A 478,144-nucleotide genomic window follows, 5' to 3' on the forward strand; every position below is an offset into this window, starting at 1 on the left:
TGGAAGGCGACAACAGAGATTCTTCTCGTACGATACTGTAGCAGTAGTCGTCTTATTCCTAGTACCCGGTTCTTGCTGGAAGGCGACAGTAGGTAGGAATAAGGAATTAGCACAAGATGTCTTGCACCTATCTACCCGGTTCTTGCTGGAAGGCGACAGTAGGTAGGATTAAGACTTATTAACGTACGACGTCCAGTACGTTAATTCTTGTCTCTTCACTCTTGCTAATCTGTGATCGCACGAAGCAATCCCATGTGATTGCCCAAGCAATCACTGATCAGTGTTGAATGGACTTTGTACGTGCACGCAGGTACTGAAAATGTAGGGTGAACCAAAGATTGGATATCTGTGACTGTCCTTTCTAACTACAGGATTGGGGTCGTACGAGACAGATATACTGTCTCGTCCGGCCTTGAGTCATTCGGGCCGAGCCAAGTGATGATTCCCCTGTGTATGAGTGAGTGCTGCACGATCCAGTCTGTGCACTTTGTTCCTGAGTCGTAGGTGTCGTACGGTCATGTGATCATGTTATTCCAACACCTACCTTATATAATAAAACATTAAAACTAAGCAACTTAGTAATAAGTTAGACTATAAAAAACTTAAACCCTTTAAAATTCTAAAGAAGGTCTTACTAGTTAACTACAAGCTAAAACTACTTAATACAATAAAAATCTACTTAGTTTTTTATATTATACTTCTTAAACTAGCACTACATAGATTATATACTAAAGACTGCATTATTATTAAACCTAACAAACTAGAATATAAAGTTAAATAAATTATTAACTATAGAAATAAAAATAGTTATAATAAATATCTTATTAAATAGAAAACATATAGATATAAAGACAACTTATAAGAACTAGTTAAGAACCTCTAGCACTCCTAGCAGCTGCTTTAGGACTTCTATAACACTTAGGCGCAGTAGAGACTAGCTTAAGAAAGTTAGAGAATAGGTTGCTAGCGCCCTTAGACATCTAGAATAAGTTACTAGCGTCTTTAGGAGGAAGAAACAATAGATCTACAACACTTTAACTACTATTTAATTAAACTATATAAGTAGCCTTAATAATAGGATCTATAATAGGGTCTGCAGGCTATTTCTTTACTACCTTATGCCTCTTTTTAAACACTATACACTTCTCTTTACGCAAATAATCTAGCCTTACTAGAGATTTATCTATCTTAGCCTAAGCCTAATAAAAAACCTCTACTTATTTTTATAAGACTTTAGCCTTTTAATAAAGCAATGCTTCCTCTTGCTTCTTAGCTTTATCTAAACAATCTGCTTTATTTAATAGATAATTTACTACTACTATTAGAAAATAATATGCTTAGAAAACACTAATAGAAACTTATATTTGCAAATTGTATTATTATCTCTATTATAAGAACAACCTTAATAAGTATACTTATAACATTTTAAGTAACCTATAAGCATTTTGCAGTAGATTCCCTTAGAATAATAATTACTATACAGCATGTTAATCTTAATGCTTTAACTGCAAATCTTTAGAGAATTAGTAAGATAACGCTTTATTAACTTTACCTTCTTAAGAAGACTTTTTAGGCTTACTACATTAATTACTAATATAATAAAAAAAGGATAACGTGGTTAATAAGCGAGCAGATTAGACAAGCGAGCGGATCACCTAACTGCAACTATGCTATCTTCCTACTTTTAACACACATTTATCTCTAAAACACTATGCAGTCGTTTAATAAAGAAGCTTAACTAGTCCTAGCAGTCTAGGCTATTAAAAGCACCTAAAATGTAAGCATTTAGGCTGCAGCTAAGATCTACGTAGTACCTTTTATAATGCTATGCGCCTACATAAATAAAAAAGCCTTATAACGCAATACTACACTAAACTCTTAGAATTTAATATTACTTAAAGAAAGGACGTTAGTTAAGTATATTTTTAACTTAGACTCCTAATTGTTTCCTCCTTAGATTAGTAGTATTAAAGAAATAGCTAATTAACTGCTTGCTAACTACAATGCATCTTCAGTTAGGAAGCGCTAGGCTTTAAACTTTATAAAGCAATAACTACAGCTTTAGATGCATTTTTTTTATAAGTATAACTATAAGAGAGCCTAATACAAAGATTTAGAGGTTATTTACAGTTAGTTTAACCTTATAAAGATCATAATTGCAAAATACAGCATTAATGCATCTAATATTTATAACTTTAATAAGACTAGCTTTATAATAGGCTAGATTGCATCTAGAATAGTTGTAATAAGTGCTAAAAGGCATTTAAACATAAAAATAGTGCAGCCTAGCAATTAGGAATAGGTTATAGTTATTTAAGCTATTAATTTGTAAAGCTATAGCATCCTACTATATATTATTATTATAAGCTAATATTACCTTTCTACCTAGTATATAGAATTAGGTCTTCTGTACAACTAGGTTATTACAACCTCTAAAAACAAATAAATAACAAACAAAAGAGGCCTAAATTAGGTATAGCACTTTAATTATTATATAAAACTGCGTTTAAGAGGCTAATATTGCCTCCTTACTGTAGATAGGCATAAAAGCTACTATTTAATAGATTTTAAGCTATACTATAAAGAAAATAAGATTATTACCTTTTATATGCTACTACATTTATTGCATCTACTTTAGCCCTTAGATGTTAGGTATTTTAAGCCTCTTAAGAAGGCATATAGTTAAGAAATTAAAGATAAGATGCAATAAGGTAATACTTATATTATAAAGGAAGACTTTTTTTTAGCGTTTTATAAAGCCTTTATGCAATCTCTTATAGAAAAAAACATTTAGAGAGGATTTAGAGGGTCTAAGCTTATCCCTTTAAGTGCAGAAAGTGTACTATCTAAGCTAGACGTTAAGTTACACACTCTAATACCCCTAGAATTACAGCCTACATTACTACTACCTTAGGTTTTTAGAACACTAAACAACCTAATTAAGGCAACTTTTTAGTTAACTCTTATTAAAACTAAAGTCTCTAATTATTAAAATAGCTCCTTAATACATATTAATAATGCTGTTAACTAGTTTTATAAGGGAACACAAGGGATTATACATTAGATTGCCCTATTAAGGTCTAAAAACAAGATCCTTTATAAGAAGAACAACCTACTTAGCTAACGTTAGAGAGCTAAGAAAACACGTCTTAGGTAAGGAGGAAGCCTTACTGTAGCTAAGGTAGAGGATATTAAATTGCAAAGGGAGGTAATAGCATAGGTTTAAGAGGAAATGCATTAAAGTAGTAGTTACAAACTAAGGACTAAAATAGGTTAATAGTAATGTAGCGTTTGCAGCAACGCAGGATATAATGCGCAAACTTATTAGTTTAATAACAAAATGTCTAAAGAAGAGGATTTTAAGTAGTTTTTATTAAATTGTTATGCTTAGCATTAATATGTGCCTAGATTTATAATGTAGTTGCAGTTAGGTAATCTACTTACTTATCTAATTTGCTTGCTTATTAACTACATTAAAGAAAGGGAGAATAACTAAATACACCTTATAATAGGAACTTACTTACCTATATAGGTTTAAAAGACTAGACCTTTAGAGGAGAAACCTAATATTACAACCTAAAAAGCGTTAGTTAATATAACTACTTAAAACAACCTCTTATAAGGAAATAGGGGATAGTATGCTTTATATACATGCTAATAGCGCTTATAGATTAAAACAAAAGAATAATAAAAGGTTATATAATAATAAGAAAGTAATTAAGAGATAAGGTAATTACTTAAAGTAATTACTAAGTAAGCAGCTTACCTTAGACCTACTACACTTAATTACTTTACTAAGATACTAATAAGACCTTAGGAACACTAATAAGAAGGATAAGGATATAAGGATATTTATTCTATAAAAATAGACTACTTTTTATAGCTTTTTAGCAATTAACTTTATAATTATCCCTTTAGATACTCTTAGCACCCTTTACTAGTAACTAACGTTATAAACCCCTTATTAAGTATATAACTAATTACTGTATCCTCTAAAGACCTAATCCTCTTAGTACAACTTATAGCACTGTTTAATAGCATTGTTACTTTAGCTTCTGCTAATAGATACTACTATAGAAAGCCGACTGTAACATCTTAATTCTTAGTATATGTAGTATTATAAAAGATAGTAGGATTTTATATATAAAACTTAAGAATTTTCTTTTTATAATTATTATAAGCTTATAATAATAAAAGTCTTTACTATTTATTTTTTAACTTATAATAGAGGTAAATAGCTTTTTAATTTATATTTTACTTTCTTTATAGCTCCTATAACTAAATTTTAAAGGGTAAAATAAAAAGTAGTACTTTTAGTGTAAATAGGTAGTAAGTAGGGTGCCTAGATAGGGGGGGTGCCTATAAGTAGGTGTGCAATGTTACATTTGCAGTTATTCTAAAGGAGTATCTTTACACTTCTTTAGAATCATTCCTTAGATTTAAGCTAGCAGAGAAGAAGGCGGTCTTAATGCTTCTTCTTCCTAAGTCTAAACTGCTCTTTGTTTACAAAGAAGATTAGCAACCTTTAGGTGTCCTCTGCTAGAAGCAATAAACAGCAGAGTCCTCTCCCTCTTATCCCTTGTCTTAACTTAAGCTCCTTTTTCAAGAAACAGCTTAACAACCTTCAGGTATCCTCTTTCTAAGGCAAGAGATAGCAGCGTTATCCCCATTATATCTCTTATCTTAACTTAAGCTCCTTTTTTAAGAAACAGCTTAACAACTTTCTAGTATCTGTTCTTCAACGCAAGAGATAGCAGTATCCTCCTTATTTTATCTCTTGTCTTAACTCTAGCCTATTGTTAAAGGAGCAGCTTAACAACTTTCTAGTATCTGTTCTCTAACGCAAGCAATAGCAGTGTCTTCTTGCTCTTGTTCTTCATCTTAACTTCAGCTCTATATTAAAAAAAACAGATTAAAAACTCTCTAGTATCCCTCTTTAGAGACAAGGGATAGCAGCGTTTCCTCCTCCTCTTAATTCTATGTCTTAACTTCAGCTCTAAATTAAAGAAGCAGCTTAACAACTCCCTAATATCCCATTTTAGAGGCAAGAGATAGCAGCGTTTCCCCTTCACCATCTTTTATCTTAATGTCAAGTGTAGCACTACATTGGAGCAACTCCATAGCAGCATCAAGGTGCCCCCCTTGCGCGGCAGCATATAGCAGTGTTATTTCAAAGGCGTTGCTAGCATAAATGTTTGCCTTCTGTTTGTAAAGCGCCTTAATAATAGCGGCCTGTCCTAACTTAGCCGCTAGCCACAGAGGAGTCCTTTAAAGGTAGGTTTTCAGCTTAACACTAGCAGCCTAGCTTAGCAGCTCCTAAACTTTTTCCTCTAGACTAAATTTAGCAGCCTAATAAAGTAGTGTATGCTCTACTTTAAAGTTAAGTTCAACATTGTTGTCAAGTAAAAGATAAATAACGTCATTGTAGCCTAGCTTAAAGCTTTTTAGGGACTTTAAAGCTAATTCCAGCAGCGTTTAACCAAATTTGTCCTAAGCCTCTATGTCAGCATTGCTACAAAGTAGCTCCTTAATTACTTCGCTGTAGCCACATATCGCCACAAGATAAAATGCAGTTCTCCCTTAACAATCCTATAGTTTATAGTTTGCGCTATGCTGCAGCAAATAACCTACAGCCAAACTATATCCATTCAAGGCCGCTGCATGCAGCAGTAAGTTCCCTAAGAAGTCTATTTTGTTAAGGGATGCTCCTGCCTTAATCAACTATATAACTACGCGTTTATACCCTTGTTTTGCAGCATAATGCAACAGCGTTACTCTATCTTAAGCCTAGGAGTTAACCTTTGCACCTTTAACAAGGAGAGAGTCTATTAGAAGGTCTAAACCTAACTAGCAAGCATAATGTAGAGAGGTCTAAAGAAATAGATCTAAAGTGTTAAATTCTGCTAGGATGCTGTAAGAGAGCAGTAAGTAGACAAAATTTCTATACATCTCTTTCGTTGCGTAATGCAGAGGCATCTAGCTAAGAATATCTTACAAGTTTAAGTTGTTTCCCTCTAGCGCATTCTTAAAAATACTTCCCCCTATGTCTTTAAACCTATTAAATTAAACAGCATAGTGCAGGGCAGTAACCTTAAACTCTAGGGGATATGCATTTTTGTTGTCTTAATTATCTTTATTATCTTAGTGCTCTTTATTATCTTAATTATCTTTATTGTCTTAATTATCTTTATTATCTTAATTATCTTTATTATCTTAGTCCTCTTTAGTCCTCTACTTATTATAGTTAGCTTTCTATAGTAGTATCTATTAGCAGAAGCTAAGGTAATAATGCTATTAAACAGTGCTATAAGTTGTACTAAAAGGATTAGGTCTTTAGAGGATACAGTAATTAGTTGTATACTTAATAAGAGGCTTATAACGTTAGTTACTAGTAAAGGGTGCTAAAAGTATTTAAGGGGATAATTATAAAGTTAATTGCTAAAAAGCTATAAAAGGTAGTCTATCTCTATAGAATAAATATTCTTATATCCTTATTCTTCTTGTTAGTATTCCTAAAGTCCTATTAGTATCTTAGTAGAGTAATTAAGTGTAGTAGGTCTAAGGTAAGCTGCTTACTTAGTAATTACTTTAAGTAATTACCTTATCTCTTAATTACTTCCTTATTATTATATAACCTTTTATTATTCTTTTGTTTTAATCTATAAGCGCTGTTAGTATGTATATAAAGCATGCTGTCCCCTATTTTCTTACAAGAGGTTGTTTTAAGTAGTTATATTAACTAACGCTTTTTAGGTTGTAATACTACTGCTATTAACAACCTAATGCTTTTTAAAGCCTTGTAAGGTCTAAAATTATTAAAGAATTAGTAGAGTCTAGTGCACTCTTAAGCCTTAATTATATTTCCTTAAGCTAGTAGAATTCCTAATCCTTAAATATAACATAGTTTAGGGGATCAAACATTTTAGACTTTATATGTATTACCTAGGCTATTATTACATAATAATCTAGTAATATTGCAGTTGCTTTAATAGCAACGCCCTTTTAAAATAGAAATGTCCTTGCTTGTTAAAAAAGCTACAAAACGGCATTAGTCGCTTGCGCCTAATATTGCAACTGCAGGTTTCTTTCAGCATGCCCCAGGGCTAAATCAACAACTGCATCCAATTAAGGAAGTTTTCCCTCTGCACTTAAAGCCAGGATTACGCTCAGATAGATTTAGTTTAAGGTTCTAAGCCCAGTGTTTTAGATGTTGTACGTCAACTTAGATAGGTAACTGTTTTAAAGCGTAAAGTCTTACCAGCTAGTTTTGCTAGTAGTACTAGCATACTATATCTTATTAGCACCACCTTAGATAGGTTCCTTTAACACGCCTGCTGCAGCCTGCATAAAGGTTAAAAACATATCCTAGGCATACAGAAGCATCAGCCAATCATTAGTGTTACGGTCGGCTTTCCGTGGTAGTGTCTATTAGCAGAAGCTGAGGCAACGAAGCTGGGGAACAGTGCTGTAAGTCGTGCTGAAAGGATCAGGTCTTCAGAGGATACGGTGATCAGTCGTATACTTAACAAGGGGTTGTAACGTTGGTTACTAGTGAAGGGTGCCAAGAGTATCCAAGGGGATAATCACAAAGTTGATTGCTGGAGAGCTATAGGAGTCTGTCCTTGAGTCCGTCCAAGTCCATCCTATATACAAGTCCCGTGTGCTTGTTGCTAAGGTTCTGGCTTACACCTGATTACCAGTAATCCAGGTGTTGTATGGAGTAATCACTTGAAGTAGGGCGCGTAAGCGCTCACATCGTGATCAATCGTGCTCACGCATAATTAGTTGCTTACTTCCTTATCTCTATGTAACCTTGCATTATAGTTCTTCTGCGCTAGGGGAGTGCACCCTAGTTTCCTGTGTCTGCAGGTATAACTTGTTTGTAACCGCTAGGTGCCCTGTAGGGGCGTCCCCTGGTCCTGTTATGTTTGACGGGTCGTAACATCAGGTCTCTCCTCCAAAGGTTTGGTCCCCAAACCACATAAGTAGGTCGGGTCCTCTGCTGTCCAGGCTGGGATGGCGTCAAGTGTTCTTCTTTCGTACTGACAAAATGTCGCACAGCGATTCCCACGCTAAGGGCTCTTCCACACAACGTCGTCTGAAGCTTGCGCTTGAAATCAAGGAGTTTGGTTTTAAAGTTATGCCTTGTTTATATTGTTGGTCGGCTGGTCGTTGCTGTAAGATGCTGGCTAGTAAATCAAAATGTTCTAAGTGCGTTTGCTGTAGTCGTTCTTGCAATGCATTAGCAAATGCAATTTGTGAATGTAAGTGTTCTTTTTATTCTTGTTTCCTTGTTATGCTAATCTGTTTTGCAATAGTAGATCGTCTTTTAAATAAGTCTAATTGTCTTAAGCGTAAAGAGGAGTTAGAGGAATTGATTTTTTAACAAAGAGCAGATGCGCTGCGTTAGGCTCAGGCTGAAATGGATGAGTTGCTTGCAAAACTGGAGCGTATTTGCAAGGCAAAGCAAATAGTGTTTAAGAAGGGTTAGGAGATCCTGGATGGTGAATCTGTGGATTCTGCTGCGTTCTCTTCTAAGTTGGTTGTAGCTAAGGAGGCACAGGCTAGTGGCGCCTTTAGGGTCGTCAACTAGGAGGCAGTGTTTGAGGATCTGGAGTTGGCTGACTTTGATTTTGGTACTCCCTTAGCAGTACCTAGGAGTGTTGGAGGTTCTTGACTGGTTCCTATGAGTTGTCTTTGTGTCTGTAGCCTTTCCATTTAATGAGATATTCATCATGACCATCTTTGTTTCTGTGGTTGATGATTCGTTCGACTTCGTACTCTGGTTCGTTGGGTTCTACGATGATGCAGTCTTTGGTGTGTGATCCGCGTGGTGCTGGTTCGAGAAGTGCGATGTGAAAGACTGGGTGGATTTTCATTGTGTCGGGTAGCTTAAGTTTGTAGTTGACTGTTGAAACCTTTTGGATGATTTTGAAAGGTCTGAGTTTTTTGTAGTCCAACTTGTCGCTAGGTCGTTTGGTTTTAATATTTCGTCGTATAAGGTAGGCGCTATCTCCCTCTTCTAAGGATGGTCCTTTAATCCTTGAAGTGTTGGCGTACTTTCTCATTTGTTCTCTAACAAATTCCAAATCTTGGGAGACGTTTGTCTGGATTTTGCGAATTTTGTTGATCTCAGCCACAGCCTTCAGGGCCTGTGGTCCTTCGCGTGGTTCTCCATGTGCAGTAGGTTTGAATCTGTAGTTTAGGTAGAATAGGGAGTGTAGTGTGCTTTCTCTGACTGCGCTGTTGTAGGCAAACTAGGCTGTAGGTAACAGTAGTACCCAGTTGTCTTAGTTGTAGTTGACATAGCATTGTAGGTACTGTTTAAGTATCTGGTTGATTTGTTTGGTCTGGCCGTCAGTCTGCAGGTGGAAAGAGGTAGACAGTTTGTGGTCTGCACCAAGTTGCAAAATCAGAGATTTCTAAAACTTCAAAGTAAACAGCTTGTCTCTATCTGACACAATTTCGTTAGGTAGTCCGTGGTTGCTGATGATGTATTTCAAAAACGTGTACGCAAGGTCTTCTGCTGTACTTGCTTCTAGGTATAGAATAAAGTAAGCGTATTTAGTGAGTTAGTCTATAATGACCAAAAAGCTGTTGTAATAGACTTTTGTAAGTGGTTCTCTTGACTTAGGTAGTTTGATGATGAAGTCTAAAGAGATTGAATGCTATGCTGCTGGTAGTACTGGCAGTAGCTGAATCTGTCTATAGGGTTTGTGTGGGCTGTTCTTGCTTTTCTTGCAGAGGTTGCAATCCTGGATTGCGTCTGCAACGTCTTGTTGTGTTACTTGCTGGTTGTGGTGTTGTTGAATTCGTTTCTAGGTCTTGGTAACTCCTTGGTGTCTGTGTGCTTGAGCACTGTGAATCTCTCTGATCGTCTTATGCGTCATTTTGTTGGTTGTGCTAACCATGACTCGTCTGGCGATCATGAGGAGCTTCTGTGCTGAAACAAGGTCTCTATTCTTGTCTGTCTTAAGGATGACTTGTGTCTCCTCTAGGACAGGAACTTTGTGATCCGTCCTTCTGCTGAGAGCGTTGGCTCTGCTGTTGTTAGTTCCTTTTCTGTAGATGATCCTGAAGTTGTATTCCGAAAGGAATTCTGACTATCTGACTTATCGTTTGTTCAAGTTCTTGGAGGTTGTGAAATGTGCGAGGTTCTTGTGATCTGTGTACACAAGAACTTCGTGTTTTGTACCAGATAGTTGTGGTCTCCACTTATGGAATGCTTTAATGATTGCTATAAGTTCTTTGTTGTGGATCTAGTAGTTCAATTCCAGTCTGTGGAATGCTTTAGAGAAGAAGGCACAAGGATGCAGTCTTCCTTCTTCGTTGCGTTGTCTAAGTTGTCCGCCCATAGCAAAGTCTGAGGCGTCGGTCTTAACCTTGAAAGGTTTATCTGGGTCTGGGATTTGAGTGATAGGTTCTAAGGACACTTGTTGTTTGACTTTCTTAAATGCGTCGTTGCGTTCTTTAGTCCATTTGAATGGGGTGTCTTTTTGTGTAAGGTTTTGGATGCACTGCACGCTTCCTGCGTAATTTTTAAGGAATTGTTAATAGAAATTAATGAATCCTAGGAACGATTGGATGTCCTTGACGTTCTGGGGTGTAGGCTAGTCCCTGACTGCCTGTACTTTCCTTGCTTCCATCTCGATTTGTCCTGGTGTGATGGTGTATCCCAGGAAGTCGACTTTCTTACTGTAGAATTCGCACTTCTCTGCTTCTACCAGTAGCTTAGCGTCTTGGAGCTTCTGAAGGACTTTGTGTACGTGTTCCTTGTGTAGCTTAAGGGTAGGTGAGAAGATGAGGATATCGTCAAGGTAGACAACAACAAATATGTCGATAAATTCACTAAGGACGTGGTTAATCATGGTTTGGAAGGTAGCAGGTGCATTAGTAAGTCTGAAAGGCATAACAAGGTACTTAAAGAGTCCTTTGCGTGTTTAGAACGCTGTTTTCCATTCTTCGCCTTCCTTCATTTAGATCAGGTTGTAGGCTCCTTTAAGGTTGAGGGCTGTGAACTAGTTTGCTCTATATAGCAAATCTTGGAGTTCTAAGATAAGTAGTAGCAGGTAACAATTCTTCTTTGTAATGCTGTTAAGCTGTTGGTAGTCAACGCATAGTTGTAACTTGCTATTCTTTTTTAGCACAAATAGGATAGGGTATCCTGCTGATAACTTAGAGGGCCTGATGTATCCTTTCTTGAGGTTCTCGTCAAGGTACTTGTTAAGTGCCTTGCGTTCTGTTTCGTTAAGTCCATATATCAGATGGAACTTTAGGTAGGAGCCTTCGATAAGAGGGATCTCGTGATCGTAAGGTCCATGCTCTGGTAAGCCTGTTTCCAATTCTGGGGCAAACAGCTTTTCGTACTTCCGGTACTCCTCTGGAATAGTTAGGAGTGGATCTGATCCCTGATCTGATGCTGCCGGGGCTACCGTCTTGGAAGGCCATATCTCCTGGAGATAGGCAAGGTATTGTGTTTGTGGTTTCTGTAGTAGTGTATTGTCAAGAGGTGCTCTAAAAGATTTGTTTGAGGCCTGACTCTTGCAGCGCTGCTTAGTGACTAAATCTGACTATTAGAGTTGGCTGGTTCTCCAATCTATTTGTGGGTTGTGCTTCTGTAACCATGTGATTCCTAGGATAACGTCAATGTCTCCTATCTCTATAATGTCAAATTGGAGTTCTTCTTTCTGGCCATAAACTTGCAAAGGGAGGTGCACTGTCTCCAAAACAATGAGTCTGCCACCGTACTCAACTTGTTCTCCTTTGACTGTCTGTAACGCGTATGGGCGTTCCTTCTTTTGCCATAGTATCTGTCGTTCATTCACCAGTCTGGGTGAGATGAAGTTTCCTTAGGCGCCGCTGTCGATGATTGCGTGTGCCCGCTGTCCTTGGACCTTGATGTCCAGGTCGAAATGTGCTGCGTCGTAAGTTGCACATAGGGTCTTGTGGGTTGTTGCCGTACGTTGCCCTTCTATTGTAGGCGTCTTCAGTTTTTTGACTGTTGAGTTCCTTTCTTCTGTGCCTTCCGCCAGGCCTTTGCCTTAGCTTTGGAGTGGATGAGGCATTCGTCGTGTTTGCATTCTTGCCATCCCTTGTCGTCGTTGTAGCACGTCATGGGGTATTCAGGGTCTGGAGTGAAGGTTGCAATGTTTCCTTCTTTGTAGTATCGCATTGTCTAGAATAGGAGTTGTCTGCATAGGTAGACATCCTAAATAGGTTCTTTAGTGTATCATTAAGGGTAGAAGTAGAACTTCTTCTTACCCTTCCTGTGTGTTTTGCAGTCATCATCTAGACATTCTGCCTAAAAGAGGTCTTTGTGGTCCTCATGGTTGGGGTTTAGTAGGGGGTAGTCTCCTAGTATAAGTAGTGTAGGCAGGTAGTTCTTCTTGTATGCTGTCCTATAAAACTGGACTAACTGGTTGTTATTCTTGGGGTGGATGATCTGGTATTCTGGTCGCTTTGGGGGTTCTAGGTTCTCTTCTTTGGAGCTGGATGCAATGTAGGTCTTGTAGTACTGACTGGGGATGATTCTGTAGTTGGTTGTTTCTTCTGAATCGTAGTTCAAGCTGTCTGACCCTTGCGGGTGGTCGCTTGCAGCGCGTTCGTACGCTTCCCTTTCTTGGGGGGTCCATGTTCGTGGATCTCTTGGGTCGGCTGCTGCAACTTGGTTGAGCGCAGTGATGTCGATCTTGCCGTTCGATGTTATCAGGCCTTGAAGGGCTGGTCTCTTGACTCCTTCAAGCTGTTCTGTCTGGAGCATCTTGTTGAGTTGTTTATTGATTTTGCGTGTGAGTTTTTAGTTAGGGCCCCTTTGCATTATAGCGAGGGTTCTTGGTTGTTCTTGGGCTTCCTTCTTCTTAGGGGTGTTGTCCTTCTTGAGTCCTTTCCTTGCGTTGGGGATCTTTTGGTAGGTTGCAATCCTGCAGGCTTGTTGTAGGACGTTAACGCACTGTCGTTAGTGTTCCTTAGGGGTTTTGTATATCCCTGTCTTCTTGTAGCCTGACCTGGTTATAGCTAGAGTCTAGGGGGTCTTGGGATACCATCCCGATTGTTCTTTGCCGTCTTGGTGGGTGAGGCAGTTGTTGTCGTAGCACGCGGTCCATGAGAGTAAGGCGTAGGGGGTGTCTTTGTTGGCAATGTTGATTTGTCGGCCTTTCTCAGGTACTAGTTGGAATTGCTGCTTCTTGGGTTGTTGGCATTCTCTAGCTATATGTCCTGGCTTGTTGCAGTTGTAGCACTTGAAGTCTTGTGTCTTGTTGTCTTTCTAGGCCACACTAAGGTCCATAGGGCCACTGTGGTGTCTATAGGCGGTGCTGTTGCAATTCTGGTTGTTCTGCTAGTAGTTTCCTCTAGGGCGCTCAGCTTGCCTGTTGCGCTGAGGGTGGTTCTGCTGGAATCGTTGTTAAGGTTGCTATTGGTATTTCTTGGCTGAGTTGGCTGGGGCTTGCTTCTTGCCTTTCTCCTTGCGTCGTTCATAGAGGCGGTTGTCAATCTTGATAGCAAGTTCGGCGTACTGAAGGAAGTCTTCCGGGCGATCGAGCTTGACGATCTCGTCCTTGACTTCATCCTTCAAGTTGCTGTAGAACATGAAGATCTTAGTGTCTTTAGTAAGCTTAAGCTAGGCGCAGAGTCTTCTGAATTCTGCTGCGTAGGCAGTGGCAGACTTGGTCTAGCGTAAGTGGGCCAAGTCTCTTTCTGCTTGTTGTAATTCATTAGGATCCTAGAATAGGGATTTCAAGGCGTCTTTAAATCCTTGGAAATTGGCGAATATGTCCCTAACTTCGCTGGAGCAATGGTTGAGGGTCTTGTTGTTGAGATATTGTTCAAGGAAGGGTTTGAACCACTAAAGGGCTTGTCCTCGCAAGAAGGTCGCAGCATGGATAACTCTTTTAGTTCTGCTGCAAAAGTTTCCCTAGTGGAAATTCTAATAGTTCTTAACTTAGATAAGGAATCCCTTAAGTGTCCCTAGGGTTCCGTCATAGGTGATAGGTAAGTTGAGCTTGAGTTTCTCACATCCATCCACTAGAGTCTGGATGATGTTGGCCATAGCTTGGAGGGTCTGGACCTCCTGCTGAAGGGATGTAGCTTGGTCTGCTTTGTTCTTCAGAATCTTAGTTCGTTCCATAAGTTTGTTAATGAGTTTCTGAGTAGTGGCTAGGTCGTCGTCGTTTCGTCCCAGTTTAGCGCGAATCTGGTCGTAGACTTCGCTGGTGAGAGAGACTTCTCCGTTGGTGTTAGGTTGAAGTTCAGGCAGACGGAAGTCCTCTATGGTCTGGTTCTCAGCTAACTCCTGGGCAAGGTTCCTGGCTTGTTGCTGGCCCTGGGAGCCGGAGCTGGAAGTGGGAGTGTGATGAGTGGCCATTTTGTTGATACTGTTTGTTAGCTTTGTAGGGTCAACTTACTGAACAGGAGCAATTAAAGTGTTACAGTCGGCTTTCTGTGGTAGTGTCTATTAGCAGAAGCTGAGGCAACGAAGCTAGGGAACAGTGCTGTAAGTCGTGCTGAAAGGATCAGGTCTTCAGAGGATACAGTAATTAGTCGTATACTTAACAAGGGGTTGTAACGTTGGTCACTAGTGAAGGGTGCTAAGAGTATCCGAGGGGATAATCACAAAGTTGATTGCTAGAGAGCTATAGGAGTCTGTCCTTAAGTCCGTCCAAGTCCATCCTATATACAAGTCCCATGTGCTTGTTGCTGAGGTTCTAGCTTACACCTGATTACCAGTAATCCAGGTGTTGTATAGAGTAATCACTTGAAGTGGGGCGCGTGAGCGCTCACGTCGTTGTTGATGATGATGATGTATTTAACGTCCAGAGTAAAAGGGACGTGCCGGGCGGTACCGACATGGTCTATCCTAATCTAAACTATTTTACAGGCTGCCGTCTTCACCTAACGTTCCTGGTCAATGACTCGGGCAGATTTCGGAAAAGAAATTGGTCGCCTCCATCCATTCGCACAGAAGAGAAGCTCCCTGCGTAGTACCTAGCAGAAAATCTATGCTTGCCTTCGCCATACGTCGGCGGAGATGCCGCGGGGTGGCCTTACGGCCACGCTTGCAGAAGTAGAAGTGTACTGGGGTTTTGCGTCTTCCGCAACTGCAGTGAAGTAGTGCGTCTTGGTGGGCAAATCTCTCGTGGTACGCTGCAAAGTCTCCATGATGCGATCTTGCCGCATATAGCCTTCCTAGCAGATGCCGAGGAAGGCGAAGTTCGGGGGGCTTGGGATGAGGACTTATCCCAAGGTCGGCATACTGCCGAGGGCAGATTGACGGCCATCTCCTAGCGAAAGCCTGCAGATCGGCTGCTCTGGACTCCCGCTTCAGGTGCGCCAATGTAGGCTGTGGCTGTGATTCTGGGGTTTGTCTGCAGGCCTCCTTGGCAAGAGCGTCTGCTTCCTCGTTTCCAGCTATTCCCGTGTGTCCAGGGCACCACCAAATGTATACCCTGCCAGGCATCGTCCAGCTTGTCCGTCCTCTCTGTGCCCAAGAGGCGGAGAGCTCACTAAAGGCCCTAAACCTAGCCTGGCTGCTTCCTGGGCTCCGGGTGACGAGTCTGGCTGCGACTGCGAGGTTATCGAGGCAGATGTGAACATTGTCTGCCATCCGCGCCGTGGGAGACCTCATGGCTTCCAGTAGGCCCCGGAAAGCGGCTTGCGCTTCTGCGTCAAAGACCTCCGTCTGGTGGCCGAGCGGCTCTGATCCTCGGAAGATCTGCCGTGTGGCCTGGTACCCAACCCAGCCTGCTCCGGCGGCGGTTCTGCTACCGTCCACCATTAGGGAACCGTCAGTATAGACAACAATGTCCCGCTTTGAGAATGTTCCCAGTCTACCTGTAAAGGCGGTGGCCAGTTCATCCTTGGTCTTCCTTGGTTCATAGCCGACCATGCTCAGGGCTGTGTGCCAGTCGGCTGAGCGCTCCCAAGGCGGTAGCTCTAGCGGGTCGATGTATTCGGCATTTCTCTCGATAAGGCTTGCCATTCGCCGCAGTCTTGAGTCCGGTCCGGGCCTGTCTCCGAGCCTCGTTCGGAGGGGGTGTCGATCGTCAAGGCGATGGATCCTTACAGAGGCTTTATGGAGCTTCGCATCTAGCATCACCTCTGCTGGGGGCAGGGCAGCTTCACGCTGTAGGATCAGTACAGGCGTCGTTCTATACACAGGAAGTGCAGCTCGAATAGCCTTGGCCTGCGTAATATCAAGTTGGTTGAGTAGGCCGTTGACCCCGTTCGAGGCGATGTGCCCATTCTTGATCCGATTCCTGCCCGGCCACCATGCCTCTGATGCATAGTACTGAATGGGCAATACGCAGGAGGCAATAGCACGGCGCAGCAGGTGTGCCGGCGCGCCCCAGGCGGTGTTCCCTAGTCCCCGTAGTCCGTTGACCACTTGGCATGCTTTGGCGCAGTGGCCTTTCACATGGTTCTTGAAAGTGAGTCTCCGGTCGAAGTGGACCCCAAGCCACCGTAGTGAGGCCCCTTGATTGACGGCCTGAACTGTGTGCTGTCTCCCGTCCAACAGTCTGACGGTTATTGGCGGGTTTGTATTTTTTGGTCTCTTGGTGAAGTGGATGAGCTCGGATTTATCGGTGTCGAAAGTGATGCCCTCTAACGCCCCCCATTCTTGGGCTTCTTCCCATTCTTTCGCTAGCAGAGCACAATTGTCCTCTAGTGAGGTTGAGCTTGCCATGATGGCAATGTCGTCGGCGTAGCCAAATCGAGACCGCTTCCTGCCTGGATGAACAGTGCCCAGCTTGAATAAGGGTTCGATGTAAAGCATGAAGAGGATGGGGGACACGGGCGAGCCCTGTGGTAGCCCACACTCAAGGTCGAAGACGTCCCCCATCTCTCCGTCTAGTCTTATTCTTGCTCTTCTCCCGAGGACGAAACTCGAGACCCACCGCACGAGGTTCTCCGGCCATCCTTGGCATCGGAGGCGTCGGATCAGCCTCCCTGGCAGCACAGCGTCGAAGGCCCCTCTGATGTCGAGCGTAAGCATAGAGGTGACAAGACCTCTTTGCCAGGCACACTCGATATCGTGGATGGCCGCGGCGATGAGGTCGCTACACGAGCGGAGGGGGAGGGCCCCGAACTGTTGGTCGTGCAGTACCCGGAACTTGACTGTGATCCAGGCAAGCCTTCTTGCGACAAGTCTCTCCAAGCCTTTTCCGAGCACAGACAACAGCGCGATTGGTCTATACGAGCGCGGGAGCGCCCTGTCTCTCTTGCCCGGCTTAGGCAGGATGACTAGGATAGCTTCTTTGAAACAGGTGGGATGCCAGCCCTCGCATACGCATCCGCTGTAGAGCCGGAAGACGATATCCTCGATAACGGGCCACGCTGTCTTGAGGACGGCCGTTGTGATTCCGTCGGACCCGGGGGTGGTGCTTCTCGCAGAGAAGATTGACGTTTGTACCTCGTCTTTTGTAACATGCGGGAAAGGAAGATTGGCTTCCAGGCGAGGTCCTGGGCTCTCTGCTGGTATGTCCGTGGAGATAGCAGCATTTCTGAGGAGGACGCGGGCGAACAGATCCCGCTTCTCCTTCGGCTGTGAGATGAGCGCGGTTGGATTGCTCCCATCCCGGAGTGGAGGGGTCTGGAAGGATCCCTTAGCCTTCTGCCACCCGACCATTTCAAACACGTCTTTGCCAGTGGAGGCTGCGGCGATCTTTCCTCTCCAGTACGTGTCCTTAGAGCGCCGCAGCTGATGGAGAAAGTCCTGTTTCAGAGCGTCCTCCTCGTTTCGCTCCCATTGACAATCTATTCCCAAGGCGCAGAGTCTTGCCACAGTTGCTCTCTTGGTCGTGTAGGCTCGGTGTTTTCGCCTGCAGTTCTCGTCCCAGTATGGTCTCCCAGGTCCTCTGCCAAGCGCACGCCTTGTAGAAGCCGTAAGCGCTTCTACAAGGCAATCTGTGAGCTGCTGTGCTAGCATGTCCAGAGCCTGTGGGTCTCTTGCGTTGCTTGCAGTATGGCGCATGGGATGTATATTTCGCTGAAGGATGTCGAGGAAGAGCTTCTCGTCCATCGTGTCAAGCCGGAACCTCCCCGGGGTTGGGTCGACCGGATCGGTTAGGGCCAAGGGGACCCGGGTCAGCAGGCTTTCGTGGTCTGACGTTGTGTGTAGGGACGTTTCTATGCTGGTGGATGCCCCGTGGAGGCTGCCGGACGCCCAGCATAGGTCTAACGTGTTGCCGTCCTTATGTGTGGCTTCACCTATCGGCGACAGGAGGACAAGGCCAACGGTTTCTGTCCATTCCACCAGGTCATCAGCGTCCGAGGAGCTGGTCGCCTCGGGTTGCCAGGTCCAATGATGGAGGTTGAAATCCCCCGCGACCAACACACGTTCCTGGTGTCCGGGTTGCCAGGCTGTTATGATATCCCTAATCGCTTGGCCTGGTCGCAGCGAGCCACAAGGGGCGTTGTACACGTTGATGACTGTGAGAACTTTCCGCTTTCCCGCCAGGAGTTGTAGGAAGAGCAGGTCTGTGGATGGGCTGGGCAGCGGGCGTGTTTGTACGCCCCGTAGTCCCGTTCCTCTGCGGAGGTAGGTGAGCACCCTGGGTCTGTCTTCAACCCAGTTGTCCACTGGGGTGAAAATCTCGAAACCCGGGTGGCATCTTGTGAGCCTTCTCTCTTCCGAGCGGATAGCGGGCTCTTGTAGTAGCAGTATGTCGACATGGGCCGCGTAGGCTAGATTCAGTGCCGTTTCGTGTGCGAGTGGTCGTCTGGCCACGTTCGCCTGCATGATCTGCAGGACTTTAGAGGGCCGCATTCTCCTGATGTCCCTCATTAGCTTGGTTGCAGTCCATCTCTTCTCCTCTTTCTCGGGATTGTTGATGCGACTGCTGGGTCGCAAATCTCCATGATCTCTCTCCCTCGGCTCGGATGGCCCGTAGCTGTGCCTTGTTCCTCCTCTGGACTACGCCCCTCACCACTTTTGGTCTGATAGGGCAAGTCACGTCAAAGGCGGCATGGGGCCCGTTACACGACGGACACTTAAAGGGGCAGTCACAGCCATCGTAACCCTCAGTGCCGCCGCAAGGTGCCCGGTGTTGTTCGGTCGTGTGGGAAGGAGAGCTGCACTTGAGGCATCTCTTCCTTCTGGTACACGTTCGTTCGTTGTGAAAGCCGCCGCAGCGGTGGCATTGGGGAGACCTCTTCTCCTTCGGAAACTGCAGGTTGACGAAAACGCTGGCCCCCATCAAACGGAGGCGCCTTGGTAGTTGCCTTACGGCTTCCGCCTTGAACCAGGCTGTCACCGTGCCTAGCCTTTCGGCTTCGTCTTTTCTGGAAAAGTATGCTTTTTCGGGCTTGAGTTTCGTCGTGGCCTGGATCTCTTCAAGGAGCTCCTCGGTCGTGATTTCCAGCTCAGTGTTGGTGAGCAGGCAGTGTCTGGTGTAAGGGACGTTTGCGATATAGGCCCGGATCCAGGTGTCGCGCTGCTCGACCGCCTGTGCCTGGAGAAGGGCAGCAATCTGTTCTCTGTTCTCTAGCAGGACTTTTGCCCCATCTGCTGACGATGGTAGGAGTGCTAATCCTGTCTTGACATGGTCGATCCCCTTGAGGGCTTCTCGGGCTTGGGGACTTAGCTTTTCACGAACGAACGCGTAGATGTCGTAGGCTCTCTCGTTGCGGAGCGGGCTTTCAGGTGGCAGACGTGCGAAGATGCGAAGGTCTTTTGAAGCCGCCCGGTTTGCGGCTTGTTTTGCTGGCGTTGGTTCATGCAGTTTTCTGGTAAGCGGCTGGCTCGCCACCATCGCGTAGGACCGAACTTGGGGCGGCTGGTTCTGGGCTGTGTGTAAGGGATGCCCTTGGAAACTCAGGGCGGATTCGCTGGGTCCTGTGCTAGCAGCATGCATGGACCTTGCTAGACCGCGTTGGTGCCGGTCTGAACGCTGCTTCTCTTCCTGAAGCTCTTTCTCCAAGGATTCGATCTTCATCAAACAGTCTTTCAGGAACTGTGCCCTTTCGGCGTCCCGTCGTAGGAGATCCTGGACGAGGTTTGAGAGCTTGTTGATCTCGTCTTTAAGCTCCGCATTGTCTTGGTAGCTGACTTGCTCAACCACTCTGACCTTTGCGGTCGGTTTCCGGACACGTCCAGACCGTCGAGATGTACTGGCGTCCCCGTGAACGGTAATCGATGGCCCTGCGTCTAGAGAGACGGCCATGATGGTGAAATTCAGCTCGCGTGGGCTGATGGTGAGAAATGATAGTGCGGTGGGCCGGAGCCCTCTATGATCTTAACAGCTACTAACAGTGGATACCTTGTGAGGAGAAAGTTCTCTGACAATAAGCTCGCGCTCACGTCGTGATCAATCGTGCTCACGCATAATCAGTTGCTCACTTCCTTATCTCCACGTGACCTTGCATCATAGTTCTTCCGCGCCGGGGGAGTGCACCCTGGTTTCCTGTGTCTGCGGGTATAACTTGTTCGTAACCGCCAGGTGCCCTGTGGGGGCGTCCCCTGGTCCTGTTATGTTTGACGGGTCGTAACAATTAGACTCCACTGCTAATAGTTCTTTGTTTCCTCTCTTAAAGCTAATAAGAGTCTTTGCAGGGATATCAGATGTAAAGCTTATCTTAAAATCTATAAGAACGTCTCTAGTAAAATAAACTTTAGCAATAGATTATTAAGAAGAATTATTATTAGGCAGTGCGTTACCTTATTCTATAAAACCAACAACTTAGTAACGCTTTATAACTAGTTCACCGTTGTTATCTAGCACAACGTTAAAGATTTAAGCCCTCTCTTAGGGCATCCACTATTTAAGATCTAGAAGTAGCAGTAATTTGTAGCAGCCTAAAAGTCGTAGTTTTCTATAACCTAAGGGACCCTCTGCACGCAACCAGTCGTCATTATCCTCTTTTAGTTAGGGTGGCATCAGGTTAGCATTCCTTCCAGCCTTAATATAACCAGCGTTTTAAGGTTTTGTATCTTCCTTTTTCTCTTCTATAATAGTGCATAGCTACAAAGAAAGAGCTGCATCAACCTTAGCTGCGTCTGCTTTCTATTTCCTGTTCTTAAGCCGCAAGCAGAAATAGATTTTTTACCTACCCTATCCTAAGCCATCTGCTTCTAGGCACCAGAACATTAGTTTAGAGGGAAGAGTAGTTAAAGGAGATGTATTTAAGGCCTAGGTGTTTGCAGGAAACTTATTTATAGAAGACTTACTTAAGGTACAACCCTTAATAACGTACTTATATAGTAAGTGGGCTAATATAGCAAGTAGGCTACCTTTCTCTACCCTACTACCTTTTATATAAGTTAATTAAACTACAACATACAAAATTAATTAATACTACTCCTTATCCTCTTCCTTATTACTATCCTAACCTACTTTATAGGTTTGTGCATTATATCTAGGCTTTCTGCAATTACTACATTATTGCGCGCGTAGTTTAGCACCTTCTATACAACCCTCCTTCTAAGGGTTATTCTATCCTCTAGCATTAATACTACCTTTTTCTACTTGTAGTACCTTTGCTTTAGCAGTATTAAGTAACCCTCTAAGATGTAGTCTAGTCTTTTTTGCCCTCTAGCGCTTACTTAATATCTCTATTCTTATATAAAGCTTATAGTTCTTAGCCTTAATAATAGCAAGCCTATAGGCTAACTTACTAATACCTCTAGCCTAGAAGTTAATTACTTTATACATTAGTATTAGTAAGCTACCTTAATATGCTTAGATCTTCTTTTTAAGAGAGGAAGCACTTTATATGCTCTTTAGTGCTGTAATTAGTGTTTTTACATTCTAAAAGCCTTAGCTGCTTAGCTGTAAGTTTAATAGTATTAGCGTCTTTAGCTTAAAATCTAAGTAAAAAAGAACTACTTTAGGGTTAAAAGGTATAAAGCCTACCTATTTAAAACTAGCTTATATATTGTTTTTACCTATTAAGATAAAGAATGCTGCTTTAAAGGTAGGAAAGAAGTTATCCTTAGTAATATGCAAAATCTGCATCTATATTATCTTCTTAATTTCCTTACTATATAAGTACTTTAATAAGCTAAAGCATCTAATATTAAGAGGCTAAAGCTTATGTAATAAATAGGGAAGTATATAGAGAGTAATAATGCTTTATTCCTTATAGTATTAATTAAAGTTAGTTAATTTATAGCTATTATAACTATTAAGAATTAAGAGGTAATAAAAGCCTTTTATATAAGTCTTTATATACTAATTAAAGTGCTATAGCTAATCTAGGCTAATATTATTTATTATCTATCTATTTTTGCTTAGATAAATACGCTATATAGCTAGGAATTAGCTATTAGTATACTAAGAGAGGAGGTAATATTTGCCTTTTATAATAACGTATAGAGGTATTACCTAGCTATCTATATATACACCTTAAATAATAGAAACCTATTCCTAATTACTAGGCTGCTTTATATAAGGCCTTCTCTTATAGTTAGACGTTATAACAACCTTTGCATGCAACAGCATTCCTATTAAGAACTTAGTCTTATTAAAATTATAGATATTGTTATTAAGTATTTTATACTTTATAATTATATTTTATATAAGTGCAAACTAGCCTTATATAATTATAGGATCCTTAGCTAAGGCCTTCTAATAGTTAATTTAACGTTAAAATTGCATTTTTAATTAGGGGATGCATTATATAAAGTTCTCTACCTATTAAGGTCCTATATGCATTCTATTGCATGCATTTAGGAGTTAGTTAGCTATTTCTTATACGTCTTTTTGTTGCAGAGGGAACCCTTAATTAATTAGGTTAATAACTTATTTAAGAATTACCTTCTCTTCTATTATAGTTATCTTTATTAAATTTAGTTATCTTTTAGGTTGTGTAATGCATCTAGCGCATTAGTTTTAGATTATTATTTAAGGGACCTTAAAGGTTTAGGCTGCTTTTTGTATAGACATCTTTAGGTCTTTTTTAATAGCCTAGATAGTAAGGATAATACAACTTTTAATTAAGGAGGATAGCATATTTATATGTAGAGGAAAGTTAGTGTAAAGGTTAAAGAGGTAGAAAGTTGGAAAAGTGGCCTACTTGCTATGTTAGCCTACTCGCTATGCAAGTACGTTATAGGAAAACTTATTAGGCAGATATAGAGCCAGAGAATTAATAGTAATATTAATAGCTAATGTAAGAGACATTGCTTCTAGGGAGGCAGGCCTATACTAGGCAGCTAGAAAACTAACCTCTTTCTAGGCTTAAAGGATTTCCTGCGCATTAAGGGCGACATCCTAGGTCTTGCTACATCTTTCTGTCTCTATTAGCTTTGCTTTATCTTGTAGTTTAGAAGATAATAACGGCAAGATGTGCCAGCAAGTAGACGTAGCCTTGTTAGTCCCAGGTTAAGAGACTATCTCTAAAGGGATTAAACCTAGAGGAGTTAGTACATTAGATGCTTTTAATATCTACGTATCTAAATCGTCATTCTTAGTTAGTTAATAAGCAGCTGCTTCCTTATCTTTTTGCTCTGCAGCCTTCTTCTCTAGACTTAAGTACAGACCAGTCTCAAAATTTCTGCAGGTCTTAATCCTCTAACTATCGTTAGCTCTAGCTTTAGCTAGCGCATTTCCTCTGCTCTAAGGCTGTTAGTTAATGTTTCCTATAGCTTTTGCAAACCAATCCAGCTTAAACCCCAGTGTCAAGTCTTTAAAACAAGGTGCATTAGTAAGTCCACAACGCACCTAAGCCTTAACCCAGACCATTACCAGGACTACCCTAAGCTAAGCTATTAAGATAGACCAATGCATTCCCTGCAGGCCAATAAATTGCAGCACAAACCCGCTCAAGCTCACAGCTGTCCTAAGAATAGTTTTAATCTAAAGAATTGCGTAATGCCTCTTCTAAAGTTCAGTCTCCTTTTTAGCAGACGTAATCTAGCATTTCATATTAAGTTAGCGCTGTAGTCCCCTTAGGTTGCCCCGTAATTAGTCAACAGTTTCCTTAACTGCTAAGGCGGCCCTTTAAAGAAGTTCCATAGACAAGTAGTCACCTTCACTCCTTAGGCGTTGCCTTAATGTTGTAATAACACGCTAGTTATGCTTAGCATATATTACACAGGATTTAAAAACCTAATCGCTTACAACCTTCTCCTTCTGCAGCCAGACCATACATATCCTTCTCCTATCAGTGACTTAGAATCTCCTTTTAATTGTGCTGCTTTCAACAACGTAGGCGCAAACAGCTATTCTAAACACCAGCATAAGCGTTCCACCTGCGGCACAAGGGTATGCGTAGCTAGGGATAGGCTTGTCATCCTTTATAAACATTAAGGCTAGATAATAGGTAGCAAAGCCAGCGTATATAAGGACTCCTAGCTGTAAGAGGGTTCCAAATACCGCCTAGCAGAACAATTCTGCCTTGTTAAATTGCCTATAGGCGTTAGGAGAAATGTTTGGCAAGCTAGCGTCTAAGTTGCATATTATAGTCACTTTCTGCAATAAATCCATTCCCTTCTAATCAGAGTTCTTAGTTAGCCCTAACTCAATTCCTGCTTCTTTGTCAAGCTTGCAATTGTCTGCTATAGGCTGGCTATTGCTATTATCTTTTACAGCAACGCCTAATTAGATAGTTAGTCTTGGCGTTAATTGCGAGGCAGCCTGCACGTAGAGGCTCTTACCAAGTTCCTTAAGATAACTATTAGATCCTAACACATGTTTCAATTCTTTCACCTCTATCTTAATAGCTGCCTTCTCTATAGGAGGCAAGGTGTTAGAAGGTAGTTTCTCAAAAGTTAGGTTTTCAGATTATAGGTTTCCAAACAATCGTCCCAGTTTCAACAATAATTTTGACTAAGTAGTAGGCGATTTAATAGTTAGGTTGTCATTAGGTAGAAGGCAGATGAATTCTGTGACTAGGGCCAATCCCATACACCTCACCACCTCCCGACCGTTCCAGAGCTCGCAGACTTCATCCAACGTCAAAGACATTAGCTTTACCTCAGCAGCTGCTAGGTTCTCCCTAGCCCAGCCCACAACCGCCTTCAACCACATAGGGCCGCCGACGCAAATAGCGCTAACAATAACGGTTAGAATACCAAGGGGCGCCATGGCCAGAATAATGTTGTTAGCCCAGCCCATAGACTTACTCATAAACTGCAAAGTGACCCGCTCGCTAAAGAGCGCCAGCAGACTGTTTGTAGAAGGCACGTCAGCTAAAGCTTCTAGGAATTAGGTATTTCTATACTTACAGCAATAAGTTAGAGAACAGATTATTAGAGAAATCGTCCCCCTTATCGGCAGCAACACTGGTCGCGGACCACAAGGCGAACACGCTAAGGAGGAAACCCCTATTGCTAGTCCTAGTAACAGACATATTGCCAGGTAGGAGTAAAAGCAAATAGAAAAGCGAACTCATCACGTCTAGCTTGTATAGTGGTCTAATCTTTAATAATCTTAGGATGTTTTTTTACTTCAACTTTAGTGTAGTAAATAATTAGGTATTGTGAATGTCTGTAGTAAGTAAGGTAAGAGGGCCTAAGGGGAGAGGACTAGTACCCCTTATAACTTGTAGGTAAGGAAACAGCCTGCCACTGCCTCTATTTAAGATGTCTTATGCTGGTGCAAGGCCTAGGGTCTCTGCTTAGCAACCCTATCTTGCTAATTACTTTTCTCAATAGAACTGCAGGACTCCACTTTCCCGCTTGTTGGCTGAGGGAAAGGACAAGAAAGAGGGGTACAATGCCTAACGAATTTAGGCGCCCAGCTGCCTTACCCTAGAAGGTCTTTAAGCGGGTTTCTAACGCATGTAATATGTATGCAAGTTGGAAGGTGAACATGCAGTTTAGCTAATAATTAATGGTCAGTTATGCCTAAGGCCTATCTGCGGCTGCTGCTAGACTAGCTGAATTTAGCAGGTTTATGCAACTATCCTTAATAGAAACATCCTAAGGTAGTACAACATCTACTGTTAAATTAGAGGGTTACGCACACAAAGGGCGCTAGAGAGGGCGTTAGAGATAGGACGTATTAGCTAGTATAACTATCTGCTTAGCAGCAACAATAGGTCTACTATAGGCTTTATCTTAGGTAGTAAGCTTTATAGTAGCTTTAGGCGCCTAGGAAAGAGGCTGCTAACAGCCTAGTAAGGTAGTAGGGTATAGCTGCAGCCTATAAGAATAGTTATATGTATTATAGTTAATAAATGTATAATTAATCTATTATACTTATCTTTACTAATATAATAGGAATCTTGTTACTTACTTCCTCTTAACTAGTTTAAGGTTGTCTAGAACTTACCTAGCTAGCTTTCTAAGCTGCTAATATATAAGGCTAAACCTTAGGGCAGCCTAATTGCTAGCCTACTAGCTAAGGAGACTTTATAGTTTAAATAAGCCTCTGCCACCTAGTAAAGATAAAACTTATTAACTAAGTTCTATTAGTGTAGTAGCAGAGGATTAGATAGGGGACTTCCTAGGTGCATGCTGCCTTATAAATGCTAATGCTACCTGTAACATGCCTAGCAGCTTCTATACTTAGTACACTGCTTTAATATAGAGATAAAGGTATACTAAGACAAGAGTATTGTTTAAAGTAGAATACTGATTAATGTAGTGGTTTAGATTAGATGGGACTTATAGTTGCGGTGGATGTATATGTCTAGTGATCTCCTTGATCTCTTGAGCGCCCTGGGCAGTCCCATTGTGCAAGAGACGTAGATATTGACTCCTAGTAGTCTATAAATTCCTATGCCCCCTTATTTAGGAATGTAATCTTTTTAACTCGCTATCTGTAAACAATAGAGATTTCCCTAAGTTAGCTTAACTAACAGCTAGAAAGCAGAGCAGCCCTACAAAAGGCCTAATAATTTTTTGCAACTTGCAGCTAAGCTAGATTTAATTGCAAAGTTTGTTCCAATTATAGTCGTTATTCTTACGTTTTCTATGCTCTAGAATCTTATTTAGCTTAGTAGAGTCTACTCTTTGCCTACCCTAACTCCTCCTTGGTCCAGTCAAGAAGCTAAGCTATTTGCACAAGCGCATAGTACTAACACATTTTTGTAAGACTAACCCTAAGCTTGCTACTTCTCTACATATCAGCTAATCAGGAACAACAATCAGTATGTACCCTTGCTTGCATGTTGTATTTCTTAAAGTTGCAGCTGGTCAAATGAATAATTACTGGACGTTACTACCTTAACGAAGCCCTCACTATGTCCTTGCTTGTAACATTCTTCATTAAACCATCCAGTCCGTTTGTTTAGGTAACAGAATTCCTAGGCTTTTTGCAGCAGGGGACTCTTGACCTGAGGGAATGCGCCGGAGTCCTCTTGCATCCACTCTATTATCAACCCAACCGCCTCAGGGTACTATCATCATCTAGGCCTCTATTTAAGTAACGTTTCTTAGCAGTAAGGAATAGGGAACCCTCTCCAGGCTTATTAGATAATAAAGGCTGTTCTATCCAGACAGATAAGAGAGGTAAGCCTTGGGTTTAGGGTAGCTGTGCACGCTCCTAGGAAAGAACTCCTTGATGGTTCGGAGCGGTAACCTGCCTCTCAACACAGAGCGCTTCTTAAATATACTCTGCAGCCTGTTGCAATTGCAATTTTAAACAAGTTCTAAGAGCTGTCAGTTGTTGAAGCTTGTCGTTGATAACGGAGAGTTGGTGGTGAATTAGGGCTGCTTCTTTCTGATGTCTTTGAATATGCGACGAAATGTCCTTCCAAAATGACGGACCGAAAGAGCAACTCGTGTAGCCATGCTCTTCGATCTGATGAGACCGCATTCGGCCTTCAGAAATCACTTGATCACAGTGCCAGCAAGGGCGCACGTTGTGTACATTCTCCTCGTGGCTGGTCCTTAGCCCTATGTCAGGGCAAAACTCATTGCAGATACGGCATTGAAGCCACCCGTGCGATTCGATGACATGGTGGTTGAGGTCGTCCTTAGTCCCTATACATTGGCAGTCTAAGCACAATTCTGTCTGGTTGTGAACCGTTTGGAAATGCCGAGGTAGGCCCGCAGGCGAGGACGCTTTGTCGCACAGAGGGCAGCATATTAGTCCGTGCCTGTCCTTCAGGTGTCTCTGAAATATTTCCTGGGCGACCCGTTCGTCGCAGATGTCGCAGATAGGGTGTTGTTCTTGGTGTTCTCCGAGAACCCGTAGGTTGGGGCTTGTCAGGCCACAAACATCACACAGAAGCCATTTGTGCTGAGCGATGAGATGCGTCCGAACACGGTCCGACTGGATGCTGGTATTGCATTCCGTACATGGTTCTGCGCCGTGTTGGTCGAGGACGTGTTCCATGTCAAAAGATCGTCCCGGGGGACAGGAAACGCAGGGTCGGGTGTCGTGGATTTGAACCAGATGAGCGTCCAGACCGCCTTCCACGAACGAAGCCATGCAAAGTAGACAGCGTTCGAGCCCATGGTTAGTAAAAATATGGCTCCAGAGCTCGATGACCGTTTCCCAGAGGTGGCAGATACGACACAGTGTCAGCCCATGGTCTTCCCGCAGGTGATCCAGTATAGAATCATCAAATATCATTTGATCACACCCTTTGCACTCCATTGCAGGATGTACGGTGATGATATGAGTTATCGGATTGTCGCCCCTGCAATCATCGCATTTGTGAAGTTGATGGGCCTCAACTAGATGGTCGATAATGAAAGGCTCATCCACATCACACAGTGGGCATTAGTGGTAGTTTACAACATGATCCTGGTGCTTGGAGGGCTCCCTGTGTGTTCCACAATGGTGGCATGTCCGGTATCCGTGAAGCCTCGTAACGTGGTCGCCAATGTCGTTCAGCTGTACTCTTTTATCGCACACCGAACAGATCGTCTGCTGGTGTTCTCTTAGTTGCTTGCTGAACTTGTCCAAAAGAACAACAACTTCGCAGATTTCACAATGTCCTAAGTGATCTGGCAGTGGCTGCGGGACCTGGAACTATGGAAGCTTGTCCTTGTGTGAAAAGAATGTTTGTGGAAATCCCTTGAGCTTCTCAAGCGCTTCCTCTCTGGCGTGTAAGAGGTAGTCCCTGGCTTCATCCAAATGCCACATCTGGGGCCAACGATGTGGTCTAACGCTATTCTGGTCTCGTTTGTCCGGATGACATACGAGAGCTGCTCGTTTGTACGCCAATTTAATCTGTTTGGAATCGTACGCTCCCCACGATAGACCGAGTGCATCAAAGGGACTGAACAGCATGATTGGGCTCCTGTCATGTGTCAATCTCGACGCCTTACAGAAGTGTGAAAACAGAAGATTGCGTATACTGATAAGATCATTCGTGGATGCAAGGACCGACAAGCTGGAATTAGAGCACTTGGGGGCTTACTGACTTGATGTCAGACCCGGACAATGCAAGTCTGAGTCATATATTCAATTCATGCTTGATTCTCTAGTGTCATAAAGGGTACCGGCATTGTGGCCATGTACCTTGGTCTGTTTCGGGTTTTTTTTGGTGTTTTGCGTTAGGCAGAAGTGTTGACAGCACACCACTCGTTGTAGGCAACAGACCAATATGCCTAGTATTGCTGGCTGCCACGCTGTTGGTCTGACACTTTATTACTTAGGCCAACATCCTCTCTCTGCACGGGCCACAAGGATTCCCGGAGTCCTTGCGGCTTGTGCCTTGTTGATAGATGGGAGCATATGGCCCACACGAGATTGCGTTGGCAAACATGCATCACTGAGGGGCAAAAGAGCCTAGGGTCCTGAACCTTGTCTGCACAGGCCCGGGATTCAGTTCAACCCCGTTATCCATAGGCGACGAAAAGGTCGCCAGGGATGGCAGGGCTGAAAGTTTCCTAATGGCGCAGGTGCTGAGAATGTTAGGTTTGAGAAAAGGTTGCTGAGACCGCGTTATCTATGTTGTAACGACATGCAGGAAGGCATGGTAACGGAAACATACAAGACAAAGCCCCGAAGCGACTGGAAAGAAAGGGAAACATCCCTGAATCGAGCAGAACAAGCACACTTTGATCAATTAACCTGTCGCGTTTTGTGACATGCTTACAGGGTAATAGGGGTAAGTAAAAGATCCCTATTATGTCCACCCTCCATTACACATCCATGACACAGTCAATCATAGTAAATCTTTAATCCTATTCTTTTTGTGTCCAGCCCAGCTAAAAGTCAGAATCTAGTACCAAAAGTATGGGGGTGTGGAAAGAGGTGGGTGGAATATACCTGGCAGGGATCTTTTATTTCGGCCGGATACCCTGTATGTTGTGCTTGTAGGTGTATCTGTTCAGTGTACCCACAGGCACAATGTCAGGAGGAATACCCTTTTACGGCAAATTGTCAGGAATCGTCCAGCCAAGTCAGATCCCACTATGTACGTAGTAATACAACGTAGAAACTCAGTTCCTGGGCACGGACATCCTCATGTTCGTACCCCTGCATTCTGACAGAACCCCAGTCGCATTGCATTAAATTAAAGTTAATTGTCTAACCAAACTAGTACAGTTCGTAGTGAGGCAGTTTCCTATCTAGGACAAACTGGGCAACCAGTCCGGCTTATAGCAGTTGTTCCCTGCCAGAGTTCCATTGCAGCAAACCTCAACAAACTCTGCTGTAGCAAGGCATGCTTTCCTTTCAAAGGGTTCGCTTAGGGTTGGTTACCTTTCACACGCGACCAATCCTTTTGCGGCAACAACGAGTCATATCATTGGTGTAGCAAATGGTGGCTTGCGCTTTGGCCCGCGGCAATAGAAACCTTTCTGCTGCTTCAGCTTGATTATCACAAACAAACAACTTGGAAGTCAAACAATTTTACCACTTAACAGGTTCTGGGTGCACATGCTCCATTACGATTGCGAAAAGAACGCGCTTCAATTCCCTTGCAGGATGCAAATGGGTATGTTCCAACCGGCGCAAAATTCCTTCCGCGAAACGAATGAGTAAAAACCTGCAAAGTTGAGAATGAACGTGTGTTAATTTCCTATTGCTTGCAATAAAGGTAAAACGTAACGTATTTAAGCTCTAGCGCAAATTCGTTTGTTCCTGCAATGCAAATTAGTAAGCTTAAGGGCGCAGTAAGGTAGCAAAGTTTAACCTGACAACATCACTTCACCTTCCCCTCTTGCCGCTCGGCAATTGATATTTCTTTGCAACGTCGCACATGCATTTCTGTCTTGAAGCAAATACATTTGAAAATGTTGGGGCTTTGAGTAAGTCTAGTTAATGTATGTTGCTTAATCGAGTTAATGTGTGTTCCTTCCGTAGATATATGACAACCTTCTTCACTTAAATGTCTAAAGCGGTGCAGTTGCCCACTGAGAATGCGAGACAGGCCTCTGCCTAGGCAGAAATATGTCAGTCAAGCCTGGGCATTAACCCAGTGTGTAGCGCCCCTTATGAGAAATGATAACAACTTCACTTTCACGCTCTGCATTCTTATACTTTGGCTTTTTGATGTTACGTGCTGTGAGTCTCCCTGAAACTGCAGACCTGTTGTATAAGCCGACCTTGCTTGGTGGAAAGTAGGAAGACTATTTGACGGTGATGCGGCGTTGTTTTAGTAACGAGGACAGCTCTAAAAACAGGATGTCTTCTTTAAGTTAAACTGGAGAAACAAAGAAACTGGATAAGAGTATATTGCAGGTTAGGAGAAAAAGTGTTCGTTGATAACGACAGGAATTAAAGCAAAACCCTAATAAAGTCTCTTCCAGCGGGACATCCTAATCCTCCAAGCTCTCACATGACCTTCGCTTTTTTGGATAGCTTTTCTGTGCAATCACAAGTGACTGACGAGCCTTGGGGCCTCCCAGCGAGCGTTGCAGTCAACTTATCACATTAATCTCCGTCAGTCTTTTCAGAAACCCGAGGTCGCTGAATGCCTCTAGCATATTTTCCGTTAGTACGTCTTGCCATTAGGACAGATTGAGTTAACACTTGCGGGAAAATTTCTTCCTCGTTGTCACGCCTGCCATTCTTTCGTGAGGGTTTTCTTCGTGCTTCCATAATCGGCTCTCCTCCTCCACGTCCTCCACCTCCACCTCCACCTCGCCCACCACCGCCGCCGCCCATTATCGGGAACACCATGACCCCGCCAGGTGGAAGCATCAGGTTCGGCGGGGTCATAACAGGTACTCCAAAGTTCGCGCCTCCCATCACGCCGCCAACGACCATGAATGGTTCCGGGTGCGGACCCACCATGATGGGTGAAGGCGGTCCACAATCACTACACATCCCGTTCGCGAGAATGGCTGTGGGCAGCAACAAAAAGACGAGGGTGCGCATTTCAACTGTATTTCGTGAATCAAGATCACTGGTGTTGTTCTAGAGAACTGACCATGCGATAAATGAGAAGTTGCAATGTTCTTCATTTATAAACCATAGTCATCTAATAGCTACGTGTAGCTATAGTGTTTTCTCGGCTATTCATTTAGAGCAACCAACCAGCTTCGTCCTTATTTTGATTGGCTGACAGAAAAACAGTTAAAAGTTTAATTAATTAAGTTGTTTAAGTTAGCTGATTGCTTTAAGTGAAACGCTTGTTAGTTTTAAGTTGTTTTCTTAAAGTTAAGTTAAGAAAGTATAGCTAGAAGTCTGCTAGGAAAGTTAAGCAGTAGAGTTCAGCTAGGATAAGTTATACTTTAAATTTGTTGCCTAAAAGCATTTGTCACCAGGGCATTATTATCCCTTTACATACGAAAGAACGCTATTTTGCTAAGAGCGGGGTATTAACAAGTTAGAGCCTAGATCTATTAAATTAAAATTAAGACTTATATTAGAAAGTTATTGTTAAGCATTCTTGATGATGATAGAAGCAGCAGGTACTTAGAGACATGGCAGAGTCTAATTATGAAGATGGAGTCCTGAAGTGCGAAGTGGAGTAGAGTTTTCCTGCATAAACAAGCATGGTCATAGAGGTGCAAAGCAATATTTAAGCCTCCTTTTAAATCGACGCAGTTAGATTAAATTGATGAAGGCTTCCAGCAAGTGTTGACACAACAGCATCACCTCCTACCATACTAAACAACCCGCTTTATATTTCCCCAACATGCATCTCAGCAGAGTTTTTGGCGTGGTAATCTACTTCGGAGAAGCATTTTCTAGATATCCATCCACTCTTCATGTTACCAGGGAAATCGCCGGCAAACTTGCCGTTATCAGAGACGATAACGCTCTATGCCCTCTTTCTCATCGGCAGCCCAACTTCAATTTTCCCACTTCGCAGCATAACACCTCGTCTGATCAACAGTCTACCACCTGTATTTGGACAGATAATAACGAAAAGCAATATTGCGTATTTGCAGATTCACACTTCAATCATGGAAAGGGCATAGCCGTAATAACGACCCCAGACCGCGCCCGACACATCTTCAACTCCATTACGTCTCTATCAGGTCATCCTAGCATTCCTCTGGAGCCGTTGTTTACAACTAGAGCTAGCGGAAGCAAAGGTCGAGGCATATTTGCAATTAAACACATACCTGCAGGCAGTCTCATCACCCAAGAGTCACCAATCGTTTTTCTGGACCGTAATTGGATGGAGGATATCTCTTCCGAAGAAGCTCGAACAGCGCTTCAAGCGTTGGCTGTAGAGAAGTTGCCAAGTACCACACGCCAAACGGTTCACGAGCTATACGCAGGACCATACGCATACGAACAGAGCTTAAAACAAAGATTATGGACAAATGGCTACGGTGTTTCCAGCGGGCCCACACTGAGCTGGCCAGGCTTAGAAAGCGAATCAGATCTTGGCATGATTGCGATACATGCAAATATATCTGTATGTTTTCAACAACAAATAAGTGGTCTCACGATGGCTTGATGACTGATATTACAGCAGAAGATCAACCATAGCTGTCGATCAAACGCAGCATCTCAATAGGATTGGAATTTGCTTGCACACAGGCTGTACGCAGTCCGCGACATTACTACTGATAAGGAGATCACTATTTCCTACATCAATCCTGTGCAGACCTTCCAGGAGCAGCAAAAATACGCAAGAGACGTTCTTGGTTTTAAATGTGCTTATAGCCAATGCAAGGCCCCAAGAAAATTCGCTGACTTATCTGATGACCGCATCAACGAGATTCTATTGTTGGAAAGTTACTTAGAAAGTCGAGTTGCCCCAGCTGAGCCAACAGCAATGGCTGAATTACTAGTAAGTCTGTACAAGCAAGAGGGTCTAGACTCCTATATTTGCAAGGCGTATGCAATTGAAGCACGCGAGTGGAATAGCGCAGGATACAAGTACCAGGCACGCTTATAGGCATATCAAAGTGTGAAGGCTGGTCTGATGGCTGGGTCAGGAACAGGTTTGGAAGAATATGTGAATGACATAGAAGCACTACTGGATGGGGCTAGAAAGCATTGGTCTTGGAGATACCGTGTACATTAAAGCAGAAGGTATTCTTTCTACAAGACTCCTGTGTTGCCCCAATATTGCGAAGCAACCTCGACGCCGCCGGAAATGTCTGTGAATTAGGCTCCTTCATCGTTTGCTGCGGCCCCAGCGCAGACCATCAGGGGCATCAGGTGTTTGGCCTCGCCTGCGGGATGAATTTCAAGCGAGTACGGAAATTCACGCCATTCCTATAGCTTGCGAAGGCGCTCCTTGGGATCTCTATTCAGGACAGCGTCCGCCAGAGCTTTGATCCACTCGCGGACCCGACCAGACCATAGTTGTATCTCGCTACTATCGGGGCCCGGAAAATAGAGTGAGCGTTGAACGGCAACGTTGTGGAATGACTCGAAACCTGACCTCACAATGGCGACATTTTCGTCTCGTTAAAGGCGCCAGCACCTCACCGATCCTGTGGTGCTGAACTGGATCCTCTGTAGACAGAATGGAATGCTGAACCAACGGTATATCGCCTTTGGGGTTGATAAGCAGAAATGGCACGAAAAAGCCATGGTACCGGCCTGTAGGTATAGAACGACATCTTCTCAGCTGCTGTCTGCTGTAGAGACGCATCATTCTTGATGGAAGGTGACACAGATGTGCAGGTCTTTAGATCTTGGGATTGGCTACGTACCTCTTTCTACGTCTTTCACTGGCGGTAAGCCCGCATTCCGCAGCAACTCACAGATTTTATCAGCGATTTCCGGTGACCCCGGCGCCTTGTAGCATATGTTCCAGCTTTGCGGCGGATGATCAGGCTCAAAATCGTGGTAGAGCGGAGGTTCAGCAGCCCCTGTCACAGTCGGCTGATCAGGGCGCCAGTGCGGTGTGACGACAACGATTGCTTTCGGGGCGTCTGGAGTGCCCAACCTTAATAATGCTGGGACCCGGTTACTGAGTGTTGCGTTTATGTTGCCATGTCCCTTGTCGCCTAACACGGGGCCGACGATTGGCATCGGACCTGTTCGACGAGAGATTTAGTCCAGACCGAATCCATACATTGTTCGGTAACCATACCTCCGCCATGGGTTATGCAAATTACAGGTGCGCGGGCCATTTTAGCGTTCGAGGTCGACTGGAAATTAGAAGCTGGGCTTTGAGGGAAAGAGAACGGATGTAGGTTAGTAAGGTCCAAACGCGTTTGGATGGAGTTTGCCACATTTATAGGCAGCGTCTTGTCCTGTTAACCCTAAGCTTTTGTTACGTATGTCTTCTCAACTGCAGCAAGACTACAGGTGTAGGGTAGCAGCTAGAGAAAAGTTCGCACAAAGCTAATTCAATGTACAGTCGCGTGATTAAAGTCTGGGCTCACAAGAAATTGTATTAAGTCAAAGCACCCACATTTCGGCCACCCCCACATTTCGGCCACCTTAGATGAGGGCATTCCCACCAACACCAGTATGTTTAATTAATTATTGACTTCGCCTAGATGCTACTACAATACAGCTTTCAGCCTTACTAGGTAAATCAGCCTCGCTGGATTCATCTGCGATATCCTCTTTTTTGCTAGCCTTGATCTGAGCCTTCTGGATGTCCTTGATATTGGCGAACTTGGTGTTTGGGTCGATCTGGACTGCCCTTCTTTTCCTTGCTGCAGTATTGGTGACTTAGGCCTGCAGGAGCTCCAGCTTATGCTGGGCAGTAGCTAGGTTATATGCCTGCTTGCTGAAGCCTTTTTTTACCTTTATAAAGAGGAGGCGTTAAGTAGAGGCATTATTGTCTAGCTCTGTGAATAGCTTCAGTTGGCTAGCTAGATCCTTTATCTTCCTTGGCGTCGACTATGCTACTGCAGATGACGCAGATGCCTATCCCTTAGCTTCCTTGCCTCTAGACTGCCCTTTGCTGACCTGATCTAATGATGCTAATGGCTTTAGTGTTGTTAGGAGTAGAAGGGAGCTTATTAGAGGCTTTGCTATAGAGACAGGCTATAACCCTGTCTATTTCCAACTACTTCTGATGTTCTGCATTATTATACCTGCAGTACAAGCCTTCTAATAACAGCCTATAAAGTTCCTTTTGCCTACAACAGTTAAATTATTCTACTAACTAAGGTATTTAAGCTTCTTCCTATAGGCTGCCTTAATAGGGCTAAAGACTGACTAATTAAGTGGCTAGAGGATATAGAAGGTATGTAGTAGTAAGAACAATAGATGGATGTTGTTTATATAGCATAACTACATAAAGTCAGTTGTTGTATGACTTCTATGTCTATCTATAATTAGCAGCCTGACCTCCTTGCCCTAAGGAAGGGTCTAAGGGATAAAGACCTTCTGCAGCTATTTAACTGCAGTAGCATCTAAAGTCTATTTATTCTCTGTTGCAGTGAACTTCCATCCTTTATAAGGGCTAAGGTCTAGGGGAAACTACTGTTGCTGGACTGCCTTGCCCTTATATATAACAAGGGGATTTAGAACATAGCCTAGGGCAGAGATGCATTTAATGATGGATACCTATGCCCTTAATCTAGGCTGTTTCTTGCGAACAGACTTCATCTTAGACATACCTAGCACTAGCCTATTAGATCCCTAGCCCTTAAGGATACTAGTCTTATCTATGTTGTATCTATTAGATAGTTTAATGCTAATAATCTCTAGTATAGCAAGATGCTTAAACTAGTCCCTAATAACCTTAGTAGATGCCTTATTAACACGTCTAGAATTAATAGAGCGACTTCTCTAGACCTTAACTAATAGATTCCTCCTTATAAAGGCCTATACCCAGCCTCTTCCTACAGGCTAAGTATCCCCTATTGCATAAAGGATACGTCCAGCAAACTCCTTGACCTGTTGATGTAAAGGAGGGAGCCTAAGGGCATGCTGAATCCGCACCCATTCAGCCAGCTTAGCCTCCTGGGCAGGAGAAAGCCTCTAAAGGTCAGCAAAAGCAGCTGCCCTACCCTAGGTTCCATGGAGTCAATACTAAAGGGTTGTCCTAGGGATCTCATACTCATGTGCTGCCTTCCTTAGGCTTATGCTATTGCTAATAGCTTCAAGAGCCTAATTGATCTCATCTTCAGTATATTCAACCATTAGGTATAGACAAAGGTATGTGCAAAAAATAAAGCCATTCGGATAAGATCTGTAAATGTTGTATTTGTTTGAAGTTAGAGGGTAGTCATGGTGTTGAGGGGAAATAAGGCATTTTTAGGTGGCCGAAATGTGGGGGTGGCCGAAATGTAGGTGCTTTGACTTAGTTTAAATCTACTAGACTTACTGTCTTTTACTACATCTCTTACAAACTTAGGAATAAAAGTAAAGTTTTTCAATCCAATATAGCATTATAACTAAATACTACTTAGAATTCCGAAATTTGTTTTCATTTTCAGCTTTATAGAACTAATCTCGAATTAGTAAATTTAAAGAAAAAAAGAAAGTTAAATAAAATTAAGAAACATCATAATAATTAGATTGTATTATTACTTTTAGTAAGTTAAAGTATTCTTTAAGATACTTATTTGACTTTTAATACTTATTTATAGCTATAAGTATGTACTGTGAGGTGATTTTATACTTTTAACATGTGACTATAGTACATATAGTTAACAGCGACAAAATCCCACAGACAGTCCAAAACGCGACTCAGACCCTGCTTGAGAATCCTTTCCCTTACCAACAATTCGAGTTCAAGCCTTGAAACCTAGTTTACATGGCAACCTAGTCCGTTACATTGTTGAACCCCGTCTCTTGTCTGACCGGAAAGGGCTACGCTCCCCCTTCTCGTTCACGGGGTGAGGTACACCAATAAAGACAGCGCATTTGTCGACACTGCTAGTTCAGCTCGTAAAAGAAACGGCGACTTTTTGCCGATGACTCAGTCTCAGTGACAGATCTTCAGTATGGTCAGCAGTGACATAATGATTAGGGATAAGTGTGGCTGTACAGGTATTGCTTAGGGTGATCTGCTGGGCCTGTAGGAAAACTAAAAACGAGTGGCATCTATCTCTTGAAGAGCAATCCTGACCCGACTATGCCGTTTGGCGAGTAATGAATGTATCGGGTCGGTTTTACTAAAGCGAGGGTATCCCAGGTTCTGTCACTCAGCTTGTTAGTTGGGGCCCATATAAGTCAAGGGTTATCAACTTTATGTCGATCTTGTTCGAGTCCCTTGCGGATGCCGTGGTGCACTAGTGGCTGGCCGGGGGAGCAGCTCGGCCTCCCCAAAGTGAGTTCTGACCTTGAAGTATCCTGTCGCATTGCCCCATGCCATGCTACGGCGCTAAGGCAGCGCAATGCGAGGTTTATCAACATAAGCTTCCGGATCTCCTCGAAGAAGAGCCAGGATCTAGGGCTGGAGTTGTTATTGGGGAGACAAACGTGCTTACGTATTATCACGTACCCGCCATCAGTAAGCCCGGAAAGATCAATGCCGAATATACCGGTCTCGTATCGCATTCAGACGAAGGCAGGGCGCAAACGGGCCGAAAGCTCGATTACCTGGCGCGATCGAGTGACATATACGTCAACTGCGGTGCGATGGACTGGGAGAGGTTGCCTACACTCCACCACATTGCTGCTCGACTGGCTTAGTTACCTGTGTATGAGGTTACGATTACCCAAGCTAGTCAAGTGTGTAGTCGCCTCGGACATGCCGATTGCCAAACGTGTCGAGGAAGGAAAACCTTGTGCTTCAACAGTATCAACCAGGGTAGCTTATTATCAGTGAGCTAGAGAAGTTTATCAAGTGAAACAGGCAGATGAATGGATGTTTGTAGCTATGACATAGATGTGATAAGATTCACATTGAGAGAGTTGAAACCTTTTGCTGACCATGTTAATAGAGAACTAGGGCAATAAATCGACTCTCAACTACTGCATGGACCACTCTAGCGTCAATGGTCTAAGACAGGGGTTGCTTGCTGGTCAGGAACATAGATGAGTTAATGTACTCGTTGTATCTCATGATGTATGCAGCTATTTGTTGAATTTCTTCACATAAAATTTGTCAGCTCGACGACCCATGCAATGAACTGCAATGGTGGCAATGTTTTTTACTGACGGGTGCAGCTTGCCCCGCTCTGCAAAATCCTCTGAACGCCCATGGCTGAAGTTCTGTATCTTTGTTGCTCAGGCCTTTCGGCATTCTTCGTACCATTGTAACCTGGCGGGTACCTCGTAGGCTTGGGTGCCCTTCTTCAGCATGACGGACGAAGAGATGGCGTCTTCAATGGCCTGCGCGGATCCCTGTGCTAGGTCTTTTCAATATGGCAATCATCCGTCAGTAGAGAATCCATATCAGAACGTGGCTAGGGGAAACCATGTACATGGTGCGTATAAATGGGCTGCATCCCCCACCAAAGAGGCGAAATTGTTGGTCCATCGGGGCAAAGGATCCAAGTAGAAAAGATCCCACGTGGTGATGCTCTCCTCGTCTGTATGCTGGAGCATGTAACGGAGAGGCGCAGCAAAGTCAGCGTACGCTTGTAGAAATCGTGATTTTTTGTTGTTTTCTACCAGAGCACAAGCTGTCAGCTGAGAGCCCCTACCCACCCAGTCACCAGCTTGACTGCACCTGACAACACTTACTGATGCTATTCAATCCGTCATTGTCTCGCGGCAAGATGGCAAGGACGTTGGTTTGTGTTCCGCCCGAGCATGGATAGAAGGTAATTTTTCTATCGTCACCTGTGGCTTCTGTAATTTTCCCCGGACGGCTGACAAGTCCCGCTTTCAAAGAATCCTCCAAAAGCTGCTTGGTTGGAATCATAGTCCGGAAGCAACTGAGCGGAGACGGTGTCTCTTGGAACCCAGGGCCGAGCAGCGTCTCCCGGCAGGCTGAGTGAACCCCGGAGAGTTGATGCAACGGGGATGATGAGCGCGGCGCGCTGTCCGACGAGAAAAAGAATGTCGGAAAGGGACAGCACGCCTGCGACGTAGAGCGCGTAGTATTCGCCCAGACTATGCCCCATGACCATCGCCGGCTTGATGCCACACGCGGCCCAGAATGCAGCCAGCGCGACCTGGACAGTCACTGTGGCCAGCTGTGCCTGGGTCGTTGTCTTGGTCGATGGCTTCAAGCTGTGGTCGAGTATCAAGTCCAGGAAGGGTGGGAAGCCCATTGATCTGGCGAGGCGGACATAAAGATCAACGCTGTCCCGGAAGACGGGGGATGTTTCGCAGAGGTCGCTACCCTTGCCCCCGTACAGCGATCCCTGGCCGGTAAAGACAAAAGATATCCTGCCAGCGCTGCTGCCATGTCAGCAACAAGGCATTTTTGGGCGTATGTAGATCCAAGGTTTGCCTGGACTTGAAAGAAAAGGACCAAGTGTGTTTTTCTTTTTTTGGGGGGAGAGGCTGTGGACTTTATGGCAAACAAAAGAAAGCAAACGTACCGCTTCCGCGTGTCCAATATTAGCCTTGATTGTACCCACAGAGAATGGGATAGTCCGGCCGGCATCTCCAAAGACGTTGGCAACTGCAGTCATCTCTGCGACATCGCCAACCTGTGTACCGGTGCCTTGCATCTCAACGTACGATATGTCACGAGGTTCCAGGCAAGCCTACCGCAGCGTCTCTGCTATACTTTGACTAGTTGACTTGGAACGGTTGGCGAAATAATTGGTTAAGCGGGAGCACTGGGCTGACCTAGTTGGCGATGTCGCCCTGAGCACCGGTCCAGCTGCTAATCCTAGATCGGGGGTTCTTTAAGGCCTCGCCCACCAAGTCATAGTTATGAGCGCCCGAAGTCTCCTCGGGCTTGAGCTAAGCTTGTCGTCTACTGGGTTGCTGATACCCCATCTGGACGTTCCAAAAGCCGTTTCCAACTACGTGGGATAGATATCGCTTAGCATCTAATCCTACATTCAATATACCTCTGTTAAGTATGTTGAATATGTATCAAAATACTGACGAAGCTTTCCAATGCCCTCTGTATTATATTTTGCCTGCGCCTGTCTACAAAGAAGTGATAGTGTACGCAATCGAGTCTGTAACGCCGCTCTCCGCCTCTTCAACACGTTCATAATCAGCTACAGTCGTAGCACCGCCTCTGAACACGAAACCAAACCAGAAACGACCGCCAGTGCTGCCGCTGTTGATGGCTAAAATTAAAACACATCAGACACATGTCAGCCTCTCTCAACGCCAAAGTGAACGCCCGGTTCTCGGGGCACAAAGGGAAAGGAAAAGGAAACGAAGCAGAGGACACGTACCCGAGTAAGACAGGCTAGAGGTACAAGCGGTGTAGCCTTTGCATTTCTCCAAGACGTATGCCGACCAGGTATCGGCGGTGTAATCCTTCGCATCGGCGTGATACGCGGCGATAATTTGGCCCGGGAAGAGTGAACCTCCAGCTGCCCAGTTTTGGGGTGCCGGTAAGGGAACCTGGACGAAGGAGCTACGAGGCTCAAGGGGCGCAGCAGAAACGCCTGCGGAGGCGGCAAGCGCCGTGCTGAAAATGGCTGCGAGTCTCATGGCTGCTCAAGATGTTCCGGACGGCTTCTGGTTGTAATATTTTGAGTTCTGGAACGTAAAAGAGTGTGACTAGGAGGGGCCGAGCGGTTGGGATAGAGAAAAAGCTTGGTATCGTGTTGCAATGCGTGAGGGATTGTCTTGGTCTTGTTCTATTTATTGACACCAATGGCCTCCAGCGAACAACGACTCCATTAAAGGTGCTGGCAGCTCTTATCGTGTTGATGCTCCCGCAGGTGGGGGCTTTACGCATTGGGAAGCAGAAGGCAGGGAACCCCTTCAATATATTTTACGCCTGCCTGTTCAGGCACGGAAAAAGCCGATAAGAAGAGGATCCCACCTCGTGCTAAACCAATGAGCAACATGTTCCCATAGATGGCCTTGTCTAGACTAAAAATATAGCCCCTCACGTGCCTTAGCTGGTTGACTCAAACAAGCTTTCTCATAATGAATCGAAATTGCGCGAGCAGGTCCCCCTAGAAGCCGGTGTCCGATTAGTTGACGATCGACCTCATTTTTGCTACGACTGCATCATAGCTGCAGCAGTCTGTTGCATGTGTAGGACTGGTTCTTCACGGTAGCAAGTGGAATGAACTGCCCGGGCCTGCTTCACAGGTCGTACTTAAGCAGAAAAACTAGAAGCATCAGCGTGTTCGCACCGCCATTTTTGATAGGCCCTGAGGTAGTGTGACGCCCAAGGACACAGCATCGACCGAGCCCAACAATAATATACATTGACACACGCGTCTCACCAAAGCCTCTCACGGTTGAAGGCCTTAGTGGCGAAGATGGAGTGGCAGACGAGGGTCTGAGGTGGAAGAAGTGCGTCGTTGGAGGCGAAGGCGAGGTTGGTGCGGCAAGTCCGAAGGCGGCGGTGGCAGAGCTCGTCGGAGGCGTGGTCGCGGTGCCATCTATACTCTCGCTGGTACGCAACAAACCAAAACGGTCGGAGATGTTTAGGCGAGCGCTGGGAGCCGACGAAATGTCGCCAGTCTTGCACGTCGTTGGGTTAGCCGACGTGGGGGGCTGCGGCCCTGGAGGTGCTGGCGGCGCACGTACGTCCACCAAGACTCTCGAAGCCGGGCCCAAGCGGCAGAGCTGGCTTCGGCTTCGACTGAGAGAGAGCCGTTGGTTTAAACCGAAAAGAGCTGGCGCAACTCTCCGAGGCGGCCGACGATCTCGTGCTGGGTCTCAGGGCGGGGGTTAGGCAATGTGGTGCCAATAACTCTGGATGAAAAAGGGCGGTAAAGGGCTGGTTCCTTGTTGTCGTTGATTGGAAACAGACCTATCGACACAATCAGGGTTTACAAACAAGCAAAGTGCAAGACAAACAGAAAGGAGAAAAAGGAGTAGACGAGGGGGGTTGGTTGGATTGCAGAGATGCTCTACACAACAAGGACAACACATCGGCAAAGAAGAAAAGCTTGTTGTTGAACGACACAACATAGGTGTAAGTCAAGGTCTACACATGACTGGGCCGGACCCCGGTCTGGAATCCGGCTCCCTCCTTCCCAGGTACGGGTTTCCAGACTGCTGTCTCGCTTCAGCTTTAACACATCTATGAATACTAAGTCGCTAGGTGAATAAGAACAGCTTGTGTTCATTAGGACCCCCTAAGCCTAGGTAACCAACCCCCTTGATCCTCCCCCCTTTACTTTATCTCTAGTGAATCCAGGATTGATTGCACGACTTAGTCAATTAGGTCTTAGAAGAAGCCGAGGCCAGGTCTTGCAAACAAAGACGTCCGCTTCGGCTGCCTTGACAACTTCATCAAGAAAATCTGCCTGGAGCAATGAGTGCGAGGAAAAAATGTCGTGACTGGTCCCGGGGGAAATTTTGTGACGGTGGTATAGACGGTGGTGCGGACCTCAAGGGGGCCGACCATTCTTACGGATAGAAAGAACAGCCTGGGATTCGTTGGGGTTGTGTGTGTGTGTGGCCGAGATTTGATTTTCAGAGCTGTAGTTGGAAGTGGTTTGACTCTGGTGTGTTTGTGTGTGTGTAATAGAAGATACCTGTGGCATCGGTCTTGACTGTAACTCTTGTGGTTGATGCAAAATATGGTTGGTGGTGCTGTGTTGCTAGACGATTTTGGGTCCATGTGCCTGTCGTCAAAATAGAGACGCGCTGCAGGGATTTCATTTCCTCCTGCCACTGGGGATTTCTTGCCCAAGAATTCTCCCTTCCGAGGATTCTCTGGACCTTGAGATACCCATCAATCTTGGTTCAACCACCCTTACCAACATCGTACAACAAGATGTGTGTGGTCATGTAGACGCTGGCAGGGGAGGAGTACTGCATTAACAACTACACAATCATGCAAGAGAACTCGAACTCGGAGCCGTTGGCGCGCACTTGTAGTCTATCGTGGACAGGATGAGGCGTGCGTTCGAGTCCATCAACTTGTCCTGAGTTGGGGGGTGCAGCAATCGTAGCCTATGTAGAGTTCCCATACCTATCACGACACTTCTGAACATAAGGGTCAATCATTGACGATGATGCAAAGCATGTCACATCATAGTCTAGCATAGTGTACACACTTTCACAGTTACCTCTCAAGGTATATTAATAAACTCGCCGCGCGCATTAATCTTCATTTCTATCAATGACGGCTTACGCCAACTCTCCTTTCGTGACATCTAGGCCCTGCACCTTGATCCCCTCTGTGACGACCCCTTTCTGCTCTTGGCGACAGTAGAATGCGGACAGCGGCGAGTTCTTCCTCACCTTGATCGCTGCCGCATCCCATCCTCGCGATGCCTTTACCCCTTTCCGAATCCTCCGTCCGCCTGACTAGTGTCCTTGATCCTACTACTACTCTTGCGCCGTTTCTTGAGGCTGACGAACGCTACAATGACAACGAGGCAGACGACGACAACAAGGCTAAGGCTGAGCAGCCAGCCCCTCAGACTTACACCTGAATTCAGCCATTGGAGATGTGCTTCTACTAGAAGTTTCTCGGCCTTGCCGTCCGTTGTTACCGCCCTCTATCGCTGCACCAATACCCTCCGTCGGCTACACGGAATCTTCTCCTCGGCACCCGTCGAGCCTCCGACGCCCTCGTTCGGGCTACATCTATAAGATGCCCCAGGTCATCGACCTTACAACAGAGCCTGCAGAGCAGCGCCTAAAGGCTGAAAGCTAACGTCCCTCTGGTCCTGTGCCCTGCTCATGCTTGTCGTCAGTTTCTTGGCCGGCTTCTCCATCAATCCGTTGTCCCTGTCGTTATAGCCGCCGTGTTGTAATGTGGGAGTAGAGGGCGCGGTCTTGCGACGCTACGATTGAGGGCTTTTCCGCACCGGTTTCCTTCTCAGCACGCCGCCCAACAAGCAGGTTATCAATCGGTGCCAGACCCTGAACGGTTGTATATACTCGCTCGTACCACTCCCACTGGATAGTATGCGTCTCCCTATACCCAGCCACGAGACTTCAATAACAACTGCTACTTAGTTCTTGTACGGCCAATCATAAGCATCATCTCAGCTACCGCTCATGCCGATGTCGACGCTGGCGAGGCGCGCGTTCGCCGGTTTGTACATTAATATGTTTACAGTAATGATTGCTTTAGCTAACACCTTACAGTACTAACCTGCTACACATAGCCTTCTGGCACGCAAACCATCCGATCTAGAACGACGTTCAATTTCATCCCCCGTCAGACTGCCTCGATGTTAATCCGCGCATTGTCAACTATCGAAAGGGCCAGACTGGCGTCTACCGTAAGTCTTAACTACTGCCTTCAAAACTTACCAGGAGGGCCTTCGTCCAAGCTGACAGTTATTCCATGTATATAATAAAGTCGAGCACATTATTGAATTGAACACCATCTCGCGATTCTTCACACACGAGCTGGCTGGCACCCTCTCCCTTCTAGGCGTCTGATGAGAAGAAGCTGCATCAGCGACAGTCTCGTTCGCCGTACTAACCAAGGGCGTTACAGTACCATGCCATCCCAGATGCCGGGTGGCAGGAATTTTAACAATTTCTTTCAAAGGATTTTCAGCGTCACCAGTAGCCAGACAAACAATCAGCACAAGGTTATCATCTACGGAGGTCTCAATAACCATGGTTAAATCTGCTGTAAGTCATTTTATTAGGTCCGCTGCTGTTTTCGCCTGCAATAGGAGCTAATCTTAGTAGCAATAGTTCTAGACACAGAACAACTAAAGGTTAGGGATAGGGCGTAGCTTGAATGAAGGAAGAGAACATGAATACAGCCATACGGAACATTCGCTTCTACTAGACCTTTGTCAAACGTCATCGCAACGTAAATTCCACTACTCAAAGATGGTACATACAGCTCGGATATGCAAAGACGTGAATGAAACTAAAATGTAGCTCATTATTGCCATAAATTGCCCTACTGACTCAACTATCTGTTGCTATCTCGTGACAATGGTTAACGATGTGACCAATGAATTGCAACTTCTCCAGGACTTCCACCGGGAACAAACTAGTAACAGTAATGACATTGCTGGTGCAAACTACTGTTAATAGCGCGCGGGACTGGGTGCGGGGCTGGATTATCACAGCCAGGAATAAGTACAGAGACGAAAAAGACGAGGACGTGACTAACCTATTGGCAATCTTAAGCACAGCTGTTGAGATACGCGTTCGAGCTAGAGCTGCCTCTGGACCAGCTACCTTAAGACAGATTGGAGCGTCACGCTGGATGGTGTTGGGTTGGAAACGGGGTTCTTCGTTGTATTCTGACCTGTTACCTGGTGGTGTAAGGATTAGACAGTCCATGTTAAACTTCTAGCGACTTTCAAGGCAACTTTGATTCCACTAAAAAGTCTAATGATACATTAATTCAACAATTGATCCTGCACTAGTTGCAAGACTAGTTCTATCTCTCTTTTGCTCTATACAAGCCAAGATCTGATCTAAACTCGTAATATCAGCACAAAACTCTCTCTCTCAGCTGGCGCATTGCGTGCTAGCAGTGGAACTGCCAACAAATCGACGGAAGAAACGCACAATGCCCGTCGTCCATCTCGCTGGCGGCTTCTGTTTTTGTTCGCAAACTATTTGAGGCGCACAGTAAACGGGCAACGTCTCTTCCGGCTCTTCGTCTTCATCATCGTCATCAATATGAAAGTCCAAGTCCGGCCAGGAAGGCGATGAAGCCGGAACCACCATGGAGTATGAAGCGCCGCTCAAGATGAGATACCGCGCAATCTCACCATTTCCTCCACAAAGAGCATGGTGCAACGGCGTCCAGGCAATCCGCTGGCTGAAGATTTTCTTAGTCATGGTCCATTGCGAGCTCTGCTGATTCGAGACGCAGTGGCAAAGATATCGCGCCGGAGCATTGATGTTGACCCCTTGCTCGATCAACCACTTGACCACATGCATGTGGCCGTTTCTAGCTGCAACATGCAGAGGTGTGCCCCAACACGGCGTCGAGTAAAACGACTCAATGCCGAATTGTTCGAAGCTGGCCAGTAATTCGATAGACGGCGCAATGGGGCGCACACGCCCGAGGTCGGCGCCAAATGCAGCGGCAGCCTTCAGCACCGCAAGCTGTCCATTGGCTGCAGCTGTAGTCGTGATCTCGGGAAGATCTCGTTCGATGGCGTCGCGGAAGAGTTCCCTCTGCAGGACGCTGCAGAGCCGACTGTTGACTCGGCAGAGAGCGGCGATGCTTGGGGTCGAGTCCAGGTGCTCGGCGATCTGGAGCCAGATTTCGTCAGGGAGAGTTTGGATTGACATTGTATGCGCCCTTAATGGAGTGCCGAGGTACGATGGGGGCTGAAAAGGGCACAGGCTGGCCAACTTGGACGTCGAGAGAGATGCGCGATCTGTCTAAATGAAGAGAACTTGGAGTGCTTGTGACCTGCAGGCATAACGTCAAACTCCTGAGGACGGTTGAATTATGGTTTGCGATGGAAGAAAAGAAGAATCGCGAGGCAGCTGCGATGTTGGGGTTTTGTAGGCCATGTCTTGAAAAACGCGCTGTGCGTCTGGACTGGAATGTCGAACTAGCCGTCTTTACCTGAGCAACTGCCTGGTTGGAATTTAAGGGGTGTTCGTTGAGAATGTGTCTGGAATGGAGGATCCAATCGACCCTCTTCCGGCCGACTAATCCCTCATGAAGAGAATTTCTGCCCGAGACATCTCGGCGGTGGCCGCCCCGATTTCTGGAGCATAGACCGACAAGGCGGATCCAGGCCCGGCCGGAGTCGGCGCCGGGGCGCTTCCGTTCATCAGGATGTTCCATACTACACTGCAGATAGCTTCTTCACGAACTATAAGTTTAAACTTTATAAAGTCTGAATATTCAAGTTGATTACTTTAGTTAATGGTCTGCCATGTTGTACGCAAGTTGGCAGGATTAGGCCGTCCGTCCGTAGTGCATCTCAAGCTCTAACAGTCTTGACCCCAACACCCAATAATCCAAGATACTACGTGCAGAAATTATATATCTAGAATGGAACTGAAACCCCCTGAGATGAAAATATCCCTGAAAGGTAACGTCGTACAATACTACACTCAGGACCAGCAAACACAGGATTTAGAGTTATTTACCCAAGATACAACTCTAGCTAAATAGTTACCTGTCGATTCTTCTACAGACACTTAAGTCGGCTGTGTAGCACAGTAGTCATTTTAACGTTGCCATTAAGGGTCACCCCGTCCAAGCGGGAAGAATAGTCTGGGTCTGCTGACGTTGGACACACCCACGGTTTCTGGGTGTGTCTTACGTTAGCAGACCCAGTCAGTCAATCAGGCACCAATCCAATCATACCACCCGATTTCTCACCCTAGATCGACTCGGTTGCTTCGCCAGCCTCCGCAACAATACATTATCTACCAAAATAATCGTTGTCGCATCATCATCATCATCATCATCATCATCATCATCATCATCATCAACATCTAACCTGTTCGCAAGATCAACAACCTACACCTACCTACCCAACCTTCTTCGACACTTGTGCCCCACTCAAACCAAGGAACGAATCCCGTCCCATCCCATCGCAATTACTAGCATATGGCAATCGACGCAACGACTTCGCGCAACGACTGGCATGCCCTCGACCGCGGCCCTGGTTCCCCGTCTTTCAGGGTTTAGGTTCGTGTGCAGGAGGAGGCCTAATCCTTCTAGACCAGTTTTTAGAGTTGTGTTCAAGTTGCAGTGCGGCAATTGTGACTTCAAGTAGGGCGAGTGCACCCATATTACGACAGGTTTCAACGCAGCATCAACGATGTTGGCAACAGACGTAGCTTGAAAGGTTTTTGGCAGAGCTTTCCAGCATAGTATATGACTGTGTCTGTCTAATGGCGTTCTCTAGGTTCCTACGCAGGCATTCCTCCTCCACACTACAGCACCGGCGTCCGTGTTGGCGGGCAGGGGAACTTTCCTCATGGACACTTGACTTGCTAGCGGAGAGTCCCCTCACGAGCTAATGGTCCCCCGGTCTCATGCTTGATGAGCTTATTCTGACGTGGAGGAAAAAACCCTGCTTAGTAAGACGCATCCAGAGATTCTTGGTGCGTCTTATGTAAGTCCCATCCTATGTGCCAGGTATCCTCGACAGTGCATCGACGCAGGACCTAGAACAACACGAGTCCTTTCGTTGAGGCGCTAGTGGGCCCCCCCTATGACCTGTGTCTCCCACCCTGCATCCATCCAATTGCCTTGTAACCCGGTCGTCCGGCCCAGACAGCTCGCCGCAATGGACGGAGCCTCATTAGGGGTAGTCTTTGACTACTTGTATAACTCCATGCACTCTGCCAGTTAATTTCAAGTGGTTCACATCATTCTCAAACCGTCGCCCTCATGTGGTGGTGGGTGTGCCCTGGCAGAAACCAATCGCTCTTGTTGACTTGGACGCTCAGGTGTGCCCGCAACAGCAAGCGCGCAGCATGTTGCGTCAGTTGCGCAATCTTGATGGCGTCATTCATCCGAACCTTGCAACATGTGTAAAATGCTACAACAACTTGCCTGTGAACCAATAGAAAGCAAGTGGGAACGCTGCAACGCCGCAACGCCGCAAGTTCTTAATCAACCTTTGCCAGTTGAAACTCACCCGCAAAGCCCACACACACACACACACACACAATTCAGAACCTCTTTCTTTAATCATCTTATAAGCCCTCAAACAAAAGCAATTGCATGCTATTCGTATAAAAGGTGTGCATCTCGAATGTCTTAACTATAGTTCCTGAGGCGGGGTGTGTTGTTGTCGGCAGCCCCCCTCCCCCCCCCTAACGCCTCGATCGTTCCCTCCAAATCAGCCACCATCCGGTCCATGGCCGGAAGTCTCCAGATTTCGTGCAGCTGGTGGTCAATCTCCACCGCGGCTAAGAGATGCTCCCGTTGAGCAGCCAGCAACTCCTTGACCCTCGCGTTGATGGGAGATGCAGCGCCATTTTCTTGATTGCCACCGCCTTGACGGGCCAAGAATGTCGCCGATGTTTGCTGCTGTCCTTGAGGCTGACCTTGAGGGTTGGAGTGCGGGAAAAGCGAGGGATATCCAACCAGAAGGGCTTTTGCAGTATTCTGTTCCTGTCTATGGTGATCAAACTGATGGAAGTTGAAAGCCTGACGGGACTCCTGCTCCTCTTGCTGTTGCTGAGCATGGAACCCTTGCCACTTGGGCTTGGAATCATGCATCGCCTTCGTCAATCTCTCATTTACTGCGGGGCCCAAAATCGACAAAAAGACTTAGCAAGACACAAGACGAGCTGCAGGGTTGTTTCCCGCGAAAGAGACGGGACTGTCTGTCTGCTGGCTGGTGGCTGATTCCAGCGAGACACGATGAGCTGATACTCAAGATTCAACACCAGCAAGACAGAGGACAGATGTCAGTCAGGGCTTTTCAACGGGCCATGTCTGTCAGACAGCGGCCAGACGCTCATATCGATCATGGATGGTTGTTGCCCACTGAACAGATGAAGACTCTTTTCTCCAACGGCTCATCTCAAAGCTTGTCTCGCTTTCACGGATGACGCCGCTCTTTTCGCTCACCTGCTCATGCACCTAGCGCAAACCGCTGCAGGGACGGAATGCCCAGCTGCTAAGTCGACTACTGAAGATCGGATCTGGTGAGACAAGGGAGATGGCCGACTGGGCTCTGGATCCAGTGAGATGGGTCAGATCCCCCCGGCCCACCATGGGTTCGGCTCTCCAACAGTCAGGCAGCCGTTGGCTGTCAAGGCTGACGACGCCTCTCGTATCCACTGGTTCTCGCGCGCCCATCACATCAAACCGATCAAGTCCCAGAAGGTCACCCAAAGGCGACTGTCTGCTATGCAGTGAGACAGGCGACATGAGCCGCTGGAGATTTGGGCACCCTGAGAGACTGAAAGACAGAGGTCAACTGGCGACCATAGCTCTCCGACAGCCAGATCCTCATGTCGATCGATGGCAGCCGTTCCGTCCGTTGGCTGTCTAGGCCTCCCGTACCCATCAGCTGTCGCAACCATCACAGATCAATCCAAATCCAGTGAGAGACACAGGTCGGCCTCATAATCATTCACCGGCCATGGTTCTCAAACAGCCGGCCTTCATCCTCGCCGTCCCTCGAAACCCAGCGATGAAAGATGACCTCTCTCTTTCCTACACAAGCCAATCCAAGCACAAAGACAGACCGACACATGCCCACCACAAGACGAACGGGTGTGCCAGGGGGGGGGGGGGGGTCTTACCGTGTCCGGGGGCGAGAATGTAACAGGCGCTGTCAAGGATTATATTTACTCCGACAGACTTTAGGGGTCTCCAACCGGCGGCACATGGCTCTTGATGATCGTCAAGGACGGCCATCGCATTGACCGCGAACTGAACTCCCCAGGATGCTAGGCGGGGCAGGTCGGTGGGTGATTGCAGTGGTTCGTCCTCCTGCTCACTCATTGCTGTAGTGTCTCGACTGCCGGCGTTCATGCAGATGGTGTTCATGCAACACGGTTCTCACAATGCAGCTTGGCGCACACCGCTAGAGTGAATTCATGTGCTATGCCGTCCATCTTGCATCCTTAACCTCAGTCTCCAGGCAGGTGGGTGGAAGCGCTGCAAATCCAACACACTTGGTGAGGCCTGACATAACAGATGAGCTTGTCGGCCGTGGTCAAAAGGAGGACATCACCTTCTGACATGTCCAGACTCTTTTTCCTCCACTTTAGAACTCAAATATCACAAGCAAGCCATCTCCTGCTATCTATTATCAGAAGCTCTCACATCTCCAATGAGTCCCTGTTAACAGAGTTTTCATTTGTCATGCCATATCTCGCCCGAACCCGCCGCTCTCTGCCACCAGGGGATGGAAGGCAGGCCTTCTCATTTCAGTTGCCGGTCCGTGCTATCCGTGGCCAGGAACGAATTGCGCTTCCCGTAATGAAGAGAGCGTCAATGCCCTTCTCAGCTTGTACCGTTGGCGGAATCTGGGACGCTGCACAACACTGGTTATCCAGTAAGAGTGTCAAAACACTTTGGGGATGCCACTGCCGAACCAGCTTGTTACCAGGCCGGGACGACAGGGAAATCCCCGCCCTTCAACGGATCAATCTGCGATGATTGTCTCAGCTGGGTTACCAAATAGGCAGAAGGACGCTCATCCCTGGGCCGGTAAATTCAGCCAACGGTGTCAAACACCGTGGGATGTCTCTGCTGGATTACATGCAACCAGGACAGCTCGGCGACGGGGCTGGAGTAATTGTTGTTAACCTAACAGCCTCCCCCGTCCAGACAAGTACGATAATCAATTATAATAGCATACAATAGCTACTATTAGGTCGGCGGGGGCGCAGAGAAAACTCAGACCGCAAAGTAAGTAGAAGGTTTTTCCAGACGTTGGTGGTGTTGGCATGGCCGGGGTCTTCGCGCGGGAGGAAGGGTGCGGCCTGCGGCCCGGCTAAGAGGTGGGGCAGCATATCTGGAGGATGGGGCCGGACTCGGTGCGGGTGCGGGGGGGTGGCGCGGAGCCGGGGCCGTCACAGGCCCGGCGTCCGATATCCAGCCGGAATGCGACGTGATCAACAAAGACGGTAAGAGTTTCGCGTTTGAATTGAAGAGGCGTTTGCTGCAGCCGTTGTCACCTAGCTCTTCTCCTATATAATTGGCACACACACCTTGCAGAGTACCAGGGCGACTAATCGCCTATTTTCTCAACTACACTCGTTCTTTAACCCATAAGAATGGAGAGTTCCTAACGCGGTCCAACTGCATCAATACAAGCAAACTTTGCAAGCTAATAAACCCCATATAAGATTTGATACGCATTTTACATGTCTTAGTAGTATGTTTTTCTAGTTGATGGTTAGGTACTTGTGTTTTCTAGCCTAAGGTTGACAGCAGAAAGCAAGAGCCTTAAGTAAAATGCACACTACACTCTTGTCTCCTATAAGGAAGAGGGCAGCTAAGACATAAACGTGTTACAACAACGCAGCGCATGTGTTTAATCTACAAACGTGTTTAATCTAGTCCTCCCCTTCCTATTCTAGCACATACTCTACCACTTTTGCATACTTTTAATTTAGGTATTTAACATTATTTAGTATCCTGTAGCATACATTAATGACCAGACAGCTGTACAGGATTAGGCTAAAGTTACTATTCTTAAATGTTAATAGATTCTAGGTTTCCTAAAACTTATATAAGATTACAGCACATAGTAGATAGGCAAATTTAATTACTGTTGCTTAGCAGGTTCTAACAGCAGGAAGTTTAGCAAGTAGTGTCTAGAAAAATCCTAATTCAGTGTTCTATATTTCAGGCGCTACATACCTAACTTAGACTTGTTGTAAGGAAATAGCGCTGCTAGGTTAAGGATTATTAGACTGCGCGCCTTTGTGTTAACTGTAATGTTGTCCTATAAGATAGAGTTTTGTGCATAAGATACGGCTTTAAGCATCAACTATGTAATTAAAGTAGAATGAAAATCTTTTGCACCGTCTGATCGACAGTCCGACAAAGGGTCTCTGTCTGCATCATCAGCAAACGTCCAAACGACTTCTTCTCCAGTACCAGATTCGTCCGCATCATCAGCAGCAGCCATACAGGTGACTTCTTTCGCGGCACCACAATCATCTGAACTGCTAGCATCCGTCCAGGACATTTCTTCCTCTGCAGCGGCCTCACCCTTCCCCGAGACTCACACGACGGATACTCTGTCGTACGACGTGTCCTCTCAATCATCAACCTCGCCGAATGTTGTAGAGAGCGGTCTTTCAGCAGCCCCCTCATCCCTAGTAGAGGAACAAAGCATTCACCACTTAGGGGCACACCTCGACGCTGATATTTCCAGCCGCGAATCCTATCTGACAGATAAGGTTGCAGATATACCCAACCACGACACCAGTTTTGAACTCGACCTTGGTGAACATTTCGGCCAAGACCACGGGGATCAAGAGTCTGATGAAGAGAGTTTCGGGCGTTGGGACAACTACGACATCAGCAGTGACCCCAACAGCAGAAAGACCCCCGTTGGCACCCATGACTGTGACGCCGAGAGCAGCCATTGAGACTTTGACTACGCTGGCGAGTACTTTCTTGACTTTGGCGCCGAGGAGTCGTCTCATGTAGCAGAGTTGGTCCAAGATCAGACGATTGTGCTAGAAGAAGAACAAGACATGCGTGTGCCTCAGCCGGCCTGATCACAAGATCCACTTCGCGCCAAATACTTCGAAAGGGGTGCTTTGGAGACGGTTTGCCCCCGGGAAAAAGGCAACGGGATACAATGGACGTCGACGCGGCCGAGAAGATCATCACAGGCAAGACGGTGCAGGCTCCCAACGCAACGCGCTTGACGAGACGACGAGTGCGATGTTTGATCGCAACGAAGAGATGGCCTCGAAGGTCAAAGATATCCATCGGGGTGACTCTTTCAACTCACCGAGGGAGATGACTAGGTCAGAAGTTGAGCAAGCCCGAGAAGACATTTACAAGCCGCGGTCGCTCGTGCCCCGGTATTTGCAAGCAAACGATCAAGACTCGTCTGGGATCTCTGATGTCGTGGCCGCAATGGGCTTCAGAACTGCATTGCCGTACCTCTGTGCCCTCTGTCTTGTTCAGATGCTGCCGCAAGACCTTTTCGCCGTGGACAAGAAATCTTCACCCAATTTGCAGAAGGCTGTAGCCTCATAGGGCGTCCATCTCGCCTTCATTCTCTCTTTCGAATCGGCTACGATTACGCCTTGCACAGCAGCAAGCTCTTCGCGACCCTTTTGACGCTCGCCAGTCATCAACATAACTGGGACCACCGCGTCCGTCTTCTTGAAGCTTGCTTGAGCACAAGACAAAGAGGAGCAAGCAAGTCCAAGAAGGATCTTGCTCTAGCCAGGTTCAAAGGCATTAGCATGAATAAGTTCATGCCGAGTTTGCTTAAAGACATAAAACAAGACAAACCCGAGGCGCCCAGGCCTGCGCACGGAACTCCTCTTGCAGTGTCCAGTCGCAGAGCACCAGCAGAGGATGCGAAATGAGCTTGGGGAGCGGCGTCGGGCTCACGGTCAGCCAGTTGTTGCCGATGCGGCACCTTTCGTCTATCTTTAGCCAGGCGAGGCGCGGTCCCACCACCACCAGCTGTGTCGCCCTAGCTGCCACCGTTACGCAAACGATAACGAAGTATCTCGACGGCTTGTTTATCAGTGTCGTCCTGGACGATGCACAGCGTGTTGACCTAGAGGTACGGCAGACTCAGTCTATTGCTGTTCAGGCTCTACGTAATGACGACCTTATTGCGCACCATGACCGGGAAGGTCTCGTATTCAAACAGCTGATATCGGCTCTCGAGGGTGGCGCGCAGCGTCTTTGCCGCTTGTACCGTCCTCGCCTCAATCGCGCCCAGCTCGTCGTTCGCGCCCGTCTGCTCTGCGGACTCAAAGCCCCAGCAATTACTCCGTGCCAAATAGCGAGAGTGCAGTTTTGGGGCTTGGTCGGCCTAACCCTCGAGCCGGTTGCTATCGACCAGCTGGACGTGTGGACCGGAGAGGATGCGGAGGAGCCGTGTGGGCTTGCGGTCCGAGTACGTGAGGCCGCATTTGCCGAGGCCGGCGTAGGTGCTGTGGAAGTCTACGGGCCGCGGTGGCAGGGTGGTGTAGGGCTTTTTCCACTCCAAAAGACTCTGTCTAGAAGGTTCTAAATATTTTTGCAGCCGCTGCATCACTTGTGTGCGTCCAAGTCGCTATATCGTGTAATGGCGGAGAAGCTGTCGCTGGTGCTGCCATTCAGCAGGGTAGTGGTTTGCTGCGGCTTGTCGCCTCCTGGGTTTTGCAACCTCCAGAACGCCATGTTTCCGAAGGGAAATGAATTTGGAAATTTTAGTTTTGACTCGAGCTGTTTTTTTCCTTCTTTTTTGTCAGACTAACTTGAATTATTCGGGCTTCGTCCCTGGCAGTGGGCTTCGTGGTGGCCTTAGGCGCCTAGAAAGGGGGCTGCCAAAGGCCAATGTGCTTGTACCTGTGTGGATAACTAATATAATTAGGTTAATACACTTTAGTAGAGTGTAAATGTTATATGAAAGTTTAAGAAGTATCCGGCGGCTATATCCACACAGCTGCAAATCTCTGTAGCCGTCTTAATACTAAACGCATAAAGCAGTGTAGGGTATCCGGCTAAAATAAAATACCCCTACTAGGTATTTTCAACCTACCCTAACTCTTACACCCCTACGACAGTACTTCTAGCAGCCTGCTGGCCTAATAGTAATTTCCCCTTACAGAGTGTACTTAATTCCATAAGTCATAAGGTTATATGTAGGGATAGACACAACAGAGGGCATTTACTTACCGCCTATCACCCTATGAGTAGGTTACTGTCCCCGGTTACTTCCTGACTCATGGATTCTTGATCATTAGTAGTTCGACAGTAACGTAAGTTAGGTCTTAATATCTGCATTGTATAACAAGCTTTTCTTCTTTATCAAAGTTCGACGGCAAATGCTGCTAAGAAATCTATAAAGAAGCCTACATTTCTCTTGGCGTTGAGAGAAGCCTTTTATTTTTATCTACATATCACCACAGGGCTAGGTTTCGCCTCTACACACACCTGCCTGCCTGTTGTAACCAGTAAATTCAACCAAACTAGAGCAAGCATGGCCTTGGGACTCCATGCGGCGGGCCACTGGCTCATGACTCTTGTCCTCTGGCCTCTCGTAGTAGGACTGTCACTGGTAAGCCTTGCTTCCAACCAAGAGCTCCGCGAAGACACTTTCACGTCCCACTTCGTAACGATCAATTCAATGTTTTGATTCAATTCTCACGATTAACAGATTTCCGTCCCCATCTTTCTTATTATCGTTTACAACCTTACATTTCACCCATTGAGCAAATATCCGGGCCCTAAACTATGGGCAGCGACCCGCATCCCCTACTCAATGATGCTCATTCGCGGCAACCCCCATACAACCATCCTCGACTTACATCAGAAGTACAACGCAGAGATTATTCGTGTTTCCCCAAACGAAATTTCTATTCAACACCCGGAAGCCTGGAAGGAGGTTATGGGGCACCGTAAAACCGGCGCTGAAGAGAACGGGAAGGATCCTGACTTTGTTGATCCTAAAGGTATCGATATTCTATCAGCTACCAGGGAAAACCACGGTCGCTACCGTCGCGTTCTGTCTCATGGCTTCTCTACAAAGAGTATGCTAGATCAGCAACCTATCATTCGTTCCTACGTCGATCTCCTTATCGACCGCCTCTACGAAATCTCCAGCCAAGGCCCAGTTGATATTGTCAAGTGGTATAACTACACTACTTTTGATATTATTAGCGACCTGAGCTTTGGTGAACCCTTTGGGTGTCTTGAGAACTCTGACTATCACCCCTGGATTAAGGTGGTCTTCCAGAATGTTCAGATGCTAGCCTTTATCAACGTTATACGGGGCTTTAAGGGTGTTGCAAAGCTGCTTAAGCTGTTGATGCCTAAGTCTGTAGTTGAAAAGGGACAGTCCTACAACAAACTTGTTCGGGAAAAGGTCGATAAGAGAATGGCTCTTGGCACGCCAAGGCCGGATTTTGTTGAATCTATGCTTAGGAAGGGTGCAGAGGTAAGCATATTTAACCCCTTTCTCTTCTTTTCTACATCAGCGACAATTCCTTTTTTTATCTATTATCTGCATACAATATCCCTACCTCTTAATGCGGGTTGTAATTCTGAAGCTAACTTACATCTTCCTCTAAAAGCCTATGACAAAAGACGAGATATATTCAAACTGTATGAATCTAATCTTGGCCGGCTCTGATACAACGGCAACGGCGCTCTCGGGAGCCACCTACTTCTTACTTATGCACCCGGAGATGCTTAGAAAAATTACTGACGAAGTCAGAAATGGGTTCAAAAGTAGTAAGGAAATTAACCTGACAAGTACAGCAAAGCTTGAGTTCTTCCAAGCTGTTCTTGAGGAAACTATAAGGGCGTACCCGCCTGTCCCCTCTGCTTCACCTCGAAAGACGCCACCTGCAGGGCAGGAAGTGCTTGGGCGTTGGATACCTGGCAATGTAAGTGGCGCCCCCTTGTGAAAATTGAAAAAGGGGGCTCTATCTAACAAAGTTTGTCTCTATAGACAACAATAAGCCTGTGGCATTGGCCGATGTATCATAATGAGAAGCATTTTGCTAAACCCTATGGGTTTCACCCTGAGAGGTGGATGGGCGACCCTGAGTTTAAGGACGACCAAACAGAAGCCTTTAAGCCTTTCCACATTGGTCCAAGGAACTGTATAGGCACCAAGTAAGTTGACCAGTCGCCTTTGAAACCCCCCCCAAAATAAAAACTGAACTTGAATGCCTAACCTTGTGCCTAACGCTTGGCAGTCTGGCTTATGCTGAGATGAGAATGATTCTTGCTCAGGTCTTGTGGCATTTTGATATCAGCATGGGCCCTGGGAACGATGACTGGATTGAACGTCAAAGCATCTATATGCTTTGGAAAAAGCCTCCGTTAATGATTAATCTAACGCCTAGGAAACTTGGCTAGAGAAAGAGGGATTGTTACGGCGCGGCTAGAGAGGTAGCTGATGGAGGGGCACGGAAACAGCGCGCCTAAAAGCTGTGGATAGTTTTCTCCTTCTTTACCTTCAAGTCTCTTAGAATAGTCCAATACAACTGCATAAAGCAGCAAAGTGTCAGATTTCCTACACTGGCCTTTGGGCGGGAAAGTTGGTCGACGAGGCCTTCTTGGGTAGGTTATTTTCAGTCAACGCGCCCTTTTCATGCAATCGCGCGCAAAGTGTGACGGGCGTCCTTTTTCCCCCTTCTTGTAAGTTTTCATTTTTGCTTTCGCTCAGAAGTTTACCGCTTGAAAGCATACTTCCTTTGAATGCCGTATGACTCTGACGAAGGGAGACATTTACAAGGGCCAGGATAGATTACAGAGAGACCTTATTAGCCAGCTATAGGGTATATGAAGAAGGCGTGGGGATCAACTCTGCTTGTTTGACAAGCGTGAAAGCACTCCAAGTTAAATTCAAGAGACATCCCGCACGGGTTGTGTCGTAGGTCTAGTATTCTTCAGCTGCCCAAACATTGTTATAGGACGTATCCTCAATAGCGGTCCAGCCAAAATGTTTCTTCCCCGAGTTTGACCTAGGGACAAGGACATGGAAGGATCCTCTACCAAAGACACCAAGATGCATGAATAGGGGCGTCTAGAGAACATTGAATGAGAATCTGGGCCCTAAAAGTTGACGTAAAGAGAAATCAGACGCGGAAGTGACTGCATACATTGGAAGCACGCATCTTCCAGGCTTAGGGACAATAAACGGTGACCTCCCAGCCCACCTGTTAATATTAGTAACTCACCTTATATCAACGCTAAGATGCCATCTATTGTAGCCCTCATTTCACCCCTCAGGAGACCCAAACCTACGACAAGGCAAGTGTCAAATGGGACCGAGATGATCCAAAGGTGGACAGGTTCAAACGTTCAAATATTCAAATTTCTGCTCTTCAACCTTCCAGTCAGACAACCCATCTCAAACCCCCAATAACAGGCTCAATTGCACACAGTTGTCGCATTTCACATCAGCTTTCAGCAGCAGCCGTGTTTGCAACCGACCATCTTGGTGCTGTACTTGGGATCTTCGGGTGCAACAGGCATATTCCTATATAGGTCTGCAACGAGACTGCGAGCACGAGCCAGTGGAATAACACAGTGACGATGCCGCCAATCATCGGAAAGTTCAACCTGGTATTGAATTATCCTCTACCCAAGCTGCTCGATCTCTTCGTTGCAGATTGACCTTAGGGTAGCATCAGTCACTAGCATTGAAGTAGTCGCTTTACGACCAAGGGGGCCAATATGCACAATCGCCCACGACTGAGGCAGTACCTACTTCAGCGGGGGCCTACTTCTCGGCAAACCATCAGACTTTTGCTTTTCACATCAAGCCTTGCGACACAGACGTCACAGCTGTTAACCCAGAGGCCCCTCCACGTACTGCACAGAAAGTGAAGGGTAACATGCGGCAGCAGAGCTCATCTAGCGTCTGTCCTAACTAGTAACTCGATTTCTAAGGCGCGCAATGTCTCGTAGCTACTGTTCAGCCTGCTCTATCTGCTCTGCGATGAGCTGCACTAACCCTTCGAGACTCTGCAGCGTCGCGCTGAGCCCACGCTGGGTGGTTTCCGCGATACGTGCGTCATGAGACCGCGGATGCAATACATCATCCCCGTTCTCCTTGTCCTTGAGCATCTCTGCATGAACAGCCCCCACGTCTAAAACCCCGGATACCATGCGGAAAGCGGCGTTCGTTTCTGCCCGCGCAAGCTCCAGCCTGCGTACTTCACTCCTCGTAAAAGCCGCCAGCGAGTCCCTCGTCTTCTTTTTCCAGTCTTCAAAGGCTGCAGTCGCCTCAACAATGGAATCCACAGTCACTGATGTTTCTGAAACGGAAAATAGGACTAATTTCGGTCGGTTCTGGTGCTTGGGACTGATTGTGTTCCAGTCGGTGACGGAGACGCCCAAGAGGGTGGCCATCACGCGTCGCCAAAGCGCTGCGTCGGGGTGTGGAGTGGCACCGGAATTGGCTTTCTCCACCTGCATGCGAGCCTTTTTGGTCGCTAGGGGGCTGCTTTCTTTATCTTCTTCGTCGGCTTTATGCTGCAGCGGCTGCGACATACTTCGCTTGGCGATAGGAGGGGTTTTTTAGTTCAGCACCTTCATCTTGTGGCCAAATACCCGTCTGCCGACCGACATATTCGCGGATAGACCTTGGACGCTGGCGTCACTCTCGTCTGTGGGTTGTATCTTTCACCTCTGGGATATCCTTTTCATGTTCTGCACCTGGTTTGCTGTCCACGCCTGAGCCTGCGGTCTTAAAGGAGTCAGCCAAGACCTCGGCGGACGAGTCCGGGCCTTTGGTTAAGCATGCATTCAATGAAGACAACTCTGGGAAATCCAAGCCTCGATGAAGGCTTTAGCGGATGAATCGGAAGGGGTGACATCGACGCAAGCCATACTTGGATGACGAACTGGCAGACCGGGTATGGCGAACGATGGGTTTGGGGCTAGGGCGTTACTCTTTTTATTTTTTTATTTTTTGGAGGGGGGTTCGTTTTGGTTTCGCCAAGATGCATCATCGTTGGCACAGCAGCGTCCGTGCTCTAACGGGGGATCCTTCGCCATGATCCGTCACCCGCTCCGTTTGATTGGTGGGGCTGCGGCACGGGACGGGCCGGGCCGATCGCCGATCCTATCTCGTTGGGCACAATTCATTCTCGTTTTCCGGCTTTGTGCTGAAGCCTGTGCAGGCCTGCAATGCATCCCACCTGTAACACCTAAGAAGGTGAAGTATCTGGTCCTAACTTGGTGCGCGAAGAGAAACCAAATGTGATGGTTTTCACTGGAGGAAAATCGTTACATTTGTTTTCGTCCCGCCCTGGAATCTTGCTCCCGCCACTTGGACGGATCACATTTGCAACAGAACTTATTAGCCTTCGTTGACGCCTTCAGTCAATAGCAAATCCACATCTTCAAGGAACCACCCCTCCAACACAATCTATTCATTCATAGGTGCAGGGTTGCATACCCTCAGTAAGTTTCCCAGTATATATTAGCACTATCCACGGCACTTAAGGCTTAATAGGAATTTGGACGAATGGAGGACAGGCAATAGCATTGGGAATATATCTAGCGTGACGAACCCAGTTGTCGATTGGTTCAGCGTCGATAAGCACCAGCACATGAGCCTGCAGTCATGAAACCTTCGGCAAACGGCCTACCACGAGCATATCATTAAGACGAGGAACTAAGAACAAGACGCAGATTCCCCCGTGTAAGACCGCGACGGACGTGGGGTCGTTCTCATGGATCTTGAGCAGAGCCTGGATACCATTGAGCTTTGCAGGGCCGGAGGGATGCGTGGCAGTACTCCGGAAATCCGACATCCAAGACGTTAGGCAAGGATTGATCGAAATCCTTCCACTCAGCATTGCTGCTGAACCTGAAATATTTTACAGCTTACTACCTGCGATTCCACGGGACAAGCGATCTAAATCCCAGTCGCTGCCATCTTCCGTTTTGTCTGGCACGAATAGTTTTGAAAGCCAACATGGTAGATATAGCACATATCATACTTATGTCCACACTGCAGTTTCGTCCTCGTTCCCTGGGTTTCTTGTCACATCCTTGGCTACATATCTTTTCACGTTCCAAGTCACAATACTGATGGAAAACTTTGACACACTGATGGGAGATGATGCAGTACCTGTGCGTGATTTGCACATCCTAAGCCTGTTCCACAAGACACAAGAATGCCATCGTCGGCTCTTGTGGCACTCCGCTTCCAGCCTACTCATTGAAATGCACAGTCCTAAATGCGACCTGGTACAGCATGCAGATTGAGACTGCGAGACACCTATTGTATTTCAGGCAGGTTAATTAGGCATGCTGAATATGGCGTTCGGTCGAGGCGATCTCTTAGGCGACGGTTTCAACTACGCGGCCAAAAGCACACCGGGCCTCAATAGCTTCCAGTGTGATGGATTCGGTGTTATGTTGTCTACGTAGCCCCCCCTCTAACGCTGCACGCTTTGCAGTTCTCGTCTAGTATTGCAATCTGATCTAATGTTCTAATCTCGTCTGATTGCTGCATTATGATTGAGCAAAGCCTTTTAGCCAATCATGTAACATGGCCAGACGCGGCCAGGGTTGCCCCTGGCTCGAGGTGGTTACTACCAAGTGGCACAGAAACAAGTTTTAAGTATACTTAAGTCTATTTTATAGATAAGTTTTATATATCTATTACTAAGGTTTAGCTTACACTAGTAATTCAAGTATTTTATAAACTAATTACATCGCAGGTTTCGCAGGTTGCAAGTATAGTCAATAGGAGAATCCTAGATTCCATCCTTGCCGACCATATATATCTGAAAAGCCTGCATCTCAAGGTCTAATACCTCTATGGTTGAGAGTTCTTGACCTTGATGGTATAGACCTTGACGGCGAAGCCATCTCTAATAGACCATACCAATCCTATGGTACTGTGTGTTCTAAAACAAGCTACCTTACTGGGTTGACAGCATGAGAATGGGGCATAGTGTTTGTATTGGGCTTTTTACTGCTGGTTTTTTTTTTTTTTCTTTTTTTGCATCGTGTGACTGGTCTTACCTGCTGGATCCAATTAGTTCTACGCTAGTTAAATCAGCGTTCTTAAATAACCTAATTACTTAAGTAGGGTGTATAAGCACTTATACTATAATTAATTATACTTATGTATAATTAGTTGCTTTCTTCCTTATCTCTTTATAATCTTACACTATAGTTCTTTTGCGCTAGAAGAGTTGCCTTAGTTTCCTGCGTCTGCGTGCTTATAACTTATCTGTAACCGCTAGGCTCCCTGTAGGGGCGTCCCCTGGTCCTGTTATGTTTTGATAGGTTGTAACACGGAACATGATGTGACCGACCAATCTTCTTGACATTTCAGTGCTTATCTAGACCCCATACTCTGTCATTTCAAGGGGGTAGGGCTGATACCTACCTACCTACTCAGGCTGCTTTCTTCGCACTTTGTACAAACTTGCTTCCCTTGGCAATCTCACCACTCAGAACCTCAATGCTTTTGTTGCCCATGATCTCCAGGACGGCAATCGCAGACCCGCACTCACTGGCGAGGTAGTTCCGGATCTCCATCGCCACCAGCGAGTCCACGCCGTAGACATGAATCGGCTTGCCGACGTCAATGTCCGGCTCTGAAATCCGCATCGTGCGGCTGATCCTCTTCACCAGCGCGTCGCAAATGATGTCTGCCGCCGCCTCCAGGCTTTCGGCAAACTTGAGAGCATGCGTCACCGAGACGGCGCCGTTCTGATCCGCCCCCGCGGCAGCGTCCGCCGCGGCGCCCGACTCGCCGCTCGCCGACCGCAGCTGCCGGAACAGCGGCGACTTGATGAACGTCGGCTCGGGCAGCCCGCGCTCCTTGAACACGGACAGCGGCGCCAGGCCGACGCCGATCTGGGGCCGGCCCCGGCAGCCCGCCCGCTCGGCGTCGAGGTGGAACTCGACCAGACTGAGGAACTCGTCCTCGCGGATGCCGTCGTGCGCGTAGAAGAACAGCGGGTTCTTATTCAGCGTCTCCTGGTTCTCGGCGACAAAGCCGACGCTCATGACATTGCACAGATCAATGCACGTCGCCGCCAGCCCCCGCGCGCGCCGGTGTATAGCGAGCGCATCCTGGAACGTGTTGCCCGCCGCGTAGTTGGACTGGCCCCGGTTGCCGACGAGCCCGGCGACGCTGCCCAGCATCACGAAGAAGTCCATGTCGGCGGGCAGGTGCTTGTGCAGGTTCCACGTGCCCTGCACCTTGGGACCCAGACACTCTTCCCATTGCGCGTGCGACATGAACTCAAAGGCCGAGTCGCGGAGCTGCATCGCCCCCTGGATGACGCCCGCGACGCGGGGGAAGCCCAGGCGAGCCAGCTCGGCCAGCGCCGCGACCAGCTGTGCCTCGTCGGCGACGTTGCACTTGAGCGCCGTCGCCCGCACGCCCGCGGCAGCCAGCTCGGCGAGCAGCTCGCGCGTCGTCGCGGCGTCGGCACCGCTGCGCGAGAGGAACACCAGGTTCTTGGCGCCCTGCGCCGGCCCGGCCATCCACTTGGCGATGGACCGCCCGAGCCCGCCAGCGCCGCCGGGCAGCAGGTAGGTCGCGTCGGGTCTCAGACGCGTCGGCGCAGGCGGCTTGGGGACGACCTTGACGAGGTCCTCTGGGTGCGCCGTGAGGACGACCTTGCCCGTGTGCTTGCCCTGCTGCAGGATGCGGAAGGCGTCTTCCATCTCGCCAAAGGTGTGCACGTTGAGCGGCCTGCAGGCGTGGAGCGTGCCAGCGGCGTGCAGGTCGACGACGGAGCGCATGATGCGCGAGGCCAGCGGGCGCGCCAGGGTCGTTATCTGGGCGAGGTCGACGGCCGTGAAGGTGGCGCATCGGCTGAAGGGGAGCAGGCCGATTTTGCTGTTGGCCATGATGTCGCGTTTCCCTATTTCGACAAACCGCCCGAACATGGCGATGCAGCCGAAGGAGGCACGCAGTGCCTCGCCCGAGAGAGAGTTGACAATCACATCGACGCCCTTGCCATCGGTCATTCGCATAACGCCGTCTGCAAAGGACAAGTCGCGACTGCTGAAGATGTGATCCTCGGCAAGGCCGTACTCGTCCATCAGCAGCGTCCTCTTCTCGCGCGAGGAAACCGTTGCGTAGACCTCGGCGCCCAGATGCTTGGCCAGCTGGATCACGGCCTGGCCTGTGCCGCCCGCCGCGGCGTGGACGAGGATGGTCTCGCCGGCCTTGAGACGCGCCACCTCGTACAGACAAAAGTAGGCCGTCACGAAGACGACGGGGATGCTGGCGGCCTCCTCGAACGACATGCTGTCGGGGATCCTGGCCAGGAGGTCCCGGGGCACCCTCATACGGGTCTGGAGGCAGTTGTTGGCGCCATTCCAGACGGCGATGACGCGGTCGCCGACCTTGACATCCGTCACCTCGGCGCCGACGTGCGTGACGACGCCGGCGCCCTCGTAGCCGAGAATGTTGTTGGCCAGCTCGCCCATGGCCACCATGACGTCGCGGAAGTTCAGGCCCGCCGACTTGATGTCTACCTGGACCTCGTTGGCCCCGAGGGGCTGCTCTGCGCCCGGCCAGTCGACGAAGTGCAGCTTGTCCAGATTCCCCGGCCCGGAGGTGTGGAGCTTCAGGCTGCGGCCCGGGTCGGCACCGAACGCCTGCAGCTGAGGCTGGAGCACGGTCGTCCTCCGTGCGATGAAGTCGTTGACGGGGGGAGCGGCGACGATTCGGGCCGTCTGGATGAAGCCTGGCCCGCCATGGTCCGGGCTGACGAGGTAGTCGGCATGGCGATCCGGCGACAGGAAGGGTCCGGCGAAATGATGCTTGAAGACCTTAACGACGCTGGAGGCAACGAGCGAGGCCTCGGCAGACGAGGGCAGGTGCAGAAGCAACAGGTCCGAGCCGTCGAGGTCTCTCTCCCAGCGGACGGTACGAAGCAGGCCTGGTATCAACGCCATGTGCGGATTCTCGTGCGGATCGAGCGTGAGCCAAAGAAGCCCTCCGGCCGTGGTCAGCACGTGGCGCAACAGCGAGAACTCGGCCTCGCTGAAGGACGACGAGAGGAAGGGCGCGGTGGTCTCCATCGTCACGATGCAGCATGTGTTTGTCAGTTTGTGCTGGGCCAGGTCGGCGAACCGAACGACGCTCACGCCGAGCTTGGTCACCTCGGACACGGCAGAAGCCACAGACGTAGCCAGGGCGACGTCCTCGGGCGTTGTATGCGCAATGACAAACACCCGGTGGATAACATCGTCCTCGTCGAGCTGCTTCTGCTGCTGCTGCTGCTGCTGCTGCTTGTTGCTGGTGGCTTCTTCTTCTCGTTGTTCTTCTTCTTCCCCCTCCGCTGGCCGCGTCGCTACAACCATGCTCTGCACGTGTTGCTCCTCTCTCGGCGAGTCCTTGAGCTCCAGCACAGTGTCGGAAAAGCCGGCATCGCGCAGCACTCGCTGCCACCCTTTGCCATCCAGCAGCGGACCCCAGGGGCGGAAGTCCTCCTTGGCAGCCCACCAGCCTGCAAGCATGCCGAACACCAGAGGAGACTCGAGGCACCGTTGCTCGGTAGTTTCCTGGAGGAAGAGTTTGCCGCTGGGTTTCAACAGACTGTTGACGCGGGCCATGGTCTTGGTGATGTCCGAGGTCGCGTGGAGACAGTTGGCGGCGATGACCAGGTCGTACGAGGCCAGGTCGAAGCCCTGCTCCTCGACATCTCTGTCGATATCCAACGTCTTGAATTCGATGACGCCGCCGGCCTTCCACTTGCCCAACTTGGTTGCCGCCGTGTCGAAAAAGCTCGGGCTGATGTCCGTGTACGTGTACTTGAGCAGCCGCGAGTCTCCGATGACGCGGGTGCCCGTCGGGCAAACGGCCTCGAGGATGCTGGTCGTCGTGCCGCCGGTCCCGGCACCGATTTCCAGCACCCTGAGGTCAGCGCCGCGCTTGTGGCTCAACGTCCTGGCATACTCGCCCATCAGGGCGTGGATCTTCTGGGTCCCAATGGCGACGCGGTACACGCGCTCGAGCATGTCGTCCATGCCGAATAGCAGGTGCAGTCCGTCGACGTCGCCGCGGAGGATGGGCGCGATATTGCGCCCCATCCGACAAATCATGACGGCCTCGGGGTGGCCCGACGCCTCGTACTCGGCGAGGAACCTGTCGCGTGCCGCGGCGTCTTCCACGATGGCCGGCCACGAGGCGTCCTGGCGGAGCACGTTGTTGTTTTCGTACTCGTCGGCGATCAGGCGCAGCCAGCCGAGGTATTTCTTGAGGTGGTCGGGCAACGCCTCTTCGTCTGCGAGCGGCCGCGCCTCGAGCTCCTTGACGGCCTCGGTGATGCAGATGACGCACGCCAACTGGACGTCTCGGAGCTGTTCGGCGGCGCTCTCCTCGAGCGCTGGCGTCTCCAGCGGCTGCAGGGCGCGGCGTATGCAGGCCTCGGCCTCGCCGTTTGCCTCGAGGATGTCCACGTCCGGCTTCCAGTCCAGAGTGAAACAGATTTCGCGCCCGCTGCCGGCCGCCGCCGCCGCCGCCGCCGCGCTATGCTGCAAAGGCACGGCCTCGATGCCGCGCATGACGACTCTCACGGGTCTCTCGGCCCCCCGGTCGGTGCTCCAGGCCGTGATGTCTGCCTCGGCCCTCTTGTGGCCGACGCGGCCGGCGGCGGCGTGCACCGTGAGCTCGGCACCGGGCTGGGCCTCGATGGCGGCGCTGACCCACACGCTGCGCATGGCGACAGGCACCATGGGCTCCGTCAGTCGCTCGGCCGAGGCCTGCAAGGCGAAGATGAAGCACTGCAAGATGCTGTCGAAGACGGGCGGGTGGATCACCGAGGGGGCGAGCGCGTGCGCCGGCATGGCCGTGGCCATGTCTGGGATGCGGATCGTGGCAAGCGACTGGCCGCCGCCCGTCTTGTGGACGCTGCTGGTGCCGCTGCCGCTGCCGCTGTCGCTGTCGCTCTTGGAGCTGGAGTACCCGTACATGCTGACGATGTTGCGGAACAGGGGCCCGAACCCGAGGCCGATGCGCTCGAGCTCGGCGTACTTGCTCGGGAGAAGCTCCGTCTGCGGCGCGGCGCAGGCCCGCGTCACGGTGGACAGCAGCTCGCTGTAGTGGCGGCGCTGCGCCCTCTCCTCGCGGCCGTCGTCCACGACGCCCGTGGCGGTCGAGGCCTCGGTCTCGGCGGCGATCTGCCCGCGGCTGTGCTCCAGCCAGGTGTCGTCGTGGGCGCTGAAGGACGTGACCTTCCACTCCCACCACAGGCTGCTGTCCGACTGGCGCGACTCGGCGACGCGCTTCATGGAGAACATGGTCTCGGTGTGCTCGTCCTCGCTGACCTGTAGCGCGCGCGAGATGCTCACGTCGCGCAGGTTGAAGCCGAGCGGCGCCTCGCCCCTGTCGCCGTACAGCTGGCGCACGGCCTCGATGGCCATGACGAGGTACGTCACGCCGGCGACGACGATGCTGTCCGTGACCTTGTGGTCGCGGAGCCACGGCACCTCGGACACGCGGAGGTGGTTGCGCCACCTCGGGGCGTCCGGGTCCCAGTCGCGGACGGGGGCGCCGAGGACGTCGTGCCGGGCGTGTTTGCGGAACCGCCACGCGCGGCTGGTGCGGGATTCCAGCCAGGAATACGTCTCCTTTGCGTGATGGAAGGGGTACGGCGGCAGATCGACCAGCATGGCCTTGTTGCTGTTGCTGTTGCTGTTGTTGTTGTTGTTGTTGTTGTTGTACCTGTTGACCTTGGCCAGGTCGACCGGCAGGCCCGCCGCAGCCAGCGCGCCGACTGCGTTCAGCGCAGTGGCACACGCGTGTTTCCCTCGAGTCAGGACGGAGATGTAGCGCAGGGCCTTGTGGTTCGGGTCACTGAGCACGGCGTCGCGCGCCGCCGCCTGCAGCGCGCCGTGCGGGCCGATCTCGACGAGGTGCGACACGGGCAGCTCGGCGCCGCCGCCGACCTTGAGCTGCCTCTTGGCGACGTTGGAGGTGCACAGGGCCACGAGCGCCTGCGAGAACCGCACCGGCGACACGAGGTTCCGCACCCAGTATTCGGCGTTGGTCATGTCGCTCGCGGCGATCAGACCGCCCGTGACCGAAGACACGACCTGCACATCGTCGGACGACGGCGGCTGCTTGACCTTGACCGCGGCAGCAGTAGTAGCAGTAGCAGCACTAGCAGCAGTGGCGGCACCAGCTCGGAGCGTGCCCATCAGCGACCGGTATTCGTCGGATACGGGAATCATGTGGCGCGAGTGGTACGCCTTGGCTACGCGCAGCTTCCTCGCGAAGAGCCCCTTGCCGCTCGCCACCTTCATCAGCGCGTCCACCTTGGTCTCGTCTCCCGAGATGGTGAGGCTGCGGGGCGAGTTGTAGCAGGCGATGACGAGCTCCCCGTCGGCGCCGAGCTCCTCGTGAACCCGGGCGATGAGCGGGCCTGCCTCGTCGGCGGTGCATCCGATGGCCATCATGGCGCCGCGCGCGTTGTCGGCCGCGGGCTTCGCGCTGACGACGCCGCGGTAGTACGCGACCTTCCAGGCCGACTCGCGATCCAGCGCGCCCGCCGCGTACGCCGCCCCGATCTCGCCGCTCGAGTGCCCGACCACGCGCCTGGGCGCCAGGTTCCAGCTGGCCAGCAGGTCCACGAGGGCGACTTGCAGCACGGTGCACAGCGTCTGCGAGTACAGCGGCTGGTCGATCCTGCTGGTCTCGGCGCTGCGCTGCGCGAGCTCCTCCAGCACGCTGAACCCGCTGCCGAGCGTGCCGGCGATGAACCTGTCGGCCTCGGCGACGCTCGCGCGGAAGACGTCGAAGACGAGCAGCTCGCGGCCCATGGCGAACCACTGCGCGCCTTGGCCAGTGAAGATGAAGGCCGCGGCGGGCGTCGAGGCCTTGCCGGGCCGGACGGCGCCGGCCGTGATGGTGGTGGGATCGGCGAGCGCGGCAACGAGAGACGTGGCCGAGTCGGCGGTGATGGCGAGGCGCCAGGCTAGGCGTGAGCGCCGTTCCGAAAGCGTCATGGCGAGGCTGGAGAGGTATGCGTCGTCCATGTCTGTTTGGGAGGTTGATCCGTTCTCGCCAGTCTGCTGCTGCTGTTGCTTCTTCTGCAGGTGCTCTGCGAGGCTGGCGAGGACCCGCGAGATGCCGTCTTGATCGTTGGCCGAGAAGAAGAAGATCTTGTGGCCTGCCACGGCCTGCTGCTGCTGCTGCTGCGAGCTCTTGTCCTCTCCGGGGGAGCTTGCGAGTGGTGCCCCTGTGCCCGGCTTTGTTGCGTGTAAGAGGCTGCCCCTCTCACCACCCAGACCCAACCTGTCCAGATAGCTTTTCGCGTCATCCAGCACGACGTGGGCGTTGGTGCCGCCAAACCCGAAGCTGTTGATGCTCGCGCGCCGGACACCCGAGGGCCCTGCCTCAAACGGTGTCGGGACCAGAGGCAGCTTGAGGCCCCATCTGTCAATGGGTATCCTGGGGTTGATCTTTTCAAAGTTGGTGTTGGGCGGTATGATGCCGTTTTCCAGCACCAAGACCGTCTTGATCACCTGGGCCATGCCGGACGCCGCCTCGACGTGGCCAATATTGGCCTTGACCGCGCCCACGTACAGCGGCGGCCTGTCGGCGGCCGCCGCCGCCGCTGCCGCCCCTCTCGGCGGTTCGCCACGCTGGAACACAGCCGCGATGGCGCTCGCCTCGATCGGGTCGCCGGCCGGCGTGCCCGTGAAGTGGCCCTCGAGGAAGCCGGTGTGGTCCGGGTCGAGGTTGTTGCGCGCGTACACGTCCCGTATGAGGCGTACCTGGGCCTCCTTGTTAGGCAGCGTGATGCCGCCCGTGCCGCGGCCGTCCGAGTTGACGCCTGTGCCGCGCACCACGGCGCGGATCACGTTGCCGTCGCGGATGGCCGCCCGCACGGGTTTGAGAATCAGCGTGCCCACCCCCTCGCCGCGGCCGTAGCCGTTGGCGCGCGCGTCGAGCGAGAAGCACTTGCCGTCGGGCGACACCATGCCGAGGCCGCTGGCGCGGAACATGAACTCGGGGGACTCGATTATATTGACCCCGGTGATGATGGACTATTTTTGCGGGGAGGGGGGGGTTGGTGTGTTAATATCAGTTTGATGAATCATTGTGCTCTGGGGAAACGAGTGGTGGTGGATGGATGCATTCTGGGGACATGGTCATTACATACCATATCGCTGAGCCCGGCGCGCAGGTCCTGGGCTCCCGTGTGCAACGCCACGATGCTGCTCGAGCACGCCGTGTCCAAGGTGAAGCTGCTGCCTCTCAGGTCGTAGAACCAGCTTACCCGGGCCGCGAGGATGGCGGCGCTGGTGCCGATGGGCTTATACCTGACGGATAGGTCCGGGTCCTCTTGCAAGATGGAACGGACGTCGTCGGTGAAGACGCCCGCGAACACGCTGGTTTTGCTGCCCTTGACGTCCTCGAGCCGGAGGCCGGCGCTCTCCATTGCTTCGTAGACATTTTCCACTGGAGTTTTGTTTTGTGTGATGAGCTTTTTTGGACTGGGTGTTTTTTTATACGAATCTTTTACACAAAAGAAAGGAAAAGAAGAAGAAGAAGAAGGAAAAAGAAAAGGAGAAGAAAAAACCTACGGACTATCCGCTGCTGAAGATCCATCGTTTCCGTCTCTTTGCGGGTGATGTTGAAGAAGGCCGCGTCGAACTGCTTGCCGTTCTGCTCGCCGTCGCGCAAAAAGTGCCCGCCCCTGACGGTGTTGCTCCCCGCGCGCTCCTGCGACGGGTGGTAGTGCGCCTCCCAGTTCCATCTCGACGCCGGGATCTCGGACCAGGCCGACCTGCCGTCCATCAGCAGCTCCCACAGCCTCGAAGGGCTCGTGGCGTCGCCGGGGAAGCGGCAGGCCATGCCGATGATGGCGATGTCTTCGTCGAGGCCGGGAATGGTAGACCCCATGGTGGGCGTCTTGTGGAAGTGAAGAATAATATCTTTTATGCAAGGGGTTGAGGAGCTGAGGAGATGAGGAGCTGAAGAGCTGAAGGTAGGCAGGTAGGTAGGTAGGTAGGTAGTTAGGTAGGTAGTCAAGTCGGCTGAGCACCGAAGGGTATGGATTATCAATAGTAAGCGTCGGTCCAAGGCATGAATAAATGGTACATAGGTTGTTGCCGTGAAACTGGTCGGCAACCCGTTGATAAATGCAACAACTAACCACAGTCAACCATCCGCCATGTCGTGGTCCCTGGGCCTGGAATCGAGTCCCTGGGCCTGGAATCGAGCGCGGTGTCTTACATGGATCAGCTTTACGGACGGATTACATACTGGCGGCGCACATGGTCAATAGGGATATAAGTGGTTCCTCACTTAAAGTTTCACCGTGCAGGCTGAACCCCCAGCTAGCATATAGTACGTTGACAATTATATAGTACCTTGGCAATTTCGATCCCGAAACTTGGCAACTGTACCGATTAATTACTGAAGCCCTCCCCTTCCAGAGTAGTACTCGTGCCAAACCCCCCGCTTAGCTGGGGTCGTATTTGTCCTCAACCCCGCTTGTCATCCTCTGCTCGCGCGGCGCAGAAAGTCGGTACATCGTACAGCTTCAAATGTCCGTCCCCATAATAAGGATAGAATCCACCTGCAGGACCCCTCAGCGCCTCACGCGGCTTGGCAAAAATCCCGCACACCACACAATTAGTTGTCAACAGGTTGGCAGACAGGCTATCTCGGCTGCTTAGAAGACGGAATCGTGCCAAAAGGACTTCGGCAACTATCCCAACTATAAGCAAGTTAGTAGACGGAATACCACAGCGTTTTGAACCCAAACCCATACTGGAAGCACTTCGGGAATTATCATCAGAATCAAATGTCATAACCTCCATGCTGCAGTCCTAGGACAAACAAGATGCCATCGTGGTAATGGTGATTTCAAGTGTGGGGGCCTCCTAGCAAGCCGCATATGCGCCTCCCTGACAGTGCAGTGTTTCCCAGAAGTACTACCCATCCCACACGATCTGCTTTTATTCTCAAGTCTTCCGAAGAGGCCGGCACTCACTACGGCTCGGGCAGCAATGCTCTCCGCCCCATGCATCATCACGGTACGAAGTACTCCGTACAGGGGAGGGATTATTAAAGTTAGGGGAATGACTTGAGCATGGCATGTGGGTTGCTACACTTCAGCAGAGGGGGGGGGGGGGGGGGGGGGGGGTTGGTTATAAATCATCAATATAATGCATTCATTCATATTCTGTTCTTACTCTCATCGGCTATCCGAGTTCCACGCCAGGCTTTCAACAACTTCAGTCGGACTCACGCCACAATGCAGAGCGCAGAATGGCTCGTACCGCCGCAGGTGCTCATGCCGACGGCTCTCTTGATCGTATACCTAGTGTACAATTATTGGATCTTCCCAACCCCTCGTTCAATCGCCAAATTAAGGTTCCTTAACGGCGAGCCCGGCGAATGGGCGCCCCATCTTCGGGCACTCTACCGGAACACCTTGGATCTGAAGAAGACGCTTCACCTGCACCACACGCAGCACAAAAATGAGACGGTCCGCGTCCCCATCCTTGGCCCAGGCCAGAACAACTTGATCCTGCTGCCCTCGGCCGAAAGAAAATGGCTCGTGAGTCAGCCCGACTCCGTAGCGAGCATGCACGAGCAGACCATCAACCATTTCCAATGGAATCTTGGCACCATTTATCCCACGCGAGATCACAACGAAGTCACCATCCACATCGTGGCTACCAAGCTCACTCGGGAAATCGGCAACCTGATCCCGGCCCTCTCGGAGGAGCTGGAACTTGCGCTGGCGAAGCACTGGGGCGACGAAGACGACGCCGCCTCCGGCGGCAACGAGTGGAAGGAGGTGGGCGTTTACGACACACTGCGGCCCATCGTGAGCCAGGCAATCAATCGCATCTTCATCGGAGAGACGCACTGCCGGAATGAAGAGGTGCTTGACACCGGCTTCTCCTATTCAAAAGTCATCCCCCTCGAGGCCAATCTGCTCTGGCTGCTGCCGACCCCGCTGCGGCGTCTTCTGGCGCCTCTGGTGACCCTCCCGTCCCGCTGGTGCGAGAGAAAATGGTTCAGGCTCACCATCGACGAGGTCCGCAGAAGGCTCGAGGCTAGAGGCCACCCGCAACACGGCAAGGGATCCGAGACAGGCGATTGGCAACATGAGGGAGAGGCAGACAAGCATGACTTGCTGAGCTGGTTCATTGCGTACGGGGAGTCGCAGGGCGACCCGTACCTCTTGGACCCAGAAGTCCTTTCGGCGCGCATCTTGCTTCTCAACGCCTTCGCGCTGCACACCAACGTCTTTGCCATCATGCACATGGTCCTCGACATCGTCGGCTCCGGCGCCGAGCAGGGCCCGAAGATCGTGGCCCAACTTCGTCAAGAGATCAACGAGGTCCGCGCCGCCCACGGCGAAGACCAAGGCTGGAACAAGCGGTCGCTGGCCCAGCTCGAGAGGCTAGACAGCAGCTTCCGGGAAAGCCAGCGCATCAACACGATCCTGAGCCTGGGCCCCTTGCGCATCGTCGGGAAGGACGGCCTCACGACGCCTTCCGGCGTCCGGATACCGCGGGGCTACCAGGTCGGTATCCCGGCGTACTCGATCCACTTCGACACTGACATCTACGGACCCGACGCGGAGGAGTTCAAGCCGTTCCGTTTCTACGACAGGAGGAAGGACGCGCGGGGGACCGGGGACAACTTGAAGGGGGCGAGGCAGGCGTGGGCCACCACGTCCGCCGACTACCTGTCCTTCGGGGCCGGCCTGAACAGCTGCCCCGGGCGGTTTTTTGCTTCTGGGATGTTGAAGGTGCTGATGGCGAACATCCTGCAGCGGTACGACTTTGAGTTCCAAGAGAAGAGGCCGGAGAATCTGTGGTTTGGGACGAACCACATCCCGCCGATGAGTGCAAAGATGAGAATCAGGAGGAGACGGCGAGAGTTCCAAGAGTAGACAGACTACTAGAGGGTTTTTTCCCCCAAAGGCTTCTTTTCTTCGTTTGCGTCCAACAATACCAAGTTATGAAAATACGGCCTGGGCATCCGCATTTGACCTCACGCGTGCGCACTCGATTTTGCTTCTTGTAATTCTTTTCCAACTGCAAACGCCTGTTGTCCGTCACCTAATACTTTGACCCTTTGGCGACACCTTACACGCAGTTCCATAAATTCATCAAATTCAGTTTTCACCGTCCTCAAGTCAAGATATGCATCCATTGCGGTTGTGTTCATGGGCATCTAGGCAACAGGACCATCAGTCGAAAGTGCCTTGATTCTAGGAAATGGAGGGCGGGTAGAGGTCTCTCTCTATGTGTCCCGTCGGTATCCCGTCGGGTGCGGCTGGACCCCGCTTCCCCCATGTCCCCAAGATACTCCAGTTGCATTCCACAATGGGCGGTTCGCGAGTTTCTAATTGGGCCAAAATATATTACTGGCAAAGCTTGTTATTGGGAAACCCCGCGCGCGCCCTTGGCAAAAATGGGGTCCAGCCACACCCGGTGGGTTATATGCCTGCGGAGCGGCCGGGCTCCACTTTCGTGAGGCCATCGCGACACCCGACCGTGTGAGCTAAGAGTTTCTCTTCTTAACTCACTGATTCCCCCATAGCCAGAATGGATTCCCTTGGAGATAGACTGACTGAGAGATTTTATTTACCTACTCCGCACTTATTTACAGTGGAGTTGAAGTTTCGTACATGTTTACTGGACTCCCCTAGAGCTAGACTGAGCGATTTTACCCATCTACCCTGCTCTCATGCAAAGCAGAGTCAAGACTTCCCCTACGCCCTGAATCGTCGGACTGCAACCCTGATCCATATGGATTCTTCGCTCCGCGTTTGCGTTGTCATAAGTGGTCTCTCGATGTGGACTTTTTTGTCTGCACTCCACTCCATGATGTGCTTTTTTTGGCCGTTTTTTGCAACTGAACAAAGAGGGGAGTCGCTGGAATGATAATCTGTGCTCGTGACCTTGTTATCCTTGTTAGTCCTATTGAATTGACTCGCGGGCGCTAGCTGCGCCATGGACGCGAGTCGTGGCATACACGGGCTAATCAGGCAATTTCTGTAAACGGCGGTGTGTTTGTTCCCCCCCCCCTCTTTGAGTCAACTGGATGGACAGGGAGCTTTTATGGGCGAAATACAAAGCGAGAGAGTGTACCTGTACATGTAGCCTGGGTAGCTATTGCGTCTGCAGGATCCTAATACCCTGCAGCAAGGTGTTGTTTGCCATGGCGGTACAAGTAAAGAAGGTTATTTAAGTGCGGTGTTCTAACTTGCTGTTCTGGGGCTGTTCGTCATCGCGACATCATTGAATCAATCTTACTGGCCACAAACCACAATCTTAGAACCTCAATACCTTTGGAAACCTTTGCAAATACACTCCTAAACAGCAACAAAGTCTTTATACTCATATTGTGCTTGGCATTATATATAAATATGCCTATACGAATTCTATGTCTGCACGGCAGGGGTTCTAACACCGAGGTAGGTAATTTTCATTTGTTTCAACGGCGTATAAATAACCCAGCACTATTATGAAACCAGCCAACTAATGCTTCGTCGCCCTTTAAGATTTTCCGGATGCAAACGGCAGGTATACGCAGCTTACTGGAGCCAGAGTACGAATTTGAATTTGTGGAGGGCCGGTGGCCCCATTTGGAGGGTAACTGGTCTCTACACACAGTCGACTTTTCAAAGTCAAATGTAAGTATTCAGGGGCTCTATTCTGGGCGCTGGGTCAGGAGGCCGCCGAGACCCCTTCCTGGAGTCTTTGCCTGCCAAAGTGCCTGCTTTAGTCTGGCCTCGAAAAGAAGGGGTTACTAACAGCTACCGTGATGATATGCGCTGCAGCTGTATGGGTTTTACAACATGTTGGATATCGATGATATTCTGGCCACCGAGAACGAGCTGCGTCAAGTCATAGAGGACCATGGTCCATTCGATGGTTTGTTAGGATACTCGTAAGTCGACGAAGGCTCTCTGCTCATCAACGGGGATAATGATACCCCTGCACACTTGATGTTTTCGTCGCCGGAACAAAACCTAACTTAAACCAGCCAGGGTGGATCGATGGCCGCTCAAATCGCCATCCGGCTCCTCATAGAGAACCCATACGCCACACCCCAGGAGTTACCAATCAAGTTCCTGGTGCTCATCAACAGCGCCGTACCGCCTTTCATCATGCCGCTGGATGAGCAAGAAGTCACGGACCTACCGATTGAGGAGGCGCCAAAGCTGCAGATGCTATTCGACGTCTTCAAAGCGAACCCCGCCGATCACCTGGACAAAGTGCGGCCGGCGAAGCTTGCCAACGGTAGACAGGTACGCACAGAGAGACTGGACTTGGCTTGAAATACACGGTTGCCGACTGACGATGCCGAAACCGACCTCTGTAGGCTCTCGTGAGCAAAACGCACTACATGACGTTTTTCGACAAGGCTTGGGACGGCCACCCACTATCCATGCCTTCGCTGCACATTACCGGCCTGGGTGACGCCCCAGAGTACGGCCAGCAACTGTTTGATATTGCCGAACCCGGCCAAGCGGAGCTGATTGGGCATGTGTTTGGGCACGACTTCCCGCGAGGGCTGGATATGAACAAGACAATTGCCAGGTCGATAAGGGCGCTGGCGGATAGAGCCTTGTAGAAAGTCCAAAACGGACACGGCAGCTTTCACAGCTTCTTTCTATGAACGTAGCTATAGCGTACCCAGTTTCCACTCAATGCCACTCTGTGATTGTTTCAAAGCAGTCTATCTATACCCACGCCTGACCTCAAAACTGTACCTGATCACTCTCTGGAGACATCTGCGGCCAGGAGCCCAAACTCGGCAACCGTTGCCCCAGCACCATCATCTGTCCAGCAGCCTGTAACCTCGAGTTTCGCAAATGCACCACTCCATACCGCGTCGCTGAGCCGGATGGTGGTCATGTTTCCCGCATATTTCAGCACAGGCGAGTCCGCGACCCACGGCTTCGTGATGCGGATATCCTGGTCCGCGAGCACCGTGCCGGGCTCGAAATCCGAGCTGTTCGAGATCGAAACCCTGACATGCTTTGGCGGTCGCATGGCAAAGTCCAGCCGGATCGCCTCCAGAAGCCGCGGCGCCTGCGAAGCTCCCAGCTCCACTACAAGAGCGGCCGTGACATCACTCGCGCCGGGCTGCCAAACGGTGCCTCCGTATCCATCCGTGGCTGCAAACGCTAGCTCGCCATGCGTCGAGCTCGCGTGGCGGCATTGCACAATGTTGCCCGGCACAGAAACCTCGGCATCGTACAGCCGATTCTGCACTACCACGGTGTCGTTGACGCGCAGGAGCACCGTCCGCGCGTCGGGGTCGTCCACGTCTCGGCCGACGGTGACGGGCATGTCCTCCTTGCCGTACTGGTCTGGCACCAGACCGTCGAAACGAGATGCATCGCGCCGCGTGATCGAAGTGTGCGTGCGGTTCATGCGGAAGCTGACGACGGCGCCGTTGTAATACTGGATGGGCGGCTTGAAGTGGCGGAGCTGCGGGGGGAGGGATGGGTTTATCAGCAGGTTTCGGTGCGTGACGCGTAGGCCGAGGAACCCCGCCGTGAAAGTCTGCAGGAGGCCACCGTGGCCGGTGAGGAACGGAAACGCTGGGTTGATGGCGTTCCCCGTCAGCGGGTCCGGGATGCCGGGCTCGTCGTCTTGCTGTTCGGAGTACTGGTACCAAGGGCCGCGGATATAAGGCTGGAACGACTTGACTAGGTACGTCCAGAACGCGCACCCCGAAGTGGCCAGGGAGTTGGCCGTGATGGCATACATGCTCCATGTCATGGCTGGGCCGTGCGGATCCGTGCGGACGGCGTAAAAGTCCATGGCAGCTCGGTATTTGGCGAGTGAGAAATTCCGCTTGTAGTCGTAGGGATAGTGGGACAGGATGACGTCTGCCTGCTTGGGGAACACATCGTTCGTCATGCCCTGGAACTCGAGCACAACGTCGTCGTCCGAGGTGGGTATTGACATGTGCTCAAGCTGGTCAAGCCAGTCTGGCTCGAGCGGGATGCCTCGTTCGTGACGAGCCTCCGAGGCGAGCTGTAGAAGAGTGCTGACTGCAGTACTGGTAAATGAGCCGTCTGCAATCCACATGTAGTATTCGTCAGCATCGGCCATCACGTCGATGCCCCAGTGACCAGTGCTCTCTCGTCGTGTCAGAATATCGCCCAGGCCTATGGCCACGCCGTCGATGACGTCCACGGCCCCGTGCCTTTCAAACCAATTCCTGTCGCCGCTCGTGTTCCGGCCCATGGTCATGCTCAAGGCGATATCGGCATTGAGGTGATACTGGTACATGATGCAGGGCGCGGAGATGTTGTAGCATTGTCCGTGTCGACCGCTCGTCCATGCATAGAGCATGCTCCCCGCTTTGAGACCGTGCCTTTTGGTGTTCTTGCGAGACTGCTCCGCCCTGTTGATACGATACAGCGAGAACTGCCTCGCCAACTTGGGATGCACACCTTGGATGGCGGGCGCCACGAAGAGATCAGCGTCCCAGAAGATCTTGCCTCCGTATGTTTGGGAAACCAGGCCGCCAACGGCAAGAGAGTTGCACGCAATGCAAGTGCTTGGGCTCTCGTCACGTGTCGGGCTCCATGGGATGAGGCTCGTGTAGAGATAGTAAGCGGAGGAGATGGCTGTGATCTGAAAGGCTTTTACTATGTCGCCGCCGCTGCCGTCTGTTGGGAGCGACCCTGTCGCTGGATCTCCAAAATCAGCCACGAAGTCTGCACCCATGAGCTTGCCCACTTCGGCGCTGTGCTCCTCCCGTAGAGCATGATACCCGCGCTTGAGGGCAGATGACACAACGTCCGAGACCACCGTCTCTGTGTCCGACCCATAATGCTCTGATGAGGCAATGGCTGCGTATTTGTAAACCGTTGTGGATTGTAAGCCGGATTGCACCCGATACCGCTGCATCGAGGAGACGGGCTCGGACTTGGTGTTGGACGAGTTGGCCGAACCCGACATTGCTAGGTCATCAAGGCCGGAAAAGAAGTCGCTGGTGTATTTTTCTTCGCCTTCAAGGCACAACAAGTCGTCCCCAACCGTCGATGACAGCACATACGCCATGACATGGTCAACTTTATTTGGTGAGACAGCAGAAAAGATCTGACTGTTGGCCTGATTCACGCCTGTCTTGACGGTTGTCGTGCGCAAAGCTGACTGGTTGTCTAGTAGATCGAGGATGTGCACGTCGTCGAGGCCCTGGTCGCTTGAGACGACCAGTTTCACAGCTGCCAGACGTCGTTCGGCCAGCGAGGCCAAGGATTCGTAGGATACCAGAAACTTCCGGCCATCTACGCACGTTCGAGGGCTCCAGACATACGACCATGTGAGTATCCCCGTCTTACTGGTAGCAGGACGTCCCGCATTAGTGCCCATACTCTTCTGCCTTGTGGGACAGCCGGTGCGCACACGCTTACTTACAAAGACAGCGTCGACTCGAACTCGGTGATCTCGGATACGTCTACATCTCCATCGAGGACACTGCCACATGCTTCAACGAGCAAATCGGTAAAGTGCGGCACGCCGGAGATGAAGCTCTCGCCCAGCTCCCCGGGCTCAAGCGTGCTGGGCTCACTGCCCCAGAACCCCGTGACAGTGGCGAATGTTGTTCGAGGGTTGCTATAAGACGGCCATCCTTCCGAGTCGTTTCGACGGCTGCGCTCATAAAAGGGCCCCAAGGAACCTTGGGCGAGGCCGAAATAGCTATTTACAACATGGCATGTGCATATTAGCTCCCGTACACGGCCGTACACGGCACGACAGGAGTGCGAGGCCCTGCCGGCAACCATGACATTGACAGAACATAGTGTACATACCCGTTCGACTGCGGCAACCAGGCAGTAAACACCCCTGGCAGCGGCTTGGTAGATTTCAAAGTCCACGTGGCATCGTCCCAAGACACCCAATCTGCGTTGATATCAAAGCTTGCGCTCGACGTTGGCGCTCCTCTTGCTACGCTCAAGGAGTACACACATGCCAAGAGTAAAGCTGGGAGGTTCATGGCGGGCATTCGAGGTCTGACGAGCCTAGAATCGGATTCCGAGAGTTCGAGGTTCTGTCTATTTCGGAACAAGTCGACAATGTGAATGGCGGCGCCAGTGTGATCCGTAAGAATCAGACGTTGATGGAGCTGGCGGTCGAGAGAACATACATAAGCGCGCTAGTGCCCACATCCACATCCATGTAATCCACCTGATGACTTGGCAGTCGGAGTTACATAGCGCAATGGCATATCCACTCCGCCTGTCACACCGGCCCATAGGGCATGCGCTCCCCCTGCGCTACGTGCGGGGGCTTCTCGTCTGAAAATGGTACTCTACATTGTCAGCTTGTCTGGTTACTCAACCGCTGGATGGAGTGCTCTCAGTAAAAGATCCCACCTTAGCAAGGGGGATCCTCGATTACGACCTACAACATCCTCATCCTAAGCGTACCCTGTAGGGTTAGCAATCTGCCCGTCGTCAGGCTGAAAGACAAAAAGCAGCTACGATTCATGTCAATGAAATATGGCGCATTTCACTCCGCCCACCTCCTCCTGGTGTTTGACGCAGGTAGGAAGTTAATACATCGTATCAAAACGCTCATTACCTGATGCTCCACCCCGGTCCCCGCGGAAAGCAACGCCTGTACTACTTAAGGGGTTCTGGAAAGGTGGATTATGAGTAGTAATCACACTGTATGTAGAGGCGCAGAGTTACTAGCAAGCCAGAACAGACGCTTTTGACTCTTACTCAGGAACTCTACGGCGTGAAATAATATAACAGAAAAAGGAGGCTAATTGCAGCATATATATAGAAGATAAGCTTGGTAGGCAACAGGTACACAGTATGGTTAGCAGTGGTATGACTAACGAATGGGCATAAGTGTGGCTGCATTGGTTACGGACTGAGAATAGTCGGTAGAACCTTGAGTCGATTGGGCATGAGACTACTACGTTAAAAGCAGAGGGGATTGTCTAATCTCATAGACTTTAAGCGGGGTATTAATGTTCTATATTCTCTCTCCTATGTGATGAACGAATGGCTGACAAAACAAGAACCTAAGTTAAACACATCATGAAGCAACATTTTCTCTCTTGCTGTAGAGGCTGTAGAGTTAAAGACTTTAAGTTCTTAGGTCCACGCCAAGACACAGTTAATTCAGGCAGCAACAAAGTATAGTTTGATGTTGGTTGTACGCAAGGATGCTGTCGGCTCATGCGGTGAACTTCCGCTGTCATCATTTTGATTGGCCTAGGACAAGGCAACTTTGCTTCACGTACTTGCACAGGAGAGATCCGAAATCCGGAATCCGGAATTTCAGGCCGGCTTAACAGAAAACACCACTTCAGCGTAGCAACCTTCCTCTTCAGGGTCAACAGGACCAACAGTGGCATCTACCCATAACGCAAGGGACTTTATTTTTGCGGCGCAGACCGTAAGTTGTGGAACAAGTGCTGTTCACCTGCATGCCTATCACTGCCAACTTTCCAACTTGGAGTTGCTAACACAGTTGTGCATCTACGACGTAAAAACCGCGGCAACTTCGCTTGCAAAGGTCCCACACAACTCCCTTCGCTTGCAGTCACAACAGCATAGCACGTTGTCCCAATGCTTTCTGCTGACATGAAAGTTGTTAGAAACAGGCTATTGCTTCCATTCAGCTTGTATAGACTTGTCAAAAGACTCAGTCATCATTGCCGAAGAAGCATACAGGACGCGAAGGGGGTAATTGAGGCAAGAGTGTGATGTATTCTGCAACACTCCTGCGGGACCGTCCGCCGGCCCGAAATGCGGCTAACATGTAAATTGGCTTATCTGACAATCTGGACGGGGGTAAAGTCGGCAATGCGGGCTTCGTTACGGCAATGTTTTGCCCACATCGCATTCTCAGTCAGTCGGCACTGCAGTGCCGACCTTGCATCGCCCGCACTCAAGCCCACCCTTGCGCTTCAAAACCAACCCCATGCCCAAGACCATTTGCATGTGTCTCTGCATTTTCCCAGGATGAAAGGTAGAATATGCAACCACGCTCCACAATATGGCGTTATCGATGCTGAATGTTCGCGACAGCGTGCGTTATGTACCAAGTGCTCTCGTGATTACATGGTGTCAGACCCCCACACGAAGAGTGTGGTAGAGACCCCCCGGTACAAAAGTCACCCGATCATCCCAACGCCAAACAGACCGATAACTGTTTGGCCCGTGTGATATCAGCCACGCACCGAAATGAATCGAGAGCCTCGATCGTTGGATCGGCCAAAAAATTACTCGCCGTCGCGGAGCTTGCAAGCTATGTCGCCAGAAAAAGGTCCGTTGTATGTTGGAGTTTCTGCAAACCTCGGCGAAATGGCTACTCATAATCAACAAACACAGGCAACGGCGATCGACCTTGCGGTCTTTGCCAGGCAAGTGCACCGCACAAATTCCAACGAATACTGGTCATGCTTTGGAGACTAATTTTATCTACGTACCTGCAGCGCTACAAGGCTGACTGCACTTATGAGTCGTCCGAAGTTTTGCAATCCTTCGTGCATGCTCAGATGCCGCTGACACCAACCAGGGGCGACTCGGGAGACGCCAACTGGCTCTTTGGTGTGGCAGGCACCCCTGTTTTCTTATCTCCCACGAGTCTTTCTTTGAACGAACCAGCCGAGGCGCGTCAACAAGTCACACATAACCTCCTCCAAGCTATCGAGGAGCAGTTCGGGCTCGCACAAGTTGTGCTGCTAGGTTGAAACAGTGTCTTCATATTGTTTATTATTATTCTTCCTCTTTGGCTTCAACTAACGGAATCCAAGAGACAGCAGATTCAGAGGCCAGGATTACGGAGCTCAGCTGCGAGAAAGCTATCGAAGCATACTTCTCCCTTCCTAGAACATTCAACAATGGCATTCCCACGGCCTCATGCGCCACGACTTCGAGCGGCACTGTTCTTAACGAGAAGACAGCCCTACTTCCTGTTTCAAGTCCCGTTACGGAGTATTACGAAGCTACTGGCAGCGTGTTCGACTTGCTTGGTGCTCCTCATGACAGATATCCACAGTTTCTATTTCCGGCTCTGCTCACAAACGGCAATGCAATTCCTTAACGTGGTAAAATAAAGGGGGTGCTAAAAAGTAGGTGGTTTAATATACTTATTAGCTTTAAGGAAATAGAGACATAAGCTTAGTAATATATATATATATATAGTTAGCTTTAGTAGCCCTTTTAGCTTTGCTGCTAGGCGTTATAAAGTGTATGTGTATTTATATATTAACGTTAATGAATGCGTAATTTAGAGGTGTTTATTAGAATTTAAATCCGGTATTTCAAGTTTTCCAGCGAGGTTTCGGTTGGACTCTTCGCCGATTCGGGTCAATCGGGAGAACTTGTAAGCCGACTGATCAGTAAACACTGCTAGAAGTTCAGACAAAGTCTCTTACACGGCCAGGTTTGTACGCACTACAGTACCTGGTTTGCACGCACCATTCGGTTTGTTTTGTTGGACGTCATAAAGACTTCCGTGGATTAGAGGGACATAAATACAGTATATCCTCAAAAAGACCTTCACTTGGCTGTAAAAGATACTCCCAACGGAGGAGGTTCCCACCGACCCCGGATATAACCCGATGTCGGAAGAGAAACGATCAATAATCATATAAAGGGTGTAAGCATTTCGGGAAGCTCGAAAAGCTCCAGCCGGAAAGCTCGGAGGTCTTCTTATTTCGGAATTTTTCGGAAAGCTTTAGAAATAATATTTATATATATCAAGAGAGCTCTACTCGCAATTGTCGTTCTAAAGTGAACAATGCACTACTCTTTAATCAAGCACCTGTCTCTTCCTCTTTACTGAAGACACCCTATTTTCGCAAAAACTCACCCCTTCTCTCTAACGTATCACCTATTTACGCTTTCAGTCCAACTACTACGCCAATTCTGCCACAATCATGAGGACCGCATTCCTATCCCTATCGGTTATTCTCATTAGTCAGATTGGCCGCGCTAGCGCGGATCACCACAAATACTGTATCTGTGCTGTAAGTTCAACTAAAAAAAAGAAGCTGTTTTTGTATTTGTTACCTACTAATGACACTAAAAACAACCTTCCGCTCTTAGATAAATAGAAGTAGCTAATAATCCTACAGGATACAACTAGTGGTATCGGTAACCGCGACCGTACCTCATCAGCTTGTTCTAATACCCAATCCTTGGGAAATAACAGTATGTATTTCGGAATATTCTTATAACTTAATAACTATTAAAGATTATTTTTAATGGGCCTTTAAATAAATAATACGATTGTTAACTAGCCAACCCTTGTAATATTTAGGAGAGTTCCAGGATGTAGCGTTTGATAGTCAAACGCCTTTTCAGTGCTATTCGTCAAACAATAGCCTTGATGGCGATACTTGGGATAGATTTTGTAAGAGTTTTTCAAACACTCACGGCAAATGTAAATGATGCAGACGAGTAAATCTTCAGGTTCGCTTAGGCTTTGTAACTATACAAGCGCTCTCGCTAGTTGTAAGAGAGAGAGCAAACTCGCTGCAAAAAACATGCCCTTAGATAGAATCTGTTTGTAAGACTAAAGTTATATTACATAATAGATAGAGACAAGCTATCTACCTGCAAAAACCTAAGTTTACAGGTTCTAGAGTTCTACTTTTATAGAGATTAAGGCAATAATTTAGTAAAGGAGGTTATTAGATAGCCTATAAAGTTTTGCAGCAATCTATAAATTTTAGGAACGTTAGTATATAATTATACTAAGAATAAAGAAGCTTATCTATAAAAATACCTAAATGCTTAATTGCATATATCTGTATAACTGCAAGAGATATAAGTAAACGGTTTTGATATTTAGAATCCTTATAATTTTAGCTACAGAATAGTATGTAATTTGTCTATATACCTTATATATAAGGTTTTATAGACATACTAGTCTATATAAAGACTAGTATTAACATTCTAGGCAAGCCCTACATACTAAGGACTTTAACCCTACATACTAGATAAATACACTATACTATAAGCGTATTTATACATATAATAATATGTATTAATAATCTAGGATTTTATCCCTTAGGCAAGAGTATAAATAAAGGGTTTTCCCTCTTCTATTTTACCTTAGAACTTAGACCTTATGCATATATGCATACATGCAATATACAGACTTTCTGCGTATACTTTTAACTTACTCTTATCTGCCTTATCTTATTCCTATCTAAGATATCCTATCTTATCTACCTACCCTATTCTTACTTAAAGTACTAACCTTAACTATCTATTAGTAGAAATACTACTATTAGATATCTAACTGTAATATAATACTATAGGTAAAAATATGCATTAAGAGGGGGCTTATATAGAGGGTAGTAAAATGCGCGGCTAATAATATAGTAATTATACAAAGACTAAATATAATATATAAATATATTAGGTAGTTTAAAAGACCTCTAAAGAAGAGGATTATAAGCTGTTTTATTTAATTTTATATAATACTGCTTAATTAACTTATAAAAATCGTTAAAGGGTAGAAAATGTAGCCTGCTTACTATATTAGCCTGCTTACAATATATATACATTATACCCTTTAAAAACCTAATCCTTTTAGTATAACTTATAGTGCTACTTATAGCTTTATTACCTTAGCTTCTGCTAATAGATACTACTATAGAAAGTTAACTATAATATGCTACTAGTATTTAAATGTTATTCTACACTCTATTTATACGCATAAGTTACTAGCTAGAAAGCCTATTTAAGATATACATTCTAGCTACTTAAACTTAAATAAATTAAGCCTTTTGTAATATATATACGTATATATAAATCTTTATTATTATAGTCAGCTTTCTATAGTAGTATCTATTAGCAGAAGCTAAGGTAATAATGCTATTAAACAGTACTATAAGTTATACTAAAAGGATTAGGTCTTTAGAGGATATAGTAATTAGTTATATACTTAATAAGGGGCTTATAACGTTAGTTACTAGTAAAAGGTGCTAAAAGTATTTAAGGGGATAATTACAAAGTTAATTGCTAAAAAGCTATAGAAGTCTATCCTTAAGTGCATCTAAGTCTATCTTATATATAAGTCTTACTATAGTCTTCCTTAGTAGCTATAATTAGTTTTAGTTAGTAGTAAGCGCTTATTATTAATTATAAGCGCTTATTGCTAAGGATAAGCGCTTATTGCTAAGAGGTAGTGCTTATATATAATCTTATCTTTATATAACTTATACTATAGTTCTTTTGTTCCTAAAGAAGTATTATAGTTAGCTTTCTATAGTAGTATCTATTAGCAGAAGCTAAGGCAATAAAGCTAGAAAATAGTGCTATAAGTTGTACTAAAGGGATTAGGTTATTAGAGGATATAGTAATTAGTTATATACTTAATAAGGGGCTTATAACGTTAGTTACTAGTAAAGGTTGCTAAGAGTATTTAAGGGGATAATTATAAATTTAATTGCTAAAGAGCTATAGAAGTCTATCCTTAAGTTTATCTAAGTCTATCCTATATATAAGTCTTATATATCTATTGCTAAGGTTTAGCTTACACCTAATTACTAGTAATCTAGGTGTTATATAAAGTAATTACTTAAAGTAGGGTGCATAAGCGCTTACGTTATAATTAATTATACTTACGCATAATTAGTTACTTACCTCCTTATCTCTATATAACCTTATACTATAGTTCTTTTATACTAAAGAAGTTACCTTTATTTCTTATATCTTACTTACTTATAACTTATCTATAACTGCTAGGCGCCCTATAGGGGTATCCCTTAGTCCTATTATGTTTAATAGGTTGTAATATTAAGTCTTCTCTCTAAAGGTTTAGTCCCTAAACTACATAAGTAGGTTAGGTCCCCTACTATCTAGGTTAGGATAGTATTAAATGTTTCTTCCTTTATACTAACAAAATGTTACTTAGTAAATCTTATGCTAAAGCTTCTTCTATATAACGTTACCTAAAGCTTGCGCTTAAAATTAGGGAATTTAGTTTTAACATTATACTTTATTTATACTATTAGTTAGCTAGTTGTTGCTATAAGATGCTAGCTAGCAAATTAAAATATTTTAAATGCGTTTATTATAGTTATTTTTATAATACGTTAGCAAATGCAATTTATAAATGTAAGTATTAGTTTTATTCTTTATTCTTATAGTACTAATCTATTTGCAATAGTAGATTATCTTTTAAATAAGTTTAATTATCTTAAACTTAAGGAAGAGTTAAAGAAGTTAATTCTTTATTAAAAAGCAGATATACTAAGGCAGGCTTAAGCTAAAATAGATAAGTTGCTTGCAAAGCTAGATTGTATTTATAAGGTAAAGTAGATAGTATTTAAGAAGGGTTAGGAGATCCTAAATAGTAGTCCTAAGGATTCTATTGTATCTTCTTTTAAGTTAGCAGTAGCTAAAGAGGTATAGGCTAGTAGCGCCTTTAGAGTTGTTAACTAAAAGGTAGTATTTAAGGATTTAAAGTTAGTTAACTTTAACTTTAGTACTTTTTTAGTAGTACCTAAAAGTATTAAAAGTTCTTAACTAGTTCTTATAAGTTATCTTTATATCTATAGCCTTTTTATTTAATAAGATATTTATTATAACTATCTTTATTCCTATAGTTAATAATTTATTTAACTTTATACTTTAGTTTATTAGGTTTAATAATAATGCAGTCTTTAGTGTATAATCTATATAGTACTAGTTTAAGCAGTATAATATAGAAGACTAAGTAGATTTTTATTATATTAGGTAGTTTTAGCTTATAGTTAACTAGTAAGACTTTCTTAAGGATTTTAAAAGGTTTAAGTTTTTTGTAGTCTAACTTATTGCTTAGTTGCTTAGTTTTAATGTTTTATTATATAAGGTAGGCGCTATCTCCCTCTTCTAAGGATAGTCCTCTAATCCTTAAAGTATTAGCATATTTCTTTATTTATTTTCTAATAAATTCTAAATCTTAAGAGACGCTTATCTAGATTTTGCATATTTTGTTAATTTTAGCTACAGCCTTTAGGGCCTATAGTCCTTTGCGTAGTTCTCTATATGCTATAGGTTTAAATCTATAGTTTAGGTAGAATAAGAAGTAGAAAGTGCTTTCTTTAACTGCGCTGTTGTAAGCAAACTAAGCTATAAGTAATAGTAGTACCTAGTTATCTTAATTATAGTTAATATAGCATTATAAATACTATTTAAATAACGTATATAATAAGCAAGTAGGTTAGACAAGCAAGTAGGCTACCTAACTACAACTACATAACATAAAGGTGCAAATATTAACAACTACCTTATGTATTTAATCTAAACTATTTAGAGTCCTCTTCTTTAGACATTTCCTTATTAAATTAATATATTTGCGTATTGTAACTAGTGTTCCTATAGACGCTACATCATTATTAGCCTGTCTTAGTCCTTAGTTAGCAACTACTACTTTAGTGCGTTTCCTCCTCTACCTAAGCTGTAGCCTCTCTCTATAACTAAAGGTCTTCTCCTTTAGCTATAGTAAGACTTCCTCTTTATTAGAGACAGTTTTTCTTAGCTCTCTAGCGTTAACTAAGTAGGTTGTTCTCCTCTTAAAGGATCTAATTCTTAGATCTTAATAAGGCAATCTAGTGCATAAATCTATAAGCCCCCTTAAATAGATGCTTTACAGCTTTAATAATTAAAGTTAGGGAGCTATTTTAATAATAGGTAATTCTATTCTTAATAAGTTATAACTGTAAAGACGCCTTAGTTAGGTTGTTTAGTGTCTAAAAAGTTTATGCTAGGGGTGTTATTAGAAGGGATCCTAGAGGCGTTAGAGTATATAACTTTATATTAAGCTTTAAGAGCACACTCTCTACACTTAAAGGCATAAGCCCTACCCCTCTAAATCCTCCTTAGATGTTTTTCTCTATAATTGCTTGCGCAAAAGCCCTATAAAACGCTAGAAAGAAGTCCTCCTTAGTAATATGCGTATTGCTTTAATGCATTTTATCCTTAATTTCTTAACTATATGCTGTTTTTAGAGGCCTAAAACATCTAACATCTAATCTAAGGGCTAGAGTAGATAAGATAAATAAGCTAGCATACATAGGGTAATAATGTTATTCTCCTTATAAAAAAGCTTAAAATCTATAAAGTAATAACTTTTATATCCATTAATAATAAGGAGGTAATATTAACCCTTTCTACGCAGTCTTATATGCTGTTTAAAGTGCTAAGCCTAATCTAGGCCTCTTTTATTTGTTATCTATCTATTTTTAAATGTTGCAATAACCTAATTGTATAGAAGACTAAATTCTATATACTAGGTAAAGAGGTAATACTAGCTTACAATAATAATGTATAGTAGAATACTATAACCTAATAAGCTAATAGCCTAAATAACTGTAACCTATTTACAATTGCTAGGCTGCATTATTTTTGTATTTAAATGCCTTTTAGCACTAGTTACAACTATACTAGTTAAGATCTAGCCTATTATAAAGCTAGTCTTATTAAAGTTGTAAATATCTAAGTCTATAATACTATACTTTATAATTATGTTTGCTACAAGTAAGAACTATACGTTTATTACATCTAAATCTTTGCATTAAGCCCTCTTATAGTTATACTTACAAAAATAATGCGTTTGTAACTATAGTTATTGCTTTATAAAGTTTAAAGCCTATTGCTTCTTAACATAGGGTGCATTATAATTAGCAAGCAATTAATTTGCTATTTCTTTAATACTATAAAGATAGAGAGAAAAAGATCTAGCGTCTAAGTTAAGAATATACTTAATTAGCTTTATCTCTTCTAGCAGCGTTAAATTCTATAAGTTAGGTATACTATTATATTGTAATAACGTTCCCTATAATCTGCAGCCTAAGGTAATACAGCTAATGTTATAGATCTTTGCTGCAGCCTAAATACTAAGGTTTTAGTCTTTTTAAATAGCCTAAACTGCTAAGTTTAATTAAGTATCTTTATTATATACTAACATTGTTTTTAATAGAGAAATGCGTATTATAATAATATAGGTAGCACTATAGCAGCTAGGTAGCTTACTTGCTTATCTAGCCTACTTGCTTATTATGTATATTATCTAGTTAATTTATTTAGTTTAACTATTAGTCTATAAGTAGAAAGAGGTAGATAGTTTGTAGTCTGCACTAAGTTGCAAAATTAGGGATTTTTAAAACTTTAAAGTAAATAGCTTATCTCTATTTAATACAATTTTTTTAGGTAGTCTATAGTTACTAATAATATATTTTAAAAACATATATATAAAGTCTTCTGCTATGCTTACTTTTAGGTATAAAATAAAGTAAGCGTATTTAGTAAGTTAATCTACTATAACTAAAACGCTATTGTAATAGACCTTTGTAAGTAGTTCTCTTAACTTTAGTAGTTTAATAATAAAGTCTAAAGAGATTAAATGCTAGGCTGCTAATAGTATTAGCAGTAGTTAAATAAGTCTATAAGGCTTATATAGACTATTCTTGCTTTTCTTATAGGGTTTGTAATCCTAGATTGCATCTACTATATTTTATCTTATTACTTACTAGTTGTAGTATTATTAAATTTGTTTCTAGGTTTTAGTAACTCCTTAGTAACTATATACTTAAGTACTATAAATCTTTTTAATTATCTTATGCATTATTCTATTAGTTATACTAACTATAACTTATTTAGTAATTATAAGTAGCTTCTATGCTAGAATAAAGTCTCTATTCTTATCTATTTTAAGGATAACTTGTGTTTCCTTTAGGATAAGGACTTTATAATCTATCCTTCTGCTAAAAGCGTTAGCTCTGCTATTATTAGTTCCTTTCCTATAGATAATCTAGAAGTTATATTCTAAAAGGAATTCTAACTATCTAATTTATTATTTATTTAAGTTCTTAAAGGTTATAAAATGTATAAGGTTCTTATAATCTATATACATAAGGACTTTATATTTTATACTAAATAGTTATAGTCTCTATTTATAGAATGCTTTAATAATTACTATAAGTTCTTTATTATATATCTAGTAATTTAATTTTAGTTTATAAAATGCTTTAGAGAAGAAGGCATAAGCGTATAACCTTTCTTCTTTATTGCGTTATCTAAGTTATCTACCTATAGCAAAGTTAGAGGCATTAACTTTAATCTTATAAGGTTTTTTTAGATTAGAGATTTAAGTAATAGGTTTTAAGCTAACTTATTGCTTAACTTTCTTAAATGCATTATTATATTCCTTAGTCTACTTAAATAGGGTGTCTTTTTGTATAAGGTTTTAGGTGCACTATATGCTTCCTGCATAAATTTTAAGGAATTATTAGTAGAAATTAATAAATCCTAAGAATAACTAAACGTCCTTAACATTTTAAGGTATAAGCTAGTCCCTAACTGCCTATACTTTCTTTACTTCTATCTTAATTTATCTTAGTATAATAGTGTATTTTAGGAAGTTAACTTTTTAGGTATAGAATTTACATTTTTCTACTTCTACTAATAACTTAGCTTCTTAAAGCTTCTAAAAGACTTTATATATATATTTCTTATGTAGCTTAAGGGTAAGTAAGAAGATAAAGATGTTATTAAAGTAGATAATAATAAATATATTAATAAAGTTACTAAAGATATAGTTAATTATTATCTAAAAGGTAGTAGGTGTATTAGTAAGTCTAAAAGGTATAATAAAGCACTTAAAAAGTCCTTTATGTATTTAGAACGCTATTTTCTATTCTTTACCTACCTTTATTCTAATTAAGTTGTAGGCTTCTTTAAGGTTTAAGGCTGTAAACTATATTGCTTTATATAGTAGATCTTAGAGTTCTAAGATAAGTAGTAGTAAATAATAATTCTTTTTTATAATACTATTAAGCTATTAGTAGTTAACATATAGTTGTAGTTTGCTATTCTTCTTTAGTATAAATAGGATAAGGTATTCTATAGATAACTTAAAGGGTCTAATATATCCCTTCTTAAGGTTCTTATTAAGGTACTTATTTAGTACCTTACATTCTATTTTATTTAGTCTATATATTAGATAGAACTTTAGATAAAAGCCTTTAATAAGAGGGATTTTATAATTATAAGGTCTATATTCTAGTAAGCTTATTTCTAATTTTAGTATAAACAGCTTTTTATACTTTTAGTACTCCTTTAAAATAGCTAGAAGTAGATTTAATCTTTAATCTAATGCTGCTAGGGCTACTATCTTAAAAGGCTATATCTCCTAGAGATAGGTAATATATTATATTTATTGTTTCTATAGTAGTATATTATTAAGAGGTGCTTTAAAAGATTTATTTAAGGCCTAGCTCTTGTAGTGCTGCTTAGTAACTAAATCTAACTATTAAAGTTAGCTAATTCTCTAATCTATTTATAGGTTATGCTTTTATAACTATATAATTCTTAAGATAATATTAATATCTTTTATCTCTATAATGTTAAATTAGAGTTCTTTTTTCTAGCTATAAACTTACAAAAAGAGGTGCACTATCTTTAAAATAATAAGTCTGCTACTATACTTAACTTATTCTCTTTTAACTATCTATAATGCATATAGGTATTCCTTCTTTTGCTATAGTATCTATTATTTATTTACCTATTTAGGTAAAATAAAGTTTTCTTAGGCGCTGCTATTAATAATTATATATACCTACTATCTTTAAATCTTAATATTTAAGTTAAAATGTGCTGCATTATAGGTTATATATAGGGTCTTATATGTTATTACTATATATTACCCTTCTGCTATAAGCATCTTTAGTTTTTTAACTATTAAGTTTTTTTCTTTTATACCTTCTACTAGGCCTTTACCTTAGCTTTAAAGTAGATAAAGCATTTATTATATTTGCATTCTTACTATCCTTTATTATTATTATAGTATAATATAAAGTATTTAAGGTCTAAAGCAAAGGTTGTAATATTTCCTTTCTTATAGTATTGCATTATTTAGAATAGAAGTTATCTACATAAGTAGACATCCTAAATAGGTTTTTTAGTATATTATTAAGGGTAGAAGTAGAACTTCTTTTTACTTTTCTTATATATCTTATAGTTATTATCTAAATACTCTACCTAAAAGAAATCTATATAATCCTTATAGTTAGGGTTTAATAAGAAGTAGTCTTTTAGTCTAAGTAGTATAAGTAAGTAACTCTTTTTATATACTATTTTATAAAACTAAACTAACTAGTTATTATTCTTAAGGTAGATAATCTAGTATTTTAGTTACTTCAAGGGTTTTAAGTTCTCTTTTTTAAAGCTAAATGTAATATAGGTTTTATAGTACTAACTAAGGATAATTCTATAGTTAGGTATTTCTTCTAAATTGTAGTTTAAGTTATTTAGCTTTTATAAGTAGTTACTTATAGTATATTTATATGCTTCCCTTTCTTAAGAGGTTTACATCTATAGATCTTTTAAGTTAGCTGCTGCAACTTAGTTAAGTATAGTAATATTAATCTTACTATCTAGTATTACTAAGCTTTAAAGTGCTAGTCTTTTAATTTCTTTAAGTTATTTTATTTAAAGTATCTTATTAAGTTATTCTTTAATTTTATATATAAGTTTTTAACTAAAGCTTCTTTATATTATTATAAGGGTTTTTAGTTATTCTTAAGGTTCTTTCTTTCTTTCAAGGCTGTTATCCTTTTTAGCCTCTTTTTTTATCTTAAGGATCCTTTAGTATATTATAATCCTATAGGCTTATTAAAAGATGTTAATATATTATTATTAATGCTTCTTAGGGGTTTTATATATCTTTATCTATTTGTAGCCTAACTAAGTTATAGCTAAAGTTTTAAAGGCTTTAAGATATTATTCTAATTGTTTTTTACTATCTTAGTAGGTAAGATAGTTATTATTATAGTAGGCAGTCTATAAAAGTAAAGCATAAAGGATATCCTTACTAGTAATATTAATTTATTAGCTTTTTTTAAGTATAGGTTAAAATTGCTGCTTCTTAGGTTATTAGCATTCTCTAGCTATATATCCTATTTTATTGCAGTTATAGCACTTAAAGTCTTATATTTTATTATCTTTCTAGGCTACGCTAAGGTCTATAGAGCTACTATAGTATCTATAAGTAGTACTATTATAATTTTAATTATTCTACTAATAGTTTCCTTTAGGGTGTTTAGCTTATTTATTACACTAAAGGTAATTTTACTAAAGTTATTATTAAGGTTGCTATTAATACTTCTTTTTTAAGTTAGCTAGTACTTACTTTTTGCTTTTCTTTTTATATTATTTATAAAGTCTGTTATTAATCTTAATAGTAAGTTTAGCATACTATAGGAAATTATCTAGTTAATCTTACTTAAAGAGTTTATTTTTAATATCTTCTTTAAGTCTTTTATAAAATAAGAAGATCTTAGTAGCATTAGTGTAGTTAAGTCTAGTATAAATGCATCTAAATTCTAAAGTATAATAAGTAGCTATATCTTTCTATTTAAAGTTAGTATGGTTATACTTACACTATTATTATTTACTAGGTTTTTAAAAGAGAAATAGAAATGCCTTTTTAAATCTATAGTATCTTTAGAAGATAAGTTAGGTCTTAGTTTTAAATTTATTTTATTTATTAGTTATAAAGTCTATAAGATAGAGTTTAAACTAAGTAAAAGCTTATTCTTTTAGAAAGAAGGCTGTATAGATAACCTTCTTAGCTTTATCTATAAAGCTTATTCTATAGAATTATTAATAAGCTTAGACTTAAGTTAAAAATCCCTTAAGTTATCTTAAAGTTTTATTAAAAGTTTAAAGTAAGTTAAATTAAAGTTTTTTTCTTCTATTATAGTATAAGGTAGTAATAATATTAGCTGCTGCATAAAGAGTATTAACTTCTTACTAAAGTGCTATAAACTAGGTATGCTTAAAGTTCTATTAGATTATTTACTAAAGTTAAGCAACTTTAGTAGCATTACTACTAAGCATTTTCTATATATAAGCTATATCTTAATAGGTCTTCTTAAGTTTCTTAGCTAGCTTTATAGCATTACTTTTGCTTTTAGAGGACTTAACACCCTTTATTTCTTTATCTAAGGTTTTAGGGGGTATAAAGGTCTTTCCCTTAGAGGTAGAAGTAGGAGTTGTAAAAGTTGCTTTAGAAGCTATTATATTATACTATTTATTAGCTTTATAAGGTTAACTTACTAAATAGAAGTAATTAAAGTATTATAGTTAGCTTTCTATAGTAGTATCTATTAGCAGAAGCTAAAGTAATAATGCTATTAAATAGTACTATAAGTTATACTAAAAGGATTAAGTCTTTAGAGAATATAGTAATTAGTTATATACTTAATAAGAGGCTTATAACATTAGTTACTAGTAAAAGGTGCTAAAAGTATCTAAAAGGATAATTATAAAGTTAATTACTAAAGAGCTATAAAAGTCTATTCTTAAGTGCATTTAAGTCTATCCTATATATAAGTCCTACTATAGTCTTCTTTAGTAGCTATAATTAGTTTTAGTTAGTAGTAAGCGCTTATTATTAATTATAAGCGCTTATTGCTAAGAGGCAGTACTTATGCATAATCTTATCTCTATATAACTTATACTATAGTTCTTCTGTTCCTAAAGAAGTTACTCTATTTCCTGTATCTAACTGCATATAACTTATCTGTAACTGCTAGGTGCCCTATAGGGCGTCCCCTAGTCCTATTATATCTAATAGGTTGTAACATTTATATACAGCCTTCTAACAACTAAGCTATTAGTAGGGCTAGAAATAAAAGCAAGCTCTACTTCTTTATACTTAAATTATTAAAATTTATCTTATTTTAAGAGATTAGGGTTAGACTTTAGAAAAATGCCTGCCTTTTTATTTCTATAAATCTTAAATCTAAATATTTATTTAACAAACTAATTCTTTTACTGCTTTTATAAATTTTTAATTTAAACTTTTTAAAGCATAATATTTATAAATCTTCTTAGTTTTATACATCCTCTTTACTAGTAATTAATATTATAAGCCTTTTATTAAGTATATAACTAATTGCTATATTTTCTAAAGACTTAATTCTCTTAGTACAACTTATATTGCTATTACTAGCTTTATAGCCTTAGCTTCTACTAATAGATACTACTATAGAAAACTAACTATAATGCTTCTATTCTATTAAACCTTTTTCTCCTACATTATACTAAAGAATTATATGTATTATACTAACTTATTAATAAATTATTTAATAGAATAGTATAGACAATTCTTTAGCTGTAGATAATTTTAACTCTAAGAGTTACTACTATCTATAGAACTATTCTACTGTACTACCTTAGAGCAGCGAAGACCAGTCCTCATTCTTAATATACTCTTCAACTGTATAGACTGGGACGTGCACATCGAGCTATAGCGCAGTTTAGAGAAGAACAAAGCAAGGGTCTCAAGGGAGGTGCAGTGCTTACATCTTTTGGCAGCACGATAGTTGGATCACCGCCGTCGTAGCCGAACTCTGCGATATATTCGAACATGTCGGCTAACTCCTCACCGACTCCTCCTGGGATAGCATCCTCGAGGACTTTGCGGTCAAGACGTTCGAAGCGACAGGTAACGCCGTGGTGTTTGCCCCATAGAGCAGCAAACTCATTCCAGCTCAGAGAACTAGCAACTCCGAGGAGGTTTTGTCCAGCAGGAACATGCAACAGAGCCTTTACGAATTCGCCTGAAAAATCTCGATGTTTAGTAGCCAAGAAATGTACGAGAAAACATAAGCTGCTTACCAGTATCTCGGCGTGCATCGACTTGTGCAATCGGTCCATCAGGATCTCCAGGAATCCTCAGCACGAAGGTGCCATCTGATTGCTATAGCTGTATTAGCCGAAACTGCGCAGGCGCCAGATCTGTTGAGAGTTGCCTGCCAACCTTGTCAGGCCTACCTATCGGAAGGCCCGTGGAGCCCTTCCAATTGGTCAGGTACAGCGCCATCTGCAGATACGAGGTCTTCTTGGCCAGTTCCGGGTACATTGCCTTCAGGTATTCGACAGCCTGCCACTTAGCATCAAAGTGGTAGTTGTGCGAATACTTGCCCTTGCTCCACTTCTTCGTGGCCGAGAGTGTCGAGAGCACGAACCGATCAAGAGTATCAAGGGTTGCGTTCGCCGCATCAACAATGTTGCGACCTTGCTGGACCTCGACATCATAGGCGAGGACGTTAACAGGAATGCCGGCCGCGGCGGCGCGCAGCGCAGCCGCCAAAGCAACGCCAACAACGCAAAGTCCAACTAAGTCAAGCAAATGAAGCTATTCAGACCACCCAAATAAGTAAGCCAACCCCCCCGATTTGGATTGATTGATTTGACTTCTGACTAAGGTGCTTTGACCAATGAGCGTGCTGGATTTCAGTCTCCCTCTGTCATATACCTCACCCTCCATACTTCACCCACCAGCCCCTTCATCCCTTTACTGATCGGTAATTTCTTTCCTTAACCTTCGCTGACGATATAAGGCGTTCGTTTTTCCCATTTGAATGGCTGTATTTCTATTATTAGCTTTATCCAACCTTACCTTCCCAGCTCCTACTTGATCCCCTTGTGGTCACTACCTGTTGCTGTTACCACCTCTGCCATACATACAAGGTAATGTTTTTTTCTGTCTATCGTACAGTCTACTGATAAGGCTATTCGTAGATGTCAGAACCTCTCAATGCGACTGCCCTTACCAGATTAGGACAGCCACCAACTAGGGTCTCAGCCCAAGTTGCTACCAGTCGCGCCGCCACCCTCCCTTCGAATCCCTCCATCTCCGACCTTCAACCTATCCTATGGGGGAATCGGCGATTCGTCATTGAGGAGCAGCTGGCCCGTAAGGGTGGAAGAGGCCGTACAACTTGGGTACGGGCTTATGGAGTCTTCCTTGTCGAACTCAGTCGCAACAACGAAGCTGGGCCAGCCTACTGGTGTTGCCAACGATGTGACGAAAAGGGGCGGCCCGAATTCTTCTCCGCAGTCGCCACCAGCTCTGCTCAAGAGCATCTACGTCGGTAAGTCTTTATTGTCGTGAAGCTATTCGCAACTTACTAATCTCATAAAGGGTTCATCATATTAGCCCTTGTGACCCCATTGATGGGCACAGGGATGACCCCTCTTCCGACGAGACAGCCACACCACCCCCCTCGCAACGTCCCCGCCTCACCACTTCGAGTATCCCTCGATCGAAGGTCGCTATTATTAGGGATCTCGCCCTTGCTACGATTGTTGGTCAAGACCTTCCTTTCAACCACTTCGACGATACCTTCCTCCAGCGCCTCCTTCGCTTCCACAACGTCGATCTATTCGCTCAGGTGCCATGGGGTAAAACCTCAATGGCTGACCACCTTGAGACTATATGGAGTCGAGGCAGAGCAACAGTCAAGGCTGAACTCCGCGAAGCCTCTACAAGGATTCATCTCTCTTTCGACCTATGGACATCGCCGAATATTTATGCTTTTATGGCTGTCACTTCTCACTTCCTTGACTCGAAGGGGAAGCACCAATCGCGCCTCCTCGCCTTCACTCAGCAACAAGGAAACCAATCTGGTGTCAACCTTGCGACCACCCTCGAAGATACTGTGAGGGATTGGGGCTTAGTCAGCCGTATGGGAGTAGTGATCTGCGACAACGCTACGAATAACGACACTTGCTTGGCCTCCTTCTACCCACGGATAAACCCCAGGATGACTTCACGTGACTGCAAAGCACATCGAATGCGTTGTTACGGTCACATCCTCAATCTTGTGGCCAAGTCCCTCCTCTTCGGCAGCGACTTCGAGACCTTTGAGGCTGAGTCGGAATTCTACCAGACAGTCCATCGCGATGAGGAAGATCTCAAACTTTGGAGGAAGACCGGGCCTGTGGGCAAGCTTCGGAACATCGTGAGATTCATCCGCGCCTCTCCACAACGGTCAGAACGCTTCAAGAAGGTCGCAAAGGAGGTTGATGGTGGTTCTGATTACTGTCTCTTCAACAGAAGCTCGTCAGAGCTACAGTTAATCCTCAACAATGATACCAGGTGGAATTCGACCTACTTAATGATCGAGAGGGCAGTCGAGAAGAGGCATGAGATCCGGGCTTACCTTTCAGGTCTCAACGACGACGAGGAATCCCTCCAAATTCCTATCTCTGATCACTTGACGGATGAGGATTGGCTTGTTCTCGTTGAGGTCAAGAGCCTCCTGGAGCCCCTCTTTTTCCAGACAAAACGAACGGAGGGATGGGGCAAGGGAGACGGTCATGGACGCCTTTGGGAGGTGATTACTGGCATGGAGTATATCCTTGAACACCTCGAGGAGTGGAAGAATTACTACAATCACGAGATTGCTCCTATTGTTGTACAGGAGGATGAGGAAGATGAGGAGGAGGAGGATCGGCAACTCCCTACTCGCAACAGTCGTAGTCTGAGGTCTTCAGCTCGGCGATCCTTCAACGAGAGCTCTCTTCCGGATCACGTGGAGGTTGACTGGGCCCGGCGAAGGGCTGAAGCCACTTCGCAGTTCCGTCGTCTTCGGAAGGGGTGCCAGGTGAATCTTCGGACCTCTATTGAGCTGGCTTGGCAGAAGCTGAACAAGTATTACTCAGCTCTTGCTGAGTCACCCCTCTTTGCTGCTTCAATTATTCTCCATCCCTACTTTGGCTTCAATTACCTCAAGGAAGTATGGGGTAGAGATGGCCAAGAGGCATGGGTACGGAGTGCGGAAAAGGGGCTGGAGCGCTTCTTCAATAAGTGGTATAAGGATGACGATGTGTCAGTCGTATCACTAGCGTCTTCGTCAGCCTCCTCATTGGCCCCATCTTCCCAAGAAGACAGCCACTTCAGACAGTGGCTGAGAAGTCGTCGTAGTCAGGAAGCAAGGGCGACGTCTGACGAGCTTCACTCGTACCTCAGGCAAGCCCCAGAGGAGACAGATGACCCTGCGCGATGGTGGCTAGACCGTCAGGCTCAGTACCCTCGGTTGAGTAAATTAGCCCTTGACGTCTTTGCGATCCCAGCCATGGCGTCAGACTGTGAGCGAGCCTTCAGTGCAGCGAAACTAACGCTGACGTCGCAGAGACTCTCGATGAAGGCAGAGAGTATAGAGCGACTGCAGCTGACGAAGAACTGGCTGAAGAGAGGGGTTCTACCAATGTCAGGGATCGATGGATTTGTAGTTCATCCGTGACATCTCTAGAGACCTGTGCTTAGCTTCAGTTGTTTCCTAATCAGGCAATACAAGCAGTCACGTGCCTTTAATTTGATGGATTTATCAACAGGGCCAAATAAGCAAGGATCTAGCGGCGATGAGGCAAATTAACAAATATGAGGGCCGATTTGCTTTATTTGCTTTGGCGGCTGCGCTGGCGGCGCGTTCCTGGACTTTTGGATTGCCTGTGTTGCCCCAAAAGTCCGTCACGCCGAAGATGACGTTCGATCCAGCAAAAGCCTTCTTAAGAAGAGCGACATCGTCCATGTCACCTTTGATGAGTTCAACGCCTTTGTCGGCCCACACCTTGCTCGAAGGCTTGCTCGGGTCACGAGTTACGCCACGGATGTGCCAGCCTCCCTCTCGGATGAACACGTCGGCAACGGACGCACCCTGTGTCCAGTCAGTGACTGCCTGCTCATAAACTTGTGAAAAATATTCTCCAGATATATCCGCTGGGTAAATATTGAAAAAGGGGACTGTGATTGTACCTGCTTGCCTGTGATGCCTAGGATGGTGATGATCTTCTTTGCCATGTTGTTGGTTTACGTAGCAGTAAAGTTGATTCGATTGTGTGATGAGAATAACTTAGCAGTGCGAAACTAAGAAGAAAGTATGAATAGGTAGACGATGAGTGTTGATTTTGAAAATGATACTGAGATGTAATAAGGCCTGGTTTCTTATATTTCCCATCTTTAAACTTCCTGTTAGTTACAAGCTCATTATTAATAGAATAATCACACCGACATCTAGAAGACAAATCAGTATTACTTATCTACCTGCTGGAGTTATTCTGGGCCACTTGCCCCTGAAGGTTCCATACGTGTTTTTCTAATATATTTGACATCTAAGTTTAGAGCGGAAGTCAAATTCACGCCAAACTGTGGTGTTGGAACTAAGGCGGAATGGATGGGAAGGCTATTTTTTCAAGCCGGGCAATCCCAATTCCGCCTCCGTGCGCTAACATTGGACGAAGTAGCGCTGGAGTAAAACGGACCGGACCGTCGGCATATCATTAGTAGACAGGTAAAGTACATCGTCGCTGATTATATATCATTCCGGTTTGTTTCCCGATAAAAAACTATTAGTAATCTTGGATCATCTGCATTTCTAAGCTTGTGCTTTCTGTCTTCTAGAAATGTGGATATTTCGCTTTGGTATTTATCTCGAGATTTAGCCATGATTCTTCTGCTGCATTACCCTATAAACACTTTATATCGAAACAAATTGAGCTGAATCAACATGTCAAACACCAAACTCATCGTTGTCGTTGGTATCACGGGAAATCAAGGTTCTTCCGTGGCCAATAGCTTCTTGCACATCCCAGGATGGCGCATCCGCGGCATCACCCGCAATCCGACATCTACATCTGCCGAAACATGGGTCTCCAAGGGCGTGGAGCTTGTTCAGGCCGATCTTGACGACCTCAATTCTCTCGAACGGGTCTTCTCTGGTGCTTCCGCCATCTTCGCCGTCACAAACTTCTGGTCTCACTTCTTTGACCCAGCAAATGGCCCCAAGGCCCAAAAAGCTGGCGTGTCCATCAACGAATTCGCCTACCAACGAGAAATTACCCAGGGGATGAACATGGCCCTCGCTGCAAGCTCCTCCACGGTGCTCTCTACCCTGACGCATTACTGGGCCTTCTTTTCGCTTGGCATAGTCGAGCTTCATCTCATCGATGGAGTCATGCAGGCTAACAACCCGCTGTGATACTGATTTAAAGCGTTTTTTCGACCCCGAACTTCGCCAGTTGCAAGGCTTCTGTACTGGACTCCTCGGCACCATTGGTTCCGTCCGCCAGACCAACCGCCTCTTTATTAGCGGTACTGGTATGCCGTCCAACCAGGCCCTGTCCAATATTGGCCTCATTGGCTCGCCTAGCACGCACTTCAGGCATGATATGTGCTATTACTCGACAGATCTTATGACCCCTGTGCTAGGTTCGCCCAAAGAAGAACCCATTCACTCTATCGTCAGCGACAAGTGATCCGCCTGCGATAAGAGAAAGAACCAATCAGGAACCTATCAATTATGGACGCATTAGCACGAGGCATTTTTAATGCGGCAAGATTAGGCGGGCTGCAGCCTGATTCCAATGATGTTAGGAATAACCAACTATATTAACCTCAAACTATTGCAGAGTCGTTACTGCAACAGTCTGCGGCTGGGAGAAACTAGCAGGCTCATCCGACTGTAGGTCAGGCAAACTCACTAACCATGAGCGACCCTCTGAGTATCGCCACCGGCGTCATAGCCTTGATTCAAGTAACGACCCAGGCGACCGAGTATCTCAAGGATGTTAAAGATGGCGGCAAAGAGCGAGCGAAGCTGCGAGATGAGCTACGCAGCGTAACATGTCTCTTGGAGATGATCCATGACCGCGTCGAAGAGCAGAACGAATCTGAGAACGAATATGGTCTCAAACCTGCAGCGATGGCACTCTTAGCAGGCCCTGACGGACCTTTGGAGAGGATGAAGGCTACGATGGAAGAGATCGTGTCAAAGCTAGCACCCCAAGCTCGGTTCCGCAGGCTTGCGCAACCATTCAGGTGGCCGTTTGAGAAGAAGGATATCTTAGAGCTCTTTGGGACGATAGAGAGACTCAAGTCGCACTTCACGCTTGTCCTCCAAAATGATCTATTGTAAGACACAGCTCTTAAGGACCTGATCAAGCGGCTGACAAGACCAGGACGATTTCCAAGCTCACAAGCGAAAAGGTTCAACAGGTCAGCAGGCAGCTTGACGACATGGACTTGGAGGGCAGAATTCAAGAGGCGGACAAAATTCTTTGTTGGATCAGCTCAACTTCCTTCCGAGCCAAGCAAGCCGACGTGTTACAGAGTGTCCAGCCGGGCACCGGCAAATGGTTCCTTAAAGCCAAGGAGTACCGTGACTGGCTTTCGGGAAACGTCAATCTGTTATGGTGTCCCGGCATACGTATGACACAGACCACTCCAATACACCTCCCAATCTGATACCTTTCTGACATAGATCATAGCTGGTGCTGGAAAAACTCGAATAGCGTATGTTGACGAACGATGCGACGCCTTGTCGAACAATCGATTGCTAATGAGACCAGGTCCTTGGCCATAGATGCTATCGAGACGCAACTTGATCGTTCCAACAGTCTTTTGGCATATGTCTTCTGCGATTACAATCAACGCGAGTCTCAGACTCAGTCGGCAATAGTTTCCAGTCTCTTGGAACACATTCTTCAGGGAACAAGCCATCCAAATCTGCCTCAAGAGATCAGGTCGCTTTACACAAAACACGCCCAGAAAGGAACTCGTCCCATGACCAAGCAACTTTCCCAAGTCTTTACCAAGCTCTTCTCGTCATGCGACAATATTTTCATCGTCATAGATGCTCTTGATGAATTCGCGTCTTCGGACATGGTGGCTTTGGAACTGGTCGGTACTCTCCAGGGGCTCGGCGATAATGTTCGTATCTTACTCACGTCACGCACCTCAACGAACTTTGAGGGCTTCTTCAAAGATGCCGTGCGTCTAGACATCAAGGCTAAGGATGAGGACGTACGACTGTATTTGGAGAGGAAGATTCCAAAGCATTCCAGGCTGGCAAAGCACGTCTGTGCTGATCCAAAACTGCAGGACGACATCATCACAAGCATCGCCGAGAGTGCTCAAGGCATGTGAGTAATCAACACAATTTGATATCATAAGCGGATTGGCTACTGATAACCCGCGTTCAAGGTTTCTTCTGGCGACACTCAACTTGGACTATCTCTCCCGCAAGCTTACGCGTCGAGATGTTCGCTCTTCGCTTTCAATCTTGCCCAAGACGCTCGACGCAACATACAAGCAAGCACTTGAGAGAATTCGCACACAGGCAGAAGAAGATGTTGAACTAGCCGAGATGGTCATTTTGTGGATCCTCTGTGCCCGAAGACCGCTGGGTATTCATGAGCTCCAGCATATGTATGCTGTCCACCTCCGTACCCGTGATGGAAATGAAGACGAGGAGATGATTTTGCTCGAAGATGACGACCTGCCACCCAAGGATATCGTCACCGGTGTTTGCGGTAGTTTTATCGTAGTCGACAACACTTCCAAGACAGTCAGTCTGGTCCATTATACGGCTCAAGACTATCTTAGCCGCACACTCGGAAAACATCTGGATAAGACGCGACTGGAGCTCGCCAGAATCAGCCTAGAATACCTGCAGCTTCTCAACTTTCAGGAAGGGCCTGCCTTGTCAGACAGTGTGATGGCGGAGCGGTTGGCCAACTTCCCATTTCTGGACTACGCGGCAAGATACTGGGGAGCTGACCTCCAAGGGTTGCAAGTCGAGGATTTCTGGGGATCCGTCAATCGCTTTTTGTCAAACGCAGGTGCCGTCAGTGTAGCAAGTCAGATCTGGAGTCTCCCTCGTTACAGATACGCACATTGGAGTGACGAGTACCCGAAAGGTGTCCCCGGAATAGTCCTCGCGGCCTCGTTCCAGATACCGAACGTTCTGGAAAGACTCGTGGGACAAGGAAAAGACATTGAAGGCCGTGGCAGCGACAAGGAAACCCCGCTCATCAGATCAGCTCGGCTCGGGCACGAGGAGAACATCAAGGCACTGATACAGCTTGGAGCTGACGTTGCTGCTACTGATATCGCCGGAGAAACTGCAATCGATGCTGCGACTCTCGCTGGCAAGGCATCTGCAGTAGAAGCCCTGATTGATGGAGGTGCCAACGTTAACACCGTCACGGGCACGGAAGGCTGGTCTCTCCTCATGTCAGCCGTTTCCAGTGGCAGTATCAACACTGTACGGCTGCTGATAGAATCAGGAGCTGATGTTGCGGCACAAACCAGCTGGGGAGAGACGGCTTTGAGTCTGGCAGCCCTGAGCGGGCAAGAGGCCATCGCGAATCTGCTCATAGACTCAGGGGCCATCCTGCCACTGAACCGTGCTGGAAGAAGGGCGACACTGCAAGCTTCGAGGAAGGGACTTTCAACCCTTGCTAGCAGGTTATCATCTTTTGGAGGCGATTATGGGGCTGTGGTGGATGCTGGAATTCCACGTGAGCCCTTTGCAGCCCCGCAGCAGCTTGCCCAGATTGCAGAACTGGAAGAGGCACCAACTACTGGGATGACGGAATCCGAGATTGGTTTCAGTCTCGAACTTGCTCTAGACGGGATTTCATACCAAAGGGGGTTCCATCGAAGGTACGACATTGCGAACAGGTTGGGTAGAGGGCACTTCGCAGAAGTGTTTTTCGGCACCAGGAAGACGACAGGCGTTTGCTACGCAGTTAAAATCTTCGCCGTCGATGCAAATACCGGATGGACAACGTATAATAACGGCACAAGTACCGACGGCCCGCCTCAAGAAATTCGAGCCCTCACTTGCTTGAGGCATCACCATTTGGTAAATCTTGTGGAAGTTCTGGTGTCAGATACTATGGATCAGCTTTGCCTGGTTTTGGAGCTTGCGCCGGAGGGAGAGCTCTTCAACTTTTTAGTTATGAAGCAGAAGCTAACCGAAGAAGAAACACGGTGCATCTTTCGTCAGCTGCTTTCTGCTCTAGAATACATCGTAAGTACACTTGGAATTTCTTCACCTACTACACGCAGAATACTTGCTGAATCAGGACATTTTCTAGCACAAGGAAGGATGGATTCATCGCGATGTTAAACCTGAGAACATTGTCATGCAAAGTGAGAATAGCATTAAGCTTACGGACTTTGGCCTGGCGGCGAATCTTTCAAGTCGGCCAGATCAGATGGATGACACCCTTTGCGGAACCCCGAGCTGTAAGCTCCTTCACCTCTCCCCTCTGCTTGTAATCTCCAGAGATGGCTAAAAAATTCGTTCAGATGTTGCCCCTGAGATCCTTGCGGATAGCCGTGAGAGAAAATACAGCTACCCAGTCGACATTTGGTCTGCTGGGGTAGTGCTTTATATTTGCCTGTGCGGGTTTCCCCCCTTCTCAGACGAGCTCTACAGCAAAGACTTCCCATATACCTTATCGCAGCAGATCAAATCGGGACGATTCGACTACCCTTCACCATATTGGGACCCGATAGGAGATCCAGCTCTTGACCTTATAGACGCGATGCTGGTCGTTGATACAGAGCGGAGATTTGTGGTGGAACAGTGCTTGCGTCATCCCTGGATGCTGGTGCCAGACGTCCAAGAAAGCGAATCAGGCACCATCCTCCCGGCTAATCCTTCTGTCGTCTAAGATGTTACTCGGTTTAACCTTTGAGTTACCTATGTCTAAGGCAAAACGAATGCTGCTAAGGTGTGCAACAAACATAAAAATATGCACAGTCTTTAACTTTAACTTTTACAACAAAAATCGCTAAATCTTAATCTTGCCCCACCTCCCTTAACTCTCACATTCTCACCTGCTCTTAGTCTTCACTTTAAATATCTTTAAGTCAACTTTAACTTGTTTTTAACTCTTACACAAATCAACTTTACTTCTTTAGGATATCACTTTATCTGCCTCACCCCTTAAGGATACGCTCATCCGTCTCAAGACCCAATACGTTCGGTTCACGTTGCCCTCTATATCACGCAAAATCTTCTTCTCTAACCATGACTCTTGCCCTCACACCTCGATACATACACACACATCCTTATTCCTCCTTCCACGCCAGGATCCTCTCCATAAACTTCTCAATCAGGCGAATGGTCTGCTTGACAGCGTTGGGAACGTCAAGGTGTCCGTCGTGGACGTCTTGCCGGACCTCCTTGAGGGTGTTTATCAGGATGAGTAAGGCCTGGATCTCGCTCGTCATGATATCCTTGACCCCCTCCACGCCAGCGGCCACGCCCCTTGAAGCGTGAAAGGCCAAAGTAAGCCCCTGGTTTTGGTCACAGACAATGACCCGTGCCAAGGCGAGCGGCTCTGCTGAATTGCGGCCGCCAACACCGTCTAGCGCATCATGCTGCTGCAGCTGGCGCCGCTGCAGCAAACTTGTCAACCGCCCTTATGTTCTCTTGGGAGTCGGTGTTGACAGAGCATGTCCTTAACATTCTGAGCAGTAGCTAGTACGTTATGATTGTTAAGGAACCTCTCCTGCTGCGTCTTGAGCTCCTGCACTGCGTCGACGGCGCTTCCTAGGCACGCCACGACGTGCGCGCGCGCTTCCTACATCCCTAACCCTAGCGGCGCAGCAGGGGAACCTTGCAGAGCCACCGTGGCAACAACGAGTACAACCTCTGCCACCAGACCTCGTTGCTAGCAGTGGCAGTAGCCACGTCCTCGAGATATCGCAGACGCTCTGGTAGAACGTTCAGGTCGTCTAGTTCGTCCCAGAACGTTGCCTCCCACGCGACGTTGGTTGACTGGTGTGCCTGTTGGAGCACCTCGATGGTGTGTGCTGCAGTGGCGGCACGGACGGGAGCAGCCCCAAGGTGCTCGAGAGCACGCGCTCACCGGCGGACGCCCAGCTCACGACACTAGCGAGTTCCGAGATGTGCGCAGTGACTGGTGCCGCCTTGAAGATTGAGTCCCCTCGGGGCTGATCCCGAGCCCGGGCCGCCGTTGCGAACTGGTTGTCGAAGATGTCGCCCGCAGCGGATGATTCTCCCGAAAAAGTCGGCCGCCAGTTGCCTCTGCGGCAGCCGCTGAGAAACCACGGTAGGTGGTTGTTGGTCAAGCAAAGAGGCCCGCCTCCAAAGATCCAGTGCCAGAAACGCATGGCAGATGCCCGAGTCGCTACATAACCCGAGGCAAATGCATCCCATAAATCAAGGCTAGCAGAACAACCAACACTAGCACAGCAGTAGCACGTAATAGTCTCTGACACCATGTCCTAGCCATAAAAGTCCAGAGAGGACGTGCAAGATAGCTACGTATAAAGCAGTTACAGGTAGTTACAGACGCAGTTTTCGCTTTTGCTCTTGCTCCTGTTAAATGAGCTGCTGTGGCCGTGGTAGTTAGTAGTTCTCTGTCCTGGTCCAGTTCGCAGAGTGAACGGAGGCGCCTGCGCCGGTGAACATAGCCTCCTCCAAGCTTAACGTCTGCAAGCATTGCTGGTCTGCTGCTGGGCTGCCGGGGTTTCTGTCATCCCCTCCACCAGAGGGGCGTAGGGCCGGTGTTTCAGGGGAGGGAGAAGGCGCGCTGTCGCCGCCGTCGTCGTCGTCATCGTGCACTAATGGGGAGCCCGGAAGATGGATGATGTCTGCGTTGTCCTAGAAGCTGACGCGTCTCCAAGGGACGTTAGAAGCCCCAGAGGGCCTGGCTGCAGCGGCGGCGGCGTCGTCGTCTTGCGTCTTTCTCCAATCTTGCTCTTAGAGGGTCTTCTCAAGCTTACGTTACAAGGCCTTATCTTTGCGCCTCTTCTGCCGTATATCAGCGTTGTGTATGTTGTCGTTGTAGTTGCTTATAATGTACTCTCTCACATAGTGTAGATCGCGTGGGAGGACGGCAATAGAACCACTTGTGAAGCTGGAAATTCTGACGATGGCCAAGTCGGAGAGCAATGTTGGATATTTGAGGCTTTTGTATCATTCACAATGAAATTAGGTCGAACTCCCTTTCGTAATACCCATCCTTTTAACAACATGCCTCGTCAGGCTGCAGTGTTTCAGGCAAGGAACTAGAACCCAAAAGATAAAGACAGACCGACAGGCCTTTTCTGCGTGTTTTGCCTTGTCATTAAGTGTTTTGCCATCAGTGTTCGACATGTCATCTGCTACGCAGTCACTTCGTAACAGCAAGGCCAGTCGGGTCTACCCGTCTCCATGTTGCGCTGCTGTGTTCTCACAGCATCTTGGAAATTCCGGGATTAGACCCTTTTGGACGCGGCTCTTGCGTAGGCTGCCCCCTTTATTTATTCACCAAGATTCCCTGACCGTGTTCCAAGCCTCTTGTTCATACACAAACCTTGGACAACAACCCTGTACTCTTACAGCAAGCAGAGATGGCTCAGAGATTCCGTCATTCGACAACGCCGCAGTCTTTTGCACATAATTGGCACATAAAGGCTGAGGGCATCTCGGGACGGAATGACACAAAGACCGTCCCTATCTTGGGCGTCCCCCTCTCAAGCGTCCAAGGCGCAGCGCAGTAGGCGGAGCAATAGCCATGGCAGCTGTTGTCTTGATACTCACCACCGTCCCATCTGTTGCGTCTCAGGCAGACAGCGCATCATCCTCAACATAACCGGGCGGAAAGTATATGCCGTACCTCGCCGTCGAGAAGATACACCGTGTGACTGACAGCAGCAGGAACAGCAGAGTCTACTACTCGCCACCATGCATCGAGGTGTGCAAGGTCGTCTACTATGTCCAGGACCTCAAATAGGCACAAACAGCATCTCCAATCCAATGCCGAGCTCTTTGCATTCCTTGGTCTCCCAAGCAAGCCTAAGTGTCTGACTGCAGGGAACAGCGTATCCTATAGGGAGCGGCCGCCGCAATGTCATCCAGGCCGCGTGGCTTGCATAGCTGAAAGAGGCGCGCTTCAAGGGCAGAGGCAGCAACACGCAGCAAGAGGAGATAGGATCGACCCAGACTGGCCTGCTCCACGCTGTTGCGGGCACGCTCTGTGGGATGACGAAACGCGCGCCGAATACGTGCAACATGTGCTTCCTGCCATCTTGACGCAGCCGCAGTCCAACGTCCTCTGGACGACGCGGCACCACGGGGACTATGGGACGTGTGACATCCGCATGATCACAGCAGCGACAAGGCGCAACACGATTCATCGGAATGGAAGATTCAATGGGGCTTTTATGAGTTGTAGCGTTGGAGGAAGGTTTGTCGGGATGTTGAACTTGAATGTAGGAGGAGCCTTGACTTTTGAGCATTTGCCAGTTGAGGTCCTACTCACTCGGGAGGTGTGCCTTGTTCGTCACGTCCAAGTATCCACGGGACTATGTTGCGATGCCATCGGCGGAAGGTTTTATCTGACGATCTGAGAGGTCCGGGAGTCGCGTGGACGAAGAGCGTATCCTACAGACGTATTCATATCATTCATTGCCCGCGTGATTTCCCTCTACCTCCGTCACTTGAACGGTTTCGCAGCGAGCAGCCATACGTGATGGGTCCATCTCTTCTTCGCACTTAATTTGCGAGCTTCACGCGATGTGCCCTTACGTTGTAATAAGCGACTGTAGGGTGGGTCGTCTCCTGGCAAATCTGGAAGACGAGAACGATTTGGACAAAAGACAAGAGTAGGCATAAACAACCAATACGCCGACAACCCAGGGGTATATGTAACTGAACCGAGTCCCAAAGAAACGCCAGAAAAGGAAAGAAAAAAAAACCCCCCCGCAAGAAGACTGAATCCAGAACAGAAAGGCAGGGAAAATCACTGTCATGATGATGTATGCAATGCTGGGAGCCCTGACCCGGTAAGGATTCCAGCCAAGAACGTACACCCACGCACCGGGGTGAGAGCCTGCGAGGTTATGCCAGCCTGCGGACTTGCGCATTGGGCCCCTCCTGCGCCATGGTATCATCGGGCGTATCCTGATCGTATCGACCGCCTCTTGGGCGCTTCTGACCGCGTGATGGGACCAAGACTTGACCAAGTCTCGACTGGAAGGAGGCGTATGGCATGTACGCCACCGGAGTATGGACGATCTGGAAGGTGGCGCTCGGCAGAGGGGACAACTGGGGGTATGCGAGCTTGTCGAGGAAGGCATCGGGTATTTCGGCAGAAAACGTTCTCAGGCATGTCGGGTTATTGATATCGCTGAGGAGCAGTCGGACCTGAACAAAAAGGAGGTTGTCAGACAACATGTAGCTGGAGCGGCAGCAAGCAAGTAAGCCCGAGCTCGACTCGCATAAGAGAAGGACTCACCGAGTAGGTATCCTGATGGGGCGGAGGCGATCGCGCTTGAGACTGGATGGCCTTGCGCCGGGCCTGGGCCATTGCGATGAGAGCGGCAGCGATGTAAGGGTCGCGAAAGGCATCTATGTCGGCTGCGATGCGACCGAGATGGTCGTCGAAGAGGCGCTTCCGATCTCGGCTGTGACGTTGAAGGTATAGATGGCGAAGGGACGCGGCGCGGCATCGCCCAATCTCGCTCGCTTGGAGGAAAAGTATCGATGGGGAGGGCTCGGACGGCATGGCAAACGCGGTGCCAGCGACGCGCTCTCGGAATAGTTTGTAGTGGAATGTCGGAGTGGACCTGATGAAAACTGCCTGTTAGCCACATCTCTCTGGAAGGCGCGCATACGCTGTTTTCCTGTCATGTAGACGAGGCAAAGTGGGAGGAACGAGTGGATTTTGTTGACGAACCTTGCCGGCTTAGCTTGGAGGGGACTCTTCTCTAGCAAGCTCGTTATGGCACCCTCCTTGGCAGCGACAACACGGCTCAAGGCAAGGCAACGAGCCCACCTCACATGCGGGAGGAACGGGGCCCTATGTGATAGAAAGCAATTCAATGCCTGGGCGCTCGCATCGGCGTCGATGTCGGTGTCAGAGTCAGAGTTGGAGTCCGGGGGGGTAACGGTCTTGTCATGGGCGTCGGAGGATTCGATGATTTGTGGGGGAAATGGAGGCGGCGGCGATGATGAGCTGACTGAAGCAGCGCATGTTGGTGGAGGAGGAGTCTGTGGAAAGAGCGTGATGGTGTTTTCGGCAACGTCTGGAATCGTTTGGCTGTCGGCGGAATGGTTGTAGACGGAATGAGGATGGGTGATGTCCTGGTCGTCAACAAAGGCACATCTAAGCAGGCGGAGATGGTGCTTTGTCCAGTGCAAAGGGGGCACTTGCAGCTGGTGGAGCGGGGTGAGGGCGAGTATCTGGCTGATTGAGAGTTCCGATAGCCTTGAATCCAGTTCTGCTGCTGCGTCTGTCAAGGGGCGGCGTAGCATGATGCGGGTTGATGTGTGTGCGGCGTGCCTTGGTGATGCTGTTGTTCATCTAAAGCCCCGCGGGGCTTTTTAGTGGTCGTTTTGGCTGCCGATTGACAGACACAAAGAATGTGCTGAGCAGCACACGGAGGAGTACTGTTCCGATCCGTCGCACAGGCTAGCCCCATTCACACCACTCCACACTTCCCGCCCCACGTGACGTGACGTGCTTTCCCCAGCCACAGCCGACCAGCCAAGACCTTGAAATGGGTGATGCTTTGGTGTCTTATGTAATCACCACCCACAACGGAGGTTGCTGGCTAGTTTATCCACCATCTCGTGCCATCCATCCATCCCTTGCCATCCCATCCCGTACCTGACAGACAGACCACCCACCGGCCCCCCGCCCCCTGTTCGCCCCTTGTACCTAGTCATACTCCATACGGATACTCCCGTCCGGAGATCCCTGTTCGACCAGGGCAGGCCAACTTACCTACCTACTTTTACACTTACATGCATGCTCTGCTTTGCAACTGCATCATGTCGTCGCCGTACTTTGACTCCATCTCCAGTGAGGCAGCTTGGCGCCGAGAATTCTCATCAAAAAAGTACAGCGACACAACCTTCAGCAAGGCTCTGGGGAATACTAGTGCGAGCGAATGGGGCCGTGGGCAGCTTGTCCGGCTGCATGTCGTGATACGTACCGCCACAGACGAGAAGCTACTGCCTCTCATCGTCAAGGACAAGCCAGCAAAGACCATTACCAAAGCCATTTCTGAAGCCGCGATTGAAACCAGCGATGACACTTTCTGGAGTCGATACCCCGAGTCCAGGAAGGCACTGCGCACGCTGCTCAAGGGTCGTGGCCAGGGCGGCGTTTCGGAACGAGAACTGTGGTCAGAGCAGGAATACATGCGCCACTACGGGAGTTGTGAGTACGGCCGTCTATGGGCTGCGCTCGACCGGCTCGAGGATGCGTGCCACATCAGCCAACAATGCACAGAGGTACCGGGTCCGCACTACCAGGACGACGATGAGCAAAGGGAGAAGAACCCAGCCCCAACAACGCCACCGTCGCCTCATCCGCGATCTTCCAAACGAGCCCGCAGGTCGGTGCGGCCGTTTGCGGGAGTGGTCCCATTCGACCAAAACACCCCCATCACCGACAGCAGCAGTAGTCCACAGTCAGCACCACCTAACGACGTCCTCTCGTCGTCCCCGCATTCCGCCGCCTACGTGCCCGCCACCGAGGCTGTTTGCTCGTCGGAACGGACCGAGGACCTGACGGTTGACTTTATTGTTACCGCTCTCCGCATCATTCTCCTCCATGTACCTCCCCAACAGCAGCTCGACTCTGCCCCCCGTGACAGAAATGACGGCTTCCCTCCGACAGTCGACTTGGACGTCCAGAAACTCCAACTTCGCGTCACTATTTCCAACCTGATCCAATTCGGTTCCATCGACGACGGCGGCCTGTGGATACGGTCCTTGAGTAAAAAGACGCGGGCTCGCGTCGCCGTGCTCGAGGCGAAGCGCTTCATCGGCCATGTTGACGACGGCTGCCCTGTTCTCTCCGACCCCTGGCTGGCCCAGATTGTCGGAGAGGCGCTAGCTGTTCGCCTCGCGCCAGACACGTGGATGGGACCACGCGAAACGTAAGTTCGGTGCAAAGAGGGAGGTTGATATCTGACTGGCTGGCTGACGTTTAAGCCTCTCTCACGGGGGCCTTCGCAGCATCATTGTTATAGCTGCTGCTCGCTACTTTGTTCGATTTTTCCAGCTACGCGTGACGGATTCGTACCTCGAGGACCTTTCCAAGTGCGTTGCTACTGAAGCCGCAAAGCCCAAGACGGAGCCGCCGCCTGCAGCCCTTGAAGCCGACGAAACACCCCGCGAGTCGATACAAGTTAGCTGCACGCGCTGGTTCGACTTCCGGGAATCGACGGAACGCGTCCACGTCGTGCGCAACCTATCCGGTATTGTCAAGCTGGCACAGGATGAGGCGCAAGGTTGAGCCAAGGGGGTACACCTGTGCGTAGAGGAGGCCGCACAGCGAAATGTTCTTTTCTCCTATGACCCTTGGGGAAAGGACCGGGTGGGGGAAATACCAGAATTCTGTCCTTGGACTTGATCTGGGACAAGGTGAGCAGGGGCTGGCTGGCATATTGAGGGTGGTGGTGGGAGCATTGCCCCGGAATGAGAAGCGTGGCGGCGCTTGACCTCCTTGGCAGGATGGTTCTTTATGGTGTGATATTGTGGTTGCGGCGGACCGCTAGTATAACAATATCCAGACCAGAGGGCTGGAGCTCTAACCAGAAACGATACCTGATCTAGCGGATCCTCTCGGGGCGGCTGCTGGCAGTCTCTCTTCTACCGTCTTCCCTCTCCTATCTCTCAACCACGCACGACACATCACAGCCTCTCGCTCACCCATATGCCAACAATATCCTCCTTCAGCAGCCTAATTAACTGCTCTGCTGACAATGCTAAGCTTAGTAACACTGACGAGAAAATCTCTGCTCTGAACCCGGCATCCAATCAAGTCTCTGTTAAACACTGGGGTTCAGACTCAGACAATCTGAGGTTCGCGGCGTGTACAACCTACCCGAAACTCTGGCCAGCGGCAACCGCGACCAGGAACAGAACGGTAACGTTAGAGATCTGTATGCTGGAGGCTGTTGTGTGAGCGACGGTGGATAGAGGCGTTGATAAGTGTAGGGTTGTAATTGGAAAACGAGGGTGAGTGATGATGGTTTAGAAAGACCTATGTTGGCACTCGGAGCCTGTGGATTATTATATGGACGGAGTTTTCTAATTGTCGAAGAACAGAATAAGTCTTAGTCATTCTTTTCAAAGGCTCTCTTTGTGAAGAGATTCTGATCTAGCCAAGCATGAATAGACTACAGCAACTGCAATAAAGCAAGGTTTTCCAATCGTGACTATTTCGAAGTTGCAAAAGCTTCTTGAAAAGGTTCGTTTCTCTGACTAGTATGATAAGAGACTCCGAGCATATGTTAAGGCTCCTGTTAGACATGAGTCAGACGAACTACGGTCGGACAGGTAATGCCGATGGCTACGATGGAGGCGGGTCTCCAGTAAAGCAGAAGTCGACTTGGTTCTTGGCATGGACAGGAGGAGGAAAGGTTCAACGGTTATTATTGACTGCTATGAATGGAACGTAACACGTACAGGGCAGCGTTGAACGGCTGGCATCTATTGTAGACTTATATCTTGCTCCTTCGTTTCTCAAAATAGACTCAAGGAAGAGATATTTGCCCATCAGCGGTGCTGTCAACGCAACACTACCAAGTCAACCTCCAACTAACCCAGCCAAATGAGGATATTCACACTACCCAATTAAGTAAGTCTGACTCCATAAGTTGAGTTAGTTTAACTGATCTACTGTTTATTCAGTAGGTCTGACCAATGGGAATGCGGGATTTCGCCACCTTATACGATGAAGGCGCCGGCCGGCGACCGCCATCACCACCGGCGGCAACACCACTTTGCCCAGACCTCATCGGCCCTCCTTTTTCACCTCCACGCGAGGGCTCCTTTTCGATCCTTTTCGAAACTTCCTATTCTGGTAAAGCCTCTGTGATGGATTTACTGATTGAGGCCTTTTTCCTCATTTATAGTTATAAAGCCCGCGACTTTTACCTTAGTGGTTGGACTCCTCTTTATGCAGTCATCAGTATATTGATAACAGTGAGATTATTCCCATCGATCAGACGATTAACCTCACCGACGAGAACGCCTCGCAGCCATCTTGAGGAAGGGAGGGTCGCTCCCGTCGTCGCTCAGCAGCCGCGCAGTCTCTTCAGCAACGCTTTGACGAGACAACCCTTCCTCTTCATGTGAGGATGGATTGGGGCGACCGTCCCCCTCAATTAATCTCACGATTCGGCACGCTTGACGACAAGTACCAGCAGCATCTCCGAAGCTCTATTGAGCAGGTATGGCAGAAGCTCTTCCAGTACTATAGTCGCCTCGGTGAGTCTCCTCTCTTCGCCGCCTCGATTATCCTCCACCCTTCACTTGGCTATTCCTACCTCGAGGATATATGGGATGCCGAGCACCAGGTCTCGTGGTGTCTCAACGCAAAGGAGGGGCTGTTTGAGTACTTCAACAAGTGGTATCGTCATCGGCCTCCTCCAGGCTCTCCTACACCAGCTGGGATCCTTCCTATTGGCCTTCCTATTATAACCCTCGAGGACAGTCGCCTCAGGCAGTGGGTCAACAAACGACGACATAAGCCGTCTGCTCAGCCAGATGAAGTAGATCTTTTCCTTCGTCAACCCTCAGAGCCTACCTCTTACCCTGTCAAGTGGTGGATGGAGCATCGAGAGACGTATCCTCAGCTTGGTCAATTCGCCCTTGACGTCTTCGCGATCCCTGCCATGGCTGCCGACTGTGAGAGGGCCTTTTCCTCTGCGAAGATGATACCTCGGACAACGCACAGCCTGGTGAGCTCGCGGCTCAAGTGGTGCGGGAGTGGTTCGCCGTTGAAATCCGCCACAGCGTCCCCGTGGACGTATCTGCGAGACCGGAGGCGCTTCTACATGTCGCCTGTATCGACTTACTCTGCCGTCTGTATTGCCAGATCGAGTGCAAGGTGGATGGGTCGTGTTGTAGGAAGCTCAGCGGAGGAACAGGAAAAGAAGAAGCTGTAAAGTAAAAGACGCGGTGTTGGGGGTAAGACGTCTCGATGGGTAGAAGTACTAGGCATAGCTTGGAGGGTGGAAGACGGGGGCTCTGGTCTGCTCTTCATCACGCCGCCCAACATTGTCCAAAGACCAGCCATTGGATTTTATCCCAGACCTGATTGTGTTCCATTTGCCCTATTCGGAACCGCCTGGGCTCATTACAGTCGCATCCGACCTTAGAAGACATTGAGCCGGCTAATTTCCCCGCGGTTCTGGCCCGAATTGCCACCGCAGTTCACGTTGATCCTGCAGCACTCTGACATCAAAGGCTTCGTTGGTTACATGGACAACATACATCCTGAACATAAGGAACTATGTTGCATCCTGATCGTCGAAGCCCTACGAAAGCTCCAGCGCGACTTATGGCGTACCAAAGCAGGACAGCCAATCCTGCCACCCAGGACGGTGAATGGTGTAGGCGGAGAGCAGTTTGTGGCCTGCATGGGCATGCTCAAGGACAAAGAATGGATCGACTTCGGAGCATCCGGAACAGTCTTTCGGACGGACTTGTCTATACCGCCCAAGTCAAGCAACGGAATTGCCAATGACTTGATCCAGAAGTACCCCGGCTTCGAGCCCCTCACACACCTCATCCAACGCACGGGCAACAGACTCGCAGAGTTTTGGACCGGAAAGGCCAATGGCGCCCGTGTGCTTTTCGAGAAAGCCGAGGGCAAGAAGCTCACCGAGCAGGTGTATAACATCGACAACACCAGTAAGGCGTTCTACGGCCTAATGAAACACTTCCTGGAACCGATAGTGCGCTATTATTCAGAGCGCATGCTGCGTCTGGGCTCGTCCAGACGTCCATTGCATGACGAAATGCACATACTCGAGCTTGGGGCCGGGACCGGCGGGACAGCAACATGGCTGATGCCGTTGCTCGAGAAATACGTTCCACAAGGCTGGGCGAGATACCATTGCGCCGATATTTCAGACTCCCTCGTCGTGCACGCGATGCAGAGATTTTACCACCGGACCAACTTCATGCACTTTTTCAGACTCCACATGGAGGGACCCCTAGTCGACGTCTTAGGCAAGCAGGACATCGTCATCGTCTCCAATGCACTCCACGCCACGGCGAATACAGTGCAGACCTTGCGGAACATACGTCAGTATCTTCGCCCTGAAGGTGGCATAGCGCTCATTCTGGAGATAGTAGAGAAGGAGTGCTGCTGGACGGACTTCATCTACGGCTTCTCTGACGGCTGGTGGCAATTTGATGATTCAAGGGTTGAAGCTTTGCAGAATGAGGAGGAATGGAAGCAGGACTTCTTTTTTACCGCTGGATTTACTGATGTCAAATACACCAGAGGAAGCTCTCGGGATTCTAGATTTCAGAAGCTGTTCCTGGCTTCTATGTTGCCAAAGTAGATTGTCAAAAACACCTTGGTAATCAGTCTGGCAGCTGGTTAGCAGCGAAACTTTTCTTTGACTCATAGTCCTAGTCTCCCTTAGCCCCTCAGCCATAAATGGTGGCTTAAGGAGCTTCAGATGGAGGATGGGTTTCTGCGAGTTAGTGATCAGTAAATATTACAAGGGGGTGTTCTAGATTGCAGGTTTCAGTCGTCGTTAATACAAACACCTGACCTTTACTCCAAACCGATCGTTACCCCTCTACTATAAATATACTTTAAGAAAGGGCTCACGTACTTGCATTGTGTAAGCAGTGGTAGTATGTCAAAGTTAATATCATTCTACACCTCTCCGTCTACAGTCATCTACTGTTACCTAATGTTTAGACGTACTGAGCAGGCCGCCCAAAACATTCCGGTGAGGCTGTGAGATGACCCGTAGCTTTAGACCTACGCCGACATACCAGACACTACAAGATGAACTGCAGCGGTGATTATGAAATGCTGTTTGTGCGTGTCAGAGGGCGGATGAGGTGAAGCACTGTGATGTCATACTTTCCAGTCGGCGGGGGCGTAATCGAAGGCATGGTATGATGGTGATGTAAGGCACGACAGCGTACACGATCGGGAAGAATAGCAATAAGATCCATCTTATGTTTAGAGGGCCGAGACGCTGAGTGATGGGTGGGTACGCGAGGAGCTGAACCGACAAACCCAATACGCCCAGCCGCGCGGGCGACCAGGCAATGTCGGCGGGGGCTAGAGGTGCCGGAGGCGTAAGAGAAGTTGGTGCCGCTGCTTTGGGGTCTGCGCATGCGCGTCATCGACGACTACCTGATAGATCGCGGTATAATACCTAAAGGCTTTCAAGTATTTATTTACTCTATCTCTTGCGATCCCATTAAAATATGCTTCTCTAGTATTCGTTTCAGCAAGTCTTGATCGTACATGACTTGACTTTTGCCGAGTTCCTCTGCTGACGCTTGAAAGTCCACCCTTGTCGAAGTTCCGTCAAAGCTGCCTGACCTGGTTGAAGCCCTTCCATCGTCTTCCTCAGGAGCCTTTGTGGTGGTAATATGAGGAACAGCTTTAGAACTGTGCACTGTAGACTCAAATCCCGTGGTAGAGACATGCTTGCTTGCTAGACGTCCTCTGCCCTTCACTGGTATCGTTCTGAGCTTGTATAATCTGTAAGCTTTGCGCGGTTGCTTCACTGACGCAGAGTCGCCATGTCTCCGACTCGGTTCTTGAGGCGTTTGGTGTTCGCTTGGATAGTAATGAGGGTTCCCTTCATGTTCGGAGTAGGTTCCAGCAGGGTGGAAATTCTCGAATCCAGAAACCGTAGTGACCTTCGATTCGGACCGGCTCGTTGAGCTTGACCCTCGAGAAACTGGGCTGCTGGTCTTGTAATCATGAGCCTCCTCGTATTCATCCTCGGAGCCTTCATCATGGACGTGAGGTGGACCAGGCACGCTGGGAGGTACGCTTGTGCTGGGAGGTCGGTCTTGCAACTTCTGCCCTTCTTCGTGTGGCGCCCTGACTGTCAACCAATCATGGTGTATGTAAGGACGGCTTGGCGTTACAGACACGATTGCAACGGAGGATCCAGGTCGATGGTCGTTAGATATGAAATGTGGCGTATGCTGGATTTTGACACCCGCTCCCATCACCTCCTCACCTTTTACTCCCGAAGGTTGTACAGTCTTCACCTCTGCCCGGATTTCGGCCCTCAGCTCTGTTTGAAACACGCTCCGTATTTCGGTTAATAGATCGGCCCGCAGTCGTTCCCGTTCTTCACCTCTGTTCTTTATCATCTCGGTTTCCGCGTCCATCTCCTTCCATATCTTGGTTTTCGTTAAGGAAGTGATCTCCTCGATGGCCTTCAGGAGTTTGTCTCTTGACTGTTTCCCAAACTCCGCTTCCTCTCTTGCTCTCGCTTCAAGTGCCGCCACCTCTGCCCGTTTCTCGCTTTCCACCTTCAGCCTCACCTCTTCCTCGATTTTCAACCTCATAAGTCTCAGACGGTCGGACTCCTCCAGTGCCTCTCGCTCAGCTGTGAGTTTGAGCCTCCCACGCTCCACTATGCCGGTTTCATTCTGTTTCAACTCCTCCATTTTCTTTTTACTCTCTTTTTGAACCTCGTCTTTGATCTTTATGAGCTGTGATTGCATAATCTCCTTCTTGTACCTGTGAAACTCTTCACGCAATTCAGAAATCTCGTCTTTCAGGCGCTGTCTTTCCCGCATATCTGGGCTTGGTGACCCCCGTGACTTGTACCCGAAGTCTTGCCTATCGCGGAAATATGGGCTTGGGGACCGCGGCCGTGACCTGTATCTGGAGCTGTGTCTATCGCGAACATCTATATGGTAGTGCGTTGGTGACGAATCGCGAAGGATAGGGCTGGCTCGCCGCTCCCGTGACATGTACTCCGAACGGTATCCAGGCTGAATAGCAGGAGACGGGGCATAGCGCGGGGTGGAATACGGATATGATGGATTGCTGAGCCTTGTCGGTATCTCACTGGGTAAGGCGTTCATTGAGGCGGTTCGTGGTGACATCGGTTGCCTAGTAACACGGGCAAGAGGTTGACCGTAGGTAGAGTTTCTTCGTTCTGGCTGGCTATTGATCTTTGGCCTGCTCGCATTCGTCTTTTGGGTCGACTCTTGTTGACGTTGTTCTCCTGAACGGGGTCGATTGGCGTTTGACTCGAAACTCACTGCCTTGTCGGTGTCCTGACGACTGCAGTCCTGTCAGCGAATATTGGATCTGAGTGAACCCCATTGAGCGTTGTCACTCTAGGCGCGAGTACGTACGGCTTGGAGGGGCTAATATCTTGGCCATCTTCTCTCAGACGCGAAGGGCTCCTAGAGTGCCGATAGCCTTTGGCTCCTTGGTCCATAAGAGACAGAATTGAGATAAAATTCGCATTTAGATTCCTTTCTATTCATGAGCCAGTCAAATGTCCAATGGTTATAAGTCTTGCGAGGTGATCAGAGGGCAATGACACTAGGCGTCATTAGAGGTGGCGGTGATGGTCGGTGATTGTCGAATTGGGACGAATGGACCTTTTTATTGCTCCAGGCTACCTCGTGTTTCTTTTCCCCCTTGCGCTAAGGGCCTGCTCCCAAGGAAGGCTGGAGGGATCTTGGAAAGACACCCAACCCCCCTCAGCCTGATCCAACATGCCCTGGCAATATTGTCCAACTCGTACCGCTACATACCAAAGTCTCATGCATGGCCCCCACCCACACAGGCCGACGCAAGCACCTGATAATGCTGACCACCATGAGTGGGAATCCATACCCCCTGCGTCCTTTTCAGGTGTTTCATTGATGCATTTCGGTCGGTTAGCTTAACCCGGCGAGCCTTGAAGCTCGACCTTCCGTGTCCAACTCGTGGCGTTTGCGCGTTATCTTGGACACCAAACCCCCTGTGATAGATCGCCGAGCCACATCCTTACATAGTGTGCATTTTCGCTATATAAATTGCGATGGCTGCAGCCATTAGTGAATGGAGCGTTCTTGGGCTCATCCCAAGCAAATCGCCCAAAAATGCGGCCTAACTCCGAAGCTTTGCGCATTGCCGCAGATAACAAGGGGTCCGGCAAGCAGTACTTTACTGATGGAGACGGAGATCAATGTGTGAACGACCACAATAGCACGCTATTTAACAAATGTTTCTTCAGCGGTAATGTCCCATGAAATCCTCGGGAACTTTTTGTTCTTCTGGTCTAACACCCAGTTTTCAGTCCTCTCCATGCCTCCTCAGTCAGCGCCGAGCGGATTCAAATTACAAAGACAAGACAGTTGGACGAAAGAGCCGACACGCAAGTCCTTGGGTATGATGGGAAATACTAAGGGATATCTCACTAACCTTTTCAAGGTGAGGCCATCATTGAGTGGCTAAAGCTTCGCCCAGATCCGCCTCTGGATGCTCACAAGCGACATTCCTCCTTGTGTCAGCAAAGAGGCCCAGAAACGGGATCATGGATTCTGGCCGACGAGAAACTACAGAACTGGCGGAACACTGCGGGCCCTCCCCAGTGCTTGTGGATGAGAGGAATTAGTGTGTCCAGCCGATCCTCGACATCAGCTCTTTACTAACAAGGGCACTTGACAGTGGGGTGTGGCAAGACGATACTTGTGTAAGTACTCATGGTGAATATGACTGGAAGTATGGTCTGAACGTCTCTCTGTGTTTAGTTCTCGTATTGTAGACGAGTTGGCCCAGGACCCCAGCGACATTGGCTACGCATATCTCTATTTCCAGGAAGAAGACGAGTGTCAAGCATCGTTTTCGTGTATCTGGACTACCCTATTCATGCAGCTCCTGGATAATTCCGATTCTACCATCATCGCCGCTGGAGTCAAGAAGATGTTCAATAGGCCGCCCCGAGGATCGACACCTTTCAATCCACCTGACTACTTTGAACTGTTCAGAGATCAAGCAGCCACATTCAAGAGTGTTTACCTCATCTTTGACGGGATAGACAGCTTCTGCAAGGTCCACGATACCGAAACATGGACGGAGATGTTCAATACCCTAAAGAGGCTACCGGACAACGTCAAAGTCCTGTTCACTTCTAGGAGTGAATGGTTTGAGCCGAAACTTAGCGAGGCAGAGAAGATCGATATTGAACCCCGGCGTGATGATGTCAGGGCGTACGTGGAACACCGAATCGAGAGCGACAAAACGCTTCAGGACCTTCTCAGCATTGACCAGTCCCAGCCGACAGTTGTGGATCAGGTCATCCGCATGACTCTAGACAGCGGCATGTTAGTAATTTGTTCCGCTACCAAATCCACGGTTTGCTGATTATAGCAGGTTCCTCCTGGCCAAGTTGCACATGAACGAGTTGACGTCGAGCAAGCAAATCAATCTGGACGGCATTCACTCTGCCCTGAAAAGACTTCCCAAAACTGCTGAGAGCGTTTTCGAGGCTGCTGTTCAACACATAATCCGCAAAGATGGTATCGAAGATCGTCAAACCCGCCTGGCAGGACATGTTCTCAGCTGGATTCTTCACGCAAAAGCCGAGATGACCGTGGACCAAATCAGAGAGGGATTTGCAGTACGAGAGAGCAAAGACCACCGCTACCAATCCCACATGCCAACAAAAAACGCATTATTATCTGTCTGTGCAGGCCTAGTAATCATCGATACAGACAAGAAGACTCTTCGACTAGTCCACAATTCCATCAAGACACATCTACAGGAACACCGTCTCATACAGCCGAATACCGACTTGATCATGGCCAAGACTTGCATACGGTGTATGTTGCTCATAGAATCTAACGAAAAGAAGGATTCTTCCCTCCTACACTACGCAGTTCGGCACTGGAGTGCACACCTCGCTTCCGCTCGTCAAAGTATGGACCGGGATGACGACAAGTTGGTCATGAAATTGCTTCGAAATAGCTACCAGCTAACAAGAGCATTCAAAACGCTACCTGAGCCATTGGATTGCTCTTCCGATAACATGACCGGCTTTCATGCTTCTGTATACTACAATCTCCGAGATTGGCTGCAACCCCTCGTTGATGCTGGCGAGAACGTCAACGCTCAGAGTGCAGATGGTCAGACTGCTCTACATTGGGCTGTTAGACACGGTAGATGTGAGATGATACCGCTGCTCATAGACAACTCTGCAGACCCAAACATCACAGACAATACTGGCAATTCACCACTCCACCAGGCACTGCTGAACCCAATAGCCGAAAGCTCCGCGATCGTTCAGGCTCTGGTGAATGGGGGTGGGAAACCTAATATGAAGGGAGCCAGAGGCCTGACACCCTTATCTGCGGCCATCAGAAGCGGACCAACGTCCATTGCCGAGATCCTAATCAAGAGCCAGCCGGACATTGACGCCGAGACCGTTGAAGATTGGAACTTGCTGAGAGAAGTGGTTCACCACGGCAGGGATATCATAAACATGCTGGAGCAGGATGCGGTGATGGCCAATCCGTCTGACACAGACAGGTTAGCTGAACTAAGAGAAACAGCTGAGAGCCACGGCCGACAACTCATGGACCTTCTTTTGGACAAAGGGGTTGATTTGAACCGCCCCACATCCGTACAGAGATGGACGCCCCTTATATACGCAGTGACGAATGCAGATATATCCAAGATGCGGCGCTTTCTAGGCAGGCAGCATAACCCAGCGGACGCAAATCTGCGCGGCTTTAAGGAAGGGTACTCTCCACTTCGCTGGGCTTTATACTATCCAAATACCGAGGCAGTGGAACTCCTCATCGAACATGGGGCAGACATCAACGAGATCTATGATGACGGATGGAGCCCGCTGGTCGAAGCCGTCCGGAAGAAGAAGAACGACATGGTTCGATTGCTCATCGATAAAGGAGCAAACTTGAACACGTCCAACAGCGGATCAACTCCGTTGATCGAAGCTGTGAAAGTCGGAAACTCGGATGCCGTCTGGCTTCTATTGCAAAGTCAGATGAAAGTTTTCCTGGATGAGCGAGATGATAGTGGTATGTCAGCTCTACTTTACGCGCTCCAAAGTGGAAACAAAGGAATCGTCTGGCTTCTCGTTTCCAAGGGGGCGTCATTGAACGATCAGACCAAGAACACTTCAAGCGCCATAAATTTCGCTCTCAGACACGGCAAAATCAACGACAACCGCAAGGCCGACTTCTCCTTGGTTTGGCTTCTGCTCCAAAACGGAGCTGATATCAATGCCGCCGACTCAAGAGGAATGACTCCACTTCATCACGTCTCTTCAAGTGGAAGTCTAGAGGCTCTTCAGTTTCTTATCGAGCATAACGTACACGTTGACGTCCCAGACGATAAGGGACATACACCCCTTGCTCTTGCAGTCTTGAAAGAAAGAGATCAAGCTGTCCAGTTTCTTGTTCAATACAGAGCTTCGCTGTTCGTTCGGAATCAGGATGGCTTGACACCACTACACCATGCCGCCGTTCAAGGCTTCAATTCCGGGCTCAAGATATTGCTGCTTCGGTCGGAAGCGCTTGACGTCGTGGACAATAGATCCTATACCGCTTTGCACCATGCTGTCAACAGCAAGTCAAGCAACGAAGAGACTATTCACCTCCTTGTAACGGCTGGTGCTGGCCTAGAGATCGAGGAAAGTCACAAACAGACGCCTTTGATGCTTGCTGCACAACTAGGCAGAGAGCCTATTGTGCGACAGTTGCTAATTGAGGGAGCAGATGTTTTCAAGAAGAACGAATATGGACACAGTGCTATTAGCTACACCCGCGGATATGGGAAATCTCATGATGGAGTTCGGAGCATCTTGAAAAGAGCAAATCGTGGCATGCAGATCTGATTTAAGAATTGGTAGTCTTGGCCATACGGCTTCTCGTAATGATATCAGCGACCAGATGCTGAGCCTCGCACACACTGTCCCCCTCCTATGCGGATCTTTCTAGTCTATTCCGAAGTAAAATGGCCCTGTGGACGAACCATTGATTTGTACACCCGACTCAGTTGAGACGTTCTGATTGCCATTTCCCATATGAACATACTGTGATCCCGACCCGATATTATTCGCAGTTAAAGAAGGCAGCTTGTTTCCGTCGTCCTCTTTCGCTGTCGCGATCAAACTTCTCATTTGTTCCCTAGTCGCTGCCTTGATGACGAAATTGCCAGCCAGGACTTGCAGATCGGCAAGGATGCCAGCGGCCAGATTTTCAACTTTGTCTGCTTTCGGTATTGTATTCAGAGCTTTGAGATATCTCTCCAGCCTCGAGTCCGAATCTGAAGTAATGACGCTCCGGAAAACCTGGTCGAGGGCTGAGACTTTGTCCTTACAACCCTCAAGTACAGCCTGGAGGCTGGTCTCGTCCTCATGAGATTGGGTATCTTGGGCCAGGCTGCCCCATGCAGCCTTTAAGGTGTCCCTAATGAGAGGGAGTCGTAGACTGACGTCCTGGAATGACGGGGGTAGGCCGGACGCGCTCTTGACAGCCGCGTAGGTCGCAAGCGAGGCGTCTAGGATGGCGATAATGCTGGAGATGAGACTAAGTACCTCAACGCCGGACATGGTGTCAGGCCACTCTGGCGTGTTGCGTCGGACTTCGTTGCCTACAGCCTGCTTAGAAGCCAAGCCGCTGTTCTCAGGCTGTCGCAGAGACGATTCAATTTAAGAATGGTGTGGAGGGGGACGCGCGCCCGATTATGTATGGCTTTTGAGGAAATTACGGCCGTTGGTTTCTATGTATGTCAGATCAGGCTGTCGCAGAAACGGCAACATGTTTTGCTTGGCAGTTGGTGCAGTTTTGGAACTTGTTGAGGGCTGAGCCTTGGCACAGACGCATGTAAGACGAATCTATCTTAATTCGTATATACTGTGGAACATGTTCGCTATCCTCAAAAGTATCGAGACTTAGAGTAGGGAAGACTTGTTAGGGGGGGGGCTGAGTCTTGGTGCCGAGGTAAGACCAATACCAATGAAGTTGTAATGGAGGTTCAGCTTAAAGGTATAGAGACTTAGTGAGGGGCTGAGCCTTGGCACAAATGCATGTACGGCAAAATTCGTATATGCTGTGCGACAGGTTTGCTGTCCTCGAAGGTATAGATACTTGGGGGGGTTCCATTCGCTTCATGACCGCTAGCGAGAGGGAAGAGATGGTTCAAATACAACACAGTTGCCCAGCTGAACTGAAGCGATATTTCTCTACGCCTGCACAGAAACACTAGCATTTTTCTCCGAGAACTGATTATCTCTATTTCGTGTCTGGAATTCTTTAATAAATTGAGTTGTTTGCCGCTCCATCAACAGCGACAGCTCCTCAGTTTAGCAACAGACGTCTTCATCGCAACCATCATGTCGAGCAAACTCCAAGTCCTCGCATCACTTGAGGACGCCCTCCGTCCACTCCAGAGAGCCGCTGCATCATGCGCCACACTCAAGGAAGCCACGGACCTGCCCGAGGCCTTCCCTGTGGTTGCTAAACGCCTGCCTGTCGTTGTCAAGGTGTTTACCGCCGTTCAAGCCTACCTGCAGACAACGGCAGCAGAGGCTCCCGGAGATGAGGGGCAGTACGCGAACTTGAAGAAAGCGGCTGATGAGTCCTTCACGCAAGCTCGATGCCTCGAGAATCTCCTCTACCCTGTCGCGTCTAAAGGAGATGCTGCTTTGAGGCTTTTGGAATACCGCAAGGTCGTGGAAAATGGAGAGGTAAAGATGGTGGAAGAGGTTGCAAAAGTCTTGCTTGAGTCTGCCCAGCGGGCTGCAAAGCCGCCCATGGTCGACGACCAACTACTGAAGGAGTTGGAGGAGGCATTGGACGAGGTGGCGAAACTGAAGCCATCATTGAACGGGACACGGGCTGGACCCGCCAGTGTGAACAATTATGGATCTGGAAATATGTTCTATCATGGGGGGAGAGGGCACCAGAATCATAATGCCGGTGGCTTTATGATCACAGGGGAGAATCGCGACGCAACATATCACTATTCTCTACCGACCGCTAACGAAAAGCCAAAGTCAAAGGAAGAGTAAAGCGCCCTACAAGCTGTACATTGGAATTAGACTAGGTTTATGTTGCGTTTTTGTCAACTTCACATTGCATTCTCCCTTACGGGCGCCAACATACTCAAATCACTCGCTACAGGAACGATGGCCAGGATCCGGTTGAAGCCCCCTGGCCTCCAGACACGGCTCTCAACAGGCCGCAGTTACAGTTAACACCAAGTCAAGGTTTGTTGGTTCAATACCAGGATGTAAGTGTGTAAAATAGAACTAATTGATAAGACAAACCAAAAGAACTAGTACAAAAAAGCGGGAAATCATTGCTAAAGATGACGCCCATCCTGTCGCCCCTGGGACTCTACGCCCTAATGTAAGTATCGTGTTAGTCAATCCGCAGTTCCTCGCGCATCTGCTTCTTAGAGGTCCCTAAGAGCGATCACGTCGGTCTTATCTTATATTCCTTCCTCATCTTCCTCAAGCTCAGCGTTACGTTGTGGTAGTGTGGGTTCGCGCTTAAGGAGGCCTTGTGCGGCATTGTTAGCTGTCTGTTGCTGCCGCTAGCTTCCCTTTGAGCTATCTTGTAAGTTAGGTCTGCTGCTGTAAACTGGCGACACACAGTGCATCTGCTGCCAAGGGGTTCCGCTTTAGGCGTGATAATATCTCTTCTAAAAATAACCTTCTCATAATAGAGCTCAGCGATTTCAATAATTGTGTTCTCATTAACAGAACCACCATCCTCAGGATAAAGCAACATGTCACAAGTTAGAGCACACAGTAAGGCATAGAAGAACATAAGGGAAAGACGCTTATTCTATAGAAAGTCAAGAGGGTGAAATGTAGTCTAGTTATACACATCTGACCACGTAGCAAAGCACGTAACAGGACTAATTCAGTAAACTCCAATATACAAGGGTTTCCTTGTAATAGAATACCTACTAGACTACCTTAGAGTAGGGTTTGCCTTCCTTACAAACCTTGTCCTCCGTCATGTCCCTCCAGATAAGGAAGATGCGCGGGTAGTATTTATAGGCTGCGCCGACGTGAATGCGGAGCAGCCCAAAGGCGCAGATGGTGCTCAGGGACCCTTGTATGCAGTCGTCAAACCGGCCCTCGGCCTCGATCGCCAAAGGGCAGGCCTCGATCGCCAATACATAGGCCTTCGTGTTCCTCTTCTCAGCCCACGGGTCAAACGTCTTCTGGATATGGAGGATGTGCCAGGACACCTTCTCGGTCTGGCCCAGTCGTCAAAGCCGTCTCAGTCAGTGCCTGATTCTAGGTCGCCAAGTTTGGGATGTTCTCGAGAATGACGCTGTTGTTGCATGCTGAGTAGTAGTTGACTCCAAATACGGCGAGAAGCTGTGACGTCACGAGCGCGCCGACGCCGCTGTTTGGATCGATGAAGTCCAAGATCGCGCTGCCCCTCTCCGTCCGGTTGTGCGACGAGCGGATGGTCAGGGTTTAGATACCAGACATAGTAAGAACCGCGTTCAAGATCCTACAGTAGTCGTTAGCTTCCAAGTCTTTCCATTTGTCATCCCAGAGCGTCCACTCCAGGCTCTCAATACTTGAATGGACGTCAGTGGGTTCACAACTTGTAAGAAGAATCGCGTCCGAACTCCGTCAGGGTCAGCGCGTGGTGGAGATACCAGGTAATCTTTGGCGAGTAGCCAATGACGTAGCGGATCATCGACACCGGGTCGGATGGGCAGGCCAGGGTGCGGCAGCCGCGGGTGCTGAAGTAATAGTGCCACTGGAGTCCAGGGCTGATGGCTTCGAGGAGCATTATGTCCACCCTAACCCTGACCCTAACCCTATCTAGCCCTCAGGTCCCTCCCGGCTAAGGCTCCAGGTCATGAACTCTTCACAGCAGGCGATTCACTGCATCTGAACACTGTTGATAAGAATTAGGTTGTTAAGAACCTTGTTGAGCGGCTTGTTAACCTTGACGTTGGCGACCGCCTTCGCGTGAGTCTTGATGTATTACATGATCTGGTCGGTCGTCAGGGCGCCGAACCGGACCCTTGTCTTCATAGTCTTTGGAGACGCGGCCCCCTGTCTAGAACAGCTAAAAGACCTTTTGCTGATCTTCTAACATAATGGCAGATCGGAGTGCCTTTGAGACCTCGGGCGGCGTCGTGTAGGGGCTCCACACGGCGTCGTACTGCTTCAGCGGTTTGGGGTTTGACTTGCGGAGTCGCTCTCGGAACCGGGTGTCCAGCTGCTCTTCGGTCATGGTGGTGTCGTCTTCCTCTTCGTCGCTGGCAATATCGTCTTCTATCAAGGCCGAGGTTTGCGCCATTCGCCGCTCAGCCGTCATAGCCTCCACTCGCAATGTGTCGGCTTCGTGCTCCTCGTGGTAGCCACCAAAGGTAGGTGTCAGGGGGGTGCTGACCTTGGTCTCCCACGTCAGGTGGGTGCTCGAGGACGATGGAATCCACCGGTAGATGAACATGAAAAAGGAGGAACCACGCTCTTGTCCAGTCCTCGTAGGAGTAGTCCCATGCATAATGCTTGAGGTTTGTCGGGAGTCTTTCACCCTATAACCGATCTCGGCACCAATTACAGAGAGCAAGTTGCAACGAACGAACCATGGATCGAGGGCTAGCGGTGCAGGATGGTCTGAGGCTAATTGTGACGCAAACTCGGCCAGTTGCGAGCTGCAGACTAGAATTTCGGTACGCCAACAATCCTATCATACTGCTACTAACGCCACGATGATGATAATGACGATTGCTGCTTTGGTATCTTACCTTACTCGCAGTAACTGTGACAGCACAGTCGAATTTTTCTCGTTTCTCTGGCCCTGATGCTCCTGAATTTCATCAAGTTCATGAACAATGTCTTTTCCTACATTAGGAGCGAGCTGTAACATAGAATGGATCTCGTTGACTCGAAAAGATGGACACGCCACAGAGTTTCAAGATGGCGTCTTGCCAGAACAGAGAAACAAATGATACGCAGCTTTGCTTTTCTGTAGGGTTTTGGAGTTGATGATACACAACACTTATGTCAAGCCGTTGATCAGCTGCCTTCGAGATGTCTATTTCCATTCTGTATCCAGTCTGCATTCCTTTTTGATTGTTCGCTGTCATCAACGGCGGTCCACTTCTTGGAGGAAACGACAATGACTCCAGCATGCATAATGGATCGACTGAAACAATGACGAAAGCCCTATGCTGTCTTGTGTGGAACCATGCCACAGGGTGATTGTACTCTTGCTTATATCTATCTTCCAGTTTTTCTGCCCTTCTTCTTATTTTCAGCTTGGCTGGAAGCCTTGTTTTCTGATTTAATCTGTAAGATGCCCTCAGCTAGTCCGCGTGAGGGGCTTAGGAACTTCTACAGAGGGCCAAAGCTAAATGTCCATCCAAGGCAATCAAACGGGGAGGTAAACATCTTCCATGCCCTAGTTGTAGCTGGCGTGTGAAGGCGTTAGCCTTTTGCGAGCCCGCCGACGCCGCATGCTCTCAGCCTGTAAGGGTTAGAGAGAAGAGCCTACGTAGCCAGCTGAAGCAGCACCGCCTAGAGAACTACCACTAGAGAATTTGTGTGTCTTCGATATCGTCATTTTTTGAGGTTTCTTTCGTCGTTTGACCTGGCTCTCCTTTTAGCATATTTTTCGCTTCCCATTATGATACCATGCACCGTTTTTGTTCTCCAGAAACCCGAGTATTTGTGATGTTGGTTTTAAGTTACACACCTTAGGAAGAGCAAGATTGACAGACGGGGGCCTCGGGCTTTCAGTCACCTTGCATGACAGGTTGCTAGTCTGTACATTGTCTGTTCCTCTTCAGGTGTTTTGTGGCTTGCGTGCCCCGGGGTTCACCACTAACCTGGGTACCTAGTACAACGTAGATTGAACTGAGCTGTTGCTCCCTGTTTCGCGGAACTTGCACAATCTTTTTAGCCGTCACTGTGACTTCCAGGACGTTAGGTTAATGGCTAGAGAGGGGAGAATAATTAGATGTAGTAAGAGTAATGAAACACCTGTTTTACGTCTCTTTAAATAACAACATATGTTATGTAGGGGTGAAAGGTAGGAATGTGTCCCTCGTTCTAGTTTTTACTCCTGTCTGTACCCGTCAGCGATCGTCGTCATAAAACATCGAACTTTAGGCCTTGCAGACATGGCAGTACCAGTGACCATTACTACTGTCTTGCGTCTATGGTGGCCGAAGGACGGAGCGGGACTAGTCGTCGGCATGATGGGTTTCCGGAACCCAGATTGTAGATAGGTACTCGGTATCCTTCAAAAAGGTACTTACAGGATGAAAAAACGCTGCGTCTACACTTTACTATTGTCGTAGTCAAAAGTGGATCCATAATTGCGAAGCTGCAATTGTGGCTTACATATATAGGCCTAGTAACACACCTTGCGACAACTATACAATCTAGCTTAGGCTATCGGGTTCGACAGAAGAATAAAGGCAAATAACCAAGCTGGCTGGCGCAGCGGGTGAAGGCTGAGCGACGACGTGACAGTGTGACAGAGTGACTTGGCCAAATGACTATTGAGAGATTCACTATGTCATATCATTAAATCACTACATGCATTAGGATCTCTGTAGGTCTTACGGCCAACCAATTTGTATGAAACATCAGCACCCTTTAGTAGAACCTACTATAAGGGTACACAAGTCGGCAACATGATTTTATGCCGGCATGGGAGAAGGTGCTTGCTCAAACAGAGAAAAGCCGGTTAAAGCCGGCTTACACCAGACAGGATGAACGGTCGGCAACGGAACAGCTCGGCTGCAAAGGCCCCACACGGGTGGGAAACCAAACGTGGGTCCGGGCACGGCATCCGGAAAACACTCAGTCCGCAACGCCGGCGTATACAGCTGAGCCGCGAAACAATAAGCAATAGATTTTCTAAGCTACTTTGTAGATATCTATCAATTCTATAATTTATATTAGCTTAAGAAGTTGTTAACTCGAACCGAACACTGATTTATGGTTTCGCACTGTGAAGGGTCCAATCGTTTTGCGTGCTGAATGGGGTCGGTGTGGAAGCTATAGCCTTTGCCTAAGTCACTCTCCTCACCAAGTAGAGTGTATTCACCTGCAACTGCAGGCTAGATTAGGACGAAGTGTGGCTGATTTAAATAGAGAGGCGCGAGGTCTGTTACCAAGTTCCTCTTGTTCCATCTGCTGTGTCAAGATAAATGTAACAGTCAACGTTTAGATTACGGCAGCCCTCGATTCGGCACGTCAACCTAGCTAAGCCGAGCCGGGCGATACAAGTTCGGCCTGCAGCGTTACGTCCTTACTTGACGGATAAACCTTAGATCTCGAAAGCTCTTGAATTTAAAAGACGCCAGTTATCTGTCCAATCGAGATACACACAAAACACTGCCCAAGGTCGAATAATGCAGTACGTCAAGACACCAAATTACTCCTAATCCACCTACTCCCAACGTTGTAATCCCGCCTCCCGCCGTTTCTGAAAAGTACCTAAGACTGAAGGCATGCAACATATTCACCTCCTCATCTCCCTCGGGTTTCCAAACAAACACCAAATTCGTCAAGGCTTCGTGAGCTTTATGAATCACGTTAGGCGGAGGTCTCTCTTAGTCTGGAGGGTTTCGTCCTTCAGCTCAGACCACCGATGAACCTGTTCAAGGGAATATCGTAGACATTTGTTGGTTCCGGCTTTGCTCTGGTCCGTCGAGTACCAAAGCGTGAAGCGTCCCATCTTCTGCACAGCCGTCCAGAGATTCTTCTGCAGGCCCCAGATCACAGCCGAGATGCGGGAGCTCGTTGTCACGCCCGCCTTGACATCGTTGTCGTACAGCAGCAGTTGTTTGCCGCAGCGCTCGTCCGAGATTATCAGCACCGCGAAGCAGTGCCAGTCGGCACTCTTGTATGCGTTTCCAGTCCCAACCCAGTTGCTCTGCGGGCAGCTGAAGAAGCCAACCCAGCACTTCTTGCCGGACTTGGGCGCTTTCAGGAACGCGCCGAGATGGTCGCGGTGTTCTGGTTCAAGCAGCATCGTGTCCCAGAAATCCTTCCTTCTCCCTGTCTTGAAGGAGATCTGTCTTTCGTGGACGTACGGTCCATCCGGCCGATGGAGATTCTTAAGTGTAGCGGTTATTAGGCTGGCTCGGGTATAGGCGGATCATGGAAGTCTGGTTCGCGGACTTCTACGCTTGTTTCTGACAGCCATTATCTTTCGCTTTTGGTTGAACATTGATGCTGTGGTGTGTTCACTTCCTAATCTGACGGCCACCATACTATGGTGAAAAAGTTTTCATCCTTTTTGTTTGCCAAACCTCCGTTTGCTGCACTTCAGTCGGCTGCATTCTCGCTTGTCGTCACGTCCAGCCACGTCCAATCTCGCCGTTTGCATTGCTAGAACATGTGGCTATTGCTTACATTTTGCCCAGAAAAGTGAGGGAAAAAAAGGAATCTTGGAGCCAAACATGATTGGAAACCGTTCCAGGAGCTCATCCCATTGCATTCAAAGGCTTGACGCAATACACAACGGACAAGCGCGGGCGACGGCGCGTGGGCCATGCCACGCCACGCCACGCCTGGACATTCGTAGATTTAGCGTCTGATAGAGACACCTGGACTCTTGATGCGAGGGCATTTGGGACTAATAAGAAGTGGCCCGTTTGCGGAGAGAAAAAGGGGGTTTAGCTCTCCATTGTCATATTGCTTCCAATCTACACCCCTCTACTCGCCACGCGGTACTCGTCAAGCTTCTGGTCAATTCTAAACAACCCAACCCCCAACAGTCATATCCTCTCGACGTTCCCTTACAATCACGGACGCCAAACCACCACAACGCACTCAACAAGACGACCAAGAAGAACAGACAGGATGATGGCGGCGTCTGCGTCACGCAACCCGCCCCTCGCGCACCGTTTGCTTCTGCCTGCCTCCGCTTGCTGCTCGAGACCATTCAGACAACAACGCCCGCTACCACGAGGAACGGCGGCTGGAAGCTTCTCTAGTCAACTTCTGCAGCATTGCTGGTGATCAACTCGCCAGCCTAGACGAACTTCTCAGGGCTTTCGAAGATGTCTGCATCAAGCACAAAGGCAGCTTCACGAAGAAAGAAGTATATGTCAGGTTGCCGATCCATATCAGCAAAGCCATCAAGGCCATCACTAGTGCCAACCTAAACCGCGTTGACAAGGTGGTCGTCCTACTGCCTTCAAATGGAGAGTCGACACACACAACTCTTGGCCGACACCTTTTCCGGCGTTAACAGTGCATATGGTATTAGCATCATCGAGTCTCGGAGCTGCACGGGCGGCAAGTGTCTTGACGAGACGTGAGGAAGAGGTAGCGATGGAACAATTGTAAGCAGCTCGGTCTAGGAGTGTTCATAGCTCCGACTTCATTGCCGATCTTGTAGTTGTATCTTCTAAGATAGGTGTTTATACGTAACGTTTAGATGAAGGGGCCTATTTGCATAGTGTACCTCTATTATACGCAATTTTCGAAGCAATCCTTATATGAGTCTAGTAGACTTGTAAACAGTATATTGGGAGTATTCTTTTCATACTTAGAGTTATTACAATTTCTTCTCGCTGCTGCTACAACATCGTTGAGATAGAACGTTATTATACTACTTAAACTTGACGCCTTCGTCCTTGACGATGAGACGTGCAAAGCCGGCGATGGCAAGGCTAAGATTGCGCCCATCTACGTGACTCGTATATCCAGTCAGATATTCTACAAGATGTATACCTGCACAGTTCCGCGCCGGCCAGCAACAACTCGCGCATCACCGATCTGGGCTCCCGCAGCCGGCGCGTCGCCCTTTGTCAGCCCACCGGACAACATTGACAGCGGCGAAGTCTTGGACAAGCAAGCGGAGATATTCATCCGTAACAAGACCGATGCTCTAACTTGGGAGGAGATGGCACCTGAGAACACGGAAAGTATGACGTACAAAAGAAGCGCATCAATCTGCAGCTCATATAGGGGCTTGTCCAACACTTTGTTTCCCGAAATCCAGCCCCACTGACCCAAAGTCTCTCCCATTGTCAACAACTTCAAGTACAAGATGGAGAAGAAGAAGTCGCTGTACACAACCAATTTCAAGGCCAGCTATTCTGTCATCGGCTGGAACTCAAAGCCACAAAAGGACATTGTCAAGCCGAGAAAGTTGGGCCATAAGGAGGGGGGCGGCGGCTCTAAGCCTAAGAAGACGCAGCAGACTTGCAAGCAGCGCTTTAGGGACCTCAAGATAGTTATTAAGGGCTTTTAGGACAAGCTTAAGCCTATGCTGAAATAAGTTAAAGCACCTACATTTCAGCTACCCCTACATTTCAGCCACCTAAAAATGCCTTATTTCCCCTTAATACTATAACTTCCCTCTAACTTTAAATAAATACAACATTTATAGATCTTATTTAAATAGCTTTATTTTTTATATATACCTTTATCTAATGTAGTTTATAAGTAAGTAAGCTACATAAGCAAGTAAGCTACTTTTCTAGAATTTTGTAGGACCTACCTTTTCCTTTAGTTTTCTCTACCTACAACTATAGTACAACAATTAAACAAAAGCAATTTAGTTCTAGCGCTTAATGCACTTAAATTAAATCTAAAATTAAGCATGTAAAAGGCTGCATTATAGTATACTGTATCTTATGCTACTCTTTAATAATAATAAGCTAGCTAACCTACTAGATGTAATATATAACTATATAACTAGAATTTAACCTTATATAAAGAGGAGACTATTATGCAATATATTATTAACTTAGATTTATAAGCATTTTTACTACACTTTAGTACTATTTAAGAAATAGCTAATTAACTACTTTATAACTATAGTGCATAATGCATTAGAACAAACTAAGCCTTAAACTTTATATAATAACAACCTAAGCTTTAGATGCATTTTAATTAAAGAATTAACTACTAGAGAGTCCTTTATAAAGATCTAGATGCATATTACATATAGTTTTCCCTTATATAAAATATAATTATAAAATATAAAATATATAATATTAATATTTATAACTTTAATAAGACTAAGTTTGCAATAAGTAAGATATTCTTTAAAATAGTTATTATAGCCTCTAAATAATACAGTAAGTTAAAAGAAGTATAATAAGGGAATTAAGAATAAGTTATAGTAATTTAAGGCATTAAGTTATACAGCTATTCTATCTTACTATATATTATCTTTATAGGTAAGGTTTATTTTAACTTCTAGATATATAATAGCCCCCTCCTACCTAATTAGGTAATTATACTTATAGAAAATAGTTAGATAATAAATAAAAAAGGCTTAAAATAGGTATAATACTTTAATTTCTATATAAGGAGTTATATAAAGGGTGCTTACTACCTCTTTATCCTTAGTAGCTACAAAAGCTACTATTTTATTAATTTTAAGCTATACTATAAGGAGTAGAACATTATTACGCTCTATATACCTCCTTATTTATTGCATAAGCTTTATCCTCTTAATATTAGGTGCTTTAGTCCTTTAAAACAGGCGTATAGCTAAGAAATTAAGGTCTTTATATAAGTATATATTATATATATTGCAAAGGAAGACTTTCTTTTAGCCTTTTATAAGGTATATAATAAGGTAACAATAATATTAAACATTTAAGCAAGCTTTAAAGCAACTAGCCTTATCTTATATAATCTAAAATATATAATTTTATAGCTAGATGTAAAGCTTTATATACTATTACCTTTAGGTTCTTCTGCTAGCTTACTAGCAGCTTAAGTCCTAAAGACGCTAAACAACCTAATTAAATTTAATTTATATTCTAATTTTATTATAAATTGCATTATATAATATTAGAATAGCTTTCTAATATTAATTATTAGGTATATATAGTAGCTAAAGAAAGGAATTATAGTAGTAGCCTATAACTAAGTTTTAATGCAGGCATAAATAACTAAGTATTAAGAAGCAAATAAGCATATAAGCTGCTATTACTATATAAAAAAAAACAGCTTTAGAAAGGTAGAATACTTATAATTAATTAGGTAAAGGATATAAAGTCTTAAATTAATATAATAAAGTAGTTATAAGTAGAAATAGGTTAGAGTAGTAGTTATATAAAGAGAATAGAAATATGCATATAATAATATAGCATCTATAGAAAGACTAAATATAATGCTTACATATATTAGAAAGTTAAATCTACTTCTAAAGAAGAGGATTATTACAACCTAAAAAGCGTTAGTTAATATAACTACTTAGAATAACCTCTTGTAAGGAAACAGGGGATAGTACGCTTTATATGTATACTAATAGCGCTTATAGATTAAAATAGAAGAATAATAAAAGGTTATATAATAATAAGGAAGTAATTAAAAGATAAGGTAATTACTTAAAGTAATTACTAAGTAAGCAGCTTACTTTAGACTTACTACTAGAATAGGGTAGTATGGCTTATAAGGGCTATAAGGAGGAAAGGATTATAGGATCTACTTAGCTTTTAGATTTTTAGATCTAATTATATATAATAGATAGGATTAGCCTAGCCAGACGGTAGGACTTATTAGAATTATCAGCAGACATTAGAATCATTTTTTACACCTTTGCCTACACTTTCTAGAGGACTTTACTTAATTAATTGTAATCCGTTTTACTTGCTTTAAGTAAATTAGATCTAAGAATTAAAGCCTCTATCTATTGCTATACGACTTTTAACGATCTAAGTGCGTAGGAGTAGGACTCACTTTTGCTCCTAGCCCTACTAACGGCCTGGCAGCGCTGCGCGCTGCTAGACTGTTTTAGTAGGGTAGGTTGTTTTAGTAGGTGCTGCTTTTGCACACGTAGCCTATTTTACTACACTTAATTACTTTACTAAGATACTAATAGGACTTTAGGGATACTAATAAGAAGAATATAGATATAAAGATATTTATTTTATATAGATAGATTACCTTCTATAGCTCTTTAGTAATTAACTTTATAATTATCCCCTTAGATACTTTTAGTACTCTTTACTAGTAACTAATATTATAAGCCCTTTATTAAGTATATAACTAATTACTATATTCTCTAAAGACTTAATCCTCTTAGTATAACTTATAGCACTATTCTTTAGCTTTATTACTTTAGCTTCTACTAATAGATACTACTATAAAAAGCTAATTATAATACTTTAATTACTTTTATTTAGTAAGTTAACTTTATAAAGCTAATAAATAGTATAATATAATAGCTTCTAAAGCAACTTCTGCAACTTCTACTCCTACTTCTAAAAGAAAGGCCTTTATACCCCCTAAGACCTTAGATAAGGAAATAAAGGATGTTAAGTCCTCTAAAAGTAAAGATAATACTATAAAGCTAGCTAAGAAATTTAAAAAGACCTATTAAGATATAGCTTATATATAAGAAATGTTTAATAGCAATGCTACTAAAGTTGCTTAACTTTAGTAAATAATCTAGTAAAACCTTAAGTATACCTAGCTTATAGCACTTTAGTAAGAAGTTAATACTCTTTATATAGTAGCTAATATTATTACTACCTTATACTATAATAGAAAAGAAAAACTTTAACTTAACTTACCTTAAACTTTTAATAAAACTTTAGAATAACTTAAAGGATTTTTTATTTAAGTTTAAGCTTATTAATAATTCTATAGAATAAGCTTTATAAATAAAGCTAAAAAGGTTATCTATATAGCTTTCTTTTTAAAAGGATAAGCCTTTACCTAATTTAAACTTTATTTTATAGACTTTATAACTAATAAATAAGATAGACTTAAAACTAAAACCTAACTTATTTTCTAAGGATACTATAAATTTAAAAAAGTACTTCTATTTCTCTTTTAGAAACCTAATAAATAATAATAATATAAGTATAACCTTACTAACCTTAAATAGAAAAGTATAGCTACCTATTATGCTTTAGAATTTAAATGCATTTATACTAGACTTAACTATACTAATGCTACTAAGATCTTCTTATTCTATAAAGAACTTAAAGAAGATATTAAAAATAAACTCTTTAAGTAAGATTAACTAAATAATTTCCTATAGTATATTAAACTTACTATTAAGATTAATAATAGACTTTATAAATAATATAAAAAGAAAAGCAAAAAGTAAGTACTAGCTAACTTAAAAAAGAAGTACTAATAGCAACCTTAATAATAATTCTAGTAAAATTACCTTTAGTGCAATAAATAAGCTAAATACCTTAAAGGAAACTATTAGTAGAATAACTAGAATTGTAATAGCACTACCTATAGATACTATAGTAGCTTTATAGACTTTAGTATAACTTAGAAAGATAATAAGATATAAGACTTTAAGTGCTATAACTGCAATAAGCTAGAATATATAGCTAGAGAATACTAATAACTTAAGAAGCAGTAATTCTAACTTATACTTAAGAAAGGCTAATAAATTAATATTACTAGTAAAGACATCTCTTATACCTTACTTTTATAAACTACCTACTATAATAATACTAAGAATAAAGAAGCTTATCTATAAAAATACCTATATGCTTAATTGCATATATCTTTATAACTAAAAGAGATAAAAGTAAACAATCTTAATATTTAGAATCCTTATAATTTTAGCTACAGAATAGTGTATAATTTGTCTATATATCCTATACATAAGGATTTACAGACATACTAGTCTGTATAAAGACTAGTACTAACATTCTAGGCAAGCCCTACATACTAAGGACTTTAACCCTACATACTAGATAAAATACATTATACTATAAGCGTATTTTTACATATAATAATATGTATTAATAATCTAGGATTTTATCCCTTAGGTAAGAGTATAAATAAAAGGTTTTCCTTCTTTTATTTTACCTTAGAACTTAGATACTATGCATACATGCAATATACAGACTTTCTACCTACACTTTTAACTTACTTTTATCTACCTTATCTTATCCTTATCTAAGATATCCTATCTTATCTACCTACCCTATTCTTACTAATAATAGATACCTATACCCTTAATCTAGGCTGTTTCTTATATATAGACTTTATCTTAAATATGCTTAGCACTAGCCTATTAGATCCTTAGCCCTTAAGAATACTAGTCTTATCTATATTATATTTATTAGCTAGTTTAATGCTAATAATCCCTAGTATAGCAAGAAGTTTAAACTAATCCCTAATAACCTTAGCAGATGCTCTATTAATACACCTAAAGTCTATAAGGTAACTTCTCTAAACCTTAACTAAAGGATTCCTATTTATAAAGGCTGTTATCTAACCTTTCCCTATAGGCTTTATATCCCCTATAGCATAAAGGATCCTCTCTATAAATAGCTTTACTTGCAGATAGGTTAGAGCAATACTAAAGGTATGCTAAATGCAAATCTATTTAGCTAACTTAGCCTCCTAACCTATAGAAAGTCTCTAATAGTTAGCAAAAGTAAGTTACCTTAGTTAGCAGCCCTTAATGCAATTATAAAGTATTAAATGTAGTATACCTTATTTAATTAATGCTTTTTAAAAGGACTACCCTTTAGCAACTGCTTCTAAGGCCTAATTAACTTTATACTTAGTATATGCGCTTATAAGGCTATAAAAAAGGTATATAAAAAAAAGCTATTTAGATAAAAACTGTAAATATTATAATAGTTAGAAAAAGGAGGAGGTTGGTAGTTATGTGTAGTGATGAGGCATTTTTAGGTGGGCGAAATGGGGGGGTAGGCGAAAAGTGGGTGCTTTGACTTATAGAAAAGGTATTACCTCCTGTAACGCAAACGTTAAAACAACGGGCAAGTATTTGGCGTCCCCCCGGCTCTCCTGAGTTTCCGACGTTATTAACGGAGGTTTTCTTCCTGCTGCCACCTTATTCGCGAGTCTCTAAGCCTACACCCTTTACCCCCTTGCTTTGCACAACCGAGCCAGACACAAGCAATCACGTTACGATTGTGATACGACTCCAAGTGGTATTGGCCTATCGTTGATGGTCCTGAAAACCCTGCAACATTAGGGTATGCAGATGCGTTGTACAGTCACCAGACAACAACAAAACCTACACTCAGCCAGCTACAAAACAGGTGATAGATCTAATAGAGGAGACCCCTCTGCTTGTTCAGGTCGGTGCGCGGAACTGTCTTTGGGTTCCGGAGGACGATCTAGAACTCGCATGGCACGCCCTACGATCTATTGCCCATTACGGAAATATCAGGTGCTTTACCATGGGGTTGGGGGTGTTAGTCTGCACAATATCCCAAACCGGGCGAGCTTGCGACTGGTGGCGCCTAGAGTCTAGAGGACTACTACCGGTGCAGCTGAGCTTGCTGAATCAGATATTGTCGTTTTACGGACTTGTAACTTGGAAGTACTCTGCTTAACTCTCAATCCAATGCCCTCTTCACCCGTGCCATTTTGAGCAACCTCAAGCACGCGAACCAGCTTCCCAATGGTCATCGCCATGTCTTGGAACACACAAGTGAAAGCGTGGAAGCCTTTTCCTCAAATTTCTTTACATATTCTGTATCGACTGTACTTGTTCACTCTGGTTCTGCGTGTAAGTCCTCGGATCAGCAGCTCACACTTCTTTCGTCGTGTCGAAGAACTGGTTATCAAGCTATTCTTAGTAAACTTTTTTAACACAATACCTCTGCCGCCTAGACATGCATTACCAAGTCAACTCTTACCATGTCAACATTGGAGCTGGCGACGGTGCTATCCACGTCTTGTCATTAGTAGACCATAGCGGACAGGACAAGAGACCCATCATACTGCGCGCGTTCCTGTTCGACGGACCTGAGAGGAGGGCGTACCAGAGATTAAAACCACAATCTGGTGGATTAAGCAGCATCACGAGTGCTACAGGCAGAACAACCACCTCCTCTTTAACGCCTTCATCGTCACCCACTAGGACAAAGACCACTATAAAGGAGTCGCGGCCTACTTCAGGAAGCAAATCAACGCCAGCTATCAGGAAGTAAATGGTGACCTGAACAAGGTAGTCATACCGAGGGCAAAATACGCAGACCCTACAGACCTCATCAACCATAGATAGCCGCTGTCCTATCTATATGCACTATACTGGCCTACAGGCAACAAGATGAATGATTGGACCCGGGACACAGGCTATAAGGAATCGAAGTAGACACTTAAGGGCCTCTTTAGAGTAGGACCCTTGAGACTGCCCCGTTGGTTATACAAGTGCTTAATGTTCAGCTCAAGCAGCATTAGCTCCTCAGCTAGAACCTCTTTAGATACAACTTAGACAACCGACCAACAGACGATAAATAGCAGCATATAGGGTCGTTCATAAAGTTGCTCAAGAGAAGTACTAAGTACGGAAACCCGATACAGAACCTATTCCCAGGCCAGGCCAATAACCTACCATAGCCTGCTATATACTACATCGCTATTAATAACAAGAGTTTCACATTTAAACTGCATTACTTAGAGAAGAATAAGTCAGGTGTTGCCCTTATTGTTGTATTGAACAATGCAGAGGATGGCTGCGCATCGCATATTTCGCACTACTTTGCCAGCAACGCGCATAATACAATGGAGGAACTTCTAGCCAAGTGGTTGGGCAACTTCTACGTCCACTCAATAAAGCTCAGTCACTACAGTTCCTCATCCTCAAACACCATCCAGAACTTTTGCGATTTCTCGCCTTAGAACATCATCGCTTCAGCCAGCCAGAAGTATAGACATCCACGAAGGTCGCTCATTCATAGCCAACCCGCCCATAAGAGATTCACTGCTAACGTTGAGACTAACAATAATAATACAGGATAGGAGATACTCTTCATCTTGGACGCCTAGTTCGCCTGGGCACAGCACAGGGTCGAGGGTTAGAAAAGCCTGCCCTTTTATCCGTGACAGTAGCCAGCCTATCTGGTAATGAACGATTCTGAAAAGTTTATCCAGAGGCGTTTCAGCATCAGGATGCTCGACGATAAGCACCTAGACTATTTAGCTGGCTGGATGGATGCCCTTAGGGATAAGGTTCATAAGATGAGAAAACATGAATACCAGCCGTGGAGCCCCCAAGTTCCATCTGAACAAGATACAAATTTAGAGATGCTACTTTAAGCAGCGGATGGGAAGAGACCCTTGAGATGAAGAGATACGCCAAGAATTCTGTCGTATAACCGTGGACATTATGCAAAGGATCAGCAACTTGCGGTCCAACGGTCACAACAGCCAGGTAATAGAACGTACTAGTATTAGCAACATTAGTACCAAGAGTGTTCTCATCCAGCAAATCTAGGGCATGAACCCGGGAACCGCGTTCCAAGATCTCTACGCCGTCAACATCACCTCGGCCCCGTACAATGCCCAGAAGGGCGGCTGGGACTATGACGGCCGCGTCCAAATCATCGGTCGTAACTTTTTGAACTTTGACCCGCACGGCTCGCACATAATCTCAGAGGACATTGCAACAATGACGCTCGCTGCCTTCAACGCCGCCAATTACACGCCCCATGGCAAATCATGAGCATAGCAATGCGAGGAACCGGAGCCGCCGTCCTTCGGAGTCGTTATCTTCGGAAACGACCAGCCGCGATTCTTTGACCTGTTTATGGGAAACCCAAAGTGGCTCACTAACGACTGGGGCCACTCCCAGGCCGAGAGAATCCCTCTCAAAAGAACTAGTCATCTTAAGGCGTCTCATCTCGCCAAACAATGCGCAGCCCGCAGTCTGCGTTGCGTCAGAGAGAATCATTGGATCCTCACGGTTCCCTCTGGAAGCAAAAGTCGTGCCCCTTGACAGAGAGAACTGGCTATTTGGCTCGATTGACACGCTGCACCTTCGAGTCTTCAGTCTCGCCGAGGAGCCTACCGTCGACAAGCCAGTCCCCTTTGCTCCCGACGATGAGTGGTTTAACTGGTTCAGCCGGTTTTTCACTTGGAATGGCGGGAAGAGCTCCGACCCCCTGCTGGGATTCGCCATGTCCCTGACAGCCAACGAATGGGAGATGCAAAGATGACGAGACTGAAAATTTTCATCACCATTTATCAATAAGCGAACTTTCGTCTTCAACACGGACAAGGGTGCCGAGCACACATTCTCCCGGACCAGTGACACGGGCAGTCCGGTGTCGTTGGCCCCCTGACCAACATGCTCATCTGTCGGCGCACTATTGTCTTTGGACTCAACAAGCTTGCCGATGCCTTTAGCGACACGTTACAAGACATGACCAAGTTCGTTGGCGTCGACTTGAACAAGTTCCCTGTGCTCAAGCTCATTACAAACAACGGCAACCTGCCTCTTGTGCTGGACACGGATAAAGACTTTCGCAACGCGCTATAGTACAGGCCCGGCATGGAGTACGTCACCTATCTCCCCCTGCAGTTTCACCTCGAGACCTCGGGATTGCAGAGTTGACTTTCCGTCATCTCGGACAAGATTAGGGTCGATAAGATGCTTCTGATCTCGCAGAAAAAGGCCACGTATGGATATAGTGCTAAAGCGGACGTCATCCAGTTGACTAGAAGCGACACTTATCTCTGCGGTATATCGAATCCTACTAGCAACTTCTGGTTTGAAACATGCATCAGCCTTACAGAGCAAAACCCTACCGTAGCCCTCGTAGAGGAGATAGTCAGGGATGATACGCGAGCTTGTCAAGGAAAGCGCCTGGTACTTTGGCTGTGTAGACTCCGAGACAAGATTTGTCCTCAAAGTTGCTCCCAGGGACCGTGGAGTATCCAGAGGGCGTTTCGAAGGAAATGCCGAGGACTGGTTCCTTGAATGATTTGTAGCGGAGGGGGACAGCCGTTCTGTCACTCTCTCGCGCTCTCATCCACCATCCACCCACTTCGGCTTCTTCTTATCTGCTCAGCCGTTCCTCCCTTCTCTCAAAACAGGGCCACGTCTTTGACTTCATTGCTGCCGTTCTCCGCCACTTGCTGCTACACGTGCTGCCCCAGGTGACACAGCGGCACTCGACTGTGGTGCCCTCAAGCTTCTCCTCTGCTCCATCATCTCTCGGGTCGTCTCCACGTCTGTGGACGACGGGGGCCTGTGGATCAAGCCCCAGTCCAACTTGCCCATCGGTCTGTTGTCCCAGGCCCATTCTAATGCCGGGCTCTGAACAGCAAAAGTCTTGAAAGTGAGATGGTCCGGAATACTCAACCAACTGCTTGTGGCACGCACCTCAGACGTACCCACGTACGCCCCCTTGTGCTGTCCTCGCCACCTTATACTACGGCGGAGTCATCACACCTGTATGACCTGGTGGTAAACTGAGCCGAGACTCCGCTTGGGCAATGGCAGCAGCTAGCCGAAAGCAATCCAGTCAGCTCTAACAGAGTACAGCATGCTATCGTCCCAGAACTCTCCGTGCCATGTGAATCCATCCGAGCTAATCTTGTCCGCGAAGACCTTGACTCTCAAGTTCTTGGCGCTGTCCATGTCCAGCGCACTCATGCCAATGAAGACCTTGGGCGACTTGTCAAAAACGCCCCCTCGTCCGCGAACATGACCTTGTCTTTGGTCTTTGTTATCGGGGGATACCACTCCCGCACGTCAAGGGAACTGACCTTGCCGCTCTGTACCCCTTCCAGGTCCGCAGGGTGGGCCACCCACGAGGCACTAGCGCTGTGGCAGATGGTGTTTCCCCACGTCTCGATGATCAGGTTGAAGCCCCTTGTGGGTGGTTGCTTTGGCATAGCACATGATCCGCCAGTTTGCGTCTTTCCCCAGATCGAGGTCCGTTAGCCAGGTCAGGACCCTGAGAGGCTGGCCCGCTGCGTATGTTTTTTGCGGGAAATCAATCTGCGTCGTGTCCCGGCGCACAATCTTGCCGCTGGTCTCGTCGTGCACCGGCTGGCCGGGTCTTGAATACCGCGGTCTTCGAGCGTGCTACAAGAGCCCACTCTTCAGACGAAATTTAGCGTCTTGAGCGGAACATTGCATAAATCCTCGGCTCGATAGTATGGCTCATATCTTGGAAGTGTTTCTCGCTTGTCGGGATGTCAAGCCATGTTGCCCCGGCATTGCACATCACCGAATCATCCCAGGTGTCCATGCTGAGGATGAACCCCTGTTTGGAGATGGCCTCGGCTCCAAGTCGCACGCGGATGTTTGCGTTGTGTGCCTCGTCGAGCTGCGTGAGGCCGAGAGCCACGCGTGGCGGGGTGAGATATGGCGGATCGAAGTCAATGCCTTTCGAATTCAGAGGGACGACATTATGCATCGCCTTTCGGATGCCCGGGACGATTTCAAGCTTGCCATCGTTGTGTGTGCGAAAGGGGTAAATCTTGTTCGTAAAGCTCTTGTTGTTGTCTGAAAAAATGAGTTTTTCCGGGGCAGATTGCCTGTCCAGGGTCCACTCGGGAGGAAACCAGTAGCACATGATCGAGTTGTGATCGAAGTCTGACTTGGTCAGTACCTTCACGTCCTACAGATTCAGGATCTGCTGGCGTGTAGTCGCCTCGTTCCACTTGTATCGCGTTTTACAATCGGCAATGACTTGTGCGTTGTCCCACTTGATCGGGTTGGCTTGGTGCTCGTGTACGCAACCAATTGCGTGGCCGAACTCGTGAAGGACTCTGTGGCTGACCTCGCTTTCAGGAGAGTTGCCGTTGAGTTCGCCGAAATTCATGGTGGGATGTTTCTGCTCAATGACACCCACCTCTGCGTCCTTGCCGATGTACAACCAGGTGCCTAGATCTCGCCCGAACTGGAAACCAACCCGGATATCCGCATGGCCTTGCTCGTCGTCGGCCATGAACTTGAAGTCGATATTGGCAAACTCTTCCCAGGACTGCGCCCAATGCTTCACTCTCTGCTGGATCTCCGGACTGCCGTTAAGGAAAGGCACATGAATCTTCTTGCCAGAAGGCCAAAACTTGCTCCTGTTAACAGCCAGGTGGGACGGAGCGCCCTCCTTTTCAATAAGGATGCCGCTGGGAGCATCGTAGCTGCCTGCCTGAAGGCCATCAGTGCCACAAAAGAAAAAAGATCGTTTGGTTGTGCTAGACATTGTGGACGAGTTGATTCTTGCAGATGTAGATTGCGTTTTTGAATAATAGGACCAAAAGTAGTTTGAACAAATGAATAGGGACTGTTCCTCAAACATTGTGCTATTGCGAATCTTAAGAACTTACCTACAAGTCACACCTTGTGATTGTGCGTGTGAAACATGTTGGCAGCCATCCCGAACCTCGAGAACGACCGCTCTAGGTGTTTCGCTTCAGAAAGGGCCCTCCGTCTCGTAGAAGAGATGTGGTCCACAGGCGGAGTGACAGAATCCATGCATGCTTCTATGCGAGTCATGGACATAACCCATCCAGGATGGTCTGACTGTACTTAAACAGGCCAGCCTGTCATTTCCACCTGGCCCTAGCTCTGGAACAGTTATTAGGATAGCATTAGGCCCACAAGCCCGTGGTGATACCATCCACTCTTTAGTACGAATAAGACACTCTTTTCTGCTCACTCATATATGCATATTCCGCTGGCCACCCTGACTAACCGTCACGGAGCAAAAGCACATCACCCCAGAACGTCTGGAGCCGGAAACTTCCATCAGTCACTGACCGCTTCCTTGCCGCTCCCACGAGAGCATCGATGATTCTGAGGCGCATCGAAAGCTCTTGCCAGCTTCACACGTCAACTTTTGTTTTGTTTTGTTGAGTTTTCCCGATCCAGAGACGATGGCCACACGCATGGATGGTATCCTTTGGCAGGGGGGGGGGGGCGGTATAGATCAACGACGCGGCACCCACTTTCAGCCGCTCCGGCTCCTCAGCTTCCAGCCAGCAACTGCCCATCTCTGTGCATAAACCTTTTCCCGAAGCTGCCAGCTCTAAACAGAAAATCGCAAGGTGAGGACATAGGTATATGCATGTGTGTCGATCTAGAGATCCGTGATTGCCCTACCAACAAGTACAACTTGCATTATGACACCTAGTCTTAGAAACGTGCGAAAAGGTTTTCGCGGGTTTGCCCAGCACAGAAATCTACACATTAACACTGTGTTGCCATTATGCCTAAGACAATACTCGCATCTGCGACGGCATACTCAACAGATGTGTCATGAAAGCAGGGCCGCGGTGGCGCTATAGTCCCGAACAGGTAATCACCAGTGTGACGACCTGTCACAGAAAAGCACCAACAGCTAACCACAGCGCCCACATACTAGGCACATCTGCAACTTTGAGCTTTTTACTGTAACGGCGAGGGTTTCTTTGTGGACCTTCAGCTCCCTCGACGTGCAGAAGTGAGACTGTGAGCATGATAGAAGCTGGAAGTGGTGAATGCTTAACGTTGCGCAAGGAATGGCTTCAACGGTTTCCTGCGTGGCTGCTTCATATTTGGGACAGGACTTGTGTGTAGCTGGCTGGAAGCGGCCGGCTGGCTCGTCTTGTAACATATCACAGGGCAAAGGGAGGTTCGGGACTTCCGTGATGTAACTAAGAGATACGAGGAACCATCCAGAAAGGGGTTGAGCGCAGCTCGAAACAGAGACTAAACATGATTTGCATTCGTTGATGAAGAGGAAGAGAAGGGGCCGGTGCTAATGCATCCCATAACCAGCCGATGCTTGCTGCTGGACTTGACAGGACCACGGTTACAGAAGACGACGGATATGAGTATATAAAGCAGACAATTCCCGAATCTCCAAGACAAAGCACATCACACATCTTCAGGTTATTTCACTATTCTACAACTAGAGAACCACTTTCCCCTCGTCGAGTCTCTCGATACAACCTTTCACCATGACTGAGCAAAACGTTGGTGAGTCTATTTTGCCTCTAGCCGGAAACCCTTGAAAGGTACGGGTTGGTAGGCATGTTGCTGATGAAAGATTGCCTGTACAGGTGCCGTCGTTGCCCTGTCGCCCCCTGCTGAGGGCGACAACATCTGGGAGGCCAAGCAGGTTGAACTTGTCCGCAACCTGCCCCCCAGCAATGGCGAGGGACGCAAAGCGATCGACTGGAGCTTCGGTCCGGTCAAGGTACGTCGTTCCAAGTCTTCCACTGCAGGTAGTTTGCAGCACCACAGCAACAGAAATATCAATCATATCCAACAATAATCCATCCTCAAACACATCTTAACTAACATATTCTTCTTGCTCCGTAGATTACCGGCTACATTGATACTAACACGTTTGAAGTCGGTCTTACTATCTCCATCGTCGGCATCAACGTCGGCAACATCTTTGGCAACCTCAAGGACGGCGTCGGTCTCAAGATCAACCTCCTGGCGGCCACGGGCGAGATTCGATTCTACCTCAAGAACGGCAATGAGGTTTGGGTCCATCTCGACGTTAAGATTGTGTTTGATGGCCACTACGAGGGCGATTACAAGATCATTACCATTTGAGTGATGATGTTTGTGTCCACAGGGTCACAAAGCTTACGGAATGTGAAGCGGACTATACCACCCCCCTGAGATGGACCGACAAATTGGATCGCTCTTATGTGTTATGAAGGATATTCTCCACAGTCATTCCCTTGCACGTTAACAATTTGATTTCAAAAGCCCTTCCTTAACTGCAACGCGGATTAGCTAGCTGTACTTGAATCACATATCTATAATGGAGAAATAGTTACAAGAATTCCTTTTTTTGTGACAAAAAAAAGGGCAGTTTCGAACTGGTCTAGAAAGATATTTCTGGGTTTCTCTTGATACCCACTTAGTAATGATCTTTACATTGCTTTCTTGTCTGACGATGTGTGAAGATGTGCTAAACAGTCATTTCCTAGTCAGGTCAGGCCAGGCAAGGCCGATTTCCGGTGGGTCTTTGCCGGGCCGCACACCTAAACGGAGCGGGTGGGGCTAATCACTAAATGTCATTATTTCCCTACACACACGGTTTACGCACCCGCGTGCAACATCCCTGCTTGTTTAGGTTCCTATTAACTACTCCTACTTGCCTTATAAGCAGGGGGAGGGGCTTCCAGGCCGGCCGGTGCTCCGAAATGACGGCGCTGAGCGTTTAACAACAGAATCCCCGGGCCGAAATGCTTACTAAGGCCGTGGACGGAAAATCAAACCACCGTGCACCGACGCGGTTGGTCGCTAACGGACCATATGTGGGGCGTTGCTCCGTAGCAACCAAGCCAACGGATTGATTTTCCCCGCGCATCTCGAGCATCTCGTCTCGTCGCGTCTCGTCACGCAGACAGACCATCCAGCCAAACTTGGTCAGACGCGCCGCGACATGCGCATCTCTCCCTTTCGACTCGCATCTCCAAAACGCCATCAGAGAGTTACATGGCCAGCAAACACATGGCCGACGTCTCCCATCTGCAACTGAAGGTACGGCACTGGCTGGCCAACTTACCCCCACCGTCTTCATCCTCCGCCTCGCCCACATTGGACAACCCCCCTCGAGACGACACCAGCTGCAAATCCGAACGAGACGGTTCCTCTCACGTATCCACACACCCCGGAACCCAGACCCGCCGCCCCGTCAAACGACGCCGCCTCCTCACCCCGCCCCGGACCGCCGGCATGAGCACCCCGTCGGCCAAGCACTCGCTGAGCCGGGCTGCTTCTTCGTTGAGCAACGCGACCTCGTCGGCGCAGGACAACGACCAGACGCCCAAGCGCATCAAGACCGCACCCGTCCTAGGCCCCTTCGGCGCGCCGCCGCCCCCGTCGTCCCGCCGCAGCGGTTCCGTGTCCCCTAAGAAGCAGGCGCGGAACACTACGACGACGAGCATCCAATGTCGGCAGTACGACGTGACACAGAACATCCCCGGTGCTCTGAAGAAGATATGGAGGGACATGAGTGGCTACAGCAAGGGCATCGGCGTCGTTGGCTTCGAGGCCAAGGTGAGTTTTGGCCCTGTTGGAGAAAGCTAGGCAGCTCACTGACATCCGCGCGTCTCAAGGCGGCCGTTGAGAACGCAATGGAGAGCCAGCCGAGATTCCAACAGGAAGTCATCCACGACTTCGTCTTCGAGCCGGCCCCGCCGACCCCGCCGATTTCCACGACGACTGGCAGAGACGCCGGGCCACGAACCAAGCTCGGCCCTACCCCGACCGTCGACGACGTGCTGCGCATTTTCGAGGACGCGAGCATGTGCTACAACAAGGCGTTGGACGAGCCGTCGTGGAACCAGGCTGTACACAGCCCTGTGCTCTCCATGGCCACCAAACCCATCTGGCGCTTACGGCCTGGCGATGTCGTCGCCCACGTTCCGTGGTATGTCGCCTCACAAGCCCTATCGCATGCCTTCTCACCTCTCTTCTGTTGTGTCCATCCCCTCGAGGGTTCCCCTTTTCGGCTCCGCACGCGTTTGACGCAACCTGCCTCTCCTTCTTGTTCTTCTCCTTCTCCATCATGCCATCTAACGCACCTGCGCCTCCTAGCACAACAGCAACCATCATGCCCGTCTACGCCGAGCCCCGCGGCCGCAAGGTCGACTACTGCATGTGCATCCAGCCGGACCCGCTCTCGGCCGCAGCCATCCGCGCGATCCGCGACCAGGATGTGTGGACGAATCTCTCCATCAACCACACCGAGTTCAACGCCCTCCAGGACATGCCCATCGCTGTCAGCATCGAGACGAAACCCCAGAGCGGCGACGAGGCCGACGCCCAGGGCCAGCTGGCCGTGTGGCAGGCCGCCCAGTGGCGGCTCCTGGAACGTCTCGTCGGGCGCAACGAGCCCAAGATGCCGCTGCCGGATTTCCTCCCGGGAATTGTCGTCATTGGCCACGCTTGGCACTTTGTCGCCAGCACAAAGCAGGACGCTGACGTGGTGAGTCGCTCATCCCCCCTCCCCTTCCATCCTTGTGTCCCCGCACCCTGTTCGTCTACTGCCACACCAGCATCGCGGGCTTCAGTTTGCATTCGGGCACCCGCACTCGCACTAGTTCTGATTCTGTATGGCAGACACTCTGGACGGGCCAAACCATCGGTTCCACCGACCATGTCATAGGCATTTACCAGATTGCATGCGCTCTGCAGTACCTCGCGCGGTGGGTTGAGGAGACGTACTGGCCCTGGTATAAAGGAGCAGTCCTCCAGCTTCCGGCGCAGGCAACGCAAGAGGACGGCCACGGCAGCTGAGAGGCAGGCGACCGAGCACCACAAACGACAGACTGGGTTCCCAACGCGTGCTGCCCTCAGCCAGCAGCCCGTCGTACCTCGATAAGATAACCCAACAGTCTCATGGAGACACATGTGTCGACCAAGCCACCAAATGTCATCCCTTTAACATGAGATAGACGGGGACCACGACTGAGGCCCTGTAGGTGGTGGGCTAAGCCTCCCCAAATGCCCGCGCCACAGCTGGATTCAGCCCCGGCTCCGCGGCTATCGCAACGCCACCAATCCCGGACATGGCTCTTCTCGTCAATACCGTTTAATCACAACCCTCGGCGCAGCCTCCCGGCGGTTCTGCGTGTCGAGGACGTATCGATGCTGGCGAGGCTTGCGACGAGACGTGATGCGTGTTCGTAGCTGCGAGCAGGCGCAATGCAGGCGTAGTAGAGACTTGAAACGCCTTCTCGGCTGGGAAGTCGTGAAAGAGGCTGTTCCGAGCCAGTTTACGGCCCCGAGAGTGCGATTTTCGGATATAGCTTCCCCTTAGGATACCCCCACAACACCAGTAAAGTGCTACGGTAAACGTGTGTTCTAGTCGTTTCAAGTCGACGATGATAGGATAGAAAGTTGTGAACCACCCGATAGTACTTGAGATGTCTGATTTTATTTTGCTGGAATTATCGCGGCCATGTCCTCAGCCTAGGCACCGCAAGGGACGCTAAGGGTTGCTTTGATAGTAAAGCTTGAGTCTCGACCAGTCCAGGCTGGTTCTTGCTTCTCGACGGCACCAAACGTGTCAAGCACGTCTTCTATTTGCTACTGCCGAGCCAAGACTGACCGCTTTTCAGCCTATGCCCTGGTGTTGGTGTCTGCTCTAGTTACAACTCCCGTTTCCAGGCAAATAATATCCTGTTGTTCTTCTCTGTCCCGTGGGCAACCGCGGCCTAGCATATGAGTAAAGCGGCTTTGTTTTTCCATCTCCAACCACCTTAGTGACTCCATCAGCACTCATCTTCGTTGAAACATAGTCCATCGTGAAGGTACATTACTGATGTTATCGGTAATTCGTCGGTGTTTGATCCTGACATGTCAGAGCTTTAGTAACCGCCTCTCAGATTTGCAGTCGTCGAGGGCGTTTATAGAGTCGGTTTATACTTGGAGTGGTTGCTGAACGGGAACCCCCAACTCTGCCAGTAGGTCTGCCTTATAAGCAGGGCCTTGCCACTGGGCGTGAGATTTATCTATTCAGCCCTTAAATCGATATAACCACAAGGTATTACTGGCTTGATTCCCTGTTGGTATCAGGCTGGTTGACTGGCGTCAAGTGGTCGTTTGACGGTTTGTGTTCCCCATTCTCGCAGAAACCCTCTCATTGCCGTTGTGTAACCAAGGATTCCGCAACGCAAACAAAGTCATGCTGACTGTTGTTTACAACAGGTATCCTGCCTTCATACGGAAGTCGTTCAACCCCGATTGGAATGGGTATCGTTTAGCTAAGGTAACAAACTTTGGCGAACTTGTCTTGGTGCCGGACGATGACAGCGCACGATCGAAGTGACAAGGGCGTTCCAGAGACCAGTGACGCGCCGAGTCTTTAGACCACGATATCCATGCCACGGTCCTGAAAAGACCTTACGTCTGAGTTTGCAGAGGGTCTGACAAATGCGAGCAGCAGCGACAACAACGACGACGACCTTCACCGCCAGGAGACAGGCCAAGACGTTCCTAGCCCATTCAAACAGATTTTTGGAGCCCTCAGTCTTATCGCGCCATCTCGGTACTCGACTTAGACCCAGCCAGCTTCAGCACCCCGTCATCGCCTATATACCCCCCTGCTGATACTACAGCATGCTCAAGGTATTTTGCGCTGCGGCCCTGTGCCGTAGCAACATCGGCCCCGCCGTTCCTCGGTCGCGGTACTGTAACCGAACCCCCTCCCCGTGTTGTTGTCGGCAGCAGACTGGCTGAGTTTGACTCCTTCGTCGTGCATGCCGGCAGGGTTGTTGCGCTCCGAGCGGCATTCCCATCCGTCCGGATGCGCGTGCTCCATTCGCACAGCCTGGGATACCCTACCCACTGGCGCCGGGCTCAGAAGACCCAATCGCACAGTTATCCAAGGCCATCAACTACTGTGGGACTGGCAGCCCATGCGACTTGATCAGTTCACCTATAGAGGTACAATACACCATCAAGCTTAGGAAGAACGGAACAAAGAAGTATGACAAACGGTACTACAGATGGAAAGCTGTCAGAGCATAAAGGGGCTTAAAGGAAACCGGTTAAGATGGGCAAACAAAACAGAAGCGGAATTGCAAAAAAAAGTAAACCTGCACTACTATAGATCCTCAGCTGGAAGACATTTTGAAACTTGATAATCCTTACACCAACGAGCCTTTTCAGATCTCGAAAGGAATCTAAACTCTATGTTTTTGTCCCTCACGAGAGCCGGCCCTCCAATACCTCATGTCCCGTTACAGGATCAAGAACTAGGGATTGCCTGCAGCCACCCAAATACTAAGTGATGGTGCTGGCTGAGCCGATTTCTTTATAAACAATAGATCATTTCAGATCTTAGGAAACCCTTCTCAAAGGGCTTGACAAGGCGCAAACTTGCGTCACTTGCGCCTTAGCATTCCATGCATAATGTACGTAACATAAGTGGTGTTAGAACTCAGAGTCAGTCATAGACCAGGAGAGTCCCAGGAAATTCAATAAATGAGAAAGGTTTTTGTGGCCATCATCCCATCCATCCCAAGTCATAATCTTTCTATTGTCTCCCTTATACTGTCATTCACTCTAGATTTGTTTGTCAGGCCCCGTCATAAAAGGGTGATAACTTTGTGTCTACGGTTAAGCTAGAAGAAACGAACATAAGACCTTCTATGATTATCGCACTGGCAGCCCTTGGAGCTGGATAATCAGTACCAGATGTAGGTGGCGTTGTTTGCTGGTACAAAACAAAGACACACTTGCTCGGGACCGGCAAGAAAGTATGTTACCAAGATTGAGCAGTTCTTCGAACTGAACTCCAGTATCAACCCGGATTGCAGCAATATCAAACCAAGCTCAGAGTATTGTGTCAAAGGGTGTATGTAGTATGATTTATTTATTTCCTTTATACCTTCTTCCTATGTATCTGAAATACCTTAAACTACTCCTGCTTACATTAATAAGACATATAGTATACTATATCTAATACCGGCTTCTGCAGTCCTTATTATGGCAACACGTCCTGCTTAGGAACCGAATTTTAATGCTGCAACTTAGAGACTTGGAAATGTGGATGGACCTAGTAAGTACTTTGCGTTATCATCTTAACTCTTTTATATTAGACATTTTAGTTTAGGATTTAGAAATCATTGCACTTTTTCTGCCCCTTTTTTTCCAGACTCCACTTGAACGACCGTCCTATTAGCTATTGGAACAATCCTCCCGCTTCTACTGGCCCTACAGGTGTACTAAAGCCCACGGACTGGAAGTGGCCTCGACGTCAAGTAGTGCAACTACATCCTGGATCATCTCCTGTATCCCCCCCCCTGCTTTGTATTCGCGCTCCACAGAGTAATTAAGTGGTACCTTAGCGAAGGCTCCATGTCATTATTGCTTGGCTCCTTAGTCCAGGCCTTAGGGAAGGCTGATGCCTTTAAGGAGAAGGAAGAGTGCGTGCTACAACTCACATCCCTGATACCTACCCCAGACGCATTGTCTTTGACTTGAGTGGAATGAGCAAGGGCCAGCGAGAGTACAAGGTACCAGAGCGGGAAGTCCCCGTTACCCTCGTTATCACAGGCAGCAACTCGTTCGGATTCATTACATCGCTGTCGCATGGTCCAGGTAACTGGATGAGATCGATTAAAGAACAGATTAAGCACCGCAAGCTAGTCCAAGTAATCATGCCGGGCACGCACGATGCAGGTATGAGCAAACTTACAAACGCCTTTATGTCAGGCGGCGCCGAGTCCAACACGCAAAACCAGATGCTTAATATATACAATCAACTGAGAGCTGGATCACGCTGGTTCGATTTGCGTGTTTCCAGTGTGCATCAGGTCGTCGAAGGCTGTGGTAACTACAAGTTCTGGACTACCCACCTAGGCGACGAGATGGCTGAGGTACCTATTGGCAGATCAGGCGAGAGATTTGACGAAGTCATCAAAGAGATCAACAAATTCACTGACGAAAACTCTGGTGAGATCATCATCTTGCAGTTCCGCTACCGGTCGGAATTTGCAATGTTCCTAGCCTTAGGCCCATCTACTGGGATAAGAACATTAAAAATAAGTTCTTCGATAAGCTCAAGGAAATCAAGAATCGCTGCCCAAACATAAATGAAGGCTCGTTTGAGGATCTTGAAATAGGGCCTTTGATGGACATGAACGATGGCAAGGGCTGTGTGCTCATCTTACTGAACACAAAGCACCTGGGCAACAAGATCTCTGATGCGAGAAAGCATATTTCACCTGCCGATGGCATCTACAAGAAAGACGCAATGAGCTGGACGGACGCTTGGCCTAAAAAGGAAGATACGAAAGAGATGGCCGAGTGGGCGATTGACGCTTGGCAAAAGAAAACCAACTTCCATCTAGGCCAGTGGATCGTCACGCCACACTTCCTTACTTCTACGTTCACCTACAGCCTTCAAGGAATTGCCGTTCTCCCCACGAATCCGGCATTGTACTGGCGAGGTGTTCATGAAATCCCCCCTGAAAAGTTTCCTAACGTCCTTATGGTCGACTACATTGGGATGGTGCTCATGAACGAGCTTGAGTGGGACGCGCTGAGCGCTGAGCTCTACACTCTGGCCACTGGTCTCAACTTGTACCCCATCAGCGAGAACTGCAACATCAATCCAGAAAGACGATCGCCCTTACTTCCAAGCTCGAAGAATTCGAGGGTGCCTTCCAACCCTCTGGTATCGCAATTCAACGGAGTCATCTTCGCTAACGGGACGACTATTGAGCGTCCACCTCCTGGTTTCCATCCGGGGCGTGTGGAGATTTTGAGAAATGGGACAGTGTTTAGGAACGGTACGATTTTAGAGAAGAGTGTGCTTAACCCGAATTTCAACTCTACATCATTTTAAGTTGTTGATAATTAGTATTGCCATTATTTTACATTGTAAACAGAACATCCAACTTGTAAATAGTGGCAAGTTCGTCTGGCAGGATATTCAAATGTCGCTGTTATTGGCACGTTCTCGTGTGCTTTTAGGTAAGACATTTTCCAGGAGACTGTGCCTATGGTGTACCTGCGGCTGGAATTTAACTAGCGACTACACAGGCTAGGTGTACGCGTGTACGCCACTATACAGTGTGCAGGCAGTTGTACTAGAGGAAAAAGAGGACAACGAGATCTACACTAATATTTGCTTTTTGTTAATCGCATAATAATTATTCTGGAGCCTAAGTAAATGTAAACTTTGTAAATCTTGATTAAAGAGACTACCTAACATCATGTTTGACTATGTGCTAGGTGTTTAGTTATAACTAGTAGGTGTAGACCACAAGGTAGGCACAGAAAACCACTCTTATTAGTATAGCCTATTTCGCCAGCCAACAGCCACCCCTGCAATTCAATAGATTATTCACAGTGAATTTATAAGCAGGCTAATTCCCTCGTACCATTTAGGTGCATAAAGCTGAATGCGGTTAAACTAACCTCCTATTTCTTAAAACACTATGCCCCTCTCCGCTTGGCGTTCCTTTTGTATGTGCTTTGCCTCCTTGGCGCATGACCCTGAAAAAACTACCATATATAAGAGAGAACCACAGGCAAATCCTCCCCCTAAAATTCATCGTTTGGTTCTATACACGCCCAACCCAATCATCGTCGCGGACGAGTATGTCTTCCAGCATCGCAACGTCTGTCGCTATGACAGCTACAGCGTTGCTCGCCCTCACCACACCATTTGTGCCACCGTCAGACTGCGAAACCCAATGGAAAACCACAAGCGGACCCTTGACTACGGTCAGCGGTACCACTGTAATGATTCCTGTTATGATTAACGACCCTGCTGCATCATGCTACCCATCCGGGTGGGACAACGTTACGCCGGAGAGTCGGCTCAGCTTCAAACCAGGCGTGTGTCCCGATGGGTGGACGTACAACCGAATGGCTGAGGCTGGCTCTCCAGAAGCTTCAACAGCCTACTGTTGCAACAGGTTCGTTTATACTTATAACTCATCCTCCCTCTTTATAAGATAGCACAATAGGAAACTTACCAGCTAACTAATCTAGTGGCTACCACTACAATTCGTTCTCAGGATACCCTTTTATCACATCAGTAATTCCGAATCAATGTGGACGGATGGTTGTGAACACTGGAGCCGACTTTAAGGCTTCAGACACGAAAATTAGCCAAACTCTTCTAGTGCATGAGGCATGGGCTATAACTTGGGCGGCATCCGATACGGCGACACTTACGCCGAAGCTACCGACGTTAACTAACTCCATGGAAATACCGACGTGGATACCTGGTCAAATAATTCGCGACGGTGAATACGATCCTTCCCCTACGCCTACGAGGCGCCCAGATCATGGGCCATACATGGGCGAGGGTGCTCTTTATTTTTTGATGATTGGAATGCCTATTATAGGAGCTATCATGATCGGTTCATGTGTATGGTGTTGCGTGCGGAAATGCAAGAAGAACAGACAGCAGAAGAGAGCTACTAAAGCTGTATTAGGGGGCCTATCTACAGTACCGTCGAGATAAATGTTTAGCTTTAGTGTAGATAAAGTGTAACAACTTGTGCACCTTGCCATACCCTAGGTACTAACATGCTGTTTAAAGTGGAGTCGCAATCACGGTTTGTACCATTATTAGGTTTAACGTGGTTGATAAGCTCGGCGATCAGACAAGCTCGGCGATCACCCAACCGCAACCACAGCACATTTCCAACTAATAAGCAACACCCAGGAAATCAATTGAATTCAAACTAATAAAGGTCCTCTTCCTCAGATATTTCTTCGACAAATTGACATGTTCGCGCATTATGACCGGTGTTCCCACAGACGCCACACCGCCGTTGGCCCGTCTCAGTCCTCGGTCGGCGACCACTACTCCGGCGCGTTTCCTCCTCAATCTGAGCTGTCGCCTCTCTCTGTGATTGAAGGTCCTCTGCCTCAGCTATAGTAAGACTTCCTCCTTGTTTGAGACGGGTTCTCTTAGCCCTCCTGCGTCGGCTAAGCAGGTTATTCTCCTCTCGAAGGATCTGGACCTCCGACCTTAATAAGGCAATCTGGTGCATAAATCCTTGCGCTCCCTTTGATAAATGCTCTACAGCTTCAATAATTGAAGTTGGGGAGCTATTCTGATGGCGGGAGATCCTCCTTTTAATGAGTTCAGACTGAGAAGATGCTTCTGTTGGGTTGTTTGGCGTCTGAGAAGTCCACGCAGGGGGTGTTGTTGGGAGGGACCCTGGAGGTGTTGGAGTGTGTAATTTGACATCAAGCTTTGAAAGCACACTTTCTGCGCTTAGAGGGACAAGCCCTGCTCCTCTGAATCCTCCCTGAATGTTATTTTCCGTGATAGCTTGCGTGAAAGCCTTACGAAACGCAGGGAAGAAGTCTTCTTTCGCAATGTGCGTATTACCCCGGCGTATCTTATCCTCAATTTGTCGACCGTATGCCGTCTTTAGTGGCCCAAAACACCCAAAGTCCAAGGGCTGAAGCAAGTGAGAGGAATGAGCCGGCATGCAGAGTGTGACGATATTGTTTTCCTTGCAATATATCTCAAAGTCGGCGGCGTGGTGACTTTCGTGCCCATCGACGATGAGGAGGCGATAACTACCACTTGCACGCAGTTTTGAATGCCGATCAAAGTGCCGTAGCCAATCTAGGCCTCTTTCGTTTGTTGTCCACCCATTTTCAGACGTTTCAATGACCCAGTCGCGTGGAAGACCGGTTTCAGTATACCAGGTGGAGAGGTGATATTGGCCTGCAACGATGATGTACGGCGGAACGCTGTAGCCTGACGAACTAATGGCCTGAATGACTGTAACCCATTCACGATTGCCAGGCTGCATCATTCTCGTATTTGACCGCCTTTCAGCACTAGTGACGACCATTCCGGATGCAATCTGGCCCATCATAAAACCAGTCTCGTCAAAGTTGTAGATGTCGGAGTCCACGATGCCGTATTTCGCGATCGTGTTCGCCACAAGGCGAAACCACGCGTTTATCGCGCCCGCATCTTCGCATTGGGCCCTCTTATAGTCGTACTTACGAAAAAAGCGCGTCCGAAGCTGTGGTTGTCGCTTGACGAAGTTTGAAGCCCAGCGCTTCCCAACTGGGGGTGCGTCGCGGTCGGCAAGCAGTCGATTAGCCATATCTTCCACACCACTGAGGCGAGGAGGAAACGATCGGGAATCCAGGTCTAGAATGTACTCAACTAGCTTCTCCTCTTCAAGCGCAGTCAAATTTCGTAAGCTAGGCAATACGTCGCGTCGTGACAGCTTTCCCTTAATTCGGTCGCGCAACGTTGAGTAGGGTACTGAGTAGATCCGGCATGCGGCTCTTATACTAAGATTTTCAGTTTGTTTGATTGCCTGGATAGCTAAGTTCAATTGAGCTTCTTTATTCATAAGGGACATTGCTGAGTATAGTGTGATGTGTATGTAAAGGTGAAAGATTAGTTTGTCCGGTTGGGTGATCGCCGAGCTTGTCTGATCGCCGAGCTTATCAACCACGTTATGTGCATTGTAATTATTAGAAATTCCTAACCAACTGCTGCGCTTGTTTCCGCATTGCCGTATTTGAAACTCGATAGACTCGGCGTCGTCGCCAGATAGCAATTGCCCCATGGTGACGTGGTTATCCCAGTTCATAAAACTCGAAGATGCCGCAATCTATGTTCGCCGCAGAGCGGCACCTCCGCCCCCGGGCTTCCAACAGCTGCAGAATGCATAATTAATCTGCGAGGCTATGTTTTAATTAACGCGTAGAAACTCTTAGGCGAATGCTTCTGAATTGTAATAAGAACGTAGAGCAGGCGGTATGGCGCATGGCTTAGGCCGCAAACGGTCGCATATCCGTACAAAGACGTACAAGAGGGGAGAGGTTTTCTCATATATCAACCCAAGTACATATAAACGCCGCTTAAGGCTTGCGTCTACTTAAGCTTCGGGTGGACAACTTGAAAGAGCTAAACCACTGGTGTGTTAAGGAGAAAAGCTCCCTAGAATGATTATATTGGTGGTAAATGGATTATTGCTCACGGCGCGGGCCCGGCGGGCCCTCACCGGGCTTCCGCCGAGGTTACCCAACTCCATTAGTAAGCGACAGCTCAAAAAGGGCTCGGACAGGCGAAAGTGCCTAGTTTACAGCAATTAGCCCCTACGTTAGTGGCTTAGCCTTAGGCACCCTCCTCTTACAGAGGTTTTAAGGGGTTGTAAGGGAAAAAGGTGGTTCCTTCGTAGGGCGGAAAGTACTGTAGTCGTTGTCCAGCAGCACTACCGCTACTAGTCTATCTAATTTTCTAAGTACCTAAGCTTAAACAGAAATCACCACTCCAACACCATCCCACAAACTTCCTCTCCCCGATAACTTAAACACAATGAATACATCAACGCCTCAAATGCCGCACTATGGCAACGTGGTGCAACCTTACCTTAAAAACGGAGAAAGGGATTACTTGGCGCAGGTTTTACAACACTGGAGTCCCGCAATCGACCCAAGCCACCACATCGGTGAGGCCCTACACGAAGCCATATTGCGAAATGACGAGACTGCAGTTCGGATGATACTTGATGCTGGCGGGGACCCAAAGGTGCAACAGAACGGTGATCCCGGTTTTACACCACTCTTGGCTGCTTCGCAATATGGCAGACTCGAGATCGCCAGTCTCTTTTGGCGACTAGTCGGTCCCGACGGACGCTTCTACCCTAGCAACAGACCCAATCTCTCCTGTCTTCAGGTGGCTGCTCGAAATGGCCACGTGGAATTGGTAGCCTACTTCCTGGACGTATGGAACGGCTGGACTGACGATGAGAAGCGCCGGGCGGTATATGACGCTGCGTCGTCATGGTGTGATGATGTTGTGGCCTTGTTGTTAGCCAAGGTTGACTGCCCTCCCGATATCGTCCAAGGTGCTCTTGAAGAGGTGGTCAGACGGAAGTTGATCCTACCTGAGGATCCTATGAAGCCACCTCCTAGAGCCGAGGAATACGTGTACCAACAGCGCGTAGTTCATCGACTCATCGATGCTGGTGCAAACCCAGACACAACGAACGGACGACCGCCCAAGCAGCCTCTACTCCACACGGCCTGCCTATCAGTCGGTTGCATTGGCGCCATAAGAGGGCTTTTGGAGAAGGGAGGAAATGCCAATGCAAAAGACGCACGCGGCCGGAGCGCCCTCCAGTGTCTGGTGAGCAGACCGCCCATATCGACTGACGCGGTACGGATCCTTTTGCAGCACGGCGCATTGATCGAGATGATTGGTGAAGCTGGAGAGACACTTTTGCACCGCGTCGCACAAACCGGAACCGTTGAGCAATTAAATCTGTTTGTCTCGTACTCTGATGATCCAGACACCGCCATTCGGTCAGTTACACTACACGGCGAATCACTTCTACATTACGCCGCAGCCGGAGGGCGAGAAGACGTGGTCGACTTCCTGCTCACTCGTGGTCTGGACGTCAGTTCAGCTACTAGCAACGGCTGGACGCCATTGCTGTGCGCTCTATCCCCGACGAATGCAAAGAGGCAGCAGATTTTGTACCGCCTAGCAAACACCCTACTTCAGCGGGGTGCCAATGCCTACGTCGTGATGGCCGAAGGATGGACCCCGCTTCACGCTTTGGCAACGTGGCCTACCCCTTTCTCAGCCCGGGATCAAGAGGCGAGGAAAGCGGCTGCGCCACTTGTCCAAGGGCTTATCTCGCGCGGCGCGCCCGTTGATACCGAATCGATCGTTATCCAGAGCCCATCTCTTACCCCAAACAAGCTACGGGATATATGGGGGTTCCGCATGCAGAAGTTCGTCGAGGATCTTACCATACCGATACAGGATCTGGAGGGCATGAGCGCCGATACTACACCGCTGATGTGGGCAATGCGAAGCAATGCGATAGATATCTTTGAAATAATCAGGGCGCATCTGGACTCAAACAGAGGCGATAGAGGCAACTAGCTAGTAAATTCGATAAATGTAACACCGAAGTTCCGGTGAAAGAAACATGTACTCATAGTATTCCAAAACCGAATCTACTTTCAAGCCCAAAATCACGCACATGGGCTGAGACCATCGAGGCACGTAAGAGACTTCACCAAATGAGAGCAATAGCTGCTCCGAACAAGCCTGGAAGTAGCAATCTGTGCATTGTTCATGCTGCAGTTACCCAACATCTACTACCAAACCACAAACTATTATTCTCATCTAATTGCTAATCGTCTAACTACTAAAACGACAACTTGAGTTTGAAACCGATAGCTGAAGGTGCGCAGTCATCACCAACATTCGTAGCATTGCAACCCACTTAAAACTTGCAACACGAGGGTCTGGGCTCCGGTATGCCAAAGAAGAAACCGGCTGCTTGGATCAGGAAGTTGACGTCGTACATTTCCTGGCCCCATGCTGGATGCGGTACGCCTCCCTACTGGACTCTCCCTGGGATAGCGGGGTCGATGTCTCTGTTGGGAAGTGTTTGGAAGCCCTGTGGAAGCTCAGCGTCAGCGAAAGCCAAGAAAACAGAAAATGGTTGAGGCTGCAGGCATAGTAAACAAACAAGATCAGATAGGCACTTACACTTAATACGAGCTCCAGCGCGCGCAAGCACATGTAGCCGTCATTAATACTTCCCTTGCTGTCGCGTATACAAACATTAGTATTGTACCTAAGGTCCTTAATGTCGTCCTAGACCTGCTGCTAAGTTTTAAGGTACCTATCTAGTCGAACCAGCCTACAGTCAACTTGCAGATAGAATCCAGCTTAATGCTAGGTATAGAACGAACACTACGTTCGTCGAACAATATTGCTAGGATAAGGCTCCTTAGTAATGTAGGCCGCTAAATTCTAGAACCTTTAACCTTCCGATAGTGCCTCCTAGGAACCTGCATCTTAAACTGTGTTAGGGAAAAAATAGGGTTGTTTTGTTCCTCTTAGAGTACACAAAGTTAATAAGAAGCTGCATCTAAGATAAGAGAAATTCCCCTGTTACTCAGCAATCTCCAGGCCCCTATACCGAACTGTTAGACCCCCTAGCAAAGTGTAACTGCTAAATGCCTCTAAGACAACTCAGGATTCGGTAATACCGGCTCATTTTATTACTTACGAGTGATGTGTCTACGATTACTAAACAACAAGATGTTGCAAAACTGAAAACTTAGGATTCGGTAATACCGGCTTATTTGATTGCTTGCGAGTGATGTGTCTATGATTACTAAACAAAAAGATGCTTCAAAACTGAAAACCAAGCATGCAGATAAATAGAGCGACATAGTGTTTAAGCATCTCGAAGTCAGCAGAATCATTGGAAAGGTCTAACAGTTGTATAGCATATTTGCCTGTCGCTACCAACCCTCCTAGTGTACTCCATAACGATGAAGCCTACTCAATTTCTCGTCTTCATTTTCGCCGCTCTCACGGAAGTGTCCGCTCAGATTCCAGACTTAGGGAAAGTTGCTGGTCCACTATGGGATCAGTCATATGTACAGATATACAAGCCTTAAATCCGCTACTCTACACACCGCTAACAAGCTCAACCCTAGTGTTCTCGTTCGGTCCGCAATCCCAGCGGTGGTCAACCGAAATGTTGTTGGGGTGGTGCTAAATACGGCTCTGGTTGTAGCAATCAGCTGGGCGGCACATGCATAGACGAGAAGTATTTCTGCCATAATGTCAAACGCAAGGATTCGGATGCCTATGTTCGCGAGACCTGCGTAAGTACGCCATAGTATGTTACCTTAATCCTAAAGCTAACCCTTAAAGGATGCCGATTGCTGCAGCACTGAGACAGGAGAGGGAATAGGCTGCTGGAAGGTATAAGCAGTTAGTATAAGTGTCTTGGTTCGGGACTTGACGTATGGGACATCAATGGTTTCCTTCAGGGGAACTACAGGTATATCTACAAGACCCAAGTTGTTCGTTGAGAAGGACATGCCAATAAGAGATCATGTAGTTTCCCTTGCTGAACAACACCGCACTTTTCGCACGACGCCCTGAAGACACATGACAGTGCTCGGGCAACCCCAATCGAAGACTAAGCACCAAGCAGTCAACACTTTGACCTCCATCCAGAACGCTCAAGACATTAGAAACAGTCCCGCGAATGTGCTGGTGACGATCCTTCGGGGATATCGACCCTGCCCACCTGGCGATGCAGACCACTCGAGCAAAGTAGTCAGCGGGCGGGAGCCGCGCAAAGAAAAAGCCCCCGACCGTCCACCGTCAACCGCGTCAGCCTTTTCCAGATATTATCTCAGCCACCATGATCCGAAGCTCCCCCTTCACTAGGCCTACCATTTCTGAACACCAAGGTCAAGAATGTGTCCCGGCCAGCCCAAAGGACGCCAACATCTGACTAGTGCCACCTGTAAGCACGGCTATCACTGAATGAATCAACGGCGCTCGTAGATGTGCTTTGGAACCAGACAAGTGGGGGTCGAGTAAAACAAACGAGTTACAGGAGAAACAGAAGCACGAGCCAGGGTCATGCAAAGGCTTCAACGGTTCCGTTTCCATCGAGAGTCGCCGCTTGTTACATACCTGATTTAGCGGCTGACTTGGGTACCGTCGCCACCCTCGCCAGACCTTGTCACAGGCAAGGCTAACGGCGACACGGGGAATGGAAAGAAAAGACTGCAGTCATCCATGTAGTAATTTCACTGCCTAGGGGAATATCTCTGCCTGCATCCCCAAAACTGCGTCCCCCATGTTCTAAAACGTTCTGTTTCGTAAGCCATGAATTCCCGGCCCAGCACCAGCCGACCAGGTGGCGAGACAAAAGAAAGGGCAAAACAAGATGAAGCTACCTCCCCTTACCAGAAACCCTCAGTCTGCCCACTCTCGCACTTTTCTATACCCGGAAGCACCGAGTTCGACAGAGCAGTTCAATCTGTAGGGCGACTTCTGCAGATCGGAGTCCTATTCGGGACTCTCCGACGTCTCTGAACCGATGTGTGCATTCCGATAACTTGCTTGTTGCGTATTCCAAATGTGTAATATCCTCCGGAGAGGGACCCGGAAGGTCTTGAAAGGCTTGGACGATCTTCTCGCGGGCGAAGCAGACTTGCTCCAGTCGTGTGAGCTTTCGGTCGAAATCCTCTACATTGCGATGCTTGAGTGATTTCGAAACGTCTTGAGCGTCTCTGATATGATCCGCGAACGCATCCAACTGTTCAATGTTGTCGGCGCAGAGGCTCTTCAGACTCTCCTTTGCCCGAGTGGACCATCTTGTGAGTTGGTCCTTTGCCCTGCCGATGTCGTCGGGGGTAATCCTCGCACGCTTCGCGATTGGTTCTTCATCGTCCAGGTCGACAGCCAGGTCATCCAGATGTGCAAACAACCTCCAGGGCGGTCTATCATCCCCATCGTCATAGTCGGAAAATGACTGGAACAGCCTCCTCTAGAGGCTCACATCAATGAGGGAGCTCGGTGTCTTGCCTGCGATGAGGTGAGCAGCGTGCATTAAGACAACAACGTCACAATTGTTTTTATGTTGTTGCACGATGATTTTCTTGTATATCGATCTCCTTCCGCCTGCAACCCCTTCTAAATGCGTTTCGCATAAGGTTTCCATGTGTTTGATGTCGGGACGCCAGGTTGACGAGCCGTGCAAAGGATCGAACACGTCGAAGCTGGGCTCGTCTTTTTCAGCCACCAGGAGGACCCAATGTCCTACATCAGGCAGGTGCAGCGGAATTGTTACCTTTTGATCAGCAAGGGTCGGGTGGGAAGCTGTTTGCTCATCCGTGAGGCGTGTTGACGTGAGTCTCGTAAAACCTTGCCCGTCTATCGTTCCCACCAGGAGCCGTAGGCATGTGCCCACAGCACGGTAGTCCAGATGAGTGTCCAACGCTAGGCTCTCAAAGAGGTCGGTCGCGAGCCCGGGAACGCTTAGGCCATTTTTGGGGAATTCGGTAGGCATCTTGGTATTCCTCTGTTGAAAAGCAGACTTGTGCGAGGCAGCAGCTCCACTTTCGTCTGGAGATGGCTCCCCTCCTGTGTGTCTGCTGTGCTGCGCCAGAGTCCAAGCCGCCCGTATGCGTCTCATCTCGTCTCATTTCGTGGGTGAGACCAAGGGCCTGGAATTCACGCATACTGTGACGACATCATCCGCAACACAGAAAGCAAGCCAGCAAGGTCGGGCGTCCAAGGGATCACCACACAGGAGGGGAGGGTAGTAGGAAACAAATTTCAGAGGAGTGGCTGGATAGGGAGCGAGCGGAGGCTCGTCGCCCGCCCGTTTGTATGGATCCTTCGGGTGACAAAGTTGAGCTAGACGTGGGATAGGCATTGAGTCTTCCTGAGAACCTGGGGCGCTCTTTTCGACGGGTCTTCCCAAGATATAGCGGTCCTTGAGTGCTTTCCGTGACTCTACTAACAGAAGATGACCGCCAGACGCGGACTGAGCTTGTCTACTTTCCGCCGTTCTGCCCATGTAAGCCGTTCGGCCTTCATCCAAAAGACACGGTTCTTCTCGGTTATTGGCGAACTAATAACCCTGCGCAGGTCCTACCTAACACGGCGCCGACAATCCCGAGGCAGCGTATACCTTGGAGCTTTTGCGCAGAAGGAGCTTGAAGCTGCGAGACGCCGAATTGTGATTGTGCTAGGTGCCGATAACAAACCGTCAGCCAGACAGCAACTACAACAGGCTTTTGCACCAGATCCCTTGGAAGTGCCCCTACCCGCTCCGTCTTTATACCTCGCAGCTTTGCCAGGCACCGTTGCTCACATCGCAGAAGCTGTAACTGAAACTCGACAAGTCCGTGGTGCTTTAAGGTCACTCTAGCATTGACTCAAGACCCATGATGGCGATGTTGAATCTGACGATGTGGTGACCTTGTGACTCTGGCACGAGCCCCAGGGATTTTCAGGGCCAAGCGGCCAATACGCTCGCGAGACGGAAAGAAGATATGGAGGAGGTGGGCAGCCACGGCAGCAAACGGAATAACAGGACCCATACCAATGATCAATTCAAGCCACCCGACCGTTGTCATGCCTCGAGTTGAAGTGCACATTCCTGCGTCCTCGTCCTAGCCCTCACTCTGTTCTCCTCCCCCTCTTGTTCTTTTGCATCTTCCTCATGTTCAATATCGGGAGGAAGCGTGGCCACCGTCGAGGAACGCACCAGTTACGACAGACGGAAGCTCGAGCATGGAGCATCTCATGGCTGCCATCCCGGCCTCTGTTCCTTGGCGGAACGGAACCTAGATCCGGCACTGCAGTGGATGAGCTTGAGACAATGGGGACTTGGATGGAAACTATAGGGCTCTAACCAGAGAAGCCTATAAGATCTCTCCACTCGAGATGGCGTGGGTAATTGCTACGCGAGCAGTCGTCCTTTGGTTTGAGACTTGGAAGCAATGGATGCAGTCGCGTGACGGCTTTAGACTAGCTGTTATTGCAGGCGCAGCTTGGACGCAAAAAGGGCAGAGACCCCGAGACTGTGTACCAGAAAGGAGTGATTGCGCACGTCCCTTAGGGGGCACAACAGGCGGCATTATCTACTGTGAAGTACGGTGGCTCTGTATTCCTGTGTTACGATTGAACGCGTGGTTGTGGTGAACTGGGCTGGCATGGTGCGAGTACGCGCGGCGACGGGACATGATCCAGGTGTGGGTGACGGCCGGCTCAAGGGCCGCGTGTTCGGAGACGAGGAATTCAGAGGCGTCTTTTCTGTGAAAAACAAGGCAGCCACGAGACGGACGGAAGGGTTGCAAAGAACGATTGCTTTGGCAGTGTTGTTATAACATGTTAAAGACAATAACCTTCCCTACCTTACTAGGTTGATCTCGTTGATTTTACCCAAACTCCAACCAATGTTTCTCATCATCATCATCATTTCCCTTATAATCACTGTAGAGCATCGATGTCCCTATTCCAATTGTCGAGATCGCCTCTGCGGAAAAGGGGTCCAACCTGCCAGCACGACCTCTGGTGCGCCTTGTTCGTCCTCAACTTACTCCTCTCTTGGGCTGTCGACTTGTGCGCGGCCACTTCCGCTGCACTACTCTCGGCCTCTATTACCAGTTGCGACTATCGCCATATTTGTCCGTTTTCTTCCAATAAACTCTTTCGGGGTGTGTTGACTTCCGATGCCAACCCGTCGGGCTAATCCAGGAGTAGATGGTCGATGTGTGACTACCCAGATCGAAAGGGTCTGGGGTTGTCGGCATCACCGCTCTTTACGCCTCGGCAAGGAACAGAGGCATCTGAGCGGCGATATTGCCGAAACTTAGATAGGGGCGAGGTTGCCGAAACTGGCCAGTAACCACCGTGTTTGAGGTTTGAGTTGGGCATCACGCATGGGTTCGCCATGAAATACTGTGGAGCAAGCGCTGACAACTTTCCCCCCAAAAGTAAAAGGCCACAAAGGCTAGTTGATTTCTCTTTACTACAGCCCAATCAAAGGCCATCATAATCCTCGTGTGAGTTAGAATTCATCTGCTTCCCAATCGTTTCTCGCTTGACAGAGATCCGGAAAGCAATATACTGAGAATCACCACTAACACTACAAGGGCGAGTTCAAGCTTAAATGTTTGAGGCCTTAAAGGGACTCTGTCTTGTTTCATAAGTTGTTCGAGTTACAAAAGATGTCGATGATGCCGTTACCTTCTTCCGAAGACAGGTCTCATCTTAGCGACATCTATCACTTTTGTGTAACGAGCCTCTAAGCAAATAGACCCTGGGAGAAGCTTGAGTAAAAGAGGCTCCAATTTCGTGTGGGATCATACGCCATACCAAGACCGATACTCTTCTTATCTACATATGCATTCACAAGTCTCAAACATGCTTGAGATACCCCTGTTGCCTAATATTTCTATGTCCATCCGCAAATCGGCTTTACTAAGAAGACCACGGCATAGCAATCTGGCGAAGTTTCAGACCACTCCGTGCCTAATACAAAACCAGCGTTGAACCATTCTTTATATAACGGGCAGTAATTGAAGATGTCGAGTCCCCAGAAACCATCCGCCTTACAATACAGCTCTTTGAAACCTCCTTGGTATTTGCCGCTTGGCGGTTTCAGAGAACAGCGGAAATAGTTGTATGAGCGACGCTGTATTTCATCGCGAGGCACCATGTGAAAAAGCTGAAAGTCGCCATAGTTGTCAGCGTTGGCGAAGTGAGTGCCATTCAAGTGCCGGGTGATCAATCTCCCTTCATCGTCGATAGAGAAAACTGACGCAGCCTCAATGCTTTCAATAACCTGGGGTTCTATTGAAAAGCTGAGAATTCTCGGGCTTATCGGGGCTATCCAGAGGTATTTGCCATTAATATCTGGCGCGTTCGTGGCCTGAAGATGGAAGAATGAGGTAGAGGTGGTAGCACTCGGAGTGCACTTTATGGTTGTAGTGTGGGTGGATAAGATGCCGGCAGTTTCCGTCCATGTATATGGAATGGTCTCCGTGGAGAGTATAGGGACGTATTCGGTATTCGTGTAGGTAATACTTTTCTCTATAAGCTGTTTTCCGTCGCCCGAGTGGTTAGAAAAGAATTGTGGTTGTCTAATGAGTTACTACTTACACTCCAGTAGGTTTCTGTAGTTTTTTCCGTAATAGTCTTCCTAACGTCTTTTGTAACTGGCGTGGCACACGCCCCAATTAAGCAGGAGCATGCTTTGGTCTCATCGGCTGGAGGACATATTGACGTTGGCGCTCGTCGAAGGTTTCGAGGATGGTTGGCTTCGCAACGCCCATTCAATTTACGAGTAGTAATCGCGAATTTCCTACATAAATCAACAACTAATTAGAGCTTGACGCGTGAGCATAGGTGCAGTGTACGAACTCGACAGTGTAGGTTGGGCGCACTGTTGAGGTGGCTACATCGGTATATGTCGTTTCCTATGTCCACGTTAGATTGGATAACCTAGTAATTATAAAGTCAATCAAATGTTAATCTTACAGTGTATGAAAAAGTCTCTGTAGTAGTCGTCTCAGTACCCTATATGTCAAAAAAAGGCCCATTATATTAGTGCTACTGCGCTTTAACGTCAGGTCACGTAGACTACAGCCTATGCGTCATATAGGAGGGGACCACTACTTACGATGACCTCTTGCGTATATGTCTCCACAATGATTTTAGTGCTCGTTACAGTAACGGGAGACCCAGAAATAGTAGTTGTAGTCTTGACGCAGCCTAGCACAGATGAACAAAAGCTTGTCAACGACGCAGTCCTCGTTTTAGTACTGATAATCGCCTTGGAGCATGACGAAATGTCAGACTGGGTACAGAATGCCTCTGCGGCGTGTGTCGTGCCGAGAAGGGCAGCGACTCCCAATATGGCCCAGTTGAATACTTTCGTCTTCAACACCATGGTGGGCTGAGGTAGACTGGATACCAGATAGCTCTTGAAGATCGAAGTTATGTTGGATTTCGCAGAATTCACGGCGTCATTGAAAGGTTTTTAAAGTGGACAAGCCGTGCCAAAAAGTGGCTGCAACTGGACTAAAAATCGATCAAATCTTGCGCCGTCGCGTGGCATGCATGCCATAAGAGATCTAAACCTCCGTACGGTGTCATCAACCTTCAGCCGTACAGAAGCGAAACCCAATTGAACTAATTCCGATGAACACGGGTTATCACCAGTTTCAGCCCAGCTCAAGCTAGTAAGGTCTAGACCTCTATCAGTTAAGTCTAACTGCTGTGGCGTCGGCTATTGAATGCAATATAAACGTCTAGCGCACCCCAACACCCTGCTGAAGAGATGCCAAGCAATCCGAGCAAACTAAACTACACTAACTATATGACTGCCTCCCTAACACGTATGTTGGAAATTATGCGCATGACCCCCTATTGCACTAGCTTACGTTAAGACAATTGGATATGCTGGCGAGACCAGCGGCTCCTAAAAGCAATTTGCGTCTGTGCATCTAAGATCTCAATTTAAACCACCACACAAACTAGACCGTAGCATATTTAATATAAATGCAATAGGCGTATGTGCTACACAATCCGAAAAATCGTAGTACTCGTTAGTCTAAGTATTATGTTATAAAACAGACGGGGGTTCAGCCCCAAGTCCTAATATCTATTTGCATCTGATTAGTTGCGTTTGCTTTAGACCCTTTGTTTTGTTGTTTCATTCGGGTTTTCCTGCGCGAGGTTAATTACATCTTTGTTCTTTAGGTCTTTGTTCTTTAGGGCGCGTATTTCAACATACCTTAGTAAGGAATTTAGTAAAGCCCTACAACAAAACTTAACAAGCCTAACACTAGACTTATCCAATGTGCTAAGGTCATCGTCCTGCAGGGTGATTTACCTGTTGTTCTTAATAGATTGTCCTATCTATTCTATGTAAAGTCGTTAGAGCCTTTGGGACCGGAGCGCTCCCAGGGAAGTTCTGCCTCGTTGAAAACGACGTGCGGAAGGGTGTTAGAGTGGGAGCCGTGACCAGGGGCCGGAAAGACCGAATGGACGTCAACATTGGGGTCCAGTCGCAGCTGCGGCACACGGACGGCGAACTGCTGTTTCGATGACAGCGTGTCCGCCTTTCCATCAGCGGCCGTGATGGACTGGACAAACCTCGCCGTGTAAGTCCCTGCGGCCAACGCCGGGACACGGTAAGAAGACAGCACAACGGCATCAGGTTCGAGCTCTTCAGCTGCTGCATCGCCGGCGTGGTTGTGTTCTCTAACTGGAAACGATCGGAATCGTGCACCAGTCCGCGCTCTGGTAGCCGCCATGATGGTCAAGTCCTTGCGTGCGTGTGGACGAATGTGTTGATGATGATACTAATTTCATACCGTTTGTAGCCTGTAGAAAAACATTTATGAACCTAGCAGACCCTACCTTTAATTACCCTGCTCTCGGTGTCACATGAACGAAAGAAAACAGGCAGAAGAATAGGGAACGAAGCAGCATTAGAACGAAGGAACCGGCATGCCATTGTATTCCAAACTCCCGTCTAAGACACCGCAGGCTGGTCAGGAGAACCTCTCTATAACACCCCCCCCCCCCCCCCCCCCCCCCCAAAAAAAAAAAGAAAAAAAGAAAAGACAAGGGGGAAACAGAAAAGAAAATCACACATTTCTAATGGCGCCGTTAGGATGCAGAAGCATTTCAATAAGCGCCTATGCTAGTAATATGCATATGTCTTAGGCCAGCTCTCGGGGTGAGTATGTGAAATGACAAAACAGGCCATTTATTTTTCTCCCTAGATTCAGTTTCCGACATGGTAAGAATGTTCCTTGAAGTTTCTTAGACAAGTAGCCTACGTGGGACTGATGGATTTAGGCCTTATGGTACGGAAAGCTGCTCGACGCAAGAGAATTAAATTCTTACTCGTCTGGCATAGCCCTGATAGCTGATATGCTACTCCATGTTCAGGGTTGAATGATCGTTGCCGCGGACTGCCTCAGTGCTACTGGTCATATCTCTATCTTCAACATCTACATACGTAGTAAGCTCTCTTTCAGTGGTTTTTCTATTGTTGGTCAACGTTGCCGGGACTTAGGAGCCAACCATGACCACAAACGCTGTTTTTGTGCCCATGGGTGTGCAGGCTTTCGTCGTCACAACAAATTTCTCTCAAAGCAAATACAGAGTCGCTCCTCTTATTCAGCCAGACTACTCGATCCTCCGTGCCGGCGGCCTACTCAACCACGATGTCATGGAACAGCTTCAACTGTCCAATCACCGCCTTATGGCGAAGGATAATACCCGCTTCGTTGATGTAACCAACGGACAGGTCCGCGGGGAGCGCGTCGGCGTCTACCTCAGCTGAACCATTCCTAGGGCCTACCGTCAGGGGATCACGGCTACTGAGAAGGCGTCGGTAGATCACCCTGTTGCTAAGCTCAAGGCCGGATACACCCACGAGGTGGTGGAAAACGGTGATAACCAACCTGAATATTCCGACGTCAAGGTTAGTCAGTTAGCAATGACGCGGTGAAATTACCATGTCAAGCTTTGATGCTGACTCATTCAAGTTCCGATCAATTCCCACACCCTACCTCGTCTTCAGGATCGCCTACTCTAGGAACTCGTCGACGCCATCGTCCCAGATCTTCGTGCTGGAGAGTGACCGGATCCGCAATATCAACGAGGCGGACCTCGCCGATGTTGACGTCGAGAACTTGACTTCTGCATTTCTTAATCCCAAACTATCCATCGAGTAGCAGGCAGAGACATTCGTTGGGCTGAGAACGACATTGCGCGACTACAAGCCAAATGCCGATGCTCCCCGGACAGTTCCTTTCACGATTGTCGAGTCCGGCAATGAGTTCTTTGCCGACTACCAGCCTCACAACACCTCAGTCCTATCAATCCATGACAACCTGGACTTCGGAACCGACAAGAGATCAAAGATGCAACCCTAAACTATTTCGTTGTCGGCTTCCACGATCACTTGGAGGATGACCCTCTCTCCGTGGCGAATACCGTTCAAGAAGATGCCCGGCCGGCCTACGGCGAGCTCCTCGATGCATGCGCCATGAATATTCATACCGCCCAGACCGTGACGGGTCCAAGTAGATCAGACTGGCTTCTTAAAAAGGCTGACCACGACTCAGCTCGAGTCATATGCCACGGCATGCTGAGAAACGTGCCCTTTCAGCGGTCGAATCTGCACATCGAGGACAAATATCTGTCAGTCAGGCTTCAGAAACTCGCCAAGGAGCATCAACCAGTTGCAATCGGCACAAACACGCTCGAAGCCCTGCTTGCCTTTCTCCGAATGCAGTATGAAGGTGACGAGAGGGGCAGCGCCCAGACCAAGCGGATGCTGACCAAGATGGTTCAGTTAATTCTCTCCGACGATGACATCGACCGCACAACAAAAGGCCAACGACCAAGTTTCCACAAATAACTGGATAACTGAAGATTCGGGTAAGGTCTGGTCAACCGCACAGGCCGAGAAGAACCCACAAGAATCGACCGCGAGGACAGCGGCCCCCTCTGCCGACGACTTGAAGCCCATCGGAGAACTCAACGCCTTCGAGGCCGCCATAGCTTCCATAGCGCGAGAGAAGAGGCACGTCTATCAGAAGATTTTCTTCAGGTGGTGGAACGCAATGGAGGTTAGGGGCACCGCCTTCGAAGCGAACCAGCAGAAACATAAAAATGCGATCGCTTCCATACTTGGCGAGCTGAAAAGGCTCGACGACGCAACCGAGACGGCCTCGAAGGGAAGGCAAGAGGCAAAGAGCAGACTGCCTAATACGCTTGTGCTCGAAGAGGTGTCGGCCCCTCCGTTTGGAGTCCGCCAGGATTTCACCGTGCTGTTCACCGGCGTATCATCAGGCTGGCCATCCGGCTATATTGACAACGTTCAGGTCAGGCTGTCGTCTCAACTTGCCCAGAAACCAGACCTCGGCCCATTCTCTCGTCAGCTTGGGATCTCTGACTGGGAAGACTTGCTATCCAGGTGATTCCCCAACGAGGCACCGTTCATCCGACAGATTTTGCCCGAGTCCTTGGGCTCCACGGACAGCTCTACTTCCTCAAAACCGGCATACTCGTCGGAGGAAGGCTTCGGCGACGGCCAAGGGTGATTTCCACTCTTCATAGAGTGGGAGGTCGAGTATCATCATATCAGATTTGAGCATTGGCGGTTCGAACAAGACAAGAAACAAAACTGGCACTACAGGCTGAGAAACGACAAGACGCTCACGGAGCTCCAAGGATTTACTGACTACCGGTCGTTTTGTGGACGATCTCCTATAACGCCGCAGGCGTCCTCGGCCCTCAAATCCAGAATACGACAGCTCTTTGCACGAGCGCAGCCCGCCGAGCAGAAGAAGGCTGACGTTGACGCCCTGTTGGAGCAGGTATCGGAGGTTGAGTACTTCTTTGCCCCTCTTGCGGGCATCAAGGACCATCTCACGACGCTCATTCAAGGATATCATGCGAGACCGCATGCAGAAGATGCTCTTCTGGCTGGCGAACTCGGCCTGTCCGAGACCGATATCAGGCACGTCGTCGCCTCTTCCAACCAGGCGCCGTACGGAAAGCTCGCCCAGATCCGCGGCCACGGTGTGATCCATGAACCCTTGAAGCCGGTGACGCACGGCCAGTTTGTCTTCACAAAGTTGCACATCGTCGACAAGTTTGGCCAAATTGTGTCTTACGTTGAGCCGGCAACCCTTGATTCTCCACGAACAGCACTGTACCCCTGCCTCTCGAGGCACTTTTTCTGAGATGAGATCCCAATAAGCAAGGTTATAGATCTGGCATCATTTCCTAATACGGCCTACAAAGCGGACTCGAAGCTGGGAGTCTGTCAGTTTGTTCAAAACCCCCCGCGGATCAACCAAACCGCCCGGCTGAATGCCACCTTTGTTGTCGAGGGCGAGAACAGCAGCAAATTTCATCCCATCGGCCGCTTGAGAACCCTATCTGGGGCTGGATCATGGTCAATAATCTGGACAAGTCACTGCTAATCTTCAATGCCGAGGGACTTTTCGTCCGTGAGTTTTGCCTGCTTCCTGACTCTCACTCAGTCGCAGCACCCTCACCGCCGCCCGAAGTCCACGGTGGGAAACCAACGACCAGAAGTCTTATCGCCCTGGTCGAGAACCTCCTCTCGTTTCCATATGCTCTGGGAATGCTCACTATGCTTGAGGCGGCCTACCAGGACACCAGCTCGAACACGGCCGAATACGCAGACTTTCTCCCTGCAGGATTCGGTCGCGCTCTTTGTCTCGCCGACTTTGGCTGCTCCATCGAGCTGGCACATCCGCCCCTCGAGAATCAAAGTAAACAATACCCCCAACCTCCCGAGATGGCCCTCGAGTCGTACAAGTTTCCCGTCGGTCTCGGAAACGCCGACGCGGGCTTCAATGGGCTCGCGGGCTATTTCAACACGATTCGTGATCTGCAGATGAAGGATATATACAGTGCCTTCGGTGACGAGCGGAGCCCTGACTCGGACGCGCCCGGTCCTCACGCCAACCCGGTACTCAGATCTCCACCGTCACCTCTCGAGCTTACTCCGTATCACATCTCTGCTCTGGACACTGTGGTTGGCTTCTTTGCCGCCGCACACCAGGCCAAGTTGCAGCTTCGTGGTGTGATACTTGACCCCATGCGATCCCTGCACCTGTACACAGGCGGCCTCTTTCCAATGAAAGAGGTTGCCCTGCCTCGCTGGGCTGTCGGTTCTGCCATGAAAGAAATGCACGCTTTCTTCTTCGCCGGACCCATATTGGTTCCGCACCTTCCACCGCCGAATGATATGCGGGCCACCACAACCACAGCAAACACAACAGCCCCTTCTTCGGAAGCGGACCAGCTGCCATTGAACAGGAGCTCCATGGTCGAGATGCCCGTGTCCGGTCTTGAAGATTGGAGTTGGTGGCAAGCTCGCGCTACTGCTGTCCCCAGCAGCGGCGGTGGTCCGCCGGTCGATGAAGTCAGTTGGAGCAAGTATCCTGTCCCGGCCGAGGAAGGGATCCTGAATCTCTCAAAGGGGGGGCATGACAGCGAGTTTGTTGAGGGCTACTTCATCATGACCAGAAGCCTGAAGGAGGCAGCTACTGGTGAGAAATAGCTTAATCGGCATTTCAGAGCCCGTTGAAGGCTGGGAGCGTACTTGTTCAATTCGACCGTGAAGATGTAATTTTGGTTTTATTCTAGTTGGCCTATCGATCCGGTTCTGAGAACTTGTTGCCAGCTCTTCTCCGCAGACGATATTCTGAAATCTTGACTTTTGCGATGAAGCGTTCAACACCCGGTTGGTGTTGTTGTTGTTGTTCCATACCGCAGTGTATCATGGAATGAGTGATGCCTTCCGCCGACACCGCCATCAACTCCGCCTCATCCGCAAAGACGGTCGAGACGTCCGCAATCTTACAAAGCCACTGACCGGCAGTCAAAGGATCTACTCTCTTCATTTCCGAACATGAGGGGAGAATTACGGCATTGGGTTTGCAGCCGCCGGCGGAATCATTTTTGAAATGCCTACACTCAGCATCTCCGATGATTGCTAAGCCAAGCAGCCCATGGCCTCGCTTTCGCATCATGGCCCTCGCCAAGCTTTAACGGGCGTTCTGATGTGGAGAGAAACAATAAACTTTGTCAAGTCCGCACGAGCGTGCAGTGCATCCCCGCAACGTCCGCACGCACAAGCATGTCAAAGCCCTAAGTCCGCCATAGCATGGGGGGCCGCATTTCGAATGCAAACGTGTACACTGTTGCGACCGTGTATTCTGTACTGCCCCGTCAACTCTGTTTACTAATGCATAGAGACGTGTTTCGGGCCGCAGTCCAGTGTCCTTACTCATTCCATCTTAGTCACACTTGAACACCTTGTTACAGGATCTTGTCCCCCTGTGAGATGTTGATGTTGTCTGCACCAAAACTCGTACTTGTGTAACCCCATCAAGGTTCGGACGAATATACGAATAACATTACAAATCTAACAGGAGGGGGAGGGGGTTATCATCGTCTGATGATATGCACACTCTAATCGAAAGTGAGGATTCTGTGAGTATATAAAGATAGCAAAAGGCGGACTCTCCAAGTATATTCGCTTCATTATCCAGTCAAGCAGCCAACTCTCCTTCCAACTTAATCAAAGAAAACCACATCGCTAACACCACAATTGCCTAATCACCACAATCGCAAAAATGTCCAACGTCCCCTCACCATCGGAGCCTTGGTCGCTAAAGGGCAAGACCGCCGTTATTACTGGCGGGTCTCGCGGAATCGGCAGCGGCATTGCCGTTCATTTTGCCCGCAAGGGTCTAAGCAACCTTGCCATTACGTACGTTGCCAACGAAGCCGCTGCCAACAAGACGCTAGAGAAGTGCCGCAAGCTAGGAGTCAAAAACGCCATCACTATCCAGGCGGACGTTACAGATACTGCAGTTGGGCCTAAGATCATTAAGGAGGCTGTAAGCAGACTTAGCGTGACTACGATTGACATCCTCGTCAACAACGCCATCCTTGGAGACGTCAGCAGGACTGTAGACCTCAAGACCCTCGAGGCCAAGAACTTTAACGAAATCATGGTCGGCAACGTCTACTCGCCTGTCAGCCTTACAGTCGCCTTTATGGAATTCGCACCAAAGTACGGAGGACGCGTTATCAACATCTCAAGCACAGCCAGCAAGACTGGCAATCCTGAGTTCATTATGACCTACGGTGCCACTAAGGCTGCGCTTGATAGCTACACGCGGTCTTTTGCGGACACATTTGCCTCTAGCACAGGTATTACCTTTAACAGCGTGTCTGTTGGACCGACGGAGACAGACGCGCTGGCTGCAGCAAAGGACATGCTCCCAGGGTTCGTCGAGGAGCAGATTAAAAGCATATCTGCAGCTCCCCGCTTTGGAACCACCGACGATGTTGCGTACATCGTTGGGTTCCTGGCGAGTGAGGAGGGACGATGGGTAAACGGTGCCGCGGTCAGCGCCAACGGAGGACACAGATTGACTCTTGCTCTGTTTGGCTGAATAGAACCTAATTCCGGGGCTAGTCAACCGGCGAATTAGAGTCTCATTGAGTAGATAGATAACAAGAGTCGTTGTTTTCTTCCTGTTTTAACACTATAGTTGTATGCAGATCTTAGTTAACATTCTGTCTCTTTAAACGTATAGAAAAATATAAACTTTAATTAATTATGTTTGCAAGTGACTAGGCAATAGTGCTTAACTGTAAGGTTTTAGTAAAGCGCGTAAATAGAGCTAAATTAAGCATTAAAACTACTGTCTATTCTTTTATAGAAACTATCTCTTTAATGTTCCTTAAATAACTCTATAAGTTTAGTATAGTTAGGCTTAAACTACTGCTTAGATATAAGGTTAAAGTTAACTTTTTTAAACTCTATATATAATTACCTATAATATATAAAATAAGTAAGTAAAATAGATAAGTAAGTAAGATATAAAACTATAACTATAATATATTAATGCAACTAACGTAGTTTACAAGCAAGTAAGCTATACAAGTAAGTAAGCTACTTTTTATCGCTAGAAAAAGCTTAGTTTCTAACTATTTATTAAAATTTTAATTTATATTTAAAAAAGGCATAGCTAGAGACTTTATATAACAAGAAGAGTTATAGTTTAAAAAACAATACTATAAAAATTATTATATAACTTTATCCTTTATAACTAATAATAGGATTTTATCTTAAGGGCTAGATAAGAGCTTTTCTATATTTATAAGGGTTAAGGTTACTAAGTAATTTCTATAGTACTATCTTTTAAATTTTAACTCTTATTGTTATATAAAGTCTCTAGCTATGCCTTTTTTAGATAAGAATTAAACTTTTAATAAATAGTTAGAAACTAAGCTTTTTCTAGCAATAAGAAGTAGCTTACTTGCTTGTATAGCTTACTTGCTTGTAAACTACATTACGTCTTATGTCTTTTACTATAATTGTTTAGCGCAGACGCTCTTTTAGACGTATGTTTTAGGTTTAATATTAGACTAATAGATAGATAAGTCTAGATATAAATCCCGGCCCTCCTTAATTAGTTGGGGGCAGGATTTCACCTAGCCGGCGAATAATGCTGTTATTTGTATCACCCTGTAGATCCATCTACCTGCTAACTTCTAAGTGCACTTATCTCCGCTTAATGCTTCTTAGCCCTTCTAGGAATACCGCCTTGCAAACGTCATCATGGATCACTGTCGCAGTGGTGCCACTGATGCCGACATTGTGCTGCCAATGACTTGCAGTCCGGCGCCACTATTGCCGAATGCTATTGGGAAAAAACCAGACGTCTTCGTCGTCTCCTTCGAAAATTTGTCGACCAAGGTATTTCGTAATGAGAAGTGATCCTAAATATCGATCCCTGACTCGGGAATCCGATCTACTTCATAAAAGCTTTAACGCACAGCAGTCGGGCCTAAATATTTTACGCAAACAGCCAGTCTTTTTCCACAGATCTAAGGTGCTCGCTACCTATTAATTTAACTTACCCCTTACAATGCATGCACCTTATTTCGCAGTTTTTAGTTAACTTAACTATTCTAGGATAAAGTTGCCTACCTCCCTGTTCTTACTCCGTTAGAAACCGATTACAGATTACCTGCATTTGTTATAATTTATTGTTTTAGCACTGGATTTGCAGTAGCATGGCGAGTAGGTAATAAAGGCTAAAATTGAGATTTGGATCGTTCTGGCCCTCTCTAGTGATTTTGCTTACACCTGCGCCATGGCAGCCCTATTCTGGATGCAGCCATTCCTTGAAGTTGTCTACGCCGAAAGCAAGTAAAGCTTGCGGCTGACTGTTAGCTTAGCTTACCGTTTTACTCTTTCTCTTGCCTTTTCGGCTTTTTCCGTTTCATCCTATTTTGTAATAGAACTAATTCCTAGCAGAACCGGAACAACTGCAAGAAAGACTGCTACTATAAACGCACAGTTCATCCCAGGAGCTGCAATAGGCCTTAGTGTGTGGCTATGGCTACTAGTTTGGTTTTCTCAAGACCTTTATCCTATTCCGGCTTTGAATTATTCTTTAATTCCTATTGCGCCTGATCCAACTAGCTAAAATGGCCTGGTGTAAAACTTAAAGAGCATTAGCTTGCACTCTTGCAGCACCTTATTCTATCAAACCTAAACGTGCACAGACTGAATTTTAGGAACAAAGCTTTTGGCTGCGCTCAAGTCTGCAAACAGCACCGCTAATAGGTGCCCTATACATAGGGAAGCTATACTTTTCTTGATAGGGATCCACAGCAGAGATTGGTGTAAGGCTTACTAAATGTTGTCTGTTAGTAAGTGCACTACCGCTTATAGCAGCAATCCTTCCCATCCATCATCCTTACTTATCTTTATATCTTAAACATCTTAATCAAGCGAACTTGCCGAAGTTCAACAACTATATGGCACTCTCAGCGTGTGAATACTGAGATAATCTTTAGACCTGCATATTTCCTAGTTATTTTTCGTTGCTTAGTTTACTATGGTCGCTGTTCGCTTCACTATACTTGTTGTTTGGCTCTACAGGTTTAGTGTAGTCACCAGAGCAGATCAACCCTACTTAGGAATCCCAAGCTGTGCAGTAAGTATGCTAAGGATCTATCAGCTTTAAAAGGCTACTAACTTTACATTAGATAAGTTGTGTTAACCAGGAGATTATTGGTTATTCTAATTGCTCTATCACAAATCAAGACTGTATTTGTCGCGATGCTGTTTTCACAGCTAGTGTGCAGGCATGTGTCTTACAAAATTGCACAGTAAAGGAAGCACTAGGTAACCATTGCACCCTATTTCTGCAAAAAGCTTGAGAAGCTCACTTATACTGTAGTTGCCCAAAACCATACATCAGCAGCCTGTTCTATGCCGATGTCTAAGCCAAATCCTCTACATAAATGGTTTCCAACGGTGCTCTTCGTCTTCTCAACTTTCTTCATAATAGGAAGATTGACAAACAAGTGGTTAAGGGTTTCGCCCTGGGGTTGGGATGATACCTGCATTATTATCGCATATGTATGTGCTGACCTAGTCCACTACTCCCTTAACAGAGCTTCTTCTAACTATATTGCAGCCCTTAAATGCAGCTTTCCTTCCAGGAGCTCTTCTTGGTATTTCTATGCGGCGTCTGGACCTAGGTTACGACTGACACTAATTCCTTCATAGCACAGAGAGCCGGCGCAGGGAGGGACATTTGGACTCTCACCTCAGATCAAATCACAGAGCTTCTATTGGTACATTGGACATCCCTTGAGACCTTCAGTAAGCTGACCTATGGTAGATTGTATTCATTTTTGGAGTACTATACTTCATGAGCCTTGCTTTCATCAAAACCTCGATCGTCTTTTTATATCTTCGGATTTTCCCTGATGAGAAATTTCGAAAGCTGCTGTGGCTCACACAAGTATTTAATCTGATGCTTCTGATATCGTTTCTTGCTGGTCAACTTACTCTCTGCCAACCCTTGAAGTTTGTTTGGCTAGGCTGGGCTAAGGAGATTGAAGGTTACTGCTTTAACCGTAATGCATTTATTATTTGGCATGGTGCTATTAACCTTGCTTTGGATTTATGGATGCTGGTGTTACCTTTAACGCAACTCTACGGCTTACGTATGCAACTTAAAAAGAAGTTGGGTATTATACTCATGTTTAGTATTGGAATATTGTAAGTAAGACTTACGGTTTTTGCTTTAGTGTCTCTAAGTGTGTTACTAATTACAGGCAGTCTTACAGCAGTAAGTGCTTATCGGATCAAAGCGCTATTAGTATTTGCAACATCTCTAAATTTTTCTGGTTTGTTTCTAACCAGCTCTCCGCTATACTTATAAACAACTCTAACATAAGCGTTAGCCGACTCCCTCCAGACTTCCTTATGGTCTCACATCGAACTCAGCGTAGGGGTTGTTGTAGCTTGCTTACCAAGCACACAACAGGTTTATTTTAGGTTTTCTCCCGTTATCGTCAAATTTACCCAGAAAATAGGATTTAGTAAATCAAAAGAGATTTCTTAATAAAGTAAGCTAAGCATTAAAGCCAATCTTGGAATCACAATCAGTGAAAACAAACCCTCCACGTAATTCGCTGGAGGCCGGGTATCGTGGTACAGGATGTAGACTGCGACGGCACCATCGAGATACGACGCGTAGTTCCAGTCCTGGAGCTCCTGGATTCTAAGGAGAGCCTTTTTGTAGGCATGCGGGGTCGAACATGGGAACTTCAATTCAGGCTCTTCAACCAAGTTAAGTTGGTTTGCCGCACTGTTACGAAAAACGGCCAAGCCTTTGGAGGGCTGGCCTTGTTCGCTGGGGCTAGCACTACAGGGAAAGACAAGGCTGGTTACTGTTTCTAGGCAGGGGAAATTAGGAAGTAGAACAGGGCATGGAACAAAGGATGTCCTTCCTCTGTTGACTGCTGACGATACCCTCCCGCTGATGGATCCGGGAAGGCGCAGGCTTGTGCGGCTTCGTAGGCTGAAGTGGCTTACTGGCAACCGCGGCGTTGGAGGCGGCCGCCCGGGGCGTGCCTCCCCGCCGTCGCTTCGATCCCCGCGCGGCCGTCCCGGCCCCTAGCCCCACTGTAGTTAGGGACGGAACAACAGGCGGCCGGCCGGGCGGGCTGTCGTTGGGAAAAGCGGGTCCGGTCCCGAAAAGCAGGGCTGCTCCAGCTGTTCCACGTCTCTACTGGGGACTTCTGCATCGTTTCTAAGAAAAGTCTCAAGTCTAAACTGAAATGCACTATGCAAGACTTTTCTGCATCCATATAGAACTAGACAGTTCCCTTTATAATCCTCTTTACGTTTTTATAAAACTAGAAACTTTTGCCTGGTCTACCTGTACTTTTTAATTGCTTACCCATTGTTTTCAGCGAAATTTCTCAGTCTAACCCCAAATAGACTATGTAATGAGATAGGAGCTGCCGTCCGGACACAATGCACTGCTCCTGCCGCTTGCACAGCTGTTCCTTCTATTAGTGTCTTAGTCTGCAGTTTTCAAGTATGTAACACCAGCCTGTTTAGTGTGCGCTCTCTCTAATCCTAACGGGTACTTGTGGTATGGAGGGAGAGGTAATCCTAGTGTACAAGACCAGGCTCATCTAAACAGGTGGCTGCTTTTATTACCCTTGCATTCTATGTCGCATAGTAGGTCTAGCGTTGCTCGAGAGACTGGCGGCCCCTTTAGTGTAGTAGGCACGGTGAACATGGTACACCCTAACCTAAGCATGGCAAACCGGGGCATGGTTGTAGCTGAACTGTAGGTAGGTAGAGTGTTGCATGCTTCTAGGCTCCTTAACACCTACACTCCACATCAAGAACTAGGGCTGAGCTGAACAGCTGTTCTTAGGAGAGAGCTTGAATCGAACATCCTTCAGGCAGCCACAACGCTTCCCTGTGTTTCAGCTTGCTACGCAAGCCTCGTTCGCGAGCCCTATTCCTTAAACGGTTCCTACCGGGTTTTAACCAATGATACACGCAGTAGGGATTTATTCTGCTCTTAGTAGGCGTAGGGGGGTAGTATCTTTGGTTCTTGCCTCAGCTGACTGAAAACGTTTAAGGCGTTGCTTGGAATACATATGTAAAAATACCCTCTGCCTTTATGCTTCCTTACGTACCTCTATTTTGATTGAATTGATAGATCCTCTCTACTGTTATTTGGTAACTAAGTGAACTGTTACTGTTCCTACTGCAACACAGCACGGATCCAGTTTGTTAGGGCAACGTCTACCAGCCCTCTTCTTTATTTCTTACTGCAGATAAGCACTTGTTATGGCTGCTTTAGTGGCTGGCCCTCTGCTTACCAAGGTCTTTGGCAAGACTGGGGATGTTGGTGATCTTGTCTAAAGCTTTGATTTTAGCAAAGTAAGTTGCATTATGTGCAGCCCATTCGTTAAATTATCCCTGTGTTTATCTTTATATAAACACAGTATCTTACTTGCATTGTAGATTACTGTTAACAATACTAAGTCTAATGACTTTTTGCACACCAACCTAGCTCCCTCCTTTAGGAAACTTAGCAAGGAGTCCCTTTAGGAGATAGACAACTAGCTTAAGATTATAATTGCTAGCACTATAAAGACCCTAGCTAAGCAGACTGACAAGAGCTGGAATTTGGTTTTGTCTACTATAATGCAGAACAAGCTTATGAAGCCTAACTCTTCTAAGATTGCCTGTATGTTACAGTCGGCTTTCTGTAGTAGTGTCTATTAGCAGAAGCTAAGGCAACGATGCTATCAAACAGTGCTGTAAGTTGTGCTAAAAGGATTAGGTCTTTAGAGGATACAGTAATTAGTTGTATACTTAATAAGGGGCTTGTAACGTTAGTTACTAGTGAAGGGGGCTAAGAGTATCTAAGGGGATAATTACAAAGTTGATTGCTAAAGAGCTATAGAAGGTAATTTATCTATGTAGAATAAATGTCTTTATATCTTTAAGTGTTGTTCTTAAGACTAACATCTTAAAGTTGGTCCTTGTCCTAGGACTAACAATCTAAATGTTAGTCCCTAGCGTAGACTGCTTATTGTCTATTAGTCCTTCTTATCTGCATGTAACCTTCCCTAGTTCTTCTGTTCTAAGGAGTCGCCTGTGTAATCCTGTTTCTTATCTATACAAATGCTGTGCTGCCTGCGCCCTACCTAGCCTAGTAGGGCTGCATTACCTGTAGCTTGTTAAGTTGTAACATCTAGCAGCTAGAGGCTTAAAAGACTAGCATAAAAGCAATAGTATGTATAAAGTAAGCAGCAATAGTAGTAATTCTAATATAGAGGGGGCTAGATACTAATAATACTAATCTTTTAGCTAAAGTAGCAGCAGACTAAGTAAGATAGACTACTCTACTAAGTTTTAAAATATAATTAGCAATAGGCTAAAGTATAGTAAAGCTCTTAACCTCTAGGTTTATAGGTTTTATATTATATCCCTAAAGCAGAAGGTAGCAGTTAATATATTTGCTAACCTACTGCTCTACTTTACTGCTATACTAGGCATCCTAAACCTTAAGAGGAAGGGTGTTCCTAATAATACAACTAGTAGAGATAGTAGTAGCAGTAGTAGTAGCAGTAGAAACAGCACTAGGCTAGAACTAGGAAAAGCTGTTGCTAGGGGCGTTAGCAGCCTTAGTTAGTACCTAGTATTTAAGTTTATGCAACAGCTTGCTAGCATTATATAAGGTAGCTAGATCCTAATGCTTAAACACTTCTTTAAGGTAGAGCTAATTAATAGCAACTTAAATAAGATTAGTATTATAGTAATTAAGAGCTTTATTAAGCAGTTTAAGTACTAGCTTGCTAATAGATTGCATACACCCTTTAGTGCTATTATCTGCATAATAGCATATAGTAAGGGCTACTAGCGTAAGGAGAGTAGAAGGCTGTAGGTAATGTAGGAGGCTAGCAGTAGGGTGCTGCAGTACCTTAAGCAGCAGGTAATAATTAAGGCGTTCTAGAAAGCAGCGTAGATAACCCTAATAGCGGTAGAGGTAATAATAGAGAAGCTAATATAGGGTAGCTAGGCTAAGGCGCATAAAGCGCTAACGCTTAACTAGGTTGTTAATATAGCGCTTTTTAAGGGCGCTAGGCAGTTGTTTTTTATAAATAAGGCAAACAGCTAGCTGCAGCTAAAGCCTTAGAGGCTAGCTAAGCTTTGCTAGGGCTCCCTTTAGGATGTAAAACTAAAGAAGTAGTAGTAGGATAGTATGCTTAGGTAGCTAGTAAAGGTAGAGTCCTTTAAGTAGTTGCTGCTTGCTAGCATGCATATCTAAGGGGGGTAGCTTAAGTGTAGACTTAAAATAATAATAGCGTATTACTGCAATACGCAAGATATAGTATAAAACGTCTTTATCTTTAATAAGTAGGTAATAATTATTATAGACTAGAATAAGAACTAAGTAATATAAAGCCTTAGTTGTAAAGTAGCTTAGTTTCTTTCTAACTAACTTAGTAAGATAATAGTAGCATATATTGCGTAGGTGTTACCCTATCCTAAGGAACACAACAAGCTATAGTATAGCTAGTTAAAAGACCCTATCCTAAGGAATACAATAAGCTATAGTATAGCTAGTTAAAAGACCCTATCCTAAGGAATACAATAAGCTATAGTATAGCTAGTTAAAAGACCTTATCCTAAGGAACACAATAAGCTATAGTATAGCTAGTTAAAAGACCCTATCCTAAGGAACACAACAAGCTATAGTATAGCTAGTTAAAAAACCCTATCCTAAGGAATACAATAAGCTATAGTATAGCTAGTTAAAAGACCTTATCCTAAGGAATACAACAAGCTATAGTATAGCTAGTTAAAAGACCCTGCAAAAAATAAGTAGAGATGCTAAAGATAGGGGGTATAGCTAATTGTTTTTATCTAGAGTATAGCTTGTTAACTTTTCTAGTAGAGAATTAAATAAAAATAACATGTATAGAAAGCGCTAGAAGCATTTTCTATGCTATCTTAATATTAATGTAAATATTAACTTAGATTGTTAAGTTTTCTAAGTCCTTGTGTGTAAGAAATCTTTAGATGTAGTAAAAGAGGGAGACGCATAGGCTAGGGATAACACATTAGATAATACTACTAATACTATAAGAAAGCAGCTTACATAAAGCATTATTTTACATAGCACTATAGCAACGCTAATTTATTTACTTTTGTCTTTTAGGAGCAGCAAGGGAAAACAGAAAGTAACTACAGTATAGTAATTTATAGAGTATAGATCTATTTGCTTATAATATAACGTTTTCTATTGCTATATATAAGATATGTTAATTTGCTATTGTTACTAATAAGGTAGTAACCTATCTCTACACAAGATATTAATCTCTTTTAGCTGCTAGGCGTAAGGAGGTTGCACAGGCTGTCTAGGCTTACCTAGGCGTTATCTAGAACTAAGAGGGTATAGTAGCACTACAGCTACTAGAACTAACAAGTAAGCTAATTTAGTATCTTGCTGCGCTAGAGCATAATAGGCTTAAGTGCACAATATGCAGCTACGTCTGTGTCACGACCCGACAAGCTACAGGCAGTGAGAGCCCCACCCAACCAGCAGGACACAGGCGGCACAGCCTTTGTATGGACAAGAAACAGGGACAGGCGGATAACTCCCCTAGAATAGAAGAACTATAGTATAAGTTACGTAAAGATATAATAAGATTAGATCTATACATTTAAGATACAGATCCTGTATGCTAAGGATACAGCACCTGTGCAACATACATATAGACGCCCTTAGGAATAGGGAAACTAGACTTATATATAGAATAGACTTAGGTGCGCTTAAGGACAAACTTCTATAGCTCTTTAGCAATCAACTTTGTAATTATCTCCTTAGATACTCTTAGCACCCTTTACTAGTAACCTACGTTACAAGACCCTTATTAAGTATATAACTAATTACTATATCCTCTAAAGACCTAATCCTTTTAGTACAACTTATAGCACTATTCCCTAGCTTTATTACCTTAGCTTCTGCTAATAGATACTACTACAGAAAGCCAACTGTAACACTTTAATTACTCCTATTCAGTAAGTTGACCCTACAAAGCTAACAAACAGTATTAACAAAATAGCTACTTATTATACTCCTACTCCCAGCTCCAGCTCCTAGGGCTAGCAACAAGCCTAGAACCTTGCCTAGGAGTTAGCTGAGAACTAGACTATAGAGGACTTCTGTCTACCTAAACTCCAACCTAATACCAACAGAGAAGTCTCTCTCACTAGCAAAGTCTACAACTAAATTTGCGCTAAACTAGGATAAAACAACAACAACTTAGCTACTACTTAGAAACTTATTAACAAACTTATAGAACAAACTAAGATTCTAAAGAATAAAGCAGACTAAGCTACATCCCTTTAGCAGGAGGTTTAAACCCTCTAAGCTATAGGCAACATTATTTAAACCCCTGTAGATAGACGTAAGAAACTTAAACTTAACTTACCTATTACCTATAATAGAACCCTAGAGATACTTAAGGGATTCCTTATTTAAGTTAAGAACTATTAGAATTTCTATTAGGGAAACTTTTGCAGTAGAACTAAGAAAGTTATTTATGCTGCAACTTTCTTGCAAAAACAAGCCCTTTAATAGTTTAAACCTTTCCTAGAAGAATACCTTAACAATAAGACTTTTAACTATTGTTCTAGCAAAGTTAGGGATATATTTGCTAATTTCTAAGGATTTAAAGACGCCTTAAAATCCCTATTCTAGGATCCTAATAAATTACAACAAGCAGAAAGAGACTTAGCTTACCTACGCTAGACTAAGTCTGCTACTACCTACGCTGCAGAATTTAGAAGACTCTACACTTAGCTTAAGCTTACTAAAGACACTAAGATCTTTATGTTCTACAGCAACTTAAAGGATAAAGTTAAGGATAAGATTGTTAAGCTTAATTGCCTAAAAGACTTCCTTTAGTACGCTAAACTTGCTATTAAGATTAACAACTACCTCTACAAACAACATAAGGAGAAAGGTAAGAAGTAAGCCCTAGCTAACTTAGCTAAGAAATACTAATAGCAACCTTAACAACAATTCTAGCAGAACTACCCTTAGTGCAACAGGTAAGCTGAGCGCCCTAGAGGAAACTACTAGCAGAACAACTAGAACTGCAACAGCACCGCCTATAGACACTACAGTAGCCCTATAGACCTTAGCGTAGCCTAGAAAGACAACAAGACACAAGATTTCAAATACTACAACTGCAACAAGCTAGGATATATAGCTAGAGAATGCTAACAACCTAAGAAACAGCAATTCCAACTAGTACCTAAGAGAAGCCAACAAATTAATATTACTAGCAAAGACATCCCTTACGCCTTACTCTTATGGACTGCATGCTACAATAACAACTGTCTTACCTACTAAGACGACAAAGAACAGTTAGGATAGTACCCTAAGACCCCTAGAACTCTAGCTATAACCTAGTTAGGTTACAAGACAATAGGGACATGCAAGACCTCTAATAAGCACTAACAACAGTATGTTAATATCCTTTAATAAGTTTGCAGAATTGCTATTTACTAAAAAATTCCTAATGCAAGAAAAGGACTTATAAAAGATAACACACCTAAGAAGAAGGAAATCCCCTAAGAACAACTAAGAACTCTTGCAATAATGAGACAAGGCCCTAGTCAGAAGCTCACACGCAAAATCAAGGAGCAACTCAACAAAATGCTTTAAGCAGGACAACTTAAAGGAGTTAAGAGACCAGCCCTCCAAGGCCTAATCACACAAGACAGCAAAATAGACATTACTACACTCAATCAAGTTGCAGCCGCTAACCTAAGAGATCTACAAACATAGACCCCCTAAGAAAGAAAAACATACAAATGCGCTGCAAGCAACTACCTACAAGGGCTAGACAGCTTAGACTACAACTTAGAAGAAACACCTAACTACAGAATCCTCCCTAGCCAGTACTACAAAACCTACATTACATCTAGCTCTAAAGAAGAAAACCTAGAACCCCTAAAACAACAAGAATACTAGATTATCCACCCTAAGGATAACAACTAGTTAGTCTAGTTTTATAGGACAGCATACAAAAAGAACTATCTACCTACACTACTTATACCTAGAGACCACCTCCTACTAAACCCTAACTACAAGGACCACGCAGACCTCTTTTAGGCAGAATATCTAAACAACAATTGCAAGACACACAGAAAGGGTAAAAAGAAGTTCTACTTCTACCTTTAATAATATACAGAAGAACCTATTTAGGATGTCTACCTATACAGACAACTCCTATTCTAGACAATGCAATACTACAAGGAAGGAAACATTGCAACCTTTACCTTAGACCCTAAATACCCTATATTGTGCTATAACAACAACAAGGGATAGCAAGAATGCAAATACAACAAATGCCTTATTTACTCTAAAGCTAAGGTAAAGGCCTAGCAGAAGGCACAGAAGAAAAGGACTTAACAGTTAAAAAACTAAAGACGCCTACAATAAAAGGGTAACATACAACAACAAACTACAAGACCCTATATGCAACCTACAATGCAGCACATTTTGACCTAGACATTAAGATCTAAGGACAACAGACGCGCGCAATCATCAACAGCAGCACCCAAGGAGACTTCATCTTACCTAGATTAGTAAATAAACAATAGATACTATAGCAGAAGAAAGAACACCTATATGCATTACAGATAGTTAAAGGAGAATAAGTTAAGTATAGTAGCAGACTTATTGTTTTAGAGATAGTGTACCTCCTTTTGCAAGTTTATAACTAGAAAGAAGAACTCTAATTTAACATTACAGAAATAGGAGACATTAACGTTATCCTAAGAATTACATAGTTACAGAAGTACAACCTACAAATAGATTAGAGAACTAGCTAACTCTAATAGTTAGATTTAGTTACTAAGCAGCGCTGCAAGAGTTAGGCCTTAAACAAATCCTTTAGAGCACCTCTTAACGACATAAGAAACACAAAGAACATACAATACATTACCTATCTTAGGGAGATACAGTGTAACGGTCCAAGGCGTGTGTATTTGCAACAGGCTATGGCGACTACTACGAGTATCCTCAGATGAGGATTAGAAGGGAAGAACAACAAATCTCCGCCTCGCAGCGGCCTGATCAGGGCCATGCGGCCCATGCCGCACTGGCCATCGGATTGTCGGCATCGTGGATTCCGTGGTGGGCCTGACCCGGGGTCGCCCGTGGCCGCGATATCCAGCAAGGCCTCATACGGGCCCAGCCCGTTACAATACCCCCCTCCTCCCCTTCCGAAGGGGGCCGTGTTTCTCTTCGTACTCAGCTAGTGCTATTGTGTCCTGAAACTGGCTGAGTGGTTCCCACGTCGGCTTCGCCCAACCCGTCCATTTCACGAGGACCTTCCAACCCCTACCGTGCTTCTTCTTATCCAGTATCTCCTGGACCTCGTACTCCTGATCAGGTCCAGACACAAGGGCGGCGGGTTGTATATCGTCCTGTTCCTGCGATGGAAAAGGGTCGTTTCCGGCATGCCGCAGGAGGGACACGTGGAAGACGTTATGTATCCCAGGCGGCGTGTCTAACCTGCACGCGTGTGTTCCGACTGTCTCCTGAACCGTATACTTGGCGTTCACCCAGTCCAGTTTCTTTGAGGGCCTGTCTGATTTCACATTCGTTAACCTGAGCCAGACTTTGTCGCCCGGTTTGAACTGATCGGACGGCTGTCGCCTCGCGTTGGCGTACAGTTCTTGTCGCTCTTGAGCCGTGGCCATGGCGGCTTGGGCCCATTCCGTAGCGTCCTTCAATCTCTGCACAAATCCTTCAGCTTTCGCGATAGGGGTGCTGTCGTCCGTTCTCAATGGCTCGTCCACCCTGATCAGGTCGATGTCGTATCCGTGGGTGGCAAAGAACGGACTCATCCCTGTAGATGTCGCCGGTCGGTTGTTAATAGCCATCATTGCCACTAGGGACAATTCGTCCCAATCATCCTGAGCATACGAGCAGAAGGCCCGCAAGTAGGTCTCTACTACTTGGTTAGCTCTCTCCGTGGCTCCGTCAGTCTCCGGATGGTAGGCTGTAGAGAGTCTCTGTTTGATTCTGAGGAGCTGACACAGGCGCCTCCACGTCTGACTGACAAATTGTGTCCCTCGATCAGTCACTATTGCTCTGGGGGTTCCGTGGTGTCTGATCAAGGCAGTAGCAAGAGTGTTCGCTGTTGCTTCGGACGAAATTTCCCACATAGGCTCCAGTATAACGTTCTTAGACAGCCTGTCCGTAATAACCAAGAGGTTCTTGTTCTTCTTCCTCGTTGTAGGTAAGTCGGTAATAAAGTCGAGCGATATCTCTGCCCAAAATCGCTCGGGTATCGGTAACGGTTTAAGAAGCCCTCTGCGCTTCTCTCTCCAGACGTTGCCTCGTCCACAAACGTCGCAGTTGCGGGTGAATTGCCGGACGTCCTGAGACAGCCCTGGCCAGTGGAACGTCCGACTGATCAGGGACTTAAGCACATCTCTGCCCGGGTGCCCTGATAACACGGAGTCGTGAATGCTCTGAATCAGCCGCGTTCGCAAAGGCTCGTAATGCGGGACCCATATCCTGTCCCTCCAGCAAAGCCGGCGTTTTCCGTCGACTGTGCACTCCGACAGCATGATAGGGATTCCCCACGTAGAGGGCAGCTGTTTGGCTCCTTGCTGTACAGCGTCCCTGATCAAGTAGTACCGGTTGTTGTTCTCTAACCCAACGTCCCACAGGCTCTTCAAAGGGTCGTCTTCGAAGGGGTTCACTGGTGGCTCAGTCCATTTAGGAGACTCGTCGCTTCCTCCATCAGCGTCCCCGCTTGATACAAAACCGGCCCTGATGGTCGTCTTGGTCTGATCAGGGCACCTCGGCCCCAGGCTCAGTACTGCGGCGCGGTTTACGCGAAGGCTCTTCCGTCCTTCTTTCAACAGCTGTAACTCTCGTCCTTTCAACCTGTCGTCCTCTTCCCCTAGGGGCATATCCTGCTCCCTTCTCGACAGTGCGTCAGGGGTAACGGCTAGCTTCCCGGGCCTATACTGGATAGTGAAGTTGTACTTAGACAGTGTCTCTGCCCATCTAACTTGACGTTCGGTCAGTTGTCGCTTTGTAGTAAAGTACTTAAGGTTGAGGTGGTCTGTGACGATGGTGAATTCTCGGACGCTTCTGAGCTCTGCGTCCCAGTGCTCTAAGCACCGTATTATGGCAAGCAACTCCTTGTCGTGAATAGGGTAGTTGCATTCCGCGGGGAGATTCTTCTTCGAGAAGAACGCTACTGGACGTAGTAGACCCTCTTCATCGTACTGAGAGAGTGTACCTCCGATCACATATCCGGAGGAATCCGTCTCTAGTACGGTTTTTCGTTCTGGATCCCAGTGCGCTAGTACCGGCGCACTGATCAGACGGGCCTTTAGGTCCTCAAAGGCGTCCTGGCACTCTTCAGACCATACGAACGGGGTGTCCTTCTTCGTCAGGGCAGTGAGGGGTCGGGCGACGGCTGAGAATTGGGGTATGAACTGTCGGTAATAGTTGGCAAACCCCACAAAGGATCGGACTCCCCTTACTGATCGGGGCGTTTCCCATAGCTGTATAGCCTTGACTTTCTCAGGGTCGACTCTTAGACCCCTTCCTACCTCGACAATGAATCCGAGGTATTTCACGCTTTTTGCCTCGAAGTCGCATTTGTCGATATCGATCTGTAACCCTGCCTCCTGCAATCTGATCAGGACCTTCTTAACCTTGCTTCGGTGATCTGCGAGCGATCCGCTCGAGTAGATCAGAATGTCGTCGATATAGGCAGAACAGAACTCATCAAGGTAGTCCCTCAACGTGTGATTGATGTATCGCTGAAAGGTCGCCGGGGCCCCAGTTAACCCGAAGGGTGTGACCATCCATTCGTACAGGCCGTACCGGGTGCGGAATGCAGTCTTCCATTCCTCCCCTGCCTTTATCCTGATCTTATGGAAGGCTGCAATAACGTCTAGCTTTGTTAACCACTTGGCTTGTGATACCGCCCTCAGCGTCTCGCTGATCAGGGGGAGAGGGTATCGATCCTTCTTCGTGATTGCGTTCAGACCTCGGTAGTCAACACAGAATCTCAGGCCTCCGCCAGGCTTCTTCACGAAAAGTACGGGGGCGGAGGCCGAGGAGCTGCTAGCTCTAATGAACCCTTTGTCCAGCAGGTCGGTAAGGGTCTTCCGCAGCACTATCAGTTCCTCCCTGGACATACCGTATAGTGGTCCCCAGGGGGCTTGATGCTCTCGGCCGTTGTTGTCTTTTTCCAGGGGGATCTCGTGGTCTATCCCCTTCCTGTGCGGCGGAAGCTTCTCGGCCTGATTACGGTCAAAGACCGGAAGGAACTGGTGATAGTGTTTAGGGAGCTTGTCTCTTGGGTCCGTCTTCTTCTTAGGGGCCAAGGCTTTCTCGATATCCGCGATACTTGCGGCAAAAATTCTCATACCGGTACCTTCCGCCGGGTTTTCCCGTCTCTCGCGCCTGATCAGGGCCATGAACACTGATGCCGCCTGCTTCTGTAGAGGAAACCGGTGATCCTCCTGCCCGGGTTTCCTTCCTTGTACCGTGTGGTTTGCTACTCCAATATGCAGGGAGTTGGTTGCTGGGCGGACGACCACATCATCGTCTTTCATCCAGGATTGTCCAAGGATCACGTCGTCCTCCTGATCAGGGATGACGTAAAAGAACAATCGTCGTCTCTTGTACCCGTCGATGTCGATGCTGGCGTACGTGACGGTGTCTATAGCCCCAGGCACTGTGACGTTGACCTGTTCGAGGGCTCTCGGTGGTATGCTGATACGCGGCAAGCGGAGTTTCGTAGCGTAGGTGTCGCTGATTGTGGCGTAAGTGAGGCACCCGTTATCCACCAAGGCGTAGGTGTAATGGGTGTTATTGATTCCGATGTTAACATAAAAGGGCTCACTATCCATGTTCTTCCTAACACTCCGCCACTCCTTTCTTGCTTCTACCTCCTGGCGGCGCTTTTCGCCAGGAGTTACTCTTTTCCCGAGTCTTCTGAGGTCTGGTCAGACTCCGTCTCGCTCGATTCCTCCGAGCTACTCTCGGCAACAAGCTTAGTCTTGGACTTCTTGACTTTCGACTTCTTAGTCTTTGCCTTCGGAGGTTTCTCTTCTACGTCCTCACAGTGCCGAGCGAGGTGCCCTGGCCTCCTGCACCTATAGCACAGGAAGTCTTTGGTCCTTACGTCCCTCTTCTTCCCTCCCTGGTCAGGGGCCTTGGTCTTACTGACCTTGGTAGGCTCCCAGTCCATCTTGTCGTGAGGTGGTCTTGTAGGGGACTTAGGCTTTGCCTGACCAGGGGTAGACAGCCTTCGTCGCTGCCTCTCTTGGCGTTCCTGAGAGGACTGGTTGTCTAGGCGAGATCCGATCTTCATTAAGAGCCTGGTGTACTCGGGGTAAGATTCCGGGATATCAGCCACGCTGATCAGGTGGCTGCGTAGGGTCGCATTCAAGGCTCCTTCAAGGTAGTTGATTCTTACAACGTCAACCCATTCGCCTCCTCCGCTCTCGGCCAGTTCCTTCTCGAACTTAGGGAGGAAAACAGCAAAGCTCTCGTACTCTTTCTGGCGGAGCGTTCGTAGTCGGCTGAGTGCCCTGGCCTTGGCGTTTGGGTCTCCATAGCAACTTTCCAGGTAGCTCATGAACTGGTCGGGCGACTCTTCTCCGTTTGCTCCACCCTGAGCGTAGTACGCTGACGCCATTGCTTGAGCTGTACCATCCAGCCTGGCGTATATATATCCAAATATATCAGCGTCACAGTCAAAGGCTCTCCTATCTAGGCGGATCTTTCCTTTCATCTCCAAGAACCAACGTCGGAAGTTTTTACGGGTACCATCGAACTTCGGAGGGTCGGGTATCTGGTGTTTTCTTCGGAGCGCGGTTATCGGTTGAGCCTGATCAGGGGGGGTGGAGGTTGCAGTCGTTGTAGGGGTCTCGTTTGGGGTCGTTGTCGGGTGCCTAGGTGCGGCTAGGGCTTGCTGCAGCAGTCGAATCTGCTCTCCGTGGGCCTCTCGTTCGGCCGCTTGGGTGGTTCGCATCTCCTGTAGCTGGGCAGCCAGCTGACTGATCAGCTGCACCAGCTGCTGTGGATTCTCAGATGGTTCGGCATTCATATTGCCCTCCATGTCGATAGCTCCCGCAACACACTGTGTTCTCTGGGGCTCTTCCGGTCTATCCTTTGTCCCGCAACCACAACGTGGTTCTGTTGAGACTGGACGGGGTACTCCTGATCAGTCCTACTCTGATCGGGTCCACGGGTTCTGTAGCTATTTTGGTTGACGGTCCCTTTTTCAACTAAGCTACGAGGCTCTGTCCTCCAGCCTCCGCCAGACCGCTACTTCTAGAGAAAGGCTCCGACGTCCTTAATCGCGCAGACTCTGGCCGTCCTCACTAGACGAACCGACCGTCTAGTATAGAGGATCCTGGTGTTTGGGATCTGAGGATAATGTAACGGTCCAAGGCGTGTGTATTTGCAACAGGCTATGGCGACTACTACGAGTATCCTCAGATGAGGATTAGAAGGGAAGAACAACAAATCTCCGCCTCGCAGCGGCCTGATCAGGGCCATGCGGCCCATGCCGCACTGGCCATCGGATTGTCGGCATCGTGGATTCCGTGGTGGGCCTGACCCGGGGTCGCCCGTGGCCGCGATATCCAGCAAGGCCTCATACGGGCCCAGCCCGTTACATACAGCCTCCTAAGACAGTAGCCCTAGCAGCATTAGATTAGGGATTAGATCTACTCCTAGCTATTCTAGAGGAGTACTAAAAGTATAAAAAGCTGTTTGCCCTAAAGTTAGAAACAGGCTTACTAGAACATAAACCTTACAATTATAAGATTCCTCTTATTAAAGGATCCTACCTAAAGTTCTATCTAATATATAGACTAAATAAAATAGAACGCAAAGCACTTAATAAGTACCTTAATAAGAACCTTAAGAAGGGATACATTAGACCCTCTAAATTATTAGTAGGATATCTAATCCTGTTTGTACTAAAAAAGAATAGCAAGCTACAACTATGCGTTAACTACTAATAGCTTAATAGCATTACAAAGAAAAATTGCTACCTACTACCACTTATCTTAAAACTCTAAGATTTGCTACACAGAGCAATATAGTTTACAGCCCTAGACCTTAAAGGAGCCTACAACTTAATTAGAATAAAGGCAAGCAAAGAATAGAAGACAGCATTCTAAACACGCAAAGGACTCTTTAAGTACCTTATTATGCCTTTTAGACTTACTAATACACTTACTACCTTCTAAACAATAATTAACTACGTTCTTAGCAAATTTATTAACATATTTGTTATTATCTACCTTAATAACATCCTTATCTTCTTACCTACCCTTAAGCTACATAAGGAACATGTATACAAAGTCCTTTAGAAGCTCTAAGACGCTAAGTTACTAGTAGAAGCAGAGAAATGCAAATTCTATAGCAAGAAAGTTAATTTTCTAGGATACACTATTACACTAGGATAAATTAAGATAGAAGCAAAGAAAGTACAGGCAGTTAGGGACTAGCTTACACCCTAAAACGTTAAAGACGTTTAATTATTCCTAGGTGTTGAATGGACTTTGTACGTGCACGCAGGTACTGAAAATGTAGGGTGAACCAAAGATTGGATATCTGTGACTGTCCTTTCTAACTACAGGATTGGGGTCGTACGAGACAGATATACTGTCTCGTCCGGCCTTGAGTCATTCGGGCCGAGCCAAGTGATGATTCCCCTGTGTATGAGTGAGTGCTGCACGATCCAGTCTGTGCACTTTGTTCCTGAGTCGTAGGTGTCGTACGGTCATGTGATCATGTTATTCCAACACTAGGTTTTATTAATTTCTATAGATAATTCCTTAAAGGTTACATAGGAAATGTTAAATGCATTTAAGATCTTACACAAAAAGATACCTTATTTAAATAGACTAAAGAATGCAACAAAGCATTTAAGGAAGTTAAGCAACAAGTTAGTTTAGAACCTATTACTTAAATCCCTAACCTAGACAAACCTTTTAAAGTTAAGACCAATGCATTAGATTTTGCTATAGGCAGACAACTTAGATAACGCAACAAAGAAGGAAGACTACACCCTTATGCCTTCTTCTCTAAAGCATTTTATAAACTAAAATTAAATTACTAGATATACAACAAAGAACTTATAGCAATTATTAAAGCATTCTATAAATAGAGACCTCAGCTATCTAGCACAAAACACAAAGTTCTTATATACACAGATCACAAGAACCTTACACATTTCACAACCTCTAAGAACCTAAACAAACAACAAGTCAGATAGTTAGAATTCCTTTTAGAATACAACTTCTAGATTATCTACAGGAAAGGAACTAACAATAGCAGAGCTAACGCTCTCAGCAGAAGGACAGATTACAAAGTCCCTATCCCTAAGGAAACATAAGTCATCCTTAAGACAGACAAAAATAGAGACCTTATTCTAGCACAGAAACTCCTTATAATTGCTAGATAAGTTATAGTTAGTACAACTAACAAAATAACGCATAAGATAATTAGAGAGATTTACAATGCTTAAGCATATAGTTACTAAGGAGTTACTAAGACCTAGAAACAAATTTAACAACACTACAACCAGCAAGTAACGCAATAAGACGTAGCAGACGCAATCTAGGATTGCAACCTCTGCAAGAAAAGCAAGAACAGCCTGCATAAGCCCTACAAACTAATTCAGCTACTACTAGCACCTTTAGCAGCATAGCACTTAATCTCTTTAAACTTTATTATCAAACTACTAAAGTTAAAAGAACTACTTACAAAGGTCTATTACAATAGTGTATTAGTTATAATTAACTAACTTACTAAATACACTTACTTTATCCTATACCTAGAAGTAAGTACAGCAGAAGACCTTATATATACATTTTTAAAATACATTATTAGTAACTACAGACTACCTAACAAAATTATATTAAATAGAGATAAGCTGTTTACTTTAAAGTTTTAGAAATTACTAATTTTGTAACTTAGTACAGACTACAAACTATCTACCTCTTTCTACCTACAGACTAATAGTTAGACTAAATAAATAAACTAGATACTAGAACAGTATCTATAATGCTATATTAACTACAACTAAAACAACTAGGTACTACTATTACCTACAGCCTAGTTTGCCTACAATAGCGCAGTTAGAAAAAGCACTCTCTACTCCCTATTCTACCTAAACTACAGATTTAAACCTACTGCACATAAAGAACCACGCAAAGGACTACAGGCCCTAAAGGCTGTAGCTAAAATCAACAAAATACGCAAAATTTAGACAAACGTCTCCTAAGACTTAGAATTTATTAGGGAACAAATAAAGAAATATACTAACACTTTAAGGATTAGAGGACCATCCTTTGAAGAGGGAGATAGCGCCTACCTTATACAACAAAACATTAAGACTAAGCAGCCTAGCAATAAGTTAGACTATAAGAAACTTAGACCCTTTAAAATTCTTAAGAAGGTCTTACTAGTTAACTACAAACTAAAGCTACCTAATACAATAAAGATCTACTTAGTCTTCTACATTGCACTTCTTAAACTAGCACCACGCAGATTACACACCAAAGACTGCATCATTATAGAACCTAACAAACCAGAATATAAAGTCAAACAAATCATTAACTACAGAAACAAAAATAGTTATAATAAGTATCTTATAAAATAGAAAGGCTATAGACACAAAGACAACTCATAAGAACCAGTTAAGAACCTCCAGAACTCCTAGAAGCTTCTACAGGAGTACTCCAACTCTCAGGCTGCCCCAGGACCAGAGAACCCAAGTCCGCAAACTCCTCGCCAATCCCAAAGGACAGCCAATCAACCTCATTAGGAACCCCAATAAACTAAAGGTCACCTACAACACCTTGCTTATAAGCATCTAAAGCAGAAAGCAAGTTATTATCTTCTAGCTCCTACAAACCCTAAGAAAAAGTCTTAACATAACGCTCTTTAACTTTCTTGCAAATAGTACAAATTCTCGCCAAGTAACCAGCTGCTTCAGCTACTTCAGCCTAAATACACGCCAGCTTCTCATAAAGCTCCAAAAGAGCACTACTTACTTACTCCTCCTTCTCCTCCCATTCTTAACGCTAATTACTCAGGCGTTGCACTACCTGCATTAGCACATCACCAAAGAAAAATCACAACAAGAAAACTTACAACTTAACGCCACCACTATACTATCACAAGTGCGCTTTAGGCTTTTACAACCTTAACAAACCTTTAAGCCCTCTACAATCTAATAAGGACGCTTTGCGCAGAAGCATTAAGTATAAGGCATAGTATTAGAAGAACTAAAGCAATTAAAGACGTTGTTGCACGCTAAACAAAGTGCTAATTTGGAGTCCTTTGACTTTTTAATGCAACCTGTCATGTTGTCAGCATCATAATAAGCAAGGATGCAGGATTAACAACTCCCTAACCTAGGAGACACTACCTACTTATGTAGTCTTAAGGACAAGACCTTAAGAGGGGAGACCTGATGTCACAACCCAACAAGCTACAGGCAGTAAAAGCCCCACCCAACCAGCAGGACACAGGCAGCACAGCCTTTATATAGACAAGAAACAGGGACAAGCAGATAACTCCCCTAGAATAGAAGAACTATAGTATAAGTTACATAAAGATATAATAAGATTAGATCTATACATTTGAGATACAGATCCTGTATGCTAAAGATACAGCACCTATGCAACATACATACAGACGCCCTTAGGAACAAGGAAACCAGACTTATATATAGAATAGACTTAAGTGCGCTTAAGGACAAACTTCTATAGCTCTTTAGCAATCAACTTTGTAATTATCTCCTTAGATACTCTTAGCACCCTTTACTAGTAACCTATGTTACAAGACCCTTGTTAAGTATACAACTAATTACTGTATCCTCTGAAGACCTAATCCTTTCAGCACAACTTATAGCACTGTTCCCCAGCTTCGTTGCCTCAGCTTCTGCTAATAGACACTACCACAGAAAGCCGACCGTAACATTAGTAAGGAAGTTATCTCTTACATCCCTTACAACGTAATTACCCTCTAATAAGAAATGCAGATAGATAGTACAAAAAAAGGGTACCTAGAGAAAGAACAAATAATAGCCTAATTAGGACAAGTCCTAATAGAGACTAGTGCTTATCACAATAGATATTTATTAGCCAGTTTATACAAGTAGGGCATTAAGACATAAGACTTTTATTACAATTATTAGTAGGGTTACCTAAGCAGCAATTATAATTAGTTAGGAAAAGGACTTTGCAATATTAGCTAATTAGGAGATAAAATCCTACAATGCAGCTGTAGCCTGATCCTAATGGTCCTTAACGACTGGTTTGCATTAGAGTATCTATCTATTTATTAGTTCATTCGTACAAGCGGGGCCGTTAGAATAGAATGTGCGTAATAAATAAGCAATAGAAACTAGCAAACTTAAGGGACAAATAAGTGAGTGTCTTGGAAATCCAACTGACTTTTCACACTACACTCCATCGATCGCTATCGCCAGCAGCCAGCAGCCAGTCACGGAAATCCTCGTCGCGCCACAAGGTCTGGTAAAGAAAGTGTGGCGCTCGGCCTACCTATGGCGCACCGCCGCGGGGGCCAGTTGCTCGCTCAGGGTCGATGATTGGCCTAAGAATAACCCCACCATTTCCAGGCAACCACTCAGACACACACAGCCACAGCTCGAAGCCGAAAGGCACATGATAAGATAAGCGGGACAAGATAAGATGAGAATCCCCACTATTACTGTCGTTGTGCCAACCAAGGCGCGGTCGGCCCAACACTAACAACCAACCACACACCAGCAGATAACCACGACATCTGCATTCACTTACCCCTCGCTCCCCCGTTCTACTCTGCTCTGCGTGAGTGCATAACGACACATTAAACCAACCTAGGGTTTGCATGATTGTTGACTGGACTAGACTGGTGCACTGCTCTGCACCGCCCGCGCTGCGCTGTAATGCACGATACTTCGTTTGCAAGCCCAGCAGCCCCCTCGCCCTTCCACGGCCACGACAAAGACGCCATCGTCTCCGCCTGGCTCCAAGACCTCGTTGACGCCATCACATCGCCGCCTGGTCTCCTGTCTCCGCCACCATCGCCAACCTCGACCTTCCCCCACAAGCGAAAGGCCGGATCGCGCTCCTCCTCGTCGACCGCCAAGCCCCAAAACCCCAAGCGCCAGGCCGTGACCGGCGCACCGATGATGGAGTCGCAACAAGATCCCAAGACACCACGAAAGAGCAGACGGCTCGCCGTTGCCAAAGACATTGCTGGCGGCGGACATCTTCGCGATGACACGTCGTCCAGCGCCTCCGACAACGACAACGAAGACGGCAACGACGCTGAAAATTATCTCGGCTCGCCCACCCCGACAAGGCTCCAGAGACCGCCGGCGGCTGTCTCAACCGTCACGATCCCTTCTCACCCGCACACGGCTTCGTCCGCATATGCCGCCGCCATCGAGAGCCGCGCCGCCGCGTCGATGGCTAACCCCCCATCGCTTCCCGCCCCCTCCGAGGCGGCCAGCAAGACAAGACTGCGCAGCCCTGTTAGGGGCATGGCCAACCTCGAGTTCGCTGATAAGCCCGTCAAGGTGGTAGACCTCGTCGACCCCAGCCAGATTCCAAACGACGTTTCTTCTCTCTTCCGAGAGATCAAACGGATAAAGGCAGGAAGAGGCGTCGTGCCAGAATCCCTGCGACACGACGTGGAGCAAGAGATTGCCGTAACCACACCGTTCGAACCGGAGCTCGAGGACCGGAACCTAGACACGACGCCGACAGTGCGAACGCACAACAACCTGCTGTACGAGCTGGCTACCCTGGGCTGGGTGGTACGCGATACAAGGGAGGCCCTCAACCACCAGCGCTCAGAGGCGCACTGGAACGAGCGCGTCCACTCGCCCATCTTGGTTGCCGCCGTCGAGAGGGACCGGAACACGCCAGGCCTCGCGGGGGACCTGGGCACCAGGGTCTTCAACTCGACGCAGGCTACCATTGCGCCGGTGTGCATACCGCGCCACGCCGAGGGACTGAACCTCGAGGCCAAGATGGTCGACTACTGCATCTGCGTCTCGGACCCCTCCGTCCAACGCGCAGCGCGAGAGGCCGTCACCTCCGCGGCCCGCGACGCCAGGCGCCACAGTTCCAGGCGGCCGCCGCCATCGAGCCGCTCCGCCAGCGTCTCCTCCAGCATGTCCGCCGCGTCCAGCGCCGCCGGCTCGGCCAGGCAGGTCAAGGACCACCCGCTCCCGCAATCTGTAAACCACACCGAATACGCGCCCCTCTGCCTCAGCCCTATTGCCGTGAGCATCGAGACTAAGAAGCCCGGTGGCTCCGAAGACGAGGCCAGGGCTCAGCTGTCGGTGTGGGTCTCGGCGCAAATGGTCCGCCTGCACCAGCTGCTCGGACCTCAACCCGTCGGCATCACCCTCCCCTTGTTGTGCGTTACCGGCGCGTCGTGGGAGATGCTGTTCGCTGTCGAGAAAGCCGATCACCTCGTACGTACATACACCTGCCCTCCCCCAATTGTGCTAGTTGAAAGTTCCTAACCGTTTGTACGCAGGAGATTCTCCCCTCGTTTCGCTTCGATGGGGCGACCAGCACACTTCTCGGTTGTTACCAGATCATCGGCCTGCTGCGCGCCCTCAGGGAGTGGAGCGAGACGGTGTTCCAGGAGTGGTTCCTCGGAGCAGTCCAGGCCGCATAAGCGATGACGGCGTATAACTAACACCAATAACAACCATGGCAACCAGGACGAAATCCTGCAGAATGGACTTTCTCGGGCGCGCAGCCCAGAATTTCCAAGGCCTGCCTCCCGCCGTTTCGGCTACGACACCTTTGTAGCCGTCGTTGCCCCGATGCATGAGGAACAGGCGACGTCCCGCACGAGCTCTGTCGTAAAATGCCAGCAGCCTGTCACGGAGACTGCTTGTCATGGCTGGCCGGCGGTGGAAAAACCGGCCAACGATGACAAGCCGGCGAGGATTTCTGCGTGCCGCCTCCATCAACTAACTGGCCACATGCATCTTCTGACCATTTCTTCCGACCGCGTACTTTTTCCAATCACACTTGGTCAAACGATCATCACTTCCATGTTGGAGGAGGTTGCTTTGTCATTCTGGACACCAGTGGGAAATGCATCATGCATCATTAGAGGGACGCTTGGATTCCTGGTCGATATAGTTCCTGCCCCAAGGATGGCCGCGGCCTGAAGTCGTGACGGGTTTGAAGGGTAGGAATTGCGACATGGTGTCTTTGAACCCCATGGCAGCAAAATAGCTATAGGTATCTATCCATATGAATGCGCTGGCAGGGGCAAGCGTGACACGGCGTGGTCTGAAGCGGCGGGAAATTTATCCCATCAAGTACCACTTGACGCCATTTTTGCCAAGGGCGGGGTAGAGCCAATAAGAAACTGTGAATCTATTGAGTTAACCAATAGGGTTACAGTACCTCTATTTGTTGGTAACAGGTATCCGTATATACGGTGGGGTGAAGCAACGAAGACTCGTTATATTGGTCTACTGATGATATTGCTTAGTGAGTGGAATAAATGGGAGGTTATTGCCACGGCCGTCAGAGGTCGATATGTAGCCTTCCGGGCACACGAGTCATCCGGCCCGCGGCCGGACAGCTAATGTTCCGATACTAGGTGAAAGAAGGTATTATAACTTAAATAAAGGTAACGTGGTTGATAAGCGAGTCGATCACCTTAACAGAATCTACGTGTGCTGCACGCAAAATTCTGTTATACAATTGTTAAGAGTCCTTAACAATTTCGTAACAGAATTTCGCGTGCAGCTTAGTCAGATTCTGTTAAGGTGATCCTGTAACGGGCTGGGCCCGTATGAGGCCTTGCTGGATATCGCGGCCACGGGCGACCCCTGGTCAGGCCCACCACGGAATCCACGATGCCGACGATCCGATGGCCAGTGCGGCATGGCCCTGATCAGACCAGCGGTGAGGCAGAGATTCGCTGTTTTTCCCTTCTACTCCTCATCTGAGGATACTCGTACTAGTCGCCATAGCCTGTTGCAAATACACACGCCTTGGACCGTCACAGATCCGCTTGCTTGTCTGATCGACTCGCTTATCAAGCACGTTATTGCAAGTAAGGCTAGAACACTAATAGGACTAGAATACCTAAATAAAGACTAAGATAACCTAGATAGGCCAGTAAGGCTGTTTACAGCTTCAAAGAACACAGATCCCAGCTTCAAGTAAGCGCAGTCTTGTGATCACTTTTATAGCTATTAAAGATAAAGAGGTAGTAAGTACCTAGCCGTCATTGCGGGCGGTTTTCAGGCCGATTCCTAGGGTTAGGGTCCAGAGTTACCCGCTGAGAAAAAGTGGTTGGCCTGTTCGTTGTCGCCGACATCTTTTCAGCCGGTTACCGTTGGTTGGGTGGGTGAGTTGATGGGGGAGGAGCACGGACGGAGCAGCATCCACAGGCGGCGGGACCCTAACCCTCCTTTCTTACCCCAGGCAGGCAGGCAGGCTGTTTGTCAGGGTGGCCAGCGGATTATGCATCTATGAGTGAGCAGAAAAGAGAGTGTGTCTATTCGTACGAAAGAGTGGATAGGATCACCACAGGCTTGTGGGCCTAATGCTATCCTAACAAGTCTCACAGAGCTAGGACCAGGTGGAAATGACAGGCTGGCCTGTTTTAGTACAGTCAGACCATTCCGAACTGTTTATGACCATGACTTGCATCGAAGCATGCTTGGATTCCATCACTATGCAGTTAGTCGTACGAGCACTGACCCTTTTCAGCACCGTGTGTACGCACGTGTTCTGAGTGGCAGGGATCCGTCGTCGCGTTGCGTTTTATCATACGCGCGTCGCGTTCCCATGAACCCCAAACATTACTGTTTACACCACAAGTGCCATCGCGTCGATACTTTGAGCAATATATCTGTCACGGATACCTGTTCGAACAAGATAATAACATGGTTTCAGTAAAGTACGTGCGCCGACGGAGGACCGCTGAGACCTTCCGTCGAGTCAGCAGCAGAGTAGCCTCAAGGCGACCAACAGCGACAAAGACCTCAAGGCGGCCGGAAGTATCAAAGCATTCCAAGCCCAACATCCAGAAAAAGACGACATCCAAAGCCGACACCAGCATCAGTAACCCGGAGACGGCAAGGGTACCAAAGTCACAAGGTTCGGAAACCCGCATTTCTTATCTCTATCTTTACCTTCTCCAGCTTCCTCTTGATGCAACAGCTCACCATGGGGTAGACTATCTCAATTCCGACGAACTGATCGGATGGAGATAACTCAGCCACCCCCCATTTGAACCACCCCCGCATTTGAACCACCTCATCCACCCCATCAACACCAGCCTTGCCACTATTCCCATCAATTATTCCTCATCCCTACCACCTACCCAGACGCAGCTTTCTAGCTCACTAGGTAATTCTGACCCGCTGGATTCATCTGTGTTATCCTCCCTTTCACCTGCTTTAATCTGGGCCCTTTGTATGTCTCCTATGTTAGCAAACTTGGTATTAGGATCCAACTGGACCTTTTTCCTCCTACCCTGTTGTTAGCTGTTGATTTGGGCCTGTAATGCTTCATTCTGATGCTCTAGAAAGGCCAGTCTATAGGCCTAGTTATCCCATCCCTTCTGGATCTTCTGAAATAGATGCCTTTAGGTATAGATGCTTTGGGATCCCTGCCTTAGCTGACTAAACAGTTGGAGCTAATACTGAAGGTCAGCAGATTTTCGTGGGGTTGACTATGGGACTTCAGAAACAGCAGATTCCTATTGCTGACTGCTGCCCTGACTGCCTGCTGGTTGACTAGAGGATCCCTGGGCGTCTGGTATATCCCTGGATACGAAGAAGTTGGATAGAGGTTGTGATACCCTAATAGGTCATAGTCCAGTGTATTTCCAGCCACTCTTAATGATCTGGGCAGTAAGGGCATCCTACCTTGCCCTTCTGTAGCAGTCTAGGAAGTTCCTCTTGCCAGCAATAGTTAAGTTATTCCATAGGTTTAGGTATCCAAGGTATTTCCGATAGGCAGCCTTTAGAGGTCGAAAGACTGACTGGTCTAGAGGTTGAAGGACGTGAGATGTATGTGCTGGCAGGAAGATAAGATAGATGTTGTGCTGTATACACTGCCACATAAAGTCTGTGGTAGTATGGCTGTGATGTCCATCCAGTATAAGCAGTCTGGCTTCATCAGGCTGGCTGGGGGCAGTCTGAGGGATAAAGACCTTCTCTAGCCATTCCAGGGCAGTGGCATCTGTAGTCCAGCCATTATCTGTAGCTGTAAACTGCCAGCCTTCATAAGGGCCAAGATCTAGAGGAAACCACTGCTGCTGGACTGCCCTGCCCTTATAGATAACAAGGGGTAGTAGAGACTGTCCCTCAGCAGAGATACACTCTATAAGGGATACCCATACTTGAGATCCAGGCTGTTTTTTCTGGATGTACTTAGTCTCTAAGGATCCTAGGACTAGCCCATTAGTCCCTTTGCCCTCCATAATACCAGTCTCATCCATATTCCACCTATTAGATGGTTTGATGCCCTTGACTGCTGGCAGATCCAGACGATGGAACCATTCCTAGATAATATCAGCCCTAGCCCTATTAATACGTCTGGAATCTACTGCTCCGCTCCTCTAAGTGCTGACAGAGGGATTCCTGCGAAGGAATCTAGTCACCCACTTCCTCCCAAGTGGTTAAGGGACATCTAGAACACGCCTGGCCAGCTCCCTAAGCTGCTGATGACTAGGGCCAAAGCCTAGGGCAGCTTGAGTGGTGATCCAATGACTGAGGAGACTTTCCTGGGTCTGAGAGAGCCTCTTCTGGCCAGCAAAAGCAACATCCCTTGATTGGGTTCCTTGGATCCGATGGCGAAGGGTTGGATAGGGGATTCCCCAGGTGCGTGCAGCCTTGCGAATACTGATGCCATCTGCAACGTCATCAAGTGCCCGTTCAACTTCATACTCAGTATACTGCTTCATAATGTAGATATAAAGGTATGCTGAAAAAATGGTATTGTTTGGAGTAAAATAACAATTGTTGTGGTGGTTTGGATCAGAGGTATGGTGGGGGTGAAGGTGTAGATGACGTGGTTCAAATGCGGGGGTGGTTCAAATGGGGGGTGGCTGAGTTACTGTTCATCGACCAAAGATGTTGAAATACTTACTCGCCGCCCTGACGATGGTTCCAAACGACTCGTCCCGGAGAGGCTCATCCAGCAAAAATGCCCCTCCCAATTGTACGCTTATTGGAAGTCCTTCCCACAGCCACGTGAAGAAATAATCCAGACCAACCAATACCACGTTTTCGATATCATTGACGAGAACTCTTCACGCGGGCTTAAAGTCCAATGGGTTGGGTACTCGCCGTCCGACAGCGATACGACGTGGGAACCCGCCTCAAAGATTCGCAAGATTGCTCCCGAGTTGTTCGACAACTATGTCATCCGAAAGAAAGTCAGCAAAGGGCACTCGCACATTCGTAGGTCTGTGGAGACTTTAAAGTCGGATATTACACAATGACCTTCGAGATATACTCCAGAAGAGAAGACAACACAGGCCCTATACGTCCCAATGCAGCCGATAAGTATACTGCCAATGGGTGTACGTACCCTTTTCAAGGCGAGCAATGTCAATCCTCGCGATGTGGATCGAAGTTTGCATGGTGAACCCTTTACTCAAGGGAAACGAACCAGGCTACAGGCCAAGTTCCAAAAAGGCAGAGCAAGCTCAAGGCACCCATGTTCGAGCATCTTGAATCCAGCTGAGGTGGGATGGCATGGTAGAAGGTTGGCAGACGCGTCGTTTGATCCTTATAAACCATACATCAATGTATTTCCAATTTCTCTCCCCAATAGCGTCGAGACTCCTTCCACTGTGATACGTCCATCACTGACCTCATGATAAGATGATAAGATCTTTGTTCCTCTTCTAGTTCATCACTGTCTTTCCACCGTCCTGGGTCAGCCGGGACCGGATCTTGACCAAGAGGGGTCTATGGGCCAGACGCTGAACGGTGGCCACCGCTTCTGGCTTCTTTCTTCTCAGTCCAATGACCGCACCGGGCGCGAAAACAAGAGCTTGCCCCGTTTGCAGAGATACAATTTTAGCAAAAAGCTCGCCGGCCGAATCTTGTCCCCCAACCACAACGGGGCTAACATCCTCCGTGAGTTCTTGCTGTGCTGGTGCAGTGACTGAAACAGATGAGATCCCAGCGATGTGACCGCGCAGGGTCTGTAACCAATTCGGCGAAGTGAACCGATGAACTACTGTCATCGAACACAGGTCAAGGAGCTTGGTCGACACGGTAGGCTCCTGAGTGGAGATGAGCACGCGAACGCCGAGATGTCGTTGCAGGCGGATCGTATTCAACAACGAATTGGTCAGGGCGTTGCTCTCGTCCGATTCTTGCATATACTTATGCACTTCGTCGAGAGCAACAACCCTGCCAATACACGACTTTTGCTCTAAAAACAGCGAGAGGCAGATGTTGAAGAGCAAGCATGCTGTCTCTGCTGTGACGCAAGGACATGAGAGGTCGACGATAGTGAGTTGTCCAGGCTTAGGAATCCTGTCAGTGATTCGTTTCTCATGAAAACTGGCAGGTTCATCGTACCTTCGGCTCCCAGTCAATCTTTCCGTGTTTTGTTTTGCTATTGACCATAAAGCTTTCCAGCGTATCGAGGCGCTGGCTCAAGGGGCCCCGTTGCGCCAGAGTAAGATCCGCCTGTTCCAGCTTCTCTTTGAAAGAGGAGTAGTTGAACCTCTGTCCTTTTTCCTGCTGTTCTAAGCGCATTTCCCGAAGAATACGGTTCACCACGTGGAGGTAAAGTGGCACGCCACCTTCCTTGACTGCCATGAGGTCAAGCATTCTTCGGGTGTTGAGGTCCTGGTCGCTCAGCCTCAGAGGCTCAATTTTGACTTGGGGAATGCTGTTATATATGCTCTGTGAAAACGACAACAAGTTAAAAAACAGGGTTCTGAAGGTCGACCTAAGGGGAAAGAAGAATAAAACTTACCTGAATGGTGCGAACGTTGGTCGGAGAGCACAAGATTCGGACTGAAGCTTGATTATGAGAAGCCAGGAACGCTGTCTCGCATGGAAGACCGCCAGCATCCGACACAAAGCTGTCAAAGTGAAAGATTATGCCAGCGAGAGGCTGTGGTAACTTTCCGAGCTTGCTTGGTATGATACAGTTCTCCAAAAGACACGCGAGCGTATTGCTTTTGCCTGAACCCTGACTGCCACATATAAGCACGCTAGAGGGGCATGTGACATTATAAAATAGACGTGACGCTTGCGAGAGTGTACAACTCTCCGACAGGCTGCCACCGAAGAGACCAAATTGAGAAGGGGGCGAAGCATCAAGCAGAGAAACGGTGAGAAGAGGGCTGGATAGGATCTCGTCTTGTTGCTGGGCGGCAGCATCAAAGCTAAGATGTGACATATGGATGGCAGTCTCATCCATATCATTTTCCTTCGCTTTGCCAACCTCAATCCCGGCCTCAGATGTCATTGACTCCAGGATGCCTGAGGGTGCAACAGAGAATGGAACTTGCATGGTTTGTTCAGTGAAGTGTAAATCAACAGGGCTGTCACCACTGTCGTACATGGACCCGCGAGGTGGGGTCGACGACAAGTCCGCCCAAGAGTTCAGAACACTCTTATGTTCGTCTACGGCTTGCTGGGTTTTCAGACAGCGGCCATAGCCACCCTGTTCGATGTCGGGGACATGCTCCTTGGCAGTGAGATGTTGCTCGCGGGATCCATGAAGATCCCATGCCGCTGGGCGAAGCCACACAACCGACGACAGCTGTTTGGTCCGATAATCAAGGGCCTGGCGCCAGTATAGAGCTTCCTGGATTTCTTCGTCGTTCTCTTCATTCCACTGCTTAACATCAGCAGGCGACGTCACCCTGGCGACATTGATGATATCCATGTGATTTGAGGCAATGAGCTCGTTCCGACCATGGTATGACTGGCGGCCCGCAGGATATCTTTCTCCATCCATGGTACCTTCTGGGAGCTCCTCTGGCCAATACATCCAGTAAACGCGTGCGAAGACATGGTACTCGTCGCTGGCGCGAATTTCCAGTATGAAGGCCACCCAGTTTTCTCCAGACTTCGACGTTCTGCGTCCTTTTGTTGAGCCGTTATGTGCCTCCTCCTTTACCTCGGTTCCCTGTCGTTGTGCCTTCTGGCCGTTTGCAACATAGATAAAACTCTCCCGTAAAAATTTGGAACCCTTCAGGACAAAGCTGTTGTATTGCGTCATGCCTAGCCAGGCATTCTCTGGTAGGATGCTGTATTGGAGACCAAGAGCTTCGCGGGCGCTCTTCCCATTCAATCGACCGATGGGAGCGAAGGGGTAGGGCTGGTCAAAGCGGGGTGTCGCAGCAGAGCTTCGGTTATGGTTGGGTCTCTTCCTCTGTAATGTCGAATCGCGCTCGGTACACGTGATCCGGAAAGCACATTCGATCTGGCTCGATTCTCTGGGGCGACGGTTGCGGGAGGTGGTGGACATGGCGGTGTATAGTTGCCGCGATCGCAGTAGGAGCGAGCGAGAGAGCAGGTGAGGTGGTTTGGTCTTGGCCTGAAGAGTTCGAGATGGGACGGGAAGTTAAGGCGAGGAAGTTGTTGCAAGGGGAAAGGAGGTGAATACCGACACGTTGGGAAGTGGTGCGACCTAAACTGACGGCAGCATAGAAGCGGAGTTCATTGAGCAACAATATGGATTCTAATCAATAGAAAGGGTGGGCGCCTTAAGCTGACAGTCATTTGCCCAGCCCTGACAGGGAAAGTGGGCACAAACGCCTGTAGACGATGTCCATACTTACGACAAGACGAGCGCATGACTAAGGGCTGCATGGAAGTCCACTATTACGGGGCTAGCAACACTTAACGTGGTTGATAAGCTCGGCGATCAGACAAGCTCGGCGATCACCCGACCGGACAAACTAATCTTTCACCTTTACATACACATCACACCATACTCATCACACCATACTCAGCAATGTCCCTTATGAATAAAGAAGCTCAACTGAACTTAGCTATCCAGGCAATCAAACAAACTAAAAATCTTAGTATAAGAGCCGCATGCCGGATCTACTCAGTACCCTACTCAACGTTACGCGACCGAATTAAGGGAAAGCTGTCACGACGCGACGTATTGCCTAGCTTACGAAATTTGACTGCGCTTGAAGAGGAGAAGCTAGTTGAGTACATTCTAGACCTGGATTCCCGATTGTTTCCTCCTCGCCTCAGTGGTGTGGAAGATATGGCTAATCGACTGCTTGCCGACCGCGACGCACCCCCAGTTGGGAAGCGCTGGGCTTCAAACTTCGTCAAGCGACAACCACAGCTTCGGACGCGCTTTTTTCGTAAGTACGACTATAAGAGGGCCCGATGCGAAGATGCAGGCGCGATAAACGCGTGGTTTCGCCTTGTGGCGAACACAATCGCGAAATACGGCATCGTGGACTCCGACATCTACAACTTTGACGAGACTGGTTTTATGATGGGCCAGATTGCATCCGGAATGGTCGTCACTAGTGCCGAAAGGCGGTCAAATACGAGAATGATGCAGCCTGGCAATCGTGAATGGGTTACAGTCATTCAGGCCATTAGTTCGTCAGGCTACAGCGTTCCGCCGTACATCATCGTTGCGGGCCAATATCACCTCTCCACCTGGTATACTGAAACCGGTCTCCCACGCGACTGGGTCATTGCAACGTCTGAAAATGGGTGGACAACAAACGAAAGAGGCCTAGATTGGCTACGGCACTTTGATCGGCATTCAAAACTGCGTGCAAGTGGTAGTCATCGCCTCCTTATCGTCGATGGGCACGAAAGTCACCACGCCGCCGACTTTGAGATATATTGCAAGAAAAACAGTATCGTCACACTCTGCATGCCGGCTCATTCGTCTCACTTGCTTCAGCCCTTGGACGTTGGGTGTTTTGGGCCACTAAAGACGGCATACGGTCGACAAATTGAGGATAAGATACGCCGGGGTAATACGCATATTGCGAAAGAAGACTTCTTCCCTGCGTTTCGTAAGGCTTTCACGCAAGCTATCACGGAAAATAACATTCAGGGAGGATTCAGAGGAGCAGGGCTTGTCCCTCTAAGCGCAGAAAGTGTGCTTTCAAAGCTTGATGTCAAGTTACACACTCCAACACCTCCAGGGTCCCTCCCAACAACACCCCCTGCGTGGACTTCTCAGACGCCAAACAACCCAACAGAAGCATCTTCTCAGTCTGAACTCATTAAAAGGAGGATATCCCGCCATCAGAATAGCTCCCCAACTTCAATTATTGAAGCTGTAGAGCATTTATCAAAGGGAGCGCGAGGATTTATGCACCAGATTGCCTTATTAAGGTCGGAGGTCCAGATCCTTCGAGAGGAGAATAACCTGCTTAGCCGACGCAGGAGGGCTAAGAAAACCCGTCTCAAACAAGGAGGAAGTCTTACTATAGCTGAGGCAGAGGACCTTCAATCACAGAGAGAGGCGACAGCTCAGATTGAGGAGGAAACGCGCCGGAGTAGTGGTCGCCGACCGAGGACTGAGACGGGCCACCGGCGGTGTGGCGTCTGTGGGAACACCGGTCATAATGCGCGAACATGTCAATTTGTCGAAGAAATATCTGAGGAAGAGGACCTCCATTAGTTTGAATTCAATTGATTTCCTGGGTGTTGCTTATTAGTTGGAAATGTGCTGTGGTTGCGGTTGGGTGATCGCCGAGCTTGTCTGATCGCCGAGCTTATCAACCACGTTAGACATACTTTCTTTTTAAGCTTTGAAAATGAAACCTTTCACGCGCCACCAGTCCTTTAGCAGTAACTGTGCATTAAGTCACGCATCTATCCCTCACAGGGTTAGTAGAATTAAGACTTAACTGAAGTCAGTTACAACAGCAGCCGGCAAGTCCAAAATACCTCTCTGGGGACAGGTGCGCAGGAAGCAGGATCACTGGCCTAGCTATGTACGCACTCCACAATTACAAGGAGCGTAGTGCGGTTAAGCCGAGAGGTATCAGACCTGTGACTTGTACCATGGAGCCATACAAAAAAGAGAGGTTCCGCTCATGCATGTAGGTATAGTAGGTACACACATACGTCTGACAAGAGGTTTCTTTGCATCAGTGGGTCCAGGATTCCATGTCAAGGAAATGTACGCCCTGTTGGCTGGCTCATACCGGAAGTTCATTTAAAGTCAAGACACCTAGCGATCTTGAAGACCACCGACACCGCGAACCCTTTTCAGACCCAATTTTAGCGCGCAAAATTATTCGCAAGAGATTCCTGCGACTCTTGAAAGCGATTGATAATGCATTGCCCCGACCCGTTCCAAGCCCGCTTACCACCAGTCACGACGTTTTACTCGTCACGACGATTTACTCGCACTTCCTCCTGGTCATCAATGCGAGATGACTGACCAAGAGGCAGCAGCGCCGCCACCCAACAACGTATTGCCCGATCTGCAGCACCCAACAGACATTTTGCACACCATCAACTTCGTTTCACAGCTTCTGGCAATTGTGTTGGTCAGTTTCTTTATGGTCTTGCGTTTGTACGTAAAGATCTTCATTGCACCACCGTACTACACTGATGACTGTGAGTCCTATATGTCTCTAAGTGTCTGTATATTTCCTAAAAGATGAACTGCTTAGGGATGGCATTGATAGCATGGGTAAGGAGGCATCGGTTGACTGAATGTAAGGTCACCTATTTGTATAAACGCTGATAAACAAGCAGATCCTATCTCTTGGTTACAACGCTGCTGCACTTGTTGGTGAGTAGTAACAGCTAACGAAAGCCGTGCCTTATGCTAATCATGTTCATGTGAGATGGCTACTTTGGCGGCGGTTTTCACATCTTTGAAATTTCGAAGGAAAACTTTAAAGGATACAAAAAGGTATTTCCCCTTGTCTTCTAGAAGTTTAAGTATATGTTTGACTAACGTCCTCGTTGGGGGTTTATGCTGCCACTATCATTTACAGTCCTTCGTCTTTTTTCACAAAGCTCGCTCTTCTCTGGATCATAATCAGAGTCTTCAGACCGCACAAGAGGACGATGATCGGGGCAATTGTTGTCATCACGTTCCTTACTGGATATACCATTCCAATCGTATTTATCAAGGCGCTCATATGCCGGCCTGTCGCTGGCTTTTGGGATCCTGCAATCAAAGCAACCTGCTACAATCAGCGCGCCATCTATGCAGCCGACACCGCTGTCAGCGCCATTACTGATATGGCTGTCCTACTCTTACCAATACCTGTTGTTATGAATCTTCAGATGTCGTGGAACAAGAGGTTTAAGGTTATAGCCATGCTAGGCTCTGGAGGTCTCGCTGCGGCAGCAAGCCTTGTACGAGCTATTCTTGTGATCAAACTACAGACTTCGCAAGATGAGTCGGTAGATATCGTCCGGTTCAACCTTCTCGGGTATTTGTCCAATCCCCAAGCTTTGTTTGATTAGCCTTATTGTAAAGACTGACAATGTCGTTAGAACAGCAGAAGTGAGCATAGGATTAATATGTGCATGCCTTCCAGCCACTCATGCTCTCATTCTGCGAAGCTTTGGCTCTTCGTCACCTAAAATTCAGCATAACATCTGGAGTAGCAGAATAATTGAGATGAGATTTCTCAGAGGCAACAGGCATAGCATTCAGGGCATGACTACCGCGGAAGTCGCGCCCGTGGCTGCGTTTGGGGATATTCCTTCGGTTCCAGCCCAGCAGGAAAGAAGAGGCTGCATTTTTCCTTTCGAAAGAGTCAGTCGCCCTTCTCCAACTTCGCAAAAAGCTGCGTGTAGGGAAGTGCTACCAGATGAGTGGGATGAGTGGTACTCACAAGTAGTCGCTTCACCATTTTCAGAACCTGGGGCTCCAGACTGGATTCAAAAAGCAGTTGACTTATAGGTTCATATCGCAATGGTTTGTAAATGTCGGAACATTAGCTGTCCGGCCGCCGGCCGGATGACTCGTGTGCCCGAAAGGCTACATATCGGCCTCCAACGGCCATGGCAACAACCTCCCTTTGTATTACACACACTAAGCAATATCATAAGTAGATCAATATAACGAGTCTTCGTTGCTTCACCTCGCCGTATATACGGATACCTGGTATAGTTACCAACAGGCTTCAATGACCCCAAAGAACCCAACGGAGGTAAGCTCTCAGACTAATTTCATCAAGAGTCGGATCTCTCGTCATCAAAGTAGCTCCCCAACGTCTATTTACGAGGCTGTTGAACGACTTTCCAAGGGGACAAGAGGAATTATGCACCAAGTAGCCCTACTTAGGTCTGAGGTCCAAGTCCTTAGAGATGAGAACAACCAACTCAGCCGACGGCGGAGGACTAAGAAAACACGCCTACAACACGGAGGGAGTCTTACTGTAGCTGACGCAGGAGATATACAGTCGCAGAAGGACGTAACGGCGCAGGTTCAGGAGGAAACACGTCGCACTAGTGGTCGCAAGCCAAGGGCCGAAACAGGTCAGCGACGGTGCGGCGTCTGTGGTAACCCAGGACATAACGCACGAACGTGCCAGTTTGTTGAAAGGTAATCTGACGGTGAGGATTCCGAGGAGTTTAAATTGAATTGATCTTGTTGATGTTGATATCGAAGGCAATTTATCTCATCGGCGCGTTCTCGTGTCTCACTCGCTTGTGATTCACGTTACACTCTTAGAATGTGTCCTTAATTTCCGCCACAGATTCCAGACAAAGACAGTTGAACGGAGACGCGGGTCGTCGCAGTAGTGCAAAACCATGTCCAACTTCTGCGTTTGCTTGTGGGACCCGGGCGGGGGTGGAAGACTCGGCATGTGTCTACTGCCGAAACCTTATCGAACGCCTTCTTAATCGAGGCAAAAACCGCAGTTTGCGGCGACAGGCAAATTAACAAGACCGACTCTAAGATGTTAATACAGTAAAAAGGTACGCTTAGGGACATGTGGGCATGGAGTTTGTACAGGGAATAGGGAGGAGGATAACTAGCGGGATGACCTCCCAAGCAATCATTGACTGTGCAATTAGAGTGTTACGCGTCCGCGAATACGGAAAGTCGCAGGCGACAGTTGCCGCATTCGACGTCGAAATTAGGTTTATTGGTAGGTTTCCTAGGAAATGCCTGTTCTTGGTTGGGGCCTGGACAGACTTTGCACGGCCCACCATCCTGCCAGCGCTAATGCATGTCACCTAAAAACCCACACCGACACACCTCTGAATCTGAAGTATTAATGGGCCATGTGCATTCCCTTGTCATACCCCCGCTTATTTGCATTCACAATTCATTACTGTTACGTACCATCAATGAGATTGCAGCTGACCGGGCGTTATCAGCTTCGGCAGCCGCAAAGATGCCAGTTGCCGAACGATCGCTTGCACCGCTGACTAACTCATCATCGCCACTACGACCATGTCAGTCATCTAAGAAAACTCACACTAAAAATAAAACGAACTCGATCTGCTGCAGTTTTGCTGTTTTAGAGGCCTGAAAAGCACCCACTAAGCCTCTGTTATACCGTATACGGTAATTTTGGTGGCAAACGGGATAATAATGTTGTTATTGCTATCTTTACTCTGCGTGACGAAGGGAAGAGGGAGCTACCTAGGGGCTGGGGCTGAGATGAGGTTGATAAGGTGCAGGCCCTCCTTTGCGGCCGTGGTCAAATACCACAAGCTTCCCAACATAACACGGAGATTCAGCAGCGCTTGTTGCTCTTCGCGACGTTCTTCTTTTCCATCCATTGATAAAGTGTGTTCCAGTCGCGGCAAACATGAGTTGTACCGAGCCCAAATGTGCCACATCGTTGCCCTGCCGCGATGGAAGCGGCGTTGCCACCTTCCAAGGCCATATCCATGCCACACATGAGTCCGAAGCGGATGTAGTCGAAACAATGAAGAATGTGCGAAGGAAAAAGGTCTTTCTGCTCCTGGCCGTAGAAATACGCCACCCAAGACCGTAGTATGGCATGCAGACAGTGTAGTTGATGATAGACTGAGACACTGTAGTCGTCCATGGGCTTGTCATCTCCGTCCAACATCTGAGGAGGGAGATTATATCTTTCAGGATGTGGAATCGGCACAAAGCCGTTATTCGCTGCCGCCAAAATAATGTGTTAGAACCTTTGAAATTCGTTTGGCCTAGATTGTTGTTTGGGAAGCATTTGGAGACTCACTGGGCATTAGAGAATTCCAAGTCTCATCTATCCGCCTTAACACGTCTTCGAGGGGCTCGTGTCTCATTATGCTATGCTCTTGTGTATAAGTCGAGTCGTTCCAGAATATCATTTCGCGATATGGCACTGTCAAGCCTCAGTTCAGCTAACCGTACAAGCTCGATACTAGCCAAGGAAGGCTTACGAATAGGAAGGAGACCGTTCACCTCACTCAAAACTGATGTGGTTGTTGAACTTGTGTTCCACATCGGTAATAAGCCGTGGAGCATAGGGATCATGGCAATTGTAGTTAGAGAACAAAGCGTTAATGCAAAAAGCAGGCGGTTTCTGTTGCGTACGGCCCGTCGCAAGTCAAGAATTTCTTTCGATACATCGTAATCGGCGTTGTGGACAGGCTGTTCAGTTCTTTCTCTTCCTATTGATGCGTCTCCTTCATGCATTGTTGGTATTTCAGCGTACTTTGAGTCCATTTTGCCCTGTTTGGTCGACGATATGATTCAGATTCTGCTGAGAGCGAACTACTGGATGCATCATTTCTTTAGGTGATGAAGAACTGTGGCTTTCGTAAGGACTCAATATAACGTCCAATACCTAATGGGTGTCCCTTGTCTGAACTAAGATACAAGTGCTCGCTTACCTTACTCCACCGACTGCTGGAAAGCTCCTACGTTATCGGACCGAGCAAATGCACCCAAAGTCTGAACTCGTTTCAAATCCACAAACTTTCAATTAGCCCTTCTGAGGAGCTTACAAGTCATAACATGGGAACTTATCGGCTAGAACCTGGGAAAACTTTCCCTGAGACGATTCAAGCTACATGCATGTTGGTTTGATTGCCATTTCAAACCCATGCGCTGGCACCGTCGAGGTAGCTGACGGTCTACTACAGGCCGTCGGATCTATTTACCGATTTATATGACTGAGTATGCATTTTCTTTTTCTCAAACCTATCGACAAATCGCCAAATCGCCCCTCATTGCCTCGCTTAAGAACATAAACCTGTTAGAGTACAACTTTCTTGATGTAGCTTATCAGCTCATTTTCTACCTCTCCTTCAAGCTGGTCATGGAGCGCATCGACTCTGAAAATATGCTCGATCATTTCATCATCAGGAGCCTGATGCCGTTGGTAACTGACGGGCCCGTTCTCGATGGAATGTGGAATAAAGACCGAGGCGTTTGTAGTTACTGGCGTCTCGTCCTCACGGATGCCCATTCCCACCGGATCGCCGTCCACCATCCATAGCCCTAGGACGGGGTAATGTGACTTGTTCTGCAGGTCTTTGAAGTCTGGCAATAATGCAAGCTCTTGAACGACGTATCCTTCTGCTCCGTACCATCCAGTAGATGCATCCTGGATCAAGTTGCCATCCTTCTTCAGCACCACATCAGCGCCCTCACGCGCAAAGATCGGCTTTCGCGCAAAGCTGGTCAGAGACTCAGGCACTTCGTTGTCAAAGTAAGTCGGGATTAACCACTTGGACCGCGGGTCGTCCTTGAATAGTTCCCAGAGGATGGCAAAAAGCGTCTTGTTGCTCCACAGCAGCTTGTACGGAGGCTCAATCCATATCGTTCCACCAATATAGTTGTCATCCTTGTCGCGCTTGCCGATGTTATTCATGTCCCTGAAGCAAGCTTCGGCGAAAGGTTGGTTGATCATAAACTCCCACGGATAGAGCTTGAAAATGACGTCGATATGATTGCCCTGCGCGTCGTAGAAGCGATCCTCTTTTGTAGATAGAGAGATCTCCTCCACGGTCAGGACTTTGGTGGCCCAGCCTGCCTGTTGGCACGTATCCATCAGGAGCATAGCATTCATTGCGTCTTCGCCTGTGGACTCCCCCTCGCCGACAGCGAAGTGAACGGTAGGCTTATGGCCTAGCTCCTTTTCAACAATGGTGAGATTGCGCTTCCACCCTTCAATCAAATTCTCGGTAATGCTGTTGAACTGATCGTTGCCGTGGCCAGTCTGTTCCAGCCACAGCCATTGGATGGAGGCAGCCTCGACAAGTGACGTTGGCGTATCTGCGTTGAATTCGTAGAACTTCGGTACGCGCAGCCTCGGGTCTGAATGATTGAAACCGCCGAAACATATGTCGTAGCGTCCGTAGATGCTGCCCCAGGTCGGCTCGCGGTCCCATGACTCCTTGATCTGCTTGAGCGCGAAGGCGGGGACAGCCATTTTCTTGATGACGATATCAGGGTGCTCGACGAGGTAGTCAGTCGCCTCGCAGCACATTGCGAAGACATCCTTGGCGGCAGTCTCGAGAAGTGTGATTTCTTCAAGAGTAAACGAGTAGTATCGGTCATCCGGCCAGTAGGGCTCCGAGGCACCAGGCGCAACGAGGTCGGCAAAGACTAGGCCTTGGCTCTGAACGAGACGCGTGGCATTGGCCCTCTTCTTCACAGGGACACGGCGCATTTCCCCTTTGTTTCTTTTCTTTGTTTCGGTTTCCTGATCGACTGTTGTATCCGGACGTCCGGTTGAAGGTCTGAGATATTTGGAAGAACAAAACGGACTGCGTGTGTGAAGGTCAGGATTGGTACGGCAAGGTAACCCAAGTTATTTACCGAGGCGGATATGCGTTTACTTGGTGCATCTACTTGTCGCTTGTCCTCAGCAGCCCCACGAGGCCGACTATTTACCAGTTCAAGCTTCATGCCCACGTGACCCAAGAATCGTCCCAGAGACTGAAGGATCAATGCGGGATATTTCTCGGTTCCCGGCCTGCATTGAATCATTCTGACACTAACTGTAGAATAGGATCTACGCCGGAAGAAGGCTAAATGCTTGTGATTTTCAAAACTGTAGACCTCCTTGTTGCCGACTTTCGCTGTTCTCTCTGTGCGCGGAAGAGTGCCATGCGGGGAAGAGGTAGGCGTTATTGCCATTTTGAGTCAATTTAGGCAACCGACAACTCATTCCTCATCTGAATAACATTTCATGTCTAGTTTGGGGCGATTAACGAGTAAGCTGGTCCTGCGTTTCTTTCCAGTGATATCCGATCGACCATCCACAATCTGCGACTCCTAGTTCAGTGATGCTGCGGAGTTGAATATTAATTGATTGTTCGCTGTCTTGTGTAAATACACAAATCGTTCTTGAATTGTCAAACATTTTTTTCGCCCTGTCATTGTATCAGACTCTGGGAAGGTGACCGTGAGCCGAGGCGTGTATTCTAGCGACACAACCTCTGGGAAATTCGTGTAATGACACGAGTTAAGTCTTATGCGTCAACCACTACATTAAGCAAACGTCAAATCTTAAATAATTGTCTCCGTGCAAGACAAAATTTACTCAGAAACTAACATCTCCACCCCACTGAGGTGTGTACATGAGATAGCTACCATTGGTCTTCGTCTTTTCCCGAGAGCGAAGTTGCAAAATTCCATGCGACTGGCCGGGCTTTTCTCTTTGCAAAAGAAAAAGTTATCAGCACTTGCAAACTCTTTTTGGGGTTGTGAAACTCGGCGAACACGAACTCACTTTCAGTCCATCTACCGAACCTGCTCTGAGTCTTCAAACTTTCCCCCTTACTTTCTAGCTAGCCTTCTCACCTTATTTTGCAAGACATCTGCGCATGGATGATGATAATGGCCTAGGTGTAGAAGTGGTCTCTGCTGCCGTTGACATTGCAGCTCTCACCAAACCGGGATGCATTAAATAGCTGCACAGAGCCACACCTCCCGACCCCCCTTGCCAATACGCAGTCAGGAATTAGGCATCACAAAACGGCAGAACCACGCCGGAGAATCGCTTTTCGGCACAGAAACCCGTAATTAATGGCCGACAACGTGAAATCAAGTTCATCGTGGTTCCACTTCCGTGGCAACAATGGTAGATGGCTCCCTCCCATGAAACAAACCGATGACGGTATACTGTACCAGAAAAGGCGAAGGAAAAGGCGATGCTTATTATCTAAAGTTCCCAAGCTTGTTTCGAGGCGATTCAGGTTAACTGTAATTATGGACGTCGGGAGGTTCTGCAAATCTAGATGACATTTGTCTCTTTCGGGGAGTTTCATGTGAATTGCAGAGATTCCAGGCCACGATTGGGAAGTTTAAAGAGCCTGTTCGAGCTACCGCTATAATAACCAGCAGCAGTTCTTTGTCCACTTCTGTCACAATTGCTTTTATTCCCAATCCAATTTGTTCTACTTTCACTACAACTTCACAAGGGTTCAAGCTATCTTCATAACAATGAAGTCACAACATATCGCCCTGCCCGGTCTTCAGATAGCAACGGCCGCCTTTTTCGCCGTCGCCGCTGAGGCCAAGGTCTACTGCACTGATAACGCTGGTGTGGTGGTCACTCAAGCCAACTGCGATGGTACTCGACCGCCAGGCGCCTTCTTCCTCGCTGAGCACGACGGCGAGGACTTACAGCTAGGGAACATAGTTGCCGAGGACAAGTTCGACGCCGCCGACCCTGTTGCCCGCAAAGCCGAGGGGTACCCTGAGTCTGGCCTGGTCAAAGGCGGCTTTGGGCGCAGGTCACCTCAGAGACAGTGTGATCCGTCTATAGGGCACTGTGTTGTAAGTGGTGTCGGGAGGGGCGGCTCCGGTGGTGGTGGTGGTGGTGGTGGAGGCTTCTATTATCGCGGTGGTGGTAGTTAAATCACCTCATAGTTTTGCAGGAAATTTTCGTTGTCTTGAGATCTGTCTCACACAATACAATGGCTCTGTTTTCTAACACGAGGCCGATGGCTCTTGCAAACGTGATACAGGGTGACGAGCAGGGACCTTGTGGCCCTAAGTAAACTTTAATACGGTTGGGGTTAGGTGTTGTTTTGTTGCGGTGTTGTTATTGTTGTTGTTGTTGTTGTTGTTGTTGTTGTTGTTGTTGTTGTTGTATTTAACGCCATGGCGGCAAGGGTGGAACCCTTGTTGCAGACCTCCTGGAGGGTATGTGGCGTGGAGAGCTGTGGGCTAGGACTACGTACTTTATACATCGCCCTTCCTTTTGTCCTCTAAATCCTGCCTGATGGCTACTATGCCTTCTATCTGTCCCTGGTTCCTGCTGGTTCCCCAGATTCATTGCTTCCCGTCTATTCCCTATGAGGGTTCAGTTGGCTGTCTAGATCCTGTGCCGAAGCCTGTTCCCTAGTAGCGTGGACAGATCTTCCGGAAGAAGTCTGTCACGCCGAGGAAGGCCTCAAAGCCTTTGGGTCAGTCATTAGTCCCTTGAAGTATCGTTCAAGGGATCCCATAGGTCCTATGGGGTTGAGCGGACCAGATGGGTGGAGGATGGGCTACTGCTGCCTCCTCGCCAAGGTAGCCGGGCAGTAGACCAGATGATCTACGTCTTTTGCCTCCCCGCAGGAGCAGTTTAGCAAGGCTTCTGAAAGACACAAGTACATGTCAATATCACAAAGAGATCTCCATTGTCGAGAGGCGAGAGAAGAAGATTGAGGGATGTTATCAGTTCAAACTCCGCTAGCCTGTGCCCTTAAGCTTCCCCTAATCCGCATTGCAGAAGAATTTAACACGCGTTAGCGCTGAGTTCTGTTTCTTTTTACTTATTTTCATCGCGATAGGAAGTTCGCACATATTCATTCTCAAATCTGTGGGTTTTTACTCATTTGGTTTGCGAGAGGAAATTCCCGCCGGCTTGCTCTGGCGGCCTTTTGCTTTGAAATTCGGCCTCTAACAGTGTCCAGGAATCTTCAGCTGTACGGTATTCCATTTCTTCATCTGTTCGCCCCTTTGAAGATCCTCAGTTTCATAGTCTTACACTGACTCACCATTGTTGACTTTTCGAGAAAACCAACTGACCCACTGACTTCCCACATCATGATGGCCCACGTCCAGCTAACTTTCTAGGAGAGCATGGGCTTGACTCGAGCCGAAGCCTTCAACTGGGATGCCGATATAGAACGCTCTACTTGTACTCTTAGCACTCTTCGATTTCAGCAAACGTCGAGATCTCAACGGCCAGAATGAGCCTCGTGTCTTCTTGTTCTGGCTCCCTCACCCCCCATCCCCTTGACTTACATCTTGAGATAGTATATCACCCGTACTCGACAATAGGCACTGAGTACATGCAGTGGCCAAGTGACACTTTCTCTTTGGACCCCCTTCAGCTATCGAAGAGGTATCATAGCTAAACCATCCCTTGTGCAACGGACATCGAATTAGTATACAGTCCAACCTACCCATATCAGACCTCCGTACTCAACCTGTCCTGACAGACAATGTCGACACAAACTCCAACAGAAGACACGGGCTATAACCGCAAAAGACGCAAAATCCGCAAGTCCTGCAACGCTTGCAGCTCCCAAAAGATTCGCCGCGGCAAACAAAATCCCAAATGCCAGCGATGCGAAGCAAAGGGCCTCGAATGCGCATAATACCTGCGCCTTGAGATTACAGGGGTTCATGGCTCTGATGCTGGCAATGGTAATAGGGTCTCTTACGTTTACGATGACCTCACGCAGGGTTTGAACTTGAGACGGTCTTTGGTTCTGTGGGTTATGCATGCTTGCTATTACTCCTCCTCTGGCGGCTACACTAGCATAGTACTGTGCAGCGTTCCCCTGATTCATCGGTCCCAGTGCTTTAATATCCCTCACCATCTTGACCGTCAGATCGCTGGCTTTCAGCGCCTCCTTGGCGGCTGTGTTAGTGTCCTTGTTAGTGCTTGTGTTCTCCTTGATTTCGGCTGTGTTTTGTTGGATTGTGATTCTGATGCTGCTTGTGGTTCGGGTGGTGTTCTCATTGGCTGCCTTTGTCTCCATCCGCAAATCTTCAATCGCCTGGTGGACGTGACCGATGTCGGGGATGTTCTGTATCTTGACTATGAGTGCTAGGGTCCCGCTAAACGCGGCCCTGACTCCTTGAGGCTGGATAGGTTGACCGTTTGCTATGTCGATCGACTTCAGTGCTGTCTGGAGATATGTGCTTAGTTCTGCGGCGTGCTCTCGGTATGGCGTTGGCCAGGGCTGATCCTTGGGCCATGGGGTTGCCATGATGCCTGCGTCGCTATGGGCTTCACGACGGGCAAAAGGCTATCCAATTGACCGGTTAAATCGTGTTGTGGCGCTTGTATTTGCTCCGATTTCAAAAATCTCGTTCTCGCTGTTGTAGATGTTTGCGACGCGGTTGATGTTCGATTGTAGAGCCGTGCTGTCGTATGATGTTTGCTCTCTAAGCAATGGCACGGGAAACCCCCGCACTAATCTAAGAGAAATTACAATTCCCAACAATTTTGGATTCCAGATACGGGCAGTATTCAGTTGGGCCGGAAATTGTTGGGACTGTAGCATGCCCAGAATACTCGGGTGCCTCGGCATTGGTTGAATGGGTTTCAGCATTGGGCAAGGGCGATAAACTTTGGGCTTCAAACTCTCTTTCCAAAGCTTAGCCAACACTGACTAATTTTGGTCTTGGCTGTCGTTGTTCGTCCCCCAAAGATAAAGCTTTGGGAGCTCGAAATTTAGTTGCAATGTTATGTTTGGCCTTCCCCGCATCCTGGTCAGAGTCGCGAAACTAAAAGGCAGAAGGATCCGCTTCACGTCATGTGATGCGGACGACATCAATCTGGTTTCAATTATCTCGCTTGAATAATTAGAATCTCAAGTTTCTCACTATTTACACGTGAAACGACACTACACCGTGGGGAAGCCCCATTTCCCGCAGAGAGTCAAACAGAGTATCCAAGAACACCGGCCGAGAGAAAGATGTCTAGAGAGTCCACAGATCCAACGATCGCTCTCGTGACTGGGGCAAATCAGGGCATTGGCTACGAAATAGTCAAACAATTGGCTTCGCAACATCCAGACTATCACATACTTATGACAGGGCGGCGGCAAGACGCCATTACAAAAGCAGCTTCAGAACTCCAAGCAGCCGGGATGAATGTCGAGCCCCTTGTACTCGATATCACCTCTGACAACAGCATCAAATCAGCCGTTGATATAGTTCAAGCCAAGTTTGGTCACCTCGATGTCCTCATCAACAACGCCGCTATCCTCTTAGGCAGACCGGAGGACTCAATCAGACAGAGACTCACCACTGTCTTCGACACCAACGTTTTTGGGACGATCGCCGTCACTGAAGCCTTCATACCGCTTCTTCGCAATTCTACCAAGGTCAAACGCATTGTCTTCGTCAGTTCCGGGCTTGGAAGTCTCGCCATCAGGGCAGACCTGAGCCTGCAAGCAAAGGATTACATCGAGTACGGCTCGAGCAAAGCGGCGCTCAACCACGCCGCGCTGACCTTAGCCACAAGACATAGAGAAAATGATTCTTGGAAATTCAATATCTGCTGCCCTGGCCACTGTGCCACCAGCATGACTGGGTATAACGCACCAAATGAGGCTGCACTAGGGGCAGTCCGAGCAGTTCAATTGGCGACTTTGGGGCCTGATGGAGTCAATGCGACGTTTTCTAGTCGAAATGGGCCGCTCCCATGGTAAACGTACGAGCAGTGGAGTAAATAGGGCGAGATACCGTATAATATCTGCCCACGTCGGCAGCATCACGTTCATTTTGTCTCCTTAGGTCAATTTACACAATTTTGCCTCGCTGGCTTAAGAGGCCTTATTGATTGATTGATTCCTACTCGGTTTTGGCCGCTTCTTATCTGCAGCTATGGCCAGAAAGCGGGGTGACAGATCTTCTGTTAGATAATGGATGTCAATTCGATGCAATACACCTGGGTTCATTGATCAAAGAGTGGTTGTTGTGCTTGATTGAGGGATTCTCTGTCAGGCAGATATAAGGTTTATCCTTGTATCGGTGCATTCATTACTAAGCCAAAGCTGGATAAAGATGATATTCGGCCACGTTAGCAGTATCACATTCGTTTTATCTCCTTAGGTCAATTTACACAATATTGCCTCGCTGGCCTGACAACATCTTATAAATACTCTCCCACCTTCGTCGTTTTTGTCTATGGGCGCAATTTCACACATGCACCGGCGTTGCAAAACACTCTTTCGAATCTGTACCAAGACAACACCTTGTCGTTCCAATTACACCATGCAGTTGAATTCCAGCATCATTGCTCTAGTTAGCATGCTGGTTGCCTTTGGCATGGCAGCGCCTTCAGTTGATTCTGGAATCAGCCCTAATCCCGTATATCGAGATTTGAACAAAAGATGTACCGGCTGTAAGCAGTAGCCTAATGACTATCCAACGAACGTATTTATTCTAATGAACCTTATGTGGTAGACTGTAACCAAGGGTGCGAAGAGCAGCTTGGCTGCAGTTGCAAGGGGGAGCTTTGTGGCTAGTTATGTAGATAAATACTTAGCCCTACATTCCAAGGACGAAGGGATATGCCGCACTAGGCCACGTAGGTTGTACAACAGTACTGATCTGCGGTCGTTGGGATCGAGTATACAGCGAGTAGAATGCTGCAATGGGATGGAATAGTGTCTGATAAAAGAAAGGAAGAACAAAAACTACGCAACAAAAAGAATGCAAACCTGATGGCTGCTTCTACAAAGTGACCAAGTAAGCATTCCACATTGCGTCTCATGCTGCTTGTCCACACTCTCGTTCTGAATTTCGCTCCCCCGGCAGTTTCTGGACCTCATCGTCATTAGCTGCCAGTCTGTTTGTTAATAGGCTGCTGACCGTGACACAACTTGCTTTGGGTCACTCTGCCTTTCAAGTGTCTCCCTTTGTCAGCTACAAACCTGAGCATCTGCTCCTATCCCATTGACTGCTGCTCAACGTCAGTGGACCCAGGCTCACCTAACTACCCATTTGCACTCCGCAGGTTAGCCAGTGCACACGTTTTGGCTGAATTATAACCTGCTTCTATGTGTCGATGGAGAAAACAGGTACCTCTGGCATTACTAAAAGATTATTGACAGTAGGAGCATAAGAGAGGCTGAACACCAATTGGCCAACTTAAATGGATTCCTAGGGGGTTTTTCCCCCCCGCTCTACTCCGCACGAAGGCTTTGCTGACGTTCAGCAGCAGTCAATGAGATAATGACAGCGTCAGCGGCTTCGCCTTAGCGGCGGAAAGAGCAAACAGGGAAAGAAAAAATTCGAGATACGGTTGAACTCAGGATTTTCTCGGCTGCTGCGTTGCAGAAAACTGTCAAAGTACGTCAATTGATAGGACATCCTTGTCGTGACTATGGGTCTATCCCATTGCGTGCCAACTAGCCCCATTCTCACTGAGGTCGCATGACAGAATCCATGCATGCTTCTATGCGAGTCATGGACATAACCCATCCAGGATGGTCTGACTGTACTTAAACAGGCCAGCCTGTCATTTCCACCTGGCCCTAGCTCTGGAACAGTTATTAGGATAGCATTAGGCCCACAAGCCTGTGGTGATCCCATCCACTCTTTAGTACGAATAAGACACTCTTTTCTGCTCACTCATATATGCATATTCCGCTGGCCACCCTGACTAACCGTCAGTTATGAGCCCAGTCGACTCTAGCAACTGTCGTCTTGATTGATTCCTTCAGCCAAGAGGCAAGGACCTGTCACTCAGACAGCATCAATCGATCAAGTGCATTGCAACTCTTGAGACTATTCAGTCTCCTTTGGCCAGCGCCAATCCTGCAGCCACACAGGCCAGGATCTTCAGCTTCAACGGAAGCAACAACTCTGCCTCTCTATAGGCAATCGATCCATCCTAACGATATCGATACAACCCCACAAGGCTACAATTGCCTCTTCCTCAACCATGGAGTCATCTAAGGTCACTCAGAAGCTGACTTCTGACGCTGACTGGACCAAATGGTACGGAAACCTCAAGCTGGTGGCTAGGATCCATGAGGTCTGGAACTATATAGATCCAGACCAACAAGTGGTGAACATCAGGCCCCGTCTTACTGAACCAAGCCCTGAAGCCGAGAACTTCGTCAACGAGCTTGCCTTGGCTAAGGCCAGACATGCCGATCGAATGGAAGACTACAAAAGGGCTAACAAAGGCATCATTGCCGTTCTTTCCTGGGTCACCTCCACAGTTGAGGCCCAGTACATCAACCACGTCAGTGGTAAAGAGAGTCTCAGAGAAATGATCATCGCTCTCAGAGACGAGCTTGCCCCGGATAACTACGCGAGGCAACAACTCATTCTTCGTCGCTATCAAGCTCACATGGGCTCAATCAAGCGATCCAAGCTGTCTGATTGGCTCAGCAACTACATTGACATCATGGATGAGGTCGTTGACGTTGGACTTCCAGCGCTTCTTGACCCAACCACTCAAGTTGCTGACTTCCTTAAGGCAGTCGAGCCACTCGCTCCCAGCTACTATACAACTGCTACCTTCTCCTTCAACCAAAACGGCATAAAGAAACCCCCTAAGGCAGGAGAGAAATGTGCTGGAATTCAACAAGCCAACTTCTTCCGTCAATGGGTCAGGTCCTTCCATCCTGACTGGCTATTCAAAGATGCCAAAGCATCTAGCTTCGCCACTTGGCAAGGAGAAGATGAGAAGGGCAATCCAACAGAGTCACAAGGGAAAAGAAACGAGATACTGGTTCCCAAGTGTCCTGCTTGCCTTGGTTATATAAAACACTGGGTCATTGACTGTCCTCACTTCAACCCGGAGAAGAGGAAGGCTAGTTACGACCCAAACCATCCTCAGAACAAGAAGGCTATTGAACGGGGTCAGGCCTGGCTTAAGAAGAACCCAAGGGCGCAGGGGCGACTCAACAACGCTAAAGTCTCCTCGTCAGCCTCGTCAGACAAGCCGGCTACTCAATCTTCCTCTCCACCGTACAAGGAGAACGCAGGTCAAAGTTCTTCCTACTTCAACCAAGAGCAGTCAGACTCCGATAGGGACACCGAACACAGTTCTGATTCCTCGTCCTTCTATGCTGCCCCAAACAGCGCTCCAGCAATAAGTCTATATGCTGGTTTTCCACTCCGGAACAGTGTTATCGTCGACTCTGGGACTGGATTCCACATCTGCAACGATCGCTCTAGAATGAAGGATCTAGACTTCAGCCATTCAACAGAGTTCACTACTGGAGGAGGAAGAATGACAGCTATCGCTCGCGGGACTATGAAGATCCGCCCTAACCAAGGTGGTCTCAGGAAGAAAGGGTTTATCGTACGGGATGCCTGGTATTGCCCAGACTACCCTGTAACCCTCATTGGAGCTGAGCCCCTGAAGGAAAAAGGCCTGATCTTCACGGTTCGCCATCCAGGACTTGAGACCAGAACAGGAGAGGTCCTGTATCACACACCTTGGAAACATGGTCAATATCTCCTGGAGTACCACAATCATGACTCAACTATTGCTCAAGCTTCATCCTTTAATAACAATGACACCACGACGTCAGTCCCAGCAAATACAACCTCCGATAAACACGTTAGCTTCGTTCTTTCAGACGCCCAGCCTGCAGCCAAGCGAGGTCAACCTAATTCCAGGGATCCTCTTACGCCCTCCATTGCAGAGGCCATGATCTGGCACGAACGTCTCGGCCATCCAAGTGCAAAAGCTCTTGAGCATCTGCTCAAGACCAGCCGAGGAATCAAGATTCAGGGGGTGACAACCATCGAATGCGAGGCTTGCAGCACAGGCAAGGCGATTCGTAAAGTCTCAAGAAGGAGGCCTGACCACAATCCGACCGCCCCAGGAGATTACGTCTCCATAGACTTCTTCACACTGAGAAGGACCTATAATGGTGAGAAGATCGTCCTGCTCGTAAGGGACGAATGGAGTGGGTTTACATGGGTCCGGTTCCTCAATTCTCGTAAGGAGGGACTCCAGGCGATCATTCAGATCGCCACATTTCTTGAGCAACAATACCACTTCAAACTCTCGATCCTTCGCCTTGATTGGGAAACAGCTCTTCGAAATGCCTTCGACTTGTGGGCAGCAGATAACGGCAAGCTTATTGAGCGATCTGCAGCCTATACTGGGGCTCAAAATCCAGCAGAGAAGGCTGGTGAGATTCTCTTCAAGATCACCAGGGCCCTACGATATCAATCACGATTCCCAGAGGAATTAGCCCCTGAACTTGTGAGAGCTGCAAATTATCTCAGCAACAGAATGCCCCGCAAGAGGCACGCTTGGCAAACCCCAGAGGGATTGATCAATTCTTGGCTCAACTCTAGGCCCTGGACTACTCATCAGAGAGCTGAGCTCCCCCAACTTGCTCATCTACGACGATACGGCTGCAAGGCCTACCCGCTCACTGCAACATACCTTAGAGGGGAAGAGAAGGCGAAAAAGACCGAGCCTAGAGCCCACGTTGGGTATCTCTGTGGTTATGACAGTACCAACATCTATCGCATCTGGGTCCCAGCCATCAACAAGGTCATGAGGACTAGGGACGTCACATTCGACGAAACGAAGCTATACGACCCCAGCCAGGAGGATACCAGTCTCCTTCATCGAACGGAGCTAGAGAGAGTTTTCTCTATTTTGGAGATTCCGATTCCTGATCCTCAGAGTGAAGATCTCCCCTTGGATTCACGACTGTGGAATGACGAAGACCTCTGGCATCATTCAGCTGCTGCAGTTGGACCAAGGGATGCCAGGGAACAGTGCTTCGACCAACAGCGAGAGCCTCAACTGCCTACTCCTACTGGTTCTCCAGGAACACAACTTCAGGAGTCACACACTCCTTCAGTTGAGGGGGTGGAAGAGCATGTTTTAACCTATACAGACCCAGAAGAAGAGACAGTTACTCAGCAACTGTCACTACAAACAACTTCAGACTCAGATCAACCTTTCATTCAGGACCCTCCTACTCCTGAGTCAACAACCCATGAAGAGTCACCCACTCCGGATACTGCAATTCAGGATCGCTCGCCCTCCACCTCATCATCATCCTTAGCAACGACCGCTGAGTCAACAATCCACGTCGCTGATTCTTCGGATGCTCCACCTCCTACTATAGGTACAGGGAGACCAAAAGGACGACCAAGAGGAAGTCGCAATAACTCTATTTACAATCGGGAAACGCCAATTGGTCAAACCAATCATCAACCAGAGGCAGCTACAAGATCCTCTCGCCGACTTAAGGATAGATCTTCATCAATCAGATCTTCCTTCTTCCAATTGACCGATTCAGCCAAGGAAAAGGATAGATGGGACGACTTCGCTCATGATCTAGGTCAAATTCATCGCAGAGACCTCCCCTCACCTCCCCAGAAATACTCCGAAGCAAAAGAGCACAAGTTCTGGCCCAAGTGGCTGGCGGCAATGAACGTGGAATATCGAACAGTCTGGAAGAAGGGCACCTTCGAGCTTACCAGACTGGAAGACGTCAATCAGAAGATCCATCGAATTCTTCCTCTCAAATGGGTATATACCTACAAATTCGACAAGCATGGATTTCTCAAGCGATTCAAAGCAAGGATCTGTGTTAGAGGAGATCTTCAACCACTCAATGGGCTGGAAACCTACGCATCGACACTCGCTGGAAGATCATTTCGCAGCGTGATGGCCCTTGTGGCACGTTTCAACCTAGAGACGATGCAGCTTGATGCTGTAAATGCCTTCACTAACGCTACTCTTGATGAACTGGTTTATGTCTGGTTCCCTCCGGGCTACAGCAGGCCGGGATCCTGCCTCATCCTTCGCAAGGCACTCTATGGTCTGAGGAGAAGCCCTCTTTTGTGGCAGAAGAGCCTCTCCGACACTCTCAAGAGACTTGGACTTGCTCCCCTTGATGAGGACGACTGTATCCTCATTGGCAAGGGAGTCCTAGTCTTCTTCTTTGTTGACGATATTGCGGTGATCTATCGTAAGAAAAACGAAAAGATGGCCGAGCAAGTCGTCAAGGGACTTCAAGAGATCTACGAGATGAAGATCATGGGAGAAATGAACATCTTTCTAGGCATACGAGTCATCAGAGACCGCAAGGCTGGCAGGCTTTGGCTCAGCCTTGATAACTACATTGCCAAGGTCTGTGACGAATTCGGAGCCAACAAGAGGAAGAAGCCAACCGGGACGCCAATGGCTGCCGATAATCTTGTTCCTAATGATCAGCAAGCAACTACAGCAGAAATCCATCACTACCAGCGACTCATTGGATCCCTAAACTATGCAGGAGTCGTTGGAAGACCAGACATCTCTAGAACTTCATCTAGACTCTCTGAATTCCTCACCAACCCATCAGCCAACCACAAGAAGGCAGCCGACGCTTGCCTTGACTACCTCGATCATACTCGTTATCTCGCGATCGAATACAACTCTCAAGGACCAGGAACTCTCTTCTGTGCCTCAGATGCCTCCTTTGCTGACGACCTCGCAACTCGCAAGAGCACCCAAGGGTATATGATGATGATGTTTGGTGGCCCTATTGGCTGGAGGTCATCTAAGCAACGTCGCGTTGTTACCTCGAGTACTGAGGCTGAGCTGGTCGCCCTCACGCAAGCTGCAAAGGAATACAAGGCCACTATCCGACTAGTCGAACAACTTCAGCTTGATCTTGATGGTGACTACTCTCTCCAGTGCGACAACCAAGCAACCTTGAGACTCCTCACCACCGAGAGACCTCAAGTGACTAGCAAGCTTCGTCATATCAATATCAGCAATCTTTGGCTTCGTCAGGAAGTCAGGGATGGTCTCATCAACTTCAACTGGATCAAAACCAATGAGATGGTCGCAGACGGACTCACCAAAGCACTGCCAGCTCAGAAGCACTGCCGATTTCTAGCCCAGCTAGGTATGGCAAACGTTGAGCAACAAGTCAAGGCTCTCAGAGAAGCCGAGATAGCTCAGGCAGCTTAGATGCTTGGGTAGGATGATCTGCAGACCAGATCAGCAGTGGTCACAACACCACACGACTTGATCAAGGGAAATCCCAATCTTGGGTCTTCAACACTACATTACCCTACCTTCTGTCGCTCTCGCTAATCGTCAGTTATCAAAAGCTCTGCTTTATCCAGAGACACAACTTCAACAGTTGCTTCTCTGAGGGGGTGTGACAGAATCCATGCATGCTTCTATGCGAGTCATGGACATAACCCATCCAGGATGGTCTGACTGTACTTAAACAGGCCAGCCTGTCATTTCCACCTGGCCCTAGCTCTGGAACAGTTATTAGGATAGCATTAGGCCCACAAGCCTGTGGTGATCCCATCCACTCTTTAGTACGAATAAGACACTCTTTTCTGCTCACTCATATATGCATATTCCGCTGGCCACCCTGACTAACCGTCACTTCCCCTCAGCACATAGACTATTGCACGGCTATTGATCTATCCATGTTAACAATCTACCCTCTTAGCAGACCCTCGCTACGATGCCATTAAGGAAATTGCCTCGCACCCCCTCGATCCCGACACCGCGCTTGTGACCCTCACCGTTCTCGTGAAAGGCTCTCGCGAGGATATATCCGAGTGGGACATCCAGGAACATAGACCGACCCTTCTCTTCGACTACTGGGCCAGCTTCAAAGGCAGAACACAGCAGGATGTTCTCGGCATTGGAGATCTGTACCATCCTTACAGGCTCTTGCAACACCGTTGTGTCCGCGGCCAATGGCAGGTGCTCGTCCAGTGGTTAGGGACTCGGAGAAAGGGGAATATGTCTCCTGGGAGCCCGCTGTGAAGTTGCGCGTCGATGCCCCTGATGTGATGACCGAGTACTGCGGCTACGTGGATGACGAGAGTGCAAAGACCGCCCTCATGGGGGATATGGTCACGTTGGACTCGGCAAGGCTAATGTCAAGTCTGCTGTTGAGAGTACCGCCTCTACCACTAAGCAAACCACAAAGCGCAAAAGAGACAGTTTGACTGGGCATCCCAAATCAGTCAGCGATAGGCGCAGACGATGTATCTCCCGCTCCTATGCTCTTCCGTTCCTACTTGATTACTGACATCACCCATAGCCTCCCGGCATGACTCAATACCTGCCATCAAGTCGCCTATCCCCAAGCCGTCCCCTTTCAAAAAAGTACAATCGCAAGCCCTTGCCGACGGTCTGATACCACCCCAAAGAACGCCTAAATCCACCTTTGCTACCAGACGGCAATCAAATCTTACCGTGGGCTCTATAACATCCGGGGTCACCTCGTCTGCTCATGCACAGCCCCAGTCAAGACAAAAAAGCCTGCGGGAATCCTCCGTGGCAAACTCAAGTACCACGGCCTCTCGGCGTCTCAGTCCTGCAGACGTTTCCCGGACGATGCTGCGGTTCATGGACAGTTTCACCGTCGGCGACATGCAGAAGGTCTGCAGCTTTATTGATGAGAATTGTACGGGAAAGCTTCGCTTTCCTCTCTACAGCGGTGGTGATTGGGATGGCAATGCTGCCAGCGGAAGGTGGGTTGACGTATTTATGCTGAGCCCGTTAGGCCGCCTAGGCCAATGCGATAATGAAGTCGAGACGGAGGAGTGATATTAATGTGGAATGAGGGATTTTGATACTGTTGGTTTCACTGCAGGGTATTGATCGATTGAACCAGAGCAATAGCGCGACTAATCACACTGGGCAGGTTGCTCGTTTGGTTCGGGTTGTTGGTATTATTATGTATCCTTTTTGGTATGTTTGGGCCTGCCCTGCGGCAGCCTCTGGTGGGGTGATAGAATCCATGCATACTTCTATGCGAGTCATGGACATAATCCTTTCGGAATGGTCTGACTGTACAAAAACAGGCCAGGGTGTTATTTCCATCTGCTTCTAACTCTGTAAGACTTATTAGGATAGTTGAAAACCCCGAACATATTGTTACTTATACTAACTAATAACACCTGCGTGACGCAATGGCAAGCGTCTGGCAGCGTCTGCGTGCACTGCGCGCAGACGGTTGGTTCGATTCCGACCGCAGGAAAAGCCGTTTTTGCAGTGACCTGATTGGTCGCCAGGTATCTAACACTGCAAAAAAACGGAGCCCTGGGCCCCACATGCACAATGGGGCTCTGACAACAGTGCACGCATTGAGTTAAACTGCATAGTGTTATTAGTAAAAGAGTTAGACAAAAACAAGCTGCAATACTGTATAGGAATATAAGGGGGTTTTCCTTTAACCCTTTAAAGGGGGGTTACCCCTTATATGTATAGAGAATCTAGTATAGTGTCTATAGTACTGTGTGAGGAGCCCCTTTATTATATAGTTAGCTATATAAATAAAACTCCCTTAATAATAATAATACTAACTAATAACAGATCTATGGGAGATTGTACGGCATCTTAAGTTCTCTAACAGGCCTAAATGTCGCTTTCCTAGCCTCTATACCGGGAGGCTGACCGTGACATAATTCTATGCCAACTAGCCTCTGTTAGGCTGAGGCAGGCGGCGTTGTCTTATTTACTTAGGTAAGGCAAGGGGCTTGTGCTAAGTAATTATACTAACTAGAACTGTCGGGTTGCTTGCAGCAAAAGCGTTTCCGAATCGGCGAGCGCTCTCGATGCGAACGTGAAACTTTCGCCATTCATGTTAATCACGTCGCGTTCCGGGAGGATCTCAGACTCCAGACCTGTAACGACCTATCGCATCTCAGCTTGTGCAGTGCCTTGTACTCAATCGCCACGGCAGGAACGTTTCGACCGTCAGAAGTGCGATACATGCAGGACTGGTCCGCCCGATTGCCTTTCCCCCTCATCCTGCGCCGAGGCTCGCGGCTTATTGACCTCAGGCTGACGTCGGCACGCCAGTTGAATCTGTCTCGATGGATATGTGCTCCGTAGCTTCGGATAATACCTCATCGGTCTGACCGAGATTTGTATGGCTCTCAAACGTACGGTTCCCTGCAAGCCAATATCTGTTTGCAGTTGCGGGTTGCTGTCTACCTCACCAACCAGCTTTTGAACCACATTGTCGACAGTATCGCGCTGAAAGTTCCGGAGAGCAGTTTCGCGATCAGGGATATCACAAATTCCAATTGATGTGGAGATGGAAAGACGGCTTCGGAGTAGAAATACTGCCTCAGCGAAAGCTGGTTCCTGATCTCCTCTTGCCGTGTTGCGAAGTCGTCCCACGGGATGATTCGTCGGGGGAAAATTCGGCCGGTCTGATTTGTTGTATCGCCTTGCGTAGTCAAGGTGCGGTCAGTCACGATCTCAATAGCGGCACTGAGAGAGTGGCAGGCTTCGAGATATTTATGGATTGTCTGTGGTCGTGATGCTTCAGCGAGTCCTTCAACTTGGTCCTTGCGTCGTCGTTGCTCGTTCTCGCGTCGAATTTGCTCTTCCCGAAGTTGCCAACGTAATATGGTGATTTCGTCGTCCATTAATGACAATCGAATCGTGGAGTCCGACTCGCTATGCATGTACGTTAGCCCCAAAGTCCCTCTGAGCTTTTCAAACTGACAGCAAGACACTAGAAACTTGGCCGTTTCTAACTTCGACGTCTCAGCCCGGACTGGTTTACTGGCACTCAGAGTGGATCAGAGTGGATCAGATTTGAGCGCTCACTTTCGATGATGATGATGATGTATTTAACGTCCAGAGTAAAAGGGACGTGCCGGGCGGTACCGACATGGTCTATCCTAATCTAAACTATTTTACAGGCTGCCGTCTTCACCTAACGTTCCTGGTCAATGACTCGGGCAGATTTCGGAAAAGAAATTGGTCGCCTCCATCCATTCGCACAGAAGAGAAGCTCCCTGCGTAGTACCTAGCAGAAAATCTATGCTTGCCTTCGCCATACGTCGGCGGAGATGCCGCGGGGTGGCCTTACGGCCACGCTTGCAGAAGTAGAAGTGTACTGGGGTTTTGCGTCTTCCGCAACTGCAGTGAAGTAGTGCGTCTTGGTGGGCAAATCTCTCGTGGTACGCTGCAAAGTCTCCATGATGCGATCTTGCCGCATATAGCCTTCCTAGCAGATGCCGAGGAAGGCGAAGTTCGGGGGGCTTGGGATGAGGACTTATCCCAAGGTCGGCATACTGCCGAGGGCAGATTGACGGCCATCTCCTAGCGAAAGCCTGCAGATCGGCTGCTCTGGACTCCCGCTTCAGGTGCGCCAATGTAGGCTGTGGCTGTGATTCTGGGGTTTGTCTGCAGGCCTCCTTGGCAAGAGCGTCTGCTTCCTCGTTTCCAGCTATTCCCGTGTGTCCAGGGCACCACCAAATGTATACCCTGCCAGGCATCGTCCAGCTTGTCCGTCCTCTCTGTGCCCAAGAGGCGGAGAGCTCACTAAAGGCCCTAAACCTAGCCTGGCTGCTTCCTGGGCTCCGGGTGACGAGTCTGGCTGCGACTGCGAGGTTATCGAGGCAGATGTGAACATTGTCTGCCATCCGCGCCGTGGGAGACCTCATGGCTTCCAGTAGGCCCCGGAAAGCGGCTTGCGCTTCTGCGTCAAAGACCTCCGTCTGGTGGCCGAGCGGCTCTGATCCTCGGAAGATCTGCCGTGTGGCCTGGTACCCAACCCAGCCTGCTCCGGCGGCGGTTCTGCTACCGTCCACCATTAGGGAACCGTCAGTATAGACAACAATGTCCCGCTTTGAGAATGTTCCCAGTCTACCTGTAAAGGCGGTGGCCAGTTCATCCTTGGTCTTCCTTGGTTCATAGCCGACCATGCTCAGGGCTGTGTGCCAGTCGGCTGAGCGCTCCCAAGGCGGTAGCTCTAGCGGGTCGATGTATTCGGCATTTCTCTCGATAAGGCTTGCCATTCGCCGCAGTCTTGAGTCCGGTCCGGGCCTGTCTCCGAGCCTCGTTCGGAGGGGGTGTCGATCGTCAAGGCGATGGATCCTTACAGAGGCTTTATGGAGCTTCGCATCTAGCATCACCTCTGCTGGGGGCAGGGCAGCTTCACGCTGTAGGATCAGTACAGGCGTCGTTCTATACACAGGAAGTGCAGCTCGAATAGCCACGCTCTCACTTTCGGGATCACTGGCGATCAAGCTTTTCGAGCGCTGATTTCCTTATCTCCATGTGACCTTGTATCTTAGTTCTTCCGAGCCGGAGGAGTCGCCCTTATTTCGGTGTTAAGACTTTTGGAGACTAATTGTTCTTTTCAGGAGAAAAACATGAACAATAGCGAGAACGAAATTTTCGAAAACAGCACTAAATCGAGCGAAACACGCCTGCTTGCAGCCACAAAGGCTCCTCTGGGCACAATGCCATCCTCGGCATTGATGCTGCTTTCAAAGGGGCCCACGTGTGGCTGTAGAGCAGACCCTGACCACCGAATTTTCGAGAGCAAGACGCAAGAAACGACGGGTCAATGGACAATACTATCGCCACCACCGCGGGCGAGCCACGAGCCACTACACGAAGCACAACGACCGCGCCCAAACAACCAATAACCCTAAGCTTTTTACTGTGCTAAGATATTATTACAGATGCGTCGCTAGGCAAATTTCTAAAAGTTTGCTTTGTTACATGCTCAATAGGTTTACCCTAATTCTATATGGCCCTCAAGACCGGTTGATGCACCCCAGTTTCCTCACATTCCATACTGCCATCTTAGTTGAAATTGGCCCATATTTCTCCTTTAGAAGTCTCTCTACACTGAAATGGATATGTGCAACCCTCCCAGCAGCCACTAAAACGTCGAGGTCGGCCTCGAACTATGCCATCCCCTCCATATGTCACAACATCCGTGCAACGCTCGCCTTTGGCGCTCTTTCCATTGACGCAACAGTAGTGGCCATCATAAAGACACCGGTTTGTAACAGTGAACAGATATTTCTGGGAGCATAAATGACAGACCCAGTTCAAAATATGAGGCATACTCAATATATCGACTGGCCTAGGCAGTTTCTTAAATAGTTTGGGTCCGTTAAACTGTAATGTGATTACTGTCGTAATATACAGCGCCCCTCTAGAGCTCATAGTTCCTACTTAGAACCCATGTGAGACTGTTTCTGGCGATGATGATAGGATTTAGTCAAGCCGAAATGCAGCTGCTTGGTGATGCTGACCAAATCGTAAGGAAAAGCATTGAACAAAGGAACACGTTATCGGTTACTGAGCCTTGCAATACATAAATTACGTGATCTTAGATGATTGTATTTAAAACACTAGGGATTAACTGATGTTGGAAGCTGTATACCTCCTCTATGGTTCGGGAAACACATCACTATTAGTTACCTTTGACCGAAGACTGGCGTATACTTAGGCACCGTCAATTTTCCAATGAGTTAACCGCTTACAGTGGACATAGTTGCGTTACCAAATGCTTTGTTACGTCCGTTATGGCCAAGAAGCTGCCATGAGACGTTACATCTGGAGATTTGCAACGTTGACCCTCTATGCTCTCGGGATAGACGATTTGACCGCACGAAATACAAACGGTGGCAACGCACGACAGCAGTCAAACGCCACCCAACAAGACAAGGGCTGGCCGTTTTGACAAACCCAAAGCCGCCAGGCTTGATGGACACCAACTACGGTTTCCAACGTTAGGAGCTAGCTGGAACATCCTGTCTTATCAGTTATTGTTGTGTTATCTTTTTTCTGATGGTTAGATTACCTTCTACCTGTCTGGGTTCGACGTACCTAATGCCTCGTTCTAATGAGCTCATCGGGTGACTGTGTTGACGGAAACTCCGGTGTCAGTACTTTTCTGTCAGACATTTGAATCACAGTCATGACTGAAGCCTCAGTACTGGAACTCAATGCGGAAACTCGTCTCAGCTGCTTCAACCCTTGGATTAGGGACGCTTTGGGCCTCTCAAAACAGCATACGGTCGACAAATCGAGGATAAGATGCGGCGAAATGTAATCCACATTACAAAGACTTCTTCCCAACGATTCACAAGGCCTTTACTCAAGAACTTACAGAAAATAACATTCAGAGAGGGCTAAAAGACTCTGGGATTGTCCCTCTAAGTGTAGAAAGTGTGCTATTAAGCTAGACGTCAAGATACACACTCCAACACCTCCTGGATTACTTCCGACAACACTACTCCCTTGGGTTTCCAAGACACCAAGCAACCCAACAGAAGCAACTCTCCAGTCAACACTAAATAAAACTCGAATCACTCATCATTGGAATAGCTCCCCAGCACCTAATAATCACGCCATTGACCATATTCTTAGAGAAACACTTGGAATAACGCATGATAATGCGTTACTGAAGGCTGAGATTAAGACCTTTCGGGATCAGAACAACCTGCTTAGCCGACGTCGAAGAGCTAAGAAAGAATGTCTCTAGTATGGAGGAATTCTCACTGCAGCTGAAGATATGCAGTCACAGAGGGCCGCAACTGCACAGGTTCAGGAGGAAACACGTCAGAGTAGTGGTCGCAAACCAAAGACTGAATCAGGCCAGCGACGGTGTGGCATCTGTGGAAACACTGGACACAACGCACGAACGTGCCAACTTGAGGAAGAAATATTTGAGGAAGAGAATTCTGAGCAGTTTCAATTGATTTAGATTTATAAATGTTTGAAACTAGTTGGTTCTGTGTTGTGATCGCGATTTTGTGTCTCACTCGCTTGTCGTGCACGTTGTGTCAATTAATAAAACTCTGTGTGGAGCGTTATCACCTAGGCTTGTGCGAAACATAGTCTTTGTTAAATAAATAAAGAAAAAGGTCTGTTATGCCAGGATCCACAACTTAAAACGTGTTCAGCTTGCGTTGTAGTTGTTTGAGGAGAGTATCACGTTTGTCGACTGGGAAAAACAAACACATATAACTCGGGAGAAGAAGCTCTCAAGTCCCAGTTTAAGCACGTGTCTCAGGGTTGTTGATTACTGTGTTTTACTGCAGAAACGGTTTCAATAGCTAGATACGTCACATAGAAACAGCGGTCCTAGCTAAAAGATACTCGCCTAGCTGACCATGACGGTCACCAAGCGACGGAGAGTTTCGATCCACCGACGTTAATACATACTAGGAAGGGAAAATGAAAGCTCAATCGGAATGTTCTTTTATGTCACGAGAACTTACTTGCAGGACGTCGACATGCAGCAAGTGGAGAGCATCGTGTCCCTCAGTCTAGATCCAAGTTCAACATAAAGCCAAATGTACCAGCCACCAACACGACGGTGATACAAATCACTAGACCGAGAGACATCATCAAGTGTGTGAGAAAGCACAGCAGACCCGCTCCGTCACTCGAATGTCCTGAATGGAACGGCTTCTTGACTCTCAAGGACAACCATGTGATGAAAGATGAGATTTGGCTTGCATCAACGCCGATAACACCGTTAAAGAACTCTAATACAGCTTACGAAGTACCTGCAAATGCACCTTGAAAGTCGGCTGAACATAAAGTGGATCAATTGCTAGAAAGTAATAGCTGGACTGGTGTTGAAAATGGTCTCCAACCAGAAAAGTCCCATCTCGCCATTGGACGCGTTTTTCACCATGGTTACTATGTGCTACAGCGGCCTGAATCAGTAGTTTAATACCAGGGGATTATTGTAGTTGGGGCTTATGCGTCGTGTTATAAATTGAAACTATTTGGAGAGATTGACCGTATCATTTTGGATGAAGGTCTCTTGACGATGCTGGAATGCACTGCTGGTAAGCTTTTGCTGATCTCTTAAATCCAATAATGTAGGAGTCATTATAATCAAGAGATTGTCTGGTTGTCGTATGATATCATTTAAACCTTTCTCCAGGTTACATGATGAAAGTTTATGGTGTAATGTAATTAATGTAGGTGCGACAAAGCTATCGCACCCTGGAAAGACTTACTTCCCTGGGATTTATTTTCAAAGTCTGAGTTACATATTGATACCTTTAGTGGTTGACTATAAAGAATGTGTCTCCTATAACCGAATTTACTTGCCTAGGCAGAGTCACCAAACCCTAGTCTCGATATCAGTGTGGGCTAGAAACAGCTACGAATGAGCCAGTAACTACCCCTAGCTACTGCCCGGAGGGATACGGAATGTTCACTACAGCGTGACCCTTCAGAACGGCGGGAAACCCAAGAACATGCGGGCACACTGGGTTATGGCTGAGAGCCAGGTCTAAAATGCAGGTTTCATCATATCCGTGCAGACAATCGTTCCCCTGAGGGATATTGTAGAGTTGGTGGTTTTGTGCCACCCAACTATCTGGTTGAGATAGGCATTTGTCCAGATAGATCATGCTGTTTGATGCAGACAATGGTAGCTTACCATGTGAGAGAAGTTGAGCGCACTCATCCGCTTCCACAAACTCGTAATCCATCTGGACTTTACCTCCAGTAGCCGGTGCCACTAGAGCAGACTTTCCTGTCACCAAATAGTTCCACGCATCATAACTTATATCATAGGATCGCTGAGACCTGTCAACCTTCAAGAGATGAAGGCTCCGACCACCATACGACACTTTAACACAAATCGCATCGCAGTCAACCTCACTTGGCCAGTACGCTACACGATTGTGGTTGATTTTGCAGCCCAAGACCCCAATAGAAGACCCGTATAAGACGTGAGGCTCAATTAATAGCGATCCAGCCTTGGCTAAAGCGACTAAACCAGCTGCGAAGATTGCTGTAAGTCGAGAAGACATCATGGTAAGAGAATTTAAGATACGATGAGAGCTTCAGGGTCTTATATCCCGAACGTCGATTTTGCTGAATAAAAGCTTTGAACAACCGATCAGGTAACACTATGATATGCATCAATTCGTTCAAGACACCTTAAAAGTCATAGTTGCAACTTGAGCATACTCTCGTCGCCAATTTCGCCAGGACTTGAGGATGCATAGGCATTATTACGTACTTAGTTGTGATAAGAAACCTTACTACTTATTAAGTATAATTACGTTGCTGTTAAATGATTATGATAATACTCTATAAATTGACATGAGCGTCAGTAGGAACTCTACAGCGGCTTCACCCACTTGGTGAGACTAAAATAAGTATTCTTCGTGAATCTAAACCTTGTTCAAGTTCGGATTTCTCGTAGTCTCAAACAAAGGCTGTCTGTCCGGAAGCCCCGGTATGTGTGCCTTTCATCAAGGGAAAATTTTTAACAAGGGGGAAATGTCAAGTCAAGATTGGAGCAGCAGACAGACAGACATAAACATGGGAGGCCATGCAAAGTGAAAGGCACAGCTCGATTCACTATGCTACAAGCGGATGACAGGACGCAGTGAACGTTACAGACAAGGCGGGTGTAGCTTAGTAGCACTCGGATTGTTGCAAGCCCTACTGAAACCGGTGAACGGGTTTCGATCCGAAACTTACAGAATCAACACCGGTATCCCCCAAGGATCGCTCCTGTCGCCAATAATCTACCTCTTCTATAATGCGGACCTTTTGGACATCTGCAACGAAGCCGGAGGCACGACAGCCACCGGCTTCATTGACGACGTAGCGATCCTCGCTGCAGGGGAAAGCACTGAGGAAACCTGCCAGAAGCTGCAAGAAGCGCTTCAGAAAGCTGACACTTGAGCTCTCACTTATGCGTCTGTCTTCGTACACGAGAAATTCCAGCTCACCTACTTCACACAGACGAAAACCAGAATTAACACAGACACGACACTCTTAAGTCAATGGGGAGAAATTGAGCCCAAAACAACCTGTAAATACCTGGGTCTCGTCATGGATTCATCCCTCAAGCGGAACCAACACATCGACAAGACAAAACGCAAGGTCACCAACACCATCACAGCACTCAGCAGCCTAGGCAGCTCCACATGGGGCGTGATGATCAGAGAGATAAGAACCATCTACAAAGGAGTCGCCATATAGCAGATGTTGTACGCGTGCTCGCTGTGGTCCAATAGCGGATGGGGAGAGAAAGTTTACACCAAGAGGACGCTTCATAGACTGGAAAGGCATCAGGCCAGAGCAGCCAGGGCTACGAGCAGGGCGTATAGAGCAACCTCGTTCCCAGTGCTAGATGCGGAGATGCATCTCCTGCCAGTTGAACAACAGATATGGAAACACAACATCGACGCGATTGGAAGAGTAGGCTTGGCTGAAACCTTTCCACGACAGGGAAAAGAGATGAGTCCGAGACAAACGATAACAAAACGACTACACAATGGACAAGACGCCCATAACGAATAAGACGAGCACATAAAGCCATTCATAACTCCTCCATGGTGGCATAGGCTGCGTATCCATATCGCGGAATCCGCAAAGCAGGTGGAAAAGGAACATCAACAATGACTCAAACGAAACGCCAAGGCCATCCACATCTATCCCCTCAACCGCGGCAAGGCTACACGTGCGGAATAGCAGCCAAGTAGAGGCTAGCTTAAAAATGATTCTGTACAGTACTTTAGATTCTAGTATATGGGCCTGCGCTGAAGGTACTGGTAATGTTTCTATACATACAAAAGTAGAGAGAGTTGCTGCAACACTGTATTCCCCTACTGAGTAAAGTAGAGCGGAGAAAAAAAGGTGGATATGTAGCTTTGCCGCAGTCGATGAGATACAGATGGCAGCGGTATCAACCGTCACATTGAGGCCGCCGCAGTCTGCAAAACTACACAGAAGTCCAGCAAGTCATACATGGGCGACGATACTGTATCAACGGTCTACAGTGAAGGCCTGGTCACACAAGCAGTCGCACCGAAAATGGCAAACCAACTGGGAAGTCGAGACGCGAGGCGAACTCGACAGTCGTCACAAGTCCGAAACCGCACTGAAATCCAAAGTCTTCTACAGGTGGAGCAAGCTAATGGGCCTTCATTGCTCACAGAGGTAGTGACAGAACTGGAACGGCGAGCGATAGACTGAGTTCTGCGAATAGAGAGACTTGGCCTTCTGAATTGGGTAGAGTGGGAGTGTCTTTTCTGAGCCTTGCGAGTAGCTTCCTTTGCTCTGTAATCGACGCAAGTCCGGTAAGACCCCGAGATAGTAGAACTCCAAGGTCGCTGGCGCCGAGTACATACAAAGGAAGGGGTATCTGGCATGAGGGGACATGCAAGGATAAGAATACCTGATAAACGAGAATAAATCAGTAACCTTAGATAGTTGCGTAGTGGTGAAGTAGTGATAGACGATAACGACGGTAATCCGATAAACCGATGAAGAAGGACCAGCTTAAAGTACGAAGTGGAGAGGGATGGAAGAAATTGAGGTAGGCAACACGTGAGGGGGCTGTTGCTGAGGGATACGGCGGGGAGGGGAGGAGAAATATGGGGAAATGGAAAGTTCCGTCGGACATGCTGCGGCCAAAAGCGACATCTGCCTAATATGTTTAAGATCAATCAACCAGTCTCCTCGCCCTGTTGTTCGCGTCAGGGGTCGCTCCAGGCTGCGTCAGTCACCAACTGAGTCTCGGTCGTAACAATAAGCTTCGGCAGCCCAAGAAAGGCGCAAGAGCAGCACTTTCCGCACAGATCGCCCAACAGACTTGTTTCTTCGTACAACTATTGCTTTAATAAGTTATTAGTGATTAAGACATTATAAAGTAGTAGGTTTTGGTGAAGCCTGATGGGGCAGACATGGCCGGAAAGGGGGTATGTTGACTTATCCATGTGCTAAGACGCAAGCTAATCGAGCGCATCAGGTTTCAGAGTTTACCATGACGAGCCAATCGGACAAGAAAGATGGAGGACAGTAGAGGGCCGGACACAAGGCCTCCTGGCTGGTGTAATTGGTTGCGCGGCAGCGTGACCATATAAAACAAACAGAAAACTATTGAAACGGGGTTCTTACCATAAATTTGCTTCGCGGCACTGTGAGATGTCCAGACCCGCTTGTGAAAGCAACATGTAACGTGATCGCTTAACGTTAACTATTTTGGCAATGGGGAGAGGTGATCAAGTCCACCAGCTCTTTACTTTGTTTCCTTTTTTGCTGTCACTGCGCGATCAGACAAGCAGCCCTTGTCGGGCTGTCGAAAAGTCCGAGCGTCGCGCACTCATTTTGATCACTTGACAACCATTTTTCCATTCAACGCACTACCCACACAGAGCCTTTGAGGCAATTTTCGGCTGGTGGTGTGATACAGTAGACAATCTGGGAGTCATCTGCCTCAATCAATTGCTTGAAACCAGCCTGACCAGAGTCTTTTTTGGCTTTTAACCCTCTTAGTCACCTGTTTTGTGCTTCTGACACCCGACAACGTTAGACTCACAAGTCCTGATCCCGGGTTGCAAGCGAGCTGGAGGCGGACCTATATAGTACTTGGATCACTACTCAAATTATGTGAAATTAAAGTTCTAATTGATTTATGTTCTATATCTCTCCGGAGGTCTTACAGTACGTCCACATCGGGTTGTCACTCTCTGCTTGCCGGTGTCGGCGGAGGTCATCCTTGATTTCATTGGGGGGTAGTTTTGTTCGTGATCTGGTCGCGTCGACAAGGTATCGGCCGTTCCGAGACCTTCGAGCGAGTGGCGCAGTCGGTCATCCGTTGTAAGTTTAATCAAATTTCTACTGACTTGAGGTGTGAGTGAGTATCTTGCAGTGTTTCGTCGTTTGCGGAAAGTACTGTTAAGAACTACGGAGATGACCACTAAAACAGCCACGAACATGATCCGTGGTACTAGTGCACAAGATTTCCAGTTAGAAAAATCCATTATCGATTCTATAGGTATGATCTCCGGGCTTAAATAATCCCCGTTGGCGGTAGAAAGTCTTATGCTCTACATGATATAGACCGTTTTTAAATACTCTATCAGCCACAGGTTCCTACGTGATTGGTAAGTAGTCTTCAAAGAGCAGCTCCCAGTAACAAAACCTTGCATAATCATTTGAACGTTGTTTGCAACTAAACTACTTTGAGAGTACAGATTCACGCCCTTGGGTTTCTCGACGTGAAAGTAACATGGAAGGCTAATGATGAGTCGAGAGGCATTAGTGGATGACAGACCCCCAGCCTATTCCTATCAAATTTTTTTCAGAACACGTTATCACTTTAATATACCTTATGCCTCCAATAACCGACACCCTCAAACCTAAAATTTGACCATGCGACCAACGACCATCGCTCCACTCACCGCCGTTGCTGATGCTAGTAGGCTACGGGAGGAATGACAATGTTAGAAAGCCTTCCGAATTTGACATTGGCTGAAGTCGATAGAGAAACAGGACACCCTCCGGCCCATTCGGCTCTGCGAGTGGGAGAGGGACGATTCGAGCATCATGAAATAACGGCGCATCACCTGACTGCAGCGCTTGTCGTCTTGATCACGCGTTGTACTGTACGCCTTGCTGCACGTAACCAATCGCCCGTCCCCCATCCCCACCAGTGCTTTTACCGCCTGTATTGTAAGGGGTTGCGCTGTCCCGCAGCCTGCCAGTTATTCTTAGGTGAGTTCTTATTCAAAGCTTCCCCTCACTTTATTATCTCATGCGTCATCTCACCAACATGAGCCTCAACACTAGAATCCTACCATGTTACAACTTTTGTCCTCACTAAGCTAGCCCTTTCCATCCACTCGACCTTGTTTAACATCCACACATTTTAGATTATCCAACGAGAATAATAACAGCCCATCCAGTTTCCTCCACTGCCCATGTTCGACATCAGTATGCCTACCCGGGCACTGCTCCTGCCGAAACAAAGAGTAGTATTCTTATTGCTGGAGCTATTGCTTTGAGGGTGCTCTAATATGCTTGTAACAAGAACAGGCGATCCGCTCTCTTGTTCAAAATCTCGAAAGTTGCTGTCGCATCAACTGACCTTAATTTCATAATTTCATACGGATGTACTGCACGCATTAATATCTAAAATCTAGGTTAAAGTGTCTAATGGATGATTGCGGCGAAAAGAGGATACTTGTACATCGTTGCTACTGACTTAGTGTCGAATCCGAATCGATTAACGTCGTGCACCCATTTTTGAGTCACCCCACATATGGGCCACCCAAAAATGCCTCATCACCATACTCCTCTTCCATCCTCTTCCTCCAACTTCTAACCACAACATTTTTCAACCTCATCCGAATGGCCTCATTTTTTCCACCCTATTCTAGGCATTATGAGCCAGTATACCAAAATTGAAGTCAACCAAGCACTCGAGGCCATTGTAAACGAACGCCTCCTTTTTATGACGGTGAAAAAAGGCTTCAGCATGCAGTTCTATTAGATGGCAACTGCCCAGCAGCAGCTAGAGCTTCTGCAGGGCCAAGTTATCAATAATGCGGTAAGGCAAAGGAAGACAGTCCAGCTGAATCCTAACACCAAGTTTGCCACCATCTCAGACGTACAGAAGGCGCAGGTTGAGACTGGTGAAAAGGAGGATGATGCAGATGAAACCAGCGGGTCTGAATACATCAGAGAAGATGAAAGCTGTAATTTTGGAGGCATCTAGGCCTAGTCAATAACGTACTCGCATAGCGAGTCGGCCAACATAGCGAGTCGGCCACTTTTCCCACTTTCTACCTCTTTGACCTTTACACCAACTTTCCTCCACGTACGAAAATGCAATCCACCTCAATTGAAAGTCGCATTATCCTTGCCCTCCAGGCTATCGAAAAAGACCCAAAAACGTCTGTACGAAAAGCAGCCCGAACCTTTGAGGTCCCTCGAACGACACCCCAAGACCGACGCGCTGGAGGCGTCGCACGACCCGAAAGACGACCAAATTCAATGAAGATGACTATAACAGAAGAGGAGGTGATTCTTGAACGAGTTATTGACCTAATCGATCGAGGGTTTCCTCCGCGACAAGAAGACGTACGAGAAATGGCCGACCAACTCCTGAACGCGCGCGACGGGACGCGTAAGGGACCCCGATGGGCAGAGAACTTCGTACGACGCGTCCCCCAATTGAAAATGCGATTTCGACGTCGAATCGACTATCAGAGGGCCTTAGCTGAGGATCCTACGATTATACAAGGCTGGTTTGCACTCGTGCGAAACATAATTGCAAAGTATGGAATACTTGATGACGATATCTACAATTTTGATGAGACTGGGTTCCTGATGGAAATGCTGTCGCACGCAAAGGTTGTTACAACGTCTGACCGTAAGGGAAGGCCTCGTACGAAGCAGCCTGGCAATCGGTAATGGGTTTCTGTCATTCAGGGTGTGTGTGCAGATGGCTGGGCGATGCCTCCGTACGTCATCGTGAAGGGCAAATATCACCTCCTCTCCTGGTACACCAACAGCCAATTCCCAGCCACATGGCGTATCCATCCAAGCGAAAATGGATGGACGACAAATGATATTGACCTAGATTGGCTAAATCACTTTAATCAGTGCACAAAGTCCCGTACGAAGGGTTCTTATCGCCTCTTAATCCTTGATGGTCACAACAGCCATAAATCGACCGACTTCGACGAATACTGCAAGGAACAGAACATTATTGCTTTATGCATGCCTCCCCATTCATCGCACGAGCTCCAGCCTCTTGATGTTGGGTGCTTTAGCCCGTTAAAGTACTCGTACGGCAAGGAAATCGAGAAGATGATGCGGATGCAGATTTCGCATATTACTAAGGATGACTTCTTTCCTGCCTTTAAAGCAGCATTCTTTGCCTCAATGGGCGAAAACAACGTACGAGCTGGTTTTAGACAGGCAGGCCTTGTACCTTTTAACCCTGAAGTGGTTCTTTCTCGCTTGGATTTCAAGCCAAAGACGCCAACACCATCAAACTCACGGCCAAGCAGCCAAGGCTCCTGGGACGCAAAGACACCAACCACAGCACTAGAGGGCGTACGAAGTGCTTCCTCCCTTAAAAAGAAGATCCAGGCACATCAAGGTAGCTCACCAACACCTTTGTACGAGGTAGTTGACCTACAGGCAAAAGGTATTAGCAAGTTAGCCCACCGACTGGCTCTTGTTGAAGCTGAGAACCGTGGGCTTCGTATGGCAAATGAGGTAATAAGTAAGCGCCGGAAGGCAAAAAAGACCCGACTACGTCTTGGAGGGTCACTTAATACTGCTGAAGTAGAGGCACTACAGGGAGAAAAGGATGTGGTTAATGCTGGAGGAGAGAATAACCCTCAGAAGGAGGGTCGTATGGAAGGTGCTGAACCACGCGCGCGACGCTGTGGCAATTGCGGAAAGTCTGGACATAACGCACGAACCTGTGAAGTAGTTTGGGATAGTGATGAGGAAGAGGATAATAAGTAGTTTTAATTGATTTCGTACGTTGTAGTTGAATTAACTTATACAAAAGGTTGAAAGGTAGAGGAAGGTGGCCGACTCGCTATGTTGGCCGACTCGCTATGCGAGTACGTTAGTTAATTAAAATTAAACATGGTGGTGTTGATGGAAATACCCGCATTTTTGGAAGGCCCATATGTGGGGTAGCCCAAAAGTGGGTACAAGACGTTATGTGCCAAGGCGTATTCCAAGGCGCGACAGGACTTGCCGTGCGTTAAGTTGATGATCCTTGCAACCGAGGGCGATATTGTCAGCGGATACGCTGTCAAAAACTAAGAATCCATTGCATCTATCCTGGCGATGATCCCGATGAGTCCTTGTTTAACGATCTTTGGCCAACCACCTCAGCAGTCATGCTTCCATCGCCAACAACCTGAGGAGTACTGGCCACGTAGACCACCAGTCACCTTCAGCGAAGATGACAGGCCCTCGGACACCATCCCTACTCTACAAATCTTATACGATGATATGACCACAGTGCCGCAGAGAACAGTAACTGTTGGAATCGGGCATGATGCCAGATCTCGGGATATAATCCGGATCCGGTCGGCCAACGGATCCGAGGTCGAAGCTGCCCCACCGGAAGTTGCGCCACCGGAAGTTGCCTGCCGCAAGACAGGCCTGTACATCCCAAAAAGAAACATAACAACACCAATAACCTGAACTAAACGAGCAACCTGCCCACTGTGATTAGTAGCGCTATTGCCCTGGTTCGATCGATCAATACCGTGCAGTGAAACCACCACTAACAAAACCCCTTATTCCACATTACTACCGCTTCTCCTTCCCGTCCTCATTATCGTATCGGCCTATGAGACCTAACGGGCTCACCATAAAGACGTCTTCATGTCAGCCTCACAAATATCATATTTCACGGTTGTTTTCTTCAACAAGGGCAGACCAGCCGCGAATGACCTCGGAATCTTTGCTTTAGGCTCTTATATAATCTTGCGTGCGGGATCCGTTTCCAGAAGTTGGTTGATGCTCTTGAGACTCTTGCTGCGGACGGTCGCCTGATCACTAGCCATGGCGGGAAACAGGCGTCCGCAGCTTAACAGTGATTCGCCTCAAGCGATGTCGCTCTTTGGTCTCTTTTGGAACCTTCAATCGGCATTATTGCAGGATGCATTGCTACACTTCGGCCTCTCCTGAACACTTGTAGTTTAGGTAAGAGATCGAAACAGAAATCGTTTTCATCTTGGAGAAACTCCTTGCCAAGGGCCATCCTGATTAGACGCGAGTTTCATGTTACAAGTATCAAGATTGAAGACCCTGAGTATGCTGTACCAAGCAATGCAGCGGTGGTTTCTGAATCGTAGCATGCGAGGAGCAAATTTCCTACATGTAGGTGCTGTTGGTGGCGATGACGTTCCTCTGATGGCACTGAACACTAAGGGATCTTCGGTCTGCCACGGTATTTGATTACATAGCATATTGAGATCATTGAACTTATTTGAAGGATCACGGCAGTCGCGCCATGCAATCTACCCTAACAGTCTGCCAAGGGTAAAGATAGATGATTCAATATCAACACTATCACTATATTTTCTCAGGAGTTGACTCCTTCGATGACTACCTTTGTTGTATTATCTATCGCCTTGCGTCTTATCTACCATTGATGTGATGTGCTGGAAGACAGCTTACGAAAGACGCGTGCGCTGATTTTGGCATGTCTGGCGGGCTAAAGTTGACATTGGGGTGTAAAGTTTTGACTGTATAGATTTCGGGAACAGGAGACTGTCCTATATGGTTAGCTACCCTATTCATTGTGTTTGGAGACGAAAGTCGAGGCCTGTCGCTTGAGAGGTGGAAGCCCGATTGCTGCTGTCGTTTCTGCCAAACAAGACAGATGAGAGCCCCGATAGCGACTAGTGCAGTTGCGGCAGTCAGCGTCAATGCAAGGGTTTGTCCAGCGATGACACTCCCTGTTGACAGGGAAGAAGTCTGCGCCTCAGCGTGGGCCTCAGTCGACGAGGATGTGGCTGTCATAGTTGGCAAAAGCGTTGATCCAGTGCTGGAATAACCAATGCCAATATGTATAAGACCAATCATTATCAATTGCCAGCCTAACTTCATCGCTTTGTCTGAATTTACAGACCAAAGATGGATGTGGGATTGAGATGTAACACCTTTTTATGGAATAGCGACCCTGATCCTTCTCCAGTCGTTGCGTGGCGTGGGTTCCGGACCTGCACGAGACCAGCCGGGAAGCGCTGAAAATGATCAAATAAAAAGCTCATGGTGCAGCTTTAGTTATTACCATACTCTCCAATAATGAGCGTCGCTAACACCCTGGCGTATTCATCTCTTGAAATCGTGAAGCGAGTTTCAAAATCGCCTATAAGGAAACGATACTAACTTGGGAGTACAGTTCGGGTCACAGCTCGTTGTCTTTGTCTCTAAGTGTGACCTTTCTTTCCTCTCGATCGCAGGTAGAAGAATGCTAATGCTCCGCGAGACTGCCCAAGCTTGTCTACTGGTTACAGCCTTAGGCAACTCAAAATGCAGAAATTGTGAACGCGTTCGCTTCTGTGGCAAGCACCCGAGACTAGTTTGTGGCGCTAACAATCTAACCTAACGCCGGAATCCGCACTATTGTGAAGCACACACTCGTCTTACGAGTCAGAAGAAATTTGCGGGCATTAAGAGCTGCTACTACTACCATTGTCAAGTCACTCGTGAACCTGTTTACGAATCTTGTAGGTAACAACGATTGTTCGTGATTGAGAAGAAAACTACTGCGGTCTTCAATGCGTTGAACTCTGAAGACGCTGCTTCAGGTAACTGATGATCGATGGCCAAAGCTCCTTGGCTACCGTGGGCTCATCTAAAGCTGTCTGTTCGCAGACTTGACACAGTGAATTCTTAGAGTATGTGCCTGTTTCGCATCAGGCTTCCTGTCAATACACATAGGAGCTCTCGTCACCCACAATAGCCGCAAATGAGACTTTGGCAGCAGGGTAACTTGTTGGCAAACATTGCTAGTTCGGAACAGATTGAGCACCGTAGGTGCACAGGAATGGGGTTTGTGTCGGATGGGTTCATGGCCGTTTGATGAAATATTGCTTCTATGGCAGTCTGCTACTCTATTGACCCAATATTCGTAGAAATAGGCGCAGTATTTGTCTCGATCTCATCGAGTCAAACAAATACGTTTGCTGGTTTCATCGTGCTGTTCCATATTGCGTGGTCGTTATGAAATGCTAGACAAAGCTCTATAACAAGGCATAACACTTTGGTATGCATTGTTTGCTTCATTTCCAAAGGCATTGCCTTGCGACATCCGTTGTTCACACGGCGATGTCAACAGTTATGTAGTGTTTGACACAGCCGCACTCTACAGTCTTGCTGTGGCAACAGATCGCATTATCAAAATCATGCTGCTGCTGCTGACATGTTATCTCTGTGGTACCGCTGAGATGTAGATTATCGGCCTGCAGCTACACAATGACAGTTATGTAAAGAGTAGGCTGGGCAAAGCCGCTCTCGGGGCTTTGCATCGTGTGGGAGACTTGGCAAATCTTGTTACCTAGGTATAAAGAGACAAGAGGTGCGTAATTTGGGGTACGTTGGGGAAACAGAAAGAAGGTTGACGGTGAAAGCAAGCCATCAGGCTAATCAATACTCAAGACGCGTTAGACAGGACGAGAGAGCACAATAGGATGCGTACACCGAGAATTCATGGAGGTTCACAATGTTACAAATGCTGGCATCAGAGTGGAGAAATCAACCATAGACACACTTGATACCTGTACGTGTATAACTTTATTCTATCCCGGCCGGCCTAGATGTGACGCAAAATAGACATTTCTATCACATTTCTACCACAAACCCCCCGATTAATCAACAAACATAGGTTCACTGGTATGGCTACTCCCTGACAGCCCCTTTATCTACACCATCTGATTCAAACACATGCGAGGTGTCCCGGAAAAGACACCTATCAGAATCTATATGATCTTTGGGTAGTTGTAAACGGTTATGTGAGAAATCAACAATGTTTCTATCAGACATGGTGGCACATTGCATCGCATGAATTGCTTTCTTATTGGGTTCCAGATCAACCCAAATTTACTCAAATAAGTCGTGTTTATGGACGCAGAGACAGTCCCCTAAACGACACCAAGATCCCATAAAAACCGTCTTACCTATTCTCTAGAGAGACCAAACTTTCAGTGAACGCAATGGTTCGTTTGTTTCGGTTGTTTTGGAGCGAAAAACGACTACACTTTCATTTTATCATCGATCATTGACAGACACCGCTAATAGGATTCGCACGTGCATCTGGGTGCATGACTGATGCCCGCAACAGTAGATGTGATAAGTGTAGTTGCTCCAGGCATTTCATAAGTGGCATCGGACGGAACACCAGAAGGGATGATAGAGGAGACCTCAGGAGTAAGAGCAGAAGGCATGCCAGAGGGGATGGCAGGAGAGACTTCAGGAGTGATAACAGAAGGGGCGTCAGTAGGGGCGATAGATGGTACACCCGCCGTGGCGCCGCCGGTGGTCTCTATTAACGTTGTAGGCATGACATTCGTCTCTGAAGGATCAATTGAAAAGTCCGTAGTGGTGGATGTTGGCTCAGCAGAACCAAGGTTAGAGCCAGACGATGTTGGCTGGATGGCGGAGCCACCTGTTTCGACGTCAGTAGAGGAGTATGCGGACGGTGGTTGGATCTCCGTCAAGTGAGTGGGGTATGCCGAAGCATCCCCGTTCACCGCAGTCGAAGAACTAGTCACGGCTGTCGATGGGGTATTGTCCCATGGGACACTGGTTGTGCCGATAGCGTCTGGCGTCGGAGAAGCCGCCGTCGCAGTGCTGGAATCAAGGCATGTTCGAGCCATCGCCAGGGATAACGGCACGGCTGGCTCTGATCCTTCCGCCGGCAGAAGCCTGATCATCTGACAGCTAGGTCCGTCATCGTTGCCACACAGGAAAGTGATCTTGGCATAGGTAGCAGTAACGTCTGCCGGAAAAGAAATGGCCTGTAACAGGTTGGAATCACAGGTAGTCGACGAGTTAGTGATGTTTACGTGACGGGATAAGAGGACTTTATCCTGAGGGCCCAAGAAGTAAATATGAGCCTCAGGGCACGCTGCTGCATTATCGGGGGTTTCGAAGTATTCCAAGCCACCGAGTTTCATGGCGGGGCCCTTCCAGCAGTCCTCCTCAGCTGCCTCCGCTACAACGCGAGTCAATATAAAAGAAGTAAAAGTACTGATTGTAACGCAAGCGAGCCACTTCATTATCGGAACAACAAAGAATCATAACACGCCATCTGGGGCTTTATATATTTGTGTTCGAATTCCCACTGTTGGTTCGCCAGCTGTCTAACAGGCATTGATCCCGTCCTACTGATTGTCTCACTTGATATCAGATGGCAAAGGACCTGGAACTCTTATATCATATTTCATGAGGGGCTTACGATATCTAACCAGCATTACCCTAAGAAATGATTGTTGTGCTCTCGGAGAGGAAACTGACCAGCAAATTGAATGAAGCGCATGGAGTGATGTGAGAATACAGATATTTTTGGCAGTGATTTGGTCTGAGAGTCTCTCACTACCTCACGCACATAAACCAGAGAGCCGTCTACGTTGATGAATCGGATAACGCTTCTCAGCCTCGACGAATTTAAGAGTACCACTCCTTCAATGGACGCTCAAGCAAGACCCCTGACGTCGACGAGCTCCTACTCTGGCGAAACATTTATCGGCAATGCATCACCCCCAGGTTCATGTTACTTCAGTTACAGTGTCGTGTCGACACTTATAAATGCAGTTGAGGATGACTCAGATGCGCGTTGCGATGAGACGAGATTAGCGGGATCAGCAAGATCAGCAGCAAACGCGGCGACCGTCCACGCGTGGTTACGCTCGATAGTCGGCAGCGATCCGCCGTCCGAGTATCTTGACACCGACAGCTTCGACACCCGCCCAGACGCTGTAGAATTCAATCAAGGTAGATCGATGACGGCAGGTCAGCGTCAAGAGTAACTATCGACACCCAGAAGCTCAACCTCGGACAATACGATAGTTGGCTCTCCGGCCAATTCTTGGTCCTCCGATGTTAGCGGATTGACGATCCACCCAGCAGACGAGAGAGAACTAATTGACACAATTCTGAAAAACTAGTATTGAATCAGGTCGAGGCTCTCTGTCGCCTCAGAATCTCCATATCTGCCGCCAATTCCGAAGTCCTCCACGATACTTGTCTCTATGGCACGCAAATGATATATGTACTCCCTCCTAATCCCAACCACAACTTTGCAGGCAGTGTTGCCAATGTTAACGGCGACTATATTTCATGGAGTGCTCAAAACACCGGCTCGTGTCTTTCATCGGGACGACACATTCGACCTGCAGCCCGAATACACACAGCGCTGGCCGTAGTCTGCAACCTACTCGACGGGAACGTCGACCTCAGTTTACGACCTTGGTCCACCCGACCTATACAATGGAACGGAAGGATACCCGTTCCTCAAGCTCTTTCTTGGGCGCGGTGACGGCGAGCACAGAGATGAGGTCACAGCCGCATGCATGTCGCTGATCAACGCGCAGAACAGTGGCTGGATCAACGATGATGGCGAGCAACAAACATTCTGGTACACGCCTTTAGGTGTCTCGATCTTGTACAATAACCTTGCGTGCGCAAAGTTACTCTTGTAGGTTGGCGCTGATTCGGACATACCTGCAGAGTGGGGCGAGCCGCCTATATACTTTGCTGTTCGTAACGACAGTCTCGAGGCCGTCACCATGCTCTTGAGCTACGGAGCTAAAATCACTGCTCTTACGTACTTGCAGGTCCGCTCCAACCAGATGGAGGCTTCTTTTCGATCTAGAGACAGGCCTGGATAGGCAAATTGGCCATTGTCACAGTGGAAAAAATTTGGAAGTTGGCATAGACATGGAAACAGAAAGGTGGAACGTATTGTCCTCGATTCGGTCTATAGCAAAATGAAAAGTATAAACCTTTAACAACCCAATATTTTCCAGGGCCCGTTATTGAGACAACTTCTCGATTCTGTTGCTCAGTGCAGTCTTCATAGCCGCAGCTATGTCTTGTCGACTACTCTGGTCGATTCTGGACCCAGTAGCGTCTTGGAAGTCAACCGCATACCCGCGCCGCGTCAAGTCAACCCAAACATGAGCTGAAATGGGAACGAAGAATACGACAGGAATGATTGGTATATCCTTATCGAGTAAGTACAGGGTTAGCTGCCAATGGGAATTTAACGGTCCAAACCCGATGTAATTTGGAGTCGATCCCGCATACGCCCAGGTTGGCCTGCCATCGGATGATGTCAGGCCAGAAAATGAGATGCTGGGGTATTCCATACAAACCAAAGTGGCTGAAATCCCCTCGATGGGATTACCTGAGGAATCCGAAATCTGACAAGAAATGTTCATGATAAGTCTGTGCACTATGTCACCTGAGTCGGATGGCGCAGGGTAGAGGATGCGATCAGGGAATAAACGGAGAGAAAATTGCTTGCATTTTAAGTTACTGAACTCCAGCCTAAAGGGTTAGTGTAGCATTTGTTATTTATGGGTACAATAATGTGTTACAGCGCTTGCATTTCCGTGATGCCACCCTGTCAGCGCAGCCGCCAAAGCAAATAAAGCAAATCGGCCCTCATATTTGTTAATTTGCCTCATCGCCGCTAGATCCTTGCTTATTTGGCCCTGTTGATAAATCCATCAAATTAAAGGCACGTGACTGCTTGTATTGCCTGATTAGGAAACAACTGAAGCTAAGCACAGGTCTCTAGAGATGTCACGGATGAACTACAAATCCATCGATCCCTGACATTGGTAGAACCCCTCTCTTCAGCCAGTTCTTCGTCAGCTGCAGTCGCTCTATACTCTCTGCCTTCATCGAGAGTCTCTGCGACGTCAGCGTTAGTTTCGCTGCACTGAAGGCTCGCTCACAGTCTGACGCCATGGCTGGGATCGCAAAGACGTCAAGGGCTAATTTACTCAACCGAGGGTACTGAGCCTGACGGTCTAGCCACCATCGCGCAGGGTCATCTGTCTCCTCTGGGGCTTGCCTGAGGTACGAGTGAAGCTCGTCAGACGTCGCCCTTGCTTCCTGACTACGACGACTTCTCAGCCACTGTCTGAAGTGGCTGTCTTCTTGGGAAGATGGGGCCAATGAGGAGGCTGACGAAGACGCTAGTGATACGACTGACACATCGTCATCCTTATACCACTTATTGAAGAAGCGCTCCAGCCCCTTTTCCGCACTCCGTACCCATGCCTCTTGGCCATCTCTACCCCATACTTCCTTGAGGTAATTGAAGCCAAAGTAGGGATGGAGAATAATTGAAGCAGCAAAGAGGGGTGACTCAGCAAGAGCTGAGTAATACTTGTTCAGCTTCTGCCAAGCCAGCTCAATAGAGGTCCGAAGATTCACCTGGCACCCCTTCCGAAGACGACGGAACTGCGAAGTGGCTTCAGCCCTTCGCCGGGCCCAGTCAACCTCCACGTGATCCGGAAGAGAGCTCTCGTTGAAGGATCGCCGAGCTGAAGACCTCAGACTACGACTGTTGCGAGTAGGGAGTTGCCGATCCTCCTCCTCCTCATCTTCCTCATCCTCCTGTACAACAATAGGAGCAATCTCGTGATTGTAGTAATTCTTCCACTCCTCGAGGTGTTCAAGGATATACTCCATGCCAGTAATCACCTCCCAAAGGCGTCCATGACCGTCTCCCTTGCCCCATCCCTCCGTTCGTTTTGTCTGGAAAAAGAGGGGCTCCAGGAGGCTCTTGACCTCAACGAGAACAAGCCAATCCTCATCCGTCAAGTGATCAGAGATAGGAATTTGGAGGGATTCCTCGTCGTCGTTGAGACCTGAAAGGTAAGCCCGGATCTCATGCCTCTTCTCGACTGCCCTCTCGATCATTAAGTAGGTCGAATTCCACCTGGTATCATTGTTGAGGATTAACTGTAGCTCTGACGAGCTTCTGTTGAAGAGACAGTAATCAGAACCACCATCAACCTCCTTTGCGACCTTCTTGAAGCGTTCTGACCGTTGTGGAGAGGCGCGGATGAATCTCACGATGTTCCGAAGCTTGCCCACAGGCCCGGTCTTCCTCCAAAGTTTGAGATCTTCCTCATCGCGATGGACTGTCTGGTAGAATTCCGACTCAGCCTCAAAGGTCTCGAAGTCGCTGCCGAAGAGGAGGGACTTGGCCACAAGATTGAGGATGTGACCGTAACAACGCATTCGATGTGCTTTGCAGTCACGTGAAGTCATCCTGGGGTTTATCCGTGGGTAGAAGGAGGCCAAGCAAGTGTCGTTATTCGTAGCGTTGTCGCAGATCACTACTCCCATACGGCTGACCAAGCCCCAATCCCTCACAGTATCTTCGAGGGTGGTCGCAAGGTTGACACCAGAGTGGTTTCCTTGTTGCTGAGTGAAGGCGAGGAGGCGCGATTGGTGCTTCCCCTTCGAGTCAAGGAAGTGAGAAGTGACAGCCATAAAAGCATAAATATTCGGCGATGTCCATAGGTCGAAAGAGAGATGAATCCTTGTAGAGGCTTCGCGGAGTTCAGCCTTGACTGTTGCTCTGCCTCGACTCCATATAGTCTCAAGGTGGTCAGCCATTGAGGTTTTACCCCATGGCACCTGAGCGAATAGATCGACGTTGTGGAAGCGAAGGAGGCGCTGGACGAAGGTATCGTCGAAGTGGTTGAAAGGAAGGTCTTGACCAACAATCGTAGCAAGGGCGAGATCCCTAATAATAGCGACCTTCGATCGAGGGATACTCGAAGTGGTGAGGCGGGGACGTTGCGAGGGGGGTGGTGTGGCTGTCTCGTCGGAAGAGGGGTCATCCCTGTGCCCATCAATGGGGTCACAAGGGCTAATATGATGGACCCTTTATGAGATTAGTAAGTTGCGAATAGCTTCACGACAATAAAGACTTACCGACGTAGATGCTCTTGAGCAGAGCTGGTGGCGACTGCGGAGAAGAATTCGGGCCGCCCCTTTTCGTCACATCGTTGGCAACACCAGTAGGCTGGCCCAGCTTCGTTGTTGCGACTGAGTTCGACAAGGAAGACTCCATAAGCCCGTACCCAAGTTGTACGGCCTCTTCCACCCTTACGGGCCAGCTGCTCCTCAATGACGAATCGCCGATTCCCCCATAGGATAGGTTGAAGGTCGGAGATGGAGGGATTCGAAGGGAGGGTGGCGGCGCGACTGGTAGCAACTTGGGCTGAGACCCTAGTTGGTGGCTGTCCTAATCTGGTAAGGGCAGTCGCATTGAGAGGTTCTGACATCTACGAATAGCCTTATCAGTAGACTGTACGATAGACAGAAAAAAACATTACCTTGTATGTATGGCAGAGGTGGTAACAGCAACAGGTAGTGACCACAAGGGGATCAAGTAGGAGCTGGGAAGGTAAGGTTGGATAAAGCTAATAATAGAAATACAGCCATTCAAATGGGAAAAACGAACGCCTTATATCGTCAGCGAAGGTTAAGGAAAGAAATTACCGATCAGTAAAGGGATGAAGGGGCTGGTGGGTGAAGTATGGAGGGTGAGGTATATGATAGAGGGAGACTGAAATCCAGCACGCTCATTGGTCAAAGCACCTTAGTCAGAAGTCAAATCAATCAATCCAAATCGGGGGGGTTGGCTTACTTATTTGGGTGGTCTGAATAGCTTCATTTGCTTGACTTAGTTGGACTTTGCGTTGTTGGCGTTGCTTTGGCGGCTGCGCTGGTACTCATAGTTTATGTAGACTTCGAACCAAATCAGTTTTCAATGGACTGTCGGAAAACTCCTCGGAAACAAGATGTTCTATGTCAAACTTCCATTCCTAGACTCCCTCTGAGAAGAAGCTATACTGGGCGTTGTCAACACTTGGGTGAAGAGGACTGACAAGAGTATTACTATGAGGCTTCCGAGGATTGGAGGCTTTCAGTTTGAAGGTCTGCCAGGAACGAGCAACAGGCTGCCGAAGAAAAAGAGCCTTGGTGCGTCAGGCAACCCGTCCTTTTCAAAGTTCTGCCCGAGGCGACCATGCGACAGTGTGCTGCCGGCGAGTGAGGCGGTCCAACAGTTGAGATCTTGTAGGCGGACCCAGCACGACGTCTTAGCGATGTGGCATACCGACAGCAGAAATTTGAGCCATGTTCCGACCGATGACACACCTGTCGCCTAGCCTGTTTAATCACCTCGGGTCAGATCCACGATCGCGTCCGACTCCGACAGTTGTCAAGATCCTGCAATTCATGTCTTTCCTCTAAGTTGGCAATGTTTTGGTGCGCAGTTGGATAGGTTGGCGAAAGGCTTGTTGAGGGACGAGTGTCGTTGTCAATGTCTGACGTGATTGGCTGCACCGCGCCTTTCACACCAGCTGGCAGCGGGCCTTGGCAGAAGCTTTCGATTACCCCCGATTCAAGGCGGCCAACCGTCGTGGTGTGGGATGCAAGCCAGATCTGGCGCTTGGTCACATATGTCCATGACTGCGGGGGGGCCAGCTTTGCTCCGCCCCCTCCCTTCCGGGCTAGTGCCCTGGCTAGAGAGTACATCGATTAACGTTGCAGCCAACGAATAAACCACGGCGTGCAGGCTGCATTCAACCCCCTCACCCCGCTTCGCCAGGGATCGTAGTTTCCCTAAGCCAACCCCACCTCATCAAAACTCACACTGCTGGGTTGGATTATCACTCTGCGGCACCACCGCTTCGCAAGCGGGAAAGCGGTGCGCTAGACACCAACGGAACGCCAACTCGGCTGGCCAGGCCATCCAATCTTGCGCCCGCAGCCCTTGTCAGCAACGCCAGCGGTCAGGGCCCGAGACTACAGACCAATCATGTCCTCTTTTTCGGTTTGCGCTTTGTGGACAGCAGTTTGGTCCACCACGGACAATGAAGGCTGCATTACCGGGGTGAGGAAAACTCGAAGCACCGGAGCGGAGGGGGAGACTGGGTAAAAATGACTGACTACCTAATGGAGATCGCCTTGTATTGGCTGATTGAGCTTGAGCGCGTCTTGCACCCAGCTAAGGGATGGGCCTTGCAGCAACACCTCAAAATCGCGCACTTCCGTTCAGACCCTGGGTCTCTCTGGGTCGCATGAGTCGGAGTTGGGACGGCGATCGAAAATACCGGTTTCCCTGTTGAAGTGAAGCGCTGAGCGAGGTTCTGTCAAACCATGTTCGAGGATTCCCGAGCGGACTGGCAGACAAAAACTGCGTGGCCACCAACAAAAGTTCGAATTGGCCTCTACTACAGACCAAAAGCCAACAATGAGGCTTGAGCACAGCGCTGTTGTTTCACGACGCAGACTTGAGTGGGATTGACCACCGGCTGTGGCCAGCCCTGCGTTCTCACTGCACAGTCAACCCAACCACCTACGGGGAGCCTGGCAGCTCCCCTGAACATGGATCGTGCAAGATACACTGGTCAGGCGATTTACGTCAGAGAGAGAAGAGATCAAACCCGTTGCCTGCGGCATCCAAATTGGCGCCCGTAGCCGACCCGGGCAATCACCGGTCAGTTGTGGCCTTGCTTCGTACCAACCTTGCTGAAGAATCCCATTCAGGGAAAGTTGCCCCGGAGCGGAAACCCGGTACCTTTGGCGCTTCAATTCATGGCGCTTGGTTCACAATTCGTTATAGGCAACTTGATCTTCACCTCCGTAACTTCAATGAAACCGGCTTCTTCGAGGTGAGCTTTAGTTTCTTCAATGTCCGAGCGATGCCGAGCTCTCTTTTTGAACGTATTCACCCACTGTCTGATGTACGAACGTTCGGGGAGGGTACTGTCGTCGCTGCAGATCTTCCAATCTATTTCCTCTAGCTCCAAAATACCGCCCGGCTGGAGTGCAGCGAAGGAGTTCTTGTACTGTTCGAGCAAGTTTACTCGATTATCGAACAGCAACCGGCTGTGAACAAGGTCGAATGATTCTGGTAACTTCAGTTCCTCTCACGGGCCTTCGATCTTATCGACACGGAGAAAAGACGCGTTAGGAACGTACGCTGTGGGATACATGAGGACTGTGTCGATTCCTGTGACCCTACTGCTGTGATCGGCTCTGTGAATATCGTTAGTTGAGCACATCCCTGCCCCAAGATGACGGGCGTCGCTATCTCACTCTGCAAGGGATATTGCCCAGATACCAGTGCCTGTTCTGATGTCTAGAACTCGAGATGCTTTTTGGTTTGGCCGTTCTCGTGTCTCATTCCTGGCCAGACAAATGACCTTGTTAAAGAGGTCTACCACGTTAAGAATTTCCTGATGTCGCATTGGGACAACCTCAGGGGAATAAGGAGGGCGGGTTTTACATCGTCTAGAGGGACCGTGGATTCCATATGACAGCCGCTGCATTGAAATAGAGTGTGCTTTCTAAGAAACAAATCAAGAATCCAGCAATATCCATGTGAAAAGCGGGCTCTGAGGCTTACCTGTGTTGACTCATTTTCAAATCCGTTGGTTGGTAAATTCGTCAACGACTCAATTCCGAAGTTCCACGTATAGCGACGGCGAACACGTTGCTTGAAAGATGTATCCATCTGTGTAGGGGATCTTCAAGACTTATTTATCAAGTAAAATCCCAAGATTTTTCACGACGTGGAGACTTCAAAGGGTTGGCTCGACTGGAGCGGATCGCAGAAGCCTATCTGAGCCCGTGGCACACCACTCGGCCTCCTTCGTCCCAGTAGGTCTTAGTACCATCAGCCATGGCCCTCGTCTCTTCGCAAGGCTCAGGCTTGAAGACACTGTCCATTCCCATGAGAATGCTAACAGTGCAGCGGGTCTGATGAATCCATTGCTCGATACAACTCTAGGCCCCTCCTGTTGGTGTACAAAACCTGATGTTTCCGTCGTGGTCACGTCGTAGAGCCAGGCCAGCCTCTGCCGAGTTAGATTGAAGAGCGATGCGACAGCCCCGCAGGACCAATCTACCCCGCTCGTATAATCAAGCGAGGGTACGGCGACCGGATGAATTCTGCGATCAGCCCTTGGAAGCGTTTGCTCTCCCGCACTTCGAAGCTCCGCCGCTGGAACGATTGGACCAAACCCCTGCGTTACAAGGACCAGCAAAGGGCTGGGAAAATATCACATTCGCATTCATTTCTAATAATCAATCACCCTAGGTCTTGTGACAAACGTCTCTGTTGGCTCATTGCCAAGCAAGGATCTAGAGAGCGAACCAAATGCCAATGGTGCCTATAGGAGGTGCTCTTGTCCAGGAGAATCACGCCATAGCTCAACCCATCTCTTTTTATTGGAGTCGACTCGGTGGATTGCCAAATCGCGATGCGTTAAGCATCGCCAACACCAACTGAGTTGGAGGTTGGTACAGTCTGGTGGCGTGTGGAGTTGAAAAGCTTCTTGTAGCAATTTCGTGCAGGTCGGACATACTGCCCCTCTCGATCAATATGATGACAGGCCTACAGCGGAATGTGACGGCCGGTGAGAGATTATCGCGGACATTTGCCCCCTGGGTCAGACGCAGGCTAGGAGTTACCTGTTCCATCACCGACGGGTAACGACCCAGCAGCTAAGTTGCATCATGTGACTTCAGCATGGGGATGTTGTATTCCTTTGATTGTAAGATTTAGAGGCTTCGATGTTGACTGTTGTCAACCAGAACATAATGTCGAATCATAATTGCAGCCACAAACGCACGATGGATGAATCCGGATGCTTTCACAGGATTTTATGAACCTGTAGATGAACAGGTTCTTCTTTTGTTCAGTCGAACCAGAGGAGATGGCTTTCGAGGAGTCCCCGAACCGATAAGCCTATGGCACAACTGCGGAGGGGCGGGCCATCGTAATTTCCACCCATTTACCACCACGGACAGCGGCGTGGGATGATTTGGGCAGATTAAATGACTAGGGTGGACGTGAGCATAATCTAGGCCATACATTTTCGAACACTGTGTGGCTCTGTTAGGTCATTCAACCCCTTCCTGACGACTTCACCTGGCTTTTTCGGGGCTTGGTGGCAAGTATCAACAGATAACCGCCAATCCTAAGCATATTCTACGAAGCCACTACTATCTAATAACACTTCAAATAACAGAAAATAACGTCAAGTTTGCCGCGGCTTGAAGAGTCGGGACTAGAGATTGTTGATTAATGTCTTCTTTTCCAGGGCCGAGCTCAGACCGGTACGCAGCGGCCGCTGACCGAGATCTGTCAGCAGCCTCTGGCAGATTCCGACCCTGGTGGATGCTTCGTTCCTGCCTATGCAGATTCACTCAAATTACCTTACCGTTAAAGTCCAGTAGACCTGTATCATGAGTCAGTGCTCACTGTGTCTTCATCACCACCATCCCATTCTCTGGTCTGATGAGCCTCCTAGCGTCTTGGATCATTCACATTCGCTGCAAATTTTGATTCCTCGTGTCGGCCATAGAGTAGCTTGTACGAGTGTCTGTGTCACATACGTACAGCCAGGGTTTTGTGTGGGCCAGTGCCTGCGGGAGTGACTGAAGCGCATGATACTCTCATGCAGAGCTAATCGAGCCCGCTCTTTAGACCCAACGAGTGAACCGAGATGAAGAATAAATCTTCAGAAGGCCGAACGGCTTAGCGATGATGTCGATAATAGTGATGTATATCCTCTGCGGGACGCGAGGACGAGTGGCTGCCATGGGTAGCACTCTAGCATCCAGGGGCTCGAGCAACTCATATTCCAAGCGTGCTTCACGGCCAGTCCCTACAATTGGTTCTTCATTATACCGACTTGGGCCAGATTAGAGGGATCGAAGTCACGCCACTCTTGGGCAGAAGACCATTTTCAGCGAGCTGGTTGCCTAGGGAGGCAGGTGCGAATCCATGACCTTCAAACTATCATATGGCCACTCAAGGCTTCAGGGGATACATCGAAGCTGGAAGGATGTCTCGAGCCTGACAACCCCTGACCGAGAGACGCGTCTTCACCGTGGGAACACCCATTTGACCTCACGGCTTCGCCCCGCCCACACATAGCGCCTGCTATTTGGGGCGAATGCCACGTAACGCTGAAGGTGAGCTAGAGGTTGCACGTTCCAATGAAATTCCAATATTCACGCGAACCGAACATGCCTGTGATTCACAGGCCTTATCAACAGCCGGTAATCAGCCTAGGATTATACGTAAAGAGCTGATCAAACACTGTCCCATATCACTATTCGTGCTGTTCCATTCCGGAACCGGAGGTCGCGGGTCATTCGAGCAGCAGCTAGCCACTCTGTTGATCGAGATGACGGAGCTGGCGTTTTCTTTGGACCCCATTCACAAGCAAGATGAAGCAAGGAGTCGAGGTAAATCCCCTTCGACTGCTCTACCTTCCAAGAATTCCCTGCACACCATTCACTTTGTGTGGTGGGACCTCAGCAAAGCTCCTCTGAAGAGACCATTAGGGTCGGGACCAAACCCCTGAAACCGAGGAACCCCACGGCCAGGACCAGCATCCGCAAGCCGCTGAGCATGAACTCCAGTGGCCATATCGCAGGCGGTTGCGCTTCGGGAAAGCACGGGAGTGGGCTCTCAACCGTGCTCAAGTTTCTCTGGCCTTAGTGCCGTGAGTCAGTTATGTTCGACACCTCTGTGCCTCCTTAAGGGGCAGCGTACGTCGAGCACGAGTGGTGCATTGGCTGCACAAAGATCAATCGGCTTGACTACGAGGACTATTCCGTGGATCGGGTCTGAACCCTCGCCATACGCAGATTCATCGAAGCAGTGTGCCGAGAGCCACGCGGAAGCCAATGTAGCTTGACTCGGGGCTCGGGATTGTTGCCGTCCTTCAAGTGCGACATCCGCGATGAGAGGAAAGAGGATCGGAAAAGACACCCCAGCCCCTGGTTGAAAAGCGACGAGATGCATGCACTCTGTCGGTCTCATCGGAAATAGCCACCACGAGAGTCCACATGTTCCAAGGCCACCTACGTTACTGCATTCAAGGTCACAATAGATGCAGTTCTCGATGTATAGTCCCCCACACCAACTGTCCGTCAACCAGCGGCGCTCTGTCGATCGACTGAAACCTCGCAAAGCCACCATGTAGGCTTTAACCGGGTTCGGTCCAAGGTTACATTGAATGGCTGGGGCCTTCGAGGGGAGTAAGCATCAGGAGATTTCCATCGACCGAGACTACTTTCCGAGGCTGTGAGGCACGCCCAGAGTTACAGGGGAGTGCCGCCCAGTACGCCCGCAAAAAACTCCAGGGAGAACACTGATCGTCCAGAATAGGACATTTGCATTGTCGCGCGGAAATAGCGGCCTCGGGCTTGGCTCTGGACTGCATCGCACGGCAGGAGCCAAGATAGAGCCACATAAGGGTGATGTTTATCCAACGCTACTTCTCGGCACACTGTCATGCGGAGAGCGCACTGAGACGGAGAATTGTGGAAACTATCCGTATTGAATGCACGATGTCAACCATTAGCGACCTGGCAATGGTACGCCCGTCTCTTGTGGCGTGTGGGAAATCCCTCACCTGAGTATATCCGCGAGCTAACCTTGCCGCAAATTTTCGGCCGTGTTCCTATTTCAGCCCGCCGCATACAACAGAGGGCTTCCTCTATTTGGCTCCTCCTGTATCCCCCGTAGATATCCTCGCTGCGATACTCGGATTGACAACCATCGTGGGACTATCCCCAGATTTCGCTGCATTGTACATCCCAGATGCATTCTGGACTCGGCTGTAGCATGCTAGGCATGGATGGAATACATAGATGTCAGCTATTTACAGTTAACTGAGCGAAATACGTGCATGATGTGGTGCGGTGCTGAAGCTGCACGCTGCGTTCGACCCTCCGTAGACCTCTTCGTCCGACAGCAGCAACTGGGCATCAAACGATACGAGACATCCTCTAATCCTTGATCGCGCATTTTACCAAGCAAGTAGCAGCATCGGGCAGGGCTTCTGCCTGAACTCGGCGTCGAAGCCGAGGAAGACAAAGAGCTTTCGTCGGCAGGTACCTCTGGGTACGGCGTCTCGCGGCAAACGAAAGGAAAAGTTGACCCACAGCCGTCGGAGCTTCCTGGGGCCGTCAGGTTTGACCATCACAAGACACTGTGCATTTCGCAGGCTTGGCAGAAAGACAACTGGAATGGGTTTGCGTCCCCGTGTTGAGTCCACTGAAAATAGCTCGGGCATCTCTGGTGATTACGCCACTCGACAGTCCCATTCCGACGCCCCTTTACCCTTGTTTGCATGTTCCCACTCTTACCTTCTAACTATCACCGCCCTCCACTGTAGGGTCAAAGGTACCGGCGATGAAAACAGCGGGGTGAAGATACCATTTGCAAGCAAGGGCGCAAGGCTTTCTCACAAGGCTTCGATTTCTGTCAGGCTATCCGTGCCTCCTGAGAAGGATACGCCCGGTGTTCCATATCATTCATCTCTATTTGGATCGAATTTGGACCGATCAATCATATGCTCCCAGGGAACTTCCGTCTTGACTCCCTTCTTCTTACAAGATTTGCACACGGATGAATCGTAGTCAACCTGCGTCACCACCACCTTGCACCGCTTTTGGGTCTGGCTGTACCGGTAACACCATTCAGAAGCACCTGTGAAATGGTGCTCGCAGGCGTAGTTCCGTCGATACCATTCGCACATACTACTTGAAGCGACTGGCGATGCAGTAGAGAGGTGATCGAGCTTGGAATACTGGCGTCAATATGGGTGAACACGAAGTGCCAAACAAGCACCCAGTCTTACCTCTGGCGTAGCTCGGTTGTTGTAAATATCGGTGAAGCTGGTGTGGAAGTGTCGTATTAGTATTGACGGTTTCACAGACAAAATATTGAACGTGCTGGGCGCCGTGGCACAACTTTTGTTATGGATGTGAATTCAAACGGATGAAGGCCAACTTCTGCCGGATTGCTGTGAAGCGCTTGCGAGATATGCTTGAAATATATCTTGATCGTGCCCATCAGTGCGTCTATATGGTGCATACTACATCAAATCAATCACTGTTTCAATAGTAGGTTGGTCGATCGTAGGGTCATTCAATCCTAACCAGCTGCACTGTTGTGGGGTCAGGTTTGCGCATTGCAGCAGCCTGTGGGCTGGTGAAGGGCGGATTGCGGGTAAGTCTTTTGTGACTTAAACGTTGCGCGATTCCCTTAACAAACATTCGCACTGAGCGGATACGGCAGGGCGCATGATGCCACCAAGTTGAGGTCCCTGTTCATCATCGCGCTGGACCAGCTAAGATTCCTGCCAACGCTTGGCCTGGAACGAGGGGCCTGTCTGGTATCTTTTCCTTGCTGGGTGAGACACAGGTTGCTAGTGCAGGTAACAGGGATATCATCGGCGTATCATAACAGAACTCGAAGGCCAAAATTGCCGTAAACCCCATACCACTCGAGCTTAAAAGATGCTTTGCGAATATCTTCACATCCTGACTTTGATTGGGTGTTTCACCGGCCCCGCATCAAGAAGGGGGAAGTGGCGTGTGCTTAGCAAAGTTTGATTTAGAGGGTGTGAAGGGTTTCTCTTTTACGTCAGGTGCCTTGCCAAAAGTGCGAACTCCAATTGGACCGGGCTACAAAAGCAGTACGAGGTTTGATCTAACTATTTTCGGCAGCGCTGGTGATCGGTCACCAGCTCGTCTTCGAAAGGCTTAGCTCGGGACAGCTGCTGCGAGCGGAGTCGATTTACTCGCTCACCCCTCGTGCAGTCCTCACCAGGGGCCTGGATTGGATTTAATCCGTTCTACAACGTACATCGTATGACAGGCAGTAGCCTTCGAACAACGCCTAACTTTTTTGAGCGGCGCTGGTGATTCCATCACCAGCCTCTCTCTAAATGGTATAGCGTCTTCACATTGCGTTCTACTCCTTCCCCTCACGTTCGTCTCCCATCAAGGTACGTTGTATTACAACCCATACGATGGCACTAGTACCACTTGCGTCCATCTTAAACCCCCGCATCGAAGCAGATCTGTTCTCATGGCCCACCCTACCCCTCATCAAAGGCACCCCCCGCTGGGACGGCTTATCACTCCGCGGCGACCCTTCGCGAGCCGCTGAAGCGGGATTCTCGGAGAGTGGTGGCTAGACTCCATCAGAACACCCACTGGCCCAGGCCATCTAATCTTGCGCCCGTCTGCATCAGTCGTCACCAACGCTAGCGAGAGCTGAATAATCATATTAAGGGAACAAAGTTGGTCGCACAGGATCACTCGAGTGATCGTACGAGTAGGCAAAATGATGTTAATCGCAAACTGTGTGGGTGTTGTAGATGGGAGCTTCCAACGCACCAGAAAGCTGGTGATAACGGCCGTAATGTGGCCAATTGGGCAGAGACAGATCCGCGTGATCTAGTCTAGTTGGCCCATTTGGTCGCCGTCTCCATTTTCTCAGCGGACTCCGGTCGGGCATCCAACAAACGGGTGATCTTCGATTGTTAGGAAAGGAGGATGGATTCAGTGCTGAGAGACCAACCTAGGAAATCGTCGACGAGCAGTTCACTTCCGAGAACATCCCAGACTGGCGCGGGAGCTATCCAAGCCACAGGTAGTTGACTACATCTTCCGGAACCTTGTAGGTCATCGCTGAATTCGTCCAACGATCGCGCATCCTCTTGGGGAGCAGCCCGGTTCAATGTACCCACCATGAGCCCCTCGGCATCTATCTTGTAGACATGCCGAGAGGTGAACGAACTTGAACTGGCAAAATGCCTATAGGAAACAACTGCAGTTTCGCCCGGGACCGGCATTGGGCTTGGCTCCCGACCTGCATCACGCCATAGGGACTGAGACAGAGCGACATCAGGAGGCTGTCATCATATGCCGCTTCTTAGCGCGTTGTGATTTGGGAAGAGTACTGAAACAGACATGATGAGAACCATTGACAGCACAAACTTGCTACGTCCCCTATAACCCTCACTGTTGCAATACTCGGATCGCCACAGGGGAGACATTGCCCATGGACTTTTACTTGGGTTGCACCGCTTCAGGATGAGCTCCCAGAAGTCACTCCAGTGTAACTCGCGCAGGGCATGACTGCACTTCGATCTGGGCTGCAGATGGCTGTCGGCTAGTTTGAGGTGAAGTTCGCGATAGACGCGTGTGTGTGCTGCGACGCTGCGAGGCAAGTCACCTACACACTGCCTCTCCATCGACCCCTAGTCCTCGAACATATTCGACCTTCCCTTTCGTGTTATTCTGTACCCTGGCGTATATGGCTAGATGACTGTGCCAAGTTGGCCCAAAGGGGGGCTGTCTCGGACCTGTCCATGTAGGGATGGAAATGGTCGCACGAGTCACAGCTAGGCACACCCCCAGTTCGAGCCGGTCTGGCTCCGCAATGCGGATCCAATCTGGGCGTGACGGCGCGAAGGGCTCTCTATTGGTCGAATTTCACCCTCGAAGCTGCAAGTAGGTAGAAAGCAAGATCATGCTTCAGTCACCCTGCATTGGATTCCAGGAAGTGTCCCAAGCGAGACAACACAGGGATCGTTGCAAGCCCATAATCGTACGAGCCTCGCATTCGTCATCATGGTTGTCCTTGACGCCAAGTGTCAGAAATGTCTCAAGCTAGCCAACTCCAGCGACGCTGGTGACAATCACCAGCTCGCCTTAAAAACCTCGGCGGGCAATTGCTAGACAGGGGTGGACTCGAAATTCCACTAATCATGCGAGTCTTAGAAACAGTCAGAGTAGACCTATCCTTTTTTGGCAATGCTGGCGACAGTCACCAGCACCAGCCCATCCACAATAGCTGCGGATCGCAGCGTGGCGGGGTGGTAACGTCAACAACCCCTTATTCGTCCACCCCCCTTATTCGTCACCCCGCACGACGCGTAATCCTATGATCATGATTTCTACCCCCTCATTTCAAACTATTATAACAATTGCAATTATTACTCAAACAACATCAATCTTTCACTACAGACTACTCTTATCATTATGAGTCAATATACCGAAAATCAGATCCAACAGGCCCTTATTGCTGTTACTGATGGCAAGTCTGTCAGGAGGGCTGCAATTGAATGGGGGATTCCTCGATCAACACTGGAGTATCGCATGCGAGGCTGCCAAACCAGATCTATAGGCAATAACTATCGCCAGCGATTATCGACTGATCAAGAGCATCATCTAAGTGAATGGGTGCGAATCCAGCATGCCCTACGCCTTCCACCAACCCATCGCCAGCTGAAGGACTTTGCAGAAAGGATCCTTCAGATCAGTGGCGATAGCCAGCCTATTGGAAAGAACTGGATCCAGGCCTTTATCAAAAGGAACCCATCTATCAAGGTTAAAAGAAGCCGATCTATCGATTCCAACCGTGTTAATGGAGCAACTGCTGATATCATCAGACCATGGTTTCAGCATCTCGCCATACCAGAAGTCAGGGCTATAAAGCCACGTAATCGATATAATATCGACGAGACTGGAATCCTTGAGGGCAAGGGATCTAACGGCCTAGTCCTTGGATGTGCTGAAGTGAAGGCAGTCCAGCGGAAACAGCCTGGATCGCGAGCCTGGACCTCTATGATCGAGTGTATCTCTGCTGATGGGCATGCTCTGCCGCCCCTTGTTATATTCAAGGGTAAATCAGTCCAACAGCAGTGGTTTCCTCTTGATCTTGGCCCTTATACCACCTGGACCTTCACAGCAACTGAGAATGGCTGGACAACAGACGAGACAGCAGTCACGTGGCTGAAGGAGGTGTTTATTCCATTGACAGGGGCAGGGGGCAAGGCGGAGGCAAGGCTGATGATCCTGGATGGCCACAGCAGCCACGTTTCAACAGACTTCATGTGGCTATGCTATCAAAACAACATCTACCTACTTTTTCTGCCACCTCACACCTCACACGTCCTCCAGCCTCTTGATCAGTCAGTCTTTGGGCCTCTGAAGGCTGCCTATAGGAAGCAACTAGGGTACTTGGACCTCTGGAACGATTCAACTGTTGTGGGCAAGAGAAACTTCCTTGGCTGCTATGGAAAGGCACGTCTGGCAGCTCTGACAGGGCAGAATATCACTAGTGGGTGGAAGCGGACAGGGTTATGGCCTGTCTCTGCCAGTTATCCCCTTAGGAATCCTTTGGTGCCTGACAACAGCCCTTCAGCACTAAATCAGCAGCCTCAGAGTAGGTCTGCTGATGACTGGGACTCTCATACGACTATAGTCACGTGGAATACACCAAGGAAGCCAGCTGAGCTCAAGGATCACCTGGACTTATACAGCAAGTTGGATAACAGCAGCAATAGCAACAACAGCACCCAACGGCTGTTATTCAGAAAGGTCCAAAAGGCCTTTTATGATAAGGATTATCAGCTGGGAGCTGCCCAGCTGAAGATCAGCATGATGGAGTCCCAGATGGACAGCATAAGGAAGAGGAAACGTAAGGCAGTTAAGATAGACCCCAACACTAAGTTTGCAAGGATCAAAGACATCCACAGGGCTCAAATTGAGGCTGGCGAAGTCAGCGATGGTCTAGATGAAACCGGCGGTAGTAGAAGCCCTAGTGGAAGTGTTGGCAGCTGTATTGTAGTAGCTGATAATTAGTTGTGTTAATTTCAGCGATTAATAGTTATGTTGTGATGCTTATGATGCGGGGTGACGAATAAGGGGGGTGGACGAATAAGGGGTTGTTGACGTTAATACAAATCCATCAGCACCCCCCTGTTCGACGCAAAAGCAATTTGACCAACGCCTAACTTCTTTCAGCGGTGCGAAGACAATACACCAGCCCCTTCCCAAATGGCGTAGCGTTGGAAATTGCGCTTATTTCCTTCCCTCGCGTTTGTCATTCCCTTTCTTCCCCAGCCTTCCTGGTCCACACAACACCATGGGTGCACAGCAGAGCACCACCGTTCTCTCCTGCCTGCTGCGATTGTGTTCAGAGATTCAAATTCTCAGAAATGTGAAGTGCAACTCGGTACTAGAGGTACAGGCCCTGGGACAGATTATTGGGTCAAGCTTACGAGAGGCCATAGTTCGTGGATGTTGCCATTCAGGCTTTTTCTGGTTTGCCTCCAGAGACGCAGAGCAAAATTGCCGAAAAGCTCCGTCAAAAGACGGAAGTCTGGAATGTTTCTGGCCAAGGTCACACTTCGGCGCAGCCGGAGCTCCGGCGGGAGCTCTCATCAGACAGCGTCTCCCACGCCGTTCATCCCACAGCCTTCCCATATCCAATGTGCTTGAGCTGTGGCGCTCTCGGCCTATCCCACAAGTCTCCTGGGTCAGCGTGCCCGGGCAGCGACGTCCCCAACCGCATGTCTATCGAAAGTGACCCCTCCAAGACCAGTGCCAGGATAGAGAATGAGATCCTCAAGAATACCATTATGGAGTGGGGGGGTTCGCTAGAGCGTTTCCTCGCTGATATCAAGTCGGAGCCCGAACGTCGCGACTTTGGCCTGTCACAATTTGCGCTGCGTCCAAAGCATCCAAACATTTTCGACATTGTTTTACATCGATTCGCTACCAGAGAGCTATACAAGTGTCGGTCGACATGGCCCCAAAACAAACTCAACGAATTCTTCGACCAGCTGAAATCGTACTATCCCGGCTTTGCGGACGGATACTTAGACGAGAAGGAGCAACGCAAAAAACACAAAATCTTACTTCAAGAGGGGAGAGCCTTTGAATCACTGGCTAATGAGAGAGGGCTTGCTTGCCTCTTTGTGCTTCCTCGAGCAGACACTCTGTAGGTGTCCCACTGCGATGTACAGTGCATTTCTGACATTCAACCTAGGTATCAGAAGCTTCCCATTGACGTGGCACACGACAAGCGGAAGGAGTTCATCCAAGAACTTGACGATTCTGGAATTCGCGAGGAAGCAAAACCGTTTGAAAACCTCGCTAAACGCCTCGACAAATACTTCTCCAAGAATCGTGTTTTCCTTGAACATGTCCCCGATCAATGTCTCACCATAGAGGTAAACAATCCGAGGAAACGACCCGCTCCAGACGGGGATCTGCACGTCGCCCGAGGAGCTTGTGTCCATACTTTCAACAAGGCGAGTACTACTGCGCAAATTTTCAATTCCGCTAGCGGCGGCATTCAATCTCCAGCGCAAAACGAAGCCCTCGTCGAAGCACACATGCCAACGACGCAACCCGCGACCATGGTCTGGGCTCAGCAAGCACCGCCTGGGAGATGCAATCCACATGTCCTGTCGGGAGACGGAGGCCTCCATGATAATCCAGCGGTAGTAGGAGGCACGAATGAACTCTCATACTTCGACATGGAAGGGCCAACGTCATCTTGGCTACCTGGAACCACCAGTATTACTTCGATAACCGGCGTGCAACTCCAAATTAGCGGTAGTTTGGCTCTTCGACGATCGCACACATTGACGACATGCCGATGTCCCGCCGAATCATGTGGCCTGGAGAGTATGATCTCCCGGTTTGACAAGTTTCCTTTTAACACTCAATTAGCGGAACAAGCCGGGAGCAGGCTTGAGAACAAACGGCTTTTGCCTGTGGAGGGGAATGGGGAAGTCTACGCCAAAGTATTTCAGTACGACTGGTGCAAGGAGCACAGAGATCTCTGCGACTCCGTTGTCGACGACAAGCGGGTACGTTCAAGACAATCGGATGCCAAACGTTAAACTGACTTGGCTGTCTAGAAAGAAGCAATCAATCGTGTCATCAAGACCTACAATAAAACCATGAGCATGGTAGTCATTACGCTTGAAGCTCATAATTCGCTTTTAAACACTGAAGGGAATACAGCTCTCATCCTGCCCATTGATCAGCTCGTGGCTGACATCACCATCACCTACGGGGACGTACCTCAGAGAGTGGAAAGTGGATGGCGTCCCGGGTTGGGCTATCAACTTTATGAGGACTCGAAACTAACTTGTTCGACATCCATAACCTTTGTGATGATTTCATTCTGGGCAAAACCAGATTCTTAAGTTGTCTTGACGCAGGAATGCCTCGATCCGGTCTGAAACTCGGTCAGAGACGTAAAATAGCTTCGGGATGAATATGACGACCTGTCCTCAGCCCTGTACATCGACACCAGACGGATAAATACTTTTGATCCTTTGGTTCCTGCGTACGTCATCTGCAACTAGAGCAAAATTGAACGTCAGCGCTTAGAACGCAACAACTTAGATGCATGTCGTCCACTATTAGATCTTGAGTTCAGTTGAGTTGTATTCCTACTCGGATGTAGCCGCTATTTTACTCCGCAGCCATGCCCGGTTAGCGGGGCCTGGCAGACAGCCGACGCGCTCTAATGTTAATCCGAGACGCCCCACTTCGCCAATGCAAAACACTGACCAGCTGTTCCCAAATTCCCACTTTGTTCCTCGATCTCTATCTACATTTGGCGCCCACCTCATTGTGATCGCGGTTCCCTACTAATGCGACATCTCTGCTAGGTTCTGTCGAGGCCTACTACCTCATACATCGGTTCTGTGTACCTACAGTCTCCCCCCAATGCTTAGCTTTGTCTAGGCGGTGACTCAATCCTGAATTGCCCAAGGATCTCGGTCTGTTCCATGAATCTGATGGCTTTTACGGCTGTTTTGCGCTCGTTCAATACGACCCGGAGGTTGTGCCGTCCTGGTATGGCTCCGAGTTCCTGGCGTCGGAGTTGTCGGAACCGTCGGCATCGCAGCAGGATGTGTGATAACGTTTGTCGTCCCTCCCGGCATTGGCAGTCGGCGTCCGTGACGTCCGGCACTCTTCGGTTGAAGAGGAAGTCCTTGAGTCCAATCTTTTCCGTGCGCATCTGCACGAGAATTGAGCTTTGTCGCTTGCTCAGTCCCTCGTGGAGCTGGAGCGTCTTCTTGGTAGGTCTCGGTGTGTAGCGGTAGGAGGTTCTGCCTCGAGTTTCTGCTGTCCAGCTGGCTTGCCACGCCTTGTTCGCTTCTCTGTCCGTCCACGTCTTGTGCGTTGACCTGAGTGCGTATAGAGCTGCTGGCGTGTCTGCCTTGGTGCCCATGGTACCGTTCTCCCTCCAGCCTGTGGCTTCTTTAGCAGCCGTGCCACTATCTGCAAGGGTTTCTGTGCACTGGCGTCGGTGAGGGGTAGCCAAGACGGAAGCGGGTGGACAATGTTCCGGTGAAGTTTGTGGACATTGGTGGGACACCAGGTCGACGGCCTTGAGCGAGCTCATTGCGATACTGCAACATTGCCTTGAAAGCGCAAGATGGTTCAGCAGACTCGTGGCGTCTGAGCCTCAACGAAAGCACCGGGTCTGGCTCGGTGCGTCGCGCAAACTGGAACGGCGGTGGTATGGTGCCGCAAAGCTTTTTTTACCGGCGCTCTCGAAGCTACGAGCGGACCCACACGATCAAGGACGACCACAACGCCTTCGCCGCTTTCGAAAACACAGGCTACGCAATGAATGCCAGCGCAAGCAAACTACCTTACTTAGTGTCGACTGACGTCGTTCTTGATTAGTTTCAAGCGACAAGAACAAGATAAGCGGCCGGACCGATTCCCAGGACACATCGCACCACGATCGAATATCATATGGTAGCAATGAGTTGGATCAGTGGGCAGAGTTCGGGCTTCTGCCGGCGCGGCGGCTGCTTTGCATCTCTGCTCTGCCACATATTATCGGCTGCGGGTCGAAGACGAGTCGAAGTGATGGAGGAAAAGATACGGGGCTACGCCCGATGGGCATCAGCCCTATGATCGTAATTAAAAGGCTGCAGGGGATGTGCCACGGCGCGGGTCATTAAGACCGGTTCTATCGGATATACTCTTGTAGTTCGACAGCTCAACCGAGCGTAGCATCGCATAGGGAAGGTTATTGCCACCGTCGTTACCATCATCGTCGTTCCTGTCCACGGCGCACAAGCACAAGGCTCCATAGAAACCCCGTGGCATGACCAGAGCAGAATGTGACCGCTACACGCCGGCACTTACGCGCGTAGCGGTCTCTATAACCTCAACATCAACATCGAGGCAACAGCAAAGTGTCCTGAGGGCACAGGACAGAGCACTCATAGATGGGGTCAAGCGTTAGGGAGGCTGAGAGTAAACGGTCTCGACACAGGGCGATACTGCACCGAAAGAGCCGGGACAGCAGGGACACAATCAAAGCACATCCTCCTCAGCGGGCTTCAATGCCGTATCATAGAAAACGATCGTCAAATTATGTTGTGTGATGACTAACAAGAAGTGACCAATCCGAACCCGAGGTTGAATAGAACACCTTTCGATGAGCGCCTGTCCACTGTTGTCATGTTTATGATGCTGACGCTATCCTCTGCTTCCGGCTGCACGAGGGAACAGCATCATAGTAGACCGCTGAATACTGAACAAGGAAGAGTCAACAGAGCGTTTCAGGTCTCGAGTTCATCGAATCACTTACCTAGCGCAATCTCAGAACGACACAGTTTCTTCCTCTCCTTTTATAACGTTAATGGGCGTCGTTCCCGGTTGCGAGGTAGAGTCAGGCATGCTTGCGTCTTGCGTGACGAAGAGCTACTTGAGAGTAACCGGTATCTCAAAGTTCTTGAATCTGTGGTCAACTAGAAATACAACTAAGCCGGATCGGACACTCTCACTGTAGGTTTGGTGTTTTGTTACGGCTTCGAATGGATAATATTGCCAGCAGCGTCAAAGGTAAATGAGATAGAATGGAATGCTGTGCGCCAAATTTCTTGAGCCGAATGATGCGGACAGCTCTGGAATTTATAGATTTTTTCTGACCATACTGCTCATGTAGCCGGTCAAGAGAGTATGGCCACTTTCTCTCACAAGAAACTACGCTTGTTGTCTGGCGTTCGATCATGATTTGCCATTGACGTTGGCCGACAAGGCCTGCAAGGCTTCATGGTGAGCCCGAACTTAGCCCGCCTAGGCCGTGTTGTTGACCTGTCCGAGGTTCACGCAGAGGAGGTTGACGCAGCTCATACGCAGGCGGTACCTATGGCAGTGATGAACAATGCCACACAACGAAGGAGGTATAGATGATCCCCGTCGTATCCTTGCATTGCGGCCGGATATGCAGCCTACAATGCAGTCAACCTGGTAATTCAGAGTTAAGACTGTCATGGTGTCAAAGACTGAAAGTTGCATGTGGTACGGCCGCGTTGGTTGCTTGACTGGGCCATGGCGACGCAGAAGCCATGTTGCACGCATCGTCATCCAACGGCGAACCAACGGGATATCAAGGATCAGAAAGGTTGTTCATTCGCATGCAAGGAACATGAGCCCTTGTCTTCTCTATATTCAGACAACCATCACAACCAGTTTCCCTGAGGGTATGCTGATCCATCCAGCTTGCCCCTATCGGCCACTTCAAGGGCTAAATTTTGCTGCGCTTATAAATGTTTCTATCTTTCAATAGCACGCCATGAACAAGATTGGTACATATGCAGCTGCGTGCTTCTTCTTAGCCGGGGTAAAGGCCAGTCACTTATGTCCTTCATGCGTTCGCAAACTAGCCTATTATGCGACCGCTCAAGATCACGATTTTGGGTCTGACATCTGCAAAGGGCTTTTGGTGTGACATTGTCCACGACTTACAAGTGAGGACTGCCTGATTGAGAGACCGCAGAATGCAGGAACTGCCAACGCAGCCAGGAAGGACGGCATTTGGTGGCTTCAGTCGAGAATGTTCTTCTGGGCAGTTGAGGTGATAGGCAGCATCATGAATTTGACAATGTTTAGGTCTGAGAAAACACTGTAATTGATAGTAAAAAGCTTTATGATGCATCCAAGAATTCTGGAACTACAGATTCACGGCAAAGGTTAGGCACGTTCCTAACAGAGAAGCTACCGGCCTGATTCTAGATCTCAAAAGTCAATTCAACCCATTCATTTGTTACGCCTTTTTGGAGACCTATAGAGCGGCCATTGCATTTATTCTCGACTAAAATTAAATCCCAAATTTAAAATAGGCAACTGAAAAGATGGGAGTGGTTAAACCCTGACATCTCATCAACTAGAGGCTTCGATCCCCGGGAACGACATTTCACGTGGCCTGTCTCAATAATACCACATTGCCCCACATAAGAACAAGCAAAAGACGAATCGAAACTAAGCCCTAATGAGAAGCAGCCACTTTTGATGATCCCGCTTTGCGGAGTTCTCATTCGATAGCCCATTTTCAATAACCCATTTCGAAAACCCATTAGCCCCTGCGCGATTTCCATTGCTCCCCACCCTTCATCAGCCCTCTAACAATACAGACAGATCCCATTCTGATAGTCATTCTACGATAGCCCCTTTTCCGACACCCTCCATCGATAGGCCCTCCTGATATCCCATTTCGAACTCTTTCCGGATAGAAACCCGTCCCCATTAGCCATTCTTCATAGCCCTTCCCCGATACCCCCTTTTGATGAACTCTGTGTGGAGTAGGTCAGATCCCCTTCGTCAATAACCCTTCGCCAATAACCCTTCGCCAATGCCCCTTCGCCAATAACCCCTCTCCAATAACCCTTCGCCAATAACCCTTCTCCAATAACCCTTCGCCAATGCCCCTTCGCCAATGCCCCTTCGCCAATAACCCCTCTCCAATAACCCTTCGCCAATACCCCCTTTTGATGAACTCTGTGTGGAGTACATCAGATCCCCTTCTCCAATAGCCCTCCTCTCCTGCGTTTCAGCCTCACCTAGTGGGGGTTGGTGCCCGACCCCGCACATCGTGCTGTCAAATTGGTTTGGTTTTGGGTACAGCGTCTTTCTTTCTCTTGAACCTACCGATTTTTTCTCATGCCTCGCTTGTCCACGATCCGATTATACCATACTGATCGGTTTGGATCTCCTACTACGCTTTTGAGATAGTGTAACTTGGAAATCTGATTCGTTTAAAAGACTTCATGGTTGGTGCACCGCAACGGCTAGGAATTCTGCCTAACATTTCTTCAGGTTCTACAAATTCAAACTATCGACGACCCCGAATATGATTTCAGCGAGGCAGAAGGTACGGCACAAACAATTATTGGGAAAGGACAGGTGGTTACCTTCAAAGACGCCTTCATCTGGGAATACAAGACCGGACAAAAAGACCCCAAACCGATCAACGTATACGGGATTCAAACAGGAAAGACAACGGTACCATCGGGGACAACGATATATGTGGGCGGCAGTGGAGGTAAAGTCAACGTTGCCTAGGTCTTCGTTTGAATAATACATCCCTGATAAAAGTCCCCTCTCGCGTATCCATGGATACGCATAGCTGCGCCCCATCGTTAGCATCATGGGATATGTTCATCCATACACATTTAGTCTTGTCATGGTGTTTCTGAAGGTCAGTCTGGTACACACGTCCTGCTTGCACGGCCTTGAACGTCTGCTCACCCCAAAAGTCTCCCAAGACTTCTGGTATACAATCCCGCAAGACCACTTCAGGCTTGGGTACTATTTCAATACCGTTAGCGACGAAGTACCGCAGTCCTGCATGGATCTCCAGACAGATGCCAAACAGCTTCTGGGCAACCTCCTGCACTTTGTTGGACATTATTTCCACAGTCAGGTAGCATCCATATCGCGTCGAGTATGGGTCGTTTGGAAAGGACATGGAAATAGCCGCGACATAAGCGCCGGTATTGCACGGATCAGGTGTTCTCTTCGTGACACGACAAAGGTAGGTTGGAAATAAGCGTCGCATGTTGTCGAGCGGTGCGTTCACAAACGTGTGTTCGGTGTCATTCGGGGTGTCATAAGCGGTATCGTCCCCAGACCGCTGGTCAACAGGCTCAAGAGATGGTTGAGCGGCGGATCCGGGTCTTGTAGTTGTTTCTGAAGTGTCCGAATCTTCCGAGTTTTCCGAGTTTTCGGGGTTGATCTGAAGAGATGTGCCTAGAGATGAGTTAGACAAAATTAACTGATGTAGCTTGGAACTTACGAGGTCGCTTTCTCTGTAATGTCGGAGTCTTTAGCCTGTTAACCTTTTTTTGGAAACGCTCGAATAGTCCAACTTCATTCCTGGCCAACATGGTTCTGTTTAAGTCCTGGGCCAATTCTGATATCTGTTCGTCGGGCATGCCGTTGAGGTCCTCGACCAACTTTTTGCAATCTTTTTTGCCTTCGAAGGTATCCCCGTTACCAGCATCTCGTTCTGTGACGAAAATGGCGAGCCAAGTTGAACAACCAGCGGTTCGAAAGATCGCCCTTGCACGTGTGTCTGTCTCAGGAGCAGCCCAAGAGCTGAGCATCGGTGTTGTAATACGGTTGGCCTGCTGATATCGTTGGAGAAGTAGTTCGACACGATCTTGGGACAGATTGCTTGACATTATCGGATGAGGGGGTCACGAAACGGATTCGAAGGTCTTGCGCAAAGGGGTTTTCGAAAAAGGGAAAAGGCAAGGAGGAGATTGAAAAGGGGGCTTGGGAAGCGGCAAACGGGCAATGGAAAAGGATTTCGCATGCGTAAAAACCTGAGGCGTAATATTGCCAAGGCTAAAGGGGCTTTTGTGTCTAAACAAAATACTTAGTACTATGTACATAGTACTCACAGAGGCTAGATCGTTGGCAAGGGTGAGTTTGCCGCCGTCGGTCGTGGTGTGGGGTTCTGTTGCATTGCATTGCCAACAGGGCTGCCAGCGTTGGCCGAGCTTCACCAGGCTTACTTTGTTGCGAGGCTCTTTTACGAGGTTTCACTTGGTTCCAAGCGCTGTTAGCCTACATCATCCAAAATGCATCGTTCCATGAGCTTGATCTCGTCCGAACAGCCCTGACTGGACAGACAACTACAAGGGTGCGCGCGTTGGCATGAATTGTAAGGGAAATCGGATCTACTTTTGCAGCTTGCTGATAAAACAGCATCAGTCGGATGTTGGTTTGGTCGCCATCCGCTACGTCTGAATGACGAACAAAAATAAAGCACTTGGGGGAACTGGTGGTATACAAACCCAAACCTGGTACCAGGAGAGACAAAGTATAAGGAATTAATTGGGAGACTTTAGCCCAGCCTCTCGCGGTTCCTCACAACACTGCGAAGCGCAGGGAGAACCCGTTCTGCTGAACACCGTCGCCATCCCGCCGGTCCCCTATTGCAGACCATGCAGGCGAACGTACTCACTGGAACGAGCAACCACCCATCACCACAACCAATGCAACATGCTGAGGCTAGTCACTAACTATTTCGACATATACGTTGTCTTGACATATGCAAAGACTCCTGAGTTGGCCAGATGCAGTGTCCTTAGGACTTATCTTCTATGCATGCGTTGATTGTCCGACTTGTGAGACTGCCGGCCACTAGAGTTAGACCTGGGTATAAAGACAGGATATTGTCTTCTCTCAGCGCGCCACATAGGAATCCCCACGGATAGCGGTCACGATGAATCAACCAAGAAATGCCACGAAGCGCTTGCGCTGACTGAGCTCCGTTTCGTGTCTCCTAGCCATTATGTCTTGTCTCATGCTCAATTTTGCGCCCCTCGTGCCATTTGGGTGGCTGTATCATTATCTTCCGACGGTCGACCCAGATTACATCAAACTGGTGCTTCTCTAGCACTCAGTACTTCGATGACCTCCTGGAATCGTTGATCTTCTTCGTGCAACCGATGCTCGACACATCTGTCTCCGTTATTCTGTCCGACCACCCGGATCCCGACACGCGAGAGTTCTCCCTTGCAGTGGGTACAACATAAATTCATCTCTGGTCACGAAGATGTTGGGAGCCAGCCACTGTCAGCGAGTGGGCCCGACCATGGAGTAGGGGGTTTGTAGACTAAGTAAATCGCGAGTACAGTACCTTCCTCGCGTGGGCAAATTGGTTCCAAGTCCAGACGCTGTGACGTGACTCGGTGGGTGTGTAACTGCGTCGGCTGGCGACGCGGGCGACGTGACGCAAGTGCTTGTCCCTTAAACGCTGCCACAGAGAGCCAGAGCACATGCGCGAAGCGGGTGGTTGGACCAGCAAACATCTCCTTACCTGGAACCGCACATGTGGCCAGAGTGGTCCGAGCTGGGGGTGGCCCTCGTAGTGCGCGCATTGCTCCATCTGCGCCGTCCAGCATTGTGCATCGTCGCTGCGTCTGTCATTTCTCCGTTTCTCAGCGACTGGAGGTCCCACGATGGCGTCCCGATGCAACCCGGCGATTCGACGAGCCAATGGCGGCTTCCAATTGAGTCAATCCGACGCAGGTCGAGGGGAAGAAGCAACGACGTTTCGAAGCCACGCGGTCAAGATCGCGAACGTGGAGAGGTGCACATACCCCCGGAATGGCGGCAAGTTTACCTTGGACTACTCTTCGCGCCCTCACACAGAGCCTGAGAGAATCACCCTTCCATCGATCCGCCAGGTACGTCGAGTCGGACCGCGCTTGGTTTTGTGGTCGACATTTGCTGACAAGACAACATTAGGCCATCCCGGAACTTCAACTTCGCCTGCAGCCCCAGAAGGCCTCAACCACTAAGACCACTTCCTCCAACACGTCACCAACAGTCGGCTATGCCAGTGTCATGACGCCGCCCGAGTATGTTCACCTGCCGAACTCGAACAAGAAGAGGAGGCTTTCGATCGACGAGGAGCAGGAGAGCGAGAGACTCAGCTGCGTGCCGAGACTGTACGAGAGCCTGGCACGGGTTCCCCAACGGCACATTTCTCCACCAGCCCCGTCCCGCTCTGCCACCAAGAGCTGGACCGGATCTGCGAGAACGAGCCCGTACATTTCTTCATCAGGCATGCCATCCATGAGGTCCCCGGCCATGGAGGTCCACGAGCGATCCGAGACCCACCCAACACTCCCCAGTCTCCCGCCCGTGAACTTTGAAAGAGATCCATTCCCATGCAACGCGCCCGTGGTCACTCCCAAGACGAGTTCCAGCCTATCCGTTCTTCTATTGGCATGTCGGCAGGGCCCATGATGGAGCCAGCACTTTACCGCACCAGTGGCTCTGCATACGGATACCACCACCCCAGCCGGGTCCAGTCTCTATCCCTGGACGCCATTCACACCTTTGACCGCACTCCTTTCTCGGCTGCTGGCAACGGCCACGACCCGGAATTCACGCGCATCGGAGAGCTCGGCGCCATGGGGATGCACGGCGACAGCAAGCAGCACAAGCGTCGCGGCAACTTTCCCAAGGAGACAACCTGCAAGCTGTGTGCGTGTTTCGACGCTCACCTCCGCCATCCGTATCCCACCAAACTCGAGAAGCAGGAGCTTATGCGTCGGACCGGTCTGCAGATGAGTAAGTCCAACACCCTCCCCCAGCTCCCCTAGGCTGTAATGCTCCGGAGCCGTTAGACTCTGGGGAGTGGCTGTTTAATGAGTGGGCGTGTTTGCTTGGTGTCAAACGCTAATTTTCGTCTGCCTCTAGAACAGATCTCTGGATGGTTCGCCGAAGCGCGAAACCAGCTGCGGCTCATCACGATCAGCAACACTCGCGCCCAGTTGACTATGTCCAACCGCAGCGGCGAGAGCAGGATCCTCCCGTCGACAGAGCGCGGTGAGTTCGATGACGGAAAGCGCTTCAGCGTGCCCCTTAGCGAAACCGATGTCTTTGACGAGGACCTAGATAGTCTAAAGCACCAGAGCTCGGCGCAAATTAAGAGGGGAAGCGTCTGAGAGCGAGAGGGGGAAGGACAAGAGTGCGGAGTCAAAGAAGTGACCCCGCCGCCTCATCCATTTATCATCAAAGACAGAGGAAAACAACCCACAAGCAAACCCAGACAAAGTCCAAAACAAGATACCTTTGTCATTATACCGGGAACATTTCACGCATATTTCATTATTCAGCGACGCAATACAATCGCAAGACCCATCACACGTCACAAAAATCGGCTGGTACCAGGGGCAAAAAGCTTCTAATCTCTTCTGCTTTCACGAGCTCTTTCCTGTACAAAAAGTAATATCGCATGGGGAATGGATTAGACAGGGGCGTCCTCTAATACCGTCATTTTCCATTTCGATCTTTGTGTCTATGAGGGATAATGTTTGTATGTATCTTCGAACACGAGGAAAATGGTCTCCTCGGTGGGGTTCCTTGCGGATGGCCAAGGGCGAGAGGAGGCTTCCACTCGCTCACGACAGGACTTGGGAAAAAGATGGGAACGGGAGGCTATAGGACAGACAAATAAGTATTAAACTTCTGTTAAAAATTGGTTTCCTATTGTTGTTGTTTGTCAAGGGGGAGGGAGGGAGGTGTTTATGGGCGACGACGGGTATCATTCTGATGTCGGCCGAATCGGAGGCTCCCATTCTCTCTCTCTCTCTCACACCACAAGATACGTATTGGTGCAGTCGTTCGGGTAAAGGCTATCGAGTTTCGAAAGGTCAAACGATTGGCTCGAGAAAGCCGAACGGTCGGTCAAGCTGTTGTCGGTCAGGAAAATTGAGAGAGGTCAGTCGGAGAGACGGATTGATCAGCCCCTATGTACTGTACGTCTTCAGGCGGTCACGGTTCGAGTCTCAATGTGAAGTTAGCGATGCTGGGGTATCACAAGACTGTTGCGTCGAGAAGTGAGAAGCGAGGTTCTTGACGCGAGCTTTCGCCTCGTGGAGGAGGGAAGTGACATGCGGACGAAAGTGAAGAGTGGAAAGTGGGTGAAGTTGACTTCGTTGGGGGGGCTGTCACGACAGGGCGTTCGGCGAAAAATCGAATCGTTGGAGGGTGGGTCAGATTTAGTGATGCGATAAGCAGCCAGATCTTGCGTGTGTCGACTTGACCTGAGGGGCAACAGGGGCGTCTGCGTATACCCCTTGTCGGATAATGCCGTTCCATTGTACAGGGTATCCAACCCTTACACCCCCACTGACAGTACTTCTAACAGCCTGCTGGCTTGATAGTCAAATTCTATTCCATAAGTCATAAGCTTATATGTGGGGGTAGACACAACAGGGGGCCTTTAGTCACCCCTTGTACTCTCAAGTACGATGTATAAACAGGTTAGCCATTGGACGTCCTCGGGCTACCTGTACATCGTACTTGAGAGTACTGTGTACGTCGGTGAGCGGCGGGGCTGGCAGAGGAGCAACGTGCTGGGTGCATTGCGACCACCCATGTCGCCCCAAAACTGTTCTTGCACGCCACATCAATCGTCAACAAAAACACACCCCGGACCTGCTACGATGTACTCCGCGGCGCCACCCCCCTTTACGAGCCGGGGGGAGTGTCGAATTAGGGTGTGCTTGACTCAGCGGAACGCTACTTCGCTCAGCAGGGTGTGCCTTTGGTGAGGTGGGGTGCTGCTTAGAGAACAGCAATTTCTGTCGACGCGGGGTGTGAGGATTCGATCTGCAGTCCAGCAGTCCCAGCTGAGAAGGGACAGAGCGGAGGACTGTTGGCCCTGGCGCCCTGCACCCCTCTGCGGCCCATGCTCGACAGTGACCGAGCGCCAGATCTGGCTTGCATTCTCACACCACCAAGGGCTGCCGCCTAGTCTTGATAGGTTGACTTCCTCATTGGTCTGCACGTTGTTCCTGATCGAGTAACTGCACGGGACGGTATGAATGTTCAGGTGGTGACCAACATAAAAACAGATGAGTGACCACATTTCACACCACTCAGTCTACAGCGCTAATTCCTCGCGCATAGCGGGGCGCACAAAAGCAGGCGTGCCATGATTGGCTGTGTGGCGACACGTTCGTGGCGGTCTGGTGGAGCACCTTCCGCAAAGCGGAGAGAACCGAGTAATCTGGTAAGCAAGAAAGGGCTGGAATGGCAGGTCTCCAACTACGTATCTGAACACGGCTTATCCCATCGACCGCGAGAAGGCTGCAGACCCACTGTTTTCTCCGCACTACTTTATCAAGTAGAAGCACACAGTGCATCGGCAAATCTCTCTATCTTTACATGTAGAGCAACACTACTTATACCTTTGGCGCAGGCAGTTTTACTCAAGCATAAGGTACTATACAGAATTTATTCCAGGCAAGTCTCTATTTGGCTGCTACCCCGCACGTGCAGCCTTCTCGCGGTCGATAGGATACTGGCTTTCTCTATCCCGGTGGATATTAGACAATCCTCGCCAGCATCCTCGTGGGTCTTGGATGGGGTAAGACGCTGCTCCTTGGGTTCAGGGACTGAAGTGTCGGAGGGAAGCTCCTCGTCTTTCAACAATTTCTTGACCTGCTCAGAGAGAGAAGAATACCGGGCGAAAGCCAACACGTCGTGCTTGAAAAGATGATGAGCAAGATTGGCGAACACCGAAACTTAGATGGCAATGCGGCCCAAATCGACCTCCCCACGTCGCCTGGCTTCCAAGAGGGCGATGATGTCTTCTGCTCTGTTGCCAGTTGGCAGCTCTCTCAATCAGGCTAGGGGCTTTTTTCTTCACCTTAATGTCTATTGCCATCGGGACGTGTCAACCAGCCTAACAGCTCAGAGAAGCTGATGTGAAGAAGTTGAAAGGCAAGTAAAGCAATGGTGCGGTGGAAATAATAGCCAACACACACCACGAGCAGCAGGATTGTTCCGGAAATCTCTGCGACAATGTTGCAGACAGAAAGGGACATACTACATGTTTTTGATGGCATTCCGACGGATGCAACATTGCTGCATAGTATTTGTCACATTACCTTCAAAAGCTGTGTCTGCCTTGGCAGTAAGTGTGTTCATTACCTGGCCCCATCGTGGCCACATTTACGCGCCCACGCCTGTATGTCGATCACCTTGCATTTGGCCCTTTGATAGCTCTACTGGCCGAGGGGCCCAGCCACACCCTGTCTTGACAGACTCTTGGTTGTGCCATACGTGCATGAACCAGGGGAGGACGCAGCCGGTGTAATCAGTCCAGAGATGGTTGGCATGGGCAAATCAATCACAAGTTTTAATGGTTTCCAGCTTTCCGTGTTAACGGTTTGTCGCATTCTGGGTTACGTGGCTAGCATTCCAACGGAAGGTCCGTGCACGGATGTGAAATGTGATGGATTCTTTGCCAAGTCCACGTTCCGGTTTGGCGCGCAACGCCACGGTCGTCTCTTGTCGCCCCAGCACCTGACATCCGTATCGATGTAACTGTTGGTCGAGACTTCACAGCACCAACAAACCAATCAAATTATTGACAGGCTGGGAACAAAAAAACCATTTTGCAATGGAGCTTTGGTTACGCCGTACTTGAGCGTGTCAATTGAATGGTTTCTCTGGCACCTGTTCATTTCTAGCTTTGGCTGCAAATCAGCCTCAAACTCGGACTAACAGGGGCCCCCACTTGATCTTCTCCTCCACAAGAGCTCTCCACACATCCTTGCATCCGGGGAGACATCCGGCTTGGGAATCCTTGTCTACCTGACCTGTCTGTTTGGGCTTAGATAAATTGCTTTCCAGGGGGGCGTAAAAGTCTAGACGCAGGTGACACAACTCACTGCACACCATCATCTGAGGACTTCCGTTGCTGAGCGCCTTTGAGCAATCTAAGCCGCACACACCCACTTAACGAATCCATTGCGTCTTTTAGCCTTACTACTGTGAGTCAAACTGCTCAGCTCAGACCCATGGCCAGAAGCTTGAGGAAATATCCAAGTACCAGGGAGCTGAACCGATCGGGGTTTGAACTTTCATTGTTAGAAAGCCTTCAACTTTAGATGGTCTGCGGACAGGAAAAAGTGAGTTGACAAGGCTAAATACTTGATCTGCAAGCACAACACCCGTTTGGTGATTAATGATCTACTTCATATTGACAGTACATCAACAACCAACCATACTCAGGATGTTCACAAAGTCGCAAAGCCCTTTAATGATCCTTGCCGTTGCTGCCTGATGGTCAAGAAAGTACTACGCATGTGGTTGGGTGCCACGTATTAGTGAGCAGCGCGTAAGCAACGAACCAGTGCATCATGACCAGGCTGTCTGACATGGGTTATCTTACCCTGAGGCATAATCACATAGGTCGGTTGGACTGTCACTTCGTAGGCCAACGCCTACCTGCATGAAGTCTCTCGCGTTGCGCGCACTCAACCCGACTGGGTAAGACTGACACACCAAGACATGATCATTTCATTCAATAAGCTACTTAGTCATTGGAAGAGTCGATGAAGTATAGGTTGGATCGTTGGGTATAAAATGTCGTTCGTTTCTCCTTCCTCTTGTCCGAAAAATGATTATCCATCATCACCTTCACCAGCATCAATCTCACCTGCCTCAAATTATATCAACAATCATCCCAACTCTTCAAGGTGAGTTTATTTTCCCTCGGTCGGCATTCAACACTAATATCCTGTAGATGGCTGCCAAAGAACATCAAGAACTCGTCGACGGCTGTAACTTTTCGGTGACAGATCCACCCCGCAAGAATATTCAGTGCGCCAATACGAGTTGCCAGTATTATCATTATGCAATGGGCCAGTCGGCTGAGTCCTGAGTAGACGAGACAAACTACTCTTTTTCGGCCATGGTCATGTAACCTTTCACAAATGAAAGAAGCAGGACGCTGAAGGTCAAAATTGGGCCAATGGAGGGATTAGATGGGACGGGTGACTTTCCATTCTCTGGAGTATCCATCTCCAAAACTGTGGTTTATTAAAGGAGGGGGTGTTTGTCAACAATAAACCAAGCCAGTCCTTACCGATAACTACTGCTGAACCATCCATGCTTATTGTGCTCCTGATTGATGCTTTGCGTCTGTTGTAAGACAGTCTCTACGGTCATGAAAGCACCCGAGTGCAAGCAATACATATCATTTTCATTTCTACAGGACCTTCATTGTTTCACTTGCTGCGGTTGTGCAGCACAGACTGGAGGCCAATCCAGCTACTTGGGCTTGGCCTGTGACGTTTCCTTATCATCGGTATTATTCTGTCGATATGAGTGTTGACCGGGAAGAGTGCGCATCATGCCAAATAAACCTCATCGACCCTTATAGAGCCCCGCTGCCCCGACCCTTTCCAACTGCATAGGTTGGCAGCTGAATTGCCCTAGCGCTCAGCATGTTCTTTCGTGTGCTCTCCGTCGCATCCCTCGTGACTGTAGACGGATGCATACCACTCTCCTTGGCCCCCGGTAAGTGGATTGACAGGTCCGATGTGATACGTCTCCCTCTCTTCAATAAAATGGGCCGCGCTTAGAGATGGATCCTCGAATCAGATGCTGTTCCAGCTAGCCTGAACTTTGGCCGCCCGCCCGGCAGACGACAAATCAAAGCAATCAATGCATCCTCTCCCACTCTACATAAGTCACTTCTTTTCTTGTACCCGATCCAGATGAGTAGTCCCATGCTTGATCCCTTTTTGAATGCTAGGGGTATGGCACCTCTCCTGCGACTTCAGATGACGTCTGCCGTGAAAGCTGAACGCAATAAGCAATTACAACCAGCTGCCCCATTGAGCCAAGTTGAAAGATAACGCAAGCTCCATACTAAGCCCTATCTAGGCACACGCTAGCCCCGTTGGTAATGGGGATGTAAACAGACGCGACTGTTCCCACTTTACCACAGGTTAATGAACGAAGACGCAACCGCTTCGGGCTTTGATGAGGTAAGTCTCATCGCATGCAATTGCAAGCCGCAGATCAAAGCACGAGATAATCTTCTCGCTAGGAGTCTATTGGTCCAACGGTCAATAGCGTATCAAGAGTGCCTCATTTGACCTAGCCTGATTGACATGATAGGGCAGTGCTGTTGGTCTTGCGCTTTCCGTACACCATAGCAACCGAATAACATGTTGTCCGTCCATTGCAAACCATCGTTTTTTGCTCAGGCTAGATATTTGAGAGGGACAAGAGTCCGAGGCTAGCTCAATACCGCATTAGCGACCGTTGATCTCTCTGCAATTTTGTTATTTTTACGTCTTGCATAGTGACCAATTAGTGCTCCTATGCTACAATCGGCACGATTGTTCGCTGTGCGCCCTGACTCCACAGTGCAGAACAGGAGATGTAAGACAAGCTTCTTGTGACCGAATCTTTTGCTCTGTGGCGCAATCGGTTGTCCTGACCCGCTCGTTACATTCCAGTCCCAAGCTTGCATTCGTGTCAGTGACCAGAGGTGCTTTCATCTCTCAAGTGACACCGTTGAGTGGAAGTTTGATCTTTTTGACTGCACGAAGCTATGTTAAATGATATCATACTGAAAATGGGCGATGAACAGTATTTGAATCTATGTATTTCCTATGGAAACCATCTGCTGCCAAGTCAAGAAGTCGAGTGCACGACGGCGGTAGTGAACCATGCGCTTGTTCAGCTCATCAAGCTCGGGCAGGTAGGCGACTCCGCTGCGTTGCCGCTCCTCTATTATCCTCTTCACCTTTGTTTTCTCTTTGTCCAAGACCTCCAATGGCCAGATGTAATGGTCTTTGTCGAGAATTTGAGTCGGAAAGAAGTCTTCCTGAAGCAAAAGCATCTGTATGAGGCGTCCATCCTGGTGATTCGGGCTGCGGTCAGTGACTGCGTTTTGAATGCCCTTCAGCAAAATCTGTTTGAGAATCAGCTGGCTTGTCTAGGTGCAGGTGGTCAATCTTATTCCGGTCTACCCACCTCCCATGTCTGCGAGTTGGGTTGAATTCTTGCGCTCCCTCTGCGAAGCCAGAATAATATCATCTGTTGCTGGGTCGTCCATGGCCCCATGACTAGCTCGTCAGGAATGGTGGCGTGGGGATGCACATCGACGTAAAAGTTGAGAGAAGGTTTGACGCCATTGGTGCCATATTGAACCCAATCATATTCGAAGCAGCCGGTTGATTCAAAATGGCCAAAACCACCACTCCGATTATGTGTAGAATGGTAACAGTGCTTGGCGTCCTCATCCTCTAAGCTGACATGAGTGTGTGAAAACCATCGGTCGCAAGCAAAACGTCCGGCCCAAACCCGCTGCGCTTCGAGAATGATGTCCATACTCAGCCATTGGCACGCCAAAATCCCTGACTTCAAGAGAGTAAGCAGCTTTCATCCATCGGTTATCTCACTAGGGCGAGAGGGAAGCCAGACCTGAAACTTTGGGTCCCCAAAATATGACTCAGAGACAAAATCGAAGCACCAAGGAGTCGTTGTGTCAGCTTGCATATCGGCCCTCTTATTATGAACAGTTTTGATCTCTTGTCTGTTGACTCCAAAGCAGCAATCCCAGGTAGGTTGGAAGGCAGCAATAAACAGCCTTACAAGAGTGGAGCGGCCTGAAAGGAGGCGACCGAGGAGGGGGCTGCAATGTGGAAGGTTGAGATTCTCGCTGAGGACGAAGATCTGCTCCATGATTTCCAGTGGGATTTGGCGCTCCAAGAGCGATTTACGCTTGCTGGCCAGCCTCTTTGCACGTTGGGGGGCGTTTTCTTGATTTGAGATATGACGAAGAACAGTTGCTGGAGTTGTGGATACTATGAGCGAGGGACCGCTGCGCCTGCCTCTAGCTCTAATAGAAGTCAACTTCATGATATCTGTTGGTAGGGTCAGGTCTTTCGTATGTTCTGATCTCGATGACGGTGGTGCTTTGTGATGATGATGATGATGATGATGATGTATTTAACGTCCAGAGTAAAAGGGACGTGCCGGGCGGTACCGACATGGTCTATCCTAATCTAAACTATTTTACAGGCTGCCGTCTTCACCTAACGTTCCTGGTCAATGACTCGGGCAGATTTCGGAAAAGAAATTGGTCGCCTCCATCCATTCGCACAGAAGAGAAGCTCCCTGCGTAGTACCTAGCAGAAAATCTATGCTTGCCTTCGCCATACGTCGGCGGAGATGCCGCGGGGTGGCCTTACGGCCACGCTTGCAGAAGTAGAAGTGTACTGGGGTTTTGCGTCTTCCGCAACTGCAGTGAAGTAGTGCGTCTTGGTGGGCAAATCTCTCGTGGTACGCTGCAAAGTCTCCATGATGCGATCTTGCCGCATATAGCCTTCCTAGCAGATGCCGAGGAAGGCGAAGTTCGGGGGGCTTGGGATGAGGACTTATCCCAAGGTCGGCATACTGCCGAGGGCAGATTGACGGCCATCTCCTAGCGAAAGCCTGCAGATCGGCTGCTCTGGACTCCCGCTTCAGGTGCGCCAATGTAGGCTGTGGCTGTGATTCTGGGGTTTGTCTGCAGGCCTCCTTGGCAAGAGCGTCTGCTTCCTCGTTTCCAGCTATTCCCGTGTGTCCAGGGCACCACCAAATGTATACCCTGCCAGGCATCGTCCAGCTTGTCCGTCCTCTCTGTGCCCAAGAGGCGGAGAGCTCACTAAAGGCCCTAAACCTAGCCTGGCTGCTTCCTGGGCTCCGGGTGACGAGTCTGGCTGCGACTGCGAGGTTATCGAGGCAGATGTGAACATTGTCTGCCATCCGCGCCGTGGGAGACCTCATGGCTTCCAGTAGGCCCCGGAAAGCGGCTTGCGCTTCTGCGTCAAAGACCTCCGTCTGGTGGCCGAGCGGCTCTGATCCTCGGAAGATCTGCCGTGTGGCCTGGTACCCAACCCAGCCTGCTCCGGCGGCGGTTCTGCTACCGTCCACCATTAGGGAACCGTCAGTATAGACAACAATGTCCCGCTTTGAGAATGTTCCCAGTCTACCTGTAAAGGCGGTGGCCAGTTCATCCTTGGTCTTCCTTGGTTCATAGCCGACCATGCTCAGGGCTGTGTGCCAGTCGGCTGAGCGCTCCCAAGGCGGTAGCTCTAGCGGGTCGATGTATTCGGCATTTCTCTCGATAAGGCTTGCCATTCGCCGCAGTCTTGAGTCCGGTCCGGGCCTGTCTCCGAGCCTCGTTCGGAGGGGGTGTCGATCGTCAAGGCGATGGATCCTTACAGAGGCTTTATGGAGCTTCGCATCTAGCATCACCTCTGCTGGGGGCAGGGCAGCTTCACGCTGTAGGATCAGTACAGGCGTCGTTCTATACACAGGAAGTGCAGCTCGAATAGCCTTGGCCTGCGTAATATCAAGTTGGTTGAGTAGGCCGTTGACCCCGTTCGAGGCGATGTGCCCATTCTTGATCCGATTCCTGCCCGGCCACCATGCCTCTGATGCATAGTACTGAATGGGCAATACGCAGGAGGCAATAGCACGGCGCAGCAGGTGTGCCGGCGCGCCCCAGGCGGTGTTCCCTAGTCCCCGTAGTCCGTTGACCACTTGGCATGCTTTGGCGCAGTGGCCTTTCACATGGTTCTTGAAAGTGAGTCTCCGGTCGAAGTGGACCCCAAGCCACCGTAGTGAGGCCCCTTGATTGACGGCCTGAACTGTGTGCTGTCTCCCGTCCAACAGTCTGACGGTTATTGGCGGGTTTGTATTTTTTGGTCTCTTGGTGAAGTGGATGAGCTCGGATTTATCGGTGTCGAAAGTGATGCCCTCTAACGCCCCCCATTCTTGGGCTTCTTCCCATTCTTTCGCTAGCAGAGCACAATTGTCCTCTAGTGAGGTTGAGCTTGCCATGATGGCAATGTCGTCGGCGTAGCCAAATCGAGACCGCTTCCTGCCTGGATGAACAGTGCCCAGCTTGAATAAGGGTTCGATGTAAAGCATGAAGAGGATGGGGGACACGGGCGAGCCCTGTGGTAGCCCACACTCAAGGTCGAAGACGTCCCCCATCTCTCCGTCTAGTCTTATTCTTGCTCTTCTCCCGAGGACGAAACTCGAGACCCACCGCACGAGGTTCTCCGGCCATCCTTGGCATCGGAGGCGTCGGATCAGCCTCCCTGGCAGCACAGCGTCGAAGGCCCCTCTGATGTCGAGCGTAAGCATAGAGGTGACAAGACCTCTTTGCCAGGCACACTCGATATCGTGGATGGCCGCGGCGATGAGGTCGCTACACGAGCGGAGGGGGAGGGCCCCGAACTGTTGGTCGTGCAGTACCCGGAACTTGACTGTGATCCAGGCAAGCCTTCTTGCGACAAGTCTCTCCAAGCCTTTTCCGAGCACAGACAACAGCGCGATTGGTCTATACGAGCGCGGGAGCGCCCTGTCTCTCTTGCCCGGCTTAGGCAGGATGACTAGGATAGCTTCTTTGAAACAGGTGGGATGCCAGCCCTCGCATACGCATCCGCTGTAGAGCCGGAAGACGATATCCTCGATAACGGGCCACGCTGTCTTGAGGACGGCCGTTGTGATTCCGTCGGACCCGGGGGTGGTGCTTCTCGCAGAGAAGATTGACGTTTGTACCTCGTCTTTTGTAACATGCGGGAAAGGAAGATTGGCTTCCAGGCGAGGTCCTGGGCTCTCTGCTGGTATGTCCGTGGAGATAGCAGCATTTCTGAGGAGGACGCGGGCGAACAGATCCCGCTTCTCCTTCGGCTGTGAGATGAGCGCGGTTGGATTGCTCCCATCCCGGAGTGGAGGGGTCTGGAAGGATCCCTTAGCCTTCTGCCACCCGACCATTTCAAACACGTCTTTGCCAGTGGAGGCTGCGGCGATCTTTCCTCTCCAGTACGTGTCCTTAGAGCGCCGCAGCTGATGGAGAAAGTCCTGTTTCAGAGCGTCCTCCTCGTTTCGCTCCCATTGACAATCTATTCCCAAGGCGCAGAGTCTTGCCACAGTTGCTCTCTTGGTCGTGTAGGCTCGGTGTTTTCGCCTGCAGTTCTCGTCCCAGTATGGTCTCCCAGGTCCTCTGCCAAGCGCACGCCTTGTAGAAGCCGTAAGCGCTTCTACAAGGCAATCTGTGAGCTGCTGTGCTAGCATGTCCAGAGCCTGTGGGTCTCTTGCGTTGCTTGCAGTATGGCGCATGGGATGTATATTTCGCTGAAGGATGTCGAGGAAGAGCTTCTCGTCCATCGTGTCAAGCCGGAACCTCCCCGGGGTTGGGTCGACCGGATCGGTTAGGGCCAAGGGGACCCGGGTCAGCAGGCTTTCGTGGTCTGACGTTGTGTGTAGGGACGTTTCTATGCTGGTGGATGCCCCGTGGAGGCTGCCGGACGCCCAGCATAGGTCTAACGTGTTGCCGTCCTTATGTGTGGCTTCACCTATCGGCGACAGGAGGACAAGGCCAACGGTTTCTGTCCATTCCACCAGGTCATCAGCGTCCGAGGAGCTGGTCGCCTCGGGTTGCCAGGTCCAATGATGGAGGTTGAAATCCCCCGCGACCAACACACGTTCCTGGTGTCCGGGTTGCCAGGCTGTTATGATATCCCTAATCGCTTGGCCTGGTCGCAGCGAGCCACAAGGGGCGTTGTACACGTTGATGACTGTGAGAACTTTCCGCTTTCCCGCCAGGAGTTGTAGGAAGAGCAGGTCTGTGGATGGGCTGGGCAGCGGGCGTGTTTGTACGCCCCGTAGTCCCGTTCCTCTGCGGAGGTAGGTGAGCACCCTGGGTCTGTCTTCAACCCAGTTGTCCACTGGGGTGAAAATCTCGAAACCCGGGTGGCATCTTGTGAGCCTTCTCTCTTCCGAGCGGATAGCGGGCTCTTGTAGTAGCAGTATGTCGACATGGGCCGCGTAGGCTAGATTCAGTGCCGTTTCGTGTGCGAGTGGTCGTCTGGCCACGTTCGCCTGCATGATCTGCAGGACTTTAGAGGGCCGCATTCTCCTGATGTCCCTCATTAGCTTGGTTGCAGTCCATCTCTTCTCCTCTTTCTCGGGATTGTTGATGCGACTGCTGGGTCGCAAATCTCCATGATCTCTCTCCCTCGGCTCGGATGGCCCGTAGCTGTGCCTTGTTCCTCCTCTGGACTACGCCCCTCACCACTTTTGGTCTGATAGGGCAAGTCACGTCAAAGGCGGCATGGGGCCCGTTACACGACGGACACTTAAAGGGGCAGTCACAGCCATCGTAACCCTCAGTGCCGCCGCAAGGTGCCCGGTGTTGTTCGGTCGTGTGGGAAGGAGAGCTGCACTTGAGGCATCTCTTCCTTCTGGTACACGTTCGTTCGTTGTGAAAGCCGCCGCAGCGGTGGCATTGGGGAGACCTCTTCTCCTTCGGAAACTGCAGGTTGACGAAAACGCTGGCCCCCATCAAACGGAGGCGCCTTGGTAGTTGCCTTACGGCTTCCGCCTTGAACCAGGCTGTCACCGTGCCTAGCCTTTCGGCTTCGTCTTTTCTGGAAAAGTATGCTTTTTCGGGCTTGAGTTTCGTCGTGGCCTGGATCTCTTCAAGGAGCTCCTCGGTCGTGATTTCCAGCTCAGTGTTGGTGAGCAGGCAGTGTCTGGTGTAAGGGACGTTTGCGATATAGGCCCGGATCCAGGTGTCGCGCTGCTCGACCGCCTGTGCCTGGAGAAGGGCAGCAATCTGTTCTCTGTTCTCTAGCAGGACTTTTGCCCCATCTGCTGACGATGGTAGGAGTGCTAATCCTGTCTTGACATGGTCGATCCCCTTGAGGGCTTCTCGGGCTTGGGGACTTAGCTTTTCACGAACGAACGCGTAGATGTCGTAGGCTCTCTCGTTGCGGAGCGGGCTTTCAGGTGGCAGACGTGCGAAGATGCGAAGGTCTTTTGAAGCCGCCCGGTTTGCGGCTTGTTTTGCTGGCGTTGGTTCATGCAGTTTTCTGGTAAGCGGCTGGCTCGCCACCATCGCGTAGGACCGAACTTGGGGCGGCTGGTTCTGGGCTGTGTGTAAGGGATGCCCTTGGAAACTCAGGGCGGATTCGCTGGGTCCTGTGCTAGCAGCATGCATGGACCTTGCTAGACCGCGTTGGTGCCGGTCTGAACGCTGCTTCTCTTCCTGAAGCTCTTTCTCCAAGGATTCGATCTTCATCAAACAGTCTTTCAGGAACTGTGCCCTTTCGGCGTCCCGTCGTAGGAGATCCTGGACGAGGTTTGAGAGCTTGTTGATCTCGTCTTTAAGCTCCGCATTGTCTTGGTAGCTGACTTGCTCAACCACTCTGACCTTTGCGGTCGGTTTCCGGACACGTCCAGACCGTCGAGATGTACTGGCGTCCCCGTGAACGGTAATCGATGGCCCTGCGTCTAGAGAGACGGCCATGATGGTGAAATTCAGCTCGCGTGGGCTGATGGTGAGAAATGATAGTGCGGTGGGCCGGAGCCCTCTATGATCTTAACAGCTACTAACAGTGGATACCTTGTGAGGAGAAAGTTCTCTGACAATAAGCTCAAAGTACGAAGTGGCGTGGTGCTTTGTGTGAGGTCGGGGAAAAATATAGTCAAGAGCAAAAATGGAATTAGTCACGTGCTGGTGATAGCTGACTACGGTTGGTGGGGTTCCCCCCTGATGCGTGTGATGCCAGGATTTGACGCCGCTTTCGATGATCAATCTCCTATCTTTACTCTCAAAAGCGGCTATCCGGCTGCGGGGCGCCGATAAATAACTAACTATGCTCATTAGGCATCAGTTCCACCCTCACTGCATCTTCCACGCCTTGACATGTTGTGGGAGGCAGCTTGAGCTTTCCTTCCCAAACAATTGCTTCGTGCAGAAAACCCAAATCGATCCTGGTCACCGGCATCATATATCCCGAATACACATACAATGCCTAATCACTCTTCCCAAGAAGGTCAACAACTGCCGGATGCCTCCTCCTCTCTGCCCAATTCAGTGGCGTCCGCTGACGATCATCTTTCGAATCTACAACGACCCTATCATCCCTGAGGAATGAGCCGACGATGAGAACAAACCCGTTAGCTGCGGCCCAAGACAAGGGCGACCGTCCGCGATTATCGCCAGAGTTAGGATTAGTTCGGTTGTCTGCGAGTAGCAGCTTCACTGCCTCAAGATTCCCACTGCCTGCTGCCCACGACAGAGCAGTTCGCCCCGCATTATCAGATGAGTTCGGATTAACCTTCTCATCAGCAAGCAGCATCTCCATGACCAGAGTCTGGCCGTATTTTGCTGCCCAAGATAGCGGTGTACAACCGCGGATATCTTCGGCATCGGGTTTGACTCTGTCCCTTGAGAGAAGTAACTCCAGGACAGGGGCGTGGCCATGCTCTGCTGCCCAAGACAGCGGCGTTCGCCCTTCTTTATCCTTGGAATCAGGATCGACCTCTTCTTCTGTGAGTAACAGGTCAACGATCGTGCTGTGTCCGTTCTCCGCTGCCCGTGATAGTGGCGTTCGTCCGTCGTCGTCCTTAGCATCAGGAATGACACCGTCCTTTACAAGTAAAAGCTGAACAACCTTGGTATGTCCATTCTCGGCTGCCCATGATAGCGACGTCCACCCACAAATGTCGTTCGCGTTCGGGTCGACTCCATGCTCTTGTAATATCAGCTCTACAATGAGGCTGTGCCCGTTTTTTGCCGCAAGGTGCAGAGGTGTTTGTCCGCCATCAACCGCCACTCCTAAAGCGGCTTCAGCCTTCAATGAATTTTTATAAGTAGCTTCTGAACCTCGCTCTGCAGCCCACAGCAATGCCGAGCTGCGCTGAAATTTTGTGTTATGCCGGTAAAGTTCGGGATTGAAAAGGGCGTGGAACTGGCGACTCGTTCGTGTGAGCGCATTGAGTGTGTATGCCGAGTCGAACTTCTCTACTATGGAGTTCAAAATTTCAACTGGCATGTCGTGGAGCAACATCGTGCTGCAAGGCATATCAGCAAATGACGATTGATAACGCGAACTCATTCCCTCCTGCACTCTATTCTTACCTCAGTATTGTCCAAGGTCACGCTAAGAGCGGTACCATTGTTTGAACCTTGAGGCGGGTACACATCATCTAGACTTAGGTTTTTAATTGACGATAGACATGGTCGCCGTTAGGCAGCAGTGTCACATGTGTAGTGGGACCGTTGGACGGCGTCGTTTAAACATTAATCCGGACTACCCCATTTTTCTGGGGTCAAAAGTTTGAGGAGAAGGAATTGCCTACGGATTTTGCGACCGGCTGCTTCTTTACTGCACCTACGCTTTTTGAAGATTTGACTAAATTTCTTCCGTTCCTCCTCGATTCCTGCCTCAACTCAGATTGGTGTCGGGCCGTCTCTCTTGGCCTCGCCGACACCATGAACATCTCTCAACCCATCTCTTCATCTGTCGAGACGGTCGAGTTCGCATTCCTTACCGAAGAAGAAATCAAGGCTATCTCCGTCAAGCGCATCGAGAACGACAGTACCTTCGACAATCTCCTTAACCCCGTCCCCGGTGGCCTCTACGACCCGGCTCTTGGATCATGGGGGGATAGTCTGTATGATGACCGCCATTCCCTTTTTCCTTACCTCAATTGACTTACATCTTCTCTTCACAGTTGCGCCACCTGTAATCTGAATCAGTCTTCATGCCCTGGCCACGCCGGCCACATCGAGCTCCCTGTTCCTGTCTACCACCCCGTCTTTCTCGACCAGGTCCTTCGCCTTCTCCGATCACAATGTGTTTACTGTAAAGGGTTTCGCATGCGCCACCGCGAAATAAATCGCTACTCGTGCAAACTTCGACTCCTGCAATATGGTCTTCTTCACGAGGCTCACCTGGTTGATGCCATTGGCGAAGAACTAAAGGGTCTCGCCCTGCCCGGTGTGCCTACCGACTATGAGAGCGAGGCCGAAGAAGAAGGTACTCTCTCCGTGGACAACGTCATTGGCGCGAGGGAAGCCTACGTCCGCCAGGCTCTGAAGTCACACAAGCTCAGCCTCGGCGAAGTCAGGAAGGGCAAGCACGAAGGCGCCATCGAGATGCGCAGAGAGCTCATCAAGGACTTCTTGACGCAAATCACCAAGCCGAGGCGGTGCGACAACTGTGGTGGCATATCGCCTGCCTACCGCAAGGATCGCTTCGTTAAGATCTTCGAAAAGGCCCTCAGCGAGAGGGATCTTGCTCAGATGGCCCAGAGAAATCTGCATGTCAAAGACTCCATGGCAACAACAGCTTGCGCCCGTAAATCTAATCCAAAACGCGCCGCCGCCGGTGCCGACGACGGCGTCACCGACGTGGATACGACTTCAGCCAATGAAACCGACGTTGAAATGCGCGATGCCAGCGGTGACGAGCAGGATTCAGCGGATAAGGAAGAGAGTGCACAAGCCGACGCTGTTGCGATCGCTCCCGGTCAGCAGCGCTACATCAGTGCAATGGAGGTTCGCGCACGCCTACGGGAGCTATTCGAGAAAGAGCAAGACATGATGTCACTGGTGTACAACTCGAAACCGATCACCAAGAAAGCCGCCAAGGTATCGGCAGACATGTTCTTTATTCGGACCATTCTTGTCCCGCCGAACAAGTTTCGGCCCGAAGCCCGAACCGGCGACTCTCAAATCTCCGAGGCCCAGCAGAACTCGCTGTACAAGATGATTATGCGGAACTGCAGCAACATTGCGAGAATACACCAGAGCGTTGGAGCTACGGACCAGTATGGAAGACCGAGAAATATCACCGACTTACATCAAGTATGGACAGAGTTGCAAGAATCTGTCAACTCGCTGATCGACAAGAGCAAGAACCCTGTCCAAGGCGCAGCGGCCAAGAGAAACGAGGACGGCATTAAGCAGAAGCTGGAAAAGAAGGAGGGTCTCTTCCGAAAGAACATGATGGGAAAGCGTGTCAACTTCGCAGCCCGAAGCGTGATTTCCCCCGACCCCAACATCGAAACCAATGAGATCGGCGTGCCCCCTGTTTTTGCACGCAAACTCACCTATCCCGAACCGGTCACAAGTCACAACTTCAGAGATATGCAGCAAGCCGTTGTTAACGGGGTCGACAAGTGGCCCGGAGCAGCTGCAATCGAGTACGAGAATGGACAAATTATCAACCTTCGATCCAAGTCTGTCGACGACCGTGTGTCACTCGCCAACCAACTTCTCGCGCCAACCAATTACCAGATGAGCGGCATGAAGAGCAAAAAGGTATACCGACACCTGACAAACGGCGATGTTGTCTTGATGAACCGTCAGCCGACGCTACACAAGCCGTCTATCATGGGTCATCGAGTTCGTGTGCTGCCCGGAGAGAAGACTATCCGCATGCACTACGCCAACTGCAACACATATAACGCCGATTTCGACGGTGATGAGATGAACATGCATTTCCCACAAAACGAAGTCGCAAGAGCAGAGGCCCTTCAGATTGCCGATACGGATCATCAATATCTGTCAGGCACGGCCGGCAAGCCCCTTCGTGGTTTGATTCAGGACCATCTTTCAGTCTCCGTTGCGCTCTGTAACAAAGATACCTACTTTGATCGCGACTCCTACCATCAGCTCATCTACTCGGCTCTCCGCCCGGAGAGTGGCCACATCTTTGGCGAAAGGATCGAAGTTCTTCCACCAGCAATTATCAAGCCCAGACCCAAATGGACAGGCAAACAGGTCATCAGCACAATCCTCAAGAACATCAAACCACCCAATGGAGAAGGCCTTTGGATGAGTGGCAAATGCCAAGTCAAGGGTGAACAATGGGGCAAGAGCCATATGGAAGAGGGCGACGTTCTCTTCCAGGACGGTCAGTTCCTGACGGGCATTCTGGACAAGGCCCATCTGGGGCCCAGCTCGGGAGGTCTCATCCACTCTATCCACGAAATATATGGACCTAGTGTCGCAGGCAAGCTGCTCAGTGGCATGGGCCGACTCCTCACCAGATACTTGAATATGCGGGCCTTTACTTGCGGTATGGACGACCTGTTGCTCACACCGGACGGCGAGGCTGCCCGAAAGGACGCCTTGAAGGCAGCCAAGAACATCGGTCTTGAAGTCGCAGCCAAGTATGTCTCACTCGAGGACAAGACACCCGACAGCACGGACGCTGAGCTTCTCGTTCGCTTGGAGGAGGTCATGAGAGACGACAGCAAGCAAGAAGGTCTCGATATACTTGTGAATCAGAGCTCCCGAAACGTATCCAGCATGGCCATGTCAGCCTGTCTCCCGGCCGGTCTGGCCAAGCAGTTCCCCAAAAACCAAATGCAATCGATGACAACCTCTGGTGCAAAGGGAAGCCAAGTCAACGCCAACCTGATTTCCTGCAACTTGGGACAACAAATTCTCGAAGGCAGGAGAGTTCCCCTCATGGTTAGTGGAAAGTCTCTGCCCTGCTTCAAGCCTTTCGAGACGGATGTTCGCGCTGGAGGTTACATTGTCCAGCGATTCTTGACTGGTATCCGGCCTCAAGAGTACTACTTTCATCATATGGCAGGTCGTGAAGGCCTTATCGACACTGCTGTCAAGACCTCTAGATCAGGTTACTTGCAAAGATGCATCATCAAGGGTATGGAGGGATTGACAGTAGCATACGACTCGACGGTGCGTGATGCAGATGGTACGCTAGTGCAATTTCTCTACGGCGAGGACGGACTGGACCCGACAAAGCAAAAATACCTTACCGACTTTGGCTTCGTTCTTCGCAACGTAAATTCCGAAACCGCCCAGCTCAATTTTAGCAAGGACTTCAAAGAAAAGATTGCTAGCAACAAAGACGACATCCTCAAACACATGAAGAGCGCTGTCAAGCACGCCAAGCTCAACAGCTCCGGAGGCAAGGACCCCATTATTTCCTTGGTCAACCCTGCAAAAGTAGCATTCGCTACGTCCGAGAAGTACTACGAGCAAATGGTCAAGTACATCAAGGACAATGAGGACGGTCTCATTCGCGACAAGTCGCATGCCCCGTCTGGCCTGGTTAACACACCCACCGTCAGCAAGAAGTCGGCGGAGCTCGTCTTCGCTGCCAAGTACATGCGATCACTTGTCGAGGCTGGTGAAGGTGTCGGTATTGTTGCCGGTCAGAGTGTGGGAGAGCCCTCAACGCAGATGACACTCAATACCTTCCATTTGGCTGGTCACTCGGCAAAGAATGTCACCCTCGGCATTCCTCGTCTCCGCGAGATCCTCATGACAGCGAGTCGCTCCATTTCAACCCCGGCCATGACTCTTCCTCTTCACGAGGAGCTTTCCGCTGCCAAGGGAGAAGTCTTTGCAAAGTCGATTAGCGTCCTGCCCCTGGCTGACGTTCTCGACACAGCAACCGTCAATGAGCGTGTCGGCAAGGGCAGCAACGGTGCTCTGGCCAAGTTCTACGATGTACGACTCAACTTCTTCCCCGCGGATGAGTACACCAAGGCGTATGCTATTGACACATCCGATGTTTTCGACACGATTGAGAAGCGATTCCTAGATCACCTTTTGAAGATCATGGGCCGCGAGATCAAAAAACACCGCAGCTACTCCACTTCTGCGACGCCAAATGTCGGTGTCAAGGCGGGCGTTGTAGAGATGGCGACCGGCAACAGTGACGCGAGAGCTGTTAACGACGATTACGATGCCGATGACGATGATGGCGACGGTGACGCTACGAATGCCAAAAACAAGGCGAACCGCGAAGAGGCTGTGTCATACGGACCCAACGACGATGAGGATGATGCGATCCAGCGACTGATGGCGCGTGAGACGTCGACGGACGATGAAGAAGGCTTCGAGGGCAGTCTGGCGCCGGAGGCCGACAAACAGAATTTGGATGACGACGAGATAGTGGGGTCTGACCACTCCTCAGAAAGCGACAGCGGCTGGAGAGCGGATCGGATCAAGAGACGGTACCTTCGTGTCACCAACTTCGGCCACGACGAAGCGGGAGAGTGGTGTGAGTTCACGCTCGAATTCGAAGCAAATACTCCCAAGGTGTTGATGCTCAACATCGTGCAAGCCGCCGTCAAGAAGTCAGTTATTCAGCAAATTCCTGGTGTCGGCTTGTGTACGTTTACGGCGGATCACAAGGTCACGGATCCCAGCACAGGCGATGAGGTCAAGGTGCCAGCCATCTACTCATCAGGATGCAACCTTAAGGCCATGCAAAAGTATGGTGACTTTATCAACCCCAACAAGATTATGACGAATGACATTGGCGCCGTGTTGGACGTGTACGGTGTCGAAGCGTGCCGAAACAACATCGTCTTGGAGCTAGCAGGCGTCTTCAGAGGTCATGGCATCAGCGTCGACAACAGGCACTTGAACCTTATTGCTGACTACATGTCACGTAACGGCGACTACACTCCCTTTAACCGCAATGGCCTGCGCGGCAACGTCAGCCCCTTTACCAAGATGAGTTTTGAGACGACGCTGGCCTTCTTGAAGGACGCTGTGCTCGACGGTGACTGGGACGATCTTAAGACGCCAAGTGGTCGTCTTGTTATGGGCCGCTTGGGGAAGATTGGCACAGGTGCATTTGACGTCCTGACTACTCTACCTACTCACCATGTGTCATACAATGTTGAGTAAACCAGATCGTTTGTCAGTGGTTTCTGTCTCAATTCTCATTGCTCTAGGGCCCGGGGTTTGCTAGGATTGTTTTTTGGGCCAATGTGTGTTTTTTCTGTGGTAGGTATGGAATTGGTAGAGAAGTTAATGAGTTGAAGGTTAATCAATTCGAGTTATCAATACACTTGACCACGCGATTACTGCAGGAGAGCTGACAGATCATTTCAGCCTCCATCCGGTTGATAACCTCTCAACATAGTAGTCTCCACGATACGAACCATTATAGCCGGAGTCACTGCGGAAAGGTTTGTGGCTTTGCTGCAGTCCCAAAGGCTGTCAGCAGCTCGGCGAGAAACGGCATAGTGGGTGTTGGAGGTGACGTCCAGAAACCCGCTGCGGTTGGAGACGACCCGGAGCCTGAGTCGTTTTTCTTCACTCTCGGTCCGAGGTCAGAACAGACCCCTTATAGTGGACAACTGGCAGCGATGGCGTATACATTGCGTAGGTCGTTGCTGGGCGTCACTTGCGAGAGGATCACGATAGTGACATGCAACAAGGCGGCGGTGCTGACGCTAAAACGACCCCGTCAACAGTCTGGACAGGCATATCTACGAAGCATCTACGACTCAGTGGAAAAACTTCGAAAGGAACACAACACCATCACTGTTCACTGGAAGACCACAAGCGAGGAAGACGAACTGCTTAAGCAAACGAAGACCCAAGCGCGCGAAGCCACCAAAGAGGGAGCCACCCCGCAAGCGCAGTTTCCAGCGATGAAGTCAACGACACTCAACTTGGCACGATCAAAATGCTCACCGGAACGAGTGCTTCCCGAAAAGGTCGGAAGATACTCCAAGAGGGTCGACGCGGCCCTGCCAGGGAAGCACACCCGCCAACTCTACGACAAGCTCACTTGGAAAGAAGCGACCACACTTGCGCAACTCAGGACCGGAATAGCAAGACTGAATGGATATTTACATCGAATCGACGCAGCACCTTCAAACATGTGTGGTTGCGGACAGGCAGCAGAGACGGTTGAGCATTTCCTTTTCCGCTGCACACAATGGACAACGTTCAGAAGCGAGGTGCTCCAGTGCACAGAGACACAGAGAAGCAATCTATCCTTCTATCTGAGAGGCAAGATCCTATTGGACAACGACAAATGGACGCCAAACATGCAAGCGGTTCGAGCGACGATTCGATTTGCGCTGGCAACAAGCCGGCTGGACACAAGGCGATGAGAGACGGAACCGGAGGACCCCCCTAAAACACATCAAGCCCGGCATAACCCTAACCACCTAACAACCCGTGCGACAAACAGCAGGCACTGCTTCAGCCGCCGTAGATAGGACGTTGAACACTTGGAGAATAGGCTTCAAGGTGGCATGCTACTGTAATAATACAACTAAACCACGGGAATCCGAAGCGAGGCGGCAGATATGGGGGAGTAAGCAGGAAACGGAGACATCGCTTATGGGCTTCAAGGAGGCAGAGACATAAGCTCAGCAATGTACATGTAGTCAGCTTTAGTCGCCCTTTCGGCTTCGCCGCCGGGCGTAATAAATTGTGTGTGTGTGTGTGTGTGTAGCAGAACAATCAAGACTCCCAAAATAAGGCCAAGAATGTCCACAACCCAGAGCCAGAATCTCGGAGCTAGATCTGGAGTAACGTAAACTAGGAGCAGGAAATTGATATAGCGGATAGGGGGCACGGCGAAGAAAATTGCTCCCTGCGTGGCTAGGATAGTGACTCCTAAAACAACAGGCTCTCAAGATGAAATTGCAGCGGCGTCGAAAGTTGACTTCTGGGTCACGGCTTTGGAACATGACAACTGGGATCCAAAAATGAATTTTAGGGACAGGGACGTACTGTAGTAGAGTGGTAAGAGTCATCGTCGGATGGTTGAGAATGCCTTCCATGAAAGGTCAGAGCCTGCTCCTCCAGGAGCTGGATATGGTCAGTGCAGATAGAACACATCGTAGAACAAGAAAGCTCCTTGTTCCATGGCTGGGAAGACTCTAGACCAAAAGCCAGAACCGGCTTCCGCGACGTAGTTACAGATACGTTAAAACTGGGCTTCCAGGCCATGGGTCTCCAATATATCAATAGCAGCCAGATATGGATCTTGCAGTCACCGTAAGTGGTAGAGGAAGAAATCTCCTTGCTGCGTGGCTGGGAAGACCAGCCTGAACCAGCTTCTGGCAAGAGTCAGATGTGGAGCATGTAGACAGGGGAGGTGGTGGGACAAGGAGGACCCTTGTTGTGTGCCTGGGGACAACCTCCACCAAAAGCCAGAACCAGCACCTGCCTCATCGTTGCGGCGACGTTGGAACTGGATCTCTAGGTCTCGACATTCCATTCTACACAGCAGAGCAAGATCCTAGTCGCGCGGCTGAGGAGTTCATCTCCCGAAGCCGGAATCAAAAAGTAAGAAATGGCTTTCCAAAAAGGCCAGATTTGGATCTTGCAAACAGGGGACATGACTTAGCAAGCAAGATCCTTGTCGTGTGGTTGGGGATATTCTCGCTCCAAACTCGGCCGGTTGAAGGGAGCTGGAAATGGACTTTGCGGACATAATGAATGGCACCTTACAAGAGCCATATCCATCTCTTTTCAACATGGGAAACGGAGTGGTCAGTAAGGTCGTTGGTGTGTGGCTAGGAGGACGGGTCAAAACTGACTTCTGGTAAGAATTAGATACGGATGCTGAAGACAGGGGATCTAGGTAAGCAAGCGAGATCCTGGCTGGGCGGGCCGTGCACCAGTCGCCAGAAGCGACCACCAACAACGTGATTGCAGCGGCATCCAATGCCAACTTCTGGATCTCGACACTCCAATACAGTGGATGAAGGCAGATACGGATCTTAAGAAAAGGGCACATGTCGGTATGCGCAGGGTCTTTTCTTATAGGATTGAGAATCTCTACCCCCGAGAGTCGAAACCGGCTCCTAGAAGGGGCCCGGTAAGGGTTTTGCGGACGGGTGATGCGCTGGTGCATAAATCAGGTTATTCCCATAGTCTTCGTTTTTCATAATTGTTAGGTAATCGATGTCGATTCGATGCAATACGGATTCTTCCCATCCCGGCCGAAGCGGGGTTCTGTCTCGTATCTATCCGTTCTCACCGGTTCGTGCATATTGTAACTATGCTGATAAGCCAGTTTTGGCTCCCTTTTACATGTTATTGACACCCTACCTCTATCTATGGGCCTGTCAGTCGCTGTATGACAATTATTATCTGGTGTTTCGTTGCCCAGTAAATAACAATGCATCCACAAATATTGGCGCTGGCTGGATTGTACTATGTAGAAGTGAGGCTTTGCGTGCACGGGTCACAACACTCCGATGGAAGGGTTGTGGCCTGTGCACCAGCATCTCAGTTGGACTTCACCGATTGCACCTGGCGGTTGACCTGGATGAAATTAACCCATCGTGATGCATCGAGAATAGGATGCAGGCAGAGACAGAGAAGCGTTGTGGCAGTAAGAGCAGCGCGGAAGCCCAAAATGCTTCGCAAATAGCGCAGGTCCAGGGCGCCGGACTCGCTGAGTTCGGATGGGCCACCCCGCCGGTGGCACAGTGACGGTTAGTCAGGGTGGCCAGCGGAATATGCATATATGAGTGAGCAGAAAAGAGTGTCTTATTCGTACTAAAGAGTGGATGGTATCACCACGGGCTTGTGGGCCTAATGCTATCCTAATAACTGTTCCAGAGCTAGGGCCAGGTGGAAATGACAGGCTGGCCTGTTTAAGTACAGTCAGACCATCCTGGATGGGTTATGTCCATGACTCGCATAGAAGCATGCATGGATTCTGTCACACCCCCTCAGAGAAGCAACTGTTGAAGTTGTGTCTCTGGATAAAGCAGAGCTTTTGATAACTGACGATTAGCGAGAGCGACAGAAGGTAGGGTAATGTAGTGTTGAAGACCCAAGATTGGGATTTCCCTTGATCAAGTCGTGTGGTGTTGTGACCACTGCTGATCTGGTCTGCAGATCATCCTACCCAAGCATCTAAGCTGCCTGAGCTATCTCGGCTTCTCTGAGAGCCTTGACTTGTTGCTCAACGTTTGCCATACCTAGCTGGGCTAGAAATCGGCAGTGCTTCTGAGCTGGCAGTGCTTTGGTGAGTCCGTCTGCGACCATCTCATTGGTTTTGATCCAGTTGAAGTTGATGAGACCACCCCTGACTTCCTGACGAAGCCAAAGATTGCTGATATTGATATGACGAAGCTTGCTAGTCACTTGAGGTCTCTCGGTGGTGAGGAGTCTCAAGGTTGCTTGGTTGTCGCACTGGAGAGAGTAGTCACCATCAAGATCAAGCTGAAGTTGTTCGACTAGTCGGATAGTGGCCTTGTATTCCTTTGCAGCTTGCGTGAGGGCGACCAGCTCAGCCTCAGTACTCGAGGTAACAACGCGACGTTGCTTAGATGACCTCCAGCCAATAGGGCCACCAAACATCATCATCATATACCCTTGGGTGCTCTTGCGAGTTGCGAGGTCGTCAGCAAAGGAGGCATCTGAGGCACAGAAGAGAGTTCCTGGTCCTTGAGAGTTGTATTCGATCGCGAGATAACGAGTATGATCGAGGTAGTCAAGGCAAGCGTCGGCTGCCTTCTTGTGGTTGGCTGATGGGTTGGTGAGGAATTCAGAGAGTCTAGATGAAGTTCTAGAGATGTCTGGTCTTCCAACGACTCCTGCATAGTTTAGGGATCCAATGAGTCGCTGGTAGTGATGGATTTCTGCTGTAGTTGCTTGCTGATCATTAGGAACAAGATTATCGGCAGCCATTGGCGTCCCGGTTGGCTTCTTCCTCTTGTTGGCTCCGAATTCGTCACAGACCTTGGCAATGTAGTTATCAAGGCTGAGCCAAAGCCTGCCAGCCTTGCGGTCTCTGATGACTCGTATGCCTAGAAAGATGTTCATTTCTCCCATGATCTTCATCTCGTAGATCTCTTGAAGTCCCTTGACGACTTGCTCGGCCATCTTTTCGTTTTTCTTACGATAGATCACCGCAATATCGTCAACAAAGAAGAAGACTAGGACTCCCTTGCCAATGAGGATACAGTCGTCCTCATCAAGGGGAGCAAGTCCAAGTCTCTTGAGAGTGTCGGAGAGGCTCTTCTGCCACAAAAGAGGGCTTCTCCTCAGACCATAGAGTGCCTTGCGAAGGATGAGGCAGGATCCCGGCCTGCTGTAGCCCGGAGGGAACCAGACATAAACCAGTTCATCAAGAGTAGCGTTAGTGAAGGCATTTACAGCATCAAGCTGCATCGTCTCTAGGTTGAAACGTGCCACAAGGGCCATCACGCTGCGAAATGATCTTCCAGCGAGTGTCGATGCGTAGGTTTCCAGCCCATTGAGTGGTTGAAGATCTCCTCTAACACAGATCCTTGCTTTGAATCGCTTGAGAAATCCATGCTTGTCGAATTTGTAGGTATATACCCATTTGAGAGGAAGAATTCGATGGATCTTCTGATTGACGTCTTCCAGTCTGGTAAGCTCGAAGGTGCCCTTCTTCCAGACTGTTCGATATTCCACGTTCATTGCCGCCAGCCACTTGGGCCAGAACTTGTGCTCTTTTGCTTCGGAGTATTTCTGGGGAGGTGAGGGGAGGTCTCTGCGATGAATTTGACCTAGATCATGAGCGAAGTCGTCCCATCTATCCTTTTCCTTGGCTGAATCGGTCAATTGGAAGAAGGAAGATCTGATTGATGAAGATCTATCCTTAAGTCGGCGAGAGGATCTTGTAGCTGCCTCTGGTTGATGATTGGTTTGACCAATTGGCGTTTCCCGATTGTAAATAGAGTTATTGCGACTTCCTCTTGGTCGTCCTTTTGGTCTCCCTGTACCTATAGTAGGAGGTGGAGCATCCGAAGAATCAGCGACGTGGATTGTTGACTCAGCGGTCGTTGCTAAGGATGATGATGAGGTGGAGGGCGAGCGATCCTGAATTGCAGTATCCGGAGTGGGTGACTCTTCATGGGTTGTTGACTCAGGAGTAGGAGGGTCCTGAATGAAAGGTTGATCTGAGTCTGAAGTTGTTTGTAGTGACAGTTGCTGAGTAACTGTCTCTTCTTCTGGGTCTGTATAGGTTAAAACATGCTCTTCCACCCCCTCAACTGAAGGAGTGTGTGACTCCTGAAGTTGTGTTCCTGGAGAACCAGTAGGAGTAGGCAGTTGAGGCTCTCGCTGTTGGTCGAAGCACTGTTCCCTGGCATCCCTTGGTCCAACTGCAGCAGCTGAATGATGCCAGAGGTCTTCGTCATTCCACAGTCGTGAATCCAAGGGGAGATCTTCACTCTGAGGATCAGGAATCGGAATCTCCAAAATAGAGAAAACTCTCTCTAGCTCCGTTCGATGAAGGAGACTGGTATCCTCCTGGCTGGGGTCGTATAGCTTCGTTTCGTCGAATGTGACGTCCCTAGTCCTCATGACCTTGTTGATGGCTGGGACCCAGATGCGATAGATGTTGGTACTGTCATAACCACAGAGATACCCAACGTGGGCTCTAGGCTCGGTCTTTTTCGCCTTCTCTTCCCCTCTAAGGTATGTTGCAGTGAGCGGGTAGGCCTTGCAGCCGTATCGTCGTAGATGAGCAAGTTGGGGGAGCTCAGCTCTCTGATGAGTAGTCCAGGGCCTAGAGTTGAGCCAAGAATTGATCAATCCCTCTGGGGTTTGCCAAGCGTGCCTCTTGCGGGGCATTCTGTTGCTGAGATAATTTGCAGCTCTCACAAGTTCAGGGGCTAATTCCTCTGGGAATCGTGATTGATATCGTAGGGCCCTGGTGATCTTGAAGAGAATCTCACCAGCCTTCTCTGCTGGATTTTGAGCCCCAGTATAGGCTGCAGATCGCTCAATAAGCTTGCCGTTATCTGCTGCCCACAAGTCGAAGGCATTTCGAAGAGCTGTTTCCCAATCAAGGCGAAGGATCGAGAGTTTGAAGTGGTATTGTTGCTCAAGAAATGTGGCGATCTGAATGATCGCCTGGAGTCCCTCCTTACGAGAATTGAGGAACCGGACCCATGTAAACCCACTCCATTCGTCCCTTACGAGCAGGACGATCTTCTCACCATTATAGGTCCTTCTCAGTGTGAAGAAGTCTATGGAGACGTAATCTCCTGGGGCGGTCGGATTGTGGTCAGGCCTCCTTCTTGAGACTTTACGAATCGCCTTGCCTGTGCTGCAAGCCTCGCATTCGATGGTTGTCACCCCCTGAATCTTGATTCCTCGGCTGGTCTTGAGCAGATGCTCAAGAGCTTTTGCACTTGGATGGCCGAGACGTTCGTGCCAGATCATGGCCTCTGCAATGGAGGGCGTAAGAGGATCCCTGGAATTAGGTTGACCTCGCTTGGCTGCAGGCTGGGCGTCTGAAAGAACGAAGCTAACGTGTTTATCGGAGGTTGTATTTGCTGGGACTGACGTCGTGGTGTCATTGTTATTAAAGGATGAAGCTTGAGCAATAGTTGAGTCATGATTGTGGTACTCCAGGAGATATTGACCATGTTTCCAAGGTGTGTGATACAGGACCTCTCCTGTTCTGGTCTCAAGTCCTGGATGGCGAACCGTGAAGATCAGGCCTTTTTCCTTCAGGGGCTCAGCTCCAATGAGGGTTACAGGGTAGTCTGGGCAATACCAGGCATCCCGTACGATAAACCCTTTCTTCCTGAGACCACCTTGGTTAGGGCGGATCTTCATAGTCCCGCGAGCGATAGCTGTCATTCTTCCTCCTCCAGTAGTGAACTCTGTTGAATGGCTGAAGTCTAGATCCTTCATTCTAGAGCGATCGTTGCAGATGTGGAATCCAGTCCCAGAGTCGACGATAACACTGTTCCGGAGTGGAAAACCAGCATATAGACTTATTGCTGGAGCGCTGTTTGGGGCAGCATAGAAGGACGAGGAATCAGAACTGTGTTCGGTGTCCCTATCGGAGTCTGACTGCTCTTGGTTGAAGTAGGAAGAACTTTGACCTGCGTTCTCCTTGTACGGTGGAGAGGAAGATTGAGTAGCCGGCTTGTCTGACGAGGCTGACGAGGAGACTTTAGCGTTGTTGAGTCGCCCCTGCGCCCTTGGGTTCTTCTTAAGCCAGGCCTGACCCCGTTCAATAGCCTTCTTGTTCTGAGGATGGTTTGGGTCGTAACTAGCCTTCCTCTTCTCCGGGTTGAAGTGAGGACAGTCAATGACCCAGTGTTTTATATAACCAAGGCAAGCAGGACACTTGGGAACCAGTATCTCGTTTCTTTTCCCTTGTGACTCTGTTGGATTGCCCTTCTCATCTTCTCCTTGCCAAGTGGCGAAGCTGGATGCTTTGGCGTCTCTGAAGAGCCAGTCAGGATGGAAGGACCTGACCCATTGACGGAAGAAGTTGGCTTGTTGAATTCCAGCACATTTCTCTCCTGTCTTAGGAGGCTTCTTTATGCCGTTTTGGTTGAAGGAGAAGGTAGCAGTTGTATAGTAGCTGGGAGCGAGTGGCTCTACTGCCTTAAGGAAGTCAGCAACTTGGGTGGTTGGGTCAAGAAGCGCTGGAAGTCCAACGTCAACGACCTCATCCATGATGTCAATGTAGTTGCTGAGCCAATCAGACAGCTTGGATCGCTTGATTGAGCCCATGTGAGCTTGATAGCGACGAAGAATGAGTTGTTGCCTCGCGTAGTTATCCGGGGCAAGCTCGTCCCTGAGAGCGATGATCATTTCTCTGAGACTCTCTTTACCACTGACGTGGTTGATGTGTGTGTTTGAACACTATCACCGACGCTTTAACCACACCGAAGCTTTGCTAACCTGCTCCTGCGGGGAGGCAAAGGAAGTAGATCATCTGGTCTACTGCCCAGCGACCCTGGCGAGGAGGCAGCAGTGGCCCACCCTCTACCCAACTGGTCCGCTCGACCCCATAGGACCTATGGGGTCTCTTGAACGATACTTCAAGGGACTAATGACTGACCCAAAAGGCTTTGAGGCCTTCCTGCACGTGACAAACTTCTTCCGGAAGATCTGTCCACGCTACTAGGGAACGGGCTTCGGCACGGGATCTAGACAGCCAACTCAACCCCTAAAGGGAAATAGACGGGAAGCAATGAAACTGGGGAACCAGCGGGAACCAGGGACAGATAGAAGGCATAGTAGCCATCAGGCAGGATTTGGAGGACGAAAGGAAGGGCGATGTATGAAGTACATAGTCCTAGCCCACGGCTCTCCACGCCACATACCCTTCGGGAGGTCTGCGACAAGGGTTCCAACCTTGCCGCCATGGCGTTAAATACAACAACAACAACAACAACAACAACAACGTGGTTGATGTACTGGGCCTCAACTGTGGAGGTGACCCAGGAAAGAACGGCAATGATGCCTTTGTTAGCCCTTTTGTAGTCTTCCATTCGATCGGCATGTCTGGCCTTAGCCAAGGCAAGCTCGTTGACGAAGTTCTCGGCTTCAGGGCTTGGTTCAGTAAGACGGGGCCTGATGTTCACCACTTGTTGGTCTGGATCTATATAGTTCCAGACCTCATGGATCCTAGCCACCAGCTTGAGGTTTCCGTACCATTTGGTCCAGTCAGCGTCAGAAGTCAGCTTCTGAGTGACCTTAGATGACTCCATGGTTGAGGAAGAGGCAATTGTAGCCTTGTGGGGTTGTATCGATATCGTTAGGATGGATCGATTGCCTATAGAGAGGCAGAGTTGTTGCTTCCGTTGAAGCTGAAGATCCTGGCCTGTGTGGCTGCAGGATTGGCGCTGGCCAAAGGAGACTGAATAGTCTCAAGAGTTGCAATGCACTTGATCGATTGATGCTGTCTGAGTGACAGGTCCTTGCCTCTTGGCTGAAGGAATCAATCAAGACGACAGTTGCTAGAGTCGACTGGGCTCATAACTGACGGTTAGTCAGGGTGGCCAGCGGAATATGCATATATGAGTGAGCAGAAAAGAGTGTCTTATTCGTACTAAAGAGTGGATGGTATCACCACGGGCTTGTGGGCCTAATGCTATCCTAATAACTGTTCCAGAGCTAGGGCCAGGTGGAAATGACAGGCTGGCCTGTTTAAGTACAGTCAGACCATCCTGGATGGGTTATGTCCATGACTCGCATAGAAGCATGCATGGATTCTGTCACACAGCCCTGGCAATCAGACCGCTTCCTGTGTTATAAGCCCGCCACAATCATAACGGCTGATGCTGTTGAAAACCCTCCGAGCCGGCATTGATAGTTCACGCTAACTGAAAGTGCCATCTGCCCTAGCAATTGAAGCGTCCCTCGCACAGGTGCCAGCATTCGTTCGGCAGGGAGACGTCTGTTTTGATGGAGTTGACGAGAACATCGCTTTCGTCCGATTATTTCTCACAGCTGCTGGTGTACCTCATCCAGCACGAGAATTCAGTGAACATGCATCTCTGTCGAAAGTCAAGCAGTAATTACCTGAATAAGGCGAATCTGAATAACGGCAAAACCTCAGAGTTTTGCATCCATTTAGTTATTTCCGAGTTGAAAGCGGGCTTGGCGTGGGTAGAGGCCCAGAGTAGAAACGTCCAAGAACCACACTTGGGAGAGGATAATATCCGGAGATTTTTGGTTTCGGTGACGAAGTCATTAAGACTTGCGGCCTCATGCGGGTTCAAGTGCATAGTCAACTGGTCTGGGATTTCCGCCTGTTGGTTTCAATCAGCATCTAGAACTTTGAAATTTCACATGTACTAACCAACGTCTCAAACGGCAGAAGAACATCCAAACTCTGGAGGTCTCTCAGTAGCTCAAGGGGGCGCTGATGCAGATCGTCCTCTTGGCCGAATGCCGAAATGGTGGCAAGGATTTCCACGGTTTGAACCTTGTTTGTTGGGTCTCTCTGTGCTGTTGCCAGAGATTTAATTTCCTCTGCAAAATCAATTCTGCAATAATGATTGTCCGAGGGCTGTATACCCAGAAAGTGCCCACAAAGTTGTAGGTTTTCGGCGAAAGTGAAAGCATGGTCAACCTCTTCGATTGACGACGTGTTGCTAAACTTACCACCAGCTAAATCCAGAACGCAATGCAGAATCGCGATAAGATGGAGCTCTTTTTGATTGGGCGGTGGTGCTTTCGCTTTCGCTTCTAGTATGCCAACCAGTGCTGCATGATCGAGGTCCCTCAAGCCCTCGTCCATGGGGTTTATCAGGAGCCCATACAAGACGAGCATCTGAAGAAAGGTTGTTTTCGTCTTTGCCTCAGAGTTCTCCATTTCATTAGCGTTAGGCAGGGACCTAGATAGCAAGACAAGTTATCTCTAAAGCGCAACGTAGACCCTCCCACCCTTTAGACTCCAGGGTGGACTCGGCTAGGAAATGAAAACTGACTTGCTGAGGCATGTTGTCAGAAAACGTTGAGAAGATGAGGGCTGAGAGACGAAAAGAAAATGGCTTCTTTGAGAAGAAAACTGTTGCAGTTACATTTACACTTACCAAACAGATGCCTGGTCAAAGTCAAACCGTTTGAGCTCCTTCCCTGCGTCCTCGAGATCCTTCTTCGCTTTCATTCTCATGTAAAAAATAGGACAATCCTTGCTACTGCAAATTACCTCGCAGTGCAAGCTGCCCTGACACCGTTGACATTGTGTCCACAATCGTCCGAACCGCACCTCTGAGCTTGACACCACGTCCAGTGTTTTCTTGTACAGTTCACCGACCCTGGGTGCGCAACTCGAGCACACTGCGCCAGCGTTCTCCTCCTTGTCCGCCAAGGGTTTTTTGCAGCCCATACAAGTCAGTGTTCTCTTCGCGAATCTCATTAGCCCACCAACGGTCGGCGCGGCAACTGAAATAGTCCGTGTGTGTGCTCCCGAAAGTAGCAAGTTGGCTTTTGACTCCCCTAGGATCGGCTCGAAAATCCTGCCCAAAGGCTTCGCAAGCTAGTTGTCCAGATAGTACTTCGTGTCGATGGGGATGTTGTTTTCCAACACGTAGATCGGATCCTCTGACTTCTCATAGTTCTTGGATCCGGCCGCACCCTTGATCATAACATACGCAACCCGGTCACCAAGGCCAGGCGCTGAGCCAGCATCGCGTTTCCTCATCCGTTGAGCAAGCTCAACATGAGCTTGCTTGACTGCGTAGTCATCCTTGGTCAACGCTTTGGTAATGACGAGCTTGGACATGTCAATTTTGTTTTGTAACAGGTTTGCGATCGTATCTTTCACGTATCTACGGGAATGCGTTAGTTTTAAGCCTATCAGATGAGGAACAGAAACTTACTCTTGGGCACCCGAGACGTCCTGGTCGATGAGAATCATTCTGAGAACTTTGTCGATAACAGTTTGCACTAACAAACAGTTATCTCTCCGAACCGTCTCGATACCCTTCGTGTCCATCTTGTCGTACGCTTTCAAATTGGTCCAGTACAGGCCGGCGTACCGCTTATTGTTGATAAGCAGATATGGATAGTAAACCTTTTCAAATTCAAGCTTGATTGGCGTGATAAACTTGGAGGATACGAGCCTAGCCGCCTCTTCGTCCAGTCTCATCGCCTCGGAGAGATCTTTGGTGCCGAACTTGACCATGACCGAGTCGGTGTCACCGTAAATGACTTCAGCGTCGTGAGAATGACCATTAGCAATGGTGTAAAGATTCTCGACCTCTTCCTTCGTCCTCTCAATCATCTTTCGGCCAAAGGCAGTCGTGCTACTAGCGATCTCAAGGCACGGAAGCTTCCCAGTTGTGGCACCAGTTAGGCCATATACGGAGTTGGCACTGATCTTTAACGCCAGCTGCCTCCCGTTCAACACTGCCTTTTTGAACGGATCCTTCTCCACCGAGAGTTCTCGCTTCGCCTGTTTCCTTGCGGTGAGCAGTTCATCCAGGATCTGAGCTAGCAGTCCTTTTTGCTGCTTTGTCGTTAAAAATGTGGCACCCGACGGAGTGACAATGTAGTCGTCATCTTTCTCAAGATTGAGCGTCTCAATGGCCTTGTTGTTGACCAAAGTGGTGTAGCAGTGGTTATGCGCCTGTATGATACTGGGGTAAAGGGATGCAAAATCCAGCGTGGCGATTGGCACATCATAGAATCCGCGTTTGGGCTCGATAACTGTGGCACCTTCGTACTGCTCATCATTGGCTTCCTACTTTAAGTTAGGAATGATGAGCCCCTGCTCTCTCGCCTTTCTGAATAGTTGACTGATGAACTTGACCTGTTGACCTCTCGCCAACAAATAATTGAACGGTACACCGGTGACTCTTGCCATCTCAGTGTAGTTCTCAAGGCATGAGAGCTTGTCTATCAGTCTTTGGGGCAAGTAAGCGTCCTTCAAGCAATAGAGAGCCAGCCGACGTCGCGTTTCGGGGCTCCCATTGAAAAGCTCGGTAATCATTGTGTAGTGAACGTCTTCTTTCTGCTCGCCTAAGAAATGGGAGCAGACAGAGTTCAGGGTGTAGCTGCGGAGATGGTGATCAAGTTGCACTAGTTGAAGCAGATCGAGCTGTAGTCGACCATTTGTGTTGGTGGATTTTGAGTCTCGACTTCCTATTTGTTTGCTGGTGAAGTTGGTATCTTTTGCTTTGGAGGCAACGCCAAGGAGGCGTGACCAGTGCTCGAAGTTCCCCACGCCGAGGTGCCTCGCTCGGGCGAGCAGATAGGGAAAGTCGAAATTGGCAATGTTGTAGCCTATGATGAGATCGGGATCGACGGCCTGAAGAAACTGTTACCACTGGCTCAACATCTCCCTCTCGTCTGAGAACTCCAGGATTTGAGTCGCAACAACAGAGCTGATCTTCTCCGGACAAAACACGTTACGAACAAACGGTTTTTTCTCTCCGTGTACTGCAGCCGTTGGAGTTACACGTTGCGCTCAAGGTTACTCCGCCTGTGTCCGATGTCTTGATGGCTTCTGCTCTCATTACCAACTCTGTCCCCTTTTTATTTTGTGCTGCTTTTCCTTTTTTTGAAACATGCTTTGGAATTCTTTTGGGCGATGGCCTTCTTCGCCGAGGACTGCGCGGAGGAGCTGCTAGCAGTAGCCGCCTTGTCCTGGGATTTTTTGTTAAGTATCTGATGAGGATGGCGCAAGCCTGCTTGCACCGGCGAATGAGGTTCGAACAAACGTTCGGCTTGTTTCTCTTCCTTTTCCCTCGACGCACTTATTAGTCGGTTGGAAGCTTGGTGACCTCGAACAAGGACTGACGTGTCGGCAGCTTTCGGTGGAATATCTATTTCGGCTTGTGGTAACCCCTGGGTACTCTGGGCTTTCGCTTTGCAGCAAAACCATTTGACAAAGAGTACAATAATTAAAGCGCCAAAGAGAAAGGGCATCAGTGGTGATATGACCGCGCCGACCAGACACGCGTAAAAAAATTTGTTAAAAGAGCGATATTCATCATGGCTGAGCTCAGGTTCCCCATGTATTGTGGCAGCGATTGCCCATTGAGGGCAAGCTTTTTTTTAATACGCATCTTGACCATTAAAGCAGCTGTACAATAGCTTACCTTTCGCCCCATTTACTTTTCTCCATTTCCTCCCAGCTTCTTTCTCAGTTCCGTTTTGTTCAATCCAGTTGTCTTGTTCATCTACTGGCCAGTATTGGTAGGTGAGATCTCCGGCTTCCTTGACCGTTGGGTGTGCTACCATGATTCTGTCAACAGTCCGAGGTGAAAGCAGGCCCTTGATGACTGGTCCCTCAATCTCTTGAAAACTCGGTCTCCTCGATGGGTTGAAGCGACTCGGCAGAGGCGGCACCAACAATGTTGTAAATTTTCCAGAGGTGTTGATACGCCAAGAGAAGATGAGAGAGGCGCCTTTAACATAATTGCTCCATTCTTTGATAGACTTCTGACTCTTAAGACATGCTGGATCCCCCTTATCCATTAAAGAACCCATGGCGATTGTCAGCGTCTGCATATCATGGTTCTTCGCGTCTATCTGTGCTTCTTCAAATGGGATACCGCTCCATAGGATTTGCCTGTCTTGCAGCCATTGCTCGCCTGACAGCTGGTCAATGATGTCGCTGACTTCCCGAAGGCTGAGGTACTGGGGGCAGACTGTGCAAATGAGAGCGTGGAAGTCGATCGTCTCCGGACTGGTCCAATGTCTAGGCCAGTACATGATCACTTTTGAGGCCATGCTAAAGCTTTGGACTACGTCGGTGTGTGTCTTTTGATTGATTGATCTTAAACATATTAGGCAGATGTCGCTTTTGGCCGCAGCATGTCAGACGGAACTTTCCATTGCCCCATATTTCTCCTCTCTTCCCCTCTCCGCCCTACCCCTCAGCAACAGCCCTCTTACGTGTCGCCTACCTCAATTTCTGGCCATCCCTCTCCACTTTGTACTTTAAGCTTATCATTCTTCGGCAGTGATCGGTATGTTGGATAAAACTTGGATAACGTAGGTAACTTGGATAATTAGTACTTGTTGCTTAGTAATTCCTGCCAAGTGGAAGCATAATTGCATGAAGTATCGCTGTGATCCCTGATGTTGAGGATGTTACTCACCGCCTGCCCTGTAGATAATAGAATTCATTTCCCCTCACTGAAGGCGTTTATCGATTGCGTCTTCCTCTTGCTAACGTTGTTATCGCGAAGTTGCAATGGCGAATTGGCAAAGCGAAGAAGGACTCTCCATTAACAAAGAGGGTACTATCGTTGTTGTTGCTGACGAAGACGACAGCAGCAGCGGCAGCGGCAGCGGCAGCAAGAGAAAGCACCCACCACGGCGGTCAGCAAGGCAACCCGCAAAGCGAAGGCGGTGGTTTGATGATCTTGATGATGATGATGATGAAGTTGGTGAAGCAGTCAACCAAGGCAGTACCTTGCCTTTCTACGAAGAACAGACTCGGCAGTCTATCAGAAATGTTAGCCAAGCACAAAAACGGTCTCGCACGCCATGGAACTCGGACCTGACTCATCGCTTCATGGAGGAGCTCGTCATCCTCTACCGGGACAAGAAACTCAACACCACCAAGGCTGCCACGAGAAGGCCAATTTTCATCGAGCTTGCAACGCAAATAAACGACGAGGCCTGGTTCGCCAACAGCGTAACTGCTATACAGTTAGCTAATAAGTACGACGTTGAGAGAAAGAGGTACGATACCTGGGCCTCTGTTGCCTATCGGTCAGGCAATACGTACGATGAAGATGACGGCAGAGTCTTTTGCAGTGATGAGGCAAAAGAGAGCTTTTTTAGCGACCACCCACGGCAAGAGTGGGTTTTCGAGAAGGGGATAGGGCCGCCAGCTCCATACCAAGAGATATGGAGTACCACTGTCGGCAAGGGCAACAATATCCAGTCTATTGAAGAGGTTAGCCGTGAGGTCGACTCTGGGGGCAACGGTAGTGACCAAGAGGATGTTGGAGATGTCGAAGAAGGCGACCTTCATCCAGGTACACGGGATCTACAGCCAAGTCAGTCTCCCTTTTCATCGCCACAGTCCCTAACGTCATATCTTCACTCAACTCCTCCACCTCAACGTAGCCAATTCATTCCTATCGGCAACAAGCCACAGAGAAAGAAAACACTTACTGCTGCCGAGGCCAACGCGTACGTTGGCCAGTCGATCCAGGACCTTGGAAACAAGTTCTCCAGCAGTAAAAGAGAGGTATTAGCAATGAAGTTAAAGGAGAAACACAGGGTGAGAGAGCAGCCGTCACGTGAAGAAGTTGAGGTGAATAAGGCGATGAAGGACCTTGCGAGGTTTCAAAGTGACCTTAATTATGACGTTTATCTGGTAGTTTCAAATAGGCTGATAACAAAGGAGAAGAAGTTAGTAGTATCGCGAGCAAGGTATTGGAACTTACTACCAAGTGACGAGTTAAAGAAGGCATATTGTATAGAAGTATACAAGCAAGAAAAAAGTCGATAGGTCAGTTAGTTGTAATGACCAGTTATAATTATTCTTATCTACCTCTGCGCGCCTGCTGCCTGCCACTGTTGCCACATTGCCGTTGCTGTCTGCTGCCGAATATCGTCCATACCTCGCCCCATACACCACTTATCAGCCCTTTCACCTGCTTGAAATACATCAATACCCTCATCTTCGGTGTCTTCAACAACCTTCTCTTCAACATGATAAAGCAAGAAGTTGTGGAGGCCTGTTACTGCGTATATGATCTTGACTTGCGAGCCAAGGCAATACTCTGGAGCTGCTTGGCGAATAATCTTCCACGTCCGCTTAGGGCGACCAAAGACCTGCTCAACGATGACTCGAAGGCGACTATGACAGAGGTTGTATAGCTCTTGGGCTGTTGCTGGCGGTCTCTCTGCGTCCCTCCATTCCTGCAAATGATAACGAGTTTTGTTATACGTAACAACAAGGCCACTTCGTCCACCAAAGCCTGCGTCAGCTAAGAAATATCGGCCTTCTGGGACTCGAAACCCTCGACTATACGCAAAATTGACCAGGCTGGCATCGTGGACAGACCCTTCAGCCCCAGCAAGCACATACGAGAACCCACCATCGAACCGGACTGCAGCAAAGACATTCTGGGCCACGGTACCCTTCCGACTTCGCCACGTTGCCTGATTGTTTTCGGAGATATACGCATTAATAAGAGTGCCGTCAACTGCGCCAACACAGCCAGTAAAGTATTTGCCTAGCTTCTTGTTGTTCTCGATCTCTGGCGAAAGCTCTGCTTCTCCAGCTGGTATTACGTATGCCTTGTGGAGTTTAACAAGGTATGGCAATACCTCATTCCACACCATACATACTGTTGACTGACTGATCCGGAAGAAATGACTAACGTTCCGTTGTGCGCTGCCAGTTGCCAATATAAACAGACTAATAAGCACTTTCTGCTCAACTAGAAGGTTCTTTGACGACTGTAGAGGCGTGTTATTCCTAAGCCACCTCATGAGTACTCGAAACTGCCGTTGACCCATACGAAAGAGGCTGAAGAAGCGACGATTTGAGCCGCGAAGGAGCTGCTGACAGAACCGCCGGGCTGCCTTTTTTCCACCCTTATTAATAACCTCCTTTTCTGCTGCAATTTGCCCATAGTTATATGGGCAGCCGCCGACTGCAACAGCGCCAGATACTGCGACTGTTGCGAATAGTTGCGTATTTTTCATGACAGTTGTGAGTTATTAGCGGTTGGATAACGTTATCCAAGTGCTAATGATGGTCCGGAGGACCACTAGGGATTTGTATGGGCAAAGAGGGGTTATGAGCCCTTTCAGGGCGGCAGAATGTCAATCTTATCCAGGTACGGGGCAAATGTGGCATAACTTTGAGTTCATGCACAGGCGAACCCAGGACATGGAAAATGGGCCTCAAAAAGGCCTAGCGCAGCATTTATTCAGTTTTAGGGTTCATTTCTTATCCAAGTTGCGTTATCCAACTGGCATTTGAAAGTTATCCAAGGGCCTGATCGGAAACTTGGATAACTTTCAAATGCCAGTTGGATAACGCAACTTGGATAAGAAATGAACCCTAAAACTGAATAAATGCTGCGCTAGGCCTTTTTGAGGCCCATTTTCCATGTCCTGGGTTCGCCTCTGCATGAACTCAAAGTTATGCCACATTTGCCCCGTACCTGGATAAGATTGACATTCTGCCGCCCTGAAAGGGATCATAACCCCTCTTTGCCCATACAAATCCCTAATGGTCCTCCGGACCATCATTAGCACTTGGATAACGTTATCCAACCGCTAATAACTCACAACTGTCATGAAAAATACGCAACTATTCGCAACAGTCGCAGTATCTGGCGCTGTTGCAGTCGGCCGCTGCCCATATAACTATGGGCAAATTGCAGCAGAAAAGGAGGTTATTAATAAGGGTGGAAAAAAGGCAGCCCAGCGGTTCTGTCAGCAGCTCCTTCGCGGCTCAAATCGTCGCTTCTTCAGCCTCTTTCGTATGGGTCAACGGCAGTTTCGAGTACTCATGAGGTGGCTTAGGAATAACACGCCTCTACAGTCGTCAAAGAACCTTCTAATTGAGCAGAAAGTGCTTATTAGTCTGTTTATATTGGCAACTGGCAGCGCACAACGGAACGCTAGTCATTTCTTCCGGATCAGTCAGTCAACAGTGTGTATGGTGTGGAATGAGGTATTGCCATACCTTGTTAAACTCCACAAGGCATACGTAATACCAGCTGGAGAAGCAGAGCTTTCGCCAGAGATCGAGAACAACAAGAAGCTAGGCAAATACTTTACTGGCTGTGTTGGCGCAGTTGACGGCACTCTTATTAATGCGTATATCTCCGAAAACAATCAGGCAACGTGGCGAAGTCGGAAGGGTACCGTGGCCCAGAATGTCTTTGCTGCAGTCCGGTTCGATGGAGGGTTCTCGTATGTGCTTGCTGGGGCTGAAGGATCTGTCCACGATGCCAGCCTGGTCAATTTTGCGTATAGTCGAGGGTTTCGAGTCCCAGAAGGCCGATATTTCTTAGCTGACGCAGGGTTTGGTGGACGAAGTGGCCTTGTTGTTCCGTATAACAAAACTCGTTATCATTTGCAGGAATGGAGGGACGCAGAGAGACCGCCAGCAACAGCCCAAGAGCTATACAACCTCCGTCATAGTCGCCTTCGAGTCATCGTTGAGCAGGTCTTTGGTCGCCTTAAGCGGAAGTGGAAGATTATTCGCCAAGCAGCTCCAGAGTATTGCCTTGACTCGCAAGTCAAGATCATATACGCAGTAACAGGCCTCCACAACTTTTTGCTTTATCATCTTGAAGAGAAGGTTGTTGAAGACACCGAAGATAAGGATATTGATGTATTTCAAGCAGGCGAAAGGGCTGATAAGTGGTGTATGGGGCGAGGTATGGACGATATTCGGCAGCAGACAGCAACGGTAATGTGGCAACAGTGGCAGGCAGTAGGCGCGCAGAGGTAGATAGGAATAATTATAACTGTTCATTACAACTGACTGACCTATCGACTTTTCTCTTGCTTATATACTTCCATACAATACGCCTTCTTTAACTCGTCACTTGGTAGTAAGTTCCAATACCTTGCTCGCGATACTACCAACTTCTTCTCCTTCGTTATCAACCTATTTGAAACAACCAGATAAACCTCATAGTTAAGGTCACTTTGAAACCTCGCAAGGTCCTCCATCGCTTTATTCGCCTCAACTTCTTCACGTGACGGCTGCTCTCTCACCCTCTGTTTCTCCTTTAACTTCATTGCTAACACCTCTCTTTTACTGCTGGAGAACTTGTTGCCAAGGTCCTGTATCGACTGGCCAACGTACGCGTTGGCCTCGGCAGCAGTAAATGTTTTCTTCCTCCGTGGGTTGTTGCCGATAGGTATGAATTGGCAACGTTGAGGAGTAGGAGTTGAGTGAAGACATGACGTTAGGGACTGAGGCGATGAAAAAGGAGACTGACTTGGCTGTAGATCCCGTGTACCTGGATTAAGGTCGTCTTCTTCGACATCGTCAACGTTCTCTTGGTCACTACTGTTGCCCCCAGAGTCGACCTCACGGCTGACCTCGTCAATAGACTGGATATTGTTGCCCTTGCCAACAGTGGTACTCCATATCTCTTGGTATGGAGCTGGCGGTCCTATCCCTTTCTCGAAAACCCACTCTTGCCGTGGGTGGTCGCTGAGAAAGCTCTCTTTTGCCTCATCACTGCAAAAGACTCTGCCGTCATCTTCATCGTACGTATTGCCTGACCTATAGGCAACAGAGGCCCAGTTATCGTACCTCTTTCTCTCAACGTCATACTTATTAGCTAACTGTATAGCAGTTACGCTGTTGGCGAACCAGGCCTCGTCGTTTATTTGCGTTGCAAGCTCGATGAAAATTGGCCTTCTCGTGGCAGCCTTGGTGGTGTTGAGTTTCTTGTCCCGATAAAGGATGACGAGCTCCTCCATGAAGCGATGAGTTAGGTCTGAGTTCCATGGCGTACGAGACCGTTTTCGTGCTTGGCTAACATTCCTGATAGACTGCTGAGTCTGTTCTTCGTAGGAAGGCAGAATGCTGCCTTGGTTGACTGCCTCACCAACTTCTTCATCATCATCGAGATCATCAAACCACCGCCTTCGCTTTGCTGGTTGCCTTGATGACCGCCGTGGTGGGTGCTTTCTCTTGCTGCCGCTGCCGCTGTCGCTTCCGCTGTCGCTGCTGCTGTCGCTGCTGCTATCGTCTTCGTCAGCAACAACAATGATAGTGCCCTCTTTGTTAATGGAGAGTCCTTCTTCGCTTTGCCAATTCGCCATTGCAGTTTCGCGATAACGACGTTAGCAAGAGGAAGAAGCAATCAATAACAACGTCAAAAGTGAGGGGAAATGAACCCTATTATCTACAGGGCAGGCGGTGAGTAACATCCTCAACATCAGGGATCACAGCGATACTTCATGCAATTATGCTTCCACTTGGCAGGAATTACTAAGCAACAAGTACTAATTATCCAAGTTACCTACGTTATCCAAGTTTTATCCAACATACCGATCACTGCCCAAGTTTCCGATCAGGCCCTTCATCGGCTTATCGGATTACCGTCGTTATCGTCTTTCACTACTTCACCACGACGCAACTATCTAAGGTTACTACTTTATTCTCTTAATATCAGGTACTCTTATCATTGTATGTCCTCTTATGCCAGATACCCCTTCTTTTGTATATATTTGGCGCCAGCGACCTTGGAGTTCTACTATCTCAGGGTCTTACCGGACTTATGTTGATTACAGAGCAAAGGAAGCTGCTTGCAAGGCTTAGAAAAAGCACTCCCACTCTACCTAATTCAGAAGGTCAAGCCTCTCTGCTCGCAGAACTCAGTCTATTGCTCGCCATTCCACTTCTGTTACTACCTCTGCAAGCAATAAAGGGCCATCAGCTTGCTCCACCTGTAGAAGATTTTGGATTCAGTGCGATTTCAGATTTGTAACGACTGTTGAGTTTGCCTCGCTACACAATGTTATCAACATTCAGTGATACCTGCCTATATAGAGTCACTAACTGGCTACTGTATTTGGTGCTATTGATCTTGGTCCTTAACTGCTTATGTGTGACGATTGATGGTTTACCTTTGCGGAGCGCGAAGCGCGACGCTTATTTCTTGTTGATTGATTGGTTCCTACACGGTTTCAGCCGCTCTTATGTCAGCAGCTATGCCCGGACAGCAAGGTTTGGCCGACAGCCGACGCGCCCCGGCTGTTATTCCGTTACGCCCCACTTCGGCAATGCAAAACATTGACCAGCTGTTTCCAAATTTCCCGCTTTGCTCTCCAACCTCATCTACCCCTGGCTGCCACCAAGTGTAGTTTGCGGTTCTCTACTAATGTACACATGTTTCTAGGCTCTGTCGAGGTCTTGCTCCTCTTGCGATGGTTCCGTCTACCTACAGTCTCCCCCCAATCAATGTTCAGCTTTGTCTGGGTTGCGACTCGATCCCGTGTTGTCCAAGGATCTCGGTCTGTTCTATGAATCAGATTGCCTTGGCGGCTGCTTTGCGCTTGTTCAGTATGACCCGAAGATTGTGTCGTCCAGGGAGGGCTCCGAGTTCCTGGCGTCGGAGCTGTCGATACTTGCGGCATCGCAGCAGGATGTGCGATACCGTTTGTCGTCCTTCCCGGCACGGGCAGTTGGCGCTGGTGATGCCTGGCACTCTTCGGTTGAAGAGGAAATCCTGGAGTCCGATCTTTTCCGTGCGCATCTGGACTAGGAGCGCATTTTGTTGTTTGCTGAGCCCTTCGTGAGCTTGAAGGACCTTCTTTGTTGGCTTCGGCGTGTAACGGAATAACGTTCTTCCTCGTGTCTCGACTTCCCAGTTGGTTTGCCATTTTCGGTGCGCCTGCTTATGTGACCAGGTCTTGACTGTGGACCTTAGCTTGAACAGGGCTCTCAGCTTGTCTGCCCTGGCGCTTGTCTGTCCGTTCTGTCTCTATCCCGTGGCTTCTTTAGCGGCGGCGTCTGCTGCTTCGTTGCCCTGGATGCCGGTGTGGGCGGGTACCCATCGGAGCTCGACGTTGAGTCCTTGTTCGCGGAGGGCTTGTGTCTTGTCTGCGATGATCTTGAGGAGGTAAGAGCCAGATTTCTCCTTTGGTTTGGCTGACGATCTGATGGCGGCTTGATTGTCAGTGTGGATGAAAACTTTGCTTCTTTGGTTTCCGTTTTGCTTGTCCGCCTGAGCCATCTTAAGGGCTAGAATGATCCCTTGCAGCTCTCCCGCATAGACCGTCGATGTTGTGTCGTCGCCCATGTGTGATTTGCTGGTTTGCTGTGTAGTTGTGCAGACTGCAGCGGCCCCGATTTGACCATCAATGCCGCTGCCATCTGTATAGATATGGAATGCGTTGGTGCTTTGTTCCAGACATCGTTGATGTTCCTTTTCAGCTTGTTCTGCGCCTCCGACGATGTGGATGCGCGGTCCCTGCCACCACAGGGGAGTCACGAAGGGCAGGATGTGCTCGGGCTCTTGGCTGATTGCCTCTTGTCCATCGAGCAGTCGTTTTGTTATCGTCTGTCTCGGGCTCATTTTTCTTCCTCTGCGTGCAGGGGCTCCGGCCATGCCTGTTCTGCTGATGGTGTCGATGTTGTGTTTCCATATCTGTTGTTCGACTGGCAGGAGATGCATCTCCACGTCTAGCGCCGGAAACGAGGTCGCCCTGTATGCTCCGCTTATTGCCCTGGCTGCTCTGGCTTGAAGCCTTTGCACCCTGTGTAGTGTCTTCTTGGTGTAGCCTTTCTCTCCCCATCCACTGTTGGACCATAGCGAGCACGCGTACATCATCTGCGGTATTGCGACTCCTTTATAGATAATCCTCATTTCTCTGGTCCTCACGCCCCATGTGGAGCTGCCTGGGCTGCTGAGTGCTGTAATGATGTTGGTGACCTTGCGTTCTGTCTCGTTGATGTGTGGTTTCCACTTGAGAGTTGAGTCCATGGTGAGGCCGAGGTATTTACAGGTTGTCTTGGGCTCGATTTCTCCCCATTGACTCTGGAGTGGAGAGTCTGTGTTGATTCTGGTTTTCGCTCGCGTGAAGTGGGTGAGCTGAAACTTCTCGGGTGCGAAGACGGACGCATGGGTGAAAGCCCAAGTCTCGGCTTTCCGGAGTGCTTCTTGAAGCTTCCGACAGGTTTCCTCAGTGCTGTTTCCTACGGCAAGTATCGCTACGTCGTCAATGAAACCGGTGGCTGTCGTGTCTTCGGCTTCGTTACAACTGTCTAAAAGATCCGCATTGTAGAAGAGGTAGAGTATCGGTGACAGAGGCATCCTTGGGGGGAATGCCGGCGTTGATTCTGTATGTTTCGCATCGAAACCCGTCCACTTGGATTTCCGTCTCTCGTGGCCTGAGAAGGCTTGCGATCCATCGCACTGTTGCTTCGTCGATCCGTCTTTTCCTCAAGTTGTGCAGGAGCCGGCGGTGTGAGACGTTGTCAAAGGCGCCCGACACGTCCAGGAGGAGTAAGCTTGCCACCTTGCCTGAGCCCAAGCTTCGTATATCTGGTCTGCTATCCGGTGCAGTGCGTGTTCTGTGGACCGTTTCTTTCTGCCTCCCATATGGCTGTCTGGTAATAGTCCATGTGTTTCAGCGAGGTAGCTTAGCCTTGCTATTATAGCATCCATAATCTTGCCAACCGTGTTCAGGAGAGCTATTAGTCTATATGCTTTGGGCACTGTGTAATTGTCTCTGCCTGGTTTCCTCAGCACCACCGTGGTGGACTTTCTGAAATGTTGCGGGCAGTGTCCGATTCGGGGGCTTTGAATGAATATGCGGGTGAGGTGTGGTGTGATCCATGGTCTCGCTATCTGAAGTGCCTTGTTGGTGACGCCGTCAGGGCCTGGAGCCTTCAGCGGCGCTGCTTCTTGAATGGCCTCTTCCACTTCGCTTTCCGATATTAGCGGTAAAATGATCTGGTTGCTGGATGATGCGTTGTCGATATCTCCAAGGTTTGCCTCTGGAGGTGGAGGGAAGGTTTCCTTAAATAGCGCCGCTTTCTCTCCAGGTGTAGTTCTGCTACTGCTAGGTGCAGGGACGTCACTATAGGTAGGTGATCGGAGTCGTGGTTAATGTCGTGGTCTACTTCGCATCTGATTATCCTGTCAACGAGACCGACTGTAACGAGGCATAGGTCGATCGTCGTCCGGCGGTTCCCTTCCTCGTATGTGATAGTTCCCGGTTGTAGTTGGCTCGTAAGATTCATATCGTCCATGAGGTCTAAGAGTTCTGTTGCTTCTCGGTCTCGCGCCCGGATATTACTACTTCCCCACAGCTCGTGGTGAAGGTTGAAGTCGCCAACGACAATTTGCTCGCTTTGTTGGTGTGTTTCTAGCGATTTCCGCAGTTGTTGCAGAACTTGTGGTCGATCGTCCTCCTGTGGTGGTGAGGGGTTATATATGTTGTGTATCACTGTTGGCGGTTCGTTGTCCTCGCCTGTCCTAATGCTGATAGTGCAGAGATCTCTGCTGCTTTCCCTGAACTGCCATCGAGAGTGGTCGAGCCTTTTGTTAATAAATAAGCACACTCTGGCTGGTCCTCTTTCTACACCGGACGGGTAGCAGAGGTGGAAGCGGTCCTTGGCTGGGTGATGTGTCGTTGCGCTGAAGGGGTTCCTCCATGGTTCCTGGATGGCGATAATGTCGTATTTGTCGATGTTCGGGTCGCGGAGGAGTGTTGCCATGACTGTGTCCTTGGATTTTCTTACGTCGTACTGTAGTATTGTGAGTGCATGTTGCTCATTCATTCGCTGTCGTCAACTACGATCTCCATCGCTGTACTGTCGTTTGCCATCTGTGTGTTTGGTTCGAGTGCCTCGAGCGCTCTTCGCGATCGGATGATGGTGCGCTTCGGGCGCGTACTCTCCTCGGCTACCGTGATCGTCTCCTCTGATTCCTGGGTGGCTGTTGGATTAGGCCTCTTCTGGACCTTCTTTGTCCGGGACCTGCTCCGGCCCGGTTGGTTCTCCTGGGATTGACCTGGTTCCAGTGTCGGTCGTGTGGTCCTCGGGTTCGGCCTGGTCCGGGCTTCCGGTCCTAGGGCCGGCTGCGGGGCCATTTGTTCCGGGTGGTACCTCGGCCGTTGGTTGTAGGCGGTCTTGATCTTGGCCTTCTCGCGTATCTTGGTTGGGCACCTGCTGTTCTATGCCTCGTGTTCGCCGCGGCATGCGGCACATTTCCTGGGCGTTTCCGTGTCGCTTTTCGAGGGGCAATCTCGGGTCATGTTTTCTTGCGCGCAGTAGCCGCATGTTATCGTTGCCTTGCACTGGGTTCCTATGTGGCCGTATGCGTAGCACTTGAAACATTGCCTCAGACGGCAGTATCTGTCGTATCGTTCGCATTGGAACACCTGGCCTTGCCAGATGAGTCCCTCGTCAATGGGTTTGTTGGCGTCTTCCGCCTTAGAGAATTCCACCACGACTGATGATGCAGTCTTTTTGCTGGCTGATCGGGTCAGCCAGCCGATATATTTGATCTCTGCGGTAGGGATGAATGCTTTGTTGTCCTGCAGCAGGTCATCTCTGATCTCGTTGAAGCGATCCATATCCATTGAGCTGGTCCTTATGCCGTGCGCTAGCACTCCGTAGGTTGGGATCCGTACCGCGGCTCCGTTGCCGATGCGGTTTTCCCAGTCCTCGGCAAACTGGCGGAGGGTCTCCATATCTTTTGTCGTGGCTGTCTTGATGCTCAGGTCGCCGCTCTTGAGCTGATTGGCCGACACTGCTTTGAGCTTGCGGATATGCTCGTTGCTGCTTCCTTTTATAGCGCGGTCTACGTGTGTCTTAAGGCTACGAGAGTTCATGGCTCTTATGCTGGCGATGGTAATGGGATCTCTAATGTTCACAATGATCTCACGTAGAGTCTGGGCCTGGGACGCTCTCTGGTTATAGAGATTATGCATGCTTCCTGCAAGTCCTCCTCGGGCGGCTACGCTAGCATATGACTGTGCGGTGCTCCCCCGATTCATCGATCACAGTGCTTTGATATCCTTTACGACCTTCGTCGCCAGCTCGCTGGCTCTCCAGGCTTCCTTAGCGGCCTCGTTGGCCGCTCGCGTGGTGTTGGTATTCTCCTTGAGTTCGACTGTGTTCTGCTGCAGGGCGATCTTTATGGTTCTCGTTTCGCGGGTGGTGTTCTCGTTGGCTGTTTTGGTTTCTGCTCGCAGACTCTCAATAGCCTGGTGGAGGTGTCCGAGCTCGGGCAGGTTCTGTAATTTAACGATCAGCGAGAGGGCCGCGATGAGCGTGATCCTCACCGCCTGTGGATTGAGGGGGTTTCCATTTGCGGTGTCGATATACTTGACTGCTGTCTGGAGGTGTCTGCTAAGTTCGGTGGCATGCTCTCGGTGGTGCGTTGGCCATAGCTGCTCTGGAGGCCATGGGGTTGCCATGGCGCCTACGTCGCTTTGGGCTTTACGACGAGCACCCGGCTATCCAGTTGACCTTTCAGAGTGTGTTGTGGCGCTGTTTTTGCTCAGATTTCAAAAATTTCGTTCTCGCTTTTGTTGATGTTGCTTTTCCTTTCCACAACATTTTTGTATGGAAAAGAAACAAGGTCATACGGATGCCTCCTCGGAAACGGAAGAACTGGGGAAGGTCACGTGAAGATGAGGCGGACCGACAACCGAGGAGCGACTTGGAGATGTTGGTCCCAGCAACAAGGCCAAGGGATATAAGTACATTCATTACACAGAGGTAGATTGCTATCCATAGCTCTTCAGCAATCAACTTCGTGTTTCACTCTACCATAAGTGATTCTTGGATTATCCTTCCGTTGTGAAGACTATTTAACTAGCTGTCTAGTATACGACTGATTACCGTAACCTCACCAACAAGACTACCATCAAGCCAGCAATACCCAATACTGTTCATCGAGTAACGACCTCAGCTACCTGGTAGTAGAAACGCCACTGTCAGATATCTGACCGTAAAATTGGTATTCATATAGCTACTACCTTAAATCAATGCAACCATCTAATGATTTGAACATTTTCGTACTGGCCCTAACACCGGACATCCTATTTCTTAGAGGTTAATAGCAAGTTTTAGCCCTCTTTGGCCCAAAACTTGCTAATGATTACTACACCTTTCTACTAACATGCTCACATCACATTGCTTCACCATGATGTCGTGGTATTCGTCGCGTACCTACCGCAGCCTATTCTCTCTGCCAGATCCGCAACGGCTGTCAAAGTACCATTTCAAGATTGACGGGGTTTTGGTAAGCAGTGCCTTTCACGCTGGTCGAGGCCACCCTCACTGGTTTCAGCAGAAGAAAAATCGACCATTTATTTCATCAATTTTAAGGACATCTCACCTTCTATCAATTATACTCATGCATACTCTGTGTATGGCAGGTAAAAAGTCTCAGGTTCCCAGGTAGAATATCGATTCATGCCTAACCCTCCGTCAAAACACTTGCATATTCAGACACAAAGTCTTTTCGCTGCTGTTTGTATCTGGCTTTAAACCGCTCATCGAAAGATGTTTCTAAGCCTTCAGTTTCTGTGCTGGCAGCCTTTAACATGACAAGCACATGATAACCCCAGTCCAACAATCTGCTTAGGTTCATATACTCTACTTTATCATCTATAAAGGTAACTTTGTAGTTTTGACGTCCTACTAGGGCATTTATGGCGGATACTCTGAGACAAGGGGGAACAGGGACTGGATCTATCCCTTTTTCATAAGCTTGTTGCTTCCATAACGCACGGAGTTTCTCGACTAATCCCTCCTTGTCAAGTGCCAATAGCTGCTTTAATGGTACCCGCTTTTCCCCCACGTCCTGATGTTCCAGTGTGACGCTGTGATCCACACCTGGACCACTGGATTCTATTGACTTGATGTGCCAGCATGTACCATTCTTTTTAGGCTTCCTTCGACCTTGGCTTGATTTAGGCATTCTCCCGTTTTCTCTACACGGCTTCGCTTCGTTTCCGAGCAAATCCTTATGGGGTGTACAGCCTGTGGACTTGTGTTGGGTTCTTCGACTTGTGACTGTAATATTGCCTGATTCAGCCAAGCAAGTACCAGTGCTGGCAGTTGGAGTCCTGACTCTGGTTGGCACAGGCTGTTTGTCCTTCGGATGAAGCTTGCTGCCACTGTCACCTGTCGGCCCTGATACGGCATCCTTGCCAGTATTGACCCGCAGCACTTTTATGGGTTGCTGGTTCAGTCTGTCTTTTAAGGTATTGATTGCGGAATCAGTGTCTGTAATCCCTGCGTTGTTCTTGTTCGATAGCTGTACCCCGCTAGCTCTCCAGTTGCATCCTAACTCCAACCTTCGTAATTCGCATGAAGTTGAGACGAATTTATCTTGCAGTTCCTCAAAGCGAGCGTATTGAGACGACAAGATATCGTTCATACTTTTGATCTCTAATCTGGCTAGTTGCAGCTCAAAATGGAGATTTTTGTTTTGTTGCCGTTTTTTCGTGATGTATTCTGTGATATTTTTCTCAAATTTTGCTCTATCGACCTCATTGCTACGCAATTGAAACTTCAAGTTTTCGAGCTCGTTGTTCTTATCTTTCAGACAGTGGGACAGCTCAATTTCGTAGGCTTGGGCTTGTGTTAACTCGCTTGCACGCTCTGTCTGTGCCGCAGCTTTGTCGTGTCTTTCTCTCTCAAGAAGCGCTATCTTGGGGGGTTTATCAATGTCTAGACTCTTTTTTTCTGTTTCAGTCTTGTTAAGTCCCATCTGAGCCGTTGTTAGAGTAGTGCGATTGTCTTTAAAATTCTTTGCTAATGCATCCAAGCGACTCGTTGTATCCTTCAACTCGGACCGGAGGCTGTCGCACTTGGCATTCGGTTCTGTGTCAGATGTGGCCTTAGACAGACTGAGCCTTTCTTCTTTTGCGTGACTGTTTCGAAAGTCATTTATGATCTTCTCCATTTCTCGTCTTACGCTCAATATTTCTTTTTCGGACTGAATTACCCTTAGCATCAGGGGTTGTTGGCTTTTGCCATGTTTGGGGGATTCCGCCTGTTGCCCGACTTCTTGGAATGAAGCTTTCTCTCCTAGCTTAGTCTCGGAGGCGTTTACTAGTGCCGGCTCATTTTGGTATTCGAGGCGACTCATTTGATGATCATACATGTCGATTGCGGTTTGCAAGTTTCCTACTTTTTCGGACACATCGTTTAGACCTTTCTCAACTTCCGTAAGTTTTGTTCTGTTTTCTTCCGACAGCAGCTTTGCAAAGTCCGCTGAAGCGTTTTCCATATTTAGCTGGCCTTGTAAACCTTCGACTTTTTCTTCACAGTTGTCAAGTTTCGTTCGGAGGCTTTTTATAAAAGCTTTACTTTCCGTTACATCTCTCTCTAGCATTTCAAATTTCCCTTTGCTCTCTTTTTGTTGCTCCCATTGAGTTGTTGCGTAATTCTTGAAAAGATCAAACGTAGCCCTTAAATCGTTCGTTGCGGATGCGCATTTGCTTCTAGTTTCCTCCAGTTTTGCCACATTGTGGGTAGTCTTTTCCGCCTCTAATCTTAGTTTATCCAGGTCTGCCTCGATATTCTTCAAAGCAGTGTTTAAGGCTTCTTGCGAAGCACTGTTTGTTATCACGCAGTCCCGTATTTTAGACTTTGTCTCTGCTTTGAATTCTTCAGTCTCGCTTCTTAGCTCTTGTAATTTAGCGTCCATTTTGCTTGATATTGCTTCCAAAGCTAAGTTCAACGTTAGATTCCCAACTCCCTTTATGATTTTCTCTATAGAAGCCTTTTTACCTGACTCATCTGAGTTTGCTTGTTCTATGTCGTTCTCAATCGGAGTCATGTCTTGATGTGTTGCGCTCAGACTGGTCGTATGTATAGTCTGGGTTGTGTCCGTTACCACTTTCCCCGAGAGATGTGCACTAGGTTTCAGGTTTCTCTGAGACTCCGCAGTCCCATTCACAACCATTGGTTGCTCGACTGACGGACATAAGGCTTTCTCTTCAACCCCAGTCGTTTGCCATTTCTTTATTGTTGTCTTGCTCTGGGATCCGATCTGACTACCCTGGACTGTGGTCATCGCCTTTAAGTTTGCTACTTCTTTCCAAAGATCTTCGATGTCTCTTTTCATTCCCCCGAGACTGATGCTGTTATTGTCTTGTAGGAGGTTTTTTGCATTGGCCAAGGTGATTTTCATCTTGAGCTCGTTTTGCAATTCTTCGATTTTGCCGTTAGACCTTGTAAGGCTTTCTCGGAACATTTTCGAATCTTCCCTAACTTGCCGAACGTGGTTTTCCGCTTCTTCTCTAGATAGTTTGTCTCTTGCTGCCTGTATGTGTAGTCCCTTCCAATTCTCTTCTGTCCTCAATTTGAAGCCATTAATCTCATGTTGTAAACTACTTATTGCGGATTTCGACTTTTCTGCGACGTCGTTCGTAGCTTTCTCTGTTTTTACTCTTAACTCTTCCAAGACTGCCCTGATAGTTTTCGAAGTAATATCCAATTTCTCATCCGTGGAGTTGTTTGCGGCAAAGAGCGTTTCGAGTCGAGCATTTACCTCTGCCCATTGTATTTGAGTCTCTGGGTTTTGTATTTCTGTGAGGACCCGCTTTGAGGCATCTGCTTTGTTGAAACTGTCTTCTGCTTCCTTGGACGCGTCTTGGGTGGACTTTAAAGCATCCCAGAGACTGGCTATGTCGGACCTATGCTGGTCCAGAGTTATCTCTTGCAGCTTGACACCGCTTGTTGCCTTCGCCAAACTGTCCTCTTGTAAACGTCGTTTTATTTTCTCGCTTTCGAGTTCTTGGGATAAAGTTGCTGTCTGCTCGGTCAGACTTTTAGACCGCTCCTTCACATATTGCAGGTCTGTACTCATGTCGTAGTAATTTGTACTTATGTTGTTGAGCTTATTTGTCGATTCTGAATCCTTTCCCTCCATGATATGTGATAACTCGGTGAGCCTGGTTTCTTGTTCTTTTATTTTTCTTCGCAGCTGAATTTCGCTGGATTTCACTGCGTTCACTTGAGTTTGTACCTCCTTTATAGAGCTTTGTGTCGTTTTTATGTCGGCCATGAATGTAGTTTCCACGTGATTTTGTACCGTTTGAAACACTTTAGCATTCTTGTCTATGGAAGTTTTCAAACGGTCCAAAGCGCCGTCTGCTTCCTCTACTTTATCTCTCAAATCATTGATGTCTTTGGTGCTGGTAGTCTTTACGCTCAACATGCCCCCCCGAAGAGCTGCTATCTCGTCGTTCTGAACGTTCACCTTCTTTTCGATGATCTCAAGACGATCTTGCAAGGTATCGAAACGGATATTGGATTTTGCACACTCTTCTTCTAGACTTTTAATCATACGCATTACGTCATTTCTTAAGTTCTCGAGGATCTCCGAGCTATGAGGCAGTCTTTGTTTATCATAATTTTCATGCTTCTGAATCTGCTCGGCAATTTCTGATGTTAGGTAAGATTTCAACCGTACTATCTCGGAACGCATTGTAGATTCTAGATGTTCATGTGTTGCAAAGGTCTGTGCAAACCTTGATATATTATCTTCGTTAACGTCATTTATGGCCAGGGAACCCTCTACCCTGTGATGGGGCAAATTTTGTTCATGACCATGCGCGGTCAAGCCGTTATGGTTATTATGTGATTCTGTTCGACGTTTTTCTCGTATGATAGGGTCTGAGGTGGGGGGTGTCTTTGGTGACAGAGCGAAAACATTCTCTCCTAAATTTCCCCGAGGGTTGTTTAACTTGGTGCCAGGCTCAGTCTCAGCATCAGGCTGGCCAGCCTCATCTCTACTGACTGCTGGAAGTGTTGATAAACTTTCGTGCGCTTCGCTAAGAAGTTGCATCTCTGCTTCGTTGTCGTTGATAGTCTCCATAATCTCGTCTTCTGGCTTCTTTTTTTCCCTTGCTTCTGCGTTCCTTCCTTCTGCTGCTTTCTCCTCCACTCTCGATGATCTTCGTGGCTTTTTTTTTGAGTCTAGCCCGCTTTGTTGGTCTAATAGGTACTCAACGATTATGTTATTGGCGTTAATGGAAAAGTGTTTGACGCGGCTGTGGTTTGAACAAGTCTCCTGGTCATATTTCTCCAACCCAAGCTCCTTCTTCAAGTTCATCTCCCTGGTGTTCTGTGTACAGTAGATACAGTTGGGTATGAATGGCATAACCGTCCTTGGGTCAGGCCTAGATGGATCCCATGCAAGCAATTGATCCCAAACAGTGAGCGCCACGTCATTCTGCTTAGGGTCTCCATTGAGAAAATTTTGAATGTTATATGGATTGAGGCAGAGGTTGGTGAAGTCTGCGTTCCTCCGGAGCACACTTACAGTCGGTTTGATGATTTCGCGTAGCATATGTGGGGCCCATCGAATGTCTTGTAATATCTTATCCGGGATGAACAGTGCAATTTCAACGAGACAGATGCAGAACCTCACCAGTTCCCCTTCAGCCGCATATTTTTTTGCTCCAGACACAGCATATTTAAGCCGTTGCGTAGATGGTACTTCCCCCTCTTCAAGTTGGACGTCTGCGTCAATTATCGACGTGCCCTTCTTGCCTTGGCCCTTCTGTAAAATGAGTTTTGGTGCTGGTGGTAGCGCACCAACACACAACTCTAGGTTGTGCCATAGTAATATTGTTACCGGGCCAAAACTTTTATAACTTTTCTGTTTTGCTAAGCGCTGGATGATGTTTTGTTCTCGGTCTGTATAGGCTTCGAGCTTGCGTTTGGACATTTCATCTTTTCCATCAAAGTAATCGTTGTGACTCGAATCATTTAAATGCAATTTTCTCAAGCCACTAAACGTAACTATTACAAACAAACTTAATTTACTTCGAAACCTGCTCTGCGACGAACCACAAATCGATCTCGTCATTGCTGACGAGAGTGGCCCCGATATAGCAGATGTTCTAACACGCAACCAGAGTGATAGAGGAACAATATCTTTTACTCATCACCGCATAGTTCCTCACATTCTCAAGTCCAGCATCAGCGCTCTTATCTCTATGACATGAAGCCATTATCGTCTTTGACAGCAAAACTTGCCAGCTCCCGTAATGTCTAATATATTTTTAACGAGCGTGGCTTGGTAACCTGACACACCAGCCAGCCATACTCGCCTTATCAAAACTCCTCTACCGACCACTTTGCGGCACATGTTAGTAAAAAATTTTGACGTCTGGATTATATCGCCTGACCTTACATTCGTCTCCAGGCAACCCCAAAACGATGAATTCCGACAAGGTATTAAGGACTATATTTGTCGAATACCGAGACATTTTAGCCAGCGGCCGATAATCCTGATACTTTTGAGAAGCAAGACTTTCAAGAACCAGACCTCGACGCCTGCGGCCTGCCACCCCTTGACACTGGTCCTTTGTTCGTCAACTATAATGACCAGATATGCGATGATACGCTCACAATGATGGTTTCGAAATGTGGTTGTCTTTTCTTGTGAAGGAATGTGGTTGGTGTAACAGTCAGCAAAATTTTAGCTTTCATGAAGCCTGCTGTAGCATGGAGAGACAACACGAAACGCGATCGGATGCAAAGGCGATTGCCACGACTGCTAATTATGCGTCGTGTCCGCCGACTCAGTCATCGTCGTTTAGGCAGGACGACATCAATTATCAGAAATTGGCCTCCATCCTTGACTTTCCCCAGTTTAGCTGCTCCCTCCATCTCCGACTACCGTTACCGTCTAGAAATTAAAAAAAATAAAAATCAACAGTACTTGTCTCTTCTAAGATTTATTCTACACGAAGGTCCGGTTGAATACTTTTAAGATCGGCCATGTGACAAGCGTGTGGCTCGTGCCACTTAATTTGGCTAATGGAGCACTTGTGTTTCACGATATGTCAAATGGCACTAGGCTGCACCTCCTAGGTAGTTAAACTACTAGGCTGTTGCTGCATATCTGCGGCAAATAAGTCTTCAATTCCAGTCCTTCGCCTTAAGTACATGGTCCTGTATCCTAGCTTATAGCTATTGTGGCCCTATACGCCCTTTCTGACAGACAGGCCATGAGCTAAGACCTTACGTGTTGCGCAGGAGAAGATTGACTAGCAAGTCTGCTGTTTAAAGATGACGATTGATTCTATATTTCCAGGTTCGTGAAGGGCGAAATGAATCATGGATCTCATCCTTCGGCAGTGGCGGGCGTTCTTTCTCACAGTCTTTCGGTGTAAACGCCTCTGGTGGCCTCCTAGGCACTAATTTCTGTAGCGCGAGCTTAGTATATCAAAACATGTTGATGCAACTGCGAAAGCCCGCTGGAAAGGGTTGGTGCTAGAATACCTTGCAGTAGTTATGAAATCGTGCCACGTCATGGGGCTCTAGTTTTGGTCCGACTTCGACGTTTACACAATGGGCTGGCCGGGGCACCACAATGAATGTGTAAGCAAAGAGAAAGTTGAGTGTGATTTTGGAAGTAACGTCGAGCACCCACTTTTCACTCACCCCCCCATTTCGAACACCTAAAAAGAGGGCATTCCTACCAACACCAGTGTGTTCAATTAACTATTGACTATGCCTAGATGCCATTACAACACAGCTTTCAGCTTTACTAGGTAAATCAGACTTGCTAGATTCACCTGTAATATCTTCTTTTTTACAAGCTATAACCTGCGCCTTCTGCACGTCTAAGCTAATAGCAAACTTAGTATTAGGACCTAGTTAGACTGCCCTTCTTTTCCTTGCTGCAGTATTAGTAACTTAAGCCTGCAGCAGCTTCAGATTTTTCTGGGTAGCTGCTAGCTTATAGGCCTCTTTGCTGGAAGCCTTTTTTACCTTGATAAAAAGGAGGCGTTAAGTGCTGGCGTTATTATCTAGCTCTGTGAATAGCTTGAGTTGGCTAGCTATATCCTTTATCTTCCTTAGCGTTGACTTTGCTACTGCAGATAACGCAGATGCCTATCCCTCAGCTTCTTTACTTTCTTTACCTCTAGACTGCCTTTTGCAGGCCTAATCTAATAGCCCTAGTATTAATAGGAGCAGCAATAAGCTTATAAGAGGCTTTACTATAGAGTATTTTGACCAGTCAGACATAACAGGACCAGGGGACGCCCCCACAGGGCGCCTGGCAGTTACGGACAAGTTATAAGCAGCAGACACGAGAAACAAGGGTGACTCCTCCGGCGCGGAAGAACGATGGTGCAAGGTCACGTGAATATGATGAAGTGAGCAACTGACTATGCGTGAGCACGATTGATCACGAAGTGAGCGCTCACGCGCCCCACTTCGAGTGATCACTCCATACAACATCTGGATTACTGGTAACCAGGTGTAAGCTAGCCTTCACCAGAAGACACACGAGACTTGTATATAGGATGGACTTGGACCACGCACCTCCAATGGAGATGCTGTACCTCACCTAAGGCACTAAGTGTGCTCTTGTCCTGTGGACAAGTTTCGAGTTGTGTCCGTTCCAATCAGCGCGGGAATCAAACGAATCAAGATCTTGCTGGTCGACACGACGCGTTGAAATGGCTGAACTTGGCATCACCAATGCTCAAGCTCTTTTCGGTATTGTGTAACGGACACGCAAAACCATTGGGTTCGTTTGAACGCAGCTGGGTGAATTACGCCAAGACAACCAACCTGCTAGCAAGCCCATGTACTTATCCCATCAACTGCGGCAAGGGCTCCTTCACACCCTTCGAAGTGCCGGCCCGGGCCCCAGAGATATCGGAGCTGCCGGAGACACCGGTCAACCTCTCCCTCCGATTCGTACCCCGTAGTCTCGTTGAGAAGTGGGTCCAGTGGACGAATGCCGGCGTGCCTCTCGGCCCTCATAAACGACACATCCGGATGTATTCGTGGAAGAATACCTCTATTGACGAGATTTACCTCTTCGTATCAATTGTTCTTTGTATGGGGTTACACCCAGAATACGAAATCGAGAGATATTGGTCTAATGGCCCACCTAAAATTGGCTCTGCTTACGCATTCACCCGGTATATGTCCCAGGATCGGTGCGAAATACTGGACTGCCGGCTCCGGATCTTCAACCCGGATGAATTTCAACCCAGCAGAGCTCCGGCTCCAGGCCTGGCCGGGACAGAGGCCCCGATGCCCGATATATACCGGAATGTCAACGAATGGTCGGCCCATATCCAAGAAACCGGGGGCACCTTCTATACGTCCGTCCGGCTGCGATCTTACCGTTGACGAGGCTATGGTCCGATTTACGGGCCGGGCCCGGGAGAAATCAACGATCCCGACGAAGCCGATCCCGACCCGCTTTAAGGTATGGATACTTACCTAATCAGATCATTGCCTCCGGTGGCTCTGGCACATCCACGGGAAGGGCTCGTACGGGCTTGTCCCGCAGGCCCGTCCCGCCCACGCGACCCGCGAAGGCGACTCAACGGCCCGGGAGGCCCGCTTGACGCCGACGCAGCTGGTCGTAACGACCCTTATCGGCCTTCTCCGGCCAGCAGCCTGGCACGTGTTTCTAGATAACCTCTTCTCATCCGTCCGGCCTTTTCGGGCCCTCCGGCACCTCGGCATTGGAGCTTCCGGTACGTGCCGCCGAAATAGCGGGATAGATACGGTCCTTATTTTCGAGAACAACGCCGAGGGCCGGGGCATCTCTTGGGGCACTATACATACTATTGCTACATCGGATGGTGTGATGAGCACCATACGTCTAGGAATGAGAGAGTGAACAGTGGTTGATCTTTCTAAGATCTATTCTACAAGATGGTTCGGGTTGAAATACCCGTGAGATCGGTCATGTGTCACCTTCGCGTGACTCGTGTCATTCAACGTGACCTACGAAGCAGTTCTGCTTCACGACAGATGGGTTGGTATGTATAGCAGTGAAAACGTCTTTTATATTTGATCTCTATACTGATAAGTTCTCCCTTGCCATATAGGTTAACCAATTCAATTAGAAGGATAATGTCCTTGAGCTCTTTCTCACTACGGTATTGCGGTCCCGTACGGAGGACGAAGTTATCCATTACCGCCGCCGGCCAACCAGGGTTACTGCCGTTAACCGGGCTGCCCAGCGGCTCTTCGGCCCCGACGTCGTCCGGAAGGACCTGCCGGTGCTGGAGCCGATTGACCAATACAATCACAGTATGAATGGCGTCGATATTAGTGACCAGATGAGGGACTATTATCAATGGCACCACCCTATTCGTCGAAGGGGGTTGGCAGGCCTTTGCCTGGGAGTTTCTCCCGCCAGTCGCACTTGTGAATAGCTTCATGCTCCGGCACTTAGGCAACCCAGGCTGGACCTCTATTGCAAACCAATACCTATGGCGAGAGGCCATTGCTACCCAACTTATTCAACGATTTGGAGCATCAGCTAAAGGTCGACTAAGAGTAAGGCCAAGAGAGCCTACAGATGGGCAGAAAAACCTCATTCCCTGGCAGGACCACGTGAAAGGCAAAAGAGGAAGGCAATCGCCTTGCGCCTAATGTAGTAGGGCAAAAGCACGTGAGCATAGGGCCCTTACTGAGATAAATGGGAATAGCCTCATTCAGGCCCTACGGATAAAAAGTTGGTATGGCTGCTTGACTTGTGACGTGGCTCCCTGTAGAGTAGGAAATTGCTGGTACCTCTGGCATAACCAAAAATAGGCGTTAGGTACTGTACATTTTTCACTCTAAAAGGGGTTCTTCTTGGTAGTTACCCCGCACTTGGGGCCTTGCCGCGGTTGATGGGATGGTATCAAGCAGTGGCTTGTTTGCACCGGTACTTCTCGATGCCGCCATAGTGCCGCGGTACATGACGTAGGATTGAAACCACCCAATACTCACCGCTCGCCGAGGTGGAGCGGGAACTCTGTGGCCATGGGTATACCTGCCCGTAGTTTGCTGTCTTGAGCTGTACTATGGTAGCAGGCAAAAGTTTTATACCCCTGCCAGGTATCTTCTGGCTTGCGATCAAGCTGATCTAAGCCTAGATACATCACACACTCTCCAACATAGTATGTATAATTTCAGCCACTCAGGGTGTGAACCCAAGCTGTCTGTGGATCACGACCCATAACCTACATGTTGTGAATGTTTAACATACCCATCACACCATTGTATATCATTGCACCAAGAGCTCTAGCGGCTAGCCCAGAACCACAACAGCGGCATGATTATGCAGGCCTCTGGGGCATATCTCCCTGTCGCTTCGATCCACCAACGAACAATGAAAGTTGTTGATCGGCAATGGCGTCCCTGTCATACTCTCAGTCCGAGGGTGGTCAGCTCGACGTGCAGCGATGTTCTATTCGTGACGGTGCACTAATGGGCCCACTAGTGCGGCCGGTCGTTTGCGCAGCACTGGTGTACATTATGCATTCAAATCTTTCTACAGCGCAGCTGGTCGCTCGTGAAAAAGAATGTGTGCTCTCATGAAGTCAACCGTGGACGTAGTCTTCTGACGCAGATGAATCCGCTTCTGACAGCCTCAGGCAGCATAATGAAACACCCAGCAGGACAGCACTCTGTACATCCGGCTGGGTGACTCACCGCTCTGTCACCAAGCCATACGCACAGCCAAGCAAGAGAAACGACGTCGACAGAAAAGGCAAGTCGCCCATTGCGGACTAAGAAGCTGTTTCGTTGACACGGGGAGCAGGCGGCTTTCCCCCTGCAAGACGGTTCTCGGGAGTCTCGTCGCCCTTGTGCTCGCCAGGGGTTGGCAACCAGACACATTGACGCCAGCAGGGGGTTCGGGATCAATATCCTCAATATCGCGAGCGTCAATTCGCTAGGCTGGCACGTTGGTCCGTTGCCGCGCTGGTAAGCGGGAAAGACGTTTGCTTATACTAGTACCTAAATTACCATGAGACTTATGTCCAATAGAAGGAGTTTCTCGCAGCTGCGACCAGCCCTAGCGCCATTACTGCTGTCGTGATCAGCAGTGAACAGCGTGTTCGACGTTGTGCATTTCCCAGGGGCTATGTAGGAGTGCTCACTCAGGTGCCTGCTGCACTTATCTACTTGTACACTTTGCCCCTGTTGTCTGGCTCAACGAGAAAGCTTGACAGCTAAGCGCTGCATGCTGAAATGCACTACAGAAACGGAAGCAAAGCCCAATACTCTGTACACCAGACGAGGTACGTGATGAGACAAATGTGTTGGTCTGGTGCCTGCTTTCGGTCACGGTCACATCACTGGCGACTAGGGCTGACAGGTGAGCTAAGCCACAGGTAGGTGCAGCCCAGACGGGGAAAAGCAATTCACGAGGGAGGAGTTTCCTGAGACAATGCAAGAGGGCCTATTGCAGGTAACGCGTCGGCCGGGGGAGACGTTTGCAGGACTACGGGGCACTGCAGTGAGGCGTCCACTGGGGATAGGAGAAGCCAATCAACAGTGAATGCTTTGGGAGGGCATCGCCTTGAGGTAAATTAACTAATCGCTCACTGTCTCCATACCGCTTTCAGCAGCAATGACAGGCATGCAAGCCACTTTGTGACGACCTGCGCATAGGTACAGGTGCATGCACTGCGACGTAAAGAGGAAATTGGGGGTTTGTGATAAGACACTATTAATGCAGGGGGCCGACGATTTGCGCTGGGTCATTTTCCGGTTTTTTGCAAGCCGGGGGCGGACGTTGTCGAAAGCCTTGATAAAACGGTGTTCTGCTGTATCAACACAACGAGCTTCTCGCTCTCCGTTCATATTCATCAAAAGGTCACGTACTTACCGTAATAGGGATCACAATATGGGCAACGACTTCTTCCACAAAATCGATCCGGAGGGCGACGTCCTACTCATCCTCCATACCCCTTGTGCGCCGTTTGCTGTATGGGATGTCAGCGAGGAAACTAGCATCCAGGATCTCAATGCATGGTTTGCCCTTCCCACCCAGGGTTCTATTTTGTAACTCGGCTTGAACTGTCGCTCAAACTCTAACGAGACCATAGTGTACCCGAGCGCCCCTGCTTACCAGAACCTGAGCCTGGACTTGCAAGCCAAGACCAATTCGATACCGACATACCTTCAGAGGTGGAAGCGCCTGAACCTGTGCCAGTCTGGGATGGGGAACCTCTTGCTGTCGAAATGCCGCCCTCTGAAGAATGCGAAGCAAAAAAGGATTCATGCGGCGACGAGCCCCACAAGGCTCCCAATACTGATACTTCTTCTGTGAGGTTTCTTCTATCCTCGCGACACTTGATATTGGCTTCGCGATACTTTAACACTAAGCTCAAAGGCCCCTGGGTGGAAGCTTCAGTTAGTGGTGCTGACGGTCGACGCCATATCGAAGCTTCTGACTGGGATGACCAAGCATTTCTGTTATTCATGCGTGTCCTCCACGGACTGAACAACGAGGTTCCCAGAAAAGTGAGCTTGGAGATGTTGGCGAAGATTGCAGTCTTGGTTGATTACTATGACTGCTGCGAAGCCGTCGACCTGGCAGCACACATATGGATCGATTCCCTCAAGGGTTCTCTCCCTCTAGGATGTAATAGGGATTTAATCTTGTGGATCCTGATATCACGGGTTTTCCATCAACCAGATATCTTTCTGTCAGTCACGAAAACGGCCATCCAAGAAAGTCGTGCCCCATTGCCGACACTCGAACTCCCAATCTCCGTTGGTGTAATTAGTAGGTATTCGTTGGTCACACATGGAGCGAAGATGTAACTAACCCACAAAGCAATGATCGATTGCCGCAGGCAGGAAGCAATTGGCTCTGTGGTCAAGGGTCTGAAAGATCTTGTTTCCAAGTTTCGCAAAGGAGCTGCTGGATGCGATTCCTTCGAATGCTCCTCCATCATGCTCGGCGCCTTGACAAAACAGCTGTGCGCTCACAATTTGATACAACCAACACCGAAGCCGCCTTATCTTGGTTACGGCCTGATGACCACTTTCAAGTCAGTCCGCGACTTCTATTCGCCAGTGTGGGCCCTGCCAAATACCACAAAGAGAAATTTCATTTACGCGCATGGATGCTCACTTGAACATTTCATCGAGCAGGCTTTGGGTCCGATTCAAAGGGATCTAGAGGGACTCTCTCTGAGTGATGTTCAGCAATAGATCACCCGCAATTGAAGACGCCTTTATCCTTGTGAAACTCGAGCTTAGACTTTATAAGCGTGTGTTAAAAAAAAAAGGGCTAGACTGGGCCGACATGACAAGGTGACATTGGAGTCCAATGAGTATATATCTTCAGCTATTGACCCCCTAGGTATTCAGACGTGTTTCCTGACTTGGCGATGTCGAAAGATCACAGAGCAGATGCTAAAGCAAATGTTCCACTGGACCCCATGTTTCTTATCCATGTCATCATAACTCCCGTAACTTGCCCATCCGTAGAACTTGCCATAGCCGGAAGCCAGTTGTGCCAAGTACAGGCAAGGTTGATCAAGGTGGCCGAGTGTACCTCGTCATCGAAGGGGTCCTAACGAGCGTCGACTGGCGCCTACGACATATAATGCGCCTCACGTTTCCTTAGATGCCGGAGCTGACCCCTCTTCCCGAATGACGAGAAAGTTAGACGCGAACCAAGGCCAGCAAAATGGTTTCGCTCACTAGTTTATGTTTTAAACAGCCAATGAAGAAAAGAAGAGATTTGATCGAAGAGTGGAAATCAGCTTATTATCGGTCGTAAGCATAATCATAATAAAGGAGTTGTATCTATAAGCGACCTCTCAGAGAGAAAAGACGGTGGGGGATTAGGAGCACGTTGCGGGCGAACAAGGAGGTTGAGGCGGAACAAGTGCCGACACCGTCACCGGGCATGACCGCAGCCATTCTTCGACTCCCGGGTGGTTGAGTGCTGGTTGTGTCAGTGCAAATCCCGGTACACGAGCGCGAGATACTTCGCCAGACATGTTCCATGTCACAACAGGCCATCGTGGACGTCAAGAGCAGCGCGGGCGAGGTCGTGGATGTGGTCTACGTTGTTGACTTCAACCGGCACGACCAACTATGGGGAGGGAACAATGTCTCAACGACCATGCAGGGAGAGGCAGACTCGATCATCGCATTGATGAACGACTTGTCACTCAGGAGCCTCTTGCCACGAGGGACGAAGACGTGGCACAAGAACGACGCGGCAACGACGATTGACCTGTCAATTGCATCGGAAGAGCTGACAAGGACGATAAAAAACTGGCGGTGTATGAGACAGACCATGGGTCAGACCACCGAGCGACCGAGACAACATCTGAGATTGCGACTCCGAAGATCGACGGCAAACCTTGACTTTTGTTCAAGAACGCTCCATAGGAGGCGATCAATACCAGGATTCAGGCGACGCTGCAATGTACTCCTACGGGAGGTACGGAGCAACAACAGACGGACCGACTCATGTCGACAGTATCGGAAGCGGTAGAGACGCCGACCTCTACAGCCAAGCCGTCTAGGTATGCGAAAAGGTGGTGACCTGCCGACCTTACTCAGCTGCGCCGGATCCATCCAATCTGGAGGAACCGGGCGAGGGCGGAGAGACGGGGCAGCCACTGTCCGCAGGATCTCGAGGAGATCTAGGTTACCCAATCCAACAACGTGGGCTCGGCTAGACGCACAATTATTTAAATTTCCGAGTACAAGCCGCCCCATTAGCTGACCCCGCCGCATCTTCGTCTCGGCCTGGCCCTATGAATATCATCTACAGGGACATAGTCAACCGAAAGACAACCCCGACGTCGGTGGACCCAGATACACGTTTCCAGTGTGATTTGGAAAGGCTGGCTGTTGCCGCCATCACGCAAACCTACCACTATATGATCGAGGGAAGACTCGAGTATGGGCGAGGTGATCACGTTTCTCAACATCGACTGGCGGGAACCTGAGACGCTTTTCTGTCACCTAGCTCAGCCAGATGAAGACGAGGAAGGAAGATTTCGAGAAGACGCTACGATTGACTCCAGAGGACGAACGACACGCACCGAAGAGCTCACTGAGCCACCAACCGGAACCAGGCACAAAGGGAGCCAGGAGCACTATCCAATGATTAGTCAGCCAGGGATTGCCAGACACGCCGAGCCCGACAGAATAGCAGACACATCGAGAAGGTTTAGAAGGTCGGGAGGCCAGGAAATTCGACGCAGTCACCCCTGATAATCGAATCAATGCACGACAAAGACCAGAGAAAAGAGACCTTTCAGCAAAGATATGAGTATATCAGTGTTAGAATGCTGACAATGATCATGAATGTCTATCCCGAAAATAGTGTGTCCAACTCGATAAGACAGTCTCCTTCCCGAGGGATTTTCCAAGTGCTCAACCCGGATAACCCCTTTGTCATCAGACGCAGTTCCCACAGTAGCCACAAATGAGATTTTGACAGCAGGGCAACTTGTTGGCAAACATTGCCAATTCGGAACAGATTGAGCACCGTAGGTGCAAAGGAATGGAGTTTATGTCGGATGGGTTCATGCCCGTTTGATTGAAATATTGCTGCTGTGGCAGTCTGCTACTCTCTAGTGACCCAATATTCGTAGAAACAGCCGCAGTCTTTGTCTCGATCCCATCGACGTCCACATTGCGTGGTCGTTATGAATTGCTTGACAAAGCTCTATAACATGGCATAACACTTTGCTATACATTGTTTGACCATCATCGACATTGTGGAGATTATGTTAGCTTTCTTTTTACCCCTAACAACGAGCCAGAACAGCATACAGGACGGGTGCAAATTAGCAGTGGGGTTTGCTAGCCAGACTGCGCGCTACTTTGAAAACCTGAGAACCTTAGCTCATAACCTAGTTTCTTTAAGGGTCAACTGTAGCAAAGGTTCGACAATCAACAGCACAAGGCCAGATGGAGCAAATGAACAAACTACATCCGGTATTCACGTCAAACGAAGGATGCAATCACAGCGAAACGTCAATTTCTGCGCCAGATCATTTGCAGCATGTCGATACTAGTGATCTTCGAATGGGGATAGGCGCAACTGGGCGAGAGCGGCGCTAGCACGGAACCGGCCCGATTTGGCCAATGGAATTAGCCCCATCACTCAACAAGTGGGGCATAGCCCAACTAACTGGTAGAACGGTTACACCTGAAGCTTGACCGTGTTGTAAACCCCTGAAAGAATTACGTTAGCCTCCTGCAATGACCCCTAATGTGTCCCGTCCCCTTGGATTCTGGTCTTCAACTGCCCGAGGGAGAGCACGTGCTGTTTTCTAACGCTTCATTTCCAAATGCATTGCCTTGCGACATCCGTTGTTCACACGGCGATGTTAACAGTTATTTAGTGTCTGACACAGCCGCACTCTACAGTCTTGCTGTGGCAACAGATCGCATTATCAAAATCATGTTGCTGCTGACATGTTATCTCTGTGGTACCGCTGAGATGTAGGTTATCGGCCTGCAGCTACACAATGACAGTTATGTCAAGAGTAGGCTGGGCAAAGCCGCTCTCGGGGCTTTGCATCGTGCGGGAGACTTGGCAAATAATGTTACCTAGGTATAAAGAGACAAGAGGTGCGTAATTTGGGGTACGTTGGGGAAACAGAAAGAAGGTTGACGGTGAAAGCAAGCCATCAGGCTAATCAATACTCAAGACGCGTTAGACAGGACGAGAGAGCACAATAGGATGCGTACACCGAGAATTCATGGAGGTTCACAATGTTACAAATGCTGGCATCAGAGTGGAGAAATCAACCATAGACACACTTGATACCTGTACGTGTATAACTTTATTCTATCCCGGCCGGCCTAGATGTGACGCAAAATAGACATTTCTATCACATTTCTACCACAATTCCCCCGATTAATCAACAAACATAGGTTCACTGGTATGGCTACTCCCTGACAGCCCCTTTATCTACACCATCTGATTCAAACACATATGCGAGGTGTCCCGGAAAAGACACCTATCAGAATCTATATGATCTTTGGGTAGTTGTAAACGGTTATGTGAGAAATCAACAATGTTTCTATCAGACATGGTGGCACATTGCATCGCATGAATTGCTTTCTTATTGGGTTCCAGATCAGCCCAAATTTACTCAAATAAGTCTTGTTTATGGACGCAGAGACAGTCCCCTAAACGACACCAAGATCCCATAAGAACCGTCTTACCTATTCTCTAGAGAGACCAAACTTTCAGTGAACGCAATGGTTCGTTTGTGTTGGTTGTTTTGGAGCGAAAAACGACTACACTTTCATTTTATCATCGATCATTGACAGACACCGCTAATAGGATTCGCACGTGCATCTGGGTGCATGACTGATGCCCGCAACAGTAGATGTGATAAGTGTAGTTGCTCCAGGCATTTCATAAGTGGCATCGGACGGAACACCAGAAGGGATGATAGAGGAGACCTCAGGAGTAAGAGCAGAAGGCATGCCAGAGGGGATGGCAGGAGAGACTTCAGGAGTGATAACAGAAGGGGCGTCAGTAGGGGCGATAGATGGTACACCCGCCGTGGCGCCGCCGGTGGTCTCTATTAACGTTGTAGGCATGACATTCGTCTCTGAAGGATCAATTGAAAAGTCCGTAGTGGTGGATGTTGGCTCAGCAGAACCAAGGTTAGAGCCAGACGATGTTGGCTGGATGGCGGAGCCACCTGTTTCGACGTCAGTAGAGGAGTATGCGGACGGTGGTTGGATCTCCGTCAAGTGAGTGGGGTATGCCGAAGCATCCCCGTTCACCGCAGTCGAAGAACTAGTCACGGCTGTCGATGGGGTATTGTCCCATGGGACACTGGTTGTGCCGATAGCGTCTGGCGTCGGAGAAGCCGCCGTCGCAGTGCTGGAATCAAGGCATGTTCGAGCCATCGCCAGGGATAACGGCACGGCTGGCTCTGATCCTTCCGCCGGCAGAAGCCTGATCATCTGACAGCTAGGTCCGTCATCGTTGCCACACAGGAAAGTGATCTTGGCATAGGTAGCAGTAACGTCTGCCGGAAAAGAAATGGCCTGTAACAGGTTGGAATCACAGGTAGTCGACGAGTTAGTGATGTTTACGTGACGGGATAAGAGGACTTTATCCTGAGGGCCCAAGAAGTAAATATGAGCCTCAGGGCACGCTGCTGCATTATCGGGGGTTTCGAAGTATTCCAAGCCACCGAGTTTCATGGCGGGGCCCTTCCAGCAGTCCTCCTCAGCTGCCTCCGCTACAACGCGAGTCAATATAAAAGAAGTAAAAGTACTGATTGTAAAGCAAGCGAGCCACTTCATTATCGGAAGAACAAAGAATCATAATACGCCATCTGGTGCCTTATATATTTCTGTTCGAGTTCCCATTGTTGGTTCACCAGCTGTCTAGCACGCATTGATTCCGTCCTACTGATTGTCTCACTTGATGCGAGATGGCAAAGGACCAAGGACTCTTACATCATATTTTCGGGAGAGGATTACGATATCTAACCAGCATTACCCTAAGAAATGATGTATTGTGCTCTCGGAGAGGAAACTGGCCAGCAAATTGAATGAAGCGCATGGAGTGATGTGAGAATACAGATATTTTTGGCAGTGATTTGGTCTGAGAGTCTCTCACTACCTCACGCACATAAACCAAAGAGCCGTCTACGTTGATGAATCGGATAACGCTTCTCAGCCTCGACGAATTTAAGAGTACCACTCCTTCAATGGACGCTCAAGCAAGACCCCTGACGTCAACGAGCTCCTACTCTGGCGAAACATTTATCGGCAATGCATCACCCCCAGGTTCATGTTACTTCAGTTACAGTGTCGTGTCGACACTTATAAATGCAGTTGAGGATGACTCAGATGCGCGTTGCGATGAGACGAGATTAGCGGGATCAGCAAGATCAGCAGCAAACGCGGCGACCGTCCACGCGTGGTTACGCTCGATAGTCGGCAGCGATCCGCCGTCCGAGTATCTTGACACCGACAGCTTCGACACCCGCCCAGACGCTGTAGAATTCAATCAAGGTAGATCGATGACGGCAGGTCAGCGTCAAGAGTAACTATCGACACCCAGAAGCTCAACCTCGGACAATACGATAGTTGGCTCTCCGGCCAATTCTTGGTCCTCCGATGTTAGCGGATTGACGATCCATCCAGCAGACGAGAGAGAACTAATCGACACAATTCTGAAAAACTAGTATTGAATCAGGTCGAGGCTCTCTGTCGCCTCAGAATTTTCATATCTGCCGCCAATTCCGAAGTCCTCCACGATACTTGTCTCTATGGCACGCAAATGATATATGTACTCCCTCCTAATCCCAACCACAACTTTGCAGGCAGTGTTGCCAAAGTTAACGGCGACTATATTCCATGCAGTGCTCAAAACACCGGCTCGTGTCTTTCATCGGGACGACACATTCGACCTGCAGCCCGAATACACACAGCGCTGGCCGTAGTCTGCAACCTACTCGACGGGAACGTCGACCTCAGTTTACGACCTTGGTCCACCCGACCTATACAATGGAACGGAAGGATACCCGTTCCTCAAGCTCTTTCTTGGGCGCGGTGACGGCGAGCACAGAGATGAGGTCACAGCCGCATGCATGTCGCTGATCAACGCGCGAACAAACATTCTGGTAGACGCCTTTAGGTGTCTCGATCTTGTACAATAACCTTGCGAGCGCAAAGTTACTCTTGTATGTTGGCGCCGATCCAGACATCCCTGGAGAGTGGGGCGAGCCGCCTATATACTTTGCTGTTCGTAACGACAGTCTCGAGGCCGTCACCATGCTCTCGAGCTACGCGGCTAAAGTTACCGCTCTTACGTACTTGAAAGTCCGCTCCAATCAGGTGGAGGCTTCTTTTCGATCTAGAGACAGGCCTGAACAGGCATGATTGGCCATTGCCACAGTGGAAGGAATTTGGAAGTTGGCATGGACTTGGAAACAGAAGTGGGAAACGTATTGTCCTCGATTCGTGCTATGGCAAAATGAAAAGTATGGACATGTAACACCCTAGTATTTTACAGGGCCCGTTATTGAGACAACCTTTCGATTCTGTTGCTCAATGCAGCCTTTTATAGCCGCAGCTATGTCTCGTCGACTACTTTGATCGATTCTGGACCCAGTAGCGTCCTGGAATTCAACCGCATACCCGCGCCGCGTCAAGTCAACCCAAACATGAGCTGAAGTGGAAACGAAGAATACGACAGGAATGATTGGTATATCCTTACCGAGTGAGTACAGGGTTAGCTGCCAATGGGAATTTAACGGTCCAAACCCGATGTAATTTGGAGTCGATCCCGCATACGCCCAGGTTGGCCTGCCATCGGATGCTGTCAAGCCAGAGAATGAGATGCTGGGGTATTCCATACAAACCAAAGTGGCCGAAATCCCCTTGATGGGATTACCTGAGGAATCCGAAACCTGACAAGAAATGTCCATGATAAATAAGTCTGTGCACTATGTCACCTGAGTCGGATGGCGCAGGGTGGAGGATGCGATCAGGGAATTAACGGAGAGAGAATTGCTTGCATTTTAAGTTACTGAACTCCAGCCTAAAGGGTTAATGTAGCATTTGTTATTTATGGATACAATAATGTGTTACAGCGCTTGTATCTCTGTGATGCCACCCTGTTTATCGGCGTCACTCGCCAACACATTGCGGTATAACATTCACATCAACTCCCTCAGTGCATCGTTACTGTTCTGTTATGAATTCGCTTGCACCGCCATAAATGAAAAACAGAGAGTTCCGCGGCAAAAAAAAACAAAAACAAAAAAACACTAGCCATTTGGAAATGTCAGTAATTGCTTGCGACTAGGGTTCGTTAGGGCTTGGCGAGCTGGTTCATAATCCCAACACAGATATGTCTACCCTACGTGTGCCATCCGAAGTACCAGCCACAACCCATGTTTTGGCGGTGGGGCCCTCTCTTTCAACACGTTAAGGCAACTCTTTCAATAACATTGGGTCTCAAAGGGAAGCACTACCCTATGAAACACTCCGGTCACAGCATCGTTTGACGCGGTCTAACAGGAATGTTTTTGCTTTCAACTTAGTTAACTGTATGTTGAAGATTTTGAATAACTTGTCGAGCCATTCGCAAGGTACAAATCTAAGGAAAAGTTTCCAGGCACATTTCGCCCCCCGTCAAGAAAGGAACATGTTCTTCGCAGTTCAAGCCAGACTGTAGGCATTGGGAGCATGAAGGGCTTTGGCCGTCACATTGAGAGTTGTTACTCAGCAAGCAAGGAAAGCAGACCTGGTATTATATCAGTTTCCGGCCATTGAACGGTGTATGCGGAGTAATGTCTTACCACTGACGGGGAAAACTGGAAGCCCATCCCGGAAACATCCGCCGTGACTTGGTGTTCCTCCATGGTCATAGAAGCATGCGGAGCGACTTCCTCGTTTGCTTCTAGCTCCTGTATGCTTTCTAAAGGAGACTGATGGTGATGGGAGTCGTGGATGGTCTCAGACGACACCGACTTAGAGGAGCAAACAGAGCCCTGAGTTGGGGCGTCCAAAATGTGGAATGATCTCGTAGATTGCAAATCATGCATCAATCCAGACGACAGATGCCATGTTGACCGTACACCTTTCATTTTCGTAAAATCCTGCGTCATACATTAGTGAACATCTCCTAGCTAAGATTCCGACCTGTTTTGTGGTGATCTGACGCATGGCGACTTTGGTGTCATAGATGGAGAAGCATTCGCAACAGAAGTATTACCAACCTTGTTCACACAGAGAGTATGACGTATGCTGCTCTTACACCAAGATCCGTCCTCTTCCATGTTGTCCTTAAACCAGGTGTAGAGCTAATCAAGAGTCATCGGTTGATTATCCTTCTCATGGAACGCCTCGTGAATCAGTTTCGAGTAGGGTTTTCTTTTAGAGATATCTCTTCTTGGGCTTGATGATGGTAACATTGCTCAACGAGTTCGCTCATGACACAAACAGCGGCCTACAGAGGAGGAGTCAAACTTATGGGTTGGGAACCGAAAGCTTTGTCAATCAGCGGTTGCATTTAATATGGAATTGTAGTCTCCGTGGCAGGGCGAGCTCAGAGGTATGGTTGACACGTGACGGTTAGCTCCGATACCTATTCCTGTTTCATCTGTGTTATTTTTACCGACATTGAAGTCATCTCGATATATTTACATCCACGGATGTGTTACAAAACACTCTGACTCTTGAAAGTACGCAACAACAGCGCAGGAGAATGGTTAGATATAAAAGCATAACAACGGATTAACCATAAAGACCCGTCAACAGGCTCGAGTGACATACCAGCTAGGTAACATTATCGAGATTTTCCGTTCAGCTGCTTCGCACAGGACAAATAATATGTCAGCGGATTCCATCAGAGTCTCCCTTGGAGAACAGTCCGGTACAAAATAAGAAGCATGCCAGCCTGAAACTAATCATGTGCACAATTCACATCCTAAAGTGCCAAGATTGTCTCAACTACACGTTTAGTCGAAAAGTATGTGAGGGTACATCCCCTCATCGCATCTGCCAGCGTGGTCGAACTGAAACTGTCACCACATATCTTCTTGACGGTCATTGCGACTGCTGTCGAGAGAAACCCGGCCCCTACCGAACTGGAGTTCACGACGCTGCGGTGCCTAGGATCAGACATAGGGTTTGCTTACGGAGAATACGGCGATGGTTCGTCTCAACAGTGTTGGAGCTGCATTCAGACTTGCGTTGGGACTTGCGTTGGGACTTGCGTTTTACTCGATCGCCAACTGGTGGACACTATATGAACTGTAACTGAACTTTGTTTGTGAAAGGATTGGATTGATGCATTAATCTATCTTGACAAAGCGATAGAAAACGCGGAGAAGACTTTCTGAATATGAATACGGTCTTTAGCTGAAGCTGAGTGCTGCTTCACAAAAAGTAACTTCCAGAAGAGAACAGCTGTATGGCAATGTAGTGCCTTTTTTGTCACTTTTCCCCTTGCGCTACAGACAAGCCGTGTTTTGTCACGTTTCCGGTTATGGACGCGTTTCTTCATATATGGTCCCTACGCAGTAGTTACACTGGTTCATCAATCGTCATAGAAAAGACGGAATTGCAGGACACAATAGAAGAAGACGAAGCTACAATATAACCGTGGTCTTAAGGAGCAATTGGTGGTAACTAAATGTAGCGACGTAGGCTTTCCTTTCACATTGAGCATGTACAGACTGAAAAATGCTTCTGCTCATCATCATCATCATCCCAAGGACGTCTTCTTGTGATGATGCAGTCCAAAAGCTACGAATTGCAATCTATTTGGCTTCAATCTACATCTGTACGTTAGGGTTAGGTGATTCGCGGCGTTTGGACCAGCCTCAAAACTCAAACGTTGGAAATTTCTTGGATAAGATAGATTAGAGTGGAGGCCGCAGCCAGTAAACAAAATGACGCGCCAACCGTGGAAGATGCGCTGAGATACGGCACATGGCTGCGAGGAGTCGCAATGGCTCGAGCACTGGTAGCGTGACCGGTATTGGAGACGCCGGTTGTATTGTCATATGGTGCAGACCTCTTGACCAGCTTGAAGTTCGCGCAGCTGATACGCGTCTTGTTTGCGAAGTGAAAAACGAAACTACGGTTGCCAAAAAAAGCGCCCGGACCCCTCACATTCGAAAGATAGGGATCGATGTAGGTTTGTTGGTGGTCGCCAGTGACGGAGCCGTGCTTGCCGCTCAGGTCACCCACCTGGCAGGTCTCAGGCCTGGAGGCATCGCACGGTATAGCCTCTCCGCGGATGAACGGGTCGTGGTGTGCGAGTGCTTTGGTGCAGTTTCCGTCCTCTGGGATCGGATCAACATGGAGATGGTAGGCTCCAGCATGTTAGAAGAACAGCTACATTACGGTTTAGTCAGCGGAAGTGGTTGTCAACGTACTGAAAGGTCCACCCTCGTTTGGCAGGTTCGAAAAGTCGACTGTAAACTTGACGCCGTTTCCATCCGGAGCTGTTACGGCGGTGATAATGCCTCGGACGTTGTCGTTCAACGAGCATCCTTTGAAGAATGGCGTGTCCGGCAGCGTCGCCTCATAGACAACTCCCGGAGGGTTTGTGACGACTAGAGCATCTCCAAGGTCCTGCATCAAGAATTCGTCAACCCTGACGTGAGAGTGTGGGAGTTTGGGTGGCTTTACACCAGTGATTCGCGATACGGTGCTGGCAAGGGCCATAGTGATGACGAAGAAGACACAGAGCCTCCACATTTTGTGATATTGTAAACCCAACAAGTTACTGAGCATTGTCTTTGCTCGTTCAGAGACTCTGATGAGAGAAGGCGCGTAAGATTGGCGCTTAGTCATGTACTACGCGTTTATATAATGGTTGATCACATCGAGCGCTGCTACATCTTGGGGCTAGCTGGCTTTCTGTGGTAGTGGTGGGGGGTCCGTACGCTAGTATTTCTCTTTTTGATGTGGTTTGGAAATCAGCACTGTTTCATGATCAGGATCGTACAAGGTTCGAAATCATGTTAGATAGGCTGCGGAGTATAACAGGCTGTGCCGACAGCTTGAGTATAAAAGAAAGGACTGCCCTGGGGTTCTGTATTATTTGGAAGGAGATGTAGACGCTGTAGATCCATCTTGCTCTCGTTAGATCGAAAGCCCGGTTACAAGCAAGAAAACCGTCACCAAACAAGGGACAAATAACAGCAGTACTTAGGCTTGTTATGGTGATCCACACTCAGTATGGCTTTTTAGGAAAAATATTAATGTCGTGGCTGTTCCGTAAGTTACGGCCAACCCAGATCGGAATTTCTGCGTAAAATACAAGTTGTAACGAGTAAAACGTGTCAATGGCTACTTTCTCACTTTGTTAAAGGAGCTCCGATTCAGACTCTATTGTTTTCGACGCGATTGGTGGGGGTGCTTGCTGGCGTAACTATATAGTGCAGAACAGGGGATAGAAATACAGGTGCAACGTTACCAAAGCTTTGTTTTGCTGTGCAGTTGGTTGCCCGGATCTTCTCGTAAGGTTCATTCCTCGAGTTTCAATCCAGTGTTGGCTTTGCCGACTCGAGTGATGGTCTCGAACCGCAGCGCGAAATGGAAGATCGTTCCCTATGTAGATCAAAATAGCATGTTTCAACCATGTACAAAGCTAGCATTCAACCGCTCCCTGTAGAGCATCTAGAGCACAGCTGCTCTCTGAAGAGGGGTTTTAATGAATATGATGAAGCTAAAGTGTCATTTGTGCTGATTGAAACTGCCTTGGCGGGACGGCGAACATGGACACCAGCTTGTAAGCGTCTCAAGATAGCCTGGTCGACTTGTCAGAGGAGAGTGTACCATTAGTGTTTGTTATTCAGATTGGCTCCAGTTTGCTGGTTTCGTTGAGATGATCGATCGGACTCACGGCGCGCCGCCTGTCGAGTTTCGTCATGATGAGTGTCCAGGAAGCCCTACAAAAAGCAACATTCTCACATCGCCACTACGCAGCGTGGATGCAGTACATAATTTGAAACAGTTTGCCGCAAATACCTATTTGTTATAAAGTTTGATGCGTTTCAAACAAACGTGATGTATTGAGTGTACAAGCCGGACACCCAATGTCAAAGTCCAACGGATTCTCATCAATGGTTACGTGTCTTACCTTAAGTGTCTTTCCCCCCGTTAAGAATCTCTTGTGCTTCGGTGAGGTAAGAAAACATAATGGAATATGGAGAGACCTAATACCTGTCTAACAAGAAAACCTATAGGTTAGCCGTTAACTACGCATGTTGCTTTTCTTTTCTTTCCTGTTTATTTTGTTGGGTGACACGTAATTATGCCGCCTGCTTGGCGACTGGTATTGATGCTTGGAGGGTTTCGTTACGGTGTAAAACGTCCAAACAACCTAGCTGTTATGTTACATTAAAGGCATCGTTTAGCATATGTGGATCTAAGAGACATACTAAACCTAGGACTTGGGTATAAATCCGTGTTACTCCATGTCAGTATCAGACCATTTAGTTATGTTAAACCTGGAAGCTAACAGCCACATCATCAGGTCAAGCAATCTTTACAGAAACACAAAATACGACAGTGTCAGTGCCACTCATTGTGGATACGGACGCCGACGCAGGGTAGATGGGACGCGACCCTTCTCCTTGCAGCATCTTAAAGCCTTTACAACGGAATTTGTGCAGATGCTTCTGTACGGCCGTGCAGATATCAGAATGTGGAAATGAAAACAAAAATCAGTTAGTGTTTTGTTCTGATCAGGTCGCCGACGGTTTCGTTTCGAACTGTGCAGATTGTCGGTTATGTGAGCCAACCGTTCAAATTTCCACCGCTCACATCTTTGTGCACATCATCCATGGAAATACAGCGCCATGTGTTGCACCAAAACGCCACGCTCCAGTTTAAGCCAATTATTCTTGTTCCAGTTGTTATCTTTTTGTTGCTTGTTAACTATCCAGCCACTGTAACTGATTGGTGGGTTTGGACGTTGGTACCAATTTTAAGCCCTCTGCAGTTCCCAGTCATTAATGGTACCACTCGCGATACATGGGGTCAAACTTTCCCATCCAATCATTGTGCACGGTATCTCCACCTGCCTGCTCACTTTCGTTGTCTGACATGGCTAATTTGTTTTGCCCATAATCAGTTGTGTCAGGTCCCACTCCTGCCTCCACTTTAGGCTGCGTGCGCGACACCAACTCCCACTCGTCATCTTCAACGCCAACATTCAGGATGAACGCCACCCCTCGCGCGCCTTCGCAGAGCTCAGATGCCCACTTGCGAAGCATATCATCATGGCGATCGTGTACGGCGCAAGGTGTAATCAGCGGGCCAGCCATATTGGTGGAAGACGTCCGTAGCTCTTCGTAGCTATCCAACCATTGGGACAGTGCCGTCACTTCGGTGAGCGCAATACTGGCAACTTCGGGCAGGACAATGGAGCCCAAACAGCGCCGGAACTCGTTTTTCGCTTCTCTCAGCGCCCCCCGCTCGGTTGGCGCACTGGCTATGACCTCGGTCTCTATTCTCGCAATTAATCTATTCAAACTTCCATCAAGGTCAAGTTCCATTTTGTGGCAAAAAGAATTCTACGGCATGTATTCATTTATGTAGAAGTTGTGGCTGGTTGATCCGACGACCTAGATACAGTTGATATCGGATGCATTACGTACAGCTGTTTCGTTACGTCCAACCACTTCAGAACCATACGAATCGGTTATCTGATCCAGCCTGATTTAGTTAGAAGTAGTATCGGAAACCTCGCATATCTAGATGTACTTTCTAATACGTGCCTGTCCGGGATACTGTGCATTGCAACAAGTTATGTTGGAGATTTCCATTTTTAGCAAACCAGTTCAGTTGGTAATTGTGACTGTGAACATGCATGTAAACGCGAACTAGGTATGCTAAAACACTTATTATAAAGCCACGTGCCCACTTTACGCTTCGGAGGTGAATGGTTTCTCTGCAGAGACCTCTCGAAGCATGGAGAACGCCAGAACAATAGTCAGACAAGCCGTGCGTGCAATTTACAGCCCCGAACAAGTTGTCATAGTTGACACCTTGTCGCGCCACGAAATGTAGGTTCTCGAAGCATTGAGAAATTAGTCAGCTCACCAGACCTTGGGATACAGCCTTTCAATGACTCAACTGCGCTCGCTGTCTATTACAGACGATCACAGATCTCTGAGAAAATCCTGCGCTGAGCTTGAGCGTGACAGGATCGTGTGTACGTGAGTGCACCCACCCAGAGCTAAGCTTTTCCTTTCGACATCTCCTCCGACCTCCTCGCACACGGTTACGGGGCTCTACACCTCTACGAACCACAGTAACAACTTCACAGGCGACAGTTGAGCGAGGATGAGTCATACGTCTTTATCGACTATTATCAAGCTGTCCATGTGATTCATTACATGATCTACGAAATAGGGCGCCAGATTCAGGAAGCGAACGTGCGCGAGTCAACAGCGGAGATTGTGAGGCGCTACATTTGTCCCATTTGCACCACCAAGTGTGATTTGATCGATGTTATCGACAATGTAGACTGCGACGGTAGCTTTCTATGTAAGCGATGTGTGACTCCAAGCATTCTATTCGAAGAACCGGTCAAACCAGACCTGCTGCCACGCTTCAACGACCAATTCGCGCCTTTTTTACTTGTACTTCAGCGTCTCGACAGCAGCAGCATTCCAAGAGTGACTTTTGAAGGTCTCTATGCGCAGAAATTCCCCGACGGCGATGGCGCTTCTAAACGACAGTGCTTGTAGTTATCATTATATTTCAGACATCGTTTCACGCATAGTTGACCGCGTGTTCAAGACGATAGACCGTTGTTTCATCGTTGGAGATGCCTGGTCGTTAACCGGCGGTCGACGAAGCAGGATGTCTTGTGCAGTTATACGAGTCAGTAGGTTGTAAAATATCAACTTTTTCCGGAGTCGAGCTATAGAATGCCTACGTTTGTGGCATTGGAAGAGTGCAGCGTAGAGAATACCAAAGCGGTGCGGTGATCTAAGAATAGACACCACTACCCACTAAGGCAACACAGGATGCCTCCTCAATCGGCTCAAAGCTGTCCTGATCAGAGGAATTGAGGTCCCATTCGGGCTTGTTTTAGAGGCCGATCAGAGGAGTAGACTCTCCCGCTCATCTTGTGTGATCACGTTCGAAAGTAGATGATAGGAAAGGCTCCAGTTCGCTCCAAGAGATGGATGAGAAAGAAACGGTGAAAAGTGAGTAGATTCCTTCTGGTTCTGTTCTCTGAGTCTGATCGACCCTGCTCCCTTGTATCCTCCTGGCGATCAGGCTTAGCTTACATAATCCCCAATTCCGATCGAAAAGTCCTGAAACTGAGCCCATAGGACTGATCGCCCCAGCCCCACTCCAGTATATTATGCGCGAACTGCAAGCCCGAAGTGGTTGTTGGTCTCCAAACTCTTCGTCTCGAACTTAAATATACTGTGAAAACCAAAAGTCAAACGGAGTAAGCATTGAAAATATGTGTTTGTTGTTGCTGTCTAGATAGAACGGGAACTAGATAGGGTCGGTACATAAAACCCTGCGAGGGATCCAACATGAAGTCGGCCAGGACAAATACCGCGTGGCATGTACGACATAATACGAATGAGTAGAATCCCACGATCAAACGGCACCAGGAAACGTTGAATCGTGTAACCGAAAACAGCCAATCCATAATACCATTCGCGTCAACTAGACCTCAACACTCATAACATCTGTCCCTCTTTATGGATGACCTCCCTCGTTCGTCATATTGCTTTTGGGCCATTTTTATGAGGGCATTGCGTTCGGCTCGCGAGGATGTAAAGGCCACTTCGGTCTACCGTGATGCCTGGCGCTCCGTGGCTTGGAATAACTCCTGAAAGGGTCGGCAGTGATGCATAGTTTGACGCTTAACAATTTGGTACGCGTCGACAGAGTGAGCGTCGAATCGACAGGTCTGCCAGTGCAATCGATGGAGCCTTTGAAGCTCATTTGATACCCATCGACGAACACCTCAATCTGGTATGGTGTCTCAGGTGCTGTGTTTTCCTTATAACCATCGCAATAGAAAGAGGAGTCTCTTTCGTCTTGTGAACCGTCTGGATGCATCTGTTGTGGGTTCAAATCGGAGAGCTGTGTTGGCGCATAGTCATTAGGGTGGTTGAATCTGTCCTGAGGACTCTGATTTCCTGAGGGTGTTCCGCGAGGCTGATCTTGTGAGCCCGACATCTGAGAGTCTGAACAGGCGACATTGACCAGAGTTTCAAAAGCCCCCTCTCGATCCATCTGTTCATAAGCACTCGGCAAGAGAGCTGATAAGTTTTTCAAGGATCTTGACTGGTCCGCCTGATTCAGCTGTAAGGAAGTCTCAACGTAGTTGCCAGTAGAGACAGATAGAGGCCGAGTTTGAGAGTTAGAGATAGAGAAACAGAGGAAAAGAGAGAGGGTGAGCAAAAGTATCAAGATGCTGCCTTTTATCCTTCGGTTTGTAGCCAAAGAGCTGTCATAATATCCGTACTAAGGGCTATCTAAACAACTCAATCCTCCTTTACCCTGCATGTACCATAGTGTCTTGGGCGGGGGTATTAAATCACAGAGATAGCAAATACCTCGGCCGTCGTCGACCCCAGAGTGCATCTCCCCCACCAAAATGTGGATAGGCCTGATGAACCATGCGCCCAGTCCTTGTCCATAATTGTGTCCTCTCAGCGTGTTCTGTCAGAAGTTGTGAAATTATTGCTTTTGGGCCTTGCGGCTGGCAGTGATGACCGAAATACCTTGATCCCTTGCCTTTCCTTTTATGGCGGAGCAGCCGGGTAGCCTGATATGCAACCACAGAAGAATCGTTAAGGTATCCTTTGTAGGTATTGCTAATCTGTCCCTAGTGCAGTTCTAGGCATCCAATCGGCGAGGCCGGTCTCCGAAGACTGGACATCATCTCCGACCCTGCAAATTTGAAACCAGAGAGCTCTACTTATCCGTCGTTACGCTGCCTGAATGATGCATATTAGTTTCATATAAACTAAGGTTCAATTGTTGTTTACGAAGACAGCTACCAAGAAGATAACATAAATGCCAGCACTTGTCGAGTGCTCGTTTGCGATTGTGCCTTGATTCCTTATCTCACAGAAAAGTACGCCTCGGATGAGGGGTGTTTGGCAGAGAGAGAGAGTGTGTGTAGTATTACGTATCTTGGTCCCAAGTAGTGTCCCAAAAACGTGACTGTTACTGTTATGTATTATTTCCACAATGATAACACTGATTCTCGTGTTCTGTTGCAACACATTAACCTAACAACAAGGTCGTTTTATGCAGAAGTATTCTGTTATCCGAGGGAGCAGCCGGCGCAACAGATTGATAAGACATCCTGCAAGCCTCTTTTCATGGCAGTCTTCGGAAGTTCTTGACGAGATAGCCATTATTGAAAGGCAACATATGACGAGACTGCAAGAACTTCATAGCGTGTTTGGTTATATCGTCACGATGGAGACTAACCCACCATTGTTAACACAACTGTTACATCGCTTGCGGTTCAAAATATTAACACCCGTTTGTTCCAGGTAGAAAAGGGATTAGGCGGTAACAGATTGATTAAAAACTCCGAGGAATCACCCCGATGTGGTGGATTCAAAACATTAGCCACAGGTTCGGAAATAGCCAGGTCACGCCCATCGACATCTACAAATTGAGCTAATTCCCTTTATTTTCTCCGATATTATGCGTTTAGACACCGACTTCACCCAGCAACCTGCTCTCTTCCTCGACCTTAAAATGAAAAACCCAACCTCGCCGAGCGCGAAAATGCGGACTTGTTACACTGAAAGGGGCGGCGCCGGAAACGCGGTACGGCCGAGAAGCTCGACAAGTGAGCCTCAGCAGAGCAGCACTCAGAACAATGTTTCACCCGCTGGTTCTCAGTCCAACATAGGAGGCGTACAGAAAATATCCCGGCGGATGTTTAGGAGTCTCAGCATATGAAAACAGTACGCAGCTAGATGCGTCTGCGCGCCGTAATGTCCAGAGGGGATGCAGAATACTTGTGAAGGTCTATTCTGGCTTAGGCATTAGGTATTGTTTGAATAGGCTTCCATGACTTGATACATAGCTCGCAATGAGAGACAAATCCATCGCGTTCCGTCGCCAGGTCAAACACCTCCGTTTCGCCGAAATATGCAGCCGTGATAACCTTATCCGTTAGTCCTGGGCGGGGACAGGTCTTTAGGGATGCGCTCTGGAGTTGCGTGTGCTGGAGAGGGTCCTCGCTGCCATGGGCTGCGCCGCTTTAATACTTGCATGTGGCACAGAAAGGGGGCCAATCATCAGATCTCACGGACAGGTCCTCTTGCGGTCAAAATAAGGGAACCAATGGGAAATCGATCGCGTGCGGTGCTGCTGAGGACCCAGTTGGTGGGGAAGGCATTGGCCAAAGTACGTACATGTGATTGGTGCTTCCCACCGTCCTATTTCTGACGACGAATAGGATTGCGGTTTTGCTGCCCGTCTGTTGACGGCCAATCAGAATGCAGCTTGCTGACGCCAATCCGTGACCGCGATGGTCTGCCGCCAGGTACCAGACTCCACCATCCGACACAGCTCGGTTATGACCTGAACGACATTGAATGGGCATTTGTTCGGAACACTATGCTTGTCAAGCTTGGCCTCGCGGTCAAAGAAGAGGCGATGCTCAATGTCGTCAACAAGCCAGAAGGATATGAGAGGACGCAAGATCAGGGCTCTCTGTTGACATGTACTTGTGGAAGGGAATCGAGATGGTGCGAGAAGCCGGTGAACCTAGACCGTCTTTCGGTTCTCGTGATAATACAAGCGTATTTTTTTTTTACTTCACAGATGATCGTTATACGTGTGAGGCCCTGGTTTCTTGGCTCTATTTCCCGGGGCCGATACTACTACCGTCTAAGAGTCAGTTGGACCCAATGCGCAGTTAGAATCTTCAGTAACTAAGATGTTAACATCAAATAACACACAGATTGGTTAACGGAAGGGTGGAAGGCTGAATCACTTGGCAATTAACACAAACTACGCCGACTTTAACAATATGTTAACAACAAGCTCCACAACATAACAAGCCCGTAACAAAACAACCAGAAAAAAATTGTTTCAACACAATTCTCACATTGACCAGGTTATATATAGTAAGTAAATGCCCTCAAACTTGAATTAGTCTTGAATCTTATCGTTGTTTGAATAATGGACAAAGGTCAACATGGCAGGCCAATATCCCGATCAGCACCAGACTAAATTTGAATGGAAGAACAACGCACCTGAGTGGTGGACCCATCAACAACCCCAGCAACGGACCCGTCCTGAGACATTCCACCACCAATCGGCTCGCGAACAACAACAACAACGCGAGCACGCTTTCCGTCAGCAGCAACAGTTTCACGCAGAACAACAGAAGAACATGCTATACCTGATCAAGGAGGTTGTCAAAGTGATTAGGCAAGAGGCCCGACACGGGGGCACGCAAGCGTTCAATGACGTGTTACACGACAATGATGCAGTGAGTCTGCTTAGAGCGCAGATCGAAGGATGCAGGACACAAGAAGAATCAGGAAAAGAAGTGAATCGTGAGGTCAGATTGCTCTTGGATACTATATGCGACAAGCTTGGGCTTCTGACCGAAAGCTTTGGGAGGCTTGAACTCTTGATCGAAAGTGTCGACAAGCTTAGAATCCTGATGGAAAGCTTCGACCGATTCGGGATTGCAATCGAACAACACACACAGAACTTGTCAGACTCGATCGGGTGTGTGGGTGCTCTTCCTCGACCCTCATGTCGTGCGCCGCAATCTTCACGTAGTGTGCGGAATCGAAAGAAGAGCGATCCGAAACGTGGGACAAGAAGGTCGATGCGTATTGCAGCAAATACACGCCAAAAAGAAAAAGCATACAGGTCGGCTGATTTATATTCTAAATAGGGTGTGTAGAGCCATTCGCCGACGTTCTTTGGTCGCACTCTGTGGCCCTAGGCATTTGATGGCGAAAAACTTGTTGTTTTGGGGTGTCCACAGTCGCAGGAGAGATGTCAGTTAAGGGAGGCTTTTCCGTCGGTTTCTGTTCATAATATTCACAAACACAACATCTTATAAGACTACTGCTGTATTCTTAGCCGCAAACATACAGTAAACTCCGATGAAGCTTCATTACGCGTATAACGTCTAGCAAGGTGATCGTTTTGCGCTTTGTGTTATCGCAATGTCTTTCTGCGTTGTGGACGACATTTTCCAGAAGTTGATGGTAACTATTAAACACCCGCAGAGATGCGCTTCATGCTGCTACAATGGGCTAGTAGGCGTATAGTGGCATGGTCTACTGATGCGATTGATGTTACTAACAATGACCTTTATCTGGCATTGAACGCTGAGCCCGCCGAAGTCACGGACAGAAACATGACCAGTATGAGTCAGGGGTACTGGACGACGATCCGTTAAGTTATCTCTGATTGATGCCTCTACCCGTAAGTTTCAAACCATTCTTCGTTATCTTGCGTCTCTCTGCGTCCAAATGAGCCGCTTTTCAGCCATAAAGATCAGAGAACGCTTCGAAGCAAATCGATGAGGCGTGTTGAGGAATCCTTTAACGTGCGCAAACCTCGATGACGAGAATAAACCCCTATAAAAGACCCAAAGAAAAATTTGAAAAAGGTTACGAACTGTGCTGCTGATCTGTTAATCTTCAATGCCAACAGACCTGTCTATTAAGTCATTATTACCCAGGCAAGTCACGAGATCGACCCCAACTGATGGTGCATATCGCTTCCCCACTGTTATTCAGCTCAACGTCCACTATATCCTCAAAAATCCACATTCGACGTGATCGCGTGACCACGCCAGCAGCTTGGCCCTTTTGATACTGCGTGTGCCGCTCCCATCCTTCGACGCCGTACTTCTCCAAAATCCGCAGCTGCAGAAGGGCAAAACCCGCAGGGCCGTGGATGTTGCTAGCAGGCGTCTCAGTGTCTTTGTAAAACATCCTGCGGCGCCCAGAACGAGTCGGATAAATGAACGTCTCTGTTGGCCAGGTTTCCTGGTTTGAAAGCAACACCTTTTTCTTGGCCAATGGAGAAGACGCTGGAAAACTGTCAGTCTACTTCAACGAGACTGGTAGAAATGATCCCCACTCTTCTTGGTAACTCTTCGGAGCTTTTCGGCCCAGAACATCCTATGGCGGTGTGCTGGCCACTTTGCCGTGGGCTCAGAATCATAGAGGGCTCTCAGTGGTATGATCATTGTGAACGTAGATATCAAATCAGTCCGGTTGGCAAATGATCTGAGGGATTGTGCACGAAACAATAAGGCTAATTGGGAAGAGAGTGGGTCGGGAATAGCATGGAAATACGATGGGCTCTTATGTTCTTTGTGAAGAGTCTGTTCCTGGCTAGTTGCGTCACCAAAGACCAAGCACAATCATAACCGCAAAAGGGCGTGATTGAGTAGCTGGCCCATCAGGAGCCACAAGAGCGATGCTGACATGGGTCATATAACAGCTATAACAGAGACATAACAAAGACATAACAGACATAACCGCAACTGGTGAGCTTACGTGGCTGATCAAGCAAAATCGAACAGCGCGAAGCCCGAGTCCGTTGGGCCATGTTCATTCTGTGCATGCCCAGTTCTCACCATCAGCATTGGCCCCATGGGACCCAGAGGCTTGGAATCAATAAATTTACGCATTCCGATGCGCTTTCACGTCAGCCGTGCAATACTGTTGAGCACTGTCACTAAGTCTGGAAATTGACACAAGCATTCCGGTACCTAAGACCAATTGGGTCAGTATGTGCCTGTTTAATATAAGAAAATCATATCGGCTGCGGGTTTTCCGTTTGGTTCTATGCAATCGCCTCTGTACCTGATGCATCAAAATGCCGCCTACGCAATGCCCAGACTTTAACGTTTTCGATGCGCTGGGAATGGACGCTGTTCCGCCCACTGGTGAACCAATCAAACTCCAGTTCAAAGACGTCATGCAACAGTACAGAAAAGCATCTCGGCACTGCCACCCAGATAAGATGCGTTGGCGGGCCCAAGGTTGTGCTCTCGCTTTCCCTACATGGGAGCAGCTAGCACAAGCGAAGGACTTCCTTGTTGACGATCAAAGACAAGAAATCGCTTCAGAGAGGTATCAGTGGGCGGTGGAGAAACAGGCTAGTCAGCAAACTAGACCATTCAATCCAGATCTTGAGATCTCCAACCCTAAGGTCTTTGACTTGGACGCCTTTCCGAATGCCCCTGATTCGCCTCACTTCTCCATGTGGTCCCCTCCTCGCCGCCCTCGCCGCCCTCGGGCCTCCAACCGGCTGACGGCCTACTCCATACGTCTAGGTTGGCCAAAGTCTGCCGCTTGCATCAAGCGGTCTGTGAAGCGACCCATTGTACTTGGACGATTTGAGGGAAGAGGGCACTTTAGCTGCCGAGTCCAGGAATATGATGCCAACGGGCAACCGCTATCGGATGAATACAAGTATCGGGGCTGTCCTGAGATCCTTCTGAAAGATATCGAACTCATCCACTCGTTAAGTAAATATCCAACAGACCTACAAGGGGCAGTCTGTAAGATGCTCAACAACAGGGAAAGACGATTTCATCACCTTTTCTATCCGTATTCGGGGATTTGTGGTACTTGGAAGTAACAGCAGCAAGTGATCTAGCAGTGTGGTTTATGTCGAATACGAAAAAAAAAAAAGAAAGAGAGAAAGAAAAGAAAAGGGAAAGAAGATAAGAAGTAAATACACTGAGAAAAGTGTATTATAACTAATGCGTCATTGAAATGACTACCAACGGTTTTAAGAATGACTCGATAGGCAGGTGACGGGGTTGAGGTATTGGGGCGCTTGATTATTTTCAAGGGACAAGGAAAGAAACAATCAGTAAATCTTTAACTGTCAATGAGTCCGAATGTCGTTATTGTCCATTGGAAGACGTGCTGAGCTCTGGACAGAATCTACTAAACCATTCTTGTGACTCGTTAGAGTCCCGATCTTCAGTCGTGGTAGATACGTCCCAGCACACTGAGAATAACACTGAGGACGGCGGAAACTTATCACGCGGAAATCAGTAAACAAAAAGAAAGGAGTTAAAGAAACTAGTTATGTTTGATTATCTTGGGTGGTTTTGAAAGGCGCTTTGTTGGTCTTAGTGATGGATACCAATCAAAGGCTTGCGCGCTGTTGGCCGCATCTAATAAAGAAACCAAGATCCTAACAGCCACTACCTGTAAGATTCCATATGTCTCAGTCACTGAAACTACCTTCATCGCATTTTGAAGACATAGTTATCGTTGATGTTGCAAGGGAGAGAACATTGTTGCTGACATAGTGTTGCGGTTTAAATCCGTCGTTGAAGTAATATACTCGGAGTAGCGTCACCGGAACTGCGGCCTCACGACAACCCGGATTTAACTCGATTGGATAGGTTTAGTCATCCACAGCCACCTTTACAGGGTTGTTGCAAGATAAATTAGAGAGCCTAGCCTTTTCTGGTTTGAAGACCCGACTGAGGTTCACGCTGTTTGTCTTGTAGCCCCGCGCGGCAATCGGAACTTCTGGTTCTCTTTATGCTCTTCAAGTCACTCGAGCCCCTGAGAAATCTCTTCAGCATTATATTGCCTGCATGACGAGGTCAATACGCTAGATGAGCTACCGAATGTTTCAATGACTTGGCTTGGTCTTCGGTGGATGCGCTGTGCAACACAGTTCCGGGTTCGCGGCGCTTCGCAAGGTCAAGAATCTCGGCTCAGTTCTCATAAGGCTTGACAGAAATGCCAAAGCAATGGTTATTTACTGTTGGCTTGCCAAGAGGCACTAGTCATGTAGGTTATTTTGATATGACATGTCGAAGAAGACAACTAACGATTGTGGTTGTCCATGGGATGGTCGACGCGAGACAACAAAATATTTGATGTGAAGCAGGCCACTGCTTGCAAGTTAGAATACATAATGGTTCGGAGAAAGGGAACCGGGGGAATCTATAGACAAAAACTGGAGCCTAAGAACAAGAATGGAAACCAGAAGAAAGCGAGGATCGGCAAGCGTTAGTTGAATCTGGTCAAAGACTTCTTTTAAATTTGGCCTAAGCGAGGCATACCATGGGAGTGACAGCTTCGCTTCGTATCACACCATTCTAGGTCTCTGCTCTGCCCTGTTTCGCCTTGCTTTGCCTATATAGTGGCTCTAAGAACGTCATACCCTTGTGGGTGGAGACTGCCCAGGCTTGGCTATGGAAGGTGGCTTGCTGGGAAATTGCAGGAAAGCGTGTCTATGGAAGACTACGATGAGAGGTGCATGTGAGGAATGGGGGCGCCATGGGCAGAGTCTGTCGAATCAGTAACTCCAAGGTTCTGTTGCTTAGAGATGAACAGAAAGTTATTGAAAATAGAAATGAAAATAGAAATGAAAACGATTCGAGCACACGAAAAGAGGTCAGTGTGAGACAGAAATATAGGGCGAAGAGACGTAACCGGGGATATCGTAAGAGACAGTGGTCGAATCATGCAATTGAGGCAACACTTCAGTCTCACTGTGCCATAACCTCCCCTCCAGCGTGGTCTTGGTAGATAGTCAACCGTCAAAAGTTGTCTCGGGGGAGGACTCTGTAGACTCCAAAAATTGACGAATTACCCCCAAAGCAAGCACAAGTTCTGTCGCACTCTACAGCATCTCCTGTGCTGAACCAACTGGGTCTCTACTTTCGTTTAGCCTAGATCTACCAAGGACGTTTCTTACGCGAAACTTACCTCTGTGATCTGTATCCATTCAACGGCAGTACTAGTGATGGTCCGACTTTTGTTTGCGTTGGAGTAGTTGCCGGATAAGTGCGGTCCCGGCACCTCGTTTGTGTGTGCATCCGTTTGCGTCCGTTACGGAGGTAGATCTGTGTTGTTGTTAGCATCATCAAAACACCGAGCGACAAAAAGAACTTGACCAACGTTTCAAGTAATAATGGGGCGGACAGAACTCAAGGTTAAAGAACTACCCTGGCGACTCGGCTGGGCAACAAAAACGCTGTGTCTGGTGCGCGTCATGTGATGTAGGAAAACCTTCAAATAGAAATCACACGATGACGCGTAATATGTTATTGTGGCTTAGTTCATGCTAATCGAATCACGTCCGATGATGCTCGTGAACACTCAACTCGCTACTCCATTATTCTTCAACCTTGAAGGTCACCTTAGATTAGGAGGCCGCCTGTTGTGTTACATGGGAACCAATGCACGCAAACCACTGTCAAAACGGCTTTAAAATAGTAGCCTCGCACTCGATCTTTTGTTGAGAAGTAGAGGGTGTACGACGTCCAGTGCTTGCCATTAGAGCCGCTCTGGAGTCTAGGTGGTGTAAAGAAGCACCTTGCTGGCCTATTTGTACGACATTTCACATGTCATTATGGTCTCATTGATCGGAGTCTCTAATACCGACATTATTACCAGGTTCTGCGCCGGTGTCCTTATAACTCTTTGTGCTAGCCCAGTTCAGAGATTGCTGGCTCGTGTACAAGGTTCCAGGTTTGGCATGTATGGGTCCGATGAACAAGACCGCCATTCAAGGGTGTGGTAGCGGAAGTCGTCCATTGATGTGGAGGCCTGAAGTGTAATTTGGGCGTGGAATTTATGTTCCTGATAGTGTCGCCGATTGGTAAAATCCTTTGTTCTGAGGTGTCAAGCGCCTCAGAGGGTGGCATACGTACGACCTAGCAAGACGACGCATAGCAATCTGACAGCCAGAGTCGACATCCACTAGGCCGAATTATGGGACGAATCACAAGCAGAAACCGACTGATCCTACCGCTTCTACTTTCCAATGCCTGTTCTCCTGATGAAACTTGGCCTGCCACGCCCGTATTCGACACTCACATCAAGTTGAGTCTAGTTGCTCGAGAGTCTTCAGCGCTGTCCCTGCGGCGCAGCGGAACTCCGGATTCGGGATCAACAGAAGCTACAATACGATTAGCAACAGAAATCTCAATCTCATGGTATGAAATCGTTTACTTGTGTGACCTCAAGGATCTGGTTCATCAATGGAGGTGAAATCGTAATCTCGGGAAGCTTCAAGGTTGAGTTACAGAAGCTTGTAGCAAGCTTTTCGTTAATGAAGCCGGAGGATAAATAGAACTTCCTTCGCATCGTTAACGTCGATAGAAAAAAAGAGCCCGGTCACTTACTTACTTGATAATTGCGTCGAGCTGCTCGATCGAACTCGTAGTCGACGAGTAAATTGTCCTCGCCGGTCGGAACACCGGGCCCAGCCCCACAATCATTTCCCGAAGGATGCAGCCGGCAGACCAATTGTCGATGGCGGAGGTGTACGTCAGACCACGAACCTTATTTAGGAACACATTTGCTCGGAGGAGCTCTGGTGGTCTATAATACAGCGTGCACACCTGCGCATGGGGTTAGACAAGTGCGATCGCGATAGACGTTGTGAAGGAGCCACGCACCAACGGTGTTCGTGGTTCACAGCCGCTTATAACATGAGAGAGCCCAAAGTCTGCTATTTTCAAACCGTTGGGGGAAGAAAGCAAGATGTTGTTGGGCTTAAGATCACGATGAGTAATTCCGACGTCGTGAAGAAATTGAAGGCCTCGAAGGATCTGTACAGAGTACGATAAGGCGAGTTCAGGACCCAGCCTCGCCTCGCTTAGAAGCTCACCGAGAGTTCCGCCGGTCATCAACTCCAAGTCAAGCATTATGTTCGTCTTCGATATCTCAATGTGGAGAACATCAATGCAATTTCTTCTATCGCTGGGAGAGTAGTTTCTCAACCGTCGCAAACAGGCAATTTCTCTTATGCCTTCGGGCGGCAATCCGCCACCTGATTGGGGAAGCCGTATGTATTTCCGGGCGATAGGAAGACCTTGGAGCCTGAACACGGTACCAAAGGATCCTGATCCAAGCAACTCTTCTTGCGGGTTTGGCGTTCTTACAATCATCGGGAACCTTTCGCACACAGAGACAGGCACAGAGCCTAAGGTCTCTGATGTACATATATATGCATCTTGCTTTAGTGTTTGCCCCCCGAGTAGCTGTTGCTGAATCGACTTATACTGCAATGAGATAAATGAGACCGCTTGAAACATACATTGTACCCTTGAAACTTGTGACAGTGGCGAGTGATACAGGATTATTATTTTGTTCAGGCGCATTACGTCGCACATTGAGTTATTGGCAGCAATCTGCTTTCGGCCATTTGATGGGTTTCGGTGCGGTGACTCGACATTTCTCTGCTTCAGAATAGTGTCTGCCCGTTTGGAACCCGTGGTGCCTATAGCGCTTAGTCAATCATTTGTCATGCTTATAGAATACGTGACTGTCGCTAGAACAGTGATCGGGCAAGATCACTTGCTCCGGCGCTCTTAGACCATCGATCATAGACGCTGCACCACCAGTCTTCAAGCTGCGCTCGCTTGCGACCCTGCACTCACGCATCAACACGGCACTTATAGATTCAGGATTGGCCTTCGGTTTTTCACTTCTACGGAACTGGATATATTCCTAACAACAGCCTCAAACGTTCTCGGGTACGGTGCGGAAGTTCAAAGAATGCCTGTGACAATGACTTGATTGATGTAGCCAGGACATTACTTCCAAACACTGAATCATCAGTTGAACAGACCGGAAGACAAAGCTGCTTTGTGTGCACATAGAGCTAGCACTGATAAAGTTACGATATAATCCATGGTTAACTTGGAAGTGCCTCAAGAGCTCTTACTGCCCAACTCGAGACCCGGTGAAACCGTTTGTTGCGGTTATGATAACACGTCAATCAACTCGCAATAACTTTCCGAGGACCGTTGTACTATTCGTTACGCAAACGTCTATCCTGTTACCAAATACGTTACACAACAATATATATCATGTACATCGTGAGATTTGCGTCTTGACGTATTTAAAGGGAGCAAAGCTAAATCAATATCCAAACAGCATGCCGTATCCATGGGTTCAAATCATCGAGGGGAACCCGCCGTCAGCCGCCATTAGTCTGCCAGCACCCCTTCACCGTTCACAAAGACCGTCTGTGGTTAGTATAGTTGACGAGGAGCTGCCGGCAGATCATCAAGGGGTGGAGGTGATTCGGGCCAGGAGGCACGTCGTCATGAATAAAGTCAGTTTCCAGTGCAATGCCTTTTTGCAGAACCAGCCGACGAGTGCCCATGGCTGTGAGAAATATCCCGTGCGATGCAACAGCACGCGTGGGATAATTTGCCGATGGTCCGCTCTGATGAGCGATGTTCTTCTTTTTGTCGCCAGAGACATTCCGTCTGCGCGTCGTCTGCTTCAGTCGTGGGCCTCAGAGTGCAGTGACCTACCCCCAAGCCATCGCCCAGCGGTAAGTGTCCTAGTCGAGAAGATCCGGGATGTCGACGAGCCGGTGGACCTGACCCGTGTGGTTTTCGACGATCAGCCTTCCTGCTGTTTTAGCAGCATAAAAGTGTACCGGGCTGGACCATCTACTGGGAAGATTCCCAATGATGTCTTCTCCGAGGTCCGATGCGTGAGAAAGAGAAGGCAGGCGGAAAGGACGCTTTGGGATTGGCATACACTCTTTCGCGTGTCTCGCGGAATTCTGCAGCAATTGGCAAGTGCGCCAGAGCCGGCACAGGGGACTAATCTGGCCGTGAGCCATGTGTCAGCGTTCGACATGAGCCGGTTGCCCCAGCCTCTGAAGAAGGCGAGCCCTTGGCTGAAAGATGTCTGGGGTGAGTGGATCCAGCAGGCTGTGTCGGTGGACGATCTACGACGAACGAGATTGCCCATTGTCGCCAATGCCCTTTCAATGGATACAGTGGTATCTTACGACGGTGCGTGGCGATTCTCTTCTCTCTGGCAACCGTGACTGACCAAACCGAGCAGCGTTTTGTGAAGAGAAAGTCTTTGGAGAGTTGTATCACGACGCGCTGTCTGCAGCGCTCATTCACCAACAATTCATGCCGGTGACTGATGCAATAGCAATCGTAACCTCGATGGTGAAGGCAATGATGGGCGAACTGCGCCTGGCGACCCCAAAAGGCCGGCGAGAAGTGCGGGTGAGATTTTTAAGCCAGCACCGCGCCGGTCTCGCGTTGACCAAGTCCTCCCGCCTATGTCTTGTGTGCTTTGTGCAGCCTGCCGAGGTATTCCTCCCATGTGAATGCGCATTGTGTGAGATATGCTACCGTGGATACGGAAACGGTGAGTTGACCGGAACCGTGATCGTGTTCGATAGATGTGTTTTATGCGAAACAGTGTTCGCCTCTGGGTGCGCCGTACGTCTGAAGCCGCCCACGGCGGGATGCCGCGTCCTGGCCCTCGATGGCGGCGGAGTAAAGGGCATCGTTCAGCTGCGTGTTCTACATGAGATACAAAACTTGACCGGACTACCTATACAAATCTTTTTTGACTTGGCCATCGGGACCAGCGTCGGTAGGCTGCCTTTATTCCACACGAGAAAGAGAAGTACGTTCAGAACTGATGTGTTTCTAGGAGGCATCAATGCGTTGTCGATTGGTGTCCTAGGATCGTCGCTAGACACTTGTGAGAAGGATTTCGTGGAACTGGCGCGCAAGATATTTCCCAAGGCCTCGACAAGGCTTGGTCGCTGGTGCCAAAAACTGTCGCAGTGTGTTCGACTTGTCTGTAAAGATGGCATTTATAGTCCCAGCGAGCCGATTTTAAGGTCGATCACAGGAGAGGCAAGACTCAGAGGACCACGAAAGTCGCTCTACGATCGGAAACCCTTCGAGCAGATGAAGGTAGCCGTAACGTCAATCGAGTCGAGAACGAGTACGTCGAAGCTATTTACTACGTATACAGACCATAACGCTCCAACCAACCTAGTCCGAGTGGTGTAAGCATTTGCAGGCTTAGTGGTGTACAGTTCTCACGCTAACCTTTGTGACAAACAGGGCTGGGATAACCTCGGCCGCTCCTGTGTGAGTGTTTATCATCGGAACGAAAAAGAGCAGTGGATAAGCTGACACGTATCAGATATTTCCCCCCCATATCCCTGGGGTCTCCGAAGGTAGCGTATTATGACGGGCTGGAGATCCCGCTGTTACATGCGCGAGACGAAGCGCTGCGCCTATCTCCCCGTAAGGTGCCTGATTATATCCTTTCGGTAGGTAACGGCATCATGAGGACGACCCCGAATACTTTAATGAACTCTCTATCGCGGTTTGCACACTTCAGCCTCGAGTCTTTGTGGGGGCACCGTCAGTATGAAAAGCTTGGTGGGCCGGTGGGCGAGGCGTTCAACGAGTTCCGGATCGACCCTGTTCTTGACATGGAGGCGGTGGCGCTAGACGACGCGGATGCCATAGGCAAGCTGGTCCAACAGCTGAACCGGCAATTCGTTGTCAATTCAGAGCTTCGCCAGCGGATAAAACAGTTATCGCTAGTAATGGTTGCTTCCTTGTTCTATTTCCAGTTTCAAACGATGCCGTGGATAAATCGACGGGGCGAAGTGGTTTGCCAAGGGTTTATTACCTGCCGATACGAGGACGACTCGAACATGACAAGAGCGCTGGCGGCGAGTTACAAAGGGCTTTCGGTCATAGTAGCTGGTAACGAGTACAGTGTGACTGCAGACCGACGCACTAGCGTCGATTTCACTTTGCCTTCATGGAGCCTTCCGTTTGACATCAGACTAAAGCATAGTGGAAAGTCCTCTTCTATTACCGGATTCCCACAATCGGCCGACGGATTGGTAGAGTTGCAACTTCATGGTGGAAACCTGCTGAGGCCAACTACGAAACGATCCAGAGTAAGAAGTACATACAGCCCTCGCCTACCAAAGAAGAGAAGACTGTTTTTGTAGTAAGAATAATTAGACGAGATGATTATCAAGAAATGCACCCCCTTATGGGCCCTCCCAGATCTGGGCACCCCACTTACCACCTATTTAAACTGAAAGTGCTACTTTCCATCCTACCCATAAATTAACTATGAGGGTTATGTTCCGCAGTCGGCTTTAAGTTGCCTCTTGAATCCTTCCAATGAAGCAGATATGTTGCTTCCAATCCATTCAACCGGCGCGAAGACCTATACCTCGACAGTTCAACGGACTTGGGGATCCAGGACGTGATTTCCCGGCGATTTGAGCGCTCGCAATGGATATCATACGGGTGATGGGTCATGGTCCAAGCTTGAGAGAGGTGGCACCTCCTTCGTCAGTCATTACCATAGGGGAGCACACACACACACACAGAGTTTATTACGCCCTGGCTAAGCCATAAAGGGCTCTTACGTCTATCTTACATGCTACCATTATTGATTGTCTACCCTGGTCTCAAAATAAGCCCCATATATAAGATCCACTTCCGTCTGCGTCATCTTTGGTTACTCCTTCCGATGATTGCGATTTCTCGTGAAGGTTAGTAGCAGGTACTCTTGGAGCCAATTCCTCCAAGTGTTCAGGTCTCTATTTTCGGCGGCTGAAGCGAGCCCTGCTGTCGATGGCACGAGGGTGCGTGAGGGGTTAGTCGGTGATTCGTATTGGTGCTGTGATATTGTGCTGTTGTTGTCCTACGTTTGGTTGATCTGCATATCGAGTCGTCCCGTTGCCATGGCAAACTTCACTGTTTCTCTTACGACGTCCATGTATGGTGACCAGTCGTCGTCAGGGTCGGATGTGGCCTTCCCGCCTAAGTAAAATGACAGAATGCCTCTGTGCGTATCAGTTCGTTGGATCATCGGTGCGCGTTGTACTGTCCATTGGGTGCAACGGAAGAGAAAATGCTCGACCGTCTCTGCTGCTTGCCCGCATGCACATTGCTCCGAGACGGCCGCCCCGATCTGGTGCAGGTACCAGTTGAGCCTTGCCATCCCCGTCCGTAGCTGGGCCAGTATGCTGGCCTCCTTCCATGAAAATGAGTCGTATAGTTGCCGTGTATGCATTCCCGGCAGGGCAGCATCCACCCTTTTCGAGAACTTTCCTACACCTTCGGGTAGCCTGCGGTACTTCTGTATTCTCTCTAGCGCGTGCCTTAGGGTGGTTGAATAGGCCCTCGCTGGCTTCTTCCTTGGCGTTTTCCCTAGTTGCGTGCTCTCTTTCGCCGCTGTTTTGGCTGCCAACTTGAGGTCGGACTCTACTTCTGCCGGAAGCCAGAAGAGTGTAACCTTATTGCCATTACTTGTGAGCGTCTTGGCTGCCTCGTTTATGCGACGGATTTCTTGTTGGCCCGATTGTTGTCGTGGTCTTCCTGCTGCTAGGACGGCCGCTTTGTTGGTGGAGAAAACGTAGATGGCGAGGTAACGGACTCTCTTCGAAAGAGACTCCATCACCGCTGCTATCGCCATGAGTTCCGCCGTATATGGGTTTTGCTCCGTCCTAGGGCCGACGGTGGTTGATGCTGTCGTCGTGGAGCCGCCTCTCCTGTGCGACAAAGGGAGCAGTACTGTTGTTCCGTAGCCCACGATTCCGTTTCTTGCCGAGCTGCCTGTTGCAGCCCTCACGGCCCACCCAGTCTGGGTCGCCTTGCTTGCCCTATCGCCGTCTTCTTCCACTACCGTATGGATTCGACTTTCCCACGGTGGCTGTGGGAACGCTTCGATGGTCTCTAGCCTGTCCACTGGTAGGTCTTGGTATGCTGTGGCCATCTTCTGGAAAGGCGAGATGTGCCTCTTGAAGCTCTGAGGTCTGATGCGTCGCAGCGGGTGACTCGTAGGCAGAGTCTGGCGACGCACCCAGAACTTGATCGCTTTCCTTTCGAATCGTTCCTGGGCTGACTGTATGCTCGCCTCTGCTTCAGCAACCGCTGTGGCCACCGTACTGAAGGTTCCGATGATCGCTTGAGCTCCGATCCTCTGTACCCTGTTGATGACCCTCATCTGGGCTGCCCTGCACCTGTGTTTCCAGACGTTCGATGCGTAGTCCATTGTTGGTGCTACCGCCGCCACGAAGAGTTGCCTTGCTGTTGACGGAGAGAGGCCCTTGAGCCGTCTGAGTTCCAGCACGGCTTCGAGGCCTTTCGACGCTGCTTCTGCAATATGTTGCTTGAAATGGAGTTTGGTATCCATGATTACGCCTAAAACCTTTACGCGGTCTTTGGGCCTGACGGTGTCCCCTTTGATGTCGAAGGTTGAGTAATCTTCCGGTTGTCGCCAGTTACGGGTGAAGTGGATGATGGCCGTCTTGTCTGTTTCGAATGTCGCCCCGCTTCGTCGTTCCCAGTCGAGGGCTCGGTCAATGATGGCCTGGATCCCTTGTCGGTTCGCCTCTCGCGACGGTCCGGTGACCCATGCCGTATAGTCGTCTACAAATGCCAGCGATCCTCCATTCTCATTGATTTGGTGCTGGACCAAATCGGCGTTGAAGAAAAGGAATAGGACAGGCGACAGCGGTGAGCCCTGAGGTAGCCCAGCTTGAGGCAGGGAGCGGACCTCCGAATACTGGCCGTTGACCTGGATGCTTGCTGTCCGATGCGAACAGAACGCATCGACCCACTTCACCAGCTTTTCCGGGATCCCTCTCGCCTTGAGTCTCTGAAGCAGTCTCTCCTTGTACACCCCATTGTATGCGCCTTTGACGTCGAAGCTGACTAGACTGAGGACTTTTCTTTTCCTCCATGCTCTGTAGATGTACTCTTGGAGCAGAACCAGAGCCTGCTCTGCCGATCGCTGCTTCCGAGCCCCGAAGTGGTTTGTAGGCAGGAGCCCGTATGTCTCGACAGCATGCGATATCCTCTCGGCCATCACCGACTCAAGCACCTTCCCCAGCGTCGATAACAGCGAGATCGGTCGCCAGGCCTTCGCGATGGTGTAGTCGTCCTTGTTCGGTTTCTTCAGCGGAATGATCTTTGCATGCCTCCACTGCTTAGGCAGCTCTCCCGCCTCCACCGAGGACTGGAACAGCGCGTGAACCCGATGTTTCACTACGGGCCACGTCTGCTTCCACACGGCTACCGGCAACCCATCCTCTCCGGGTGCTTTCCACGGTTTCGACGCGAACAGCTGTCTCTCCACCTCTTCTAACGTGATAGCGGGGAAGGGCACGGGCGGCCGTTGTGGACGATGTCCCTCGTCGTCGATCCTATCCGGAAGCGGAGGGAAGAACGCAGTCAACAGCTCCTCCGCCTGTTCCCCGGTCTCTTCCGTCTTTGAACCGTCTGCTCTGATAAGCTGGGGGATCTTGTCGAACGAGGCCCCTTTGTCGGCGCATAGATACTTGGCTGCCTTCCAGATGTTCGTATCGTCGGCCAGGAACTCATGCCAGTGGTGCTTCTTCTGTTGTCGGATTGCGTCGTGGTACTGCTTCGCCGCTGCCCGTGCTCGCTCCTCAAGATCCGGCGGACAGTGGCCAGCCCGTCTCTCCGCCCTCGCTCGGTTCCTCCAGAATGTGTGGATCCGGCGCAGCTGAGTGAGGTCGTCCGTCCACCACCTCTTTGCATACCTAGACGGTTTGGCCGTAGGCGTCAACGCCTCTACCGCTTCCACTACTGCCGACATGAGTCGGTCCGTCTGTTGTTGTACCGTGCCTCCTGTAGGAGTGCGTTGCAGCGTCGCCTCAATCCTGGCATTGATCGCCTTCCATGGAGCGTTCTTGAACAGAAGCCGGGGCTTGCCGTCCGTGTCTGGAGTCGCAATCTCAAACGTTGTCTCGATCGCTTGATGGTCCGATCCGTGGTCTGTCTCGTGCACAGCGCATCTTGTCATCATTCTTGCCAGCTCCTCCGACGCGATTGACAGATCAATCGTTGTTGCCGCGTCGTGCTTGTGCCACGTCTTCGTCCCTCGTGATAAGAGGCTTCTGAGTGACAAGTCGCTCATCAGTTCGATGATCGGATCCGCTTCTCCCTGCCTGTTCGCTGAGATGTCGTCCCCTCCCCATAGTTGGTCATGCCGATTGAAGTCTCCAATGAGGACCACGTCCACCACCTCGCCCGTGCCGCTTCTGGCTCCCGAGATGGCCTGCCGTAACAGGGCACACGCCTGTCGAAGCATCTCAGGTTCTTGTGCCGGAACATACACCGACACAACCAGCACTCGACGACCCGAGAGTCGAAGGATGGCTCCGGTCATGTCCGGTGACGGTATCGGCACTTGCTCCGCCTCGACCTCCTTGTTGACCCACAACATGCTCCTGATCCCCCATCGTCCCTCCTCTCTCCACGCCGTCGGAAGCACCCTCGTCCACCTACTATGCCGCATCGGCACCGTCAAGACCTTGCCCTCTCTCTTCCACACCCATGGCTCTTGAACCGTTATGACTGTGAAGTCTCGCAGTTGCTCATCGTTCATCAGGCTTTCGTGTACTGCATCCTGTTTTCTCACGTTCAGTTGGAGAATCCGAAAGTTTTTACTCATGGAGAGATGGGTAGAGCTTCGGACACTTCTTGCTGAAAGACTCGTGCGGGCCGCCGCAGGGAACGCACTTCAGTACCGTCTCGCAACACTCCTTGTGGTGGTGGCCCTCCTTAGCACACCGTCCGCATACCAAGCGGTTCGGGCATCAGGACGCCTTGTGCGGGGCGATCTGCTGACATTGGAAGCACTGTTGTGGCTGAAACTGGGGTTTGAATACCCCCGTGGTTCCGGATTCTCCTCCTGCGTGGAAATAACCTTCCGAGATGAGCCTCCTGGCCTCACTGGCTTTGGTCAGGTAGACCGCCATCGATCCGTACGCTTTCGGGTTTTCCTTGTCGCTTAGCCACACGATCTTGGCGACGGTCGTTTCGTTTTCTTTGCTGAACTCCTCTGCTGCTTGGCTTCTGTACTTCCCTTTCTCCTCCCAGACTGCTGACCATCGCACGAAGTCTACCTTGATCGGATACAGGTCGTCGTCCCGGACTCGCATACCCGGGGCGATCTTCGTCTCTGCGATTTGTTTGACTATCCGGTGTTCCGCGTCGTCTCGGCAGACGATTCTGATGAGACTCTCATTCCTTGGGTTCACGGTGACGGCCTGGCACCGCCATCCCGTGCGCCCGTCCGCACGCATCTCCTTTTCCACTGCTGCTCTGATCGTGCCCGCGTTGGGCTTGTTGCCATCTTCTGCTTCAACTCGCGAGGTGTCTATCGTGCAGTACAGAGTGTCGGTCACGTTGGGCGATGATGCGCCGGACGTGCGGGTTCGTGCCTCGATGGTCTGGCCGGTTGGGAGGTTTCGGGCGACGGCGGCATAGGATGGACTGGGGTCGCTACGCGCCGGAGCCAGAGTCGCTAAGGCTTCGAGCTTTTCGTGCGTCTTGGTGTTATCGTCTTCAACTTGCTGCTTCAACGCCTGCAGGTCCCCGCGGACCGTCTGCAGCTCATCCTTGATTGACCCGAGTTCTTCGTTCGCCGTCCGAAGTTCGTCCGTGGCTTGTCGAAGCTCGGTCTGGATATCCTTGTTGCGCAGTTCCGATTTCTTCCATGCGTCGAACACCACCTGGAGGGATGCATGCAGTTCCTTCATCTGCCTTCCCATGGCCAGGAGCATCACTCTGTCGTCGTCCTCGGTCGCCTTGGTCCTTCCTTTCGCGGCTGACGCGCCCCTGGTGGCCGCCCTCCGCACACCGTTTCCTGCCAGCTCGTTCGGTTCTGGGGTTCCATCGTCGGCAGTCTCTTGGTTTTCCTCGTTCAATCGGGCTTTGGTCGTTGGTTTACGTAGCCGTCGCAGTGAGCGCTCCGTTCCGCTGACCTCCTCGTCAGGCGCGACGTTGATCGTGTCCACCTCCATGTTTCACAGCACGGGACGCGCCGCAAGTGGGTCCACTAGTGCCGCGCCACGCGTTTCCGTATCACCCCTTCCGCAAAACACCCAAACAACTCTCAACAGCAACGATAAAAGATGATAATACGAGTTTTCCCACGTAAGTCATAGGGGAGCATTTGGGGTACGCTGTTTCATCTTATTCAGAGCCAGGCGTCACATGGCTCACACGGACCATCTTCGTGGACCAGCCTGACACATGGCGTCCGACCCATCGCAATCGCAGCCAATCAAACACCCGCCAGTCAACTTCACTCAACCACCTCCACAAGATGCCACCCACTTCCGCGTATGCTACATGTCACAATACCAGCCTACTAAGTCGTACATAAGGGGAATGGATGGACTTGCGGGTCACAGTTCCGGTTCAGATAAGAATGGCTTGCCGGTGCATCCCAAGCAGAGGTCAGAGTCATCTTGAGCGTTGGCTTTGATAGCACGATCCTCGTCCAGGTGCATCATGGCAAGGGCAGAGTCCGTCAACATTGGGTCGATCTCCACTGTCATATCCCTAAAGCAGACCGGACGTGGAAAAGCTAACGTGGCCGCTGTGGAGAACCAGTGGCTTCGTTTTGTTTTCAGAACTTGTTGCCACCATCCAACCTACCGTCGTAAAAGGAAGAACCAGGGTGCACCTCAATACAGCAATGGCATCTTGGCGCATGCACACCAAGACGACGGACGACATGTATCCCGGGTCAAGATTCGAGCCTCCAAAGCAGCAACACTACAAGAGAGTCAATTCTACAATGGACAATGGCCACAGCAATCCACGGCCTTCCAAAGGTTTACTTCGGGCTACCCTTATGCACCAGATATGATCAGGTAGAGACACCAGCTAGGGATCCTTGAACGGGCAGCGAAGGTAAGAAGGCGAAACAGATCAGAACCAAGATGCGATGGATCCGGGATAGCCGGAAATCCTGAAAGCGGGGAGTGGAGACAGAGCAATAGGGAACGGAAGCCTCACAGGCATACCTCAGCGATCAACCAAGGGCTCACGCGTCCATGCTAGCCAGGGCTGCCAGTGCAATGATCCAGGTGCGCCACTAGCTTGAATCCTTCAGCAAGGGCGAACCGGACTGTTGGATCAGTCTGACCAATAGCACCACATGGCAGAGCATGGCTCGAAGGATGGTTGACCAACGGTATGAAAGCCCACGCGCACTTCAACCCCTTACCATCACGGTCGTTGAAGGCGCAGCGTGATGAACGAGGTCAGAACAATTTCAAATCTGATCACACTTGGATGGCAAATCTGTTCTTTTCAGCATTGACCAGGCCACATAACCGGGGCAGACACTGGCTTTCATCTTCTTCATGGAGCAGGGACCAACGAGATTCGATTTCTACTATGAGTAATTCACTCCGTCGCTGACATGGATCCGCTTGGGGCCGCTGTGAACGGGCTACTGGAGTTGATCATTAGGCTTGGCATCAGGCGACCTGTCGGGATCAAAGCCACACCATGCGGGGATTGCTGGTGATGGTGGAGGGCCGGGTATCATTTGGGACTGAGATTGTCCCCAAAAATGATGCAAAGGCGCCGGCACTGTAGGCGACGAAGTTTGTGATCGAGATCGTCACACCAGGGCCGTAAAATCAGCTAGTCCAGTGCCTCCACTGGTCTTCAATACCACAACTGGGCTAATATACCCAGAGCACTCAGTTCTCATTTCTGTTTGTTACCTTCGTTATCGTTACATCCCTACTAATGATGTTATTATCCCTGGCTATTTCGTTACGATCGAGGATAGCCTCAATTTGAAATCCCTGTGATCCACTCGTGTTACAAAACTCATAGGGAGGCCACTATGTGCCCGACACCAACATCTGTTGGTCTTGGAGACTGCTGCACAACAGCTTGGCTGTGGTATCGACACGAGCGGTGGGGGGGGCCTTGCATTTCACCCGCCCAGGACGATCGGTCTTCTCCGTGGTGCACCGAAGCCAGAGGCCAAGAGATCCGAAATTGATGCAGGGTAGCAATCGACGACATCTCGGTCCAGAAGGGGGATGGATTCCAACTGTCTTGATGATATTCCCTGCTCTTAATCCGTTTTACACTGCATCCCACGTGGGCTTGATGAAATGTGACATAACGACCCCTTCACGGTTTGGTAGACGGTTTGGTACCGCTGAACGATCGTCCGGTCGCCTTGCATCCTATCCTGGCACATCGAGAATTCTGGAACCCAGTCCATGATAGTTACATCTATCATTGGTCACTCGCTCAACTCACACTGTGCTGAATCGATGGTGTTCTCCAAAACACCTTGTAGCTAAGTGACCACTTGTCAGGCCCAAAGACAGTCGTGAAAAGGATGGCTTATCTCGTGTTGTCGATGGGCGTGGTCACTTCCTGCTAGACACTCCGACCTGGCTGCGTGGATATGTGTGATAGTCCTCGTATCTCAAGGTTCGGCTGGTTTGGCCTCATGGCGATGGTGAATGAAACGCTATTTTCCAGCCCTGGGAGTTCGCCTCATACACGTTTGCTGCTTCCTCTTCTATCTCCGGCATCCTGGACGGGCGTGTCATCGTATTAACCGTAAAGATATGTATCATTTCTAAGCGTCAGACCCACTCCTACTACCACGTCTGCGCGTGGCACAGATGGCCTGGACCATGGATTGCAGCCTCTGACAAGATATCTGTGAGGACAGTACCTTCGTTAGCCCCGACTTTCATAGATTTCAACATCTTCCAAGGGATACAGACAAGCACAGCCCGTTCGCATTTGTCATAAGCGCGCAGAAGGCTGGCTGCAAAGCGTCTGTCCATGCAGCGGGAAAACCGCACACACACCCGTGACACGGTCCTTCGTCTACGTAACACGTTTGGCAAAGAACAAAGATGCATAAACGCAGACAGACAGGCCCGAAACAGTGACATGGCCGCGGCTACGGATCTCAACCTGGGTAGGTGCGTCGCCCCTGAGGTCCACGTGGCTGGTTCAATAGACGCCCTGCCTCTTTTCCAACAATGGTGTCGGCGCACCCATGTCTCGTCCCTGTTCGGGTTTCCACTGTCTCCCTTACGGCCGAGACCTCGTGTGTATTGCTGGTACCCAGTCCGATCGCCAAGTTGAATGTCACACATCTATGTGTTGCCCTACGAACTGGGGTCTGGTTTTGCAACATCTCGCATGCTAAGACCCTTGCTTGAAGCGCTTCTAGCAGGGAACGACAATTTGTGTCTATGCACCCATTATCAAGAGTCAGGGCAATGATACCTTCTCGCTTTTGGAGAGAGCTACTTTTCGATATGTTTCCTATTTAGTACAGAAGTGATCCGCCCACCATCACTGCTCAACTGATCAATGTCCCCTTAAACATTGTGGCCACCACCCAAGCAACAACACAGTCATAACATACCTTATAACCAGAATCACAACAACACAATACCAGCAACGCCAGTTTCCAGTTCGTGATCCCAAACAGCAACGACAGAACCAGCGCGTGAACCAGAGCGCCATTGTCAACCAACAACACCAGTCGCTTACAATGAACACTATGCCCTGTGTCCCTGAGACATCTTCGTCAACCGAGGGGTTTGCCAATGACCGGAGCGATAGTTACAAGTACAACTCCAACTATGGTCAAGGCGCCTACACAGCGTGCAGCCCGTCGCTTGTCAACTGGAGCCCCTGCCGTCCCGCCTCCACCCAAACTATCGTTCCCGCCGTCGCCGCCCAACACCACCTGTTCTTTCACCCCCAGGAACAGCCTTCAGTTTCTGGTAACCTCAAAATCCCGATGCATATCTCACCGGACGAATTGGTCACAAGAAGCATGGATGGCCAAGGGCATTACGACAATAGCGTCTTTCAGCAGAGCTTCTGGCTGAATCGATGGGACAGCGGATCTCTTCAGTGCTCCACCATGATGGAAAGACCAACCCAGGATGAGTTCAAAGCTATAGACGCTTCCGTGTTCCAACACCGTAGCTCACCGGTGTCCTTTATGGAGGGTTCCGTGGTGGGGCCGAACGTTATTCCGGAGCTGAGCGTGGTCCCGGAGCTCGGACAGCACACTTTTTCTGCTACCGGTTCGCCACTCCAGGAGAAAGTCAAACCTGGGAAGCCCTACTCGGCGCTTATTCACGAAGCCCTGAAGCAAGCGGATGATCACACCATGACGCTACGGGAGCTGTATAAGTGGTTCAGGGATCACACTGATAAGATAAAAAGGGAAGGCGACACTGGTTGGCAGAATAGCATCCGTCACAACCTAAGCATGAACAAAGTGAGTAACTTTCCAAAAGCCACTTGCATTCTCTTTCGATGTTATCGTGATCCTCCTGCCAAACCGATCTGGAAAACGGCACGTCACACCAGCATCTTCGCTAGTATAACACACTCCTCACCAATGTGCTCTGCCCAAACTACAAGAACCTTGGTCTGAGTCGTTTCATAGGCATTCAAGAAAGTCGAGGCAGGCCTGTCGAAGTGGACTCTGGACCCCGATTACATCAACAAGATCCAGCCAACGACACAATTCCGTTCTGGCAACCGAACTGGCTCCCAAAAGAGCCCCTCCCGACTCAGACGTGCCCATAACGGCGGGCTTCGTAGACGAAAAGACACTTCCCCCGAGAATACTACGCCACATCGAAAAAGAAACAGACAAGCGCCAACGACGGGCGGCTGAGTCGTCATCAGGACCAGAATATATTCCAGAAAGAGGCCAAGTTCAAAAACTGGTCAGGTGGCCCTCGATTCGTCCGTTCCATGATTTCCGCCGGTTCTGGGGTTGGTATTGAAATAAACGAAACAAGACCCCCCGGGGGTAACTGTGTGGGCACCCGAGCCGACTTTTCTTGTCAGCCTTACCAGCTCCCATCAATTGGCGTTATTGGCATCAACACAGTGTACAGACCTCCCCCTTCCAGCCATTTCACTTCGAGATATGTCTTCCATACCTAGTTACAAATATAAACATGAGTCTACCTCCATCGTTACCGTTAGAAGGGGATCAGGCGTGCTGTTTGCACTAAATGGGAAGTACACTTTCCAACCTCATGACATTTTCCCGCTCGTGCATGTGATTTGAAACCATGATAAACAACAGAGGGATTGGATTTCGCCCATCATGAAGCGCTTTGAAACTAGGCTGTCAACAATCTCCTCGGATGTGTCTATCTTTGTTCCATGTTTCTGTTCCAGTATGGTATGCCTGTGTCAGAGACAGATGACTAAGGGGACACATATGGGGCGCTGGGGTCCCCGAATCAAGGGATCGGCCGGTATATCGATAGTCCGGCAAGGCATTTAAAGGGCATCAGTCAAGCCAGGGGCTTGACGAGGTCAGATTTGAATAGTCATCCCTACCTATCCCTACCTTTGGGCATCGTCATCGGCTCTTTCACTCTGTGCGACCCCAGTGGCTGACACTCTGTGACACAAGTCCTCAGAAAACTTTACCTGGGGCTTGTCGCCGATCGGCGCCAGACACAGCTTGTCGTCAAAGAACACGCGTTCACCTACAGAGGAAATGACTCCTCTCCGGAATTTCAAGTTCCCGCATCCAGTGATGGCTGCGCTGAGTGCTACAGTGGCTGTCGCTGCATTTCAGTGGACCGCAAATGCTGTCGTGAACAATGCAAATGCACTGGTAGTCCTAGGATTGGAAAACACACTTACCCTGTGCCTGTGTAGACTGCGCTCTGGGCGATTCGCTATTTCTCCACAAATCCTCTGGCGCTTGATCCTTAGTGGTGGTCAGTGGCGTCGCGATGGCTGCAGCATCAAGCATGGGGCGACATGGGGCGCTCCACCAACGGAAGTAAGCCAGTAATTCCTAGGATATTGGCTGGATATACTATGGTGTGATCCAGCAGTGGCGATCAAAGTTAATTCTTATTCCAGATCGCAACCACTGGGGACATACCGCAGGAATTGCAGACAAGGCACGGTCCAACATTAGCGTGGCAACATGAAAGATCACCCACCAGCAACGGACCACATACTCCGTATCCTAGCGAGTGACCAAAATGCGGCAGGGGAATGTCAACTTCACGTATGGATCGAGTCGGCTGCAAATGCAACCTTGACCACTTGCTTGCTTATCTGCGGCGGATGCGTCACTTTGAAGTGGAGAAGGCGTTGGATGAGTTACGCACCTTGATGCGTGTTGGACTGTTGGACTGTTGGACAAAGGTTCCTGCAACCGCAATATCAGGGCGGGGCGACACCCCAGCGTGCGTTCTGGAGTCAGCAGGTCCCGACAGTCTGGTTGCTAGTGCAGCTTGGCGCGCTAGTGCTCCACTATGATGGATTAGATCGGCGTGTTCACGCGGCCGAGAAGAATGCTGCGCAAACTCCACAGGAATTCGCTACTTCTGTTGCTCTTCGGCCGTAGTGAGATTCTTATACCCCACCTACGATAAGCCACCTCCTTGCCCAGGCGAGATCACCCGGCGTAATCTGTGCGCGATAAATCGTTAACGAATCGGAAACTCGGGTTTGCATCCGCGATTTCCCAACCCTGTTGGCTGTACCCCATCTCACCCCACTGTCGCTTTTGCGGCCAACAGATCAATTCCACTTCAAGGACCAATGCAAACATCACGGATTGCGCCATTAATCAAATATAACGGCCTGAATACCAAACCGACTCACCCTGGAAGCTAGGCATGCTTCGACCCTGGGATTTCATGAGCGCCACCATCCCTTGGGTTCGAAACTGCGGCCTGTCACTTGGCGACAGGCCAAAACTGTGTACACTTGTATCGATTCGTGTTTGCCCTTGGATCAAAGAACGACAGAGTCGCAAGTGGAGATACCGGGGTTTCTTGGTGCGCGCGTAGATTGAGGACCTAGCAGCAAGAGGCGCAATCAGCTCGGGGCAATGGTGACAGGCCAAAAGTGGACCTCGTCGAGAGACGCTCTGTAGCTTGCTGCCCATGTTGGCTCGACATGCAGTCCCGCAATTCATCTCACATAACTAAACCTGCATCATTTGACGCCTGTCGCTCCATTTGAAAGCGGTAATGCATACGGTGTTATTAGTAGTCCCTGGAGGGCTTTGGCTTTCTCGCCGGTTGTCCGGAGAAAACCGATCGGCCGCTCGGGATCTTTTCATGGACCGTTGTGTTGACTGCCAGGGGCATTGCGTCTTGACGCAAGCTGGCAATCTATGGGGGTTAGCTTAGGGTTAGTACAAGGCAAGCTATCGAGGTCAAATCTATGCTAAACAGAGCTGATGGCGTTGGAACAATATTGGACAACAATCGGTACCGAGTCTGTGGTTGTGCTGAAATTTTCCCCCGAGAACATACGTCGCAACCGGTTGACAGAAGGTTTTCGAAGTAAAAAGAGTCTTCTTTTGGTTTGATTCATTGGAGGAGCTTGCGGCTAAGAGTTCCTAGAAGAAAAACATGTTGCAAAGTAACCGGAGCGTTTGTCATTGGCTCCGTGACCATGGTTATCATGGTCTGTACCTGTTTGTGTCTAGCTGGCACGAGAACCTCACTTTTAGGAGGCTCTTAGCCGCATCACGTGCCTCACTTACATGGCTCATAACGACCACCTTCTCACGTGATCTACTCATGGATTTTAGCTCATGGTTTGGGTATATATGTAGGCTCCATGATACTCTTCAGCATTTTCTAGAGTCAAGCATCTTTCACGCTATATATCGTGTGCTCCGCTGTGCGTTCTAAAGGACATAACTGAACTATGAATAGGTCCAGTTGGGAGAATAAAGCTAACTTCGCAGTTCAGTCAAAGAAAGACTAGCAGTAGTATGTGTGGGAGAATTAGGCATAGACAACAGTAGCTCTAGTCTTCTAGGGAAGCGTCGATGAAGAGGACAAATCAAGGCGCTAATCTATCCATGGAACATCTGGCACGATTGAGTACCCAACGATGGAGACAGAGGCGCCCATTGGCGAACCTATCAGAATAACCAATATTTGGGCGTCACCTAGGTTTCGCTGTTTGATCCGTCAGGTCATTAGGTATCTGAGTCACTGACAAATACACCAAGCAGTTTCGGTCGCGAGAGTCTGGAAGCGAATGGCGCCGGCGGGACTTATGCTTCTTCGTTTCCTGCGAGACGCGTATGCCGAACTTCGCGGACTTGCAGTCCAAACCCACCGTCAGCCTCGGCACTGGATTCAACGGCCGATAAGTGGTACCACACCGTACAGCGGTTTTGGGCAGCAGCTGACAGACCTGTAGAAAGGTGGAAAATCATTGGGGTGAATTGACGAGCATGCTAAATGAAGGACTATGAACGTATCCGTCTATATTTATAACGAATGCACGGTTCCCTGATCCTGGCGTACCCTTGGGAGACATATTCATGCTCGTATACAACACAATAGACGGTGGTGCATAGTTGTACTATTGTTGCAACGAATGTGCTGGGTTCGGCCGGAAATTTGAAAATGCCAGACAACAAGAAAATCCTGGAAGGTGTTCAGTGAATGAGACCAGCAACTTTCTTACGCTTTGGTAAGGCCCTCACTTACGTTTGCCAATCTTTCCGCACGAACTGATGGCCGAAAGGTCGCCCAAGTCTAAACTATGCGAGCGGAAGTGATTGGCGAACCACTGGCACTACTTGAAAAGTTGGTTTTGAACTCTTATGAACACACACTGTCGTGGTTTGAGCATTATTTAGCAATTTGAATCCGGAGCCTATGGTTGAGGCTATACTGCGGGGGGTCACAAAGGGAAAAAAAAGGAAGCCAAGTAAAGGTAAAGTGGAAGGCCAGGAAACCCTCCAAATATGACCCAAATGCCCTGCCTCCACCCCAATGTAGACTTCTCTCAATCCGGCCGGATCTGCCACCACGCAAACAATTGGCTAATCCTCATCTCTGCACAGGATTGGAAAATAAGAACAAGCATTACAACCCATGAAAAGTCGTCAGGGGTATTATTGTTGCGGTTTGGTAGCAGCATTTAGCAAATCAGGCAGGCTGTGACGCCATTGCGGTTCACGTCATCGAAATGAAGGCCATTTTTATTGTGCGCATGTGGAAGAAAGGGTACCTTTTCTTTGCATAAACACACATATGTCACAATAATGAGATACGACAATGACAAAGCTATACGCTATCTGGCAAGGTTAAGATCAAGGTGGAACAGCTTGTCTAGTCGTCAGCACGACCTCATGCCTCTCATCTAGCGTCGTGTTCCACTAGCCATCGGACACACCTGTGGGACAACACAGCTCCGTGTTGGTGAGCCTGTTGAGTCAGAAGGTAGACCATCGTATCGGCAGCTGACCGGGGCGAATATCGCAGTTCAAGAGACTCTGTGGGTAAGCAACCTCTGATAAGTGGAGGAACTGCTTCACATGGCGCACAGGCATCTACCACATCACCTACGCAGCAAGTACTCTTCCGCTTGTAAGTACCCACGTACCCATCTGTCTTTATCTCACGTAGACCGTCCTTCGCGACGAGAACGTCCGGATCGAGTCTCCTGAGCCCGTCCCGGGCTGCAGGCCGCTTTTCATGGGCAAAGGTACCTATCCTATCTATTTCCTACTACATCCGGAATTCCTACACACAACCGAACATATCCGAGTCCTGCTTCATTACTCCTATGATCACTACACCTTTTGTTGCTGGATCACCCGTTCTCGTGGGCAAGTGAGGAGTAATAGCCGTAAAATAGAAACGGGAGGCACTGTTTGTCTAAAGCGATGGTTGTTCATTAGTCTTTGGCTCACGTAAAAGTGCTATTCGAGCACTGATTCGTTCAATTTTCTGGCTAAAGATCCTCGCCGGCGTTTAAAGTTGATTATGATAATTCCCAGATCAATGTAGATCTATTTCGGATTCTTCATACCGAATGTTCTGGTGACACCCGCTTTCGCATGTAGCAGGCCAGTAAGAGAAGAATAGTGAATATCGCTAGCCCTAGTGAAGTGTACACAACGATCCAAAATGAGCGCATGAATGAGTCGAATGAACCGTGACGAAGTGACACTACGACGAATGAGAGGGGCTATGGTGTCTAAATCGTCATTCAAGGGTCCAATATAACTAACAAAAACCGGAACTAGTTTAAGCCACGTCTATTATGTACGCTCGTAGAAGGGCAAACAAAAAGTTACTGCGACAAAGACTAAAATTCTATATGCTAAAAGGAAGAATGAAGCTCATGAGAACTGCAAAGATGTGAAAGAGTACATGTAGGTCTGCGGTAGTGGATTTTGGCAATTGGCGTTCCTCAATGTGGCTTTTACCTTCGGCTGGGTGGGTACTCGTGTGAGTGCTGGCGACGATTACGCCGCCTGTAAAATGGGAGATCCATCTGGTTGGCCAGCCTCAAAGCGAAGTGGATACTTATGTCCCTTGTTGTGGCTGAACGAGCAATTCCACCTCACCCAGCGTGGCTGGCTGCCGGCCGGTGGGACCGACCGGTGTTTCTCTTTGCCCTTCGTTTGCTTTGTTTGGACATTACCAGAAACCTTACAAACGTTATTTGATACACGGACCAATTAACACCAGGGCTTGCTAATATGTTTTCTATGAAACCTGAACGCTGGACCAATGGTTTTTTTGGTCTAGCGCGCTGCTGTGCCCAGGAGTGGTAATCCTAGGAGGTTATCTCGACTTTAGATGGTGGTGCTGGCTGTTGTCTTTACATCCCAGGGAGTCGTAATTCATGTTGTGCTGGGAAGGCATCAAGTCCAAGCATGATTTGCTGATCCATTGTGTTTTTGGACCTGACGACAAACACAAGTTTGAGCACTCAGAAACAAGACTACGTCTGGAGATCCTTCACAGTATGGAGAGTGACTATGAGGCCCTCAACGTTCCCGCCTCCTCGAAACACTTCATTTCACATGTCGTCATTGACCGGAAAGTGACACGTCAAGTCAGCCGAGCATGCAAAGTCATGTTCTTGTTTGTTTGATCCGTTAACAATCTGTCCCATCCGCCGTGACTGACGTCAGCCAGCCCTTGTCTGGTGTAGAGCTAGCAATTGTCGACCTTAAATTTGTCACAGTTTTTTGAATCAAAATTTGTAACGAGTAACGATCAGGTAACAACAATGTATAGCTTTGATTAGGCCTCATTTTCCAGTCCCCGCTTTATTGTGTGTAGCGAAAACATAGTTATTATCAAGCATTGAGTCTGCCATCGTTGCCGTAGTATAGGCATCGGTATCACACGGATACTACTCCGGGTTGCAACTGGACGAGGTAAAAGTCACGGCGTTCGTGGTGATCGCATATACGTGTAATCTGTTTGTCTATCTATCCATGGGGTTGCTGGCGGTGGTGGATATTTGACAATGGAACCGCGGGTGAACATCCCCGTTCTGATTGGTCAGGAACGTCCGGGTCAGGCAGGAATGCCCCCAATATTCCGACGTACACGCACATTAGCTTGTGTACGACCAGCAGGCCTGCAAATATCTCACGATAGATCCGGTTACAAGGAGTCGTTTATTAACACATTCTTGTCAACACAAAACCGTGTAAGAACTGAGATTGTCGTCATCCACGTTGATTGTTTGACCTTGAATCTGTCGTAGGCGATTGTCCGTCAGCAACTTTGGCCAGCGTCCACCCTTTTAATAGGGCTTCCCTTCTGGTCTTTTAGAGCGACACAGTTTCTTAGGTCAGTCTCTAAGGCCAGAATCCGCCGAGGAAGAAATTCACGCTAGTGTTAAGATGGATGGGCGCTTGTATCGTTCTTCTTACTTTGAAGATGCCAAATTACCAAGCATTTGTTCTACTCGAAAAACCGAACCTGGGTTCACGCCACTTCCCCGCCTGGTCGAGTTGACTCCGTCGCCATTTCTTACACCAACAGTTTCAGATCTTACCAGAAGGCCTCATCACCAACCTGCCCAACCACGGCCGACCTACAGACGACTACCATGCCAGGCCGAATCCATACGCCAATACACCGACGAAGGCTCTAGGCTCCCTAGGGCTAGAAGAGTCTTGTCACCCAATGCAGTCGTTTACCTTGATACAACGATGCAATATCAAATAGAAATTCTGCCCATCTGGCGTAAGCATTAGTTTGGAAGTAAGAGAGCGAGTCTAATGGTATGTTCACAGTGCATAACTACTACGCCCGAACACAAAAGTCACGGACGTCGAGGGCAGGATGGAACCTTTCCACACACAGGCTTCTACTGGGAAGACATAGAACATGTGTGACTTTGCATACGGCGCGCTGTGCTTTGTCGGTTTCTCAACAACAGGTTAGATGAACTATCTAGTGTACACTATGTCTTTAGACAAGAGTATCGCCGCAAGCTATCATAATTCGATATTTTCTCACGAGAAGAATAATACACCACTGCAGCGATACCAGCAGGATGGTTGTAGAAGAGAGACATTGACGATAGGGAAGCAACAAAAGTGCGGCAGGTGCCGGGTGGTCGGACATAACTATCGTACATGTCAGCGCGTGGCTGGACACGCTGTCTGAATGTTTGTCGCCTTCATCCAGCCTAGGTTATGTCCCGTGGTTAACCTTGTTTCTTGGCAACTTGAAGATAGGGATTTCCAAATAAGGTCGGCTGGATTGACGAATAAAGTCACGACGAAAGGAATCCCCCCAGAGCGGTGCAGTACGTTCCCAGGATGCACAGCCAAGGTACATTTGTCTCGGTTCAGGCTCACGATGCGACACGCAATGGTGGCCTGATTTGCACTCCAAGGATTCTGGCAGAAACATGTGTTACTATGCCTAGTGGGAGGGCTTTTGTGACGGTTGCTGGGGTTCCTGAATAAACACGCTTGTCTGAGGACATCTCGGAATATAACTGGTGATTGCAGATGTCTATGGTAACAAGCGCAGCAAAAGTCACCGTGAGATGAGCCGCGGCTTAGTTCTCTAGGTGCACCTTCACCATCGTGTCGGAATCCTTTTCTTGCATTAGGACCCGAACCACTTCCGACGTGGACCTCTACAGCTGTCCCGTACACCAGCGAGCTCGAGCTCGAAGTTGGTCATTTCCCTGCCGGCTCCAAGGTCTTCACATGATGTTTGTCTCAGATCAGGTATGGATGTTGACAGCGTCTTGCTCTCTGATGGTGGCGAGGTCGGCGGTGTTTTCTACAGTGAATCCAGCCCGCCTTTGGTATCATATATTGCAAATTCTCATATTGAGAGGCCTTTCAATATACTTTTACCTTTTGTCTTCTCCGTTGCATCTTTTCGTGATGCGATAACTTTTCAGAATTTCACCATGCTTCCATTGTTGAGGGACAGCCATGAAGACGTGTCCAGTCACTGCGAAGAGAAATGCTACGAAAGGCTCCTGGAAGCTGCTTTATGCACGGTTGTTCACAATGTCTGTGCCGCCCTCATCTCCGAATCCCGGTAAGTCGACTGCTCCATAGCACTTTATGCAACAACACTAACAGTAACATCCCCTATCCAAAGATTCAATTCCCCCAGGCCATCCATGCTAGTCAGGCGCCAGATAAATCGGCATCAGGACTCTTAATCAGCATTCCTGTTGGTAGAGGCCAGCAATCTATGGATCATTCTTTACTTTGATTGACAGGGTTACAAACAAACCGTTACACCGACCGTCACTGCGCTGTAATGCTAGCCTCAGCTACTCGTTATGGAAAAACGCCACTGTTATGTATCTCATTCCACGCTATGTTGACCGAACTTAGATGTTCAGTCATAGATGGGTGGATTTAGCCACCCATAGTAATATTTTTACTAAGCATTCTAATATCGGTGACCAACGAGTCATACCATACCAAGCTGTTACAACGTTAATCTGTTGACTTCTAATTCACGTCAATTTCGTTTAGGACGACATAAAGTTAAGATGTGCTCTTGAAGCTGTCAGGCTCCATCGAGGATACGGTTTTATTTATAGGAATGCTGTCCCTAACTCTAATTGTTTTCGCATTCTATCAATAAACACTAGCAATCGTGTTAATGCATAGTGAAAAGTTGCATTCTGAACGTAACAGGTTTAATAAAAGGTGTAGATGGCACGGCGACTTGAGTTAGGACTAAGTTTGGCGATTGAAGTAGGTAAAGGCTTTTCCTTTGTCTTTTGGTTAGAGGGCCTTAGAGATTGTAACCAACTTTTGGGCCCAGAATTACACCGGAACGTTTTGTTTTTGCTCTACATAATCTTTGTCCTGATCCAGTTGTCTTATGCCTAGTTGATGCTGTGCGACGTTGCTTATTTCGGTCTAGCTCCATCGTGTGCACTCGTGCCTCGATGTGGGCTAGATCCAAACAGCATTTTGATACAGCTCTTATCATGGCATGAATATGCAGATTGCATTGTTTTCGTAGGAAGAAAATCGCATATATAGTGAGCACGATGACAGTGGTGCCTACTATATCATTGATTGTGGGGTAGCCCATGTTCCCTTGACTACTTTGGTTGAAGCGACCGGGTTATATACAATGTCCTGGGCTTTTGTTACAACAAGTATGAGTCTGATTGACAGACTGATAACGCATTAAAAGGTTGGACAAGATGTGAAAATCGGCAGGCTAATCGTGTGTTAACAAACCTAATGTCTCAAGATTTGTAAACATCTACTAAGGCAAGAAAAGTCTGGACGGGTGGCTTGAGTGCCTTTGAATGACTAAAATAAACGGACTGACTAACGTTAAGTATGGAACACGACAAACCACGCATATTATTGAATCAACTTTGCTAGTTTACAAATAGAATCAAGATTTATAAAATACTTTCCTCACATCAGGAAGTACCGTCACTCATTTCACTCACTGCCGATGGAAAACACAGCTAAAACAGATTGCTCACTCTATTGGCCACCCAGAAGATAAGGCTACATCAGTTATGATAATTCACCTCACCCAGTATAGTGATGCAGCGTCCTCGAGAGGCGCGTTTACTCTAAACAACCTCGAGATCTTTGTTTCGTTATAGACGTTTTACCAATATTTCGGATCCTGTTGTGCCTCAGTGCCGCAGGGCATTCTTGTGCGGAACCTTCAGAGTGCAGTTACATTAACGGACATAGTACGCACGTCTATTGTGCCCTTCTCGCTTGGCGAAAACCGAATCGGGTGGCAGTTCTGCAGAGATTATTGAGAGATATCGGCAAAAGGACATCAGAAACAAGTCTTCACTCGGCAAGGCAATGTAAATTATCACATTGATGTGGTAAGAAACTCAATGGCAGTAGCCCACAACTCAACGGCTACTTTCCCGCATTTCCTGGTGCTGTAAACACCAACTTTAAAACTGCATCTGGACCTCTTTCACCATCAGCGGTCATCTTCAGACTGTACAACTAAAAACGGCACGAAGGAGACATGAAAACAGTGTCAAAATCAAAAACAAATAAAGTATTTCTTCAACGGAAACTTATTCACAAGGGCTCAGTCGCTATACATAGCGGCGATAACTGCAGCAACTTCAATCAGATATACGACGTGCCCACAGATGAATTCATCAGGACACTGAAGTTACCATTTGATTTCATTGATCTGTCTGGAGAGACTAGCAAGCAAAGGAGCGATGGGAGGAGGCATTACAAGTATATTCGACGAAAGACTACGAACGTATTCGTCCAACGACTGTATGGAGGTAGCGGAGGTCCCCCCCAAAAACAGGCTCTTGGTATACTTCAACGTAACGGTGCAAGACAACGCTATCTCTCATAGATAACAAGCACCTTTGTAGTAGTCCTGGGTGGAATAGGCCTAATGGTTGGGTATGACATCAAACTCGTTAACTAAATGTATTCAGAGAATGGCGGTTTTAGGCTAAACAGCCAGATGGCTTCTGATCGTTATCGGAAATAACTCATTGTTAATCAATTAGTTGTGATCAGTGGTCAGCGGAGATGAGCTTGTCCTAACTTAACACTTGGATCGTGAAAACGCAATCCAGACTCAAAAAGCTACAAGAGAAGAACCCGGTACTCGGGTGCTGTGGGCTACTCCTGGTTCTCAACCTTACCGCGCGTCTACCTGTCTGATTTGTCTAACATCGTAAAGCTAGGCAGAAGACTAGACGTTTAGACCACAGCTCTTTTGCTGCTTCAGCACCAGTTTGGAACCCTTCAGAAAAGAAAAGAAAAGAAAAGAAAAGAAAAAGAACCCGCAGAACGCGTGCTCTAGGGCAACCGCGGGAGTGCACTAAATCCGACTAACAGTAAAAGAAAAATAGAACTAAGTGGATTACCAAAAAATGAGGACGGAAAGACTTACATGACGATTGAAAATGGTAATCGGTTGATCTAGCACTCGCGTATCTGTTACGTTACCCAAGAGCAAACCCAGGCTTCCACTAATGTAAGTGGACTGTAGTACATCCTAGCAACCATCTCATAAACACTTTCACATCTTCATTCTTAACCGAATAGAGATAAGTCCTTTTTTTCAGTTTACCCTTGCGCTTTGTGACAGTCAGTGTTTCCGTGCGTAATGAAGGTGATTGCTGCGGGCAGGTTAGCGGTCCAACTGCACCACAAAGTAAAAGATTCGGGAGTGATGCACCTGCACAATTATTCCCTGCTTTGCACTATAGAGTCACGCCAGAAAGCATCCCAACTGGTTGGGCTTTAACACCGATATCAATATCTTGCAATCGTTACGTTTTCATGTTCATCACCATGCAGGCTAACCCGTACAATCATTCATGCAATGGTTTCTGCTACTTTGAGAGCTGGAAAACAACTACAAACCTCATAGTATGACTAATTCTAAGTGTCAATGTGGGTTTCTCTCAATTAGCATCATGTGCGTATGCATCAATCGCAAACGACTTATTCACTAGGATTACGTCTGACTGTATTAAATATAACGTAATCACTCGAATGAGAATAAGATTAGGTACTGTTTATGTTGTTTAGAGCTAGTCATACCGTTATTAAAACAGGGCGAAGGAGGATAAAATCGACAATCAGAACTGCAGTTTTCCTGATTCTTAGGTGGAAGTACCCGTATATTAACAGTAACACTGCAACTCACGTGTCCTTTTTTACTCCATTGAAACACTTGGCGAAAAAGATGCTAACACTTTACGACGCACTGGATTTCATACAGTTTGTGAAACTGGAATCCCGAGAGAAATGCGGGAAATGCGTGGGGAGGTCTCAGTCCGGCAACCGGTGTAAGAGAAAACTTCAAAATGTTTTTCAGGAAGCCTGCTTAGTTCACGTCGAGAACGAAAAGCTGGAAGGCATTGTGGATAAATCACTCTGCAGACTGCATAAGTCACAAACGACTAGCATCGTTAAGCTTTGGCGAGGACATCTGTCACGGGCGAGAGTTGAGGTCAGCACAGATGTCAACAAAGAGTATAACAGGAAGCGTCAACTACAGGAGACTATCCTGCGAAAGGAGTTTCGCCGCTTACAGCTGCGTGAGAGGAGCGACATCATGAGATTCAAACGTCGCCAATACTTCAGTACCCTCAGAGGGGCAAACCAAGGCATACCCACAAAAGCTGCCTTTGATCCGACAGACACTGGGCCTGCGCTAGTCACATCCGGGAGTAGATATCTTGCGCTAGATGCACCCAATGTCATGAAGCTTGAGCCGTCTATTTCAGACGACTCCAAACTGCCTCGTGACCATCTAGCTTGGACCGAATCGGGATCGGCCAGTGGGCCATTATGGAAGTATTAACCCCGTGATTGTGACTTCGGTCTATTGCTCGAGAGCCCAATCGTTATGGTTTCCCTAAGTTGTTTGGGAGTTTTCCATCTCTTAGATAACCGTGTCATCCTCCGTGATGGAACGGACAAGGCGTTGTCTGAGATGGAAAACAAGTCGCGGCGAAAGAGACTACTACTTCGAAAACGCCGAGAACCAGCAGCAAAAGCGTATGGTATTTTCAGTCGTCAATCTCACTTTGCATTAATCGTTTGACAGATGGGGACATGATGCTGCTGGTTTAGCTGTAAATTTGTAAGCAGATCACTATACCAACACTGTGGTGAATGACATTGTTGTAATGCATGCTGCTGGAAAGCGTCATCAATTACGTAGTTATGACCTGAAACTGCGCCCATGTATGTATCTCAGACTAAACCGAGTCACTCATTCCTCTTTCATGTTAGTGTCGGGCTAGCCGTTGGATACAGGCCTGGTGGCTGCATGACAGGTACTGCGTTTGTTCGTGACCATTGCAAAAATAGCTTAACTAGTCATACATAGCCTCAGTGAAAATGCGCAGGGAATCTTCAAGCTTTTGGATTAAAATCTACAACGTCCAAATCTAGGAAAGCCTTAAAGGTTTGTCGGTGATGAATTCTAGCATCGTCGTGACATCTTCGTACAAGATGACGCGATCGACCATCCTGAGTAATTTAAATTTGTAATGTGATGAATAAGCTCCGATGACGATGATCCCCTGATACTCAGCCGCTGATTGAGTCCGGTGGAGAACACGGTACCCAAGGTGGAAAACACGACCGATAGCGAGATGAGCCCTGTCTGGTTGGAGGCCATCCTCAATGCCAATCCAGTCGTTGCTTGTTAGCAATCGATCCAGCGTATTCTCACCCAATCTCCAAGGCTCGTGCGTAGGGACCGAACAGTAGTTCTGAATCATATGAAGGTTGAAGCCGGCATTGTTACGACAGATTCCGATAACCAATAAACAGTCGAACCGATTGTTTGTTACGATGCGGTTCGCCTCCTCCGCTGCGTTAGGATTCCAGAAGTGGGCAATCGGTGTCAAAGCAAACCAGATCTCATCTTTCATCACTTCTTCGTCCCCTAGCTTGTAGAATTCCTCTACTTCCGGGCATTCAAGTGATATGTTGGGCTCGCAGTATCTCATACATTCGATGACGTGTCTTGGGCTGGCAATGGCAATCTCAGTCGTGCTCATCGCCGCTGGGTCGGGCTCTCTGTGAAACCTGGATCGAACATGAAAAGCCTCATCCCCTCCACTGTTCTGGATAGTTGCCTGCTTCCGATGTCTCATAAGGTCTCGCGACGAACCTGGAGGTTCCTCTCGCGCGATCATCGCTTTCGCAGGACGTACTCCAGGGTGTTGGGGAAAGCGCGTCGTCCTTTGGTAGCTTGCATGTTCGGACAGGCGTGCTTTCTGGAGCCTTCCCTGTATGAGAAATTGGGCAATCGATCCCATTTTGTTAGTGGTATGCAGTCAGCAATGAGACCGACCTGTGAGCGTAGAATGGGGCTGGGACTTGTTTGATATGCCACTTGATATACAATCGAGCCTTGTTATCTGCTGACCAAGGAAAACAGGGAAATGAATAAATGGTTCACAATGGCAATATCCGGCACAACAAGGTTTTTGATCCTTCACTTGAAGAAAGAAAGAGCCTGAAACCAGCCCCGATAGCAGGACTGCGAAATGTAATTGATAAATAATAGTAGTTGGATTTTTGGTTAGAGTATTTTGTTCTGTCTTTCTCCTGAAACATTTAACTCTGACAATAACACCGTACATTAACACTTCACGTGTTCTTGTTTTGTATTCTTACCACCATTTGCAATAAATGATGGATGGCCGGCTGAGATTGGCTGCTTCCACAGCCTAACATATTTGCTAACGTTACTCGAAGCAGGTTTAACATCCGCTAACTAAATCGTCTCTTGTTACGAGTTATGTCTTGACGGTTAAATAGGTATGACCACAGCAAACGGCTAACACATGGTTGGGTTATTCTTTTCGGGCTCAGGAAGTCTAAGCCATGGATGTTGCGAGCAGGTCAGGGCAACCAACTGCAGCATAAAGCAAAAGCTTCGTTCATCTGAGATGCACTATAGAGTTGCGCCTGCCAGCCAACACCGAAATGGTTGGACCATTACAGAGGGTCTATTCCGCTCATCAACGCGAATGAACGTAGAACCATCCCCCTATGATTCAAAGCGATGAGTGGTTCTTGAAACAGTCGCTAAGTGTAGTACGTCCAATATCGTTTTCAATCGAAAACGCAGTCATAGCAAATACACGCCCTTATATATGAAGACCGGTTAGCCGTTCAGCGCGCTAAAACAAAGTTGAGTGCTAGGCAAATCGACCGTACTGACGGATGGAACGAAAAGAAGGGCGAGTTTTAAGATGACCACAATAGCGTAAGTTATCATGCAGGTGTTACTAATGTTTTGCTAACTAAACAGCGCTGTGTAAGCTAAGGCCCTAGTCCGGGTTAGCGACATAAAGCCTCTTTAGTGCGCCTAGAGAAACCGGTAGATCGCTAATGGAGCCTGTCATCGACTCGCCCTGCTCAAATGACAGACGGCTCCGGCGGAGCATCCAAACGGCGATGGCCACAACTATCAAGGCGACCGCGAGCGTCCCCGCAATGATTGCGGCAAGTTCTGTCGGGCTCACTGTCCCACCGGGCTTGGACGATGACGGAATTGTTGCTGGGACTGTAGTTTTGAAGTCATTGGAAGCTTCTGATGAGGCGGAAACCATGCTTCTGGTGTTGGTGATCGTTTGTGTTAGTGTCTGGGTGAGCACGTGCTCGACAATTCGCGTCCGAAATAAAGTCTCCACCAATGTTCGCGTTGGGTTTTCCGTTCTTGAATCAATACTGTTCTCTGGCGAGATGTTGTTGCGAAGCGTTATGTAGCCGAAAAGGTCCCTACCACCACAAGTCTCGTACGGATAGCCAGGGCATGGTGTGTCACAAAATCGATTTGCTGTCAACCCCACAATAGCAGATTCATTGGAACACCAGCACGCAGTTTGTTGCAAGATAGCAAAGGCCCAATTGTCGCAAAGTTTGGCGCATAAGCCTCTGGACTGGAACACGCTGCTGTCTTGGCATCTTAGAATGAGCTTTTCCAAATGTATGGTCTGGTAAATGCGGAACCTACTTGCAGCTATTGTTGCGACATTTGAAGAACTACATGAATTCATTGCGGCATGTATACAATGGCGGGATTACTTCAACTTTAAGTATGAAGCAGAAGTCCTAGACGCAATGCCAAAGACGACACATCCACTGGCGGCTAGTTCCAAGTAAGGAGTGAGATTTAATGACATGTCAACACATGGCAATGTTCCATGTAAGTCGCTTGGAGGATCGTCAGTCGCTAAATCTGATAAAGCATTAGGGTAGCCTGACAGCATGACGAATCGCTCCACAAGAAGTCGTGAAGTCCATTAGGCAGAGGTAAGCATATTACAAACATGGCAAGATCTCCTGATGCACTCGCACTTTTTGAAACGTGACGACAACCATGGAATCAATCTCCGGCTTGGCACGCTCTGCTGGTGCTACAGTCGTTGTTTGCCGATTGGCGATATTAGTCAACGTACATATCCTCCTTTAACCGAGTAGACGATTACTCGACCGAACACAACCGCAAGCACATCGATATTAATATCGCCCACCACATGTAGGTGCAGATAGAATTTTGAAACGTAAAGTATGTGAAGCTCTGACAAAAATAAGAAAAACCTAGGCAATATCATTACGTGAAAGCTTGCTGGCCTACTACAGCTTCGCCTCTTGTTTCATTATCTACAGTAGATTCTCACTCATTAACGCTTCTACGGCTTTCAATAACCTACTACTTTCTCACTGTAACTATCTCGTAGTAGCTAAGCTTGTAAATCGTCCCTACGTCACTTTTGTTATCGTTAAGATGCTGGACTGGTTAGAAGTGACATAGAAGTTAACTTTATAACGAATGGTTATACATCCTCAAACTGGGTCTCTTTGTTACTAACGCCCCACTCAAAGCTGGAGTTCACCGAAGCATACGAGGGGTACCTGTAAACACTGGAGAAACAGCAGGTGGTCAGACTGGAAGCATATGAAGAGCCGACTTGGGCTTCGTTGAACTTGAATTTCCCGGGTGCCTGATTACTTTGTAGTGTCCTTTTGTCCTCACTCGGGGGCTAGGAGCTGACCTGAAACGATGCCTCGGATTCTAAAAAGAGCTGCTCCAGATATATGGGGCCCTACCGAAGTATCCATATCCAAACGACAGAAGACTGCTCTCGGCACGCGTCAACCTGGTGATGGATATTCGGAGGACATTCTCAGAAATATGGAACAAAGAGAGGCATGTATTTCGGACAACATAACAATAGGGTCACTTGTGGCATGCTAACAATGGCCAAGGCCGAGACGACGCCTGATATTAGTCGTATTCCGGCTGAGATTCGTACCATGAGACCCGAAGTCATCCAACGTCTTACAGTGGCTCATGAAGAGCTTGGCTTGCTTCCTCAAACATTGCATCTGTCAGTCAACTTACTAGATCGGTTCTGCTGTGAACAAAGTTTCTACGGGGAACCCTACTACAAGTTGGTCGGCTGCGTTGCTTTGTGGATTGCTTCTAAATACATAGAAAAGAAGAACCGAGTGCCACGTATCCCAGATCTAATGCGCTTCGTGCCGGAAGGGTATTACCGAGAAAGAAGGCTGGTCCTGCAACTAGAAATGTTCATTCTCACCGTACTGAAGTGGCGTGTTAACCACCCAACTCCACACTGTTTCATCCAGCTTCTTGCGGTCGACTGTGGCGATGAAACCGGGGTCAGGGAGTCGGCAGCCAAATTCTGTAACGCCAAACTGGCTGACCGCAAATACTTGGGTGCTAGGCCGTCTATTTTGGCTCGTGATTGCTTGTCACTGGCTAGCAACAGTTCACTCGGCGCCAACAGTTCATCATAGCGATGAACTTGGCTGTATGACTCAATACGAAGGCAACGACTGGCTGGCTCAGTACAAAAACGAGAGAGTGGAGTGGGCATTGTTGCATTCGTTATGTTATTCAGATATTGCTACAGGAGACACGCGATGCCGGAGAAAGAGGCACCGGACGTTCCGATGAGTGTGGTCTAGTTAGTGAAACAAGTAGCAAAACTTGGTCCTATACTCTTTTGGGTTGGTTTGATTGGAAACAACGACCGGCTGTTGCGTTGCTTTCGCTGGATTGGTGAGATGGTCTGAGCGGAGCGGTGCCGACCAGAGCTGGAAAAGAGCTTGCCGCCATCCTAAAGAACAAAGATTTGTCAAATTCGAAACATTTGAATTCGGTATAGCAAAACTTCAAGAAGGACTCAGAAACCACTCCAGTATCCATTGTGACATTGGTGCGAAGCTACGTAGCTACTTGCTCTAAGCTACACACGTTTCCACTTTTGTGCATCTTCAATGAAAACCCGGCGATTCGGTGGCGGAAGATCTCGATGAATAGTTCCTTCACGTCCTCGAAAGAGATAGAGGGAATCAAAAGTGGCTGCAGTTGCCGGGACGGGCCAGAGGGTGCAGCCAATCTAATCAAGCCATCCCAGTTTTCCCGCCTTATCACCAGCAATACTAATACAAAGATCGCCGCCAGGTTCAAAATGGGAAGGACAAGGTGTAGAACGCCATCTAGAATGTAAAGACCGGCGGTGACAATCAGGAGTGTAAGCACAGGATGGAATGGGGCTTTGTTCCCCATTTTGTTTTCGAAACTGAAAAGACTTTATCGTAGGCTAGGTTTGAGTGCTTAAGTATGTTGATGAACAGTCTCTCTTACCAATCTTTTTTGTTCCGCTTACGCGAAGCTTATTCATATGACTAGGTCAATCATGATTTAGCAAATTTCACTTATGTCATTGCCGTGACCTGTTCACAGAAGCCATTCACACGCTCTCAGAATGCATGAAACGCCTTGTTTTGGAAGCTGTGCAACGTCTATTTAAGATTCCTACCTGTGGTGCGTGTAGGATCAATTCACGGAACCATTACCTATCAACGATGGGAACCAAAACCAAGTCGCTAGAGCATAGATGTGATGTGTGTAATAATCCGCGGTCCGGATCATTTCACAAGAAACACCCATTTCAACCCGGATCAAAGCCCCTGAGTAATATTTGCAGGCAATGTCGCTCGAAGAAGAGTCGGTCCGTTGAGGTCACGCATGACGACCATCACGGCCATCAGCACCATCAGCACCATCAACACCATCATCACCATCACCACCATCACCACCACCACCATCACCATCACCACCATTATGATTACTACCCGAAACAAGAAATAGAGGAAAGAAGATGGAAAGGTGATATTGAGAACCCTTCTTCGATGCCTTCGGCGGCGTTTGAGTTGCAGGGGAGTCAGGCTGCTCCATGGCGTGCGCCATCGCAGGCAGGACCAGACGATTCACCGCCGGCCGTCAATATGAGAACAAAGCCGCATATTTCATTTGGTAGCTTTCGCTAGTTTCCAATGAATATTGTACGCCGGATACAGATTGTTGAAAAACTACGAGAATCCTGCGTTACTCCGTGCCGCCAGCGCATCATTTGCCGACTTAGGAGCAGATAGACTTTTCCTCAGAAATGATTACCTCTTCGTACCGATTGTGACGCCGGTATTTATGTGTCTGCGCCAACAAAGTGGGATTTAATCAGCAGTCGCTTCCCCTTTTTTTACGAATCATTCATTTACCAAAGCTCATTATTCAAAAATATGGCCTTTCCTGTTATTGCTGTGGTTATTCACCGGTTCTCGCCAGGCAAGTCTATAATCTGCCTATGTGGTAGGCCGTATGCGTTAGCCTCACGTTAATTCAACACTGGCTTCACTCGTACAGCACGACTCTGTCTTTGTTGCGAAGACCATGTCACGACTTAGACTTGTGACAACTTTTGACAACATGCCATAAAACTTGGCCGCTACGAGTGGAAATGTCCAGGAAAAAGTCCGTAATGACTCGGATCTCGTATCCAGTCGTGTCGTGATAGACATGCTGCCCGCCAGTGCCGACAACCATGGGCACAAAGGTCTGTGTGTTTTGGTGAGAGAACAGATTCCCTTCTCTCCATAGAAAGCACCAACGAGGAATGAAACTCCAACCTCCGTGAAGACCAGGCCGATAAAGAAGTTCATAGGGGCTAGCTCCTCGGCAACGCCACAGTGAAAATGCCAAGCACAGCACACTGAGGTGAGACGAGGCAAATCGTGGAGCTACAAACGAACTTGCAAAGGATCGATATAGGTGAAAATTAGGAGACATCAATTTCCCGCCAACACTGACGTCTTGAAGCACACGACCAGCGATCACTCAACGCAATGCTGTTAAAGGCAGTGGAGAGCTGCGATGAGGATGGAAAGCCCTATGCAAGACATCAGATGTTGTGTTGCCCAATACGGCGCTTGAAGATTTCTTCCAGGGGAATCACAGCCGCACAGACGATGGCGTAAAGCGTGCCAACACAGAGCGCTTGAATTGAATCGCCGTCGACATCTTGGATGGTAGACTTGGCTATGCTGAGCACAATTGGGGGAGGGACCCGAGGTTGGAAAAGGAGACTTAGGCTTGGAGAAGTCTTGGCATCGCTGGAGGACCAACAGAGCTAAGTCAACATACCCACTTTTGGAACACCCCCTCATTTGGAACACCCAGAATGAAGCTATCCCCAACATCACCACCATCTTCAATTAATTATTGACTAGGCCTAGATGCCACCACAATACAGCTTTCAGCTTCACTAGGGGTATTAGAGTCGCTGGATTCATCTGTGATATCCTCTTTTTCGCCAGCCTTAATCTGAGCCTTCTGGATGTCCTTGATATTGGCAAACTTGGTGTTTGGGTCGATCTGGACTGTCCTTCTTTTCCTTGCTGCAGTATTGGTGACTTGGGCCTGCAGGAGCTCCAGCTTATGCTGGGCAGTAGCCAGCTCATAGGCCTGCTCGCTGAAGCCTTTTTTCACCTTCATAAAAAGAAGGCGTTGAGTAGAGGCATCATTATCCAGCTCTGTGAATAGCTTCGGTTGGCCAGCCAGATCCTTCATCTTCCTTGGCGTTGACCATGCCACTGCAGACGACGCAGATGCCCACCCTTCACCTTCTTTGCCCTTAGACTGCCCTTTGCTGACCTGATCTGATGATGCTGATGGCTCTGGTGTTGTTGGGAGTAGGAGGGAGCTCATCAGAGGCTTCGCCATAGAGACAGGCCATAACCCTGTCCATTTCCAACCACTTCTGATGTTCTGCATCGTCATACCTGCAGTACGAGCCTTCTGATAACAGCCTATAAAGTTCCTCTTGCCTACAATAGTAGAGTTATTCCACTGACTAAGGTATCCAAGCTCCTTCCTATAGGCTGCCTTCACAGGGCTGAAGACTGACTGGTCAAGTGGCTGGAGCACATGGGAGGTATGTGGTGGTAGGAACAATAGAAGGATTTTATTAATATAGCAGAGCCACATAAAGTCCGTCGTTGTGTGACTCCCATGGCCATCAACAACCAGCAGTCTGGCCTCCTCCTTGCCCTCCTGGCCCTCCTTGCCCTGGGAGGCAGTCTGAGGGATAGTCTGAGGGATGAAGACCTTCTGCAGCCATTCAACTGCAGTGTCGTCTGTAGTCCATCCATTCTCTGTTGCAGTGAACTGCCATCCTTCATAAGGGCCAAGGTCTAGAGGAAACCACTGCTGCTGGACTGTCTTGCCCTTATGTATAATAAGGGGATCAAGGGCATGGCCCAGGGCAGAGATGCATTCGATGATGGATACCCATGCCCTTGATCCAGGCTGTTTCTTGCGTACAGACTTCGTCTCAGACATGCCTAACACCAGCCCATTAGATCCCTGGCCCTCAAGGATACCAGTCTCATCCATGTTGTATCTATTGGATGGTTTGATGCCCTTGACCTCTGGTATGGCGAGGAGTTTGAACCAGTCCCTGATAACCTCAGTAGATGCTCCATTAACACGTCTAGAGTCAATAAGGCGACTTCTCTGGACCTTGATAGATGGATTTCTCTTTAGAAAGGCATGGATCCAGCCCTTTCCTATAGGCTCCTTGTCCCCCATAGCACAGAGGATTCATTCTGCGAATGCCCTCACTTGTTGATGGGTTGGGGCAACACCAAGGGCATGCTGGATTCGCACCCATTCAGCCAACTTAGCCTCCTGGTCAGGGGAAAGCCTCTGAAGGTCTGAAAATGCTGCTGCCCTTGCCTGGGTGCCTGTGAGACGGTTGTGGAGGGTGGTAATTGGGATGCCATATTCGCGGGCTGCCTTCCTTAGGCTTTGGCCGTCTGAAACAGCCTGGATTGCCTGATTGACTTCATACTCAGTATACTGGGCCATAAGGCAGGAATAAAGGTCCTCTGAAAAAATGAGGTTATTTGCATAAGGTATGAAATTGTTGTGATAGTTCGAAGTTGGAGGAAGTAGGAGGCTGGTGGTGGGGTTGAGGCATTTTTAGGTGTTCCAAATGATGGGGTGTTCCAAAAGTGGGTATGTTGACTTACCCAAAAAGTGGGCTTATGCTTCGTCATGATACGTGCTGGCCGATGCGGGGCACGAGTTAATTCTGTGAAGAGCCTATAATTTAATACAATAAATTGTAAACATAAACCCACCTTGCACAAGAATGGCTAATTGGTCATTGAGATTCGTATCAAGTGAAAGCAGCGGCGAAATGGAAGTGAAGGGGTTGTGAGGCACTGCAACCGAACACAAAAGCAGACGTAAGCATTCAAGTCCTTGAATTTCCATTTTCTTTGGGCGTTGATAAATGTCTTGGTTCGTTTTGATTAAAAATGAGCACTCGCAAGAGTGCACTAGTGCGGATAACCCTATCTTGGTGGAAAACTACTGATTCAACATCGTCCTTCCCAGTCTGGCTATAGCCCTGGATGCCACTCAGCCATCGAATCTCTATGTCAGAATGACATTCAACATGCGAACCAAACTTCAATAGCCAATCCGATGGTAGGCCTTCGGGGTTTTTGGGGGGTTTGTTCCATGTTTCTTAGCTCTCGAGGTTTTGTTTTGCTGTGCACCGAACCCGGACCGTCGCCCTGGCCGTGCCGATCATGAGCGGACTTAAAACGGAAAATACGTCGATAACATGGCCCTAAAGCTATCCAGCCAAACCTGCCTGGCTCAGCCTAGTATGGGGGCACAGCCGCCGACAGAAGGGTCCAAAATTATGAAGGACGGCGAAAAGAGACCTACCCATGGCTATGGGGATTTGGCAATTGAGAGGAGGCTCAATTCCAATGCTTCAGCACAAGCCAAGTGAGGACATCAAATATAGGCTTCCCCAGGCACAATAAGGAGCCAGGCGTTGCCTGGTGTCTCCAGACTGATATTGAACACAGTCGCTCTACGCCACAGAACGAAGTCGAGGCGCGAAAGATAGATAGTAAACCATTAATGGTACGAAAGACGTGGTCTTCCAGAGGGCCTCCCTAGCTTATTCAATAATCGCAGTGACTGCCTTGCCGGCTTGGTTCCCCTCCGCAATCTCGGACCGCGTAGAGACCTTCTTCCTCTGACCGGCTGAGGGTCATACCGAGTGACCTTCTTCGCGGACACAGTAACAGTCTTAAGATTCACTTGATGCCGCCTTTTGGAATTCCAATAGTCGTCGACGAGCTGAGGATCAGCCTCCCTTATGGCTGTCTCCGGCTCCCAAGATCGAGCTGTCGATCCCACCCAGGAAACCTTCAGCTTGAAGCCTCTGCCATCTTTCTTGTGCCCCTCGATCTCCAATACGTGCCAAAGGTCCTTGTTGGTCATGGCACCGGACCGACAACCCTCCAAACTGCTCCAGTACTTGAAAAGATCCTCTGCTGCGGCCAATTGAACTTTGCTCTCGAGCTCCCAAGTCACCTCGCCGTGCGTCCATTGAATTTGCATCTGAATCAGTGTCTCATCTTGTTGATGCTTGCGATGTCCGATAATGGATTCGATCACGGGTCGGCCATCCTTGGGGTCGTCCTCTATCTCTATAGTCTGGTCACGTCCTGTAGACTCGTTGACATAGGCAGTATGCTTCCTATCGTCGACATTCGATCTAGCCCCGTTGCAGTTGTCGGTTTGGTCGTTTGGACAGTTGTCAGAACACATACACCTCATATCTGCAATCGGCGCAACAAAAGAAGTGACTGCGAAAACTGTGGGCGTGGCGACTATGGTCATGATGGTACCTCCAGTATCTCTACATAGCGTTAGGTCTATGTCGAAGGACGGCCCAGGCCCAGGGAAGACTTACGGCAGCCGTTGAGAAGAGCAGTGTGTCGGCAACTGTTGAAACAGAGTTGTTGCGAACGCTGATTTGGGGCGCCAACGATGCCAATGGGTGTCAATGGCGCGACGGCGTTCTGCACCGATGAACTAATCAATGGGCGGTTTGAGTGGGTGGCACGCGCCGACTGGATTAAAACGAGCATGCAAATAAGTCGGGGGGCTTGAGGTCCGCCGGTCGCGCGGGGATGCTCTCATTACTATGTATCAAACAGAGTGTGTGGAACTGCGGCAGGCTGTGGTTGGTCAGCGGCTGAAGAGGGGTTGGGTGTTGCGGTCGTTCCCAACCGTTGACACCATTGGCTCTCCGCCTCATTGGTTATCAACTGGTTATTGACTGGTTAACTCAGCCTTGTTATGTTGTATTCCATCGCGTGCGCGTGATCCGCAGTGTTGATTAAAGGCCCGCTCATATCTGAATGTGCCGGGGCATAAAAGTCCTGACAGGGATAGAAGCAGCGTCCGTGGTATTGCTGACCGACTGGTCAACCTGTCACCCCATCTGATGTGACCTACTGTCCTGGGTAGCAGTCCACCCCCGCCTTGCGACGCAAAGCCCGCTTGCACGCTATGGTTCGACGCTAGTTACCACACTGTCGGGACGAACCTTTTAATTTTCCAGGTTCCCGGCGTATGCAGCGGCTGTGGAGAAGCATGGAGTGAGTGCGGGTCGCTGTCTGAGGAGACGGACAAAACCCGACGACGCCCGGGGCCGTGATGAATGGTCGGCGACTGAAAGATCGCCGCCGGTACCACCTGACTTGACGGTCGGACCAACCTGGAAATGTAGTACATGATCAAACAATGCTTTTGAATCGCTCTTGGGAGAGCTATTGAGTCCCTGCCACGCTGCAAGTGCACCCGATGTCAGCAGCGCAAGCCGGACATCACACGCGTGCGTCGCAAAGTGCAGGACGCCAGTGCTCTCACAATAGGCTGTTGTTGAAAGCTCGGCCTCCATGGTCATGCTCGGCGATGCGGTAAACACACAAGCCTCGGGCCTTCGGGCCCGACGACGACGAATTTGCAGCCCGTGGCGCGAACGAACCGCCACGAGGGAAGCTAGCTGCTTAACGGCCGTAACAGCGGGACTGCCAAGCGGGTCGAGCCTGCGCAGCGAGATCTCGGCGACAAGGAGCTTTCAGGTTTCACCTAAACACGAGGTTCTACCACACCTTTGGAAAGATCCGACAGACTGACATCCCATTCAGCTCGTCTGCAACGGACTATCAATGATCGGCATCAAATTACAATCGGCAGTGCAGCGAGTTGTTTGTGTATGCAAGCTGCTCCATCGTACGACAGGATCGGTACTAGAATTGGACGTCACTCGGTCGCCATGAATTGCTTGTGTAGGCAACAACGTAGCTACGGAGAACTCGCCGAGATAATGACACCCTTTAACTCGAGTTGGTAGTGCGATTGGTTGATTGTTCGCTGCAACAACAAAAGAAGGATCCCAAGCCCAGTCACAGATCAGGGCCCCGAGGGAGCAAACACTCCATCCATATCGAGAAAGACGATCATCCGTCCAATGTCCAATGGAAGGCTTCGTTGAGGAGCCCAATCGACGCAGGAGGGGAGCCCTGAGGGCAGTGCAGCCCCCGGAAAATATGCCGGCACGGCCGGGAAAGTCATTGCGCACAGCAAGAGCAGCCACCAAGTGTCTATAAGTTGCCCTGCAAAGCAGTCCTCGTGCTATGGGTCTATCTCACAAACCAGCGACTGAGAGCCTTCGTTTCGGGACGTGAAAGATGCATGACGCCCTCCGGTTCTCCATAAGGCCACAGAGACACCAACTTTACGTAGGTTCTCAATCGCAATTGGGCTCTCTGTGGGGGCAGGCGAGAGGGTTTGTTGTGGGGTGTTGGGCTTGGTTTGAGGAATGATCCTTGTCACAGACCCCTTCTCGACTGTCGCTTTCGAGGTCGCGGCAGTGCACCGGCCTTGTCAGTCTTCCCACTTGGTGTGGTACGGAGCGATTGCAGGTCGCGGAGGTCAGATGATTACTGACGCCAACAGCATCAACGAGAGAAACATCGTCTCCCCCACTGGAAAGCATCCTTGGATCGAAATGGAGCCGATCAATGCCTTCTTCAACACCTGTCCGACTCGTAGACTAGAAACGCTTGGTGACGACGATGGTCTGTAATATAGCTGAGATTAGCATAGACCATGTTGGCGTTGCCTGGCACGTCCGTTGTTATTCTGGACGTTAAATGCAACATCACCACCATCATCATCCTTGGATCGAAGCCTACATATCCCTGCAGTCAACTCTCAGTGGTATAGTTGATGACATTGCAAGTACGGCCGAACACCAAACAGCTTGCCGCCCCAAGTCCTTCGTCCTTCATCCTCGTCACTGACTCCTGACTGTGTGGGCCGTGATGATACCTTGTATAACACTTTCTACCCCCAGGTACTCCTTGTGGCGGCAGCCTGCTTACAATGAGCCCGAACGTGTGTCTATATCTTCCACCGGGGCCCGAGTGCCGAGTGGCCAGTCGACTGCCCAGGTTCAGCAGCCTTTTCACACTGTCGAGAAATGCGCAAATGGCCCAGCAAGCACAGTTCCAAATTCAGCAGGATCTATCGCCAATCGAATGGTCTCCATGGACAGTCAATGCCACGCAGCTATGGAATCCTGAAGCTCTACCATGTTATTTGGCCCCCTTCAACTACGGCGACGACCACCAGCCAGCCCTTTCCGAACACCACCCACCGCCATCGGCTGTCTTCAGCTCAAAAAGCCTGCGATCCTCAAACCAGCCGGAGACACCTCGCCATGTTGAACCCGACAATCCCGAAGAGTCGACGATGGAGTTCACTCCTTCCAAGTATTCTTACTTTAAAAAAGACGAACGATTCATTCTGGAGGCCCGTCTGAGGAATGAGACATGGAAAGCCATCACAGAGAGTTACAAGAAGGAATTCCCCAACTTAACCCCACCAAAGTACAATACGTTAAGCATGAAAGTATGTCGCCTCAAAAAGAAGCATCCGGAGATACGACAACTCTTCAATAAGAGAATCCCAACTACGAAGATGGGACGCCCAGCCACGAGGGGAAAACGCCGGACGGCTCGATTATCCGGAGCAGAAGACGATGAACCGGCGGGCAAGAAGAGAGATAGAGGTGTGCAACAATTGTCATACGAGGACGCGATCGAGGCTGGGCGAACGGTGCTCGACTTTCTTGGTCAGCCCGGGAACGACGGCCTGGCGCCGCTGAGTGATTGTATGGCGTTGCTTAGGATAGTGGGTCTACTTGATAGAACCTCCAGAAGCCTCAAGGGACGCAAACATGTGTCAACCGCAAAAGATGCTAAATAACGCAAGGGAAAGCGCTTGCATACTCATGCATCCATACATAATGCATTGGCAACCCATTGGCATCTGGTTTTGCTGCGCGTGCCTGTGTCCTACTCATTTTCTTTGTGCGCAAAGCGCCTATGTTTGTCGCCTCATTTGATGTTCTGGCCGAGTCGTTGCCGCTCCTGTGACTCGACTTTCTGCTTTAGTGTGTTTGTTGTTTTAGGTGCACTCAAGCTCATGCTTGGCCGAGCCAACAGTGCTAGACTTCACCTAACCACCAATGCAAAGCTCTTGCTATCAGAAATCTCGGTTTGGGGCCGCGGCAACTGAGCCGGCCTTCGCCACGACGGAAATGAATGGGCTGGCCTTGTTGGCATTCTCTGTGTTATGAAGCTGTCACCCCACGCAGACGTGGACAGACCTGGCCAAAGCTTCATGCAAGGGCATCATAACATCAAGCTCCATCCCATCATCAATCCCTGATGTGAAATGTGTGCTGTTTCCCTTTTCGGCTTCCTGGAAAGAGGAAAGACGGGCTTGGTAAGGATCTGAGATTAGCCGCCAACCCGGTAGAAGTGTGTGTGCCCAGGACCGGTCGGCCGTACACATTGATTTGTCATTCGAGCACTCACACTTGTCCTCCCTGGAACGACGCCAACGGCAAACGCATCCAAATTTACCCTGTGCGCGTCCTCCGCCAAAACCATGTCTTTAGCAAACAACAGAGGAGGGGGGGGGGGGGTGCGGGGCTTTTACAGCAGCCTAGATGATACCCACCTCGTGCTCTGACGATTGTCGGCACCAAGTAACCTACGTCCGTAGGATATGCAAAAGAAAAAAAAAAAACTCCGCATTGATACACCAGTTCCACACCGGCCTTCGAGGCCGACAATCCTTGTTATGATCGACGGATGGGTAAAGCGACACCTACCTCAAAAGATTCAAAGCAAACAAGACTATTTTGAAAAGGTTGTCTGTTCAAGAGATCGAGACGATGCGTATACCAGCTGCGCCGGCTGGAATGGTTGGCAGCCGCCACTTCAACCACGTTTGTTACCTTATTCGGCTCGGTGCCGCCACCAAAAAACGACCACCAATAACTGACCGGTATTCGATGACACCCACCGGCACGCAAACGCCTGGAAAGTTTGAAAAAACAACCTGGTGCTCGCGCCGCATGCGAAAGGTACCCCGTCGTCCAACCAAAAGGACTCGATCGGATGATCGACGTGGGAGGCGGGTCCATCGCCGAGGAAGCCCAGAACACTGCCGACCATGGTCGACCTTGCTTCCATGGCGAGCAGCCTGCAACTAAATCAACCGAGAGATGCCGCGACCACTCATTTGAGGACGGATTCTTCCCGGCCACCGCAGGCCCCTTGTTGCCGGTCAAGAGGACCACGATGTTGGTTTGGGGCCAGAGTCTTCTCCCAACAACCGGCTGAAGTCTCCAAGGTCGGTTACCGGGTTCATGGCTCGTGTACGGCCCAGGAGCAGATGATGTGCAACTCATTCCATCCGTACCTTGCAGTTCCGCCTGGCGTCGAGTTCGATACGCACTCATTCAATTTGAACAGGAAACGGAGTTCCGCCATGGGCTACTGCGGAAGAAGCTAGGAGTAGCCCTGCAGTTCTGGGAATGAAACGACTGCAAATCACCTTGCCTATGGTCTCGGCTTGATTGGACCCAACATACAAGGCGTCCTTAGGCAGAAGTCAAGATCCCAGACTCAACAGTTGCTTGATCCATCAAGTGAGGCAGCAGTAGCGCTTCAAGGTTAGGCGGACTTGACATTAACGTAACTCATGGTTTCATAACCGTTTAGGATGGTTATGATAAGATATACATGATGACTGTTTGTCATAACTCACAGCCCAATGGCTGATGTTGTTTTGGACCACACCGCACAGATTTACAGTTTGCCTCCCTTCGCGGACGAGTCTCGGCTGTTTGTTTCGTGAGATTGGACAAAGTCACAGACAATGACTTCCATACCCCAGGAGTTAACCTTTGCAGCGGAGGTGGCGAACTCGATGCACGTTTGGTTTGCGCTTTGATCTTCCACGGGATAGCACACAAGATGCAGAACCACATTGGTAATGATGGGGACCTGATCCCGCGCATGAGCAGACGTCCGAAGATGTTTCAACAAGCTCGACCACAGAATCACTGGGATATGTTGACGTTTGGCTGGCAGTTTGGCGAAGCTGAGGCCTCACAGTAACTCCTCTGCTTAGTCTTGCCCCCCTCGTGCTCTCCCCCTCTTCGATTCCCACGGCGTCCAACAGCCTTCAAGCTCCATTTACTATTACGAGTCGCCTCTGCGTGTGTTGGAAGAACCAGATCTCCCGTCCCAAGACAACTAGAGCTCACGCCGTCTAGTGTAGGAAGGAGCCTGACTATCCCGGGGAGCCAGATTGTAACCTGTTGACCTTTGACTCATTGTCTCTATGCAAGCAGGAACAATTCATTGGTCAGGCGCGATTTGAGAAACACACAAGGCGCGAGACTCAGTACGATTAGTAAGCGGCCGTCGGCGCTTCAAGCTCTTCCACGCAGCAGGCATTACTCATGAGGCCTTCTCATCCCAGGAAGGATGCCCAAAGATACGGTCGATATTGGGCGGAGAGACAATGAAGAGAGCAAGAAGATCTAAAACGAGGACGAAGAGGATACGAAAAACATCGCGAGTGAGCGCCGTCACGACTGCACAAGCCCTGTTTAACTTTCTTCGACAGTCGGGCAGAGGAAAACTGGTATCCCCAGGTGATTCTATGGCAGTCGTTGGTGTCATGGAACGGCTGTGAGCTCGGAGGCTTTAGCAGGCAGTACATCAAATCATGATCGGACCGGTTACCACCGCGCTACGGGGCAAAAACTACTGATACCCCTGATTCTGCCTCTCTTTGCCTCTTTTTGGAGAGGCCAAAACAGTTCAGTCGCATCTACACGTGCTTAAATGCCCCAATGCAACATCCTCTGACGGGATGTATTTGTTTTTGAATCAATACTGTAGGCGTAGGAGTGCACTGAAAGAGACCTTGGCTACACTTGACGGTATACATAGTGTCATAGCTTCCACTCATCTCTGTCTCGGCCAGGTTCATCGGCGTCATAGGTTCCAAACTCTTCTCCAAGACTTCAACGTACTGCTTCTGTAGGGATATCAATACTTCTTGGCATTTCCGCTGTTTTTCAACCGACTCCAGCCTCTCCCGGAGCACATTCATTTGTCTCTGACAGCGCTCAGAGTGGCGTAAAGTCGATGACTCTGATGGTCTGGCACATCTTGATGGCCGTAGTCGGTGTTGGGAATATTATGGGTCATTTTGCGTTCAAGGCTTCGTACAGATACGCATCAGTAATGGCAGAAGGCCGTCTCTACTAAGCCACAAGCCTTCTTATATAACTCTGCTCTTCTCTAGGAACAATCCATTTGGACACGGCGCTGAATTGGTTACGATCACGAGAATCATAACTTCAGACAAAACGTAACCAGACGCGCCACCATCCAAAACACAACCCTTAGGTCTGGGTATCTGAGACAATCGACGTCTATGTAACCACCGTTCGACTTCTTCTCCTCATATTTCAATAGCTTTCCAGATATCACCGACGAACAGGTTATGTTTTTATCGTATATGATTGGCTGGACTGCATTTTGGACCTGTCATGTGCTGCACGGCTCGGCCCATTCAACAAAGAACATACACAATCCGCGTGTTGTACTTCTATCACAAGCGTAATTGTTCCATTCCACAGTTGGTGCCCCTAGACAGAAGTTGTGATTGCCTCGATCATTACAAAACTCCTCTGCCCACGCCGGAAACCATTGCAAGGTTTGCAGTCCGATGTCTCTGCGCACAGCACTATTTTTCAGAGAGACGTAGAGCAGCCGTTGCAGTACTTTTCCGGCCTATTTGTAGCTGTTAACTCGACGGTAAGATCGGCGGCCCTATATCAAACTTCTCTGTGTGTCTTGCCGGGCTTGTAAGCTGCCCGATGGCTTAAACTTGGGTTGGCGCTTTTTCTGGCTTGGTTGATTGAATCTTGGCCAAACTCGTTGTACTAACAGTCTGGTGACTTTGAACAGACAGCGGGGAGAAGTAGCAAGTGCTAGGAGCAGCGTAGTAGTTCTTTGATAACGAGGTATTGATGTGTATGACGCAATAGGGAGTTCCATAATCAATACGGCCGACGTTCTCTACGTCGTTGTTGCCCTGTTTAAACTCATCTGCGTCAATGCCAAGAGGTTGCAGCACGCTGTCAACGTTTCAACCCGGTTGCCGAGTAAGGGCGCCATAGCGCTGCGTCTTTAGCGTAACAGCTTGCGAGCGCAAGTTCGAAAAAATAGACCAAAACTGGAAAGAAGGGCCCACCTCACATGCAAGTGATGGGGGGAATATTGGACACGGTGTGGTCGAAAATGTTAACGTGACTACAGAGCGGATTGACTATGGAACGAGACTAGGTGCAAACAGATGTAAATGGAATGCTAAAAGCCCTCAAACATGCGTGACTACAGAGATACGTGATTGACAATGTGATGGTGTGACTAAACTCAGGTGGAGATGTGACGGTAGTTGTACTTAAACTGAAGTGTGATGGTAACTGTAACCTACAACAGGAGTGATGATAACCTCAAACAGTGTCGGTGTCGCTAGATCCCCAGCGAAAACATGATGGGAAACGTAGTGCATCAGAAAACCTAACGAACGCGGCGAGTTGAACCCCAAGCAGTGGCACCAGACACCCCTTCCGGACTGCCAAAGCCACGAGTGATGCAGGCTAGGACGACTGGCAGGACGAATGGAGCGCAATGGTATGATTAGGTCATGCTTGTGTACCGCACTGACAGGGGTGGAAGTGTGGGTGGGGCGAAAGACCCAATGGCCAACCAAGAGGAAGACCGAGCGAAGCAGGGTGAGAACGGTTAAAAGGGGCGAGGGTCCCCAACGGAGAGCAGCAACAAAACTCGGGGGTCTTATTCTTTCACACATATGCAACCGGAGGCGGTGGTCATGATGTAAACGCATGGCACTGGTCAACAACGACTGACGGCGGGAGCAATAAACGACAAGAGGAGTGCTCAAGAACCAGACGAGAGGCTGGCACTTCCAAGTGAAATAGTCGCAGGCGGCGATGGCAGGAGACTGCAACCAAGCAAGAACGCAGCAGGTTTGTTCTTTGGTAGCACTACCGGAGGAGGTGCTTGAAGGCATCGTGAGATGCATCTCAGTGGCGGATGGCACTGTAGTGAAGGTGGCCCATTCTAGCAGGAGACTGCGGGACCTAGTGTTGTTTGTTCTGGGAACAGACAGGTATTGGAAGGACAAGTTGAACAGCCGAGAGGCGGTGAGGTACGAAACGGAGGTGAAGTTGTATTCAGTGAATGGTCGCGGGCATATTGGTACAGGAGTCTGTACGGAGCCGGTGTTGTTTCTGCACGGGAGTGTTGGGCAGCTCGTGCGTGATCGCGTTCATACCAAGGGCTTGGTGTTGCCGTTGAGTTTTTTGGGGTTCTCCGAAGGGGTTACGTCGTGTGGTTGCTCTGCTGGTCCGTGTGCCGAGGTTGACATCAGCTGTTGTGTGGCTCGCTGGGACAGCAACTGTAAGGCCTGTGAAGCTGTTCGTGTTAGTGTTAGAGTCAGTTTTGAGCTGTGGAATCTTGCTTCAGGAGACGCGCTGTTTGAAGGGGCGTGCAGTTCTTGTTGTGGAGCCCCTGTGGGCGGAGTAGGAGGTACTCTGGTCGGAGTGCTAGGCGAGAAGCCGATGGTGAGGTCTTGTATATGCAAGACGGAGTTGTTAACAGATGACGTGGAGCACCAACTTGAGAGGTCGGCACGAGAGTGTTGGGGTTATGTGACGCGGAGGCCAGTAGCAGTAGCCGATGCGAAATGATGATGAGTTAGATTTGGATGGTAGTGAGTTAAATAGACTGAGTTAAACGGACTTGTTGACTTGACTTGAGACTTGACTTGAATTGATGTGACTTAATGGATTAGTGACAATTGGTGCAGATGTAGGTTGGTGGACACGGTGATGATTTGATGTGAGATGGATTAAGTTCAGTGAAATGGATTAAAACCGTGGTGGATGAGATGCACCAGGCCCAAGCATTGGCAATGCGCCACACATCGAGCGCAGCGAGACTGACGAACCTGAACATCCCTTCCAGACCGCCGAAGCCACGAGTGGCGCTGGCTGGGATGGCGACGGGGTCGTCTATGACTTGTAATAAGGGGTGCCCCAAGTGTCCAAACCACGTGACAATGTGGGCAGGGCCAAACATGGATCGCGGAGGTGAGTCAGCACCGCAGCATCCAGACGGTAGAGAAGCGACATGACAGAATCCATGCATGCTTCTATGCGAGTCATGGACATAACCCATCCAGGATGGTCTGACTGTACTTAAACAGGCCAGCCTGTCATTTCCACCTGGCCCTAGCTCTGGAACAGTTATTAGGATAGCATTAGGCCCACAAGCCTGTGGTGATCCCATCCACTCTTTAGTACGAATAAGACACTCTTTTCTGCTCACTCATATATGCATATTCCGCTGGCCACCCTGACTAACCGTCAGAACCCCTTACTCAGCACCTTTCTGAGCCAGAAACTACATCAATAAGTTCCAATGTCGCCTAATAGCATGTTCGCTGATATAAAGTGCATCCGACGGTCGCAAAACGGCGAAGTGGCTCCAGATTAATCCAGGGCATCAGAATTATCTAGTGAAGCAGAAAGCTGTATTTGGGAGGGTGGTAGGGTTAAGGAATAATTGATGTTAGTAGTGGTGATAGTGGTGATATTGGTGCGTAGGATGTGGGGATGCGCAGGAAGGGGGCGGTGGAGTTAATGACTCGCGTTGTGATCGGTGCACCTACCACTATTCGCAGCTCGAGCCATGGCCAGTCATGTTACATAGTAGGCCTGTTTGCCAGCCAGAGCTGCTTGACACGAGGCTACTTCTGCTCCCAACCGTGAGTCTCTTGGCGCCCCAAAGTCCACTTTCAGCCAGTCATCAATGTTTCCAAATACGAAAGTGTCGATTGTGGCCGTACCCCCAAGCAAATGCTTTGCCGCGGCTTAGCAACCCCAAGGATAGTTTGGCCGCACACACCGTAACATCGTTAATGCGACTCCAATTGCCTTGATGACTGAGACACTGAGCCGAAGTGCTTGACCTTGCCAACTAACAGGCTGAGTCATCGGCGAAATCAACCTTTTGTTCACAAAACTTAAGCAGCAATTACTGTCTGCTGTAACACCCTGATAAATACCACAAAGTTTAGAGTTCATGAGAGCCATGACTTGCAGAGAGTTGGGAATAACCTCAATGGTTAACGCTGAAGATATAAGATGAGGGCTTGATCGGCTTTTGGGTAGCTCAAGGAATCCTCATCCAAAAACCACTGAATAGCCCATAGTGTCGAAATGGCCGATTCCAAACCCTTCCGAATCGATACCTTAGACGCCATCTCCAGGCGTAAAAGGCCTTTGAAGGTCGAAACATCAATCTGCTATGATATACATCACGCAGACTAAAACACGGAAGATTCTGACGCCCACACCATCACATTCTTGATCTTGGCATCCGCAGTCTCGTTCGTAAGTGAAAGCAGGTTTTGGCTTGGTGACATTCATACACACAAAGGAGTTTCAGTCTCGGTACGATATGCACCGTCATAAGCAAGCTTGTCCTGGCCCTATTCGGGGTCGCTGTGGGCCACGCCTACCAGCCACCCACCCGGATGTAACAGGGTCGCAGCTCCGCGTTATTAGCCCTGGATCGCGAAGGTTGGCCGAGGGTCTAGAATTCCCTTGATGCAGAAGCATTGAGTCATGTGTCCAGTAGAAGCTCTTCCGTATCAAGCTGGGGGCGCATGACGACAGGCAAATGTGGATCACAGCCAACACAGCTTTGACCACAGCACGATAAAGGGTTGCATTCTCGAGTCATGAACGTCGTTTCCTTGGACAGTGACAGACCCGCTTTCATACAGAAGCGAACTTTTGCTCTTACTTTGGTAATGAGCCAACAAATGGCCGGAAACGACTACTCCAAGACAGACGTCCCTGTGGAGAAAAGCTATGCTTTGGACTGGGTTTGTCGAGCCGGAGTCCAAGGGCACGTTGGAATCAAGCATCCTTGGCCTTCGGAGTCAACTACAGCCATTATTGGCTCCATGTCCATTCAAGGTGTATTTAAGCGGCCGAAGCCCATACGATGTTGATGCGCTGGACAACACAATTCGAAACGCTTATTTCCGCGCCTTCATCCTCCGATGATAGAGCACCATGGCAGATACATCTTCGGCAGGAAAGTACAGACGCGATAAGTACACCAAAAATGAAGCTCAAGATTTTGGTGGTAGCGCTAAACGACAAGCGATCCAATTAGGCCAGGAGGCCAATGTGTTTTCCGCCGTCATCTACTACAACCTGATCTCCAAACAAATGGACGGAGCCGTCCATGTTCCGAGAGGGCAGAGCATCCCGAATGTTAACCAACTTGTAAGCTGTGGTGTTGAAGAAAAAGTTAATTACTGCCTGAACTGACACGATTACGTTCTAGTTGCGAAAGCTTTCAAACGACATGCAACTCCGCGTCCCGCACCGGCATGACCGAGCTGCTCAAAGTGGACGGTGGACAAGGACTCCTGCACAGAACGAAATTTCGGTGAAGACAATCGACAAAGTTGATAGAAGTGAGGGAACCACCGATGCCACTGTCTTTGAGGCTGCCGTCACTCTTTGCCGTATCCAAGAAAAGCCACGCCACGTAGCGAACTCGGTGACAGACAACTCAAAGAACGAGCTTCAAGACGAAGCAAAATTTCGTACGACTCAAGGGTCCAAGTCAGAAGTCGGCTTTCGCATTGGTCTAAGCAATCATGATCGTCCAAGCAGCGTGCTCGACCCAGGAGCAATCAAGGACGGTCCAGTCAGCCATGCCGACAACGCTGCCGGTAAAAAGAGCCCACCTCGCTCTCATGGTGGGGCCAACTGTTCAATCACAGAAGGGCAGCATAGCGCGCAGTTCCACGAAGAATCTGCCGTCTTTGACCGAACGCCTATCATGGCAAACGAGAGACGAAGTGGAGAGGTGCTCAGAATAGCACCAGCACGTGAGCCAGTACGGATACTGGTAAGAGATGCAGCCAACGCCCGAGTGGCTCCGGCCCGTCAAGGTAGCAGGCACAATCGTCAATTCTCCCAACAAGTATCCAAGCAACTTTGGTTCGCGAAACATCATGGGCATCCCAACGTCACATTGAATGCTGAGTCGGCACCAGTGGACCTCGCCGTTCGACACAATAGTAATAGCGGACCAGGTAGCACCGAGTTTACTAAAGTGCCGCAGCGGATGGCCGCAGATGGCACAGAGCCTCGTCTGATGATCCGAGACCAACTTCCCCGCTCCGCTCGATTTCGTAGCAGAGGGCTGGAAATGCCGCCAATGGATGCTCTTAACGCCGCAGATATTAGAAAATATCGCTTTTTTCGATTGGTCGCTTTGCAACTGCGACGAAGTCGTCAGCATGCAAAGTAAACTGGAGGACATGGCATGTCGGGTAGACGGGAGTCCACACCGTTCCGGAAGCCGTGAAGCTACTGCGTTACTTTTATACAATTAGCAAGTCTAGACCTCATCGCTCAGACTTGTTTCTTTTTCATATTGGCTCTTTCATTGATGTAGATTACACTTAGCTCCAGCAACACATTTGCATGAGACTTTTCAACGGCTTCCCTGTAGGAAACTCACCTATACCGACCGCTGCCAAGTGTCTTCTCCGAGTCAGTCTTGTTGACGAAACGATAAATCTGAAGGGTTTCGGGCTGTCACATTCAGAGTACTTGACCACACCTAGCGAAGACGAGCAACTAGTAGTTTACAGACGACGATTAGGGCCAGAGGAGACATGACAAGTACACTAAAATAGAAAATCCAGCCCAAGAGGTTGATGCTGGGTCAGATTTCGAGCTATTCACCCAGGGGTCTCAGGATTCAAACCCCCTCCACAAGACGACAGGAATTCCATGTACCTCATGCTCCGTCAAACTCCTCAGAGGAGGGCAGAAATGCGGACCTACGAAAACTGGGCCAGGAGCAGGATGATGCCCATTGGAGGACACCTGACGATGACATTCATTCTTCAGAGGACTGGAAAGTACTGGTTCAAGTTACATCTACCCTTGAGCTTTTCTACCTGCAGACGAAGAGGAAGAAGGAATGGGGTTGGGGAATGGGCATGGTCGACTCCAGGGGGTCATGACTGGTATGGTGTATCTTCTTGAACTTTTTGAGAATTTGAAGAATCTGAATAATTCTGTTCCCCATCCTGTTGCTTTTCAGCAAGAAAGGGAGCCTACGATTAACCTGACTGCCGAGGAAAACCCCCAATCATCACGTCCCATTCGATCGTAACTTAACGGCCAGAGTCAGCCTCATCAGGCATCTCAACTTCCGCATCATATAAGAGAGCACTCGAACCAACGTACTGACCGATTTCGGGACCTTTCATCCGAATACGGAGAGCACCTCCATAGTTCTGCTGAGCTGGCCTGGCAGAAGCTCTCCTCCTACTACACAAAGTTGGAGGAGTCTCTCCTGTTTGCTGCTTCTGTTATTTTACACCCTTCACTTGGTATCTCATACTTTGAGGCAGTCTGGGACCAAGGGGTTCAGCTTGAGTGGGTTCGAGACGCGAAGAAATGACTCAGAGACTGCTTTGACACTTGGTGTAGGTCAGAGGAGGTCTCTAACAACTCTAGGTCCATCCTTGAGATTACACTTCCATCCCACAAAGACAGTCATTTCAGGCAATGGGTACAGAGTGGACGAAGTTGTGAGAAATCTCGACAGCAAGATGAGCTTGAGAAGTACCTTAGGTAACCTTATTAATCAACAGAGAGTTTTACCAAGTGGTGTAGAGACCACCAGTCGACATAGCCCTTCCTCAGCAAGCTGGCACTTGACATAGTCGCCGTTTCAGCCATGGCTGTTGACTGTGACAGGGCGTTTAGTGCTGCTAAGTCGACCCTGACGCCACAAAGGTACTCGACAAAGCCCCGGATGGTGGGTCAGTCGCAGCTGGTAAAGAATTAGCTGAAGGGGAGTGTCATATCTGTTGGTGTTGAGGTTGGTTCATTCGTGGCATCGTGACCAGTTGTGGATAGCTGGCCAACAAGCCAAATTCAACCAATGCTGGCGAAAGAGGCAGTCATATCAGTCAAATCTTGGCGCTATTTGACTTGATGGCTTTGACGGTAGGTGGACCGCCTGCCAACACTTTTCAAACCTGCTGTGTGTCGTGAAAATCTTTATCTTTGAAGAGTAGAGCCCAGGGTCCAGGATTTTCCACCTCTCATCGCTTGTAAACACCCCTTTCCGTAGCTTGTTGATTCACGTGATCAAAGGTTGATTGTACGGTGTGAAACAATCTGCTGCAATCTTGAGAAGAGACTTTCATCACTAACCGTACCAAATTTTGATAGGATCAACTTTTTCCCCCTCTCGTAGTTCCAGCTGTCAAATTCAGTGGGAATAATGTCCTTGCCGTTCTCTTCGTTGGACGCATATCCAGAACAGTTGTCAGAGACTGGGTTCGCACAGAGTGAAAGAGTCGATGATGATGCCCTCAATAGACTGAAAGGTAGGTATGGGTAAGGATGACCATTCCGATCTGACCTCCTCAAGCCCCTGGCTTCGCTGGAGGCCCTTAAATGCCTCGTCGGACTATGGATATGCCGGCCGATCCCTTGCATACCGGGCCCCCGGTGCCCCCCATGTGCCCCTTAGTCATCGGTCCCTGACAACAGTAGCTAGAAGAACGACTTGAGGTCATGCATAAGTGAGTGTTGCTCGCTCAGCAGCGCTCCAATAGCCATGAATGCCCGTGTACCCATCTTGCCCTTGGCACCAGGAGTTAACTAGGCAATTATAGCACCCTTTAATCCATCTGTATCGCTTACGCTGGCAAACAAAACCAATGAAAGATGAGAGCGTTCGTAGCAAATTTATCTTTGGTTTTCATCTTCCCGTTCAACCGCAAACCGAGACTCTGGCATCCCTTCTCCACTTCTAACACTACTAATCTTGACTGGAAGACATCGGTTTGACTTGGAAGAAACACGAGCCGCTTTTAGTTTGCCTGCGTGAGAGTATCTTTGTTTTCTGGCAATACTAGCAAGAAGAAAAGGAAAGTAACAGACAATCTTTACATAAATTCGGCAGGCCAGGAGCGTAGGGATGGAACCTTGCTGTAGTAAAGTGCTTTATTATGTGCAGAAATAGCTGCTGTAGCCGGCGAGATCATAAAGCTGGCTGAGAGTGCACACTAAGGTAGTTGATTGGCGCTCTACCTCAGCCATAGAAGAATGCACGCAGCCATTAAGCTGATCGCCTGTAACAATCAGCGCAGCCGCCAAAGCAACGCCAACAACGCAAAGTCCAACTAAGTCAAGCAAATGAAGCTATTCAGACCACCCAAATAAGTAAGCCAACCCCCCCGATTTGGATTGATTGATTTGACTTCTGACTAAGGTGCTTTGACCAATGAGCGTGCTGGATTTCAGTCTCCCTCTGTCATATACCTCACCCTCCATACTTCACCCACCAGCCCCTTCATCCCTTTACTGATCGGTAATTTCTTTCCTTAACCTTCGCTGACGATATAAGGCGTTCGTTTTTCCCATTTGAATGGCTGTATTTCTATTATTAGCTTTATCCAACCTTACCTTCCCAGCTCCTACTTGATCCCCTTGTGGTCACTACCTGTTGCTGTTACCACCTCTGCCATACATACAAGGTAATGTTTTTTTCTGTCTATCGTACAGTCTACTGATAAGGCTATTCGTAGATGTCAGAACCTCTCAATGCGACTGCCCTTACCAGATTAGGACAGCCACCAACTAGGGTCTCAGCCCAAGTTGCTACCAGTCGCGCCGCCACCCTCCCTTCGAATCCCTCCATCTCCGACCTTCAACCTATCCTATGGGGGAATCGGCGATTCGTCATTGAGGAGCAGCTGGCCCGTAAGGGTGGAAGAGGCCGTACAACTTGGGTACGGGCTTATGGAGTCTTCCTTGTCGAACTCAGTCGCAACAACGAAGCTGGGCCAGCCTACTGGTGTTGCCAACGATGTGACGAAAAGGGGCGGCCCGAATTCTTCTCCGCAGTCGCCACCAGCTCTGCTCAAGAGCATCTACGTCGGTAAGTCTTTATTGTCGTGAAGCTATTCGCAACTTACTAATCTCATAAAGGGTCCATCATATTAGCCCTTGTGACCCCATTGATGGGCACAGGGATGACCCCTCTTCCGACGAGACAGCCACACCACCCCCCTCGCAACGTCCCCGCCTCACCACTTCGAGTATCCCTCGATCGAAGGTCGCTATTATTAGGGATCTCGCCCTTGCTACGATTGTTGGTCAAGACCTTCCTTTCAACCACTTCGACGATACCTTCCTCCAGCGCCTCCTTCGCTTCCACAACGTCGATCTATTCGCTCAGGTGCCATGGGGTAAAACCTCAATGGCTGACCACCTTGAGACTATATGGAGTCGAGGCAGAGCAACAGTCAAGGCTGAACTCCGCGAAGCCTCTACAAGGATTCATCTCTCTTTCGACCTATGGACATCGCCGAATATTTATGCTTTTATGGCTGTCACTTCTCACTTCCTTGACTCGAAGGGGAAGCACCAATCGCGCCTCCTCGCCTTCACTCAGCAACAAGGAAACCAATCTGGTGTCAACCTTGCGACCACCCTCGAAGATACTGTGAGGGATTGGGGCTTAGTCAGCCGTATGGGAGTAGTGATCTGCGACAACGCTACGAATAACGACACTTGCTTGGCCTCCTTCTACCCACGGATAAACCCCAGGATGACTTCACGTGACTGCAAAGCACATCGAATGCGTTGTTACGGTCACATCCTCAATCTTGTGGCCAAGTCCCTCCTCTTCGGCAGCGACTTCGAGACCTTTGAGGCTGAGTCGGAATTCTACCAGACAGTCCATCGCGATGAGGAAGATCTCAAACTTTGGAGGAAGACCGGGCCTGTGGGCAAGCTTCGGAACATCGTGAGATTCATCCGCGCCTCTCCACAACGGTCAGAACGCTTCAAGAAGGTCGCAAAGGAGGTTGATGGTGGTTCTGATTACTGTCTCTTCAACAGAAGCTCGTCAGAGCTACAGTTAATCCTCAACAATGATACCAGGTGGAATTCGACCTACTTAATGATCGAGAGGGCAGTCGAGAAGAGGCATGAGATCCGGGCTTACCTTTCAGGTCTCAACGACGACGAGGAATCCCTCCAAATTCCTATCTCTGATCACTTGACGGATGAGGATTGGCTTGTTCTCGTTGAGGTCAAGAGCCTCCTGGAGCCCCTCTTTTTCCAGACAAAACGAACGGAGGGATGGGGCAAGGGAGACGGTCATGGACGCCTTTGGGAGGTGATTACTGGCATGGAGTATATCCTTGAACACCTCGAGGAGTGGAAGAATTACTACAATCACGAGATTGCTCCTATTGTTGTACAGGAGGATGAGGAAGATGAGGAGGAGGAGGATCGGCAACTCCCTACTCGCAACAGTCGTAGTCTGAGGTCTTCAGCTCGGCGATCCTTCAACGAGAGCTCTCTTCCGGATCACGTGGAGGTTGACTGGGCCCGGCGAAGGGCTGAAGCCACTTCGCAGTTCCGTCGTCTTCGGAAGGGGTGCCAGGTGAATCTTCGGACCTCTATTGAGCTGGCTTGGCAGAAGCTGAACAAGTATTACTCAGCTCTTGCTGAGTCACCCCTCTTTGCTGCTTCAATTATTCTCCATCCCTACTTTGGCTTCAATTACCTCAAGGAAGTATGGGGTAGAGATGGCCAAGAGGCATGGGTACGGAGTGCGGAAAAGGGGCTGGAGCGCTTCTTCAATAAGTGGTATAAGGATGACGATGTGTCAGTCGTATCACTAGCGTCTTCGTCAGCCTCCTCATTGGCCCCATCTTCCCAAGAAGACAGCCACTTCAGACAGTGGCTGAGAAGTCGTCGTAGTCAGGAAGCAAGGGCGACGTCTGACGAGCTTCACTCGTACCTCAGGCAAGCCCCAGAGGAGACAGATGACCCTGCGCGATGGTGGCTAGACCGTCAGGCTCAGTACCCTCGGTTGAGTAAATTAGCCCTTGACGTCTTTGCGATCCCAGCCATGGCGTCAGACTGTGAGCGAGCCTTCAGTGCAGCGAAACTAACGCTGACGTCGCAGAGACTCTCGATGAAGGCAGAGAGTATAGAGCGACTGCAGCTGACGAAGAACTGGCTGAAGAGAGGGGTTCTACCAATGTCAGGGATCGATGGATTTGTAGTTCATCCGTGACATCTCTAGAGACCTGTGCTTAGCTTCAGTTGTTTCCTAATCAGGCAATACAAGCAGTCACGTGCCTTTAATTTGATGGATTTATCAACAGGGCCAAATAAGCAAGGATCTAGCGGCGATGAGGCAAATTAACAAATATGAGGGCCGATTTGCTTTATTTGCTTTGGCGGCTGCGCTGGTAACAATATACATATGAATACAAGTATTCCTGAAGGTTGCCAGCTGCTTAAGACGCTCATTAATGGTGGCTTGCACTGTGTTACTATTGAGATGCCCCAACGCTGCTAGTACTGTAACGCGGTAGTCAGCGAAGCGCCCTGTCAAGTCGGCGCCCCACCGACCTACTAGGCCATTGAAACGCATTAAAACATTGCCCAGATGACTTCACCTCCGACCAGCTTACTACTCTGGTTACAGGGGTGAATTACTAGCAAGTGCAAAGCGTGCCGCCAAGATAACCTTTTTCAAACAGTGCCGGCTGGGGCACTGTCTTTCGAATCAAGATTACATGATAAGCACCGGCTGGAAGGCGACGGCCACTATTTCCCACCGCCGAGAGTCACATTACGCAGCAGTAGACCGGTCGGATTCGTTAGACGGGGTAAACGGGGATCCGAGCGCCCTACTACGCCGTAGGGACACATTGGCCAACCGCCCTACATTGGGCTGCTCCATTTGGCAAGGTCAAGTACTGCTGTTCCTCTGCTAACTGGATCCAGGCTACAAACAAGAACAAAGGTCCCTATTCTCTTACTCGTCTACATGCACGATGCAAGCAAGGCCAGAGTAAGGGATCCACGTGACCTCCGGATACTCCAGTTGATCCGTCCTCCGGCCTGCATTCCAACATATTACATCATAACGCTGTCAGCTAGGTAATATCTACGTCCTGGTTAGGCTGAAATGCTGCTGCCTGAAAACACATCTTGTGTCCCCGCATTGTAGTCCTTTTAAGCACATTTCGATACGTGTTGTGGCCGCATTTTTTTTAATCAACTACTGCCTCCACTGTATCTAGATCCTGCGGAAACAATGGGCCGTCTTGTTATCCCTGAGGGATCGTTCTTCACTGCGAGCCCGGAACTTTTCATCCAATGCGCCAGAGAATATGACCGACTTGCTCAAGACACGTTGACTCAGGAGAAGCGGCAGTTTCCCAATAAGGGATTCCATATGGATTGCTTGTTGCGACCCCAGAGTCCTGCTGAACGAGATGGACATTTGGCCCGGCTTGAAGGGGTCCGGAGAATGGATTATTTCTTGCGAATGATACGTACTTGGGCCTCAAAGACTGTCTTGTACCAACATTAAAGAGTGGGTCTGCACCAACTTTAATTTCGCCTCCTAATATTTATGGGACAGCCGGTTGGATGGGAGGTCACCATTGGCGAACATCCTTGTGTTATGCTAGCCTACAACGAAAAGTGGAGGAGACTCAAGTAGGGCGAAGAACAACCTGAAAAAGGCGAGTACGGATACTCAAAAGAGGGTGAGTTCCAGTGTTTCTACCGTGGTGTTATCAAATAACTGCTATTGTATGCAGAATGTTTATACTGTAACAGAAACTATGACAAAGCGATTCAGGAGAAGTTATGGTCTGAGATTGGCGAGTTGGGAAGAATTGAATACGCTGTACTCCAGATGCTTGACTCTAGCCATTCGTCCACTGGCCCTTGGTAATTGGGGGATTAATCGCCGCTGACAGACTCATAACCGAAGGTGAACGATTTACATCCACTGTGCGTGGGGCTTCTACAGTCGTCTGCACATGGACATTAAATGGCGTGCCAGCCTCCATACAGATAAAGGAGTCTTGAGACGGGGGGTCTTTGGCCGATGAGTGGTGCTTATTTCCTCAGTACAACTTACGTATATGCTGTTTTGAACGAGGGCGCCCCTGTACACTGGACGAAAAGCCCTTCACTGGTCTCAACCAAATTCTGTCTAGGCCGGGACCAAGAACGTCGCAACATGCCTCGAAGAGTTCACCTATCATTCTTTTCATCCGTTTGCCACCTTTTCCAGAATCTCCTCTGAGTAGATTCGGGATACATAAGGTTGAGAACGACTGTGACGCCTATTGAGGTGTACTTCATGCTTTCGTGGAAGGACTTGAGACTTGGAATAGCCCCCCTGAACTGTAACACACTCTTGCGTATCTCTGCACGGATCTGCGCATCTTGAACTCTTGTAAAGGCTTTGCCGCTATCAAATACTTCTTTCACGGTTCTTCGGTCGCTTTTGCTAAGCTTTGGTGCTCGCCCTTCAAGAAGCTATACTGTAGCAATGTCGACAACTGCCGGATGGTTGCATGAGATGTCTACCCAGACATTGCGGATACGCGATAGATAACTAACAATCTCATCATCGAAGTGCAAAGAGAGGTGCTTGTGGAAACTGCCTAATGGTAGGCTATCCAGAAGGCCGGGAAAAGGTATCAGCTCGTCTAAACGACTGTGACTCGCGGAACCCCGAGCTCCGGCTCGGTCTTCTATTCCTATAATTCATTATCTGGCGTCCTATGAACTATTAAATAGAAGCTCCAGGTATTCTCCTGACCTAGTGCAACGACTTCCACCCTTAGATTTATGTTGCCTCTACTACTCTCAAAACGGATAGCTTGGATAGTAGTAATCATTCTTAACCACTCTAAATTGTAGAATTTCTTGGTCCATCTGTGCTTACCTCGGCTTCGTTATTGAAAGCTAACAAGCCCAAAACCTCGCTACGCTCGAACATCGTTGTAGCCGCAAGCATTGCAGCCTTTTTAGAAAACCTGTACACCAAGTTAAAACTTTTCTTGTTCCATTGATAAGTCGATTTGTCTAGACGTAACATTTCTTAAAGGTTTCACAGTAGGGGTTGAAATGTTACGTAAAATACGATCAATGGAACTGTCATTACACTCGTACCAGTGATTAAGGAAGTCCTCAGGGCTGTGTAGAACTACCACATCAAATAGGTATATACGTATGCGTCCAGCGAAATTTAGTCCAGCGACATTGGAGCATTGTAGTGTAAGGATAGCAATAACGCTACTAACAAGAAATATCTCAACAATGCACCCTTCTACATGAGCACGAAAGAGCCAACCATGCCGAGGTAGCAAGCCCTTATCACTCAATACTCTGTTTAAATTGGTAGCTGAGAAAGCCAGCATCCACGGGTCAATATGATGCGTTTGACGGCCAACCAGCGGAGGGTGATTATCAAAAACAGCCGATTGGGAGCCATTCGTACCTTGTCAAAGGTCGCTCACATTGCACTATTCCATTGGCAAGATACGAAAGCAGTCAGGGAGTATCCGCGGTGCTAAAATGGAACGATAAGATTAGATTTAAGGTGACGGTGATGTCGCCAAAGGTAGGCGGGCCTTGCATCATGGATGTGGCGTTATCTGAAGGAATGGAGCTTGTGTGTACAGAATCCACAGTAGAAATTTGAACTACACTTTGAAAGGCGCTTTTCCTGCGGAGGTAAAAACTCTTGCTCATGTGTAATCCTTATATATCTACTACCGCTGGTCTATCTCTGAAAAACCCGCTACCTGTATGTCAATCTGATCTGGCCTAATGCTCGTACAATTCACAGCGCCTCTAAAAGTGGCTTGGGAATGTCTCTCTGAAGTTGAAATGAGTTTACAGTATTGATATGAGACAGGTAACGGTTGTGTGCGCCCAGTCTATTCAATCTGGAGGCCATAAGTATCCGTAGGTTCTTTAACATCCATAAGCCTATCTGATAGTAGACTGGGACAGCAAAGTTGATAAGTCAGACTACCCACTTTTCGGCACCCCCCCCCATTTCGGCACCCCAAAAATGAAGCTATCCCCATCATACTCGTCGACTTCAATTAATCATTGACTTCTTCTAGATGCAACAACAATACAGCTTTCAGCTTCACTAGGGTATTCAGAGTCGCTGGATTCAGCTGCATCATCCTCTTTTTCCCCAGCCTTAAGTTGCGCCTGCTGGATGTCTTTGATGTTGGCGAACTTAGTGTTAGGATCCAGCTGGACTGCCCTTCTTTTCCTCACTGCAGTATTGGTGACTTGGGCCTGCAGAAGCTCCAGTTTCTGCTGGGTATTTGCCAGCTCATATGCCTGCTCGCTGAAGCCTTTTTTTACCTTCCTGAATAGAAGGCGTTGAGTGAAGGCATCATTCTCCAGCTCTGTGAATAGCTTCAACTGCCCAGCTAGATCCTTCATCTTCCTTGGCGTCGACCATGCCACTGCAGATGACGCAGATACCCATCCTTCAGCTTCCTTGCCTCCAGACTGCCCTTTGCTGACCTGATCAGATGATCCTGATGCTGCTGGTGTTGATGGGAGCAGTAGGGAGCTCATCAGAGGCTTCGCCATAGAGACAGGCCATAACCCTGTCTATTTCCAACCACTTCTGATGTTCTGCATCGTCATACCTGCAGTACGAGCCTTCTGATAACAGCCTATAAAGTTCCTCTTGCCTACAACAGTTGAATCATTCCACTGACCAAGGTATCCAAGCTCCTTCCTATAGGCTGCCTTGACAGGGCCAAAGACTGACTGATCAAGTGGCTGGAGGACATGGGAGGTATGTGGCGGTAAGAACAATAGATGGATGTTGTTTTTAGAGTGAAGTTCTGGCAATACATTAAGAATTATATATGATCATCTTTCCTGACCCGAAATTCAATATTCTTTATCGAAGTCCTGATCCAGAGCGTGATTTCTGCCATGATGGGAATCAAGACCCCTAGATGCACGCCAACAAACAGCAAAGACCACCAACTGTGCCGAGGAATGAACCAAAGTAGGAGCCCGATGACGAACTCGACTAGTGCGAAATCAGCCATTGCAATGGGTGCCCATGCTACAGCGAAGTCTTCCGAGGTAGGCGTCTGACAGTCTCGAAACTGAAATGATAGCATGGTAGTGATGGCAACTGTAAAAAACGCGACCATAACCGAGCTTGCTAAGAAAGAAGCTGCAAGAGGCCCTGATGAGAGAGTTTCACCGGGGAATTCGTGGATAACTAGCACAAGAGCACTAGTGCCGAGAGCAGCCGCAAGGAAGCTCAAACTCAGGTATGAACTTCTCAAACGATGGAAAACCGCTTGGTATGGCCGGGGTCAGCCACGTAGATCAGAGATGAAGGGAATCTATGTCTTACATGGGAGAGGATGCGGCATGGTGCTGCCCAAGAGATATCCTTATTCTTTTTCAAGATATGTCAAGTTATAAGATCTTACTTCTTCTTTGTTGAAAGTTCAGTCGAGAGCCTTCAAGATAAGCACTGACGAACTCTGACCTCGGGTCACCTTATATATCTAAAGTCAGGAAGTACAACTTTGGTTTGTCTCCTAAACACTAGGCGACATCGGCCCTTACCATACCAGGGACGATCCTCAGGCATTACCCCGATTCTTACTTGAGAGATGACCTGGACTATAGAGAATTTTAGCAACATTGTGATGATTGCATGTTACAGCCAGTTGAAACAATCTCATTAATATAACGTCTAACTAATCAATATTATGCGGCTGTTATGATCTACGTGAAATGAAATGATAACAAGGGCTATCCTCTCCTTGAACACAGGGTCACTGGACTGGGGTAGAAGCAGCAGCCGTCTAACAAAGCCAAACCAAAATGTTTCTCTGGACAGCCGCGTAAGCATGTGGTGCCTGTGTCAGCTGGCACAGTTGAACGCTGTGCATCGTGACAAAATAATGCAAACAGAATAATGGTAAGACAGGGTTCTTGCTACTAAAATTTCGCTTCGCGGCGCAGTTAGCTGCCCAGGCCTGCTCGTGAAAACAACATAAAACGTGATTCCTTAGCATTAGCTCTTTTGGAATGGGGAGGGGGGATCAGGTCTACCAGCGATTTGCTTGGTTTTCTTTAAACACCTTGCCACCGCGATCTGATAAGCAGCCCTTTTCGGGCTAACGAATAGTCAGAGCGTCGCACAGACTTGTTCTGATCAAGTAACAAACACTTATGTTAGTATTATTCACAAGTGACAGTGGTTGATCTCGTTCGTTCCATCGGATTTTGGTGCAGTTATTTTGTTGTTATTGTTCTTGTTAGCACAGTTGTCGTGATGCCCCCAGCCCGTCCGGGCCCGTCCGGTCTGTCTGGGTCTTCCCGGCCTCCATCGGGGCATTTTTGTTACATCAGTGTTCCAGCCTGACTCATGATACCTTTATATCTTCATTCGCCTGGGTATATAGATCCTAGGAGACCCTTTCTTTGTATAGTTAGTCCTAGAGACTCGGGTCACTTATAGATACGATCCTGTGTCCCATGCTCACGACAAATCATGATATCCATGATGCGCCCGGCACCTCTGGGTACTGTGCGTTGTAGCAATGCGATGTAGAACAGGAAATAATAAGACTGCTTCTTTGCCCCAGCCCGCCCAGGCTCGTCCGGGCACTCCCGGCCGCGTCCGGCAAGGCCAGACCATCCCAGCCCTCATCGGGCACATCTGGCTGCACCAATGTTACAGACCGAGTTATGATAGCTCCATTCGCCTGGTTATATAGATCCTAGCGTACCTTTCCCGTTGCATAAATGGTTCTAGGGAGGGGAGGTCACTAATAGATACAACCCCTAAGTCCTCTTCTCACGACATTTTCACTACCAACACTTCCGCTTTATTTCGTAATTAGGTGTTCTGACCTGCTAGTGAGAACTCCCCATCACTGAGTTCTACATAGTCAATTTTCATTTCTCAGCTGCCGCATTACTCATGAAGGGCGATACAACTACTCTTGGCGACAAGACTATCAGCGCAAAGCCCTCCCTGCTGTAGCACAGGTCCACCATTAGGTGATGTCTATAGGTGACTTCAGCTTTGACTGTGCAGAAGATACGCAAAGTAAGTCTAAGACCTGCGAAGATGAGAGAGAACTGATGCAAGATGGACAAGTCGCCTTTTTCTTCTCTTCGATTTTGGGGGAAAGAAAAGAATTGGCAAACCCCGTTCCGCCGTATGCCGGGCGTGGCGGCATCGGGGGTAGGGGTGGTTGATATCAATGGCCATGTGCGCGCTCAGATGAAGTACGATTACTCACTGTAGGCCGTGCCAAGTACGGTGTTGCTTGCAACTTTCTAATAATGAAGTTGTTTTATCACTGTACATTATCTGTGTCCTTCCGGGGCTTATTATGACAAACACAACAGTATCGGTAATCTAATGTCATAAACTTTATTTACGAGTCATCAGTTACCCTTGGCCAAATCCAAGTTGGCTTCGAAGCCGGCTCTTGATTCTGACAAGCGCCATGCAGTCATCCGGGCTCACTATATGCTCAACATCCGGGTGCACAAGGAAACTGAGCAGTTTCTCCGTGGCCAGGACTGCATCCGTCGATGATACTTCTTGTGAATGATCATGGGGATCCGTATCTTCATCCTCTGCTCGTTCATCTTTGTTTTCCTCCCCTATCATGGTAAACGTATGCATTTTACCTGCCTGTCGACTTCTCCTGCCTTGGGGAGCTGTTGCCTTTTTCGCTTCCTTGACAACTGGGGAGACATTACCTCCCCCGGCTCGCAGCTCCGGGTGCGTTTTCTTGAGGCGAGACAATCTCATCGCCAGGGCTTGTGGTGTCGAAGCGTTCGACACCCCAAAACAATCTTGGTACGCCTTTGAGATAGATTTCCATGGCAGTTTCTCCGCGCGAGCTTCGATGATGAATCGATCCCTATCTTCGAACTCGGTACATGCTGAGGACGGATGATCTGGCGGTAGCTCTTCAATACGATAGGGCTCCTCGCAAGAAGAAAGCAAGCTGAGGCCATTCTGAAAAGAGAGTTCCGTTGAATCGAAGGTATTTGGTGGTAATTGATACCCATCAGTGGGATTCGACTGATAGTCATCACAGAGATTTAGGGGAAACACCGGAAAGTGTTGAAGGTGCTGTGACGTGGAGAAGTGCGTTTGTGTGGCCTTAACCGGGTCCGAATGCAAATCAAGTCGCGGCATATCCTGCCACGTTTGGATCTGTTCTTGCCGGCCCATTACCACGCTCCCGAGGGTCTATTGAGTTACCTGGTCACTTCCGACTTCTGGTCTTGGACTTGGTCCCATTTTGTACGCTATTAGGAGAATATTAAAGCATGTGGCAAACTTATGGCGAACCAGCCGTCGCAAGGGGTCAGCCAAGTTACAATGGTGTTGTTTGTTACAATCGGTGATGTCACGAACCGTATTATCAGGAGTCACTGGTCAAGCAGCATGTGTGAAGTATACGTAAGGAGTCAGGCGAGCAAGCAACTTTTGTTATGTCCAGTGCTGTTCTCGTCCATGCTGCCAAGAATCATCGCGAAACACGGAGTGGCGTTGATGGACGCTGCAGCAAGACAGTTCGAAACGATAGTTATAGTCTGTTGATTCAACAATAACGACACTACTGGAACGAATTACAATACTTTAGCTGTCGAAGTGGCAAGGGTGTAACTCGCAAACGAAGCGCAATGCTTTGGCGCCTATTGCTAGATGGTAATCCACCTAGATTCGAGGGGTTGCACCTATACATATCGCCCTTGCATCGTACCGGGGAACGGTCGAGCTAAAATTTGGCAAACCCAAGGTTGCAAGGAGTCCCATGATCAACAAGGTCGTTCCACACTGCAGAGCAACTGCGAACAGAGGCTAGTTAATGAACAAGGGTGGGCGGGAATCGTCGAGCAAAACGAACCATTCATCCTTCAAGTTAGGTCGACCCTTGGAACCCTGACAGTACGATCACACCTGGAAGTTGTGATATCCCCATTTAGTTTGTCAGCATATTAAATCTCAAAAGCAACTGCGCAGTAGCCTAGCGTGGATGGATGGGGCAAGGGAACTTTCCGCACTCTCCTTCTTTCGCTCAAATGACAGGAATAATAGGAGCCAGCTAAGGCGAATCGAATCCCGTTGAAGATGTTTCCAATTTCATTTTCCTGTCCCTTTTTTGGATACTGCCCGCACCAATTGCTGGACCTGCTAGATGCCGGCCCTACAAGATCCGAAGAAGGTGATGCTGTGGGTACCTCCCCGTCGAAATGCGCCTAGCACCCGGGAAGCATGTGGCCTAATGGCAGACTTGGAGAGGGGTCTTTATTTTGATGCTGCAGGACCCTCTTGTTATATCACTCACTAACCAACCTTGGTAAAACACAAGTTTCGATTTCCGCTCACAGCCATGCAACGAATCGCAGCATTCAGCATGGCCTACAAGGCACAACTCTCCAAGCAGACCAAGGCAGAATTTAGGATATGTCTTGTTCGGATCGCACGCTTGCGTCACTAACTCAGGGCCGATACGAGAGCTATGTTTTCAACTGGGCGAGAATGTGAACCACATCCTGCGCTATGTGAACCGATCATTTGAACAACATATTTTCCTTGATCCCAGCAGACGCCGCATCTAGAGCGCTCCTCAGTCAGGACCACGACCCAAGAGGACTTGCGACCACGACAAGCAATTTTAGAATGGCCCGAGGGAACCATGAGGAAGCCCCTGATTTTAATCGAAATCGTCAGTTTCCTGATAGAACGGAGACAGGGCACCCCTGGTATGGCTATCATGTTATCAAGATGTGGGTGGTATTTTGATTGTGCTGTTTGATCCGTTAGGTCATCAGGTATTCGAGTACTGACAAATTTACTAAGTTCGGCAATGAGACAAACAGAAGAGCCCCGCCCCTGCAGGGGTCAACGACGACGATTCGCTGGCTGCCAAGCGGCCGTAGCGACAAACCGCCAATCATTATTAGGTGCAACCGAAGTCATCTGCAGCCAAAAGGCGCAGGCGAAATGACGTACACATGGCTAACTGTGAGATGCGGACACAGCCATCCAGATATTACAAGGAAACGAAAACAAGGAAAGAGAGAAGTGCCATCGCAAGAGATCGGGCGATCTCAGCGAAATGACTCCCGGCAGCAACACGACGAGCTGCGTCGACGAATTTGCTGTTGCGCAGGCTCCCTGCTTCGTGAGTGCCCTGCCCGAGCCGACGGTGCCGGATTCCACTCGGCCTTCACCATTGTGGGAATAGATGGGATGGCTTTCTCGGCGTCCTCTGTATGGTGACGCTGTCACCTCACCCAGGCGTTGACGAGCCTGGACACAGTCTGATGTAAGGTATGGAGCGCTCTCCTGCTATGAACTCTGATGTGAAATGTGCGCTGTTTCCCTGTTTGGCTTGCTGGAGAGAAGGGGGACGGGCTTGGCAAGGGTTCCTAAATTAGTCGCCAACTTGATTGAGGTGCGCGTATAGGACGGCTCGGCCGTACACATCGATTTGTCATTCAAACTTTGACATTTGTCCACCTTGGAGATACCAACAGCAAGCGCGTCGAAATCTGCCTTGCGCGCGTCCTCCGCCAGTACCATGTCATCAGCAAACGACCGAGGGGGCCTGGGCCTTGTCAGCAGCCTGGATAATACCCACCCCGTGCGCTGACGCCCGTCACGACCGTCGCATCAATTTACGTGCGCAGAATCCGCAAAGAAAGCCGGGCTCACGCACCTGTTTGATCATGACCTTCGAGGCCGACAACCCTTGTTACGATCGACGGGATTCGCGAAGCGACATCTGTCTCGAAAGGTCGAAAGCGGACGAGGTAGTGGTTGGGGGCCGCCGCTTCAACCACGTTTGTTACCTTATTAACCTTGTTAGGTAGTCGCGTTGCCGCCACCCAACAACGGCCACCGTTGACTGGCCCACATTCGATGACACCCACTGGCGCATCAACGGCTGGAAAGATCAAAACGCAACCTGGTGCTCGCTCCGCATGCGAAAGGTACACCTAAAAGGATCCGAACGAACGATCGACGTGGGCGGCGAGCCCGTCACCGAGGAAGCCCAGGACACCACCGACCATGATCGACCTTGCTCCCCATTCGCCAGCCGCCCCAAGTATGGCAAGCAGCCTGCAACACTTGTATTTCATTGCCCGGCGGATGATAGTTTTCGTGGTTGCCGTGAATGTCCGTACATGCTTCGGCTCCGGCGGCTTCTTTGGCTACTTGATCCGCCATTTCGTTGCCGTGCACACCGACATGCGCCGGGATCCAGCGAAAATGGACTTCCCATCCTCGGCTACAGACTCCTTCGAGTGCTCGTATCGCCTCGACGAGGATGTGTTATTCTGACGGGCACTTGGGGTTTTGTAACGCTTGGATGGCGACTTGGTTGTCGGTGAACATGGCGCATTTAACAGGGCGGTTGGACGATTTATGTATGTCGGAAACCATTTGTAGCGCTAATACTAGCCCCTTGAGCTCTGCTGCGTTTCCCGTGGAGGATGCGGATGTACCCATGCGCTCTAATCGCTTTGAGTCGATGTCATCCACCGGTGGGTTTGTGATTACCGCCGCTGCGCCGGCGTGGTCGTTGATGCCGCTTCCGTCGGTGCAGATGCGGACCAACCCCGACTCTGTGGCGTCGTGCTCCTTGATTGCCCCGAACAACCCACTCCGTCCGGGAAGCCACTCGGCCGGCCGTGGCTACGCCTTAACGACCCATTTGGCCTATTGCTTCGCTTGGAGACCTTCCCACAGGAGTGTCTCGGCCCGCGGCAAAGCCGAGACGGTGCCGCCCCGTATCCGGTACGGGCCATACGGTCGCGCCATCCAAGTTTGCACCTTAAGCCGGCCGCAACGGCAATCCCGTCTCTGAGCCGACCGATATGCGCCTCCGTCCTCTCGGGCCACCGTGTCGTCTCCCTAGGCCTTAAATGCAGGGGCCACTCCACCGGCGATAACACGTCGTCTCGGGGAGATATGGCATCTCGATATCCCAGACACCGGCGATACCGCGCCCGAGGGCGGCCCAGGTACGAACTGGGAGCGTGTCCGATGTACCTGCCCTATCCTTCCGCACAACGGCCCAGATACGAACTGAGAAAGCAGCTCCCCCGCTGCCTTCTGGTCACGACCACGGTGCTACGGCCCACCGGAAACCCCGGGCGCAACCCGAGATCCAGCCTCCCGCTACCGCGACTCGTCTCCGAATCGCAGCCGACCATGTCTCGCAGAGCAAAGGCGCAGGGCAGCCGCCGCGCCGGCATGACTACTCGCACTCTGTCCACTAACCCAACCCATGTCCGCCGTATGGAGTTCGATCGTGGTGCGCTGTGTCCTCGGGTTTGGTCTGGCCGGTTTTCCTGTGCTCGAGGCTTAACAAGTCTGCTGACACCAAGTCAACCTGCCGGTCTTAACAACTTCCATTGCGCTCAACAGAGTACGTAGGCTTGTTCCCAGCCCTTGCCGGGAGACGCGCCATTGACTCATGATACTCGACTCCTCCGCCTCCCGAACCCAGAGCCGGATGGGCCAAAGGGTTGCCTGTCTCTTCATCGACGTCAGCCAATGTCAAGTCGGATGGTAGTCTTACGCCAGTATTCCCCTTGTAGCTTGTTGGCTTCGGATATGACGTGGGTGTTGCGGTGGTCGTTGATCGCCTAGTCAGTTTGTAGATTCGAGAGTGCCGATAAAGGTTCTTCACAGCACCATCCAACGGCGGTTTCGACCGCGCGCGACGCGTCGCGCCACCCCCGCCCTTCCTAATGACGCCGGACACCACGAGAAGGTCTGCCACGTCGTCCTACTGCTTTTTCAAGCAGTATCCAGCGTGCTCACTGGAGGTCACCTGTCCCCTTAATCATGGGTTCGGTTAGATGTCTCCCCCCAATCCTAGGAACAGAGACCTACTCTGACCCCCTAATCCTAGGCATATGTAGTAAGCTACCTGTTTCTTTATTCCTGCAATTGTTAAATTGCTCCCCCCTAAATCCCAGGAACAGTAAACTACCCCTCCACCTAATCCTAGGAAGCTACTTGTACCTTAATCCTCGGATTGATCGACTGGCTCTTACTGTCAGAGTGAGATGTGGGCAGACTTGCGTTCTGTGCCCTACAGCGAACTGCACTCTAGAGAGTGACTGTGTCCGAAAGACCGCTCCGTAAGGCATTCATTCACTAAGCGCGTTGGGCTAACTGACAACATCCATGCATGCTTCTATACGAGTCATGGACATAACCCATTTAGAACGGTCTGACTGTACTAAAACAGGCCAGCCTGTCACTTCCACCTGGTCCTAGCTCTGTAAGACTTATTAGGATAGCATTAGCCCACAAGCCTGTGGTGATCCCATCCACTCTTTAGTACGAAGAAGACACTCTTTTCTGCTCACTCCATGCATATTCCGCTGGCCACCCTGACTATTCGTCACACTTCAAGATGGTCTGTGTCATGATGAGTAGGCCAGTTGTGGATCCGCGGTGATGTCATCTTCTGCCAGTCACGTGAGTAAAGACGTGTGGCTCGTGCAATCCAAAGTGGATTCCGAAGCAGTTCTGCTTCACGACAGTTCCCGAGACCCCCCTAGTGTCCGACACATGTACGTCGGTGCCTCTAGAACAATTAGAGATTGTCCAAAATAGGTTCTCGACGCATCACTAAATCAAACAGGCACAGTCGACGACACGTAAGAAAACGATGATCGGACCATTGCTAAGCCGAATTCATCGGTTGAGTGCTTGCTCCGTGGAAAGCAACCCTAGGTAGGCTGGTGTGGGGCGGAGGGGGCGATACAGACGCATCAGGACGCGGTGTGGGCCAGTAACAAAATAGACCCACTTTGGCGCGGTGGCACCTAAGCACCAGGCTGATTCAACTGACAGCGCCTGTGACATCTCCCTACAGAGCTGTAGACTCGTTGACCTCGTTCCGGGAGACACACCTGCCGCCTGTACTACCGACCATACGCCAAAAAGTTGCGATACCAGCACGTCGCGGTCCCCCTAGCCTCCGGACTCCTTCAAGCCTTTCCTTGTGGCAGCCCGGGACCGAGAAATGCGGGCGGGACCGGAAACCCCACTCGACCTCTTCTACCGATTTATCCCCTGAGACCACGTTAGCCATTGGACGAATAAAGTTCTGAAGCACTTCCCGTACGCGTGGCGACAAATTTCCGACGAGATTCACTGCTACGTAGTTATTTCGATTGATATGGAATTAAATACGGATAGAGAGTCACTAATATTAGCATAGCAGAAGGATTCAAACCATCGATTTCCCGATCATCACGAAGCAGAGTCACTTAGCAGAAAATGTTTAGGGGGGGAAATGATTTGCTACAACAACCGGTTTCATGGAGCAACATCGGCCCGGAAGGCGGGGTAGTCGTCCATCATCAGGCGCGCTCTCCTAACGACAGCCATAAGACGCCTTCTTTACTAAGAGCCAGCCCCCAAATAGCGTACCCGTCACCAACTGCACCAAAATGACGACCTGTGCATTTTTTGAGCATGGCAGGTGCCGCCAAGCAGAGCGATGCGTTTTTGCTCACGTCAAAGACGACGAACCACCGCGAAATCTACTCGATGGCTCTATATACAGCACTGCTGGTCTGGTATGTGCGATGACCTGCATGGAGACTTCATTCAAGAAGTAACTAGACGCATTAGCATATAGCCCTCAATGAAGGGAACCTCGAAGCCTCTTACAAAACTGCCTTCGGTGGCGCGGATCATCAACCTACCGCACGGCAACGCTGGGGCTGTATCCTGTATCCTATCCCGCCTTGGAATACACCTTGGCACCGAATCGATCCGAATCCAACACCAAGTCAGCATAGACGACGTACAAGTAAAAGGTACCTACGCAGAGATCATCAGCGCAGGGGGTGAGCAATTTGCCCAAGAACTGTACGAAGCATTTAGGAAGGGCAACGTGAAAACGCTGCACGGTTATCACAATGTTGACGTCATCGTTCTTCAATAGAAACTAGCCAGCATGTAAGAGGCGTCTCGGATTGACGGGAATATAAACCAAACTTCCGAAAATAACACGTACTCTCGTTGAACAATAATCATCACACTAGCTCGTACCTCTTTGACATTCACAGGTCACATTGAGGAAGATGCGAGTTAGTGGAATCGTGCCTTTACAGTACGTACCTCCGCGTCACATAAGTAAAATCAATCGCAATCCCAGGTCCTATCCAGTCCTCAACCTAAAGCGTCTCAGAGGCTGACGTGGCTATGTCACCGATACCAAGGACCGGTGCATCAAGCGACATCGAAATATGTGCCTGACCATTAACTTGGTGATTAGCAACGCGGCCAACCAGTTGAATCTTCCACGCGTCCACGAATCGGACCGGCAGGACCAGCGCAACCTTGACTTCAACGCCAAGTCCGATCGATTTCTCAAAACATCCAGCTCCGAATCTAAGTTTCTCAACTTTGCACGCATTAAGGACGGGTTCTTTAAGGTTGAGTAGCAGGTTATGTTAGGAGCCGCCGATTCGAGGAACACGAAGATGTAGCCGACATGGAGTTCTTCCGTGAAGAGGTGCTAGAGCTGCGCCACAGGAGATGTATGGAATTGGAGCGCTGCGGCTGAGGCTGGGTCACTTCTGTTTAAATACGTCAAGATGAAAATGCTGCGGCTCAGCAAAAAACTTGGCGTGTTGTGTGTATACCTGGCGAAATTCAGTATGAAATGCCATGAATTCTTCAGAGTGGGTCTCAATGGGAATGATGAGTATAGGTCCTTCAAACCCCGAAGTCACCTCATCTGCTAGAAACCAAGAGGAATGGGATCAAGATCGAAGAGCAGTTTTGAAGGTCACAGAGAACAAGTGCTAGATACAGGAAGAGGTACAAAAGTTAATTGGGAAGAACACCAACGTCTAACTGGAACCGAGGGAGAGCAAATCTTCAGAATATGCACGCCATCTTTGGAAACTCTTACGTGACTACAGGGATTGGTAACAACGTCTGATTCATAGGATTGTGCAACAAGCAAACTAACTCACGATGGCAGTAGGTAACCAATCATAGAGACAGTTAGCCGCGCTATGGAATTTCATCCCAGAACACTACGCGGGTGGGCATTAACGATGGATTGTTGTTCTGTTATACAGTATATCATCCATTTTGACTGGTCATACGTGAAGGATCTTCTAAATGTAACACAGATGAAGTCGTGGGATGAGGAAAGTAGCAGTGGAGCCCTACTTGGACAGAATATTAACCTGTCGTTTACCCTGTCGATGTTACACAGTAACAACAAAACGCTCCAGTTTTATCCAGGGCCCAAAAGGGGCTTACGATCTCTAGACTCCTCTATCCAATAAAGAAATCAAAAGCCATTGCCCAGTTAAATGCCCGACTTTACTCCATACTTAAATTGTTGCGCCACCTACACCTTAGTGTTCACCTTATGTAGTTACAATGTCATCTGTCGCTATGCACTAGCAAAGAATGCTAGTATCTTATTGATGGAATGCGGAGAAAATAGAGTAAAAGTTCAGAGGTCCTATGAATAAACCCGGATCCTTGATAGAGCCTGATACCTTCAAAAGCACATCTTGGCTCTATGCCGTCCTAAGCGAAATTGACGTGAATCTGAAGTCAACAGATTAGCGTTGTAAAAGCTTGGCATGATATGCTTCGTTAGTGGCTGATATTTCAATTCTTGGCAAGGATCTAACTACCCACCCTTATTATTTTGACTCTATGGGGCGGACTAGGCGGTGCTGTTAGAACTTTCGTCCAATAACGCATGAATTGCCAACGCCGTCTCCACTCCAGTGAGACACTCTGTAACACTCGATTGCCGAAAAATGGCTAGTTCGCGATCGAGTGAGCAGCGATGGACTGATCCCCGGATTTTGCAACCCTCCTGAAGGTCCGCACTTCCCATTGGTTAGTTGCCCGGTTTGTTACTTGGCGGTGTCTACGCTTATTGGGCTGCAAGTTCAACTCGAAACCTGACACTCTTCCACCAACTTAGGTCAGATGAGGGACTCGAGTTAAGTCAACATACCCACTTTTGGAACACCCCCTCATTTGGAACACCTAAAAATGCCTCAACCCCACCACCAGCCTCCTACTTCCTCCAACTTCGAACTATCACAACAATTTCATACCTTATGCAAATAACCTCATTTTTTCAGAGGACCTTTATTCCTGCCTTATGGCCCAGTATACCGAGTATGAAGTCAATCAGGCAATCCAGGCTGTTTCAGACGGCCAAAGCCTAAGGAAGGCAGCCCGCGAATATGGCATCCCAATTACCACCCTCCACAACCGTCTCACAGGCACCCAGGCAAGGGCAGCAGCATTTTCAGACCTTCAGAGGCTTTCCCCTGACCAGGAGGCTAAGTTGGCTGAATGGGTGCGAATCCAGCATGCCCTTGGTGTTGCCCCAACCCATCAACAAGTGAGGGCATTCGCAGAATGAATCCTCTGTGCTATGGGGGACAAGGAGCCTATAGGAAAGGGCTGGATCCATGCCTTTCTAAAGAGAAATCCATCTATCAAGGTCCAGAGAAGTCGCCTTATTGACTCTAGACGTGTTAATGGAGCATCTACTGAGGTTATCAGGGACTGGTTCAAACTCCTCGCCATACCAGAGGTCAAGGGCATTAAACCATCCAATAGATACAACATGGATAAGACTGGTATCCTTGAGGGCCAGGGATCTAATGGGCTGGTGCTGGGCATGTCTGAGACGAAGTCTGTACGCAAGAAACAGCCTGGATCAAGGGCATAGGTATCCATCATCGAATGCATCTCTGCCCTAGGCTATGCCCTTGATCCCCTTATTATACATAAGGGCAAGACAGTCCAGCAGCAGTAGTTTCCTCTAGACCTTAGCCCTTATAAAGGATGGCAGTTCACTGCAACAGAGAATGGATGGACTACAGACAACACTGCAGTTAAATGGCTGCAGAAGGTCTTCATCCCTCAGACTATCCCTCAGACTGCCTCCCAGGGCAAGGAGGGCCAGAAGGGCAAGGAGGAGGCCAGACTGCTGGTTGTTAATGGCCATAGGAGTCACATAACGACGGACTTTATGTAGCTCTGCTATATTAATAACATCTATCTATTGTTCCTACCACCACATACCTCCTATGTGCTCCAGCCACTTAACCAGTCAGTCTTCAGCCCTGTGAAGGCAGCCTATAGGAAGGAGCTTAGATACCTTAGTTAGTGGAATGACTCTACTATTGTAGGCAAGAGGAACTTTATAGGCTGTTATTAGAAGGCTTGTACTGCAGGTATAATGATGCAGAACATTAGAAGTGGTTGGAAATAGACAGGGTTATGGCCTGTCTCTATGGCGAAGCCTCTGATGAGCTCCCTCCTACTCCTAACAACACCAAAGCCATCAGCATCATTAGATCAGGTCAGCAAAGGGCAGTCTAAGGGCAAAGAAGGTAAAGGGTAGGCATCTGCGTCGTCTGCAGTGGCATAGTCGACGCCAAGGAAGATAAAGGATCTAGCTGGCCAACTAAAGCTATTCACAGAGCTGGATAATAATGCCTCTACTTAACGCCTCCTCTTCATAAAGGTGAAAAAAGGCTTCGGCAAGCAGGCCTATAAGCTAGCTACTGCCCAGCATAAGCTGGAGCTCCTACAGGCCTAAGTCACCAATACTGCAGCAAGGAAAAGAAGGACAGTCCAGATCGACCCAAACACCAAGTTCGCCAATATCAAGGACATCCAGAAGGCTCAGATTAAGGCTGGCGAAAAAGAGGATATCACGGATGAATCCAGCGAGTCTGATTTACCTAGTGAAGCTGGAAGCTGTATTGTGGTGGCATCTAGAAGAGTGCAATAATTAGTTGAAGTCGATGGTTATGATGGAGATGGCTTCATTTTGGGGGTGCCCAAATGTGGGGGGTGCCCATAAGTGGGTGCCCGACGTTATGTAACGCGCAGAGCCGTAGGCTAGGGCCATGTTCTTCACACATCGCCTTTCCTTTCGTCCTCCAAATCCTGCCTGATGTCTACTATGCGTTCTTATGTCCCTGATTCCCGCTGGTTCCCTAGATTCTTTACTTCCCATCTGGTCCCTTTGGGGGTTAAGTTGACTGTCTAGGTCCTGTGCCGGAGCCGTCCCTAGCAGATCTTCCGGAAGACGCTTTTCACGCCGAGGAAGGCCTCAAAGCCTTTTCAGTCAGTAATTTGTCCCTTGAAGTACCGCGCAAGAGATCCCATAGGTCCAATGAGTTCAAGCGCGCCAGAAGGGTGGACGGTAGGCCACTGCTGCCTCCTCGCCAAGGTCGCTGGGCAGTGGACAAGATGATCTACGTCCTTTGCCTCTCCGAAGGAGCAGGTTAGCAAGGCTTCGGTGTGGTTGAAGCGTCGGTGACAGTGTTCAAAGTCCCCGTTGCTCGACCGGGCCGCTACAAGGCGTTGGAGGGTGCTCCGTGGTAGAGCGAGTTCAGGAGGGCAGCAGAAGTGTAGCCTCAGTCCAAGCTGGGTGTACCGTTCGGTCGCCTCTCTACCCCACCACTGTCTGTGCTGATTTCTCGGTCGCTCTCTACCAAGCTGTCTGATCCCGGAGAGCGTAGCCAGTTGGCCTAGAGGGACCGGCAGCGCTGTGCCCTCCTTGGCTAGTCGGTCCCCTCTTCGTTGCCCTTAATCTCCTGGTGCCCTGGCGCCCAGTGGGTATGGATGTTGTATATTCTAGCAGCGGCTTGGAACTCAAGCACCGCTGCTTGCGAGGTGTTCAGCGCCTCACCCCGTATTCCTTGGATGACACTGCTGTTGTCGATGCAGATGTGTATAGGTTGGCTTTGGGAAGTTAAGATGGCTCGCCGGAGTCCTATCCTCGCCCCTTCAGCCTCAGCGTCGAACACCTCTGCTAGACCAAATCGCCTACAGCCCTGGATCACGCGCCTGTTGCTGCGGTAAATGAAAAACTCTTATCCTTAGGCTCCGTTCGTCGCTCTGGAGCCAACTGAGAAAACCACCATGTGGTTGTCTGGTACGGTCTATAGCCAGGCCTGGAAAACTTTGGCTGCTTCTTTCATGGTCTTCAAGACTATCAGGTCTTCTAACCTTGGGAGGTACTGCGGTTTGATGAGTGCGGGTCTCGGGCATTTTGGTGCAAGGTCTGCAGTCCGTTGAAGCTTCGCCTGCTGCTGCCCTCGTTGGGAGAGCCTCAGTACAAGAGGGTGCTGTAGATCTACCTTCCTTAGGCGCGCTGCGAAGCGTAGGCGGACTCCTTCCAGGGCCACTCTGCTTGGTGGTAGTCCAGCATCCCTAAGGAGGCTGCGTGTTGGAGTTTTCCAGGCCGGCAGGATAGCCCTTGCCGCTATCGTGATGACGCTTTCGACCTTACACGCAAAGCTCTTCTGGCCTGTACTGACTGCGCTTGTCTGGGAGGAAAGGTTGCGGTCGGTATTGGTGGCTCTGATAGGGGCTGGCTTGGTCATGCCTACATACCAGGTCTCGGCCCCGTAAAGGGCAATTGGCTCGTCGCAGGAAACCACAGCCTTGCGTATAGCAGCGGCCGGAGTCCGCGTTTGGCCGAAATGCCTTGCCATCCCAGTTGTAACCGAGATGTTTGGACAGTGAGCAGGGAAATTTGAAACCCCTGGCTGAAGGTGCTCGAGGGACACCAGTAAGAAAGGCCGTACGTGAACAGTGGCCTCTGACTACAGCCGCCTCTGACTGCCTCTGCCTCTGACTGCCTCTCCCTCTGATTCAATGGAGCTGTGCATCTTTGGCACAGTCCATGACTCGATAACTGCAGCTATGTTCGGGACCACAGAGTAGTCGCGAAAATGGCAGAAACGGCTGAAACGTTACGAAACAGATCCGACAAAACGAAGCCCTGGATATATCGAGAGGGTGAATGTCGACGGAATCTGTGTGTCTGAGAGGTGCATTTGCAATACGGTCATTCGCGCGGTTCCCCATCCGTGCGCGCTTCTTCTCCTTCTCCAGGTCCTGCTCGCACATCGACCACACGACGACCATAGAGTGACGCCTGGCGCCAACAAACCCACACCATAAGTAAGTAGCATGCCAATAAAACCACGTAACCCTCACAGCACCTCCCAAGTTCTTCATTCATTAACAACATTACTTTGGCTTTGCCTAAGCCCAGCCATTCTTAAAGTGGCCAATCAATCACGTGGTTGCAGTACACCGTGATCGGCCGCCACAGCGAAGCCTACAAACCCCTCGTTAATATTCATCATCTGCCGCTAATCTCAAACAGCAAACTTTTCGCTGGCTTGGCCTACGGCCCCGGGTAGGTAGCCATCCATATTACCTGCCTTATCAGTGTCCCCGAGCTGGTCACTTGGCGCAATAGCCGAAAAAACGTGCTGGCATCCGGAACACAAAACTTCACCTTAAATCCATCGCCAGCCAACGTCAAGGCTCCCAAATGCACCGCACAGACTTTTGCCCGCTTCGAGAGGGAAACATTGCATTCTCGCTGTTAACGCACGCCGAAAACCAGCTAGACCCATCAAGCACCAACTGAAGGAAATTCCCACCATCACCGACTCGCGGCCCCCAAAGAAGGTGAAGCCCGACGACTGCAACCTGTCAATGCTTGTCACATGTCCTCGGACTATTGGAGATTGGCCGAAAGTCAACAACGCCGTCGCTACTACATTCGCCACGGCGGTTCCTAAGACGTACTCACTCTACGCGGCAGAAAGCTTCGATTCGAAAAACTGCAACCAATGCAACCCAAGCCCTCACGAAGCCTACATGAATCTCCAGCAGCCAGAGAGAGACCTAGACATGAGCATATACTGGCCTTGTCAGGAAGTCATGCAGCAACAAACCGTGGCTGAAGAGTCTGCGATGGCAACTGTCATAACTCCTGACAACGTGTTGCACGTGTCGAGCGAAACAACGCCGAATGGGCCAGCTACTGTCTGTTTCGGGAGCTGAACTCTTTTCTGTTCTTTTCAAACGATAAAGACACGCTCTGGTCATTCCCTACGGCTTTGGTCACTGTTGTCGCTGAACCCTCAACCGATGCGACAGTTCCAGATTTCGAGGTTGCCGATAACGTCAAGCACCCACATTTGGCCCCCCCCCACATTTGGCCCCCCCAAAAACGAGGGCATTCCTACCAACATCAGTATGTTTAATTAATTACTGACTAGGCCTAGATGCTACTACAATACAGCTTTCAGCTTTACTAGGTATATCAGACTTGCTGGATCTATCTGTAATATCCTCTTTTTCGCCAGCCTTAACTTGGGCCTTCTGGATGTCCTTAATGTTGGCGAACTTGGTGTTTGGATCCAGCTGGACTGCCTTTCTTTTCCTAACTGCAGTGCTTGTAACCTTTGCCTGCAGAAGCTCTAGCTTATGCTGGGTAGTGGCTAGCTTATATGCCTGCTCACTAAAGCCTTTTTTTACCTTTATAAACAGAAGGCGTTGAGTAGAGGCATTATTATCCAGCTCTGTGAATAGCTTTAGTTGGCCAGCCAGATCCTTCATCTTCCTTGGCGTCGACCATGCCACTGCAGATGACGCAGATGCCTATCCTTCAGCTTCTTTACTTCCAGACTGCCCTTTGCAGGCCTGATCTGATGGCCCTGGTGTTGATGGGAGCATTAAAGGGCTTATAAGGGGCTTAGCCATAGAGACAGGCTATAGGCTAGTATATTTCCAACTACTTTTAATGTTATCTATTGTTAAGCCTGCTAGATGAGCCTTCTAATAACAGCCTATAAAGTTCCTCTTGCCTACAATAGTAGAATTATTCTACTAACTAAGGTATCCAAGCTCCTTCCTATAGGCTGCCTTTACAGGGCTAAAGACTGACTAGTCAAGTAGCTGAAGGACATAGGAGGTATGTGGTGGTAGGAATAAGAGATAGACGTTATTAATATAACATGTCTACATAAATTCTGTTGTTATGTAACTCCTATGGCCATTAACAACTAGCAGTCTAGCCTCCTTGCCCTGGGAGGCAGTCTGAGGGATAGTCTAAGGGATAAAGACCTTCTGCAGCCATTTAACTGCAGTGTTGTCTGTAGTCTATCCATTTTCTGTTGCAGTGAACTGCCATCCTTTATAAGGGCTAAGATCTAGAGGAAACTACTGCTGCTGGACTGTCTTACCCTTATATATGATGAGGGGATTCAGGGCATGGCCTATAGCAGAGATGCACTTGATAATAGACACCTATGCCCTTGATCTAGGCTGTTTCTTGCGGACAGACTTCGTCTCAGCCATCCCCAGCACCAGCCTATTAGATCCCTGGCCCTCAAGGATACCAGTCTTATCTATGTTATATTTGTTGGCTGGTTTGATGCCCTTGATCTCTGGTATGGTGAGGAGTTTGAACTAGTCCCTGATGACCTTAGTAGATGCTTTATTAATACGTCTAGAGTCTATAGGGCGACTTCTCTGGACCTTGATTGATGGGTTTCTTCTTTTGAAGCCTTGGATCTATTGCTTTCCTAGAGGATCTGTATCCCCTATAGTATGAAGGATCCTTTCTGCAAATACCTTCACCTGCTGATAGGTTGGAGCAAGCCTAAGGGCATGCTGGATTCGCACCTATTCAGCTAGCTTAGCCTCCTGATCAGGGGAAAGCCTCTGAAGGTCAGAAAATGCAGCTGCCCTTGCTTGGGTGCCTTGGAGTTGATGACGAAGTGTTGATCTTAGGATCCCCTATTTAGAGGATGCCTTGTGGATAGACTGGCTATTGGCAACAGCATCTAAGGCCTGGTTGACCTTATACTTAGTGTATTAGCCCATAAGGACTAGAAAAGGGTATATAGAAAAGATGAAGCCATTTGGTTGAGAACTGTGAATGTTGTGATGTGATGAAGTTGGAGAAAACAGGAGGCTGGTGGTGGTGGTGAGGCATTTTTGGGGGGGCCAAATGTGGGGGGGGGCCAAATGTGGGTGCTTGACGTTACCGAAGGTGAAGAAAGATCAACTCAGGCATACAATGTTTCTTCCCCACCTTCTATGTTACCCAGCGGCGTAAAACCTTTGTCAACTACGCAGCGTCATGACCAAATTCTCGGCCCAGAACATCCTATTTACATCAATCCGTCCGTTCTATTTCAACTCAACAACAGCACTCTGTAACCAAAAACCAGCTATGCCAGTACGGAAGTACACCCTGGCAGCGCCGAGTATGCAATCGCGCTCTCTCAAAGGCGTTCCAGGGGCAGTGGGCAGTCTAGCGGGCCCAATGAGGCGCCATGGTTGCCGTTGGCTCCGCCAACAAATCCGGGGCGATCTGCTAAGACATCATCTTCCACGTCACCCGAAGACAGCCTACTTACTCACCGCCAACACATTGCCCGCATGTTCCCGCCTTCGTTGGAAAACGAAGAGGATCCTGATGATGAAGTGCCGAGCAGCCCGGCCTTCTGTGTGGATTTTGACGACCTACCATCAGATCTACTGTTAGGACATGCTAATTGAGAAGCGATGAGTTGACTCTATCACATCAGCTTACGATCGTATGGCCGTCCCTCCAATACCCTGTCTATGAGATGTCTACGTTCTTGACTGACATTTTGAAGGTTCTATCGGTGTGGAAATTTGTCGAATTGATGGTGCTGGACTCTCCTTTTACACTGAGACCAGTTTTGGTACCGTGTCCTGCTACTAAAGGCGAAGGCTAGGCCGAGAAAAATGCTTCAGATTCCGGCGGGCACTGTTGCCTGCTCCACCACGAAATACCTAGAAGGTCTACGGCCATTTATTTGTGAACCCCATAGACGACTCGGACTAGGATAGTATCAAGGCAATGATGCTGTAAAAGAGGCGCAATAGTAGGATCTCAACAGGTACCAAGGACGAGTTTCTCAAAAGACACACGATCCCTAGTCAACGCCTAATGCAAGACCGAGTAGCTCAAACTATTGTTTGACATAAGCCATGATCAACGACATAAGATCTTACATGTACAGGGAGATGATACTGTAGGGGCACCCATACGGCAAGTCTTACAGGTACAATACTCTAGTTAAAACTACTTAAGTGACTGGGAATGCAACGACTTCCATTGACAATGTGGATTGTAGGCACCATAGCTTTGACCCTTTTCAAGCAACTTCTATTATGTTCCCACTATCAATATAATCAAGTTTCCCTGGTCCGCGCCCTGAGCTACTTGAAACTTATCGAGCGAAACCAGACCAAGATTACTGAGGATTTGATTAAAGCGGCACTTTCAGTGTCCATCAAGCTCATGGGTCATAGAGAAGAAACGGTTGAAGTCACCCAAGCGATATTCAATTGCGGGAACAGAACGTCCACACCCGGTTTACCCCTCGAAGAGATCGTTTGGGCGAACGAAGTGTACTTGTTGCGCGCATTGGATTATGACCTCTTTCTGGACGATGGCTGGGACCAATGCTTGATGTATGAATCCCTCTTGGATTCCTCGATCGTCACGAACCTATGCTTGTATGGCATGACGCAGCTTGACATAGACTGGACCGCCACAGCAGTCGTGGCTGCGAGTGAGGCTTGGTGCCGATCAAAGCCTTTGTCAGATACCCAGTCGCAGGACATCGGCCACGCTCGAAAGAATGCGCGTCTTCTGTTTGTGCAGTATCGTATACAGGAGGCAGTGGTCTGTCAGATGCTGGTCGCAGCCATGTTGTTTTCTCACCCTTAGACTTGCACTTTTCAACAAGAACTCTCTCTCTGACCAAATTTCCGGTCAAGCTACTGTTTGCCTCTGATGCGTCACAACGGTGGCCGTGTCTAGCATATCACCTTGACCAGTGAAAGGTGATGACTGAAATTCTTGGTCGAGGCAATCCATCTCCACGAATAGGCCGAGATTCAGGTTCAGTTTTGTTTGCTGGTTCTGCCTGTTTGATCCTGAAACAGGGGTCAACTATCAATCCTGATGGAACAACACTAGTTTACGAGCGGCTGAATATAGGTCGCGCCGGACTGGTCAAAGGCGATACTGTCTAGGACAAATGTTCCATCTCGCTGTGACGAGGACCAACACTTTCATAGCAACCCCTTTGACCCGTACCCAAACCCCTTATTGTAGGCAGCTGCGGGGGTATGAGTTATCTAGACCGCGTACCAGTCAAGTCAGCGTAATTGTTAGCTGTTCACTGAGGATTATGTCATGATGACGAGTTATTTAAATCCTTTCAACTTGTGACCAACAAGTAGTAACCAACAATTTCAGCTAGGGATGTATTCGGGCCCCGCAAGCAGAGCAGCCCCACAGGCTAGCAAACATCACAAATCTTTTTTTCTTCTTTTTTTTTTTGGCTTTTTCAAATCGGTCGTGGTCCTGCTGGCACTGATCGTTCCCACGAAACGTTGATCTGTGAATGCGCCTTGTTGGCCTATATCAAAATCCACTTTTACACCGCGTCGTTCTCCTATTCTCATCCAGCCACATTATCACTTTGACCATAGGAGCGATCTGCCGGTAGCCCACTGGCACAGAAAATTGCGAGCCCTGCCACGGCCATTCTGTGACACCCCCCGTCTTACTACGGAGTGTGAGTCTTGGTGTGAACGCAGCGGAGTGCGAGGAGGCCAGATCGTGGAAAACCACGTTATTCAGAGAGGAGCGGATTCGGGTTGTCGCTCTGGGCCAGGTCTCTCAGGCGACATGATGCGCAAACGTCTACATTTGCGCTAGTCTCGCACGTCTCGTACGTCTCATCTTGGGAGTGTGGGAAGATAAAGCTCATGGTGCTTTGGAGAATAGTATGTGCTAGGACGGGAAAAGACTTGATGCGGAGATCGTGTCTGTCAGGCTCAAGGGACAGCGACAAATTCTTGCCCTGGATAGCTGCATTGAGTCTGAATGTGGAGAATCAGGCGCATAGTAGATTGGACTTGGAGGTTGGCGGCAGCGGCCGTAACGACCATTGTACATGACTCAGTTACATCCGTTGGCTTTCGGAACACATTGGCTATCGCCTCGTAGAGGAAATGACGTGACAAACAAAGGCAAAGGAGACCTCGGTGGCATTTGTTTGGTATTTTGTCTGGTCCGGGCTATCCCTGCCATGGACAGCCGTCGTAGCCGAATGTTCGTGATTTACTAACGCATGGACCAGTATATCAAACAGTTCAAAAACTGTCAGAACACAGATCCTAATCATCCATCACTGGCTAGAGAGATAATGAGCTGTTAACAACATGTTGCAGACCTCTTAACTTCAGGTTCCTCATCTAAACAACACTAGGAACAATAAAACAGCATCACTCATATAGCTAGGCAACATGACAAGTTACAAAACAAGTGTGATCGTCATGTTTTCCTCGTTATGTCGAGTAGAAGCTAACCATGAGCTTACAGGGAGCTTTTCAGTCCCATCACTGACATCAATCCCCCCAGTTCGAGGTCTGCATCATATAATGTGAGATGCATCAATGTCCAGCGCGTCTATCTATGGTCTCCTCGACCTCTTCGTCCCAACGCTCAAATGTCCGTGGCACGTGCTCTTATTTTCTTTACCCTACTTAGCTTGGCCAAGGGCGCACTCGCCTTTGACGGAAAGATATGCTTCACCTCCGCATTCCCAAGTGAGAATTCTAACGATGGCCAATGCTCATGTGCCAGGTCACGAGGGCCGCTTACTACCGTGTCCACATCGGCAGAGGACACCGTCCAGGCCAGCTCTGAACTGGCCCAACCAACTAGCCTCGCACCTTCCCGACTCAGTTTCGGCGCCCTGGGAACCAAACGCGGTTTCGCCTATAACGATGCCAACCTCGTCAACAAGTTCACCGACAGCAAGCAGTGCACAAAATGTTCATGGGCATACAACTGGGACTCCACAGACAACGGACTTATCCGACATTCGCTCGATTTTGTGCCGATGATATGGAGTCCCAAAGAAGAACACACGCGCCGCTGGCCGCAGAATGCGGATGCAATGCTGTTGAGTGGATCAACACACATCCTCAGCTTCAACGAGTGCGACAGACCCGACCAGTGCAACCTTGACGCTGCATCTGCAGCCGCCGCCCACGTAGAGTACGTCAATAAGTACGCCGGGAGGGCCAGGATCGGGTCGCCAGCGATCAGTAACAGCGCTGCTGCTGGCCAGGGCCTTAACTGGCTGGAGTTGTGGGTGTGGACGTGCGACGGCCTGGGCTGCGAGTATGACTTTTGCGTTACCCATTGGTATGGTAACTCAGTGGAAGAGCTACTGAAGCACGTGGCGTCGGTTCATAAGATATGTCGCGGCAAGCCTGTTTGGCTTACTGAGTTTGCCATCGACGTCGGCAGCGACGAGCAGCACGCCGCGTTCATCACGGCCGTTGTTCCTCAGTTGGAAGGCGTTGCTTACCTTGAGAGGTACGCGTATTTCATGATCCAAGAGGGTCGCTTCATTTCCGGGTCCACAATCACGTCGTCGGGTCGAGCATATGCTGAGGCGTAGGATACGGGCCTCTCGGTAGACCCCGGGAGAATGGCATAACGTGCTTCAGTCTGCTCTAACAGAGGCTACATTACTTGAGAATAGTCAACAAGTTGATTCAGTTTATTCAGCGCATCATAAGTGCCGGCGTATAAGTTCAATGTCGTTACTGGCCTCAGATCTGCATCCTCCCGTGTTATTGCAACAACAGCTGGGACGGGGCATCGTGATAACACAAAGCACTACAATCTCATAGCGAACATAGCTTCCCTGTATTTAAACTATCTAGTGGACGCTGACTAGGACCTAGGGAAGTATAGTCGATCCATGTTATAGCCTGAGATAGCAGTAAAATGAAACAAACAGCTTCCTGGTTCCTATTCTTGCAACGTTCGACTGTCGAACGTTATGACCGGTTTCTGTATTAAGATGAGCAAGGCACTGAATGATCGCAAGAATGAGAAAACAGTTGCTTACGCTGCTGTTGGTTGTGGACTGGTCAGGACAACAGATGGGGTATCTATAATCTTAACGGAAGCAAAAGAAAGAACGACACACGCAAAGGGCTGTCCGAACCCCAGACACATCAAAGGATTTTAAGATGCTTAATCCACGATGAGGAAGTTGAAGCGTGGGCCTCCTTCGGAAGTAGCGGGAGTTCCTTCATACACGCTTCTTGTGTAAACGAATTTAGTGGCGGCTTGGGCTCTGCTGTTCTCGGCGCGATGTCGTCCTTAAAGATGGCGATACAGCGACGAAAGTCTGCTGGCGTCGGCGCCGGCATTCCTTTAACGTATTCGGGGGATCGTGACGTATGAAGACGGTCTACTTTTGGCCAAAGTTGAGGATCGACAGGACACGCTGAACGGGGGACCACAATGAGAGTATAAGGAAACAAATAGTCGTGAGGGATCCTGGACGGATGAACAGGACGCGTCCACCCGTTTTTTTGCTTATATTTTTGGTACCGCTTGACGCTGGTCGAATGACTGATATCGTACGGTTTGAAGAATTCGATACACGTGAGGCAGAAGCCTTGTTTGTCAGAACATCCCCCTTTCTGTTTGTGATATAGACCATGATTTCTTTTCTCGTGTGGACATGTATCCGTCTTTGCTTGCTTGGCCCGTTGGCATACCATGATGAGTTCTTCCACATGGCCGCAAACGATAAAGGTAGATTTGAACACTATACACATGTCGAAATATAACGATTTTTCCCGTTAGACTCAATGAGGGAGTAGTAAAAAGGTTGGATTTAAGTAATTTATGTAGTTGGAACTCATCACGGGCTCAGCGCATTTCCTTGGGGCCTCTATGTGAGGTCTTGTGTTACCCTTATGGGCTAAGGGCTAAGGTCTAAATCTTTCATTAGCATAATCCCATCGTCTCCTTCTACTCAAACTAGCCTTTAATGTTTATCAAGTGCCTTGGGCAAGACTCTGCTAAAGTGAAAGATCAGGAGGGCCTGTAACGCTGCCAGTGCGTCAACACCCTAATAGAAACCAGAAAGGACGAATGAACCAATGGCTTCTACGGTCAGCACATGTCAAGTTTCAGACAACCACCCGTGTCTCCATAAGCCACCTGTCTCTAGTTCATCGGGGTTTTACCTAAGTAACAGAATGCCTGGATTGTTTAGTTATTGCAATAAGAGGACTTTTAGTCTTGGGTAAGTCACCAAGTACAAACACCCCAGAAAGCGGGCTTCCAGTTCTTCTATTCTCACCCTTTAAGGTCGTTTATGTAAGTGAATAGATATCTGTTCCAAAGTTGCGATAATGCATAAAATCATCTTACTAAATGGAGACACGCACCATGAATGTTTACTAAACCGCACGTCTTGGCCAGTCCACCTTTCTTCGGAAGTCCAATGGTGTCATCTAACACACGAAATGGACTCACCAGAGAGCATCATGGGACATGCGTAGGACACAACCATGCCACACAACCAAGGCTGTCTTCCTATACATGCCGTTTTCCAGTACGACGATTTCAAAGTCACAGCATAGATATCTTTCCCAAGTTGCTTCACGATTACATGATCCCTCTAGGCAAGGAAGCAAGGAGTAGGTAGCCCGAACCGGTCTCAAACCGTTTGTTTTCGAACTAGCCAAGTAATAAGGGGCATGTTACAAACAGTCGTCAATCTCAGCATCGATATGGGTAGGACGTGGGTGTATGTGTGAGAATGATGACGACTGGTATGTATTCATCTGTCCCGAGATTGTGAGAACCAAGCATCCAAGGGTTAGAAGCTGCTGTGTATATAGATGCTTCTTGTTTCCAGCCATAAGTAGGGATTGATCGAAGCTCAAAAACTTTTGGCTCTTGTATCGTGTTTGTTGGCGCTGGTTCTCGTCACCGTTATATCCGCTCACCATGCACAAACTACCTACAGAAATACTTCTGCTCATATTCAGGAGTTTGAGGTTGTCAGACCTGAGCAGGGCATCGAGATGCTGCCGATTTTTCCACGCTCTTGCCACGCCCGAGCTTTTCGGAACCTTGCGAATCCGGATGAAGTCCCATACCTCGGACCGGCAGATAATCAAGCTTCTCAGCACCTTCATGCAGCCCTCGTATTTGCATCGATTACTACAGCGCATTGAAGTAGTGGTCGATGACGACCGCCTATGGACGCGCGAGAACTCGTTGTTTTTGGGCATCTCGCTGAGGCACATCTTGGACCGATCAGGTGTTCCGGAAGGCATTCGGTCGTACAGATGGAGTGCCGCCTACCCCTTCACCGGAGTCGTCTTCCCCAATTTGCAGCGGCTCGACTGTGGAGCTGTCGGCCCACAAAGCATCGAGTGGGTGCGATGGCACTTGAACCACTGCGCCTCGCTGGCGGAAGTCCAGTTATCGTTTACGCTGTCATGCAACCTAACCCAGTCGAGGGCCTCGGCGCTTCTTAATCGCGCTAACTTCAGCGGACTCAAACGACTCAGTTTGACGTTTATCAACGTGGCCCTGTTCGATCCAAAGAAGGCACATGCGCTGACAACACTCGACCTAAGATACTGTCCCGGGGCCGAATCCTTCTGCCAAAGACTTGCCGTCGCTTTGCCGCCCGACTTGAGGGAGTTGCGAATCTTGGCGTATGCGGAATCAGGGCGGCCGGATAACTTCACTGCGTGGCTAAGATCAGCACGTAACGTCCAGCACGTCGCCCTCTGCATCGGTGGCCTATCGGATATCATCCCATTCGAGCAAGTGAGGGGCCACAGGTCGACGCTTCGGACCCTAGTCCTAGACCCCCGGCGGAATCTGTTGGACCCCTCCTCGGTTCTCAAATACAGACCTGCCGATCTCCGAGAAATCGTCGAACAATGCATCTCACTCCGAACGTTAGGCCTGCCTCTGGATTTGCGCGACTATCAGTTCCAGTTCCGATACACCCGGTCGCACCAGATCGTAAGAGCTCCGCAAGATGTGCAATCACCACAGAGTCTGCAACTAACCTGAAGACCTCGTGTGACAGAAGTGTATAATACCGAATTGCGCGCTCGAAACGTTGCATCTCCGCGGCCGGGACAGTGCGCCGCAGCGCAGTCGTATCGATGCCAAACACCTCGCTCGGCGCTTCCTCCTCAAACAGTGCAGCGTAAGGGTTTTGATAGGGCACGGAAGAGGGATCAATGCGTTTACCACGACGGACGGCCGGACGATTGTTTCTACCAGATTGTCGAGGAAAGAGCAATTCCAGCTTTGTGCAGAATAAGGCCTACCGAGGGTTTTTGACTCCGGCATCGCATTCACTACCAGAGGCTTCGGCTGGCACTTGGCGTGACCCGGTTGGGACATCAAACGTACGTTGGCTGCTGCCGGGGCCATTTCGCGATAGTCATAAGAAACGCATTGCAGTAATTAAGTGGTATTGTGTAGGGAGTTTTGAGGTCGTCCTCTCCGCTGAGCCTTTGGCTTCCTGCACGCACTCTCCTACGTTGATTAGTCTACGCATGATACGCGCCAACCAACAGGCGTGGGGTGGGTCCAGGAAACAATGCCCCATCAGCCATCAGCGGGCTACCTACTACGTCTTTCGCCTTCGCTTGATTAGAGTGATTTATCTAGTATAACAATGACTTCCCTTTGTTTCTGCACAGCGAGACGAGACCTCAAAGCATGACTCATAGACGCGGTATCAAAATCTCCTTGCTTTTTTTCCCCTTCCAGTTTTGCTCTGACAGCAGGGCACCCGCCAAGCGACCTTCTAGATCACATGTCATCTAATGGGGGTTGTAGGTACATGTGAGGGAGTGGTTTCCCATTGGTCGCTGCGAGTACACTAAAATATATATTGAACCATCAACCCCTTTCCATCGCCTTCCTGTCCTTTGCATCACCTTCATTTCGGACGTCCTGGCCAATGTCGCTAACAGTATACCCGCACCGTCGACAATGCCATCAGCAGAGTACACCATCACAATGGCCCCAACCTGCAGCCAAATCTCCGCCATGCCTTTCGAGAAGGGAGAAGGACGTCGCGTTCGCCAGCCCCGATGAAGGCTCGCTTCGTGATCTCATAGTGAAAAACCCTAGGCTTCGTCTCTTTGTCAAACCCAAATGCTGGACTCACTTCCACCTCGACTATCTTGGTGTAAGATTCAATGACCTTACTCCATGCGACAATCCGGCCCCTCCTACATCATCACAAGACACGTCTCCCAGTTACCACAGGGTACCAACCAAATCGGCGCTAGATCTGAGCAACGCTCTCACCAACATGCTGGGGGGGGAAACAGAAGAACAACGCACAAAATGGATTCGGACCGCCATGTCCCAGCTCTACCGTGGTCAGCTTTCCTGCTCCAAGACTACTGGCCTCCATCACTACTTTGGCCATCGTGCCTATCTCAATTCCTGTCAGGCGCAGGTGATTTGGGAGGCAACACCATCGCGCAGCCATTGCATCACCTCGCGCGAATCGACACCAGCAAGGACCGCGGGGACTTCCGGTGTTTTTACACGTCCCAAAGCTGGCAGAGTCATTACAAGCAGCCAGCCAATCCTCGCCTATGTCGACACAAGAGCAGTTGATGCAGCACGGCGCAACACGTCCAGGGTCGAGAGACACCACACGTCAGTCCAGGAACTGAATGAGCAATGCTGCAAGACTTACGCCCCTCTCAACGCACTCCAAGGCCCGTTTCTGGCTGGCGTCATACTCGCTCTAGCGCAGAGGCCCTTTTATGACGAGCCCATGCCGCCCGCTACCAAGTCACATAACTCAATAACTATATCCTCTTTAGGTAAGGCCGCATTTCATGACGTAGCGGTGCATGTTCTGACTGTCGACGACGAAAGCCTTTGCTCACCGTGTTTCATTGTCTTTAGAGGCGTGGTAACGGAGGCGCTGCTGCGCAAGTTTTACCACCCGACCGAGAACCCCCAGCCGACGGGAGAGGCTGACGGAATGCGTATTGAGTACACAAGAGTGCCTATCTGGCCGATTTTGGGACTCGAAGAGCGCTTGGGCAAAGCTCTCGGTAGGGACATCACATGGAATTTTAGCAAAGACAACATGAAGACGTGGTTTGTGGATGTTGAATCAAACAACGGCCGGAACAAGCGACCAAACGATGGCGACGTGCAAAACTGGAGAGATGACGGAAGCCACCGCCGCAAGAAGCAGGCGAAAAGTACCAAAGCCCTGTTTGCTAACGAACGTCCTGTTATTTGAGGTTAACAGCGTAGTAACCATTTGAGACAGAGTGATGGTGGTCGTAGGTTGAGTAATAGACTAGGTGATGGAACAGCATTGGCATAGCCGTACGCAACAGGTCATTGAGGACATCGGGCATGGCGTACGGACTCTACGCATGCACGCTCAAACCAGACTCCTCACGTGACAATACTGACCTCTTATGATAACGTGGCTAGAAGAGGGTTTTACGTACGTATCTAGATCTTAGGACGATCATTACCGAAGAATAGAATCATTGATCACCCCCGCGTACTCGAATACGCCAGAGCCTATTCAACACTAAGTTTGCATTCGAAAGTTCCCCTACCACCAGCCAGAAACCTGTCAAAGCAGTCCTAATCGGCAGAGGGATCAGGACAAATATGATATTACCTGGTAGACTGCTGGCTTTAGGTTCTCAAGGAACACAGTTGCTCTTTATAATCATGTAGACATACGGAACATGGCGCGCGGAAGGACTTTGTAGGCCTGATTCGTGCTCTAAGTGGAACGGTGAAGACAAATTGTATGCTTTGCTACTGAGATGTTTCAGATAGAATGGAGAAAACGATGGCATCATAGGGAGAACGATGTTTTCATTTCATGAAATACTAGAAAAGGCAAATTATTCAAGGATCAAGAGATAGAATAGACAGCGTTCATTGAAAAAAATTGGGAAATTGGGAAATTGGGAAATTGGAAAAAGACATCCACATAGATTGTTGTTTCTTGCCACCAATCTCGAGTCTCGCAAATCAGTACCAAACGATTATAGCTAGGTCTTGTTACCGTTATGCTTGCATCCGCCGAACCCCTTCTGGGATTCACAAACTCTTCAAAGACAGATGGACTTAAGAAAGTTGAGAACAAACCACAGCGAAAGCCAAACCGCAGCAGCCACGGAGAGCCACAGCGTCGTCCCAGCTTGCGAGGTGATGCCTAGATCCAAAATAGAGAGAAGTCCGCTCGAAACGTGGGTTACGGCCAAAGAAACGCTCATACAAGCCAGAGCCATGAACCAAAGCAGAAGGAGAAGCAAGTTTATTGCCATTCTAGGAATGCAACAAAACAAACCGGTCTGCGGTAGAAATATGGAGACAACGATTGTGACAAAGGTCCCGACGAGGAGAGCCAAAAGCAGCCCGTATATTACGACAACGATCCTGTCGACAACGCCGAAGTCAACATTGCCAAGGTCACTAGCTAAGCTATCTGGCAGCCCTGGAACGATCTTATGTGCAGCGCTGAATAACTCGCTGAGTTCCTTGATTTGGAAGGCTTCCACCATGTTGAAGTCCTGGGACGGAACGAGCTTGGTGGTCGAGTCGGGGTACCCAAGCTGCCACACGCCCCGCGTTTGGAGACAACAGTAGACGGGGACCGTGTTTCTCCACCGAGTCAAATCGTCGAGGAACTTTGGTTGGATTTCCTTCCAAACATTGGTAAGTGGCGTGCTGATGGCTTGTTTTGCGGAGGCCACGGCCGTTGCTACATGTCCCTCAACCTTCGTAGCAACCGACTTGAGCGGTTCCGAGATTTGGCTAGGGACTGTGATACGCCGCTGGGCCTGATCTTTGTCGAGTATGTCGAATGTGTCACTGATATTCTTTGCTATTTCTGCGGTGGTAATCTACACTACCGTTAGCTGACGTAGAGGGGGGGGTCTGAAAGGGGGGGGCTACATTCAGCATAGAACAGTTCTGCCCAGTGTCCCAACCGGGGTTGACAGAGGAAAGAAAGAAAGCGAGGAAGCCGCACCAAATTATGGCGTTAAACACGTTAAGAAACTGCATATTTGTTATGCTCTAGGCTGGCTTCCTTGTGTTTATATACTCAACACTGTCTACACGCACTCTCCTCAAAATTCTCGTGATTGGAAGCTCGGTTTTACAAGGGGATAACGGCTAAATCACATGAAGTCCCATAGGATAACTAGACGCCGTAGTATTCAATGGTGATTAATAAGATACACTGCAGGGCGACAATGAGTAGTATGTTTAGTGTGACACTGGACAAAAAGGCCAACTTCCAAAACTCTTGCTTGCCCTCAACAGCCTGCAATGCTTCCTGCAGTAGCTGATTGGAAGCAAGTTCGCCGTTGATCATCTCTTCAAAGATGTCCTGCGTAGATCTACTCATGGCTATTGATCTGGAGATAGTGATATCCGGTTCGAGGTACAGTTCTAACCATCAATGAGGAGAATGTAGATGGTTCAGCCCGTTTTATGTCCATTGTCTCTACCATCTGCTAACAGATGGAGTAGATGACAACATAGTTACAGGGTCTTTGCAACTGGGAACTAAAATACATCAACCTGATGCTGAGTCTGCTGGTATCATGTGATATCGTCTCGTGTAACTCGCCGCTTATGCGTACAACTGGCCCCACTTCCTGATCCTCTAGAAGTTGTTTCACGATTTCAAACACACCGTTGCTCTCCACGTTGGGTCTGCGCCAGTGATCTTTCAACACCAACATTGAGAGGCTTGCATCGGGAGGGTGTCATAAGAGCAGCTCTGCAAAGGGATGACCAATCACAGCTCGTCGAAACCCAATCACCAACAGCCTTGAAGACAGCGACAAGGATCCGCCTGTCTACTTCCTGTTATTCCTGATATGCATTGAATTAATGTAAAGCATGCATAACCTAGAGACACCTCTGGATTCGTTATTACATGCGGTTCTCGAGCGGCATGAGGTAACAGTTTGTCCATGCTTTTTCTTGTAGCTTGTTAGATGAGCCTGGCCTGCAATTGCCCAAGTTCACAACAGCATTTGTGGCTGTCTGTGAAGGGCCTCCATTGGTTGGTTATAGAATTAAGGAATTTGCAACATTAGTCTAGTTTCAGTAGGTTGGCTCTTTTGTGATGTTCATTCTTTGCTCCCCTGGTCGAGTATCCCCATTTGTTTTCGCCACATAATGCGTTGTGCAATTACAACGAGAGCCGAACCGCCACCATGTGGGGACGTCGTCCAAAGATTTTTGCTAGGTCAGAGGATTATAACCATTACACGCAATGAACTCAACAAATGGTCCATTGTCTCATCGCTGCATATCCCAACGGCCAGCCAATCCAATGGGAACTTGAGCGGCACTACCCGGCGGACGGGGGAAAACAATATGAGCAGATGGATAAGCGGTCTGATTCTCGACTACGATTCCTTGAAACCACAAGGGACGAATCAAAGGGGTTGTCATAAATGGTGGGGACTGTTGATCTTGGCGCTGAGAGGTACATTTGTTGGCAAATGCGAGCCAGGTGAGGCCGCTGACTCAGCCGCAACGAGGGGCAACCACACCCACTTCAACTCCCCATAGTTATATACATTATATCAAAGCAAACGTAACAAGCAAAACGCGAGATCTTTCTCGAATGGGTCCAAGCAACAGAAACTCAGTTGTTTTGAATCGCATCCAGATTGCAAGCGATACTTAACCGACATAAACACTAAGGCTCTAAACATAAAACAAGATCAAACAATGCAGGCTAGTAGCTATAGTGAATCATTTACTGTGCGCTCAGCCGGTTACCATTCCGCCTGCAAGATTGTTATATCGACTGTCCGCGTAATTTACTAGGTTTTCACGTGAGCCGACGCCACTGTCCTTAGCGAGACAGTCATAGCTCGTTTCAATCAGGCTAGCGTTACCCGTCCTGTCTGCACTGGCTTCCCAAAACATTGTCCCACCCAAGCCCTTTGCTTTGATGAAGGCAACTTTGTCTCGTACCGATGATGGACTGTCGTAACTAATCAGCTCACGGGCAACGTGGTCCCAACTGTATACTGCTCCCACCGACCCATCGTAAACCTCCTTGGCCCCGGGTAATGGCAAAGCTTTGTAGTCCCACGCTCCAGCTTCCCATGACCCGCCTCCCACCCCTGAAAATGGATGACCGAAACCGTTGGTGTTATCGAAGCTTCGGCCATACAGTGGCATGCCCAATATGATCTTGTGACTCGGAACACCAGCGGCTATGTAGTCCGTTACTGCGTTCCCTGTCGAAAAAGGCGTCGACTCCGGAGCTGAGGTGCTAGGATGAAGATTCGCCTGGTGGCCAGTGACGGTACTCCAAGACCCAGAATAATCGTACCCCATTAAATAAAAACAGTCCACTATATCTGATACAGATTTGAGGTCAAGCCTTCCGTATTTTTCGCTTCCTGCTGACGATGCAATGCTGAGCTGGAAGTGGTAGGAAGGAGCATGCTCTGCAGCATATGCGTCAAGGCGGCGTCGTACCGCTTGGAGCAAGAGAACATAATCCGCGGCTTCTACTTTGCTCTGAGGAAACTCCCAGTCTATATCGATGCCGTCAAATCCCCAGTCCTTCATCAAAGTCACGGATGAATCAGCAAAGAGCTCTCGACTCTGTTGAGAGCTAGCAACAGTTGCGAAGTGGCTCGACCAGGATGCTCCCCCAATGCTCAACACGACCTTAAGTTGACGGTTTTCTAGTTTCAAAAGAAAAAGCTGCTTGATGCAGCCGTAGACGTTGCTACCCATCTCATCCCATGCTGAAGCAACAGTCAGTGCTCACAGCAGAAGAAAGCAAATGCTCAGTAAGGGAAACCGGAATCTTCGTACAGTCAGTTGCGTAATGCTTCTCTAGGTCTGCGTAAGTGTCCGCGGAGAATCTGCAGAAACAAAACAACAATGGTGAGTAAACGCTGCCAACTGGAGGTGATCACTCACACTTCTCCGGAGGGTTGAACATTGACGAATGCGTACAATATGTGCGTTATCTTGGAGGCTGGGAGCATTCCGGGATGAAAGGCGCGACCATATATGCTCCTGTGTACAAAAGTCAACGTCAGGATGGACACAAGTTTCCAGTGAGCACATACCAGTTGGTGAAATAGACAGCATTTTGTTGTTGTCCTATTGAAGCAGCAACGCCTACAAAGGCTACCAGAGCCGTGAGTGTTCTTAGCGGCCATTCGGAGTAATACATCTTTATTTGATCGCCCCACAGCACGGGAAGTGAATTGAGCAGGTTTATATATTTACAGGTTCTTAAAGAAAGTCAAATACAATACTATGACGAGCGTTAGATAGTCTGATTATTTCCGACTTGCGTAATTGAGGCGTTGAACAAGAAATTGAAAGCCAACATCAAGTAAGCCTGATCTCCTACTCGCTCTACATTCATGCCGTTGACATTCTTACTTCAAGCGTGACTCACGTCGGAAACAAGAGTTTGGAAATGGGAAATCAAGATGTGATTTCATTATCCAACATTGACTTCCAGCAGTGCACAACAGAGAAGTATGTTGCTAAAGCTATTGGGACAGATAACAATGAAATGTAAAAGCACATTTGCGCATTGTTTATATTACTATTTGTTGCTTTGTTGTCGTATAAGACGGTAGCAAACAATCTATCTCTTCTGTCTTCTGAAAGCTCGCACGCTTCTCCTTTACTTGTACCAATTTCCGTCGGGAATAACCAACACTTTGTCTCTTTGACCAACCTTTCTTCTCGTTTGGCAGTTTAAGCTTTTCGTTACTGTTTGGGAGTGAATAGGAATGGTGGCTAGACTGTACCTAGCAAAAAGTCGGACTAAACACCAGTGTGGCTAACCAACATGCTTAAGCAGCCGATTGACCACCTCCATGACGTCTACACTAGACTACACCTCATGTAGAAGTAGAATATAGATGGGAAATCCGAAACATGTTACTTAAATGATGTCCTAGCATCAATCCCCGTGATATTCGCGGCCCCTATCACCGGACTCTGTCTGCTAGTGTTTCGATCCCTCGCTACAGCAGTGTATTAAGGGGGGTTCAAACGTAATCATCTGTCTTCTTGGTGTTTATGGCGGGTTTCTAGAGCTAGAAATTCCTCGTGTCAAAGTGAAAGCACGTAATATATAGCAAGTCTTATTGGGTGGGACCTTTTACTCTGATAATTACAATGACGGGATACCGGATTGCTACAGAATGCCAGCCACCACACGCGTCCTTGGAGAAGAGGCTCACCTAAAGTGTATTGTAGAGGGTCTCGCGGATAAGCAACTGTTATTGTTGAGTTACTTCTAACATTATTTATGTAATCCTGATCAATTGAGTTGTCGTTTTTTGATTCTTCAAACTACGCACAGTTCGGGCCGGCTAAGTGTCACAAATACAGCTGCGCAAGAAACAAACTAGGTCCACACACTCCCTTCCCAACAGAACTCATTTAGCCCACCCTTTGTCTTGACCAATAGGCTAGAATGGATACGTCTGCTGCTTTCAAGCTACTTTAAACCATACAATCCAATGCCATTGGTGTCATCTGGCTATCTTAAGCCTCACTGATGCCGTGCTTCTCGTGCGAGAGGTGCGCGGGCGGATAACAACGACTCGACTCCGGAGCATTGGTGTTACTACTCGTGAGTCTCCGATATAAAGCATGCGGAATCCTACCAAGTGACTTTGTGGGGAGGATTGCAGCTTGCTTCACTCTCAATGCTTGTGTAGCAAGAGTCTCCAAGCCCTTGGGTCCCTCTGATTGGTCAAGAAAGCAATGCTGTCGGCCAAGCAATCAGTCTATTGATCAAGAAGCCGTGCTCTTTTCGCTTTGACCCACTTACGCAGCGGTCCGGCAGCTCCCCGGGTACAGACATCGAGAAAAAATCCCAGGCACGATAACTCATAAGTGGAAGTCTTATTGCTTGCATCATTTCGGCGCAGAGCACCGTCCAGTAGTTGGAGTTTGCTTTGATGTCGTCGCAAGGTAGATAACGAATGTTTAACACTGCCCAGAGTGAGCTTGAAGAGTGCAGTAAAGAAGGAAAGGACGCATGGCACCTATTTTCAACCTCCCTGACATGGTGACTTGAATACAATCTGCGGGGAATATGATGTCGTTTCTGGCCAAGTGGTGAACTCCATCAAGTAGCTGCTCGAACCTTAGTGATGATCTCAACAAACCATTACTCCGCGGCCTTACTTGAGAAAACGCCGACGCTAGTTCGACTTCTGTGGTAAAGCAAAGGTCCAGTAAGTCCAGTTCGAGATGCTCATATGTAACGTAACTTTCGTCCCCGTTCAAAAAAATGTCGTGGAGCTCGGCAACGTTAGGGTGGGATATGCAGCGAATAGAGTCGATATCTAGCAGTCGACTTATGCGCAAAACTGCAAGAGTTTTGCTTCGCCGGTGCTGTACAAGGCCCATGCGGCGAATGCCGACCTGGGTACTGATTATATCATAGTGGTCGTCCAGCAAGTCGTGGGTATGAATGACGATAACGCGATTTACACGGGAAACCATGCCGCCGTCAGAACAAGTACGATTGCCAGATGATATAGGTTCAAACGGCGGCGCGATTGCTTTCAAAAGTAATAGAAATTTTATAGGCATTGTGTGAGTGGGTCAATCTCAATCTTCGTTCATTGGAGAGTATCTGCACATATTATGGTCGCCACCAGTTCTCCCTTCTAAGCGATCACTTTACCTAAACTCTGGCTTCACGTAGGCCTTCTTACATAACACACTATCGGCCTCTCGTTATAAGTGGGCAGACAATCAAGATAACAGCGTCTATTCGTGCTGTCGGTGTGTGTTGGTTATTGTTGCGCCTGATTCCGATAACAACCGACTAACGGTAGCAGGAAGACAAGTAGAAACATCATAGAGGCTACCGTCGGCCACCCACATCCGGCCCACCCTAAAATGTCTCAGCACCGCAGCTGCCCCTCTTCTTGTTACCATCGTCGTTTTTTCTATCCTACTTTAAAAGCTCTTGCTTTCTCTATGGCTTTTTCTATGCCTGTAAGGACAGTGCACCGAAGACCACATCTTTCTGGCGACTGAGGCCATCAGCAGAAGGCATAATTGGTCTGCGGCAAGGTGCTCTAGAATGGAAGATCTCACGGAGTACATTTTAACGCCGTATCCAAGGTGCGCCGCCCAAAATGATGGAACATGCAGACTATCAGCAGCTGTCCAAGATTAAGGAACATCATCTGGCTGAGTGGATACGGATCCAGGTTGCCTATGGCTCAGCCCCAACCCATCAGCAGGTCAAGAAATTTGCTAAGTGTACCCTCCTTGACATTGGGATATCTGATTACTTGGATTTCTTCTTTTAAAGCCGTTTATCGAGTTTTTTCCATCTGTCGCAACTCATAGAAATCGAAAAATGCATTCTATGCATATTAACAGAGCCTCAGCGGTCATTCTGAAGGGCCGCTTCCAAACTCTGGATACTTGATATCAAACCCGCCAATAGGTACAATATGGATGAGACTTTTATTCTCTAGGGCAAAGGCTGGAATGGGCTAGTACCGGGCTGTCTGAAAAAAGGCAGTCCAGGAGAAACAGTCAAAGTCAAAGGCATGAAAATTACCATTTAGTGTATCTCTGGTGAGGGCCACTCGCTGCATCTCCTCATTCAACATTATAGCAATTCAGTGCAGCGGCTGTGGTTCCCTAGAGACTTGGCCTGTGTGCTGGCTGAGAGCTCACAGCTACAGAAAATGACAAGACGACAGGGGAGGCTGCTGTTGAGAAGCTAGAAAGGGTCTTTATCCCTCTGACTCTCTACGGATAAGTCTGACCAGCCAGAGGCCAGACAGCTGATCCTAAGTTTGCATGATAACCATCATCTAATTTACTTGATGTGTTTGTGGCACATCGATAATATCTATCTGCTGTTTCTGCCGCCACATGAATCCAACATTCTCCATCCACTAGATCAATCAGCAATTGGACCACGTAAAGCAGTCTATAGAAAGGAGCCAAGCATGTTTGTTCCATGCGACGATACTGCTGCTATTCGCAAAAGTGAATTTTATTGGCCGCTACC

At 48.6% G+C, this 478,144-nt stretch overlaps 99 protein-coding genes across 99 annotated transcripts; 51 read left to right on the plus strand and 48 right to left on the minus strand.

Moving 5' to 3' along the window:
• Window positions 1-5,025: 5,025 nt before the first annotated feature.
• Window positions 5,026-5,423, minus strand: CDEST_15305 (Putative ankyrin repeat-containing domain superfamily; the record flags this gene model as incomplete). The annotated part of the gene is made up of 2 exons (XM_062931461.1): window positions 5,026-5,266; window positions 5,374-5,423. The coding sequence occupies 2 exons, from the start codon at window positions 5,421-5,423 to the stop codon at window positions 5,026-5,028; spliced, it is 291 nt and encodes a 96-aa protein (XP_062787512.1).
• A 19,341-nt stretch (window positions 5,424-24,764) lies between these two features.
• Window positions 24,765-25,329, minus strand: CDEST_15306 (uncharacterized protein; the record flags this gene model as incomplete). The annotated part of the gene is made up of 2 exons (XM_062931462.1): window positions 24,765-25,104; window positions 25,163-25,329. The coding sequence occupies 2 exons, from the start codon at window positions 25,327-25,329 to the stop codon at window positions 24,765-24,767; spliced, it is 507 nt and encodes a 168-aa protein (XP_062787513.1).
• A 7,532-nt stretch (window positions 25,330-32,861) lies between these two features.
• CDEST_15307 (Putative SET domain superfamily protein) lies at window positions 32,862-34,143 on the plus strand (the record flags this gene model as incomplete). Its single annotated transcript, XM_062931463.1, has 2 exons — window positions 32,862-33,657; window positions 33,760-34,143. Exons 1-2 carry the CDS (start codon window positions 32,926-32,928, stop codon window positions 34,141-34,143), a joined length of 1,116 nt encoding a protein of 371 aa, XP_062787514.1. The 5' UTR covers window positions 32,862-32,925.
• Window positions 34,144-34,466: 323 nt separating this feature from the next.
• CDEST_15308 (Putative extradiol ring-cleavage dioxygenase, class III enzyme, subunit B) lies at window positions 34,467-35,332 on the minus strand (the record flags this gene model as incomplete). The annotated part of the gene is made up of 4 exons (XM_062931464.1): window positions 34,467-34,566; window positions 34,631-34,796; window positions 34,910-35,236; window positions 35,293-35,332. 4 exons carry the CDS (start codon window positions 35,330-35,332, stop codon window positions 34,467-34,469), a joined length of 633 nt encoding a protein of 210 aa, XP_062787515.1.
• Window positions 35,333-38,474: 3,142 nt separating this feature from the next.
• Window positions 38,475-38,801, plus strand: CDEST_15309 (Putative acetoacetate decarboxylase domain superfamily; the record flags this gene model as incomplete). Its single annotated transcript, XM_062931465.1, has 1 exon — window positions 38,475-38,801. One exon carries the CDS (start codon window positions 38,475-38,477, stop codon window positions 38,799-38,801), a length of 327 nt encoding a protein of 108 aa, XP_062787516.1.
• Window positions 38,802-39,338: 537 nt separating this feature from the next.
• Window positions 39,339-40,735, minus strand: CDEST_15310 (Putative Acyl transferase domain superfamily, beta-ketoacyl synthase, thiolase; the record flags this gene model as incomplete). The annotated part of the gene is made up of 3 exons (XM_062931466.1): window positions 39,339-39,466; window positions 39,931-40,423; window positions 40,604-40,735. 3 exons carry the CDS (start codon window positions 40,733-40,735, stop codon window positions 39,339-39,341), a joined length of 753 nt encoding a protein of 250 aa, XP_062787517.1.
• Window positions 40,736-41,120: 385 nt separating this feature from the next.
• On the minus strand, window positions 41,121-41,833 carry CDEST_15311 (uncharacterized protein). The gene is made up of 2 exons (XM_062931467.1): window positions 41,423-41,833; window positions 41,121-41,311 (listed from the first exon to the last, which is right to left on the minus strand). The coding sequence occupies exons 1-2, from the start codon at window positions 41,682-41,684 to the stop codon at window positions 41,166-41,168; spliced, it is 408 nt and encodes a 135-aa protein (XP_062787518.1). The 5' UTR covers window positions 41,685-41,833; the 3' UTR covers window positions 41,121-41,165.
• Window positions 41,834-46,601: 4,768 nt separating this feature from the next.
• Window positions 46,602-47,396, minus strand: CDEST_15312 (Putative F-box domain, ankyrin repeat-containing domain superfamily; the record flags this gene model as incomplete). The annotated part of the gene is made up of 1 exon (XM_062931468.1): window positions 46,602-47,396. One exon carries the CDS (start codon window positions 47,394-47,396, stop codon window positions 46,602-46,604), a length of 795 nt encoding a protein of 264 aa, XP_062787519.1.
• Window positions 47,397-49,839: 2,443 nt separating this feature from the next.
• On the minus strand, window positions 49,840-50,304 carry CDEST_15313 (uncharacterized protein; the record flags this gene model as incomplete). Its single annotated transcript, XM_062931469.1, has 1 exon — window positions 49,840-50,304. One exon carries the CDS (start codon window positions 50,302-50,304, stop codon window positions 49,840-49,842), a length of 465 nt encoding a protein of 154 aa, XP_062787520.1.
• Window positions 50,305-54,692: 4,388 nt separating this feature from the next.
• On the minus strand, window positions 54,693-55,914 carry CDEST_15314 (uncharacterized protein; the record flags this gene model as incomplete). The annotated part of the gene is made up of 5 exons (XM_062931470.1): window positions 54,693-54,956; window positions 55,030-55,206; window positions 55,358-55,494; window positions 55,570-55,685; window positions 55,790-55,914. 5 exons carry the CDS (start codon window positions 55,912-55,914, stop codon window positions 54,693-54,695), a joined length of 819 nt encoding a protein of 272 aa, XP_062787521.1.
• A 719-nt stretch (window positions 55,915-56,633) lies between these two features.
• CDEST_15315 (Putative cytochrome P450) lies at window positions 56,634-58,724 on the plus strand. The gene is made up of 5 exons (XM_062931471.1): window positions 56,634-56,794; window positions 56,894-57,673; window positions 57,810-58,124; window positions 58,190-58,356; window positions 58,440-58,724. The coding sequence occupies exons 1-5, from the start codon at window positions 56,717-56,719 to the stop codon at window positions 58,600-58,602; spliced, it is 1,503 nt and encodes a 500-aa protein (XP_062787522.1). The 5' UTR covers window positions 56,634-56,716; the 3' UTR covers window positions 58,603-58,724.
• A 4,888-nt stretch (window positions 58,725-63,612) lies between these two features.
• On the minus strand, window positions 63,613-72,094 carry CDEST_15316 (Putative Acyl transferase domain superfamily, quinone oxidoreductase/zeta-crystallin, thiolase; the record flags this gene model as incomplete). Its single annotated transcript, XM_062931472.1, has 3 exons — window positions 63,613-71,235; window positions 71,352-71,650; window positions 71,776-72,094. The coding sequence occupies 3 exons, from the start codon at window positions 72,092-72,094 to the stop codon at window positions 63,613-63,615; spliced, it is 8,241 nt and encodes a 2,746-aa protein (XP_062787523.1).
• A 1,328-nt stretch (window positions 72,095-73,422) lies between these two features.
• Window positions 73,423-75,187, plus strand: CDEST_15317 (Putative cytochrome P450). The gene has a single exon (XM_062931473.1). The coding sequence runs from the start codon at window positions 73,455-73,457 to the stop codon at window positions 75,108-75,110; it is 1,656 nt and encodes a 551-aa protein (XP_062787524.1). The 5' UTR covers window positions 73,423-73,454; the 3' UTR covers window positions 75,111-75,187.
• A 1,264-nt stretch (window positions 75,188-76,451) lies between these two features.
• On the plus strand, window positions 76,452-77,944 carry CDEST_15318 (Putative serine hydrolase FSH, alpha/Beta hydrolase). The gene is made up of 5 exons (XM_062931474.1): window positions 76,452-76,640; window positions 76,728-76,859; window positions 77,007-77,116; window positions 77,213-77,477; window positions 77,552-77,944. The coding sequence occupies exons 1-5, from the start codon at window positions 76,593-76,595 to the stop codon at window positions 77,801-77,803; spliced, it is 807 nt and encodes a 268-aa protein (XP_062787525.1). The 5' UTR covers window positions 76,452-76,592; the 3' UTR covers window positions 77,804-77,944.
• Window positions 77,945-77,946: 2 nt separating this feature from the next.
• On the minus strand, window positions 77,947-81,199 carry CDEST_15319 (Putative glycoside hydrolase, family 65, central catalytic, six-hairpin glycosidase superfamily; the record flags this gene model as incomplete). Its single annotated transcript, XM_062931475.1, has 3 exons — window positions 77,947-80,533; window positions 80,611-80,892; window positions 81,006-81,199. 3 exons carry the CDS (start codon window positions 81,197-81,199, stop codon window positions 77,947-77,949), a joined length of 3,063 nt encoding a protein of 1,020 aa, XP_062787526.1.
• A 3,763-nt stretch (window positions 81,200-84,962) lies between these two features.
• Window positions 84,963-85,648, plus strand: CDEST_15320 (uncharacterized protein). The gene is made up of 3 exons (XM_062931476.1): window positions 84,963-85,186; window positions 85,295-85,370; window positions 85,480-85,648. Exons 1-3 carry the CDS (start codon window positions 85,097-85,099, stop codon window positions 85,608-85,610), a joined length of 297 nt encoding a protein of 98 aa, XP_062787527.1. The 5' UTR covers window positions 84,963-85,096; the 3' UTR covers window positions 85,611-85,648.
• Window positions 85,649-97,393: 11,745 nt separating this feature from the next.
• CDEST_15321 (Putative NmrA-like domain, NAD(P)-binding domain superfamily) lies at window positions 97,394-101,808 on the minus strand (the record flags this gene model as incomplete). Its single annotated transcript, XM_062931477.1, has 6 exons — window positions 97,394-97,465; window positions 97,524-97,780; window positions 97,839-97,913; window positions 97,995-98,241; window positions 101,483-101,665; window positions 101,764-101,808. 6 exons carry the CDS (start codon window positions 101,806-101,808, stop codon window positions 97,394-97,396), a joined length of 879 nt encoding a protein of 292 aa, XP_062787528.1.
• A 706-nt stretch (window positions 101,809-102,514) lies between these two features.
• On the plus strand, window positions 102,515-102,985 carry CDEST_15322 (Putative NmrA-like domain, NAD(P)-binding domain superfamily; the record flags this gene model as incomplete). The annotated part of the gene is made up of 1 exon (XM_062931478.1): window positions 102,515-102,985. One exon carries the CDS (start codon window positions 102,515-102,517, stop codon window positions 102,983-102,985), a length of 471 nt encoding a protein of 156 aa, XP_062787529.1.
• A 400-nt stretch (window positions 102,986-103,385) lies between these two features.
• Window positions 103,386-107,649, plus strand: CDEST_15323 (Putative protein kinase domain, P-loop containing nucleoside triphosphate hydrolase). Its single transcript, XM_062931479.1, has 7 exons — window positions 103,386-103,917; window positions 103,965-104,212; window positions 104,274-104,298; window positions 104,355-104,927; window positions 104,989-106,822; window positions 106,890-107,040; window positions 107,104-107,649. The coding sequence occupies exons 1-7, from the start codon at window positions 103,493-103,495 to the stop codon at window positions 107,469-107,471; spliced, it is 3,624 nt and encodes a 1,207-aa protein (XP_062787530.1). The 5' UTR covers window positions 103,386-103,492; the 3' UTR covers window positions 107,472-107,649.
• A 3,463-nt stretch (window positions 107,650-111,112) lies between these two features.
• CDEST_15324 (uncharacterized protein) lies at window positions 111,113-113,117 on the minus strand. The gene is made up of 3 exons (XM_062931480.1): window positions 112,491-113,117; window positions 112,050-112,380; window positions 111,113-111,958 (listed from the first exon to the last, which is right to left on the minus strand). Exons 1-3 carry the CDS (start codon window positions 113,066-113,068, stop codon window positions 111,653-111,655), a joined length of 1,215 nt encoding a protein of 404 aa, XP_062787531.1. The 5' UTR covers window positions 113,069-113,117; the 3' UTR covers window positions 111,113-111,652.
• A 470-nt stretch (window positions 113,118-113,587) lies between these two features.
• On the plus strand, window positions 113,588-115,061 carry CDEST_15325 (uncharacterized protein; the record flags this gene model as incomplete). Its single annotated transcript, XM_062931481.1, has 2 exons — window positions 113,588-114,702; window positions 114,782-115,061. 2 exons carry the CDS (start codon window positions 113,588-113,590, stop codon window positions 115,059-115,061), a joined length of 1,395 nt encoding a protein of 464 aa, XP_062787532.1.
• Window positions 115,062-118,035: 2,974 nt separating this feature from the next.
• Window positions 118,036-119,127, plus strand: CDEST_15326 (Putative methyltransferase type 12, S-adenosyl-L-methionine-dependent methyltransferase superfamily; the record flags this gene model as incomplete). The annotated part of the gene is made up of 1 exon (XM_062931482.1): window positions 118,036-119,127. The coding sequence occupies one exon, from the start codon at window positions 118,036-118,038 to the stop codon at window positions 119,125-119,127; it is 1,092 nt and encodes a 363-aa protein (XP_062787533.1).
• Window positions 119,128-122,798: 3,671 nt separating this feature from the next.
• On the plus strand, window positions 122,799-126,417 carry CDEST_15327 (Putative NACHT nucleoside triphosphatase, P-loop containing nucleoside triphosphate hydrolase; the record flags this gene model as incomplete). The annotated part of the gene is made up of 5 exons (XM_062931483.1): window positions 122,799-122,946; window positions 122,991-123,173; window positions 123,228-123,252; window positions 123,311-123,883; window positions 123,933-126,417. 5 exons carry the CDS (start codon window positions 122,799-122,801, stop codon window positions 126,415-126,417), a joined length of 3,414 nt encoding a protein of 1,137 aa, XP_062787534.1.
• Window positions 126,418-126,516: 99 nt separating this feature from the next.
• On the minus strand, window positions 126,517-127,198 carry CDEST_15328 (Putative NACHT-NTPase and P-loop NTPase domain-containing protein; the record flags this gene model as incomplete). The annotated part of the gene is made up of 1 exon (XM_062931484.1): window positions 126,517-127,198. The coding sequence occupies exon 1, from the start codon at window positions 127,132-127,134 to the stop codon at window positions 126,517-126,519; it is 618 nt and encodes a 205-aa protein (XP_062787535.1). The 5' UTR covers window positions 127,135-127,198.
• Window positions 127,199-127,726: 528 nt separating this feature from the next.
• Window positions 127,727-128,873, plus strand: CDEST_15329 (Putative NACHT-NTPase and P-loop NTPase domain-containing protein). Its single transcript, XM_062931485.1, has one exon. It carries the CDS (start codon window positions 127,918-127,920, stop codon window positions 128,593-128,595), a length of 678 nt encoding a protein of 225 aa, XP_062787536.1. The 5' UTR covers window positions 127,727-127,917; the 3' UTR covers window positions 128,596-128,873.
• A 5,240-nt stretch (window positions 128,874-134,113) lies between these two features.
• Window positions 134,114-134,557, minus strand: CDEST_15330 (uncharacterized protein; the record flags this gene model as incomplete). Its single annotated transcript, XM_062931486.1, has 1 exon — window positions 134,114-134,557. One exon carries the CDS (start codon window positions 134,555-134,557, stop codon window positions 134,114-134,116), a length of 444 nt encoding a protein of 147 aa, XP_062787537.1.
• A 10,065-nt stretch (window positions 134,558-144,622) lies between these two features.
• On the plus strand, window positions 144,623-144,958 carry CDEST_15331 (uncharacterized protein; the record flags this gene model as incomplete). The annotated part of the gene is made up of 2 exons (XM_062931487.1): window positions 144,623-144,667; window positions 144,731-144,958. 2 exons carry the CDS (start codon window positions 144,623-144,625, stop codon window positions 144,956-144,958), a joined length of 273 nt encoding a protein of 90 aa, XP_062787538.1.
• A 624-nt stretch (window positions 144,959-145,582) lies between these two features.
• On the plus strand, window positions 145,583-145,774 carry CDEST_15332 (uncharacterized protein; the record flags this gene model as incomplete). Its single annotated transcript, XM_062931488.1, has 1 exon — window positions 145,583-145,774. The coding sequence occupies one exon, from the start codon at window positions 145,583-145,585 to the stop codon at window positions 145,772-145,774; it is 192 nt and encodes a 63-aa protein (XP_062787539.1).
• Window positions 145,775-146,743: 969 nt separating this feature from the next.
• Window positions 146,744-148,451, minus strand: CDEST_15333 (Putative H-type lectin domain, metallopeptidase, catalytic domain superfamily; the record flags this gene model as incomplete). The annotated part of the gene is made up of 4 exons (XM_062931489.1): window positions 146,744-146,905; window positions 147,007-147,112; window positions 147,469-147,841; window positions 147,926-148,451. The coding sequence occupies 4 exons, from the start codon at window positions 148,449-148,451 to the stop codon at window positions 146,744-146,746; spliced, it is 1,167 nt and encodes a 388-aa protein (XP_062787540.1).
• A 1,738-nt stretch (window positions 148,452-150,189) lies between these two features.
• CDEST_15334 (uncharacterized protein) lies at window positions 150,190-150,796 on the plus strand (the record flags this gene model as incomplete). Its single annotated transcript, XM_062931490.1, has 3 exons — window positions 150,190-150,208; window positions 150,292-150,428; window positions 150,554-150,796. The coding sequence occupies 3 exons, from the start codon at window positions 150,190-150,192 to the stop codon at window positions 150,794-150,796; spliced, it is 399 nt and encodes a 132-aa protein (XP_062787541.1).
• Window positions 150,797-151,582: 786 nt separating this feature from the next.
• On the plus strand, window positions 151,583-154,392 carry CDEST_15335 (Putative PD-(D/E)XK nuclease). Its single transcript, XM_062931491.1, has 4 exons — window positions 151,583-152,254; window positions 152,314-152,627; window positions 152,795-153,185; window positions 153,320-154,392. Exons 1-4 carry the CDS (start codon window positions 151,691-151,693, stop codon window positions 153,494-153,496), a joined length of 1,446 nt encoding a protein of 481 aa, XP_062787542.1. The 5' UTR covers window positions 151,583-151,690; the 3' UTR covers window positions 153,497-154,392.
• A 2,802-nt stretch (window positions 154,393-157,194) lies between these two features.
• CDEST_15336 (Putative PLC-like phosphodiesterase, TIM beta/alpha-barrel domain superfamily) lies at window positions 157,195-158,555 on the plus strand (the record flags this gene model as incomplete). Its single annotated transcript, XM_062931492.1, has 2 exons — window positions 157,195-157,679; window positions 157,721-158,555. The coding sequence occupies 2 exons, from the start codon at window positions 157,195-157,197 to the stop codon at window positions 158,553-158,555; spliced, it is 1,320 nt and encodes a 439-aa protein (XP_062787543.1).
• A 723-nt stretch (window positions 158,556-159,278) lies between these two features.
• CDEST_15337 (uncharacterized protein) lies at window positions 159,279-160,245 on the plus strand. Its single transcript, XM_062931493.1, has 2 exons — window positions 159,279-159,633; window positions 159,710-160,245. The coding sequence occupies exons 1-2, from the start codon at window positions 159,314-159,316 to the stop codon at window positions 160,185-160,187; spliced, it is 798 nt and encodes a 265-aa protein (XP_062787544.1). The 5' UTR covers window positions 159,279-159,313; the 3' UTR covers window positions 160,188-160,245.
• A 2,783-nt stretch (window positions 160,246-163,028) lies between these two features.
• CDEST_15338 (Putative ankyrin repeat-containing domain superfamily) lies at window positions 163,029-164,606 on the plus strand (the record flags this gene model as incomplete). The annotated part of the gene is made up of 1 exon (XM_062931494.1): window positions 163,029-164,606. The coding sequence occupies one exon, from the start codon at window positions 163,029-163,031 to the stop codon at window positions 164,604-164,606; it is 1,578 nt and encodes a 525-aa protein (XP_062787545.1).
• Window positions 164,607-171,459: 6,853 nt separating this feature from the next.
• Window positions 171,460-172,956, minus strand: CDEST_15339 (uncharacterized protein; the record flags this gene model as incomplete). The annotated part of the gene is made up of 4 exons (XM_062931495.1): window positions 171,460-172,104; window positions 172,167-172,368; window positions 172,428-172,483; window positions 172,687-172,956. 4 exons carry the CDS (start codon window positions 172,954-172,956, stop codon window positions 171,460-171,462), a joined length of 1,173 nt encoding a protein of 390 aa, XP_062787546.1.
• A 2,148-nt stretch (window positions 172,957-175,104) lies between these two features.
• On the plus strand, window positions 175,105-175,759 carry CDEST_15340 (uncharacterized protein; the record flags this gene model as incomplete). The annotated part of the gene is made up of 3 exons (XM_062931496.1): window positions 175,105-175,329; window positions 175,390-175,506; window positions 175,571-175,759. 3 exons carry the CDS (start codon window positions 175,105-175,107, stop codon window positions 175,757-175,759), a joined length of 531 nt encoding a protein of 176 aa, XP_062787547.1.
• Window positions 175,760-176,398: 639 nt separating this feature from the next.
• Window positions 176,399-177,778, plus strand: CDEST_15341 (uncharacterized protein; the record flags this gene model as incomplete). Its single annotated transcript, XM_062931497.1, has 2 exons — window positions 176,399-177,006; window positions 177,229-177,778. 2 exons carry the CDS (start codon window positions 176,399-176,401, stop codon window positions 177,776-177,778), a joined length of 1,158 nt encoding a protein of 385 aa, XP_062787548.1.
• Window positions 177,779-177,990: 212 nt separating this feature from the next.
• Window positions 177,991-179,130, plus strand: CDEST_15342 (uncharacterized protein; the record flags this gene model as incomplete). The annotated part of the gene is made up of 1 exon (XM_062931498.1): window positions 177,991-179,130. One exon carries the CDS (start codon window positions 177,991-177,993, stop codon window positions 179,128-179,130), a length of 1,140 nt encoding a protein of 379 aa, XP_062787549.1.
• A 1,002-nt stretch (window positions 179,131-180,132) lies between these two features.
• Window positions 180,133-181,036, plus strand: CDEST_15343 (Putative short-chain dehydrogenase/reductase SDR, NAD(P)-binding domain superfamily; the record flags this gene model as incomplete). Its single annotated transcript, XM_062931499.1, has 1 exon — window positions 180,133-181,036. The coding sequence occupies exon 1, from the start codon at window positions 180,209-180,211 to the stop codon at window positions 181,034-181,036; it is 828 nt and encodes a 275-aa protein (XP_062787550.1). The 5' UTR covers window positions 180,133-180,208.
• Window positions 181,037-183,496: 2,460 nt separating this feature from the next.
• CDEST_15344 (Putative extracellular membrane protein, CFEM) lies at window positions 183,497-185,017 on the plus strand (the record flags this gene model as incomplete). The annotated part of the gene is made up of 8 exons (XM_062931500.1): window positions 183,497-183,595; window positions 183,648-183,786; window positions 183,842-184,023; window positions 184,082-184,118; window positions 184,174-184,241; window positions 184,289-184,671; window positions 184,732-184,799; window positions 184,857-185,017. The coding sequence occupies 8 exons, from the start codon at window positions 183,497-183,499 to the stop codon at window positions 185,015-185,017; spliced, it is 1,137 nt and encodes a 378-aa protein (XP_062787551.1).
• Window positions 185,018-204,313: 19,296 nt separating this feature from the next.
• CDEST_15345 (Putative PD-(D/E)XK nuclease) lies at window positions 204,314-207,146 on the plus strand. Its single transcript, XM_062931501.1, has 2 exons — window positions 204,314-206,012; window positions 206,078-207,146. Exons 1-2 carry the CDS (start codon window positions 204,471-204,473, stop codon window positions 206,219-206,221), a joined length of 1,686 nt encoding a protein of 561 aa, XP_062787552.1. The 5' UTR covers window positions 204,314-204,470; the 3' UTR covers window positions 206,222-207,146.
• Window positions 207,147-208,372: 1,226 nt separating this feature from the next.
• Window positions 208,373-211,030, plus strand: CDEST_15346 (Putative chromo/chromo shadow domain, Chromo-like domain superfamily protein; the record flags this gene model as incomplete). The annotated part of the gene is made up of 2 exons (XM_062931502.1): window positions 208,373-208,677; window positions 210,660-211,030. The coding sequence occupies exons 1-2, from the start codon at window positions 208,464-208,466 to the stop codon at window positions 211,028-211,030; spliced, it is 585 nt and encodes a 194-aa protein (XP_062787553.1). The 5' UTR covers window positions 208,373-208,463.
• A 139-nt stretch (window positions 211,031-211,169) lies between these two features.
• Window positions 211,170-214,285, minus strand: CDEST_15347 (Putative BAH domain, P-loop containing nucleoside triphosphate hydrolase). Its single transcript, XM_062931503.1, has 3 exons — window positions 212,527-214,285; window positions 212,124-212,453; window positions 211,170-212,068 (listed from the first exon to the last, which is right to left on the minus strand). The coding sequence occupies exons 1-3, from the start codon at window positions 214,030-214,032 to the stop codon at window positions 211,439-211,441; spliced, it is 2,466 nt and encodes an 821-aa protein (XP_062787554.1). The 5' UTR covers window positions 214,033-214,285; the 3' UTR covers window positions 211,170-211,438.
• A 2,652-nt stretch (window positions 214,286-216,937) lies between these two features.
• CDEST_15348 (uncharacterized protein) lies at window positions 216,938-218,444 on the plus strand (the record flags this gene model as incomplete). Its single annotated transcript, XM_062931504.1, has 5 exons — window positions 216,938-217,147; window positions 217,266-217,302; window positions 217,358-217,425; window positions 217,533-217,954; window positions 218,019-218,444. 5 exons carry the CDS (start codon window positions 216,938-216,940, stop codon window positions 218,428-218,430), a joined length of 1,149 nt encoding a protein of 382 aa, XP_062787555.1. The 3' UTR covers window positions 218,431-218,444.
• Window positions 218,445-220,005: 1,561 nt separating this feature from the next.
• Window positions 220,006-221,223, minus strand: CDEST_15349 (Putative mycotoxin biosynthesis protein UstYa). The gene is made up of 3 exons (XM_062931505.1): window positions 220,881-221,223; window positions 220,697-220,822; window positions 220,006-220,617 (listed from the first exon to the last, which is right to left on the minus strand). The coding sequence occupies exons 1-3, from the start codon at window positions 221,164-221,166 to the stop codon at window positions 220,220-220,222; spliced, it is 810 nt and encodes a 269-aa protein (XP_062787556.1). The 5' UTR covers window positions 221,167-221,223; the 3' UTR covers window positions 220,006-220,219.
• A 362-nt stretch (window positions 221,224-221,585) lies between these two features.
• CDEST_15350 (Putative glutathionylspermidine synthase, pre-ATP-grasp-like domain-containing protein) lies at window positions 221,586-223,276 on the minus strand. The gene has a single exon (XM_062931506.1). The coding sequence runs from the start codon at window positions 223,115-223,117 to the stop codon at window positions 221,699-221,701; it is 1,419 nt and encodes a 472-aa protein (XP_062787557.1). The 5' UTR covers window positions 223,118-223,276; the 3' UTR covers window positions 221,586-221,698.
• Window positions 223,277-224,805: 1,529 nt separating this feature from the next.
• On the plus strand, window positions 224,806-225,312 carry CDEST_15351 (uncharacterized protein; the record flags this gene model as incomplete). The annotated part of the gene is made up of 1 exon (XM_062931507.1): window positions 224,806-225,312. Exon 1 carries the CDS (start codon window positions 224,896-224,898, stop codon window positions 225,310-225,312), a length of 417 nt encoding a protein of 138 aa, XP_062787558.1. The 5' UTR covers window positions 224,806-224,895.
• Window positions 225,313-227,182: 1,870 nt separating this feature from the next.
• CDEST_15352 (uncharacterized protein) lies at window positions 227,183-227,663 on the minus strand (the record flags this gene model as incomplete). The annotated part of the gene is made up of 2 exons (XM_062931508.1): window positions 227,183-227,188; window positions 227,268-227,663. The coding sequence occupies 2 exons, from the start codon at window positions 227,661-227,663 to the stop codon at window positions 227,183-227,185; spliced, it is 402 nt and encodes a 133-aa protein (XP_062787559.1).
• Window positions 227,664-228,167: 504 nt separating this feature from the next.
• On the plus strand, window positions 228,168-229,164 carry CDEST_15353 (Putative short-chain dehydrogenase/reductase SDR, NAD(P)-binding domain superfamily). Its single transcript, XM_062931509.1, has one exon. The coding sequence runs from the start codon at window positions 228,375-228,377 to the stop codon at window positions 229,110-229,112; it is 738 nt and encodes a 245-aa protein (XP_062787560.1). The 5' UTR covers window positions 228,168-228,374; the 3' UTR covers window positions 229,113-229,164.
• Window positions 229,165-229,520: 356 nt separating this feature from the next.
• On the plus strand, window positions 229,521-230,132 carry CDEST_15354 (uncharacterized protein). The gene is made up of 2 exons (XM_062931510.1): window positions 229,521-229,807; window positions 229,870-230,132. The coding sequence occupies exons 1-2, from the start codon at window positions 229,591-229,593 to the stop codon at window positions 229,929-229,931; spliced, it is 279 nt and encodes a 92-aa protein (XP_062787561.1). The 5' UTR covers window positions 229,521-229,590; the 3' UTR covers window positions 229,932-230,132.
• Window positions 230,133-236,554: 6,422 nt separating this feature from the next.
• On the plus strand, window positions 236,555-238,659 carry CDEST_15355 (uncharacterized protein). Its single transcript, XM_062931511.1, has 4 exons — window positions 236,555-236,790; window positions 236,865-237,162; window positions 237,320-237,408; window positions 237,465-238,659. The coding sequence occupies exons 1-4, from the start codon at window positions 236,760-236,762 to the stop codon at window positions 237,971-237,973; spliced, it is 927 nt and encodes a 308-aa protein (XP_062787562.1). The 5' UTR covers window positions 236,555-236,759; the 3' UTR covers window positions 237,974-238,659.
• A 6,681-nt stretch (window positions 238,660-245,340) lies between these two features.
• On the minus strand, window positions 245,341-245,973 carry CDEST_15356 (uncharacterized protein; the record flags this gene model as incomplete). The annotated part of the gene is made up of 1 exon (XM_062931512.1): window positions 245,341-245,973. One exon carries the CDS (start codon window positions 245,971-245,973, stop codon window positions 245,341-245,343), a length of 633 nt encoding a protein of 210 aa, XP_062787563.1.
• Window positions 245,974-247,894: 1,921 nt separating this feature from the next.
• Window positions 247,895-249,012, minus strand: CDEST_15357 (uncharacterized protein). Its single transcript, XM_062931513.1, has 2 exons — window positions 248,888-249,012; window positions 247,895-248,793 (listed from the first exon to the last, which is right to left on the minus strand). Exon 2 carries the CDS (start codon window positions 248,326-248,328, stop codon window positions 247,951-247,953), a length of 378 nt encoding a protein of 125 aa, XP_062787564.1. The 5' UTR covers window positions 248,329-248,793; window positions 248,888-249,012; the 3' UTR covers window positions 247,895-247,950.
• A 2,369-nt stretch (window positions 249,013-251,381) lies between these two features.
• CDEST_15358 (uncharacterized protein) lies at window positions 251,382-251,720 on the plus strand. Its single transcript, XM_062931514.1, has one exon. The coding sequence runs from the start codon at window positions 251,454-251,456 to the stop codon at window positions 251,676-251,678; it is 225 nt and encodes a 74-aa protein (XP_062787565.1). The 5' UTR covers window positions 251,382-251,453; the 3' UTR covers window positions 251,679-251,720.
• Window positions 251,721-257,739: 6,019 nt separating this feature from the next.
• On the minus strand, window positions 257,740-258,986 carry CDEST_15359 (uncharacterized protein; the record flags this gene model as incomplete). Its single annotated transcript, XM_062931515.1, has 2 exons — window positions 257,740-258,662; window positions 258,965-258,986. The coding sequence occupies 2 exons, from the start codon at window positions 258,984-258,986 to the stop codon at window positions 257,740-257,742; spliced, it is 945 nt and encodes a 314-aa protein (XP_062787566.1).
• Window positions 258,987-265,873: 6,887 nt separating this feature from the next.
• On the minus strand, window positions 265,874-267,069 carry CDEST_15360 (Putative S-adenosyl-L-methionine-dependent methyltransferase superfamily). Its single transcript, XM_062931516.1, has 3 exons — window positions 266,898-267,069; window positions 266,588-266,838; window positions 265,874-266,527 (listed from the first exon to the last, which is right to left on the minus strand). Exons 1-3 carry the CDS (start codon window positions 267,003-267,005, stop codon window positions 266,419-266,421), a joined length of 468 nt encoding a protein of 155 aa, XP_062787567.1. The 5' UTR covers window positions 267,006-267,069; the 3' UTR covers window positions 265,874-266,418.
• Window positions 267,070-271,743: 4,674 nt separating this feature from the next.
• Window positions 271,744-272,322, minus strand: CDEST_15361 (uncharacterized protein). Its single transcript, XM_062931517.1, has 2 exons — window positions 272,155-272,322; window positions 271,744-272,094 (listed from the first exon to the last, which is right to left on the minus strand). The coding sequence occupies exon 2, from the start codon at window positions 272,050-272,052 to the stop codon at window positions 271,825-271,827; it is 228 nt and encodes a 75-aa protein (XP_062787568.1). The 5' UTR covers window positions 272,053-272,094; window positions 272,155-272,322; the 3' UTR covers window positions 271,744-271,824.
• A 4,872-nt stretch (window positions 272,323-277,194) lies between these two features.
• Window positions 277,195-279,256, plus strand: CDEST_15362 (uncharacterized protein; the record flags this gene model as incomplete). The annotated part of the gene is made up of 5 exons (XM_062931518.1): window positions 277,195-277,337; window positions 277,408-278,096; window positions 278,145-278,716; window positions 278,834-278,973; window positions 279,131-279,256. Exons 1-5 carry the CDS (start codon window positions 277,239-277,241, stop codon window positions 279,254-279,256), a joined length of 1,626 nt encoding a protein of 541 aa, XP_062787569.1. The 5' UTR covers window positions 277,195-277,238.
• Window positions 279,257-279,848: 592 nt separating this feature from the next.
• Window positions 279,849-280,526, minus strand: CDEST_15363 (uncharacterized protein; the record flags this gene model as incomplete). Its single annotated transcript, XM_062931519.1, has 2 exons — window positions 279,849-280,372; window positions 280,487-280,526. The coding sequence occupies 2 exons, from the start codon at window positions 280,524-280,526 to the stop codon at window positions 279,849-279,851; spliced, it is 564 nt and encodes a 187-aa protein (XP_062787570.1).
• A 3,532-nt stretch (window positions 280,527-284,058) lies between these two features.
• On the plus strand, window positions 284,059-285,181 carry CDEST_15364 (uncharacterized protein). Its single transcript, XM_062931520.1, has 3 exons — window positions 284,059-284,193; window positions 284,240-284,621; window positions 284,680-285,181. The coding sequence occupies exons 1-2, from the start codon at window positions 284,191-284,193 to the stop codon at window positions 284,483-284,485; spliced, it is 249 nt and encodes an 82-aa protein (XP_062787571.1). The 5' UTR covers window positions 284,059-284,190; the 3' UTR covers window positions 284,486-284,621; window positions 284,680-285,181.
• Window position 285,182: 1 nt separating this feature from the next.
• CDEST_15365 (uncharacterized protein) lies at window positions 285,183-285,698 on the minus strand. Its single transcript, XM_062931521.1, has one exon. The coding sequence runs from the start codon at window positions 285,604-285,606 to the stop codon at window positions 285,184-285,186; it is 423 nt and encodes a 140-aa protein (XP_062787572.1). The 5' UTR covers window positions 285,607-285,698; the 3' UTR covers window position 285,183.
• Window positions 285,699-287,394: 1,696 nt separating this feature from the next.
• On the plus strand, window positions 287,395-289,876 carry CDEST_15366 (Putative Homeobox domain-containing protein; the record flags this gene model as incomplete). The annotated part of the gene is made up of 4 exons (XM_062931522.1): window positions 287,395-287,622; window positions 287,684-288,082; window positions 288,142-288,514; window positions 288,644-289,876. 4 exons carry the CDS (start codon window positions 287,395-287,397, stop codon window positions 288,889-288,891), a joined length of 1,248 nt encoding a protein of 415 aa, XP_062787573.1. The 3' UTR covers window positions 288,892-289,876.
• Window positions 289,877-295,355: 5,479 nt separating this feature from the next.
• CDEST_15367 (uncharacterized protein) lies at window positions 295,356-296,620 on the minus strand (the record flags this gene model as incomplete). Its single annotated transcript, XM_062931523.1, has 3 exons — window positions 295,356-295,670; window positions 295,733-296,119; window positions 296,183-296,620. 3 exons carry the CDS (start codon window positions 296,618-296,620, stop codon window positions 295,356-295,358), a joined length of 1,140 nt encoding a protein of 379 aa, XP_062787574.1.
• A 5,657-nt stretch (window positions 296,621-302,277) lies between these two features.
• CDEST_15368 (Putative F-box domain, ankyrin repeat-containing domain superfamily) lies at window positions 302,278-303,762 on the minus strand. Its single transcript, XM_062931524.1, has 2 exons — window positions 303,684-303,762; window positions 302,278-303,616 (listed from the first exon to the last, which is right to left on the minus strand). The coding sequence occupies exon 2, from the start codon at window positions 303,610-303,612 to the stop codon at window positions 302,575-302,577; it is 1,038 nt and encodes a 345-aa protein (XP_062787575.1). The 5' UTR covers window positions 303,613-303,616; window positions 303,684-303,762; the 3' UTR covers window positions 302,278-302,574.
• Window positions 303,763-303,917: 155 nt separating this feature from the next.
• CDEST_15369 (Putative RNA polymerase, alpha subunit, RNA polymerase Rpb1, domain 3, RNA polymerase Rpb1, domain 1) lies at window positions 303,918-309,576 on the plus strand. The gene is made up of 2 exons (XM_062931525.1): window positions 303,918-304,219; window positions 304,280-309,576. The coding sequence occupies exons 1-2, from the start codon at window positions 304,038-304,040 to the stop codon at window positions 309,225-309,227; spliced, it is 5,130 nt and encodes a 1,709-aa protein (XP_062787576.1). The 5' UTR covers window positions 303,918-304,037; the 3' UTR covers window positions 309,228-309,576.
• Window positions 309,577-319,606: 10,030 nt separating this feature from the next.
• CDEST_15370 (Putative DNA-directed DNA polymerase, family B, exonuclease domain, ribonuclease H-like superfamily) lies at window positions 319,607-323,053 on the minus strand (the record flags this gene model as incomplete). The annotated part of the gene is made up of 7 exons (XM_062931526.1): window positions 319,607-319,840; window positions 319,891-320,428; window positions 320,627-321,072; window positions 321,124-321,364; window positions 321,416-322,278; window positions 322,348-322,845; window positions 323,015-323,053. The coding sequence occupies 7 exons, from the start codon at window positions 323,051-323,053 to the stop codon at window positions 319,607-319,609; spliced, it is 2,859 nt and encodes a 952-aa protein (XP_062787577.1).
• Window positions 323,054-323,594: 541 nt separating this feature from the next.
• CDEST_15371 (uncharacterized protein) lies at window positions 323,595-324,295 on the minus strand (the record flags this gene model as incomplete). Its single annotated transcript, XM_062931527.1, has 1 exon — window positions 323,595-324,295. Exon 1 carries the CDS (start codon window positions 324,270-324,272, stop codon window positions 323,595-323,597), a length of 678 nt encoding a protein of 225 aa, XP_062787578.1. The 5' UTR covers window positions 324,273-324,295.
• A 7,157-nt stretch (window positions 324,296-331,452) lies between these two features.
• CDEST_15372 (uncharacterized protein) lies at window positions 331,453-331,756 on the plus strand (the record flags this gene model as incomplete). The annotated part of the gene is made up of 2 exons (XM_062931528.1): window positions 331,453-331,491; window positions 331,556-331,756. 2 exons carry the CDS (start codon window positions 331,453-331,455, stop codon window positions 331,754-331,756), a joined length of 240 nt encoding a protein of 79 aa, XP_062787579.1.
• Window positions 331,757-331,975: 219 nt separating this feature from the next.
• On the minus strand, window positions 331,976-333,307 carry CDEST_15373 (Putative reverse transcriptase domain, ribonuclease H domain, ribonuclease H-like superfamily; the record flags this gene model as incomplete). The annotated part of the gene is made up of 1 exon (XM_062931529.1): window positions 331,976-333,307. One exon carries the CDS (start codon window positions 333,305-333,307, stop codon window positions 331,976-331,978), a length of 1,332 nt encoding a protein of 443 aa, XP_062787580.1.
• Window positions 333,308-336,002: 2,695 nt separating this feature from the next.
• Window positions 336,003-336,422, minus strand: CDEST_15374 (uncharacterized protein; the record flags this gene model as incomplete). The annotated part of the gene is made up of 1 exon (XM_062931530.1): window positions 336,003-336,422. The coding sequence occupies one exon, from the start codon at window positions 336,420-336,422 to the stop codon at window positions 336,003-336,005; it is 420 nt and encodes a 139-aa protein (XP_062787581.1).
• A 13,217-nt stretch (window positions 336,423-349,639) lies between these two features.
• Window positions 349,640-350,562, plus strand: CDEST_15375 (uncharacterized protein; the record flags this gene model as incomplete). Its single annotated transcript, XM_062931531.1, has 2 exons — window positions 349,640-349,797; window positions 349,890-350,562. 2 exons carry the CDS (start codon window positions 349,640-349,642, stop codon window positions 350,560-350,562), a joined length of 831 nt encoding a protein of 276 aa, XP_062787582.1.
• Window positions 350,563-352,520: 1,958 nt separating this feature from the next.
• CDEST_15376 (uncharacterized protein) lies at window positions 352,521-352,715 on the plus strand (the record flags this gene model as incomplete). Its single annotated transcript, XM_062931532.1, has 1 exon — window positions 352,521-352,715. One exon carries the CDS (start codon window positions 352,521-352,523, stop codon window positions 352,713-352,715), a length of 195 nt encoding a protein of 64 aa, XP_062787583.1.
• Window positions 352,716-355,065: 2,350 nt separating this feature from the next.
• CDEST_15377 (uncharacterized protein) lies at window positions 355,066-355,950 on the minus strand (the record flags this gene model as incomplete). Its single annotated transcript, XM_062931533.1, has 1 exon — window positions 355,066-355,950. One exon carries the CDS (start codon window positions 355,948-355,950, stop codon window positions 355,066-355,068), a length of 885 nt encoding a protein of 294 aa, XP_062787584.1.
• A 2,911-nt stretch (window positions 355,951-358,861) lies between these two features.
• CDEST_15378 (Putative zn(2)Cys(6) fungal-type DNA-binding domain-containing protein) lies at window positions 358,862-359,372 on the minus strand (the record flags this gene model as incomplete). Its single annotated transcript, XM_062931534.1, has 2 exons — window positions 358,862-359,008; window positions 359,064-359,372. 2 exons carry the CDS (start codon window positions 359,370-359,372, stop codon window positions 358,862-358,864), a joined length of 456 nt encoding a protein of 151 aa, XP_062787585.1.
• Window positions 359,373-361,098: 1,726 nt separating this feature from the next.
• On the minus strand, window positions 361,099-361,974 carry CDEST_15379 (Putative superoxide dismutase-like, copper/zinc binding domain superfamily; the record flags this gene model as incomplete). The annotated part of the gene is made up of 2 exons (XM_062931535.1): window positions 361,099-361,586; window positions 361,650-361,974. 2 exons carry the CDS (start codon window positions 361,972-361,974, stop codon window positions 361,099-361,101), a joined length of 813 nt encoding a protein of 270 aa, XP_062787586.1.
• A 2,261-nt stretch (window positions 361,975-364,235) lies between these two features.
• On the minus strand, window positions 364,236-364,781 carry CDEST_15380 (uncharacterized protein; the record flags this gene model as incomplete). The annotated part of the gene is made up of 1 exon (XM_062931536.1): window positions 364,236-364,781. The coding sequence occupies one exon, from the start codon at window positions 364,779-364,781 to the stop codon at window positions 364,236-364,238; it is 546 nt and encodes a 181-aa protein (XP_062787587.1).
• Window positions 364,782-365,196: 415 nt separating this feature from the next.
• CDEST_15381 (Putative transcription factor E) lies at window positions 365,197-365,978 on the plus strand (the record flags this gene model as incomplete). Its single annotated transcript, XM_062931537.1, has 3 exons — window positions 365,197-365,291; window positions 365,346-365,444; window positions 365,555-365,978. 3 exons carry the CDS (start codon window positions 365,197-365,199, stop codon window positions 365,976-365,978), a joined length of 618 nt encoding a protein of 205 aa, XP_062787588.1.
• A 1,021-nt stretch (window positions 365,979-366,999) lies between these two features.
• CDEST_15382 (uncharacterized protein) lies at window positions 367,000-367,497 on the minus strand (the record flags this gene model as incomplete). Its single annotated transcript, XM_062931538.1, has 1 exon — window positions 367,000-367,497. One exon carries the CDS (start codon window positions 367,495-367,497, stop codon window positions 367,000-367,002), a length of 498 nt encoding a protein of 165 aa, XP_062787589.1.
• A 9,582-nt stretch (window positions 367,498-377,079) lies between these two features.
• CDEST_15383 (Putative serine/threonine-protein kinase, active) lies at window positions 377,080-378,154 on the minus strand (the record flags this gene model as incomplete). The annotated part of the gene is made up of 4 exons (XM_062931539.1): window positions 377,080-377,160; window positions 377,214-377,340; window positions 377,391-377,605; window positions 377,663-378,154. 4 exons carry the CDS (start codon window positions 378,152-378,154, stop codon window positions 377,080-377,082), a joined length of 915 nt encoding a protein of 304 aa, XP_062787590.1.
• A 1,289-nt stretch (window positions 378,155-379,443) lies between these two features.
• Window positions 379,444-382,017, plus strand: CDEST_15384 (Putative patatin-like phospholipase domain, Acyl transferase/acyl hydrolase/lysophospholipase; the record flags this gene model as incomplete). The annotated part of the gene is made up of 4 exons (XM_062931540.1): window positions 379,444-380,023; window positions 380,076-381,048; window positions 381,107-381,133; window positions 381,189-382,017. The coding sequence occupies 4 exons, from the start codon at window positions 379,444-379,446 to the stop codon at window positions 382,015-382,017; spliced, it is 2,409 nt and encodes an 802-aa protein (XP_062787591.1).
• A 9,380-nt stretch (window positions 382,018-391,397) lies between these two features.
• Window positions 391,398-392,543, plus strand: CDEST_15385 (Putative Fork head domain, winged helix-like DNA-binding domain superfamily; the record flags this gene model as incomplete). The annotated part of the gene is made up of 2 exons (XM_062931541.1): window positions 391,398-392,138; window positions 392,310-392,543. 2 exons carry the CDS (start codon window positions 391,398-391,400, stop codon window positions 392,541-392,543), a joined length of 975 nt encoding a protein of 324 aa, XP_062787592.1.
• Window positions 392,544-399,536: 6,993 nt separating this feature from the next.
• CDEST_15386 (uncharacterized protein) lies at window positions 399,537-400,087 on the plus strand (the record flags this gene model as incomplete). Its single annotated transcript, XM_062931542.1, has 2 exons — window positions 399,537-399,882; window positions 399,933-400,087. 2 exons carry the CDS (start codon window positions 399,537-399,539, stop codon window positions 400,085-400,087), a joined length of 501 nt encoding a protein of 166 aa, XP_062787593.1.
• Window positions 400,088-406,063: 5,976 nt separating this feature from the next.
• CDEST_15387 (uncharacterized protein) lies at window positions 406,064-406,942 on the minus strand (the record flags this gene model as incomplete). Its single annotated transcript, XM_062931543.1, has 1 exon — window positions 406,064-406,942. The coding sequence occupies one exon, from the start codon at window positions 406,940-406,942 to the stop codon at window positions 406,064-406,066; it is 879 nt and encodes a 292-aa protein (XP_062787594.1).
• Window positions 406,943-415,944: 9,002 nt separating this feature from the next.
• On the minus strand, window positions 415,945-416,967 carry CDEST_15388 (Putative Chromo-like domain superfamily protein; the record flags this gene model as incomplete). The annotated part of the gene is made up of 2 exons (XM_062931544.1): window positions 416,789-416,967; window positions 415,945-416,732 (listed from the first exon to the last, which is right to left on the minus strand). The coding sequence occupies exons 1-2, from the start codon at window positions 416,964-416,966 to the stop codon at window positions 415,945-415,947; spliced, it is 966 nt and encodes a 321-aa protein (XP_062787595.1). The 5' UTR covers window position 416,967.
• A 2,409-nt stretch (window positions 416,968-419,376) lies between these two features.
• Window positions 419,377-420,468, plus strand: CDEST_15389 (uncharacterized protein; the record flags this gene model as incomplete). The annotated part of the gene is made up of 2 exons (XM_062931545.1): window positions 419,377-420,061; window positions 420,440-420,468. Coding segments are annotated over 2 exons (687 nt in total). The 3' UTR covers window positions 420,442-420,468.
• Window positions 420,469-428,314: 7,846 nt separating this feature from the next.
• Window positions 428,315-430,479, plus strand: CDEST_15390 (uncharacterized protein). The gene is made up of 2 exons (XM_062931546.1): window positions 428,315-428,653; window positions 428,715-430,479. Exons 1-2 carry the CDS (start codon window positions 428,438-428,440, stop codon window positions 429,690-429,692), a joined length of 1,194 nt encoding a protein of 397 aa, XP_062787597.1. The 5' UTR covers window positions 428,315-428,437; the 3' UTR covers window positions 429,693-430,479.
• Window positions 430,480-442,721: 12,242 nt separating this feature from the next.
• On the minus strand, window positions 442,722-443,519 carry CDEST_15391 (uncharacterized protein; the record flags this gene model as incomplete). The annotated part of the gene is made up of 1 exon (XM_062931547.1): window positions 442,722-443,519. One exon carries the CDS (start codon window positions 443,517-443,519, stop codon window positions 442,722-442,724), a length of 798 nt encoding a protein of 265 aa, XP_062787598.1.
• A 1,241-nt stretch (window positions 443,520-444,760) lies between these two features.
• Window positions 444,761-444,992, minus strand: CDEST_15392 (uncharacterized protein; the record flags this gene model as incomplete). The annotated part of the gene is made up of 1 exon (XM_062931548.1): window positions 444,761-444,992. The coding sequence occupies one exon, from the start codon at window positions 444,990-444,992 to the stop codon at window positions 444,789-444,791; it is 204 nt and encodes a 67-aa protein (XP_062787599.1). The 3' UTR covers window positions 444,761-444,788.
• An 837-nt stretch (window positions 444,993-445,829) lies between these two features.
• Window positions 445,830-446,810, minus strand: CDEST_15393 (uncharacterized protein; the record flags this gene model as incomplete). Its single annotated transcript, XM_062931549.1, has 1 exon — window positions 445,830-446,810. The coding sequence occupies one exon, from the start codon at window positions 446,808-446,810 to the stop codon at window positions 446,634-446,636; it is 177 nt and encodes a 58-aa protein (XP_062787600.1). The 3' UTR covers window positions 445,830-446,633.
• Window positions 446,811-449,121: 2,311 nt separating this feature from the next.
• On the plus strand, window positions 449,122-450,538 carry CDEST_15394 (Putative Zinc finger, CCCH-type). The gene is made up of 2 exons (XM_062931550.1): window positions 449,122-449,905; window positions 449,968-450,538. The coding sequence occupies exons 1-2, from the start codon at window positions 449,777-449,779 to the stop codon at window positions 450,274-450,276; spliced, it is 438 nt and encodes a 145-aa protein (XP_062787601.1). The 5' UTR covers window positions 449,122-449,776; the 3' UTR covers window positions 450,277-450,538.
• Window positions 450,539-459,268: 8,730 nt separating this feature from the next.
• CDEST_15395 (uncharacterized protein) lies at window positions 459,269-460,066 on the plus strand. The gene is made up of 2 exons (XM_062931551.1): window positions 459,269-459,757; window positions 459,821-460,066. Exon 1 carries the CDS (start codon window positions 459,298-459,300, stop codon window positions 459,703-459,705), a length of 408 nt encoding a protein of 135 aa, XP_062787602.1. The 5' UTR covers window positions 459,269-459,297; the 3' UTR covers window positions 459,706-459,757; window positions 459,821-460,066.
• Window positions 460,067-460,311: 245 nt separating this feature from the next.
• Window positions 460,312-460,923, plus strand: CDEST_15396 (uncharacterized protein; the record flags this gene model as incomplete). Its single annotated transcript, XM_062931552.1, has 1 exon — window positions 460,312-460,923. One exon carries the CDS (start codon window positions 460,312-460,314, stop codon window positions 460,921-460,923), a length of 612 nt encoding a protein of 203 aa, XP_062787603.1.
• Window positions 460,924-461,567: 644 nt separating this feature from the next.
• On the minus strand, window positions 461,568-462,155 carry CDEST_15397 (uncharacterized protein; the record flags this gene model as incomplete). Its single annotated transcript, XM_062931553.1, has 2 exons — window positions 461,568-462,067; window positions 462,123-462,155. 2 exons carry the CDS (start codon window positions 462,153-462,155, stop codon window positions 461,837-461,839), a joined length of 264 nt encoding a protein of 87 aa, XP_062787604.1. The 3' UTR covers window positions 461,568-461,836.
• Window positions 462,156-462,715: 560 nt separating this feature from the next.
• Window positions 462,716-463,678, plus strand: CDEST_15398 (Putative glycoside hydrolase superfamily, asl1-like, glycosyl hydrolase catalytic; the record flags this gene model as incomplete). Its single annotated transcript, XM_062931554.1, has 1 exon — window positions 462,716-463,678. One exon carries the CDS (start codon window positions 462,716-462,718, stop codon window positions 463,676-463,678), a length of 963 nt encoding a protein of 320 aa, XP_062787605.1.
• A 565-nt stretch (window positions 463,679-464,243) lies between these two features.
• Window positions 464,244-464,798, minus strand: CDEST_15399 (uncharacterized protein; the record flags this gene model as incomplete). The annotated part of the gene is made up of 1 exon (XM_062931555.1): window positions 464,244-464,798. One exon carries the CDS (start codon window positions 464,796-464,798, stop codon window positions 464,244-464,246), a length of 555 nt encoding a protein of 184 aa, XP_062787606.1.
• A 1,240-nt stretch (window positions 464,799-466,038) lies between these two features.
• CDEST_15400 (Putative F-box domain, leucine-rich repeat domain superfamily, F-box-like domain superfamily) lies at window positions 466,039-467,400 on the plus strand (the record flags this gene model as incomplete). Its single annotated transcript, XM_062931556.1, has 2 exons — window positions 466,039-467,073; window positions 467,197-467,400. The coding sequence occupies 2 exons, from the start codon at window positions 466,039-466,041 to the stop codon at window positions 467,398-467,400; spliced, it is 1,239 nt and encodes a 412-aa protein (XP_062787607.1).
• Window positions 467,401-467,984: 584 nt separating this feature from the next.
• On the plus strand, window positions 467,985-469,613 carry CDEST_15401 (uncharacterized protein). The gene is made up of 2 exons (XM_062931557.1): window positions 467,985-468,911; window positions 468,999-469,613. The coding sequence occupies exons 1-2, from the start codon at window positions 468,029-468,031 to the stop codon at window positions 469,340-469,342; spliced, it is 1,227 nt and encodes a 408-aa protein (XP_062787608.1). The 5' UTR covers window positions 467,985-468,028; the 3' UTR covers window positions 469,343-469,613.
• Window positions 469,614-470,180: 567 nt separating this feature from the next.
• CDEST_15402 (uncharacterized protein) lies at window positions 470,181-471,138 on the minus strand (the record flags this gene model as incomplete). The annotated part of the gene is made up of 2 exons (XM_062931558.1): window positions 470,181-470,975; window positions 471,028-471,138. 2 exons carry the CDS (start codon window positions 471,136-471,138, stop codon window positions 470,181-470,183), a joined length of 906 nt encoding a protein of 301 aa, XP_062787609.1.
• Window positions 471,139-472,866: 1,728 nt separating this feature from the next.
• Window positions 472,867-474,064, minus strand: CDEST_15403 (Putative glycoside hydrolase family 18, catalytic domain, glycosyl hydrolase family 18 (GH18) active; the record flags this gene model as incomplete). Its single annotated transcript, XM_062931559.1, has 2 exons — window positions 472,867-473,864; window positions 474,043-474,064. The coding sequence occupies 2 exons, from the start codon at window positions 474,062-474,064 to the stop codon at window positions 472,867-472,869; spliced, it is 1,020 nt and encodes a 339-aa protein (XP_062787610.1).
• Window positions 474,065-478,144: the final 4,080 nt, after the last annotated feature.

This window comes from Colletotrichum destructivum, chromosome 11, assembly GCF_034447905.1.
Source record: "Colletotrichum destructivum chromosome 11, complete sequence".
Taxonomy (NCBI): domain Eukaryota; kingdom Fungi; phylum Ascomycota; class Sordariomycetes; order Glomerellales; family Glomerellaceae; genus Colletotrichum; species Colletotrichum destructivum.

Excerpts from the sequence above, each read along its gene's own strand:
- CDEST_15335 (XM_062931491.1), top strand. The coding sequence starts at position 151,691 with ATGGCCAGCAAACACATGGCCGACGTCTCCCATCTGCAACTGAAGGTA. Across the intron at positions 152,255-152,313 it reads TCGTTGGCTTCGAGGCCAAG|GCGGCCGTTGAGAACGCAAT; the intron begins GTGAGTTTTGGC and ends GCGCGTCTCAAG. Across the intron at positions 153,186-153,319 it reads CAAAGCAGGACGCTGACGTG|ACACTCTGGACGGGCCAAAC; the intron begins GTGAGTCGCTCA and ends TCTGTATGGCAG.
- CDEST_15369 (XM_062931525.1), top strand. The coding sequence starts at position 304,038 with ATGAACATCTCTCAACCCATCTCTTCATCTGTCGAGACGGTCGAGTTC. Across the intron at positions 304,220-304,279 it reads GGATCATGGGGGGATAGTCT|TTGCGCCACCTGTAATCTGA; the intron begins GTATGATGACCG and ends TTCTCTTCACAG.
- CDEST_15323 (XM_062931479.1), top strand. The coding sequence starts at position 103,493 with ATGAGCGACCCTCTGAGTATCGCCACCGGCGTCATAGCCTTGATTCAA. Across the intron at positions 104,213-104,273 it reads GTTATGGTGTCCCGGCATAC|CTGGTGCTGGAAAAACTCGA; the intron begins GTATGACACAGA and ends CATAGATCATAG. Across the intron at positions 104,299-104,354 it reads GCTGGAAAAACTCGAATAGC|GTCCTTGGCCATAGATGCTA; the intron begins GTATGTTGACGA and ends TAATGAGACCAG.
- CDEST_15315 (XM_062931471.1), top strand. The coding sequence starts at position 56,717 with ATGGCCTTGGGACTCCATGCGGCGGGCCACTGGCTCATGACTCTTGTC. Across the intron at positions 57,674-57,809 it reads TGCTTAGGAAGGGTGCAGAG|CCTATGACAAAAGACGAGAT; the intron begins GTAAGCATATTT and ends TTCCTCTAAAAG. Across the intron at positions 58,125-58,189 it reads GGCGTTGGATACCTGGCAAT|ACAACAATAAGCCTGTGGCA; the intron begins GTAAGTGGCGCC and ends TTGTCTCTATAG.
- CDEST_15355 (XM_062931511.1), top strand. The coding sequence starts at position 236,760 with ATGCATATTCCGCTGGCCACCCTGACTAACC. Across the intron at positions 237,163-237,319 it reads ACTCGGAGAAAGGGGAATAT|TACCGCCTCTACCACTAAGC; the intron begins GTCTCCTGGGAG and ends TGCTGTTGAGAG. Across the intron at positions 237,409-237,464 it reads CAGCGATAGGCGCAGACGAT|CCTCCCGGCATGACTCAATA; the intron begins GTATCTCCCGCT and ends CATCACCCATAG.
- CDEST_15390 (XM_062931546.1), top strand. The coding sequence starts at position 428,438 with ATGGCAGATACATCTTCGGCAGGAAAGTACAGACGCGATAAGTACACC. Across the intron at positions 428,654-428,714 it reads TCCCGAATGTTAACCAACTT|TTGCGAAAGCTTTCAAACGA; the intron begins GTAAGCTGTGGT and ends ATTACGTTCTAG.
- CDEST_15365 (XM_062931521.1), bottom strand. The coding sequence starts at position 285,606 with ATGTCAAGCAATCTGTCCCAAGATCGTGTCGAACTACTTCTCCAACGA.
- CDEST_15401 (XM_062931557.1), top strand. The coding sequence starts at position 468,029 with ATGTCGCTAACAGTATACCCGCACCGTCGACAATGCCATCAGCAGAGT. Across the intron at positions 468,912-468,998 it reads AATAACTATATCCTCTTTAG|GCGTGGTAACGGAGGCGCTG; the intron begins GTAAGGCCGCAT and ends TTGTCTTTAGAG.
- CDEST_15368 (XM_062931524.1), bottom strand. The coding sequence starts at position 303,612 with ATGTTGCTCCACGACATGCCAGTTGAAATTTTGAACTCCATAGTAGAG.
- CDEST_15353 (XM_062931509.1), top strand. The coding sequence starts at position 228,375 with ATGTCTAGAGAGTCCACAGATCCAACGATCGCTCTCGTGACTGGGGCA.
- CDEST_15311 (XM_062931467.1), bottom strand. The coding sequence starts at position 41,684 with ATGAGACTCGCAGCCATTTTCAGCACGGCGCTTGCCGCCTCCGCAGGC. Across the intron at positions 41,312-41,422 it reads CTCTAGCCTGTCTTACTCGG|CCATCAACAGCGGCAGCACT; the intron begins GTACGTGTCCTC and ends TTTTAATTTTAG.
- CDEST_15349 (XM_062931505.1), bottom strand. The coding sequence starts at position 221,166 with ATGGACTCAAAGTACGCTGAAATACCAACAATGCATGAAGGAGACGCA. Across the intron at positions 220,823-220,880 it reads GAACGGTCTCCTTCCTATTC|TGCCATATCGCGAAATGATA; the intron begins GTAAGCCTTCCT and ends GAGGCTTGACAG. Across the intron at positions 220,618-220,696 it reads TTGGAATTCTCTAATGCCCA|CGAATAACGGCTTTGTGCCG; the intron begins GTGAGTCTCCAA and ends TTTTGGCGGCAG.
- CDEST_15358 (XM_062931514.1), top strand. The coding sequence starts at position 251,454 with ATGGCAACTGCCCAGCAGCAGCTAGAGCTTCTGCAGGGCCAAGTTATC.
- CDEST_15318 (XM_062931474.1), top strand. The coding sequence starts at position 76,593 with ATGCCTATACGAATTCTATGTCTGCACGGCAGGGGTTCTAACACCGAG. Across the intron at positions 76,860-77,006 it reads TCGACTTTTCAAAGTCAAAT|CTGTATGGGTTTTACAACAT; the intron begins GTAAGTATTCAG and ends TATGCGCTGCAG. Across the intron at positions 77,478-77,551 it reads AGCTTGCCAACGGTAGACAG|GCTCTCGTGAGCAAAACGCA; the intron begins GTACGCACAGAG and ends CGACCTCTGTAG.
- CDEST_15337 (XM_062931493.1), top strand. The coding sequence starts at position 159,314 with ATGTCTTCCAGCATCGCAACGTCTGTCGCTATGACAGCTACAGCGTTG. Across the intron at positions 159,634-159,709 it reads ACAGCCTACTGTTGCAACAG|TGGCTACCACTACAATTCGT; the intron begins GTTCGTTTATAC and ends TAACTAATCTAG.
- CDEST_15345 (XM_062931501.1), top strand. The coding sequence starts at position 204,471 with ATGCACGATACTTCGTTTGCAAGCCCAGCAGCCCCCTCGCCCTTCCAC. Across the intron at positions 206,013-206,077 it reads TCGAGAAAGCCGATCACCTC|GAGATTCTCCCCTCGTTTCG; the intron begins GTACGTACATAC and ends GTTTGTACGCAG.
- CDEST_15317 (XM_062931473.1), top strand. The coding sequence starts at position 73,455 with ATGCAGAGCGCAGAATGGCTCGTACCGCCGCAGGTGCTCATGCCGACG.
- CDEST_15324 (XM_062931480.1), bottom strand. The coding sequence starts at position 113,068 with ATGCTACGCCGCCCCTTGACAGACGCAGCAGCAGAACTGGATTCAAGG. Across the intron at positions 112,381-112,490 it reads CTCCAAGCTAAGCCGGCAAG|GTCCACTCCGACATTCCACT; the intron begins GTTCGTCAACAA and ends AGTTTTCATCAG. Across the intron at positions 111,959-112,049 it reads CCCATCAGGATACCTACTCG|GTCCGACTGCTCCTCAGCGA; the intron begins GTGAGTCCTTCT and ends CTTTTTGTTCAG.
- CDEST_15320 (XM_062931476.1), top strand. The coding sequence starts at position 85,097 with ATGAGGACCGCATTCCTATCCCTATCGGTTATTCTCATTAGTCAGATT. Across the intron at positions 85,187-85,294 it reads ACAAATACTGTATCTGTGCT|GATACAACTAGTGGTATCGG; the intron begins GTAAGTTCAACT and ends ATAATCCTACAG. Across the intron at positions 85,371-85,479 it reads CCAATCCTTGGGAAATAACA|GAGAGTTCCAGGATGTAGCG; the intron begins GTATGTATTTCG and ends TGTAATATTTAG.
- CDEST_15329 (XM_062931485.1), top strand. The coding sequence starts at position 127,918 with ATGTCGAGCAAACTCCAAGTCCTCGCATCACTTGAGGACGCCCTCCGT.
- CDEST_15354 (XM_062931510.1), top strand. The coding sequence starts at position 229,591 with ATGGGCGCAATTTCACACATGCACCGGCGTTGCAAAACACTCTTTCGA. Across the intron at positions 229,808-229,869 it reads GAACAAAAGATGTACCGGCT|ACTGTAACCAAGGGTGCGAA; the intron begins GTAAGCAGTAGC and ends CTTATGTGGTAG.
- CDEST_15361 (XM_062931517.1), bottom strand. The coding sequence starts at position 272,052 with ATGTGCGAATGGTATCGACGGAACTACGCCTGCGAGCACCATTTCACA.
- CDEST_15394 (XM_062931550.1), top strand. The coding sequence starts at position 449,777 with ATGACGACCTGTGCATTTTTTGAGCATGGCAGGTGCCGCCAAGCAGAG. Across the intron at positions 449,906-449,967 it reads TATACAGCACTGCTGGTCTG|CCCTCAATGAAGGGAACCTC; the intron begins GTATGTGCGATG and ends ATTAGCATATAG.
- CDEST_15395 (XM_062931551.1), top strand. The coding sequence starts at position 459,298 with ATGACCAAATTCTCGGCCCAGAACATCCTATTTACATCAATCCGTCCG.
- CDEST_15350 (XM_062931506.1), bottom strand. The coding sequence starts at position 223,117 with ATGCGCCGTGTCCCTGTGAAGAAGAGGGCCAATGCCACGCGTCTCGTT.
- CDEST_15347 (XM_062931503.1), bottom strand. The coding sequence starts at position 214,032 with ATGTCCACCACCTCCCGCAACCGTCGCCCCAGAGAATCGAGCCAGATC. Across the intron at positions 212,454-212,526 it reads CCAACGTTCGCACCATTCAG|AGCATATATAACAGCATTCC; the intron begins GTAAGTTTTATT and ends TCGTTTTCACAG. Across the intron at positions 212,069-212,123 it reads AGATTGACTGGGAGCCGAAG|CCTGGACAACTCACTATCGT; the intron begins GTACGATGAACC and ends AGGATTCCTAAG.
- CDEST_15360 (XM_062931516.1), bottom strand. The coding sequence starts at position 267,005 with ATGGATACATCTTTCAAGCAACGTGTTCGCCGTCGCTATACGTGGAAC. Across the intron at positions 266,839-266,897 it reads TTGAAAATGAGTCAACACAG|AAAGCACACTCTATTTCAAT; the intron begins GTAAGCCTCAGA and ends TTTGTTTCTTAG. Across the intron at positions 266,528-266,587 it reads TGGGCAATATCCCTTGCAGA|AGCCGATCACAGCAGTAGGG; the intron begins GTGAGATAGCGA and ends CGATATTCACAG.
- CDEST_15357 (XM_062931513.1), bottom strand. The coding sequence starts at position 248,328 with ATGCCAGATACCCCTTCCTTTGTATGTACTCGGCGCCAGCGACCTTGG.